Source organism: Eleutherodactylus coqui, chromosome 8 (assembly GCF_035609145.1).
Source record: "Eleutherodactylus coqui strain aEleCoq1 chromosome 8, aEleCoq1.hap1, whole genome shotgun sequence".
NCBI classification, from domain to species: Eukaryota; Metazoa; Chordata; class Amphibia; order Anura; family Eleutherodactylidae; genus Eleutherodactylus; species Eleutherodactylus coqui.
Genome location: NC_089844.1, coordinates 156,155,342 through 156,732,057, shown reverse-complemented (window position 1 = coordinate 156,732,057; position 576,716 = coordinate 156,155,342).

Below are 576,716 nucleotides of genomic sequence, written 5' to 3'. Positions count from 1 at the left end.
ACAGGTCTCTCTGACACAGGGGATAACACAGCAGACTAGAACAGAAAAGGTAACCATCAGTTCACATACAACAGCAACGCCCGTCTGTGCCAGGATCCTTTACCACCCGCTCATCCATGGCGAGTACTGGTCCCAAAAGTTAGCTCTTTTTAGTTAGTGCGGTCAGCTTCTTAATGGCAAGTGCGCCTTTACCCGCGGGTCACGTGTCGTCTAGGATGTAGGTACAACAAGTCTCTCCTATCATCTTACAGACACTCCCCTTTTTAGCTAAAGTCATATCTAAGGTCATTCTATTTTGAAAAAAGTCATAGTCGAGGTAGGTCCTATTGGTCGACTAGTCCCTATAAGGCGTCTCTAGTATAATTTATAAACCACTGCTAATTATAATAAGCATAATTAATCCAGTCAACATTTATTTACCATAATGATCAGGAAAATGGACTTGAATCTAGTTTTAACTTGGTCTCTAATTTTTAAAACTTGTCAGGTACCCCCCTTGGCTATCCTATGTCGTCAATGTACACGTGTAGATCAGAACTACCACCAGGGGTCTCTCTTCTCGCTCTAGCATAATGTTACAATACTAGTAGTGTGCACAGGTACGCACGGCGTGGGACTCCCTAATCTTCACCCACACCAATGTCCCTCCTGGAGATAGTCCTAATGGTGAACACGTCCAGGTCGCCTCACCCTTGCGTCAGGGTTTTCCCACTGCCCGTAAGTCCCTACTCCTAGGAGGGGGGGATCCCTACCTCACCTCAGAGGGAGGCCATGGATTCCCTGGGCTCATTTCCGGGCATCCATACCCTCTATCTGTACAAGTTAACACCCCACAGGGTGTGCCCTCGCCGGAACCTAAGGTCTTCTGCACTATCCCTTGGCAAATGGGAATTCCACTGACAATCCATCTTAGGAGATCGGGGCAGGCACAGTACTAGTACATTTCTCCCTTTCTTTGGTAGCGTATGTGGTTGGCATTATCGGAACTGGCTCTTCATCTTTTTTAAACAAGGGAAATATTGGTGAGTTCCCCAAAAATCTCCCTCCACCCTGCCTAATTGCCTGGCAGGTGTAGTTTCCAGGGTAGTCAGTAATACTCTCTCCGGTGCAAAACACTTAAGTAGTTATAGAGTATTCCTTCTTCCATTTCTCACGGACAGTGAAATTAGCGGAAATGTTCGTGAAGAGACTAATAAACCACTCTTCAGCATCTACAGGGAGATTTAGGGGGACCATCCCCGAGTGTAGTCGGGCACTACCGCACACGCAACAGTTAGACTTGTTGCTCCTGTTAGCATTGTACCTCATCAACTCCAACCAGAGATTCTGGTCAGAGTAGCCAGTCGCTACTGTCAAGGTGTCCTCAAAAGGTAGGGTCGGCTATGATCATCATGTTCGTCAAGGTCTTTATCTTACGGCGGAGGGGGTTAATTATGGGCACGGGACTAAGTGAAGGCTTCCATTCGGCTGCATCTACCATACCCCTTATTTTAAACTTCCCTAAGGGATCTGTCCTCCCGTACCGGTATGTCCCCAGACTATAAGTCTCCCCCGTCCCCCGGGCTTGGATCTCCCATGGTTAGTGTAACAACCGCATTAAAACCAAGCAGCATACTAAGTTCAGCCTTCCAATACCTGCTGTCCTTATTATTCTCAAGGAGGGTTATACGACTAATTAGGGATTTCCCGCTCTTATCTTTCTTATTTAAGGCACTTCGCGGTTTATAGGACTAGTCTGTTCCTGCGTTCCATCCCACTAATCCCCAATAACGGCAGTCTTCTCCCCAGACGTTATCAGTGGCGCAAACATATTGTATTCCCCGGGTATATAAGTCATATAACCAGCTGGACTGAGCTAAATCTGGCCTGCGGTGGGATCTTGCGCCTAGACACGGGACCACAGTACAATAGTCGAAGGAATATGCGGCTACTTGAGCATTGGACGAGTTATACTAGAAGGTAACCATACCCTCATATTCTTCCGACTAAGGATTCCAGTTGCCACCCTCCTCTCTCACTAGCCTTAACCAGAGTAATGTCTTCGGCACAACTAAGACTGGTCTCCCGGATCTGAAGCTTTCTTACAGTATGAAGCGTGGATCCATGTAAGTCTTTCGGCTAGTTTCACAGCTGTGGCAGTAGTCAGAAGCACCTGGTAGGGGCCATCAAATCGGGGCTCAGGAGGGTGCTTCCTGGGGAACTTCTTGACGCACACCCAATCCCCAGGCTGCAAGATATGTGTCCCAGTGTCTGCCTCTGAGTCTGGAAGAGAACACCTGTGCATAGGCTTTGGTTAGTTCTTTAACAACGGAAATCACATACTCAGTCAACACATCAGATTGTAATTGTAACCACTGAGGATAGTAACAACCTAGCCTTGGGGCTAGCCCAAACAATCTCGTAGGGAGATAATGTATAATCCCCCCTGGGTTCATATCTAACACTGTATAAGGCTATTGGATGACAGTCTTTCCAAAGTGGCGTCATTTTTAAGTATCTTACTTTTTAGCGTGCCACTACGTCTCTCCACCTTTCCACTACTCTAAAGATGGTAGAGTATGTAAAAGGCCTGGGATACACCCAGAGCAGACATGACATGTTACATTTACCTGCGAAGTTTATACCTCTGTCTGACTCTGAATCACCTCTGGTACCCCATATTCACAGTTTACCTCGTTCATGAGCTTCTTTGCGGTTACCTACTTGTTTGCCTTGGTAACAGGGTCAGCCTCCAACCTGCAAAGACATCAACAACAACAAGCACGTATTCATACTTCCCAACAAGTGGGAGCTGAACGTAGTCAATTTGCAATCCCTGAAATGGGTAGAGTGGTCTAGGCAAGTGTGATGTGGCAAATTTACTTCTGCCCTGTCTCACCCATGGCATAGATCATGCTAAACCGGACAAATGATGCAGCAGCTACAGAGAACCCAGAAGTTGCCCAACCTCTTTCAAGCGTCGTCGTCAGTGCTGCTTTACTAGGTGGATCTTTCCGTCCATCAGCTGGGCCATCATGGGATACAGGAACTGTGGTGGGCAAGTGCTGTTGACTGTTCACCACACGCTGTCCTGTTTCTGCTGCTCCCATATTAGTCCATTTATTCTTTTCTTCCTTGCTGGCTGGTAACTGTAAAAGTCTTTAGCATATCAAAGTCCAAATTTTTGTCAATGTCCAAAGTTTTTTTACCACTGACTCATGCTGTCAGTATCTTTCTTCTTTCTTCCACGGCTTGAGGGCCGCTGCCTTTGCTGCGCTGTCAGCGAGGGTGTCGTCTCTCGCCTCTCCAGTGTAGGAATCGGTGCGAACTCTCAACTTTGTCAAGTAGAAGCAGGGCCTCCATGCGACTCTGTACCGCTGCACCATTCTCAATTGGTTGTCCTGCTAAGGTAAAAAAACTGTCTGGCCTTCCATATTGGGCCGTAATCATGAGCTATGCCAAATGCATACCAGGAGTCAGTGTAAAGGGTTGCCGTCTTACCTCTCGCCACTCTACATGCCTCAGTGATGGCCTTTAATTCCGCTTCTTGTACTGTGACATGCGGAGGCAGAGCTTCTGCTTCTAGGACATCTTGTTGTGTGACCACTGCATATCCGATGTGGAGTCATCAATCCTCACCCTGGTACCATCTGCAAAAAGCTCAACATATGCATTATCAACAGGGGTTCTGGTAACTGTTTGCATATCTGCAGTTTCTTACTGAATTAGTACTAAATAATCGTGCTGATGTTCTATTTCACATGGCTCGGAATCTTGTAGCACAAAATCATTTATTTTTTTTAAAGGCCCAATAGCTGATCTACAACACCTAGATCATCTATGACCCAGATCACCTATGCCTCCCCCCTTTTGAACCGCAATACTCAATGAAAAAAGAGTCATTGCGTTCAAACTAGTAAACCAAGAGGCACAAAAACAAGCACTTTGTAGGTCAAGGTGACATTGTATGCAGCGAAGTCTGAGCGAAAATCTCCTTACAAAAAAATGTTTTTTTTTTCTTTCAGGTCGCAGTTAGCATTTTTTAACACAAGGGGGCGCAACACAAGTAAAATTTTACGTCACCCAGTGTAATAGTATTTCAGGGTATGGCCAGCGTTTAGCTTTTACTCTCCTGTCGGAATATAATTATAGCTTCAGTGTAGACTGACACTAGAATATACCAAAGACTTAAAGAAAAACTAAAGAATACGGATGAATTAACATCCTACTCTGGGCAATTCAGTCCCTCTTTCTTCACATAAAAAGTAAAATTACTTCACCAAATTGCATGAAAAAAGTTTGCTGGGTGACTATAGTGAAATTATTCCATCTGTAGGAGCCTTCCGTAACATCATCTGTCTGAGTATCCATTGGAGAAGCGGGCAGTGGAAAACAGAGCCCCTGGGAACATGAGAGAGCGTCCCCTGTCATGTATTCCTGGTCTCTGCCCCCCATGCATCAACTCCAATCTTCCATGCACTATAAACCAGCTTAGTCGTCTACTATGTCCCAAGCTGCATCTTCACAAAGGTTTGTTTCCCTGAACTTATCACACATCCAAAGTGGCCACATCTTGGAGCGTAACAAAGTCTGGTCAAACAAAACCTTACTTCAGACAATCATGATGTTAGCACTGGATACAGTGGCATTGGGGAATATAGGCCTCCCAAATGCAGCAAAATGGCCGCCAGAGGCAGAAAGGGGCGGGGCTACAAATCTCCCAGGTGAGGCAAAATGGCTGCCGGAGGAACGGGCGGGGCCAGGGGCAGCAGCACTCCCAGGTGAGGCAAAATGGCTGCCGGAGGACCGGGCGGGGCCACGTCCTGTCCCGGATGGGGAGGGACCGGAAGTAACATCACACACCCTGAAAGTGAGCACATGGGGGGGGAGGTAACTTCAGGGTGGGGGCAGGCCTCACTACATTTACTGCAGAGTCACACTATGTTGGGTTGTAAACATTGCAAGCGCGGCCGCCATTACAGGGAGGGGCTGTAGTGAACACAAAGGCATTACATTGTTCATTAGCAATACACATACCCCACTACATGCTTTCCCCTCTTCAATCTCTTAACTACATTATACCTCCTCCTAGCAATCTAAAAACACCTTTCTTTCTGCTAGGCTTCCTGCTCATCTTCTGAAAACTTTCTACAACCTATCTTACCTGTCCATGACCTAACATTTCATTCTGCAACTTTTCCTGATCCTTCTCTTTGTATAACATTTCTACATGTTCAGTAAACTCTGCTGCCTTCCCTTCAGCAACCAGATCACAAGCTCTATGACCTTTGTCCTTGCTCACTTTGCTCAACTCTATTCTATTCGAAGTTTCTATTCATTCTATTCGAAGACACAGTAGTGTTTCTCTTGTAAAATCTGCTTTCTTCAAATCCTTCCAATATAACCTCTCTTTCCCACTCAGATTACAATGCACATTAATTCTACAAAACACAGGGAAAGACAAAGTAAACAGAAAGGGTTAATTGGAAAAAACTTTCAGTTCACTCTTATCAGCAGCCCTCCCCCCTGATAATAAACACTGTACATTCTTTCTATAGTACCAAACAGACGGGATTACTGGAGAATAACCACAACGGCTCAAGGTATATATCTCATCTACCTTTATAACAGCCCACCGTATACTAGTAATCCCCAAGAGCACTCCTTGTACACGATCTAGACAGGACATTTAGCTATACACAGAGACTGACGATTATTTTAAATGACCAAAACCTCAACAATATTCTGGAGAAATCAGCCGTCACAAAGCACGGCTATACTTCACACATATATACCTTTCCACATATGAGAACATAACACGCTCAATCATAAAGGTAAGTATACGTATCATAAATCTTCCTAACCTCACACTAGTTTTACCTAGGAGAAAGTGTCACTGGCGTGTTCCCTCAGACGTAAACAGCCGAGTCCGCCCTCCCGACACATTAACCCTCACAGAATTTATCTCTTGGTCTTGCATAAACAATTTTTAACCGTCTCAGACACAACAGCATACAAAATACCCCTAGACAGGTAACATGGTGATTTTTCGAGTGGACAGAACTAGAGTTATTACCTGTCTTTCAGTGAAGGTCCAGTCTGGATCAGGAACAGGCAGAAAAGCAGTCAGAACCCAGCTCACATCAGTAGATTTACATAAAGCAATCTTACCGTGTTCTGTAGATTTTAGGGCCCCTGAGTTCTGCGTGCCATCTGCCGATCTCTGTACGTTCCAGGCTGTGACCTCACAGATCCACTCGCGCACCCAGGGACTCCACTGTTCTGGATTATGATTTCTCCAGCAGGCTTTTGGGGTATTTTGTCGCTTCCGAATTATATCGTGTGCACATTTCGTCGACCAGAATCAGACACAAATGCTGGTCTAAAACCGGGAGAGTCTCTACAATGTGTAGAGGCTCAGGCTTTTTATTATAACACATGACAACCGCCCTTCAATGGGCGTGCAACAGATTACATCAGTAACATATAAGATTCTCATTCGTCGGATCATATAGCATCCCCCACCTCTCTGCCCACCCTCTCCAAATGCTGATGTAGTATGGACTTTTGTCCTAGCTGAAGTCAGCTCCGTGTAGTGATGAATCATTGTTTAACTAGCCTGGGTGAGGAGAGGAAGGGGGCCTAGGTAAACACTCAGTATTGAACACAGGATATACACATAACACTATAGCCCTCTATGGAGGCAACCTTAAGCAGTTTCTGTGTATGTGGCAAGTCTTATCAACATGTGCTCAGGCTGAAGGAATTCCTTTGTTGTAGAAGTTTCAGCGTGGGGGGCAGAGCTGGGGATTCATCCAAGATAGAGATATATATATATATATATATATATATATATATATATATATATATATATATATAGCTTGTATATAACACTGTGATTTAACTCTTTCCTTATGCAGCAGAGTTCCACATTAGGCTGAAGTCATTACAATAGCATAATACATTTGGGTTATACAAATCGATAGACATTTTATACCAAAATAATCAACATGTCTATCACACCACAGCATAATAGCGACACCCCCCAGCGGACTCCAGCGTAATAGCGGCATCCCATAGCGGCCCCCAGCGTAATAGTGATGTCCCATAGCGGTCCACAGCGTAATAGCCACATCCAATAGTGCCCCCCCCCCCGCGATAGCGCCATCCCACAGGGTAATAGCGACATACCATTGTGGCCCCCAGCATAATAGTGACACCCCATAATGTCCCCAGTGCAATAGCGACATCCCATAGCGGCACCAGTATAATAATGACACCCCACAGCAGCCCAAAGCGTAATAGTGACATCCCATAGCAGCCCCCAGCCTAATAGCGACACCCCCCAGCGGCCTCCAGCGTAATAGCAGCATCCCATAGCGGCCCCCAGCGTAATAGCGGCATCCCATAGCGGCCCCCAGCGTAATAGTGACATCCCATAGCGGCCCACAGCATAATAGCGACATCCTACAGCGGCCTCCAGCATAATATCGACATCCCATAGCGACCCCCAGCACGATAGCGACACCCCACAGCGTAATAGCGACACGCTAACAGTGGGCCACAGCGTGATAGCGACACCCCCCAGCGTAATAGCGGCATCCCATAGCGGCCCCCAGCGTAATAGTGACATCCCATAGCGGCCCACAGCATAATAGCGACATCCTACAGCGGCCTCCAGCATAATATCGACATCCCATAGCGACCCCCAGCACGATAGCGACACCCCACAGCGTAATAGCGAAACGCTAACAGTGGCCCCCAGCGTAATAGCGACATCCAATAGTGGACCCAGCGCGATAGCGACATCCCATAACGGCCCCAGTGTAATAATGACACCCCACAGCGGCCCCCAGCGTAATAACAACATCCCATAGCAGCCCCCAGCGTAATAGCGACATCCCATAGCGGCCCCCAACGCGATAGCGACATCCCATAGTGTCCTCCAGCGTAATAACACCCCACAGCGGCCCACAAGGTAATCACGACATCCCATAGTGGCCCCCAGCGAGATAGCGAAACCTACAGCGTAATAGTGACATCCCATAGTGGCCCCCAGTGCAATAGCGACACCCTATAGCGGCCCCAGTGTAATAATAACACCCCACAGCAGCCCACAGTGCAATAGCGACATCCCATAGCGGCCCCAGTGTAATATTTACACCCCACAGCAGCCCCCAGCGTAATAGCGACACCCACCAGCGGCCCTCAGCCTAATAGCGACACCCCCCAGCGGCCCCCAGCCTAATAGCGACACCCCCCAGCGGCCCCCTGCCTAATAGCGACACCCCCCAGCGGCCCCCTGCCTAATAGCGGCATCCCATAGCGGCCCCTAGCGCGATAGCGACACCCAACAGCGTAATCGCGACATCCCACAGCGTAATAGCGACATCCAATAGTGCCCCCCGCGATAGCGACATCCCATAGCGGTCCACAGCGTAATAGCGACATCCCACAGGATAATAGCGACATCCCATGGTGGCCCCCAGCATAATAGTGACATCCCATAGTGTCACCCAGTGTAATAGTGACATCCCATAGCGGCCCCAGTGTAATAATGACACCCCACAGCGTAATAGCGACATCCCATAGCGGCCCACAGCATAATAGCGACATCCTATAGCGGCCTCCAGCGTAATAGCGACATCCCATAGCGGCCCTCAGCGCGATAGCTAAACCCCACAGCGTAATGGCAACACGCTAACAGTGGCCCACAGCGTGATAGCGACACAACACAGTGTAATAGCAACATCCCATAGTAGCCCCCAGTGTAATAGTGCAATAGCGACATCCCATAACGGCCCCAGTGTAATAATGACACACCACAGCGGCCCACAGCGTAATAACAACATCCCATAGCAGCCCCCAGCGTAATAGCGACGTCCCATAGCGGCCCCCAACGCGATAGCGACATCCCATAGTGTCCTCCAGCGTAATAACACCCCACAGCGGCCCACAACGTAATCACGACATCCCATAGCGTCCCGCAGCGCGATAGCTACATCCCATAGTGTCCCCCAGCGTAATAATAACACCCCACAGCGGCCCACAATGTAATAGCGACATCCCATAGTGGACCCCAGAGAGATAAAGAAACCCACAGCGTAATAGTGACATCCCATAGCGGCCCCAGTGTAATAATAACACCCCACAGCGGCCCACAGTGTAATAGCGACATCCCATAGTGTCCCCCAGTGCCATAGCAGCATCCCATAGCGGCCCCAGTGTAATATTTACACCCCACAGCGTAATAGCGACACCCACCAGCGGCCCCCAGCCTAATAGCGACACCCGCCTGAGGCCTCCAGCATAATAGCGACATCCTATAGCGGCCTCCAGCATAATAGCGACATCCCATAGCGGCCCTCAGCGTGATAGCGACACCCCACAGCGTAATAGCGACACGCTAACAGTGGCCCACAGCGTGATAGCGACACACCACATTGTAATAGCAACATCCCATAGCAGCCCCCAGCGTAATAGCGACATCCCATAGCGGCCCCCAACGCGATAACGACATCCCATAGCGTCCCGCAGCGCGATAGCGACATCCCATAGTGTCCCCCAGCGTAATAATAACACCCCACAGCAGCCCACAACGTAATAGCGACATCCCATAGTGGACCTCAGAGAGATAGCGAAACCCACAGCGTAATAGTGACATCCCATAGCGGCCCCAGTGTAATAACACCCCACAGCGGCCCACAGTTCAATAGCGACATCCCATAGCGGCCCCACTGTAATATTTACACCCCACAGCAGCCCCCAGCGTAATAGCGACACCCACCAGCGGCCCCCAGCCTAATAGCGACACCCCCCAGCGGCCCCCAGCCTAATAGCGACACCCTCCAGCGGCCTCCAGCGTATTAGCGGCATCCTATAGCGGCCCTCAGCATAATAGCGACATCCTCTAGCGGCCTCCAGCGTAATAGCGACATCCCATAGCGGCCCCCAGCGCGATAGCGACACCCCACAGCGTAATAGCGACATGCTAACAGTGGCCCACAGTGTGATAGCGACACCCCACAGCGTAACAGCGACATCCCATAGCGGCCCACAGCAGAATAGCGACATCCAATAGTGCCCCCCCCATGATAGCGACATCCCACAGGGTAATAGCGACATCTCAGGGCGGCCCCCAGCATAATACTGACATCCCATAGTGTCCCCCAGTGTAATAGCGACCTCCCATAGCAGTCCCAGTGAAATAATGATACACCACAGCGGCCCACAGCGTAATAACAACATCCCATAGCAGCCCCCAGCGTAATAGCGACATCCCATAGCGGCCCCCAACGTGATAACGACATCCCATAATGTCCCCCAGTGTAATAATAACACCCCATAGCGGCCCACAGTGCAATAGCGACATCCCATAGCTGCCCCAGTATAATATTTACACCCCACAGCAGCCCCCAGCGTAATAGCGACACCCACCGGCGGCCCCCAGTCTAATAGCGACACCCCCCAGCATCCCCCAGCCTAATAGCGACACCCCCCAGCGGCCCCCAGCGTAATAGCGACACCCACCGGCGGCCCCCAGCCTAATAGCGACACCCACCGGCGGCCCCCAGCCTAATAGCGACACCCCCCGGCGGCCCCAGCCTAATAGCGACACCCCCCGGCGGCCCCAGCCTAATAGCGACACCCCCCGGCGGCCCCCAGCCTAATAGCGACACCCCCAGCGGCCCCCAGCCTAATAGCGACACCCCCCAGCGGCCCCCAGCCTAATAGCGACACCCCCCAGCGGCCTCCAGCGTAATAGCGACACCCCCCCAGCGGCCTCCAGCGTATTAGCGGCATCCCATAGCGGCCCTCAGCGCGATAGCGACATCCCATAGTGTCCCCCAGCGTAATAATAACACCCCACAGCGGCCCACAATGTAATAGCGACATCTCATAGCTGCCCCAGTATAATATTTACACCCCACAGCAGCCCACAGCGTAATAGCGACACCCACCGGCAGCCCCCAGCCTAATAGCGACACCCCCCAGCGGCCCCCAGCCTAATAGCGACACCCCCCAGCGGCCCCCAGCCTAATAGCGACACCCCCCAGCGGCCCCCAGCCTAATAGCGACACCCCCCAGTGGCCTCAATCGTATTAGCGGCATCCCATAGCGGCCCACAGCATAATAGCGACATCCCATAGCGGCCCCAGTGTAATATTTACACCCCACAGCAGCCCCCAGCGTAATAGCGACACCCACCAGCGGCCCTCAGCCTAATAGCGACACCCCCCAGCGGCCCCCAGCCTAATAGCGACACCCCCCAGCGGCCCCCTGCCTAATAGCGACACCCCCCAGCGGCCCCCTGCCTAATAGCGGCATCCCATAGCGGCCCCTAGCGCGATAGCGACACCCCACAGCGTAATGGCAACACGCTAACAGTGGCCCACAGCGTGATAGCGACACAACACAGTGTAATAGCAACATCCCATGGTGGCCCCCAGCATAATAGTGACATCCCATAGTGTCACCCAGTGTAATAGTGACATCCCATAGCGGCCCCAGTGTAATAATGACACCCCACAGCGTAATAGCGACATCCCATAGCGGCCCACAGCATAATAGCGACATCCTATAGCGGCCTCCAGCGTAATAGCGACATCCCATAGCGGCCCTCAGCGCGATAGCTAAACCCCACAGCGTAATGGCAACACGCTAACAGTGGCCCACAGCCTAATAGCGACACCCCCCAGCGGCCCCCAGCCTAATAGCGACACCCTCCAGCGGCCTCCAGCGTATTAGCGGCATCCTATAGCGGCCCTCAGCATAATAGCGACATCCTCTAGCGGCCTCCAGCGTAATAGCGACATCCCATAGCGGCCCCCAGCGCGATAGCGACACCCCACAGCGTAATAGCGACATGCTAACAGTGGCCCACAGTGTGATAGCGACACCCCACAGCGTAACAGCGACATCCCATAGCGGCCCACAGCAGAATAGCGACATCCAATAGTGCCCCCCCCATGATAGCGACATCCCACAGGGTAATAGCGACATCTCAGGGCGGCCCCCAGCATAATACTGACATCCCATAGTGTCCCCCAGTGTAATAGCGACCTCCCATAGCAGTCCCAGTGAAATAATGATACACCACAGCGGCCCACAGCGTAATAACAACATCCCATAGCAGCCCCCAGCGTAATAGCGACATCCCATAGCGGCCCCCAACGTGATAACGACATCCCATAATGTCCCCCAGTGTAATAATAACACCCCATAGCGGCCCACAGTGCAATAGCGACATCCCATAGCTGCCCCAGTATAATATTTACACCCCACAGCAGCCCCCAGCGTAATAGCGACACCCACCGGCGGCCCCCAGTCTAATAGCGACACCCCCCAGCATCCCCCAGCCTAATAGCGACACCCCCCAGCGGCCCCCAGCGTAATAGCGACACCCACCGGCGGCCCCCAGCCTAATAGCGACACCCACCGGCGGCCCCCAGCCTAATAGCGACACCCCCCGGCGGCCCCAGCCTAATAGCGACACCCCCCGGCGGCCCCAGCCTAATAGCGACACCCCCCGGCGGCCCCCAGCCTAATAGCGACACCCCCAGCGGCCCCCAGCCTAATAGCGACACCCCCCAGCGGCCCCCAGCCTAATAGCGACACCCCCCAGCGGCCTCCAGCGTAATAGCGACACCCCCCCAGCGGCCTCCAGCGTATTAGCGGCATCCCATAGCGGCCCTCAGCGCGATAGCGACATCCCATAGTGTCCCCCAGCGTAATAATAACACCCCACAGCGGCCCACAATGTAATAGCGACATCTCATAGCTGCCCCAGTATAATATTTACACCCCACAGCAGCCCACAGCGTAATAGCGACACCCACCGGCAGCCCCCAGCCTAATAGCGACACCCCCCAGCGGCCCCCAGCCTAATAGCGACACCCCCCAGCGGCCCCCAGCCTAATAGCGACACCCCCCAGCGGCCCCCAGCCTAATAGCGACACCCCCCAGTGGCCTCAATCGTATTAGCGGCATCCCATAGCGGCCCACAGCATAATAGCGACATCTTATAGCGGCCCCAGTGTAATAATGACTCCTCACAGTGGCCCCCAGTGTAATAGTGTGAACCGAGAGCAAGGCAGGTGGTTTGGTCTCCGCAACCAGAAAGGACGCACACGGGGTGGTCAAGTTAAGAAAAATGTATTTACTACAGGATAATAAAGGCAAATTAATGGTAAAAGAACAGGAATAAGGACAAGCAAAATACACAGTATAGTTGGAACAATTCAAGTTAGATTTCACAATATATTCCACGGTTACTATGTCCACCTCCACAGCACGGACACCGAAAGAACAATAGTCCCAAAACTATCCCTAACTGACCCTAACTTCACATTTGGGTGCGCACCCCTCTTACCAGTGGTCCGGGTGGACTGCTTACAGTTTGTAGAAGCGCGCGTTGGGGCCCGATGTCGTCCCTTTCTAGTATAACGAAGCGTCCTCTCAGCACGGTTATCACAACATCCGAGGCAATAAGATTCTTCTCAGCAGGCAGGAAAACCAAATGGATGCAATGGAATCCAACAGCAAGTAGCTCAGCACACTGACAGTCCTGTAGAATCCATACACCGCGGTGTGATATAAGCCAGGGGTTGTGCAGTTACCGTCCGGTACTCAACAGCACTGCCAGTCTTTAACTTTGGTGGCAATGTCCACAGCCACAATGTCAGTATTACTGGTTAGCCACTGGGCACAGTCCTTTCAGCATGGCTCCACTGAACATACTGTCTCTTTACACTCTGTCTGCCTCTGGACTGAATTACACACAGGTTAGCTGCACAGGAAAGTCCTCTAAGATCTCCACACACTCTCAATACAGCACAGACACTTGGTTCTCTCTCTGCAAAGATGGCTGCTGCTCTCTGTGTGTCGTCACATCCTGCTTCCTTCTCATACTGGGTCTGCAGACAGGCAGGCTGACCTCATAGGGGTGTCTCCCTCCAGCATCACATTCCCTTTGCAGGGGCTGCTGTCTTAAAGGACCAGAATCACAGAAACACATATACACTCAACTTTAACACAGTATAAACAAATGGAACTTGGCACATCATTGGGCTGTATATTAGGACAAGTATATGCACAGAAGCAGCACTCCTATTGCCATAAGGCTGGGACACAGTCTGTATATTACAATAGCGACATCCCATAGCGGCCCCAGTGTAATAATGACTCCTCACAGCGGCCCCCAGTGTAATAGCGACATCCCATAGCGGCCCCCAGTGTGAAAGCGACATCCCATAGTGGCCCCCAGCATGATAGTGATAGGGGTCAATCATTATTAATCAATAACCTAACATAAGAAAGATAAGGAAACAGTGTAATAAATGTGACATTAGTTATTTGGTTATATAATGTTATGTATTATATGTAAAACATTCCGGAAGTTGCTAGTAGAATTTGGATATAGAATCATATGTAAAAAGGTATATTCAAGCGTTTATTTGAATATTGATTTTAGAATACTAAATGTATGATTAATTAGATTTTATTCAGCTATCTCACTGAATACCAACTTATCAACTTTATGCTGACTCCCGAGTAAGTGGCTGGACCAGTTTTGTCTATGTGAAAACTAGAAACAATGTCCCCTCTTTTGATGTGCAAATTGTTGATGGATCTTTAAGATTACATTCTGATTAAGTAGGTACTCAGCCAGCCAGGAGACAACCTTTATTATCACATGTAATTGTTTTATGTATAGTTCAAACAGCTTTGTTGATACCTTTTGTTTAAAAGGCTTTTGATTTACAGCCCTATTGTAATCTGTTGGAATGAGGGTTTGGTCAGCAAAAGTAGAATGAAACTAGGTATTGGAAACGCCTTCTTTACAACTTGCATATAAACTAGCAATGTACAACAATAAACAGAATTCATTCTGATCACTAGACGGTCTTATGTATAGTGATTTATTATGGTTCTCTATGAGTACTCTATATAATATTTCCTCTTAATTTGGATACAGGCAACATTCGCATTTCGGTCTGCGTTCCAGACCCCCCACAGTTTATTTGGCGCCCGACAAGTGGTGCAGAAGCTAACTCCTTACCTGCAGCCGATACCTGACTACACTACCTGCCGACCAGCCGGACGAGAGGCCACGGGACCCCAGATCTACAAAACACCGGTATACGGTAAGCTCTTGACTTACCACTCAAGCTCTGGGCTCTCCTGACTTCATTCAGTCCTCGTGTCGACAGGGGGTGAGTTGCTGTATGTTATATAGGACGCTTCTGCCTGTTATTTACGGTGTTCTTAGTGACCGTGCTAGACGGAAGAACCCTTGTGTGTATATTGCCATGTTGCCTGTAGTAATTGTTGAAATCTGTACGTTGATAGTCTGTGTCGTGTTAGCCATAATTTGCTTTTACTGAGTCTGTTATAATATCACCAGAAGTCCCCTAAACCCCCCCTTAAGGAGTCCGTAAAACTATTCCAGGACCAGGGACCAGGGGTCCTTAGTTTACTATGTGATATCAGGTCCTGTTTACTTAGTGATGAATAGTGGGAAATAAAATAAATAGTTATCCTGCCAGTTTCGGACTTGGCAGAAGGGACCGCCAGATTTATCTGAGGAAAGCCGTATGCATCCTAAATGCTGTGTAACAGTGGTAAATCAAGAGGTAAGTCCATAAGAGAAAGGGAAGGGGGAGACGTACGCAGACAAATGTATAAAATATAGAAAGATAGGACTTAGAAAAGCAGGAACCTTTAACTATGAGTTCTGGCAATAGTACGGGAAAAAGCATATGAAAGATATCAGAGACGCCGGTTTAGATAAAGGAACAGACAATATGGGAAACGTACAGGGCAAGCAGTATGCCTATATGGACATCAGCTAGAGAAATAGTAAAAGACAAAGAAGGCACGTTAGCTGTGGGAAGAAAAATGTAGTAAGGTGTTTAGAATTTTGGGAGTCTTAGACCAGCAAGTTTGGGGAAAAGATTCAGAGATAGTCAAAAGGTTGTATAAAAATATGTTAGACAGATGGATTAAGGCAAGTAAAGATACGGCAGTAAGGGGTTATCAGAGAAAGGGAATCCTCTTATAGATTGTGTCCCTCTGGGACATAAAGTAAGTTCATGCAAAATCTGTGGACAATTTTGTGACAAATAACCACTATTGTTTGTCTTGTAAGTCTTGTTGTTATGTAAACTAATCTTTGTTGTACGTCTTAGTGTTCTTGTAATGTCTAATTTCTAAGTGTAAGAAAGTTATACCCCACTCACATCTGTGGGGGTTCAAAAGAACAATGAAGTATATATACTGTGTGGTGTTTTTTTTTCCTGAGTGTAAAGTTGATGTAAGCAATTTTAGCTGAAGGTTATAGTAAAGAAAAAAACAAGTCAATGAGTTAAGGAAAGGTAGAAGGTTTAACAATGCACGGTAATAATAGTTGCTATCTGGAGTGGTGAATATAAGTATGTAGGTAGAAATGGGCATAAGTTGTATTGTGTTTGTCATTGGGTAGCCTATTCTGAGCGAATTGTGTAAAAACCGCGGTACTAAGAGTTCTTCTTATCTATACATAATTCGCTCATTATTGGAAGTCTGGTGTACAGTAAATACAATCCCAATTTCTACTTCACATATTATCAGTCCGTATAGGAATGAATAAAACCCCCCTTAGTGAGTGTGAATTTGCAGTTTAGAAGATGTTTACAGGCAGTGGAACCAGTTATACAGCTATTTGTCTGGAGAAGTTTCTGTGTTCTATAGAAGATAAGATACATTTCAAAGGGTGGGGAGTACTGGGCTTTAGAAGACCTACTTGTCTTTGCAAAGAAATGTGAATTAAGAATTGGTTATATTTGGCTACACAGGAAGTATGTTGTATTATATATATACTGTTCAATAGCTAAAAATGAAATGAGAAAAGAATTCAAAGCACAGGTATATAATGTTCTCTCATTGTGGGGTCAGTTCCCTCTTCAACCTTCACCCCCTCCTTCATCTCAATTCCAACCGTCTCCTCCCCCCCACCCTATGCCAAGTCATCCACTCCAAGGTCAAACATTGGACTGGAGGGATGGACCTGCTGGCATTGTGGACAACAGAACCCGGATTGGAGAGAGAGCTGCCCTGCTTGCGGAGCTCCTCGGTGCAAACCGGTTATGCCTATGCTCACTAGATCCTAGGCTAGTGAGTGGAAGCATGAGGACAAGAAAGAGATGCAGGGAGCGGAGGGTGATATAGAAGCAGATGTAAAACAGGGAAGGCAGTTGGAACTATAATCTAAAATTATGTGAAAGACTATTGTGGCACAGATTGGGATAAAAATAAACATAAGAGAATTAGTAGAGACGAGGGAAATAAGCAGGGTTGGGAAGTACCGACACTTTTAGACAAGTGAGGAAGTACTGACACTTAAAAAGTAGTAACTGACATGCAAATGTTTTTGTCTTTATGTGTGTGTATTAATGAAGGGCCCGTATGAGAGTTAGATTGTGTTATATGGTGTATACTGTCCGGTGGCTAGAAACTAAATGAGGCAAGAAAGACCAAACGCTGAGCCAGACCACAGGGGGTGGAGCTAGGTGATGTAAGGAGATGGGAGGGAAGAACAATAGGAAGAGGTCTTCCACCCTCAACACAGACCAGCCTAGGAGAGAAGTATACGTCTTGTAATTACTAATAATTAATGCTGTTTAAAGTCTGAATGTTTTAGTTGCTTATTAATATCTTAGCTATTGTTCTGTTTCATAGAGATAAAATTCAGTGTCATAGAAAGGAAGACAGACGCTGATGAAAAAAGAAACTTGTAATGAATTATGTGAATTATACGGTCTTAAAAATAGAGAACATAGGGATTTTAAGATATATATATATATTTTTGCTTTTTGTGTAAATGTCAGTTCTGTGATTGGTTGGACGTCTATATCACTGCTAAATGCTGTTAGTACTGCATTGTCTCTGAGAGAATGTTCTGTAGGAGAGACATGCAGACGACCAGCATCGAAGGGGTGGAGCTAGATAATGTAAAAGTAGGTAATGTTTCATCCTTCTTTTGTCTACAAAGGAGGGGGTGAGGAGCTTGGGCAGTTAGGAAATTTTTTTTTCTTAAATTTGATGAGACATTGCAGGCAGGATCAGATTAATAATGAATTTGCTTAAGGAATATCATATTTCAATGTGGATAGATGTTTGTGGATTATTCTGCCTTGTTGTAATTCATGTCTCTGTTATTTGTATTGATATCTTACAAGCCTTATCTGCATCCATCAAATTTTCATCGGATGGATCGATACGGGTTGAGACCTCAAGTTACAGTTCAGAGGAGGTTTGTAATCTAACTGCTCTCTTGGTAGATCCGGCTCATGTATTTGTCTTGATAGCCACTGCAGAAACTCAGCTTTCCGCAGGTCCTGACAAATAGTAAGCCACCTCCAAGACAAACTCCAATTCCTGAGTCATTGCTTAGCCCAAGGAACTGGACATCTGACATAGGTGATCCAGGTATTGCAGGTCAGCAATTTCTAAATTTTTAATTTTTAATTTTTTTTTGCTACAAGGTTCTGATCTATTTTAAATAGAATACCAGCCTGATTGTCTAGCAGTAATTGGTGCAAGGGGTTTCAGGAGTGCCGATTCAGCTGGCAGAAACTGAACCACTAGAGGTAATGTTTAAAGGGTCACGATGCCTCATGCGCTTCCTTGTGCTGGAAAGTCCTGAAAGCATATTGGGAACCGAAATGATGGGACCCTTGGGATCTTGTATCGAATTTCACCCGTCCGGTGAGGCTCGTATACACCCCAGGTCTGAAAGTCACCCGACCTTCGGTCGGATGGCAGCAGACTTAGCGACACCTCTCCCTGTCTTCACTCTTACGCACGCAGAGAAACAAGTTCTTAGTGTCGTTCCTTTGAGCCTTTGGGCTACCAGTCAGACGGACCTCGACAGACTGTCTGTATTTGTTTGTATTTAATTTCAGAGGAAAGCAGTACTGTTGGATAGTGCTGCCACAAGGGGCACAGTATAGCCCAATACCAGTTCACCAGATTCATGAAACTGGTATTAGACGCCTGGCCAATTCGCGAGGGCACCGCCCTCTTGTAATATGTTGATGATTTGTTTTTAATTTACTTTTATGTACTGCTGACAGTTACCTCAATGCATCACTAAGCCTTTTGTGTTTCCTCCATCAGAGTAGAATGGCTGAAAAGCCAGCAAAGAGAAACTTCAGTTCTGCAAGTCTCACGTAGTGTTCCTGGGCCACTGCCTAGGTCCAGGTACTAAGCACCTGACGCCGGAACGCACGAAGGTGGTAAGTGACATGTAACTTCCCACCTCCCATGCCCAGTTGCGTACCTTCTTGGGACTGGTTTCATACTATTGGCAATGGACGCTCTGCCTCCTTGACCATGCAGCCTCTGTACGACTGTTTGGGTTCACGGCCATTTGCCCTGACCCCGCAGGCCGAGTCAGCCTTCTATCAGCTGAAAGTACAGGTAACCGGGTGCACTGGGGCTGCCAGACTATGACAACCCTTTCCAAATGTACGTCACTGAGATGGAGGGACACGCCACCGCTGTACTGACACAAAAAGCGACCTGTAGCATACTACAGTGCCCATCTTGACGCGGTGGCTAGAGGGTCTCCATCCTGCGTCCGAGCGGTTCTAGCAGTTCAGGCACTAATGGACAAAAGTTCTGACGTTGTCCTAGATCACACCATGGTGATCTACACCCCACATGACATACATGGTATCCTGACACAGGTAAGCCGTAGACATCTGTCTCTTGCTAGACGGATCAAAATGGAACTTGCATTTACACTCTTCATCCAATGTCTCATTTCAACGTTGCGCCACTTTGAATCCGGCCACCTTATTGCCATTAGGTGACACTGATTCAAATGGGGGAGTAAGTACAGAGGACCAGCTTTTTGCAAATTCTCTGACTGATGATGAAGAGGAGGCCTTTGATGCAGAACACCAGCATGATTGTGACAGCTGGGTTCGCACATGTCACTGACAAACCCCTCCTAAACCCCCACCTTGAAATGTTTGTGGATGGATCTAGATACCTGAATGACAAAGGAAGGCTTGTAACAGGTTTTGAAGTAGTCACACTGAATGAGATACTTGTACAAAAGCCACTGCCGCCATACATGTCAGCGCAGGAACTGAGGCCTGTACGATTGCGAAAAGTACCACTGCCAGCATCTACACTGATTCCAGGTACGCCTTTGGTACTGCACACGATTATGGACCCATCTGGCGGTCCAGGAGCTTTCTCACGGCACAAGGCAAGCCCATTAAGCTATCATGTTGCCAGGACAGGTGGCCATAATAAAGGTTAAAGCACACATGCAGGGGCAGTCACCAGAGAACAAGGGGATAGGGCAGCCAAGGCTGCAGCTCTCCTAGGACTGGACGCAAGACCCCTTGTGCTGTAAGTTGGATCTTGGTCCCACCGCTCTTGTTGATTTGGGATTTGGCGTCCTACGGGACGTAGATGATGTACCAGCGGCTGCCTACCCCCACCTCGCCGTCCTAGCTCACGGGAAAGTGCATGCCTCTCGGAATGCCATGGTTTCTGTTATGGACAAGGTATGGTATGCTCCAGGGTTGGACAGGTTGGCGAAGGCATATGTGAAGGCATGTGAAGTGACCACTGTATCCTATTCAGAGATTACAAATTGATTACATCCAGCTTCCCAAATCAGGCAGGTATGAGTACGTCCTTGTGTGCGTGGACCTGTTCAAAGCCACCGCACAATGTACAGTGGCTAAACTTGTGTCAGAACTTGTATGTAGATTTGGGGTACTAGAGACAATTGAGAGTGACAGAGGTACACAATTTACAGGTTAAGTGATGCGAAAAGTGATGTCAGCCTTGGGGGTGGAACAAGCGTTTTACACTCCATACCACCCGCAGAGTTTAACAGAGTTGAAAGAACTAAAATGATATGCTTAAGTTAAAAGAAGTGTTTGGCTCTATGCCAAGATTAGGCCTGTATCATCCACAGGCCCTACAGCAGGGGTGTGATAAGATTATTGAATATGTACAAGAACTATGTCGTAAACTGAAAATAACACCCGATCTAGTGTTTTCCCCAATTCCAGACCCTCACAATCTAGAGGGGACTCATTTCTTGCAGCCTGGAGACTGGGTGGTCGGAAAAAAAAAAAAAAAAAAAAAGACACGTAATAAAGGCCTTGGACCAAAGGTTTGACGACCATACCAAGTTCTGTTGTCAACGCCTACTTCTGTAAAAGTGGATACATGCCTCCCACTGCAAGAAAGTTCCCAAGCCAGAGGAAAAGTGATGGGTGGGATCCCGGCGTTGTTTGGGTGGGGGAGGTAATGGACATTTTGATTTTGACTTTTGCATTTTTGTCTTATTGGACTGTCTTCTTATTGGGAAACACCACTACGAACGATCCACATGGAGAAGTGATGGACTGGATGGGCAAATATTTCCCACATGTGTATGCCCAACCTCAGGAGTGGAGAGGACATTTTGCGGACTTTTCTATTATCTGTCCCCACTCCTGTAGAGACTCTTCGAGACATACGCTCAATAGTTCACAATGATAGTGATGTAGTAGATGACAATGTTGTTCAGGAGAACACCTTCCTTAATTTATTTGAATATTGTCCCCATTGCGATACCATTGAATATACACATTGGACGAATATAACTCGGTTTTAGGTGAGAAATGTTGCGTTGGCTGAAGAATGTTGTAATTTTACTTGTGCCAACGAATTAAGGCAACAGAAGTAACAGCTACTCTGCAATCGTCCGACTAGTATAATCTTATGTGTGTATATATATATATATATATATATATATATATATATTGCAATTAAGGTAATAATTTTATGAATAGCTAAATGTACTGAATGCCGATTTTCTACACCCCTTTAAGTGTCTAATATGACGATGACGATATTGATGTTGATAAATCTAAGATTACTGTATTGTAAACTTGATTGACTTGCAATATTTGATATTATGTCTTCATATCTTGATGGACATAGAGTGCACCATTCCTACCTGGGAACCCAGCACCTATGAGTGACAGTACCAGGAGATAATGGTGGCTCTGATGTCCAAATGGGGGAATGATAGGGGTCAATCATTATTAATCAATAACCTAACATAAGAAAGATAAGGAAACAGTGTAATAAATGTGACATTAGTTATTTGGTTATATAATGTTATGTATTATATGTAAAACATTCCGGAAGTTGCTAGTAGAATTTGGATATAGAATCATATGTAAAAAGGTATATTCAAGCGTTTATTTGAATATTGATTTTAGAATACTAAATGTATGATTAATTAGATTTTATTCAGCTATCTCACTGAATACCAACTTATCAACTTTATGCTGACTCCCGAGTAAGTGGCTGGACCAGTTTTGTCTATGTGAAAACTAGAAACAATGTCCCCTCTTTTGATGTGCAAATTGTTGATGGATCTTTAAGATTACATTCTGATTAAGTAGGTACTCAGCCAGCCAGGAGACAACCTTTATTATCACATGTAATTGTTTTATGTATAGTTCAAACAGCTTTGTTGATACCTTTTGTTTAAAAGGCTTTTGATTTACAGCCCTATTGTAATCTGTTGGAATGAGGGTTTGGTCAGCAAAAGTAGAATGAAACTAGGTATTGGAAACGCCTTCTTTACAACTTGCATATAAACTAGCAATGTACAACAATAAACAGAATTCATTCTGATCACTAGACGGTCTTATGTATAGTGATTTATTATGGTTCTCTATGAGTACTCTATATAATATTTCCTCTTAATTTGGATACAGGCAACATTCGCATTTCGGTCTGCGTTCCAGACCCCCCACAATAGCGACACCCCACAGCGTAATAGCAACATCCCACAGCGGATTACAGGGTGATAGCGACGTCCCATAGTGGCCCTCAGCATAATAGTGCAATAGCGACATCCCATAGCGGCCCTGGGTAATAATGACACCCCACAGCGGCCCCCAGCATAATAGCAACATCCCATAGCGGCCCCAAACGCAATAGCGACATCCTATAGCGGCCCACAGCGTAATAGCGACATCCAATAGTGCCCCCCCCCATGATAGCGACATCCCACAGAGTAATAGCAACATCTCATGGTGGCCCCCAGCATAATAGTGACATCCCATAGTGTCCCCCAGTGTAATAGCGACCTCCCATAGCAGCCCCAGTGAAATAATGACACACCACAGCGGCCCACAGCGTAATAGCGACATCCTATAGCAGCCCCCAGCGTTATAGCGACATCCCATAGTGTCCCACAGCATAATAACGACATCCTATCGCGGCCCCCAGCATAATAGCGACATCCCATAGCGGCCCACAGCGTAATAGCGACATCCCATAGCGGCCCACAGCGTAATAGCGACATCCCATAGCGGCCCACAGCATAATAGCGACATCCCATAGCGGCCTCCAGCGTAATAGCGACATTCCATAGCGGCCCCCAGCGCGATAGTGACATCCCATAGCGGCCTCCAGTGCAATAGCGACATCCCATAGTGGCCCCAGTGTAATAATAAAACCCTACAGCGGCCTACAGTGTAATAGCAACATCCCATAGCGGCCCCCAGCGAGATAGCGAAACCCACAGTGTAATAGTGACATCTCATAGTGTCCCCCAGTGCCATAGCGCCATCCCATAGCGGCCCCAGTGTAATATTTACACCCCACAGCGGCCCACAGCGTAATAGCGACACCCACCAGCGGCCCCCAGCCTAATAGCGACACCCCCCTGAGGCCTCCAGCGTAATAGCGACATCGCATAGCGGCCCCCAGCGTAATAGCGACATCCCATAGCGGCCCCCAACATAATAGCGACATCCCATAGCGGCCTCCAGCGTAATAGCGACATCCCATAGTGGCCCACAGCTTAATAGCGACATCCCATAGCGGCCCACAGCATAATATCGATATCCAATAGCGGCGCACAGTGTGATAGCGACATCCCACAGTGGACCCCAGCATGATAGCGACGTCCCATAGTGGCCCCCAGCGTTATAACGACATCCCATAGTGGCCCCAGTGTAATACTGACACCCCACAGCGGCCCCAGTGTAATAACAACATCCCATAGCAACCCCCAGCGTAATAGTGACATCCCACAGCGGACCCCAGCGTGATAGCGATGTCCCATAGTGCCCCTCAGCATAATAGTGCAATAGCAACATCCCATAGCGGCCCCAGTGTAATAATGACTCCTCACAGCGGCCCCCAGTGTAATAGCGACATCCCATAGCGGCCCCTAGTGTAAAAGCGACATCCCATAGTGGCCCCCAGCGTGATAGCGACACCCCACAGCATAATAGCAACATCCCACAGCGGACCCCAGCGTGATAGTGACGTCCCATAGTGGCCCACAGCGCGATAGCGACACCCCACAGCGGCCCACAGCCCTGATAGCGACACACCACAGTGTAATAGCGACATCCTATTGTGGCCCCCAGCGTAATAGTGTAAAAGCAACATCCCATAACGGCCCCAGTGTAATAATGACACCCACAGTGGCCCACAGCGTAATAACAACATCCCATAGCAGCCCCCAGCGTAATACCGACATCCCATAGCAGCCCCCAACGCGATAACGACATCCCATAGCGTCCCGCAGCGCTATAGCAACATTCCATAGTGTCCCCCAGCTTAATAGTGACATCCCATAGTGGCCCCCAGTGCAATAGCGACATACCATAGCGGCCCCAGTGTAATAATAACACCCCATAGCGGCTCACAGCGTAATAGCGACATCCCATAGTGGCCCCCAGCGAGATAGCGAAACCCACAGCGTAATAGCGACATCCCATAGTGGCCCCAGTGTAATAATAACACCCCACAGCGGCCCAGAGTGCAATAGCGACATCCCATAGCGGCCCCAGTGTAATATTTACACCCCACTGCAGCCCCCAGCGTAATAGCGACACCCGCCAGCGGCCCGCAGCCTAATAGTGACATCCTATAGCAGCCTCCAGCGTAATAGCGACACCCCACAGCGTAATAGCGACACCCTAGCAGTGGCCCACAGTCTGATAGCGACACCCCACAGCGTAACAGCGACATCCCATAACGGCCCACAGCGTAATAGCGACATCCAATATTGGCCACCAGCGTGATAGCGACATCCCACAGGGTTATAGCGACATCCCATGGTGGCCCCCAGCATAATAGTGACATCCCATAGCGGCCTTCAGCGTAATAGCGACATTCCATAGCGCCCCCAGCGTAATAGCGACATCCCATAGCGTCCCCCAGCGCGATAGCGACACCCCACAGCGTAACAGCGACACCCCACAGCGACCCACAGTGTAATAGCGACATCCCATAGCGGCCCCCAGCGTAATAGCGACATCCCATAGTGGCCCCCAGCGTGATAGCGACACCCCACAGCATAATAGCAACATCCCACAGCAGACCCCAGCGTGATAGTGACGTCCCATAGTGGCCCACAGCGCGATAGCGACACCCCACAGCGGCCCACAGCCCTGATAGCGACACACCACAGTGTAATAGCGACATCCTATTGTGGCCCCCAGCGTAATAGTGCAAAAGCAACATCCCATAACGGCCCCAGTGTAATAATGACACCCACAGTGGCCCACAGCGTAATAACAACATCCCATAGCAGCCCCCAGCGTAATACCGACATCCCATAGCAGCCCCCAACGCGATAACGACATCCCATAGCGTCCCGCAGCGCTATAGCAACATTCCATAGTGTCCCCCAGCTTAATAGTGACATCCCATAGTGGCCCCCAGTGCAATAGCGACATACCATAGCGGCCCCAGTGTAATAATAACACCCCATAGCGGCTCACAGCGTAATAGCGACATCCCATAGTGGCCCCCAGCGAGATAGCGAAACCCACAGCGTAATAGCGACATCCCATAGTGGCCCCAGTGTAATAATAACACCCCACAGCGGCCCAGAGTGCAATAGCGACATCCCATAGCGGCCCCAGTGTAATATTTACACCCCACTGCAGCCCCCAGCGTAATAGCGACACCCGCCAGCGGCCCGCAGCCTAATAGTGACATCCTATAGCAGCCTCCAGCGTAATAGCGACACCCCACAGCGTAATAGCGACACCCTAGCAGTGGCCCACAGTCTGATAGCGACACCCCACAGCGTAACAGCGACATCCCATAACGGCCCACAGCGTAATAGCGACATCCAATATTGGCCACCAGCGTGATAGCGACATCCCACAGGGTTATAGCGACATCCAATGGTGGCCCCCAGCATAATAGTGACATCCCATAGCGGCCTTCAGCGTAATAGCGACATTCCATAGCGCCCCCAGCGTGATAGCGACATCCCATAGCATTCCCCAGCGCGATAGTGACACCCCACAGCGTAACAGCGACACCCCACAGCGGCCCACAGCGTAATAGTGCAATAGCGACATCCCATAACGGCCCCAGTGTAATAATGACACCCCACAGTGGCCCCCAGCGTAATATCAACATCCCATAACAGCCACCAGCGTAATAGCGACATCCCATAGCAGCCACCAGCGCGATAACGACATCCCATAGCGTCCCGCAGCGCTATAGCAACATTCCATAGTGTCCCCCAGCGTAATACTGACATCCCATAGTGGCCCCCAGTGCAATAGCGACATCCCATAGCGGCCCCAGTGTAATAATAACACCCCACAGTGGCTCACAGCGTAATAGCGACATCCCATAGTGGACTCCAGCGAGATAGCAAAACCCACAGCGTAACACTGACATCCCATAGTGGTCCCCAGTGCAATAGCGACATCCCATAGCGGCGCCAGTGTAATATTTACACCTCACAGCAGCCCCCAGCGTAATAGCGACATCCCATGGTGGCCCCCAGCATAATAGTGACATCCCATAGTGTCCCCCAGTGCAATGGCGACATCTCATAGCGGCCCCATAGTAATAATGACACCCCACAGCGGCCGACAGCGTAATAGCGACATCCAATAGCAGCCCACAGCATAATAGCGACATCCCATAGCGGCCCACAGCATAGTAACGACATCCTATAGCGGCCCCCAGCGTAATAGCGACATCCCATAGCGGCCCACAGCATAATAGCGACATTCCATAGCGGCCCCCAGCGTGATAGCGACATCCCATAGCGGCCTCCAGCATAATAGCGACTTTCCATAGCGGCCCTCAGCGTGGTAGCGACATTCCCCAGCGGCCCCCAGCATAATAGCGACACCCCGCAGCCGCCTCCAGCGTGATAGCGACATCCCACAGCGGCCCCTAGCATAATACCGACATCCCACAGTGGCCCCCAGCGTAATAGCGACATCCCATAGCAGCCCCCAGCGTAATAGCAACATCCCATTGCGACCCATAGTGTAATAGCGACATCCCATAGAGGCCAACGGCGTAATAGCGACATCCCACAGCGGCCCACAGTGTGATAGCGACATCCCACAGCAGCCCCAGCGTAATAGCGACATCCCATAGCAGCCCCCAGCATAATAGCGACATCCTATAGCGGCCCCCAGCGTGATAGCGACATCGCATAGCAGCCGCCAGCATAATAGCGACATCCCATAGCGGCCCACAGCGTATCAGCGACATCCCATAGCGGCCCACAGCATAATAGCGACATCCTATAGCGGCCCCCAGCGTAAGAGCAACATCCCAAAGCGGCCCACAGCGTAATAGCGACATCCCATAGCGGCCTCCAGCGTAATAGCGACATTCCATAGCGGCCCCAAGCGTGATAGCGACATCCCATAGCGGCCTCCAGCGTAATAGCGACATTCCATAGCGGCCCACAGCGTGATATCGACATTCCACAGCGGCCCCCAGCATGATAGCAACGTCCCATAGTGGCCCCCAGCATAACAGTGCAATAGCGACATCCTATAGTGGCCCTAGTGTAATAATGACACCCCACAGTGGCACGAGCGTAATAGCGACATCCCATAGCGGCCCCCAGCGTAATAGCGACATCCCATAGCGGCCCCCAGCGTAATAGCAACATCCCATAGTGGCCCCCAGCGTGATAGCGACACCCCACAGCGTAATAGCGACATCCCACAGCGGCCCATAGCATGTCAGCGACATTCCATTGTGGCCCGCAGCGTAATAGTGCAATAGCGACATCCCACAGCGGCCCCAGTGTAATAATGACACCCCACAGTGGCCCACAGCGTGATAGCGACACCCCACAACGTAACAGCAACATCCCATAGCGGCCCACAGCGCGATAGCGACATCCCACAGGGTAATAGCGACATCCCATGGTGGCCCCCAGCATAATAGTGACATCCCACAGGGTAATAGTGACATCCCATAGTGTCCCCCAGTGCAATAGCAACATCCCATAGCGGCCGCAGAGTAATAATGACACCCCACAGCGGCCCACAGTGCAATAGCGACATCCCATAGCGGCCCCAATGTAATATTGACACCCTACAGCGGCCCCCAGCGTAATATCAACACCCCCCAGCGTAATAGCGACACCCCACAGCGGCCTCCAGCATAATAGCAACATCCCATAGCGACCCCAGTGTTATAATGACATCCTGCAGCATCCCACAGTGTCATAGCGACATCCCATAGCGGCCCCCAGTGTAATAGCGACACCCCTTAGCATAATAGCGACACCCCCAAGTGTAATAGCACCGCCCCCAGCGTGATAACGACACCCCGCAGCGGCCTCCAGCGTGATAGCGACATTCCACAGTGGCCTCCAGCGTAATAATGCAATAGGGGCATCCCATAGCGGCCCCAGTGTAATAATGACACCCCCCAGCGGGCCCCCAGAGTAATAGTGACATCCCAAAGCGGCCCCCAGCGTAAGAGCGACATCCCATAGCGGCCTCAAGCGCGATAGCAACACCCCACAGCGTAATAGCGACATCCCATAGTGGTCCCCAGTGTAATAGTGACATCCAATAGTGTCCCCCAGTGCAGAATGAGCCAATCAGGTGCTTGCTTACTTGACAGTTAGAAGCGACCAATCAGACGCTTGCTCTTAGCCTAGTGCAGGCCAGAATCCTGGGGGTTATAACCGCCCCCGCAGCGGTACGGGGCAGATAGGAGGCGTCACCGGGGCTTCTCTTCTGGGATGAAAGTCACATCTTGTCTTCCCTCCTTATGGTGACAGTTTCATGAAGAAGCTGATGCATGAAGTCTTAGGAGATGGCGGCCCAGCAACGACCTCAGCCCGCAGACTCAGCGCCCCCTCCAGGTGACGTCCATCATCTACCACCCGTCAGGTAGGAGGAGCTATAAGCAGATTACAGGATGTAGTGTGGCGATATAACACCAACATAGCGCATGCTGGGGATGTTTACACGCGATACAACATGATGTGTAAATAAACGCTCCGGTGATCGAACCCATTGTAATCACAGGGCTCAATCCGCTGCGTATTATAAGCGGAAGGACTGCACACGTAATGCGCTGCGCAGATCCGCTTCTATGGACGAGCCCTAATAGTGCCATCTTGGGGCATTGCTTCACTAGCGTTGGCCTCTGTACAGTACAGTAGAATGATATTATATCAGTATATCGCTACATGTTTATTACCGGCGGTCTCCATATCATACGTGATGCTGCTATTACAGGCGGATTACATTGTAGGGCATTGTCTTTGTAGCCTTTATTCAATGTTTAATATTAACAGCATTGTTTTCTATCTGACTATTTTTCTGGCTTTACATTCCTAATATATATTATAGAGCTTTATATACAATATATAGCTACACTATGTATTTATCTATATCAGTGATGGCAAATCTTTTAGAGACCGAGTGCCCAAACTGCAACCCAAAAACCACTTATTTATCGCAAAGTGCCAACATGTCAGGGGGCGGGGCTTATCACGACGTATGATTTTTACCTCGTTCTTAAAAGAACAGGCCGTTTCAAAATAGACTGGGTGCAGATTTTGACTGCTTTTGGATGCAGAAATGCTGTGAAATTTGCCACGGAAATTTCTGCTGAGGACATTCTGCAGCATTTCCACCTCGTGTAAACATATTGCAGCAGTTATAGTGACCCCCCCCCCCCAGAGTGGCCCCAGCAGTAATATTGACCCTCTAGAGTGGTCCCCGCGGTAAGGGTGACCCCCCAGAGAAGCCCCAGCGATAATAGTGACCCCTCCAGAGTGGCTTTAACGGTTATAGTGACCCCCCACAGCGGCCCCAGTGGTAATAGTGACACCGCACGGTGGCCCCAGTCATAATAGTGACATCCCACAGTGGCCCCCCAGTAGTAATAGTGACACCGCATAGTGGTCCCAGTGGAAATAGTGACATCCCACAGTGGCCCCAGTAGTAATAGTGACATCCAACTTCAGCCCAGTAGTAATACTTACACCCCACAGCAGCCCCAGCGGTAATAGTGACACCCAACACTGGTCTCCAGTAGTAATAGTGACACTCCACAGCATCCCAGAAGTAATAGTGACACCCCACAGCATCCCCAGTAGTAATAGTGACACCCCACAGCATCCCCAGTAGTAATAGTGACACCCCACAGCATCCCCAGTAGTAATAGTGATACCCCACAGTGGCCCCAGTAGCAATAGTGATACCCCACAGTGGCCCCAGTAGTAATAGCGCCCCCCCCCCAAAGCATATATTTCTCCCCCACACACACTCCTCTGCTCGGCACTGCTGCTGCCACTGATCCCAGAAGCACACTGTGACATGCTGCCGATTGCCTCCTCCCCTCCCCTGCTCTCGCGGAACCATGTAGGAGACGTCAGGGAAGGGGTGAGGAGGATCCCGGCTGCACACTGACGTCACAGTGTGCGCCGGAGTCAGTGCCTCTAGCAACGCCGCTAAGCGAATATTGGCAGGGGAGCTGCGGCACCCCTGGGGGTATTCACTAATGTGGTGAGCAGCTGACGGTGGCGGGTGCCAGCAGGGAAGGCTCTGAGTGCCGCCTCTGGCACGCGTGCCATAGGTTCGCCACCACTGATCTATATAAACATGGTGGTATAAAATATGTGGTGGTATAACTGTATATGGCAGTATTATTTATGCATACAATAAATAGCAGCATTATCCTTATGTAGTACCTATTGGTATTATGTATGTAATACTGTACATGGAGCATAATCCGTTTATACAGTATATAGTGATATTATTTATATTTACAGTATGCTGTAATATATACAGTACTGTATATGGCGGTGTTATATATACAGTAAACTGTGGTATGCATTTTGCATTTGCTGTTCAGACAGTATCTGGGGGCATTATCTGTATATGCGGTGTATTGTGGTACTATTTATGGGTATTATTGTATCTTGACCTCACCAGGAAGTCCTGGGGGAGACGAGGCTGACGGGGGGCTGACACCACTGTACCTCACTGGCTGCAGACAATGCTGCTCTTCAGGTCCTGGCAGGCCACTAATCTGCTGCTGTCCCGGCTCACCTTGCTGATGGAAGTTTCCTGCTACTGCCTCTCTGGTGCTATAAGTATCTTTGGCCTTCTGCCACTACTGCTGTCGCTGTGCGTTTGGTGCCTGCTGTCCCGGCTCCCGCTGTATTTGGTCCTTGTTGTCCTGACTCCCAGCCCTGAAGGAAGGTCCCCGCTGCTGGAGGCTGGAACCGGCACACGTCATGGGGCGGAGCTACGCGATGACGCGTACAAGGGGGCGGAGCCAAAACGCCGATGCTGCAGAGCCGAGCTGAAGGGAGAAGACCCATCTGCGCAAGCGCGTCTAAAAAAGCAAGAAGACACCGAAATTAGACGGAACCATGGCGACGGGGACGCTAGCAACGGAGCAGGTAACTGAATAACTTCTGTATGGCTCATATTTAATGCACGATGTATATTACAAAGTGCATTAATATGGCCATACAGAAGTGCTTACCCCCACTTGATTTCACGAGACAACCCCTTTAAGGCTGGGTGACTGAGGGAGACTCGCTAAAGGAGGAGTTACTAGACTAGACACAGAACAACATTAAAATGTTTAATTTTTTACTCTACACATTCATAGAAGAGACAGAAGAAGACCCCAAATATACATTGTCCACTCCGAGCCGGGTACATCTACTTCGAGACTAAGGTAAGAAGGACACTTTTAAAATCTGGGTTTTCTTGTGCAATGTTGACACATTTTGCAATAATAGATGCAGTAAAAGCACTTGACGAAGTGTTTTTACTGCAGTACTGTGAAATGTTGTGCATGCACGCAGCTTTGGGCGTTTACTATGTGCGTATCGCATGAACCATGACATGGTTGCTGCACTTTTGTGAAGCCATGGAAGGTTCTGCTGTGTCTTTCGGAGGAGCATCTACCACCTTTGTATATTAGAAGACATTTTGGACCTTCCATCAAGCTTGAGTACGGAAGAAAGAAGACGGAAGAAAGAAGACGGAAGAAAGAAGACGGAAGAAAGAAGAAAGAAGACGGAAGAAAGAAGAAAGAAGACGGAAGAAAGAATAAACCAGAAAGAAGACAGAAGAAAGAAAGAAAGAAGTTGGAAGAAAGAAGAAAGAAGACGGATGAAAGCAGAAAGTAGACGGAAGAAAGCAGAAAGAAGACGGAAGAAAGAAGAAAGAAGACGGAAGAAAGAAGACGAAAGAAAGAAGAAAGAAGACGGAAGAAAGAAGACGGAAGAAAGAAGACAGAAGAAAGAAGAAAGAAGACGGAAGAAAGAATAAACCAGAAAGAAGACAGAAGAAAGAAGAAAGAAAGAAAGAAGTCGGAAGAAAGAAGACGGAAGAAAGCAGAAAGTAGATGGAAGAAAGAAGAAAGAAGACGGAAGAAAGAAGATGGAAGAAAGAAGAAAGCAGAAAGAAGACGGAAGAAAGAAGACAGAAGAAGAAAGACGGAAGAAAGAAGACGGAAGAAAGAGGAAAGAAGACGGAAGAAAGAAGACGGAAGAAAGAAGACGGAAGAAAAAAGACGGAAGAAAGAAGACGGAAGGAAGAAGAAAGAAGATGAAAGAAAGAAGAAGGAAGAAAGAAGAAACAAGAAGGAAGAAAGAAGACGGAAGAAAGAAGAAAGAAGACGGAAGAAAGAAGACGGAAGAAAGAAGACAGAAGAAAGAAGACAGAAGAAAGAAGAAAGAAGACGGAAGAAAGAAGAAGGAAGACGGAAGAAAGAAGAAGGAAGAAAGAAGACGGAAGAAAGAAGAAAGAAGACAGAAGAAAAAAGAAAGAAGACAGCATTCATCATTTGTGAACACTAAGCCAAAGTAAGTATACAATGTATCTATATTAAATACTTTGATTTCAATAGATTTCTATAATGCCCTTATCTTCCTCTGTCTTTACTGACATGATCTTATGTTTTTCTCTTGCAGGCCAAACAGTCGCATTTTGACTCTTGGAAGCGATGGACGATCCGCTTGAAAGAAGGCCAAAATCCTGTTGGATGGTGAGTATGTTTCAAAGTTCCACATTCTGTCATTTTTCCAAAACCTTTAAAAGAGACTCTATGCCATCATCATGTATCAGAAAGCTGGAAGGCTTGAATCTGACATTGCATTTTTTTACTACTTTATACAAAGTTGCTTTTTCACTAGTGCAAGGAAAGGTCAGCGGATGAAGACAATCTGCTTACAACTTGCGTGACCTAGGCATTTCTTCACCTGCAGTCTTCAACCATTGTCCACTCCAAGCCAGGTACATCTACTTTGAGACTAAGGTAAGAAGGACACTTTTAAAATCTGGGTTTTCTTGTGCAATGTTGACACATTTTGCCATAATAGATGCAGTAAAAGCACTTGACGAAGTGTTTTTACTGCAGTACTGTGAAATGTTGTGCATGCACGCAGCTTTGGGCGTTTGCTACTTGCGTATCGCATGAACCATGACATGGTTGCTGCACTTTTGTGGAGCCATGGAAGGTTTCTGCTGTGTCTTTCGGAGGAGAATCTTCCACCTTTGGATATTAGAAGACATTTTGGACCTTCCATCAAGCTTGAGTACAATAGCAAGCTACTTGAAGAACATTTGAGGCCTGCATTCATCATTTGTGAACACTAAGCCAAAGTAAGTATACAATGTATCTATATTAAATACTTTGATTTCATTAGATTCCTATAATGCCCTTATCTTCCTATGTCTTTACTGACATGATCTTATGTTTTTCTCTTGCAGGCCAAAAAAAGTCGCATTTTGACTCTTGGAAGCGATGGACGATCCGCTTGAAAGAAGGCCAAAATCCTGCTGGATGGTGAGTATGTTTCAAAGTTCCACATTCTGTCATTTTTCCAAAACCTTTAAAAGAGACTCTATGCAATCATCATGTATCAGAAAGCTGGAAGGCTTGAATCTGAGATTGCATTTTTTTACTACTTTATACAAAGTTGCTTTTTCACTAGTGCAAGGAAAGGTCAGCAGAGGAAGACAATCTGCTTGCAACTTGCATGACCCAGGCATTTCTTCACCTGCAGTCTTCAACCATTGTCCATTCCAAGCCGGGTACATCTACTTCGAGACTAAGGTAAGAAGGACACTTTTAAAATCTGGCTTTTCTTGTGCAATGTTGACACATTTTGCCATAATAGATGCAGTAAAAGCACTTGACGAAGTGTTTTTACTGCAGTACTGTGAAATGTTGTGCATGCACGCAGCTTTGGGCGTTTACTACTTGCGTATCGCATGAACCATGACATGGTTGCTGCACTATTGTGGAGCCATGGAAGGGTTGTGCTGGGTCTTTCGGACGAGCATCTTCCACCTTTGGATATTAGAAGACATTTTGGACCTTCCATCAAGCTTGAGTACAATAGAAAGCTACTTGAAGAACATTTGAGGCCTGCATTCATCATTTGTGAACACTAAGCCAAAGTAAGTATACAATGTATCTATATTAAATACTTTGATTTCAATAGATTTCTATAATTCCCTTATCTTCCTATGTCTTTACTGACATGATCTTATGTTTTTCTCTTGCAGGCCAAAAAGAGTCTCATTTTGACTGTTGGAAGCGATGAACGATCCGCTTGAAAGAAGGCCAAAATCCTGTTGGATGGTGAGTATGTTTCAAAGTTCCACATTCTGTCATTTTTCCAAAACCTTTAAAAGAGACTCTATGCAATCATCATGTATCAGAAAGCTGGAAGGCTTGAATCTGAGGTTGCATTTTTTTACTACTTTATACAAAGTTGCTTTTTCACTAGTGCAAGGAAAGGTCAGCGGATGAAGACAATCTGCTTGCAACTTGCGTGACCCAGGCATTTCTTCACCTGTAGTCTTCAACCATTGTCCACTCCAAGCCGGGTACATCTACTTCCAGACTAAGGTTAGAAGGACACTTTTAAAATCGGGTTTTCTTGTGCAATGTTGACACATTTTGCAATAATCGATGCAGTAAAAGCACTTGACGAAGTGTTTTTACTGCAGTACTGTGAAATGTTGTGCATGCACGCAGCTTTGGGCGTTTACTACTTGCGTATCGCATGAACCATGACATGGTTGCTGCACTATTGTGGAGCCATGGAAGGGTTGTGCTGGGTCTTTCGGACGAGCATCTTCCACCTTTGGATATTAGAAGACATTTTGGACCTTCCATCAAGCTTGAGTACAATAGAAAGCTACTTGAAGAACATTTGAGGCCTGCATTCATCATTTGTGAACACTAAGCCAAAGTAAGTATACAATGTATCTATATTAAATACTTTGATTTCAATAGATTTCTATAATTCCCTTATCTTCCTATGTCTTTACTGACATGATCTTATGTTTTTCTCTTGCAGGCCAAAAAGAGTCTCATTTTGACTGTTGGAAGCGATGAACGATCCGCTTGAAAGAAGGCCAAAATCCTGTTGGATGGTGAGTATGTTTCAAAGTTCCACATTCTGTCATTTTTCCAAAACCTTTAAAAGAGACTCTATGCAATCATCATGTATCAGAAAGCTGGAAGGCTTGAATCTGAGGTTGCATTTTTTTACTACTTTATACAAAGTTGCTTTTTCACTAGTGCAAGGAAAGGTCAGCGGATGAAGACAATCTGCTTGCAACTTGCGTGACCCAGGCATTTCTTCACCTGTAGTCTTCAACCATTGTCCACTCCAAGCCGGGTACATCTACTTCCAGACTAAGGTTAGAAGGACACTTTTAAAATCGGGTTTTCTTGTGCAATGTTGACACATTTTGCAATAATCGATGCAGTAAAAGCACTTGACGAAGTGTTTTTACTGCAGTACTGTGAAATGTTGTGCATGCACGCAGCTTTGGGCGTTTACTACTTGCGTATCGCATGAACCATGACATGGTTGCTGCACTTTTGTGGAGCCATGGAAGGGTTCTGCTGTGTCTTTCGGAGGAGCATCTTCCACCTTTGGATATTAGAAGACATTTTGGACCTTCCATCAAGCTTGAGTACAATAGCAAGCTACTTGAAGAACATTTGAGGCCTGCATTCATCATTTGTGAACACTAAGCCAAAGTAAGTATACAATGTATCTATATTAAATACTTTGATTTCAATAGATTTCTATAATGCCCTTATCTTCCTATGTCTTTACTGACATGATCTTATGTTTTTCTCTTGCAGGCCAAAAAGAGTCGCATTTTGACTGTTGGAAGCGATGGACGATCCGCTTGAAAGAAGGCCAAAATCCTGTTGGATGGTGAGTATGTTTCAAAGTTCCACATTGTCATTTTTCCAAAACCTTTAAAAGAGACTCTATGCAATCATCATGTATCAGAAAGCTGGAAGGCTTGAATCTGAGACTGCATTTTTTTACTACTTTATACAAAGTTGCTTTTTCACTGGTGCAAGGAAAGGTCAGCGGATGAAGACAATCTGCTTGCAACTTGCGTGACCCAGGCATTTCTTCACCTGCAGTCTTCAACCATTGTCCACTCCAAGCCGGGTACATCTACTTTCAGACTAAGGCAAGAAGGACACTTTTAAAATCTGGGTTTTCTTGTGCAATGTTGACACATTTTGGAAGAATAGATGCAGTAAAAGCACTTGACGAAGTGTTTTTACTGCAGTACTGTGAAATGTTGTGCATGCACGAAGCTTTGGGCGTTTACTACTTGCGTATCGCATGAACCATGACATGGTTGCTGCACTTTTGTGAAGCCATGGAAGGGTTCTGCTGTGTCTTTCGGAGGAGCATCTTCCACCTTTGGATATTAGAAGACATTTTGGACCTTCCATCAAGCTTGAGTACAATAGCAAGCTACTTGAAGAACATTTGGGGTCTGCATTCATCATTTGTGAACACTAAGCCAAAGTAAGTATACAATGTATCTATATTAAATACTTTGATTTCAATAGATTCCTATAATGCCCTTATCTTCCTATGTCTTTACTGACATGATCTTGTCTTTCTCTTGCAGGCCAAAAAGAGTCACATTTTGACTCTTGGAAGCGATGGACGATACGCTTGAAAGAAGGCCAAAATCCTGCTGGATGGTGAGTATGTTTCAAAGTTCCACATTCTGTCATTTTTCCAAAACCTTTAAAAGAGACTCTATGCAATCATCATGTATCAGAAAGCTGGAAGGCTTGAATCTGAGATTGCATTTTTTTACTACTTTATACAAAGTTGCTTTTTCACTAGTGCAAGGAAAGGTCAGCGGATGAAGACAACCTGCTTGAACTTGCGTGACCCAGGCATTTCTTCACCTGTAGTCTTCAACCATTGTCCACTCCAATCCGGGTACATCTACTTCGAGACTAAGGTTAGAAGGACACTTTTAAAATCGGGTTTTCTTGTGCAATGTTGAAACATTTTGCAATAATCGATGCAGTAAAAGCACTTGACGAAGTGTTTTTACTGCAGTACTGTGAAATGTTGTGCATGCACGGAGCTTTGGGCGTTTACTATGTGCGTATCGCATGAACCATGACATGGTTGCTGCACTTTTGTGGAGCCATGGAAGGGTTCTGCTGTGTCTTTCGGAAGAGCATCTTCCACCTTTGGATATTAGAAGACATTTTGGACCTTCCATCAAGCTTGAGTAGAATAGCAAGCTACTTGAAGAACATTTGAGGCCTGCATTCATCATTTGTGAACACTAAGCCAAAGTAAGTATACAATGTATCTATATTAAATACTTTGATTTCAGTAGATTTCTATACTGTCCTTATCTTCCTATGTCTTTACTGACATGATCTTATGTTTTTCTCTTGCAGGCCAAAAAGAGTCGCATTTTGACTGTTGGAAGCGATGGACGATCCGCTTGAAAGAAGGCCAAAATCCTGTTGGATGGTGAGTATGTTTCAAAGTTCCACATTCTGTCATTTTTCCAAAACCTTTAAAAGAGACTCTATGCAATCATCATGTGTCAGAAAGCTGGAAGGCTTGAATCTGAGATTGCACTTTTTACTACTTTATACAAAGTTGCTTTTTCACTAGTGCAAGGAAAGGTCAGCGGAGGAAGACAATCTGCTTGCAACTTGCGTGACCCAGGCATTTCTTCACCTGCATTCTTCAACCATTGTCCACTCCAAGCCGGGTACATCTACTTCGAGACTAAGGTAAGAAGGACACTTTTAAAATCTGGGTTTTCTTGTGCAATGTTGACACATTTTGGAAGAATAGATGCAGTAAAAGCACTTGACGAAGTATTTTTACTGCAGTACTGTGAAATGTGGTGCATGCACCCAGGTTTGGGCATTTACTACTTGCGTATCGCATGAACCATGACATGGTTGCTGCACTATTGTGGAGCCATGGAAGGGTTGTGCTGGGTCTTTCGGAGGAGCATCTTCCACCTTTGGATATTAGAAGACATTTTGGACCTTCCATCAAGCTTGAGTACAATAGCAAGCTACTTGAAGAACATTTGGGGCCTGCATTCATCATTTGTGAACACTAAGCCAAAGTGAGTATACAATGTATCTATATTAAATACTTTGATATCAGTAGATTTCTATACTGCCCTTATCTTCCTATGTCTTTACTGACATGATCTTGTCTTTCTCTTGCAGGCCAAAAAAAGTCACATTTTGACTCTTGGAAGCGATGGACGATCCGCTTGAAAGAAGGCCAAAATCCTGTTGGATGGTGAGTATGTTTCAAAGTTCCACATTCTGTCATTTTTCCAAAACCTTTAAAAGAGACTCTATGCAATCATCATGTATCAGAAAGCTGGAAGGCTTGAATCTGAGATTGCATTTTTTTACTACTTTATACAAAGTTGCTTTTTCACTAGTGCAAGGAAAGGTCAGCGGATGAAGACAATCTGCTTGCAGCTTGCATGACCCAGGCATTTCTTCACCTGTAGTCTTCAACCATTGTCCACTCCGAGCCGGGTACATTTACTTCGAGACTAAGGTAAGAAGGACACTTTTAAAATCTGGGTTTTCTTGTGCAATGTTGACACATTTTGCAATAATCGATGCAGTAAAAGCACTTGACGAAGTGTTTTTACTGCAGTACTGTGAAATGTTGTGCATGCACGCAGCTTTGGGCGTTTACTACTTGCACATCGCATGAACCATGACATGGTTGCTGCACTTTTGTGGAGCCATGGAAGGGTTCTGCTGGGTCTTTCGGAGGAGCATCTTCCACCTTTGGATATTAGAAGACATTTTGGACCTTCCATCAAGCTTCAGTAGAATAGCAAGCTACTTGAAGAACATTTGAGGCCTGCATTCATCATTTGTGAACACTAAGCCAAAGTAAGTATACAATGTATCTATATTAAATACTTTGATTTCAGTAGATTTCTATACTGTCCTTATCTTCCTATGTCTTTACTGACATGATCTTATGTTTTTCTCTTGCAGGCCAAAAAGAGTCGCATTTTGTCTCTTGGAAGCGATGGACGATCCGCTTGAAAGAAGGCCAAAATCCTGTTGGATGGTGAGTATGTTTCAAAGTTCCACATTCTGTCATTTTTCCAAAACCTTTAAAAAAGACTCTATGCAATCATCATGTATCAGAAAGCTGGAAGGCTTGAATCTAGGATTGCATTTTTTTACTACTTTATACAAAGTTGCTTTTTCACTAGTGCAAGGAAAGGTCAGCGGAGGAAGACAACCTGCTTGAACTTGCGTGACCCAGGCATTTCTTCACCTGTAGTCTTCAACCATTGTCCACTCCAATCCGGGTACATCTACTTCGAGACTAAGGTTAGAAGGACACTTTTAAAATCGGGTTTTCTTGTGCAATGTTGAAACATTTTGCAATAATCGATGCAGTAAAAGCACTTGACGAAGTGTTTTTACTGCAGTACTGTGAAATGTTGTGCATGCACGCAGGTTTGGGCGTTTACTACTTGCGTATCGCATGAACCATGACATGGTTGCTGCACTTTTGTGGAGCCATGGAAGGGTTCTGCTGTGTCTTTCGGAAGAGCATCTTCCACCTTTGGATATTAGAAGACATTTTGGACCTTCCATCAAGCTTGAGTAGAATAGCAAGCTACTTGAAGAACATTTGAGGCCTGCATTCATCATTTGTGAACACTAAGCCAAAGTAAGTATACAATGTATCTATATTAAATACTTTGATTTCAGTAGATTTCTATACTGTCCTTATCTTCCTATGTCTTTACTGACATGATCTTATGTTTTTCTCTTGCAGGCCAAAAAGAGTCGCATTTTGACTGTTGGAAGCGATGGACGATCCGCTTGAAAGAAGGCCAAAATCCTGTTGGATGGTGAGTATGTTTCAAAGTTCCACATTCTGTCATTTTTCCAAAACCTTTAAAAGAGACTCTATGCAATCATCATGTATCAGAAAGCTGGAAGGCTTGAATCTGAGATTGCACTTTTTACTACTTTATACAAAGTTGCTTTTTCACTAGTGCAAGGAAAGGTCAGCGGAGGAAGACAATCTGCTTGCAACTTGCGTGACCCAGGCATTTCTTCACCTGCAGTCTTCAACCATTGTCCACTCCAAGCCGGGTACATCTACTTCGAGACTAAGGTAAGAAGGACACTTTTAAAATCTGGGTTTTCTTGTGCAATGTTGACACATTTTGGAAGAATAGATGCAGTAAAAGCACTTGACGAAGTATTTTTACTGCAGTACTGTGAAATGTGGTGCATGCACGCAGGTTTGGGCGTTTACTACTTGCGTATCGCATGAACCATGACATGGTTGCTGCACTATTGTGGAGCCATGGAAGGGTTGTGCTGGGTCTTTCGGAGGAGCATCTTCCACCTTTGGATATTAGAAGACATTTTGGACCTTCCATCAAGCTTGAGTACAATAGCAAGCTACTTGAAGAACATTTGAGGCCTGCATTTATCATTTGTGAACACTAAGCCAAAGTGAGTATACAATGTATCTATATTAAATACTTTGATTTCAGTAGATTTCTATACTGCCCTTATCTTCTTATGTCTTTACTGACATGATCTTGTCTTTCTCTTGCAGGCCAAAAAGAGTCACATTTTGACTCTTGGAAGCGATGGACGATCCGCTTGAAAGAAGGCCAAAATCCTGTTGGATGGTGAGTATGTTTCAAAGTTCCACATTCTGTCATTTTTCCAAAACCTTTAAAAGAGACTCTATGCAATCATCATGTATCAGAAAGCTGGAAGGCTTGAATCTAGGATTGCATTTTTTTACTACTTTATACAAAGTTGCTTTTTCACTAGTGCAAGGAAAGGTCAGCGGAGGAAGACAATCTGCTTGCAACTTGCGTGACCCAGGCATTTCTTCACCTGCAGTCTTCAACCATTGTCCACTCCAAGCCGGGTACATCTACTTCGAGACTAAGGTAAGAAGGACACTTTTAAATTCTGGGTTTTCTTGTGCAATGTTGACACATTTTGCACTAATGGATGCAGTAAAAGCACTTGACGAAGTGTTTTTACTGCAGTACTGTGAAATGTTGTGCATGCACGCAGGTTTGGGCGTTTACTACTTGCACATCGCATGAACCATGACATGGTTGCTGCACTTTTGTGGAGCCATGGAGGGGTTCTGCTGTGTCTTTCGGAGGAGCATCTTCCACCTTTGGATATTAGAAGACATTTTGGACCTTCCATCAAGCTTGAGTACAATAGCAAGCTACTTGAAGAACATTTGAGGCCTGCATTCATCATTTGTGAACACTAAGCCAAAGTAAGTATACAATGTATCTATATTAAATACTTTGATTTCAATAGATTCCTATAATGCCCTTATCTTCCTATGTCTTTATACTGACATGATCTTATGTTTTTCTCTTGCAGGCCAAAAAAAGTCGCATTTTGACTCTTGGAAGCGATGGACGATCCGCTTGAAAGACGGCCAAAATCCTGTTGGATGGTGAGTATGTTTCAAAGTTCCACATTCTGTCATTTTTCCAAAACGTTTAAAAGAGACTCTATGCAATCACCATGTATCAGAAAGCTGGAAGGCTTGAATCTGAGATTGCATTTTTTTAGTACTTTATACAAAGTTGCTTTTTCACTAGTGCAAGGAAAGGTCAGGGGAGGAAGACAATCTGCTTGCAACTTGCGTGACCCAGGCATTTCTTCACCTGCAGTCTTTAACCATTGTCCACTCCAAGCCGGGTACATTTACTTCGAGACTAAGGTAAGAAGGACACTCTTAAAATCTGGGTTTTCTTGTGCAATGTTGACACATTTTGCAATAATAGATGCAGTAAAAGCACTTGACGAAGTGTTTTTACTGCAGTACTGTGAAATGTTGTGCATGCACGAAGCTTTGGGCGTTTACTATGTGCGTATCGCATGAACCATGACATGGTTGCTGCACTTTTGTGGAGCCATGGAAGGGTTCTGCTGTGTCTTTCGGAGGAGCATCTTCCACCTTTGGATATTAGAAGACATTTTGGACCTTCCATCAAGCTTGAGTACAATAGCAAGCTACTTGAAGAACATTTGAGGCCTGCATTCATCATTTGTGAACACTAAGCCAAAGTAAGTATACAATGTATCTATATTTCATACTTTGATTTCAATAGATTTCTATAATGCCCTTATCTCTCTATGTCTTTACTGACATGATCTTATCTTTTTCTCTTGCAGGCCAAAAAGAGTCGCATTTTGACTGTTGGAAGCGATGGACGATCCGCTTGAAAGAAGGCCAAAATCCTGTTGGATGGTGAGTATGTTTCAAAGTTCCACATTCTGTCCTTTTCTCAAAACCTTTAAAAGAGGCTCTATGCCATCATCATGTATCAGAAAGCTTGAAGGCTTGAATCTGAGATTGCATTTTTTTACTACTTTATACAAAGTTGCTTTTTCACTAGTGCAAGGAAAGGTCAGCGGATGAAGACAATCTGCTTGCAACTTGTGTGACCCAGGCATTTCTTCACTTGCAGTCTTCAACCATTGTCCACTCCAAGCCGGGTACATCTACTTCGAGACTAAGGTAAGAAGGACACTCCTAAAATCTGGGTTTTCTTGTGCAATGTTGACACATTTTCCAATAATAGATGCAGTAAAAGCACTTAACGAAGTGTTTTTACTGCAGTACTGTTGAGCTGGAATATGGTTTTCTCTAGCAGGTTTCGGGGTATTCTGTAGCTTCCAAATTGTATAGTGTGCACACATCATCGACCAGATCAGACACAAGTTATCAGTCTCATATCCAAAATGGCTCTCTGGGCAGGAACGTCCAAACAGCCTCTTTTATTACAAGACATAACACCTGCCCTTTATGGGCGTTCAACAGATTACATCAGTAACATATATATATTCTTATTCGCTGGGTTATATAGAATTTCCCGCCTCCCCCTCTCCCCACCTCTCTCAAATAGGAGCCTTTGTCTTAACAACATGTGGCCAAAACTGAAACTGAAAGTAAGTATCTATTTGTTGAAGAAGATTCTGTGTGGGGGATGGGGAAGGACTGGGAAAACACAAGCAATAACATATAACACTGTGATTTAACTCTTTCCTTATGCAGCAGAGTTCCACATTAGGTTGAAGTCACAAAACACACATCTTTTCACCATGCCATTGTCCAGCAATTACTATAATGAAATTATGCAGTCATTAGCCTCTAAGAGTTAAAGTCACTACAGCTGCGTAATACATCTAGTTTAGTACAAATCAATAGGCATTTTACACTGACTAATCATCATGTCTATCGCAATTCCCCCTTAAAATGTCTATCCTCTAACTCTTCCCGTCAAATTTTCACAGTTCTCTGCGTGTGAGCCTATAATCGGAGCGCGTTGAAGGTTCGATTTAGGGTCTTCAATGGGGTGTAGGACTTGTCCACTCCTTCTGGGGGTGCATCCTGCAAACTCATTGTGGGAGCGGCTTTTCCAGCATCAGTTTCACAGGTCTCTCTGACACAGGGGATAACACAGCAGACTAGAACAAAAAAGATAATCAGTTCACATACAACAGCGACGCCCATCTGTGCCAGGATCCTTTACCACCTGCTCATCTATGGAAAGTACAGGTCCCAAAGGTTAGCTCTTTTTAGTTAGTGCGGTCAGCTTCTTTAATGGCAACTGCGTCTTTACCCGCGGGTCACGTGCTGTCTGGTATGTAGGTACAACAAGTCTCCCCTATCATCTTACACACACTCCCCTTTTTTAGCTAAAATCATATCTAAGGCCATTCTATTTTGAAAAGTCATAGTCGAGGTAGGTCCTATTGGTCGACTAGTCCCTATAAGACGTCTCTAGTATAATTTATAAACCTCTGCTAATTATAATAAACATAATTAATCCAGTCAACATTTTATTTACCATAATGATCAGGAAAATGGACTCGAATCTAGTTTTAACTTGGTCTCTAATTTTACAACTCGTCAGGTACCCCCCTTGGCTACCCTATGACGTCAATGTACACGTGTAGATCAAAACTACCACCAGGAGTCTCTCTTCTCGCTCTAGTATAATGTTACAATACTAGTAGTGTGCACAGGTACGCACGGCGTGGGACTCCCTGATCTTCACCCACACCAATGTCCCTCCTGGAGATAGCCCCAAAGGTGGACACGTCCAGGCCGCCGACACTGACCCTACACTACCTAGTGACAAGACTGGAAGGAACCGCCGTACCTATGCGGAAAACAAGGATAGACCAACATGACAGGATAACTACAGAACACAGCAGAGTTGGATCGAGATAAAGTAACTATTGGGGGTAACCTCATTATCCTCAATGCTGTCTGACAGGATGTGGAGGAGCATAAGGGCTTTACTAAGGCACACTCCCCTGTCCAATTACCCTCCAGGCGGGTCCTCTACCTCATGTCTCCACAAAGCCAGTAAACGTCTCCTAAGGACTGGACCTGATTCTGCATCCATTCCCCTCCTATCGTACCGTAGGAGGAGCAATACCCGTTAGTGAGTTCCCCAAAAATCTCCCTCCACCCTGCCTATTTGCCTGGCAGGTGTAGTTTCCAAGGTAGTCAGTAATACTCTCTCCGGTGCAAAACACTTAAGTAGTTATAGAGTATTCCTTCTTCCACTTCTCACGGACAGTGTAATTAGCGGAAATGTTTGTGAAGAGACTAAGAAACCACTCTTCAGCATCTACCGGGAGATTTAGGGGGACCATCCCCGAGTGTAGTCAGGCACTACCGCACACGCAACAGTTAGACTTGTTGCTCCTGTAAGCATTGTACCTCATCAACTCCAACCAGAGAGTCTGGTCAGAGTAGCCAGTCACTACTGTCAAGGTGTCCTAAAAGGTAGGGTCGGCTATGATCATCATGTTCGTCAAGGTCTTTATCTTACGGCGGAGGGGGTTAATTATGGGCACGGGACTAAGTGAAGGCTTCCATTTGGGTGCATCTACCATACCCCTTATTTTGAACTTCCCTAAGGGATCTGTCCTCCCGTCCCCCGATATGTCCCCAGACTGTAAGTCCCCCCATCCCCCGGGCTAGGATCTCCCATGGTTAGTGTAAAAACCGCATTAAAACCAAGCAACATACTAAGTTCAGCCTTCCAATACCTGCTGTCCTTATTATTCTCAAGGAGGGTTATACGACTAATTAGGGATTTCCCGCTCTTATCTTTCTTATTTAAGGCACTTCGCAGTTTATAGGACTAGTCTGTTCCTGCGTTCCATCCCACTAATCCCCAATAACGGCAGTCTTCTCCCCAGACGTTATCAGTGGCGCAAACATATTGTATTCCCCGGGTATATAAGTCATATAACCAGCCGGACTGGGCTTAAACTGGCCTGCGGTGAGATCTTGCGCCTAGACACGGGACCACAGTACAATAGTCGAAGGAATATGCGGCTACTTGTGCATTGGACGAGTTATACCAGAAGGTAACCATACCCTCATATTCTTCCGACTAAGGATTCCAGTTGCCACCCTCCTCTCTCACTAGCCCTAACCAGAATAATGTCCTTGGCACAACTAAGACTGGTCTCCCGGATCTGAAGCTTTCTTACAGTATGAAGCATGGATCCATGTAAGTCTTTCAGCTAGTTTCACAGCTGTGGCAGTAGTCAGAAGCACCTGGTAGGGGCCATCAAATCGGGGCTCAAGAGGGTGTTTCCTGAGGAACTTCTTGATGCACACCCAATCTCCAGGCTGCAAGGTATGTGTCCCAGTGTCTGCCTCTGAGTCTGGAAGAGAACACCTGTGCATAGGCTTTGATTAGTGCTTTAACAACGGAAATCACATACTTAGTCAACACATCAGATTGTAATTGTAACTACTGAGGATAGTAGCAACCTAGCCTTGGGGCTAGCCCAAACAATCTCGTAGGGAGATAATGCATGATCCCCCCTGGGTTCATATCTAACACTGAATAGGGCTATTGAATGACAGTCTTTTCAGAGTGGAGTCATTTTTAAGTATCTTACTTTTTAGCGTGCCACTACGTCTCTCCACCTTTCCACTACTCTAAAGGTGGTAGAGTATGTAAAAGGCCTGGGATACACCCAGAGCAGACATGACATGTTACATTCACCTGCGAAGTTTATACCTCTGTCTGACTCTGAATCACTTCTGGTACCCCATATTCACAGTTTACCTCGTTCATGAACTTCTTTGCGGTTACCTACTTGTTTGCCTTGGTAACAGGGTCGGCCTCCAACCTGCAAAGACATCAACAACAACAACAAGCACGTATTCATACTTCCCAACAAGTGGGAGCTGAACGTAGTCAATTTGCAATCCCTGAAATGGGTAGAGTGGTCCCGGCAAGTATGATGTGGCAAATTTACTTCTGCCCTGACTCACCTATGGCATAGATCATGCTAAACTGGACAAATGATGCAGCAGCTACAGAGAACCCAGAAGTCGCCCGTCCTCTTTCAAACGTCGACGTCATTGCTGCTTTACTAGGTGGGTCTTTCCGTCCATCAGCTGGGCCATCATGGGATACAGGAACTGTGGTGGGCAAGTGCTGTTGACTGTTCACCACACGCTGTCCTGTTTCTGCTGCTCCCATATTAGTCCATTTATTCTTTCCTTCCTTGCTGGCTTGTAACTGTAAAAGTGTTTAGCATATCAAAGTCCAAATTTTGTCAATGTCCAAAGTTTTTACCACTGACTCATGCTGTCAGTATCTTTCTTCTTTCTTCCACGGCTTGACGGCCGCTGCTTTTGCTGTGCTGTTGGCGAGGGTGTCGTCTCTCGCTTCTCCAGTGTAGGAATCGGTGCGAACTCTCAACTTTGTCAGATAGAAGTAGGGCCTCCATGAGACTCTGCACCGCTGCACCATTCTCAATTGGTTGTCCTGCTAAGGTAAAAACTGTCTGGCCTTCCATATTGGGCCGTAATCATGAGCTATGCCAAATGCATACCAGGAGTCAGTGTAAATGGTTGCCGTCTTACCTCTCGCCACTCTACACGCCTCAGTGAGGGCCTTCAGTTCCGCTTCTTGTGCTGAGACATGCGGAGGCAGAGCTTCTGCTTCTAGGACATCTTGTTGTGTGATCACTGCATATCCGATGTGGAGTCATCAATCCTCACCCTGGTACCATCTGCAAAAAGCTCAACATATGCATTATCAACAGAGATTCCGGTAACTGTTTGCATACCTGTAGTTTCTTACTGTATTAGTACTAAATAATCGTGTTGATATTCTATTTCACATGGATCAGAATCTTATAGCACAAAATCATTTATTTATTTATTTTTTTCTTAAACCCAATAGCTGATCTACAACACCTAGATCATCTATGACCCAGATCACCTATGCCTCCCCCCTTTTGAACCAGAATACTCAATGGAAAAAGAGTAATCGCGTTCAAACTAGTACAACGTTGAAGAAGGAAACCAAGAGGCACAAAAACAAGCACTTTGTAGGTCAAGGTGACATTGTACGCGGCGAAGTCTAAGCGAAAATCTCCTTAAAATTTTTTTTTTTTCTTCAGGTCGCAGTTAGCATTTTTTAACACAAGGTGGCGCAACACAAGTAAAATTTTACGTCACCCAGTGTAATAGTATTTCAGGGAACGTCCAGCGTTTAACTTTCACTCTCCTGTCGAAATATAATTATAGCTTCAGTGTAGACTGACACTAGAATATACAAAAGACTTAAGGAAAAAACTAAAGAATACGGATGAATTAACATCCTACTCTGGGCAATTTAGTCCCTCTTTCTCACATAAAAAGTAAAATTACTTCTTCACATTGCGTGAAAAAGGTTGCTGGGTGACTATAGGGAAATTATTCCATCTGTAGGAGCCTTCCGTAACATCATCTGTCTGAACATCCATTGGAGAAGCAGGCAGTGGAAAACAGAGCCCCTGGGAACACACCATGAGAAGGCGTCCCCTGTCATGGATCCCTGGCCTCTGTCCCCATGCATCAACTCCAATCTTCCATACACTATAAACACGCTTAGTCATCTACTATGTCCCAAGCTGCATCTTCACAAAGGTTTGTTTCCCTGAACTTATCACACATCCAAAGTGGCCACATCTTGGAGTTTACAAAGTCCGGTCAAATAAAACCTTACTTCAGACAATCATGAGGTTAGCACTGGATACAGTGGCATTGGGGAATATAGGCCTTCCAAGTGCAGCAGAATGGCCACCAGAGGCAGAAAGGGGCGGGGCTACAAATTTCCCAGGTGAGGCAAGATGGCTGCTGGAGGAGGAAGGGGCGGGGCTTAGTCCTATCCCGGACTGGAATGGCCGGAAGTAACATCACACACCCTGAAAGTGAGCACATGGGGGGAAGTAATTTCAGGGTGGGGGCAGAGCTCACCACACTTGCTGCAGAAACATTGCAAGTGCGGCCGCCATTATAGGGAGGGGCTGTAATCAACACAAAGGCATTACATTGTTCATGATTCTCATTTTGAATGTCTTTCCTACATTATACCTTCTCCTAGCAATCTAATACACCTTTCTTTCTGCTTATCTGTCCATAACCCAACATTTCTTTCTGCAACTTTTCCTGATCCTTTCCCATTGTTCAGCAAACTCTGCTCCCTCCCTTTCAGCAACTAAACCACAAGCTCTATGGCCTTTGTCCTTGCTTACTTTGCTCCCCATTCTCTAAACAACCTGCGTCTATGCCTAACCTCAATCTGCTCAACTCTATTCTACCTACCAAGTCTATCCTATCCGAAGTTTCTGGACACAGTAGTGTTCCTCTTGTAAAATCTGCTTTCTTCAAATCCTTCCAATAAAACTAGAGATGAGCGAACGTACTCGTCCGAGCTTGATACACGTTCGAGTATTAGCGTGTTCGAGATGCTCGTTACTCGTGACGAGTACCACGCGATGTTCGAGTTACTTTCACTTTCATCTCTGAGACATTAGCGCGCTTTTCTGGCCAATAGAAAGACAGGGAAGGCATTACAACTTCCCCCTGCGACGTTTAAGCCCTATACCACCCCCCTGCAGTGAGTGGCTGGCGAGATCAGGTGTCACCCGAGTATAAAAATCGGCCCCTCCCGCGGCTCGCCACAGATGCGTTCTGACATAGTTTAGGGAAAGTGCTGTTGGTGCCGGAGCTGCTATAGGGAGAGCGTTAGGAGTATTTTAGGCTTCAAGAACCCCAACGGTCCTTCTTAGGGCCACTTCTAACCGTGTGCAGTACTGTGGAGGCTGCTTTTTGCAGTGTTGCACATTTTTTTTTTTTTTGTATATCGGCCGTGCAGAGCATTGCGCCCAGCAGTAATTAGACATAGCGCAGGGCCAGTAGTGGTGAGGCAGGGACAGAAGACATATATTGTGAGGCAGGGACAGAACACATATATTGTGAGGCAGGGACAGAAGACAAATTGATTGAATATAGGCAGTGGGCCTTTGCAAAAACATTGGGGGAAAAAATCTATTTGGGCTGCCTGTGACTGTCCTCAGTGTTCTGGGTCTGTGCTGGGTGTAGTAGTCCTCCTAATTCATACGCAGCCAGCTAAGTGTTACAGCAGGCTTGCACAAAATTATTTCCTGGCTCTGTGTTGGCTGTTAAATCACCGCTGTATTCCAGTCCACAGTGCAACACTCTGCAGCTATTTGACATACTCCAGGGCCAGTAGTGGTGAGGCAGAGAGAGAAGACATATTTATTGAATATAGGCAGTGGGCCTTTGCAAAAACATTTGGGGAAAAAAATCTATTTGGGCTGCCTGTGACTGTCCTCAGTGTTCTGGGTCTGTGCTGGGTGTAGTAGTCCTCCTAATTCATACGCAGCCAGCTAAGTGTTACAGCAGGCTTGCGCAAAATTATTTCCTGGCTCTGTGTTGGCTGTTAAATCACCGCTGTATTCCAGTCCACAGTGCAACAGTCTGCAGTTATTTGACATACTCCAGGGCCAGTAGCGGTGACGCAGAGAGAGAAGAGATATATTGATTGAATATAGGCAGTGGGCCTTTGCAAAAACATTTGGGGAAAAAAATCTATTTGGGCTGCCTGTGACTGTCCTCAGTGTTCTGGGTCTGTGCTGGGTGTAGTAGTCCTCCTAATTCATACGCAGCCAGCTAAGTGTTACAGCAGGCTTGCGCAAAATTGTTTCCTGGCGTTCCGTAAGCGAAGTCAGCCTCCAACCACGGGCCAATAAGCGGCACATTTAATTACAGCGTTCTGTTTCTGCACTACTGGTAATACACCATGCTGAGGGGTAGGGGTAGGCCTATAGGACGTGGACGCGGGAGAGGACGCGGAGGCCCAAGTCAGGGTGTGGGCACAGGCCGAGCCAGTGCGGTGGCCAGGGGTAGAGGCAGGGCCAGACCGAATAATCCACCAACTGTTTCCCAAAGCGCCCCCTCGCGCCATGCCACCCTGCAGAGGTCAAGGTGCTCTACGGTGTGGCAGTTTTTCACAGAAACGCCTGACGACCGACGAACAGTGGTGTGCAACCTTTGTCGCGTCAAGATCAGCTGGGGAGCCACCACCACCAGCATGCGCAGGCATATAATGGCCAAGCACCCCACAAGGTGGGACGAAGGCCGTTCACCGCCTCCGGTTTGCACCACTGCCTCTCCCCCTGTGCCCCAACCTGCCACTGAGATCCAACCCCCCTCTGAGAACACAGGCACTACCGTCTTCTAGCCTGCACCCACACCCTCAACTCCGCTGTCCTCGGCCCCATCCAGCAATGTCTCTCAGCGCAGCGTCCAGACGTCGCTAGCGCCACTGTTTGAGTGCAAGCGCAAGTACGCCGCCACGCACCCGCACGCTCAAGCGTTAAACGTGCACATAGCCAAATTGATCAGCCTGGAGATGCTGCCGTAAAGGCTTGTGGAAACGGAGGCTTTCAAAAGCATGATGGCGGCGGCGGCCCCGCGCTACTCGGTTCCCAGTTGCCACTACTTTTCCCGATGTGCCGTCCCAGCCCTGCACGACCACGTCTCCGGCAACATTGTACGTGCCCTCACCAACGCGGTTACTGCCAAGGTCCACTTAACAACAGACACGTGGACAAGCACAGGCGGGCAGGGCCACTATATCTCCCTGACGGCACATTGGGTGAATTTAGTGGAGGCTGGGACAGAGTCAGAGCCAGGGACCGCTCACGTCCTACCCACCCCCCGAATTGCGTGCCCCAGCTCGGTGGTGGTATCTGCGGCGGTGTATGCTTCCTCCACTAAACCACCCTCCTCCTCCTCCGCAACCTCTGTCTCGCAATCAAGATGTGTCAGCAGCAGCACGTCGCCAGCAGTCGGTGTCGCGCGGCGTGGCAGCACAGCAGTGGGCAAGCGTCAGCAGGCCGTGCTGAAACTACTCAGCTTAGGAGAGAAGAGGCACACAGCCCACGAACTGCTGCAGGGTCTAACAGAGCAGACCGACTGCTGGCTTGCGCCGCTGAGCCTCCAACCGGGCATGGTCGTGTGTGACAACGGCCGTAATCTGGTGGAGACTCTGCAGCTCGGCAGCCTCACGCACGTGCCATGCCTGGCCCATGTCTTTAATTTGGTGGTTCAGCGCTTTCTGAAAAGCTACCCACACTTGTCATACCTGCTCGGAAAGGTGCGCCGGGTCAGCGCACATTTCCGCAACTCCAAGACGGACGCTGCCACCCTGCGGACCCTGCAACATCGGTTTCATCTGCCAGTGCACCGATTGCTGTGCGACGTGCCCACACAGTGGAACTCTACACTCCACATGTTGGCCAGGCTCTATGAGCAGCGTAGAGCTATTGCGGAATACCAACTCCAACATGGGCGGCGTAGTGGGAGTCAGCCTCCTCAATTATTTACAGAAGAGTGGGCCTGGTTGGCAGACATCTGCCAGGTCCTTGGAAACTTTGAGGACTCTACCCAGATGCTGAACGGGGATGCTGCAATCATTAGCGTCACCATTCCTCTGCTATGCCTCTTGAGAAGTTCCCTGCAAAGCATAAAGGCAGACGCTTTGCACTCGGAAACGGAGGCGGGGGAAGACAGTATGTCGCTGGATAGTCAGAGCACCCTCATGTCTATATCTCAGCGCGTTGAGGAGGAGGAGGAGGGGGAGGAGCATGAGGAGGAGGGGGAAGAGACAGCTTGGCCCACTGCTGAGGGTACACATGCTGCTTGCCTGTCATCCTTTCAGCGTGTATGGCCAGAGGAGGAGGAGGTGGAGGAGGAGGAGGAGGATCCTGAAAGTGATCTTCCTAGTGAGGACAGCCATGTGTTGCGTACAGGTACCCTGGCACACATGGGTGACTTCATGTTAGGATGCCTTTCTCGTGACCCTCGCGTTACACGCATTCTGGCCACTACGGATTACTGGGTGTACACACTGCTCGACCCACGGTATAAGGAGAACCTTTCCACTCTCATTCCCGAAGAGGAAAGAGGTTCGAGAATGATGCTATACCACAGGGCGCTGGTGGACAAACTGATGGTAAACTTCCCATCCGACAGCGCTAGTGGCCGAAGGCGCAGTTCCGAGGGCGAGGAAGCAGGGGAGGCGCAGAGATCAGGCAGCATGTACAGCGCAGGCAGGGGACCATTATCCAAGGCCTTTGCCAGCTTTCTGGCTCCCCAGCAAGACTGTGTCACCGGTCCCCAGTCAAGGCTGAGTTGGCGGGAGCACTGTAAAAGGATGGTGCGGGAGTACGTAGCCGATCGCACGACCGTCCTCAGAGACGCCTCTGCCCCCTACAACTACTGGGTGTCGAAGCTGGACACGTGGCCTGAACTCGCGCTGTATGCCCTGGAGGTGCTTGCTTATCCTGCGGCTAGCGTCTTGTCAGAGAGTGTGTTTAGTGCGGCTGGGGGAATCATCACGGATAAGCGTACCCACCTGTCAACCAACAGTGCCGACAGGCTTACACTCATCAAGATGAACAAAGCCTGAATTTCCCCAGACTTCTCTTCTTCACCAGCGGACAGCAGCGATACCTAAGCAATACATAGGCTGCACCCGCGGATGGAAGCATCGTTCTCTATCACCATCGAAAACGGGGACCTTTTTGCTTCATCAATCTGTGTATAATATTCCTCCTCCCCCTCCTGCTCCTCCTCCTGAAACCTCACATAATCACACCGAACGGGCAATTTTTCTTAGGCCCACAAGGCTCAGTCATATAATTTTTGTAAACAATTTTTATACGTTTCAATGCTCATTAAAGCGTTGAAACTTTCACCTCAACCAATTTTTATTTTAACTCGGCTGCCTCCAGGCCTAGTTACCAATTAAGCCACATTAACCAAAGCGATTAATGGGTTTCACCTGCCCTCTTGGTTGGGCATGGGCAATTTTTCTGAGGTACATTAGTACTGTTGGTACACCAATTTTGGGGGGCCCTCGCCTACAGTGTAATCAAATTAATTTTTAGCCCACCTGCATTACAGCTGACGTTACATCAGCTGTCTTGGGCACTGCAATGGGATATATTTATGTACCGCCGGTGGCTTCCTGGCACCCACCCATGCTGTCGGTCCACACGGAGTTGTAACTGCATGTGTCCACTTCTAAAGAACCCCAGTCTGACTGGGGCATGCAGTTTGGGCCGAAGCCCACCTGCATTAAGCACGACATTACCTCAGCTGTGATGGGCACTGCAATGGGATATATTTATGTACCGCCGGTGGGTTCCAGGGAGCCACCCATGCTGTGGGTCCACAGGGAGTTGTAACTGCATGTGTCCACTTCTAAAGAACCCCAGTCTGACTGGGGAATGCAGTGTGGGCCGAAGCCCACCTGCATTAAGCATGACATTACCTTAGCTGTGATGGGCAATGCAATGGGATATATTTATGTACTGCCGGTGGGTTCCAGGGAGCCGACCATGCTGTGGGTGCACACGGAATTCCCATTGCGGAGTTGTACCTGGCTGTGACTATTTATAAAAAAACGCGGTCTGACTGGGGCATGCAGACACCTTGACAGAATGAATAGTGTGTGGCACATAGGTTCCCCATTGCTATGCCCACGTGTGCAGCTCCTGATGGAGGTGGCACAGGATTGGATTTCTCATTGCTTCTGTACAGCATTGTGGGCTATCGCCCCGCCCCTTTTAAAGAGGGTCGCTGCCTAGCCGTTGCCAACCCTCTGCAGTGTGTGCCTGCGGTTCCTCCTCATGGCAGACGCATTTATAAATAGACGTGAGTGTGGCATGGCATGAGGGCAGCTGAAGGCTGCGCAAGGACAGTTTGGTGTGCGCTGTGGACACTGGGTCGTGCAGGGGGGGGGGGGGGGGTTGGGCAGCATGTAACCCAGGAGAAGTGGCAGCGGAGTGTCATGCTGGCAGTGATTGTGCTTTGTTGGAGGTAGTGTGGTGCTTAGCTAAGGTATGCATTGCTAATGAGGGCTTTTCAGAAGTAAAAATTGTTGGGAGGGGGGGGGCCCACTCTTGCCGCTATTGTGGCTTAATAGTGGGACCTGGGAACCTGAGATGCAGCCCAACATGTAGCCCCTCGCCTGCCCTATCCGTTGCTGTGTCGTCCCATCACTTTCTTGAATTGCCCAGATTTTCACAAATGAAAACCTTAGCGAGCATCGGCTATATAGAAAAATGCTCGGGTCGCCCATTGACTTCAATGGGGTTCGTTACTCGAAACGAACCCTCGAGCATCGCGATAATTTCGTCCGGAGTAACAAGCACCCGAGCATTTTGGTGCTCGCTCATCTCTAAATATAACCCCTCTTTCCCACTCAGATCACAATGCACATTAATTCTATAACACCGAACAGACGGTACAGACGGGATTACTGGAGAATACCCACAATGGCTCAAGGTATATGGCTCGCCTACCTTTGCGGCAGCCCACCCTCCACTAGTAATCCCCAACAGCACTGCCTGCACACAGTTGGGACAGGACATTTAGCTATACACAGAGACTGACGATTATATTCAGTGACCAAAGACCTCAACAATATCCGGAGACGTCAGCCGTCACAAAGCACGGCTATAATTCCCGCGTATATACCTTTCCACATGAGAACATAACACGCTCAATCATACAGGTGCATACGCATATCATAAATTTTCCTAACCTCACACTAGTTACCTAGGAGTAAGTGTCTCTGGCGTGCTCCCTCAGACTTAAACAACCAAGTCCGCCCTTCTGACACATTAACCCTCACAGAATTTGTCTCTTGGTCTTGTATACACAATCTTTAACTGTCTCAGACACAACAGCCACAGCATACAAAATACCCCTAGACAGGTAACATGGTGGTAATCGGGTGGACAGAACTAGAGTTATTACCTGCCTTTCAGTGAAGGTCTAGTCTGGATCAGATACAGGCAGATTAGCAGTTGGAAATCAGCTTGACACAGGTAGATTAAAATAAAGCAATCTTACCGTGTTCTGTAGATTTTTGGGCCCCTGAGTTCCGCGTGCTATCTGCCGGTCTCTATACGTTCCAGGCTCTGACTTCACAGATCCACACGCGCACCCAGGAACGCCACTGAGCTGGAATATGGTTTTCTCCAGCAGGTTTCGGGGTATTCTGTAGCTTCCAAATTGTATAGTGTGCACACATCATCGACCAGATCAGACACAAGTTATCAGTATCATATCCAAAATGGCTCTCTGGGCAGGAACGTCCAAACAGCCTCTTTTATTACAAGACATAACACCTGCCCTTTATGGGCGTTCAACAGATTACATCAGTAACATATATATATTCTTATTCGCTGGGTTATATAGAATTCCCCGCCTCCCCCTCTCCCCACTTCTCTCAAATAGGAGCCTTTGTCTTAACAACATGTGGCCAAAACTGAAACTGAAAGTAAGTATCTCTTTGTTGAAGAAGATTCTGTGTGGGGGATGGGGAAGGACTGGGAAAACACTCAAGATGAACACAAGCAATAACATATAACACTGTGATTTAACTCTTTCCTTATGCAGCAGAGTTCCACATTAGGCTGAAGTCACAAAACACACATCTTTTCACCATGTCATTGTCCAGCAATTACTATAATGAAATTATGCAGTCATTAGCCTCTAAGAGTTAAAGTCACTACAGCTGCGTAATACATCTAGTTTAGTACAAATCAATAGACATTTTACACTGACTAATCATCATGTCTATCACACTGTGAAATGTTGTGCATGCACGCAGCTTTGGGTGTTTACTACTTGTGTATCGCATGAACCATGACATAGTTGCTGCATTTTTGTAGAGCCATGGAAGGGTTCTGCTGTGTCTTTCGGAGGAGCATCTTCCACCTTTGGATATTAGAAGACATTTTTGACCTTCTATTAAGCTTAAGTACAATAGCAAGCTACTTGAAGAACATTTGAGGCCTGCATTCATCATTTGTGAACACTAAGCCAAAGTAAGTATACAATGTATCCATATTAAATACTTTGACTTCAATAGATTTCTATATTGCCCTTATCTTCCTATGTCTTTACTGACATGATCTTATGTTTTTCTCTTGCAGGCCAAAAAAAGTTGCATTTTGACTCTTGGAAGCGATGGACGATACGCTTGAAAGAATTACAAAATCCTGTTGGATGGTGAGTATGTTTCAAAGTTCCACATTCTGTCATTTTTCCAAAACCTTTAAAAGAGACTCTATGCAATCATCATGTATCAGAAAGCTGGAAGGCTTGAATCTGAGATTGCATTTTTTTACTACTTTATACAAAGTTGCTTTTTCACTAGTGCAAGGAAAGGTCAGCGGATGAAGACAATCTGCTTGTAACTTGCGTGACCCAGGCAATTTTTCACCTGCAGTCTTCAACCATTGTCCACTCCAAGCCGGGTACATCTACTTCGAGACTAAGGCAAGGAGGAGGACACTTTTAAAATCTGGGTTTTCTTGTGCAATGTTGACACATTTTGCAATAATAGATGCAGTAAAAGCACTTGACGAAGTGTTTTTACTGCAGTACTGTGAAATGTTGTGCATGCACGAAGCTTTGGGCGTTTACTACTTGCGTATCGCATGAACCATGACATGGTTGCTGCACTATTGTGAAGCCATGGAGGGATTCTGCTGTATCTTTCGGAGGAGCATCTTCCACCTTTGGATATTAGAAGACATTTTGGACCTTCCAGCTTCTAGCTTTCTGATACATGATGATTGCATAGAGTTTCTTTTAAAGGTTTTGTAAAAATGACAGAATGTGGAGCTGTGAAACATATTCACCATCAAATGGAGGCTGGAATCGGCACATGTGACGGGGGCGGAGCTACGTAATGACGCGGACAAGGGGGCGAAGCCAGAACACCGATGATGCCGGAGGGAGCCGAAGGTAAAAGAACCATCTGCGCAAGCGCGTCTAATCCAGTGATTAGATGCTGAAACTAGACGGCACCATGGCGACGGGGACGCCAGCAACGGAGCAGGTAAGTGAATAACTTCTGTATGGCTCATATTTAATGCACGATGTATATTACAAAGTGCATTAATATGGTCATACAGAAGTGCATAACCCCACTTGCTATCGCGGGACAACCCCTTTAAAGTGGTCCCGCCCGCAGGCTCGCCTCAGACATACGCTGGCAGAGATTAGGGAAAGTGCTGCTGCTGATATAGGGAAAGTGTTAGAGTAGGATCCTGTCTTCAAGGACCCCAACGGTCCTTCTTAGGGCCACATCTGACCGTGTGCATTACTGTTGTGGCTGGCTGGGAGCAGTAGTGCACTTTTTTTTTTTCATCTCGGGCTGTGCAGGCCATTTCAGCTATAGCGTTCTCAGTCTGCAGTCTATTATACAGCGTATAGGGAATGTGTTGCTGCTGATATAGGGAAAGTGTTAGCAGAGGTCTTGTCTTCAAGAACCCCAATGGTCCTTCTTAGGGCTACATCTGACCGTGTGCACTTTACTTGGGGCCTGCTGGGAGTAGTAGTACTAGTAGTGCTTCCATTTTTGTATAACGCAGCTAGGCCTGTTTGCAGCCTTTCAGTAATACTTTTTTCTGGCTGCAGTGCCGTACAATACCGCTCTCATGGTGAAAGTGCACTACAATTATTCCTAGCCTGCTGCGAACTAGCTCATTTATACCGTTCTCTGTCTGCAGTGAATTTGACACAGAGTGTTGCAACAACAGCCACTCCTACAGGGAAAGTAATATACACTATACAGTCCATATCCTCTGTGCAAAAACCCCAAAGCTCCTTCTTAGGGCTACATCTGACCGTGTGCATTTTACTTAGGGCCTGCTGGGAGTAGTAGTGCTTCAATTTTGTATAACGCAGCTAGGCCTATTTGCAGCCTTTCAGTTAGAATTTTTTCAGTCTGCAGTGCCATACTATACCGCTCTCACCAGGAAAGTGCACTCAAATTATTCCTAGCCTGCTGCGAACTACCTCATTTATACCATTCTCTGTCTGCAGTGACTTAGACAGCGGTCTTACCGCTAAACAATACTGTAATATTACCGGGGCCACTGCAAAGTATTTCAGCTAAGCCGCTTTGCAGAGCGTCTCACAATACCATTGCTGTTGGTGGGGTTGAGATAGCCGCAGTTACCAGCACTAGCCACTGGCTTTAGAGTCTTCTCCCACTCCACACAGCCTCTATTATCTACAAGTCTCTGCGAGCAGTAAATTACTCCTAGGTATCAAGCCAGCGGGTTACTTTTATCAAGTCACAGCATAGAGCCTTTGCTATCTACAAGTCTCTGTGTGCGGTGAATTAAAGGGGTTGTCCCGCGAAACAAAGTTGGGGTATACACTTCTGTATGGCCGTATTAATGCACTTTGTAATGTACATCGTGCATTAAATATGAGCCATACAGAAGTTATTCACTTACCTGTTCCGTTGCTAGCGTCCTCGTCTCCGTGGTGCCGTCTAATTTTCAGCGTCTAATCGCCCGATTAGACGCGCTTGCGCAGTCCGGTCTTCTCCCTTCTGAATGGGGCCGCTCGTGCCAGAGAGCTGCTCCTCGTAGCTCCGCCCCGTCACGTGTGCCGATTCCAGCCAATCAGGAGGCTGGAATCGGCAATGGACCGCACAGAAGACCTGCGGTCCACCGAGGGTGAAGATCCCGGCGGCCATCTTCGCAAGGTAAGTAAGAAGTCACCAGAGCGCGGGGATTCGGGTAAGTACTATCCGTTTTTTTTTTTAACCCCTGCATCGGGTTTGTCTCGCGCCGAACGGGGGGGCTATTGAAAAAAAACAAAAAACGTTTCGGCGCGGGACAACCCCTTTAAGCCACAGTTGTCATTGCTGTACAGTGGGGTAATTTATTTGGGCCCTGCTCTATTCTTAATCTGCCATGATGAGGAATAGGGGTAAGGGTTGAGGATGTGGACGCGGACGTCCAAGTGAGGGTGTGGGCACAGGCCGTGCTCCTGGTCCAGGTGAATCAAGAGCTTTCAGTGGGTGAGGAGGATGATGATGAGACACAGTTGTCTGTCAGTGAGGTAGTAGTAAGGGCAGTAAGTCCGAGGGAGGAGCGCACAGAGGATTCGGAGGAAGAGCAGCTGGACGATGAGGGGACTGACCCCACCTGGTTTGCTAAGCCTACTGAGGACAGGGCTTCAGAGGGGGAGGCAAGTGCAGCAGCAGGACAGGTTGGAAGAGGCAGTGGAGTAGCCAGGGGTAGAGGCAGGGCCAGAGTGAAGAATCCCCCAACTGTTTCCCAAAGCACCCCCTTGCGGGAAGCCTCCGTGCAGAGGGATAGGTGTTCAAAGGTGTGGATATTTTTCGGTGAGAGCACAGACGACCGAAGAACAGTGGTATGCAACCTGTGTCACACCAAGATCAGCCGGGGAGCCACCACTACCAGCCTCACCACTACCAGCATGCGCAGGTATATGATGGCCAAGCACCCCACAAGGTGGGATGAAGGGCATTCACCGCCTCTGGGTCACACCACTGCTTCTCCCCTTGTGCCGCAACCTGCCACTCAGATCCAATCCCCCTCTCAGGACACAGGCACGAGCACCTCCCAGCCTGCACCCACACCCTCACCTCCACCGTCCTCCACTCCATGCAGCAATGTCTCTCAGCGCAGCATTCAGCTGTCGCTAACCCAAGTGTTGGAGCGAAAGTGCAAATACGCCGCCACGCACCCGCACGCACAAGCTTTAAACGTGCACATTGCCAAATTAATCAGCCTGGAGATGCTGCCATACAGGCTTGTGGAAACGGAGGCTTTCAAAAACATGATGATGGCAGCGGTCCAGCACTACTCGGTCCCCAATCTCCACTATTTTTCCTGGTGTGCCATCCCAGCCCTACACCAGCATGTCTCCAGCAACATTATACGTGCCCTCACCAACATGGTTACTGGGAAGGTCCACTTAACCACGTACACATAGACAAGTACTGGCGGGCAGGGCTACTATATCTCCCTGACGGCACATTGGGTGAATTTGGTGGAGGCTGGGACCGAGTCAGAGCCTGGGACCGCTCACGTACTACCCACACCCAGACTAGTGGGTCCTACCTCAGTGCTGGTATCTGCAGCGGTTTATGCCACCTCCTCTAAACCCTCCCCCTCCTCCTCCTACGCAACCTCTACCTCTCAATTAAGAAAAGTGAGCAGCGCATCGCCAGCAGTCGGTGTGGCGCGGCAGCACAGTGGTGGGCAAGCGTTAGCAGACCGTGCTGAAACTACTCAGCCTAGGTGACAGGCAGACCGACCGCTGGCTTTCGCCGCTGAGCCTCCAACCGGGCATGGTCGTGTGTGACAACGGCCGTAACCTGGTGGCAGCTCTGCAGCTTGGCAGCCTCACACATGTGCCATGCCTGGCCCACGGCTTCAATCTGGTGGTTCTGCGGTTTCTGAAAAACTACCCGCACTTGTCAGACCTGCTCGGCAAGGTGCGCTGCGTCTGCGCACATTTCCGCAAGTCCACCACGGACGCTGCCACCCTGCGGACCCTGCAACATCTATTTAATCTGCCAGAGCATCGGCTGCTGTGCGACGTGCCCACATGGTGGAATTCTGCGCTCCACATGTTGGCCACGCTGCATAAGCTGCATAGAGCAATAGTGGAATACCAACTCCAACATGGGCGGCATAGTGGGAGTCAGCCTCCCCAATTCTTTACCGAGGAGTGGGCCTGGATGGCAGACATCTTCCAGGTCCTCGGAAACTTTGAGGAGTCTACCCAGATGGTGAGCGGCGATGCTGCAATCATCAGTGTCACCATTCCTCTGCTATGCCTGCTGAGAAGTTCGCTGCAAAGCAGAAAGGCTGTTGCTTTGCGATCTGAACAGCAGACGGGGGAAGAGAGTATGTCGCTTGATAGTCAGAGCACCCTCATGTCTATATCTTAGCGCGTTTTGGAGGAGGAGGAGGAGGAGGAGGAGGAGGGGGAGGAGCAGGAGGAGGAGGGTAAAGAGACAGCTGGGCCCACTGCAGAGGGTACCCATGCTGCTTTCCTCTCATCTGTTCAGTGTGTATGGCCGGTGGAGGAGGAGAAGGAGCAGGAGGATCCTGAAAGTGATCTTCCTAGTGAGGACAGGATACTGGTACCCTGGCACACATGGCTGACTTTATGTCAGGCTGCCTTTCACATGACCCTCGCGTTAGACGGATTTTGGCCACTACAGATTACTGGGTGTACACCCTTCTCGACCCATGGTATAAGGAGAACCTTTCCACTCTCATTCCCAAAGAGGAAAGGGGTTCGAGAGTGATGCAATACCACAGGGTCCTGGTGGACAATTTGATGGTAAACTTCCCCTCTGACAGCGCTAGCGGCAGAAGGTGCAGTTCCAAGGGCCAAGTAGCAGGGGAGGCGTGGAGATCAGGCAGCATGTTCAGTGCAGGCAGGGGAACACTCTCCAAGGCCTTTGCGAGCTTTATGGCTCCCCAGCAAGACTGCATCACCACTCCCCAGTCAAGGCTGAGTCGGCGGGAGCACTGTAAAAAGATGGTGAGGGAGTACGTAGCCGATCGTACCACCGTCCTCCGTGATGCCTCAGCTCCATACAACTATTGGGTGTCAAAGCTGAACACCTGGCATGAACTTGCGCTGTATGCCCTGGAGGTGCTGCCTTGCCCTGCCGCTAGCGTCATGTCAGAGAGGGTGTTTAGTGCAGCTGGGGGAATCATCACGGACAAGCGTACCCGCCTGTCAACTGCCAGTGCCAACATGCTTACACTCATAAAGATGAACAAAGCCTGTATTTCCCCAGACTTCTCTTCTCCACCAGCAGAGAGCAGCGGAACCTAATGATTCTTTTCACTGCAACCGCAGATAAAAGCACTCTTCTCTATCACTGGGAAAACGGGGCATTTTTCTTTGTCAATCTGTCTCTGACATTAGTCCTCCTCCTGCTACTCCTCCAGAAACAACATGTCATCGCGCTGAACGGCCAATTTTTCTGCAGCCCAAAAGGCTCATCTACATCTACCAATGTTTTTACAATTTTTTGAAGTTTCAAAAGTATTGAGACTGTAACATGAACCAATTTTTTCAACAGGGCTGCCTCCAGGCTTTGTTACAAATTAAGAAACAGTGAGCTGTATCTTTAAAAAAATGTTTATGGGTTTCACCTGCCCTCTCGGTTGATAAATTTTTTAGAGGTACACTTGTACTCTTGGTACACTAATTTTTGGGGCCCACGCCTACACTCTTATCCAACTAATTTTTCCGGCCTTTGCCTACGCTCATGGTATCCCAATGTTTCAGAGGTTGGCCTATACTATTACTACAGAAATTTTACTGGGGTCTGCCTGCCTGCCTATACTTCTGCTACAAGAAAGTTACAGGGGTCTGCCTATACTGCTGCCACTTACATGTTACAGGGGTCTGCCTATACTGCTGCCACTTACATGTTACAGGGGTCTGCCTATACTGCTGCTACTTGAATGTTACAGGGCTCTGCCTATACTTCTGCCATATAAATCTTACAGGGATCTTCCTATACTGCTGCCACAAGGATGTTACTGGGGTCTACCTATACTGCTGCCCCATTAATTTTACAGGGGTTTGCGTATACTGCTGTCACACGGATGTTACTGGGGTCTGCCAATACTGCTGCCACGTTAATGTTACAGGGGTCTGTCTATACTTCTGCTGCAGAAATGTTACTGGGATCTGTCTATAGTGTTACTACAGAAATGTTACAGGGGTCTGCGTATATTTCTGCTACAAAAATGTTAATGGGGTCTGCCTATATTGCTGCCACGTAAATTTTACAAGGATCTGCCTATACTTCTACTACAGAAATGGTACTGGGGTCTGCCTATACTGCTGCTACAGAACTGATACTGGGGTCTGCCTATACTTCTGCTACATAACTGTTACTGGGGTCTGCCTATACTTCTGCCACATAAATGTTACAGGGGTCTGCCTGTACTGCTGCCACTTAAATGTTACAGGAGTCTGTCTATACTTCTGCTACAAGAATATTACTGGGGTCTGTCTATACTTCTGCCACGTAAATGTTACAGGGGGTCTGCTTATACTGCTGCTACAGAAATGTTACTGGGGTCTGCCTATACTTCTACTGCAGACATGTTACAGGGGTCTGCCTATGCTTCTGCAACATAAATGTTACAGTGGTCTGCTTATACTGCTGCTACAGAAATGTTACAGGGGTCTGCCTATACTGCTGCTACATAAATAGTACTGAGGTCTGCCTATACTGTTACTACAGAAATGTTACTCGGCTCTGTCTATACTGTTACAACAGAAATGTTACTGGGGTCTGTCTATACTGTTACTACTGAAATGTCACAATTACTGGGCTCTGCCTGTACTGCTGCTACTGAAATGTTACAGGGGTCTGCACATACTGCTGCTACTGAAATGTTACAGGGGTCTGCCAATACTGCTGCTACATAAATGTTACAGGGGTCTTCCTATACTGCTGCTGCTAAAATGTTACTGTGGTTCTGCCTATACTTCTGGCACATAAATGTTACAGGGGTCTGCCTATACTTCTGCTACAGAAATGTTACAGGGGTCTGGCTATACTTCTGCTAATGAAATGTTACTGGGGTCTGTCTATACTGTTACTACAGAAATGTTACTGGGGTCTCCCTAGACTTCTGCAACATAACTGTTACTGGGGTCAGCTTATACCTTTGCTACAGGAATATTACAGGGGTCTGTGTATACTATGGGTGCACTAAGTTTTCCCATCGTGGTGTTCTACCTATCTGGCCCAAAAAACCCTCAACTGACTAGGGCATTGATTGTGGGCCGAGGCCAACATGTATTTTTTCTCACGTTACCACAGCTATCCGGGGCACTGCAATGGGATTTCTTTATGTACCCTCTGTGTGTTCCTGCTAGCCACCCATGCTGTGGGTGCACACAGACTTGCCATAGCGTAGTTGTACCTGCCTGGCACTTTAAAAGAAAACCAGAATGTCTAGGGCATAGAGTGTGGGCCGCAGCCAACATGTATTTCCTCTCACGTAACCTCAGCTATCCAGGGCACTGCAATGGGATTTCTTTATGTACCATCTGTGTGTTCCTTCTAGCACCCATGCTGTGGGTGCACACAGACTTGCCATAGCGGAGTTGTACCTGCCTGGCACTTTAAAAGAAAACCAGAATGTCTAGGGCATAGAGTGTGGGCCGCAGCCAACATGTATTTCCTCTCACGTAACCTCAGCTATCCGGGGCACTGCAATGGGATTTCTTTATGTACCGTCTGTGTGTTCCAGCTAGCCACCCATGCTGTGGGTGCACACAGACTTGCCATAGCAGAGTTGTACCTGTCTGTCCCCAAAACATTGACAGACTTGGGTAGGGTGCAGATGGTTTACCCCTTGTGTTGTCGATGAGGTATCGGACACCCAAACAGAATGAGTAGTGTGTGGACACATGGAGTCCCCATTGCTATGTCACTCGCAGCACCTTGGGCCACACAAGGTGTTTGCTGGGACAGAACCGGACACAGGGCCCGCTCACATACCTCCCACACCGAGTATTGCTGCATTGTGGAGATGTGTAGAAGTGCAGGGCTGGCAGCGGAGTCCCCTTTTTGCTCACGTTTGCAGCTCCTGATGGAAGTGGCAAAGGATTGGAATGGAAACAAGAGCTAGGGAGAGTGCCATTGCCCAGGGGAGAATGCTGAAAAATAAACCACTATGCGGGTTCTACCAGGTGCCAGGCGGAGCAATGAAAAAGGTTTCTTGTGTTCCGCCAGCACCAAAAGTCCACGTTCACCTTTCAAGGTTTCTTTGCTAGAGGGTCTATGGTTTAATCCAGAATAACTTGTGATAAAGAATCTATTTATTCGGCTAAGTTATACTGGAGAGCAGCAGCTGGAAAAGTACCCCAAAATTCAGAGGGAAAAATTAGGAAAATTAAATAAAAGCTCACAACAAGCTTGATAAAGACGTCAGGAGACGTTGAAACGCGTTGCTTTTAACATTTATGTGTATATTTTTTGGGGGGAACAATAAATTTAGCTTGCTATTTACTACGGTTTTAGAAGCTTATTCCCTATTTGGACTTAAGGGCTGATGGTGCAGCGCAGCATAAAGAATAATTTTTTTTCTGTGCTTTTTTAAAGGATTGGAATGAAGATGGAACGTCAATCTATTATCAATTCTCAACAGCATTGTGGGCTATCGCCCCCCCCCCCTTTCAAAGAGGGTCGCTGCCTGGCCCTGCCAACCCTCTGCAGTGTGTGTCTCCGGTTCCTCCTCATGGCAAACGCACTTATAAATAGACATGGGGGTGGTGTGGCTATGAGGCCAGCATGTGGCATAAGGGCAGCTGAAGGCTGCGCAGGGGCAATTTTGTGTGCATTGCGGACGCAGGGTCGTGCAGGGGGTTCGGCAGCATGTAACCCAGGAGAAGAGGCAGCGGTGTGTCCCGCAGGCAGTGATTGTGCTTGGTTGGAGATAGTGTGGTGCTTAGCTAAGGTGTGCCTTGCTAATGAGGGTTTGTCTGAAGTAAAAAATGTTGGGGGGGGGGCACTCTTGCCGCTATTGTGGCTTAATAGTGAGACCTGGGAGCCTGAGATGCAGCCCTGCATGCTGCCCCTCGACTGCCCTATCCGTTTCTGTGTCGTTTCCATCACTTTCGTAGGTTTTGCAGATTTTCACAAATGAAAACCTAAGCGGAGCATCGGTCATATACAAAAATGCTCGAGTCGCCCATTGACATCAATGGGGTTCGTTACTCAAAACGAACTCTCGAGCATCGCGGAAAGCTCGGTTCAAGCAACGAGCACCCAAGCATTTCGGTGCTCGCTTATCTCTACTTTTCACCCTTCCAAACCAAGGAAATCATCAATATATCTGCTGTTGAGAGTTAGCTTTCCTATATGTCAATGAATTGGCATAATAAATATTTTCTCAAAGATACCTATAAAGAGGTTGGCATACACGTGGGCTACTTTAGAACCATCGCATTGCCAATCCTCTGGTAATAAAACAATGATAATAATTATACAAAAAATGTTATTATATATTATGTAAAATAGTTTTTAAACAACCAGTAAAAATTATTTTTTCATGAATTGGAACTGTGGGATTCTGTGACAGAAAATAATCAACATAAGCCCGACTCAAATTGTGTCAGATGTTAGAATATAAAGCTGAAATGTCCATAGTTGCAAAGTGAAAGTCGTCTTCACATTACAGGGAATCAAGGAAATTATTGATCCATCTTCTTTTAAATTGGAAATTCCTCCTTCATTCAAAATCTCTGATGTTTTTCATCAATCTGCAATCAAGAAATATATACTTCCTGTTCAGGGGGAGTCCCTTTCTACTCCAGTATTGGTGGATGGCAATCTGCAGTTCAAAATTTGTCAAATTGTTGATTTGTTGCGTCTTAGCATTTCTTTGCAATATTTCCTACACTGACATTGACATTGTCCTGAGAATAGAACTTGGGTTCTTGCTGCTAACTAGAGATGAGCGAGCATACTCGTCCGAGCTTGATACTCGTTCGAGTATTAGGGTGTTCGAGATGCTCGTTACTAGAGACGAGCACCACGCGATGTTCGAGTTACTTTCACTTTCTTCCCTGAGAAATGTGCGCGCTTTTCTGGCCAATAGAAAGACAGGGAAGGCATTACAACTTCCTCCTGTGACGTTCCAGCCCTATACCACCCCCCTGCAGTGAGTGGCTGGCGAGATTAGGTGTCACCCGAGTATTAAAATCTGCCCCTCCCGCGGCTCGCCACAGATGCATGCTGACAGAGATCAGGGAAAGTGCTGCTGATGCTGGAGCTGCTATAGGGAGAGTGTTAGGTGTTATATTCGTCTTCAAGAACCCCAACAGTCCTTCTTAGGGCCACATCTGACCGTGTGCAGTACTGTTGAGGCTGCTTTTAGCAGTGTTGCACAATTTTTTTTTGTATATCGGGCGTGCAGACCATAGCGTCCTCAGTCTGCAGTCATTTTACAGAGTATAGTGGGAGTACTGGTGAGGCAGGGACAGTGGGAAAGGTGAAAGAGATATACTGTCTACATAGGCAGTGGGCTTTTTCAAAAAAATTGGGGAAAAATACTATATTTGGGCTGCCTGTGATCGTCTTCAGTGTACTGCGTGTCTGCTGGGAGTAGTAGTCATAATTAATACCCAGCTAAGCGTTACAGCAGGCTTGCGCATAATTGTTTCCTGGCTCTGCTGTGCCCGTTACATCACCGCCGTCATACCCCCAGAGGGAAACAGTATACATAATATACTCTGCATACAGGGTCTGTCTGGTGTTTCAGCTCACCATTTAAAAAAATGGAAGCAAAATACCTAAGGCCTACCACTGGCCTTTGGCCACTTGACTGGTTCTGCGCTGTGAATTCCAGTAGCTGAGTCATACGCACCTACGTCTCACTACAGACTTGCGCATAATTGTTTCCTGGCTCTGCTGTGCCCGTTACATCACCGCTGTCATACCGCCAGAGGGAAACAGTATACATAATATACGCTGCATACAGGGTCTGTCTGGTGTTTCAGCTCACCATTTAAAAAAATAGAAGCAAAATACTTAAGGCCTACGACTGGCCTTTGGCCACTTGAGTGGTTCTGCGCTGTGAATTCCAGTAGCTCAGTCATACGCACCTACGTCTCACTACAGGCTTGCGCAAAATTGTTTCCTGGCTCTGCTGTGCGTTCCGTAAGCGAAGTCAGCTTCCAACCACAGGCCAATAAGTGGCACATTTAATTACAGCGTTCTGTTTCTGCTAATCTCGTAATACACCATGCTGAGGGGTAGGGGTAGGCCTAGAGGACGTGGACGGGGGCGAGGACGCGGAGGCCCAAGTCAGGGTGTGGGCACAGGCCGAGCTCCTGATCCAGGTGTATCGCAGCCGACTGCTGTGGGATTAGGAGAGAGGCAAGTTTCTGGTGTCCTCAGATTCATCTCACAATTAATGGGTCCACGCGGTAGACCTTTTTTTAGAAAATGAGCAGTGTGAGCAGGTCCTGTCGTGGATGGCAGAAAGTGCATCCAGCAATCTATCGACCACCCAGACTTCTACGCCATCCACTGCTGCAACTCTGAATCCTCTGGCTGCTGCCCCTCCTTCCTCCCAGCCTCCTCACTCCATTAAAATGACACATTCTGAGGAGCAGGCTGACTCCCAGGAACTGTTCTCGGGCCCCTGCCCAGATTGGGCAGCAATCGTTCCTCTCCCACCGGAGGAGTTTGTCGTGACCGATGCCCAACCTTTGGAAAGTTCCCGGGGTCCGGGGGATGAGGCTGGGGACTTCCGGCAACTGTCTCAAGAGCTTTCAGTGGGTGAGGAGGACAATGACGATGAGACACAGTTGTCTATCAGTCAGGTAGTAGTAATTTCAGTAAGTCCGAGGGAGGAGCGCACAGAGGATTCGGAGGAAGAGCAGCTGGACGATGAGGTGACTGACCCCACCTGGTTTGCTAAGCCTACTGAGGACAGGTCTTCAGAGGGGAGGCAAGTGCAGCAGCAGGGCAGGTTGGAAGAGGCAGTGCGGTGGCCAAGGGTAGAGGCAGGGCCAGACCGAATAATCCACCAACTGTTTCCCAAAGCGCCCCCTCGCGCCATGCCACCCTGCAGAGGCCGAGGTGCTCAAAGGTGTGGCAGTTTTTCACTGAGAGTGCAGACGACCGAAGAACTGTGGTGTGCAAGGTTTGTCGCGCCAAAATCAGCCGGGGAGCCACCACCACCAGCCTCACCACCACCAGCATGCAGAGGCATATGATGGCCAAGCACCCCACAAGGTGGGACGAAGGCCGTTCACCGCCCCAGGTTTGCACCACTGCCTCTCCCCCTGTGCCCCAACCTGCCACTGAGATCCAACCCCCCTCTCAGGACACAGGCACGACCGTCTCCTGGCCTGCACCCATACCCTCACCTCCGCTGTCCTCGGCCCCATCCAGCAATGTCTCTCAGCGCAGCGTCCAGCCGTCGCTAGCGCAACTGTTTGAGCGCAAGCGCAAGTACGCCACCACGCACCCGCATGCTCAAGCGTTAAACGTGCACATAGCCAAATTGATCAGCCTGGAGATGCTGCTGTAGAGGCTTGTGGAAACGGAGGCTTTCAAAAACATGATGGCGGCGGCGGCCCCGCACTACTCGGTTCCCAGTCGCCACTACTTTTTTCGATGTGCCGTCCCAGCCCTGCATGACCACGTCTCCCGCAACATTGTACGCGCCCTCAACAACGCGGTTACTGGCAAGGTCCACTTAACAATGGACACGTGGAAAAGCACAGGCGGGCAGGGCCACTATATCTCCCTGACGGCACATTGGGTGAATTTAGTGGAGGCTGGGACCGAGTCAGAGCCTGGGACCGCTCACGTCCTACCCACCCCCAGAATTGCGGGCCCCAGCTCGGTGCTGGTATCTGCGTCGGTGTATGCTTCCTCCACTAACCCTCCCTCCTCCTCCTCCTCCTCCTCCTACGCAACCTCTGTCTCGCAATCAAGATGTGTCAGCAGCAGTACGTCGCCAGCAGTCGGTGTCGCGCGGCGTGGCAGCACAGCGGTGGGCAAGCGTCAGCAGGCTGTGCTTAAACTACTCAGCTTAGGAGAGAAGAGGCAAACGGCCTACGAACTGCTGCAGGGTCTGACAGAGCAGACCGACCGCTGGCTTTCGCCGCTGAGCCTCCAACCGGGCATGGTCGTGTGTGACAACGGCCGTAACCTGGTGGCGGCTCTGCAGCTCGGCAGCCTCACGCATGCCTGGCCACGTCTTTAACTTGGTGGTTTAGCGCTTTCTGAAAAGCTACCCACGCTTGTCAGACCTGCTCGGAAAGGTGCGCCGACTCAGCGCACATTTCCGCAAGTCCAAGACGGACGCTACCACCCTGCGGACCCTGCAAGATCGGTTTAATCTGCCAGTGCACCGACTGCTGTGCGACGTGCCCACATGGTGGAACTCTACGCTCCACATGTTGGCCAGGCTCTATGAGCAGCGTAGAGCTATAGTGGAATACCAACTCCAACATGGGCAGCGTAGTGGGAGTCAGCCTCCTCAATTCTTTACAGAAGAGTGGGCCTGGTTGGCAGACATCTGCCAGGTCCTTGGAAACTTTGAGGAGTCTACCCAGATGGTGAGCGGCGATGCTGCAATCATTAGCGTCACCATTCCTCTGACTTTGTTTTATGCACAATATGCCTCCCAGCATTGATCTCTCCCACAAAGTAGCACTATATTAATCAACTAGATGGGATCATATTCCCGATAGAGGCAGCAATCTCGCCCGATAACCCTGAGGGGATATTATTCCACACAAGGGCTCAGTTCTCGCCCTCTCTGTGACGCGCTGTCTCTGGTATCTAACTCCGCCCCCAGAATGGTACCGTTCCGGACAGCTTGACGGGAGGACATCTCCTATGGAGGTAGTAACGCCGCCTCTTGATTGACGGGTCCCCTGCGACATGAGTTCCGCCCTTGATTGACGGGTTGCCTGCGTCATGAGGTCCGCCCCTAACAACACGTGGAACGGAGCAGGGAGCGAAGGCATAGGAGGACATCCTCCATCACGTCAGAAGCTCCGCCCATAAATGACGTCACTAACTCCACCTATCAATATGGCGCTGCCCGGGGATTGAACGGAGAGAAGACATCTCCTTTGCACTAAGGTATTTATATCTGTGTATTTTGTATATTTTTTTTTACTGGACTTGCGAAAGGTACCAAGCAGGTGGTACCGAAACGCGTTGTCCGTTTTACACGTGTATGTTACACGCACACGGTTTATGTGTCTTGGAAAGGAAAAATAAACCTGAAGGAATTTCTCTTATACACCGGTTGTGAGAAGATTGGTTTTAAGAATTTGGAGTCTTCACTGCAAGGAGGGGGATTCTGCATTACACACCCCCCTCCTACAGAGTAAGTGTTTGATTGCTATTCTATTCATAAAACACAGGCAAATCTTTATTCTCACCATCTCTGGCAGCGCAGAGCTTTTTTCATGAACAGTTTATTGTACCATTCCTCTGCTATGCCTCTTAAGAAGTTCCCTGCAAAGCATAAAGGCAGACGCTTTGCGCTCGGAAACGGAGGCGGGGGAAGACAGTATGTCGCTGGATAGTCAGCGCACCCTCATGTCTATATCTCAGCGCGTTGAGGAGGAGGAGGGGGAGGACCATGAGGAGGAGGGGGAAGAGGCAGCTTGGCCCACTGCTGAGGGTACCCATGCTGCTTGCCTGTCATCCTTTCAGCGTGTGTGGCCTGAGGAGGAGGAGGAAGAGGATCCTGAAAGTGATCTTCCTAGTGAGGACAGCCATGTGTTGCGTACAGGTACCCTGGCACACATGGCTGACTTCATGTTAGGATGCCTTTCTCGTGACCCTCGCGTTACACGCATTCTGGCCACTACGGATTACTGGGTGTACACACTGCTCGACCCACGGTATAAGGAGAACCTTTCCACTCTCCTACCCGAAGAGAAAAGGGGTTTGAGAGTGATGCTATACCACAGGACCCTGGCGGACAAACTGATGGTAAAATTCCCATCCGACAGCGCTAGTGGCAGAAGACGCAGTTCAGAGGGCCAGGTAGCAGGGGAGGCGCGGAGATCAGGCAGCATGTACAGCACAGGCAGGGGAACACTCTCCAAGGCCTTTGCCAGCTTTATGGCTCCCCAGCAAGACTGTGTCACCGCTCCCCAGTCAAGGCTGAGTCGGCGGGAGCACTGTAAACGGATGGTGAGGGAGTACGTAGCTGATCGCACGACCGTCCTCCGTGACGCCTCTGCTCCCTACTACTACTGGGTGTTGAAGCTGGACACGTGGCCTGAACTCGCGCTGTATGCCCTGGAGGTGCTTGCTTGTCCTGCGGCTAGCGTCTTGTCAGAGAGGGTGTTTAGTGCAGCTGGGGGAATCATCACGGATAAGCGTACCCGCCTGTCAACTGACAGTGCCAACAGGCTTACACTCATAAAGATGAACAAAGCCTGGATTTCCCCAGACTTCTCTTCTCCACCAGCGGACAGCAGCGGTACCTAAACAATACATAGACTGCACCCGCGGATGGAAGCATCGTTCTCTATCACCATCAAAAACGGGGACCTTTTAGCTTCATCAATCTGTGTATTATATTCATCCTCCTCCTCCTGCTCCTCCTCCTGAAACCTCACGTAATCACGCCAAACAGGCATTTTTTCTTAGGCCCACAAGGCTCAGTCATATTACTTTTGTAAACAATGTTTATACGTTTCAATTCTCATTAAAGCGTTGAAACTTGCACCTGAACCAATTTTTATTTTAACTGGGCTGCCTACAGGCCTAGTTACAAATTAAGCCACATTAACCAAAGCGATTAATGGGTTTCACCTGCCCTGTTGGTTGGGCATGGGCAATTTTTCTGAGGTACATTAGTACTGTTGGTACACCAATTTTTTCGGGCCCTCGCCTACAGTGTAATCCTAGTAATTTTTATGGGCTTCGCCTGCACTCATGGTACAGCAAGGTGTGTGGGGTTGGCCTACACTTTTGCTACATAAATGTAACTGGGGCCTTGTCTATACTGCAACTACTGAAATGTGAAAGAGACTGTTATCTCCCTAAACTGCTGCAACGGGAATGTTACTGTGGCCTGTCTTGACTGCTACTACTACTGAAATGGAACTAATACTGTGCTCCCCCTATACTGCTGCTTCGGAATTGTTACTGGGGCCTGTCTTGACTGCTACTACTACTGAAATGGAACTAATACTGTGCTCCCCCTATACTGCTGCTTCGGAATTGTTACTGGGGCCTGTCTTGACTGCTACTACTACTGAAATGGAACTAGTACTGTGCTCCCCCTATACTGCTGCTTCGGAATTGTTACTGGGGCCTGTCTGGACTGCTACTACTACTGAAATGGAACTAATACTGTGCTCCCCCTATAATGCTGCTAGTGATATGTTACTGGGGCCTGTCCCTAATGCTACCGCTGAAATGTTACTAATTCCGGGCTCTGCCTATACCGCTGCTAATGCTATGTCACTGGGGTGTGGAAACGGAGGCTTCCCAAAGATATGATGGTGGCGAGGCCATTTCCCACCAATGCGGTTACTGTTAAGGTGCATATAACCACGGACACGTAGAGAGGACACGTAGTGCCTCAAAAACATCCCCCTCCTCCTCCAACAATGAAAACATTCTTGGCAAATACCTTTGCATTGGTCCGTCTGGTGGCAGTCCAAGAATTTCACCTTTACCGACACAACAAGAGAGCCCCCCCCCCACCATCCCCCCGCCACGGCCCACTTAATTCTGGCCACATTCCGAAAACCAACTAAATAAAACCACGCTACTAGGTCCGCAGTCGCCACCACATTCCCACCAACGCGGTTACTGTTAAGGTACATATTACCACTCTGACTGGGGCATGCACTGTGGGCCGAAGCACACCTGTATTGTATGTGACGTTAGCTCTGCTGAGCAGGGCACTGCAATGGGATACATTTATGTACCGCCGATGGGTTCCAGGGAGCCACACATGCTGTGGGTCCACAGGAACTTCACATTAGGGATTTGTACCTGCAAGTGTCTATGTATTAAAAACCCTGGTCAGACTGGGGCATGCAGTGTGGGCCGAAGACCACCTGCATTTAATCGGACGTTACCTCAGCTGTGCTGGGCAATGCAATGGGATATATTTATGTACCGCCGGTGGCTTCCTGGGACCCACACATGCTGTCGGTCCACACGGAGTTGTAACTGCATGTGTCAACTTATAAAGAACCCCAGTTTGACTGGGGCATGCAGTGCGGGCCGAAGCCCACCTGCATTAAACCTGACATTACCTCAGCTGTGCTGGGCACTGCAATGGGATTTATTTATGTACCGCCGGTGGGTTCCAGGGAGCCACCCATGCTGTGGGTCCACAGGGACTTCACATTGGGGATTTGTACCTGCCTGTGTCTATGAATTAAAAACCCCGGTCAGGTTGGGGCATGCAGTGTGGGCCGAACTATAGTGTGTGGCACATGGGTTCCCCATTGCTATGCCCACGTGTGCAGCTCCTGATGGAGGTGGCACAGGATTGGATTTCTCATTGCTTCTGTACAGCATTGTGGGCTATCACCCCACCCCTTTTAAAGAGGGTCGCTGCCTGGCCGTGCCAAACCTCTGCAGCATGTGCCTGCGGTTCCTCCTCATGGCAGACGCACTTATAAATAGACATGAGGGTGGTGTGGCTATGAGGCCAGCGTGTGGCATGAGGGCAGCTGAAGGCTGCGCAGGGACACTTTGGTGTGCGCTGTGGACACTGGGTCTTGCAGGGGGGGGGGGGGGGTTGGGCAGCATGTAACCCAGGAGAAGTGGCAGTGGAGTGTCATGCAGGCAGTGATTGTGCTTTGTTGGAGGTAGTGTGGTGCTTAGCTAAGGTATGCCTTGCTAATGAGGGTTTTTCAGAAGTAAAAATTGTTGGGAGGGGGGGGCCACTCTTGAAGCTATTGTGGCTTAATAGTGGGACCTGGGAACTTGAGATGCAGCCCAACATGTAGCCCCTCGCCTGCCCTATCCGTTTCTGTGTCGTTCCCATCACTTTCTTGAATTTCCCAGATTTTCACAAATGAAAACCTTAGCGAGCATCGGCGATATACAAAAATGCTCGGGTCGCCCATTGACTTCAATGGGGTTCGTTACTCGAAACGAACCCTCGAGCATCGCGAAAAGTTCGACTCGAGTAACGAGCACTCGAGCATTTTGGTGCTCGCTCATCTCTACTGCTAACGTTAATGCAGATCATCTTTTTAAGAGAGGAATCCCAGTAAACTGGGTACTTCCTCAGAGTGTGGGTACTGTCACAGCTCACCAGCCGTGCTGAATTAGGACCTTGGTTTTGTCTAGGGGGTGCAGGGGTGCTGTCGCACCTGTGCCCAGACGCCCTAGGGGGCACAAAAAAATTTCTCTTCCCCATATTGCAAACAATTACTGTCAATGAAGCTTTATAATTGGGGGCCCAGTTTTAGATTTTGCACAGCATTATCCCCAGCCCACATGATCCATATTCCGGTGTATGCTCAGTGAGATTTTGGCGCTGGATGCTGATATGAACATTTTTCTGTGGGTATGTGGATGGATTGGTCAGCTGGGAGGCAGGTGTCCCAGGCAGCCAATTGATGCCTGTCTGTACACATTTATTCCAGATCCCCCTCATGTAGGACACTGGTAATAATTCTAGTGTGATGATTGAAAAATGACACAATTGCCAAAGGTTCTGTGTATAAGAGAAATCAGATAAAGGAAAACACTTTAATACCAATTTTTAGAGGTAACCAGGTTATATATGTATTTTTTGTATACCTTTGCAAAATAACACCCCTTTTTCTGCAAAAAACACTATGAACACTTTTTCTTAAATAAACTTTATTAACCCCTTGACGACTGCCTCATCGGGAAACTACATCCTCAGTAAGTGGGCTTTAATCCTAGAGGACTTATTTTTTTGCATCCTCTTTGGATTAATGCCCACTTGCCTGAGGACGTGACAGCTCCATGCTGTCGGTGCCCGCAGATAGCCGACAGCATGGAGCTGTCATCCCAGGATGTGGGCAGTCCCCCCCGGCATTGCGATCGGCGCTATCCGATCCCAAAAAAGTAAATAAAACAGTGAAAAAAGTTAGATATTCAGCTGCCCTGATGGATCGGATCCATCAGGGCAGCTGAAAATACTCACCCACCTTCTCTCCGCTGCCCGCTGAAGATCTGGTCCTACCGGACCCGCCGCTGGCCTTCTGCGCATGCGCACCAGACGATGACCGCACGCGCAGAAGCCCGGGAGCCCCCGGCGAAATTAAAAACTTCTGGCTCCTGTAGGTAGCCGGGAACCAGGAGGTGTTACCAGGGACCGCTGTGAGCTGTCCCCGGGCACACGATCGCCGCTATCCATTGGATAGCAGCGATCGCAAAAAAGTAAAAAAAAAGTAAAGTTTCACCTCCCCTCATGGATCAGATCCATGAGGGGAGGTGAAAATACTCACCTCGGGTCCTCTGCGATGTCCCGGGACCCGAAGTGCCCGTCTTCGCATGCGCGCCTAATGATTGACACCGGGCACGTGCACAGAGGGGCTCGAGCCCCGGGAAATTTAAAATCCCTCTGCTCCAGGCTGCCATGTGTAGCCCGGAGCAGAGGGATGTCACCAGGGACATGATCACTGTCATCAAATGGATGACAGTGATCATTTAAAGTAAAAAAAAAAAGTGTAAAAAGTAAAAAAAAAGTGTAAAAAGTAAAAAAAAAAGTTTTAAAAAGTTAAAAAAGCTTGCATTTCATCTCCCCCCATGGATCATATCTGCGAGGGAGGATGAAATGACGTACCTAAGGCCCGCGGATTTATCCGCGGACCTTACCCCAGCGTCTGCGCACGCCGCCGTCGTCAAAATGGCAGGCGCATGCGCAAAAGCTGTGATAATTTAAAATCTCCCTGCTCCTGGCTACAAAACTTAGCCGAGAGCCTGGAGATTTCACGGGGGGCCGCGGTGAGCGGTTCCTGATCACGTGTTTGCCGTTATCCAATGGATAATGGCGATCACGTAAAAGTAAAACAAAGGTGAAGGTTCATCTCCCCTCCCCTCACCGATGCGATCGGTGAGAGGAGATTAAACTTTTTACCGGAGGCCTCCGTATTTGCACCCCGACGCGATCTTCCGCTGTGAACTTTCCCGGATTCTGCACATGCGACCGCCGGCAAAACACCGGATACATGCGCAGGAGACGGGGAGGCCATGAAAATCAAAATCTCCTTGCTCCCAGGCGACCAATGGTCGCCGAGAGCATGGAGCAGTGATGGGTGGCCTCGTTGAGCGGTCCCCGGTCACGTGATAAAAAGGTAGCGATCTACCTTAGGCCGGTCTCACATGACCGGATAGGAATTACGGATTCCGCATGCGTCTGATCCGCGGTAATACGCAGATCAATCGCATTGGATTACACAATTCCGCTCACATTAGCGGGTCGGAATTGTGTAATCCACTCGCAGAAAAGAGAACGCAGCATGTTCTATTTTACCGCGGATATCCACAACATAGAGCCCATTGTGCTCCATGGTCGCGAATATAAACTACGTTGCATACGGGCTGCGGGTACCGTGTCATCGCTAAGCGATAGTGCGGGAAATGCAAACAAAAAAAAAGTACTGCGCATGACTGCCTGTGTGAGTAGGCAGTTATGCGCAGTACATTACGCGGCCGTACGCAGGGTCACGGCCGGCTCACAGCTGGGATCCGCTGCGGGCCTCCGCAAGCGGATTCCACCTACGGCTGCGTGAGCCCGGCGTTATTCAGACCGCTACCTGTAATACGCAATTTACAAGAAGCCCCGGGAACGCTCGCCTTCATGCAGTTCCAGGAGCACCTTGTTGAGCGCCTTCTGTGTGAGACTGCTGCACCTGAGCAAGCTTACGGAGACTCACGGAACCCCACTTTTTACACCCCATACCCGCCACTGAGGTCAAGAAATGACCCCCAAAAAGCATGAGAGGAGGGGGGATACCGGTTTTATTGCCCCATGTACCCATCCCAACCAGCTTCCGTAATTACCCGTCTTTGGAAATACTACACAGTTCACATTATTACTTTTATCTAAGATTTAGGGAATGCCGAAAAGGGCACGGAGGGGTAGGGGTGTGTGTGTGGGGGGGAGGGGGATATTTTTTTAAGGTGTCAATTTTTATTCCGTACAAGCGGGCAATGGGGCCTGTAATTTATTCAGTTGTGCCCTGAAATCCAACGGGTGTTCCCTCCATTATGGGCCTAGCCATGTGTCCTGTAAGTAGATTAGGGCCACAATGGGTATGTTTTTGAACACAGGACAAACGGGGGTATCCATTTTGAGGTGAAGGTCTTCATTCCTATGTACACTGTACAAAAAAACCTGTTTTTAAATTGACAAAATTGCCAAAAAAATGAAAATCGTAATTTTTTCCTTCTGCTTTGCTTAGATTTATTCAAATACTGTGGGGTGAAAATACGCAGTACACCCCTAGATGAATTCGTTAAGGGGTCTAGTTTTTAAAATGGGGTCATTTGTGGGGGTTCTTTATCGTTTTGGCTGCTCAATGGCTTTATAAGTGGGCGATGGGGCCTGGAATTTATTCAGTTGTACCCTGAAATCCAACGGGTGCTCCTTCTATTATAGGCCTAGCCATGTGTCCTTTAAGTAGATTAGGGCCACAAGGGGTATGGTTCTGAACACGGGACAAACAGGGGTATCAATTTTGGGGTGAAAGTCTTCATCCCTATGTGTGCTGTACAAAAAAACCCAGTTTTTAAATTGATACAACTGCCAAAAAAATGAAAATTGTGATTTTTTTCCTACTACTTTGCTTAGATTTATTCCAAAATTGTAGTGTAAAAATACACAGTACACCCCTAGATAAATTCGTTAAGGAGTCTAGTTTTCAAAATGGGGTCATTTGTTGGGGTTCTCTGTCGTTTTGGCCGCTCAAGGGCTCTACAAGTGGGCAATGGGGCCTAAATCACCTTCATGCTAAATTTCTGTTCTGAAAGCCACCGACTACTACTCCTTTCATTTTGGGCCCCGTTGTGCATCCAGACAAAAGATTAGGGCCACAATGGGTATGTCTCTGAGCACGGAACAAACAGGGGTATCTATTTTGGGCTGCAAGTCTTCATTCATGTGTGTGCTGTACAAAAAAAACAGTTTTTAAAATGACAGAATTGCCAAAAAAACAAAAATCACATTTTTTTCCCTTTGCTTTGCTTGAATTCATTCAAAAAGTGTGGGGTCAAAATGGGCAGTACACCCCTATATAAATTCGTTAAGGGGTGTAGTTTTCAAAATGGGGTCACTTGTGGGAGTTTTCTTTGGTTTTGGCCGCTCAAGAGCTCTACAAATGCGCCATGGGGCCTAAAACGCCTTCAAGCAAAATTTATGTTCTGAAAGACACCGAATACTCCTTTCGTTTTGGGCCCCGTTATGCATCCAGACATAAGATTAGGGCCACAATGGGTATGTCTCTGAGCACGGAACAAACGGGGGTATCTATTTTGGGGTGCACGTCTTCATTCATGTGTGTGCTGTACAAAAAAAGCAGTTTTTAAAATGACAGAATTGCCAAAATAACAAAAATCACATTTTTTTTCCTTTTGCTTTGCTTGAATTCATTCAAAAACTGTGGGGTCAAAATGGCCAGTACACCTCTAGATAAATTCGTTAAGGGGTCTAGTTTTCAAAATGGGGTCATTTGTGGGGGTTCTCTTTGGTTTTGGCCGCTCAAGAGCTCTACAAAAGTGCTATGGGGCCTAAAACGCCTTCAAGCAAAATTTATGTTCTGAAAGACACCGACTGCTCCTTTCATTTTAGGCCCCGTTGTGCATCCAGACATAAGATTAGGGCCACAATGGGTATATTTCTGAACACGGGAGAAACGGGGGTATCCATTTTGGGGTGTAAATCCTCATTTTCATGAGCACTATAGGAAAAAAATATGTCTTTAAAATGACATATTTGCAAAAATATGAAATTTTATTTTTTCTCCTCTAGATTTAATTAATTCCTGAAAAAAAACTGTGGGGTCAAAATACTCATGACACCCCTCAGTGGATACATTAAGGGATGTAGTTTTTAAAATGGGGTCATTTGGGGGGGGGGGGTATCTATTATTCTGACACTAATGAGCCTTTGCAAACTTGGCTTGGTGCAGGAAAACAAAGTGTTCCTCAAAATGCTGAAAAGTAATGTTAAATTTGTATGTCCTCTAAATGGTTAAAAAAACACAAAAGTTTTTCAAATGTGCATCCAGAATAAAGTAAACAGATGGAAATATATATCTTATAAAAATTTTGTACACTATGTTTGGACATATTTGAGATATTACAGTTGAAAATGTGAAAAAATGACAATTTTTTCAAAATTTTCCCAATTTTGGTGCTTTTAATAAATATACACAAATTATATCGGTCTCTTTTTACAACCAAAATGAAGTACAACATGTGGCGAAAAAGCAATGTCAGAATCACTTGGATATGTAAAGCCTTACGGAGTTATGCTACGTTGAGCGACTCATGTCAGATTTCCAAAATTTGGCTTCGTCACTAAGGGGTTAAACTTTTATTAAATCTTTTTCGTAGTTCCACTAGGTGACTGCACAATGTGATCTGTTTTTCACTTATATAATTCTGTCACCAATGAAGTTACAGAGGGAACCCTTCCTCCATCCAACCACCTAGATGACCACGGCATTCAGCGGGTTAACGTAGCAGTGCTGTCTTCTGGAGTCTTCTTTGTTGCAGCTGCTCTATGGTAAAAGTCAATTACAGGGCTCTGCAAAGACATGGGGTGTAGGGTCTGTGTATTCAGTAATATGGTTTCAGCACAGTGTATATGTGGTGCAGGATTAGTGTATACTTTTATATGGAGTAAAGCACAGTCTATAGGGAGTACAGTTAGTGTATACGGTTACATGGAATACATTGCCAATGTATACTTGGTGCAGCACAGTGTGTATGGTTAATGTATACACACAAAAGACTGCACTAACGCCTACTTTTCTAAACTACCTAAAGTTAGCCAGTGTAAAAAAAAGGACCTGATGCTGCCCAAGGCAGGAGTCAAACTCTGGCATGCTGGACATTCTTGATGCCCCAGTTCCCATTGCAGCCACTATGGTTGCTACAATGGTGGTTCTACCAATGATATTGATGCGATTAACAGTATCCCATTATAAGGGATGTATGCTTGGACATGTCATGACAAAACCTGAACTTTTTTCATCCAATAATATAGACCTATCGATTTTAGCAGTGTGCTGTTAGCAGATTCAGGAATTTCTTCATACTTGAGAATCCGAGAATTAAAGCTATTAAGCAGAAAAACAAAGACATTTCTAAAGAATAATCCAAGCAATTCTTCTTTGAATATCCTTTTCCCATCTAAGCGGGTGTTTACAAGTAATTTGCAGTGGAAACATTTTGCAGCAAATCTGCCTCGAAATCCATGGCATATGATGTTGATTTAAGTGTACCGTATATTCCGGCGTAAAAGACGACCTTTTAACCGCGAAAAATCTGCTCTGCAGTCGGGGGTCATCTTATACGCCGGTTATACCGTTGTCCGAAAAAAAAAAAAAAACAGTACTCACCTCCCACAGCGTTCTGTGGCGCTGCTGCTGGCTGTTGCTCCTTCCTCCTCACCAACAAAGCATTGCTTTCTGGATGCAGGGCTTGAAATCCCCGCCTCCAGAAAACTAATGCTGTGATTGGCTAACTCAGGCGGCGTCAGCCAATCATAGCCATTCAGTGAAATCATTGAATGGCTGTGATTGGCTAATGCAGCACTAGCTTTCATTGGCTGACGCCGCCTGAGTCAGTCAATCACAGCATTAGCTTCCTGGAGGCGGGGATTTCAAGCCCCGCATACAGAAAGCAATGCTCTGTCAGCGAGGAGGAGGGAGCAACAGCCTGCAGCAGCACCACAGAACGCCGTAGGAGGTGAGTACTGCTTTTTTTTTCCTACACCGTTCCCGGCATATAAGGCGACAGTTGAGGGGTCGTCTTATACGCCGGAATGTACCATAGATACACATCATATTAATCCCTTCAATTTATACTAAAACACAAACCTTATGTTCAGATCATACTCAAGCCAACCTTGAGGGCTCCTGCACACTAGCAATGGCAATATCCGGCCATTCTTCAAGGCCCAATATTGCAGTCGCAGTCCTTCTGAAAACCCCTGGATGTGAGGCATTATTACATGGACGCAGCATTGCATCCCTGCAGGGCTGAAGGAATCCCCATAGCAAGGAAAGAGAGGGAGGTGGAGCTACAGAAGATTTCCTAAAGATCTCCCCATATTTGGAGTAATAGGGAGGCAGGGCTAGAGGGCTCCACCGGGGCTTACCTGAGAACATGGACAAGAGGGGGCATGACTAGAGAGGGTGCATGACTAGACAATAGATCCCTCTAGCCCCACCCCATCTTGGCTAGAGAGGAATCACTAAGAGAACCCCCTCTAGCACCACCACCACTCTCAGAGAAGCCTTTTAGCCCCACCCCCTATGTCTCCAAATTGATCGCCTGTAGCTCCGCCCCTTCCTCTCTGCTTACTATGGGGGATTTCTTCAGCCCTGCGGGCTATTTCGCGATATCCTCCCATTAATTTCAATGTGGCCGGCATTGCTGCCGCCCGCCCCGTTGACAACAATGGTCGATATTGCTAAAAGAAAGAACATGCTGCCATTTGTTTTCTGTGCAGCATCGCAACGCTGTGCTATGCAGGAAAACATCTCAAATGTGAATGAACCCATTCAAAAGAATGGGTTTCATATTTGTGCGAGATTTGTGTGTCTCACAATGGACAAATCTTGCACAATTTTAGCCCTTAGTTTGATCTTCTACAGCACATTTTAGATAGCTGTTTTTGATCGAGTCATATATTTTTGATGAATATAGTGAGAGGTAAACAATTATTTTGGGAAGTTTGCTGGATCGATAATTAGCACACGACAAAGATCAACGAGTCCATGTTATTGAATTAGAATCGGTCAGAAGGTTTTATCATGACCCCTCAAAAGACTTCTCTGATCAAATCTAAGCATATCACCCTAAAGATTGACGCTAATCTTCTCTGGCTTTGCACCCCAACATTTTCAGAAGGGCCCTTCTTACATCTTTATTCCGTACACTGTAAATCAGAGGGTTTAACATGGGAGTAACAATTAAGTACAATATAGCAAAAGTCATTTCGAAGACCCGGGGATCTTTTAATCGGGGTATTAGATATGCAGACGTCCAAGTGCCATAAAACATGGTGAGGACTATGAGGTGGGATGAGCAGGTGGAGAAAGCCTTCCTTCTCCCATCACTAGATTTAATATGTAAAATAACGATGATGACCTTAATATAAGATATTATACTGAGCAGAAAAGGACAGAGCCCGAATAGTACAGCTTCCATGTTGGCAAATACTAGTAAACCAGCTTTGGGGCAGGACATTTTGACAAAAGCTTTGAATTCACAGTAGAACTGTGAGATTGTATTAGAATAACACAATGGTATATTAGATGCAATCAGTATCACAACAATTGCATTTATGCATCCAATTACCCAAATGACAAACAAGAACAGTATACAGTTTTTATTACTCAACATACGATGATAGTGTAGAGGTTTACAAATAGCAACATATCGATCATAAGCCATAATGAAGAGCAGTAGATCCTCTGTTATAGCCACTTGCACAAAGAAGTACATCTGGATTAAACATTGAGTGAAGGACAATGAATAGTTACCACTCAATAACATGTGAACCAATTTCGGGACGGTAAGAGTTGTGTAGCAAATGTCAACAATGGATAAATTGCACAGGAATAGATACATGGGGGTGTGTAAGTGCTGATGCTTATATATTACCGTAATGGTAGTGGAATTAGCAAGTAGTCCAGTCACATATAGCAGGATAAATAAAAAGGATAAAAATGGCTTATTTGCCTCATGTGCAGTAAAAGTCAAAATAAGGAAATTATATGTGTAATTTCCCATGTGTTTTGCCTGTAAAAGAAAGGCATGTACAGTGTTGTGAAAATGTGTTTCCACAACCATTTTTTCTATTTTTGCTAATATGTCACATTTAAACATTTCAGATCATCCAATTCTAATATAAGATGAAGACAATACAAGTAAACACAAAATGTGGCTTCCATATAATCAATATTGAAAATAAAGATTTATTCAAAACCTAAATCACTAATACAAAAGAGTAATTACCCCCCACCCCTACCCCCTTATCCACACACAAACTAATAACTCATGGAGCCACCCCTGGCAGTCACAACTGCAATCAATCATATACGATAATTTGAGATAAGTACGCATTCTAAGGGAATTAAATATGGATGATTTACATGTTTTTTGACAAAGGCGAGATAAGCCTCAATGTCATTTTTGGTCAGCAATGGTTTGCCCCTTGCAACATTTCTATGGAAGCCATTTTTCCCCAGTGTCTTTCTTGTTGTGGAATTGTGTACATTGACCTTACCTGAGACAATTAAGTCCTGCAGTTCTTTAGATGTTTGGGTTCTTTGTGACTTCCTGGACGACTTATCAATCCAACTTCTGGGAAGGTTCACCACTGTTCCAAGTTTACTCTTTTTAAGGATAATGTCTTTCGCTGTTGTTTACTGGAATCCTAGAGCCTTAGCAATGGCTTTTTAAAGCTTTCCAGACGGGTAGATTTCAATGACTTTGTTTTGCAGCTGTATTTGAATCTCTTTAGAATGTGACACCATGTGCTGCTTTATGAGGTCTTCTAGCTGGCTTCACTTTACTAGACAGGTTCAATTTTAATGTTCATGTTTAGATTCAACATTTCTGGTTGTAACTATGCCTGGGTGTGGAGAGTGAAAAAGGAAATCCAATTGTCTATTCAATTTGGTTAACTAGTTTATTTAGTATCTACTGGTGCAATAACTAAAGGGGCAAAGACTGGATCAATAAGGTAACAGTCAAAAAAACTAATTTGCATGAGGTCAGCCTGATGGCAGTCACAGAGTAAAATGAGTATTGACCATGCCAGATGTCTAATTCTTTTTCCACAGGAGATACATAATTGCCAGACTCAACTTTTCTATCTCTGCATTGAAATAAACATGGTTGTGTTGGAGAAATAGCTGTCAAACAAACAATTCGCAGCCAGCAACTATCTAATGTATATGGCCAGTTAAACATTACACTCCAAACTCAAACTACTACCTTGTAGACCTTGTCACAATAAATGTACATTATACAGGCAGGCCCCAGCTTTATTTAGTGTAGACACATGCCTGGCACCCTAAATAAGGTCTAACAAGGAGTGCATTGTAGATAATGCAATTTATTTATTTTGAAACACGTGTTACTCAAGTTTCAGGCTCTGTCCATGAAGAAACACCCATCAGTAAGTCTAACTTTGAAAAAAAAATTCTGAAAACTATAAAAAGAACAAACCTGATTTTGCTGAACTTGATTCTAAGCATGCAATGAAAAATCTGGTCATACAATATTAGGTAGAGAAAATTCATTATATAGGAACAAAGCAATTAAAATTGATGATTGTTACTATTGTTTAAAACTTCAAAAAGTAAAATACAAAAATATAATAGTAAAAATCTGCAATTGTCAATGTTAAATAATTATAAATAGAGATGAGCGAGCCCGCTCGGATAAGGCAGATACTCGAGCGAGCATCACTCTTCTCGAGTAACTGCATTCTCATCTGAGCAGGCGCGGGGGAAAGGGGCATCAGGGGGCAGCCCCCGCCACCCTCCCAACCCCCGCCGCTCCCTCAATCCTGCTCGGACGAGAAAGCAAAATGTGATGTAAAATAACATCACATTTATTTCTTATTTATCCCAACCAAAACCTCCCTTCACTCTGCAAGAAAAGAAAAAAGTAAAAGAAGAAAAAACATGCCTTAAGGGCTTTTTCACACGAGAGCGTTCTGTGCGCATTAGCAATGCGTAAAAAGATTGCGTCTAAATAGAACCAATGGTTTCCTATAGAAGTGTTCACACGAAGGAATTTTAAATATGCAAAATGCTTACAACTGCAAAAGATAGAATATGCGAGTGCAAACTCACATTTCGGCTCCTATGGGATCCTTGAAAGCAGGCAGCACGCACCTTGGATTGTGTGAACAGGTTACTTCAAGTAGCTTGAAGTAGCCCATTCATGCAATCTTTACAGCACTGCAGCTGCGATCTTTTCACGCTTCGTTAATGCTCGCAAAATACGTTTGTGTGAAAGAGCCCTTAATCACATTACCTAAAGCCAGTATTTCCAAGCTTTTAAAACTTTTTCACCTTTATTATTAAGAAAAAACACAATGTTTTCATATTATATGTTTTAATTAATTTACCCTAACAGTAAAGGATTCAAGCAATCAAATTCCAAAAATAATTAAATAAACTAGAAATAAAGATTTTAAGATAAAGCATACATTTTAAAAAAACATGCATTTAAGTAAAAAAAAAAAAGGTTTTATAAAGGTGTTTATCGCCGTAAGGTTGGCTCTAGTCATTTTTACGTTTGAAAATGTAAATATCTTTTAAACAGAATCTTTCTTCTGAATGGTATACAGCCTACAATGCACACATATTTATGATGGCACTTTAATCACTTACTCAGGTTATCTGCACTATTTAGGATTATCTTACCTCTGAATGTATTTTGATGTGGTTCATTTTGGCAGTTCCCATATGATATGAATGAGGTGCTGTATATATATTGTACAACGGTGCTATGGGATTTTTTGCAGGTAGGACCGACAGTTTGGTAATTAAAATGTTGTTTTTGTTTCTTCTCCCTTTGCTGCAATTCAGTAAAATATAAATATAAAATAAAATCGATTATAAGCATCTGGAGATCTTATTATACTGCCTTTTATAAATTGTGGGCTGCAGCTGGTTTTTAAATTATCCATCATCTGTTAAGCTTATTAATAGAGATGAGCGAGCACCAAAATGCTCAGGTGCTCGTTGCTCGAGTCGAACTTTCCGCAATGCTCGAGTAACGAAACCCATTGAAGTCCATGGGCGACTCGAGCATTTTTGTATGGGACCGATGCTCCGCATAGCTGATGACTTGTGAAACTCTGGAAAACATCAGAAAGTCATGGAAACACCACAGAAACGGATAGGGAAGGGCAGGGGCAGCATGCATGGCTGCATCTGAGGCTCCCAGGTCCCACTATTAAGCCACAATGGGGGCAACAGTCTGCATCTATCCCCCGCAACAATTTTTACTTCAGTCAAACCCTCATTAGCAAGGCACACCTTAGCTAAGCACCACACTATCTGCAAACAAAGGACAATCACTGCTTGCGGGTGACACCACTGCCTCTTCTCCTGGGTTTCATGCTGCCCCACCCCCCGCATGACCCTGTGTCCACAGCCCACACAAAAGTTTCCATGCGCAGCCTACAGCTGACCTCATGCCACACGCTCGCTTCATAGCTACACCACCCTTATGTCTATTTCTAAGTGAGGAGGAACTGGAGGCACACACTGCAAAGCGTTGACAGGGCCAGGCAGCAAACCTCTTTGAAAGGGGGGGCAATAGCCCACAATGCTGTTGAGAATCGATGATAAATTGACGTACGATCATCATTCCAATCTCGTGCCACATCCGTCGCAAAATTGTCACAAGCCGCAAATGTGGGCATAAAGGGGACTCAGGTGCCAGCCCAACACTTCTACACATCTCTACAATGCAGCAATACTCTGTGTGGGAAGCATGTGAGCGGGCCCAGGGTCAGGTTTGGTCCCGACCTCCATCTTGTGTGACCCAAGGTGCCGCGAGTGACATAGCAATGGGGAATCTATGTGTCCACACACTACTCATTCTGTTTGGGTGCTGGATACCTCATCAACACCGCAAGGGGAAAGCCATCTGCACTCTGCACCCTACCCAAGTCAGTCAGTGTATTTGTGCTAGACAGGTAAAAGACCGCTATGGGAAGTCTGTGTGCACCCACAGCCTAGTTGAGGCCAAGGAACCCCAAGACATTAACCATGAAGAAATCAGAGTGCCCAAACATGGCAGACTTTCACTGCGCCAAGGACATAGGCCTCTGCACAAACCCTCATCGATCGCGGGCATGAAGTGGACTCCGATGCTAGTGCAGCTGTGAACGTCTCATTAGTGCAGTATCGCTCCTCTTGTTTGGCCCAAACCAGTGCCGTGGATAACTGTGGTAACACGAGAGAAAATACAGGTTGCCCAGTGCTGATCCCATGACCCCAAGATGGAGGAGGAGGTGGCATTACAAGGCCAAGAAACCATGACCAGGACCCACTATATTCTGTGTGGGAAGTATGTGAGCGACGCCCTGGGTCAGGCTTGGTCCCAGCAAACACCTTGTGTGGCCCAAGGTGCTGCGAGTGACAAAGCAATGGGGAATCATGTGTTCACACACTACTCATTCTGTTTGGGTGTCGGATACCTCATCGACAACGCAAGGGGTAAACCATCTGCACTCTGCACCCTACCCGAGTGTGTCAGTCTTTTGATGACAGGCAGGTTAAACACCTCTATGGGAAGTCTGTGTGCACTCACAGCATGGGTGGGCCCAAGGAACTTGAAGACAGTACAGATAAAGAAATCAGAGTGCCCAAACATGGCAGACTTTCACTGCGCCCAGGACATGGGCCTCTGCACAAACCCTCAGCAATCGCGGGCATAGAGCAGACTCCGATGCTAGCATAGCTGTGAACATCTCATTAGCGCTGTATCGCTTCTCTTGTTTGTCCCAATGCAGTGCCCCAGATAGCTGTGGTAACGTGAGAGAAAATGCATGTTGGCTTCGGCCCACACTCCATGCCCTAGTCAGCCTGTTTTTTTTTTTTAAAGTGCCAGGCAGGTACAACTCCGCTATGGGAAGTCTGTGTGCACCCACAGCATTGGTGGGTCCCAGGAACCCAGAGAAGGTACATAAAGAAATCCCATTGCAGTGCCCCGGATAGCTGTAGTAACGTGAGAGAAAATACATGTTGGCTTCGGCCCACACTCCATGCCCTAGTCAGTCAGTGTTTTTTAGGGGGCCAGATAGGTAGAAAACCCCGATGGGAAAACTTAGTGCACCCATAGTATGCACAGACCCCTGTAATATTCCTATAGCAAAGGTATAAGCTGACCCCAGTAACAGTTATGTTGCAGAAGTCTAGGGAGACCCCAGTAACATTTCAGTAGTAACAGTTTAGACAGACCCCAGTAACATTTCTGTAGTAACAGTATAGGCAGACCCCAGTAACATTTGTGTAGCAGCAGTATATGCAGACCCCTGTAACATTTGTGTAGCAGCAGTATAGACAGACCCCTGTAACATTTCTGCAGCTGAAGTATAGGCAGCCCCTGGTAACATTTCTGCAGCTGAAGTATTGGCAGACCCCTGTAACATTAATGCAGTTACTCTCCTCTCCTTTGGTCCAAACAAGTTTCTCAGATAACTGTGGTAACACGAGAGAAAATGCATGGTGCGCATTGCTGATCCCCTGACCCCAAGCAGGAGGAGGAGGTGTCCTTACAAGGCCAAGAAACCATGACCAGGGCTCGCGGTAGCCTGTGTGGAAAGGATGAGATCGGGCCCTTGGCCAGGCTCAGTCCAAGCAAACACCTTGTGAGACCCAAAGTGCCGCGACTGACATAGCCATGGGATGTCCATGTGCCCACTCAGTATTCATTCTGTCTAGGTGTCGGATAGCTCTATCCACACCGCAAGGGGAAAGCCATCTGCACTATGCACCCTACCCAAGTCAGTCAGTGACTTTGTGCCGGACAGGTAAATCACCGCTATGGGAAGTCTTAGTGCACCCACAGTGTAGGCGAGCCAAAGGAACCCAAAGACAGTAAAAACATGAAGAAATGATAGTGCCCAAAAATGCAAGACTTTCACTGTGCCGAGTACATAGGCCTCTGCACACACCCTCAGCAATCATGGGCATAGAGCAAACTCTGATGCTAGTACAGCTCTGAAGGTCTCATCAATGCAGTAACGCTCCTCTTCTTTGGCCAAACCAGTGTCTCAGATAACTGTGGTAACACGGGAGAAAATACATGATGCCTAGTGCTGATCTCCTGACCCCAAGCAGGAGGAGGAGGTGGCATTACAAGCCCAAGACACCATGACCTGGACCCTCTATAGACTGTGTGGGAAGCACATTAGCAGGCGCAGGGTCAGGCTCGGTTCCAAGCTTACACCTTTGTAACCCAAGGTGCCCTGAGTTACATAGCAACGGGAAATCCATGTGTCGCAACATAGATAGCTCAACACAGAAAGGGGCAGTCTTTGAGTTCCTTGGCCTAGCCTATGCTGTAAGTGCACAAAGATGGTATTACACAGGAAGAAATCAGAATGCCCAACCATGGGAGAGTTTCGGCCCGCCAAGCAATTAGGCCTTGGCCAGCAATTCTGGCCTAGTCAGTCACTGTATTATTTGTGCCACATAGGTAAAACACTGCGATGGGAAGACTTAGTGCACCCATAGTATAGACAGACCGCTGTAATATTCCTGCAGCAAAAGTATAAACAGACCCAAGGAACATTTCTGTAGCAGCAGTATAGGCAGAGCCCTGTAACATTTTTGTAGCTGCAGAATAAGCAGACCCCAGTACCATTTCTGTAGTGGAAGTATAGGCAGACCCCAGTAACATTTCTCTAGCAGCAGTATACGCAGACCCCTGTAACATTTCTGTAGCAGCAGTATCAGCAGACCCCTGTAACATTTATGTAGCAGAAGCATATGCAGACCCCAGAACCATTTTTGTAGCAGCAGTATAGGCTGTGAGGAAGGAGGAGCAGCCAGAGGATTCAGAGTTTCAGCAGTGAACTGCGTAGAAGACTGGGTGCCCGATACATTGCTGGATGCATTTTCTGCCATCCACGACAGGACCTGCTCACACTACTCTGTTTGCACCACGTGGACCCATAAATTGTGATATGAAGCTGGGGACCCCAGAAACTTGCCTCTCATCTAACCTGGCCCAGGAATTCGGCCTGTGCCCACACCCTCACTTGGAACTCTGCATCCTCGCCCTCGTCCACATCCTCGACCCCTAACCCTCAGCATGGTTGATTACGAATAGAGCAGACACAGACAGCTGTAAATAATTATGCAATTGTATGCGTACACTTTCACGCAGAGAGCAGAATCGTAATGCTAACTCCAGGCTGAAAAAAATAGAAGGAAGTCCGTAAACAGGCCTAGAAATGCAATAGTGATGCACCAAAACTCCCACCAGGCACCCAGTAAAATGCAGACGGTCAGAGGTAGCCCAACGAAGGAGCTTTTTGGTTTTTTTTTTTTTAAAAGAAGACAGGCTATATACTGTGTATACTACTTTCCCCCTATAAGTACCTGTGTTGGCCGTACGCTGAGCGTCAAATTCACTGTAGACACAGCCCGGTGTAAATAATCTTGGAATTATGTGCGTAGACTTTGTCGCTGAGAGCAGTATAGTAAGGCAAACTCCAGGCAGAAAAAAATAGGAAGGCCGCAAACAGGCTTAAAGGAGATGTCTCGAGGAAGCAGTTAAATTTTTTTTTTGCCCAGTCCCCCCCATTAAACATACATTACTAAGCCCCCCTGTAAATGACATTTCTAGCTGGTTCGTACTTACCGTTCCAGCGTTTCAGCAACTTATATAAGTTTCCTCAAGATGGCCGCCGGCTCTTTCCCCGTCGCTCGCTGCAGCCCGACGTGCGCGCTCCCGAGACGCTGCCAGCTGTGTCTCCATGGCAACCGGACGCATCGCAGCCGCCGACCAGACGCCCCGCAGCCGCCGACCAGACAGCAGGTAACCGGCGCTAGCCCCCGGCTCCCCAGCGCTAGACCCTCAGCCCAGGTGAAGGCCCCGGAGCCCAGCGCTAGGTTCCGGAGCCCAGCGCTAGTTCCCCCGGCCTAGCGGCAGCCCCCCCCGGCCTAGCGACAGCCCCCCCGGCGCAGCGCGGCGCAGCGGCAGCCCCCCCCGGCCTAGCGGCAGCCCCCCCCGGCCTAGCGACAGGCCCCCCATCGCAGCGGCAGCCCCCCCCGGCCTAGCGCTAGTTCCCCCATCACAGCGGCAGCCCCCCCCGCGCAGCGACAGCCCCCCCGGCGCAGCGGCAGCCCCCCCCCGGCGCAGCGACAGCCCCCCCGGCGCAGCCCGGCGCAGCGGCAGCCCCCCCCCCGACCCATCACTTACCTGGGAGGCTTCTCGGGGCTGCTGGGCTGGGCTGGGCTTCTCCGCTGGGCAGCTCGGCAGCTCTGCACCTTCCTCTAACAGAGGATGGTGTAGAATGGCCGCTTCAGCGTGCTCCCGAGCAGTGACAGCTCGTCTGCGCATGCGCAGAAGAGCTGTAGCGGGGAGCACACTGAAGCGGCTCGTGCTGAATGGAGAAGACCGGACTGCGCAAGCGCGTCTAAAAAAGCAAGCTGCCAGCGAATTTAGACGGAACCATGGAGACGAGGACGCTAGCAACGGAGCAGGTAAGTGGAATAACTTCTGTATGGCTCATATTTAATGCACAATGTACATTACAAAGTGCATTAATATGGCCATACGGAAGTGTATAACCCCACTTGGTTTCGCGAGACCACCCCTTTAAGTGCAATAGTGATGGACTAAAACTCTCACCAGACACCCAGTAAAATTTAAACCGTCAGCGGTAGCCCTAAAAAGGAGCTTTTTGTTGTTTTGATCAAAGAATACAGGCTATCTAATGTGTATATCACTTTCCCTCTATCAGTTGCGGTGGCTGTATGCTGTGCGTCTCTAATTCACTGCAGACACAGCCCGGTGTAAATAATCTTGGAATTATGCGCATAGACTTTGTCGCTGAGAGCAGTATAGTAAGGCAAACTCCAGGCAGAAAAAATAGTTAGGAAGGCCGCAAACAGGCCTAAGTGCAATAGTGATGGACTACAACTCCCATCAGACAGTCTGGAAAATTTAAACGGTCAGCAGTAGCCCTAAGAAGGAGCTTTTAGTTTTTTTTGGTCAAAGAATACAGGCTATATACTGTGTATATCACTTTCCCTCTATCAGTCGCTGTGGTCGTATGCTGTGCGTCTCTAATTCACTGCAGACACAGCCCAGTGTAAATAATCTTGGAATTATCTGCGTGGACTTTGTCGCTGAGAGCAGTATAGTAAGGCAAATGCCAGGCAGAAAAAAAATAGTCAGGAAGGCCGCAAATAGGCCTAAGTGCAATAGGGATGGACTACAACTCCCATCAGACACCCAGTGAAATTTAAACAGTCAAAGGTAGCCCAACTGAGGAGCTTTTCATTTTTTTTGGTCAAAGAATGCAGGCTATATACTGTGTATATCACTTTCCCTCTATCAGTCGCTGTGGCCGTATGCTGTGCATCTCTAATTCACTGCAGACACAGCCCGGTGTAAATAATCTGGGAATTATGTGCGTAGACTTTGTCGCTGAGAGCAGTACAGTAAGGCAAACTCCAGGCAGAAAAAAATAGTTAAGAAGGCCGCAAACAGGCCTAAGTGCAATAGTGATTGACTAAAACTCCCATCAGACACCCAGTGAAATTTAAACAGTAAAAGGTAGCCCAACTAAGGAGATAGTTTTTTTTTTTTTTTGGTCAAAGAATACAGGCTATATAGTGTGTATATCACTTTCCCTCTATCTGTCGCTGTGGCCGTATGCTCTGTGTCTCTAATTCACTGCAGACACAGGCCGGTGTAAATAATCTTGGAATTATGTGCGTAGACTTTGTCGCTGAGAGCAGTATAGTAAGGCAAACTCCAGGCAGAAAATAATAGTCAGGAAGGCCGCAAACAGGCCTAAGCGCAATAGTGATGGACTACAACTCCCATCAGACACCCAGTGAAATTTAAACAGTGAAAGGTAGCCCAACTGAGGAGCTTTTCGTTTTTTTTGGTCAAAGAATACAGGCTATATACTGTGTATATCACTTTCCCTCTATCAGTCCCTGTGGCCGTATGCTGTGCATCTCTAATTCACTGCAGACACAGCCCGATGTGAATAATCTGGGAATTATGTGCGTGGACTTTGTCGCTGAGAGCAGTATAGTAAGGAAAACTCCAGGCAGAAAAAAATAGTTAGGAAGGCCGTAAACAGGCCTAAGTGCAATAGTGATGGACTAAAACTCCCACCAGACACCCAGTAAAATTTAAACCATCAGCGGTAGCCCCAAGGAGGAGCTTTTTGTTTTTTTGGTAAAAGAATACAGGCTATATACTGTGTAGCCACGCCACCACGTGATAGTGTGCAGATGCAGACGTGATGACGCAGACCAAACGCTGATGTGTAGGCGCTTAGTTACGGAGATTTCCGGAATAGCTAAAGAGCGTGGTGAAGTCACCACGGGGTGACGTGGGAACGCTACGGATGCATGTGCAGTAACCGTGGGAAGTCCGGGAGGTATTGGAAAAGGAGGTGACGCCAGTTTGAAGTGACGTGGGGACGCCACGGACGCATACGCAGGACACGTTAAGGACGCTGACATGGTGTATGATTATGTAAACACGATGGCCACACCGTTGATTGAAGTGACACCTGGAGACCGGAATGGAATCCCTGACCTATCACTTTTGTGTGAGTATGATGCATACACACCTGTGTCATGATGAATTGTGAACTGATTGGATGCTAGGTGGTTTGACGCATTACACTGATACTTGTTTTATTATATAAAGGAGTGGGTGGAGTATGTGACACATGCTTGAAAAAGACCGATATCCGGTCGAAACTTCGCGTGGTCATGTTTTACCTGAAGATATGAAATAAACTTGAAGAGTTTTAAGTACTAAAGAGAGACCTGCTGTGAATTCTTATCTAAAGACTTATAACGTGGGGGGAAGTGGAGTTCAATCCCTATCACAGCTTGGCAGAGCAGACAGCCTCCCCTTGAAAGGGTCTATATAGTGGAGCTGCAGATCTACCTATATTATATTGGTAGTGCACCCATAGTATAGACAGACCCTTGTAACATTCCTGTAGCAAAGGTATAAGCAGACCCCAGTAACATTTTTGTAGCAGAAGTATAGGCAGACCCCTGTAACATTTATGTGGCAGAAGTATAGGCAGACCCCAGTAACATTCAGGTAGCAGAAGTATAGGCAGACCCCAGTAACATTTCTGTAGCAGAAGTATAGGCAGACCCCAGTAGCATTTCTGTAGTAACATTATAGACAGACCCCAGCAACATTTCTGTAGCAGAAGTAAAGGCAGATCCAGTAACATTTCTGTAGTAACATTATAGACAGACCCCAGTAACATTTCTGTAGCAGAAGTAAAGGCAGACACCAGTAGCATTTCTGTAGTAACAGTATAGACAGACCCCAGTAACATTTATGTAGCAGAAGTATAGGCAGATCCCAATAACATTTCTGTAGCAGAAGTATAGGCAGACCCCTGTAACATTTATGTGGCAGAAGTATAGGCAGACTCCTGTAACCTTTCTGGAGCTGAAGTTTAGGCAGACCCCATTTATGTAGCAGAAGTATAGTCACACTCCAGTAAAATTTCTGTAGCACGAGTATAGGCGAACCACTGAAATATTGGGGTACCATGAGTGTAGGCGAAGGCCGGAAAAATTAGTTAGATAACAGTATAGGCGAGGGCCAGAAAAATTAATGTATCAAGAGTACAAATGGACCCCTGAAACATTGCTCAACTGAGAGGGCAGGTAAAACCAATAGATACTTTTTAAAGATACAGCTCGCTGTTGCTTAATTAGTAACAGAGCCTGGAGGCAGCCCTTCTAAAAAAATTGGTTTATGTTAAAGTATCAATACTTTTGAAACTTTGAAAAATTGAAAAAAAATTGTAAGCAGAGCCTTTGGGTCCGCAGAAAAATTGGGAAATCAGCGTGATGACATGATGTTTCAGGAGGAGGAGGAGGAGGACTAATATCAGAGAGAGATTGACAAACCAAAATCCCCCTTTTTATCCGGTGATAAAGAGTGATTTTATCGGCGATTGCAGCGAAAAGAATCTTTAGGTTCCGCTGCTCTTCGCCGATGGAGAAGAGAAGTCTGGGGAAATCCAGGCTTTGTTCATCTTTATGAGTGTAAGCATGTTGTCACTGGCAGCTGACAGGTGGGTACGCTTATCCGTGATGATAACCCCAGCTGCACTAAACACCCTCTCTGACAAGACACTAGCGGCAGGACAAGCAAGCACTTCCAGGGCATACAGTGCAAGTTCATGCCATGTGTCCAGCTTTGACACCCAATAGTTGTATGGAGCAGAGGCATCTTGGAGAACAGTGGTACAATCGGCTACGTACTCCCTCACTATCTTTTTACAGTGCTCCCTTCGACTCAGCCTTGGCTGGGGAGGGGTGACACGGTATTGCTGGAGAGCCATAAATCTGGCAAAGGCCTTGCACAGTGTTCCCCTGCCTGTGCTGAACATACTGCCTGATCTCCGTGCTTCTCCTACTACTTGGCTCTTGGAACTGCGCCTTCTGCCACTAGCGCTGTCAGATGGGAAGTTTAGCATCACTTTTTCCACCAGGGCCCTGTCGTATTGCATCACTCTTGTACCGCTTTCCTCTTTGAGAATGAGAGTGGAAAGGTTCTCCTTATACTGTTAGTCGAGAAGGGTGTACACCCAGTAATCCGTAGTGGCCAGAATGCGTCTAACGCGAGGGTCATGAGAAAGGCAGCCTAACATGAAGTCAGCCATGTGTCCAAGGTTACCAGTACGCTAGACATGGCTGCCCTCACTAGCAAGATGACTTTCAGGATCCTCCTCCTCCTCCACAGCCCATACACGCTGAACAGATGAGAGGCAAGCAGCATTGGTATCCTCTGCAGTGGGCTCAGCTGTCTCTTTCCCATCCTCCTCCTCCTCCTCAACGCACTGAAATATAGACATGAGGGTGGTCTGGCTATCAAGCGCCATACTGTCATCCCCCATCTCCTGTTCCAACCGCAAAGCGTCAGCCTTTATGCTTTGCAGCGAACTTCTCAACAGGCATAGCAGCGGGATGGTAACGCTAATGATTGCAGCATCGCCGCTCACCATCTGGGTAGACTCCTCAAAGTTTCTGAGGACCTGGCAGATATCTGCCATCCAAGCCCACTCCTCGGTAAAGAATTGATTAGGCTGACTACCACTACGCCGCCCATGTTGGAGTTGGTATTCCACTATTGCTCTACGCTGCTCATACAGCCTGGCCAACATGTGCAGCGTAGAATTCCACCGTGTGGGCAAGTCGCACAGCAGTCGGTGCTCTGGCAGATTAAACCGATGTTGCAGGGTCCTCAGGGTAGCAGCGTCCGTGGTAGACTTGCGAAAATGTGCGCTGAAGCGGCGCACCTTACCGAGCAGGTCAGACAAGTGTGGGTAGTTTTTCAGAAACTGCTGAACCACCAAATTGAAGACGTGGGCCAGGCATGGCAAGTGTGTGAGGCTGCCGAGCCGCCACCAGGTTACGGCCATTGTCACACACGACCATGCCTGGTTGGAGGCTCAGCGGCAAAAGACAGAGGTCGGTCTGCTCTGTCAGACCCTGCAGCAGTTCGGGGGCCATGTGTCTCTTTTCACCTAAGCTGATTAGTTTCAGCACGGCCTGCTGACGCTTGCCCACCACTGTGCTGCCGAGCCGCGCTATACCGACTGCTGGCGACGTGCTGCTCACACTTCTTAATTGCAAATTATAGGTTGCGTAGAAAGAGGAGGAGGGGGAGGGTTTAAAGGAGGTGGCATAAACCGCCGCAGATACTAGCACCGAGTTAGGACCCGCTATTCTGGGTGTGGATAGGATGTGAGCGGTCCCAGGCTCTGACTCCAGGGGGAAGAATTTAATTGCTTTACGGATCACCTCAATATGAATTATTTTAACCTGTCCTTCACTGGTGTCACCTCCTATTTCTGTGGATTACCTGGACCTAACTTTGGGCCATGAGAGTGGGAGAATTATTACTAAAACTCATTTTAAACCTGTTGATGGAAATAGCTTTCTTGATTTTAGAAGCACCCATTACAGAAAATGGAAGAACAACATTCCATACGGTCAGTTTAGACGCATTAGGCGCAACTGTACCAAGATCGAGGATTACAATACTCAGAGCTTGATTTTAAGACAAAGATTCAAACAAAAATGTTATCCTAAAAAATTGGTGGACACAGCCTTTAATAAAGCTAAACATGACACTCCTGGAGACATTAAGATCCCTACTGAAAAGCTCACTGACTTGCACCATAATTTTATTACTACCTATAACCCATGTCATACTCGGGTGTGCACAATACTAGAGAAATATTGGCCAGTATTGCTCCAGGACCCATTCCTTTCCAGTCACTTACCACCTAAACTACGCATTACGTTCAGAAGAGCGCACACTCTCAAAACTTCCTTAGCCCCCAGTAACCTTAAAACCAGCAGACCACATCCATTACAGGAGAGAACCTTTTTTCCTAAATTAGTTGGATGTTTCCGATGCGGCAAGAGAAGCTGCATGTGTTGTGACAATATCTGCCACAAAAGATCTAGTTTTACTAGTTGTACGACAAAAGAGACATTTTCTTTCAAATCGTTTCTAAACTGCTCATCTACGTATGTAATCTACCTACTAGAATGTCCCTGCAAGCTTCAGTATATTGGACGCACCACCCAGACCTTGAGAAGTCGCATTAACAAGCATAGATCAAACACCAAGCATAGCTATCTAAACCATAGTGTTTCCAGGTGATAGGGGTCAATCAATATTTTTAATAACCTAACATAAGAAAGATAAGGAAACAGTGTAATAAATGTGACATTACTTATTTGGTTATATAATGTTATGTATTATGGAAATGAAAAATATGTAAAACATTCCGGAAGTTGCTAGTAGAATTTGGATATAGAATCATATGTAAAAAGGTATATTCAAGCGTTTATTTGAATATAGATTATAGAATACTAAATGTATGATTAATTAGATTTTATTCAGCTATCTTACTGAATCCCAACTTCTTAACAATGTACTGACTCCCAAGTAGGTGGCTGAACCAGTTTTGTTTATGTGTAAACTAGAAACAAGGCCCCCTCTTTTGATGTGCAAATTGTTGATGGACCTTTAAGATTACATTCTGATTAAGTAGGTACTCAGACAGCCAGGAGTCAACCTTTATTATCACATGTAACTGTTTTATGTCTACTTCAAACAGCTTTGTTGATACCTTTTGTTTAGAAGGCTTTTGATTTACAGTCATGTTGTAATCTGTTGGAATGAGGGTTTGGTCACCAAAAGTACTTTGAAACTAGGTATCAGTTAACATTTGGAAACGCCTTCTTTCCATCTTGCATATAAACTAGCAATGTTCAACAATAAAGCAGAACTCATGCTGATTTACTAGACAGTCTGTGTGTAGTGGCTGATTATGGTTCTCAACTATGAGTACTCTATATAATATTTCCTTTTAATTTGGACACAGGCAACATTCGCATTTCGGTCTGCGTTCCAGACCCCCCACAGTTTATTTGGCGCCCGACACGTGGGGCAGAAGCTAACTCCTTACCTGCAGCTGATACCTGACGACACTACCTGCCGACCAGCTGGACCAGAGGCCACGGGACCCCAGATCTACAAAACACCGGTGTACGGTAAGCCCTTGACTTGCCACTCAAGCTCTGGGCTCTCCTGACTTCAGTTTCGTGTCGACAGGGGGTGAGTTGCTGCATGTTATATAGGACGCTTCTGCCTGTTATTTACGGTGTTCTTAGTAACCGTGCTAGACAGAAGAACCCTTGTGTGTATATTGCCATGTTGCCTGTAGTAATTGTTGAAATCTGTACGTTGATAGTCTGTGTCATGTTAGCCATAAATTGCTTTTACTGAGTTTGTTATAATATCACCAGAAGTTCCCTTAAAAATAGAGGTCTGGGTGACAAATAGAGGTCTGAGTGACAAATAGAGGTCTGAGTGACAAATAGGGGTCTGAGTGACAAATAGGGGTCTAAGGGACAAATAAAAAGAGAAAAGAGGGAGACGTATGCAGACAAACGTATAAAATATATAGACAGATAGGGCTTAGAAAAGTGGGAACCTTTAACTACGGGTTCTGGTAACAGTACGGGAAAAAGCATATGAAAAATATCAGAGATGCCGGTTTAGATAAAGGAACAGACAATATGGGAAACGTACAGGGCAAGTAGTATGCCTATATGGAAATCAGCTAGAGAAATAGTAAAAGACAAAGAAGGCACGTTAGCTGTGGGAAGAAGAATGTAGTAAGGTGTTTAGAATTTTGGGAGTTTTAGACCAGCAAGTTTGAGGAAAGATTCAGAGATAGTCAAAAGGTTGTATAAAAATATGTTAGACAGATGGATTAAGGCAAGTATAGATATGGCAGTAAGGGGTTATCAGAGAAAGGGAATCCTCTTATAGTTTGTGTTCCTCTGGGACATAAAGTAAGTTCATGCAAAATCTGTGGACAATTATGTGACAAATAGAGATGAGCGAACGTGCTCGGCCACGCCCCTTTTTCGCCCGAATACCGCGAATTCCGAGTACTTCCGTACTCGGGCGAAAAAATTCGGGGGGCGCCGTGGCGGCACGGGGGGTAGCAGTGGGGAGTGGGGGGGGAGAGGGAGAGAGAGAGGGCTCCCCCCTGTTCCCCGCTGCTCCCCCCCGCACCGCCACGCCTCTCCCCGCCCCCCGGCGCCCCCCGAATCTTTTCACCCGAGTACTGAAGTACTCGAAAATGGCGGTACTCGGGTGCGTAAGTACTCGAAACGAGTACGTTCGCTCATCTCTAGTGACAAATAACCACTATTGTTTGTCTTGTAAGTCTTGTTGTTATGTAAACTAATCTTTGTTGTACGTCTTAGCATTCTTGTAATGTCTAATTTCTAAGTGTAAGAAAGTTGTACCCCGTTCACATCTGTGGGGGCTTTTAAGGATATAAGGGTTAAAAATGCAGAAAATGTTGCGCTGTTAGAAGCGCTTAGCAGGTTTTCTTTTCTATGTGTTTAACTATTCGTATCCTCAGAGAAGTATACCTCTTGGTAATTACTAATGATTAATGCTGTTTAAAATCTGAATGTTCTGGTTGCTTATTAATATCTTAGTTATTGTTCTGTTTCATAGAGAGATAAAATTCAGTGTCATAGAAAGGAAGACAGACGCTGATGAAATAAGAAACTTGTAATGAATTACGTGAATTATACGGTCTTAAAAATAGAGAATATAGGGATTTTAAGATATATATATTTTTGCTTTTTGGGTAAATGTCAGTTCTGTAATTGGTTGGAAGTCTATATCACTGCTAAATGCTGGTAGTATTGTACTGTCGCTGAGAGAATGTTCTGTAGGAGAGACATGCAAACGACCAGCATCGAAGGGGTGGAGCTAGATAATGTAAAAGTAGGTAATGTTTCATCCTTCTTTTGTCTACAAAGGGAGGGGGTGAGGAGCTTGGGCAGTTAGGAAAAGTTTTTTTTTTCTCTTCTCAAATTTGATTGAGACATTGCAGGCAGGATCAGATTAATAATGAATTTGCTTAAAGAATATCATATTCCAATGTGGCTAGATGTTTGTGGATTATTTTGCCTTGTTGTAATTCATGTCTCTGTTATTTGTACTGATATCTTACAAGCCTTATCTGCATCCATCAAATTTTTACCGGATGGATCGATACGGGTTAAGACCTCAAGTTACAGTTCAGAGGAGGTTTGTAAACTAACTGCTCTCTTGGTAGAGACAGCTCATGTATTTGTCTTGATAGCTACTGCAGAAACTCAGCTTTCCGCAGGTCCTGACAAATAGTAAGTCACCTCCAAGACAAACTCCAATTCCTGGATCATTGCATAGCCCAAGGAACTGGATATCTGATATAGGTGATCCAGGTATTGCAGGTCAGCAATTTCTAAATTTTTAAATTTTTTTTTTTTTGCAACAAGGTTCTGATATTTTAAATAGAATACCAGCCTGATTGTCTAGCAGTAATTGGTGCAAGGGGTTTCAAGAGTGCCAATTCAGCTGGCAGAAACTGAACCGCTAGAGGTAATGTTTAAAGGGTCGCGATGCCTCATGCGCTTCCTTGTGCTGGAAGGTCCTGAAAGCATATTGGGAACCGAAATGATGGGACCCTTGGGATGTTGTATCGAACTTCACCCGTCCGGTGAGGCTCGTATACACCCCAGGTCTGAAAGTCACCCGACCTTCGGTCAGATGGCAGCAGACCTAGCGACACCTCTCCCTGTCTTCACTCTTACGCACGCAGAGAAACAAGTTCTTAGTTTCGTTCCTTTGAGCCTTTGGGCTACCAGTCAGACGGACCTCGGCAGACTGTCAGTATTTGTTTGCATTTTATTTCAGAGGAAAGCAGTACTGTTGGATAGTGCTGCCACAAGGGGCACAGAATAGCCCAAAACCAGTTCACCAGATGCATGAAGCTGGTATTAGACACCTGGCCAGTTCCCGAGGGCACCGTCCTCTTGTAATATGTTGATGATTAATTTTTATTTTCTTTTATGTACTGCTGACACAAATAGTTACCTCAATGCATCACTAAGCCTTTTGTGTTTCCTCCATCAGAGTAGAATGGCTACAAAGCCAGCAAAGAGAAACTTCTTAGATCACACCATGGTGATCTACACCCCACATGACATACATGGTATCCTGACACAGGTAAGCCGTAGACATCTGTCCCTTGCTAGACAGATCAAAATGGAACTTGCATTACACTCTTCATCCAATGTCTCATTTCAACGTTGCACCACTTTGAACCCGGCCACCTTATTACCATTAGGTGACACTGATTCAAATGGGGGAGTAAGTACAGAGAACCAGCTTTGCTTTTTGCAAATTCTCTGACTGATGATGAAGAGGAGGCCTTTGACGCAGAACACCAGCATGATTGTGCAGCGCTCATGGAGCAGGAGACAGCTGGGTTTGCACATGTCACTGACAAACCCCTCCTAAACCCCCACCTTGAAATGTTTGTGGATGGATCTAGATACCTGAATGACGAAGGAAGGTTTGTAACAGGTTTTGAAGTAGTCACACTGAATGAGATGCTTGTACAAAAGCCACTGCCGCCATACATGTCAGCGCAGGAACTGAGGCCTGTACGATTGAAAAAGCTACCACTGCTAACATCTACACTGATTCCAGGTACGCCTTTGGTACTGCACACGATTATGGACCCATCTGGCAGTCCAGGAGCTTTCTCACGGCACAAGGCAAGCCCATTAAGCTATCATGTTGCCAGGACAGGTGGCCATAATAAAGGTTAAAGCACACACGCAGGGGCGGTCACCAGAGAGCAAGGGATAGGGCAGCCAAGGCTGCAGCTCTCCTAGGACAGGACGCAAGACCCCTTGTGCTGTAAGTTGGATCTTGGTCCCACCACTCTTGTTGATTTGGGATGTGGCGTCCTACGGGACGTAGATGATGTACCAGCGGCTGCCTACCCCCACCTCGCCGCCCTAGCTCACGGGAAAGTGCATGCCTCTCGGAATGCCATGGTTTCTGTTGTGGACAAGGTATGGTATGCTCCAGGGTTCGACAGGTTGGCGAAGGCATATGTGAAGGCATGTGAAGTGTGCACTCTGCCCCCAGAAGTGCACACCCAGACCACTGTATCCTATTCAGAGATTACAAATCGAATACATCCAGCTTCCCAAATCAGGCAGGTATGAGTACGTCCTTGTGTGCGTTGGACCTGTTCAAAGCCACTGCAGAATGTACAGTGACTAAACTTGTGTCAGAACTTGTATGTAGATTTGGGGTACTAGAGACAATTGAGAGTGACAGAGGTACACATTTTACAGGTGAAGTGATGCGAGAGGTGATGTCAGCCCTTGGAGTGGAAAAAGTGTTTTACACTCCATACCACCCGCAGAGTTTAGACAAAGTTGAAAGAACTAAAACGGTACACTTTAGTTAAAAGAAGTGTTGTTTGGCTCTATGCCAAGATTAGGCCTGTATCATCCACAGGCCCTACAGCAGGGGTGTGATAAGGTTATTGAATATGTACAAGAACTATGTCGTAAACTGAAAATAACACACGATCTAGTGTTTTCTCCAATTCCAGACCCTCACAACCTAGAGGGGACTCACTCCTTGCAGCCTGGAGACTGGGTGTTTGTAAAAAGACACGTAAGAAAGGCCTTGGACCCAAGGTTTGACAGACCATACCAAGTTTTGTTGTCAACGCCTACTTCTGTAAAAGTGGATACACGCCTCCCACTGCAAGAAAGTTCCTGAGCCAGAGGAAAAGTGATGGGTGGGATCCCGGTGTTGTTTGGGTGGGGGAGGTAATGGACATTTTGACTTTGACTTTTGCATTTTGTCTTATTGGACTGTCTTCTTATTGGGAAACACCACTACGAACGATCCACATGGAGAAGCGATGGACTGGATGGGCAAATATTTCCCACATGTGTATGCCCAACCTCAGGAGTGGAGAGGACATTTTGCGGACTTGTCTATTATCTGTCCCCACTCCTGTAGAGACTCTTCGAGACATATACTCAAAAGTACACAATGATAGTGATGTAGTAGATGACAATGTTGTTCAGGAAAACACCTTCCTTAATATATACGAATATTGTCCCCATTGCGATATAATTAATAGAGATGAGCGAGCACCAAAATGCTCGGGTGCTCGTTACGAACTTTTCGCGATGCTCGAGGGTTCGTTTCGAATAACGAACCCCATTGAAGTCAATGGGCGACCCGAGCATTTTTGTATTTCGCCGATGCTCGCTAAGGTTTTCATGTGTGAAAATCTGGGCAATTCAAGAAAGTGATAGGAACGACACAGCAACGGATAGGGCAGGCGAGGGGCTACGTGTTGGGCTGCATCTCAAGTTCACAGGTCCCACTATTAAGCCACAATAGCGGCAAGAGTGGGCCCCCCCCCCTCCCAACAACTTTTACTTCTGAAAAGCCCTCATTAGCAATGCATACCTTAGCTAAGCACCACACTACCTCCAACAAAGCACAATCACTGCCTGCATGACACTCCGCTGCCACTTCTCCTGGGTTACATGCTGACCAACCGCCCCCCCTCCCCCCCACAGCGCACCCCAAAGTGTCCCTGCGCAGTCTTTAGCTGCCCTCATGCCACACCACCCTCATGTCTATTTAGAAGTGCGTCTGCCATGACGAGGAACCGCAGGCACACACTGCAGAGGGGTTGGCACGGCTAGGCAGCGACCCTCTTTAAAAGTGGTGGGGCGATAGCCCACAATGCTGTACAGAAGCAATGAGAAATATAATCCTGTGCCACCGCCATCAGAAGCTGCACACGTGGGCATAGCAATGGGGAACCTATGTGCCACACACTATTCATTCTGTCAAGGTGTCTCTGCATGCCCCAGTCAGACTGGTAATATGTACCTTAACAGTAACCGCGTTGGTGGTAATGTGGTGGTGACTGCGGACCTAGTAGCGCGGTTTTATTTTGTTGGTTTTCGGAATGTGGCCAGGATTAAGTGGGCCGTGGCGGGGGGATGGTGGGGGGGCTCTCTTGTAGTGTCGGTAAAGGTGAAATTCTTGGACTGGCACCAGACGAACCAATGCAAAGGCATTTGCCAAGAATGTTTTTCCTGTTGGAGGAGGAGGGGGATGTTTTTGAGGCACTACGTGTCCTCTCCGCGTGTCCGTGGTTATATGCACCTTAACAGTAACCGCGTTGGTGGTAATGTGGTGGTGACTGCGGACCTAGTAGCGCGGTTTTATTTTGTTGGTTTTCGGAATGTGGCCAGGATTAAGTGGGCCGTGGCGGGGGGATGGTGGGGGGGCTCTCTTGTAGTGTCGGTAAAGGTGAAATTCTTGGACTGCCACCAGACGAACCAATGCAAAGGCATTTGCCAAGAATGTTTTCCCTGTTGGAGGAGGAGGGGGATGTTTTTGAGGCACTACGTGTCCTCTCCACGTGTCCGTGGTTATATGCACCTTAACAGTAACCGCGTTGGTGGGAAATGGCCTCGCCGCCATCATGTCTTTGGGAAGCCTCTGTTTCCACACCCCAGAGACATACCATTAGCAGCGGTATAGGCAGAGCCCAGAATTCGTAACATTTCAGCCGTAGCATTAGGACAGGCCCCACTAACATATCACTAGCATCATTATAGCGGGAGCGCAGTCTTCGTTCCATGTCAGCAATAGTAGCACTCAAGACAGGCCCCAGTAACAATTCCGAAGCAGCAGTATAGCGGGAGCGCAGTCTTCGTTCCATGTCAGCAATAGTAGCACTCAAGACAGGCCCCAGTAACAATTCCAAAGCAGCAGTATAGCGGGAGCGCAGTCTTCGTTCCATGTCAGCAATAGTAGCACTCAAGACAGGCCCCAGTAACAATTCCGAAGCAGCAGTATAGCGGGAGCGCAGTCTTCGTTCCATGTCAGCAATAGTAGCACTCAAGACAGGCCCCAGTAACAATTCCGAAGCAGCAGTATAGTGGGAGCGCAGTCTTAGTTCCATTTCAGTAGCTGCAGTATAGCCAAGGCCCAAGTTACATTTATGTAGCTAAAGTGTAGGCCAACCCCACACACACTTCTGTACCATGAGTGCAGGCGAAGAACATACAAATTGCTATGATTACACTGTAGGTGAGGGCCCCAAAAAATTGGTGTACCAACAGTACTAATGTACCTCAGTAAAAATTGGCCATGCCCAACCAAGATGGCAGGTGAAACCCATTAATCGCTTTGGTTAATGTGGCTTAAGTGGTAACTAGGCCTGGAGGCAGCCCAGTTTAACGAAAAATTGGTTCAAGTTAAAGTTTCAACGCTTTTAAGAGCATTGAAACATATAAAAATTGTTTAGAAAAATTAGATGAGTGAGCCTTGTGGCCCTAAGAAAAATTGCCCGTTCAGCGTGATTACGTGAGGTTTCAGGAGGAGGAGCAGGAGGAGGAGGAGGAATATTAGACACAGATTGATGAAGCAGAAATGTCCCCGTTTTGGATGGTGAGAGAGAACGTAGCTTCCATCCGCCGGTGCAGCCTACGTATTGCTTACGTATCGCTGCTGTCCGCTGGTGGAGAAGAGAAGTCTGGGGAAATCCAGGCTTTGTTCATCTTGATGAGTGTTAGCCTGTCGGCACTGTTGGTTGACAGGCGGGTACGCTTATCTGTGATGATTCCCCCAGCCGCACTAAACACCCTCTCCGACAAGACGCTAGCCGCAGGACAAGCAAGCACCTCCAGGGCATACAGCGCTAGTTCAGGCCACGTGTCCAGCTTTGACACCCAGTAGTTGTAGGGGGCAGAGGCGTCACCGAGGATGGTCGTGCGATCCGCTACGTACTCCCTCACCATCCTTTTACAGTGCTCCCGCCGACTCAGCCTTGACTGGGGAGCGGTGACACAGTCTTGCTGGGGAGCCATAAAGCTGGCCAGGCCCTTAAAGACTGTTGCACTGTCTGGGCTGTACATGCTGCTCGATCTACGCACCTCCCCTGCTACCTGGCCCTCGGAAATGCGCCTTCTGCCACTAGCGCTGTCGGATGGGAATTTTACCATCAGCTTGTCCGCCAGGGTCCTGTGGTATAGCAACACTCTCGAACCCCTTTCCTCTTCGGGAATGAGACTGGGAAGGTTCTCCTTATAGCGTGGGTCGAGCAGTGTGTACACCCAGTAATCCGTAGTGGCCAGTATGCGTTGAATGCGAGGGTCACGAGAAAGGCATCCTAACATGAAGTCAGCCATGTGTGCCAGGGTACCTGTACGCAACACATGGCTGTCCGCACTAGGAAGATCACTTTCAGGATCCTCCTCCTCCTCCTCCTCCTCCTCCTCCTCCTCAGGCCATACACGCTGAAATGATGACAGGCAAGCAGCATGGGTACCGTCAGCAGTGGGCCAAGCTGTCTCTTCCCCCTCCTCCTCATCCTCCTCATCCTCCTCCTCCTCCTCCTCCTGAACGCGCTGAGATATAGACAGGAGGGTGCTCTGACTATCCAGCGACATACTGTCCTCCCCCGGCTCTGTTTCCGAGCGCAAAGCGGCTGACTTTATGGTTTGCAGGGAAGTTCTCAAGATGCATAGCAGAGGAATGGTGACGCTAATGATTGCAGCATCGCCGCTCACCACCTGGGTAGACTGATCAAAGTTTCGAAGGACCTGGCAGATGTCTGCCAACCAGGCCCACTCTTCTGAAAAGAATTGAGGAGGCTGACTCCCACTGCGCCGCCCATGTTGGAGTTGGTATTCCACTATAGCTCTACGCTGCTCATAGAGCCTAGCCAACATGTGGAGCGTAGAGTTCCACCGTGTGGGCACGTCGCACAGCAGTCGGTGCACTGGCAGATTAAACCGATGTTGCAGGGTGCACAGGGTGGCAGCGTCCGTGTGGGACTTGCGGAAATGTGCGCAGAGCCGGCGCACCTTTCCGAGCAGGTCTGACAAGCGTGGGTAGCTTTTCAGAAAGCGCTGAACCACCAAATTAAAGACGTGGGCCAGGCATGGCACGTGCGTGAGGCTGCCGAGCTGCAGAGCCGCCACCAGGTTACGGCCGTTGTCACACACGACCATGCCCGGTTGGAGGCTCAGCGGCGCAAGCCAACGGTCGGTCTGCTCTGTCAGACCCTGCAGCAGTTCGTGGGCCGTGTGCCTCCTATCTCCTAAGCTGAGTAGTTTCAGCACGGCCTGCTGACGCTTGCCCACCGCTGTGCTGCCACGCCGCGTGACACCGACTGCTGGCGACGTCCTGCTGCTGCTGACACATCTAGATTGCGAGACAGAGGTTGAGGAGGAGGAGGAGGAGGAGGGTGCTTTAGTGGAAGAAGCATACACCGCCGAACATACCACCACTGAGCTGGGGCCCGCAATTCTGGGGGTGGGTAGGACGTGAGCGGTCCCAGGCTCTGACTCTGTCCCAGCCTCCACTAAATTCACCCAATGTGCCGTCAGGGAGATGTAGTGGCCCTGCCTGCCTGTGCTTGTCCACGTGTCCGTAGTTAAGTGGACCTTGCCACTAACCGCATTGGTGAGGGCGCGTACAATGTTGCGGGAGACGTGGTCGTGCAGGGCTGTGACGGCACATCGGGAAAAGTAGTGGCGACTGGGAACTGAGTAGCGCGGGGCCGCCGCCGCCATCATAGCTTTGAAGGACTCCGTTTCCACAACCCTATACGGCAGCATCTCAAGGCTGATGAATTTGGCTATGTGGACGGTTAACGATTGAGCGTGCGGGTGCGTGGCGGCGTACTTGCGCTTGCGCTCCAACACTTGCGCTAGCGACGGCTGGACTGTGCGGTGCGAGACATTGGTGGATGGGGCCGAGGACAGCGGAGGTGAGGGTGTGGGTGCAGGCCAGGAGACGGTAGTGCCTGTGTCCTGAGAGGGGGGTTGGATCTCAGTGGCTGGTTGGGGCACAGGGGGAGAGGCAGCGTTGCAAACCGGAGGGGGTGAACGGCCTTCGTCCCACCTTGTGGGGTGCTTGGCCATCATATGTCTGTGCATGCTGGTGGTGGTGAGGCTGTTGGTGGTGGCTCCCCGGCTGATCTTGGCGCGACAAAGGTTGCACACCACTGTTCGTCGGTCGTCAGGCGTCTCTGTGAAAAACTGCCAGACCTTAGAGCACCTCGGCCTCTGCAGGGTGGCATGGCGCGAGGGGGCGCTTTGGGAAACACTTGGTGGATTATTCGGTCTGGCCCTGCCTCTACCCCTGGCCACCGCACTGCCTCTTGCAACCTGCCCTGCTGCTGCCCGTGCCTCCCCCTCTGAAGACCTGTCCTGTGTAGGCGTTGCACACCAGGTGGGGTCAGTCACCTCATCGTCCTGCTGCTCTTCCTCCGAATCCTCTGTGCGCTGCTCCCTCGGACTTACTGCCCTTACTACTACCTCACTGCAAGACAACTGTGTCTCATCGTCATCGTCCTCCTCACCCACAGAAAGTTCTTGAGACAGTTGGCGGAAGTCCCCAGCCTCTTCCCCCGGACCCCGGGAACTTTCGAATGGTTGGGCATCAGTGACGATAAACTCCTCTGGTGGGAGAGGAACCACTGCTGCCCAATCTGAGCAAGGGTCCGAGAACAGTTCCTGGGAGTGTTCCCGCTCCTGAGCATGTGTCATTGTAGTGGAGTGAGGAGGCTGGGAGGAAGGAGGAGCAGCAGACAGAGGATTCGGATTTGCAGCAGTGGACGGCGCAGAACTGTGGCTGGACGATAGGTTGCTCGAAGCACTTTCTGCCATCCAGGACAGGACCTGCTCACACTGCTCATTTTCTAATAAAGGTCTCCCGCGTGGACCCATTAATTGGGCGATGAATGTGGGGACGCCAGAAACGTGCCTCTCTCCTAATCGCGCAGCAGTCGGCTGCGACACACCTGGATCAGGAGCTCGGCCTGTGCCCACACCCTCACTTGGGCCTACGTGTCCTCGGCCACGTCCACGTCCTCTAGGCTTACCCCTACCCCTCAGCATGCTGTATTACCAGTGATTTGATTTCCCAGGCAGGAAATAAATTGGCGCAAGCCTGCAGGACAAATATAATGTTTTCGCTTTTTTGCAAAGGGAAGGACCCACTGCGTATATTCAATGAACAATAACTTTTAGAACTGTAGTGTGGCCCTGAAAAAGTCACACACAACTTTAGTGTAGCAGAGTTATTAACTCTAGCAGAGCAGGTATTTGCCAGTCAGGAAAGACAATGGCGCAAGCCTGCAGTAAACCGTAGCTGGTTGCGTCTGATTTTTGTACGTTGTCCACGCAGCACACACGTACACGGAGACCTTAGGACTGACACAGGCAGGCCAAATATCATTTCTTTTCGCTTTTTTGCAAAGGGAAGGACCCACTGCGTATATTCAATGAACAATAACTTTTAGAACTGTAGTGTGGCCCTGAAAAAGTCACACACAACTTTAGTGTAGCAGAGTTATTAACTCTAGCAGAGCAGGTATTTGCCAGTCAGGAAAGACAATGGCGCAAGCCTGCAGTAAACCGTAGCTGGTTGCGTCTGATTTTTGTACGTTGTCCACGCAGCACACACGTACACGGAGACCTTAGGACTGACACAGGCAGGCCAAATATAATTTCTTTTCCTTTTTTGCAAAGGGAAGGACCCACTGCGTATATTCAATGAACAATAACTGTGTTGTGGCCCTGCCTACACAATTCTGTCCCTGTAGTATCAATGGAGGGTGCAATGCTCTGCACAGACGATTTTTAGAAAAAATAAAATATGCAACACTGCTAACAGCAGCCAGCACAGTACTGCACACGCTTAAATTTGGCCCTAGAAAGGACCGTTGAGGTTCTTGAAGGCTACATTCACTCCTAACACTCTCCCTGCCTATGCACCACTTCTGTCCCTAATGCCGGGTGCAATGCTCTGCACTGCCGATTTTGAGAAAGAAAAAAAAAAAACACTGCTAGCAGCAGCCTGCACACAGGTAGATGTGGCCCTAAGAAGGACCTTTGGGGTTCTTGAAGCCTACACTGACTTCTAACGCTCTCCCTACAGCAGCACCAGCATGATAGTACTTTCCCTCAGCTAACTCACAAGGCATGAGTGGCGAGCCGCGGGAGGGGCCGACTTTTATACTCGGGTGACATCTGTTCGCCCCAGCCACTCACAGCAGGGGGGTGGTATAGGGCTTGAACGTCACAGGGGGAAGTTGTAATGCCTTCCCTGTCTTTCAATTGGCCAGAAAAGCGCGCTAACGTCTCAGAGAGGAAACTGAAAGTAACCGGAACACCGCGTGGTACTCGTTACGAGTAACGAGCATCCCGAACACCCTAATATTCGCACGAATATCAAGCTCGGACGAGTACGTTCGCTCATCTCTAATAATTAAATATACACATTGGACGAATATAACTCGGTTTTAGGTGAGAAATGTTGCGTTGGCTGAAGAATGTTGTAATTTTACTTGTGACTCTAATGAAATCGGGAAATGCCAACGAATTAAGGCAACAGAAGTAACAGCTACTCTGCAATCGTCCGACTAGTATAATCTTATGTGTATATATATATATATATATTGCAATTAAGGTAATAATTTCATTGATAGCTAAATGTACTGAATGCCGATTTTCTACACCCATTTCAGTGTCTAATATGACTATGAAGATATTGATGTTGATAAATCTAAGATTACTGTATTGTAAACTTGATTGACTTGCAATATTTGATATTATGTCTTCATATCCTAGATGGACATAGAGTGCACCATTCCTACCTGGGGACCCGGCACCTATGGGTGACAGAACCAGGAGATAATGGTGGCTCTGATGTCCAAATGGGGGATTGATAGGGGTCAATCAATATTTTTATTAACCTAACATAAGAAAGATAAGGAAACAGTGTAATAAATGTGACATTAGTTATTTGGTTATATAATGTCATGTATTATGGAAATGAAAAGTATGTAAAACATTCCGGAAGTTGCTAGTAGAATTTGGATATAGAATCAAATGTAAAAAGGTATATTCAAGCGTTTATTTGAATATAGATTATAGAATACTAATTGTATGATTAATTAGATTTTATTCAGCTATCTTACTGAATCCCAACTTCTTAACAATGTACTGACTCCCAAGTAGGTGGCTGAACCAGTTTTGTTTATGTGTAAACTAGAAACAAGGCCCCCTCTTTTGATGTGCAAATTGTTGATGGACCTTTAAGATTACATTCTGATTAAGTAGGTACTCAGACAGCCAGGAGTCAACCTTTATTATCACATGTAACTGTTTTATGTCTACTTCAAACAGCTTTGTTGATACCTTTTGTTTAGAAGGCTTTTGATTTACAGTCATGTTGTAATCTGTTGGAATGAGGGTTTGGTCACCAAAAGTACTTTGAAAATAGGTATCAGTTAACATTTGGAAACGCCTTCTTTCCATCTTGCATATAAACTAGCAAATGTTCAAAATAAAGCAGAACTCATGCTGATTTACTAGACAGTCTGTGTGTAGTGGATGATTATGGTTCTCAACTATGAGTACTCTATATAATATTTCCTTTTAATTTGGACACAGGCAACATTCGCATTTCGGTCTGCGTTCCAGACCCCCCACACAGGCATGGGACCGCAGTCCATAATAATGATTTTAAAGTATTTTCTGTAACAGTTTTAGAACAAATACCCGCTCATGTAAGGAATAGATTTGAAGTTTTGAGAAAACGAGAAATGTTTTGGATACTTAAACTGAACATGCTTTTACCTATGGGCCTTAATGAGAGTTTGTAAAGCATTTTTGACAGTTGATTGGGTTTCCGTTTTTTTTTTTTTTCCTCTCTCTCTTTCCTTCTTTCCCCAGCCTAACATTGATTTGCAGGATTGCTGCATTCCAATATGTGGCACTGTAGATACATTGTTTAGATTTTCCCTATTTGCTATACCCCCAGCATTGTCCTCTCCTTACTCCACACCTCCCTCCCTTTACAAACCAAACAATAGGAATTACCTTGTACATGAATCCCCCTCCCAATTCCCTATTCCATCCATGCACCCTGTAACCACGCCCCCTTTTTAGTCAAGCCAATCAATTAACATTGAATTGTTTTTCCCGCCCTCTCTCAGGTATTTTTACCCCTGACTTGTCCTCAGCTCCCTTGCTAAAGCACTTTTTTCTCCCCTGTCCTCCTGCACAAGGTAAGCAAATGTCTCCTTTATCCTATAACCTATATTGACACATTAATTCCTTTCCTTCCCCCTTCCCCTTCCATCCTAGTATGACTTTATCAGCAGCAAAAAAATCCCTCCAGTGCTCAGTTCTATCTAACTGCCCCCCTGCACTTAATTACCCTGCTAGAACCCTCTGCCATATATCATCCATACATCTTCCCTAATCTGACAATTCTCCATTTTCAGGACCTCCAAAACATCCAATACACCTTTGGAATCGTGTCACCCCCAGGCATCCTGTTGGTGAGCCCCTTTTCTCAATTTCTAATTAGTCTTATTCTCATTTTTGTTGGTTACAAAAAGGTGTCCTTCCTTTTTTTTCCCTAACTTTATCCCACACCATGAACCCGATGCTGTCAATGCACACCATTCTGAAGTAGCTTTCCAGTAGATGTGTTTTGTTTTTGTTTTTTTTTTCTTTTCTCATTTTCACATACATATACACATTTATTTATGCACCCCCTCGGGTGTAGCAATCATATCATATTTCCCAATAGGCTGTACATGCATTTTAATTCTGTAGTCATTCCGTTCAGCTGAAAGCAACCACACGATTTTGAGTCCATCCGCTCTCATATTGGTACTTTTAAGATTGGTATTTTACTCAGGATTGTCTTCATCCTATTTTAACAGATATTTGTTTTGTATAAATCTCATGTTAATTTACTTGTACGGATGCTCATATTCTTTTATGTTTTTTGTCTCATATATATTTTATCACTGTTCAGATCGATGTTTTCATCATATATTTATTGTTCTTATTGACACATTTGTGAGATTTCATTATGTATATGAATTTTGTTTTTTTCCCCTCCCCTCTCCTCCCCTTTCTTTGTTAATCACTCCTCCATTATCTATTTGTACTTGTCACACAGTCCTATCCAGCCGAACTGACGGAGGGGTTCTTCCCCGAAACGCGTATTCTATTGCTGGTTTTTAATTTGTGAAAAAATAAAACAGAAGTGCTTTCACCATCACACATTGGACTTTGATCTACATCTAGTAGCTTAGAGGGTTGCGCCTCCATACCAGTTCTTTTCACATCATTTTCGCTACACTTACGCCCACACTGGTGGAGCGTCATCTGGTTGGCAGCACCTCCACCATTCAAAATACTCAATCATTGGAAACACTTTGTACTTCATAAATATTCCCCCACCCTCACTGGGTCTTGCTCCACCCTCCTTTTTCATTTCTTTTACTCACATTTTTATGGAGTGAGGTGGCTGGGGGGAAGAAGGAGCAGCAGCCAGACGATTCACAGTAGCTGTCCCTAAGTCGGGAGTAGTGGACTGCGTAGAAGACTGGGTGGTCGATAGATTGCTGGATGTATTTTCTGCCATCCACAACAGGACCTGCTCACACTGCTCTGTTTGTAATAAAGGTCTACCACGTGGACCCATAAATTGAGATATGAAGGTGGGGAACCTAGAAACTTGCCTCTCTCCTAATCCCGCAGCAGCCGGCTGTGATTCACCTGGACCAGGAACTCGGCCTGTGCCCACACCCTCACTTGGACGTCCGCGTCCACATCCACGTCCCTGACCCTTACCCCTACCCCTCATCATGGCGGATTACGAATAGAGCAGGGGCCAAATAAATTACCCCATTTTACAGCACTTACTGCTCGCAGAGACTTGTAGATTATAGAGGCTGTTTGGAGGGGGAGAAGACTCTAAAGACAGTGGATAGTGCTGATAACTGCGGCGATCTCAACCCCGCCAACGGAAATGGTATTGTGAGACACTCTGCACAGCGGCTGAGCTGAAATACGTTGCAGTGGCCCCAGTAATATAACGGTACTGATTTGGGTTAGAGACCGCTGTCTAATTCACTTCAGACACAGAACTGTATAAATAAGTCTGGAATTATTTGCGTACACTTTCACGCTGAAAGCGGTATTTTTACGCAAACTGCAGCCAGAAAAAAATAATACGGAAGGCTGCAAACAGGCCTAGTTGCGTAATACTATAATGGAAGCTCTAAAACCCCCAGCAGCCACCCTGTAACGGTCAGATGAAGCCCATCGAAGGAGCTTTTGTCTTTTTGCCACAGAGGATAGAGGCTGTATAGTGTATATCACTTTCCCTCTAGAAGTGGCTGCTGCACTATACTGTTGGTCTAATTCACTGCAGACACAGACCAGTATAAATAAGTATGGAATTATTTGCGTGCACTTTCACGCTGAGAGCGGTATTTTAACGCACACTACAGCCAGAAAAAAATAATATGGAAGGCTGTAAGCAGGCCTAGCTGCGTAATACTATAATGGAAGCTCTAAAACTCCCAGCAGCCACCCTGTAAAATGCACACGGTCAGATGTAGCCCAACGAAGGAGGTTTTGGTTTTTTGCACAGAGGATACAGGCTGTATAGTGTATATCACTTTCCCTGTAGAAGTGGCTGCGGCACTATGCTGTTGGTCTAATTCACTGCAAACACAGACCAGTATAAATAAGTATGGAATTATTTGCGTGCACTTTCACGCTAAGAGCGGTATTTTAACGCATACTCCAGCCAGAAAAAAATATTACGGAAGGCTGCAAACAGGCCTAGCTGCGTAATAGTAAAATGCAAGCACTACAACTCCCAGCAGCCACCCAGTAAAATGCACACGGTCAGATGCAGCCCAACGAAGGAGCTTTTGGTTTTTTGCCACAGAGGATAGAGGCTGTATAGTGTATATCACTTTCCCTCTAGAAGTGGCTGTGGTGGCCCTACGCTGTGCGCCTAATTCACTGCAGACACAGACCAGTATAAATAAGTATGGAATCATTTGCGTACACTTTTTTACGCTTAGAGCGGTATTTTAACGCACACTCCAGCCAGAAAAATATAATACGAAAGGCTGCAAACAGGCCTATCTGCGTAATACTAAAATAGAAGCACTACAACTCCCAGCAGCCACCAAGTAAAATGCACACGGTCAGATGCAGCCCAACGAAGGAGCTTTTGTTTTTTTGCCACAGAGGATAGAGGCTGTATAGTGTATATCACTTTCCCTGTAGAAGTGGCTGCGGCACTATACTGTTGGTCTAATTCACTGCAGACAGAGAACGGTATAAATAAGTATGGAATTATTTGTGTACACTTTCACGCTGAGAGCGGTATTTTAACGCACACTACAGCCATAAAAAAATATTACGGAAGGCTGCAAACAGGCCTAGCTGTCCCAGCAGCCACCCAGTAAAATGCACATGGTCAGATGTCGCCCTAAGAAGGACCCTTGGGGTTCTTGAAAACAGCACCTCTGCTAACACCTTCCCTATATCAGCAACAGCAGCACTTTCCCTATACTCCGTATAATAAACTGCAGACTGAGAACCCTATAGCTGTAATGGCCTGCACAGCCCGAGATGGAAAATTTTTTTTTTGCAAAACTGCTCCCAGCCAGCCACAACAGTAATGAACACGGTCAGATGTGGCCCTATGAAGGACCATTGGGGTTCTTGAAGACAGGATCCTACAGTAACACTATCCCTGAACAAGCAGCAGCACTTTCCCTATACTCTCCCAGTGTGTGTATGAGGCGAGCCACGGGCGGGACCGCTTTAAATACTCGGCGGTCACTTGATCTCGAGAGCCACTCCTTGCAGGGGGGTGGGATAGGGCTGGCACATCACGGGAGGAAGTGGTAATGCCTTCCCTGCATGTCTATTGGCTGGAAAATGGCGCTAAACATGCGGGGAAGGAAATGGAATAGACTCGAGTACCGCGTGGTGCTCATCTCGAGTAACGAGCATCTTGAGTACCCTAATACTCGAACGAGCATCAAGCTTGGACGAGTGTGCTCGCTCATCTCTAATAGTAAACATAGTAACATAGTATGTCAGGCTGCATAAAGACAAAGTCCATCTTGTTCGGTCTCTTTCAACTCCACTTTCCCTGTTGATCCAGAGGAAGGCAACCCCGCCAAAAAACCCCAAAAAACTGTGCGCCAGTTGAGCTCATTTGGAGGAAAAAAAATCCTTTCTGACTCCATATGGTAGTCAGAATAATCCCTGGATCAACATTTGAGTTCCTACCTGACTACGAGACCCGGATCAGCAATCCCGCTGGTCACCTAATATCTATAGCCTGCAATATCGTAGCGCTCTAAAAATATGTCTAGTCCTCTCTTAAACTCTTAGAAAAACTATCGATTTTGCCTTCACCACGTCCTCAAGCAGAGAGTTCCACAGTCTCACTGCTGTAACAGTAAAGAACTCCTTTCCCATTTGTACCAGATAACTGGGCTCTCTGATGTTCAGTCAGCAAAGGAGTTTCATTTTTGATTGCAAAATAGATTGCAAATACTGTAGAGCAGCGACGGCAGTCTTCAAATCCGGTTGTGGGCTTTTGTAGCCGCGAAGTTGTTTTGTTGGAAGCTTGAAGAATGTAGTTCTAGAATGTGGCGTATATTCCAGTCTCCAACTCAGACATCTGATTATACAGGCCACTGGCGGTGCAACGCAGTGCAATCCTTTTTATCAGGATTTTCGGCAATACTTGTCAGAAAATCTGCAACAGCTGCCTACCCGTGCACAAGAGCTTTTGTGACATCAGCCCGGCAAGACCATCACATCATGGAAATTCTGTGAGGTAGAGAAAACTGATTTCCTTTCCTTTCACATTTCATGGCTGACTTAAAGGGGTTGTCCCGCGCCGAAACGGGTTTTTTTTTTTTTCAACCCCCCCCCCCCCGTTCGGCGCGAGACAACCCCGATGCAGGGAAGTAAAGAAAGTTTACCGGAGCGCTTACCTTAATCCCCGCGCTCCGGTGACTTCAATACTTACCGCTGAAGATGGCCGCCGGGATCCTCTGTCTCCGTGGACAGCAGCTCTTCTGTGCGGTCCATTGCCGATTCCAGCCTCCTGATTGGCTGGAATCGGCACGTGACGGGGCGGAGCTACACGGAGCCGCTCTCTGGCACGAGCGGCTCCATAGAAGACTGCAGAAGACCCGGACTGCGCAAGCGCGGCTAATTTAGCCATCGGAGGGCGAAAATTAGTCGGCTCCATGGGAACGAGGACGCTAGCAACGGAGCAGGTAAGTAAAAAACTTTTTATAACTTCTGTATGGCTCATAATTAATGCACAATGTACATTACAAAGTGCATTATTATGGCCATACAGAAGTGTATAGACCCACTTGCTGCCGCGGGACAACCCCTTTAAGTGCCTTTTTTAGTATTTTAAACCAACGATCTGAAGCAGTAAAGAATATATAGAGCTCCTGTAAAAGCAGACCAATTGGACAACTGCTGGACAGCACTCAGCTGCTTCTTTTTCCAAAATATTGAACCCCTTAGTTACCAGCACATAGCCTTTTTATGTCCTGCCAAAGTGGGCTTTAATTCCTAAAGGATGTAAAGACATGCATCCTGCAGGGAAATAAAGCCCCGTGGGCGGTGGACATGACAGCTCCATGCTGTCGGTGCCCGGAGGTAGCCCACAACATGGAGCTGTCATCTCGGGCTGTGGGAACACCCCCCCTCCCCCCGGCAATGTGATTGGCGCTATCCAATCGAAAGCTGATCGCATTAAAGTGAAAAAAGTAAAAAAAAAGTTAAAGATTCAGATGCCCTCATGGTTTAAATACATGGGGCAGCTGAGATTACTCACCCTGGTCCTCCGTATATGCCTGTCAGCATAATGGCGGACGCAAGCGCAAAAGTCAAGGATTGCCCAGGAAATTTAAAATCTCCCTGCTCCCGGTGACCAAAGGTAGCTGAGAGTCTGGAGGTGTCACGTGGGGCACACAATATCCAGTCTCGCTCCCGTTGTTCAGCAACATCCCCGGCAGCAAGTCTTCTCCCATCCAGCGGACATCTGGTCAAAATCTGAATCCACTGCAGCTCTGGTCCCCTCAGGATACGACCTTCTTCTCTCTTCCGTAGCTCCACTCAGATGGCTCCCTCGACCAACTGTTCCCTCACAGTGTACGCATGCTTTTTATTTTTTCTCCTCCCGTGCGCGCACTGTAACCAGGCAACAGTTGCTCCAATCACAGGCTACCATGGTCCTGTCACCTCACAGCTTGACCATAATATTTTCTGTAGAACAGCGACCTCTTGTGGACAAATACTAAAACACACAGTAGAGGACTATATACAGTAACAAGAACAATGTACACATATTGGAGGCTGTCTCACCCTCTCACAGCAACGCCACGGTCACATTCATAGGTGGGATCGCTTCAGCCTGGCATTATTCAGATCACTACCTATAATATGTAATTTACAAAAGCCCCGGGAACGCTTGCATTCCTTCAGTTCCAGGAGCAGCTTGTTGAGCGTCTTCTGTGTGAGACCACCGCATCTCAGTGAGCTTACGAAGCCTCACAGAGCCCACCTTTTTCACCCCATCCCTGCCACTGAGGTCAAGAATTACCCCAAAAAAGCATGAGAGGAGGAGGGATACCCCGTTTTATTGCCCCATGTGCCCATCCCAACCAGGCCCTTGTAATTACCCCTGTATTCAGACATACCACACAGTTTACATTATTACTTTTATTCAAGATTAAGGGAATTCCAAAATGGGCATGGAGGGGTAGATAATTTTTAGGGAGTCAATTTCTTTTCTGCACAAGTGGGCAATGGGGCCTGGAATTAATTTAGGTGTGCCCTGAAATCAAATGGGTGTTCCCTCCATTATAGGCCTAACCATGTGTCCAATAAGTAGATTAGGGCCACAATGCATATGTTTCTGAACAGTGGGATCTATTTTGGTGTTAATGTCTTAATTCATACCTGTGCTGTACAAAAAAACCAGTTTTTAAAATGACACAATTGCCAAAAAAATGAAAATCGTATTTCCTTCTGCTTTTCTTAGATTTATTCAAAAACTGTGGGGTCAAAATATGCAGTATACCCCTAGATGAATTCCTTAAGGGGTCTAGTTTTGGGGGTTCTCCATCATTTTAACCGCTCAAGGGCTCTACAAATGGACAGTGGGGCTTAATCACCTTCAAACAAAATCCCTATTCCGAAAGCCACCGGCTGCTGCTTTCAGTTTGGGCCCCATTGTGCATACAGACATATTATTATGGCCACAATGGATATGTCTCTGAACACGAGACAAACAGGGGTATCCATTTTGGGGTGTAAATCCTCAATTATATGTGCACTCTAGAAAAAAAAATGCCTTTAAAATGACATGTTTGCAAAATTGCATTAACTCCTAAAAAAAACGGTGGGGTCAAAGTAGTCATGACCCCCCTCAGTGAATACATAAAGGGGTGTAGTTTTTAAAATGGGGTCATTTGTGTGGATATCTATAATTCTGACACCTATGCAATCTTGGCTTGGTGTAGGAAACAAAGTGTTCCTCAAAATGTTGATAATCAATGTTAAATTTGTGTGTTTCCTAAATGATAAAAAAAAAAAAAAGCTTTTCAAATGTGCATCCAAAATAAAGTAAATACATGGAAAAATATATCTTATAAAAAAATGTACAGTATGTTAGCACATATTTGAGAAATTACAACTGAAAATGTGAAAAAAAAAATAATTTTTCAAACTTCTCAATGTTGGCACTTTTAATAGATATACACAATATCAGAATCACTTGTATATGCAAAACCTTTACAGAGTTATTCTATGGTAAATTGACACATGTCAGATTTCCAAAATTTTGCTTGGTCATTAAAGGGGTTTTGTCATTTAAAAAATTATACCTAAAACGTACCTATTCCTTCCCTGTCTGTCTCCTTATCACATCTTCTCCTGGTTGAGCTTCTCTAGTGCCCCAGGTCACCTCACTGCAGGCTGGGACCAGCTTGTTATGAAGGCTGCATATCTCAAATTCCTTTCTGCTGGGTCTGTGAAGGTCACATCCCTGTGCTGTAGCTTCACTGCCTAGGAAGGAATTGTAATCTATTTCAGAGATAGCTCTCTTGAACAATCTCTGAAAAAGATAGGCAGTCCCCCTGCTGGCCTGTGAGCTGTGACGTAACTTTTATTGGTTGGCAGGCAGAAGACTGCCAACCAAATGTACGTAACCTCACAGGAAGGAGAGCAATCAGACAGCAGGAGGTAAAGGGACCTCTGGACTGCAGGAGACAGGAGAAGATAGAGGAGGTGAAGATCTGGTAAGTTGACTGATGGGGGAGGAATAGATAAGTATAGAATTTTTCTTTTTTAGTGACAGAACCCCTTTAAGGCACAAACAGGCTTGGTCACTAAGGGTGGCACAAGGCACCCAGATTGCCTTCAGATTTTCCACTCTAATCTTCGCTAGAAGACCATTCAGTTTCCCACTCATGGCTGTTGCATTGTCATATGACTCACCTCAACAGTCTTTATTATCTGGTCCATGTTCATTAAGAAATGTTGTCAATTCTTGTAGCATTTCCTCTGCTAATTGACCTTGATTTGGCAGAAATTCTACAAATCTTACTTCTGGCACATCGTTCTCCTTGTGTCGAAATACCAATGATAGCTGGTCGATGTGCCCTACATTGGATGACGTATCAAGCGATATGGAGTAATACTTTGAATATTTGATGTGTGAAACTATTTCCTGCAATACCCTATTTCCCATAATTTTGACAAGTTCATCGCATTATTTTGCGTGTTTCTCGATGTGTAAGCGTAGAATTTTATCATATTATGCTAGAAGCTCTTACATTCCTAGATAGTTTTAATTTGAAGGGCATCCGACTTTTTCATTTCTGTCCCGAACTACCAAACTGTGTTCGTATAGAAATGTAATGACAGAGACTGAGCGTTTTAGAATTTCTTTCCAATAGCTAGCCATTTCTCTAACTTTTTGGGCATGTTCTTTGTCAACATGCCCTTTTTCTACTGATCTTCGTGTGAATGCAATGATAGATTCAACATGTTCCTTTGACTGTTCATTTACATGCAAATGGCTTGTCACAAGCTTCCAATCGCATAATCCAACCACCATTAAACTGTGTCATATTTGGAATTATCGGTATACATGACCAGTTGTTGGTAAAAATATGTAACCATTCCCATCTTACAACTTCTCCTTTTTGATTTTCTTTGTTAAACATTTGTTGTGCATTTTCTGGTTGCACAATTTGTTTTCAGTGTCAAAGCTTTTTCCTGCTGCACTTCATATAACTGCATTTCTGTGCAACACATATCTTATCTGATTGAATATAGTCAGTGGGCCCTCCGTTTCCCAAAAAGGGAAAAATTGTATTTGTCCTGCAGTCTTGCGCCAATTTATTTCCTGCCTGGGAAAAGTAACCGCTCTGCTGCACTTCATATAACTGCATTTCTGTGCAACACATATCTTATCTGATTGAATATAGTCAGTGGGCCCTCCGTTTCCCAAAAAGGGAAACATTCTATTTGTCCTGCAGGCTTGCGCCAATTTATTTCCTGCCTGGGAAATCACTGGTAATACAGCATGCTGAGGGTTAGGGGTAAGCCTAGAGGACGTGGACGTGGCCGAGGACGCGTAGGCCCAAGTGAGGGTGTGGGCACAGGCCGAGCTCCTGATCAAGGTGTATCGCAGCCGACTGCTGCGCGATTAGGAGAGAGGCACGTTTCTGGCGTCCCCACATTCATCGCCCAATTAATGGGTCCACGCGGGAGACCTTTATTAGAAAATGAGCAGTGTGAGCAGGTCCTGTCGTGGATGGCAGAAAGTGCTTCGAGCAAGCTATCATCCACCCACAGTTCTGCGCCGTCCAGTGCTGCAAATCCAAATCCTCTGGCTGCTGCTCCTCCTTCCTCTCAGCCTCCTCACTCCACTACAATGACACATGCTCAGGAGCGGGCAGACTCCCAGGAACTGTTCTCGGGCCCCTGCTCAGATTGGGCAGCAGTGGTTCCTCTCCAAGCAGAGGAGTTTATCGTCACTGATGCCCAACCATTCGAAAGTTCCCGGGGTCCGGGGGATAAGGCTGGGGACTTCCGGCAACTGTCTCAAGACCTTTCAGTGGGTCAGGAGGACGATGACGATGAGACACAGTTGTCTTGCAGTGAGGTAGTAGTAAGGGCAGTAAGTCCGAGGGAGGAGCGCACAGAGGATTCGGAGGAAGAGCAGCAGGACGATGAGGTGACTGACCCCACCTGGTGTGCAACGCCTACACAGGACAGGTCTTCAGAGGGGGAGGCACGGGCAGCAGCAGGGCAGGTTGCAAGAGGCAGTGCGGTGTCCAGGGGTAGAGGCAGGGCCAGACCAAATAATCCACCAACTGTTTCCCAAAGCACACCCTCGCGCCATGCCACCCTGCAGAGGCCGACGTGCTCTAAGGTCTGGCAGTTTTTCACAGAGACGCCTGACGACCGACGAACAGTGGTGTGCAACCTTTGTCGCGCCAAGATCAGCCGGGGAGCCACCACCAACAGCCTCACCACCACCAGCATGCGCAGACATATGATGGCCAAGCACCCCACAAGCTGGGACGAAGGCCGTTCACCGCCTCCGGTTTGCACCGCTGCCTCTCCCCCTGTGCCCCAACCTGCCACTGAGATCCAACCCCCCTCTCAGGACACAGGCGCTACCGTCTCCTGGCCTGCACCCACACCCTCACCTCCGCTGTCCTCGGCCCAATCCAGCAATGTCTCGCACCGCACCGTCCAGCCGTCGCTAGCGCAAGTGTTTGAGCGCAAGCGTTAACCGTCCACAAGTACTCCGCCATGCACCCGCACGCTCAAGCGTTAACCGTCCACATAGCCAAATTTATCAGCCTTGAGATGCTGCCGTATAGGGTTGTGGAAACGGAGTCCTTCAAAAGTATGATGGAGGCGGCGGCCCCGCGCTACTCAGTTCCCAGTCGCCACTACTTTTCCCGATGTGCCGTCCCAGCCCTGCACGACCATGTCTCCCGCAACATTGTACGCGCCCTCACCAACGCGGTTACTGCCAAGGTCCACTTAACAACGGACACGTGGACAAGCACAGGCGGGCAGGGCCACTACATCTCCCTGACGGCACATTGGGTGAATTTAGTGGAGGCTGGGACAGAGTCAGAGCCTGGGACCGCTCACGTCCTACCCACACCCAGAATTGCGGGCCCCAGCTCGGTGCTGGTATCTGCGGCGGTGTATGCTTCCTCCACTAAAGCACCCTCCTCCTCCGCAACCTCTGTCTCACAATCAAGATGTGTCAGCAGCAGCAGCACGTCGCCAGCAGTCGGTGTCGCGCGGCGTGGCAGCACAGCGGTGGGCAAGCGTCAGCAGGCCGTGCTGAAACTACTCAGCTTAGGAGATAAGAGGCACACGGCCCACGAACTGCTGCAGGGTCTGACAGAGCAGACCGACCGTTGGCTTGCGCCGCTGAGCCTCCAACCGGGCATGGTCGTGTGTGACAACGGCCGTAACCTGGTGGCGGCTCTGCAGCTCGGCAGCCTCACGCACGTGCCATGCCTTGCCCACGTCTTTAATTTGGTGGTTCAGCGCTTTCTGAAAAGCTACCCACGCTTGTCAGACCTGCTCCTAAAGGTGCGCCGGCTCTGCGCACATTTCCGCAGGTCCCACACGGACGCTGCCACCCTGCGCACCCTGCAACATCGCTTTAATCTGCCAGTGCACCGACTGCTGTGCGACGTGCCCACACGGTGGATCTCTACGCTCCACATGTTGGGTAGGCTCTATGAGCAGCGTAGAGCTATAGTGGAATACCAACTCCAACATGAGCGGCGCAGTGGGAGTCAGCCTCCTCAATTATTTTCTGAAGAGTGGGCCTGGTTGGCAGACATCTGCCAGGTCCTTCGAAACTTTGAGCAGTCTACACAGGTGGTGAGCGGCGATGCTGCAATCATTAGCGTCACCATTCCTCTGCTATGCATCTTGCGAAGTTCCCTGCAAAGCATAAAGGCAGCCGCTTTGCGCTCGGAAACAGAGCCGGGGGAAGACAGTATGTCGCTGGATAGTCAGAGCACCCTCCTGTCTATATCTCAGCGCGTTGAGGAGGAGGAGGAGGAGCATGAGGAGGATGAGGAGGAGGGGGAAGAGACAGCTTGGCCCACTGCTGACGGTACCCATGCTGCTTGCCTGTCATCATTTCAGCGTGTATGGCCTGAGGAGGAGGAGGAGGATCCTGAAAGTGATCTTCCTAGTGCGGACAGCCATGTGTTGCGTACAGGTACCCTGGCACACATGGCTGACTTCATGTTAGGATGCCTTTCCCGTGACCCTCGCGTTACACGCATTCTGGCCACTACGGATTACTGGGTGTACACACTGCTCGACCCACGCTATAAGGAGAACCTTCCCACTCTCATTCCCGAAGAGGAAAGGGGTTCGAGAGTGTTGCTATACCACAGGACCCTGGCGGACAAGCTGATGGTAAAATTCCCATCCGACAGCGCTAGTGGCAGAAGGCGCAGTTCCGAAGGCCAGGTAGCAGGGGAGGTGCGGAGATCGAGCAGCATGTACAGCCCAGGCAGTGCAACAGTGTTTAAGGGCCTGGACAGCTTTATGGCTCCCCAGCAAGACTGTGTCACCGCTCCCCAGTCAAGGCTGAGTCGGCGGGAGCACTGTAAAAGGATGGTGAGGGAGTACGTAGCCGATCGCACGACCATCCTCCGTGACGCCTCTGCCACCTACAACTACTGGGTGTCGAAGCTGGACACGTGGCCTGAACTAGCGCTGTATGCCCTGGAGATGCTTGCTTGTCCTGCGGCTAGCGTCTTGTCGGAGAGGGTGTTTAGTGCGGCTGGGGAATCATCACAGATAAGCGTACCCGCCTGTCAACCGACAGTGCCGACAGGCTAACACTCATCAAGATGAACAAAGCCTGGATTTCCCCAGACTTCTCTTCTCCACCAGCGGACAGCAGCGATACCTAAGCAATACGTAGGCTGCACCCGCGGATGGAAGCATCGTTCTCTCTCACCATCCAAAACGGGGACATTTCTGCTTCATCAATCTGTGTATAATATTCCTCCTCCTCCTCCTGCTCCTCCTCCTGAAACCTCACGTAATCACGCTGAACGGGCAATTTTTCTTAGGGCCACAAGGCTCACTCATATAATTTTTCTAAAAAATTTTTATACGTTTCAATGCTCTTAAAAGCGTTGGAACTTTAACTTGAAACAATTTTTCGTTAAACTGGGCTGCCTACAGGCCTAGTTACCACTTAAGCCACATTAACCAAAGCGATTAATGGGTTTCAACTGCCATCTTGGTTGGGCATGGCCAATTTTTACTGAGGTACATTAGTACTGTTGGTACACCAATTTTTTTGGGCCCTCACCTACAGTGTAATCATAGCAATTTCTATGTTCTTCGCCTGCACTCATGGTACAGAAAGGTGTGTGGGGTTACCCTACACTTTAGCTACATAAATGTAACTTGGGCCTTGGCTATACTGCAGCTACTGAAATGGAACTAAGACTGCGCTCCCACTATACTGCTGCTTCGGAATTGTTCCTGGGGCCTGTGTAGGCTGCTACTATTACTTAAATGGAACTTAGACTATGCTCCTCCTATACTGCTGCTTCGGAATTGTTACTGGGGCCTGTCTTGAGTGCTACTATTACTGAAATGGAACTAATACTGTGCTCCCCCTATAATGCTGCTAGTGATATGTTACTGGGGCCTGTCCTAATGCTACGGCTGAAATGTTACGAATTCTGGGCTCTGCCTATACCGCTGCTAATGGTATGTCTCTGGGGTGTGGAAACAGAGGCTTCCCAAAGACATGATGGCGGCGAGGCCATTTCCCACCAACGCGGTTACTGTTAAGGTGCATATAACCACGGACACGTGGAGAGGACACGTAGTGCCTCAAAAACATCCCCCTCCTCCTCCAACAATGAAAACATTCTTGGCAAATGCCTTTGCATTGGTTCGTCTGGTGGCAGTCCAAGAATTTCACCTTTACCGACACAACAAGAGAGCCCCCCCACCATCCCCCCGCCACGGCCCACTTAATCCTGGCCACATTCCGAAAACCAACAAAATAAAACCGCGCTACTAGGTCCGCAGTCACCACCACATTACCACCAACGCGGTTACTGTTAAGGTGCATATAACCACGGACACGTGGAGAGGACACGTAGTGCCTCAAAAACATCCCCCGCCACGTCCAACTTAATCCTGGCCACATTCCGAAAACCAACAAAATACAACCGCGCTACTAGGTCCGCAGTCACCACCACATTACCACCAACGCGGTTACTGTTAAGGTACATATTACCAGTCTGACTGGGGCATGCAGACACCTTGACAGAATGAATAGTGTGTGGCACATAGGTTCCCCATTGCTATGCCCACGTGTGCAGCTCCTGATGGCGGTGGCACAGGATTATATTTCTCATTGCTTCTGTACGGCATTGTGGGCTATCGCCCCACCACTTTTACAGAGGGTCGCTGCCTAGCCGTGCCAACCCTCTGCAGTGTATGCCTGCAGTTCCTCCTCATGCCAGACGCACTTATAAATAGACATGAGGGTGGTGTGGCATGAGGGCAGCTGAAGGCTGCGCAGGGACAGTTTGGTGTGCGCTGTGGACACTGCGTCGTGCAGGGGGGAGGGGGGTTGGGCAGCATGTAACCCAGGAGAAGTGGCAGCAGAGTGTCATGCAGGCAGTGATTGTGCTTTGTTGGAGGTAGTGTGGTGCTTAGCTAAGGTATGCCATGCTAATGAGGGCTTTTCAGAAGTAAAAGTTGTTGGGAGGGGGGGGGCCCACTCTTGCCGGTATTGTGGCTTAATAGTGGGACCTGTGAACTTGAGATGCAGCCCAACATGTAGCCCCTCGCCTGCCCTATCCGTTGCTGTGTCGTTCCCATCACTTTCTTGAATTGCCCAGATTTTCACACATGGAAACCTTAGCGAGCATCGGCGAAATACAAAAATGCTCGGGTCGCCCATTGACTTCAATGGGGTTCGTTACTCGAAACGAACCCTCGAGCATCGCGAAAAGTTCGTCTCGAGTAACGAGCACCCGAGCATTTTGGTGCTCGCTCATCTCTAGTAAAGGAGCATCCTGCACTAAAAAGTTGCTTATATGGTGAGTTTTTATGTAAAAGTTGCTGTTACTTGACACGTTCTTGGTTTCTTTTTCATTCCACAGCACTTCATATATGCGAGGAGGTTTGTGACAATGCTCAGATCTGTTTGGATTGTCTTTGCCACTCATGATACATGAATCACAATCCTAACTCCAGCTATGTACCACTAGTAAACTTTACGTGACTTAAGGCCCATTTACACAGGACAAAAGTCGGGCAAACGATGCCCGATATTCATCCCTGCATGTACTCGCTCACATTGCTGTTGCACAGGAGCGGGTGTCGTTGGCTCACAGTGGGGCGGCTAGAGGAAATTTCTCTCATTGCTCTCTCCCACCCCTCTCCATTCATTTAACATAGCGGCTGTTCAGCACTGAACCGCTGCTATTTACACTGAACGCTCATCATTCAGCTAATCATCCATTGTTAATGCTGCATAAACGTTCAACGATAAGATGAACGATAAGGGTTCAGTGTAAATTGCAGCCATTCAGTACTTAACAGCTGCTATGTTAAGTGAATAGAGAGGGGTAGGGGAAAACGAGGAGTGAAATCTTCTGTAGCCTCCCATCCTACCTGCTGGCTGGTCTGTCAGAGAGCCAGTGGTACTTGCTCCTGTGTGACAGCACGGGAGCAAGTATGTGCAGGGATGAGTGTCGGGCATCATTTGCCCACAAAATTAGCAAGCACCATGGCACTCAAAGAAAACCACATCCAGTGACAAGCAAATTCATATGGAAAGCCACTTAATGGTGACCTGAACCCATGGTCTCCACATATCTCCAAAAGAATTTAAGCAGGCGGCAGCATTAGAGGCAGCCTCAATCTTCACTCCAGCTACATACCGCTATTAAACTTTATGTAACTATGGGTGGCTTCACAAGAGCGTGTTTTTGTGCGTACATTGGTGCTTACCTATGTACGCACAAAAACACGTGTGTATGAAGGTCAGTGCATTTACTTCAATGGAGCCGCAGCTGCTCTCAGCGGCTCCATTGAAGACAATGGTCTGCCGCCACCCCTAAATAGTTTTTTATGGAAGGGCTTTACATATAAGCCCTTCCCTGAAAAACAGGAATTTTAGTGTGGAAAAAAATACTTACCTGTCTGCTACTGCAGCGTCCCCAATGGGGATAAAGAACACATCTGCCGCATGCAGCAGATGTTTCCTTCATCCCCGCGAGGAAAAATTCCCTGCTGCACCTGCCACATCTGTGACAGATGCAGAAAAGGAATGCTTCATCCCTTTATCCCAGATGACAGCTGCGGTAGGGGATCCAGCTGCCAGCATCCTGTAATTGTTTTTTCTGGGAAGGGCTTTAAATATAAGCCCTTCCCTGAAAAACAAGAAAAAATGGTGATAAAAAATAAAATAAAATACTCACCTTTCTACAGCTGCCGGGGCTCACCGCGTCCAGCTGGGTCTTCTCCTGCACTCCTCTGAGGAGTATTCAGTAGGCGGGGATTTAAAATCCCTGCCTGCTGAATGGGCTGCCTCTGATTGGCTGAGCACTGTGACCAATCAGAGGCAGCTCTCAGCTATTGAATGACTGGAATACTCAAGAGTTCCACTAGCAGCACTTTAGATAGTCCCACTTCAGGGTCAGGCTGGTAAGATGTAAAGCCAGGCTGGAGCCCAAACCAGACAGATTCCACGTGATATCCAATAAAAGAAATAGCTGGCACCATGCATGGATGTGAATAGCACAAAGACTTTTATTGCCCCATCACATAGACAGCGACGTTTCGGCCGTAGTGGCCTTCCTCAAGCCATGCATGCTGCCAGCTATTTCTTTTATTAGCTATTGAATGACAGTTGAGAGCTGCCTCTGATTAGTCCATGCGCTCAGCCAATCAGAGGCAGCACTCACCTGTTCATGAATTCATTTAATTTCCTTTTTTTCATTTCACTTGGTGGGGCCCCTGTTGTCCCTGCCTAAATACTTGTCTGTATATAATATTGTATCGCTCAAGAAAGGTGTCCAGGCCCCTCGAACTCTTTTATCAAATTTGCCATCACCATGACCTCAGGCTGAGAATTCCATAGTCTCAATGCTCTTCCAGTAAAGAATCCCCTTCTGTCAGGGAACTGGGGTCCAGGTGACTGGGAGTCCCTGAATAACTTGCAACCCCTGTCCCTACCTACTTACCCCCCTAGGCTAAGCCCTGGGGTGACAACTGAATGACAGTCCCTAGACTGGCTAGGGATGCGGGGGCAGGAGCCAGACACACAGACAAATACAAGAGACAAACAAACACAAAGGCAGGTCAGCAATGGGAGAGAATGTGGTACAAGGGATCAGGCAAAGGCAAAGTCAAGTCCAGAGCAGGTAAGTCAAGCAGGAGATCAATACAAAGGAACGTGGGTGTAGCTGGAGACCAAACATACACTGGCAACCTAGGAGGAAAACAGAAACGTTTAAATGATGCCAGAACTCCCCCCCCCCCGACCCCCCCGCAGCTGATTGGGGCGGGGAGCCTGACAGCAGCAGGACCCAATCGCAGGAATCTGGGAGAACAGCCCCCAAGAACAGGCAGAGACCTAGATATAAAGCAGCAAGTCCAGAGCAGAGACCCAGACATCCAGCAGCAAGTGTAGAGCAGAGACCCAGACAGCAATCAGCTAGTGCAGAGAAGAGACCCAGACCTCAAGCAACGAATGCAAAACAAGCGCGCCCCAGTGTTACGGCAATGGGGATGCTGTTTTTAAAATGACAGAATTGCCAAAAAAACGAAAATCCTAATTTTTTCCTTTTGCTTTGCTTGAATTTATTCAAAAACTGTGGGGTCAAAATACACAGTACACTCCTAGATAAATTCGTTAAGGAGTCTAGTTTTCAAAATGGGTTCATTTGTGGGGGTTCTATATGGTTTTGGGCGCTCAAGAACTCTACAAGTGGCCAATGGGGCCTAAAAGGACTTCAAGCAAAATCTATGTTCTGAAAGCCACTGACTACTCCTTTCATTTTGGGCCCTGTTTTGCATCCAGACATAAGATTAGGGCCACAATGGGTATGTCTCTGAGCACGGGACAAACAGGGGTATCCATTTTTGGGTGCAAGTCTTCATTTATATGTGTGCTGTACAAAAAAAGCTGTTTTTAAAATGACAGAATTGCCAAAAAAAAACGAAAATCAAAATTTTTTCCTTTTGCTTGGCTTGAATTCATTCAAAAACTGTGTAGTCAAAATATGCAGTACACCCCTAGATAAATTCCTTAAGGGGTCTAGTTTTCAAAATGGGGTCATTTGGGGGGTTTACTATGGTTTTGGGCGCTCAAGAACTCTACATGTGTGCTATAGGGCCTAAAACGCATTCAAGCAAAATTTCTGTTTTAAAAGACACTGACTACTCCTTTCATTTTGGGCCCCGTTGTGGACTCAGATATAACATTAGGGCCACAATGGGTATGTCTCTGAACACGGGAGAAACAGCTTTTTTTGTACAGCACACATATGAAGGAAGACTTGCACCCCAAAATGGATACCCCTGTTTGTACTGTTTTCAGAAACATACCCATTGTGGCCCTAATATTATGTCCGCATGCACAACAGGGCCCAAAATGAAAGGAGTAATCGGTGGCTTTCAGAACATAGATTTTGTCCTTTTAGGCCCCATTGCCCACTTGTAGAGTTCTTGAGCGGCCAAAACCATAGAGAACCCCCACAAATGACCCCATTTTGAAAACTAGACCCCTTAACAAATTTATCTAGGGGTGTACTGTGTATTTTAACCCTACAATTTTTGAATAGATCTAAGCAAAGCAGTAAGAAAAAATTACGATTTTCATTTTTTGGGCTATTGCATCAATTTAAAAACAGTTTTGTTTTGTACAGCACATGTATAAATGAAGACTTTCACCCCAAAATGGATACCCCTGTTTGTCCCGTGTTCAGAAACATACCCATTGTGGCCCTAATAGACTTACAGGACACATGGCTAGGCCTACAATGAAAGGAATACCTGTTGGATTTCCGGGTACAACGGAATAAATTCCAGGCCCCATTGCTCACTTATAGAGCCATTGAGCGGCCAAAACTATAAATAACCCCCTCAAATGACCCCATTTTGAAAACTAGACCCCTTAACAAATTCATCTAGGGGTGTACTGCATATTTTGACCCCACAGTATTTGAATGAATCTAAGCAAAGCAGAAGGAAAAAGTTACGATTTTCAATTTTTTGGCAATTTTTTAAATTTAAAAAGTTTTTTTGTACAGCGTACATAGGAATGAAGACGTTCACCCCCAAATGGATACCCCCGTTTGTCCCGTTTTCAGAAACATACCCATTGTGACCCTAATTTACTTACAGGACCCATGGCAAGGCCTATAAAGGAGGGAACATCCGTTGGATTTCAGGGCACAACTGAATAAATTACAGGCCCCATTGCTTATTTGTACGGAATAAAAATTGACTCCCTAAAAATTCCCCCCCCCGCCCACACACACTCCGCGCCCTTTTCGGCGTTCGCAAATCTTAGATAAAAGTAATAATGTGATCTGTGTAGTATTTCCAAAGACAGGGGTAATTACGGAGGCTGGTTGGGACGGTACATGGGGCAATAAAACCTCCTCTCATGATTTTTGGGGGTATTTCGTGACCTCAGTGGCGGGTATGGGGCGTAAAAAGTGGCGTTCCGTGAGTCTCCGTAAGCTTGATGAGGTGCGGCGGTCTCACACAGGAGGCGCTCAACAAGCTACTCCTGGAACTGCAGGAAGGCAAGCGTTCCCAGGGCTTCTTGTAAAGTACGTATTACAGGTAGCGGTCTGAATAACGCCGGGCTCACGCAGCCGTATGTGGAATCTGCTTGCGGAGGCCGCAGCGGATCCCATCTGTGAGCCCGGCTGTGACCCTGCATACGGCCGCGTAATGTACTGCGAATAACTGCCTACTCACACAGGTGGTCATGTGCAGTACACCTTTTTTTGTTTGTATTTCCCGCACCGTCGCTTAGTGATGACGCGGGTACCCGCAGCCCTTATACAATGTAGTTGTGTATGGGCAGCAGGTATATCCGCGACCATGGAGCACAATAGGCTCTATGTTGCGGATATCCGCGGTAAAATAGAACCTGCTGCGTTCTCTTTTCTGCGAGTGGATTACACAATTCCAACCCGCTAATGTGAGCGGAATTGTGTAATCCAATGCGATTGATCTGCATATTACCGCGGATCAGATGCATGTGGAATCTAATTCCTATCCGGTCATGTGAGACCGACCTATGTTAGAGCGCTACTTTTTTATTAGGTGACCGGCGACCGCTCAACGAGGCCACCCGCCACTGCTCCAGGCTCTCGGCGACCGATAGTCACTGAGAGCAAGGAGATTTTAAATTTCCTGGGCTCCCCATCTCCTGCGCATGTGTCCGGCTTTTTGCCGGCGGTCGCATGTGCAGAATTCGGGAAGGTTCACGAAGGAGGATTGCATCGGGGTGCAAATACGGAGGCCTCCGGTAAAAAGTTTCATCTCCTCTCACCGATCGCATCGGTGAGGGGAGATGAAACTTCAATTTTTTTTAACTTTTACGTGATCGCCATTATTGGATAACGGCGAACATGTGACCAGGAACCGCTCACCGCGGCCCTCCGTGAAATCTCCAGGCTCTTGGCTACGTTTTGTAGCCAGGAGCAGGGAGAATTTTAATTATTCTGGCAAACCACAGTTTTGCGCAGGCGTCCACCAACTTGGCGACGGGCGCATGCGCAGAAGCTGGGGTAAGGTCCGCGGATTAATCCGGGGCCTTAGGATCCGTGTGGGGAGATAAAACGTACGCTTTTTAAAACTTTTTTTAAACTTTTCCGCAATCGCCGTTATCCATTGGATAACGGCGATCGGGGTACCGAGGACCACTCACTGTGGTCCCCGCTGACATCTCCTGCCTCTCAGCTACCTACAGGAGCTGGGAGCCAGGAGATTTTAAATATCCTGCGGCTCCGGGCCTTCTGCGCATGCGGCTGACGTAATGCCGCCTGGCGCGCATGCGCAGAAGACCGGCTTCGGGACCCGGAGGACGAGGAGAGCGGTGAGCAGTGCGGCAGACCCGGGTGATCTGATCCATCAGGGCAGCTGAATCTTTAACTTTTTTTTTCAACTTTTTTTAACTTTTATGTGATCGGCGCTATCGATTGGATAGCGCCGATCGCATTGCCGTGGAAGGAGGGGGGGGGGGTACCCGCAGCCTGGGATGACAGCTTCATGCTGTCGGCTACCTGCGGGCACCGACAGCATGGAGCTGTCACGTCCAGAGCCCGAGGGGCTTTATTCTCTGTAAGACGCATGTTTTTACGTCCTCAGAGAATAAAGCCCACTTCGGGAGGACGTAAAAACACTATGGCACGGTCGTTAAGGGGTTAATACTGACCTCTGATATATTTATACACAGTTATTAAGTAAGCCCTTAGCCGTCTTTTTTGTAAACTAAATATTCACAATTTTGATAACCTCTTTTGGTATTGTAGTACACCCATTCTGTTTATTACTTTAGTTGACGCCTTTGCAGCTATTTAATCTCTGATATGACCTTCTTGAGTATCGGTGCCCAAAACTTCCACAATATTACATGTGTAGTCTAACCAGTGCCTTGTAAAGAGGAAGAACAATGTTCTCATCATGCGCCCCTAGATCTCTTTTGATGCACCCCACAATCCTATTTGCCTTGGCAGAAGCTGTCTGGTACTGGTTGCTCCAATTAATTAAAATCACCATGTCCTTTTCCATGTTGGTTTTGCCCATTTAGTGTGTAATGGCAACATGTATTACTTCTGCCCATGTGCATAACTTTACCTTTACTAGTGTTAAACCTCATTTGCCACTTTTCAGCCCAAGTCCCCAACTTATCCAGATCTTGCAACCTCCCTGTGTCTTTTTCACAGAGACAGAAATAATTCCAACTTTATAATACGTAATGCCCTTCACAGTTGAATTAAGTTAAAATGTTCAGACTTTATTAAGATAATTTAAAAATTTGGGCAACAAAAACATACACAATGATTCCCAATATCTCATAGGATAGGGAAATAGATCCAAACAAAAAACACACAGGACACCGTGTGTGGCAGAAGTCAGATGCATTGACTAGATACCGTATTATGCGTATTATTTAATAATTGTCAATCTCAGTACTAATCGAAAGTTCTGTTGCTGTCCACACAACGATGTAAGAGTATATTCGTGGAGATATATATATTTACTGTACTCCAATCTAGACACATTAGATCACATTAATGCATTTCGTACTTATAAGGTCTCATAAAGAGATATATCAATCATAAAGTCTCATAAGTGAGCATAATAGCTTTTGAAAATGCATTTGTTGGTCTAGTGCGACTTATTGTAGAAATAATGAGAATAAAAAGTGAGACTTCTTCCTCCAGAAAAATAGCTTAGTAGCCTATGCATTAGATATTCTACTCATTGAACTCTCTTCCCAGGATCAGCCACTCAAACGTCCGTGGTTAAGTAGAGTAAGCTCGACATATGGAACTAATCCTCTAGCTATAACTCCCACTATATGTTGTGGAGCTTCTTATAGCAAGGTTTCTTAGTTGCAGTACTTTCTAAATCCCTACTAAGTCAGAGAGGACGACTATTCAGCTATTCTATTAGTGCTGCATTAGCCCAGAGCTCAGGATGTTAGGTCTATGAGCATTTTGTATAGCAGCTATTAAAGCACGAGGAGCATGGTTTAAGATATAGCGCCTCCGGCCTGGATGATAGGACGGGGCATAATGACAGGAGCTGACTCGCCTGTGTTAAGTAGTATTAGACGCTCCTCCCACTTGGGGGGAGTGTGCCCAGTGGTAACCAATCACCATTTGATACTAATCCCTCATCTTCATTTTCCACATCTCCAATAACTTTACCTGCTCAGTATATGCACCATCCTTTAGTCCTTTATGCCCTCTAATATGTAGCGATATCCAATCGCTATCCGAGTTACTGCGATCTTTGTTTATGGCAGGTAAATACTACCAGCGGCAAGACAGAGAGTAACGCCCCCTCTCTCTGACGTTATACTAACATCAGTAGCGTCATGGGGAGGGGCTTAGATCTCTTCCAGTTAGTAAGACGGAGAGGTGCCCGCCTCCTGCCGTGACGTTTCGGTGACGCTGCTGACGTAACGGAGGGGGGGGGGGGGGGGGGGGAGCCTGGATAGTCTGCTGGAAGGACGTCGGCTCCAGCGTGATGACGTATGTACGTCAATAGCATCAGAGGGGCGGGGTTTGCTGGAATATAGGATATACATCGCGGAATAGAGTAATGTTATCCGTGATGATCTAAAAAAGGTGTACTACTGAGACCGGGGACTTATGCCTTCAATATGCATATGATCTATCTTACGGTTAGATGTGGGTGTTGACTGACATGTCTCACATGGGTCACATGATCCTGAAGAGTGTGCGGCCATCTTGGTTGAGGGAATAGCTTGCCCATTAGTCAATAGGCTTATAATGAGAGATGTGACGGCAAGAACACCACAACAAAGTTTAATAGTAAGTAATACCATCTGGGGGTAGGGCAAAGATGCCCCTACCTGAATAAAGATGAAGAGTCTTTTTCATTCTTTTTCCACTAATTCATAAAATATTAATCACAAAGCGTTGGGTAATTTGGGATAATTATATCAATTTCCCATCATCTCTCAGATGTCCTGTTGGGAATTATCTAACCCATTACGTTATTTAATTTATATCAATTGGTGATTGTGTTGAGCTTGATAAATCATTATGAATAGTAAGTCATTATACATTATCTTCCAAACCTCCTTTTATAAGACTTTATAAGAAGCAATTGATCACGAGGTGATCATTTAAACCTTTCGGTTTTATAGTCTCAAGGCGGAAGATCCAGCTAGCCTCCTTTTGTAATACTAGCTGTTCTGTATCACCGCCTCTCATGTCTCGTCTCACATGTTCTATGCCTTGAACTTTGAGGCAACTTGGGTCCCCACCATGAACTTCCCACACATGATCAGCCACTGGAGTGCTCTCCTTTCTTTTGACGTTTCCAACATGTTCTAGAATACGTCTCCGAAATTCACGGATAGTTTTCCCAACATACTGTACATGACACGAACATGTAATCAAGTATACAATATTGCGAGTAGTGCAATCAATAAAGCTCTTCATTGAATATGTTCGGTTCGTAGTTGTTGATGTGAATTGTTTAGATTTTAACACAAACGGACATGCTGCACATCTGGAGCATGGAAATGTACCATCTGGAATACTCTTTGTTAGCCAGTTGTCCGTTCGTTTGTTTGTAAAGTGGCTTGATCAAATGATCTCGTACGTTCATGCTTCTTTGATAGGTGATTAGAGATGAGCGAACACCAAAATGTTCGGGTGTTCGTTATTCGGAACGAACTTCCCGTGATGCTCGAGGGTTCGTTTCGAACAACGAACCCCATTGAAGTCAATGGGCGACCAGAACATTTTTGTATTTCGCCGATGCTCGCTAAGGTTTTCATGTGTGAAAATCTGGGCAATTCAGGAAAGTGATGGGAATGACACAGTGACGGATAGGGCAGGCGAGGGGCTACATGGTGGGCTGCATCTCAAGTTCACAGGTCCCACTATTAAGCCACAATAGCGGCAAGAGTGCCCCCCCCCCCCCCCCCACTGTCAGCATAAAGATCGTTCTCCTCTGGCACAGCTGTAACAGCTGTAGCAGAGAAGAACGATGTTTGCCCATTGAATTCAATGGAGCGGCAATACAGCAGGTTCCACTGAATGCAATGGGCTGCCCGCGATCGCAGGATGAATGGTCGGAAAGGGGTTAAATATATAACCCCTTTCCTGCAATTCATCCAGAAATGTGTTACACTAAAAATATATACCGGCGTATAAGGCGACCAGGCGTATAAGACGACCCCCCAACTGTCACCTTATACGCCGGTAATACAGTGGAGCAAAGAATAAAAATCATTACTTACGTTTTTAGATGATCTGCGGCGCTCCTGCAGGCTGTCACTCCCTCCTAATCCACGGCAGAGTATTGCTTTCTGGAGGCAGGGCTTGAAATCCCTGCCTCCAGAAAGACAGCCAATCACAGCCATTCAATGACATCATTGTCATTGGCTGTGATTGGCTGAAGGCACGTGTGCTTCTGGAGGCAGGGATTTAAAGCCTTTCGTGGAGAAAGGAATACTTTGCCGTGGATTAGGAAGGAGCGACAGCCTGCAGCAGCGCCGCAGATCATCTAAAAACGTAAGTAATGATTTTTATTCTTTGCTCCACTGTATTACCGGCGTATAAGGTGACAGTTGGGGGGTCGTCTTATACGCCCCGTCGCCTTATACGCCGGTATATATTTTTAGTGTAACACATTTCTGGATGAATTGCAGGAAAGGGGTTATATATTTAACCCCTTTCCGACCATTCATCCTGCGATCGCCGGCAGCCCATTGCATTCAGTGGAACATGCTGTATTGCCGCTCCATTGAATTCAATGGGCAAACATCGTTCTTCTCTGCTACAGCTGTTACAGCTGTGCCAGAGAAGAAGGATTTGTCTTCTATATGTTCTCAATGGGGTCAGCGCTGCTGCCGCTGGCCCCATTGAGCGCATATAGAATGCATCCATAGCGAACCGCGGGAGGGGCAGACTTTTATATCAGGCGGACACCTTATCTCCCCAGCCACTCACAGCAGGGGGGTGGTATAGGGCTTAAACGTTGCAGGGGGAAGTTGTAATGCCTTCCCTGTCTTTATATTGGCCAAAAAAAAGCGCTAACGTCTCAGGGAAGAAAGTTAAAGTAACCCGGACACCGCATGGTGTTCGTTACGGATAACGAACATACCGAACACCCTAATATTCGCACGAATATCAAGCTCGGAAGAACACGTTCGCTCATCTCTATAGGTGATAGATGGTGACTTTGCAATCCACTTGTTTATATCTTTGTCTTTCAGTAAGATGTCCCAATATCTTGACAAAATGTTTTGTACCTCTTTACTAGCTGTATCGAAAGTGCCAATCACTCTCGTGATTGGCTGTGTTTCACGTGTTCGAGGTATGAGTAGGGATTCTCGATTTTCTTGTCTTGTGGATATATATGATTGATCCAATAGGTCCTTAGGGTATTTGCGTTGTCGAAATCTCTGATGTAGTTTTTGACTTTCATTGTCAAAAGTGGTCAGGTCTGAACAACTTCTCAGTAACCTTAGATACTGACCTTTTGGTATACGCTTTTTCAAGTTGTAGGGGTGGAAGCTGTCCCAATGCAGTAAATTATTGGTGGCTGATGGTTTACGATATAAGTTTGTTGAAATGAAACCATCATTGTCAATTTGGATAGTTAAATCCAAGAATTCAATTGATTTGGAATCAATTGTTGATGTAAATCTTAGATTTAGATCATTGGTATTCAGACGTGCCACAAACTGATCAAATTGAGAGATGTCACTAGTCCAGAAAATGAGAATATCATCAATGTTTTGTCCAAAACAAGATACATTGTGTCCATCGTGGATAATCGTCTGAGAAGACGATACTTTCCTCCCACCAGCCCAGGTACAGATTGGCATACGATGGGGCACATGGTGTCCCCATCACAGTCCCCCTGAGCTGGTGGAAGTACTCGTGATCGAATATAAAGAAGTTGTGCGATAAGATGAAATCCATCAGAGACAGAACAAATGTATTGTGATTAGAGATGAGCGAACGTACTCGTCCGAGCTTGATGCTCGGGCAAATATTAGCGTGTTCGGGATGCTCGTTACTCGTAACGAGTACCACGCGATGTTCGGGTTACTTTCAGTTTCCTCTCTGAGACGTTAGCGCGCTTTTCTGGCCAATTGAAAGACAGGGAAGGCATTACAACTTCCCCCTGTGACGTTCCAGCCCTATACCACCCCCCTGCTGTGAGTGGCTGGGGAGATCAGATGTCACCCGAGTATAAAAGTCGGCCCCTCCCGCGGCTCGCCTCAGATGCCTTGTGAGATAGCTGAGGGACAGTGCTGCTGGTGCCGGAGCTGCTGTAGGGAGAGCGTTAGGAGTTAGTGTAGGCTTCAAGAACCCCAACGGTCCTTCTTAGGGCCACATCTAACAGTGTGCAGTAGTGTGGAGGCTGCTGTTAGCAGTGTTGCACTTTTTTTTTTTTCCAAATCGGCCGTGCAGAGCATTGCGCCCTGCAGTAATACTACAGGGACAGAAGTGGTGGTTAGGCAGGGAGAGTGTTAGGAGTTAGTGTAGGCTTCAAGAACCCCAACGGTCCTTCTTAGGGCCACATCTAACAGTGTGCAGTAGTGTGGAGGCTGCAGTTAGCAGTGTTGCACATTTTTTTTTTCCAAATCGGCCGTGCAGAGCATTGCGCCCTGCAGTAATACTACAGGGACAGAATTGTGTAGACAGGGCCAGAAGACATTTATTATTGATTGAATATACGCAGTGGGCCTTTCCTTTAAAAAAAAGGGAAAAAATTCTATTTGGCCTGCAGGCTTGCGCCAATTTATTTCCTGCCTGGGAAATCACGGCTCTGCTGTAGTTAATAACTCTGCAACACTGCAGTTCTGTGACACATTGCAGGGCCACAACACATTTATTATTGATTGAATATACGCAGTGGGCCTTTCCTTTAAAAAAAAGGGAAAAAATTCTATTTGGCCTGCAGGCTTGCGCCAATTTATTTCCTGCCTGGGAAATCACCGCTCTGCTGTAGTTAATAACTCTGCAACACTGCAGTTCTGTGACACATTGCAGGGCCACAACACATTTATTATTGATTGAATATACGCAGTGGGCCTTTCCTTTAAAAAAAAAAGGGAAAAAATTCTATTTGGCCTGCCTCTGACAGTCCTCAGCGTTCTGGGTACGTGTGTGCTGGGTGGAGAACGTAAAAAAAATCATACGCAGCCAGCTAAGTTTAACAGCAGGCTTGCGCCAATTTATTTCCTGGCTGGGAAATCAAATCACTGGTAATACACCATGCTGAGGGGTAGGGGTAGGCCTATAGGACGTGGACGCGGGCGAGGACGCGGAGGCCCAAGTCAGGGTGTGGGCACAGGCCGAGCCAGTGAGGTGGCCAGGGGTAGAGGCAGGGCCAGACCGAATAATCCACCAACTGGTTCCCAAAGCGCCCCCTCGCGCCATGCCACCCTGCAGAGGTCAAGGTGCTCTACGGTGTGGCAGTTTTTCACAGAGACGCCTGACGACCGACGAACAGTGGTGTGCAACCTTTGTCGCGCCAAGATCAGCTGGGGAGGCACCACCAACAGCATGCGCAGGCATATGATGGCCAAGCACCCCACAAGGTGGGACGATGCCCGTTCACCGCCTCCGGTTTGCACCACTGCCTCCCCCCTGTGCCCCAACCTGCCACTGAGATCCAACCCCCCTCTGAGGACACAGGCAGTACCGTCTCCTGGCCTGCACCCACACCTTCACCTCCGCTGTCCTCGGCCCCATCCAGCAATGTCTCTCAGCGTAGCGTCCAGACGTCGCTAGCGCCACAGTTTGAGCGCAAGCGCAAGTACGACGCCACACACCTGCACGCTCAAGCGTTAAACGTGCACATTGCAAAATTGATCAGCCTAGAGATGCTGCCGTATAGGCTTGTGGAAACGGAGGCTTTCAAAAGCATGATGGCGGCGGCGGCGGCGGCCCCGCGCTACTCGGTTCCCAGTCGCCACTGCACGACCACGTCTCCCGCAACATTGTACGTGCCCTCACCAACGCGGTTACTGCCAAGGTCCACTTAACAACAGACACGTGGACAAGCACAGGCGGGCAGGGCCACTATATCTCCCTGACGGCACATTGGGTGAATTTAGTGGAGGCTGGGACAGAGTCAGAGCCTGGGACCGCTCATGTCCTACCCACCCCCCGAATTGCGTGCCCCAGCTCGGTGGTGGTATCTGCGGGGGTGTATGCTTCCTCCACTAAACCACCCTCCTCCTCCTTCTACGCAACCTCTGTCTCGCAATCAAGATGTGTCAGCAGCAGCAGCACGTCGCCAGCAGTCGGTGTCACGCGGCATGGCAGCACAGTGGTGGGCAAGCGTCAGCAGGCCGTGCTGAAACTACTCAGCTTAGGAGATAAGAGGCACACGGCCCACGAACTGCTGCAGGGTCTGACAGAGCAGACCGACCGCTGGCTTGCGCCGCTGAGCCTCCAACCGGGCATTGTCGTGTGTGACAACGGCCGTAACCTGGTGGCGGCTCTGCAGCTCGGCAGCCTCACGCACGTGCCATGCCTGGCCCATGTCTTTAATTTGGTGGTTCAGCGCTTTCTGAAAAGCTACCCCCACTTGTCATACCTGCTCGGAAAGGTGCGCCAGCTCTGCGCACATTTCCGCAAATCCCACACGCACGCTGCCACCCTGCGGACCCTGCAACATCGGTTTAATCTGCCAGTGCACTGACTGCTGTGCGACGTGCCCACACAGTGGAACTCTACGCTCCACATGTTGGCCAGACTCTATGAGCAGCGTAGAGCTATAGTGGAATACCAACTCCAACTTGCGCGGCACAGTGGGAGTCAGCCTCCTCAATTATTTACAGAAGAGTGGGCCTGGTTGGCAGCCATCTGCCAGGTCCTTGGAAAATTTGAGGAGTCTACCCAGATGGTGAGCAGGGATGCTGCAATCATTAGCGTCACCATTCCTCTGCTATGCCTCTTGAGAAGTTCCCTGCAAAGCATAAAGGCAGACACTTTGGAATCAGAAACGGAGGCGGGGGAAGACAGTATGTCGCTGGATAATCAGAGCAACCTTATGTCTATATCTCAGCGCATTGAGGAGGAGGGGGAGGAGCATGATCTAAACAATTTTTATACGTTTCAATGCTCTTAAAAGCGTTGAAACTTTAACTTGAACCAATTTTTCGTTCAACTGGGCTGCCTCCAGGCCTAGTTACCACTTAAGCCACATTAACCAAAGCGATTAATGGGTTTCACCTGCCATCTTGGTTGGGCATGGCCAATTTTTTCTGAGGTACATTAGTACTGTTGGTACACCAATTTTTTTGGGCCCTCACCTACAGTGTAATCATAGTAATTTCTATGTTCTTCGCCTGCACTCATGGTACAGAAAGGTGTGTGGGGTTGGCCTACACTTTAGCTACATAAATGTAACTGGGGCCTTGTCTATACTGCAGCTACTGAAATGTGAAAACTGCTGCAATGGGAATGTTACTGGGGCCTGTCTTGAGTGCTACTATTACTGAAATGGAACTAAGACTGCGCTCCCCCTATACTGCTGCTAGTGATATGTTAGTGGGGCCTGTCCCTAATGCTACCGCTGAAATGTTAATAATTCTGGGCTCTGCCTATACCGCTGCTAATGGTATGTCACTGGGGTGTGGAAACAGAGGCTTCACAAAGACATGATGGCGGCGAGGCCATTTCCCACCAACGCTGTTACTGTTAAGGTGCATATAACCACGGACACGTGTAGAGGACACATAGGGCCTCCAAAACATCCCCCTCCTCCTCCAACAATGAAAACATTCTTGGCAAATACCTTTGCATTGGTCCGTCTGGTGGCAGTCCAAGAATTTCACCTTTAACGACACAACAAGAGAGCACCACCACCATCCCCCCGCCACGGCCCACTTAATCCTGGCCACATTCCGAAAACCAACTACATAAAACCGCGCTACCAGGTCCGCAGTCACCACCACATTACCACCAACGAGGTTACTGTTAAGGTACATATTACCAGTCTGACTGGGGCATGCAGTGTGGGCCGAAGCCCACCTGCATTAAGCACGACATTACTACCTCAGCTGTGTTGGGCAATGCAATGGGATATTTTTATGTACTACCGGTGGGTTCCAGGGAGCCACCCATGCTTTAGGTGCACACGGAGTTTAACCTACATCTGTCCACTTGTAAAGAACCCCAGTCAGACTGGGGCATGCAGTGTGGGCCGAAGCCAACCTGCATTAAGCACAACATTACTACCTCAGCTGTGTTGGGCAATGCAATGGGATATTTTTATGTACCGCCGGTGGCTTCCTGGCACCCACCCATGCTGTGGGTCCACAGGGAGTTGTTACTCCCACCTGCATTAACCACGACATTACATCAGCTGTGATGGGCACTGCAATGGGATACATTTATGTACAGCGGGTGGGTTCCAGGGAGCCACCCATGCTGTGGGTGCACACGGAATTCCCATTGCGGAGTTGTACCTGCCTGTGACTATTTATAAAAAACCGCGGTCTGACTGGGGCATGCAGACACCTTGACAGAATGAATAGTGTGTGGCACATAGGTTCCCCATTGCTATGCCCACGTGTGCAGCTCCAGATGGAGGTGGCACAGGATTGGATTTCTCATTGCTCCTGTACAGCATTGTGGACTATCGGCCCGCCCCTTTTATGGGGGGGTCGCTGCCTAGCCATGCCAACCCTCTGCAGTGTGTGCCTGCTTTTCCTGTGGCAGACGCACTTATAAATAGACATGAGTGTGGCGTGGCATGAGGGCAGCTGAAGGCTGGGCAGGGACAGTTTGGTGTGCGCTGTGGACACTGGGTCGTGGGGGGGGGGGGTCGGGCAGCATGTAACCCAGGAGAAGTGGCAGCGGAGTGTCATGCAGGCAGTGATTGTGCTTTGTTGGAGGTAGTGTGGTGCTTAGCTAAGGTATGCATTGCTAATGAGGGCTTTTCAGAAGTAAAAGTTGTTGGGAGGGGGGGGGGCACTCTTGCCGCTATTGTGGCTTAATAGTGGGACCTGGGAACTTGAGATGCAGCCCAACATGTAGCCCCTCGCCTGCCCTATCCGTTGCTGTGTCGTTCCCATCACTTTCTTGAATTGCCCAGATTTTCAGACATGAAAACCTTAGCGAGCATCAGCGAAATACAAAAATGCTCGGTCGCCCATTGACTTCAATGGGGTTCGTTACTCGAAACGAACCCTCGAGCATCGCGATAATTTCGTCCCGAGTAACGAGCACCCGAGCATTTTGGTGCTCGCTCATCTCTAATTGTGATCCGACAATTGTGAACCTCTTTGAGAGAGAAAATGTTTGATAGCTCTCAAGCCACCCTTATGTGGAATAGAGCTATATAGAGCCTCCACACCAAGGGTGGCTAAGAGGGTACCTGGTTCTACGTGAATATTCTGCAGCTGACACAGAAGGTCCATAGTGTCCCTTGTATGTGAGGGCAAAGAGGACACAAATGGCCTTAAGATTTTATCCAGGCAATGGCTCGCGTTTTGTGTAAGATTGTTTATGCCTGAAACGATCGGCCTGCCTTTTAATGGATTAAGGCCCTTGTGGACCTTGGGGAGCGCGTAGAACGTGGAAACTCTAAGTGACTTGCTGAGCATGAATTCAAATTCGGAATCACTAATGAGTTGTCTGTCTTTTGCATTTGTAAGTAATTTTTTTTCAAGTCATGCAGGAATTCAGCCGTAGGGTCCTTACTCACAATTTCATATGTATTTGTGTCTTTCAGGATGTCGTGACACATTTGTGTATATTGAGAAATGCTCATGAGGACCACATTTCCCCCTTTATCGGATGGTTTTACGATAAGGTTATCATTGTTTTTTAGTGAGTTTAGGGCCTGGAATTCTTTTTAGACATATTTTAGAATGGTGTGGATTTCATCTGTAATGTTTTCAAATCTCTCAGAACTAGCATTTCGAACATATCAAGTTCCGGGGAATAGATTTTGAGTGGTGACGATCTACTAGGGGGCTTTAGGTCTGTGAAGGTACCTGCGCCAGGATTCTCATTTTCTAGGGCTTCAAGTATATTTAATCCTTCAAGGTCCTCAAGTGACAAGCCCAATTCATGGGTACGTGTCGTATCCTTTTGGACAAAAAAGCTTTTTCCACCTAAGTTTTCTAAGGAAGAGGGAGATGTCCTTCGTCCAGAAGAACGGATCATAACGGGTCGTCGGGACAAAGGACATCCCCCTCTCCAGGACCTCTATCTCTGTTTTAGATGGAACGTATTCTGACAAGTTGATGATTTGCATCTTATCAGAACCCCTTTATATTGGGGGACACAGATGGTTCATTTAGCGTGGATTGTGGGGTCTCGGTTGCCCCTTAAAAAATACTGTGAGATCGGTTGATCCAAGAAGCCTTCTTGGGTTTGGCGCCCTCTCCCTCTGCCTCTATTGGGGCGATGTTCCCTGTTTTGGTGGGCAGGGAAGTAAGCTCTATAATTTCTTGGGCCCTCTGTGTCGGATGGATCTAGGTCGGAGGAACTAGCCTCTGTATCAGTGGCTAGTCTGGAAATCACTCGAGATTTATCCTCACGTATATCCTGAAGATCACGTAGAAAGGAATTGTGTTTACGTTCCTTGATGTAATGAGTGTATTTATCTATCTGATCCTGTAATATTTTCTCTTTAGTAGAGAACTAGATAAATTTTTTTGTTTGAATAATTTGTTCCTCTAAAATTTTTTGGTTTTTCTCTAGAGTGATTCGTTCCTCCTCTAGTAATAATTGTATCATCCTTAAAGATGATTCTGTGACAATCTCATCCCATTTTTTCATGAATTCATTCGTCCTGAAGCGTGGTGGGGGCAGGACCGCATTTCTTAGGCCTCTTGATAGATCATATGCATATTGAAGGCATAAGTCCCCGGTCTCAGTAGTACACCTTTTTTTAGATCATCACGGATAACATTACTCTATTCCGCGATGTATATCCTATATTCCGGCAAACCCCGCCCCTCTGACGCTATTGACGTACATACGTCATCACGCTGGAGCCGACGTCCTTCCAGCAGACTATCCAGGCTCCCCCCCCCCCTCCGTTACGACAACAGCGTCACCGAAACGTCATGGCAGGAGGCGGGCACCTCTCCGCCTTACTAACTGGAAGAGATCTGAGCCCCTCCCCATGACGCTACTGACATTAGTATAACGTCAGAGAGAGGGGGCGCTACTCTCTGTCTTGCCGCTGGTAGTATTTACCTGCCATAAACAAAGATCGCAGTAACTCGGATAGCGATCGGATATCGCTACATATTAGAGGGCATACATGACTAAAGGATGGTGCATATACTGAGCAGGTAAAGTTATTGGAGATGTGGAAAATGAAGATGAGGGATTAGTATCAAATGGTGATTGGTTACCACTGGGCACACTCCCCCCAAGTGGGAGGAGCGTCTAATACTACTTAACACAGGCGAGTCAGCTCCTGTCATTATGCCCCGTCCTACCATCCAGGCCGGAGGCTCTATATCTTAAACCATGCTCCTCGTGCTTTAATAGCTGCTATACAAAATGCTCATAGACCTAACATCCTGAGCTCTGGGCTAATGCAGCACTAATAGAATAGCTGAATAGTCGTCCTCTCTGACTTAGTAGGGATTTAGAAAGTACTGCAACTAAGAAACCTTGCTATAAGAAGCTCCACAACATATAGTGGGAGTTAAAGCTTGAGGATTAGTTCCATATATCGAGCTTACTCTACCTAACCACGGACGTTTGAGTGGCTGATCCTGGGAAGAGAATTAGGCTTCTCACGCAACTATATATAACTCTCCAGGCACTTATATGACAAACAAAAGTTCAGACAATTGAACTGAAGCATAATTGTCTACAGAGCTAGATATTGGTTAGAGTATAATACATAGGGTTCTTAGGTTGTGACACATATGTATAACCCCAGGTCTCGCCATTTTTGAGGACGAACTTACGAATATCTTTGAATAAATTCATGAGTCATTTCTAGAGATGAGCGAGCACCAAAATGCTCGGGTGCTCGTTACTCGAGACGAAGTTTTCGCGATGCTCGAGGGTTCGTTTCGAGTAACGAACCCCATTGAAGTCAATGGGCGACCCGAGCATTTTTGTATATCGCCGATGCTCGCTAAGGTTTTCATTTGTGAAAATCTGGGAAATTCAAGAAAGTGATGGGAACGACACAGAAACGGATAAGGCAGGCAAGGGGCTACATGTTGGGCTGCATCTCAAGTTCCCAGGTCCCACTATTAAGCCACAATAGCGGCAAGAGTGGGCCCCCCCCCCTCCCAACAATTTTTACTTCTGAAAAATCCTCATTAGCAAGGCATACCTTCGCAAAGCACCACACTACCTCCAACAAAGCACAATCACTGCCTGCATGACACTCCGCTGCCACTTCTCCTGGGTTACATGCTGCCCAACCCCCCCCCCCCCCCGCACGACCCAGTGTCCACAGTGCACACCAAAGTGTTCCTGCGCAGCCTTCAGCTGCCCTCATGCCACACCACCCTCATGTCTATTTATAAGTGCGTCTGCCATGAGGAGGAACCGCAAGCACACACTGCAGAGGGTTGGCACGGCCAGGCAGCGACCCTCTTTAAAAGGGGCGGGGCGATAGCCCATAATGCTGTACAGAAGCAATGAGAAATCCAATCCTGTGCCACCTCCATCAGGAGCTGCAAACGTGGGCATAGCAATGGGGAACCCATGTGCCAAACACTATTCATTCTGTCAAGGTGTCTGCATGCCCCAGTCAGACCGGGGTTTTTTATAAATAGTCACAGGCAGGTACAACTCCGCAATGGGAATTCCGTGTGCACCCACAGCATGGGTGGCTCCCTGGAACCCACCGGCTGTACATAAATGTATCCCATTGCAGTGCCCTGGACAGCAGAGCTAACGTCAAATTAAATGCAGGTGGGCTTCGGCCCACACTGCATGCCCCAGTCAGACTGGGGTATTTTTTTTTAAGTAGACACAGGCAGGTAAAACTCCCTATTGTGAAGTCCCTGTGGACCCACAGCATGGACGGCTCCCTGGAACCCACCGGCGGTACATAAATAAATCCCATTGCAGTGCTCAGCACAGCTGAGGTAACGTCAGGTTTAATGCAGGTGGGCTTCGGCCCACGCTGCATGCCCCAGTCAGACTGGGGTTCTTTAGAAGTGGACACATGCAGTTACAACTCTGTGTGGACCGACAGCATGGGTGGGTCCCAGGAAGCCACCGGCGGTACATAAATATATCCAATTGTAGTGCCCAGCACAGCTGAGGTAATGTCAGGTTTAATGCAGGTGGGCTAAAAATTACTAGGACTACACTGTAGGCGAGGGCCCAAAAAAATTGGTGTACCAACAGTACTAATGTACCTCAGATAAATTGCCCATGCCCAACCAAGAGGGCAGGTGAAGCCCATTAATCGCTTTGGTTAATGTGGCTTAATTTGTAACTAGGCCTGTAGGCAGCCCAGTTAAAATAAAAATTGGTTCAGGTGCAAGTTTCAACGCTTTATTGAATTGAGAATTGAAACGTATAAACATTGTTTACAAAAGCTATTTGACTGAGCCTTGTGGGCCTAAGAAAAATTGCCCGTTTGGCGTGATTACGTGAGGTTTCAGGAGGAGGAGCAGGAGGAGGGGGATGAGTATAATACACAGATTGATGAAGCTAAAAGGTCCCCGTTTTTTATGGTGATAGAAAACGATGCTTCCATCCGCGGGTGCAGCCTACGTATTGTTTAGGCACCGCTGCTGTCCACTGGTGGAGAAGAGAAGTCTGGGGAAATCCAGGCTTTGTTCATCTTTATGATTGTAAGCCTGTCGGCACTGTCGGTTGACAGGCGGGTACGCTTATCCGTGATGATTCCCCCAGCCGCACTAAACACCCTCTCTGACAAGATGCTAGCCGCAGGACAAGCAAGCACCTCCAGGGCATACAGCGCGAGTTCAGGCCACGTGTCCAGCTTCGACACCCAGTAGTTGTAGGGGGCAGAGGCATCACAGAGGACGGTCGTGCGATCGGCTACGTACTCCCTCACCATCCTTTTACAGTGCTCCCGCCGACTCAGCCTTGACTGGGGAGCGGTGACACAGTCTTGCTGGGGAGGCATAAAGCTGTCAAAGGCCTTGGAGTGTTCCCCTGCCTGTGCTGTGCATGCTGCCTGATCTCCGTGCCTCCCCTGCTACCTGGCCCTCGGAACTGCGCCTTCTGCTACTAGCGCTGTCGGATGGGAATTTTACCATCAGATTGTCCGCCAGGGTCCTGTGGTATAGCATCCCTCTCGAACCCCTTTCCTCTTCGGGTATGAGAGTGCAAAGGTTCTCCTTATACCGTGGGTCGAGCAGTGCGTACACCCAAAAATCCGTAGTGGCCAGAATGCGTTTAACGCGAGGGTCATGAGAAAGGCATCCTAACATGAAGTCAGCCATGTGTGCCAGGGTACCTGTACGCAACACATGGCTGTCCTCACTAGGAAGATCACTTTCAGGATCCTCCTCCTCCTCCTCAGGCCATACACGCTGAAAGGATGACAGGCAAGCAGCATGGGTACCCTCAGCAGTGGGCCAAGGTGTCTCTTCCCCCTTCTCCTCATGCTCCTCCCCCTCCTCCTCAACGCGCTGAGATATAGACATGAGGGTGCTCTGACTGACCAGTGACATACTGTCTTCCCCCGGCTCCGTTTCCGAGTGCAAAGCGTCTGCCTTTATGCTTTGCAGGGAACTTCTCAAGAGGCATAGCAGAGGAATGGTGACGCTAATGATTGCAGCATCGCCGCTCACCATCTGGGTAGACTCCTCAAAGTTTCCAAGGACCTGGCAGATGTCTGCCAACCAGGCCCACTCTTCTGTAAAGAATTCAGGAGGCTGACTCCCACTACGCCGCCCATGTTGGAGTTGGTATTCCACTATAGCTCTACGCTGCTCGTAGAGCCTGGCCAACATGTGGAGCGTAGAGTTCCACCGTGTGGGCACGTCGCACAGCAGTCGGTGCACTGGCAGATTAAACCCATGTTGCAGGGTCCGCAGGGTGGCAGCATCCGTCTTGGACTTGCGGAAATGTGCGCTGACTCGGCGCACCTTTCCGAGCAGGTCTGACAAGCGTGGGTAGCTTTTCAGAAAGCGCTGAACCACCAAATTAAAGATGTGGGCCAGGCATGGCACGTGCGTGAGGCTACCGAGCTGCAGAGCCGCCACCAGGTTACGGCCGTTGTCACACACGACCATGCCCGCTTGGAGGCTCAGCGGCGAAAGCCAACGGTCAGTCTGCTCTGTCAGACCCTGCAGCAGTTTGTGGGCCATGTGCCTCTTCTCTCCTAAGCTGAGTAGTTTCAGCACGGCCTGCTGACGCTTGCCCACTGCTGTGCTACCACACCGCGCGACACCGACTGCTGGCGACGTGCTGCTGCTGACACATCTTGATTGCGAGACAGAGGTTGTGTAGGAGGAGGAGGGTGGTTTAGTGGAGGAAGCATACACCGCCGCAGATACCAGCACCGAGCTGGGGCCCGCAATTCTGGGGGTGGGAAGGACATGAGCGGTCCCAGGCTCTGACTCGGTCCCAGCCTCCACTAAATTCACCCAATGTGCCGTCAGGGAGATATAATGGCCCTGCCCGCCTGTGCTTGTCCACGTGTCTGTTGTTAAGTGGACCTTGGCAGTAACCGCGTTGGTGAGGGCGCGTACAATGTTGCGGGAGACGTGGTCGTGCAGGCCTGGGATGGCACATCGGGAAAAGTAGTGGCGACTGGGAACCAAGTAGCGCGGGGCCGCCGCCGCCATCATGTTTCTGAAAGCCACCGTTTCCACAAGCCTATATGGCAGCATCTCAGGGCTGATCAATTTGGCTATGTGCACGTTTAAAGCTTGAGTGTGCGGGTGCATGGCGGTGTACTTGCGCTTGCGCTCAAACAGTTGCGCTAGCGACGGCTGGACGGTGCGCTGAGAGACATTGCTGGATGGGGCCGAGGACAGCGGAGGTCAGGGTGTGGGTGCAGGCCAGGAGACGGTAGTGCCTGTGTCCTGAGAGGGGGGTTGGATCTCAGTGGCAGGTTGGGGCACAGGGGAGAGGCAGTGGTGCAAACCGGAGGCGGTGAACGGCCTTCGTCCCACCTTGTGGGGTGCTTGGCCATCATAAGTCTGCGCATGCTGGTGGTGGTGAGGCTGGTGGTGGTGGCTCCACGGCTGATCTTGGCGCGACAAACCTTGCACACCACAGTTCGTCGGTCGTCTGCATTCTCAGTGAAAAACTGCCAGACCTTTGAGCACCTCGGCCTCTGCAGGGTGGCATGGCACGAGGGGACGCTTTGGGAAACAGCTGGTGGATTATTCGGTCTGGCCCTGCCTCTACCCCTGGCCACCGCACTGCCTCTTCCAACCTGCCCTGCTGCTGAACTTGCCCCCCCCTCTGAAGACCTGTCTTCAGTAGGCTTAGCAAACCAGGTGGGGTCAGTCACCTCATCGTCCAGCTGCTCTTTCTCCGAATCCTCTGTGCGCTCCTCCCTCGGACTTACTGCCCTCATTACTACCTCACTGATAGACAACTGTGTCTCATCGTCATCGTCCTCCTCACCCACTGAAAGCTCTTGAGACAGTTGCCGGAAGTCCCCAGCCTCATCCCCCGAACCCTCCAAAAGTTGGGCATCGGTCACGACAAACTCTTCCGGTGGGAGAGGAACCATTGCTGTCCATTCTGGGCAGGGGCCCGAGAACAGTTCCTGGGAGTCTGCCTGCTCCTCAGAATGTGTCAGTGTAATGGAGTGAGGAGGCTGGAAGGAAGGAGGAGCAGCAGCCAGAGGATTCAGAGTTGTAGCAGTGGACGGCGTAGAACTGTGGCTGGTCGATATATTGCTGGATGCACTTTCTGCCATCCACGACAGGACCTGCTCACACTGCTCATTTTCTAATAAAGGTCTACCACGTGGATCCATTAATTGTGAGATTAATCTGGGGACACCAGAAACGTGCCTCTCTCCTAATCCCGCAGCAGTCGGCTGCGATACACCTGGATCAGGAGCTCGGCCTATGCCCACACCCTGACTTGGGCCTCCGCGTCCTCGCCCGCGTCCACGTCCTCTAGGCCTACCCCTACCCCTCAGCATGGTGTATTACGAGTAGAGCAGAAACAGAACGCTGTAATTAAATGTGCCGCTTATTGGCCTGTGGTTGGAGGCTGACTTCCCTTACGGAACGCACAGCAGAGCCAGGAAACAATTTTGCGCAAGCCTGTAGTGAGATGTAGGTGCGTATCACTGAGCTAGTGGAATTCACAGCGCAGAAGCAGTCAAGTGGCCAAAGGCCAGTAGTAGGCCTTAAGTATTTTGATTCTATTTTTTTAAATGCTGAGCTGATACAGCAGACAGATACTGTAGGCAGCGTATATTATGTATACTGTTTCCCTCTGGCGCTATGACGACGGTGATGTAACGGAGACAGCAAAGCCAGGAAACAATTTTGCGCAAGCCTGCTGTAACACTTAGCTGTGTATTAATTAGGACTACTACCCCCAGCAGACACGCAGTACACTGAAGACGGTCACAGGCAGCCCAAATATAGTATTTTTCCCCAATTTGTTTGAAAAGGCCCACTGCCTATATAGACAGTATATCTCTTTCACCTTTCCCACTGTCCCTGCCTCACCAGTACTGGCCCTATACTATGTAAAATTACTGCAGACTGAAGACGCAATGCTCTGCACGCCCGATATACAAAAAAAAAAATTGTGCAACACTGCTAAAAGCAGCCTCAACAGTACTGCACACGGTCAGATGTGGCCCTAAGAAGGACCGTTGGGGTTGTTGAAGCCTAATATAACACCTAACACTCTCCCTATAGCAGCAGCATCAGCAGCACTTTCCCTGATCTATGTCAGAATGCATCTGTGGCGAGCCGCAGGCGGGGCATATTTAAATACTCGGGTGACACCTGATCTCCCCAGCCACTCACTGCAGGGGGTTGGTATAGGGCTGGAACATCACAGGAGGAAGTTGTAATGCCTTCCATGTCTTTCTATTGGCCAGAAAGGCGCGCTAACGTCTCAGAGATGAAAGTGAAAGTAACTCGAACATCGCGTGGTGCTCGTCTCGAGTAACGAGCATTTCGAACACCCTAATACTCGAACGAGTATCAAGCTCGGACGAGTACGCTCGCTCATCTCTAGTCATTTCCTATTTATATGACAATTCTACCGAATCATTGTAAAGCAAACACTTACAACTCCTGATGAACCGTTGTTATCTAACAGAGAAACGCGTTGAGTCTATTAGTAAATGGAGTTCAATGAGTAGAATATCTAATGAATAGGCTACTAAGGTATTTTTCTGGGGGAAGAAGTCTCACTTTTTATTCTCATTATTTCTACAATAAGTCGCACTAGACCAACAAATGCATTTTCAAAAGCTATTATGCTCACTTATGAGACTTTATGATTGATATATCTCTTTATGAGACCTTATAAGTACGAAATGCATTAATGTGATCTAATGTGTCTAGATTGGAGTACAGTAAATAAATATATCTCCACGAATATACTCTTACATCGTTGTGTGGACAGCAACAGAACGTTCGATTAGTACTGAGATTGACAATTATTAAATAATACGCATAATACGGTATCTAGTCAATCCATCCGACTTCTGCCACACACACGGTGTCCTGTGTGTTTTTTGTTTGGATCTATTTCCCTATCCTATGAGATATTGGGAATCATTGTGTATGTTTTTGTTGCCCAAATTTTTAAATTATCTTAATAAAGTCTGAACATTTTAACTTAATTCAACTGTGAAGAACCTCTCTGTGTCCTCTTATATTAATTTATTTACATAGGCTTGTGTCATTTGCAAATATTGATATTTCACTGCAATCCTTCTACCAGGTCATAAACCCCTTAAGGACCAGACATCTTTTAGGGATTTTACCCATGTGGCGTTTTTACTGCCATATTTTGTTTCCTTTAGCTACCAAAATTATTTTACAGCATTTTTTTTCCATGACATACAGGGAGATTTTTTAAATATCTTTTTCACTGACTTTTTTTTTCCCGTATTTTAGTTTTATTGAAGGTAAAATGCTAAAAAAATGATTTTTTTTAACATTTATAGTTATTTTTTTAAATTTAGTATATTTATGCTAAAATAAAGTATGGGAATGGGTTCCTCTTTTTGGTTTGGATGTTTTGATATATAGTATGTATGGTTTCCGTTTACTGGGCGCATACGGCGATGGTCTTGGTTGGTGTTGGCTTTGTGTTATTTTCTTTCTTATGTATATATTGTTTTATTCTGTAATTTTGTTTTACTGATGTATGTAATCATGTTTTTTACTATCTGTGTCCCTCATAACGTCATATAGGACCTCTAGGGGACATTCATTTTCTTTTTTTTAATTTGACACTTTCCCACTGTAGCTGGGGCATCCATAGGAGCACCAGTTACAGGGGAAAACAACCCCTGTAGTGATATAAGTCACTGGCAAAGTTGGCCAGGCCCTAGCATGACGTCCAGCTCTGCTGCAGCAGGAAACCCTGATGGTCCCGTGACCCCCTAGCTCCCGCAGTGAAAGTTACACTGTACTTTCACTTTTTAGTACACAGTGCTCATTGAACGCTGTGTACTCAGGGAAGGAAAAGGTAGGAAGGGTTAAAAACCTCTCCTGCCTTCTCCTCCGGGTTATCAGCTGTTATTGACAGCTGATAACCTGCCCTGCCTCTAATTGATTGCAGAGCAGGAGGCTTAAAGCGCCGCCGTAATTTTACTAACGGCGGTGCTTTAAGCCCAGGACCAGGTGCCGTATATTTACCACACCTGGTCCTTAATAGGTTAATAAATGTATTAAAAAGAATAGGGCTCAAAACCAACCCCTGTGCTACCCCAATAGTCTTGGTGACTTAATCAGATTATGTACCAATAATAACCCTGTGCTTTATATGACTGAGCCTGTTACTTTCCTACTTACACACATTCTTGCCCAGACCAAGAATTCTCAATTTATATACCAACCTTTTATGTGGCACAGTATCAAATGCTTTGGAAAAGTCCAGATACACAAGATTAGAGATGAGCGAGCACCCAAATGCTCGGGTCCGCATTATTCGAGTCGAGCTTTTCGTAAAATTCGAGAGCTCTACTCCAGTATCGAACCCCTATTGACTACAATGGGAGACTCGAGCATTTTTGTATGTGAAACGCATGGTCTCAAGTTATTTTTTCTTTTTTCTTGGTTCTTGTGTTGCTCTCTCGCTCTCTCTCTTTCTCTCCCCTAGCAGACAAAAAATTAGCATTGCAGTGCCCCGGATAGCTAAGGGCCAGATAGGTAGAAGACCACGATGCGAAGATTTTAAAGGGGTTGTCCCGCGCAGAAACGGGTTTTTTTTTTTTTTCAATAGCCCCCCCGTTCGGCGCAAGACAAACCCGATGCAGGGGTTTAAAAAAAAAACCCGGTAGTGCTTACCTGAATCCCCGCGCTCCGGTGACTTCTTACTTACCTTGCGAAGATGGCCGCCGGGATCTTCACCCTCGGTGGACCGCAGGTCTTCTGTGTGGTCCATTGCCGATTCCAGTCTCCTGATTGGCTGGAATCGGCACACGTGACGGGGTGGAGCTACGAGGAGCCGCTCTCCGGCACGAGCGGCCCCATTCAGAAGAAAGAAGACCGGACTGCGCAAGCGCGTCTAATCGGGCGATTAGACGCTGAAAATTAGACGGCACCATGGAGACGGGGACGCCAGCAACGCAACAGGTAAGTGAATAACTTCTGTATGGCTCATAATTAATGCACAATGTACATTACAAAGTGCATTAATATGGCCATACAGAAGTGTATACCCCAACTTTGTTTCGCGGGACAACCCCTTTAAATGATCACCAAAAAGTTGTGTAAAAGCACAGATACAAACAGCCAACTATGTATAAAAGCTCTCACTATAATAAATGGAAAACAAATATACTATCTGGTCAATTCAAAAGACTCCGATGTAATTATACAAGAAAGATTTCATATCCCAGAGTAATATCATTAAGGGGAGGGATATCCGCACCATCTGATCCCGGCAGCATTTAATACAGCAAAAAGTGAATCTCAAAAAAAGAGAAAGGAGTGAAGATCCAGAAAAATGTAACATCCTGGAGCCACATGTGTTGCAAGTCTCCATAGGCTCCCCACCACCAAGAAAGAATAGCCTTGATGGGTGATATTATTACTAAGATTGTAACTCGGGAACTAGAGAGTCGCCATAACATACAGTAGGTATAATTCAATCTCTGCAAGACTGCTATAGTCTTGCAGAGGATAAGTCAGTAGTCATTAAACTCTCTGATAAAGGTGGAACTATTGTTATAATGGATAATGTTGAGTACAAAATCATGTTAGACTGATTGTCCTTATAGATCCCTGAATACACAATCAGTTCTTAGCTCTACAACTAACTGGAGAGAACTGCTTGGACACCCACATATTTTGGTACTTGGCCGAAAGTCCCCAGCCTCATCACCCGGACTCCGGGAACTTTCCAAAGGTTGGGCATCGGTCACGACAAACCCCTCAGGTGAGAGAGGAACCATTTTTTCCCAATCAAGGCAGGGGCCCGAGAACAGTTCCTGGGAGTCTGTCTGCTCATCAGAATGTGTCATTTTCATGGAGTGAGTAGGCTGGGAGGAAGGAGGAGCAGCAGCTGGAGGATTCAGAGTTGCAGCAGTGGACGGCGTAGAAGACTGGGTGGTCGATACATTGCTGGATGCATTTTCTGCTATCCACGACAGGACCTGCTCACACTGCTCATTTTGTAGTAAAGGTCTACCACGTGGACCTATAAATTGTGATATGAAGCTGGGGACCCCAGAAACTTGCCTCTCTCCTAATCCCGCATCAGCCCGCTGCGAGTCACTTGGACCTGAAACTCGGCCTGTGCCCACACCCTCACTTGGACCTCCTTTTTCACGTCCCCGTCCACGGCCATGTACTCTAGGCCTACCCCTCTTTCCCTCTATCAGCGGCTGTGGGCGTATGCTGTGCGTGAAGTTGACGGGACACACAGAGCGGTGTAAAAAATTAGGTAATTATTAGCCTGCACTTGGAGGGTCACAGCGGTTATGTAACGCACACTGTCGGCCGAAAAAATTATACGCTGGGCTGCAGAAAGGCCTAGCTGGCTAATAGTGAGCCACTACAACAGTAATGCACATGCTCACAGGTAGCCCTAAGGAGGAGCTTTTTTGGGGTACTTGTTGACAGGATTGTACACTACCACTGTCCCTGCCTCACCAGTACTGCCCCTATACTCTGTATAATTGGCTGCAAACTGAGAACGCAATAGTCTGCAGAGCCCAAGATGGAAAAAAAAAGGGCAAAACTGTTCCCAGCAGCCACAACAGTAATGCACACGGTCAGAGGTAGCCCTAAGAAGGACCGTTGGGGTACTTGTTGACAGGATTCTACACTACCACTGTCCCCTGCCTGACCAGTACTGCCCCTATACTCTGTATAATTGGCTACAGACTGACAACGCAATAGTCTGCAGAGCCCAAGATGAAAACAAGAAAATTGTGCAAAACTGCTCCCAGCAGCCACAACAGTAATGCGCACGGTCACATGTGGCCCTAAGAAGGACCGTTGGGGTTCTTGAAGATGCTAACACTATGCCTGAATGAGCAACAGCACCTTCCCTAATCTCTGCCAGCCTGTGTCTGAGGTGAGCCACGGGCGGGACCGCTTTAAGTACTCAGCGGTCACTTGATCTCACCAGCCACTCACTGCAGGGGGGTGGGATAGGGCTGGCATGTCACAGGAAGAAGTTGTAATGCCTTCCCTGCATGTCTATTGGCCAGAAAATGGCGCAAAACATGTAGGGAAGGAAATGGAATTGACTCGAGTACCGCGTGGTGCTCGTCTCGAGTAACGAGCCTCTCGAGTACCCTAATACTCGAGCGAGCATCAAGCTCGGACGACTATGTTCGCTCATCTCTAGTGATTATCTTTAGTAATCACCAGAAAGTTTTTACCTTTTATGAGATCCACAGGTTTTGGCTTCTCTGTTTATATCCAGATAGTTAAGTCCCCCTTAATAAACACCTCATTGTAATTTGCCACTTCCTCTATTTACTTCAATAATAGATTTTCAGTAGCTTCTGTTATATTTGGTGGTCTATAGAAAACCCCTATTAAGATTTTATTCTTGTTTTTTCCTCCACATGTTCATCTCTACCCCATATATCTTCCTTTAATGTGAGCTTTAAACAAGATTTTACAATAAGACAAACCCCTCTTCCTTTCCAGTTTTTACTATCCCTTTTGAACAGACTGTAACCCTCTAAGTTCTTCGCACAGTCACAGCCTTTATCGAACCAGGTCTCCACTATGTCGTAGTTTTCCTCAGACATTCTTGCTACTTGTTCATATGTTTTATTGGTCAGAATTCTTGCATTAGTCACTATACCGTTTATAATTAGAGATGAGCGAGCGTACTCGGAAAAGCACTACTCGCTCGAGTAATTTGCTTTATCCGAGTATCGCTGTGCTCGTCCCTGAAGATTCGGGTGCCGCTGCGGCTGACAGGTGAGTCGCAGCGGGGAGCAGGGGAGAGCGGGCGGGAGAGAGGGAGGGAAAGATCTTACCTCCGTTCCTCCCCGCTCTCCCCTGCAGCTCCCCGCTCCGTGCCGGCACCCGAATCTTCAGGGACGAGCACAGCGATACTCGGATAAAGCAAATTACTCGAGCGAGTAGTGCTTTTCCGAGTACGCTCGCTCATCTCTATTTATAATGTTTTTGTTATTTTTTTATTTTAAGTTTTTCCCTTTTTAACTATTCTGCAAGGTCTAACTGTACTAACCACTCTCACCACTTCACCCCCATTTCCATTACTTAGCCCCAGGTAACTGTCTACACTGTCTCTCTTTCTATCTCTCTGGTTCCCCTACCCCCATACCCCCCAATTTCTCGTTTAAACACTCATCCAACCTTCTAGCCATCTACTCACCCAGCACAGATGCACCCTCCCCATTGAGATTCAACCCATCCCCACAGTAAAACCTGTAACCAGCAGCAAAGTCAGCCCAGTTCTCGAGGAACCCAAACCCCTCTTTCCTACACCAACTCTGGAGCTGGTCAATAACCATGGCACACCACTGCAGTGCTAAGCCTGTAATGGCATCCACCTCACCTGCTAATTTTGCAAACTTGTTTTGGTGTGCCAGTTCAGGACTAGCGACTCTGCTTTTTTATCCCAAACCCCTTTTTTCACCTGTTACCCAGCTAGATGCCTGCTCATCCTGCTCTCCTGTACTACCATCCACCCCCACATTTACTCCAGCGAGTGACTGCTCAGTGAGCAGCAAACTCCTTTCCATGCTGTTTATGGATCTCAGTGTTGTAAGCTGTGCATTTACATCCAGGATCTGGGTTTCTAAATGTGGAACATGCTCACATCTTGAACAGCAGTATGTACCCTCGAATAGCTGTTCAAAGACTGCATACATGGCACAAGATTTACACTGGACGTAATTGGAGCACTATTTAAATGGGAATTGTACAGATAGTTTAGATTAAAACAATAACATAAATGTGTATATATGTATGTATGTATGTGTATATATATATATATATTTATTAGTGGCAAGGGGGTTTCTTGCCTGTGGGTCGCCGGCCTCTCCATCCAGGAAATAGCACACCTCATGCATGTAGACAGGCTCTAGGAGACTTCATTTTTCTTTAAAACTGGCACTTGCCAGTTTTTATTTAAAAACACAGCAAATCGCAAACTTGAACAGCATATCATGCAGTCCATATAATAGTTTAGGGTTAACAAACCCACAGGGTCACCGTCTACAACCCCACGCAGGGTGTCTGGAGGGCGTCCTCCTCTGTCAGACTGGGTGATGGTTTCCAAACAGATCCATACAGGATCTCAGGCTGGCAGCCCTTTCAGCTCCACTGAGTTTGGCAGGAACTGGCTTTTATGTTGCTTCTTACCACACCCAGCAGCTGTTAACAGTGCTTTGCAGTGCTGAGTGCCTGTTTCTAGCCCTTTGCAGGCTACTCTGTACACTGCACTCCCACATATATACACCCTGATTAAGGTCACAGGCCTTATAACAGCTTTTGCCCCTCTGGGTTTAAAAATCCAAGCTAGGGGATCTCTGTGTGGGGTTGTCAACCTGTACTTGTCACTGGCACTGCCACGTCATCTTTCTCAGGCTTAATTTCTTCCTGTTCTACAGCTCGGTCTCTCTCTTCATACTTGTGTAGAGTCTGCCTTTGGCTCCCTGCAGACGACTGGGTCATATCCGGCTGCGAAAATTCTCGCAGCGGGACCCGACCCGAGCGTCTGCAGAGAGCAGCGTGGCACTCACCTGCTCCCGCAGCTCTGGCTCTTTCATGTGCCGTCTACCGGGCAGCTGGCGCGAGCGGAGCCGGCGGTCGGGGAGTGAGCCCCGCACAGAAATAGAGCATGCAGCGATTTGTTTGCCACGTGAGATTAAACAATAAACAGGACTACAAGTCCACCAACTTGCTTTTCCGATGTCACCATCTGTCTGGACTTTTGTTGCTTCCACAGCAGCCAGAGTTTTCAGCCCCCTGGCCCTTTAACTCAGCCTGCAGACTTTCGTTACCCCTACAGTTCACAAACCCACAGGGTCACCATCATCAACCCCGCCTTGTGTGTCTGGAAGGCATCCTCATCTATCAGACTGGGTAACGGTTCCCAAACAGATCCATAAAGGATCTCAGGCTAGCAGCCCTTTCAACTCAAGTGAGCTGGTACTCTCTCCCCCTGAGTCTGGCAAGAACTGGCTTTTATGTTGCTCCCTGCTACACACAGCAGGTGTTAACCCTCTCTTTGCAGTGCAGAGTGCCTGTCTCAATTTTGGTATTGCAAAATAATAATTTTTTTTTTTACAAGACAAATTTTAGTTACAATGTCACTGGAAGCACTATGGAGTTAACCTTCATTCCAACCTAAGGCCAGCTGCACAAGACTGGGTCGGATTCTGCATGCAGGAGCCCATAGCGGAATCTGACCTTGTGCCCAGCTGGAATCCGCGCATACCTGACTTTTCTTTCTTCTTTCTGTACTGCCGATTTTCGGCACAATGATCCGTCAGACATGCGCAGCACAATTGTTTTTTTAAATCTTGGTTTTTCCCATGTCATCCCTAGGCGATGACGCGGAATGCATGACTTTTCCGCAATGTAATTGCAGAAGGGCTGCCGGTCGAACAGCTTCCATTAACTTCAGTAGAATCTGTCCATGTTGGATGCGCACAGAAATAGAACATGCTACGATTTTTTCTCCACGCTCGTGTAGATGAAAAAGAGTATTGCCATAGCATGCTATGGGCAGTATTTGCTGCAGAAGCCAAAGGCGGATGCCCACTCCAGGTTCTGCAATGCAAATCCTCCTTTGTGCAGGCGGCTTAATGCTAACAATTGGCGTTTTTGCAATATTCTTAATTTAGGAAGATAAACTAGTTTTCTCTAAGATATTTTGTTAAATGGAGTAAAGCTATAGAAATATATAAGGTCTAGGAATGTACAAAGACATATTCGGCATGAAAGGGAGATTAGTTCAATGGCTTAATACAACAAAAACAAAAAAATCATTTTATGTTTATTCCAAAAAATCTATCACATCTTTAATATATCATTCAAAGATCTATTTCTCAATATAGACATCAGTGCCTGAAGTGTTATCTTCCAAAAATCTAAACATATTTATTTAACATGGTTCTTATTGGATCACAATTGTTTATAAATGGCTATTAAATACAACTGGTGCGTGATATGTACTTGTGGTTCTAGTTAACCCTTTCCAATCCAATTTGTATCCTGATTTTCCTAGGGGGCTTACTCTTTTTCTGCCGTTATACATCGGTGCTATCTGGTGGCTAAAATCAGTACAACATGAAGTGACACGTTTGATAGACTTCGACAGCAGAGAGGCTGGCAATATACAGTAAGAGAACCCCGATGGACATCTTCCAACATCGGAGCTGTACAGCTTTAAATCATAATGTCTTCAGAGGTCAGACAGTGGATTGGAAAGGATTAATCCATTGCCATGGTCTACTCATTTTTGTAATCGAGTTCATCTGCTCCAGGACTGTCATGTTTATTATTTTAGCCATATTAACCTCTTCAGTGCCCGTTTTACATCTTTATTCTGTAGGCTATAAACCAGAGGGTTCAAGGCGGGAGTAACTGCAGTGTACATTACTGTGAAAATCACCTCCACATCCTTGTAGTATTCGGGAAATGTAAACAAATACACGCATAATCCTGTCCCATAAAACATGTTGAGGACAATGAGATGAGATGAGCAAGTGGAGAAGGCTTTTTTTCTTCCATCATGGGACTGAATCTGCAAAATGGTACCAATAATTTTTATATATGACATTAAACTGCACAAAAAGGAACTGAATCCAAAAAGCAATAGCTGTATGTAAATCACTGTAAAAAATATTATTGTGTTACCACAAGCAATCTTCATGAATGATTTGGCATCACAGACATAGCGATGCATTTCATACGGATAACAAAATGATAGCGTCGAAGCTGAGAATGTAGCTAAGAAAGCATCTAGGAATCCGCATAGCCAAATGAAAGCTACAAGCTGGATACAACATTTCCTAGTGAACACTTGGTGATAGTGTAAGGGTCTACAGATAGCCATGTATCGGTCATAAGCCATAATGAATAAGAGACAATCTTCTGTACTACCACTTCCCCAATAAAAGTACATCTGAGTAAAACACTGTGAAAATGTAAATGTATACTCTCCAGACAATAACATATAGAGCAGATTTGGGATTGTGTCCGTTGTGTAAATGATGTCTAATAAAGAGAGATTAGAGAGGAATAGGTACAAAGGAGTGTGTAATTGGATATTCCTATAGATCACTATAATAATAGCCAAATTCAGAAGGAGTCCAGTCAGATATAATAGAAGAAATCCAGTGACAATAAATGGTTTATATGCTAACTCATTTGAAAACAACAAAATATGAAAAGTGTGAAGATTTGTCTGATTATCCATCATACTGAAAAAAAATTAAAAATATACAAAAACAATATACAAAAATTGAGGTTCCAAATGCAGGAACTACAACATCACTCACACCAAAGCAAAACAGAAATCACAATTGGATCAAGGAGTACCAACAATGATGAGTCATTCCAAAACATTTCATATACAATTCTATAGTAATATGTGTTGGATAATGTAATGTACGGTTATGTGAAAGAAAATTTAGTTTGGTTCATAGATCTTGGTTCATCCTGATGATCTATCACCGAGGGAATCACTAAAATATAACTTTTATTAGATAAAAATAAAAAATGAATCTAAGGCGTGAACTTTTATTCCTGTAAAACTCCCACTGGAGAAGTTGGCATTCTATAAGTAGGTAAGTCCATACATCTACTATGTATCAATGCCCAAATTGCGATGCACTGGAGTATGGTTCCACAACCACCGTGACCTGGTATATATAGTTTGTGCATAACCAGGAATCAATACTGTGGTTGTATACAGCTCCACATATATCAATCACCGCTAGGGCTATCTGTGCCCAATATACGTAGCAGCGGTTTTATGTTTTTATTTTTACGTTGGAGCTGACAATAAGTATAGCCCTATAAAGTACAGGGCAGTAAACGTGATCCCCGTCTGGTAAGGTGTTGGTATTAGAGCATATACTGTATATCAGTGCACAACAAGTGGGCATCGATATGGTATATGGTATATCCACTGATATAGTGGGCTATACCCTGATGTGGTATGCAGCTCCAATTAACACGGTCACTTATTGTACCTTTATAGTGACTAACTAACTATCTATCTATGTCATATCTATCTATCTTTCTATCTATCTACCCTGTTTATTCGAAAATAAGACCTTCCCTGAAAATAATCCCTAGCATGATTTTTTAGGGAGTATTAAAATATAAGCTCCACCCCAAAAATAAGCCCTAGCTACAGTTAAAAAATAAGGCAATAGGAAGGCATTTGGTGCATGAAAAGAGTCGTAAAAACGCAATTGCTGCATTTTAAAGTGCTTTTCCAGGTCAACCGATTCACTTACTCAACAGATTCCATCCAGATCTTTCCTACTGCTTTCCAGAGCCCTGACGCGGTTCCCGCAGCCCTCGGACGTGACTCAGCCAATTCATAAATCCCGCCTCGATGACATGATAGCTGTGTTTGGTTCTTTGAGCGCCGTGGCTCAGCCAATCAATGTAGCACTGGAAGAACAAATCACAGCCAGCACATCGTGGAGGTGGGATTTATGAATCTAGTAACTAGGAATTGAACCTGTGTGGGCGAACGAGGACTGCGGGAACCATGCGGAGCTCTGGAAAACAGTGGGAAGGATTTGGACCGAGCCTGCTGGGTAATGCAAATTTTGACATTCTCCAAAAATAAGCCCTAGAGCCTCTTTTGGGCCAAAAATTAATATCAGACCCTGTCTTATTTTTGGGGAAACACGGTATCTATCTTAAAAAGTGAGGGATCCAGCACAGATGGATTAAATTGCAATGCTATATTAAACATCAAAGCTTAAAAATATCAAATATATATGGCACACACACAATGAACAGGCAGGCAGAAGATTCAAAAGGGTTTAGTCAAAACTTCCTCACTCTTGACCTTGAAGTCATGAGTAAGGGCATTCAGTCAGAAAAGTGATGACAAAACCCTTTTTCATTTTCTGCTTTCCTGATCATTGTGTGCATGTCATTGAATATATGATATTTTTTAGGTTTGATATTTAATATAGCATTCCAATCTGTGCTGGATTTCTCCCTTTTTTTCTTTCATGTGGATTGTTTGGAGCTTGAGGACTACAAGCTGAGGTGAGCTAGCTCTTTTGTTTCCTTCTATATGTACATCGGGATTTTATAAGATGTAGAACTCTGGTGAATATTATTTTTGCCCAAATAAAAAAATCGGTAGTCAAATAAAACATTTGCATTATTTCCATCACTCAAACAATCCTTGTTGTAATGACTTCTTGAGTTTGCCGCTTGGTAACTACAATATTTTTGGACATTCTTCTTTCTACTTTTCTGTATTCCTGACTTGCCCCCTTCTTGCGTCCTGAAGCCACAATTATGGTACCCCACTGATACTACATTTCCACAGCAGTACGGTAGATAACACAAGTTTGTACTCTGCAGTAAATGGTAATCAAAAGCAGATGATGATCCCCCTTACTCCCACAGAATCAACAGCAAAGCACGCTCAACAAAGTGTCACATGACCCAAGGGAAAGGAGGTACGTAAGGCATGGTTTTTCAGGGTGAAAGGAAAGTTTAAAAAATTAACACCTAAAGGTAGATCTATATTGTGATAATAGGCATCTATGGACGGAATTACATTTTACACCAGAGTACTTCTTTAATAATGGATATAGTTGAGTATAAAACACCTTCACTTCCTTCAATTTCATAGACCTGGTTAGCGGTGTGTTAGTAAAGGGTTACGAGTGGGACTCCTTTTAGCCATCCTCATTTATATTTCTGGATAACTTTTATTCATTTTTTTTCTGGGGGCAATAAAAAAAATCTTTTTACAACTTTTTTTAGGATTTACTTTTATGGCATTGACCATGTGGTATAAGTATTGTGTTAACTCTATTCTATAGTTCGTTACTGTTAGGGCTCTGGTTGTGAACCCACTGTGCTACCCAACTAAACCTGGCTTTTAGACCAGATCTGGTAAGCTGGCAGCTGACCCCAGTGGTCAGAGATACCGAAACAGGGAAGTTTCAAATGGGCAACTTGCCCTAAACTAAGCAGGAAGATGGGAAGGAGCCCTGCCTTTAAGCAGGGTGTTAGTCAAGATAAGAACGGCCCCATGCTGGAACCTTGGGGCTGACTACTCCTGACTTTAAACAGGGACAGTGTACACAAAGCACAGAACAGGACTAACTACCACAGAGAACGGAATAGTGCATAGACTGGACAGAAATGGACAGACGCACACAGGCTAAAGCATAAGGCAAAAAACAAAATAAAGAGATACAGATACCAGCTCAACATACAGAATAGTCTGGAGACAGGCAACCTAGATGTGCTGCGTGTCTGAAGCAAAACTCGCATCAATACTGAGGCCAAGAAGGAGGGTCCCCAGCTCACTTAAATAGGAGAGTAATTGCTATTTAAGCTGCAGCTGGGTTGTGAGCACTGAGAGGGGTTAACTCCTTCATTGCTGGTAGAAAATAGAATAAAGAGTACATTCAAACAGAAGGAGCAGAGCGATGCCCGCATCTGCCCTGAATCGTAATAGTGCAGCAGACACAGGTAACAGACCTAACAGTACCTTCCCCTTTATGCCCCCTCCTCCTCCTGGATCTATGAGCTCTGGACTCATTTCCTGAGACTATGCATATGCTAATATCAAAAATGGTGCACTCAGAGAATGGAGTATTATCTTCCAGAAGCTCAATGCAATTATTTTTTACAGTAGGCCCATTCTGGAGAGAGTCCATGGCTTGTTGTTGAGAATTCAAGAGGCTAGTCTCACAACTTCCACCTGAAGACAGAGAACCCTGTCTAGAGCCCTGAGAGCTCTGCTCTTGATGCTAGTTGTGGACAGGGAAACAGGTGGAGCTTTTCGGTTGCTTGGAAGGAGTAACATTGTCAAGTTGTTGCTTCCTTTTAGGTGAGTAAAGAGGAGACAAAACATTGTTGTGACTGACCGAGAATCTCTGCATCACCTTTGTAGGATACTGTAGCGAAGAAGACTTTTCTAAGCTACCCTTGAGGTTATGAGGCACCGAGGAGCGACAAACAGGTGGTATTGGAAGCAAGCACTTAGAGTGGCAGGATGACCCCCGATGTAACATTCTCCTAGAGCTCCAATCCAAGGTGGGATTATGCAGATGAAGCCAGGGCAGGCCTAGAAACAGGGCACGGGTGGAGCTCAGAAGAACCAACAAGGAAATTCGTTGGAGAGGATCTACCGAAATAGCAAGAGGGCCGCAGACACAGGTAGCAGACCTAACGAATGCAACTATGACAACACCAAATTTACAATGTTATTATGTTTTTCGACTTTTGCACAACATAAACTTTTTCTTTTACAAAAATCCTTTTTATGTGGTGCCATATTTCAAGACAAAAGCATTTTTATTTTTTCATTGACGGAGCTGTATTAGGGCTTGCTTTTTTGCAGGACAACTTGTAGTTTTTATTGATATTATTTTGAGGTATATATGACCTTTTGATTATTTTTTTTTCCTGTTTTGGGTAAGCAAGTTGAACAGAAAATAGTTATTTCAGCATTTACTTTGTTATTTTTTCTGTTTTTGTGAAATTTACTGTGTAGGATAAATAATGTAACATTTTATAGCATGGGTTGATATGAATGTGGTGATACCAATTTTGTGTAGTATTTTTTTTTTCCATATTTAAAGCCCTGTGTAAGGAAAAAATGTTTAAGTGCTGCGGTCATCAATGACTGCAGCACCAGCAGGGTTAAATGATGTAGAGGAGTGATTAGGTGAACAAGTCCTCATCTCTTCACTCCTTTTCTAGGGAAAAAGACCCCCATATGTGACAATGAGAGAGCAACTGATTGAGGGGAAAATGGCATGATAACACCCCTCCCCTGGGACAGGGGGATCAAAAGGATAATCCCAAATCTTCTATGCTGCCTGTTCATCGCCCCATTCCCCCTACCATCTGTTTTGTATATACACACTGAAAAGTTCAGCATGCTTGACGCAATTCAAATAGCTGTAGCGCTGGTTCTCTAAGGAATAGCAACATGCTTTTTGTGTCATTTTAAAGACAAAAATCTGGTAGCATTGACAAAACCAGAGCTACAGGTTTTTCGAAATAGAACAAGCTCTGTTCATCCAAAACTGTAATGTCCTTTTCCTTCAGAACGTACAGAGTTCATCCTTAACTGTAGGGGGTTAAATAAGAAGAAAATGTCATCTTCAAGGTTTGGGACAAAATAGTCTTAAAGGGGTTGTCTTGAGGAAGCAGTGAATTTTTTTTTTTGCCCAGTCCCCCTAATTAAGCATACATTACTAAGCCCCCCTGTAAATGACTTTTCTAGCTGGTTTGTACTTACAGTTCCAGCGTTTCAGCAACTTATAAAAATTTTCCCAAGATGGCCGCCGGCTCTTTTCCCATCGCTTGCTGTAGCCCGACGTGCGCGCTCCCGAGACGCTACCAGCTGTGTCTCCCTGACAACCAGACGCCCCGCAGCCGCCGACCGGACCCCTGGATTGAACACGGCCGACCAGTCACCCACCGCCAGGCAGCAGGTAACCGGCGCAGCCGCCCCCCCCCCCCCCCCCCGGCACAGCAGCAGCCCCCCCCCCCCCCCGACACAGCGGCAGCCCCCCCCACCCCGACACAGCGACAGCCCCCCCATCACAGCGGCAGCCCCCCCCGGCACAGCGGCAGCCCCCCCCCCGGCACAGCGACAGCCCCCCCATCGCAGCAACAGCCCCCCCATCGCAGCGGCAGCCCCCCCATCGCAGCGACAGCCCCCCATCACAGCGGCAGCCCCCCCGGCACAGCGACAGCCCCCCCATCGCAGCGGCAGCCCCCCCCCCGGCGCAGCGGCAGCCCCCGGCGCAGCGGCAGCCCCCCCCCGGCCCATCACTTACCTGGGCGGCAGGACGGCAGGACGGCGGGACAGCAGGGCGGCTTCTCGTGACAGCTCGGCGGCTCTGCACCTTCCTCTAACAGAGGATGGTACAGAATGGCCGCTCCAGTGCGCTCCCGAGCAGTGACAGCTCGTCTGCGCATGCGCAGAAGAGCTGTAGCGGCGAGCACACTGAAGCGGCTCGTGCTGAAAGGAGAAGAACGGACTGCGCAAGCGCGTTCAAAAAAGCAAGCTGCCATGGAATTTAGACGGAACCATGGAGACGAGGACGCTAGCAACGGAGCAGGTAAGTGAATAACTTCTGTATGGCTCATATTTAATGCACGATGTATATTACAAAGTGCATTAATATGGCCATACAGAAGTGTATAACCCCACTTGGTTTCGCGAGACAACCCCTTTAATGGTTTTTTTTTACTTAGGTGATAATAAACTCATACTCACCTCTTTATTTCTTTGGTCCCAGTTTATATTCTTTCAGAGATGAAGTATGTACCGACACGTGACATGGTTCCAGTATGTACCGCATACTGATTCCTAATGTATTTCATTTTATTTGCTATTTTATCTTAGCATTAGATTGTAATCTTATGTATTTAGACACAACAGTAATGTTATAAATGTTGAGAGAAATTGAGCAAAAATTAGAAGAGACGAGGTGTGTTTTTTTAATACTGTTCCTGAGAACTTTAAAAAAGTGTTCTTACAATGTCATGATGACATATCTTGGCATTTCAAAAACCTAATTTGCTTGGTGGAGATGACCAGATGGCTAATATGCGGTTACACTAATATTATTCTTCCTTTGGATTCTCTGGTGGGTGTTCTCTAATTGTACATCAAAGGTCTGAGACAATGACAGTTCTCACCCACCTGCAGTAATGCTCCATGATCTCCCGGCTGTCAACGCATTAAACAAACCACGTACATCTCAGGTGTCACATAATCCTTCGATCACATTATGGAAGTTGTTCCATTTAATAATCTTTTCATGTACATTAAAAGCTAACAGCTCATGTAGCTTCAATTTATGGATTTCTCCAGTTATTACCAGTGTAAAGGAATAAGAGATGCATTATATTGTATTACAGGACGAGATATTCTTCGTTTCATAATACGTTATAGGAAGTTGATATCCTATATATATATCTTGTGTAATTCTCCAGCCTCCTCTGCCTCCGATAAATTATACCTGTGGGAAAGAGCAGCTTTTTGGGAGATGGCATTATCAATCAATATTAAGCGTAAAGCATCTGTTCAAAAACAATTTTGCAATACAATTTCAAGGAAAAGTAAGTGAACCCCTAGGAATTTCCCAGTATTTTTGCATTGATTGCTAATACAATGTGATCTGATTGAATCTAAGAAAGAGAGAAAGGGGGAAACCATTCCTGGGTGGCTACAACTCACACCATAGACAAGCAGGGAGACCCATCCCTCAGACAGGGTCAGCGTCTCGCCTCGTCAAATCACTCTCATTCCTCAGACTGCGCCAGGGGCTCTATAAGGCCTCAGTCAGACGACCGTTTTTTGCCGCGATTTGCGGATGCACATCCGCAAATCGCGTGACCGGGGCCGACGATTCACCGAAAAATCTGCAGCTAGCAGCGTTTTCGGCGAAACAGGCCCGATCAAAGGAGCGCTGTCCAACCCATTGAAATTCAATGGAGCCGGCAATACAGCTGGCTCCATTGAAAGCAATGGGCTGCCGGCGAGCGCGGGATGAATTTTCGGGAAGGGCTTAAAAATATAAGGCCTTCCCTGAAAATCATCCTAAAATGTGTAAAAATAAAAAAATATATATATACTCACCTTATCCCTGCAGCCGGAGTTCAGCTGCAGGCGGCCGGCAGTTCTCCTGAACTGCTCTGTGTAGTATTCAGCAGCCGGGGATTTAAAATCCCCGCCTGCTGAATGGGCTGCCTCTGATTGGTCACAGCCCTCACCAATCAGAGGCAGCTCTCACTCACCAATTCATGAATGGGTGAATGAGTGCTGACTCTGGCTCAGCGCAGGGACCAATCAGGTGCAGCTCTCAGCTGTCATTCAATAGCGAGACATGGGAACAGCCTACCGAGGAATCAAGAAGGAGATGCAAGGTGACATTCAGGTCTCCCCCGAAAAAATATGTGTCCAACAGCAAAATACTTGAGGACCTCCGGTTGTTTGGCTATCCATGCTACTTGATCAGGATATAAGTTCACTATAGTCATTTTTGTATTATTGATCGACCCTTTTAAGAGAAGGATTCTTCCCTCCTCATCTATGTATTGAGCATCGCATACAAAGCAGATGGATTTATGAAAAAGAGTTGACACCCTTTAGAAGCTGACGTGGGATGAGGATTGTGGAACCCCTGAGATAAATGCCTTCCTGGTAGAGATGGGCATCTGTTTCTTTGAAAAGGCATCTCCTGTAGGGGAATTTTTGTGCGATACCTTTTTTTAGAAGAAGGGCAACATTGTGCTTTTTAAAAGGTGAATTAAGGCCTCTTACATTGAATGAGGTGAGACGGAGACCCTCTATTCCAAATCAGAGACAGAAACGTAGGCTGGCCAACGGTCAGGGGCTGGGTCGGACCAGCAGAGGGGTATAATTTGAGCTAAGGGAGAAGCAGATCCAATCGCTGAGTAACTGGTTCTGCTCCACAACCTGGGTATGGGACAGATGGGAAGGGGAGTGTAGGAGGGAAGAGAAAACAAGGAAAATAAGGTGAAGGGAAAAACAATCTATTCACTAGATATACAAGTAGCAAACTATCTCACAAAAAATTAGAGCAGGCTCCACTTATAACTGGAACCACCTCCAAAATGTAGGTCGAGATAACAGCACAGCAAGCCTGCAGTAAACTATTTATTTAAAACAGCCTAACCTGACTGGCACAGTCCTTATATAACAGGAAAAGAAAACCTCTATAAATTGTTCCTACTCGGGAGAAAAATACAATTATGTTAGCCTAATCTTGAGATAGGAGAAGATATTAAGCTTCCCTCCAAGGTCAGAAAGTAGAGCCAGCAGTCCGACATCCCATTAGACCCTCAGGTATCCAATGTAGGACCTTGGATGCTGACGCCCACCCAGAGACCTTATACCTACTGGATTAAAATTTGGAGACAAGTGTTCCACGAGACAACATACATAAAGTTTCAAAACTGAGAACCATAGTGTCTTTAAAATCAAGTATCACTTTCCAAGAGTATTGTTCTTTTTCTTGCCTCTCAGTGACTTAGAGTTTCCTGCCAGCTGCCACCTATCTGGGTTCTCCAGCCATGTAAATCTCGGCAGCTCCGGGAGTGGGAGCCAGCACGTGATATCTATCGGATCCAGATCTAGGTATTGACAACAGTTCTGAAGATCCTCAGGAAAGTGGATATTTAATCTTTGTCCCCTGTAGGTAATACCCAACCGAAGGAGAACGGCTAAGCATATTTTATATTCTTAGCCATCAGAGCCTCCAGTAGTGGGCATAATAATCAGTGCTTAGCCAGGGTAGATGGTGCCAAATCCTAAAAGATTTGTAATGGGGTATCTGCATATTGTAGCTCTCTGCGGTTTCTTGCAGCCCTCAAGATAGCTACAGTATCTGGGAAAGAGAGGAATTTGCAAATTATATCTCTTGGTGGTTCTGAGGCCGAGGATTGAGATCTGATCGCTCTATGGAATGCGTTCAATAGTTATAGTGGTTGCCCTGTCAGCAACCAGGAGTGCGAAAATATCTTTCACCACTTTTTGTAGAGAGTCCACCGACCATGATTCCGGCAGCCCCTTAATGCGCACATTGCATCACCTGTTTCTGTTTTCTTAGTCCTCCTGCATAATGAGGGCTCTATTAAGGTAGGTATGCTGGTCTTTGAGCTCTTGTTCCATTTCTAGGGAGTGAGATGTAATGGAGGCTGATGTAGACTCCAGCTCCTCCACCCGATGGCCCATTTGTTTCACTTCCTCCTTTGTTTCTGCTAAGTCCAACATCACTGGGCACATGTCCCACGCTATCAGGTCCCTCATAAACCTCTTGGATATGTACTCACTGTCTTATCCATTCTAAGAGGCCTCCTTCTCCCTTTCCTTACTGTGGGTTGCAGTTTCCTCCTGGCAGTATGCGGGGACCAAGCGCAGCATTCTTTAAGGTATTTCTGCATATCGGATTGTCCCCTGCTCAGTCAGGGGGTATCTTGCAGCTCTCTACTTCTCTCTTTGCCAATTTTTCTTTGCTTCTAGCTGCTGAGAAGGTCTTTAGAAGGTGCCACTGTGACAAAGCTCTCTGCTCCTCCGTTAGGCTCTGCCCCCTGAATTATTCACTTATTGTGCAGTTTAAACAGTGATCATTCAGTGTTTCACATAGGAATGTCAAACACTCACCAATTAGTAAACAAGAACTGCATGATTCTCAATGAGGATCTTGCAGTATATACACATTGCCTGAGTGTGAACGAGCTGGTGATGTCACCAGTTTGTTCACTCAGGCAAATGACAATCGTGAAACTCTCATCGCATGTAAAATGTGCATAACCTCCTCTGTGTTTATGACTTCCCAGCTTAGAAATTCAGGTCTCACTGGGGCTTTATCCATTAAATAAAGGCACACAAAGCCTGGTTACTGACAAATTTGTTCTTCTCAACAAAGACTTGTTAATGTGAGCTATGCCTTAATGTAAAAAAAACTTTTAGAAGACCTAGGAAGGCGTGTTATAGAAATGCACGAAGCTGGAAGAGGCTGCAAAAGCTAAAGACCTGAGCTTACATCAATCAGAGTTACTATCAACAATGCTTGGTACCTTGATATGTTTTGCATGTCCTATTCCAAAGTGGAATCCTAAGGAAGCAGGGGATACTGTACTGTAGGCAATATTGGTAAGGATATATAATCTATTTAAATAGCTTTATATTGGTACGTAGGCATTTTAACTTTTAGAAAGCGACATTGATTTTATTATACAGTGTTTTGTGTGCTTACTAGAGATGAGCGAACACCAAAATGTTCGGGTGTTCGTTATTCGTAACGAACTTCCCGTGATGCTCGAGGGTTCGTTTCGAACAACGAACCCCATTGAAGTCAATGGGCGACCAGAACATTTTTGTATTTCGCCGATGCTCGCTAAGGTTTTCATGTGTGAAAATCTGGGCAATTCAGGAAAGTGATGGGAATGACACAGTGACGGATAGGGCAGGCGAGGGGCTACATGTTGGGCTGCATCCTAAGTTCACAGGTCCCACTATTAAGCCACAATAGCGGCAAGAGTGGGCCCCCCCCCCTCCCAACAACTTTTACTTCTGAAAAGCGCTCATTAGCAATGCATACCTTAGCTAAGCACCACACTACCTCCAACAAAGCACAATCACTGCCTGCATGACACTCTGCTGCCACTTCTCCTGGGTTACATGCTGCCCAACCGCCCCCCCTCCCCCCCACAGCGCACACCAAAGTGTCCCTGGGCAGCCTTCAGCTGCCCTCATGCCACACCACGCTCATGTCTATTTAGAATTGCGTCTGCCATGACGAGGGACCGCAGGCACACACTGCAGAGGTTGGCACGGCTAGGCAGCGACCCTCTTTAAAAGTTGGGGAGCGATAGCCCACAATGCTGTACAGAAGCAATGAGAAATAGAATCCTGTGCCACCGCCATCAGGAGCTGCACACGTGGGCATAGCAATGGGGAACCTATGTGCCACACACTATTCATTCTGTCAAGGTGTCTGCATGCCCCAGTCAGACTGGTAATATGCACCTTAACAGTAACCGCGTTGGTGGTAATGTGGTGGTGACTGCGGACCTAGTAGCACGGTTGTATTTTGTTGGTTTTCGGAATGTGGCCAGGATTAAGTAGGCCGTGGCGGGGGGATGGTGGGGGGGCTCTCTTGTAGTGTCGGTAAAGGTGAAATTCTTGGACTGCCACCAGACGAACCAATGCAAAGGCATTTGCCAACAATGTTTTCCCTGTTGGAGGAGGAGGGGGATGTTTTTGAGGCACTACGTGTCCTCTCCACGTGTCCGTGGTTATATGCACCTTAACAGTAACCGCGTTGGTGGTAATGTGGTGGTGACTGCGGACCTAGTAGCACGGTTGTATTTTGTTGGTTTTCGGAATGTGGCCAGGATTAAGTAGGCCGTGGCGGGGGGATGGTGGGGGGGGCTCTCTTGTAGTGTCGGTAAAGGTGAAATTCTTGGACTGCCACCAGACGAACCAATGCAAAGGCATTTGCCAACAATGTTTTCCCTGTTGGAGGAGGAGGGGGATGTTTTTGAGGCACTACGTGTCCTCTCCACGTGTCCGTTCCATGTCAGCAATAGTAGCACTCAAGACAGGCCCCAGTAACAATTCTGAAGCAGCAGTATAGCGGGAGCGCAGTCTTCGTTCCATGTAAGCAATAGTAGCACTCAAGACAGGCCCCAGTAACAATTCTGAAGCAGCAGTATAGCGGGAGCGCAGTCTTCGTTCCATGTAAGCAATAGTAGCACTCAAGACAGGCCCCAGTAACAATTCTGAAGCAGCAGTATAGCGGGAGCGCAGTCTTCGTTCCATGTAAGCAATAGTAGCACTCAAGACAGGCCCCAGTAACAATTCTGAAGCAGCAGTATAGCGGGAGCGCAGTCTTCGTTCCATGTAAGCAATAGTAGCACTCAAGACAGGCCCCAGTAACAATTCTGAAGCAGCAGTATAGCGGGAGCGCAGTCTTCGTTCCATGTAAGCAATGGTTAATGTGGCTTAAGTGGTAGCTAGGCCTGTAGGCAGCCCAGTGTAACGAAAAATTGGTTCAAGTTAAAGTTCCAACGCTTTTAAGCGCATTGAAACTTATAAAAATTGTTAAGAAAAATTATTTGAGTGAGCCTTGTGGCCCTAAGAAAAATTGCCCGTTCAGCGTGATTACGTGAGGTTTCAGGAGGAGGAGCAGGAGGAGGAGGAGGAATATTAGACACAGATTGATGAAGCAGAAATGTCCCCGTTTTGGATGGTGAGAGAGAACGTAGCTTCCATCCGCGGGTGCAGCCTACGTATTGCTTACGTATCGCTGCTGTCCGCTGGTGGAGAACAGAAGTCTGGGGAAATCCAGCCTTTGTTCATCTTGATGAGTGTTAGCCTGTCGGCACTGTCGGTTGACAAGCGGCTACGCTTATCTGTGATGATTCCCCCAGCCGCACTAAACACCCTTTCCGACAAGACGCTAGCCGCAGGACAAGCAAGCACCTCCAGGGCATACAGCGCTAGTTCAGGCCACGTGTCCAGCTTCGACACCCAGTAGTTGTAGGGGGCAGAGGCGTCACCAAGGATGGTCGTGCGATCCGCTACGTACTCCCTCACCATCCTTTTACAGTGCTCCCGCCGACTCAGCCGTGACTGGGGAGCGGTGACACAGTCTTGGTGGGGAGCCATAAAGCTGGCCAGGCCCTTAAAGACTGTTGCACTGCGTGGGATGTACATGCTGCTCGATCTACGCACATCCCCTGCTACCTTGCCCTCGGTACTGCGCCTTCTGCCACTAGCGCTGTCGGCTGGGAATTTTACCATCAGCTTGTCCGCAAGGGTCCTGTGGTATAGCAACACTCTCGAACCCCTTTCCTCTTCGGGAATCAGAGTGGGCAGGTTCTCCTTATACCGTGGATCGAGCAGTGTGTACACCCAGTAATCCGTCGTGGCCAGAATGCGTGCAACGCGAGGGTCACGAGAAAGGCATCCTAACATGAAGTCAGCCATGTGTGCCAGGGTACCAGTACGCAACACATGGCTGTCCTCACTAGGAAGATCACTTTCAGGATCCTCCTCCTCCTCCTCCTCCTCAGGCCATACACGCTGAAAGGATGACAGGCAATCAGCCGGTGTACCGTCAGCAGCGGCCCAAGCTGTCTCTTCCCCCTCCTCCTCATCCTCCTCATGCTCCTCCTCCTCCTCCTGTACGCGCTGAGAAATAGACAGGAGGGTGCCCTGACTATCCAGCGGCATACTGTCTTCCCCCGCCCCCGTTTCCGAGCGCAAAGCAGCTGCCTTTATGGTTTGCAGGGAATTTCTCAAGATGCATAGCAGAGGAATGGTGACGCTAATGATTGTAGCATCGCCGCTCACCACCTGGGTAGACTCCTCAAAATTACCAAGGACATGGCAGATGTCTGCCAACCAGGCCCACTCTTCTGAAAGGAATTGAGGAGGCTGACTCCCACTGCGCCGCCCATGTTGGAGTTGGTATTCGACTATAGCTCTCCGTTGTTCATAGAGCCTGGCCAACATGTGGAGCGTAGAGTTCCACCGTGTGGGCACGTCGCACAGCAGTCGGTGCACTGGCAGCTTAAAGTGATGTTGCAGGGTGCGCAGGGTGGCAGCGTCCGTGTGGGACTTGCGGAAATGTGCGCAGAGCCGGCGCGCCTTTACGAGCAGGTCTGACAAGCGTGGGTAGCTTTTCAGAAAGCGCTGAACCACCAAATTAAAGACGTGGGCCAGGCATGGCACGTGCGTGAGGCTGCCGAGCTGCAGAGCCGCCACCAGGTTACGGCCGTTGTCACACACGACCATGCCCGGTTGGAGGCTCAGCGGCGCAAGCCAGCGGTCGGTCTGCTGTGTCAGACCCTGCAGCAGTTCGTGGGCCGTGTGCCTCTTATTGCCTAAGCTGAGTAGTTTCAGCACGGCCTGCTGACGCTTGCCCACCGCTGTGCTGCCACACCGCGCGACACCGACTGCTGGCGACATGCTGCTGCTAACACATCTTGATTGCGAGACAGAGGAGGAGGAGGAGGAGGGTGCTTTAGTGGAGGAAGCATACACCTCCGCAGATACCAGCACCGAGCTGGGGCCCGCAATTCTGGGGGTGGGTAGGACGTGAGCGGTCCCAGGCTCTGACTCGGTCCCAGCCTCCACTAAATTCACCCAATGTGCCGTCAGGGAGATGTAGTGGCCCTGCCCGCCTGTGCTTGTCCACGTGTCCGTAGTTAAGTGGACCGTGGCAGTAACCGCGTTGGTGAGGGCGCGTACAATGTTGCGGGAGACGTGGTCGTGCAGGGCTGGGACGGCACATCGGGAAAAGTAGTGGCGACTGGGAACTGAGTAGCGCGGGGCCGCCGCCTCCATGATACTTTTGAAGGACTCCGTTTCCACAACCCTATACGGCAGCATCTCAAGGCTGATGAATTTTGCTATGCGGACGGTTAACGTTTGAGCGTGCGGGTGCGTGGCGGCGTACTTGCGCTTGCGCTCCAACAGTTGCGCTAGCGACGGCTGGACTGTGCGGTGCGAGACATTGGAGGATGGGGCCGAGGACAGCGGAGGTGAGGGTGTGGGTGCAGGCCATGAGACGGTCGTGCCTGTGTCCTGAGAGGGGGGTTGCATCTCAGTGGCAGGTTGGGGCACAGGGGGAGAGGCAGGGGTGCAAACCGGAGGCGGTGAACGGCCTTCGTCCCACCTTGTGGGGTGCTTGGCCATCATATGCCTGCGCATGGTGGTGGTGGTGAGGCTGTTGGTGTTGGCTCCCCGGCTGAGCTTTGCGCGACAAAGGTTGCACACCACAGTTCGTCGGTCGTCAGGCGTCTCTGTGAAAAACTGCCAGACCTTAGAGCACCTCGGCCTCTGCAGGGTGGCATGGCGCGAGGGGGCGCTTTGGGAAACACTTGGTGGATTATTCGGTCTGGCCCTGCCTCTACCCCTGGCCACCGCACTGCCTCTTGCAACCTGCCCTGCTGATGCCCTTGACTCCCCCTCTGAAGACCTGTCCTCCTGAGTAAGCGTTGCACACCAGGTGGGGTCAGTCACCTCATCGTCCTGCTGCTCTTCCTCCGAATCCTCTGTGCGCTGCTCCCTCGGACTTACTGCCCTTACTACTACCTCACTGCAAGACAACTGTGTCTGATCGTCATCGTCCTCCTCACCCACAGAAAGTTGTTGAGACAGTTGGCGGAAGTCCCCAGCCTCATCCCCCGGACCCCGGGAACTTTCGAATGGTTGGGCATCAGTGACTATAAACTCCTCTGGTGGGAGAGGAACCGCTGCTGCCCAATCTGAGCAGGGGCCCGAGAACAGTTCCTGGGAGTGTTCCCGCTCCTGAGCAGGTGTCATTGTAGTGGAGTGAGGAGGCTGGGAGGAAGGAGGAGCAGCAGACAGAGGATTCGGATTTGCAGCAGTGGACGGCGCAGAACTGCGTGTTGACGATAGGTTGCTCGAAGCACTTTCTGCCATCCAGGACAGGACCTGCTCACACTGCTCATTTTCTAATAACCGTCTCCCGCGTGGACCCATTAATTGGGCGATGAATGTGGGGACGCCAGAAACGTGCCTCTCTCCTAATCGCGCAGCAGTCGGCTGCGACACACCGGGATCAGGAGCTCGGCCTGTGCCCACACCCTGACTTGGCCCTCCGCGTCCTCGGCCGCGTCCACGTCCTCTAGGCCTACCCCTACCCCTCAGCATGCTGTATTACCAGTGATTTGATTTCACAGGCAGGAAATAAATTGGCGCAAGACTGCAGGCCAAATATAATTTTTGCCCTTTTTGGAAAACGAAAGGCCCCACTGCCTCTAGTGAATGAATAATCTAAGTTTAATAACTGTGCTGTGTCCCTGCTAATGTGTCACAGAACGTGAGGGTAGCAGAGATATTATAACTCTGGCAGAGCAGGTATTTTTTTTCCCAATTAAGGAAAGCAAATGGCGAAGCCAGCAGTAAAGCGTAGCTGGGTGCGTATGATTTAGCAATGTATTTCACGCAGCTCACACGTGTCCACAGGCGTTAGGACGGACAGAGGCTGGACAAATAGATTTGTTTTCAGTTTTTTCCCACCAAAAGGCAGCACTGCGTATATTCAATGAACATGAGAAGTTTAATAACTGTGCTGTGTCCCTGCTTATGTGTCACAGAACGTGAGGGTAGCAGAGTTATTATAACTCTGGCAGAGCAGGTATTTTTTTTCCCAATTAAGGAAAGCAAATGGCGAAGCCAGCAGTAAAGCGTAGCTGGGTGCGTATGATTTAGCAATGTATTTCACGCAGCTCACACGTGTCCACAGGCGTTAGGACGGACAGAGGCTGGACAAATAGATTTGTTTTCAGTTTTTTCCCACCAAAAGGCAGCACTGCGTATATTCAATGAACATGAGAAGTTTAATAACTGTGCTGTGTCCCTGCTTATGTGTCACAGAACGTGAGGGTAGCAGAGTTATTATAACTCTGGCAGAGCAGGTATTTTTTTTCCCAATTAAGGAAAGCAAATGGCGAAGCCAGCAGTAAAGCGTAGCTGGGTGCGTATGATTTAGCAATGTATTTCACGCAGCTCACACGTGTCCACAGGCGTTAGGACGGACAGAGGCTGGACAAATAGATTTGTTTTCAGTTTTTTCCCACCAAAAGGCAGCACTGCGTATATTCAATGAACATGAGAAGTTTAATAACTGTGCTGTGTCCCTGCTTATGTGTCACAGAACGTGAGGGTAGCAGAGTTATTATAACTCTGGCAGAGCAGGTATTTTTTTTCCCAATTAAGGAAAGCAAATGGCGAAGCCAGCAGTAAAGCGTAGCTGGGTGCGTATGATTTAGCAATGTATTTCACGCAGCTCACACGTGTCCACAGGCGTTAGGACGGACAGAGGCTGGACAAATAGATTTGTTTTCAGTTTTTTCCCACCAAAAGGCAGCACTGCGTATATTCAATGAACATGAGAAGTTTAATAACTGTGCTGTGTCCCTGCTTATGTGTCACAGAACGTGAGGGTAGCAGAGTTATTATAACTCTGGCAGAGCAGGTATTTTTTTTCCCAATTAAGGAAAGCAAATGGCGAAGCCAGCAGTAAAGCGTAGCTGGGTGCGTATGATTTAGCAATGTATTTCACGCAGCTCACACGTGTCCACAGGCGTTAGGACGGACAGAGGCTGGACAAATAGATTTGTTTTCAGTTTTTTCCCACCAAAAGGCAGCACTGCGTATATTCAATGAACATGAGAAGTTTAATAACTGTGCTGTGTCCCTGCTTATGTGTCACAGAACGTGAGGGTAGCAGAGTTATTATAACTCTGGCAGAGCAGGTATTTTTTTTCCCAATTAAGGAAAGCAAATGGCGAAGCCAGCAGTAAAGCGTAGCTGGGTGCGTATGATTTAGCAATGTATTTCACGCAGCTCACACGTGTCCACAGGCGTTAGGACGGACAGAGGCTGGACAAATAGATTTGTTTTCAGTTTTTTTCCCACCAAAAGGCAGCACTGCGTATATTCAATGAACATGAGAAGTTTAATAACTGTGCTGTGTCCCTGCTTATGTGTCACAGAACGTGAGGGTAGCAGAGTTATTATAACTCTGGCAGAGCAGGTATTTTTTTTCCCAATTAAGGAAAGCAAATGGCGAAGCCAGCAGTAAAGCGTAGCTGGGTGCGTATGATTTAGCAATGTATTTCACGCAGCTCACACGTGTCCACAGGCGTTAGGACGGACAGAGGCTGGACAAATAGATTTGTTTTCAGTTTTTTCCCACCAAAAGGCAGCACTGCGTATATTCAATGAACATGAGAAGTTTAATAACTGTGCTGTGTCCCTGCTTATGTGTCACAGAACGTGAGGGTAGCAGAGTTATTATAACTCTGGCAGAGCAGGTATTTTTTTTCCCAATTAAGGAAAGCAAATGGCGAAGCCAGCAGTAAAGCGTAGCTGGGTGCGTATGATTTAGCAATGTTTTTCACGCAGCTCACACGTGTCCACAGGCGTTAGGACGGACAGAGGCTGGACAAATAGAATTATTTTCACTTGTTTTACAAGCAAAAGGCCGCACTGCGTATATTCTATGAATAATAACTGTGTTGTGGCCCTGCCTATACAATTCTTTCCCTGCAGTATCAATGGAGGGTGGAATGCTCTGCAGAGGCGATTTTGAGAAGCCCAAAAAAAATGCAGCACAGCTAACAGCAGCCTGAACAGAACTGCACACGGATAAATATGGCCCTAGAAAGGACCGTTGAGGTTCTTGAAGGCTACACTCACTCCTAACACTCTCCCTGCCTATGCAGCACTTCTGTCCCTAATGCCAGGTGCAACGCTCTGCAGAGCCGATTTTGAGAAAAAAAAAAATGCCACTGCTAACAGCAGCCAACACACAGCTATCAGTGGCCCTAATAAGGACCTTTGGGGGGTCTTGAAGCCTACACTAACTACCAATTCTTTCCCTACAGCAGCTCCGGTACAAACAGCACTGTCCCTCATCTAACTCACCAGGCATCTGAAGCGAGCCGCGGGAGGGGCCGACTTTTATATTAGGCGAACACCTGATCTTCCCAGCCACTCACAGCAGGGGGGTGGTATAGGGCTTGAACGTCACAGGGGGAAGTTGTAATGCCTTCCCTGTCTTTCAATTGGCCAGAAAAGCGCGCAAACGTCTCAGGGAAGTAAGTGAAAGTAACCAGAACACCGCATGGTGTTCGTTACGAATAACGAACATCCCGAACACCCTAATATTCGCACGAATATCAAGCTCGGACGAACGCGTTCGCTCATCTCTAGTGCTTACAGGTTGCACTAGCACAGTTGGACTCTAACATTAGGGTATTTATAGTCCCTTTATTTTGAGCACAAGTGTATTTAATCAACTGTTATGCTAGCAACATAATGTTGGACTAAAATTCAGAATTTGCTGCTTGTTAGAGTTAGAATTGTTGACAGATCTACAGATGGACAGAGGAGGAGGGAGTCATCATACCTTCTTTATGATGTTGAATGTGACATCAGTGATAAATCTAGCTTTTTATCCCCAGTATAGTAATGCTCATCTTCATCAGCTGGGAGATAAAATCATTCTGATTTTTTTTAAAAATCTAACTGGATTAGTCCAAACCAATTTTTTGTGAAAATAACTGGAAATAGAATTTCCCATAATGCCTGCTGCAGAGGTCAGTGTGCAGCCAATCAGCCGCCAGGGTGCCTTGCTGATATCACCAAATATGTTCTCCATCTTACATATGGACAGCAATTTCATTGGCTACCTGAATCACATGACCAGTGGCCATTTTACAGTTAAGCAGAGAACGGAGAATCTGCATCAGGTTTATATGCCTATGTAAAATGCTGTCTATTGTTAGGGCCAGATATTCTACAGAGGATGTATTGCTGCTGGTGTGAAAGCTTGTATACTGGGGTAATAGTGGAGAGATCAGTTAAAGAAACTGCATCATGTTTTTATGCTTATATACCATGAGGTCTGTTAATAGTGACAGATATTCTACAGAGGATATATTGCTGTTGGGTGTAAAAGCTAGTATACCAGCAAAGAACTTAAATGGGGTTCTATTGCAGGGAGCAGAGAAAGTTGCTGCATCATGGTTATATGCCTGTATGAAACGTAGTCTGTACATTAGAGAGGGTATAGTTCTGCTGCTGTCAATGTAAATACCAGCAAAGCAGGAAGACATCACAGTTCGACACATTATGGATGACAGATTACTGGGAAGGGTCGGCGAGGATCCAGCAGTCATATTGCACATTGGCACCAATTACAAAGTCAGAGGTCGATGTAGGACCCTAAAAATTGTTTCAGGGACCTAGGATCTAAGCTCAGGGCGAGGACCTCCAAGATAATTTTCTCTGAAATAATACCTGTATCATGAGACAAACCAGAAAGGCAGCAGGAGATTATGGAGGCAAATAAGTGGCTCCAGAGTTAGTAGAAGCAAGAGATGTTTGGCTTCCTGGAAAACTGGTCTGACTTTGCTGTCGGCTACAGGCTCTACCATAGGGACAGGCTGAGCCTCCAAGGGGGGATGCAGCACTGCTGGGGGAAAAGATGGCTAGAAGGTCAGAGAAATCTTTCAACTAGGGACAAGGGGTGGCGGTCGACCGAAGAAATAGGGGGAAGATAGTGTAACAGTGACCTGGCACCAAGAAATGGGAATGGGGGTTGAGCGGGGGGTGGGGGGTGGAGTTAGTATAGTTAGAACGGACAGAGCAGCTAATAGTACATAAGTAGCATAATGAATGCAAATAATAACAATCATATAAATTGTATGGTAATGCATACAAGAAGTCTGATCAGTAAAGTGGGTGAGCTTGAAGTGAGAATGACTGAAGAAAACTAAGATGTAGTAGGAATAACGGAAACATGGCTTGATAAGGGCAATTGGGCGGTGAATTTAGAGGGTTACAATCTTTTCAGAAGAGACCGTTGGAACCAGAATGGGGAAGCAGTATGTCTGTATGTTAAATCCTACCTAATGCTGAAGCTACGAGAAGATATAGGTGTAGGGGACGGAAACGTGGAATCTCTGTGGGTAGAAATACAGAGAGGGAAAACTAACAAAATCCTGAGAGGGGTTTTCTGTAGGCCCCCAAAAATAACATAAGAAACTTAGAAATTTATTACTAAGACAGATAGAAATGGTATCAAACTGCAAGTAATTATTATAGGGAACTTTAATTATCCAGATATAATATGGGAAGATGAAACCTGCAAATCTCACAAGGGCGATAAGTTCTTGAGAACAAGTAAAGATAACTACCTTACCCAACTTGTATGGGGGCCAACTAGAGGGAGGACTTCTCTGGAAATAGTATTAACCAATAAACTGGACAGAATCTGGATACTTGGGTAATAGTCACCACAATATAATCAATTTCCAATTGTCATTCAATAGGAAGCCTCATCAGGGAAGGACAAAAATACTGAACTTTAGTAAATCAAAATTTGATAAGCTCAGAATGACATTCAGCTGAATGACATTCAGCTGAGAGCTGCCCCTGAGCCAATCAGAGGCAGCACTCATTCACCCATTCATGAATTCATGAATGGGTGTGAGTGAGACCTGCCTCTGATTGGCTCAGCGCTGAGCCAATCAGGGGCAGGTCTGACTCACACCCCCTTCACACCCACTGCAGGCCGGCCGAGCTGAACTCCGTCTGCTGGGACAAGGTGAGTACATATATTTTTTTTATTTTTACACATTTCTGGATGAATTGCAGGGAAGGGCTTATATATTTAAGCCCTTCCCGACAATTCATCCTGCGATCGCCGGCAGCCCATTGCTTTCAATGGAGCCGGCTGTATTGCTGGCTCCATTGAATTCAATGGGCTAACATCGTTCTGCCGGGACAAGGTGAGTATATATTTTATTTTTACACATTTCTGGATGAATTGCAGGGAAGGGCTTATATATTTAAGCCCTTCCCGACAATTCATCCCGCGATCGCCGGCAGCCCATTGCTTTCTATGGAGCCGGCTGTATTGCCGGCTCCATTGAATTCAATGGTCAGTGCTCGTTTAATCGAGACGAGTACCGCGTGGTGCTCGTCTCGAGTAACGAGCATCTCGAGCACCCTAATACTCGAACGAGCATCAAGCTCGGACGAGTATGCTTGCTCATCTCTACTAACCATCTAATGTTTTTGGTACTGTCCTGACTTTTTCCCTATTGCAGATTAAGAAAAAGTAATGAACTGATTGCAACTGAATCTTGAATGATGTCAAGGCCTGGGCCCACCAAAGGATAATCTTGTCTTCAGGTAGGACAGTCCGCCTCTGAATATGTGTATATTTAAGGCTATATATTTTTAGATGTGTACCACTGGCTGTATTGCCATCAAGTAATAATTACATGTGGCAACGTATATCATAGCACTGTGCAACAAAAAATAAACCCCCTGTTCTTAGAATATCTCATAAATTTAATATCTTGTGTTTTTCTAAGAATCCTGAGTTACATCCTATATTCTCCAGAGCTGCACTCACTATTCTGTTAGTTGAGTCACTACATACATCTATTACTTATCCTGTACAGATCACAAGCTGTAATAAAAAGCTCCCCCAGATTCAAATGGAGGGGCAAGATCTGAAAAATATGTTACTATTTACCTCAAGCAGGTCTGTCAGAGCGAAAACTATTGATAAACAGTTCCTGGTGTCTGGAAAATCCAGTAGTGTAAATAATGTGGAGGTTTTTGCTCATCCTATACCTGCTGATCTTGTTGATGCCCCCCAAGCAGGCCTATCATGGGGAAAACTGTAACAATACGCAGGGATAAGCAGCACCCAAAAACTAGTAATGTCAGTGTCATTGTTTCTGATACTGTTGATCCCATTTCTGCTGATCCTGTCACTGTCTCCATCAGCAGGCCCGTTATATACAGGTCAGGATCCAAAGAACAGCAGTCTCTGACCCTAGAAGAAGCTGAAACAATATATTAGCTTACAGTCATGGAAAATTGTATTGTTCCTCATAAAACAATTCTTGACAGTGCAGCTCCAAGTGTTGGTCCACCCACTGAGTATGTGACTGGAGTTAATGGTAATGGTGGGAATAATGATAATTAGAGATGAGCGAGCACCAAAATGCTCGGGTGCTCGTTACTCGGGACGAAATTATCGCGATGCTCGAGGGTTCGTTTCGAGTAACGAACCCCATTGAAGTCAATGGGCGACCCGAGCATTTTTGTATATCGCCGATGCTCGCTAAGGTTTCCATTTGTGAAAATCTGGACAATTCAAGAAAGTGATGGGAACGAGACAGCAACGGATAGGGCAGGCGAGGGGCTACATGTTGGGCTGCATCTCAAGTTCCCAGGTCCCACTATTAAGCCACTATAGCGGCAAGAGTGGGCCCCCCCCCCCTTCCAACAACTTTTACTTCTGAAAAGCCCTCATTAGCAATGCATACCTTAGCTAAGCACCACACTACCTCCAACAAAGCACAATCACTGCCTGCATGACACTCCACTGCCACTTCTCCTGGGTTACATGCTGCCCAACCCCCCCCCCCCCCGCACGACCCAGTGTCCACAGCGCACACCGAAGTGTCCCTGCGCAGCCTTCAGCTGCACTCATGCCACACCACTCTCATGTCTATTTATAAGTGCGTCTGCCATGAGGAGGAACCACAGGCACACACTGCAGAGGGTTGGCACGGCTAGGCAGCGACCCTCTTTAAAAGGGGCGGGGCGATAGCCCACAATGCTGTACAGAAGCAATGAGAAATATAATCCTGTGCCACCGCCATCAGGAGCAGCACACGTGGGCATAGCAATGGGGAACCTATGTGCCACACACTATTCATTCTGTCAAGGTGTCTGCATGCCCCAGTCAGACTGCGGTTTTTTATAAATAGTCACAGGCATGTACAACTCCGCAATGGGAATTCCGTGTGCACCCACAGCATGGGTGGCTCCCTGGAACCCACCGGCTGTACATAAATGTATCCCATTGCAGTGCCCATCACAGCTGAGGTAACGTCAGGTTTAATGCAGGTGGGCAAAAAATTAATTGGATTACACTGTAGGCGAGGGCCCCAAAAAATTGGTGTACCAACAGTACTAATGTACGTCAGAAAAATTGCCCATGCCCAACCAAGAGGGCAGGTGAAACCCATTAATCGCTTTGGTTAATGTGGCTTAATTTGTAACTAGGCCTGGAGGCAGCCCAGTTAAAATACAAAATTGGTTTAGGTGAAAGTTTCAACGCTTTAATGAGCATTGAAACGTATAAAAATTGTTTACAAAAATTATATGACTGAGCCTTGTGGGCCTAAGAAAAATTGCCCGTTCGGCGTGATTACGTCACGTTTCAGAGGTGGAGCAGGAGGAGGAGGATGAATATTATACACAGATTGATGAAGCTAAAAGGTCCACGTTTTTGATGGTGATAGAGAACAATGCTTCCATCCGCGGGTGCAGCCTATGTATTGTTTAGGAGAAGAGAAGTCTGGGGAAATCCAGGCTTTATTCATCTTGATGAGTGTAAGCCTGTCGGCACTGTCGGTTGACAGGCGGGTACGCTTATCCGTGATGATTCCCCCAGCCGCACTAAACACCCTCTCTGACAAGACGCTAGCCACAGGAAAAGCAAGTACCTCCAGGGCATCCAGCGCGAGTTCAAGGCCGCGTGTCCAGCTTCGACACCCAGTAGTTGTAGGGGGCAGAGGCGTCACGGAGGACGGTCGTGCGATCGGCTACGTACGCCCTCACTATCCTTTTACAGTGCTCCCGCCGACTCAGCCTTGACTGGGGAGCGGGGACACAGTCTTGCTGGGGAGCCAGAAAGCTGTCAAAGGCCTTAGAGAGTGTTCCCCTGCCTGTGCTGTACATGCTGCCTGATCTCTGCGCCTCCCCTGCTACCTGGCCCTCGGAACTGCGCCTTCGGCCACTAGCGCTGTCGGATGGGAATTTTACCATCAGTTTGTCCGCCAGGGTCCTGTGGTATAGCATCACTCTCGAACCCCTTTCCTCTTCGGGTATGAGAGTGGAAAGGTTCTCCTTATACCGTGGGTCGAGCAGTGTGTACACCCAGTAATCTGTAGTGGCCAGAATGCGTGTAATGCGAGGGTCACGAGAAAGGCATCCTAACATGAAGTCAGCCATGTGTGCCAGGGTACCTGTACGCAACACATGGCTGTCCTCACTAGGAAGATCACTTTCAGGATCCTCCTCCTCCTCCTCAGGCCATACATGCTGAAAGGATGACAGGCAAGCAGCCTGGGTACCCTCAGCAGTGGGCCAAGCTGTCTCTTCCCCCTCCTCCTCATCCTCCTCATGCTCCTCCTCCTCCTCCTCCTCAACGCGCTGAGATATAGACAGGAGGGTGCTCTGACTATCCAGCGATATACTGTCTTCCCCCGCCTCTGTTTCCGAGCGCAAAACGTCTGCCTTTATGCTTTGCAGGGAACTTCCCAAGAGGCATAGCAGAGGAATGCTGACGCTAATGATTGCAGCATCGCCGCTCACCATCTGGGTAGACTCCTCAAAGTTTCCAAGGACCTGGCAGATGTCTGCCAACCAGGCCCACTCTTCTGTAAAGAATTGAGGAGGCTGACTCCCACTGCGCCGCCCATGTTGGAGTTGGTATTCCACTATAGCTCTACGCTGCTCATAGAGCCTAGCCAACATGTGGAGCGTAGAGTTCCACCGTGTGGGCACGTCGCACAGCAGTCAGTGCACTGGCAGATGAAACCGATGTTGCAGGGTGCGCAGGGTGGCAGCGTCCGTGTGGGACTTGCGGAAATGTGCGCCGGCGCACCTTTCTGAGCAGGTCTGACAAGCGTGGGTAGCTTTTCAGAAAGCGCTGAACCACCAAATTAAAGACGTGGGCCAGGCATGGCACGAGCGTGAGGCTGCCGAGCAGCAGAGCCGCCACCAGGTTACGGCCGTTGTCACACACGACCATGCCCGGTTGGAGGCTCAGCGGCGCAAGCCAGCGGTCGGTCTGCTCTGTCACATCCTGCAGCAGTTCGTGGGCCATGTGCCTCTTCTCTTCTAAGCTGAGTAGTTTCAGCACGGCCTGCTGACGCTTGCCCACCGCTGTGCTGCCACGCCGCGCGACACCGACTGCTGCCGATGTGCTTCTGCTGACACATCTTGATTGCGAGACAGAGGTTGCGGAGGAGGAGGGTGGTTTAGTGGAGGAAGCATACACCGCCGCAGATACCACCACCGAGCTGGGGCCCGCAATTCTGGGGGTGGGTAGGACGTGAGCGGTCCCAGGCTCTGACTCTGTCCCAGCCTCCACTAAATTCACCCAATGTGCCGTCAGGGAGATATAGTGGCCCTGCCCGCCTGTGCTTGTCCACATGTCTGTTGTTAAGTGGACCTTGGCAGTAACCGCGTTGGTGAGGGCGCGTACAATGTTGCGGGAGACGTGGTCGTGCAGGGCTGGGACGGCACATCAGGAAAAGTAGTGGCGACTGGGAACTGAGTAGCGCGGGGCCGCCGCCGCCGCCGCCATCATACTTTTGAAAGCCTCCGTTTCCACAACCCTATACGGCAGCATCTCCAGGCTGATAAATTTGGCTATGTGCACGTTTAACGCTTGAGCGTGCGGGTGCGTGGCGGCGTACTTGCGCTTGCGCTCCAACACTTGCGCTAGCGATGGCTGGACGGTGCGCTGACAGACATTGGTGGATGGGGCCGAGGACAGCGGAGGTGAGGGTGTGGGTGCAGGCCAGGAGACGGTAGTGCCTGTGTCCTGAGAGGGGGGTTGGATCTCAGTGGCAGGTTGGGGCACAGGGGGAGAGGCGGCGGTGCAAACCGGAGGCGGTGAACGGCCTTTCTCCCACCTTGTGGGGTGCTTGGCCATCATATGTCTGCGCATGCTGGTGGTGGTGAGGCTGGTGGTGGTGGCTCCCCGGCTGATCTTGGCGCGACACAGGTTGCACACCACTGCTCGTCGGTCGTCTGCACTCTCAGTGAAAAACTGCCAGACCTTTGAGCACCTCGGCCTCTGCAGGGTGGCATGGCGCGAGGGGGCGCTTTGGGGAAACAGTTGGTGGATTATTCGGTCTGGCCCTGCCTCTACCCCTGGACACCGCACTGCCTCTTGCAACCTGCCCTGCTGCTGCCCTTGCCTCCCCCTCTGAAGACCTGTCCTCAGTAGGCGTAGCAAACCAGGTGGGTTCAGTCACCTCATCGTCCTGCTGCTCTTCTTCCGAATCCTCTGTGCTCTCCTCCCTCGGACTTACTGCCCTTACTACTACCTCACTGATAGACAACTGTGTCTCATTGTCATCGTCCTCCTCACCCACTGAAAGGTCTTGAGACAGTTGTCGGAAGTCCCCAGCCTCATCCCCCGGACCCCGGGAACTTTCAAAAGGTTGGGCATCGGTCACGACAAACTCCTCCAGTGGGAGAGGATTCGGGACCCTTGCTGCCCATTCTGGGCAGGGGCCCGGGAACAGTTCCTGGGAGTCTGCCTGCTCCTCAGAATGTGTCATTGTAATGGAGTGAGGAGGCTGGGAGGAAGGAGGAGCAGCAGCCAGAGGATTCAGAGTTGCAGCAGTGGACGGAGCAGAACTCTGGGTGTTCGATAGATTGCTGGATGCACTTTCTGCCATCCACGACAGGACCTGCTCACACTGCTCATTTTCTAATAAAGGTCTACCACGTGGACCCATTAATTGTGAGATGAATGTTGGGACGCCAGAAACGTGCCTCTCTCCTAATCCCGCAGCAGTCGGCTGCGATACACCTGGATCAGGAGCTCGGCCTATGCCCACACCCTGACTTGGGCCTCCGCGTCCTCGCCCGCGTCCACGTCCTCTAGGCCTACCCCTACCCCTCAGCATGGTGTATTACCAGTAGTGCAGAAACAGAACGCTGTAATTAAATGTGCCGCTTATTGGCCTGTGGTTGGAGACTGACTTCGCTTACGGAACGCACAGCAGAGCCAGGAACTAATTTTGCGCAAGCCTGCTGTAACACTTAGCTGGCTGTGTATGAATTAGGACAACTACCCCCAGCACAGACCCAGTACACTGAGCACGCTCACAGGCAGCCCAAATAGATTTTTTTTCCCAAATGTTTTTGGAAAGGCCCACTGCCTATATACACTGTATATGTCTTCTCTCTCTGCGTCACCACTACTGGCCCTGGAGTATGTAAAATAACTGCAGACTGTTGCACTGTGGACTGGAATACAGCGGTGATGTAACAGCCAACACAGAGCCAGGAAAGAATTTTGCGCAAGCCTGCTGTAACACTTAGCTGGCTGCGTATGAATTAGGACAACTACCCCCAGCACAGACCCAGTACACTGAGCACGCTCACAGGCAGCCCAAATAGATTTTTTTTCCCAAATGTTTTTGGAAAGGCCCACTGCCTATATACACTGTATATGTCTTCTCTCTCTGCGTCACTACTACTGGCCCTGGAGTATGTAAAATAACTGCAGACTGTTGCACTGGGGACTGGAATACAGCGGTGGTGTAACAGCCAACACAGAGCCAGGAAAGAATTTTGCGCAAGCCTGCTGTAACACTTAGCTGGCTGCGTATGAATTAGGAGGACAACTACCCCCAGCACAGACCCAGTACACTGAGGACAGTCACAGGCAGCCCAAATAGATTTTTTTCCCAAATGTTTTTGGAAAGGCCCACTGCCTATATTCAATAAATATATGTCTTCTGTCCCTGCCTCACCACCACTGCTGGCCCTGGACTATGTATAATTACTGCAGGGCGCAATGCTCTGCACGGCCGATATACAAAAAAAAAAAAAAGTGCAACATTGCAAAAAGCAGCCTCCACACTACTGCACACGGTTAGATGTGGCCCTAAGAAGGACCATTGGGGTTCTTGAAGCCTAAAATACTCCTAACACTCTCCCTATAGCAACTCCAGCAAGACAGCACTTTCCCTGATCTCTGTCAGAACGCATCTGTGGCAAGCCGCGGGAGGGGACGATTTATATACTCGGGTGACACCTGATCTCACCAGCCACTCACTGCAGGGGGGTGGTATAGGGCTTGAACGTCGCAGGGGGAAGTTGTAATGCCTTCCCTGTCTTTCTATTGGCCAGAAAAGCACGCTAACGTCTCAGAGATGAAAGTGAAAGTAACTCGAACATCGCATGGTGCTCGCCTCTAGTAACGAGCATCTCGAACACGCTAATACTCGAACGAGTATCAAGCTCGGACGAGTACGTTTGCTCATCTCTAATGATAATATGATTGTTGATGGGTAATTAATGACATTACAATGACACCCACTAAGGGTTCTGGGCTGTATGTCCCCCTGAAACAGCAATGACTCCATTGAGGAGCTATGTTAGTGTCCTTGTCAGGGCAGGTACGGGGTCCTTTTCTGCTGTTCCAAAACACTAAGAACAAAAAGGGGAGTGACTGTCTGTTCCTACAGCTGGGCTCGGGGGTTGATAGAAGGAATGTGGCTCATCTTCAGTGGATAGGCAATGGCACTTGTCCGTCCAAATGAGCAGTTGTTGAGCTTCTACTGAAGATGGGTTTTTAAGGCTTACTAGACCTTTGCCTTGATCCACCCTCATGGAACTCCTGAGTTTGATGTCAGTTTTGCACAGCCTGAGGGGCTTTAAGTAGGTTTAAGTAGGAGCTTGCAGGCATCGTGACCAAGCGGTGGGCTTTGTTGTACAAGCAGTATATTGCCAAAGTAATGTTAATAGAGTGACCGTTTTGACCCATAACAAATTGACCTCTTATGTAGATATCATGAAATTGTTTAATAGATATGTGGATATAATGAAGCTTCCTGAAAAAATGTGATTATTATGGTATTTGGTCAGAGACCTGGACCTTTGTAGTAAAGTTAATGCATTCAGACTTTACCATCACTCACATCCATTCTTCAGACTTTTTAGGAAGGGACACAATTCTGATATTTTATTAGGGACAACCAAATCTTTGCCATTGGTGCAGCAAGTCCATGCATTTGAGCGCCTGCTGCCAAGTGCAGAAGTATGCATTGTGTGGGGGAATAGGCCATCTTGCTGCAACATCTATTTAGTGGCTATTGAAGATGGGGGAGCTGAGGAGTCAGTGAAAAGAAAAACAAGAAGTCAGCCGCTTAACTGAGGTGACTCAAGAAATATCATAAACTTAATAAATATTGGGACCAGTGTGAACCCCAGGTGATGGCCATGTTTCAGAGACTAATTTTGCTGCTAAAGCCCCATAGGGGCACCAATCTAGATTAGAAGTACAGGAGGATTGAGAAAGAGGAGATGGAGGATGCTACATCTGATTCCTTCCACTGTGAGAGTTTGAATGAGAATAATGGAAAGTGACTAGAGAAGAAACAGGGATGTATCTGTATCACTCACCCTGAGTCACTCAAATACCAGGGAGATGGCTCTTTTCTGGTCGATCTCTCTAACAATGCCAAGCCCTTGATGTGATCCCTCTAGTTCTTTGGAAGGGAAGAGTGACTTTCCTGAGGTTGTGGCAGCATCTAAGGGGAGTGCTTATGCTCTTTCTTTTGGGGGTTACAAAGCATTCAGGGCAGATGTTGGCTCGGTGTCAGCAAACAATAAAAACCAATCAGAGGCGTAACTTGAAGCTCCTGGGTCCCAATACAAAACCTGTAACAGGGCCTGCAAATATAAGGCTTTATTCATAGTACTGTGCTCCCTATATAGAGAAGACTGTCCCTGAGCCAGGAGAAGACCTCTCTTCACATTTTGACTAGAACAATTACAGAAGATAAAGTAAAATTGGCAATTGATGGCCTTTGGCTCAAGAAGTCACCAGGTCTGGATGGCTTAGCATTTTAGTTTTACAAGACCTTTAAGGACATTTTAGATCTCTTGTTGACTGAAAATTATAATGAGTGTCTATCATTCTACCAAAGTCAATGAGAAGGCCTTTCATAATAATTTTGTTAATGGACTGGATGTGCTATACATGTATATAGCATGTATACTGTACATATTGTGAATATTGTGCAATATTAACAAAAGGTGTGGAATAATTGTGGGTATGATTGTGTGGTTGCACGTATAGTTATTTTTTGTGTTACTATTTTTGTACATTCTGTATATTTATTATTAGAGCTGAAAGAGGGGGTGTCATTAACAGTTAAATGGTCACATAATGTGGTTTCCTCTTGCTAATTCTAGGTAAGCAGACATGTGGAGCCACAAAACTAAAGGCCCATTTATACGTAACAATTGTTGCTCAAAATATGTTCAAAGAACCGCAGATGAGCAATAATCGTTGCATGTAAACGCACACATCATGCACTTTCCATCTGAACGATGATTTTAAGGTGAGCTTAAAATCCATCATTCAGCAGCAAAGAGATAAAGTATCTCTCAACAGACCACACACTGTACTCTCAGCGGGAGCCGAAGACTACATTGTATTCTGCTAGCAACTCATGTGAGAACAATGCTGCTGTGTGCAGAGCCCAACCCACATGCTGGGCTCTGCAAACAGCTCCCTGAAGCCCTTTTACATGCAAATGAAGATGATAAAGGGTTAGTGGACATTAGTGTCCATTAACACTTTATGCAAAATGATCGCTACAATGTTCACTCTTTCAATCGTTTAAAAATTGTCTTTGCATGTAAACGGGCCATTAGGAGAATGAAGGGGTTTATTTACATCACAGATAAGGTGACGTAATACAATTGTCTTTCTAAATGCAAACTTTTAAAAGGCAGGGGTCAGGAAAGAGGTGAGGGCCTGAACAATTACAGATGCAATCTGACAGCAAACAAAATGGTTGACAATATAGCCAGACCAATGACTAATATAAAATGGAAGCTGAGATAGACCGAAGTCCTGACACACACAAAATGGCTGATAGTCTACCAATCTCTAGATCACAGGGGAATTGATTATTGTGTGTGTGTGTGTGGTCTACAGTTGGACCAACACTTCTTTTTTTTGTTACTTCCCTCTATGAATAGAAGAGAGGACATGAGAGGGGAAGGAAGAAAGAAGGACAATAAAAAAAATTGGCGTGTGACTGCTTGGCATATACTCCCACACATAGTGGATACAAAGTGCCAAACCATTCTGATATATGTAGTTCACCATGCAGACCAGCAACCTATTAATAATGCCATGATAATTCAGCGGGTTGCCCTGCACTTCCATCAGTGAACCCCATTGGTACTGCCACCCTGGGCTCCCCCTGGAGTCTTAAAGCCACACTGCATGTGAATGATAGATAATAAATGCAAGGCATTGGTTGGATTTTGGCCAAGATACATGAGCCCACTAACCACTTCACGGTTCCTTGCGTTGTAGTGGGTCCCTACACTAATATGAATGCATAACAGAAGGAGAATTAAAAAATTAAAAACACATCACGGAAAATGGCCGTTACTTACTGAGTGAGGAGTGCATGGTGAACTACATATATCAGAATGGTCTGGCACCCTGTATCCACTATGTGTGGGAGTGTACGCCAAGCAGCCACCCCCCTCTATATCAAGAGGCAGTGTGAGTGGCTGTCTCATCGGTGTCCTGCACAGGTGTAATTCGCTCCCCCATTTGGTAGTCAGCTACCTGCATGGTGAGAGGAGGATGCATCTATATGCACTCCTCACTGTATGGAACCCACCAGTAGATTAATAGTATTTGGCATGGTTTCCATTTTTAAAGTTATGATATGATCCTTTTTGCTATGTTCATAAATTCTGGTTTGCCTAATGACTCTTCTGACATTAATATTGGAAAATTATTATTATTTTTTTTTCATAATAAAAGTTAAGTAACATGGTATGGCTCCAACATTGGATCAGATGTGGCCTCAGCTGTGCCAACATTGACCAAGGCCTAACTGTGGATTTTGAAGAGATATTTAGATATCCATATACAAGACCTTTGACTCTGAAGGGGACTAGATACAATATCTATCTATCTATCTATCTATCTATCTATCTATCTATCTATCTATCTATCTATCTATCTATCTATCTATCTCATATCTATCTATCTCCTATCTCTCATATCTATCTATCTATCTATCTATCTATCTATCTATCTATCTCATATCTATCTATCTCCTATCTCTCATATCTATCTATCTATCTCATATCTATCTATCTATCTATCTATCTATCTATCTATCTATCTATCTATCTATCTATCTCATATCTATCTATCTCCTATCTCTCATATCTATCTATCTATCTATCTATCTATCTATCTATCTATCTATCTATCTATCTATCTACTTTATTAATTTGGCTAGTAATGGTTGATCATTTGCCTTTAAAGTAATTTTTTCTTTTTGACTGAAGGAGAGGAATAATGTAGTTTGGCACCCTCCCTTTTTGCCATTTTTTTCTTGATCTGCTGGTTTTCAGGGCCACTTTTTGTTCTTCCAAGATGGTGATATATACAACACTTTTTAGACTACCCAATGCAGTGCATGGATAATATAAAACACGGCAAGCTGTTTATGAGAACAGTGCTGACCAATCAGAGCAATGACCAGTGCCTGAGACTACCAATGCACACTGCGCTCTGGGTAGAGACAGAAGCAGTGCTACCATCTCGGAAGACAGAAGAGGAGACACAAGAACCTGTGAATCTGGAAGACAATAGCACAAAAGGAGAGCACGAGGTAACATCACTACCTCCTTCTGGGCCTTGGCCAAATTTTGTCCATCGGGCCGTAGGGTCGCTTTAAGCATATGGCTAATGGCTAGAGATGAGCGAGTATACTCGCTAAAGGCAATTGCTTGAGCGAGCATTGCCTTTAGCGAGTACCTGCCCGCTCGAGACTGAAGGTTCGGGTGCTGGTGGCGGGCAGGGAGCTGCGGGGGAGAGCGGGGAGGAACGGAGGGGAGATCTCTCTCTCCGTCTCTCCCCCCCTGCTCCCTCCTGCTGACTGCCGCTACTCCCCGCTCCCCCGCTCCGGCACCCGAACCTTCAGTCTCGAGCGGGCAGGTACTCACTAAAGGCAATGCTCGCTCGAGCAATTGCCTTTAGCGAGTATACTCGCTCATCTCTTCTAATGGCATTTTCCCTGAGAAATTGTTTACTATGGTTTAATTATTAAGAAAAGAAAATATTTGTCACTAATAGAAAATGAATACCTGGTTTATCTACTAAGCCCCCATGATTGTAAAACCTTTTAACATATTGATGGGCACTCTCTCCAAGAATGTGAAGATCTGTGTTGTTTAACTATTTATTATAGGCAAGAAAAATAGTTGTGAAGACTTAAGAGGGTGTGCAGGACATTCATAATAAAAGGATATTTCTCATGAATTATTTATGAATGCAAACAATTCTATAAGCTAAAAGGGTGGGTCCCGTACAGTCAAAATATACGCCATCATGAAAATTTATTACATAGACGTTGGATGCTACATTTTCTATCTCTAGGACCAATGCCAAAGATAAAGCTGAACTTTAAATCTCACAGATCAAAATGTTTTAATTGTTCAAGCATCACATGTTTTACAAAAATATCCATGTTATATTGATATATTGTACAAGAAAGTAATGTCTTAAGTGCTGATGCTGAACAATGGCAGCTACATATTTGATGACTGAATCCAAACTGGATACAACTTCGTCAACTTCTACAAAAGAGGCACAAATTGTTCCCCACAATGTCCAGGCTTCATGGTTTTGGAAGTTATTAAGAATGTGCCTTTTCACTTTCCTCATATGAAATATTGTTTTTATCACAATATGCAGAATGAGATCCCCTGAGTGCTGTGCATCATTATTTGCCTAATGTTAATAGGAAATATGAAAAAATGGCTGCAAATGGATTGATAATACAAACAACACATAATGAATTTGATAATAATTATCCCCAATGTGAATTCTGCATCGGGGACCTTACATGTTCTCAGTGTGTATAAATATATATATATATATATATATATATATATATATATATATATATATATATAGATAGATATAGATAGATATATATATATATATATATATATATATATATATATATATATATATATATATATATAGTAGTCATTGTTAAGCTGTGTAACATTAATGATATCTAGAGGTAAGATATGCTGATGAATATGCTATCTTTGAAGATACATGTTCTGACACTACATCCAATATTTGTATATATTGACAGCCTGTATGTTACATTTACATTAATGTTGGCAAATAATGTCTCTAATGTGTCACATTTGTATTGTAGATATTCAATTTATGTCTCAGGTAAATATAGTTGGTGCATAATTGAGGTCCTTTTAGTGCATATTAACCACTAAATAGAGCTTCTGATTTGGTTTTTAAAGACCAGTAAAAATTGTTTGCGACCCATAATTTGGAAATACAACTTTTTGCTTTTTTTAATGAATGTATTCATATAAGTTTGTGCTTTTTGCAAGATGGGCTATAGATTTTTACTCAGCATTATCAGATAAAATGTATGTAGCATTTAATTTATTTGATTAGGAAAATGTATAATACCCTAACAAAAACGATAGTTTTTTTTGTTGTATTTCACATAATTCATTGATCATTATGCACACATAATTTACTTAATAGGTAAGTTTGAATATTGGGATGCTAAATATACATTTATTTGTGACATATGTATACTTATATGGAGTGCAAAAGTAGCTGTAGAATATCCAGAACGCGTTAAAGTCCATAAAAACACTTACAATTTTTTTTGAAAAATATCAAATATCAAATCATAAAATGTATTTATTTATATGACACTATGTTTTAAGCCAATAAATGCCATAAATAAGAGCCTTATGTCGGTTTGAAACACATTGGTCTCGGCTGTGCATCATCACTCCGGTTATGGCTGGATCTGTGATTTTATATTTTTAAATTTTTCCAAATAAAGACTCTTTTTATGGACTTTGCAAAGTGCTGATTCTTTTATCACTACTTTTGTGCTATGGTTTCACCCAGGTTGGATGTGATCTGTGAACTGTAAGCACTGGAAGTAGCTAGCTAGAGATCTTATTCCACTTATTCATAGTTATTTATTTTTCCAGCTTTTTTTGCACACCTTGAGACGTTTTTTTTTAAATGCATTCTAATAGAGTAAAATAGCAGGTGTTTGAATTCAGGAATCCAGCAGCAAGAAGGCCAGACACATGGACAGGAAACCTATGACAGGGGAATAGGGCAAAGCAAGTAAAGGAGGGGGTGAGAAGAAGAAAGGAAAGAGTACCTTTATGTTGTGTTTTCACCATAGGTTTTACCATGGTTTTTGCACATTTTGTAAAAATTACAAAAGAAGGAGCCATGGACTTGAACTTTTAAATGTGCAGGTGAAAGCTGGGGCTGGTTACAAGTAGCTCTCTCTGCATTTACATTGCTTGGGAAAAGCAACATTGCACTCTTCTTCTTGCCTGAACACAGCTCAGGATAATTAGTCAGAGGATTAAAGGGGTTGTTTTGTCTCAAAATCCCCTTTCTTAGTTGAAGCTGATCTGGGTATCACATCAACTTCAGAAATCTCTAATATTGTTCACTGGTTCACACACAAGAGTGTTAAGATGAGGCAATGATATGAAAGGAAAGATTAAAAAAAAATAAATAAAAAAAAATAAATAAAAAAAAAATATATATATATATATATATATATATATATATATATATATATATATATATATATATATATATATAAAGCAAATAAAATAATCTAGACCATTTTTAAAACCATAAAAATATAATAATCAAATTTTAAAAGTTATACAGTTTTGAATTTTAATACTGCATAAGAGTATAGTGCTTTATTTTAACCCTAACCAAACCCTTTTGCCCAAGTTCTAATTCTACTCTTTATTTACCCATTTTTGAACCCCACAGTAAAGACACAATGATAATCAACTATTACTGTTTTAATTTTTGAAATCGTATTTTGTCTTCAATTTTTTGGTAACTACTTGAAATCACAGGTATGAAAAATTATGTCAAGCTTATGCCTACAAAAAACTGTAAGACTACTGCTAACAATACATGTACTTCTTAACTTAATAGAAAATGCTGCTCCTTTGTTTTGCAGTGTATATCATAGTCATGGAGAATCACACCTACAATTTCTATCTTTTGACATTTCCTACACATGAGAAAAATAAGTTAATTTTATCTGTTGTCTTTATCCTAATATACCTGACTGGGGTGATAGCAAATTGCACTATTATTATAGTGGTATATAGAGATTTGCACTTACACACCCCCATGTATCTATTCCTGTGCAATCTATCCCTTGTTGACATTTGCTACACAACAACCACAGTCCCTAAGTTGATTCATATGTTGCTTAGTGGTAACTATGCATTATCCTTTGCGCTTTGCTTTACTCAGTTGTATATCTTCAGCCATGTTGTTACTACAGAGGATCTACTGCTCTTCATTATGGCTTATGATCGATATGTTGCTATTTGTAACCCTCTACATTATCACAGTGTATTGCGTAAGAAGAACTGTATCCTATTCATGACTTTTGCCTGGGTTTCTGGGGGCTTCAACTCAATTGTTGTTACATTAAGCACATGTATAATACCAATATGCTATTCCAATACGATCTCACAGTTCTTCTGTGAATTGAAAGCTTTTTCAAAAATCATCTGCCCCAATGCTGGTTTCTTATTACTTACATACATGGAAGCTGTAATAATTGGACTTGGACTCTTCCTGGGAAGTATAATATCTTATATAAAGGTCATCACTGTCATCCTACATATTAAATCTAGAGGTGGGAGAAGAAAGGCTTTCTCCACCTGCTCATCCCATCTCATAGTTCTCACCATGTACTATGGCACCTGGATGTCTGAATATATGATGCCATCATTAAAGCACACCAAAGTCTTCGAGTTGACCATTTCTATCTTTTATTCAACCATTACTCCCATGTTAAACCCTCTGATATACAGCATACGGAACAAAGATGTAAAGAGGGCTCTGCTGAAAATGGTGGGGTGGAGAGTAAATAATGAATGAATCTAATTAGAGATGAGCGAACGTACTCGTTACGAGTACTTACGCACCCGAGCACCGCCATTTTCGAGTACAGCGGTACTCGCGCGTAAAGATTCGGGGGGCGCCGTGGCGGCACGGGGGGTAGCAGTGGGGAGTGGGGGGGGAGAGGGAGAGAGAGAGGGCTCCCCCCTGTTCCCCGCTGCTCCCCCCTGCACCGCCGCGCCTCTCCCCGCCCCCCGGCGCCCCCCGAATCTTTACGCCCGAGTACTGAAGTACTCGAAAATGACGGTACTCGGGTGCGTAAGTACTCATTACGAGTACGTTCGCTCATCTCTAAATCTAATATATCAGTTAGTTTGTCCTGTAGCCTCTTCTAAAATAATGCAGTTGTCCAGAATAATTTACCGCATTTGTGTGCTTAGTCTTGTCTAGTGCGCTACCAGAGCACTATGGATGCTTAAATTGGTCACAAAGATTCTAGATTCCCTCTCCCCTTGTGAGCTCCTCTGCATAGCGTGGCACCTGTCTAAATAAGAAGACACTCAAGCGAAGGACTAGACAACTCAAAGCACATGAGCCAGAAGACTAGAGTTGGTGAATTATTTTGCTTTGTATGATTATATGACCGGTGATGAGATATATGAGCCGTGTGGGTGTCATGGCAGATGGGGCCTTCTGCAAGCCCCAGGGCTGTCATAACAAATTGCCTATCAATCCATGCTTGTGGGGTGGCTTGATAGACTGCCTGCCTGATTGCAGTATAATGCTATGGCATTACATCCTTCTGCAGAAGCAATCAAAGCATCACAAGTTGTTGTCCCCTCTGGGGGCTAAAAAAAAGTAAAACTAAGATTAATGAAGTTTTACTAATTATTTTTAAAAAAGTAATAAAAGTTTTAAAAAACAAACCCTTTTGCCATATTTTAATAAAAGAATCTAAATAATAAAACAAAAATAGATATTTGGTATCACTGCGTCCATAAAAGTCCGATCTATCTAAGTAACACATTATTTAATGAGCGTCGTCAGAAAAAAAAAAAAGCGCCAAAAATAATCTTTTTTGGACACCCTGTCTCCAAGAAAAAATGCAATTAAAAAGCATTCAAAAAGTAGTATGTATTCCATAGTGGTACCAATGCAAACTACAGGATGTCCTGCCAAAAATTATTTCTTGCACAACTATGTCGACAGAAAAATATAAAGGCTATTGCACACAGAACACGATGGCAGAAAATAATTAAAAAATATATATATATATCTTTGAAAAAAAATACAAGTAGTATAGCACAAAAAAAAAAACAGATATGTTTGATATCGTAGTAATCATACTAACCCATAGAATGAAGTTCTGTTGTAGACGCACCGAAAGATGGCAAAATTTCATTTTTTTTTCAATTAATCTCCACTTAATTTTTTTTTTTTAAGTTTTGCAATACACTGCAATACATTATATGATAAAATCAACAGCACCATTGAAAAATAGAACTCGTCCCGCAAAAAACAAGCCCTCATACAGTTACATCGATGGATAAATAAAGGAGTTATAATTTTTAAAATGGGGGAGGAAAAAACAAAAGTGGAAAAGCTATGGTTGCCGTGGTCTGCATCGGATGGCTTGGGTCACAGGGGGTGCTGCTTCATCCAGGGAATGTTTGAGAGAGGTGTTGTAATGAGTGGCAGCCAGGTTGGGGCAGGAGAGGAAAGAGATAGGGGACACAGAAGAATGTAGGGACTCAGCAAAGTTTTGGGTGTGAATTGCCTGAAGCTACCTGTATGTACGGTAGGTAGAAGGGTCTGGAGAGATACTAGGAAGCTTGACAGAGAAAGAGAGCAGGTTATGGTCTTAGAGCGGGAGAGGGAAGTTAGTGAAGTTGGAAGCAGAATGGAGACAGAGGCAGACCAGACCAAGAGTATAGCCATTCTTGTGAGTGGGAGAGGCTGTGAATTGTGAAAGACCAGTTGAGGAGGTGAGCGATAGAAGCTGAGAGGCAGATGGGGAGATGGGGTCATTTGTGGGGATGTTAAAGTCTCCTAAGATGAGGGTTGGGATTTTGCAGGAAAGGAAGTGGGGGAGCCAGACGGCAAAGTAACCCAGATACAGGCGAGGAAGACCTAGAGGGCAGTAGATAACTGCTACAAGCATGGACAGTGGACGGAAAAGTCATGGGGCATGTACCTTGAATGATGGGAAAGTGAGTGAGGCTATAAGGATCGCTGCTGGCAAGATCCACAGATCGGCTAATTTTAATATTCTTTATTTGACAGGCCATGCATTTCTGTAGTGTACCTCTGCTTTCATCAGGCCATATACACAGAAAACACATTCTGATGTTAAAAAATACATGCCCATTGTATTTATAACCCAAAGAACAGACATCTATATTGAAAATATCGAGTCTCTTTTATTTTAAGATTTTTTAACTAGACTAAATTTTCCCCGCCCACGTTTTTCCCTATACTTTATTTTTCTGTATTTTTGCTTTTGTAAGCATTGAAATAATTGTGTCTTATGTGTATGGGGCCTGTTGAAAGCGTTAGTATGCTGCAGATATTAGCCTGCTAAATAAAGCCTATCTAGATGATCTTGGCTGTGTATCCTCCTCCAGCAATCCTCATGCCTGTGTTTTTGCCTGTTAATATTTACCTATTAAGGTGATGGTATGGTGTGGTCTATATAGTACCCGAATTGTGAGACTTCATTGACACAACATTAAAAACAGACTATTATGCAGGGTCTTTAGATGAAGACATATTTTCTTCATTGTTGCCAGAAGATGGAACATTTTTCAATTTCTTTCAGAGGCGGATCAAACTAGCACTTACTTTTTGTCAGAGGTTGCCACTATTTTTTTATGACAAAAATATCGGAACCGCAGTGGAAATCCAACAAAACATATTGGGATTCTCTATCTATTAGGGTACATTCAAAAAGAGATTAGTCAGAGCTGTTATCATTATGAATAGTAACCATGTTGGAAATGTAGACAAAGTTTCTTTCAATGTTTCTCTGCTAGGGCTAATAGAGAGGTTTAAAATATTCTTGGCTTTAAAAGGACACCAAAAGCATGTTGGTAGCACTGATAGAACATGAGCTATAGCCATTTGTAGTGGCGTTGGGGATATTGAATTATTGAAATTACAGTTGTCATGTCTGTGTGGGGTGGGGGTGTGGGCCAGTGGGAGAGCAAGCAGCAGAGGATGATCTGTGATTCACTGCCTGTTCCATGGAAGTAGTGTTTTGAACTTTTCTTCATCTTATTAGCCCTCACCTCAATCAATCAGAGAACATATTTGGTCTCTGATTGATACACATGGGGGTGTTTTTTCCCAGAAAAGGAGAAATAAATGACAAGATGAGCCCTTGCTTGTGTACATACTTCTCTATTCCATTTAACCCTGCAGATGCCGCAGCCATTGCTGACCACGTCACAAAATCTTTTTACAAAAAAAATTGAAGTTTTTCCCCCCTTATATAATGCTTTAAATATTGAGAACATACAAACAACAACGATAATAACAACAAAAAACTACACTTAATTTGTATCAATATATCCATAACAACTCCTATTATAATATACTACACTATTTATCCAGCAAGGTAGTCTGCCAAAATGGATGTTTCCTATTCTTGCTTTCCCAAAACATTACTAAAAAGTAATCGTATGTATCTCAAAATGGTAACAATAAAAACTACAAGTCATCCAGCAAAAAACAAGTGGAAAAATAAAAATGCAGTAGTCCTAGAGTGTAGTAAAATCACAGAGGTGAGGAAAAAGAAAAAAAACACATTATTCACTGAAAAAGCCAAAAATACAACACCTGAAGGTCTGCAAAGCAGACACGGTCGCCATAGGCACGATCGCCATAAGGCAGGCACAATCGCCACCGGCACAATCGCCGTAGGGCAGGCGCAATGGCCTTAAGCCCTGAAGATATGTAGTCAGCCAGACAATAATGTGTGGAGGAGCAGCTTGTTCCTGGCAGGCTAATATGCAGTCACCCACTCAGTTGGTGACTAGTTGGTGGGGGAGCCCAAGATGTCAGCCAGTGTGGCCCACCTTGGAGATACAGGGCAACCCGCTGTCATATCAGCCAGGGTTGATATCCTGTATGGTGGGTCACCACCCATCTATGGCTGACATCTTTGGTATCGTTCACATGTGCAGGCTATTAGTATATGCAGTCACTCCTCCCCAATCTGGGCTGGGTTGAGTGGGTGACTGCATATTAGCCTGCCAGGAACAAGCTGCTCCTCCACACATTATTGTCTGGCTGACTACATATCTTCAGGGCTTAAGGCCATTGCGCCTGCCCTACGGCGATTGTGCCGGTGGCAATTGTGCCTGCCTTATGGCGATCGTGCCTATGGCGACCGTGTCTGCTTTGTAGATCTTCAGGTGTTGTATTTTTAGCTTTTTCAGTGAATAATGTCCTAGAGTGTAGTGACTCATAATAAGTGTTTATATTGTTTAAATGTAGTAAGACTTTACAAAATCTGTACAATATTAGTAATTTTATTATCACAAAGACCTTTAGGATAGAGTTTTCATATTTATACCACATGGTGAGGCCTTAGTCACACGGGCGTTTTTTCACGCGATTTGCGGATCGCATGACGGATGCGCATCCGCAAATCGCGTGACCGGGGCCCAAAAATCGCCCGAAAATCTGCTCCTAGCCGCGTTTCATTAGAAACGGGCTGGAGCTGTCCAGCGCAGTGCATTCAATGGAGCCGGCAATACAGCCGGCTCTATTGAAAGCAATGCGCTGCGGGCGAGCGCTGGATGAATTGTCGGGAAGGGCTTAAGTATATAAGCCCTTCCCTGCAATTCATCCAGAAATGTGTTAAAATAAAAAAAATATATATACTTACCTTGTCCCGGCAGACCGAGTTCAGCGCGGCCGGCCTGCAGTGGGTGTGAAGGGGGTGTGAGTCAGACCTGCCCCTGATTGGCTCAGCGCCTAGCCAATCAGAGGCAGGTCTCACTCACACCCATTCATGAATTCATTTTTTTAATGCAATATTTAATAAAAGTTATATTTTAAGTTATTTCCTCGAACCCTACAGTGACAAATCCAAATTGGCCATCTGGTGTTCGTTCTGCTTCAGTGATTTTATATGTTCTCAATGGGGTCGGCCGCCGGCCCCATTGAGCGCATATAGAGAAGAGAACAGGAATCGCAGATCGCAGATAGGTGCGATCTGCGATCTCTGTTCTATAATTTATCGGACGAGCGCATAAAAAGCGCTCATTTGTCCGATACCATTGCAAAGCAATGATTTTAAAAAATCGCCGGACGCATGCGCAAATCGCGCGAAAAAGCGCACGTCTGACTGAGGCCTGAATGCGTAAAAATAAATCCCCCAAAAACAATGATGAAATTGCTTTCTTTCTATTTTCCCCTAGCAATAGTTATTCAGTACATTAAATGTTCCCCCCAATTGGTTCCTATAAAAACTACATCACATCCCACAAAATATAAGGTGTCACACACCTACATTGAGAACAAAATTAAAAAAGTAATGACTGCTAAAACACATAAAGGGATGCGATTTATTGGTTCTTAATGCTTAAATTAGTTATGTCTCTAAGAGCTTAAAAATACACCTAAGGCAACTTAGTGTTTCAAATGTACTTCCAGAAGACATAAATTCAAAATCTACAATTAAAAAGTTACAGTTTTGGATGGGTTTTTTCTAGAGATGAGCGAACGTACTCGTCCGAGCTTGATACTCGTTCGAGTATTAGCGTGTTCGAGATGCTCGTTACTCGTAACGAGTACCACGCGATGTTCGGGTTACTTTCACTTTCCTCTCTGAGACGTTAGCGCGCTTTTCTGGCCAATTGAAAGACAGGGAAGGCATTACAAGTTCCCCCTGCGACGTTCAAGCCCTATACCACCCCCCTCCAGTGAGTGGCTGGGGAGATCAGGTGTCACCCGAGTATAAAAATCGGCCCCTCCCGCGGCTCGCCTCAGATGCGTTGTGAGATAGCTGAGGGACAGTGGTATCGTGTTGGAGCTGCTGTAGGGAGAGTGTTAGGAGTTAGTGTAGGCTTCAAGAACCCCAACGGTCCTTCTTAGGGCCACATCTAACCGTGTGCAGTAGTGTGGAGGCTGCTTTGAGCAGTGTTGCACATTTTTTTTTTGGTATATCGGCCGTGCAGAGCATTGCGCCCTGCAGTAATACTACAGGGACAGAAGTGGTGGTTAGGCAGGGAGAGTGTTAGGAGTGATTGTAGGCTTCAAGAACCCCAACGGTCCTTCTTAGGGCCACATCTAACCGTGTGCAGTAGTGTGGAGGCTGCTTTGAGCAGTGTTGCACATTTTTTTTTTTTGGTATATCGGCCGTGCAGAGCATTGCGCCCTGCAGTAATACTCCAGGGATAGAATTGTGTAGGCAGGGCCAGAAGACATATATTATAGATTGAATATACGCAGTGGTCCTTATCTGAAAAAAATCTATTTGGCCTGCCTGTCACTCTGCTCAGTGTTCTGGGTCCGTGTCTGCTGGGGGTAGTATTTCTCCAAATAAATACGCAGCCAGCTAAGTGTTACAGCAGGCTTGCGCCAAATTATTTCCTGGCTCTGAAATCACCGGTCTGTTGCAGTTAATAACAGTGCAACACTGCAGTTCCGTCATACACACATCAGGGACAGAATTGTGTAGGCAGGGACAGAAGACATATATTATAGATTAAATATACGCAGTGGTCCTTTTGAAAAAAATATTTGGAAAAAAATCTATTTGGCCTGCCTGTCACTCTGCTCAGTGTTCTGGGTCTGTGTGTGCTGGGGGTAGTATTTCTCCAAATAAATACGCAGCCAGCTAAGTGTTACAGCAGGCTTGCGCCAAATTATTTCCTGGCTCTGAAATCACCGGTCTGTTGCAGTTAATAACAGTGCAACACTGCAGTTCCGTGACACACACATCAGGGACAGAATTGTGTAGGCAGGGCCAGAAGACATATTATAGATTGAATATACGCAGTGGTCCTTTAGAAAAAAATATTTGGAAAAAATCTATTTGGCCTGCCTGTCACTCTGCTCAGTGTTCTGGGTCCGTGTCTGCTGGGGGTAGTAGTTCTCCAAATAAATACGCAGCCAGCTAAGTGTTACAGCAGGCTTGCGCCAAATTATTTCCTGGCTCTGAAATCACCGGTCTGTTGCAGTTAATAACAGTGCAACACTGCAGTTTCGTCACACAGTCCAGGGACAGAATTGTGTAGGCAGGCACAGAAGACATATATTATAGATTGAATATACGCAGTGGTCCTTTTGAAAAAAATATTTGGAAAAAATCTATTTGGCCTGCCTGTCACTCTGCTCAGTGTTCTGGGTCCGTGTCTGCTAGGGGTAGTAGTTCTCCAAATAAATACGCAGCCAGCTAAGTGTTACAGCAGGCTTGCGCCAAATTATTTCCTGGCTCTGAAATCACCGGTCTGTTGCAGTTAATAACAGTGCAACACTGCAGTTCCGTCACACAGTCCAGGGACAGAATTGTGTAGGCAGGGACAGAAGACATATATTATAGATTGAATATACGCAGTGGTCCTTTTGAAAAAAATATTTGGAAAAAATATATTTTGCCTGCCTGTCACTATGCTCAGTGTTCTGGGTCCGTGTCTGCTGGGGGTAGTAGTTCTCCAAATAAATACGCAGCCAACTAAGTGTTACAGCAGGCTTGTGCCAAATTATTTCCTGGCTCTGAAATCACCGGTCTGTTGCAGTTAATAACAGTGCAACACTGCAGTTCCGTGACACACACATCAGGGACAGAATTGTGTAGGCAGGGCCAGAAGACATATTATAGATTGAATATACGCAGGGGTCCTTTAGAAAAAAATATTTGGAAAAAAATCTATTTGGCCTGCCTGTCACTCTGCTCAGTGTTCTGGGTCCGTGTCTGCTGGGGGTAGTAGTTCTCCAAATAAATACGCAGCCAGCTAAGTGTTACAGCAGGCTTGCGCCAAATTATTTCCTGGCTCTGAAATCACCAGTCTGTTGCAGTTAATAACAGTGCAACACTGCAGTTCCGTCACACAGTCCAGAGACAGAATTGTGTAGGCAGGGACAGAAGACATATATTATAGATTGAATATACGCAGTGGTGCTTTAGAAAAAAATATTTGAAAAAATCTATTTGGCCTGCCTGTCACTCTGCTCAGTGTTCTGGGTCCGTGTCTGCTGGGGGTAGTATTTCTCCAAATAAATACGCAGCCAGCTAAGTGTTACAGCAGGCTTGCGCCAAATTATTTCCTGGCGTTCCGTAAGCGAACTCACCCTCCAACCACAGGCCAATAAGCGGCACATTTAATTACAGTGTTGTGTTTCTGCATTCCTGGTAATACAGCATGCTGAGGGGTAGGGGTAGGCCTAGAGGACAAGGGCGCGGCCGAGGACGCGGAGGCCCTAGTCCGGGTGTGGGCACAGGCCGAGCTCCTGATCCAGGTGTATCGCAGCCGACTGCTGCGGGATTAGGAGAGAGGCACATTTCTGGCGTCCCCACATTCATAGCACATTTAATGGCTCCACGCGGTAGACCTTTATTAGAAAATGAGCAGTGTGAGCAGGTCCTGTCGTGGATGGCAGAAAGTGCTTCCAGCAACCTATCGTCCACCCAGAGTTCTGCGCCGTCCACTGCTGCAACTCAGAATCCTCTGGCTGCTGCTCCTCCTTCCTCCCAGCCTCCTCACTCCATGAAAATGAGACATTCTGAGGAGCGGGCAGACTCCCAGGAACTGTTCTCGGGCCCCTGCTCAGATTGGGCAGCAGTGGTTCCTCTCCCACCAGAGGAGTTTATCGTGACTGATGCCCAACCATTGCAAAGTTCCCGGGGTCCAGGGGATGAGGCTGGGCACTTCCGGCAACTGTCTCAAGACCTTTCTGTGGGTGAGGAGGCCGATGACGATGAGACACAGTTGTCTATCAGTGAGGTAGTAGTAAGGGCATTAAGTCCGAGGGAGGAGCGCACCGAGGATTCTGAGGAAGAGCAGCAGGACAATGAGGTGACTGACCCCACCTGGTTTGCTACGCCTACTGAGGACAGGTCTTCAGAGGGGGAGGCAAGGGCAGCAGCAGGGCAGGTTGCAAGAGGCAGTGCGGTGGCCAGGGGTAGAGGCAGGGCCAGACCGAATAATCCACCAATTGTTTCCCAAAGCGCCCCCTCGCGCCATGCCACCCTGCAGAGGCCGAGGTGCTCAAAGGTCTGGCAGTTTTTCACTGAGAGTGCAGACGACCGACGAACAGTGGTGTGCAACCTTTGTCGCGCCAAGATCAGCCGGGGAGCCACCACCACCAGCCTCACCATCACCAGCATGCGCAGACATATGATGGCCAAGCACCCCACAAGGTGGGACGAAGGCCGTTCACCGCCTCCGGTTTGCACCGCTGCCTCTCCCCCTGTGCCCCAACCTGCCACTGAGATCCAACCCCGCTCTGAGGACACAGGCACTACCGTCTCCTGGCCTGCACCCACACCCTTACCTCCGCTGTCCTCGGCCCCATCCAGCAATGTCTCTCAGCGCAGCGTCCAGCCGTTGCTAGCGCAAGTGTTGGAGCGCAAGCGCAAGTACGCCGCCACGCATCCGCACGCTCAAGCGTTAAACGTGCACGTAGCCAAATTTATCAGCCTGGAGATGCTGCCGTATAGGGTTGTGGAAACGGAGTCCTTCAAAAGTATGATGGCAGCGGCGGCCCCACGCTACTCAGTTCCCAGTCGCCACTACTTTTCCCGATGTGCCGTCCCAGCCCTGCACGACCACGTCTCCCGCAACATTGTATGCGCCCTCACCAACGCGGTTACTGCCAAGGTCCACTTAACAACGGACACGTGGACAAGCACAGGCGGGCAGGGCCACTATATCTCCCTGACGGCACATTGGGTTAATTTAGTGGAGGCTGGGACAGAGTCAGAGCCTGGGACCGCTCACGTCCTACCCACCCCCAGAATTGCGGGCCACAGCTCGGTGGTGGTATCTGCGGCGGTGTATGCTTCCTCCACTAAACCACCCTCCTCCTCCTCCTCCTCCTCCAACGCAACCTCTGTCTCGCAATCAAGATGTGTCAGCAGCAGCAGCACGTCGGCAGCAGTCGGTGTCGCGCGTCGTGGCAGCACAGCGGTAGGCAAGCGTCAGCAGGCCGCGCTTAAACTACTCAGCTTTGGAGATAGGAGGCACACAGCCCACGAACTGCTGCAGGGTCTGACAGAGCAGACCGACCGCTGGCTTGCGCCGCTGAGCCTCCAACCGGGCATTGTCGTGTGTGACAATGGCCGTAACCTGGTGGCGGCTCTGCAGCTCGGCAGCCTCACGCACATGCCATGCCTGGCCCACGTCTTTAATTTGGTGGTTCAGCGCTTTCTGAAAAGCTACCCACGCTTGTCAGACCTGCTCGGAAAGGTGCGCCGGCTCTGCGCACATTTCCGCAAGTCCCACACGGACGCTGCCACCCTGCGCACCCTGCAACATCGGTTTAATCTGCAAGTGCACCGACTGCTGTGCGACGTGCCCACACGGTGGAACTCTACGCTCCACATGTTGACCAGGCTCTATGAGCAGCATAGAGCTATAGTGGAATACCAACTCCAACATGGGCGGCGCAGTGGGAGTCAGCCTCCTCGATTATTTTCAGAAGAGTGGGCCTGGTTGGCAGACATCTGCCAGGTCCTTCGAAACTTTGAGGAGTCTACCCAGGTGGTGAGCGGCGATGCTGCAATCATTAGCGTCACCATTCCTCTTTTATGCCTCTTGAGAAGTTCCCTGCAAAGCATAAAGGCAGACGCTTTGCACTCGGAAACAGAGCAGGGGGAAGACAGTATGTCGCTGGATAGTCAGAGCACCCTCCTGTCTATATCTCAGCGCGGTGAGGAGGAGGAGGAGGAGGAGGAGGAGGAGGAAGATGAGGAGGAGGGGGAAGACACAGCTTGGCCCACTGGTGAGGGTACACATGCTGCTGGCCTGTCATCCTTTCAGCGTGTATGGCCTGAGGAGGAGGAGGAGGAGGAGGAGGATCCTGAAAGTGATCTTCCTAGTGCGGACAGCCATGTGTTGCGTACAGGTACCCTGGCACACATGGCTGACTTCCTGTTAGGATGCCTTTCTCGTTACCCTCGCGTTACACGCATTCTGGCCACTACGGATTACTGGGTGTACACACTGCTCGACCCACGGTATAACGAGAACCTTTCCACTCTCATACTCGAAGAGGAAAGGGGTTCGAGAGTGTTGCTATACCACAGGACCCTGGCGGACAAACTGATGGTAAACTTCCCATCCGACAGCGCTAGTGGCCGAAGGCGCAGTTCCGAGGGCCAGGTAGCAGGGGAGACGCGGAGATCAGGCAGCATGTACAGCACAGGCAGGCCAACACTCTTTAAGGCCCTTGACAGCTTTATGGCTCCCCAGCAAGACTGTGTCACCGCTCCCCAGTCATGGCTGAGTCGGCGGGAGCACTGTAAAAGGATGGTGAGGGAGTACGTAGCCGATCGCACGACCGTCCTCCGTGACGCCTCTGCCCCCTACAACTACTGGGTGTCGAAGCTGGACACGTGGCCTGAACTCGCGCTGTATGCCCTGGAGGTGCTTGCTTGTCCTGCGGCTAGCGTCTTGTCAGAGAGGGTGTTTAGTGTGGCTGGGGGAATCATCACAGATAAGCGTACCCGCCTGTCAACCGACAGTGCCGACAGGCTAACACTCATCAAGATGAACAAAGCCTGGATTTCCCCAGACTTCTCTTCTGCACCAGCGGACAGCAGCGATACCTAAGCAATAGGTAGGCTGCACCCGCGGATGGAAGCATCGTTCTGTATCCCCATCAAAAACGCGGACCTTTTCACTTCATCAATCTGTGTATAATATTCCTCCTCCTCCTCCTGCTCCTCCTCCTGAAACCTCACATAATCACGCCGAACGGGCAATTTTTCTTAGGCCCACAAGGCTCAGTCATATAATTTTTCTAAACAATTTTTATACGTTTCAATGCTCATTAAAGCGTTGAAACTTTCACCTCCACCAATTTTTATTTTAACTGGGCTGCCTCCTGGCCTAGTTACCAATTAAGCCACATTAACCAAAGCGATTAATGGGTTTCACCTGCCCTCTTGGTTGGCCATGGCCAATTTTTCTGATGTACATTAGTACTGTTGATACAGCAATTTTTGTGGGCCCTCGCCTACAGTGTAATCAAATGAATTTTTAGCCCACCTGCATTACAGCTGACGTTACATCCGCTGTGTTGGGCAATGCAATGGGATATTTTTATGTACCGCCGGTGGGTTCCAGGGAGCCACCCATGCTGTGGGTCCACAGGGAGTTGTAAATGCATCTGTTTCCACTTCCAAAGAACCCCAGTCTGACTGGGGCATGCAGTGTGGGCCGAAGCCCACCTGCATTAAACATGACATTACTACCTCAGCTGTGTTGGGCAATGCAATGGGATATATTTATGTACCGCCGGTGGGTTCCAGGGAGCCACCCATGCTGTGGGTCCACAGGGATTCGTAAATGCATCTGTTTCCACTTCTAAAGAACCCCAGTCTGACTGGGGCATGCAGTGTGGGCCGAAGCCCACCTGCAATTAACATGACATTACCTCAGCTGTGATGGGCAATGCAATGGGATATATTTATGTACCGCCGGTGGGTTCCAGGGAGCCACCCATGCTGTGGGTCCACAGGGAGTTGTAAATGCATCTGTTTCCACTTCTAAAGAACCCCAGTCTGACTGGGGCATGCAGTGTGGGCCGAAGCCCACCTGCATTAAACATGACATTACTACCTCAGCTGTGTTGGGCAATGCAATGGGATATATTTATGTACCGCCGGTGGGTTCCAGGGAGCCACCCATGCTGTGGGTCCACAGGGATTCGTAAATGCATCTGCTTCCACTTCTAAAGAACCCCAGTCTGACTGGGGCATGAAGTGAGGGCCGAAGCCCACCTGCATTAAACATGACATTACTACCTCAGCTGTGATGGGCACTGCAATGGGATATTTTTATGTACCGCCGGTGGGTTCCAGGGATCCACCCATGCTGTGGGTGCACACGGAATTCCCATTGTGGAGTTGTACCTGCCTGTGACTATTTATAAAAAAACGCGGTCTGACTGGGGCGTGCAGACACCTTGACAGAATGAATAGTGTGTGGCACATAGGTTCCCCATTGCTATGCCCACGTGTGCAGCTCCAGATGGAGGTGGCACAGGATTGGATTTCTCATTGCTTCTGTACAGCATTGTGGGCTATCGCCCCGCCCCTTTTAAAGAGGGTCGCTGCCTAGCCGTGCCAACCCTCTGCAGTGTGTGCCTGCTTTTCCTGTGGCAGACGCACTTATAAATAGACATGAGGGTGGCGTGGCATGAGGGCAGCTGAAGGCTGGGCAGGGACAGTTTGGTGTGCGCTGTGGACACTGGGTCGTGGGGGGGAATTGGCAGCATGTAACCCAGGAGAAGTGGCAGCGGAGTGTCATGCAGGCAGTGATTGTGCTTTGTTGGAGGTAGTGTGGTGCTTAGCTAAGGTATGCATTGCTAATGAGGGCTTTTCAGAAGTAAAAGTTGTTGGGGGGGGGGGGGGGCCACTCTTGCCGCTATTGTGGCTTAATAGTGGGACCTGGGAACTTGAGATGCAGCCCAACATGTAGCCCCTCGCCTGCCCTATCCGTTGCTGTGTCGTTCCCATCACTTTCTTGAATTGCCCAGATTTTCACAAATGAAAACCTTAGCGAGCATCGGCGATATACAAAAATGCTCGAGTCGCCCATTGAAATCAATGGGGTTCGTTACTCGAAACGAACCCTCGAGCATCGCAAAAAATTCGTCTCGAGTAACGAGCACCCGAGCATTTTGGTGCTCGCTCATCTCTAGTCTCATGGTCTTAGCTAATGGAGGTGATGAACAGGATGGGCTTTAAAGGCCCCTTTTGTTCCTATTTGTGGAAGCTTTACTCATCTCCACAAGCTCAAATTAACACACCATACTTTCTATCTCAAAGATTCCCTCTACAGAAAGGCACCAGACAAGATTGTCTTCTATCGCAACTTATATTTAATCTGGCAATTGAGCCACTGCAACAAAAAGTAGAGGGCAATATTGAGATCTAGAGAATAAGGGTCTGGGGAAAAGCAATGATATCATGTTAGCACTTTCCAGACCGAAATCTGATTTGCTTTGTGTCTTTGCCTTATTGGAAGCTTTCAGGATACTCTCAGGGTTCAAAGTAAACACCACTAAATGTAAATTGTTGGATATTCCCCCCCCCCTCCAGGTCAAATTAAAGATGCAGATTTTAAAAGCTGCCCTGTCAGCAAGGCCAAAACCCATATTGAATACCTGGGTATAAACATAGGTAAGAAGCCAGAGTCGCTTTGTATATTGAACTATCCACCAATCATACTCTAAATAATGAAGGCGTTAGATAAGTGGAGCAATCATCCGTTCTCCTTCATGGGCAGGTGCCACCTGATAAAAATGATCAACTTTCCAAGACTAATTTTACACATTGCAGACAATTCCACTTTTACTTCAGAGATAGTATCTATATTATATGACTGAGCCTTGTGGGCCTAAGAAAAATTGCCCGTTCGGCGTGATTATGTGAGGTTTCAGGAGGAGGAGCAGGAGGAGGAGGAGGAATATTATACACAGATTGATGAAGCAAAAAGGTCCGCGTTTTTGATGGTGATAGAGAACGATGCTTCCATCCGCGGGTGCAGCCTACGTATTGCTTAGGTATCGCTGCTGTCCGCTGGTGCAGAAGAGAAGTCTGGGGAAATCCAGGCTTTGTTCATCTTGATGAGTGTAAGCCTGTCGGCACTGTCGGTTGACAGGTGGGTACGCTTATCCGTGATGATTCCCCCAGCCACACTAAACACTCTCTGACAAGACGCTAGCCGCAGGATAAGCAAGCACCTCCAGGGCATACAGCGCGAGTTCAGGCCACGTGTCCAGCTTCGACACCCAGTAGTTGTAGGGGGCAGAGGCGTCACGGAGGACGGTCGTGCGATCGGCTACGTACTCCCTCACCATCCTTTTACAGTGCTCCCGCCAACTCAGCCTTGACTGGGGACCAGTGACACAGTCTTGCTGGGGAGCCAGAAAGCTGGCAAAGGCCTTGGAGAATGGTCCCCTGCCTGCGCTGTACATGCTGCCTGATCTCTGCGCCTCCCCTGCTACCTGGCCCGCGGAAATGCGCCTTCGGCCACTAGCGCTGTCGGATGGGAAGTTTACCATCAGTTTGTCCACCAGCGCCCTGTGGTATAGCATCATTCTCGAACCCCTTTCCTCTTCGGGAAGGAGAGTGGAAAGGTTCTTCTTATACCGTGGGTCGAGCAGTGTGTACACCCAGTAATCCGTAGTGGCCAGAATGCATGTAACGCGAGGGTCACGAGAAAGGCATCCTAACATGAAGTCAGCCATGTGTGCCAGGGTACCTGTACGCAACACATGGCTGTCCGCACTAGGAAGATCACATTCAGGATCCTCCTCCTCCTCCTCCTCAGGCCATACACGCTGAAAGGATGACAGGCAAGCAGCATGTGTACCCTCAGCAGTGGGCCAAGCTGTCTCTTCCCCCTCCTCCTCATCCCCCTCCCCCTCCTCCTCAACGCGCTGAGATATAGACATGAGGGTGCTCTGACTATCCAGCGACATACTGTCTTCCCCCGCCTCCGTTTCCGAGCGCAAAGCGTCTGCCTTTATGCTTTGCAGGGAACTTCTCAAGAGGCATAGCAGAGGAATGGTGACGCTAATGATTGCAGCATCCCTGCTCAGCATCTGGGTAGACTCCTCAAAGTTTCCAAGGACCTGGCAGATGGTTGCCAACCAGGCCCACTCTTCTGTAAATTATTGAGGAGGCTGACTCCCACTGGCTGCCCATGTTGGAGTTGGTATTCCGCAATAGCTCTACGCTGCTCATAGAGCCTGGCCAACATGTGGAGCATAGAGTTCCACTGTGTGGGCACGTCGCACAGCAATCGGTGCACTAGCAGATGAAACCGATGTTGCAGGGTCCGCAGGGTGGCAGCGTCCGTCTTGGAGTTGCGGAAATGTGCGCTGACCCTTCCCACCTTTCCGAGCAGGTATGACAAGTGTGGGTAGCTTTTCAGAAAGCGCTGAACCACCAAATTAAAGACATGGGCCAGGCATGGCAAGTGCGTGAGGCTGCCGAGCTGCAGAGCCGCCACCAGGTTACGGCCGTTGTCACACACGACAATGCCCGGTTGGAGGCTCAGCGGCGCAAGCCAGCAGTCGGTCTGCTCTGTCAGACCCTGCAGCAGTTCGTGGGCCGTCTGACTCTTCTCTCCTAGTTTCAGCACGGCCTGCTGACGCTTGGCCACCGCTGTGCTGCCACGACGCGCGACACGACTGCTGCCGACGTGCTGCTGCTGACACATCTTGATTGCGAGACAGAGGTTGCGTAGGAGGAGGAGGAGGAGGAGGGTGGTTTAGTGGAGGAAGCATACACCGCCGCAGATACCACCACCGAGCTGGGGCACGCAATTCGGGGGGTGGGTAGGACGTGAGCGGTCCCAGGCTCTGACTCTGTCCCAGCCTGCACTAAATTTACCCAATGTGCCGTCAGGGAGATATAGTGGCCCTGCCCGCCTGTGCTTGTCCACGTGTCTGTTGTTAAGTGGACCTTGGCAGTAACCGCGTTGGTGAGGGCGCGTACAATGTTGTGGGAGACGTGGTCGTGCAGGGCTGGGACGGCACATCAGGAAAAGTAGTGGCGGCTGGGAACCGAGTAGCGCGGGGCCACCGCCGCCATCATGCTTTTGAAAGCCTCCGTTTCCACAAGCCTATACGGCAGCATCTCCAGGCTGATCAATTTGGCAATGTGCACATTTAACGCTTGAGCGTGCGGGCGCATGGCGGCGTACTTGCGCTCGCGCTCAAACAGTGGCGCTAGCGACGTCTGGACGCTGCGCTGAGAGACATTGCTGGATGGGGCCGAGGACAGCGGAGGTGAGGGTGTGGGTGCAGGCCAGGAGACGGTAGTGCCTGTGTCCTCAGAGGGGGGTTGGATCTCAGTGGCAGGTTGGGGCACAGGGGGAGAGGTAGTGGTGCAAACCGGAGGCGGTGAACGGCCTTCGTCCCACCTTGTGGGGTGCTTGGCCATCATATGCCTGTGCATGCTGGTGGTGGTGCCTCCCCAGCTGATCTTGGCGCGACAAAGGTTGCACACCACTGTTCGTCGGTCGTCAGGCGTCTCTGTGAAAAACTGCCACACCGTAGAGCACCTTGACCTCTGCAGGGTGGCATGGCGCGAGGGGGCGCTTTGGGAAACAGTTGGTGGATTATTCGGTCTGGCCCTGCCTCTACCCCGGGCCACCGCACTGGCTCGGCCTGTGCCCACACCCTGACTTGGGCCTCCGCGTCCTCGTCCACGTCCTCTAGGCCTACCCCTACCCCTCAGCATGGTGTATTACCAGTAGTGCAGAAACAGAACGCTGTAATTAAACGTGCCGCTTATTGGCCTGTGGTTGGAGGCTGACTTCGCTTACGGAACGCCAGGAAATAATTTTGTGCAAGCCTGCTGTAACACTTAGCTGGCTGCGTATGAATTTGGAGAACTACTACACCCAGCAGAGACCCAGAACACTGAGGACAGTGACAGGCAGCCCAAATAGATTTTTTTCCCCAAATGTTTTTGCAAAGGCCCACTGCCTATATTCAATCAATATGTCTTCTGTCCCTGCCTAAGCGCTTCTGGCCCTGGAGTATTACTGCAGGGCGCAATGCTCTGCACGGCCGATATACCAAAAAAAAAAAAATTGCAACACTGCAAAAAGCAGCCTCCACAGTACTGCACACGGTTAGATGTGGCCCTAAGAAGGACCGTTGGGGTTCTTGAAGCCTAAAATACTCCTAACACTCTCCCTATAGCAGCTCCACCAAGATAGCACTTTCCCTAAAGTATGTCAGAATGCATCTGTGGCGAGCCGCGGGAGGGGCCGATTTTTATACTCGGGTGACACCTGATCTCGCCAGCCACTCACTGCAGGGGGGTGGTATAGTGCTTGAACGTCGCAGCGGGAAGTTGTAATGCCTTCCCTGTCTTTCTATTGGCCAGAAAAGCGCGCTAACGTCTCAGAGATGAAAGTGAAAGTAACCCGAACATCGCGTGGTACTCGTCACGAGTAACGAGCATCTCGAACACGCTAATACTCGAACGAGTATCAAGCTCGGACGAGTACGTTCGCTCATCTCTACATCAGACATTATCAAATGCCTTTTCCGCATATATTGTGAGAAGGCCCGGGGTAGGGTGAGCCGCCGGATGTAACTTGATATCATCGAGGATGGTCAACATTTTTTGTATATTTGTAATAGCTGATTATTCTTTTGTAAATACTGTCTGCATTGGGGAAATTATATGAGGCATGATGGTAGCTAGACGATCTATCATAATTTTGGCCATCAGTTTTAAATCAGTGTTGATTAGAGAAATTGGCCTATATGATTTAGCATCAGTCAGGTCTTTACTAGAGATGAGCGAACGTACTCGTCCGAGCTGGATGCTCGTTCGAGTATTAGGGTGTTTGAGATGCTCGTTACTCGAGACGAGCACCACGCGATGTTCGAGTTACTTTCACTTTCATCTCTGAGACATTAGCGTGCTTTTCTGGCCAATAGAAAGTCAGGGAAGGCATTACAACTTCCTCCTGTGATGTTCCAGCCCTATACCCCCCCACCCCCCCTGCAGTGAGTGGCTCGGGAGATCAGGTGTCACCCGAGTATTTAATTCTGCCCCGCCCGCGGCTCACCACAGATGCATTCTGACAGAGATCAGGGACAGTGCTGCTGATGCTGCTGCTGCTATAGGGAGAGCGTTAGGTGTAATATTAGGCTTCAAGAACCCCATTGCGTCCTCAGTCTGCAGTCATTGTACAGAGTATAGGGCCAGTACTGGTGAGGCAGGGACAGTGGGAAAGGTGAAAGAGATATACTGTCTATATAGGCAGTGGGCTTTTTCAAACAAATTTGGGAAAAATACTATCTTTGGGCTGCTTGTGACCGTCTTGAGTGTACTGCGTCTCTGCTGGGGGTAGTTGTCCTAATTATTATGCAGCTAAGTGTTACAGCAGGCTTGTGCAAAATTGTTTCCTGGCTCTGCGTTGCCCGTTACATCACCGCTGTCATCCCGTCCAGAGGGAAACAGTCTGCAGTAATTTTACATAGTATAGGGCCAGTACTGGTGAGGCAGGGACAGTGGGAAAGGTGAAAGAGATATACTGTCTATATAGGCAGTGGGCTTTTTCAAACAAATTTGGGAAAAATACTATCTTTGGGCTGCCTGTGACCGTCTTGAGTGTACTGCGTCTCTGCTGGGGGTAGTTGTCCTAATTATTATGCAGCTAAGTGTTACAGGAGGCTTGTGCAAAATTGTTTCCTGGCTCTGCGTTGCCCGCTACATCACCGCCGTCATCCCGTCCAGAGGGAAACAGTCTGCAGTAATTTTACATAGTATAGGGCCAGTACTGGTGAGGCACGGACAGTGAGAAAGCTGAAAGAGATATAATGTCTATATAGGCAGTGGGCTTTTTCAAACAAATTTGGGAAAAATACTATCTTTGGGCTGCTTGTGACCGTCTTGAGTGTACTGTGTCTCTGCTGGGGGTAGTAGTCCTAATTATTATGCAGCTAAGTGTTACAGCAGGCTTGCGCAAAAATGTTTCCTGGCTCTGCGTTGCCCGCTACATCACCGCCGTCATCCCGTTCAGAGGGAAACAGTCTGCAGTAATTTTACATAGTATAGGGACAGTACTGGTGAGGCAGGGACAGTGGGAAAGGTGAAAGAGATATACTGTCTATATAGGCAGTGGGCTTTTTCAAACAAATTTGGGAAAAATACTATCTTTGGGCTGCCTGTGACCGTCTTGAGTGTAGTGTGTCTCTGCTGGGGGTAGTAGTCCTAATTATTATGCAGCTAAGTGTTACAGCAGGCTTGTGCAAAATTGTTTCCTGGCTCTGCGTTGCCCGCTACATCACCGCCGTCATCCCGTTCAGAGGGAAACAGTCTGCAGTAATTTTACATAGTATAGGGCCAGTACTGGTGAGGCAGGGACAGTGGGAAAGGTGAAAGAGATATACTGTCTATATAGGCAGTGGGCTTTTTCAAACAAATTTGGGAAAAATACTATCTTTGGGCTGCCTGTGACCGTCTTGAGTGTACTGCGTCTCTGCTGGGGGTAGTTGTCCTAATTATTATGCAGCTAAGTGTTACAGCAGGCTTGTGCAAAATTGTTTCCTGGCTCTGCGTTGCCCGTTACATCACCGCTGTCATCCCGTCCAGAGGGAAACAGTCTGCAGTAATTTTACATAGTATAGGGCCAGTACTGGTGAGGCAGGGACAGTGGGAAAGGTGAAAGAGATATACTGTCTATATAGGCAGTGGGCTTTTTCAAACAAATTTGGGAAAAATACTATCTTTGGGCTGCCTGTGACCGTCTTGAGTGTACTGCGTCTCTGCTGGGGGTAGTTGTCCTAATTATTATGCAGCTAAGTGTTACAGGAGGCTTGTGCAAAATTGTTTCCTGGCTCTGCGTTGCCCGTTACATCACCGCCGTCATCCCGTCCAGAGGGAAACAGTCTGCAGTAATTTTACATAGTATAGGGCCAGTACTGGTGAGGCACGGACAGTGAGAAAGCTGAAAGAGATATAATGTCTATATAGGCAGTGGGCTTTTTCAAACAAATTTGGGAAAAATACTATCTTTGGGCTGCTTGTGACCGTCTTGAGTGTACTGTGTCTCTGCTGGGGGTAGTAGTCCTAATTATTATGCAGCTAAGTGTTACAGCAGGCTTGCGCAAAAATGTTTCCTGGCTCTGCGTTGCCCGCTACATCACCGCCGTCATCCCGTTCAGAGGGAAACAGTCTGCAGTAATTTTACATAGTATAGGGACAGTACTGGTGAGGCAGGGACAGTGGGAAAGGTGAAAGAGATATACTGTCTATATAGGCAGTGGGCTTTTTCAAACAAATTTGGGAAAAATACTATCTTTGGGCTGCCTGTGACCGTCTTGAGTGTAGTGTGTCTCTGCTGGGGGTAGTAGTCCTAATTATTATGCAGCTAAGTGTTACAGCAGGCTTGTGCAAAATTGTTTCCTGGCTCTGCGTTGCCCGCTACATCACCGCCGTCATCCCGTTCAGAGGGAAACAGTCTGCAGTAATTTTACATAGTATAGGGACAGTACTGGTGAGGCAGGGACAGTGGGAAAGGTGAAAGAGATATACTGTCTATATAGGCAGTGGGCTTTTTCAAACAAATTTGGGAAAAATACTATCTTTGGGCTGCCTGTGACCGTCTTGAGTGTACTGCGTCTCTGCTGGGGGTAGTTGTCCTAATTATTATGCAGCTAAGTGTTACAGCAGGCTTGTGCAAAATTGTTTCCTGGCTCTGCGTTGCCCGTTACATCACCGCCGTCATCCCGTCCAGAGGGAAACAGTCTGCAGTAATTTTACATAGTATAGGGCCAGTACTGGTGAGGCACGGACAGTGAGAAAGCTGAAAGAGATATACTGTCTATATAGGCAGTGGGCTTTTTCAAACAAATTTGGGAAAAATACTATCTTTGGGCTGCTTGTGACCGTCTTGAGTGTAGTGTGTCTCTGCTGGGGGTAGTAGTCCTAATTATTATGCAGCTAAGTGTTACAGCAGGCTTGCGCAAAATTGTTTCCTGGCTCTGCGTTGCCCGCTACATCACCGCCGTCATCCCGTTCAGAGGGAAACAGTCTGCAGTAATTTTACATAGTATAGGGACAGTACTGGTGAGGCAGGGACAGTGGGAAAGGTGAAAGAGATATACTGTCTATATAGGCAGTGGGCTTTTTCAAACAAATTTGGGAAAAATACTATCTTTGGGCTGCCTGTGACCGTCTTGAGTGTACTGCGTCTCTGCTGGGGGTTGTTGTCCTAATTATTATGCAGCTAAGTGTTACAGCAGGCTTGCGCAAAATTGTTTCCTGGTTCTGCGTTGCCCGTTACATCACCGCTGTCATCCCGTCCAGAGGGAAACAGTCTGCAGTAATTTTACATAGTATAGGGACAGTACTGGTGAGGCAGGGACAGTGGGAAAGGTGAAAGAGATATACTGTCTATATAGGCAGTGGGCTTTTTCAAACAAATTTGGGAAAAATACTATCTTTGGGCTGCCTGTGACCGTCTTGAGTGTACTGCGTCTCTGCTGGGGGTAGTTGTCCTAATTATTATGCAGCTAAGTGTTACAGCAGGCTTGTGCAAAATTGTTTCCTGGCTCTGCGTTGCCCGTTACATCACCGCCGTCATCCCGTCCAGAGGGAAACAGTCTGCAGTAATTTTACATAGTATACGGCCAGTACTGGTGAGGCACGGACAGTGAGAAAGCTGAAAGAGATATACTGTCTATATAGGCAGTGGGCTTTTTCAAACAAATTTGGGAAAAATACTATCTTTGGGCTGCCTATGACCGTCTTGAGTGTACTGCGTCTCTGCTGGGGGTAGTAGTCCTAATTATTACGCAGCTAAGTGTTACAGCAGGCTTGTGCAAAATTGTTTCCTGGCTCTGCGTTGCCCGTTACATCACCGCCATCATCTCGTCCAGAGGGAAACAGTATACATATATACGCTGCCTACAGTATCTGTCTGCTGTCTCAGCTCAGCCTTTAAAAAAATAGAAGCAAAATACTTAAGGCCTACTAGTGGCCTTTGGACAATTGACTACTTCTGCGCTGTGAATTCCACTAGCACAGTCATACGCACCTACGTCTCACTACAGGCTTTTCGCAAAATTCTTTCCTGGCTCTGCTGTGCGTTCTGTAAGCGAAGTCAGCCTCCAACCACAGGCCAATAAGCGGCACATTTAATTACAGCATTCTGTTTCTGCACTACTGGTAATACACCATGCTGAGGGGTAGGGGTAGGCCTAGAGGACGTGGACGCGGGCGAGGACGCAGAGGCCAAAGTCAGGGTGTGGGCACAGGCCGAGCTCCTGATCCAGGTGTATCGCAGCCGACTGCTGCGGGATTAGGAGAGAGGCACGTTTCTGGCGTCCCCAGATTAATCTCACAATTAATGGGTCCACGCGGTAGACCTTTATTAGAAAATGAGCAGTGTGAGCAGGTCCTGTCGTGGATGGCAGAAAGTGCATCCAGCAATCTATCGACCACCCAGAGTTCTACGCCGTCCACAGCTGCAACTCTGAATCCTCTGGCTGCTGCTCCTCCTTCCTCCCAGCCTCCTCACTCCATTACAATGACACATTCTGAGGAGCAGGCAGACTCCCAGGAACTGTTCTCGGGCCCCTGCCCAGAATGGGCAGCAATGGTTCCTTTCCCACCGGAGGAGTTTGTCGTGACCGATGCCCAACCTTTGGAAAGTTCCCGGGGTACGGGGGATGAGGCTGGGGACTTCCGGCAACTGTCTCAAGAGCTTTCAGTGGGTGAGGAGGACGACGACGATGAGACACAGTTGTCTATCACTCAGGTAGTAGTAATTGCAGTAAGTCCGAGGGAGGAGCGCACAGAGGATTCGGAGGAAGAGCAGCAGGACGATGAGGTGACTGACCCCACCTGGTTTGCTAAGCCTACTGAGGACAGGTCTTCAGAGAGGGAGGCAAGTGCAGCAGCAGGGCAGGTTGGAAGAGGCAGTGCGGTGAGCAGGGGTAGAGGCAGGGCCAGACCGAATAATCCACCAACTGTTTCCCAAAGCGCCCCCTCGCACCATGCCACCCTGCAGAGGCCGAGGTGCTCAAAGGTGTGGCAGTTTTTCACTGAGAGTGCAGACGACCGACGAACTGTGGTGTGCAAGGTTTGTCGCGCCAAGATCAGCCGTGGAGCCACCACCACCAGCATGAGCAGACATATGATGGCCAAGCACCCCACAAGGTGGGACGAAGGCCGTTCACCGCCTCTGGTTTGCACCACTGCCTCTCCCCCCGTGCCCCAACCTGCCTCTGAGATCCAACCCCCCTCTCAGGACACAGGCACTACCGTCTCCCGGCCTGCACCCACACCCTCACCTCCGCTGTCCTCGGCCCCATCCAGCAATGTCTCTCAGCGCACAGTCCAGCCGTCGGTAGCGCAAGTGTTTGAGCGCAAGCGCAAGTATGCAGCCAAGCACCTGCACGCTCAAGCGTTAAACGTGCACATAGCCAAATTGATCAGCCTGGAGATGCTGCCGTATAGGCTTGTGGAAACGGAGGCTTTCAAAAACATGATGGCGGCGGCGGCCCTGCGCTACTCGGTTCCCAGTCGCCACTACTTTTCCCGATGTGCCGTCCCAGCCCTGCACGACCACGTCTCCCGCAACATTGTACGCGCCCTCACCAACGCGGTTACTGCCAAGGTCCACTTAACAACGGACACGTGGACAAGCAGAGGCGGACAGGGCCACTATATCTCCCTGACGGCACATTGGGTGAATTTAGTGGAGGCTGGGACAGAGTCTGAGCCTGGGACCGCTCACGTCCTACCCACCCCCAGAATTGCGGGCCCCAGCTCGGTGGTGGTATCTGCGGCGGTGTATGCTTCCTCCACTAAACCACCCTCCTCCTCCTATGCAACCTCTGTCTCGCAATCAAGATGTGTCAGCAGCAGCACGTCGCCAGCAGTCAGTGTCACGCGGCGTGGCAGCACAGCGGTGGCCAAGCGTCAGCAGGCCGTGCTGAAACTACTCAGCTTAGGAGATAAGAGGCACACGGCCCACGAACTGCTGCAGGGTCTGACAGAGCAGACCGACCGCTGGCTTTCGCCACTGAGCCTCCAACCGGGCATGGTCATGTGTGACAACGGCCGTAACCTGGTGGCGGCTCTGCAGCTCGGCAGCCTCACGCACTTGCCATGCCTGGCCCACGTCTTTAATTTGGTGGTTTAGCGCTTTCTAAAAAGCTACCCACGCTTGTCAGACCTGCTCGGAAATGTGCGCTGAGCCGGCAAGTCCAAGACGGACGCTGCCACCCTGCACACCCTGCAACATCGGTTTAATCTGCCAGTGCACTGACTGCTGTGCGACGTGCCCACACGGTGGAACTCTACGCTCCACATGTTGGCCAGGCTCTATGAGCAGCGTAGAGCTATAGTGGAATACCAACTCCAACATGGGCGGCGTAGTGGGAGTCAGCCTCCTCAATTCTATACAGAAGAGTGGGCCTGGTTGGTAGACATCTGCCAGGTCCTTGGAAACTTTGAGGAGTCTACCCAGATGGTGAGCGGCGATGCTGCAATCATTAGCGTCACCTTTCTTCTGCTATGCCTCTTGAGAATTTCCCTGCAAAGCAGAAAGGCAGATGCTTTGCGCTCGGAAACGGTGGCGGGGGGAAGACAGTATGTCGCTGGATAGTCAGAGCACCCTCATGTCTATATCTCAGTGCGTTGAGGAGGAGGAGGAGGGGGAGGAGCATGAGGAGGAGGGGAAAGAGACAGCTTGGCCCACTGCTGAGGGTACCCATGCTGCTTGCCTGTCATCCTTTCAGCGTGTATGGGCTGAAGAGGAGGAGGAGGAGGAGGAGGATCCTGAAAGTGATCTTCCGAGTGAGGACAGCCATGTGTTGCGTACAGGTACCCTGGCACACATGGCTGACTTCATGTTAGGATGCCTTTCTCGTGACCCTCGTGTTACACGCATTCTGGCCACTACGGATTACTGGGTGTACACACTGCTCGACCGACGGTATAAGGAAAACCTTTCCACTCTCATTCCCGAAGAGGAAAGGGGTTCGAGAATGATGCTATACCACAGGACCCTGGCAAACAAACTAATGGTAAAATTCCCATCCGACAGCACTAGTGGCAGAAGGCGCAGTTCCGAGGGCCAGGTAGCAGGGGAGGCGCGGAGATCAGGCAGCATGTACAGCACAGGCAGGGGAACACTGTCCAAGGCCTTTGACAGCTTTATGGCTCCCCAGCAAGACTTTGTCACCGCTCCCCAGTCAAGGCTGAGTCGGCGGGAGCACTGTAAAAGGATGGTGAGGGAGTACGTAGCCGATCGCACAACCGTCCTCCGTGACGCCTCTGCCCCCTACAACTACTGGGTGTCGAAGCTGGACACGTGGCCTGAACTCGCGCTGTATGCCCTGGAAGTGCTTGCCTGTCCTGCGGCTAGCGTCTTGTCAGAGAGGGTGTTTAGTGCGGCTGGGGGAATCATCAGGGATAAGCGTACCCGCCTGTCAACCGACAGTGCCGACAGGCTTACAATCATAAAGATGAACAAAGCCTGGATTGCCCCAGAGTTCTCTTCTCCACCAGCGGACAGCAGCGATACCTAAACAATACGTAGGCTGCACCCGCGGATGGAAGCATCGTTCTCTATCACTATAAAAAACGGGGACGTTTTAGCTTCATCAATCTGTGTATTATATGCATCCTCCTCCTCCTGCTCCTCCTCCTGAAACCTCACGTAATCACGCCGAACGGGCAATTTTTCTTAGGCCCACAAGACTCAGTCACATAACTTTTGTAAACACTGTTTATACGTTTAAATACTCAATTCAATAAAGCATTGAAACTTGCACCTGAACCAATTTTTATTTTAACTGGGCTGCCTACAGGCCTAGTTACAAATTAAGCCACATTAACCAAAGCGAATAATGGGTTTCACCTGCCCTTTTGGTTGGGCATGGGCAATTTTTCTGAGGTACATTAGTACTGTTGGTACACCAATTTTTTTGGGCCCTCGCCTACATTGTAATCCTAGTAATTTTTAGCCCACCTGCATTAAAGCTGACGTTACCTCAGCTGTGCTGGGCACTGCAATGGGATATATTTATGTACCGCTGGTGGGTTCCAGGGAGCCACCCATGCTGTCGGTCCACACGGAGTTGTAACTGCATGTGTACACTTGTAAAGAACCCCAGTCTGACTGGGGCATGCAGTGTGGGCCGAAGACCACCTGCATTTAATCGGACGTTACCTCCGCTGTGATGGGCAATGCAATGGGATATATTTATGTACCGCCGGTGGGTTCCTGGGACCCGCCCATGCAGTCGGTCGACACGGAGTTGTAACTGCATGTGTACACTTCTAAAGAACCCCAGTCTGACTGGGGCATGCAGTGTGGACCGAAGCCCACCTGCATTAAACCTGACGTTACCTCAGCTGTGATGGGCACTGCAATGGGATATATTTATATACCGCCGGTGGGTTCCAGGGAGCCACCCATGCTGTGGGTCCACAGGGACTTCACATTAGGGATTTGTATCTGCCAGTGTCTATGTATTAAAAACCCCGGTCAGACTGGGGCATGCAGTGTGGGCCGAAGACCCCCTGCATTTAATCGGACGTTACCTCAGCTGTGATGGGCAATGCAATGGGATATATTTATGTACCGCTGGTGGCTTCCTGGGACCCACCCATGCTGTCGGTCCACACGGAGTTGTAACTCCATGTGTACACTTCTAAAGAACCCCAGTCTGACTGGGGCATGCAGTGTGGGCCGAAGCCCACCTGCATTAAACCTGACGATACCTCAGCTGTGCTGGGCACTGCAATGGGATACATTTATGTACAGCCGGTGGGTTCCAGGGAGCCACCCATGCTGTGGGTGCACACGGAATTCCCATTGCGGAGTTGTACCTGCCTGTGACTGTTTATAAAAAACCCCGATCTGACTGGGGCATGCAGACACCTTGACAGAATGAATAGTGTGTGGCACATGGGTTCCCCATTGCTATGCCCCCGTTTGCAGCTCCTGATGGAGGTGGCACAGGATTGGATTTCTCATTGCTTCTGTACAGCATTATGGGCTATCGCCCCGCCCCTTTTAAAGAGGGTCGCTGCCTGGCCGTGCCAACCCTCTGCAGTGTGTGCCTGCGGTTCCTCCTCATGGCAGACGCACTTATAAATAGACATGAGGGAGGTGTGGCTATGAGGCCAGCGTGTGGCATGAGGGCAGCTGAAGGCTGCGCAGGGACACTTTGGTGTGCGCTGTGGACACTGGGTCGTGCGGGGGGGTTGGGCAGCATGTAACCCAGGAGAAGTGGCAGCGGAGTGTCATGCAGGCAGTGATTGTGCTTTGTTGGAGGTAGTGTGGTGCTTAGCTAAGGTATGCCTTGCTAATGAGGGTTTTTCAGAAGTAAAAATTGTTGGGAGGGGGGGCCCACTCTTGCCGCTATTTTCGCTTAATAGTGGGACCTGGGAACTTGAGATGCAGCCCAACGTGTAGCCCCTCGCCTGCCCTATCCGTTGCTGTGTCGTTCCCATCACTTTCTTGAATTGCCCAGATTTTCACAAATGAAAACCTTAGCGAGCATCGGCGATATACAAAAATGCTCGAGTCGCCCATTGACTTCAATCGGGTTCGTTACTCGAAATGAACCCTCGAGCATCGCGAAAATTTCGTGTCAAGTAACGAGCACCCGAGCATTTTGGTGCTCGCTCATCTCTAGTCTTTACCAGGTTTGGGAAGCAGCTTAATATAGGCTATATTCATATCTGAGGGAATTGGATTGTCACGCATATACCCGTTGAATAGAGTTTCGAGCAATGGGGCCGTCTGATCTTTTAATATTTTAAAGAATTCCAGTCCCAAAGCTTTATTATTTCCCATATTTTTGATGCACTCTTTAAAGGGGTTGTCCCGCGACGACAAGTTAAGTTAAACACTTCTATATGGCCATATACATGCACTTTGTAATATACATCGTGCATGAAACATGTGCCATACAGAAGTTATATACTCCCCTTCCCTGCGCTGGCGTCCCCGTCTCCATGGTGCCGTCTAATTTCAGCGTCTAATCGCCCGATTAAACGCGCTTGCGCAGAAGGGTCTTCTCCCTTCTGGTCGGTCCGGGCACGAGCTGCGTTCTGGCTCCGCTCCCTTCTACGCATCATCTCGTAGCTCCGCCCCGTCACGTGTGCTGATTCCAGCCAATCAGGAGGCTGGAATCGGCAATGGACCGCACAAAGCCCACGGTGCACCATGGGAGAAGACCCGCGGTGCATCGTGGGTGAAGATCCCGGCGGCCATCTTGGAGGAAAAGAAGGAAGAAGTTGCAGAGAGGGGATTCGGGTAAGTAATTTTTTTGTTTTTCATTTCAACACATCCCTTGGGTTTGTCCTGCGCTGAACGGGGGGCCTATGCAAAAAAAAAAAAAACCGTTTCGGCGCGGGACAACCCCTTTAATTTCCAGTTGTGACACAGGTGAATTTAATACTTCACATTGTTTCTCTGTGAGAGGTGGGAATGCGATTTTCTTGCCGAGTCCGTTAGACATGTGATATTAGATCTCTGGAAAGGCCCTCTTGCTAAATTTGCCATAATTTTGCCTGCTTTGTTCCCATATTTAAATAACTGTGCTTCTTTTCGTGAGTGTGATAATAACTCTCTTTTTTGTAACCAGGACTCATAAGATTCTTTTGCTGTGATCCATTTCTGTTTATTTACGGTATTTGGTTTCCTCTGGAATCAGGTATATGCCTCAAGCAATAATTCACCAAACCTACTAATTTTGTCCTTGATGTTTTTTTTAAAGAAATCACATATGCAATTATCTTGCCTTGAATGACTGCCTTTGCCGTGTCCCAGATGTCAGGACTGATGGTGCGCGGGTCTTCCTTGCACGCACCACTGGTCTTGCCACTCAGGCTACGGGGTTGAGGCACAGGGGAGCCCCGGTCCTGGTGACCTACCCTGGCCACCGTTACCCTGCTCACAGGCTTTGGGCACATGCTCCCACGCTTAGGGGGCAGGCGCCAAGGTAGCCAGGTTGTCAGGAACGCGGTGGGTGCCGCACAGTGTCCCTGTTGCTATGACACTTGGTCGCACTCTCCGTCCCTACCTGTCTATAGTAGCGCCGGGGGGCTGCATCTCCCTGTATTTTCTGATTTGCCCCAGCTGCTGTCAGACTCTCCGCTCCAATCAGCTGCTGGGTCGGAAGTGCGGACAGCATTTAAGCTGCTCAGTTGCATGCATAGATTGCCAGTGTATATTAGGTCTTCTACTTCACTCGCGTTTCTTGGATTTGACCGACTACATGTTTGACTTACTTGCTTGGACGCTGACTTCGCCTTTGCTTGACCCCTTGTACTGCATACCCTCCTGTTGCTGACCCAGATTACTTGACCAGCCTCTGTGTTTGTTTGTCTCAGTGTTTGTTTGTAGTCTGCCTCCTCGCCACGAATCCATAGAGAGTCTAGGGACTGTCACCGAGTTGTCGCCCTGGGACTTAGCCCAGGGGGGACAAGTAGGTAGGGACAGGGGTTGCAGGCAGTTTCAGGGACTTCCAGTAAACGGACCCCAGTTCCCTGACACCAGAGCAGCTGAGGATTACTTGAATAACTTTCATTGTCCAATATATACTCTAGCCACCACCCTTTCAGTAGTGCACAAAATGTCTCGTGTTCTGCTAAATAAGATGGAGACCTCCAAATGTAATCTGTGCCCCTTGGGAGCTCCTTGCACAGGGACAGTATCACTGGAGCATGGTCCGAAATCACTATATCTCCTATGGAAATTTTTGCCATTCTGGGCATCAAGAGAGAAGACATATGTAGTCTATCCTAGACCTTGAGTTATGCACATGTGAGAAATGAATTCTCATCCCTCCGGGTTGAGCTCCCACCACATATCCCTGAGACAGGCCTTATTAACAACATTTTGGAGATTAGAGTCATTATATCTAATATTGTCGGTCTAATAGATATATAGATATATCTAATAGAGTCGGTCCTCTCCCGCCCTAATAACCACGTTAAAGTCTCCTCCTACCACTTTGTGTTTTTCTGTATCCCCTAGTAGCTTATCCGACAAAACTGACAAGAGCGGTTTATTGTTTGTGCTGGGACCGTATATATTGTAAATACTCTAGTTCTCCTTTCCTATTTTAGTATGTAGAAACAAAGTCCTCCCCTCAGCATCATGCCACTGGTCATCTACTGCAATATTTAAGCCCTCCCTTATGAGAATCAGTACTCCTGCTTTCGACTGCACTGCTGGTGAAACATATACTTCTCCAACTCATAACCTACACATACGAAAATAATCCTCCTTCATTAAATGTGTTTCCTGGAGCAATGCTATGTCAGCTTTTAGACTTTTTAATCCTTTAGTGACCATGCAATAGTCTTTTTATGTCCTGCCGTGGCAGGACGTGTATGGAAGGAGATAGCGTTGCTATCTCCTTCCATACATCACAGGTTTCAGCTGTTTATTACAGCTGCCACCTGTGGGCAACAGCCCCGTTCGGCCGCCCAGACGATTAGGACTGTTAAGCCTTTAAATCCCGCTGTCAAATCTGACAGCGTCATTTAAATCCCCCGAACGATGTTCAGGGGTCCTGTGCGGGTGTCATGGCAGCCGGGGTCCTTCTGAAAGACCCCAAGGCTGTCATGGCAGAATGACCGTGGGGTGGCTTGATAGGCTGCCTGTCAGAATGCAGTATGATGTAATGCTACAGCATTACATCATACTGCATAAGCAATCTAAGCATCGCTAGTTGTTGTCCCCCAGGAGGACTGAAAGAAAAAGTAAAAATAAGAATTACGTTCTATTGATTTTTTTTTAAAGTAATAAAAGTTTTTAAAAAAAACCTTTTGCCATATTTACAATACAAAATCTAAATAATAAAACAAAAATACATATTTGGTATTGCTGCATTCGTAAAAGTCTGTTCTATCAAAGTAATGCATTATTTACTGTGCACGGTGAACATCGTCCGAAAAAAAAAAAAACACCAGAAATGCGCTTTTTTTGGTCACACTGTTGCCAAGAAAAAAATCTAATCAAAAAGTCCTATGTGTTCCAAAATAGTAGCAATGGAAACTGCAGGATGGGCTGCACAAAATGAGCCCTCACAGAACTATATTTACAAAAAATAAAAAAGTTATTGTGCGCAAAAGATGGACAGAAAATAATTTTAAAAAGTTAAATATCTTTAATATATAAGTAGTACAGCAAAAAAAAAAAAAACTATACAAGTTTGGTATCACAGCAATCGTACTCACCCATAGAATAAAGTTATCATGTCATTTTTGTTGCAGTTTGTGCGCCGCGGAAACTAGACACACTGAAATATGGCGAAATGTCGTTTTTTTTTCCATTTCTCTCCTCAATTTTTAAAAAAGTTTTTCAGTATATTATATGGTACATTAAAGAGTACCATTGAAAAATACAACTCGTCCCGCAAAAAACAAGCCCTCATACAGTTACGTCGATGCATAATTAAAAGGAGTTATGATTTTTTAAAAAGGGAGAGGAAAAAACGTAAATGGAAAAGAAACAAAAAAGTGTGGACAGTTAAATGACGAAGTACTACTGGACATTTCTGTGATGATCTAAGTCCTTTAACATTCCAAGAAATGATTTGCATAGTATTATTTTCTTTTAATTGGCTTTTAGGTGAGACTGGTTGCCTACAAGAGATCCCATACGGATAACCAATAAACTTTTAACAACTTTAAACTATTAACTAAACTCTAATAAATCAAATATTCCTTCCCCTAGTCCAATCCCCAGGGTTCTACCGGCGCTTGAATCGGCAGAATCAATAGGGGTGATAATGCAACCTCCTTCAGGGTAAAACTGCCTAACATAACCCCCAAAGAAGAACACATTAATCGACTTCCCTTAATCCCATTTCGTAAGCAGCACTTTCGGAATAAAATCTAGTTAAAGTCGCCATCTTGTGACCTTAAATGAACTTTAGACTAATTCTGCAGCAGATCTGCTCCGATTTGGATTACGGAATGGAATTAAATAGAGCCTTGCTCCAGTTTGTGTTTTAGTGTCATATCTCTCCACTCCAGATAAATGCAACCTGTATCGACATAAAATTAACGTTAGGCAAATTCATAACAACATTTTCAAGCCTGCTTTCTCATCCAATATCTCTTGACAGTCTTTTCTTAGCATCCCCTGGGTGTCAATCGTGTGATGTCACATTTTCACGACCCTGCCAGGACGCCACGGAGGAGTTGTGGATGCTAGTTGCTTGTCTGGTGATTTTCTGGATTTGCTTCTCGCTGGGGAGCCCCGCTTCTGTCTGGCGAACCCCTGAACATCCCCGAGCACAATCTACTTTCTGCTTCTTCTGGATCGTGAAAAATAAGGATGGCGCCATTAGAGCAAAGATAGCCGGATACAGAAGTGCAAATTTTTGCTGTTTCTTGAAAGGTTCTGAACAGATTGGGGAAAATGCTTTTGCTTTACGTTGAACTTCCGCCGAGTGAGCCAGCCACCGTTGCTGCTAAAGTCTCTTGGATATCAGGGGATATGAGTTTTGCAACTTCAATTGCTAGGATTTTATAATCCAGAGCTGTAGTGTCCCGCATTACATGGCTTATGTGGTCCGATGGTGTGGGAGATGCAGTAATATCCCCCGGAGGGAGTCTTTCTTTAGGAATAACTTCTTTTTCAGATAGTCCTGCAGCCGTGGATTTTGCCGGTGTCTTCGTATTTTTTGCTTTAGTGCGGCCCATTTTCACCACGAACTCCTCCATGCAGTGGTTTGCCAGTTTTTAAAGTTCTTTATATTGTTACACAAGTGTCTGAGAACCAAATAATGTGCTGGGAGTATCTTGTTGCACGAGTGGAAGAAAAAAAAATCTGCGCTAGGGGTATATTGTTTTTTTTTTCAATTTTATTGTGACTAGCTATTAAAGGTTTAAAGCATAACTAAACTTTCAAAAACTTTTACATGTCTTAGTGTTTTGATTGGTAGTTTCCAAATGCTGAGCCCCCTATTAATTGCTGAAACTAAGGAACAGAAGCACTTAGATAAGCACTCTGCCCAGCTAGCTGAGATTGACAGGCTGTGTATAGATTCATAGATTTAGATTTAAATAGAGCTTGTACTTCACTTCAAGGAAAGCTGAAAAGAGCTTAGATGAGTGCTTATGCCCCTTTATTTTAGCAATTGATGGTAGTCTCAGCACTTAGAGCTAACATGTCATTATGTTTTTGAATATGCAATTACACTTTAAGGCCTCAGTCACATGGGCACATCGGCACCCGTACACCGGCGCCGATGCGCCCGTGTGACTGCAGGAAGGAGACGGCCGTACCTAGAGAGGGCCGTCTCTCTGCAGCGCCGGAGGAAAGAACACATGACGGCAAAGAAGCCGGTCACATGTTCTTTCCTCCGGCGCTGCAGAGAGACGGCCATCTTTAGGTACGGCCGTCTGCTGGTGTCAGTCACACGGGCGCATCGGCGCCAGTGTATGGGTGCTGATGCGCCCATGTGACTGAGGCCTAAGTCTGCTAAGGCACCAGGGCCAGTGTGCTACAGCCACCTCCGCACCCAATATAGCTACACCACTGCCAAGTAGAAAACCCTCTTCTAATAGATTAATATGATCAAATATGCTAAAACAACCATTTTAATAACATGACAATAACTATATTTTTGAAGAACTGGGTGAAGTACATTAAACCCATATAAAATCATAATCCTCTAACAAAGAATGACCAGCAATACAGTCAGAAGACTATAACCATTATTCTAAAATTAATTGTGTACTCCTAAAATTTGACTCTGTTCTCCTTTAGCTTTGAACCCCACCATTTTTAGTAGGGCCCTCCTTACGTCTTTATTCCGTACAGTGTATATTAGAGGATTTAACATGGGAGTAATGGTTGCATAAAGAATAGAAAGGGTCTGTTCAAAGACCCGGGGATCTCTCAATGGTGGCATTATATACACAGACATCCAGGTGCCATAGAACATGCTGAGGACAATGAGGTGAGAGGAGCAGGTGGAGAAAGCCTTTCTTCTCCCATCACTAGATTTTATATGCAGGATGACGATGATTACCTTAACATAAGACATTATACTGCACAAAAAAGGTCCGAAGCCAAATACTACAGCTTCCATATATGCAAATATCTGAAAACCAGCATTAGGACAGGAGATTTTGGCAAAAGCTTTGAACTCGCAGAAGAACTGAGGGACAACATTGGAATACAAAGGTATGTTTGATGAAGTTAATGTTGCGATAGATGAATTTAAGCAGCCTGTAACCCAGGCAACGACCATGAGGAGGATACAGTTCTTCTTGCTCAACATAGAATGATAACGTAGAGGTTTACAAATGGCGACATATCGATCATAAGCCATAATGAAGAGCAGTAAGTCCTCTGTAGTAGCCACATGTAGGAAGAAGTACATCTGGATGAAGCAATAAGTGAAGGACAATGTATAGTTACCAGTCAGGAACATGTGAACCAATTTAGGAGCTGTGGTAGTTATGTAACAAAGGTCGACAATGGATAAATTGCACAAGAATAGATACATAGGAGTATGTAAATGCCCATCTCTATATACTACAATAAGGGTGGCTGAATTAGCAAGTACTCCAGTAAGGTATATTAGGACAAAGAAAAAAGATAAGAATGGCTTGTTCTCCTCATGTGTAGAGAAGGTCAATATAAAGAAATCATATGTAAGATTCTCCATGAGGATGACCTCACACTGTAAGACACAAGCAGCATTCGTCTTATGATTTTACTGTGCATTTGTAGATTTTGTTTCATATTATTTGCAGTTGCATAATAAGAATAATCAGAGACAAATGTTGATGCATGTAGACAGAGGCGTAACTTGAAGCTCTCGGGCCCCGATGCAAAACCTGTAACAGGGCCCCCAACTATAATGCTTTATGCATAGTACTGGGCTCCCTATATGGAGAAGAGAGGCCTTATGGGCCCCCTAAGGCTCCTGGGCCCGGGTGCAACTGCATCCCCTGCACCCTCTATAGTTACGCCCCTGCATGTAGGTGCTTGGGCGATAGAGTTAAAGTGGGCTATCTCTCTATTCCATCTCCTGCTTGAAAATCATGGAGCATGTTTACTTAGAGTGCAATGGGCCCATCAAGTAGAGGGGAGCCTTGTATTCTCCCAGGTTTGCCTTATGCTGATGCCTGACTTTCTCAAAATAATTGGAAAAACTCAGTAGGATTATGTTTTGCTTGTTCCCTCTGGCTACATGTAAAGTTCATAAATACTACTGCATTTTTAAGAATTCAACAATACTCAAGATATCTGTTTGTGCTCATTGCATGGGAAGTTTCCTCCTTTACTTTCAGTAGTGGAGGATTGTCCTTGTCATATGATGGTTACATAGGTACACAACTCATCAGAACTACAATGCAATAAAAAAACAACAAAACATTCTAGTACCTGATGTTCTGCATAAAAAACAATCATCTTTATTAGATAATTTAGACAAATTACAGTAATTGACACATTTTGAATGCAATCCAATCTTAGTCATGACTATAACTTGGAAAGCATCAGTATCTGTGCTCTATGACGTTCTCTATAGTAAAGAAGATCGATTTTTAGGGAGAACATCAAGTCTACTTAGCCAGCTGTCTCACTGAGTTGTGCACTGATACAAAATTTGCTCAAGCATTTCTAGTTGTATGTATTAACTACAGTACACTATATCATAGCTTTGTCTCGTATGGAGCCCTGTAACTGTGTGATCATCATATGACCTGGAAAGATTTCCATCCTCTGAAAGTAAGTAATAAATGTTTCCTTTTAATGACTGCAAGTAAAGATCTTATAAACGATGTTAAGGCTATACAAAAGCATATAACAAAATTGTATACATTTTTTTTCTAAAACCAGAAACTCTGTTATGATCTCCAACTGATTTTCTGGAGCTGTGCTTAGGTTACAGAAAAAAAAATACATTTTTGCTTGAAGACAACTTGGGTAATAGTGTGACTACAAAAGAGAACTGATTTATAAAGGTCAGGCTTAGGCTACATACTGCCTAGGTCCTGTTTGCAGGCCAAATATCTTGGCCTTAAAACAATGTCATGATTGCTCCTCTAGCGGCAGTGAATCCTGAGCTAGAGTAGGCTAACATGGAAGCTGCATATATGTAGCTGGAAGCTGCTCACTTCAGCCTGTTAGCAGAATTTTGGGGATGGAGTTGGGGCGATGCCGAGTAGCAATGGACAAGCTGACTGTGTGCAAGTACAGGAGAATCTGTGAGCCCTCTCCTGGCCCTGCACTGCTGCAGATGAATCTGGAGTGGTATCACGGACTTCCAATCATGGTATGATCCCTACCTCATTAATCAGAATGCATACTTGAAAAGAAATGAAGACATCAAATCATTACACTGTGCCTAACTAACTAAGGCACCTAAGTGTTTTTTTCCAAAAAAATGTTAAAATAAATTCTCCCTTAGCACAATGTTTTATCATTACAATAAATTAAAAAAAGACTACATAGGATTAAAGGAGGAATTTTTTTTTATTGGTCTGCTAAAATTAAGGGGATTTAAATACACTTGAGGGACATTTCACATGTTCAAATATTTCTGCAATATGCACTTAAAGATGCAGAATATACATGGGGATAATGAAGTGGAAATCCACAGCAGTAGATTAAGCTTCATCTTTATGAGCGCCTCTAGAAAAAGTCAGCACATGTTAAAGATCTCTAAGGCACCTAAATTATGCACCACATATACACTATTTACTGGAGACATAAGTACAAAATCTGCAATAAAAAATATATTTTCTGGAAGGGTTTTGCAATTTTAACGTGACTGTAAGAATATTAATGTGCATTCAATGTTGCTTGCATAGAAATTTTTGATGTCAGTGAATGTGGACTTCTGTGAAGTCCACAAACTTTATTCCCTAACTCATGGAGCCAATAAAAATATCAATATTTTTTAATATTTTAAGGTCATGGAAAAATCCAGAGGAACTCATGAAAGTGACCACACAGGGAACATACAAACACAATATTGAAGTTCAGAATTTATGGTGGCAAGTATTTTTTCCAAATATCCTAAACAGACCATGAAAATTTTTATAAAAAAGTTGTGGTTACCATCACCAGTTGTGATAGCTCCAGTAACAGTCATGTGGTTACTTTTAGATTATAGTAGATACCTAATCAACATATAGCAATTCAAATACTGATTAGATGGATTGCAGTTTCTACAGCCGATAGTAATGTTTAGTCTTACAATTCCCGATTGCTAGGGTAGGAGGCTCCACAAGTATCAGCACATCTTACCTCTGAGTGTGATGCATTCATTTGCAGATTAATGGATCCGTTTTTTATATAGCACAGGAAATGTTGAATCATCTTACCCTTCATGTTTTGTTTTCTCCAGGGACAATTGATAATAACCCTAGAATTAGAAATTGCAGGTCTCTGCTCTCATTACAATAATGGGAAATCTGGGGAGCCTATTATGTGAATTGTATATTTTGCTGATAAACAGAGATGAGCGAGCACCAAAATGCTCGGGTGCTCGTTACTCGAGACGAATTTTTCGCGATGCTCGAGGGTTCGTTTCGAGTAACGAACCCCATTGAAGTCAATGGGCGACTCGAGCATTTTTGTATATCGCCGATGCTCGCTAAGGTTTTCATTTGTGAAAATCGGGGCAATTCAAGAAAGTGATGGGAATGACACAGAAACGGATAGGGCAGGCGAGGGGCTACATGTTGGGCTGCATCTCAAGTTCCCAGGTCCCACTATTAAGCCACAATAGCAGCAAGAGTGCCCCCCCCAACAACTTTAACATCTGAAAAGCCCTCATTAGCAATGGATACCTTACCTAAGCACCACACTACCTCCAACAAAGCACAATCACTGCCTGCATGACACTCCGCTGCCACTTCTCCTGGGTTACATGCTGCCAAATCCCCCCCCCCCCACGACCCAGTGTCCACAGCGCACACCAAACTTTCCCTGCCCAGCCTTCAGCTGCCCTCATGCCACGCCACCCTCATGTCTATTTATAAGTGCGTCTGCCACAGGAAAAGCAGGCACACACTGCAGAGGGTTGGCACGGCTAGGCAGCGACCCTCTTTAAAAGGGGTGGGGCGATAGCCCACAATGCTGTACAGAAGCAATGAGAAATCCAATCCTGTGCCACCTCCATCTGGAGCTGCACACGTGGGCATAGCAATGGGGAACCTATGTGCCACACACTATTCATTCTGTCAAGGTGTCTGCACGCCCCAGTCAGACCGCGTTTTTTTATATATAGTCACAGGCAGGTACAACTCCGCAATGGGAATTCCGTGTGCACCCACAGCATGGGTGGCTCCCTGGAACCCACCGGCGGTACATAAAAATATCCCATTGCAGTGCCCATCACAGCTGATGTAATGTCGTGCTTAATGCAAGTGGGCTTCGGCCCACACTGCATGCCCCAGTCAGACTGGGGTTCTTTAGAAGTGGAAACAGATGCATTTACAACTCCCTGTGGACCCACAGCATGGGTGGGTGCCAGGAAGCCACCGGCGGTACATAAATATATCCCATTGCATTGCCCAACACAGCTGAGGTAGTAATGTCATGTTTAATGCAGGTGGGCTTCGGCCCACACTGCATGCCCCAGTCAGACTGGGGTTCTTTAGAAGTGGAAACAGATGCATTTACAACTCCCTGTGGACCCACAGCATGGGTGGCTCCCTGGAACCCACCGGCGGTACATAAAAATATCCCATTGCATTGCCCATCACAGCTGAGGTAGTAATGTCATGTTTAATGCAGGTGGGCTTCGGCCCACACTGCATGCCCCAGTCAGACTGGGGTTCTTTAGAAGTGGAAACAGATGCATTTACAACTCCCTGTGGACCCAAGGCATGGGTGGCTCCCTGGAACCCACCGGCGGTACATAAAAATATCCCATTGCATTGCCCAACACAGCAGATGTAACGTCAGCTGTAATGCAGGTGGGCTAAAAATTCATTTGATTACACTGTAGGCGAGGGCCCACAAAAATTGCTGTATCAACAGTACTAATGTACATCAGAAAAATTGGCCATGGCCAACCAAGAGGGCAGGTGAAACCCATTAATCGCTTTGGTTAATGTGGCTTAATTGGTAACTAGGCCAGGAGGCAGCCCAGTTAAAATAAAAATTGGTTCAGGTGAAAGTTTCAACGCTTTAATGAGCATTGAAACGTATAAAAATTGTTTATAAAAATTATATGACTGAGCCTTGTGGGCCTAAGAAAAATTGCCCGTTCGGCGTGATTATGTGAGGTTTCAGGAGGAGGAGCAGGAGGAGGAGGAGGAATATTATACACAGATTGATGAAGCGAAAAGGTCCCCGTTTTTGATGGGGATACAGAACGTTGCTTCCATCCGCGGGTGCAGCCTACCTATTGCTTAGGTATCGCTGCTGTCCGCTGGTGGAGAAGAGAAGTCTGGGGAAATCCAGGCTTTGTTCACCTTGATGAGTGTTAGCCTGTCGGCACTGTCGGTTGACAGGCGGGTACGCTTATCTGTGATGATTCCCCCAGCCGCACTAAACACCCTCTCTGACAAGACGCTGGCCGCAGGACAAGCAAGCACCTCCAGGGCATACAGCGCGAGTTCAGGCCACGTGTCCAGCTTCGACACCCAGTAGTTGTAGGGGGCAGAGGCGTCACGGAGGACGGTCGTGCGATTGGCTACGTACTCCCTCACCATCCTTTTACAGTGCTCCCGCCGACTCAGCCGTGACTGGGGAGCGGTGACACAGTCTTGCTGGGGAGCCATAAAGCTGTCAAGGGCCTTAAAGAGTGTTGGCCTGCCTGTGCTGTTCATGCTGCTTGATCTCTGCGCCTCCCCTGCTACCTGGCCCTCGGAACTGCGCCTTCGGCCACTAGCGCTGTCGTATGGGAATTTTACCATCAGTTTGTCCGCCAGGGTCCTGTGGTATAGCAACACTCTCGAACCCCTTTCCTCTTCGGGTATGAGAGTGGGAAGGTTCTCCTTATACCGTGGGTCGAGCAGTGTGTACACCCAGTAATCCGTAGTGGCCAGAATGCGTGTAACGCGAGGGTCACGAGAAAGGCATCCTAACATGAAGTCAGCCATGTGTGCCAGGGTACCTGTACGCAACACATGGCTGTCCTCACTAGGAAGATCACTTTCAGGATTCTCCTCCTCCTCCTCCTCCTCCTCCTCCTCCTCAGGCCATACACGCTGAAAGGATGACAGGCCAGCAGCATGTGTACCCTCACCAGTGGGCCAAGCTGTGTCTTCCCCCTCCTCCTCATCTTCCTCCTCCTCCTCCTCCTCACCGCGCTGAGATATAGACATGAGGTTGCTCTGACTATCCAGCGACATACTGTCTTCCCCCGGCTCTGTTTCCGAGTGCAAAGCGTCTGCCTTTATGCTTTGCAGGGAACTTCTCAAGAGGCATAAAAGAGGAATGGTGACGCTAATGATTGCAGCATCGCCGCTCACCACCTGGGTAGACTCCTCAAAGTTTCGAAGGACCTGGCAGATGTCTGCCAACCAGGCCCACTCTTCTGAAAATAATTGAGGAGGCTGACTCCCACTGCGACGCCCATGTTGGAGTTGGTATTCCACTATAGCTCTACGCTGCTCATAGAGCCTGGCCAACATGTGGAGCGTAGAGTTCCACCGTGTGGGCACGTCGCACAGCAGTCGGTGCACTGGCAGATTAAACCGATGTTGCAGGGTGGCAGCGTCCGTGTGGGACTTGCGGAAATGTGCGCAGAGCCGGCGCACCTTTCCGAGCAGGTCTGACAAGCGTGGGTAGCTTTTCAGAAAGCGCTGAACCACCAAATTAAAGATGTGGGCCAGGCATGGCACGTGCGTGAGGCTGCCGAGCTGCAGAGCCGCCACCAGGTTACGGCCGTTGTCACACACGACCATGCCCGGTTGGAGGCTCAGCGGCGCAAGCGAGCGGTCGGTCTGCTCTGTCAGACCCTGCAGCAGTTCGTGGGCCGTGTGCCTCCTATCTCCTAAGCTGAGTAGTTTCAGCACGGCCTGCTGACGCTTGCCCACCGCTGTGCTGCCACGACGCGCGACACCGACTGCTGCCGACGTGCTGCTGCTGACACATCTTGATTGCGAGACAGAGATTGCGTTGGAGGAGGAGGTGGAGGAGGAGGGTGGTTTAGTGGAGGAAGCATACACCGCCGCAGATACCACCACCGAGCTGGGGCCCGCAATTCTGGGGCTGGGTAGGACGTGAGCGGTCCCAGGCTCTGACTCTGTCCCAGCCTCCACTAAATTCACCCAATGTGCCGTCAGGGAGATATAGTGGCCCTGCCCGCCTGTGCTTGTCCACGTGTCCGTTGTTAAGTGGACCTTGGCAGTAACCGCGTTGGTGAGGGCGCGTACAATGTTGCGGGAGACGTGGTCGTGCAGGGCTGGGACGGCACATCGGGAAAAGTAGTGGCGACTGGGAACTGAGTAGCGCGGGGCTGCCGCCGCCATCATACTTTTGAAGGACTCCGTTTCCACAACCCTATACAGCAGCATCTCCAGGCTGATAAATTTGGCTACGTGCACGTTTAACGCTTGAGCGTGCTGGTGCGTGGCGGCGTACTTGCGCTTGCGCTCAAACACTTGCGCTAGCGACGGCTGGACGGTGCGCTGACAGACATTGGTGGATGGGGCCGAGGACAGCGGAGGTGAGGGTGTGGGTGCAGGCCAGGAGACGGTAGTGCCTGTGTCCTCAGAGCGGGGTTGGATCTCAGTGGCAGGTTGGGGCACAGGGGGAGAGGCAGCGGTGCAAACCGAAGGCGGTGAACGGCCTTCGGCCCACCTTGTGGGGTGCTTGGCCATCATATGTCTGCGCATGCTGGTTGTGGTGAGGCTGGTGGTGATGGCTCCCCGGCTGATCTTGGCGCGACAAAGGTTGCACACCACTGTTCGTTGGTCGTCTGCACTCTCAGTGAAAAACTGCCAGACCTTTGAGCACCTCGGCCTCTGCAGGGTGGCATGGCGCGAGGGGGCGCTTTGGGAAACAGTTGGTGGATTATTCGGTCTGGCCCTGCCTCTACCCCTGGACACCGCACTGCCTCTTGCAACCTGCCCTGCTGCTGCCCTTGCCTCCCCCTCTGAAGACCTGTCCTCAGTAGGCGTAGCAAACCAGGTGGGGTCAGTCACCTCATTGTCCTGCTGCTCTTCCTCAGAATCCTCTGTGCGCTCCTCCCTCGGACTTAATGCCCAAACTACTACCTCACTGATGGACAACTGTGTCTCATCGTCATCGGCCTCCTCACCCACTGAAAGGTCTTGAGACAGTTGCCGGAAGTCCCCAGCCTCATCCCCCGGACCCCGGGAACTTTCCAATGGTTGGGCATCAGTCACGATAAACTCCTCTGGTGGGAGAGGAACCACTGCTGCCCAATCTGAGCAGGGGCCCGAGAACAGTTCCTGGGAGTCTGCCCGCTCCTCAGAATGTCTCATTTTCATGGAGTGAGGAGGCTGGGAGGAAGGAGGACCAGCAGCCAGAGGATTCTGAGTTGCAGCAGTGGACGGCGCAGAACTCTGGGTGGACGATAGGTTGCTGGAAGCACTTTCTGCCATCCACGACAGGACCTGCTCACACTGCTCATTTTCTAATAAAGGTCTACCGCGTGGACCCATTAAATGTGCGATGAATGTGGGGACGCCAGAAACGTGCCTCTCTCCTAATCCCTCAGCAGTCGGCTGCGATACACCTGGATCAGGAGCTCGGCCTGTGCCCACACCCGGACTAGGGCCTCCGCGTCCTCGGCCGCGCCCACGTCCTCTAGGCCTACCCCTACCCCTCAGCATGCTGTATTACCAGTAATGCAGAAACAGAACGCTGTAATTAAATGTGCCGCTTATTGGCCTGTGGTTGGAGGCTGACTTCGCTTACGGAACGCCAGGAAATAATTTGGCGCAAGCCTGCTGTAACACTTAGCTGGCTGCGTATGATTTTGTAGAACTACTACACCCAGCACACACGGACCCAGAACACTGAGCACAGTAACAGGCAGGCCAAATAGATTTTTTGCCCAATATTTTTTAGAAAAGACCCACTGCGTATATTCAATCAATAATATATGTCTTCTGTCCCTGCCTCCACAATTCTGTCCCTGATGTGTGTGTGACGGAACTGCAGTGTTGCACTGTTATTAACTGCAACAGACCGGTGATTTCAGAGCCAGGAAATAATTTGGCGCAAGCCTGCTGTAACACTTAGCTGGCTGCGTATTTATTTGGAGAAATACTACCCCCAGCAGACACGGACCCAGAACACTGAGCACAGTGACAGGCAGGCCAAATAGATTTTTTTCAAATATTTTTTTCAAAAGGACCACTGCGTATATTCAATCTATAATATGTCTTCTGGCCCTGCCTACACAATTCTGTCCCTGATGTGTGTGTGACGGAACTGCAGTGTTGCACTGTTATTAACTGCAACAGACCGGTGATTTCAGAGCCAGGAAATAATTTGGCGCAAGCCTGCTGTAACACTTAGCTGGCAGCTTTTGCTACTGATTAAATGACTACATTTTGTGAGTTTAAGATATACATATTTCCATATACTTTCTATATGCTTGTTGCATATTTCAGCTTAACAACCTGTGAACGAAAAGTGAGCAATTTTCTTTCTATTAAATCAATTTTATTGAGCATTTTTGTTTTAAGAAATCAACCCACAACAGTCCCCACCCCCGACCTTCCTCCCCAAGTCTCTCTCTTGTGAGAAATATAAAGTTCTATCTTGAATCCAGAGAAATGATGAATGTGATGTCCCAGCTGTGTCCTTGCAACTATGGAAGCAGAGAAGTATCCCAAGACAGATATATGATATGAACATTCATTTTTGTAACATCCCACTCTGCCAGGTATGCATGACTTAATTGCAGATATTAATAAAGTTGTGTGTGTGGTTGAATGAACGACCTCAGCTCTCCTCCTGATAATATCTCTGAGACTCCCCTATTCTCCCAGCTCCCAAAGTTTGTACAGCTCAGATAGCCACATGGTTCCCCATATAGGTGTGTATTGGATACACCCTTCAATACCCATGACATCCCTGACTCTCCACCAAGTCTTATGTATAAGCGTTAATGTAGGGAATTGTGGAGAAGCAGCTCTAAATCCGTGCATTTTCAGAATCTCAAACAGGGGCCTACCTCTAAAAAACTGTGTTAATAAATGATAAGCAGCATCCTGCACTAGAGATGAGCGAGCACCAAAATGCTCGGGTGCTCGTTACTCAGGACGAAATTATCGCGATGCTCGAGGGTTCGTTTCGAGTAACGAACCCCATTGAAGTCAATGGGCGGCCCGAGCATTTTTGTATTTCGCCGATGCTCGCTAAGGTTTTCATGTGTGAAAATCTGGACAATTCAAGAAAGTGATGGGAACGACACAGCAACGGATAGGGCAGGCGAGGGGCTACATGTTGGGCTGCATCTCAAGTTCACAGGTCCCACTATTAAGCCACAATACCGGCAAGAGTGGGCCCCCCCCCTCCCAACAACTTTTACTTCTGAAAAGCCCTCATTAGCATGGCATACCTGAGCTAAGCACCACACTACCTCCAACAAAGCACAGTCACTGCCTGCATGACACTCCGCTGCCACTTCTCCTGGGTTACATGCTGCCCAAACCCCCCCCCCCCCCGCACGACAGTGTCCACAGCGTACACCAAATTGTCCCTGCCCAGCCTTCAGCTGCCCTCATGCCACGCCACCCTCATGTCTATTTATAAGTGCGTCTGCCACAGGAAAAGCAGGCACACACTGCAGAGGGTTGGCATGGCTAGGCAGCGACCCCCCCATAAAAGGGGCGGGGCGATAGTCCACAATGCTGTACAGAAGCAATGAGAAATCCAATCCTGTGCCACCTCCATCTGGAGCTGCACACGTGGGCATAGCAATGGGGAACCTATGTGCCACACACTATTCATTCTGTCAAGGTGTCTGCATGCCCCAGTCAGACCGCGGTTTTTTATAAATAGTCACAGGCAGGTACAACTCCGCAATGGGAATTCCGTGTGCACCCACAGCATGGGTGGCTCCCTGGAACCCACCCGCTGTACATAAATGTATCCCATTGCAGTGCCCATCACAGCTGAGGTAATGTCGTGGTTAATGCAGGTGGGCTTCGGCCCACACTGCATGCCCCAGTCAGACTGGGGTTCTTTAGAAGGGGAAACAGATGCATTTACAACTCCCTGTGGACCGACAGCATGGGTGGCTCCCTGGAACCCACCGGCGGTACATAAAAATATCCCATTGCATTGCCCAACACAGCTGAGGTAGTAATGTCGTGCTTAATGCAGGTGGGCTTCGGCCCACACTGCATGCCCCAGTCAGACTGGGGTTCTTTACAAGTGGACAGATGTAGTAACAACTCCCTGTGAACCCACAGCATGGGTGGGTGCCAGGAAGCCACCGGCGGTACATAAATGTATCCCATTGCAGTGCCCTACTCAGCAGAGCTAACGTCAGATACAATACAGGTGGGCTTTGGCCCACACTGCATGCCCCAGTCAGACTGGTAATATGTACCTTAACAGTAACCTCGTTGGTGGTAATGTGGTGGTGACTGCGGACCTGGTAGCGCGGTTTTATGTAGTTGGTTTTCGGAATGTGGCCAGGATTAAGTGGGTCGTGGCGGGGGGATGGTGGTGGTGCTCTCTTAAAGGTGTCGTTAAAGGTGAAATTCTTGGACTGCCACCAGACGGACCAATGCAAAGGTATTTGCCAAGAATGTTTTCATTGTTGGAGGAGGAGGGGGATGTTTTGGAGGCACTATGTGTCCTCTACACGTGTCCGTGGTTATATGCACCTTAACAGTAACAGCGTTGGTGGGAAATGGCCTCGCCGCCATCATGTCTTTGTGAAGCCTCTGTTTCCACACCCCAGTGACATACCATTAGCAGCGGTATAGGCAGAGCCCAGAATTATTAACACTTCAGCGGTAGCATTAGGGACAGGCCCCACTAACATATCACTAGCAGCAGTATAGGGGGAGTGCAGTCTTAGTTCCATTTCAGTAATAGTAGCACTCAAGACAGGCCCCAGTAACATTCCCATTGCAGCAGTTTAGGGAGATAACAGTCTCTTTCACATTTCAGTAGCTGCAGTATAGACAAGGCCCCAGTTACATTTATGTAGCTAAAGTGTAGGCCAACCCCACACACCTTTCTGTACCATGAGTGCAGGCCAAGAACATAGAAATTACTATGATTACACTGTAGGTGAGGGCCCAAAAAAATTGGTGTACCAACAGTACTAATGTACCTCAGAAAAAATTGGCCATGCCCAACCAAGATGGCAGGTGAAACCCATTAATCGCTTTGGTTAATGTGGCTTAAGTGGTAACTAGGCCTGGAGGCAGCCCAGTTGAACGAAAAATTGGTTCAAGTTAAAGTTTCAACGCTTTTAAGAGCATTGAAACGTATAAAAATTGTTTAGAAAAATTATAGGAGTGAGCCTTGTGGCCCTAAGAAAAATTGCCCGTTCGGCGTGATTACGTGAGGTTTCAGGAGGAGGAGCAGGAGGAGGAGGAGGAATATTATACACAGATTGATGAAGCAGAAATGTCCCCGTTTTGGATGGTGAGAGAGAACGATGCTTCCATCCGCGGGTGCAGCCTACGTATTGCTTAGGTATAGCTGCTGTCTGCTGGTGGAGAAGAGAAGTCTGGTGAAATCCAGGCTTTGTTCATCTTGATGAGTGTAAGCCTGTTGGCACTGTCGGTTGACAGGTGGGTACGCTTATCCGTGATGATTCCCCCAGCCACACTAAACACACTCTCTGACAAGACGCTAGCCGCAGGACAAGCAAGCACCTCCAGGGCATACAGCGCGAGTTCAGGCCACGTGTCCAGCTTCAACACCCAGTAGTTGTAGGGGGCAGAGGCGTCACCGATGACGGTGCTGCAATCGGCTACGTACTCCCTCACCATCCTTTTACAGTGCTCCCGCCAACTCAGCCTTGACTGGAGACCGGTGACACAGTCTTGCTGGGGAGCCAGAAAGCTGTCAAAGGCCTTAGAGAGTGTTCCCCTGCCTGCGCTGTACATGCTGCCTGATCTCTGCGCCTCCCCTGCTACCTGGGCCGCGGAAATGCGCCTTCTGACACTAGCGCTGTCGGATGGGAAGTTTACCATCAGTTTGTCCACCAGCGCCCTGTGGTATAGCATCATTCTCGAACCCCTTTCCTCTTCGGGAATGAGAGTGCAAAGGCTCTCCTTATACCGTGGATCGAGCAGTGTGTACACCCAGTAATCCGCAGTGGCCAGAATGCGTGTAACGCGAGGGTCACGAGAAAGGCATCCTAACATGAAGTCAGCCATGTGTGCCAGGGTACCTGTACGCAACACATGGCTGTCCTCACTCGGAAGATCACTTTCAGGATCCCCCTCCTCCTCCTCCTCCTCTGGCCATACACGCTGAAAGGATGACAGGCAAGCTGCATCTGTACCCTCGCCAGTGGGCCAAGCTGTCTCTTCCCCCTCCTCCTCATGCTCCTCCCCCTCCTCCTCCTCCTCTGGCCATACACGCTGAAAGGATGACAGGCAAGCAGCATCTGTCCCCTCAGCAGTGAGCCAAGCTGTCTCTTCCCCCTCCTCCTCATGCTCCTCCCCCTCCTCCTCAATGCGCTGAGATATAGACATGAGGTTGCTCTGACTATCCAGCGACATACTGTCTTCCCCCGCCTCCGTTTCTGATTCCAAAGCGTCTGCCTTTATGCTTTGCAGGGAACTTCTCAAGAGGCATAGCAGAGGAATGGTGACGCTAATGATTGCAGCATCCCCGCTCACCATCTGGGTAGACTCCTCAAATTTTCCAAGGACCTGGCAGATGGCTGCCAACCAGGCCCACTCTTTTGTAAATAATTGAGGAGGCTGACTCCCACTGCGCCGCGCAAGTTGGAGTTGGTATTCCACTATAGCTCTACGCTGCTCATAGAGTCTGGCCAACATGTGGAGCGTAGAGTTCCACTGTGTGGGCACGTCGCACAGCAGTCGGTGCACTGGCAGATTAAACCGATGTTGCAGTGTCCGCAGGGTGGCAGCGTGCGTGTGGGATTTGCGGAAATGTGCGCAGAGCTGGCGCACCTTTCCGAGCAGGTATGACAAGTGGGGGTAGCTTTTCAGAAAGCGCTGAACCACCAAATTAAAAACATGGGCCAGGCATGGCACGTGCGTGAGGCTGCCGAGCTGCAGAGCCGCCACCAGGTTACGGCCGTTGTCACACACGACCATGCCTGGTTGGAGGCTCAGCGGCGCAAGCCAGCGGTCGGTCTGCTCTGTCAGACCCTGCAGCAGTTCGTGGGCCGTGTGGCTCTTCTCTTCTAAGCTGAGTAGTTTCAGCACGGCCTGCTGACGCTTGGCCACCGCTGTGCTGCCACGCCGCGTGACACCGACTGCTGGCGATGTGCTGCTGCTGCTGACACATCTTGATTGCGAGACAGAGGTTGCGTAGGAGGAGGAGGGTGGTTTAGTGGAGGAAGCATACACCCCCGCAGATACCACCACCGAGCTGGGGCACGCAATTCTGGGGGTGGGTGGGACGTGAGGAGTCCAAGGCTCTGACTCTGTCCCAGCCTCCACTAAATTCACCCAATGTGCCGTCAGGGAGATATAGTGGCCCTGCCAGCCTGTGCTTGTCCACGTGTCTGTTGTTAAGTGGACCTTGGCAGTAACCGCGTTGGTGAGGGCGCGTACAATGTTGCGGGAGACGTGGTTGTGCAGGCCTGGGACGGTACATCGGGAAAAGTAGTGGCGACTGGGAACCGAGTAGCGCGGGGCCGCCGCCGCCATCATGCTTTTGAAAGCCTCCGTTTCCACAAGCCTATACGGCAGCATCTCTAGGCTGATCAATTTTGCAATGTGCACGTTTAACGCTTGAGCGTGCGGGTGCGTGGCGTCGTACTTGCGCTTGCGCTCAAACTGTGGCGCTAGCGACGTCTGGACGCTACGCTGAGAGACATTGCTGGATGGGACCGAGGACAGCGGAGGTGAGGGTGTGGGTGCAGGCCAGGAGACGGTACTGCCTGTGTCCTCAGAGGGGGGTTGGATCTCAGTGGCAGGTTGGGGCACAGGGGGAGAGGCAGTGGTGCAAACCGGAGGCGGTGAACGGGCATCGTCCCACCTTGTGGGGTGCTTGGCCATCATATGCCTGCGCATGCTGTTGGTGGTGCCTCCCCGGCTGATCTTGGCGCGACAAAGGTTGCACACCACTGTTCGTCGGTCGTCAGGCGTCTCTGTGAAAAACTGCCACACCGTAGAGCACCTTGACCTCTGCAGGGTGGCATGGCGCGAGGGGGCGCTTTGGGAACCAGTTGGTGGATTATTCGGTCTGGCCCTGCCTCTACCCCTGGCCACCGCACTGGCTCGGCCTGTGCCCACACCCTGACTTGGGCCTCCGCGTCCTCGCCCGCGTCCACGTCCTATAGGCCTACCCCTACCCCTCAGAATGGTGTATTACCAGTGATTTGATTTCCCAGCCAGGAAATAAATTGGCGCAAGCCTGCAGGCCAAATAGAATTTTTTCCCTTTTTTTTTTAAAGGAAAGGCCCACTGCCTATATTCAATCAATAATAAATGTGTTGTGGCCCTGCAGTGTGTCACAGAACTGCAGTCTTGCACTGTCATTAACTACAGCAGAGCGGTGATTTCCCATGCAGGAAATAAATTGGCGCAAGCCTGCAGGCCAAATTGAATTGTTTCCCTTTTTTTTTAAAGGAAAGGCCCACTGCCTATATTCAATCAATAATAAATGTGTTGTGGCCCTGCAGTGTGTCACAGAACTGCAGTCTTGCACTGTTATTAACTGCAGCAGAGCAGTGATTTCCCAGGCAGGAAATAAATTGGCGCAAGCCTGCAGGCCAAATAGAATTTTTTCCCTTTTTTTTTTAAAGGAAAGGCCCACTGCCTATATTCAATCAATAATAAATGTGTTGTGGCCCTGCAGTGTGTCACAGAACTGCAGTCTTGCACTGTCATTAACTACAGCAGAGCGGTGATTTCCCATGCAGGAAATAAATTGGCGCAAGCCTGCAGGCCAAATTGAATTTTTTCCCTTTTTTTTTTTTAAAGGAAAGGCCCACTGCCTATATTCAATCAATAATAAATGTGTTGTGGCCCTGCAGTGTGTCACAGAACTGCAGTCTTGCACTGTTATTAACTGCAGCAGAGCAGTGATTTCCCAGCCAGGAAATAAATTGGCGCAAGCCTGCAGGCCAAATTGAATTTTTTCCCTTTTTTTTTTAAAGGAAAGGCCCACTGCCTATATTCAATCAATAATAAATGTGTTGTGGCCCTGCAGTGTGTCACAGAACTGCAGTCTTGCACTGTTATTAACTGCAGCAGAGCGGTGATTTCCCAGACAGGAAATAAATTGGCGCAAGCCTGCAGGCCAAATTGAATTTTTTCCCTTTTTTTTTAAAGGAAAGGCCCACTGCCTATATTCAATCAATAATAAATGTGTTGTGGCCCTGCAGTGTGTCACAGAACTGCAGTCTTGCACTGTTATTAACTGCAGCAGAGCGGTGATTTCCCAGCCAGGAAATAAATTGGCGCAAGCCTGCAGGCCAAATAGAATTTTTTCCCTTTTTTTTTTAAAGGAAAGGCCCACTGCCTATATTCAATCAATAATAAATGTGTTGTGGCCCTACAGTGTGTCACAGAACTGCAGTCTTGCACTGTTATTAACTGCAGCAGAGCGGTGATTTCCCAGCCAGGAAATAAATTGGCGCAAGCCTGCAGGCCAAATAGAATTTTTTCCCTTTTTTTTTAAAGGAAAGGCCCACTGTGTATATTCAATCAATAATAAATGTGTTGTGGCCCTGCAGTGTGTCACAGAACTGCAGTCTTGCACTGTTATTAACTGCAGCAGAGCGGTGATTTCCCAGCCAGGAAATAAATTGGCGCAAGCCTGCTGTTAAACTTAGCTGGCTGCGTATGATTTTTTTTACGTTCTCCACCCAGCACACACGTACCCAGAACGCTGAGGACTGTCAGAGGCAGGCCAAATAGAATAGTAGTTGCCCTTTTTTTTTAAAGGAAAGGCCCACTGCCCATATTCAATCAATAAAATATGTCTTCTGGCCCTGCCTACACAATTCTGTCCCTGGAGTATTACTGCAGGGCGCAATGCTCTGCACGGCCTATTTGGAAAAAAAAAAAAAAGTGCAACACTGCTAACAGCAGCCCCCACAGTACTGCACACGGTTAGATGTGGCCCTAAGAAGGACCGTTGGGGTTCTTGAAGCCTACACTAACTCCTAACACTCTCCCTGCCTAACCACCACTTCTGTCCCTGTAGTATTACTGCAGGGCGCAATGCTCTGCACGGCCGATTTGGAAAAAAAAAATGTGCACCACTGCAAAAGGCAGCCTCCACAGTACTGCACACTGTTAGATGTGGCCCTAAGAAGGACCGTTGGGGTTCTTGAAGCCTACACTAACTCCTAACGCTCTCCCTACAGCAGCTCCAACACTATAGCACTGTCCCTGATCTCTGTCACAAGTGACTCACAACGCATCTGAGGCGAGCCGCGGGAGGGGCCGACTTTTATACTCGGGTGACATCTGATCTCCCCAGCCACTCACTGCAGGGGGGTGGTATAGGGCTGGAACATCACAGGGGGAAGTTGTAATGCCTTCCCTGTCTTTCAATTGGCCAGAAAAGCGCGCTAACGTCTCAGAGATGAAAGTGAAAGTAACCCGAACATCGCGTGGTACTCGTTACGAGTAACGAGCATCCTGAACACCCTAATATTCGCCCGAGCATCAAGCTCGGACGAGTACGTTCGCTCATCTCTATCCTGCACCTCTCCTGTCTCCCAGCCCCTAAGGTGTTGCATTTGTGATGCCAAAAAATATGCCAAGGGGTTGGGAAGAGCTAATCCACCCTCCTCTTTAGCTCTACTCAACATCTCCAGCTTTATGCGTGCACATTTTTCTCCCATATGAGGTCTCTAAAAAATTGTCTATTTTGTGGAAAAAACATTTGACAATCCAGTAGGGTGACTTATGCAGCAAGTGCAAAAACTGAGGCATCCAAATCATTTTAATGAGATTTGCCCTACCTATCAGCGAAAGAGGGAGTGTGCACCAAATATTGAGCTTCTGTTTAAATCTGAGTATCAGTGGGTTGAAATTTAATTTTGTATAGTCTGAGACTGACTTTGTTTTATACACCGCCAAATATTTGAAGACAGGTGCACTGACAAGTGGGGCCCCTTCTATGTTAATTGCCAATTCTGATCTATCCACTGGCATTATAATAGATTTATTCCAGTTTATCGCAAGCCCAAAATGCATTCCATACTCCGTAATTGCAGCTATAGCCCTCTCTAGGAAATTTCCAACGTCTTCCAAAAATAGCAGGACATCGTCCGCATATAATGCAATTCTATCTTCAGCTTCTCCCTTCTTAAACCCACAATATCTAGATGTAATGTGATTATCGGGTTCTATTGCAATTATAAAAAGCAGTGGGGAAAGGGGGCATCCTTGTCAGGTCCCACGATGTAACAGAAAGGTGTTAGTAACGCTGCCATTAATATTAACACATGCCCATACATTGGTGTACAAAATCTGCACCCAATGCCTAAAGACGGGACCAAAGCCTATCTTAGTCATTAACTCCCATAAGAATACTCACTCCACATTGTCAAATGCCTTAACATGCAGGACAGTTGCAGGGTCAAAGCAGGAGCTCAGCTTAAACACAGCTACTCAAATGCTCCACTAGGCTCAGCCCCTAGTGAGTAAATTTTGTGCATTTACACTCCATGATTATTGCTTAAAGGGGTTGTCCCGCGCCGAAACATTTTTTTTTTTTTTTCAATAGCCCCCCCGTTCGGCGCGAGACAAACCCGATGCAGGGGTTAAAAAAGAAAACCGCACAGTGCTTACCTGAATCCCCGCGCTCCGGTGACTTCTTACTTACCTGGTGAAGATGGCCGCCGGGATCTTCACCCTCGGTGGACCGCAGGGCTTCTGTGCGGTCCATTGCCGATTCCAGCCTCCTGATTGGCTGGAATCGGCACGTGACGGGGCGGAGCTACGAGGAGCCGCTCTCAGGCACGAGCGGCCCCATTCAGAATAGAAGAAGACCGGACTGCGCAAGCGCGTCTAATCCGGCGATTAGACGCTGAAAATTAGACGGCACCATGGAGACGAGGACGCTAGCAACGGAACAGGTAAGTGAATAACTTCTGATAACTTCTGTATGGCTCATAATTAATGCACAATGTACATTACAAAGTGCATTAATATGGCCATACAGAAGTGTATACCCCAACTTTGTTTCGCGGGACAACCCCTTTAAATTTGTTCATTTGAACAAATTTTGAGCGATAATCACCCCGTGAAAATGGCGCATAACAAAAACAATCCAATGTAACTAGGAATGTGTTCATTATATTAATTCATAAATGATGGGTCAATTATCCTGTAAGCTTGTTCTTGTTGGCAGTTAGCTGGAATCCTGCCTTCATGGTCATTTACACGGGACAATTATCACGCAAAATTTGTTCAAGCGAAAGGATTTCCGTGATAATCATCAAATCTAAATGCACAGCCATCATGCGCTATTTATTTGCAGTACGCTGGTCGCTGACTTTCAGCCAGCATGAAAATCATCGCTGGCTTGCTGACTTCTCGGTGAGTGTAAATGCTCCCCGCTCTCCGAAGTTCTGAGCAAGAAACCGGCGAGAAGCCCGCGAGGAACTGCCCATCCAAAGGCTCTACATGAGTGCTAATAACCTAACGATGACATCATCACTTGTGCAGTTGTTTAAATGATTGTTTTCGCATCTAAACAGGACATTAAATGGAACCCATCAGCAGGTCCCAGCATGTAAAACCATCTATACCAACAAGACAGTGAAGTTTCCCAATTTTTTTGGGAAAATAGCTTTAAAAAAACTTATGCACCGTATACTATTGACAACCCACCAGTCCGTTGGGCAGACCAGACCCTCTCTTCTCCTTTTGAAGTCTTTTCTAAACTACGCCCCCTCTGCCAGCACAAAGCATGAAGCGTGGGAACTTTTTAAAAGCTATTTTCCAAAGTATGCTGCCTTCTTTAGGTAAGTAAGTAGATGATTTAGATACAGGGTGACTTCACAGGCAGATTGGTATGCATGGTTTTACAGGGCATGCGCCATGCTCACTTTTTTTTTTAATGTCCTGCTCTCTTGCAGATCTGCAGGCACAGCCACAATGACGGCTGTGGATGTGCTGCTGATATGGCAGCTGCCATTGACTTCAATGGAAACTGCCGCTGCAGGATCCGCAGGAAAAATGTAGCATTCTGCAATTTCTTTCCATGTGTGCAATCTGCAAGCCGGGAAAAAATTACATTTGCATGCATTAAATTGCCCTGCAGATGCTTTTGCACGGGAGACACGCACACATTTTATAATTAAAATCCACCCGTGGACATTGGGCCTTATTCTAAATCTATTTTCTTACCTATTGTGACATCAGATTACTTGCGGCCTTTCATATTGTGATGCATTTTAAGATAAAACATTTTATAAACCATACTAGGTGCCACATTTCATGTTTTGGAACAATTTTGGGCTAATGTCAATGGGGCCATCAGTCTTTAATAGAGATGAGCGAACACCAAAATGTTCGGGTGTTCGTTATTCGGAACGAACTTCCCGTGATGCTCGAGGGTTCGTTTCGAACAACGAACCCCATTGAAGTCAATGGGCGACCAGAACATTTTTGTATTTCGCCGATGCTCGCTAAGGTTTTCATGTGTGAAAATCTGGGCAATTCAGGAAAGTGATGGGAATGACACAGTGACGGATAGGGCAGGCGAGGGGCTACATGTTGGGCTGCATCCTAAGTTCACAGGTCCCACTATTAAGCCACAATAGCGGCAAGAGTGGGCCCCCCCCCCCTCCCAACAACTTTTACTTCTGAAAAGCGCTCATTAGCATGGCATACCTTTGCTAAGCACCACACTACCTCCAACAAAGCACAATCACTGCATGACACTCCACTGCCACTTCTCCTGGGTTACATGCTGCCCAACCGCACCCCCTCCCCCCCACAGCGCACACCAAAGTGTCCCTGCGCAGCCTTCAGCTGCCCTCATGCCACACCACGCTCATGTCTATTTAGAATTGCGTCTGCCATGACGAGGGACCGCAGGCATACACTGCAGAGGTTGGCACGGCTAGGCAGCGACCCTCTTTAAAAGTGGCGGAGCGATAGCCCACAATGCTGTACAGAAGCAATGAGAAATAGAATCCTGTGCCACCGCCATCAGGAGCTGCACACGTGGGCATAGCAATGGGGAACCTATGTGCCACACACTATTCATTCTGTCAAGGTGTCTGCATGCCCCAGTCAGACCGGGCTTTTTAATTCATAGACACAGGCAGGTACAACTCCCTATTGTGAAGTCCCTGTCGACCCACAGCATGGGTGGCTCCCTGGAACCCACCGGCGGTACACAGAAATATCCCATTGCATTGCCCAACACAGCTGAGGTAGTAATGTCGTGCTTAATGCAGGTGGGCTTCGGCCCACACTGCATGCCCCAGTCAGACTGGGGTTCTTTACAAGTGGACACATGTAGGTTTAACTCCCTGTGGACCCACTGCCTGGGTGGGTGCCAGGAAGCCACCGGCGGTACATAGAAATATCCCATTGCATTGCCCAACACAGCTGAGGTAGTAATGTCGTGCGTAATACAGGTGGGCTTCGGCCCACACTGCATGCCCCAGTCAGACTGGGATTCTTTACAAGTGGACACATGTAGGTTTAACTCCCTGTGGACCCACTGCCTGGGTGGGTGCCAGGAAGCCACCGGCGGTACACAAAAATATCCCATTGCATTGCCCAACACAGCTGAGGTAGTAATGTCGTGCGTAATACAGGTGGGCTTCGGCCCACACTGCATGCCCCAGTCAGACGGGTTCTTTAGAAGTGTACAGATGTATTAAAAACTCAGTGTGCACCTACAGCATGGGTGGCTCCCTGGAACCCACCGGCGGTACACAAAAATATCCCATTGCATTGCCCAACACAGCTGAGGTAGTAATGTCGTGCGTAATACAGGTGGGCTTCGGCCCACACTGCATGCCCCAGTCAGACGGGTTCTTTAGAAGTGTACAGATGTATTAAAAACTCAGTGTGCACCTACAGCATGGGTGGCTCCCTGGAACCCACCGGCGGTACACAAAAATATCCCATTGCATTGCCCAACACAGCTGAGGTAGTAATGTCGTGCGTAATACAGGTGGGCTTCGGCCCACACTGCATGCCCCAGTCAGACTGGGATTCTTTACAAGTGGACACATGTAGGTTTAACTCCCTGTGGACCCACTGCCTGGGTGGGTGCCAGGAAGCCACCGGCGGTACATAGAAATATCCCATTGCATTGCCCAACACAGCTGAGGTAACGTCAGCTGTAATGCAGGTGGGCTAAAAATTAATTTGATTACACTGTAGGCGAGGGCCCACAAAAATTGCTGTATCAACAGTACTAATGTACATCCCAAAAATTGGCCATGGCCAGCCAAGAGGGCAGGTGAAACCCATTAATCGCTTTGGTTAATGTGGCTTAAGTGGTAACTAGGCCTGGAGGCAGCCCAGTGTAACGAAAAATTGGTTCAAGTTAAAGTTCCAATGCTTTTAAGCGCATTGAAACTTATAAAAATTGTTCTGAAAAATTATTTGAGTGAGCCTTGTGGCCCTAAGAAAAATTGCCCGTTCAGCGTGATTACGTGAGGTTTCAGGAGGTGGAGCAGGAGGAGGAGGAGGAGGAATATTAGACACAGATTGATGAAGCAGAAATGTCCCCGTTTTGGATGGTGAGAGAGAACGTAGCTTCCATCCGCGGGTGCAGCCTACGTATTGCTTACGTATCGCTGCTGTCCGCTGGTGGAGAACAGAAGTCTGGGGAAATCCAGCCTTTGTTCATCTTGATGAGTGTTAGCCTGTCGGCACTGTCGGTTGACAAGCGGCTACGCTTATCTGTGATGATTCCCCCAGCCGCACTAAACACCCTCTCCGACAACACGCTAGCCGCAGGACAAGCAAGCACCTCAAGGGCATACAGGGCTAGTTCAGGCCACGTGTCCAGCTTCGACACCCAGTAGTTGTAGGGGGCAGAGGCGTCACCAAGGATGGTCGTGCGATCCGCTACGTACTCCCTCACCATCCTTTTGCAGTGCTCCCGCCGACTCAGCCGTGACTGGGGAGCGGTGACACAGTCTTGGTGGGGAGCCATAAAGCTGGCCAGGCCCTTAAAGACTGTTGCACTGCCTGGGATGTACATGCTGCTCGATCTACGCACATCCCCTGCAACATGGCCCTCGGAACTGCGCCTTCTGCCACTAGCGCTGTCGGCTGGGAATTTTACCATCAGCTTGTCCGCAAGGGTCCTGTGGTATAGCAACACTCTCGAACCCCTTTCCTCTTCGGGAATCAGAGTGGGCAGGTTCTCCTTATACCGTGGATCGAGCAGTGTGTACACCCAGTAATCCGTAGTGGCCAGAATGCGTGCAACGCGAGGGTCACGAGAAAGGCATCCTAACATGAAGTCAGCCATGTGTGCCAGGGTACCTGTACGCAACACATGGCTGTCTTCACTAGGAAGATCACTATCAGGATCCTCCTCCTCCTCCTCCTCCTCCTCCTCAGGCCATACACGCTGAAAGGATGACAGGCAATCAGCCGGTGTACCGTCAGCAGCGGGCCAAGCTGTCTCTTCCCCCTCCTCCTCATCCTCCTCATGCTCCTCCTCCTCCTCCTGTACGCGCTGAGAAATAGACAGGAGGGTGCCCTGACTATCCAGCGGCATACTGTCTTCCCCCGCCCCCGTTTCCGAGCGCAAAGCAGCTGCCTTTATGGTTTGCAGGGAATTTCTCAAGATGCATAGCAGAGGAATGGTGACGCTAATGATTGTAGCATCGCCGCTCACCACCTGGGTAGACTCCTCAAAATTACCAAGGACATGGCAGATGTCTGCCAACCAGGCCCACTCTTCTGAAAGGAATTGAGGAGGCTGACTCCCACTGCGCCGCCCATGTTGGAGTTGGTATTCGACTATAGCTCTACGCTGTTCATAGAGCCTGGCCAACATGTGGAGCGTAGAGTTCCACCGTGTGGGCACGTCGCACAGCAGTCGGTGCACTGGCAGATTAAACCGATGTTGCAGGGTGCGCAGGGTGGCAGCGTCCGTGTGGGACTTGCGGAAATGTGCGCAGAGCCGGCGCGCCTTTACGAGCAGGTCTGACAAGCGTGGGTAGCTTTTCAGAAACCGCTGAACCACCAAATTAAAGACGTGGGCCAGGCATGGCACGTGCGTGAGGCTGCCGAGCTGCAGAGCCGCCACCAGGTTACGGCCGTTGTCACACACGACCATGCCCGGTTGGAGGCTCAGCGGCGCAAGCCAGCGGTCGGTCTGCTGTGTCAGACCCTGCAGCAGTTCGTGGGCCGTGTGCCTCTTATCGCCTAAGCTGAGTAGTTTCAGCACGGCCTGCTGACGCTTGCCCACCGCTGTGCTGCCACACCGCGCGACACCGACTGCTGGCGACATGCTGCTGCTAACACATCTTGATTGTGAGACAGAGGAGGAGGAGGAGGAGGAGGGTGCTTTAGTGGAGGAAGCATACACCTCCGCAGATACCAGCACCGAGCTGGGGCCCGCAATTCTGGGGGTGGGTAGGACGTGAGCGGTCCCAGGCTCTGACTCTGTCCCAGCCTCCACTAAATTCACCCAATGTGCCGTCAGGGAGATGTAGTGGCCCTGCCCGCCTGTGCTTGTCCACGTGTCCGTAGTTAAGTGGACCGTGGCAGTAACCGCGTTGGTGAGGGCGCGCACAATGTTGCGGGAGACGTGGTCGTGCAGGGCTGGGACGGCACATCGGGAAAAGTAGTGGCGACTGGGAACTGAGTAGCGCGGGGCCGCCGCCTCCATGATACTTTTGAAGGACTCCGTTTCCACAACCCTATACGGCAGCATCTCAAGGCTGATGAATTTTGCGATGCGGACGGTTAACGTTTGAGCGTGCGGGTGCGTGGCGGCGTACTTGCGCTTGCGCTCGAACACTTGCGCAAGCGACGGCTGAACGGTGCGCTGAACTACACTGCTGGATGGGGCCGAGGACAGCGGAGATGAGGGTGTGGGTGCAGGCCATGAGGCGGTAGTGCCTGTGTCCTGAGAGGGGGGTTGCATCTCAGTGGCAGGTTGGGGCACAGGGGGAGAGGCAGGGGTGCAAACCGGAGGCGGTGAACGGCCTTTGTCCCACCTTGCGGGGTGCTTGGCCATCATATGTCTGCGCATGGTGGTGGTGGTGAGGCTGTTGGTGTTGGCTCCCCGGCTGAGCTTTGCGCGACAAAGGTTGCACACCACTGTTCGTCGGTCGTCAGGCGTCTCTGTGAAAAACTGCCAGACCTTAGAGCACCTCGGCCTCCGCAGGGTGGCATGGCGCGAGGGGGCGCTTTGGGAAACAGTTGGTGGATTATTCGGTCTGGCCCTGCCTCTACCCCTGGCCACTGCACTGCCTCTTGCAACCTGCCCTGCTGATGCCCTTGACTCCCCCTCTGAAGACCTGTCCTCCTGAGTAAGCGTTGCACACCAGGTGGGGTCAGTCACCTCATCGTCCTGCTGCTCTTCCTCCGAATCCTCTGTGCGCTGCTCCCTGGGACTTACTGCCCTTACTACTACCTCACTGCAAGACAACTGTGTCTGATCGTCATCGTCCTCCTCACCCACAGAAAGTTGTTGAGACAGTTGGCGGAAGTCCGCAGCCTCTTCCCCCGGACCCCGGGAACTTTCGAATGGTTGGGCATCAGTGACGATAAACTCCTCTGGTGGGAGAGGAACCGCTGCTGCCCAATCTAAGCAGGGGCCCGAGAACAGTTCCTGGGAGTGTTCCCGCTCCTGAGCAGGTGTCATTGTAGTGGAGTGAGGAGGCTGGGAGGAAGGAGGAGCAGCAGACAGAGGATTCGGATTGGCAGCAGTGGACGGCGCAGAACTGCGGGTAGACGATAGGTTGCTCGAAGCACTTTCTGCCATCCAGGACAGGACCTGCTCACACTGCTCATTTTCTAATAACCGTCTCCCGCGTGGACCCATTAATTGGGCGATGAATGTGGGGACGCCAGAAACGTGCCTCTCTCCTAATCGCGCAGCAGTCGGCTGCGACACACCTGGATCAGGAGCTTGGCCTGTGCCCACACCCTGACTTGGCCCTCCGCGTCCTCGGCCGCGTCCACGTCCTCTAGGCCTACCCCTACCCCTCAGCATGCTGTATTACCAGTGATTTGATTTCACAGGCAGGAAATAAATTGGCGCAAGACTGCAGGCCAAATATAATTTTTGCCCTTTTTGGAAAACGAAAGGCCCCACTGCCTCTAGTGAATGAATTATCTAAGTTTAATAACTGTGCTGTGTCCCTGCTTATGTGTCACAGAACGTGAGGGTAGCAGAGTTATTAACTGTGGCAGAGCAGGTATTTTTTTTCCCAATTAAGGAAAGCAAATGGCGAACCCAGCAGTAAAGCGTAGCTGGGTGCGTATGATTTAGCAATGTTTTTCACGCAGCTCACACGTCTCCACAGGCGTAAGGACGGACACAGGCTGGACAAATAGATTTGTTTTCAGTTTTTTCCCACCAACAGGCAGCACTGCGTATACTCAATGAACCTGAGAAGTTTAATAACTGTGCTGTGTCCCTGCTTATGTGTCACAGAACGTGAGGGTAGCAGAGTTATTATAACTCTTGGAGAGCAGGTATTTTTTTTCCCAATTAAGGAAAGCAAATGGCGAACCCAGCAGTAAAGCGTAGCTGGGTGCGTATGATTTAGCAATGTTTTTCACGCAGCTCACACGTCTCCACAGGCGTAAGGACGGACACAGGCTGGACAAATAGATTTGTTTTCAGTTTTTTCCCACCAACAGGCAGCACTGCGTATATTCAATGAACCTGAGAAGTTTAATAACTGTGCTGTGTCCCTGCTTATGTGTCACAGAACGTGAGGGTAGCAGAGTTATTATAACTCTTGGAGAGCAGGTATTTTTTTTCCCAATTAAGGAAAGCAAATGGCGAACCCAGCAGTAAAGCGTAGCTGGGTGCGTATGATTTAGCAATGTTTTTCACGCAGCTCACACGTCTCCACAGGCGTAAGGACGGACACAGGCTGGACAAATAGATTTGTTTTCAGTTTTTTCCCACCAACAGGCAGCACTGCGTATATTCAATGAACCTGAGAAGTTTAATAACTGTGCTGTGTCCCTGCTTATGTGTCACAGAACGTGAGGGTAGCAGAGTTATTATAACTCTTGGAGAGCAGGTATTTTTTTTCCCAATTAAGGAAAGCAAATGGCGAACCCAGCAGTAAAGCGTAGCTGGGTGCGTATGATTTAGCAATGTTTTTCACGCAGCTCACACGTGTCCACAGGCGTAAGGACGGACACAGGCTGGACAAATAGATTTGTTTTCAGTTTTTTCCCACCAACAGGCAGCACTGCGTATATTCAATGAACCTGAGAAGTTTAATAACTGTGCTGTGTCCCTGCTTATGTGTCACAGAACGTGAGGGTAGCAGAGTTATTAACTGTGGCAGAGCAGGTATTTTTTTTCCCAATTAAGGAAAGCAAATGGCGAAGCCAGCAGTAAAGCGTAGCTGGGTGCGTATGATTTAGCAATGTTTTTCACGCAGCTCACACGTCTCCACAGGCGTAAGGACGGACACAGGCTGGACAAATAGATTTGTTTTCAGTTTTTTCCCACCAACAGGCAGCACTGCGTATATTCAATGAACCTGAGAAGTTTAATAACTGTGCTGTGTCCCTGCTTATGTGTCACAGAACGTGAGGGTAGCAGAGTTATTAACTGTGGCAGAGCAGGTATTTTTTTTCCCAATTAAGGAAAGCAAATGGCGAACCCAGCAGTAAAGCATAGCTGGCTGCGTATGATTTAGCAATGTTTTTCACGCAGCTCACACGTGTCCACCGCCCGTAAGGACGGACAGAGGCTGGACAAATAGATTTGTTTTCACTTGTTTTTCCACCAAAAGGCAGCACTGCGTATATTCAATGAACATGAGAAGTTTAATAACTGTGCTGTGTCCCTGCTAATGTGTCACAGAACGTGAGGGTAGCAGAGTTATTATAACTCTTGGAGAGCAGGTATTTTTTTCCCCAATTAAGGAAAGCAAATGGCGAACCCAGCAGTAAAGCGTAGCTGGCTGCGTATGATTTAGCAATGTTTTTCACGCAGCTCACACGTCTCCACAGGCGTAAGGACGGACACAGGCTGGACAAATAGATTTGTTTTCAGTTTTTTCCCACCAACAGGCAGCACTGCGTATATTCTATGAATAATAACTGTGTTGTGGCCCTGCCTATACAATTCTTTCCCTGCAGTATCAATGGAGGGTGGAATGCTCTGCAGAGGCGATTTTGAGAAGCCCAAAAAAAATGCAGCACAGCTAACAGCAGCCTGGACAGTACTGCACACGGATAAATATGGCCCTAGAAAGGACCGTTGAGGTTCTTGAAGGCTACACTCACTCCTAACACTCTCCCTGCCTATGCAGCACTTCTGTCCCTAATGCCAGGTGCAACGGTCTGCAGAGGCGATTTTGAGAAAAAAAAAAATCCCACTGCTAACAGCAGCCAACACACAGCTATCAGTGGCCCTAATAAGGACCTTTGGGGGGTCTTGAAGCCTACACTAACTACCAATTCTTTCCCTACAGCAGCTCCGGTACAAACAGCACTGTCCCTCATCTAACTCACACCGCATCTGAGGCGAGCCGCGGGAGGGGCCGACTTTTATATTAGGCGAACACCTGATCTCGCCAGCCACTCACAGCAGGGGGGTGGTATAGGGCTTAAACGTTGCAGGGGGAAGTTGTAATGCCTTCCCTGTCTTTCAATTGGCCAGAAAAGCGCGCTAACGTCTCAGGGAAGGAAGTGAAAGTAACCAGAACACCGCATGGTGTTCGTCACGAATAACGAACATCCCGAACACCCTAATATTCGCACGAATATCAAGCTCGGACGAACGCGTTCGCTCATCTCTAGTCTTTAAGCAAGCCTTTTTACTCCTGGGGCTACACAATATTATATTTTACTGTACTGTACTGCATGAGAAGCAGTGTCTATGTCTGTAGTGCATTTCTTTTACTTAGGTGACAATTTTCTCAGCAGTAACCAGTTTTTTTTGTTGATCTAGTCCCCAATTTGGATAGCCACAAATGTTCAAGAGACGTGTTATGTTTGTGCATGGTGCAAGTACTGTGCCCTTCATGGACTTCACTAACACAACATATCAAGATGTAATTATTGTCCACAATGTACAAATATAAAAGTATTCACTCATTGTCAAGAAACAAATAAAACTATCTCTGTGTGATTGTAACATTGATTTAAATAAGTGATTACAATATAGACCAAAAAGATAATTTATTGTGGAAAAATTTAAGAATTGAAAAGAGGTTCTAGTACCCTGTTGGGTCACCTCTAACTTGGATGCATGATTTAATATGGGTGGTTGTGGGCGCAGACAGGTTCCATGTAGTATTATGTGGCATTTCAGTCGATTTTTGCTGCAACTCAGCCTATCATGCAAATAGGTTATCAAAGTTGGCATTCCAGATGGTTCCATGCATATTCTATTGGCAAGCTGTAACAGCTATGGCAGAGGATTTCTTCATCTCCACGGGGAGTCCCCTTGTCACTGAGCACTGTGACAGCAGTGAAAACAATGGGCTGCTGGCAAGCCCTGCAGTGATCTTTGGGGAAGGGCTTTAAATTTAAGCCCTTCCCTGGAAATCATCCCTAAAATGTGTAAAAAATTAATAAAAATTATATATTCACCTCTCTGCAGCTGCTGGAGCTCAGGTGCATCCAGCCGAGTCTTCTCCCTGCACTACTCTGAAGCGCTTTCAGCTGGCGGGGATTTTGCTGAAAGGGCTGTCTCTGATTGGCTGAGCACTTTGACCAACCGCTGGCCCCATTAAAAACATGGAGTATATCGCGGACTTCTGCCACAGCTGTGACAGCTGTGGCGGGGATGAATTCTCCATTGAAAGCAGTGGTTTTGTGGCAAGCCCCGCAGAATGATTTTCGGGAAGGGCTTGAAATATAAGCCCTTCCATGAAAATCATCCCTAGCAGGTTAAAAAACAAAAAAAAATTCTACTTACCTATCCACCGCTTAGGCGCATCTTCCGGCTGGTTCCTCTACACTGCTGTCCAGCACTTTCAGCAGGTGGGAATTTAAAAATCCCGCCTCCTGAAAGGGCTGTGCTGATTGGCTGAGCACTGCCAATTACACGCAGCGTTTAGCTATTCATCAAATAATTTTTAGGGTTTTCAACCAGCTAGGGATAATTTTCAGGGAAAGACTTATATTTCAAACCCTTCCCTGAAAATCATGCTGCGGGGGTTGCCACAAAACCACTGCTTTCAATGGGGCCAGTGCTGACCCCATTGAAAGCAATGGGATAGCATCCTGGCAGATTATCCAAAATTACAGCAAAGTTTACGCTACATACCACTAAATCTCAAATCCTGGAAATAAATATTACTCCCAGTCATGAGAAGGCCTTGCAGAAGGAGATCTTCTTTGACTGGCAGGAAAGAAGCGTCCCTTATTTGGGTATTGTTCTGACCCACCCCTTAAAACTTATATTAGAAAAAAATCTCAACCCCCTTTTGATTTTCCTGCAACAAGAGCTAAATTCATATAATTCTCACTATTTGTTCTGGTTGAGCAAAATCGCAATCTGTAAAATGATGACGCTGCCCAAACTCCTATACGTTTTTAGATCCCTCCCAATGACAATCCCTAAAAAATTTCTCCAGAAATTTCAGAGACAAATTTCCGAATTCATATGGGAAGGGAAATGGTCCAGACAGTCACTACATATCTTAACATTGAAAATGGGCAAATGCAGTGTGGGAATGCCGAAAGTAGAAACATATCACAAAGCCGCATTTATAAATCAGACAAAACATTGGATATCGTCAAATAAAGATATTGGTTGGTTAGGAAACGAGGAAGGTGCAATGGGTCAAAGATCTTTGGCTGCTCTATTTTGGGCATCTACTCTACCCCTTCTCAGTGATGCCTCCTCAGTAAGGTCTCAGCATTTCTGCTCAAGTCATCAAACTTAATGTACCTATAGAAACCTTAGAATTTTTTTTATTAAGGATATGTCTCTAATAGAGATGAGCGAGCACCAAAATGCTCTGGTGCTCGTGACTCGGGACGAAATTATCGCGATGCTCGAGGGTTCGTTTCGAATAACGAGCCCCATTGAAGTCAATGGGCGACTCGAGCATTTTTGTATATCGCCGATGCTCGCTAAGGTTTCCATTTGTGAAAATCTGGGCAATTCAAGAAAGTGATGGGAACGACACAGCAACGGATAGTTGCAGACGAGGGGCTACATGTTGGGCTGCATCTCAAGTTCCCAGGTCCCAATATTAAGCCACAATAGTGGCAAGAGTGGCCCCCCCCCCTCCCAACAACTTTTACTTCTGAAAAGCCCTCATTAGCAATGCATACCTTAGCTAAGCACCACACTACCTCCAACAAAGCACAATCACTGCCTGCATGACACTCCGCTGCCACTTCTCCTGGGTTACATGCTGCCCAACCCCCCCCCCCCCCCCGCACAACCCAGTGTCCACAGCGCACACCAAACTGTCCCTGCGCAGCCTTCAGCTGCCCTCATGCCACACGCTGGCCTCATGCCACACCACCCTCATGTCTATTTATAAGTGCGTCTGCCATGAGGAGGAACGGCAGGCACACACTGCAGAGGGTTGGCACGGCCAGGCAGCGACCCTCTTTAAAAGGGGCAGGGCGATAGCCCACAATGCTGTACAGAAGCAATGAGAAATATAATCCTGTGCCACTGCCATCAGGAGCTGCACACGTGGGCATAGCAATGGGGAACCCATGTGCCACACACTATTCATTCTGTCAAGGTGTCTGCATGCCCCAGTCAGACCGTGGTTTTTTATAAATAGTCACAGGCAGGTACAACTCCACAATGGGAATTCCGTGTGCACCCACAGCATGGGTGGCACCCACAGCATGGGTGGCACCCACAGCATGGGTGGCTCCCTGCAATGGGATACATTAATGTATCCCATTGCAGTGCCCATCACAGCTGAGGTAACGTCCGATTAAATGCAGGTGGGCTTCGGCCCACACTGCATGCCCCAACCTGATCGGGGTTTTTAATTCATAGACACAGGCAGGTGCAACTCCCTATTGTGAAGTCCGTGTGGACCCACAGCATGGGTGAGTGCCAGGAAGCCACCGGCGGTACATAAATATATCCGATTGCATTGCCCATCACAGCTGAGGTAATGTCATGTTTAATGCAGGTGGGCTTCGGCCAACACTGCATGGCCCAGTCAGACTGGGGTTCTTTAGAAGTGGACACATGCAGTTACAACTCCCTGTGGACCCACAGCATGGGTGGCTCCCTGGAACCCACCAGCTGTACATAAATGTATCCCATTGCAGTGCCCTGGACAGCAGAGCTAACGTCAGATTAAATGCAGGTGGGCTTCGGCCCAAACTGCATGCCCCAGTCAGACTGGGGTTCTTTAGAAGTGGACACATGTAGTTACAACTCCGTGTGGACCGACAGCATGGGTGGCTCCCTGGAACCCATCGGCGGTACATAAATATATCCCATTGCAGTGCCCTGCACAGCTGATGTAACGTCAGCTTTAATGCAGGTGGGCAAAAAATTAATTGGATTACACTGTAGGCGGGGGCCCCAAAAAATTGGTGTACCAACAGTACTAATGTATGTCAGAAAAATTGCCCATGCCCAACCAAGAGGGCAGGTGAAACCCATTAATCGCTTTGGTTAATGTGGCTTAATTGGTAACTAGGCCTGGAGGCAGCCCAGTTAAAATAAAAATTGGTTCAGGTGAAAGTTTCAACGCTTTAATGAGCATTGAAACGTATAAAAATTGTTTACAAAAATGATATGACTGAGCCTTGTGGGCCTAAGAAAAATTGCCCGTTCGGCGTGATTACGTGAGGTTTCAGGAGGAGGAGCAGGAGGAGGAGGATGAATATTATACACAGATTGATGGAGCTAAAAGGTCCATGTTTTTGATGGTGATAGAGAACATGGTTCCATCCGCGGGTGCAGCCTACGTATTGTTTAGGTATCGCTGCTATCCGCTGGTGGAGAAGAGAAGTCTGGGGAAATCCAGGCTTTGTTCATCTTGATGAGTGTAAGCCTGTCGGCACTGTCGGTTGACAGGCGGGTATGCTTATCTGTGATGATTCCCCCAGCCGCACTAAACACCCTCTCTGACAAGACGCTAGTCGCAGGACAAGCAAGCACCTCCAGGGCATACAGCGCGAGTTCAGGCCACGTGTCCAGCTTCGACACCCAGTAGTTGTAGGGGGCAGAGGCGTCACGGAGGACGGTCGTGCGATCGGCTACGTACTCCCTCACCATCCTTTTACAGTGCTCTCACCGACTCAGCCTTGACTGGGGAGCGGTGACACAGTCTTGCTGGGGAGCCAGAAAGCTGTCAAAGGCCTTAGAGAGTGTTCCCCTGCCTGTGCTGTACATGCTGCCTGATTTCTGCGCCTCCCCTGCTACCTGGCCCTCGGAACTGCGCCTTCTGCCACTAGCGCTGTCGGATGGGAATTTTACCATTAATTTGTCCGCCAGGGTCCTGTGGTATAGCATCACTCTCGAACTGCTTTCCTCTTCGGGTATGAGAGTGGAAAGGTTCTCCTTATACCGTGGGTCGAGCAGTGTGTACACCCAGTAATCCGTAGTGGCCAGAATGCGTGTAACGCGAGGGTCACGAGAAAGGCATCCTAACATGAAGTCAGCCATGTGTGCCAGGGTACCTGTACGCAACACATGCCTGTCCTCACTAGGAAGATCACTTTCAGGATCCTCCTCCTCCTCAGGCCACACACGCTGAAAGGATGACAGGCAAGCAGCATGGCTACCCTCAGCAGTGGGCCAAGCTGTCTCTTCCCCCTCCTCCTCATCCTCCTCATGCTCCTCTTCCTCCTCCTCAACACGCTGAGATATAGACAGGAGGGTGCTCTGACTATCCAGCGACATACTGTCTTCCCCTGCCTCTGTTTCCGAGCGCAAAGCGTCTGCCTTTATGCTTTGCAGGGAACTTCTCAAGAGGCATAGCAGAGGAATGGTGACGCTAATGATTGCAGCATCCCCGCTCACCATCTGGGTAGACTCCTCACAGTTTCCAAGGACCTGGCAGATGTCTGCCAACCAGGCCCACTCTTCTGTAAAGAATTGAGGAGGCTGACTCCCATTGCGCCGCCCATGTTGGAGTTGGTAGTCCACTATAGCTCTACGCTGCTCATAGAGCCTGGCCAACATGTGGAGCGTAGAGTTCCACTGTGTGGGCACGTCGCACAGCAGTCGGTGCACTGGCAGATTAAACCGATGTTGCAGGGTGCGCAGGGTGGCAGCGTCCGTGTGGGACTTGCGGAAATGTGCGCAGAGCCGGCGCACATTTCCGAGCAGGTCTGACAAGCGTGGGTAGCTTTTCAGAAAGCGCTGAACCACAAAATTAAAGACGTGGGCCAGGCATGGCACGTGCGTGAGGCTGCCGAGCTGCAGAGCCGCCACCAGGTTACGGCCGTTGTCACACACGACCATGCCCGGTTGGAGGCTCAGCGGCGCAAGCCAGCGGTTGGTCTGCTCTGTCAGACCCTGCAGCAGTTCGTGGGCCATGTGCCTCTTCTCTCCTAAGCTGAGTAGTTTCTGCACGGCCTGCTGACGCTTGCCCAACGCTGTGCTGCCACGCCGCACGACACAGACTGCTGTCGACGTGCTGCTGCTGACACATCTTGATTGCGAGACAGAGGTTGCGTAGGAGGAGGAGGGTGGTTTAGTGGAGGAAGCATACACCGCCGCAGATACCACCACCGAGCTGGGGCCCGCAATTCTGGGGGTGGGTAGGACGTGAGCGGTCCCAGGCTCTGACTCTGTCCCAGCCTCCACTAAATTCACCCAATGTGCTGTCAGGGAGATATAGTGGCCCTGCCCACCTGTGCTTGTCCACGTGTCCGTTGTTAAATGGACCTTGGCAGTAACCGCGTTGGTGAGGGCTCGTACAATGTTGCGGGAGACGTGGTCATGCAGGGCTGGGACGGCACATCGGGAAAAGTAGTGGCGACTGGGAACTGAGTAGCGCGGGGCCGCCGCCGCCATCATACCTTTGAAAGCCTCCGTTTCCACAACCCTATACGGCAGCATCTCGAGGCTGATAAATTTGGCTATGTGCACGTTGAACACTTGAGCGTGCGGGTGCGTGGCGGCGTACTTGCGCTTGCGCTCCAACACTTGCGCTAGCAACGGCTGGATGGTGCGCTGAGAGACATTGGTGGATGGGGCCGAGCACAGCGGAGGTGTGGGTGCAGGCCAGGAGACGGTAGTGCCTGTGTCCTGAGAGGGGGGTTGGATCTCAGTGGCAGGTTGGGGCACAGGGGGAGAGGCAGTGGTGCAAACCGGAGGCGGTGAACGGCCTTCGTCCCACCTTGTGGGGTGCTTGGCCATCATATGTCTGCGCATGCTGGTGGTGGTGAGGCTGGTGGTGGTGGCTCCCCGGCTGATCTTGGCGCGACAAAGGTTGCACACCACTGTTCGTCGGTCGTCTGCACTCTCAGTGAAAAACTGCCAGACCTTTGAGCACCTCGGCCTCTGCAGGGTGGCATGGCGCGAGGGGGCGCTTTGGGAAACAGTTGGTGGATTATTCGGTCTGGCCCTGCCTCTACCCCTGGCCACCGTACTGCCTCTTCCAACCTGCCCTGCTGCTGCACTTGCCTCCCCCTCTGAAGACCTGTCATTCAGCTGAGAGCTGCCCCTGATTGGTCCCTGCGCTGAGCCAATCAGAGGCAGCACTTAATAGTGAGACCTCGGAGCCCGAAATGCAGCCCTGCATGTTGCTCCTCACCTGCCCTATCCATTTCTGTGTTTTTTACATGACTTTGGTCATTTGCTAAGATTTTCACAAATGAAAACCTCAGCGGAGCACCAGTCATATACAAAAATGCTTGAGTCGCCCATTGACTTCAATGGGGTTCGTTACTCGAAACGAACTCTAGAGCATGACTGAAAGTTCGACTCGAGTAACGAGCACTCGAGCATTTTGGTGCTCGCTCAGCTCTATTTACAATCTTTAATCCATAACTTATTGTAAATAAATTAAAGTATCTTTGCTAAGCTTTTGCAAATAAGGACACAATTTACTTTGCGGTTATAAAATGTAACTATTTCCTCATTTTACAGGAAAACTAAAGCTAATGAAGATGATAATTGATTGTTAAAGACATAAGCAACATCGAATGAGACTTTGCTGAGAGTTTGATGATGATCTCTTTGAGAGGAAGAAACCAAACTATATATGTTTAAAATGTATTGCAATTATTGCGCATGTTGGACACTCTAATTTCTCTTCAATCACCATGATGTTTCTCTGGTTTGCTACGAGATAACTGCAAATGTTTAATGTACTTCCAAAAAGTGTGCATTAAAGGGGTTGTCCCGCAGCAGCAAGTGGGTCTATACACTTCTGTATGGCCATATTAATGCACTTTGTAATGTACATTGTGCATTAATTATGAGCCATACAGAAGTTATCAAAAGTTTTATACTTACCTGCTCCGTTGCTGGCGTCCTCGTCTCCATGGTGCCGACTAATTTTCGGCCTCTAATGGCCAAATTAGCCGCGCTTGCGCAGTCCGGGTCTTCTGCTGTCTTCAATGGGGCCGCTCGTGCAGAATGCCGGCTCCGTGTAGCTCCGCCCCGTCACGTGCCGATTCCAGCCAATCAGGAGGCTGGAATCGGCAATGGACCGCACAGAAGCCCTGCGGTCCACAGAGAGAGAGGATCCCGGCGGCCATCTTCAGCAGGTGAGTATGAAGACGCCGGACCGCCGGGATTCGGGTAAGTACTACCCGGTTTGTTTTTTTAACCCCTGCATCGGGGTTGTCTCGCGCCGAACGGGGGAGGGGGTTAAAAAAAAAAAAAACCCGTTTCGGCGCGGGACAACCCCTTTAAGGAGTTGGGTGGGTACTTACTTTATTTCTTGGAAGCACACAAGAATTTATTTTGATATGCTAACAGATAGACATTGAAACCATTTTACTTAATTATTTTATATAGCACATAACTATTCCGTAGTAATGCAAATCAATTGATCTTGAATACTGTCCCATTGGTACTCACAATCTAAATTCCTCTATTAGCACATTTTTCTGTGAGAGGAAACCCTTGCAGACATAGGGAGAACATTTAAACTGCATTCAGATGTTATCCTAAGGCCTCGGTCGCACGGGCGTTTTTTCCCGTGATTTGCGGATCGCATAACGGATGCGCATCCGCAAATCACGTGAGCGGGGCCGACAATTCGCTGAAAAAGCTGCACCTAGCAGCGTTTTCAGTGAAACCGCCCCGCACTGCCCGCTATCCTCTGCCACAGCTGTGGCAGAGGAGAACGATGTTCGCCCATTGAATTCAATGAAGCCGGCAATACAGCCGGCTCCATTGAATGCAATGGGCTGCCGGCGAGCGCTGGATGAATTTTCGGGAAGGGCTTAAAAACATAAGCCCTTCCCTGAAAATCATCCAAAAATGTGTAAAAATTTAAAAAAAAAATATATATACTCACCTTGTCCCCGCAGACGGAGTTCAGCCGCGGCCGTCCAGCAGTTCTCCTGAACTGCTCTGAGTAGTATTCAGCAGGCGGGGATTTAAAATCCCCGCCTGCTGAATGGGCTGCCTCTGATTGGTCACAGCCCTCACCAATCAGAGGCAGCTCTCACTCACCCATTCAGGAATTCATGAATGGGTGAGTGAGTGCTGCCTCTGATTGGCTCAGCGCAGGGACCAATCAGGGGCAGCTCTCAGCTATTGAATGACAGCTGAGAGCTGCCCCTGATTGGGCCCTGCGCTGGAGATGAGAAGCCCAAAAAATAGTTGCAGCCTTAAGTACCCAAGTAGGCCACATCATTAAACATTTATACACTATTTGTCATAAATTCCTAATAGTGGCTGCTGTCATCTCCCTGTTAGTTCAGTGTCTGTATTTACTCTGGTGGTATGATTTCTGCAAAGCGTACTCTACATACAAGCGCTGCTCAATAGTCTGATGAAGAAAAAATGTGCTTCCCCCTACAATACAAACTGCTATAGAGGTAGATGTAGGGGCTGTTACAGAAGATTAGTATGAGGCTGTGCTGGAATACACAGACAGCAAATAGCCAGTCAGATAGACACCATTTAGGAAATCTGAATTAACCAAATGGCGGTTGACAATCAGGAACCCCTTCTATTAGTCAAAGCAGTGAGCACGAACAGAGAGCCGCATTGTCTTGAGGGTCAGGCTTGATTATGCATTAAATAGATCATCAATTTAATTTACCCAGTGGTGACATTACAGGAAAATGGATTTATTTGCATTTCAGCTGATGAACAACGATCATCTTATTGAAGGATGCTTCTAACAAAAATCAATTGTTTGAAAGAATTTAGCACATCATTAGAAGGATTGACAGTTTCCCCCTCTGGCTTTGCAACCCATTATTTTCAGCAGAGCCCTCTTTACATCTTTATTTCGTACGCTGTATATTAGAGGGTTTAACATAGGAGTAATAATGGCAAATAGAATGGAAAGGGTCTGTTCAAAGACCCGTGGATCTTTCAGTGGTGGCATAATATACACAGACATCCAGGTGCCATAGTACATGGTGAGGATTATGAGGTGGGATGAGCAGGTGGAGAAAGCCTTTCTTCTCCCATCACTAGATTTAATATGTAAGATAACAATTATTACACGGGTATAAGATATTATACAGCATAGAAAAGGGCCTACACCAAATATGAGAGCTTCCATGTATGAAAATAGCTGGAAACCATCATTGGGGTAGGAAATTTTGGCAAAAGCTTTAAACTCACAGAGGAACTGGGGGACAATATTAGAATATAATGCTATATTTGATGTGGTCAATGTCGCAGTGGTTGAATTTATGCATCCAGTAACCCACACGACAATCATGAGGAGGATGCAGTTCTTCTTACTCAACATACGATGATAATGTAGAGGGTAACAAATGGCAACATATCGATCATAAGCCATAATGAAGAGCAGTAGATCCTCCGTAGTTGCCACATGGAGGAAAAAGTACATCTGGATGAAGCATTGAGTGAAAGACAAAGTATATTTACCACTCAATAACATGTGAACCAACTTTGGAACTGTGCTTGTTGTGTAGCACAGGTCGACAATGGATAAGTTGCACAGGAACAGATACATGGGGGTGTGTAATTGCCGATCGCTGTATATCACTGTGATGGTGGTAAAATTTGCTATCACTCCGATCAGGTATAGCAAGACAAAGAAAACAGAAAGAAACGGCTTATTCTCTGAGTACGTAGTAAATGTCAAAATGAAGAAGTTATATGTTGAATTCTCCATGACAATGGCTTGTGAAAATATTTACTAAAATTGTAATTTTATGTTATTTTATTTTTTTCCAGTACATTTACTTTTTATTTCTTACTAATCTAGTTTTTTGTAAGTTGTTTTCTGTAGTCTTGATGGTAATCCTACTGTATATATTACAAAAAGATCACATCCACCAGTTACAAATATAAATTAGATTTCGTAACGACTTGTAGGAGTGGTGTCCAAAGGTTTTGCTAACTAATATGAAGACTTGGTCATATTGACTGAGGAGAAAGGAGGAAATCTGCATGTGAAAAATGCTCAATTTCTATATAGAATGCTAACCATCATGCTACAGCCCTATATATACACAAGGATCCTAGAAATATATACTTATAAACACAATTAGAGATGAGCGACCACCCAAATGCTCGGGTCCTCGTTGTTCCAGTTGAGCTTTTCGTAAAATTCAAGAGCTCTACTCGGGTAACGAACCCCATTGACTACAATGGGGGACTCGAGCATTTTTGTATGTGGGACGCTGGGTCCCGAGCTTTTTTTTTCTTCTTGGTTCGTGTGTTCTCCCTCCCTCTCTCTCTCTCTCTCTCTCTCTCTCGCTCTCTCTCTCTCCCCTGTCTGCCAGCCAAAAAATTTGCCATTGACGCGCGCTGCTGCCGGGAGGGGCCAAAACAGGCACGTCACGGCAGGGTGAAGCCAAAACCTGGGGCGGGGTCGAACACGGCGTGATGCTCATTTGAGTAACAAGCACCATCAAGTATGCTAATACTCGAATGAGCATCAAGCTCGGCAGAGTACGTTCACTCAACTCTAAACACAATTATAAAAAGTATTAAAGAAAGTATTAAAGTCACTCTTTTAATAACAAACATCAATATTTCTTTATAATACAATTAAATGCATATATATATATATATATATATATATATCTATATATATCCCCTTCCCATCTCATGATGTACATTTACAAGAGCTGAGCCCATGCCATCTGCAGCAGGAGTTGTCTGTAAAAGGTCCCATGCTGGCCAGGATCAGAGATAACTCCAATCCCTACTGTTAGCCCCTTTCATATCATGGCCAATCAGTAGGGATCTCCCAGTTACCTGTAATCAGTCTGCTGGGTTGGAAACCAGGCCTGTCGGGTCTGGTATTGTAAAAGAATATAAAAACTAAACTGCATCACAGAAATATTACAGTGTACCATCAGAGTGACCTTAGAATCCCATGTTCAACTCTGCTACAAGTGAAAAGATAACTACATCAAATATAAATGTAAAGTTAAATGTACAAACATTAAATATAAATATTCAAAACATCCAAATAAAAAATAATTTTAAGAAACCATTGCAAAAAGGATTAGTATTTGATATCAAGAACTGAAAACATTTTAATACACATTGTGAACACTGTAAAAAGGCTAAAGAAAAATAGATAACAATGCCAAAATGCTGTTTTTGTTCATTTTGTCTGCCTCCCAATGAATGCAATAAAGGTGATCATTAAAGTCGTATGTGGCCTGAAATAGTACCAAGCAAAAAAACAGACCCCAACCCCACACAGTGCCATTGGTGGAAAATTGAAAATGTTCCGGGCCTCTGAATGCAGTGATACCAAAAATCAATTATTTTCCAAATAAAGGTGTTTTTATTTTTCAAATGTAAAAAAACAAAAAAGTATAATTTTGGTATCACCGTTGTTGTACTAACCTGCAGATAAAAGTTATCAATTCATGTCCCACAATAAACAATCTTTAGGTGGATATGTGGATTGATAAATAAAAAAGTTACTGCTATTGATGATACTGGGCTGACTCTGTTGGTAGCGGTTCAGATGGTTACATTGGTCTGCTGTGGGCAGTGAGTAGTATTGGGATTGTGAGTGCAAGTAACAGGAATAAGCTTGGGCACTGTTTGATGGATGCCACACATGACTGTGTATTCTATTGGTTGATGTCACACATGCATGTGATTGATTGGGAAGCAAAGACTGAGTTACTATGGTCAATGAAGGGGCTTGCAGATAGATGCATCTTCGCAAATTCTGACACACTAAATGGTGGACCTGATTAGGAAAAAGCGATTATTGAAACTTCAGGCAGACCTTGTTGACAGCAGCACTTCTACTGGATTATATATGTGTAAATAAATCCTCGCAAATACCCCCAAGACTGCTGCAAACAATTGCGGATAAGTATATTTTGTGTAAGTGAGTGGGTAAAAGAGGGCGAAAGAGAGTAAGCAAGTGTTTAATGAAACAAATCAGTTTTGACTGAGAGTGAGCAATCAGTGAAAGCGATTAAAAAAAAAAAAAAGACGTAGATGGGCAGAGGCACGAGAGAGGTTGCGAGCGGGCAGAGGCACATGAGTGCTTGCGAGTGGGCAGAGGCACATCAGTGGGTGTGAGCGACTAGCAACACTGAGATACATTGATAATATGGAAAGGAGTTTGCTGCTTGCTGAGCAGGCACTCACTGTGATGTAGATGTAGAGGTTGGGGGTCGTTTGGGAGATCACAGGGAGTAGGCAGCTAGCTGGGTGACAGAAGGGGTAGAGAGAAGAGAAACAGGTAGGCTAGTCCTGACCTGACACACCCCAACAAGTTTGCAAAGTTGGCAGATGAGAGTGCTGCCATTGCAGAGCCAGTACCACTACCACACAACATGCCCTCTGAAAGTCAGGAAGATGACTGCTCCAGCAAGAAGTGGAAGGGGAGCACATGGCATGTTAGATAAGTCCTAGTGGTGGGGGACTCAATTATAAGGGGGACCAATAGGGCAATCTGCCACAAAGACCAGGATTGTCGAATGGTGTGTTGTCTTCATGGCACCCGAGTTTGACGCATCTTGGATCGGATTAACAGATTACTGGGAGGGGCTGGTGAGGTTCCAGCAGTCATGTTGCACATTGGCACCAATGACAAAATTAGTGATCAATAGAGGACCCTCAAAAACAATTTCAGGGACCTAGGATCCAAGCTTAAGGCAAGGCCCTCCAAGGTCGTTTTTTTGGAAATACTACCTGTACCATGAGCCACACCAGGAAGGCAGCAGGAACTTAGGGAGGTAAACAAGTGGCTTTAGAGTCTGTGTAAGAAGGAGGGTTCCTGGAGAACTGGGCTGACTTTGCTGTCAGCTAAAGGCTCTACAGTAGGGACAGGCGGCATCTCAATAGGGAGGGTGCAGCTGTGCTTGGGAAGAAAATGGCTAGAAGGTTTGAAGAGTGTTTAAACTAGAGACTGGGGGGAGGGCAAAAAGAGTAGTAAGGGGGAAGACAGTGTGGACAGTGACCTGGGACCAAATATTGGGAATGTGGGTCAAGCGAAGAAAGGGGTTAGTACAGTTAGAACTGAAAGAACAGCTGATAGGACCATAAGTAGCATAATAAATATAAAAAATAACAACTGTCTAAATTGTATTGTAACGAATGTAAGAAGTCTAATGAGTAAAGTGGGTGAGCTTGAAGCAAGAATGTCTGAAGAGGATTATGACATAGTAGGAATAACGGAAACATGGCTTAATGATAAGTGCATTTGGGCGGTGAATTTACATGGTTACAATCTCTTCAGAAGAGACCGTGTGAGCTAGAAAGGGGGAGGGGTATGTATATATGTTAAATCATACTTAATGTTACGGCTACTAGAAGATTTAGGTGTTGATGTACACGTGGAATCTTTGTAGGTAGAAATAAAAAGAGCAAACAAATAACAAAATCCTGATAGGGGTTTTCTATAGACCACCAAAAAAAAAAAAGAAACTGAAAACGTATTACTAAAATAAATAGAATGGTGTCAAACAGGAAAGAAGTAATTATTAAGGGAGATTCTGAATTTTTCTAAAGCATTTGACACCGTGCCATGTAATAGGTTGATATATAAAATGAGGCCTCTCAGTCTGCAGCGGTGCTCAGGAAAGATGTTGCAGTGCTTGAGGGGGTTCAAAGAAGGGCAACTAATATAATACATGGGAAGGGAGGACTGGAATACCCAGAGAGGCTTTAAAAATTGAGATTATTCACCCTGGAAAAAGACTGCTAAGGGGCGACCATATAGCTATGTATAAATACATGAGGGGACAATACAAGGATCTCTCCCATGATCTGTTTATACCCAGGACTGCAACGGTAACAAGAGGGCATCCGCTACATCTAGAGGAACGAAAGTTTCATCACAAACACAGAAGGGGTTCTTTACTGTAAGAGCAGTGAGACTGTGGAACTCTCTGCCTGAGGATGTGATAATGGCAAAATAGATAGAGTTTTAGAGGGAACTAGATGCCTTTCTAGAGCACTATGATATTACAGGATAAAGACATTAAATAACCAGCGGGGTTGTTGTTCTGGGTCTCGGATCAGATCGGTCAAAATTCAAAACGTTGCTCCATGGATTATTCTGTCATTATGGAGTCTGAATGGGCTAAATTGGCTTCTGCCTCATTGGAGGTTTTTTGCCTTCCTCTGGATCAACAAAGGGGAGGGGGGAGAGGAAACAAGCTGAACTAGATGGTCAATGCCTCCATTCAACTTACATAATATGATGCTATGTACATATATTAGGGCTTTGTGGCTATTTGTATGCTTGTAACATTGCACTTTATACACTGTTTTGGGTGATAAAAGAACACTAGGCTATTGCTGAAAGTTTATGGGAGCCACAATGATGTTATGAAACAAGCTATATGCTGATTTTCTGGGGAACTAGGCCTATGTATGAGCGAGGGCCAGTGTATGTTTAGTTAGAGACTAGACAGCCAGGTGTGATTGAATTGCCATTGCACTGTGTGAAGAGATGTAATAAAGCTGCCTGAGGCCAGTTGTATCAGAACCTTACTGTGTGGACTACAATTTGCTCATGCTGCAGAGTATTGTATCTGCATCTGGAAATGACTGTTCCACTTCCAAAATCTTTTACACTATCTACCGTATATACCGGCGTATAAGGCGACGGGGCGTATAAGACGACCCCCCAACTGTCACCTTATACGCCGGTATACAGTGGAGAAAAAAAAATAAATTCATTACTCACCTCCCACGGCGTTCTGTCGCGCTCCGCCAGGATGTCGCTCGCTCCGGCAGGCTGTCGCTCGCTCCTCGTCCCCGGCGCAGCATAGCTTTCTGAATGCGGGGCTTGAAATCCCCGCTTCCAGAAAGCTAATACACACGCCGGCAGCCATGACATCATTGAATGGCTGTGATTGGCTAAAGCACACGTGGCTTCAGCCAATCACACTATTCAATGACATCATTGAATGGGTGTGATTGCTAACACGTGCGCCTTCAGCCAATCACAGCCATTCAATGATGTCATTGAATAGTGTGATTGGCTGAAGCCACGTGTGCTTTAGCCAATCACAGCCATTCAATGCTGTCATGGCTGCCGGCGTGTGTATTAGCTTTCTGGAAGCGGGGATTTCAAGCCCCGCATTCAGAAAGCTATGCTGCGCCGGGGACGAGGAGCGAGCGACAGCCTGCCGGAGCGAGCGACATCCTGCCGGAGCGCGACAGAACGCCGTGGGAGGTGAGTAATAAATTTTTTTTTTTTACACTTTTTTTTTTTTTGTATTACCGGCGCATAAGACGACCCCCGACTGCTGAGCAGATTTTTCGGGGTTCAAAAGTCGTCTTATACGCCGGTATATACGGTATCTATCTCCTATCTATCTATCTATCTATCTATCTATCTATCTATCTATCTATCTATCTATCTATCTATCTATGTGTTTATCTCTCTCATATCTATCTATTTTATATCTATCTACTTATTTAATTTCCTTCTATCTAATATCTAGCTATCTCTTTTACCTCTATTTATATCCAATCTACCCATTTCTAAATATACATGTATTCATTGTTTTTCTAGAATAAATGTATATTTTCTCATTTGCTTAATATTTATCTATTTCATATGAATCTATCTATCTATATCTATCTATCTATGTCATATCTATCTATCTCATATCTATCTATTTATCTATCTATCTATCTATCTCATATCTATCTATCTCATATCTATCTATCTATCTATCTATCTATCTATCTATCTATCTATCTATCTATATATCTCATATCTATCTATCTATCTCATATCTATCTATCTACCTCATTATCTATCTATCTATCTATCTATCTATCTATCTATCTATCTATCTATCTATCTATCTATCTATCTATCTATCTATCTATCTATGTCATATATTTTTAATGTCTCTTCATCTATTTCTTTTCTATTTCATATCAATCTTTCTAACTATTTCATATCTATCTAGCTAATCTCATATTTTAAATCTATCTATTTCATATTTATTCACTGCCTTTGTATTTCTTTGCTTTTCTAGTATATATGTACATTTATTTATTTGTCACACTAATAATTCATAATTTATGCATTTCCTAAATTTGTAAAATATTCTAGTCTATAGGTAACATTCTCTATAGCATAAGCAAAGATATTTTATATATTTTGTAATCATAAGCAACATATTTATATCTAGCTAGTATCACATCTTACCTCCATGTGATATAGAATGTGGCCTTATTGAACAATGATAATGTGCAGACAAGGAGATGAGCCTTATATATACTGTGCAGGGAATGTAATAATCTAACATTCATTGTAAACTGCTCTGAGGGGAAAAGTATTAATGATTTAAGAATAAACCTCTAACTTGTCCCTGTCCAGCAATTTAGATGTTGGAAAAAATAAATAATTTGCTGCAAGTTACTGAACACTGTTCTATTTGATTTTAGGGTTTGGGGGTTCCCAAGTCCTATCTATACAGAAATATGGCTTTCACTTTGAAAAACCATGTGCACAGAAGGTTCAGTCATTATGTTTTACTGCAGTAGAGTAGTTTTACCTACTCTTTTGTAAGATGGAGCCTAAATCACACCCACATGGTGTCTTGCATGCCCCAAATGCTTCACTGCCACCACTGACTGTTTGCCGCCAGGTAAGTCAGAGTAGCTGTCAGAACCAGCAGCTCGCAGGTCCTCCGTGTCCTCACTGCCGGTCCTGTCAGGCAAGCAGCTGCCGTGCGGTGCAGGGGAGCCCCTATCCTGGTTACCTCCCCTGGCTGCCGCACTCCTTGCTGCCGGATTGTTAGGGAAGCTATGGGCACCAGGCGGCACTATGTCCTGGGCGCAAAGGGAACCAGGCTTGCATCCTAAGCCTCGCCTATCTTGCAGGGCTAGGGGCTGTTCTCCAGCTCCACCCGTGTGATATTTTGTTGCTATTAGACTCCCGCCCCAATTGGGGCAGGAGCTCTGGCAGAATTTAAACCTGCTTGTGTCTGCATACCAGTGCCAGTGTTAGTTTGGTCTTCCTGCTACACCAGTGTGCTTCGTGTTTTGACTCCTGATTTTGACTCTCTGCTTTTGGACGTGATGTAGCCTTGTCTGACCCTCTTATACCGCGTACGCTCCCGTTGCCGACCCAGAAAGTCTGACCCGCCTTGCTGTTGTTTTGTTCCAGTGTCTGTCTGTCCCTGTGTTCCCCTTCCTTAGCAATTGTAGGGACCATCGCCTAGTTGTTGCCCTGGGGCTTAGCCAAGGGGGGCAAGTAGGTAGGGTCAGGGGTTGTGGTTTTTTTCAGGGACCTCCAGTATCCCGGACCCTAGTCCTGACAGTAACACTGGCCGAAAGGAAGTCAGATACCTACATCTGACCAGCAACCATGAACCCCTCTATAGAGGCCAAAGCGGCCTTAGCTAACCAGGTCCAGGTTCTGACGGACCTGATTCAGGACCTGACGTCTCATCTGCAGCATCAGGAGCAGCGAGGGGCTTCTAATCTTGTGCCGTCCCCTCTCATTTCTGGTACTGTGTCTGAACCACGGGAAACACCTCCAGACTTCTTTTCCGGGGAGAGAAGTCAGTTTTTTGCATTCAGGGAAGGCTGCAAGCTCTGTTTTGACCTCTGACCCCACACCTCTGGCACTGAATACCAGAAGGTGGGTTTCATGATAACTCGCCGAAGGGAAGAACCCCAAAATTGGGCCTTCTCCTTACCGGCTGACTCTTCCACCCGACAGTCAGTAGATGCCTTTTTTGCTGCCTTGGGCCAGCTATATGACGAACCCGACCATGCTGCCTTTGCAGTTTCTAAACTCCTGGCCTTGTACCAGGGACGGAGGGTAGCTGAGGACTATTGTTCTCAATTTCGCCAACAATGCACAGAGTCTGGGTGGAAGGATGCTGCCTTGAAGGATCTGTTTTTGGCCGGCCTGTCAGAGGGCCTCAAGGACCTCTTGGTGGCACACCCAGAGCTTAGGACCTTGGAGCAAGCCATGTCCCTGGCTATCTGGGCCAACCGACACTGAAGGGCCAGACGTTCGACTCAGACCAGTCCTGTCCATATGTCTGCATCTTCGGTAGTTCCGACCTTAACATCTCCCTCTGCAGAACCCATGGAGCTGAGAACCATGACCCCAAAGCAATGTCGGGAATATTGCCCGAGGAGGAACCTCTGTCTCTACTGTGGGGAGCTGGGTCATCACATCATGACCTGCTAAAAGAAGCCGCGGCAGGAAAATTTCCGCTCCTAGGCAGTTGTTGGTAGGAGTGTCTAGGAGCTAAGGTACTCCATGTGAGGTCTAAAATGTTGTCGCCCTGCACTTTAGAATTTAGCTCTTTCTACCGCGCCGGGCAAGCGTTTCTTGATTCTGGAGCTGCTGCTAATTTTGTTAACTTCAATTTTGTGGCTAAACTGTCTGTGTATTTTATTCCTTTAGACCCGCCAATTCTGGTCTCTGCTGTCGACTCTACTCCCTTGCAGGCCGGTCTTGTAAATTATGTTTCACTATAGGGGCCTTACATACTGAGTCCTGTACTTTTCTGGTGATGAAGAACCTGTCTGTGGACATTGTGTTAGGGCTACCCTGGCTAAGGGAACACAACCCCGTAATTAACTGGGACACGTTGGAACTGGTCAAGTGAGGCTCTCGCTGTGCCAGCCACGTGCGCCCGGTGGAGGTGTATGTCTCTTTCTTTGTGGGGAAAAAGGACATGGGTCTCAGACCCTGTATTGATTACAGGGAGCTAAACAAGATCAGAAACCAGTATGACCGTTCGCTCATTCCCGACCTCCTCAACCAGGTCACCGGTGCCCAGTGGTTCTCTAAACTTGACCTAAGGGGAGCTTACAACCTCAGTCGTATTCTGGAGGGGGGTGAGTGGAAGACAGCATTCAATATGCCTCTTGGTCACTTTGAGTACCTGGTTATGCCTTTTGGGTTGTGTAATGCGCCTGCTATTTTTCAAGGGTTCATGAACTCCGTTTTTCAGGATATCAGAATGGGTGGCTAGCAGGAACACACAGACGGTACATAAAGAAATCCCATTGCAGTGCCCAGGATAGCTGTGGTAACGTGAGGGAAAATACATGTTGGCCTCGGCAACCCATAGTATACACAGACCCCTGTAATATTCCTGTAGCAAAGGTATAAGCTGACCCCAGTAGCAGTTATGTTGCAGAAGTCTAGGGAGACCTCGTTAACATTTCTGTAGTAACAGTATAGACAGGCCCCAGTAACATTTCATTAGCAGAAGTATAGGCCGACCCCTGTAACATTTATGTAGCAGACGTATAGGCAGACCCCTGTAACATTTACATGCCAGAAGTATAGGCAGACCCCAGTAACATTTTAGTAGCAGCAGTACAGGCAGAGCCCAGTATTTGTAACATTTCTGTTGTAACAGTATAGACAGACCCCAGTAACATTTCTGTTGTAACAGTATAGACAGAGCCGAGTAACATTTCTGTAGTAACAGTATAGGCAGACTACAGTAACATTTATGTAGCAGCAGTATAGGCAGACCCCTGTAACATGTCTGTAGTAGAAGTATAGGCAGACCCCAGTAACATTTGTGTAGCAGCAGTATAAGCAGACCCCCTGTAACATTTACGTGGCAGAAGTATAGGCAGTATCCAGTAACATTCTTGTAGCAGAATTATAGGCAGACCCCTAGAACTTTTATGTGGCAGAAGTATAGGCAGACCCCAGTAACAGTTACGTAGCAGCAGTATCGGCAGACCCCAGTAAAATTTCTGTAGTAATAGTATTTGCCAACCTCTGAAACATTGGGATACCATGAGCGTAGGCGAAGGCCGGAAAAAAATAGTTGGATAAGAGTGTAGGTGTGGGCCCCAAAAATTAGTGTACCAAGAGTACAAGTGTACCTCTGAAAAATTTATCAACCGAGAGGGCAGGTAAAACCCATAAACATTTTTTTAAAGATACAGCTCACTAATGCTTAATTTGTAACAGAGCCTTGAGGCAGCCCTGTTGAAAAATTGGTTCATGTTACAGTCTTAATACTTTTGAAACTTTGAAAAATTGTAAAAAAAAATGGTAGATGTAGATGAGCCTTTTGGGCCGCAGAAAAATTGGCTGTTCAGCGCGATGACATGCTGTTTCTGGAGGAGTAGCAGGAGGAGGACGAATGTCAGAGACAGATTGACAAAGCTAAATGCCCCGTTTTACCGGTGATAGAGAAGAGGGCTTTTATTTGCGGTTGCAGCAAAAAGAATCTTTAGGTTCTGCTGCTCTCCGCCGGTGGAGAAGAGAAGTCTGGGGAAATCCAGGCTTTGTTCATCTTTATGAGTGTAAGCATGTCGGCACTGGCAGTTGACAGGCAGGTATGCTTATCCGTGATGATTCCCCCAGCTGCACTAAACACCCTCTCGGACAAGATGCTAGCGGCAGGGCAAGCCAGCACCTCCAGGGCATACAGCGCAAGTTCGTGCCACGTGTCTAGCTTTGACAAACAATAGTTGTATGGAGCTGAGGCATCACGGAGGACGTTGGTACGATCGGCTACATACTCCCTCACCATCTTTTTACAGTGCTCCCTCTGACTCAGCCTTGACTGGGGAGTGGTGACGCAGTCTTGCTGGGGAGCCATAAAGCTGGCAAAGGCCTTGGAGAGTGTTCCCCTGCATGCACTGAACATGCTGCCTGATTTCCGTGCCTCCCCTGCTACTTGGCCCTCGGAACTGCGCCTTCTGCCGCTAGCCCTGTCAGATGGGAAGTTTACCGTCAGCTTGTCCACTAGGGCCCTGTGGTATTGCATCACTCTCGAACCCCTTTCCTCTTAGGGAATGAGAGTGGAAAGGTTCTCCTTATACCGGGAGTTGAGAAGGGTGTACATCCAGTAATCTGTAGTGGCCAGAATACATCTAACGCGAGGGTCATGAGAAAGGCAGCCTAACATGAAGTCAGCCATGTGTGCTAGGGTATCAGTATGCAACACATCTCTGTCCTCACTAGGAAGATCACTTTCTGGATCCCCCTCCTCCTCCTCCTCCAAAACGCGCCGAGATATAGACATGAGGGTGCTCTGACTATCAAGCGACATACTCTCTTTCCCGTCTCCTGATCCGAACGCAAAGCGTCAGCCTTTATGCCTTGCAGCGAACTTCTCAGCAGGCATAGCAGAGGAATGGTGACGCTAATGATTGCAGCATTGCCGCTCACCATCTGGGTAGACTCCTCAAAGTTTCCGAGAACCTGGCAGATGTCTGCCACCCAGGCCCACTCCTCAGTAAAGAATTGAGGAGGCTGACTTCCACTACGCCGCGCATGTTGGAGTTGGTATTCCACTATTGCTCTACGCTGCTCATACAGCCTGGCCAACATGTGGAGCTTAGAATTCCACCGCGTGTCACTCATACCATATGAATAATTACTGTCCCAGCACCATTTGATCCCTGGATATCACTACAAATACTTACAAATCCACATTTTTTTTAAATAATCATAAATCCTTTTTGTTTCAAGGTAAAATAAACATATTCAAGATATTCTCTAGAGGAACCAAAGTACTAAAGCCTAGCTGTACCTTATTGCAGAATTGAGTAATGTTTCCAAAAAATGTATGCCCTAAAGGAATGGGAGAAGGAACTTGCACAAACATTCAGTGTTAAAAAATGGAAACAAGCCTTTTATTAGACACATAAAGCACTTACGGCCTCCTTCACATGGGCAACAAATCGCATGTATGAGAAGCCCAAGCTTTCACACATGTGATGTTTTGTAGCATGCAGCAACCCAACACAAAAACCTCACAGGGGTGTGTGGCGTAGCCTCAGAGAGAGCAGACATGTCGACATTAAGCTCCTGCAGCCAGTGGGATTGCTGACCTTTCCAGCGCTCCTAACCCTCGTACGTGCTGTCAATCACCCGTTTCCAAATATCTGCGGGACAAGGTACGAGCAGAGGTGCTCCAGGTCCCATTTGGCTGCACCAGAAAATTGGGGCCTAGCAGCGGAGGAGAAGCCGGGACCAAAGTTTCCGGACGGGCGAACCTCTGCACAGAAGAGTTCCAGGTGCCGCAATCACTCCCATTCCACCTGGGGACTTAGCGGAGCCTTCCTCCTCACAGTAGGTGGAGCTGGAGAGAAAGATGCGGAGGACACAAAAAGACCAGAGGTCCTAAAGTACCGCTGACACATCAGAGCAGGAGGGGAGGAAGCGATTACCAACTGGGATGCTGCAGCTCCCCGCTGCTAGTCATGCTCTTAGCACTGATCCCGGCGCACACTCTGACATCAGTGTGCAGCCAGGATCCTCCTCCCCTAAGTCCCCTGCTCTTCAGTTCTGCAGGAGAGGACTCAGGGAGTAAGCCTGCCGAGCGCACACACTGATGTCAGTGTGCACCCAGAATCAGCGCGAGCAAAGGGGGAGCGGAGCTGACAGCAAGGAGGAGGTAAGTATATGGGCTGAGGGGAACTGTTATTACTGAAGGGGGTTAATGTCACTGTGGGAGGTTAATGGTTGCTGCTGAGGGGCGGGGGGGTTAATGGTGGCTGCCGAGTGGCCAGGGGGTTATTGGTGGCTGCCGTGGGCCGGGGGGGGGGGGGTTAATGGTGGCCGCTGAGAGCGGGGGGGGGGGGGTTAATGGTGGCTGCCGAGGGGCGGGGGGTTAATGGTGGCTGCTGAGGGGAGGGGGGTTAATGGTGGCTGCCAAGGGGCGGGGGATTAATGGTGGCTGCTGAGGGCGGGGTAATGCTACTACTGGGGCCACTATGGGGGTCACTATTAGGGCTCGTTCACACGGGCGCAATCGTGTTTCGGTCGCGCAAATACACTGCGTATTTATGCAATCGAAAATTGTTTATGCCTGCATATTTGGGCACGCAAAAAAGAACGCAGATGGGCCCACTGAAATGGTGCGCAAATATGCAGTCAATACACAGATTTCTTGCATATTCACCTTGTATTTGTGTGGCCCATTCACTTCAATGGCCTATCGGGGTGCGTAGGACTCAACAAAATAGGTCATGCTGTGTGAAAATCTACATCATGTGAATTCTATTCACTGCATATTATGTACGCAAATATGCTTGTGTGAACAGGCCCTTACTATACTGTCTTACAATCGGCCTTATGAAGGTCACCATAAGCCTGATGTGGCCCTCGGTAAAAATGAGTTTGACACCGCTGCTGTAAAGCATTTATATAGGCACTCCATCTTCCTCACCTCCCCCATTTCCTCCACCCCCTCCTGCCGCTGGGGACTCCCCCCTCTCAGCCTCTCTCTTTTTCCTGAGTACCATATCTGGAGCTGCTGCCTGCTTATCTGTGCACCCAGCAATAGCAAAGCTAAACCAACCAATTCTTTTGCCCCAAATCTGCTCCTCCAAAAAAAAAGCATAGAGCAGCTGTCATTTGCATAGACTTATACAGGTCTGACGTGAATTTTTTTAAAATTTCTTTCACTGAGATCTACATACCTGTCTATTCTAATTTTTCTGTCCACACAGATTGCTGCGAGAGAGTCTGATTTGCAATGTGGGCTCTCGTACAGAAGGTCTGACCTATCATTCTACTGTTCGTACCCACTCATTCTCAAATTTCTTAAGATTTTTTCAAGTCACTGCTGACCAACAGAGTTTGATGTCTCTGTGAGGAAAAAATGTCACTTCAGGGGCTCTTTCATTGGACTTTAACAGTAGCAAGAAAATCCCTCACGAAGGGAAAAATCAATAAAGATAAAAACTGAGACCTTTTGAGTACACCTCAGCTAAAGATCAAGCTGATATGCAGAGATACTTCAAGGAGCGTAGCTCCAGATCTCCCAATGCAAACAGTAGGATGGCTCCCAATTCAGCAACAGCTTCATCACACTGCTCAGAGCGAGAAGAGGAGGCATCCACTGACAGCGACAACAGCGAGCAAATCTCTAAGAGCTTTATAAGAGACTTGATATCCAAAGCACTACGCCCGGTAATGTCTGACATCCAAAATCAAAGAGGAGGTCAGGCATATGGGGAGACGGGTGGAGGAATTGGAATCGTCCTCTGCCGCTATTACAACACATTAGTTGGAGCTGGCACAGGTGGTCAAAGAATATCACTCTCAACTGAATAGACCATTCATCATGCAAGAAGATCTCGAAAATCACAATAGATGCAGAAATGTGAGAATCAAAGTTCTACCTGAATCGTGGGCAGGAGAAGTACTTCCTGCAGTGGCAATGGAACTGTTCACAGTATTGCTGGGTTCGGACAGAGCTGCTCACATCTCTATTGAGCGAATACATAGAGCACTAAGACATCCCCCCCCCTCCGGCTCAGATCCCCCAAGGGATGTTATTTGCAAAATCCTGGCATTCTCTGATGCCCTTGCCATGCTGGAAGCTGCTAGGAAGAAGAGGGACTTGCAATATGCCAGAACCCACATACAATGCTTTCAAGACCTGGCTCTGATGACTCTAACTAAACATTGCTTGCTCTGCCCACTCCTGGAGGCTCTAAGGGCCAGAGACATTAAATACAATTGGCTGTTCCCCTTTGACCTGGGTGTCATCTATAAAGGCCACAGATACAGCATCCATTCTCTGGAGGACTTACAGAATTTCTGGTCCCAACTTGAAATGGAGCCAATTGATCTCCCATGCTGGCTGCCTCTTCCAGAACTCCCCAGACTTCCACAGCTGACCTCACCAGAAAGCTGGCAATTGGTCGAAAATCCCAAATCTCCAAAAGGAAGAAAAAAAAGAGCAGAGAGGAGACCCTACCTAATGATACCTGATCTTTTCATATTGTTAGTTGAAGAGTCTTCCTCCCTGAGTGTTGAATAATGCTGTTTTTGCTGTTCAAGTTCAAGTTATTCCATCAGGTGGAGAATGTATGGGGCTTCCATGCTCATGTGACATTTGTATGCCCATTTGTCTGAAAGTTACTGTTTTCCCTAAGCAATTAGAAGTATGTTTGCTTCAATTCTCTTTTGTCAACAAAGTATGTTTGGTTATTTTCCTTTGCCTTGGTCCATGATCGTGCCTGTCTGGTCTGGCTTGTCTTGTGTTTTGATCTCAGTTTATTGTTTTGTCACTCCTTCTGTCTACAGGGATTCCTTCGCCCTGAGTTTTTGCCCTCTAGATTTTGGTTCGCTTTTACGCTTCTAAACCTGCTATGGATGCCATCTGGTTCATGTTGTTCAACGTCCGGGGCCTGAATTCTCCTGGTAAGAGACATAATGTTTTGCAATTGCTCAAAAAATAGGTCCTATTGATGCAGGAGACACACCTTAAACATAATAGACACATGTCCCTGTCAGGTAAGCTCTTTGGTCAGAGCTACCACAACCCCCACCCCAGCTCAGCCTCTAAGGGAGTCTCCATCCTATTCCACAACTCCACCCCTTTCACCCTAGAAGCCCAGTATGCTGATGAAGAAGGAAGAGTTCTCTTTCTAAAAGGCTCAATAAATCAGATAAAAATGAGTATAGCAAATTTATATACCCCCAACTCGGACCAAATTCCGTGGCTGCTTAAACAACTTGAAATACTCAATTTGCCTCGGGCTATATTGTGCTGGGAGGGAAGCTGAATGTCACCCTGAACCCCCTATTGGACTCCTTGATGGGCAAGTCACGGGTCTCGCAGGTCAGGCTAAAGAAATTTTGGAGGTCCCTACAGGACCTGGGTGTTGTAGACGTATGGCGTTTCTTGCACCCCTCGACCATGGACTTCACTTTCTTCTCCCATATACATTCATCCTTTCAAAGATTGGACTATCTCTTCGTCTCCTCTGGTCTCCTGTCGCATCTCGGGAAAGCTAAGATTGACTCCATAACAATTTCAGATCATGCCCCTACCCATGTTGATATAGGTAATTTTAGAGAGGCCCCGCGTGAATGGAGGTGACATTTGAATGACACATTACTGGACTCCCCAGAAGAAAGATCCGGATTAGAAGAATCATTAGAGGAATATTTTGAGATCAATTCAGCCGGTGACGGTGACATTCCCACGGTCTGGGAAGCCCACAAGGCTTATGTAAGGGGACTTTTGATAGCTGTAGGTTCTAGAGAGAAAAAGCAGCAGCAAAGGGAGGTTGATAAATACCTATCTCTAATAGCAAAATTAGAACAAATGGTCAAACTCTCCCAGACAAAAAAGAACCTGGAGGAACCAGCTGCTTTAAGACATGAACCTCAATGCTGTCTTAATGCTAAATTTAATAAAAAACACTTAGACCTAAAACAGGTAGTATACCCGCACGGGAATCGAGGCAGTAAATATATGTCCTCTCTTCTCAAGAAGGCCTGATCAAGAAACACTATCCATTCCATTAAAATGCAAACAGGTGTCTCAGTATCCTCAACTCCCGAAATAGCCAAAGAATTTCAACAATTTTATTCTCGCCTATGCAATCTGAGAGATCAGGACTAGAGATGAGCAAATGTACTCGTTTAGGGCGATTTTGCACTCGAGCACCGCTTTTTTCGAGTAACTGACTACTTGGGCGAAAAGATTCGGGGGGTAGCAGTGGGGAACAGGGGGGAGCTCTCTCTCTCTCTCTCTCCCCCCCCCCCCACTCCCCTCTGCAACCACCCGATCACCCCCGGCGCCCCCAAATCTTTTCGCCCGAGTAGTCAGTTACTCGAAAAAAGCGGTGCTCGAGTGCGAAATCACCCTAAACGAGTACGTTCGCTCATCTATAATCAGGACACGTCTCCTTATTTTCTCATGATAAAAAAGCAGATAGGCTCTTATCTAAGAACTCTGATTCTATCTAGGTTAGGTAGTGAAGAGGCTGCCACTCTCCTCGGCCCAATTTTGTCCAGGGAGGGGAAATATATTCTTTCCTCCTGCCCCCAGGGTAAAAGTCTGGGTCCTGATGGCCTTTCATCTGCTTACTATAAAGCTTTAAGGACGCTACTTGTCCCTCGTTTGACTGCCTTTTTAATAATCTGCTATAAGAAGGGGCACTCCCGAAGCAAGCACAAGAAGCACATATCACATTGATACATAGAGATAACAAAGACACAGAATTATGTGGGAGTTATAGACCTATTTCACTGATTAAGCTGGATGTGAAGTTGTGGGCCAAGCTCTTGGCTAAGAGACTGGAGAACCATGTCCCCATAATGGTGAACGCAGAACAATCTGGATTTGTTAAGGGCAGAGAGGGCAGGGACAATTGCTTTAGACTATTACATGCAGCTAAATATGCCCAAACCAGCACTATCCCTGTGATCTTTGTGGGAACAGATGCAGAAAAGGCCTTTCACAGGGTGGACTGGATCTAAATGGAGAGGGCCCTCCTTAGATTTAATATTCCCCCCTCCTTTATTTCAGCAATATTTTCCCTTTACACCAAACCCTATGCTAGGTTAAAAGTCAACAATATACTATTCCCTCCGTTCAAGATTCGTAACGGAATTAGGCAGGGCTGCCCGCTATCACCTACTCTCTTCATCCTAGCTATGGAACCTTTACTTCAACGGGTGCGACAAGATCAGGATATAAAGGGTCTGAGAATTAATGCTTATACCTTGTCCACAGCTGCTTTTATAGCTGATATCCTCTTTGTTATTTCCGAACCAGATAAAGGTATACCCAGGCTTGCCTTACTCCTAAATGACTTTAGTGCTATCTCCAACTTTAAAGTTAACTTCTCCAAAACTACAATTCTCAACATCTCCATTCCTGAGACTCGCTGTAACACCTTGAGATCCAGCTCACCTTTTGCATGGTCGGATCCTTCACTAGACTACCTGGGCATCAAATTAACTAAAAGGGCGGAAGACCTCTACACCCACAATTTCCAGCCCCTAATTACCTAAGTCAGATCTTTACTTCATACATATGATTTGCCATTTCAAACTTGGTTTGGCAGGAAAAACATTTTAAAGTCCTACGTACTACCTATTATTCTATATAAGATGTGTATGCTCCCAATCCACGTGTCGCTATCTTTTTTTAAAACTTTACGCACAGCCTTCCTGGGCTTTGTGTTGAGACAGAGGAGACCCAGACTAGCCTACAGTCTAATGATTAGGAGGCGGGCAGAGGGGGGGGAATAGATTTGCTTTGTGTCCGACACTTCTACCAAGCAATTCAACTTAAGTATTGGATGGATCTCACCCATCCTTCCAGGGACCTGCTGCTGCAAGACCTGGTGGCTGGTACATATGGTAATTTATTAGTGGAGGACCTTTGGCTTCCAGCAAAGAGCACTTACAGAGTGAGGAAATTCAATCCGCTACTTAGGGGACCCTGCGAGACCTGGGACGAGTTCAGAGAGTCTTAAACCCCAAACCCTTCCTCGATGATGCCAATCCGAGACTTATATAAATTTTTGGGGGGCTCCCTCCGATCCAGGAGTGTTCTGTGTTTGGAAGCAATTTCGTGAAGGAGTGGTAGGGGATTTACAAGCAAATGCTCATAAAACTCCAGAGGAGATTCTGCAGACTTTGCTGCCCCAGCAATCCCTCCTCTTCTTGCAGAAAGTGCATGTCACCAATGTGTTCAGAGAGTTCCTTACAAAATACAAATCCACTAGACCCAAGACCTCTTTTGAGAGGTCCCTCGGCGTGAACAGCCCTGCCATGAGAAAAATGTCAAATATCTGGTGACGCTTCATCACCCCTCTGGTGTTTTCCAAGCCATCTTTCCCAATTTCATGGGAAAAAGAATTGAATATATCCCTGTCTGCTGTGGATGTTAATTTAATCCTAAAAATGGCCTATGGCCTCTCCCCTTGTATCCTTATGCAGGAAAGCCATTATAAGTTATTGGTGAGATGGTACAAAACACCACAGTGGCTTTGCGACTATAAACTGGCGTTGCACAACAAGTGTTAAAGATGCGAAACAGTTCTTGGCTCCTATCTCCATATATGGTGGGCCTGCTCGTCCATCACTCCTTTCTGGAAGGAGGTGGAAGGGGTTCTAAGATTGCTTTCCCTGGGATTCACAATCTCAGCAACATGATCTTCCTATGGAGGCCATCCGCAACTTTTCATCCCCTGAAAAATAAATTACTAGCATTTCTGTTAGATGCCGGAATAGCCCTGATCCCTCTGCATTGGCTCCAGAAAGCTCCTCCTTCCATCTCCCAATGGGAGGAAAAAGTTGATATGATTTGCAACATGGAAGAGCTGTCTAGTTGGGTGAAGGGTACTCATGAAAGTTTTATACAGATCTGGTACCCCTGGCGAAAACGGAGACAAAGACCTTAAGTGTTGTACTGGGCCAGTGGAGACTATCTGTTTTGCCAAAGACTAATGTGCTGTAATGCTTCGGCCATGGGACAGTTTCTCCTGCAGCAACTGGGACTAAAGGGCCCTGGGCATTGGACCAGGGCATGGATGGTGGCGTCTGGGACAAACTGGATGAGGGTGAGATCCGTGATGATAGTCTGGTTAAGCGGCTGCTTGACCCCCCTTTCCCTCCCCTCTTCTTTGTCCTACCTCCCCTTGCCTTCCCCCTCCTTTCCACCCCTCCTTTCCACGCCCCCCCCCTTCCCCCTACTTTTACATTTCTTTTTGATTATCAGAAGGCTGGAGAGGGTTGAGCTCTCTCTTGGAGATGTGATAGGAGCTTTAGTGGCCATCTCCAACCGAGAGAGACCCCAACAGATATATTTATACCTATTTTTCTTGTTGAAGATTGTAAGACTCTGCTTTCTTATACCGGCGTATAAGGCGACAGGGCGTATAAGACGACCCCCCAACTGTCACCTTATACGCCGCTAATACAGTGGAGAAAAAAAAAAAATTCATTACTCACCTCCCACGGCGTTCTGTCGCGCTCCGGCAGGATGTCGCTCGCTCCGGCAGGCTGTCGCTCGCTCCTCGTCCCCGCCGCAGCATAGCTTTCTGAATGCGGGGCTTGAAATCCCTGCTTCCAGAAAGCTAATACACACGCCGGCAGCCATGACATCATTGAATGGCTGTGATTGGCTAAAGCACACGTGGCTTCAGCCAATCACACTATTCAATGACATCATTGAATGGGTGTGATTGCTAACACGTGCGCCTTCAGCCAATCACAGCCATTCAATGCTGTCATGGCTGCCGGCGTGTGTATTAGCTTTCTGGAAGCGGGGATTTCAAGCCCCGCATTCAGAAAGCTATGCTGCGCCGGGGACGAGGAGCGAGCGACAGCCTGCCGGAGCGAGCGACATCCTGCCGGAGCGCGACAGAACGCCGTGGGAGGTGAGTAATACATTTTTTTTTTTTTTACACTTTTTTTTTTTTTGTATTACCGGCGCATAAGACGACCCCCGACTGCAGAGCAGATTTTTCGGGGTTCAAAAGTCGTCTTATACGCCGGTATATACGGTATGTTTTGTATGGAAAACTTTCAAAATATTGTCGATAAAAAACTGATTTAAAAAAAAAAACAAAAACAACTCACGGGTCCAGCAAAATGCCCGTGAGACACGAGGTTTTGTAGCCCATGTTTCCCTATGGAGTCTTCCTCCCTGTTGCATCGCATCGCATGTAAATCCTACTGTCAAAGCTATGATCTAAGCCCTATTTGCAGAATTTTTTTAAAAAAGACATACATCACCTGAGAAGCGCTCTTCGACACCGCAGCAGCTTCTCCCCGGGTCCTGGCACTGCTTCTCTTCTTCATCTTCTGGATGGGGATGGAAAAATCCCTACCTCCTGGGAGCATTGGCTGTAATTGGCTGATGCTTAGCCAATCACAGCAAGTGCTCGATGAATGGCAGTGATTGAACTAAGCATCAGCCAATCACAGCCAGCGCTTCCAGCAGCTGGGGATTTTTCAATCCCCAGCCAAAATATGAAGATGATGATCAGTGCTGGGACCCAGGGAGAAGCTTATATTTCAAGCCTCCCCCACTGAAAATCCTCGCATGGGATGCTACAAAGTTGCGCAACTTGAGGTGGTTCAAAGAAGGGCAACTAAATTAATAAATGTAATGAGAGGACTGAAATACCCAGAGAGGCTATCAAAATTAGGATTATTCACCCTGGAAAAAATAACTCTGTATAAGTACATGAGGGGACAATACAAGAATCTCTCCCATGATCTGTTTATACCCAGGACTGAGTTGGTAAAAAGAGGGCATCCGCTATGTCTAGAAGAAAGCAGGTTTCATCACCAACACTGAAGGAAGTTCTTTACTGTAAAAGCTTTGAGACTGTGGAACTCTCTGCCTGAGGACATTGTGATGGCAAAATCCATAGAGGAGTTTAAGTGGGACTAGATGTCTTTCTCGAGCGGAAGGGGAGGGGAGGTTGGGCGGATTTGAGGATATATTGAGTATGGAGATCTTGAATTATCTTCTGCCAGGCAACTCCCGCCCGCCAGCCCTCGGTCTTATTTTGCCGGTCTCCTAAGATCTTATTAGTTTGATTGCGTCAAGAAGGAGATACTTTTTAGATTTTCAAAGAGTTGTTTCCATCCAAGTATTTACCATATGAATAAGTAAGGCCGGAATCTCACAGCTATCCCCACTCAGCACTCTCCACACCGACTCGTATGGTGGGGGCATTCACTCAATATGTCTTTGACTAAGAACTCACAACATACGCTTCCACAGTTCCCATTTTTTAATCGTGTGTTCCTCTTTTCCAACTGGTTAATTCCTCTAAGTTGTTTAGGAGGTCTACTTTCTCTCTCCATTGGTTCATTGAGGGTGGGGACCTTTGTAGCCACAGAGCTGGGATCAGTGTTCTGGCCACATCTATGAGAAGCGCGATCATACTATCTCTGTGTGGGTGGAAGGTTGACGATGTCCTTCCTAGGAAAATTATTTCAGCCGATAGAACAAAGTCTGGTTTTATGCTCTTAATTGAGCCCTCAACTCCCCTCCAAAAGGTGGATAGGGCTGGGCATTCCCACCAAATGTGCCGGTACGATCCCGTTGCCGAGTCGCACCTCCAGCACCTGTCGTGAGGGGCCAGCTTGTGCGCAAACAGCCATTGAGGTGTCCTGTACCACCTAGATAATAATTTATAGTGGCTTTCTTGAAGGAGAACGCACGGTGAGAAGCCAAAGGCCCTATGTAAGATGACTTTTGTGTCTAAAGTGGAGAGTGAAACGCCAAGTTTCCTTTCCCATGATGTGAGGAACACCGGTTTGGATATTTTCGGTGGGGCCACTTAGTTAGCCAAGACGTGTTTTATATAGAGATGAGCGAGCGTACTCGGATAAGCACTACTCGCTCGAGTAATGTGCTTTATCCGAGTATCGCTGTACTCGGGGCTAAAGATTCGGGTGCCGCTGCGGCTGACAGGTGAGTCGCAGCGGGGAGCAGGGGAGAGCGGGAGAGAAAGATCTTACCTCCGTTCCTCCCCGCTCTCCCCTGCACCCGAATCTTTAGCCCCGAGTACAGCGATACTTGGATAAAGCACATTACTCGAGCGAGTAGTGCTTATCCGAGTACGCTCGCTCATCTCTAGTTTTATACCTATGCGTTTTGGAGGGTTTTTCCCGGAATAGTTTCTCAAATGGAGTGATCGGTCTAGTGGACCTATATTTCTTTCTGAATTCCTCTATTATTTTAGTGATATGTGCTTTTTGTAGAAATGAAAGTTGGAGGTCCGGGAAAAGAGTTTGAATTACCTCTGACGGCTTTTTGCTTGCTTGCTGCTGGATGTCCTCTATTTTCCTGTCTGTAAGTTTGGCCCACACACTTCTGGTTGCCGGGTCTGTCAGAGCCCCTAATAGGTTGCATATCATGCCTACTGGGGCTATCGGAGAGGGTTCTGGTGCTAATGCGTTACCTAACATTGCCCAGGTCTCGCAGGGGCTGCTCAGCAGCGGGTCGTAGCCTCTGATTTTGTGTGTGCTTTTAGGGGGATTCCAGAGATCCTCCAGCCAGGTCTCTCCATGGATGGCTCTAGCCAGCTGTTGTAAGAAGGGGTCTCTTGTTAGGTTTGCCAGATCCAACCAGTACCCCAGTTGTATAGATCTATAAATGTCATGGACACAGGGCATATCTATTCCTCCCTCCTATCTCCTTTTCGCTAGAAGAGTATGGGCCAGCCTTGGTCTTTTTTGTTTCCATATATATCCCGTAAATCTCGCCTTGAGGGTCTGGAAGAAAGCACTTGGGATATGAATTGGAAGCATACGTAGCTTATATGTGATTATGGGCACCACATATGATTTTAGGATGTTTTTTCTCCCAAACCAAGAAAGGTATGGAAGGTCGTATGAGCGGAGGAGATTTTTGATGTGTGTTAGAAGCGTCTGGAAGTTGGTGTTGTACAAGTTTTCGGATTTTTTGGTAATTTTAATACCTAAGAAATCAATAGTGTTTTCTGACCAGGTAAAAGGGGACTGGGTCTTAAGCATTTTGCTACTGTCTCGTGAGACAGATACATTTAATATGGTCGATTTGGAGAAATTTATTTTAAAATCGGAGATGGAGCCAAAGGTTTCGAGGAGGGACACTAAGTTGGGGATACCCTTAGAGGGGTTTGACATGACAAACATATCATCTGCGAATGCAGCTAACGATAGTGTCTCCTGTCCAATTTTGATTCCATCTATATCTGGGTGTTGTCTCACTCCCTGTAAGAGGGGTTCTATAGCGAGCACAAATAGGGATGGTGATAGGGGGCAGCCCTGGCGCGTTCCATTGTATATGTTAAACGGGCGAGAAAGGGTATTGTTAATTTTTTGTCTCGCGTAAGGGTTCTTATATAGTGAGAAAATTGCTGCTATCAATTGATTAGGGAAGTTGTATCGGGTCAGAACTCTCTCTAGGTATGACCAGTTTACTCAGTCAAATGCTTTTTCAGCGCCTGTCCCAATAAGGACCGTAGGTATTTTGTATTTTTGCGCAAATCTCATTGCATGGAGCAGTCTATAGCTATTGTTTTTTCCTTCTCTTCCTTTTATGAAGCCAGTTTGTTCTTTCTTAATTAATTTGGGGAGTAGGTCTTCTAGTCTTTTAGCTAATAATTTTGCCCTGAGTTTTACGTCCAGGTTAATTAGGGATATCGGTCTGTAATTGGTGCATATTTCAGGGTCTTTATTCTCCTTATGTATGAGAGTTACATGGGCTTCTAGTGACTGTTTGGGAAGATCATTCCCCTGTAATAAGGAATTAAATACTTCTGTTAATTTGGGGGTTAAAATTTTCTTGAAGGTTTTGTAATAGTGAGCAGAGAAGCCGTCGGGGCCAGGGCTTTTGCCTGTCGGGCATGAAGTGATCAGTTCCTCAACTTCTTTTTCTGTCACTTGGGAAACTAGGGACTGGGCGTCAGTCTCTCCTATTTTTGGAAGTTTTAACTTGCTCAGGAAGGAGTCTATCTTGTCTTTTAGTTGTGTTTGGTCGTCTAATTTAGGATTCCCTCTTAGGTTGTAGAGTTTGGCGTAAAACATTTGAAAGACCTTGGCTATCTCTTGGGTAGATGTTACTGCTTTGCCTGTGTTATCTCTGATCGAATTAATCTGGTTTCTGGAGCGGGCTTTTTTAAGTAGTGTGGTCATAAATTTACTCCCCTTATTGCCTTGTATAAAGAGTGTCTGTTTTAGGAAAAGGTGCTTTTTGTTGATTCTTGACCGCAAGAGAAGCCCAGGTTCCCGGCGTTTATTGGTGAGTTCTTCTAGGCTGTCTTTAGCTTGTGAGAGTTTAGCTATCTGCTCTAGTTTCGCAATCTGGGACAGTAGGGTATCTATCTCTAGTTGTTGTGCTTTTTTAGTTCTGGAGCCTAATGCTATCAACGTGCCCCTCATGTAGGCCTTATGGGCTTCCCATATCAGCGGGGGTTTTAATGAAAGTATTTTGAAAGTATTCTTCTAATAGGTCTGCAAGCTTGGTATTTTCATCTAAATTATCTTTTAGAGCGTCGTTCAGTCTCCACGTCCAGTCCTATTTTAATATCTATATGGATAGGGGCATGATCTGATAGTGTGATTGTCTCTATTACCGCTTTTTCTACTTGTGTTAATAAATTAGTGGAGACGAATATGTAATCCAGCCTTTGGTATGTAGCGTGGACCTGTGAGAAGTAGGAATAATCTTTGGTTGCAGGGTTTAAGGTCCGCCATACGTCCACAACATTCAGATTCCCTAAGACCCTGATGACCCTACTGAGTTGCTCCTGCGAAACCTGGGATTTGCCCCTCGAGGAGTCCAGCAATGGGTTCAGGGTCACGTTCCAATCACCACCTAATATAATGGGGCCTATGGCAAACTCTCTAAGCGTTTCCAGCTGTTTAATAAGCCAGTCCGTCTGGTTGGCATTTGGGGCATATAGGTTAGCTACTGTTAAATTGACATTGTTTATTTTCCCCCTCAGAAATAGAACTCTGCCCTCTTCATCCGTGTATTTTGATGAAAGAACAAAGTTTACTGTCTTGTGGAAGAGAGTCCAGACCCCTTTTGAGGCCGAGTGTGGATGGGAGCTATGGAAGCCCTGTGGGGATTCCATATTTCAAATGTTATCCTCCATGGTGGGTTGTGTAGTACCAAAAGTCCCCATTGGCACACATGCAATCCCACTGGAGTTTCGGACATTAGATTGCAAGATACTAGCTTTATCCAATCTTACCATACTGTGACATTGGAAAGGCACAGGTATTACCAAAAAGGTGAAACTGTAACCTCCATAAGTCAAACACATATGTATGAGGAAATGCTTGCATGTAATCCCCCTGTGCTTCCTAAATTCCATCACATATGGAGAGCACGGTCTCCTCGAACCTACTGTGTCGTGAAATGTCTATGAAGCTATTCTCGGGATAAGCCTATGAGCCTTTAGGGAGAGATGGCAAATCTGTGGAACACTGATCATACACTTTACAAAATTGGTAATTACTCTTATATCTATCTATTAGAGATGAGCGAACGCGTTCGTCCGAGCTTGATATTCGTGCGAATATTAGGGTGTTCGGGATGTTCGTTATTCGTAACGAACACCATGCGGTGTTCTGGTTACTTTCACTTCCTTCCCTGAGACGTTAGCGCGCTTTTCTGGCCAATTGAAAGACAGGGAAGGCATTACAACTTCCCCCTGCAACGTTTAAGCCCTATACCACCCCCCTGCTGTGAGTGGCTGGCGAGATCAGGTGTTCGCCTAATATAAAAGTCGGCCCCTCCCGCGGCTCGCCTCAGATGCGGTGTGAGTTAGATGAGGGACAGTGCTGTTTATACCGGAGCTGCTGTAGGGAAAGAATTGGTAGTTAGTGTAGGCTTCAAGACCCCCCAAAGGTCCTTATTAGGGCCACTGATAGCTGTGTGTTGGCTGCTGTTAGCAGTGGCATTTTTTTTCTTTCTCAAAATCGCCTCTGCAGACCGTTGCACCTGGCATTAGGGACAGAAGTGCTGCATAGGCAGGGAGAGTGTTAGGAGTGAGTGTAGCCTTCAAGAACCTCAACGGTCCTTTCTAGGGCCATATTTATCCGTGTGCAGTACTGTCCAGGCTGCTGTTAGCTGTGCTGCATTTTTTTTGGGCTTCTCAAAATCGCCTCTGCAGAGCATTCCACCCTCCATTGATACTGCAGGGAAAGAATTGTATAGGCAGGGCCACAACACAGTTATTATTCATAGAATATACGCAGTGCTGCCTTTTGGTGGAAAAACAAGTGAAAACAAATCTATTTGTCCAGCCTCTGTCCGTCCTTACGGGCGGTGGACACGTGTGAGCTGCGTGAAAAACATTGCTAAATCATACGCACCCAGCTACGCTTTACTGCTGGCTTCGCCATTTGCTTTCCTTAATTGGGAAAAAAAATACCTGCTCTGCCAGAGTTATAATAACTCTGCTACCCTCACGTTCTGTGACACATTAGCAGGGACACAGCACAGTTATTAAACTTCTCATGTTCATTGAATATATACGCAGTGCTGCCTTTTGGTGGAAAAACAAGTGAAAACAAATCTATTTGTCCAGCCTCTGTCCGTCCTTACGGGCGGTGGAGACGTGTGAGCTGCGTGAAGAACAGTGCTAAATCATACGCACCCAGCTACGCTTTACTGCTGGCTTCGCCATTTGCTTTCCTTAATTGGGAAAAAAAATACCTGCTCTGCCAGAGTTATAATAACTCTGCTACCCTCACGTTCTGTGACACATAAGCAGGGACACAGCACAGTTATTAAACTTCTCATGTTCATAGAATATACGCAGTGCTGCCTTTTGGTGGAAAAACAAGTGAAAACAAATCTATTTGTCCAGCCTCTGTCCGTCCTTACGGGCGGTGGAGACGTGTGAGCTGCGTGAAGAACAGTGCTAAATCATACGCACCCAGCTACGCTTTACTGCTGGCTTCGCCATTTGCTTTCCTTAATTGGGAAAAAAAATACCTGCTCTGCCAGAGTTATAATAACTCTGCTACCCTCACGTTCTGTGACACATAAGCAGGGACACAGCACAGTTATTAAACTTCTCATGTTCATAGAATATACGCAGTGCTGCCTTTTGGTGGAAAAACAAGTGAAAACAAATCTATTTGTCCAGCCTCTGTCCGTCCTTACGGGCGGTGGAGACGTGTGAGCTGCGTGAAGAACAGTGCTAAATCATACGCACCCAGCTACGCTTTACTGCTGGCTTCGCCATTTGCTTTCCTTAATTGGGAAAAAAAATACCTGCTCTGCCAGAGTTATAATAACTCTGCTACCCTCACGTTCTGTGACACATAAGCAGGGACACAGCACAGTTATTAAACTTCTCATGTTCATAGAATATACGCAGTGCTGCCTTTTGGTGGAAAAACAAGTGAAAACAAATCTATTTGTCCAGCCTCTGTCCGTCCTTACGGGCGGTGGAGACGTGTGAGCTGCGTGAAGAACAGTGCTAAATCATACGCACCCAGCTACGCTTTACTGCTGGCTTCGCCATTTGCTTTCCTTAATTGGGAAAAAAAATACCTGCTCTGCCAGAGTTATAATAACTCTGCTACCCTCACGTTCTGTGACACATAAGCAAGGACAAAGCACAGTTATTAAACTTAGATAATTCATTCACTAGAGGCAGTGGGGCCTTTCGTTTTCCAAAAAGGGCAAAAATTATATTTGGCCTGCAGTCTTGCGCCAATTTATTTCCTGCCTGTGAAATCAAATCACTGGTAATACAGCATGCTGAGGGGTAGGGGTAGGCCTAGAGGACGTGGACGCGGCCGAGGACGCGGAGGGCCAAGTCAGGGTGTGGGCACAGGCCAAGCTCCTGATCCAGGTGTGTCGCAGCCGACTGCTGCGCGATTAGGAGAGAGGCACGTTTCTGGCGTCCCCACATTCATCGCCCAATTAATGGGTCCACGCGGGAGACGGTTATTAGAAAATGAGCAGTGTGAGCAGGTCCTGTCCTGGATGGCAGAAAGTGCTTCGAGCAACCTATCGTCTACCCGCAGTTCTGCGCCGTCCACTGCTGCCAATCCGAATCCTCTGTCTGCTGCTCCTCCTTCCTCCCAGCCTCCTCACTCCACTACAATAACACCTGCTCAGGAGCGGGAGCACTCCCAGGAACTGTTCTCGGGCCCCTGCTTAGATTGGGCAGCAGCGGTTCCTCTCCCACCAGAGGAGTTTATCGTCACTGATGCCCAACCATTCGAAAGTTCCCGGGGTCCGGGGGAAGAGGCTGGGGACTTCCGCCAACTGTCTCAACAACTTTCTGTGGGTGAGGAGGACGATGACGATCAGACACAGTTGTCTTGCAGTGAGGTAGTAGTAAGGGCAGTAAGTCCCAGGGAGCAGCGCACAGAGGATTCGGAGGAAGAGCAGCAGGACGATGAGGTGACTGACCCCACCTGGTGTGCAACGCTTACTCAGGAGGACAGGTCTTCAGAGGGGGAGTCAAGGGCATCAGCAGGGCAGGTTGCAAGAGGCAGTGCAGTGGCCAGGGGTAGAGGCAGGGCCAGACCGAATAATCCACCAAGTGTTTCCCAAAGCGCCCCCTCGCGCCATGCCACCCTGCGGAGGCCGAGGTGCTCTAAGGTCTGGCAGTTTTTCACAGAGACGCCTGACGACCGACGAACAGTGGTGTGCAACCTTTGTCGCGCAAAGCTCAGCCGGGGAGCCAACACCAACAGCCTCACCACCACCACCATGCGCAGACATATGATGGCCAAGCACCCCGCAAGGTGGGACAAAGGCCGTTCACCGCCTCCGGTTTGCACCCCTGCCTCTCCCCCTGTGCCCCAACCTGCCACTGAGATGCAACCCCCCTCTCAGGACACAGGCACTACCGCCTCATGGCCTGCACCCACACCCTCATCTCCGCTGTCCTCGGCCCCATCCAGCAGTGTAGTTCAGCGCACCGTTCAGCCGTCGCTTGCGCAAGTGTTCGAGCGCAAGCGCAAGTACGCCGCCACGCACCCGCACGCTCAAACGTTAACCGTCCGCATAGCAAAATTCATCAGCCTTGAGATGCTGCCGTATAGGGTTGTGGAAAGTGAGTCCTTCAAAAGTATCATGGAGGCGGCGGCCCCGCGCTACTCAGTTCCCAGTCGCCACTACTTTTCCCGATGTGCCGTCCCAGCCCTGCACGACCACGTCTCCCGCAACATTGTGCGCGCCCTCACCAACGCGGTTACTGCCACGGTCCACTTAACTACGGACACGTGGACAAGCACAGGCGGGCAGGGCCACTACATCTCCCTGACGGCACATTGGGTGAATTTAGTGGAGGCTGGGACAGAGTCAGAGCCTGGGACCGCTCACGTCCTACCCACCCCCAGAATTGCGGGCCCCAGCTCGGTGCTGGTATCTGCGGAGGTGTATGCTTCCTCCACTAAAGCACCCTCCTCCTCCTCCTCCTCCTCTGTCTCACAATCAAGATGTGTTAGCAGCAGCATGTCGCCAGCAGTCGGTGTCGCGCGGTGTGGCAGCACAGCGGTGGGCAAGCGTCAGCAGGCCGTGCTGAAACTACTCAGCTTAGGCGATAAGAGGCACACGGCCCACGAACTGCTGCAGGGTCTGACACAGCAGACCGACCGCTGGCTTGCGCCGCTGAGCCTCCAACCGGGCATGGTCGTGTGTGACAACGGCCGTAACCTTGTGGCGGCTCTGCAGCTCGGCAGCCTCACGCACGTGCCATGCCTGGCCCACGTCTTTAATTTGGTGGTTCAGCGCTTTCTGAAAAGCTACCCACGCTTGTCAGACCTGCTCGTAAAGGCGCGCCGGCTCTGTGCACATTTCCGCAAGTCCCACACGGACGCTGCCACCCTGCGCACCCTGCAACATCACTTTAAGCTGCCAGTGCACCGACTGCTGTGCGACGTGCCCACACGGTGGAACTCTATGCTCCACATGTTGGCCAGGCTCTATGAACAACGGAGAGCTATAGTCGAATACCAACTCCAACATGGGCGGCGCAGTGGGAGTCAGCCTCCTCAATTCCTTTCAGAAGAGTGGGCCTGGTTGGCAGACATCTGCCATGTCCTTGGTAATTTTGAGGAGTCTACCCAGGTGGTGAGCGGCGATGCTACAATCATTAGCGTCACCATTCCTCTGCTATGCATCTTGAGAAATTCCCTGCAAACCATAAAGGCAGCTGCTTTGCGCTCGGAAACGGGGGCGGGGGAAGACAGTATGCCGCTGGATAGTCAGGGCACCCTCCTGTCTATTTCTCAGCGCGTACAGGAGGAGGAGGAGGAGCATGAGGAGGATGAGGAGGAGGAGGGGGAAGAGACAGCTTGGGCCGCTGCTGACGGTACACCGGCTGATTGCCTGTCATCCTTTCAGCGTGTATGGCCTGAGGAGGAGGAGGAGGAGGAGGAGGATCCTGAAAGTGATCTTCCTAGTGAGGACAGCCATGTGTTGCGTACTGGTACCCTGGCACACATGGCTGACTTCATGTTAGGATGCCTTTCTCGTGACCCTCGCGTTGCACGCATTCTGGCCACGACGGATTACTGGGTGTACACACTGCTCGATCCACGGTATAAGGAGAACCTGGCCACTCTGATTCCCGAAGAGGAAAGGGGTTCGAGAGTGTTGCTATACCACAGGACCCTTGCGGACAAGCTGATGGTAAAATTCCCAGCCGACAGCGCTAGTGGCAGAAGGCGCAGTACCGAGGGCAAGGTAGCAGGGGATGTGCGTAGATCGAGCAGCATGTACATCCCAGGCAGTGCAACAGTCTTTAAGGGCCTGGCCAGCTTTATGGCTCCCCACCAAGACTGTGTCACCGCTCCCCAGTCACGGCTGAGTCGGCGGGAGCACTGTAAAAGGATGGTGAGGGAGTACGTAGCGGATCGCACGACCATCCTTGGTGACGCCTCTGCCCCCTACAACTACTGGGTGTCGAAGCTGGACACGTGGCCTGAACTAGCCCTGTATGCCCTTGAGGTGCTTGCTTGTCCTGCGGCTAGCGTCTTGTCGGAAAGGGTGTTTAGTGCGGCTGGGGGAATCATCACAGATAAGCGTAGCCGCTTGTCAACCGACAGTGCCGACAGGCTAACACTCATCAAGATGAACAAAGGCTGGATTTCCCCTGACTTCTCTTCTCCACCAGCGGACAGCAGCGATACGTAAGCAATACGTAGGCTGCACCCACGGATGGAAGCTACGTTCTCTCTCACCATCCAAAACGGGGACATTTCTGCTTCATCAATCTGTGTCTAATATTCCTCCTCCTCCTCCTCCTGCTCCTCCGCCTGAAACATCACGTAATCACGCTGAACGGGCAATTTTTCTTAGGGCCACAAGGCTCACTCAAATAATTTTTCAGAACAATTTTTATAAGTTTCAATGCGCTTAAAAGCATTGGAACTTTAACTTGAACCAATTTTTCGTTACACTGGGCTGCCTCCAGGCCTAGTTACCACTTAAGCCACATTAACCAAAGCGATTAATGGGTTTCACCTGCCCTCTTGGCTGGCCATGGCCAATTTTTGGGATGTACATTAGTACTGTTGATACAGCAATTTTTGTGGGCCCTCGCCTACAGTGTAATCAAATTAATTTTTAGCCCACCTGCATTACAGCTGACGTTACCTCAGCTGTGTTGGGCAATGCAATGGGATATTTTTATGTACCGCCGGTGGGTTCCAGGGAGCCACCCATGCTGTAGGTGCACACTGAGTTTTTAATACATCTGTACACTTCTAAAGAACCCGTCTGACTGGGCCATGCAGTGTGGGCCGAAGCCCACCTGTATTACGCACGACATTACTACCTCAGCTGTGTTGGGCAATGCAATGGGATATTTCTATGTACCGCCAGTGGCTTCCTGGCACCCACCCATGCTGTAGGTGCACACGGAGTTTTTACTACATCTGTACACTTATAAAGAACCCCAGTCAGACTGGGGCATGCAGTGTGGGCCGAAGCCCACCTGCATTAAGCACGACATTACTACCTCAGCTGTGTTGGGCAATGCAATGGGATATTTCTGTGTACCGCCGGTGGGTTCCAGGGAGCCACCCATGCTGTGGGTCGACAGGGACTTCACAATAGGGAGTTGTACCTGCCTGTGTCTATGAATTAAAAAGCCCGGTCTGACTGGGGCATGCAGACACCTTGACAGAATGAATAGTGTGTGGCACATAGGTTCCCCATTGCTATGCCCACGTGTGCAGCTCCTGATGGCGGTGGCACAGGATTCTATTTCTCATTGCTTCTGTACAGCATTGTGGGCTATCGCTCCGCCACTTTTAAAGAGGGTCGCTGCCTAGCCGTGCCAACCTCTGCAGTGTGTGCCTGCGGTCCCTCGTCATGGCAGACGCAATTCTAAATAGACATGAGCGTGGTGTGGCATGAGGGCAGCTGAAGGCTGCCCAGGGACACTTTGGTGTGCGCTGTGGGGGGGAGGGGGGGCGGTTGGGCAGCATGTAACCCAGGAGAAGTGTCAGTGGAGTGTCATGCAGGCAGTGATTGTGCTTTGTTGGAGGTAGTGTGGTGCTTAGCAAAGGTATGCCATGCTAATGAGGGCTTTTCAGAAGTAAAAGTTGTTGGGAGGGGGGGGGGGCCCACTCTTGCCGGTATTGTGGCTTAATAGTGGGACCTGTGAACTTGAGATGCAGCCCAACATGTAGCCCCTCGCCTGCCCTATCCGTTTCTGTGTGATTCCCATCACTTTGTTGAATTGCCCAGATTTTCACACATGAAAACCTTAGCGAGCATCGGCGAAATACAAAAATGTTCTGGTCGCCCATTGACTTCAATGGGGTTCGTTGTTCGAAACGAACCCTCGAGCATCACGGGAAGTTCGTTCCGAATAACGAACACCCGAACATTTTGGTGTTCGCTCATCTCTACTATCTATGTTCTTAATTTTTTTTTTACTTCTTTTTTTTAGTTATATGGTTTATACATTTAAATTTATTCATTGACTACCTTACAATTGTCTTTGGTTCTGTATGCTATATGATATTCTATGTTTATATACCCTTGTACATTAAAATCGATTATCTCATTTGTTGTACTTATGTTTTAAAGCTTCAAAATTTTATAAAACTCATTGAAACAAAAGTTAAAAAAATATATGGAGAATGACATTATTATCATTTGACTCTGCACACCAACATTTTCTGCAGAGCCCTCTTTACATCTCTGTTTCGTACACTGTATATCAGAGGGTTTAACATAGGAGTAATAGTTGCATAGAAAATAGAAAGGATCAGTTCAAAGACCCGGGTATGCTTTAATGGTGGAGTTATATACATGGACATCCAGGTGCCATAGTACATGGTGAGGACTATGAGGTGGGATGAGCAGGTGGAGAACGCCTTTCTTCTCCCATCACTAGATTTAATATGTAGGATGATGCTGATAACTTTAATATAGGATATTATACTGCACAGAAATGGGCCAAGGCCAAATATTACAGCTTCCATGTATGCTAGTAATTGGAAACCAGCACTGGGGCAGTAGATTTTATCAAATGCCTTGAATTCGCAGAAGAACTGTGAGACTGTATTAGAATAACACAGGGGTATCCTGGATAAGGCGAAGGTTGTAATGGAAGAATTAAAAAACCCTGAAACCCAGCAAACAGCCATGAACATGATACATTTCTTCTTATTCAGTACACTGTGATAATGCAGAGGGTTACAAATGGCAACATATCGATCATAAGCCATAATGAAGAGCAGTAGATCCTCTGTAGTAGCTACATGGCCAAAGAAGTACATTTGGGTGAAGCACTGAGTAAAGGACAATGTATAGTTATCACTCAAGAACATATAAATCAACTTTGGAATTGTGATGTTTGTGTAACAGAGATCGACAATGGATAAATTGCATAGGAATAGATACATGGGGGTATGTAAGTACTGATCAGTATATATGACTATAATAGTCACTGCATTTGCTATCACTCCAGTCAGGTATATTAGGACAAGGATAATAGATATGCATGATTTATTGTTAACATCTGTAGGAAAAGTCAAAATAAAGAATTCATAGGTATAGTTTTCCATCAGAATTGTGATCACTCTGGAAAAAAAGGCATTTTGAAAGATTATTTCTTTGCATATTTTTGATTTTAAAAAATGGATACATTTAAAGGATCCCTGTTACTTCTTCCACTAGTACTCTGCATTCATTGCCCAAAATTTGAGGTTATGATGGACGACAAGAGTATTGCATAGAATTAGTCAAAATGGCGTAACTCTGCATTAACGAAAGTGCTCTATAGCAATATACACAATCAAATAAATAGGTTAGCACATGGAGCTGAATAAAAAGTATCAAACTTTATTTATACATATGAAAATATAAAAATACATAAAATTATTAAAATGTATCCTGAAGAAGCCATCGCGAAACGTGCGCTGGGGTGCAGGTGACCGAGTGTGGTATTATACGGTAAAACTAGTTTATGAGGACTGTTATGTGAGCCCAGTGTTTCTTTTGATATGCATCTTAATTAGAGATGAGTGAGTATGCTCGGGTAATGTTTGATACTTTTTATTCAGCTGTATGAGCTGACCTATTAATGTGATCGAGTATTGCATAGAGCCAAAAGCAACTCTATGAGATCTAAGAACTCTTCTGCACATCTCTTACTTCTACGAATAGCAGTTAATCAGGAGAAACTCAGTTGCCTCAACAGACATACCGTCCTCTCTGCTGCCCATGTTTCCAGCTATTACTACAAATTTCAAGTGAAATTCAGGACTGTATATAAAGTTTATCTGGCGCTAGGTAGTGAGCCTTGATACCTTGCCTATTGAAAAGGTTTGTGCCAAGATGGCATCCCCTGTTCATATGCCTTATTAGGGCATATGTATGTGATGAGAGTGGGCTCACTGTCTATGGCTGGAACAGAGAGCAGTTTTGTGGCGTTGTTGTTACTGAATGGCTAGTCATGTGAATGGCTGTCCTGTATTACTACATTTATTCTGATGTGTCGCTGATCCTGGCTACTTACTACAGAACCAGCTGGGACTTGGATGATCAGAATGATTGCCTTGAGCCCACATAGTGGAAGGGGTTGTGCATGTTGGTACAGCTCATTTAAAAAGTCATTTATACTGCTCACTTATCATCACCATATGCTTATTTCTGAGCTATAATAATGAGAATTTAGCTTTGATTGGTGGAAAACAGCACCATGTTGGTCTTGGTATTCAGTGAGGAGTCATGTGCACTGCAGGAGAGTACATATATTGAAAGGGTATTCCAGTCAAGTCTCATCCATTCTTGACAGCCCCATTACTGCTGTGGGGATGAGCTTGACTAGCTGCTCAATTTAAACTCTATGAAATGATTATCCGTGCACTGCACTTCAGTGTATAGGTGATAAAAGTTTTTTTCTGTAATAGTCCTAAATTAGTAAATCATACCCCTATTCCGTGAAAGGACAACATCCCCAGACAGTGATTAAGTAAAACTACTATAATGTCATTAAAAACCACCATTCAGTGACGACATGAAAAAAGCATACTGCTGCTGAAAAAAAATCATTAACATCAATTTTACTAATATACTTTGCTGTCATTTAATATTATCTCCAAACTGAGACTGAATAAAGTTATCTCTCAAGCAGTCTGCAGAGCATCACCACACCACAGAAAGGGCAAATGTAGAAAGTACTCATCAGACACAGTCAAAGGCCAAAAAAAGACAAACCTAAAACCAACTTTTGATGTCTTCTCTGATTGTATAACTTGCTTTTCCCCTCTTCTCCATCTGGCCTAAACCACCATGATAACTTCTTCCAGCTATGATTTACCCCTTCAAAGGACAGACATCTTTTTACCCTTGCTTTCCAAGGACATTCCAACCAACAAGAGCAAAACAAATGTTCCATCCTTCATCTTCTTTGAATATCTTTCTTGCCCTCAATTCTCTGCATTCTTGCCCATAGTATGCCTGTTGCGCAACCCAGTGGCCTCAAATACATTTTCATAGTAAAAGCACAATAAAGAGCAACATACACATAGGGCACATAAAGTGCCCATCCATAAATAGCACCGTACAGTTTGTCCTCCATCATATAATGTCTAACAATAAACACTGTTATAAAACTCAGTGTATTCTAAAGTGACCCAAAATATATAGCGACAAATTACAGTCCCACAAATTGCCTCATAAAAATTGTACCATGAAGATAATTCTCGATTTTTAGTGCCCAACAGTAAATACCACCATGCAAATAAGACTCCCAAAGAGCAACGTAAAATTTTACCATGTGCAGTGTCCCCCAAGTGTCCTAATTAAATTGCACCATACAGATTGGGCTCCCCTTAGCACACCATCTAAAATTAAGCAATGTATAGTGACTCAAAAGTGTCCTACATAAAGCAGTGTCATATAGTGCCCATATAAAATTGTGTCCCTTTAACTGACCCCTGTAGAGCAATTCCATATGAATGTCCCTCTCTTAATAAATAGTGGCCCATTCAAAATTCTTACCTATTCCATGTGCAATCCAATATAACCCAATCTCTTTTGTGGTCAGTACAGTCTGCATCCTCACACTAGGGGACCGTGATTAGGTTATCATGTCATGGTGGTCGTTGTGAGGCAATGCAGAGTTCAGTTCAGGCTATTGGAAAAAGCAGCCTATATATTGAATGGCAGGATAGAGAGCAAATGGCTCCCTTGTACTTTTCAACAACTATGATGCACACCCCCTGAAGATGATTACCCATACAGTCGTTGCCGACTCTGGGTCACCCCATGGATCAACTCTCGCCATTTTTATCTATCAAGTACAGCTTCTTTTACCTGGCAAATAGTCATGCCAGTGTCTGCAATGATTGTGTCTAACCAGCAAGTTTTTTCGCGACCTCTACTACGTGAACCTGTTACAGCACTCTGCCCCCCCCCGAGCATGAGGTGGGGTGCCCTGATTTTCCTGCACCCCACTGTCCCTGCCTACTTGCCTCGGCCCTGGCTAACCCCAGGCGGACAACTGGACGGCGGTCCCTGCACTGGCTAGGGACCTGGCAACTGACAAGAGGTGACTAACTGATGGGGGGAACAGAGTGCCGACAGAGAAGGCAGATGGAAATGACCAACAGAAGATACAGAGAAAGCAAAGCTGGAAATGGAAGCTGACAGGCAAACTAGAGGCTGAACTGAGAATTAGCTGCAGACAGGACCGACTAGATGCTAGCAAAACCAATAACTGGCAGTGAGCTCAGGTCACTGCTAGCCTTATATCTGCAAGCCTCCGCCCAGGGGCGGATAGTGGGAGGAGCTGACTCTCCCACTGCTGCATAAGAAAGGTGGATGAGTGCAGGCGGCACCCTATGGGCGGACACGCCCACTCCGCCGCACACTGGCTGCCCCACACCGCCGGGAGAGCCCCGACTCCAGAGCTCCAGGACGCCGGAGCCGACACCGGAGCGGTGCGCGCCAACTGTGGGACCCTGCGCCGCCCTGCATGGTAACAGAACCACTGACAAATCCCAGCGTAATATTATCTTTAGCCCTTTGCTCACATGATGTTTCCCAAATAAGATATCTTTTGTTTTGAAATCTTCACTTCTAGGGATGTTTTTGGCTTGACATGATCTAGTATGAAATAGAGCTCCTACTTCCCACCAGATCTGAATGAGAAGTAATGAAAATGGTTTAAGGAAAAACATGGCAAAATATTTTTTCGTTAAATGCACTGCCGCTCTGTACTAAGCACCCTACTAGACACTGAACCTCCAGAACCTAGGGCAAAATACAATCCCGTTAGACACACAGAGAAGATGAAATGATAGTGACTTTGTATTAATTTGTCTTATCGAATAGGTTAACCCCCGTTTCCAATACAGCAAATTGCTATGAAATGCTGCTGAAACACATGTCCTCTGCTGTGAAAAATTGAATGACATGCACCAGATGAAATCAGTTGGTGACCTTGCAGTACATGATGGCAGTGAGTACTTCAAAGCAAGAACCATTCCTACCAGTGTCTCTCCACTGTGGCTTATTGCAGGGCTTCCAAATAGAGGAAAGATGTCCTTGTGGTCTAATAGGGTACAAAGGCATGGTCATAAGCAGGCAATCAATAGTTACTCATCCCCAAATTCACTCTACTTTCTACAATAACTCAACATTTTCTTCATATTTCGACACTGACTACACTGTGCATGACTACTGTGAAATATTTGACCCCTTGAAATATGTCTCAGATATGATCCAATTCAGGAACACTCATCTTTAGACTGTACTGTTCTTGAGTTGTTGCTCATCATCAATGCAAAGAGGTTCTGGTTGACTGTGTGAGATGCCTTATAGTTTCTCTACCCTTCCTAGATGTCTGCAAGGAGAATCAGTATCTGAGTAGGGCTGGTTGCAGACTATGGAATTACACAAAGATGCCTACTGTCACAGTCACCATAGCTGTTCAACCTAAACAGCTTAGAAAACTGTACAACACTGTATTAGTGATAATGTTTTTAGAAAACTAAAGGTCAAATTGGATTTGTCCATGCTTGGATATTTGATAGATCTAATAGCTGGGTATCAAAACTGAAGTTTTATCCAGTTCTGGATAGAAGACAACCCAGCTCATTGGCAAAGATAATTATTCAAGGCTGAGTTATATTGAAAAGAGATGACCAACATTATGAATGAAGCTAATCACAAAAATCATGGACATTATGTTAATAAGCCCAAAGACTAAAACAGAAGACAGGACATTCTGAGGGAGTAGCATTATTATTATCAGGAGTCCAAACCAACTTGATAGCACGTGCAAAAAATAGAAATACTAACAGACTCCTGAAGGGTTTGATGGCGACTAGAGATGGGGGGCGGGGGTGAGCGGGGGGTGGTGTCTCCAAGAAATAGTGCCATTCTTGTTCACAGGCTTTTTTTCTACTGCAGCTCAGATTCCTTCACTTGAATTTGGCTGAGTTGCAATATTGGACAATAGTGCTAGTGTTTCTGGGAATAAAAGAACAACTTTTTTTAAATCCTAGAATACCAATTTAAATTGTAAAATTAAGTAACGTTGCGAGTAACAGATTCCAGTCAGTTGTAGCCATGTGGTGTCAGTGTTGGCCAGTGTTGGCTTATGGGCAGGTTGCTGAAAGAAATCCCCATCAAGAAAAGGGTTCTTTCTGATAACTAATGAACAGACATAGGTGTGGGTGTGTATTTTAGACAGAAATACCTCTGAGTTGCTGAATTCAGGGTCCATTGTGGTCCACTCGGTCCCAGAGAGAGGTCCACAGAAGGACCTGAGAGAGTGAACTCTTGCAGGCTGAACGACCCCGAACCGGGCAGGGGTGGATGGCCCTTAGGTTAACGCGCTGAAAGAATATGATGTGAGGGACTTTATGCTATATATTAGGGTGCAGGATCAAGTGTATGTTATGTAGTGGCCAGGGACTTCTATATATTCAAGTACGCTCTGACAAATAACAAAAGTGTGAGGACTGTGTTATGTTTGCTGTTGATTTATCACAATAAAAGGATGGATTTATCAAGTTTTATTAACTGGGCGTGGTTTACTGGTGTGCGACCATCCATCTAGTAGAGGAAAGACAGCAATCCAATGGGCTAACAATCCCCAAGTTGTCTCACAATGTAAAAGCTCCATACACATTGCAGTAGCCCAGGTTGACACTCTATTGAAGCATTATCTAGGACTACCGAATGCCATGCCATACTAACTGGAACACTGACAATGGCCTGATGAATAGCTAATCATCAGAGGTCCAAAGTGCTTGACTCCCACAGAACAGCTCTTGATGATTTATCCAGGTCATGAGTAGTTCAAAGCTGGACAACCCCTTTATATTTGATTAGGTTCGTAGTCGCTCTTCTTTTCCCTCTAACTTAAAATGGAGCTACTCAATACTGTTGGGTTGGTTTAAAAAGAAGCTGCAACAGCAAAATAGGAGAATGGTAAAATGGTTAAAGTGTATTTAACTATACTTGTAATTATTACTTGTATTTTAATGACTTATTATCTTATGACATCACGTGTGTTGGGGCAAGTCACATAAATGCAATTCTTGGTGTTTTAAAATGGTATATCCTATAATTTTTCCTTAAATGGCAGAATTCTAGCATATAGACAATTGTAAATATAGCTGTCATGTCATCTCTACTAGTACATTGCACCTAACTTTAGAATTATGATCAGCGCATCTTACCTCTAGAAATTAATTGATGTATCCTAAAGAGCAAATGCTATGCGCAGAACTTGAGACATAAATATAGTGTTTATTCACCATGTGAAGTTCCCTAAAGGGACAGGTACCAATCAGTTGGGAATTAATTTACAGCTTGTTAATCATTAAAACAGATTAATGAATTGCTAAATTAATCTCAAAGGACTTCATTTTCTAAATTCTTATTGCTGTTCAGATGAAGTAATAGGTTTTCATACATCTTAGCCACATTCATTAAACTCAGTTTTGCCCACGACCTGATCTGTAATCATAGTCCACACCCTCTTTCCTGGGTCAGTCTGGATCATTACAATAATTCAGAATAATACCAGAGACAGTTTGTTGTCCTTGAACTACTTTGCTAAAACTTTGGAAGTATCCTTGTGGTTGTTTTTCATTTGGAGACTCATTTGGACCCAACCTTCAACTTCTTTGCTGATGGTTTGAGATGTTGCTTTAACATAATTTTCCTTCCTCATAAAGCCATCTATTTTGTGAAGTCCATGACTTGCTACTGCAGTAGTGTTGCTTGTCTGGATTAGCTGAGTGATAAAATCCTCTTGAGTTTAGCTAAATTTAATCAGGTAAGTCTGAAGCAATTTTTGTCAAAAATTGCAGGAAAATGGAATTTCCCAGAATGCCTGTTGCAGAGGTCAGCGTGTAGCCAATCAACAGCCAGGGCGCCTTGCTGATGTCAACAAATCTGTCTTCCATCTTGCATATGAGCAGTAGTTACTTGGACGCCTGTATCACATGACCTAGTCATATATTACATAAGAACAGTGTAACAAGCGGCCATTTTACATTTGAGCACAAGACAGATAAGCTGCATCACAATTATAAGCATATAAAAAACAGATCTGTTCTTGGGGCCAGAAATTCTACAGCGGAAATAATGCTGCTTGTGTGTGAGCTAGTATATCAAGGCTATAATGGAGGGACCAGAGAAAGAGGCTACATCACATTTATATGCCTATTAGAGATGAGCGAACGTACTCGTCCGAGCTTGATATTCGTGCGAATATTAGGGTGTTCGGGATGCTCGTTACTCGTAACGAGTACCACGCGGTGTTCCGGTTACTTTCAGTTTCCTCTCTGAGACGTTAGCGCGCTTTTCTGGCCAATTGAAAGACAGGGAAGGCATTACAACTTCCCCCTGTGACGTTCAAGCCCTATACCACCCCCCTGCTGTGAGTGGCTGGGGCGATCAGATGTCACCCGAGTATAAAAGTCGGCCCCTCCCGCGGCTCGCCTCAGATGCCTTGTGAGTTAGCTGAGGGACAGTGGTATCGTGCTGGAGCTGCTGTAGGGAGAGCGTTAGGAGTCAGTGTAGGCTTCAAGAACCCCAACGGTCCTTCTCAGGGCCACATCTAATAGTGTGCAGTACTGTGTTAGCACTATATATATTTTTTTCTTTTCAAAATTGGATCTGCAGAGCATTGCGCCCTGCAATAGGGACAGAAGTGGTGGTTAGGCAGGGAGAGTGTTAGCAGTGAGTGTAGGCTTCAAGGACCCTAACGGTCCTTTCTAGGGCCACATCTATCCATGTGCAGTACTGTCCAGGCAGCTGTAAGCAGTGTTGCATATTTTTTTCTTTTTCTCAAAACCGGCTGTGCAGACCATTGCACCCGGCATTAATACTACAGGGATAGAATTGTGTAGGCAGGGCCAGAAGACATACATTATTCATTGAATAGACGCAGTGTGGCTTGTCCTTTGAAAAACAAGGGAAAAAATTCTATTTCGCCTGCCTCTGACAGTCCTCAGGGCTCTGGGTACGTGTGTGCTGCATGCAGAACGTTAAAAAAAATCAGACGCAGCCAGCTACGTTTTACTGCAGGCTTGCGCCAATTTTTGTCCTGCATGGGAAATCCCTGATCTGCTGGAGCCAATAACTTTGCATCACTGCAGTTCTCTGACACATTTGCAGGGCCACAACACAGTTATTAAACTTAGTAGTATTCATTGAATAGACGCAGTGTGGCTTGTCCTTTGAAAAACAAGGGAAAAAATTCTATTACGCCTGCCTCTGACAGTCCTCAGGGCTCTGGGTACGTGTGTGCTGCGTGCAGAACGTTAAAAAAAATCAGACGCAGCCAGCTACGTTTTACTGCAGGCTTGTGCCAATTTTTTTCCTAGCTTGGAAATCACTGGTAATACAGCATGCTGAGGGGTAGGGGTAGGCCGAGAGGACGTGGACGCGGCCAAGGACGCGTAGGCCCAAATGAGGGTGTGGGCACAGGCCGAGCTCCTGATCCAGGTGTGTCGCAGCCGACTGCTGCGCGATTAGGAGAGAGGCACGTTTCTGGCGTCCCCACATTCATCGCCCAATTAATGGGTCCACGCCGGAGACCTTTATTAGAAAATGAGCAGTGTGAGCAGGTCCTGTCGTGGATGGCAGAAAGTGCTTCGAGCAAGCTATCATCCACCCAGAGTTCTGCGCCGTCCAGTGCTGCAAATCCGAATCCTCTGTCTGCTGCTCCTCCTTCCTCCAAGCCTCCTCACTCCACTACAATGACACATGCTCAGGAGCGGGAAGACTCCCAGGAACTGTTCTCGGGCCCCTGCTCAGATTGGGCAGCAGTGGTTCCTCTCCCACCAGATGAGTTTATCGTCACTGATGCACAACCATTGGAAAGTTCCCGGGGTCCGGGGGATGAGGCTGGGGACTTCCGGCAACTGTCTCAAGACCTTTCAGTGGGTGAGGAGGACGATGACGATGAGACACAGTTGTCTTGCAGTGAGGTAGTAGTAAGGGCAGTAAGTCCGAGGGAGGAGCGCACAGAGGATTCGGAGGAAGAGCAGCAGGACGATGAGGTGACTGACCCCACCTGGTGTGCAACGCCTACACAGGACAGGTCTTCAGAGGGGGAGGCATGGGCAGCAGCAGGGCAGGTTGCAAGAGGCAGTGCGGTGTCCAGGGGTAGAGGCAGGGCCAGACCAAATAATCCACCAACTGTTTCCCAAAGCACACCCTCGCGCCATGCCACCCTGCAGAGGCCGAGGTGCTCTAAGGTCTGGCAGTTTTTCACCGACACGCCTGACGAGCGACGAACAGTGGTGTGCAACCTTTGTCGCGCCAAGATCAGCCGGGGAGCCACCACCAACAGCCTCACCACCACCAGCATGCGCAGACATATGATGGCCAAGCACCCCACAAGGTGGGACGAAGGCCGTTCACCGCCTCCGGTTTGCACCGCTGCCTCTCCCCCTGTGCCCCAACCTGCCACTGAGATCCAACCCCCCTCTCAGGACACAGGCACTACCGTCTCATGGCCTGCACCCACACCCTCACCTCCGCTGTCCTCGGCCCCATCCACCAATGTCTCGCTCCGCACAGTCCAGCCGTGGCTAGCGCAAGTGTTGGAGCGCAAGCGCAAGTACGCCGCCACGCACCCGCACGCTCAATCGTTAACCGTCCACATAGCCAAATTTATCAGCCTTGAGATGCTGCCGTATAGGGTTGTGGAAACAGAGGCTTTCAAAGCTATGATGGCGGCGGCGGCCCCGCGCTACTCAGTTCCCAGTCGCCACTACTTTTCCCGATGTGCCGTCCCAGCCCTGCACGACCACGTCTCCCGCAACATTGTACGCGCCCTCACCAATGCGGTTAGTGGCAAGGTCCACTTAACTACGGACACGTGGACAAGCACAGGCGTGCAGGGCCACTACATCTCCCTGACGGCACATTGGGTGAATTTAGTGGAGGCTGGGACAGAGTCAGAGCCTGGGACCGCTCACATCCTACCCACCCCCAGAATTGCGGGCCCCAGCTCGGTGGTGGTATGTTCGGCGGTGTATGCTTCTTCCACTAAAGCACCCTCCTCCTCCTCCTCCTCAACCTCTGTCTCGCAATCTAGATGTGTCAGCAGCAGCAGGACGTCGCCAGCAGTCGGTGTCGCGCGGCGTGGCAGCACAGCGGTGGGCAAGCGTCAGCAGGCCGTGCTGAAACTACTCAGCTTAGGAGATAGGAGGCACACGGCCCACGAACTGCTGCAGGGTCTGACAGAGCAGACCGACCGTTGGCTTGCGCCGCTAAGCCTCCAACCGGGCATGGTCGTGTGTGACAACGGCCGTAACCTGGTGGCGGCTCTGCAGCTCGGCAGCCTCACGCACGTGCCATGCCTGGCCCACGTCTTTAATTTGGTGGTTCAGCGCTTTCTGAAAAGCTACCCACGCTTGTCAGACCTGCTCGTAAAGGTGCGCCGGCTCTGCGCACATTTCCGCAAGTCCCACACGGACGCTGCCACCCTGCGCACCCTGCAACATCGGTTTAATCTGCCAGTGCACCGACTGCTGTGCGACGTGCCCACACGGTGGAACTCTACGCTCCACATGTTGGCTAGGCTCTATGAGCAGTGTAGAGCTATAGTGGAATACCAACTCCAACATGGGCGGCGCAGTGGGAGTCAGCCTCCTCAATTCTTTTCAGAAGAGTGGGCCTGGTTGGCAGACATCTGCCAGGTCCTTGGAAACTTTGAGCAGTCTACCCAGGTGGTGAGCGGCGATGCTGCAATCATTAGCGTCACCATTCCTCTGCTATGCATCTTGAGAAGTTCCCTGCAAACCATAAAGGCAGCCGCTTTGCGCTCGGAAACAGAGCCGGGGGAAGACAGTATGTCACTGGATAGTCAGAGCACCCTCCTGTCTATATCTCAGCGCGTTCAGGAGGAGGAGGAGGAAAAGCATGAGGAGGATGAGGAGGAGGGGGAAGAGACAGCTTGGCCCACTGCTGACGGTACCCATGCTGCTTGCCTGTCATCATTTCAGCGTGTATGGCCTGAGGAGGAGGAGGAGGAGGAGGAGGAGGATCCTGAAAGTGATCTTCCTAGTGCGGACAGCCATGTGTTTCGTACAGGTACCCTGGCACACATGGCTGACTTCATGATAGGATGCCTTTCTCGTGACCCTCGCGTTACACGCATTCTGGCCACTACGGATTACTGGGTGTACACACTGCTCGACCCACGCTATAAGGAGAACCTTCCCACTCTCATTCCCGAAGAGGAAAGGGGTTCGAGAGTGTTGCTATACCACAGGACCCTGGCGGACAAGCTGATGGTAAAATTCCCATCCGACAGCGCTAGTGGCAGAAGGCGCAGTTCCGAGGGCCAGGTAGCAGGGGAGGTGCGGAGATCGAGCAGCATGTACAGCCCAGGCAGTGCAACAGTCTTTAAGGGCCTGGACAGCTTTATGGCTCCCCAGCAAGACTGTGTCACCGCTCCCCAGTCAAGGCTGAGTCGGCGGGAGCACTGTAAAAGGATGGTGAGGGAGTACGTAGCCGATCGCACGACCGTCCTCCGTGACGCCTGTGCCACCTACAACTACTGGGTGTCGAAGCTGGACACGTGGCCTGAACTAGCGCTGTATGCCCTGGAGGTGCTTGCTTGTCCTGCGGCTAGCGTCTTGTCGGAAAGGGTGCTTAGTGCGGCTGGGGGAATCATCACAGATAAGCGTACCCACCTGTCAACCGACAGTGCCGACAGGCTAACACTCATCAAGGTGAACAAAGCCTGGATTTCCCCAGACTTCTCTTCTCCACCAGCGGACAGCAGCGATACGTAAGCAATACGTAGGCTGCACCCGCGGATGGAAGCTACGTTCTCTCTCACCATCCAAAACGGGGACATTTCTGCTTCATCAATCTGTGTATAATATTCCTCCTCCTCTTCCTGCTCCTCCTCCTGAAACCTCACGTAATCACGCTGAACGGGCAATTTTTCTTAGGGCCACAAGGCTCACTCATCTAATTTTTCGAAACAATTTTTATATGTTTCAATGCTCTTAAAAGCGTTGAAACTTTAAATTGAACCAATTTTTAGTTAAACTGGGCTGCCTCCAGGCCTAGTTACCACTTAAGCCACATTAACCAAAGCGATTAATGGGTTTCACCTGCCATCTTGGTTGGGCATGGCCAATTTTTACTGAGGTACATTAGTACTGTTGGTACACCAATGTTTTGGGGCCCTCACCTACAGTGTAATCATAGCAATTTGTATGTTCTTCGCCTGCACTCATGGTACAGAAGTGTGTGTGGGGTTGGCCTACACTTTAGCTACATAAATGTAACTTGGGCCTTGGCTATACTGCAGCTACTGAAATGGAACTAAGACTGCACTCCCACTATACTGCTGCTTCGGAATTGTTCCTGGGGCCTGTGTAGGCTGCTACTATTACTGAAATGGAACGAAGACTGCGCTCCCACTATACTGCTGCTTCGGAATTGTTACTGGGGCCTGTGTTGGCTGCTACTATTACTGAAATGGAACTAAGACTGTGCTCCCCCTATAATGCTGCTAGTGATATGTTAGTGGGGCCTGTCGCTAATGCTACGGCTGAAATGTTACTAATTATGGGCTCTGCCTATACCGCTGCTAATGGTATGTCTCTGGGGTGTGGAAACAGAGGCTTCCCAAAAACATGATGGCGGCGAGGCCATTTCCCACCAACACTGTTACTGTTAAGGTGCATATAACCACGGACACGTGGAGAGGACACGTAGTGCCTCAAAAACATCCCCCGCCACGGCCCACTTAATCCTGGCCACATTCCGAAAACCAACAAAATAAAACCGTGCTACTAGGTCCGCAGTCACCACCACATTACCACCAACGCGGTTACTGTTAAGGTACATATTACCAGTCTGACTGGGGCATGCAGTGTGGGCCGAAGCCCACCTGCATTAAGCACGACATTACTACCTCAGCTGTGTTGGGCAATGCAATGGGATATTTTTGTGTATCGCCGGTGGGTTCCAGGGAGCCACCCATGCTGTCGGTCGACAGGGACTTCACAATAGGGAGTTGTACCTGCCTGTGTCTATGAATTAAAAAGCCCGGTCTGACTGGGGCATGCAGACACCTTGACAGAATGAATAGTGTGTGGCACATAGGTTCCCCATTGCTATGCCCACGTGTGCAGCTCCTGATGGCAGTGGCACAGGATTCTATTTCTCATTGCTTCTGTACAGCATTGTGGGCTATCGCCCCGCCCCTTTTAAAGAGGGTCGCTGCCTAGCCGTGCCAACCCTCTGCAGTGTGTGCCTGCGGTTCCTCCTCATGGCAGACGCACTTCTAAATAGACATGAGGGTGGTGTGGCATGAGGGCAGCTGAAGGCTGCGCAGGGACACTTTGGTGTGCACTGTGGGGGGGAGGGGGGGCGGTTGGGCAGCATGTAACCCAGGAGAAATGGCAGCAGAGTGTCATGCAGGCAGTGATTGTGCTTTGTTGGAGGTAGTGTGGTGCTTAGCAAAAGTATGCCATGCTAATGAGGGCTTTTCAGAAGTAAATGTTGTTCACTCTTGCCGCTATTGTGGCTTAATAGTGGGACCTGTGCACTTGAGATGCAGCCCAACATGTAGCCCCTCGCCTGCCCTATCCGTTGCTGTGTCGTTCCCATCACTTTCTTGAATTGCCCAGATTTTCACACAAAGAAACCTTAGCGAGCATCGGCGAAATACAAAAATGCTCGGGTCGCCCATTGACTTCAATGGGGTTCGTTACTCGAAACGAACCCTCGAGCATCGCGAAAAGTTCGTCCCGAGTAACGAGCACCCGAGCATTTTGGTGCTCGCTCATCTCTAATGCCTATACCATACATGATCTGTTGTTAATAGGAACAGATATTCTACAGAGGATATATTACTGTTGAGTATAAAAGCTTGTATACCAGCAGATAATTAAACAGGGTTCTTTTAGAAGAAGCATAGAAAGAAGCTATATATTTATTTGCCTATATGAAACGTGGTCTGTACATTGGGAGACAGTGTATTTCTGCTACTTTCAACGTACATAGTAGCAAAGCAGAAAGACATACTACACTTTGGCATGGGAAATATTCTGGTTCTCTGTTTATGGCCTCATACGTTGTTCAAAGTCACCAGTCTGGCCACTAGGAATTATTTGCAGACCTTATGCAACTAGCAGTGGTGTTTGGGGAATTCAATTACACTGCACCAAACAGGAAGAGATCACAAACATACCAGCTATATTCTGTGACCTTCTGTTCTCACATATTGTACCCCCCAGGCAGAGGCATAACTTAAAGCTTTTGAACCCCAGGGCAAAATCTATAGCACGGTCCCCAAACTATAATGCTTTATTCATAGTATTGGGCTCCCTATATGGAAAAGAGGGGCCTTATGGGCCCCCTAAGGGTCGTGGGCCCAGGTGCAACCACATCCTCTGCATTCCATATAGTTATACCTTTGCTTCCAGTAATTGCAGGATATATACTGGAAGGTTGTGTATTTGTTATATCAGGGATACAACACAATGCAGTGCATGTGAGTGGCCTCAGACATTGTTTAAAGTCACAAGTCCAGCCGCTACAAATTATTTGCAGGCCTTACGCAGCTAGCAGTGGTGTTCTGCAAACTAAAAAGTTAGCTTTAATGTTACATAAAAATATAAGGAGATGTGAAAATTGAGGTGCCAGCTCCCAGTACTCACTGCAACTTACAATCCACTCAGGAGGAGAAGAAAGAGGAGGTGAGAGATGACAAGGTGCTTGACCCACATGGACAGACAGGAAGAGTCATGATTACAGCTCAAAAGAGTGGTCATCTGTAATGTATGCCCCAAATATTTAAAACACGTCAAGAATGTAAACAACCCCAACTCAACATATATGAACAGTCACAGGAACTCTAGCCACCTTCTGCCTTGAAGTGCGCTCCTGGGCCAAAGGGAAAGTCAGCCTCATCCTGCTCCCTCTTCGACTGCCTCTTCCTCCATGTCCCTCCCTCTTCATGCAGTAGTCTCTGAGCACAGAGAGGCAGTTTCCTATTGGGGCAGAAGAATACCAACTTCAGGCCTCTCCTCTGCAATTAACAATCAGGCTGCAGGCTTCAGAGCTAGGAATGGAAAACAGACAGCAGAAGTTGTGCCACCACCATCACCACTATTATCACAATTTTATTTGCAAAACTGGTATATCTTGCTTGTGCCAGATTAGACATAATTAGTACTCAGGAGCCACTCCAGTATCAAGACAAATCACGCACAATTGGGGTTGGTGTAATCAGATGATTCGCCGTTTATTTCAGGTTTCAACCTTTTATAGCATCTTGAATCACTTATCTTTAATCAAGATATCAGAGAATTTGTACAAATGTCCTATTAATGTTCTATAACATTAATTCTACAGTGTTATCTTGATCTTTTAGCATAAGAGTGCATGCTATGACGTCAATGGCTCTTATCAAAGTATGTTGTCTAGTTATGCAATCTTAGATTAAGCCAAAGTATCTACACTTAGGCCTCATGTCCACGGGCAAATTAAGAATTAAAATCCGGAGCGTTTTTCCGGCACACGGATTCGCGCCCCATAGGAATGCATTGACCACCCGCGGGTAGATAAATACCTGCTGATGGTCAATAAAAGTGAATTTAAAACTTTCTGGAGCATGAAAAAAAATGGACATGCTCCATTTAGGTGCGGATCACGCGTGCGGGAGCTCATGGAGCACATAGCTCAATTCATCTCCCGCATGAAAAATAAAAGACAATTACAGTGCATCCTCACTGCATCCCCAGCCCAAATCTGCGTTACAAATCCGCAGCGGATCTGATTTTCCCTGTGGACATGAGGCCTAAGACTACCCCCTATAACTGAAAACATTAATAATATTTCAATATGTTTTCTTAAAGATGCATAAACAATCTTTATCAATACAAGTAATTAAAGGGGTTGTCTCGCGAATCAAGTGGGGTTATACACTTCTGTATGGCCATATTAATGCACTTTGTAATATACATCGTGCATTAAATATGAGCCATACAGAAGTTATTCACTTACCTGCTCCGTTGCTAGCGTCCCCGTCGCCATGGTTCTGTCTAATTTCGGTGTTTTCTTGCTTTTTTAGACGCGCTTGCGCTGTGCGTTTTGGCTCCACCCCCTTGTACGCGTCATCGCGTAGCTCCGCCCCATGACGTGTGCCGGTTCCAGACTCCTGATTGGCTGGAATCGGCACGTGACGGTATGCGGAGCTACGCGATGACGCGTACAAGGGGGCGGAGCCAAAACGCCCATGCTGCCGAGCGGAGCCGAAGGGGAGAAGACCGCACAGCGCAAGCGCGTCTAAAAAAGCAAGAAGACACCGAAATTAGACAGAACCATGGCCAACTCCTTATCCTGCTTAGAAAGAAGGAGAGTGACATTATCCTTTCCCAAGAAACCCACTTTAAAGCTGATAACATTCCTTCCCTTTCTCACCATCATTTCTAAACAAAATGGTATCATAGTGTGCAAGCATTCTTTGTATCAAAGGAAGTAAGTATTGCAATACGTGAAAATATTCCATAAACCCACCTTGCCTCATAATCGGGGCAGGGGCCAGGTTTCTCTTTATTATCCCCTTAGTGATGGCCCCATTGCATTTTTACGTCCTGGCCTGCTGGGCTTAATTCGTAGAGGACGTAAAAACATGCCTCCTCTAGGAATGAAAGCCCTGCAGGCTCAGGATGTGATAGCTCCATGCTGCCGGTTACTGGAGGTTGCCTGAGTGTTAAAGTCAATGGAAAGTTTAACAAAGTTAAAGTTTCAGCTCCCCTTACAGATCGGATCCGTATGGGGAGCTGAGAGTACTCACTTTCGGTCCATCAGGCTGTCCGGCATCTTTTTGACCCTCCCCGGCTCTGCCGCCAACATCTGCGCATGCATGCCAGACGCGTTACGTCACGCGCATGCACAGAGAGCCGGGAGGCCCGGGAAATTTAAAAACTCCCTGCTCCCGGTTAGTATGAGTAGCCGAGAGGAGGGAGCTGTGACTGGGAGCCACTGTTTGTGGTTCCCGGTCACATGATCGTTGCTATCCGGTGGATAGCGCCGACCGCAAAAAATTAAATAAAAGTTGAAAAAAAGTTACATATTCAGCTGCCCTGATGGATCGGATCCATCGAGGCAGCTGAAATTACTCACCGAGGTCCGCCGCACTGCTCCCCACTCTTCCGATGCTCCGGGCCCCGTAGCCGTCCTTCTGCGCATGCGCGCCAGGCGGCATTACGTCAGCCGCATGCGCAGAAGGCCCGGCGGCGCGGGAAATTTAAAATCTCCTGGATTTCAAGCCTTTCGTAGAGAAAGCAATAGTCTGCCGGGAACCAGGAGGGAGCAAGAGCCTGCAAACACCAGGAGGGAGTGACAGCCTGCAGGAGCGCCGCAGATCGTCTGAAGAAGTAAGTAATGCTTTTTATTCTTTGCTCCACTGTATTGCCGGCGTATAAGGTGACAGTTGGGGGGTCGTCTTATACGCCCCGTCGCCTTATACGCCGGTATATATTTTTATTGTAACACATTTCTGGATGAATTGCAGGGAAGGGGTTATATATTTAACCCCTTCCCGACCATTCATCCTGCGATCGCCGGCAGCCCATTGCATTCAGTCGAACCTGCTGTATTGCTGGCTCCATTGAATTCAATGGGCAAACATCATTCTTCTCTGTTACAGCTGTGCCAGAGGAGAACGATCTTTATGCTGACAGTGCGGGGGGGGGCACTCTTGCCGCTATTGTAGCTTAATAGTGGGACCTGGGAACTTGAGATGCAGCCCACCATGTAGCCCCTCGCCTGCCCTATCCGTTGCTGTGTCGTTCCCATCACTTTGTAGAATTGCCCAGATTTTCACACATGAAAACCTTAGCGAGCATCGGCGAAATACAAAAATGCTCCGGTCGCCCATTGACTTCAATGGGGTTCGTTACTCGAAACGAACCCTCGAGCATTGCGAAAATTTCGTCCCGAGTAACGAGCACCCGAGCATTTTGGTGTTCGCTCATCTCTACAGTTTATATTATTACCTTTATCTAATATTTAGGGAATGCCAAACAATGTGGATGGTGGGGGGAAGGATTATTTTTAGGAAGTCAAATTTTTTTTCCGTATAAGTGGGCAATGGGGCCTGGAATTTATTCAGTTCTGCCCTGAAATCCAGCGGGCATTCCCTCCATTATGGGCCTAGCCATGTGTCCTGTAAGTAGATTAGGGCCACAATGGATATGTTTTTGAACACGGGACAAACAGGGGTATCCATTTTGGGGTGCAAGTCTTCATTCATATATGTGCTGTACAAAAAAACTGCTTTTAAAAAGACAGAGTTGTCAAAAAAATGAAAATCGTAATTTTTTTCCTTCGGCTTGGCTTAGATTCATTCAAAAACTGTGAAGTCAAAAAAGTCATCGTACCCCTAGATATATTAGTTAAGGGGTCTATTTTTCAAAATGGGGTCACTTGTGGGGGTTCTCCATCGCTTTGGTCACTCAATGGCTCTACAAGTGTGCAATAGGGCCTAAATCTCCTTCTAGCAAAATTTCTGTTCCGAAAGCCACCGGTTGCTCCTTTCATTTTGGGCCCCATTGTGCATCCAGACATACGATTAGGGCCACAATGGGTATGTTTCTGAGCACAGGACAAACAGGGGTATCTATTTTGGGGTGCAAGTCTTCATTCATATATGTGCTGTACAAAAGAAACTGCTTTTAAAATGACAGAATTACCAAAAAAATGAAAATCGTAATTTTTTTCCTTCGGCTTGGCTTAGATTCATATAAAAACCATGAAGTCAAAAAAGTCATCGTACCCCTAGATAAATTCGTTATGGGGTCTACTTTTCAAAATGGGGTCACTTGTGGGCGTTCTCCATTGTTTTGGTCACTCAATAGCTCTACAAGTGTGCAATAGGGCCTAAATCTCCTTCAAGCAAAATTTCTGTTCCGAAAGCCACTGGTTGCTCCTTTCATTTTGGGCCCCATTGTGCATACAGACGTAATACTAGGGCCACAATGGGTATGTTTCTGAGCACTGGACAAACAGGCTTATTCATTCTGGGGTGCAAATCCTCATTTTCATGTGTACTATAGAAAAAATTCCTGTCTTTAAAATGACATATTTGCAAAAATATGAAATTTTAGTTTTTCTCTTCTAAATTGCATTGACTCCTAAAAAAACCTGTGGGGTTAAAACACTCATGACACCCCTCGGTGAATACGTTAAGGGGTGTAGTTTTTAGTTGTCACCTGCTTCAATATTTATAATAGAACGAGACAGGGTTGCCCACTGTAGACCTCCCTCTTCATTCTCACTATGGAAACCTTAATTTAAAAAATTAAACAGACAGAGGAGATTAGGGGATTAAGGGAGGGCGATTTCATTCACTCTACAGCTACGTTTGCATATGACCTGCTAGAGATAATCTCTAATCGCAAACCAGCATTCCACACATAGTAAACATCTTCAATTTCTTTGGGATCATTTTCAACTTTAAAATAAATTATACAGAATCCGAGGTTCGTAATTAGAGATGAGCGAACGTACTCGTCCGAGCTTGATACTCGTTCAAGTATTAGCGTGTTCGAGATGCTCGTTACTCGTAACGAGTACCACACGATGTTCGAGTTACTTTCACTTTCATCTCTGAGACGTTAGCGCGCTTTTCTGGCCAATAGAAAGACAGGGAAGGCATTACAACCTCCCCCTGCAACGTTCAAGCCCTATACCACCCCACTGCAGTGAGTGGCTGGCGAGATCAGGTGTCACCCGAGTATAAAAATCGGCCCCTCCCGCGGCTCGCCACAGATGCGTTCTGACATAGAGGAGGGAAAGTTGTATCTTGTTGGAGCTGCTATAGGGAGAGTGTTAGGAGTATTTTAGGCTTCAAGAACCCCAACGGTCCTTCTTAGGGCCACATCTAACTGTGTGCAGTACTGTGGAGGCTGCTTTTTGCAGTGTTGCACTTTTTTTTTTTTTTTGGTATATCGGCCATGCAGAGCATTACGCCCTGCAGTAATACTCCAGGGACAGAAGCACTTAGGCAGGGACAGAAGACATATTGATTGAATATAGGCAGTGGGCCTTTGCAAAAAAATTTGTGGAAAAAAATCTATTTGGGCTGCTTGTGAGTGTCCTCAGTGTTCTGGGTCTGTGCTGGGTGTAGTAGTTCTCCAAATTCATACGCAGCCAGCTAAGTGTTACAGCAGGCTTGCGCAAAATTATTTCCTGGCTCTGTCTGGGCTCTGAAATCACCACTGTATTGCAGTTCACAGTGCAACACTCTGCAGTTCTGCGACATACCCCAGGACCAGAAGCGCTTAGGCAGGGACAGAAGACATATTGATTATTAATTGAATATAGGCAGTGGGCCTTTGCAAAAAAATTTGTGGAAAAAAATCTATTTGGGCTGCCTGTGAGTGTCCTCAGTGTTCTGGGTCTGTGCTGGGTGTAGTAGTTCTCCAAATTCATACGTAGCCAGCTAAGTGTTACAGCAGGCTTGCGCAAAATTATTTCCTGGCTCTGTCTGGGCTCTGAAATCACCGCTGTATTGCAGTTCACAGTGCAACACTCTGCAGTTCTGTGACATACCCCAGGACCAGAAGCGCTTAGGCAGGTACAGAAGACATATTGATTGAATATAGGCAAAAAAAATTTGTGGAAAAAAAATCTATTTGGGCTGCCTGCGAGTGTCCTCAGTGTTCTGGGTCTGTGCTGGGTGCAGTAGTTCTCCAAATTCATACGCAGCCAGCTAAGTGTTACAGCAGGCTTGCGCAAAATCATTTCCTGGCGTTCCGTAAGCGAAGTCAGCCTCCAACCACAGGCCAATAAGCGGCACATTTAATTACAGCGTTCTGTTTCTGCACTACTGGTAATACACCATGTTGAGGGGTAGGGGTAGGCCTAGAGGACGTGGACGCGGGCGAGGACGCGGAGGCCCAAGTCAGGGTGTGGGCACAGGCCGAGCCAGTGCGGTGGCCAGGGGTAGAGGCAGGGCCAGACCGAATAATTCACCAACTGTTTCCAAAGCGTCCCCTCGCGCAATGCCACCCTGTAGAGGTCAAGGTGCTCTACGGTGTGGCAGTTTTTCACAGAGACGCCTGACGACCGACGAACAGTGGTGTGCAACCTTTGTCGCGCCAAGATCAGCTGGGGAGGCACCACCACCAGCATGCGCAGGCATATGATGGCCAAGCACCCCACAAGGTGGGACGATGCCTGCTCACCGCCTCCGGTTTGCACCACTGCCTCTCCCCCTGTGCCCCAACCTGCCACTGAGATCCAACCCCCCTCTGAGGACACAGGCACTACCGTCTCCTGGCCTGCACCCACACCCTCACCTCCGCTGTCCTCGGCCCCATCCAGCAATGTCTCTCAGCGCAGCGTCCAGACGTCATTAGCGCCACTGTTTGAGGCAAGCGACGCCGCCACGCACTCGCACGCTCAAGCGTTAAACGTGCACATTGCCAAATTGATCAGCCTGGAGATGCTGCCGTATAGGCTTGTGGAAACGGAGGCTTTCAAAAGCATGATGGCGGCGGAGGCCCCGCGCTACTCGGTTCCCAGTCGCCACTACTTTACCCGATGTGCCGTCCCAGGCCTGCACGACCACGTCTCCCTCACCAACGCGGTTACTGCCAAGGTCCACTTAACAACAGACACGCGGACAAGCACAGGCGGGCAGGGCCACTATATCTCCCTGACGGCACATTGGGTGAATTTAGTGGAGGCTGGGACAGAGTCAGAGCCTGGGACCGCTCACGTCCTACCCACCCCCTGAATTGCGTGCCCCAGCTCGCTGGTGGTATCTGCGGCGGTGTATGCTTCCTCCACTAAACCACCCTCCTCCTACGCAACCTCTGTCTCGCAATCAAGATGTGTCAGCAGCATGTCGCCAGCAGTCGGTGTCGCGCGGTGTGGCAGCACAGCGGTGGGAAAGCGTCAGCAGGCCGTGCTGAAACTACTCAGCTTAGGAGAGTAGAGTCAGATGGCCCACGAACTGCTGCAGGGTCTGACAGAGCAGACCGACCGCTGGCTTGCGCCGCTAAGCCTCCAACCGGGCATGGTCGTTTGTGACAACGGCCGTAACCTGGTGGCGGCTCTGCAGCTCGGCAGCCTCACGCACGTGTCATGCCTGGCCCATGTCTTTAATTTGGTGGTTCAGCGCTTTCTGAAAAGCTACCCACACTTGTCATGCCTGCTCGGAAAGGTGCGCCGGGTCAGCGCACATTTCCGCAACTCCAAGACGGACGCTGCCACCCTGCGGACCCTGCAACATCGGTTTAATCTGCCAGTGCACCGATTGCTGTGTGACGTGCCCACACAGTGGAACTCTACGCTCCACATGTTGGCCAGGCTCTATGAGCAGCGTAGAGCTATTGCGGAATACCAACTCCAACATGGGCGGCGTAGTGGGAGTCAGCCTCCTCAATTATTTACAGAAGAGTGGGCCTGGTTGGCAGCCATCTGCCAGGTCCTTGGAAACTTTGAGGAGTCTACCCAGATGCTGAGCGGGGATGCTGCAATCATTAGTGTCACCATTCCTCTGCTATGCCTCTTGAGAAGTTCCCTGCAAAGCATAAAGGCAGACGCTTTGCACTCGGAAACGGAGGCGAAGGGAAGAAAGTATGTCGCTGGATAGTCAGAACACCCTCATGTCTATATCTCAGCACGTTGAGGAGGAGGAGGAGGGGGAGGAGCATGGGGAGGAGGGGGAAGAGACAGCTTGGCCCACTGCTGAGGGTACAGATGCTGCTTGCCTGTCATCCTTTCAGCGTGTATGGCCAGAGGAGGAGGAGGAGGAGGAGGGGGAGGAGCATAAGGAGGAGGGGGAAGAGACAGCATGGCCCACTGCTGAGGGTACACATGCTGCTTGCCTGTCATCCTTTCAGCGTGTATGGCCGGAGGAGGAGGAGGAGGAGGAGGAGGATCCTGAAAGTGATCTTCCGAGTGAGGACAGCCATGTGTTGCGTACAGGTACCCTGGCACACATGGCTGACTTCATGTTAGGATGCCTTTCTCGTGACCCTCGCGTTACACGCATTCTGACCACTACGGATTACTGGGTGTACACACTGCTCGACCCACGGTATAAGGAGAGCCTTTCCACTCTCATTCCCGAAGAGGAAAGGGATTCGAGAATGATGCTGTACCACAGGGCGCTGGTGGACAAACTGATGGTAAACTTCCCATCCGACAGCGCTAGTGGCCGAAGGCGCATTTCCGAGGCCCAGGTAGCAGGGGAGGCGCAGAGATCTGGCAGCATGTACAGCGCAGGCAGGGGATCATTATCCAAGGCCTTTGCCAGCTTTCTGGCTCCCCAGCAAGACTGTGTCACCGGTCCCCAGTCAAGGCTGAGTTGGCGGGAGCACTGTAAAAGGATGGTGAGGGAGTACGTAGCTGATCGCACGACCGTCCTTGGTGACGCCTCTGCCCCCTACAACTACTGGGTGTCGAAGCTGGACACGTGGCCTGAACTCGTGCTGTATGCCCTGGAGGTGCTTGCTTGTCCTGCGGCTAGCGTCTTGTCAGAGAGTGTGTTTAGTGTGGCTGGGGGAATCATCACGGATAAGCGTACCCACCTGTCAACCGTCAGTGCCGACAGGCTTACACTCATCAAGATGAACAAAGCCTGGATTTCCCCAGACCTCTTCTCCACCAGCGGACAGCAGCGATACCTAAACAATACGTAGGTACCCACGGATGGAAGCATCGTTCTCTATCACCATCCAAAACGGGGACCTTTTTGCTTCATCAATCTATGTATAATATTCCTCCTCCTCCTCCTCCTGCTCCTCCTCCTGAAACCTAACATAATCACGCCGAACGGGCAAATTTTCTTAGGCCCACAAGGCTCAGTCATATCATTTTTCTAAACAATTTTTATACGTTTCAATGCTCATTAAAGCGTTGAAACTTTCACCTCAACCAATTTTTATTTTTACTGGGCTGCCTCCAGGCCTAGTTGCCAATTAAGCCACATTAACCAAAGCGATTAATGGGTTTCACCTGCCCTCTTGGTTGGGCATGGGCAATTTTTCTCAGGTACATTAGTACTGTTGGTACACCAATTTTTGGGGGCTCTCGCCTACAGTGTAATCGAATTAATTTTTAGCCCACCTGCATTACAGCTGACGTTACATCAGCTGTGTTGGGCAATGCAATAGGATATATTTATGTACCGCCGGTGGCTTCCTGGCACCCACCCATGCTGTGGCTCCACAGGGAGTTGTAACTGCATGTGTCCACTTCTAAGGAACCCCAGTCTGACTGGGGCATGCAGTGTGGGCCGAAACCCACCTGCATTAAACATGACATTACCTCAGCTGTGATGGGCAATGCAATGGGATATATTTATGTACCGCCGATGGCTTCCTGGCACCCACCCATGCTGTCGGTCCACAGGGAGTTGTAACTGCATGTGTCCACTTCTAAGGAACCCCAGTCTGACTCGGGCATGCAGTGTGGGCCGAAGCCCACCTGCATTAAACATGACATTACCTCAGCTGTGATGAGCAATGCAATGGGATATATTTATGAACCGCCAGTGGGTTCCAGGGAGCCACCCATGCTGTGGTTCCACAGGGAGTTGTAACTGCATGTGTCCACTTCTAAAGAACCCCAGTCTGACTGGGGCATGCAGTGTGGGCCGAAGCCCACCTGCATTAAACACGACATTACCTCAGCTGTGATGGGCAATGCAATGGGATATATTTATGTACCACCGGTGGCTTCCTGGCACCCACCCATGCTGTGGGTCCAGAGGGAGTTGTAACTGCATGTGTCCACTTCTAAAGAACCCCAGTCTGACTGGGGCATGCAGTGTGGGCCGAAGACCACCTGCATTAAACATGACATTACCTCAGCTGTGATGGGCAATGCAATGGGATATATTTATGTACCGCCGGTGGCTTCCTGGCACCCACCCATGCTGTCGGTCCACAGGGACTTCATAATAGGGAGTTGTACCTGCCTGTGTCTATGAATTAAAAACCCCGGTCAGGTTGGGGCATGCAGTGTGGGCCGAAGCCCACCTGCATTTAATCTGACGTTAGCTCTGCTGTCCAGGGCACTGCAATGGGATACATTTATGTACAGCTGGTGGGTTCCAGGGAGCCACCCATGCTGTGGGTGCACACGGAATTCCCATGGCGGAGTTCTACCTGCCTGTGACTATTTATAAAAAACCGCGGTCTGACTGGGGCATGCAGACACCTTGACAGAATGAATAGTGTGTGGCACATAGGTTCCCCATTGCTATGCCCACGTGTGCAGCTCCAGATGGAGGTGGCAGAGGATTGGATTTCTCATTGCTTCTGTACAGCATTGTGGACTATCGCCCCGCCCCGCTTAAAGAGGGTCGCTGCCTAGCCGTGCCAACCCTCTGCAGTGTATGCCTGCGGTTCCTCTGGCAGACGCACTTATAAATAGACATGAGTGTGGCGTGGCATGAGGGCAGCTGAAGGCTGGGCAGGGACAGTTTGGTGTCCGCTGTGGACACTGGGTCGTGGGGGGGGGGGTTGGGCAGCATGTTACCCAGGAGAAGTGGCAGCGGAGTGTCATACAGGCAGTGATTGTGCTTTGTTGGAGGTAGTGTGGTGCTTAGCTAAGGTATGCATTGCTAATGAGGGCTTTTCAGAAGTAAAAGTTGTTGGGGGGGGGCACTCTTGCCGCTATTGTGGCTTAATAGTGGGACCTGGGAACTTGAGATGTAGCCCCTCGCCTGCCCTATCTGTTGCTGTGTCGTTCCCATCACTTTCTTGAATTGCCCAGATTTTCACAAATGAAAACCTTAGCGAGCATCGGCGATATACAAAAATGCTCGGGTTGCCCATTGACTTCAATGGGGTTCGTTATTCGAAACGAACCCTCGAGCATCGCGAAAAGTTCGTCTCGAGTAACGAGCACCCGAGCATTTTGGTGCTCGCTCATCTCTATTCGTAATGTCTTTGCACCGACACACGAGATGGAGAATCTTCACAAACTCCAAATGGAATGACTTACCAACATAAATGATCATAGCAGCAAAATTACTAATTATAAGACAATGAAGTCGCGGTTGAGTAAGTTGCGGCAGTGAGAAGGGGGGAGGAAGAGAGGGAGAGAGAGATCTCCGTTCCTCCCTGCTCTCCCCCGCCACTCCACGCCCGCCGCTGGCAACCGAACCTTTTCTTCCGAGCGGGCAGGTAATCGCTAAGGACAATGCTCGATCGAGTAATAGTCCTTAGCGAGTATGCTTGCTCATCTTTAATCCCAACCTTCTGAATATTTCGCCCTAACATTCCTCTTGAAGGATAGTGAAGTGATACATTTTCAATTTTGTTTATATTTAGCAGTAGACAAATGCAACCGCTTTTGTGAGTCTTTCAGACTATTAAAACAAGAGATATTTAAACTAACAACTTCTGGCAAGAGGAAAGAGGAACCCTGTATATAGCTTTAAGTTTTCTATTTTGATCTATTCAGGTAACACTCGGCAAGATTTTGGTACCCATTATTGAATCAAACCCACTATAATTTAATAACCAGTTCTGCTAAGGTTCCCTTTTGAATATTGCAATGCATTATACTCTGCAAAATATCTCTTTTAACTTCTACACGGTATAACATGGTATATGTTTTCTATGTTGTAATTCTTAAAAATAAATATTTGTAAAAAAAAAACCCATAAAGTAACACAGTAACATAGTATGTTAGGCTGAATGAAGACAATGTTCATCTAGTTCAGCATGTTTTAACCCTCTTGTTGATCCAGGTGAAGGCAAAAAAAACAAGAAGCAGAAACCAATAAGCCTATTCGGGGGGAAAATTCCTTCACAACTCCATAACGGCAGTCAGAATAATCCCTGGATCAACCTTCGATAGTTTCTACCTAAATGTAAGACCCGGATCAACAACCTGCTGGTCACTTACTGTCTATATTCTGTAATATCATACCCCTCTACAAAGACATCTAGTCCCCTCTTAAACTCCTCTATGGATTTTGCCATCACCACATCCTCAGGCAGGGAGTTCCACAGTCTCACTGCTCTTACAGTAAAGAACCCTCTTCTGTGTTGGTGATGAAACCTGCTTTCTTCAAGACATAGCAGATGCCCTATTGTTACCTCCACAGTCCTGGGTATAAACAGATCATGGGAGAGATCCTTGTATTGTGACCTAATACGTTTATACCTAGTTATTTGATTGCCCCTTAGCCATCTTTTTTCCAGAGTAAATAATCCCAGTTTTGTTAGCCTCTCTGGGTATTCTAGTCCTCTCATTTCGTTTATTAATTTAGTTGCCCTTCTTTGAACTCCCTCAAGTGGCCATTAAAGCAGCTGATGTTTGAAAAGCAGTAAAAACACTGAAAAGAAAAGGTCTAAAATAATAGAGGAGATGGAGAAGTTATTATTGGTGTGGATAAACGAAAAACAGATAGCTGATGATAGTGTTTCGGAAGCAGATCTTGCTAAGGACACTCCTGGAGCAAGTGCTGAAACATTCAAGGTCATTCAGTCATGGATGGTTTAATTTTTTTTATATAAAGAAGTGGAATTCATAGCATTGTTAGCCATGGTGAAGCTGCAGGTACAGGCAAAAAAAACCTCTGCAGAACAGTTTTTCAGGATTTAAAGCATACTTTGAAGCAAGTTTTAAATTGTGACAAAATGAACCTATTTTAGAAAAAAAGACTTAAAAAAGTTTGCCAGGGCATAAGCCAATGAAGGATAGATGGACTCTCCTATTGTGTGAAAACGTGAGTGGAGACTTTAAACTAAAGCCATTACTTGTCTACCATAGTGAACCCACCATCCACCCCAAGTTTTAAGAGAAACAATGTTATGAAGAGAAATGTTAAAGTAATGTGGAGGGCAAATAATAAAGCTTGGTTAGTAGAGATGAGGGAGCACCAAAATGATCGAGTGCTCGTTGCTCGAGTCAAACTTTTTGTAATGCTCGAGAGCTCATTTTGAGTAACGAACCCCATTGAAGTCAATGGGGGACTGGATAATTTTTGTATGGGACCGATGCTCCGCATAGGTGATGAATTGTGAAACACCTGAAAGCATCAGAAAGTCATGGAAACAAAACAGAAACGGATAGAGAAGTGCAGGGGCAGCATGCATGGCTGCATCTGAGGCTTCCAAGTCCCACTATTAAGCCAAAATGGGGGCAAGAGTCTGGCAGTCACCCACCTAACAATTTACTCGGTCCCAGTCTCCTCCTTGTGTGACCCAAGGTGCCGCGAGTTACATAGCAATGGGAAATCTATGTGTCCCCACGCAATTAATTTTGTGTAGGTTTCAGACAGCTCAACCCTGCAATGGGAAGTCTTTGAGTTCCTTGGGCTCGCCTATGCTGTTTGGTGTCCAAAGATGGTATTACACGTGAAGAAATTAGAGTTCCCAAACATGGCAGAGTTTCACCCCGCCAAGGACCTCGGCCCACATTTCTACCCTAGTCAGTCAGTGTATTTGTACCAGACAGGTAAAACACCACAATGAGAAGTCTTTGTGCACCCACAGCATAGCCGAGCTCGTGGAACCCAAGGAAAGTTTTACACATATAGAAATCTGAGCGCCCAAACATGGCAGTTTCACCCTGCCAAGGACCTCGGCTTTGGCTCACACCTGTTACGGCACTCTGACCCCCCCGAGCGCCAGATGGGGTGCCCTGAACTTACCGCACCCCACTGTCCCTGCCTACTTGACTCGACCCTGGCTAACCCCAGGCGGACAGCTGGACGGCGGTCCCTACTCTGGCTAGGGACCTGGCGACTGCAGCAGATGAACCTAACTAACGGGGGACAGAGTGCCGACAAGAGAGGCAGATGGAGTTACCAAACAGAAAATGCTGAGCACTAGACAAGCTAGGGAAAGGAGCTGACAAGCAAGCTAGGTAACAGACTGAGCAGGACTGTAGACAGGACTGACTAGACGCTGACAGAACCAATAACTGGCAGTGAGCTCAGGTCACTGCCAGCCTTATGACTACAAGACTCAGCCCAGGGGCGGAGAGTGGGAGGAGCCAACTCCCCCACTCATTGCATAAGAGAGGCGGACGGGTGCGGCTGGCCCCCTACGGGCGGACCCGCCCACGTCGCCGCACACAGGCTGCCCCACGCCGCCAGGGAAGCCCTGACGTCAGAGCTCCAGGACGCTGGAGCCGAAGGCGGAGCGGCGCGCGCCGGCCGCGAGACCCCGTGCCGCCCTGCACGGTAACAACACCCTCATTAATTGTGGGCTCAGATGCTAGTGCAGCAGTGAACGTCTCATTAATGCAGTATGCAGAATGCTGTGGGTGCACAAAGATGGTATTACACAGGAAGAAATCAAAGTGCCCAAACATGGCAGAGTTTCACCCCGCCAAGGACCTTGGCCTTGGCCCACATTTCTGCCCAAGTCAGTCAGTGTATTTGTGCCAGATAGGTAAAACACTGCGATGGGAAGTCTTTGTGCACCCACAGCATAGGCAGAACCCAGTAACATTTCTGTAGCAAAAGTATAGGGAGACTCCTGTAACATTTCTGTAGCAAGAGTACAGGCGAACCCCAGTAACATTTCTATAGCAAGAGTATAGGGAGACCCCAGTAACATTTCTGTAGCAAAAGTATAGGCAGACCCCAGTAACATTTCTGTAGCAAAAGTATAGGCAGTCCCCTGTAACATTTCTGTAGCAAGAGTATAGGCGGACCCCAGTAACATTTCTGTACCAAAAGTATAGGGAGACCTCTGTAACATTTCTGTAGCAAGAGTATAGGCAGACCCCAATAACATTTCTGTAGCAAAAGTATAGGCAGACCCTAGTAACATTTCTGTAGCAAAAGTACAGGCTGACCCCTGTACCATTTCTGTAGCAAGAGTATAGGGGGACCCCAGTAACATATCTGCAGTAAGAGTATAGGTGGATCCCAGTAATATTTCTGTAGCAAAATTATAGACAGACCCCTGTAACATTCCTTTAGCAAGAGTATTGGGAGACTCCTTAACATTCCTGTAGCAAAAGTATAGGTGAACCCCTCAAACCATTCAGTAGAAACTGCATAGGCGGACCCCTGTAACATTTCTGTACCAAGAGTGTAGGCGAACCCCTGAAACATTGGTGTACCAAGAGTATAGGTGAACACCTGAAAAAACTTAGTTACCAAGAGTGTAGGCAAAGGCTGGAAAAATTAGATAAAAGTATAGGCGAGGGCCAGAAAATTTGGTGTATCAAGAGTACAAGTGCACCCCTGAAAAATTGCTCAATCACGAGGGCAGGTGAAACCCATAAACATTTTTATTGTACAATTATTTTTATTTGTTTCAAGAAGGCTTAACAAGCAAAAACATAAACATAAAGTATCACGTTTATCGTAATATCAATCAGATTTGTTAATCACTTATAACGTGGTTTTAACTGGAACTCGAGTCTTCTCTTAAATTGTAGAACAAATATTTGTTAGTGGGTAGGGTTGAGGAAAAGGGTGGGTAGGGTCGAAGGGTAGAAAGTTGGGGTGGGGGAATAGGGAGGTGTGGGGAAGGGGATCCAGGATGTCGATGATGATGTTCACTTGGACGAGAGGTAAATGTGGTTTAAAGCTTTTCCTTCTATGGTGGCGATGGAAAAAGTTCTGTTTGTGCGCTCAGAGAATTATTCTTGTTTGTTTCCGGTACGAGTCGAAGTATTCCACCCAAGGTTCCCAGTCTGTCTTGAATCTATTGGTTCTGTTTTGTCTTAGGGCAAAGAGTTTCTCCATTTCTATGTGGTCTGAAATTGTTTGGATTACTGTGTCTAGAGTAAGATCTGTGCTTGTTTTCCAACGTCTTGCTAATAATAATTTGATAGTCAAAAGTCCATGTGAGATTATCTTTCTGAATTTTTGGGGAATGTTGTCTATTCCCATGAGGAGGACGACCAGTTCGGGTGAGGGAGATAGTTTCAGTCCTGTCATGTTGTTTATTAGTGTTATGAAGTCTCTCCACACATGGTTGATTATAGGACAATTCCAAAAAATATGAATCAAAGAGCCTCTCTGACCGCATCCTCTCCAACATCTGTCCGAGACTTCTGGAAAGAAATCTGCAAGTCTGACTGGCGATCTGTACCAGCGTGTGAGTGTTTTGAGATGGACTTCTAAAAGAGAAGCACAAAGTGTTGCTTTATTTGCAGATTTATGTGCTGCAGACCAAGAGTGGTTCTGGAAGGACTTGCCTATATCCCTCTCCCAATTTAGAAGATGCGTTCTTTTCCTCTGGTCTTCACTGATGGCTTTTTCTCCGCAAAATAACTCATAGATATTCCTCAGTGGAGGTTTGGTAGAGTTTGGTTTGAAAATGAAGTTGTGGAGGAAAGTTGGTATTGAAACGGAATTCTGTCCGATGTTTGGCCAGTAGCTCTTAATTTGGGAATAGAGAAGGAAGTCCCCTCCATGCAGGTTGAATTCTTTTTTCAGTTGGAGGAAAGGTTTTAATTTCAAATTCACCATTAGATCCGAGATTACTTTGATTCCTTTCTTTTTCCATCTTTTTATGTTGATTTCTTTTATCCAGAATTCGATAATGTCTACTGGGATGGGGATCTCCGTTCTAGGTCTATGGCTTTTTGTGATGTTGATTAGATCTAGCCAGGTTTCTACCGTGTTTTTGATTATCGGGCTTTGCATTGGGATTAGTTTCTGATTGGATGCTGTGGCTATGAGTAGATTACTTAGAGTTTTATCCCCTAGAGTTTCTTGCTCAATCGCTGGCCAGCTGATTTTTTCCTGTGGGGTTCCCCAAGGTTTTAAGTGTGATATGGTTATTGCTTTGTGGTAGGCCATTAGGTTAGGGACTCCCAGACCTCCTCTATTCCTTGGGCTGTAGAGTATTGAAGCGGCCACTCTTGGTTTTTTATTCTTCCAGATGAAGGACATTAATTGTTTTTGTAGTTTTTTGATCAGCTTGTTACTACATTTTAGAGCTATTGTCCGGAATATATATAATATTTTTGGAAGCACCATCATTTTATACATGACGATCCTTCCCAGCCAGGAGAGCTCGGTTTTTTCGTAGTTAGATAAATCTTTTTGTATGCTTTCTACAAGTGTGGAGATATTTTGTTCCATTAATCCCTTAATTGGTAGGTTTATTTTTGTCCCTAAGTACTGGATGCCCGAGGGGTCCCATTCGAACGGAAACTCTTTTTTCAAAATGTCTTGGATATCTTTTTTGAGGTTTATTGGTAGAATTTTGGATTTGGATGGGTTGACTTTATAATAGGATAGTGAGCCAAATAAATCCAGAAGGTTGGTGGATGCTCTAAGCGATTCTAATGGGGCGGAGAGTACTAGGACTATATCGTCCGCAAATAAGCCAATTTTATGTTGTCTTTTTGCTATGGGTATACCTTTGATGTTCAGTTGCATTCGGATCGCTTCTGCAAGGGGCTCTATTGTTAGAATAAAAATAGTGGGTGACAGGGGACAGCCCTGCCTAGTGCCGTTTGTTATTTCAAACGGTCTGGACATCATACCATTAATTAGGACTTGTGCTGAGGGTTCTCCGTATAGGGCTTGTATAGCTCTCAAGATGTTGTCTTTGAATCCCATCTTTTTCAGGACGGAGAATGCGAAACCCCAATGAATCCTATCGAATGCCTTCTCCGCGTCCAAAGTTAGGAGCAGAGAAGGCATTCCGGATCTCTCCGCTTCATTCAGGATGTCAAGGAGGCGTCTGGTGGCGTCTGATGCTTGTCTTCCTCCTACAAAACCGACCTGGTCACTATGAACCAGGTTTGGGACGATTTCTATTAATCTAAGGGAGAGAATTTTGGCGTATATCTTTGTATCATTATTGAGCAAGGAGATTGGCCTGAAGTTAGCTGGGTTTGTTGTGTCCTTCCCTGGTTTTGGTATGGTCACTATATTGGCTCGTAACATTTCCGGTGGTAGGACTCCGCTTGACATTGCTTTGTTAAATAGGTTTTGCATGTGAGTATTCAGGATGTCTTTATATAGTTTAAAGTATTCGTAAGAAAACCCGTCGGGGCCGGGGGCTTTATCATTTTTGGCTTTCTCTATTACTTTGTTAATTTCTTGGATTGTTATGGGAGAATTAAGTTTTTCTAAGTTAGTGTTTGAGAGTTGTGGGAGGTCGAGTGAGGAGAGGAACTTATTTATGTTTTCTTCCGTTGGTTGGTAGGTTTTTGGGTCTTCTCTAAGATTATAAAGTGTGCGGTAGAATTTCCTAAATTCCTCTGCGATATCTGGGGGGTTTGAGATCTTGACTTTATTAGCTGGGTCAATCACAAATGGGATTTTTGTTTTTACTCTTTTTTGTTTAACTTTATTAGCCATCCATTTTGTGTTTTTATTATGGTCTGTGTAATATGTTGTTTTTAGGGCTTTTAGTTGTTTTTCATGGTCATCTATCAGGATATTGCGGACATTGAGTCTAGTTGTTCTGAGTTTATTTGAGAGGTGCGGGGAGGGATTGGTTTGTATGGATTTCTCCAGGGCTGATAGCTCTTTTAGGTTGTCTTGGAGTAATTGGGTCTTCTCTCTTTTATAGATGGCTCCTTGCTTAATCATCGCTCCTCTGATTACGGATTTGTGGGCATTCCATAGTGTGAAGCGGCATGTTTCTGGTGTATCGTTGAAATGGAAATATTCTGTAATTGCTTCTTTGATTTCTTTTTTGTATTTTGGTAACTTCATTAAGAATGTATTATTTCTCCATCCACTTAGCGGGGAGGCCTGTACTCCTGATTTTATTTTTAATGCAATCGGGGCGTGGTCTGACCAAGAGGTCACGCCTATTTTGGCTTCTGAAACTCTGTTAAGGGTATGGAAGTCCACAAGGAACATGTCTATTCTTGAAAACGACTTATGTCGGAATGAATAGAAGGTATATTCCCTGGAGCTGGCGTTCAGGGCTCTGAAGGGGTCAAATAGTTGGGAGTCTTGTATCCACGGAAAAAGCGTGAGTCCTCTGTTCCTATTTATGTTAGTTGAGTCTAAATCTTCATCTACTATTGCATTGAAGTCTCCGCATATCACTAATGAGCCCCGCTGGATTCTTTTTATTTTCTTTGTTACTTTCCTCAGAAACCTTAATTGCTTCGAATTTGGTGTATATAGGTTGACTAGTGTAGTTAAAAGTCCGTTTATTTTACAGATTAGAATCAGGCATCTGCCCTCTTCGTCTCCGATTTCTTCTATCAGTTGGAAGTCCAGTAGGTCATGTATTGCAATCATTACTCCAGATTTTTTTTTGGAGCATTTGCTGTATATATTTTGGAGAATTTCGGGTGTGTTAGTCTGTATGGGTTGAGACGATTCAGATGGGTTTCTTGTGCGCAGAAAATATCAGCTTTGGATGAAATCGCCTCCTTCCATAGGGCCGATCTTTTGTAGGGGGAGTTAAGCCCCTTGACATTTAATGATATTATTTTAACGTCCATGGAAAAGGGTTAATTTTAAGCAGGTAGTTGCAATGTGATCTTGAACTCTTCTCTCGGATGGCGGGTGGGGTTTCCTCAGCTTTATTTTCCTCTGGTTGAACTTTTTGTACTGTTGGTTGTTATTATTGAATGAACATCCTCTCAGGGTTGTTAGTGGGATATAGGTGGGGAAAGTCTTTGGTTTCATGGTTAACTTCTTGCGTTTTTATGGCGTTTCAATTTGTTGCACTATGTGCACTCAGCTTTGTTAACTTAAGGTAGGACCTTTTCCAAACTTCAAGTTTGGGTTTGTGATAAGGTCTTAACTGGGGTTGGTGTACAGCCTGTATATGACTGCTTCCTTTGAATCGCTAGGATCGCCTTGTGGATGTAGGTCACCATGCGGGATCAATGGTTAAGTGTTCTGTTATTGCCATGTTTACTAGGTTGTCTGTGGGACCACTCTTTAGGGATCTGATTTGGTCCTTGTGAGATGGGGCCGGAGATATTCCACTTTTTTAGAAGGTTTAGTCCTTCTTCTTGGTTAAGGATAGTGGTTATGGCTCCGTCTTTATTTACATACAATTTTGTTGGAAAGCCCCATCTATATGTGATGTTATTGCTTCTCAGGGCCGATGTTATTTGGGTGAATTTTTTCCTTGCGGACATGGTGGCTTGGGAAAAGTCAGCAAATAGTTTGATATTTCCGTAGGGGGAAGGGAGGTCACGGGTGTTTCTGGCAGCATACATAATTTTTTCTTTAATATGGTAGAAATGCACTCTCGTGATGACGTCTCGAGGCGCATTGTCTGGGACTCCTTTAGGCTTTGGAAGCCTATGTGTTCTATCCAAAAGCCTCTCTTCTTTTTTGGAGTCAGGTAGGAGGATTTTAATCAGGTCTTGGATGTATGTATTTAAGTCTTCTGGTTTGATAGTTTCCGCAATGCCTCTAAATTTGATATTATTGCGGCGATTGCGGTCCTCTAAATCCGCCATTTTGTTTTTTAGATGTTGTACCTCCTCTTCTAGCCTGTAATGAGCGTCTATCAACTCATTATGCGAATTAGTTATTTCTTCGGTTTTATTTTCAAGATGGTTCACTCTGTCTCCTAGCTCTTCTATGTTGTTATTGAGCGTGGTATTTAGTTTGGACAGGTCTTTTTTTATTGATCCCTTTAATGCAAGCACCATGTCTCTGATAAAGCACTCTGATGCTGCTTGGTTAGAACATGCAATACTGAGGATTGGGTCATCTACTTCTTCCTCCTCTAAACTTGTTGTTAGTTTTACATCAACACTTTGTGAGTGGGGTTCTCTTCTGGGGCGCCTTTTTTCCGGGCTCTCTCTAGGGGAGGTTATGTTCCTTTTCTCTGCCCCTGCTATTGATTGTTTGTGAGGAGAAGAGACTGTCAGGTCTCCTCCAGCATCCCCCTCTCCCCCCCCCCCCGCTTCTTGATGATTCACTAGGGACACGTTCTCCCTGTCTTGAACGTTTATGGGGGTTTGGGGTCGTGAGGGAGACTGCATGTGAGGTGGTGCAGGTGTCGGCTGCTGTATGTGAGGTTCTGCAACCTTACCGCTACTCTTTCCTCCTCCGGTCCCCGAATCTGCAGCCGCTGTCTCCCTTCTTCTTCCTGTGCTGTGCGGTGCCGGCTCCATCTTGTTTTTCCCCTCCGGGCCGCGCGCTGCATAAAAGTCGGTGAGTCTTTTCGGGGAGGGCTTCCCCGTTCTCTTGCGGGACGCCATCGGGAGTCGGAAGGTGTCTCGCTTCTAAAAATAGCTTTTTTCGCGATCCTCGCTTGCTGTAAGTAGCTTGCAGGCTATGTTAGACGGGAGAGCCGCTCAAACCACGACTGCCATCGGCTGCTCCAGGCCACGCCCCCCAACCCATAAACATTTTTTAAATATACAGCTCGCTGTTGCTTAATTTGTAACAGAGCCTGGAGACAGCCCTGTGAAAAAATTTGTTTCCGTTAAAGTATCAATACTTTTGAAACTTTGAAAAATAGTAAAAAAAACTTTTAAACAGAGCCTTTTGGGCTGCAGAAAAATTGGCAGTTCAGCGTGATGACATGCTGTTTTAGGAGAAGGAGTAGTAGTAGTAGGAGTAATAATATCCAAGAGTGATTGACAAAGCTAATTCCCCCTTTTTTTGTGGTGATAGAAAATGCCTTTTTCTTCTGTTGCAGCGAAAAGAATCATTAGGTTACGCTGTTTTCCGCCAGTGGAGAAGAGAAGTCTGGGCAAATCCAGCCTTTGTTCATCTTTATGAGTGTAAGCATGTCGGCACTGGCAGATGACAGGCGGGTACGCTTATCCGTGACGATTCCCCCAGCTGCAATAACCACCCTCTCTGACAAGACGGTAGCGGCAGGGCAGGCCAGCACCTCCAGGGCGTACAACGCAAGTTTGTGCCATGTGTTCAGCTTTGACACCCAATAGTTGTATGGAGCAGAGGCATCACAGAGGACGGTGGTGCGATTGACTACATACTCTCTCACCATCTTCTTACAGTGCTCCCTGCGACTCAGCCTTGGCTGGGCAGTGGTGACACAGTCTTGTTGGGGAGCCATAAAGCTGGCAAAGGCCTTGGAGAGTGTTCCCCTGCTTGCGCTGGACATGCTGCCTGATCCCCGCTCCTTCCCTGCTACTTGGCCCTCTGAACTGCGTCTTCTGCCACTAGCGCTGTCAGATGGGAAGTTTAGCATCACTTTTTTTCACCAGGGCCTTGTGCTATTGCATCACTCTCGTACCCCCTTCCTCTTCGGAAATCAGAGTGGAAAGGTTTTCCTTACACCGTGGGTCGAGAAGGGTGTACACCCAGTAATCCGTGTTGGCCAGAATGCGTCTAACCCGAGGGTCACGGGAAAAGCAGCCTAACATGATGTCAACCAAGTGTGGCAGGGTCCCAGTATGCATCAAATCGCTGTGCTCACTAGAAATATGAGTTTCAGGATCCTCCGCCTCCTCTTCCTCCTATTCAGCCCGTACACGCTGAACAAATGAGAGGCGAGCAGCGTCTGTACCCTCTGCAGTGTGGCCAGCTGTCTCTTCCCCCTCCTCCTCCTCCTCCAAAATGTGCTGAGATATAGACATGAGGGTGGTCTAGCTATCAAGCGACATACTGTCATCCCTGTTTCCTGTTCCAACCGCAAAGCGTCGGCCTTTATGCTTAGCAGCGAACTTCTCAGCAGGCAAAGCAGCTTGATGGTAACACTAATGATTGCTGCATTGCCACTCACCATCTGGGTAGACTCCTCAAAGTTTCCGAGGACCTGGCAGATATCTGCCATCCATGCCCACTCCACAGTAAAGAATTGCGGAGGCTGACTACCACTTCGCCGCCCATGTTGCAGCTGGTATTCCACTATTGCTCTACGCTGCTCGTACAGCCTGGCCAACATGTGCAGTGTAGAATTCCAGCATGTGGGCACGTCGCACAGCAGTCACTACTCTGGCAGCTGAAACTGATGCTGCAGTGTCCTCAGGTTGGGAGCGTCCGTGGTGGACTTGCAGAAATGGGCGCCGACGCGGTGCACCTTGTTGAGCAGGTCAGACAAGTGGGGGTAGTTTTTCAGAAACCACTGAACCACCAGATTGAAGACGTGGGCCAGGCATGGCACGTGTGTGAGGCTGCCGAGCTGCAGAGCCGCCACCAGGTTATGGCCGTTGTCACACACGACCATGCCCGGTTGGAGACTCAGCGGCGAAAGCCAGAGGTCGGTCTGCTCTGTCAGACCCTGCAACAGTTCGGGGCGGTGTGCCTCTTGTCACCTTAGCTGATTAGTTTCAGCACGACCTGTTGACACTTGTCCACCGCTGTGCTGCCGCTCCGCGCGCTACCGACTGCTGGCGACGTGCTCACATATCTTAATTGAGAGGTAGAGGTGGCGTAGGAGGAGGAGGGGGAGGGTTTGGAGGAGGTGGCATAAAACACTGCAGATACCAGCATCGAGGTCAAACCTGCTATTCTGGGTGGGGGTAGGACGTGAGCGGTCCCACTCTCTCACTCGGTCCCAGCCTCCACCAAGTGCACCCAACGTGCGGTCAGGGAGATATAGTGGCCCTGCCCGCCAGTACTTGTCCACGTGTCCGTGGTTAAGTGGACCTTCCCAGTAACCACGTTGGAGAGCACGATTTATGTTGCGGGAGACGTGCTGGTGTTGAAGTGGAAACCCAATATATCTATATATCCTGTATGCATGGATTTAACATTCTGTATAACAAAATGTCATGTTTGTTTTCTATTCGGATACATAGATATATGTTCTTACATCTGTGCAATATCTCTACTTCCTGTAATGAAACATCTTTTTCTCAAACTCTGCTGACAAGATGGAATTTAACATAGACACGCTATATTTTTCCATCTGTTTTGCAACTTTAGAAGTAGGATCAGACATAGATAACCGCACTTGAGACAAGTACCGCTTTTAGATACCGCAATAATTACCCAAGCAATTTTACTGGAAACGTATGCAAATAACATGGGAGATTTAGGCAATTACTAATTCATGATGTAACATCCAATCATATCGAAGGAACCACACGTGGGTCCAAGACAACCCACTCATCTCGTCCACCACCTGATGGCCAATCACAGATGACCGGATGATGGAAGAATTGCAAGATGCTTATCCAATAATTAAACAATACCTTGTATCTATGTAATCTTTGACCTGCCCAGATGGGCAGATATGTTGAACTCTTTTAAAAGAGGCTACGCGCCCAACAATAAAGTAGAATTGAGGAAGCTTATACATGCTGAACCTGTGTCAGTGTGAAATCTTCTTATGCGCATATAATCAATTCAGAATTAATCTGGAAGGGTATAGACATTCCTAATTGATCAAGTCGGTGGACACAAAAGGAAATCCACGACAGTTGGTGGCCCGTACGGGGAGTGATTGATTGGCTCCACAGAGAACGGACGCAAGGCATGGACATAGGCAAACTTGGACTTGGCGGGCCCAACAAATCATCAGAACACGGTAAGATAAATTAATTATCTATACATGTGTGGCTGACTCCAAGCTCGCCTATGTGCCGTGTCAAGGCCGATCGATTTGGATCCGCACGACAGGTATTTTTAAGTCTCGATCACTCGATAAGAACCTGTCATAAGATATAAAAGGAATGTTTGCATGCTTGTTGTCTTGAGAGTACTGGTCGATTGGCGAGGTCAGTAAGTTGCCTCAGAGGGGGAGGGAACCGGACAGGGATTCCTGCTCGGGTCAGGTTTGGTTGCAAAACCTAAGAGTAAGGGAACTGTCAGGGGAGTTGCAGTCCCTGGACCGGTAATAGTAGACTGCGTATAAGACTGTGTGGTCAATACATTGCTGGATGCGTTTGACTGCCATCCACGACAGGACCTGCTCGCACTGCTCTCTTTGTAATAAAGGTCTACCACGCGGACCCATAAATTGTGATATGAAGCCGGGGAACCCAAAAACTTGCCTCTCTCCTAATCCCGCAGCAGCCGGCTGTAATTCACTATGACCATGAACTCGGCCTGTGCCCACACCCTCACTTAGACGCCCACGTCTGCGTCCTCAACTCTTACCCCTACTCCTCATCATGGTGGATTAAGAATAGAGCAGGGCCCCAATAAATTACCCCACTGTACAGCACTGACAACTGTGGCTTAATTCATTGCACACAGAGACTTGTAGATAGCTGAGGCTCTATGCGGTTTCTTCAAAAAATTAACCCGCTGTCTTGCGCTGATACCTAGGTGTAATTTACCGCTTGCAGAGACTTGTAGATAAGAGGCTAAATGGAGTGGGAGAAGACTCTAAAGCCAGTGGATAGTGCTGGTAACTGTGGCTATCTCAACCCCACCAATGAAAGGGTATTGTGAGATGCTCTGCACAGCGGCAGAGCTGAAATACTTTGCAGTGGCCCAGGAAATATTACAGTACTGTTTAGCGGTGAGACCTCTGTGTAATGCACTGCACATACAAAACATTATAACTGAAGTAGTTTGCAGTAGGCTAGGAAATGTTAGAGTGCAGTTTCACGGTGAGAGCTGGTTGTACGGCACTGCAGGCCGAGAACGCTATTACTGAAAGGCTGGGGACAGGCCTAAATGTGTAATGTAAAAATTGATGCACTACTGCTCCTAGCCAACCACAACTATAATGCACCCGGTGAGCTGTAGCCCTAAGAAGGACCGTTGGAATTCTTGTACTGATGATCAGGAGGACTGTAGAACTTTCCCTATATAATTAGCTGTGTCCCTACACTCTGCCTTATGCACACAGAACAGTATAGCTGAAATGGCCTGCACAGCCCTAGATGCTTAAAAAAAAATGGTGCACTACTGCTCCCAGCCAGCCACAACAGTAATGCACAATATGAGGAGTAGACCCTAAGAAGGACCGTTGGGGTTCTGATGACAGGATCCTACTCTAACACTGTCCCTATATCAGCAGCTGCACTATCCCTAACCTCTGCCAGGATGCGTCTGGGGCATGCCACGGGCGGGACCACTTTAAGTACTCAGCGGTCACCTGATCGGCCCAGCCACATACTACTGTGGAGGGTGGGAGGGCTGGCCCATCACAGCAGGAATTGGTAATGACTTCCCCACATGTTTATTGGCTAGAAAATGGCGTTAAACATGCGGGGATGGAAATGCAATTGACACGAGTACCGCGTAGTGTTCAACTCGAGTAATGAGCATCTCGAGTACCCTAATGCTCGAACGAGCATCAAGCTCGGATGAGTGTGCTCACTCATCTCTATTGGTTAACCCAGCGAATTTGTCACGCATAGATGAGTTAAGTGTTTGGCTCATCAGTGAAGAAATATCATCAGGAAAAACAGTTGCGAATGAATGTATTCTTGTCACGGACAAGGCTCCTAGACAATACCTGAGCTAGAAGAAACACTGATTCAGCAATGCAATTTCATTTCAGTCAGGTTTTTGCCACTGGATTAAGTCCCCTCATTTAGCAATAGCTGATATACCCAGCACAGAATAAACTTGCTAAGAGATACTCTTTATTACTTCAATTTAAAACCGTATAGACGGCGGGCACATGTAATGCCAGAGGGGGAGATATATGTCAGGTGTGTGTGTATACTCACTTCTGACACAGAAAAATATATAACTAATACTCGGACCAACTCACATTAAACATGAATGTTATAGCTATGATGTTTAGACGGCAGATAAGGAGTATGTAGCAGTCCTTTGCTGTTCATAGGTAATTGCCATCCAATAAGGAATACATATAGATCCTCGAAGACTGCTTCTCCTAAATAATGCCTACCTGGCTAGAATACTTGAAGTGTCTGATAACTAAAATTACGCGACCACTCAAGCGCAAATACACATAAAGTGCAAACATTACTGAAACACCAGTGTGTAGTTCAGTAAGCTTTGAAGATGAGCATTTGTCATTGAAATGTTATTACTTATTAAAGTGATTCTTAGAATTTTTATTCATGACAGATTTTACTTTATATCTATGGTAATTTTTGGTTGATATGCTTTGCGTCTATTTAGAAAAAAATCCCAAATTTATAGAAAATATGGAAAAATTACCATTTTCCAAAATTTTACATTTTCGGCTTCTAATATAGTCATTAGAGATGAGCGAACGTACTCGTCCGAGCTTGATGCGTGTTTTAGATGCTCGTTATTCGAAACGAGCACCACGCGATGTTCGAGTTACTTTCACTTTCATCTCTGAGACGTTAGCGCGCTTTTCTGGCCAATAGAAAGACAGGGAAGGCATTACAACTTCCCCCTGCGACGTTCAAGCCCTATACCACCCCCCTGCAGTGAGTGACTGGCGAGATCAGGTGTCACCCGAGTATAAATCGGCCCTTACCGCGGCTCGCCACAGATGCATTCTGACATTGTTCAGGGAAAGTGCTGTCTTGCTGGAGTTGCTATAGGGAGAGTGTTAGGAGTTATTTTAGGCTTCAAGAACCCCAACGGTCCTTCTTAGGGCCACATCTAACCATGTGCAGTAGTGTGGAGGCTGCTTTTTGCAGTGTGGCACATTTTTTTTTTTTTGTATATCGGCCATGTAGAAAATTGCGTCCTGCAGTAATTTTACATAGTCCAGGGCCAGTAGTGGTGAGGCAGGGACAGAAGACATATTTAGTGTATATAGGCAGTGAGCCTTTCCAAAAACATTTGGGAAAAAAAATCTATTTGGGCTGCCTGTGACCGTCCTCAGTGTACTGGGTCTCTGCTGGGGGTAGTTGTCCTAATTCATACGCAGCCAGCTAAGTGTTACAGCAGGCTTGCGCAAAATTCTTTCCTGGCTCTGTGTTGACTGTTACATCACCGCTGTATTCCTGTCCACAGTGAAACAGTCTGCATTAATTTTACATAGTCCAGGGCCAGTAGTCGTGAGGCAGGGACAGAAGACATATTTAGTGTATATAGGCAGTGGGCCTTTCCAGAAACATTTGGGAAAAAAAATCTATTTGGGCTGCCTGTGACCGTCCTCAGTGTACTGGGTCTCTACTGGGGTTAGTTGTCCTAATTCATACGCAGTCAGCTTAGTGTTACAGCAGGCTTGTGCAAAATTCTTTCCTGGCTCTGCTGTGCGTTTCGTAAGCGAAGTCAGCCTCCAACCACAGGCCAATAAGCGGCACATTTAATTACAGCGTTCTGTTTCTGCACTACTGGTAATACACCATGCTGAGGGGTAGGGGTAGGCCTAGAGGACGTGGATGTGGACGCGGGCGAGGACGCGGAGGCCCAAGTCAGGGTGTGGGCAGAGGCCGAGCTCCTGATCCAGGTGTATCGCAGCCGACTGCTGTGGGATTAGGAGAGAGGCACGTTTCTGGCGTCCCCACATTCATCTCGCAATTAATGGGTCCACGCGGTAAACCTTTATTAGAAAATGAGCAGTGTGAGCAGGTCCTGTCGTGGATGGCAGAAAGTGCATTCAGCAATCTATCGACCACCCAGAGTTCTACGCCGTCCACTGCTGCAACTCTGAATCCTCTGGCTGCTGCTCCTCCTTCCTCCCAGCCTCCTCACTCCATAACAATGACATATTCTGAGGAGCAGGAAGACTCCCAGGAACTGTTCTCGGGCCCCTGCCCAGAATGGGCAGCAATGGTTCCGAATCCTCTCCCACTGGAGGAGTTTGTCGTGACTGATGCCCAACCTTTGGAAAGTTCCCGGGGTCCGGGGGATGAGGCTGGGGACTTCTTGCAACTGTGTCTAGAGCTTTCAGTGGGTGAGGAGGATGATGAGACACAGTTGTCTATCAGTGAGGTAGTAGTAAGGGCAGTAAGTCCGAGGGAGGAGCGCACAGAGGATTCGGAGGAAGAGCAGCAGGACGATGAGGTGACTGACCCCACCTGGTTTGCTACGCCTACTGAGGACAGGTCTTCAGAGGGGGAGGCAAGGGCAGCAGCAGGGCAGGTTGGAAGAGGCAGTGCGGTGGCCAGGGGTAGAGGCAGGGCCAGACAGAATAATCCACCAACTGTTTCCCAAAGCGCCCTCTCGCGCCATGCCACCCTGCAGAGGCCGAGGTGCTCAAAGGTCTGGCAGTTTTTCACTGAGAGTACAGACGATCGACGAACAGTGGTGTGCAACCTGTGTCGCGCCAAGATCAGCCGGTGAGCCACCACCACCAGCCTCACCACCACCAGCATGCGCAGACATATCATGGCCAAGCACCCCACAAGGTGGGACGAAGGCTGTTTGCACCGCTGCCTTTCCCCCTGTCCCCCAACCTGCCACTGAGATCCAACCCCCCTCTCAGGACACAGGCACTACCGTCTCCTGGCCTGCACCCACATCCTCACCTCCGCTGTCCTCGGCCCCATCCACCAATGTCTGTCAGCGCACCGTCCAGCCGTCGCTAGCGCAAGTGTTGGAGCGCAAGTACGCCGCCACGCACCCGCACGCTCAAGTGTTAAACGTGCACATAGCCAAATTTATCAGTCTGGAGATGCTGCCGTATAGGGTTGTGGAAACGGAGGCTTTCAAAGGTATGATGGCGGCGGCGGCCCCGCGCTACTCAGGTCCCAGTCGCCACTACTTTTCCCGATGTGCCGTCCCAGCCCTGCATGACCACGTCTCCCGCAACATTGTACGCGCCCTCACCAACGCGGTTACTGCCAAGGTCCACTTAACAATGGACACGTGGACAAGCACAGGCGGGCAGGGCCACTATATCTCCCTGACAGCACATTGGGTGAATTTAGTGGAGGCTGGGACCGAGTCAGAGCCAGGGACCGCTCACGTCCTACCCACCCCAGAATTGCGGGCCCCAGCTCGGTGGTGGTATCTGCGGCGGTGTATGCTTCCTCCACTAAACCACCCTCCTCCTACGCAACCTCTGTCTCGCAATCAAGATGTGCAAACAGAAGAGAAGAATTTGTGGCAGCAAGCAGCGATGCAGTAAAAACTTCTTCCTTTATTATCCATACACATACGACGTTTCGATCAACACAGTGATCTTTGTTGATCGAAACGTCGTATGTGTATGGAGTAATAAAGGAAGAAGTTTTTACTGCATCGCTGCTTGCTGCCACAAATTCTTCTCTTCTGTTTGCACTACTTTGGGGTCTCAGGATCCGGATCCCTTTTGTGGCGTGCACAAGGTTGGTCCCACCCTGTGGGTTGAGTGGAGTAGTGCTGCCCTGAATTGTATTATATGTTCGCAATCAAGATGTGTCAGCAGCAGCACGTCGCCAGCAGTCGGTGTCGCGCGTCGTGGCAGCACAGCGGTGGGCAAGCGTCAGCAGGCCGTGCTGAAACTACTCAGCTTAGGAGAGTAGAGGCACACGGCCCACGAACTGCTGCAGGGTCTGACAGAGCAGACCGACCGCTGGCTTGCGCCGCTGAGCCTCCAGCCGGGCATGGTCGCATGTGACAACGGCCGTAACCTGGTGGCGGCTCTGCAGCTCGGCAGCCTCACGCACGTGCCATGCCTGGCCCACGTCTTTAATTTGGTGGTTCAGCGCTTTCTGAAAAGCTACCCACGCTTGTCAGACCTGCTCGGAATGGTGCGCCGGCTCTGCGCACATTTCCGCAAGTCCCACACGGACGCTGCCACCCTGCGGACCCTGCAACATCGGTTTGATCTGCCAGTGCACCGACTGCTGTGCGACGTGCCCACACGGTGGAACTCTACGCTCCACATGTTGGCCAGGCTCTATGAGCAGCGTAGAGCTATAGTGGAATACCAACTCCAACATGGGCGGTGCAGTGGGAGTCAGCCTCCTCAATTCTTTACAGAAGAGTGGGCCTGGTTGGCAGACATCTGCCAGGTCCTTGGAAGCTTTGAGGAGTCTACCCAGATGGTAAGCGGCGATGCTGCAATCATTAGCGTCACCATTCCTCTGCTATGCCTCTTAAGAAGTTCCCTGCAAAGCATAAAGGCAGACGCTTTGCGCTCGGAAACAGAGCCGGGGGAAGACAGTATGTCGCTGGATAGTCAGAGCACCCTCCTGTCTATATCTCAGCGCGTTGAGGAGGAGGAAGAGGAGGAGGAGGAGCATGAGGAGGATGAGGAGGAGGGGGAATGGACAGCTTGGCCCACTGCTGAGGGTACCCATGCTGCTTGCCTGTCATCCTTTCAGCGTGTATGGCCTGAGGAGGAGGAGGAGGAGGATCCTGAAAGTGATCTTCCTAGTGAGGACAGCCATGTGTTGCGTACAGGTACCCTGGCACACATGGTGGACTTCATGTTAGGATGCCTTTCTCGTGACCTTCGCGTTATACGCATTCTGGCCACTACGGATTACTGAGTGTACACACTGCTCGACCCACGGTATAAGGAGAACCTTTCCACTCTCATACCTGAAGAGGAAAGGAGTGATGCTATACCACAGGACACTGGCAGACAAGCTGATGGTAAAATTCCCATCCGACAGCGCTAGTGGCAGAAGGCGCAGTTCCGAGGGCCAGGTAGCAGGGGAGGCGCGGAGATCAGGCAGCATGTACAGCACAGGCAGGGGAACACTCTCTAAGGCCTTTGACAGCTTTCTGGCTCCCCAGCAAGACTGTGTCACCGCTCCCCAGTCAAGGCTAAGTCGGCGGGAGCACTGTAAAAGGATGGTGAGGGAGTACGTAGCCGATCGCACGACCGTCGTCCGTGACGCCTCTGCCCCCTACAACTACTGGGTGTCGAAGCTGGACACGTGGCCTGAACTTGCGCTGTATGCCCTGGAGTTGCTTGCTTGTCCTGCAGCTAGCGTCTTGTCAGAGAGGGTGTTTAGTGCGGCTGGGGGAATCATCACAGATAAGCGTACCCGCCTGCCAACCGACAGTGCCGACAGGCTTACACTCATCAAGATGAACAAAGCCTGGATTTCCCCAGACTTCTCTTCTCCACCAGCGGACAGCAGCGATACCTAAGCAATACGTAGGCTGCACCCGCAGATGGAAGCATCGTTCTCTATCACCATCAAAAACTGGGACATTTTAGCTTCAATCAATCTGTGTATAATATTCATCCTCCTCCTCCTGAAACCTCACGTAATCACGCCGAACGGGCAATTTTTCTTAGACCCACAAGGCTCAGTCATATAATTTTTGTAAACAATTTTTATACATTTCAATGCTCATTAAAGCGTTGAAACTTGCACCTGAACCAATTTTTATTTTAACTGGGCTGCCTCCAAGCCTAGTTACAAATTAAGCCACATTAACCAAAGCGATTAATGGGTTTCACCTGCCCTCTTGGTTGGGCGTGGGCAATTTTTCTGAGGTACATTAGTACTGTTGGTACACCAATTTATTGGGGCCCTCGCCTACAGTGTAATCCAATTAATTTTTTGCCCACCTGCATTAAAGCTGACGTTACCTCAGCTGTGCTGGGCACTGCAATGGGATATATTTATGTACTGCCGGTGGGTTCCAGGGAACCACCCATGCTGTCGGTCCACACAGAGTTATAACTGCATGTGTCCACTTCTAAAGAACCCCAGTCTGACTGGGGCATGCAGTGTGGGCCGAAGCCCACCTGCATTAAACATGACATTACCTCAGCTGTGATGGGCAATGCTATGGGATAGATTTATGTGCCGCCGGTGGCTTCCTGGCACCCACCCATGCTGTCGGTCCACAGGGACTTCACAATAGGGCGTTGTACCTGCCTGTGTCTATGAATTAAAAACCCCGGTCAGGTTGGGGCATGCAGTGTGGGCCGAAGCCCACCCACATTTAATCTGACGGAAGCTCTGCTGTCCAGGGCACTGCAATGGGATACATTTATGTACAGCCGGTGGGTTCCAGGGAGCCACCCATGCTGTGGGTGCACACGGAATTCCCTTTTGCGGAGTTGTACCTGCCTGTGACTATTTATAAAAAAACGCGGTCTGACTGGGGCATGCAGACACCTTGACAGAATGAATAGTGTGTGGCACATAGGTTCCCCATTGCTATGCCCACGTGTGCAGCTCCTGATGGCGGTGGCACAGGATTATATTTCTCATTGCTACTGTACAGCATTGTGGGCTATCGTCCTGCCCCTTTTAGAGAGGGTCGCTGCCTAGCCGTGCCAACCCTCTGCAGTGTGTGCCTGCGGTTCCTCCTCATGGCAGACGCACTTATAAATAGACATGAGTGTGGCGTGGCATGAGGGCAGCTGAAGGCTGCGCAGGGACACTTTGGTGTGCGCTGTGGACACTGGGTCATGCGGGGGTGGGGTTGGGCAGCATGTAACCCAGGAGAAGTGGCAGCGGAGTGTCATGCAGGCAGTGATTGTGCTTTGTTGGAGGTAGTGTGGTGCTTAGCTAAGGTATGCCTTGCTAATGAGGACTTTTCAGAAGTAAAAATTGTTGGGAGGGGGGGGGGGGCACTCTTGCCGCTATTGTGGCTACATAGTGGGACTTGGGAACTTGAGATGCAGCCCAACATGTCGCCCCTCGCCTGCCCTATCCGTTGCTGTGTCGTTCCCATCACTTTCTTGAATTTCCCAGACTTTCACAAATGGAAACCTTAGCGAGCATCAGCGATATACAAAAATGCTCGGGTCGCCCATTGACTTCAATGGGGTTCGTTATTCGAAACGAACCCTCGAGCATCGCAAAAATTTCATCCCGAGTAACGAGCACCCGAGCATTTTGGTGCTCGCTCATCTCTAATAGCCATACCACACAAAATAGTTAATAAATAGCATTTAACTTATGTCCGCATTATGTCAGAGGTTTTTTTTAACTTACCTATTTAGGAAATGAGTTTCCATTTATGAAGAGAGATATTGAAATGTGCAGTTGACCTAGCCTTTCATAACAGTTGGGGCAACAGGATCTCGATCTAATGTGGACACAAATATGCCAAAAGGACACTCTTCCTTTGTCTACTAAGTCTATGGCCATGTATATATATATATATATATATATATATATATATATATATATATATATATATATATATATATATATATATATATATATATATATATATATATACCAAAAGGACACCCCAAATGTACAGTGAATTTATCCTAATACATCATGGTAAGAGTAGAAAGCCCAGAGCATTCAGGCAAAGAAAGTTTGACTACTTTGATTAGTGGTTCAATAGATATCCAAACATTTGTGTAAGGTGTCATCTATATATATAAAATTGAATGTATGCGTGTCTGTCTGTCTGTCTGCGTGTCTGTCTGTCTGTGTGTGTGTGTCTGTTTGTCCTTTATGCGCTACTACACCATTCATCTGATCGCCATGAAACTTTGGAAAGTTGTTGAGTACACTCCTGGGAAGATTATAAGCATAGTACATCTATCGTATGATAAATGGCGCGCGTGCGAGCGTTGACAGTTACGCCCTCCCCCACACCGTAGATCGTTTGATTTCCATAATTGCCACCAATTCTCTCACTTCCCAATGTCGTAGAAACATGAAATTTGGCACGAGTATTGATTATGTCATAAAAAGGAAAAGCTAATGGGTCCCAACTCGATTATTTAATTCTAAGCGCCAAAGAATTAGCGTCCAAATTTTACGTATGGAATCTAATTTACTCGCTTCCCAATGTCATAGAAACTTGAAATTTAACACAAGCAATGATTATGTCATAAATAGTAAAAGTTAAAAGGTCCCAACTCAATTATTCAATTCTAAGCGCCAAAGAATTAGCGTCCAAATTTTACGTACGGAATCTAATTTTCTCACTTCCCAATGTCATAGAAACTTGAAATTTGGCACAAGCATTGATTATGTCATAAATAGAAAAAGTTAGTGGGTCCCAACTCGATTATTCAATTCTAAGCGCCAAAGAATTAGCGTCCAAATTTTATGTACGGAATCTAATTCCATCACTTCCCAACGTCATAGAAACTTGAAATTTGGCACGAGCATTGATTATGTCATAAATAGGAAAAGCTAATAGGTCCGAACTTGATTATTCAATTCTAAGCGCCAAAGAATTAGCGTCCAAATTTTACGTACGGAATCTAATTTTCTTACTTCGCAATGTCATAGAAACATGACATTTGGCACAAGCATTGATTATGTCATAAATAGAAAAAGTTAGCATTGATTTGGCACGATTTGATTATGTCATAAATAAGAAAAGTTAATGGGTCCCAACTCGATTATTCAATTTTAAGCGCCAAAAAATTAGCGTCCAAATTTTACGTACAGAATCTTATTTTCTCACTTCGCGATGTCATAGAAACATGAAATTTGGCATGTGCATTGATTATGTCATAAATAGGAAAAGCTAATGGGTCCCAACTCGATTATTTAATTCTAAGCGCAACAAAATAGCGTCCAAATTTTACATATGGAATCTAATTTTATCACTTCCCAATGTCATAGAAACTTGAAATTTGGCACGAGCATTGATTATGTCATAAATAGGAAAAGTTAACGGGTCCCAACTCGATTATTCAATTCTAAGTGCCAAAGAATTAGCGTCCAAATTTTCTGCACCGAATCTAATTTTCTCACTTCGCGATGTCATAGAAACATGAAATTTAACATGAGCATTGATCATGTCATAAATAGGAAAAGTTAAAAGGTCCCAACTCGATTATTTAATTCTAAGCGCAAAAGAATTAGCATCCAAATTTTACGTACGGAATCGAATTTTCTCACTTCCCAATGTCATAGAAACTTGAAATTTGGCACGAGCATTGATTATGTCATAAATAGGAAAAGCTAATAGGTCCCAACTCGATTATTCAATTCTATGCACCACAGAATAAGCGTCCAAATTTTACGTACGGAATCTAATTTTCTTACTTTGCGATGTCATAGAAACATGAAATTTGGCACGAGCATTGATTATGTCATAAATAGGAAAAGTTAATGGGTCCCAACTCGATTATTCAATTCTAAGCGCCAAAAATTAGCGTCGAAATTTTACGTACAGAATCTAATTTTCTCACTTCGCGATGTCATAGAAACATGAAATTTGGCATGAGCATTGATTATGTCATAAATAGGAAAAGTTAATGGGTCCCAACTCGATTATTTAATTCTAAGCGCAAAAGAATTAGCGTCCAAATTTTACGTACGGAATCTAATTCTCTCACTTCCTGATGTCATCTATATATATATATATATAAATATATATGAATGTATGTCTGTCTTTCTGTCTGTCCTTTATGCATTACTACACCATTCATCCAATCACCATGAAACTTTGGGAAGTTGTTGAGTACACTCCTGGGAAGATTACTGGCATAGTACAACTATCCTACGATAGGTGGCGCACGTGTGAGCATTATCGACAGTTATGCCCCCCAGACAAAGATCGTTTGATGTCCATCTCAAGCACAAAAGCAAAAGGCATTATGAGCAACGGGATGCGTGTTCAACTACAAAATGATGCATCCACCGAATGTTTCCCTTGACAATCGCTGGATATTGATAATGCTGAGGTAAAAAGAAAGCTGTGCTGTGAGTTGTTGCTACTTCTTATACTACTCAGGTTACATGAAAGCTGTGCTGTGATTGGTTGCTATATATTATACTGCTGAGGCAACATGAAAGCTGTGCTGTGATTGGTTGATACTTCTTATACTACTGAGGCTACATGAAAGCTGCACTGCGATTGGTTGTTATATATTATACCACTGAGGTAACATGAAAGCTGTGCTGTGATTGGTTGTTATATATTATACCGCTGAGGTAACTTGAAAGCTGCGCTGTGATTGGTTGTTATCTAGATATATAAAAACAAATGTATGTATGTATGTCTGTCTTCGCAGCAACGCGCGACGGGTAAGCTAGTTTGTATATAAAGGAATGTTCTTCGGCTTTCTAATTTACTTTGTGTGTCAATACCACCTTGTTATTTTTAAAAATACAATAGCTTCACAAACCTAAACAATGCAGATTGTACATTGGCGTTCTGTAGACTGTATATAATGGGATTTATCATGGGGATGATAGTTGCATATACTGTATTAAAGACAGAGTCCAGAACATCAGAGTAAGGTGGTATCAGATACCCTATTAAGGCTGTCCCATAATAAATAGTGATGACAGTGATGTGAGATGAGCAGGTGGAGAAGGCCTTTCTTCTTCTTTCCTTTGACTTCATTTTAAAGATAACAGAGAAAATGTTAACATAAGAAATACAAGTGCCCAACACTGGAATAAAAGCAAAGAACAAAATTTCTATGCCAACTATTTCAGAAAACATTGGTGTTGTTGTACAAGTGGTCCTTGTTAGTGACTTAGGATCACAGGAGAACTGATGGATGATGTTGGAGTGACAGGAGGACATGTTCAGAGCTAAAACTACAAATAGTAAAGCATTTAAAAATGCAGTCGCCCAAATCCCAAAAGTTATCAGGGTGCAGTTTCTGCGACTCAAGATCTTATGATAATGTAAGGGGATGCAGATAGCAACATATCGATCATAAGCCATAATGAATAGAAGAATTCCCTCTGCAAATACCACAAGTACGAAAAAGTAAAACTGAGTATAACATTGTGAGAAGGAAACTATGTGATTTCCAGACAATAACAAGTGCAGTAATTTAGGAACCGTGACGGATGTATAAAATATGTCTACAATGGACAAATTACTGATAAAGAGATACATTGGTTTATGTAATTGAATGTCCAGACATATGACTGTGATTATGGAAGAATTGACAAGTACTCCAACCAAATATATGAAGAAGAAGAGAATGGAAATGAATGGTTTATATCTTGTGTCTCCAGAAAATGTCAATATATAAAAATATTTAATGGAGGTCTGATTTTTCACTAACATATTCTTAGCATCCTAGGGAAAATATACAAAATGTGTTATGGATTTAAGTACATAGAGTAAAATTTTAAATTTTAACGAAAATAGAGAAAATAAAGGAAAACGTTATGATTAGAGATGAGAGAGCACCAAAATGCTCGGGTGCTCGTTACTCGAGACGAATTTTTCGCAATGCTCGAGGGTTCGTTTCCAGTAACGAACCCCATTGAAGTCAATGGGCGACTCGAGCATTTTTGCATATCGCCGATGCTCGCTAAGGTTTTCATTTGTGAAAATTGGGGCAATTCAAGAAAGTGATGGGAACGACACAGAAACGGATAGGGCAGGCAAGGGGCTACATGTTGGGCTGCATCTCAAGTTCCCAGGTCCCACTATGAAGCCACAATAGCAGCAAGAGTGCCCCCACCCCCTCCCAACAATTTTTACTTCTGAAAAGTCCTCGTTAGCAATGCATACCTTAGCTAAGCACCACACTACCCCCAACAAAGCACAATCACTGCCTGCATGACACTCCGCTTGCACTTCTCCTGGGTTACATGCTGCCAATTCCCCCCCCCCCCCCCCACGACCCAGTGTCCACAGCGCACATCAAACTGTCCCTGCCCAGCCTTCAGCTGCCCTCATGCCACGCCACCCTCATGTCCATTTATAAGGGCATCTGCCACAGGAAAAGCAGGCACACACTGCAGAGGGTTGGCACGGCTAGGCAGCGACCCTCTTTAAAAGGGGCGGGGCGATAGCCCACAATGCTGTACAGAAGCAATGAGAAATCCAATCCTGTGCCACCTCCATCTGGAGCTGCACACGTGGGCATAGCAATGGGGAACCTATGTGCCACACACTATTCATTCTGTCAAGGTGTCTGCACGCCCCAGTCAGACCGCGGTTTTTTATAAATAGTCACAGGCAGGTACAACTCCACAATGGGAATTCCGTGTGCACCCACAGCATGGGTGGCTCCCTGGAACCCACCCGCTGTACATAAATGTATCCCACTGCAGTGCCCATTACAGCTGAGGTAGTAATGTCGTGCTTAATGCAGGTGGGCTTCGGCCCACACTGCATGCCCCAGTCAGACTGGGGTTCTTTAGAAGTGGAAACAGATGCATTTACAACTCCCTGTGGACCGACAGCACGGGTGGGTGCCAGGAAGCCACCGGCGTTACATAAAAATATCCCATTGCATTGCCCAACACAGCTGAGGTAGTAATGTCGTGCTTAATGCAGGTGGGCTTCGGCCCACACTGCATGCCCCAGTCAGACTGGGGTTCTTTAGAAGTGGAAACAGATGCATTTACAACTCCCTGTGGACCCACAGCATGGGTGGGTGCCAGGAAGCCACCGGCGGTACATAAAAATATCCCATTGCATTGCCCAACACAGCGGATGTGACGTCAGCTGTAATGCAGGTGGGCTAAAAATTCATTTGATTACACTGTAGGCGAGGGCCCTCAAAAATTGCTGTATCAACAGTACTAATGTACATCAGAAAAATTGGCCATGGCCAACCAAGAGGGCAGGTGAAACCCATTAATCGCTTTGGTTAATGTGGCTTAATTGGTAACTAGGCCAGGAGGCAGCCCAGTTAAAATAAAAATTGTTGGAGGTGAAAGTTTCAACGCTTTAATGAGCATTGAAACGTATAAAAATTGTTTAGAAAAATTATATGACTGAGCCTTGTGGGCCTAAGAAAAATTGCCCGTTCGGCGTGATTATGTGAGGTTTCAGGAGGAGGAGGAGGAATATTATACACAGATTGATGAAGCGAAAAGGTCCCCGTTTTTGATGGGGATACAGAACGATGCTTCCATCCGCAGGTGCAGCCTACGTATTGCTTAGGTATCGCTGCTGTCCGCTGGTGGAGAAGAGAAGTCTGGGGAAATCCAGGCTTTGTTCATCTTGATGAGTGTAAGCCTGTCGGCACTGTCGGTTGACAGGCGGGTACGCTTATCTGTGATGATTCCCCCAGCCGCACTAAACACCCTCTCTGACAAGACGCTAGCCGCAGGACAAGCAAGCACCTCCAGGGCATACAGCGCGAGTTCAGGCCACGTGTCCAGCTTCGACACCCAGTAGTTGTAGGGGGCAGAGACGTCACGGAGGACGGTCATGCGATCGGCTACGTACTCCCTCACCATCCTTTTACAGTGCTCCCGCCGACTCAGCCGTGACTGGGGAGCGATGACACAGTCATGCTGGGGAGCCATAAAGCTGTCAAGGGCCTTAAAGAGTGTTGGCCTGCCTGTGCTATACATGCTTCCTGATCTCCGCGCCTCCCCTGCTACCTGGCCCTCAGAACTGCGCCTTCGGCCACTAGCGCTGTCGGATGGGAATTTTACCATCAGTTTGTCCGCCAGGGTCCTGTGGTATAGCAACACTCTCGAACCCCTTTCCTCTTCGGGAATGAGAGTGGAAAGGTTCTCCTTATACCGTGGGTCGAGCAGTGTGTACACCCAGTAATCCGTAGTGGCCAGAATGCGTGTAACGCGAGGGTCACGAGAAAGGCATCCTAACATGAAGTCAGCCATGTGTGCCAGGGTACCTGTACGCAACACATGGCTGTCCTCACTAGGAAGATCACTTTCAGGATCCTCCTCCTCCTCCTCCTCCTCCTCAGGCCATACACGCTGAAAGGATGACAGGCAAGCATGCTTGTCCACGTGTCCATTGTTAAGTGGACCTTGGCAGTAACCGCGTTGGTGAGGGCGCATACAATGTTGCGGGAGACGTGGTCGTGCAGGGCTGGGACGGCACATCGGGAAAAGTAGTGGCGACTGGGACCTGAGTAGCGCGGGGCCGCCGCCGCCATCATACCTTTGAAAGCCTCCGTTTCCACAACCCTATACGGCAGCATCTCCAGGCTTATAAATTTGGCTATGTGCACGTTTAACGCTTGAGCATGCGGGTGCGTGGCGGCGTACTTGCGCTTGCGCTCAAACACTTGCGCTAGCGACGGCTGGACGATGCGCTGAGAGACATTGGTGGATGGGGCCGAGGACAGCGGAGGTGAGGGTGTGGGTGCAGGCCAGGAGACGGTAGTGCCTGTGTCCTCAGAGCGGGGTTGGATCTCAGTGGCAGGTTGGGGCACAGGGGGAGAGGCAGCGGTGCAAACCGGAGGCGGTGAACGGCCTTCGTCCCACCTTGTGCGGTGCTTGGCCATCATATGTCTGCGCATGCTGGTGGTGGTGGCTCCTCGGCTGATCTTGGCGCGACAAAGGTTGCACACCACTGTTCGTCGGTCGTCTGCACTCTCAGTGAAAAACTGCCAGACCTTTGAGCACCTCAGCCTCTGCAGGGTGGCATGGCGCGAGGGGGCGCTTTGGGAAACAGTTGGTGGATTATTTGGTCTGGCCCTGCCTCTACCCCTGGCCACCACACTGCCTCTTGCAACCTGCCCTGCTGCTGCCCTTGCCTCCCCCTCTGAAGACCTGTCCTCAGTAGGCGTAGCAAACCAGGTGGGGTCAGTCACCTCATCGTCCTGCTGCTCTTCCTCAGAATCCTCGGTGCGCTCCTCCCTCGGACTTAATGCCCTTACTACTACCTCACTGATAGACAACTGTGTCTCATCGTCATCGGCCTCCTCACCCACTGAAAGGTCTTGAGACAGTTGCCGGAAGTCCCTAGCCTCATCCCCCGGACCCCGGGAACTTTGCAATGGTCAGAGATGAAAGTGAAAGTAACTCGAACATCGCGTGGTACTCGTTACGAGTAACGAGCATCTCGAACACGCTAATACTCGAACGAGTATCAAGCTCGGACGAGTACGTTCGCTCATCTCTAGTTATGATCCTTGTTGGTATCATTGAGTAAACTGGAGCAGTAGAACCCAATTTAAGGATGAAATTTGTTAAAAGTTCAGTTTGGCATGAACTCATACCTCGGGCAGTCAATGCCCACTAAACACACTAAAATTATTATTTTACTCCTTTTTCCTTTTTTTATTTTTTGTTCTTTTTACTTCAGTACTTTCTCCTTCTTTCTTCTTTTCTCATTCTTCTTTTCTACTTTTTTTTCTGTTAGCAATTCCTTTAAAACAGCTGGAACTACTTAGATACACTTCCAGGTAAGCCTAATCTATATATATAAAGACGAAAGCCCTCACTGACTCATTCACTGACTCACTCACTCACTGACTCGCCAAAAGTTCTCCAACTTCCCGATGTCGTAGAAACATGAAATTTGGCACAAGCATAGATTATGTCCAAAATAGGAAAAGTAATTGGGTCCCAACTCGATTATAGGTATATAGTATCCTAGGGAGGATATCCATTTTAACTGCGCTCATTCTGCCAAACCATGACAGCGAGCCTCTAGCCCAACCTTCCATGTCCTTTTTCAGGGTCGGTAGTAACGGCTTGTAATTCAGTTCGAACAGCTGAATTGGGTCGGCTGGGATGTGAATTCCCAGATATTTGAGTGAGTCGTTTCTCCATTGAAATGGGAAAGCTGCGGCCATATTACTGGCCTCCTGTTGTGGGATAGTGATATTTAAGACTACAGATTTCTGGGCATTTACTTTATAATTGCTAAGTTTGCCAAAAGTAGCGAACTCTTGTGTGATATTGGGGAAGCTTACGTGTGGTTCGGTGGCATACAACAGGAGGTCGTCCGCGTATAGTGATAGTTTTCGTTCCTCCCTACCAGTTTGTATTCCGCGTATTGAGGGATTGTTCCTCACTGCATTAGCTAATGCTTCCATGACTAAGATGTATAATGTGGGGGATAGGGGACACCCCTGTCGTGTGCCATTCCTAACCTCAAACGGGGTTGACAACTTACCATTGACCCTGACCTGTGTCGAGGGGCGATGATAGAGGGCCATTATCCGGGCTAAAGCTCTTGGTCCGAGTCCCACCTTGCGGAGAGTTGCTTCTAGGAATTTCCAACTGATTCTGTCGAACGCTTTTTCAGCGTCGACAGATAACAGGTATAATGGGATTCTTTTCTTTCTTGCCCGGTCGATCAAGGCCAGGCTCTTTATGGAGTTATCTCTTGCTTCTCTCCCCAAAACGAAGCCCACCTGGTCTTCATGGATGATTCAGGGGATTGTAGGATTTAACCTATTTGCTATCATTTTTGAAAATATTTTTAAGTCACAGTTGATGAGAGAAATTGGTCGATAACTGCCACACGACAGGGGGTCCCTCCCGGGTTTGGGTATCAGGACGATGTGGGCCTGAAGGGCTTGAGATGGGAAGGGGCAGCCCCCTGATACCTCGTTAAAGGCTTTAAGTAGCTTATCTGAGATCAGGTCTCCACAAGTCTTATAAAATCTCGGGGAGAACCCATCTGGGCCTGGGCTTTTCCCTGGTTTAATTTCTGAAAGCACCTGTTTGAGTTCCTCTGGCTCAAAGTCCTTTTCTAGACCCTCGGATTCCTCTGGCAGGAGGGGCCCTGGGGCATGAGAATCCAGATATTCTGATAGCCTTTGTGCCTTTTGAGTCCCTGCTCCCTCCTCAGTCTCACGTATGTTATATAGTTTGGCGTAAAATGATCTGAATTCCCCTAGTATTTCTTGTGGAGCGTGGACCCTCCCCCCTTTCGCTGAGTTAATAGAGTGTATGTGTGGATGTGCCATTCTTGGATGTAGAGCCTTGGCAAGCCAGCTACCGCACTTGTCCCCGTATTCGTAATAACCGGCTTTCAGTTTGTCTCTATTACATAATGCTCTTTGATCTAATATGTCTAGGATTTTGTGCCGGAGTTCCGATATCTCTGATTGTAGAGTGGCCGACGACGCTGTTTTGTTAGAGAATTCCTTTATGTTAAGATCACGTATTAATTGGGTGAGGCGTGCGGTGTGGTCTCTTTTGATCCTTGCGCTATGTGAGATGAAGACACCTCTCAACACGCACTTTAGAGTTTCCCATTTTATAGGGGCGCTTGTGGGGTCTGATTCATGATCCTTCTTAAAATTCTCTATAGTTTTTCTGATGTCCTGTGCACAAGCGGGGTCTTTGAGCAGGCTATCGTTGAGCCGCCAAGTACGTGTCCCCCGAGCCCAAGGATGCAAATACCGGGGAGTGGTCAGACCAAAGAAACATGAAATTTGGCACAAGCATAGATTATGTCCAAAATAGGAAAAGTAATTGGGTCCCAACTCGATTATTCAATTCTAGCGCAAAATAATTGGCGTCAAAATTTAACGTATGGAATCTAAATATCTCACTTCCCAATGTCATAGAAACTCGAAATTTGGCATGAGCATTGATTATGTCATAAATAGGAAAAGCTTATGGGTCCCAACTCGATTATTCAATTCTATGCGCAAAAGAATTAGCGTCCAAATTTTACGTACGGAATCTAATTTTCTCACTTTCCTGTGTCATAGAAACGGAAAAATTTGGCACGAGCATTGATTATGTCATAAATAGGAAAAGCTAATGGGTCCCGCACTCCATTATTCAATTCTAGAGCAAAAGAATTGGTGTCAAAATTTTACGTGCGGAATGCAATTTTCTCACTTTCTGGTGTAATAGAAACGGGAAATTTGGCAGGAGCATTGATTATGTCATAAATAGGAAACACTAATGCGTCCCAACTCGATTATTCAATTCTATGCGCAAAAGAATCAGCGTCCAAATTTTACGTGCGGAATGTAATTTCCTCACTTTTCGGTGTCATAGAAACGGGAAATTTGGCATGAGCATTGATTATGTCATAAATAGGAAAAGCTAATGGGTCTCAACTCAATTATTCAATTCTATGCGCAAAAGAATTAGCGTCCAAATTTTACGTACATAATCTAAATCTCTCACTTCCGAATGTGATAGAAACATGAAATTTGGCACGAGCATTGATTGTGTCATAAATATGAAAAGTTAATGGGTCGCAACTCGATTACTCATTTCTATGCGCAAAAGAATTGGCGTCAAAATTTTACGTACGGAATCTAATTCTCCCACTTTCCTGTGTCATAGAATCGTGAAATTTCGCACTAGCATTGATTGTGTCATAAATAGGAAAAGTTCATAGGTCCCAACTGGATTATTCAATTCTAGCGCAAAAGAATTGGCGTCCAAATTTTACGTGTGGAATGTAATTTTCTCACTTTCCGGTGTCATAGAAACGGAAAAATTTGGCACGAGCATTGATTATGTCATAAATAGGAAAAGCTAATGGGTTCCAACTCCATTATTCAATTCTATGCGCAAAAGAATTAGCGTCCAAATTTTACGTACATAATCTAAATCTCTCACTTCCCAATGTGATAGAAACATGAAGTTTGGCACGAGCATTGATTGTGTCATAAATATGAAAAGTTAATGGGTCCCAACTCCATTATTCAATTCTATGCACAATGGAATTAGCGTCCAAATTTTACGTACATAATCTAAATCTCTCACTTCCCGGTGTCATAGAAACAGGAAATTTGGCACAAGCATTGATTGTGTCATAAATATGAAAAGGTAATGGGTCCCAACTCGATTATTCCGTTATAAGCGCTAAAGAATTAGTGTCCAAATTTTATGTATGTAATCTAATTCTCTCACTTCCTGATGTCATTTTATATAAAGAAACGTCGCATGCTTGCCTCCACGTGGTGTTTCCTGGGTGACGCAGAGAACTATGCAAAATGGTGAGCATATGTTTTTCCTCAGTATCTCTAAAGTAACCACGACTTCATAAGATTTTCAGTGTGAACACCAGATAAACACCAGTACCAAATTAACTCGGGCGAAGCTGGGTATATCAGCTAGTCTATATATATAAAGACGAAAGCCCTCACTAACTCACTGACTCACTGACTCGCCAAAAGTTCTCCAACTTCCCGATGTCGTAGAAACATGAATTTTGGCGCAAGCATAGATTATCTCCAAAATAGGAAAAGTAATAGGGTCCCAACTCGATTATTCAATTCTAGCGCAAAAGAATTGGCGTCGAAATTTTATGTACATAATCTAAATCTCTCACTTCCCAATGTCATAAAAACTTCAAATTTGGCACGCGCATTGAATATGTCATAAATAGGAAAAGTAAATAGGTCCCAACTTGATTATTCAATTCTATGCGCAAAAGAATTAGCGTCCAAATTTTACGTACGGAATCTAATTTTCTCACTTTCCGGTGTCATAGAAACGTGAAATTTGGCACGAGCATTGATTATGTCATAAATAGAAAAAGCTAATGGGTCCCAACTCCATTATTCAATTCTATGTGCAAAAGAATTAGCGTCCAAATTTTACGTGCAGAATTTAATTTCTTCACTTTCCGGTGTTATAGAAACGGGAAATTTGGCACGAGCATTGATTATGTCATAAATAGGAAAAGTTCATAGGTCCCAACTCGATTATTCAATTCTAGTGCAAAAGAATTGGCGTCGAAATTTTACGTGCGGAATGTAATTTTTTCACTTTCCTGTGTCATAGAAACGTGAAGTTTTATTTCAACATATTTTATTGATTTTTTGTTGCATGTATAACATTACTTAACAAGTAGCATTAGTAGCGTGAAATTCACGTCTCAAACTGATTGTTGCAACTATTAAAGAAAACATTATGAAAAACAATGTTATTTTGTGTAAATTCTCTTCTGTTACTTGACAGACTCGGGAATGAGGGGGGGGGTGTAAAATATTAGGGGAAGAGCGAGGTCAGGGGGGGGGGGAATCCAGGTTGAAACCCTTTGGTTTTTATTCACAGTTGCCGTCCCGTAGCCACCTAGTGAATACGGGAGAGTTATGTGTGTCTATCCAGGCTGCCCAGGTGCGGTAGAAATTCTCTTGTCCAGCTACGTCGTCCTGTGATCTCAGTCTCTCTAATCTTTCTATTTCATCCATTGCCCCTATCCACGCACCTCTGGGGATTTCCATGTCCTGTTTCCAGAATCTGGGTATTACCTGCCTTGTAGCCATGATAAAGAATTTCAGCAGGCCTTTTTTGAGCGAGTGGGTTCCTGAGGGAGGAATGGATAGAAGTGCCACCTCTGGTGTCAGGGTCAGTGATTCCCTGCACACCTTCCCGTATACTTTTTCCATGTCTCGCCAGATGGGTCTGATCATGGAGCACTCCCACCATATGTGTAGCATCGAGCCCACTTCCCCAAGGCATCGCCAGCAGGTATTTGAGGCAGATGGGAAGAGGGAGCGAAGCCTCTCTGGTGTCATATACCATCTTGATAGTATTTTAAAGTTCAATTCCTGCAGCCTACTGGCCACCGACATCTTATGGATGTGTTGGAATTGCTTTGCTCCAGAGCTCTCCGGGGAAGGATCTGCCCAGGACCTCCTCCCACGCAGTGATCCACCTGGGGGTATGACCATCAAGTTTCTCCTCCAGTAGCTGACTGTACAGTATTGACACGGTATGCCTCGGCGCCTCTTCTTCAGGTCTCACCCTCCCCAGGTAACTACGAATCTGTAGGTATTGCATCCATGAGCCGGGGGAGTTCCCCCTGTTCCCTGCATGTTCGCCAGGTCGCGCACGCCCTGAGTGTCTATCACCTCCCCTATTTTAGCTTCCGTTCCGAGGGGTAGGAATCCCAGTCTGCGAATGCCCAGTGTTGCAGGGATCTGAGGGTTTCCGGTTAGAGGGGTGAGGGGACCCGGGACTGTTGTCCGGCAGACCCCTTTCCATGCCCCCAGGAGGATGGTCATCAGACTTGAAGCCTCCGCTTTCTCCCAATTGACCCCTTTCGGGATCCAAAATGCTCCTTTTGGTGAAAAGGTGTTATTCTCGTTTTAGATTTGTACCCATAATTTATCTGATTCGTGGTGGTGTAGATCTAGTATTAGGGTTCCTATAGTGGCTTTATGGTAGAGGTGAAAGTCGGGTAGGCCCGCCCCTCCCTTAGATTTTGGCTTGGACTGGCTTTTATAACTGAGTCTTTTAGAACCTCCCCTCCATATGAACCGGAGTATCAAACTTCTCAGTCTGTCGAAAAAGATTCTCGGGGGGTTACATGGTGCTGATTGGAAGGTATATAGTATCCTAGGGAGGATATCCATTTTAACTGCGCTCATTCTGCCAAACCATGACAGCGAGCCTCTAGCCCAACCTTCCATGTCCTTTTTCAGGGTCGGTAGTAACGGCTTGTAATTCAGTTCGAACAGCTGAATTGGGTCGGCTGGGATGTGAATTCCCAGATATTTGAGTGAGTCGTTTCTCCATTGAAATGGGAAAGCTGCGGCCATATTACTGGCCTCCTGTTGTGGGATAGTGATATTTAAGACTACAGATTTCTGGGCATTTACTTTATAATTGCTAAGTTTGCCAAAAGTGGCGAACTCTTGTGTGATATTGGGGAAGCTTACGTGTGGTTCGGTGGCATACAACAGGAGGTCGTCCGCGTATAGTGATAGTTTTCGTTCCTCCCTACCAGTTTGTATTCAGCGTATTGAGGGATTGTTCCTCACTGCATTAGCTAATGCTTCCATGACTAAGATGTATAATGTGGGGGATAGGGGACACCCCTGTCGTGTGCCATTCCTAACCTCAAACGTGGTTGACAACTTACCATTGACCCTGACCTGTGCCGAGGGGCGATGATAGAGGGCCATTATCCGGGCTAAAGCTCTTGGTCCGAGTCCCACCTTGCGGAGAGTTGCTTCTAGGAATTTCCAACTGATTCTGTCGAACGCTTTTTCAGCGTCGACAGATAACAGGTATAATGGGATTCTTTTCTTTCTTGCCCGGTCGATCAAGGCCAGGCTCTTTATGGAGTTATCTCTTGCTTCTCTCCCCAAAACGAAGCCCACCTGGTCTTCATGGATGATTCAGGGGATTGTAGGATTTAACCTATTTGCTATCATTTTTGAAAATATTTTTAAGTCACAGTTGATGAGAGAAATTGGTCGATAACTGCCACACGACAGGGGGTCCCTCCCGGGTTTGGGTATCAGGACGATGTGGGCCTGAAGGGCTTGAGATGGGAAGGGGCAGCCCCCTGATACCTCGTTAAAGGCTTTAAGTAGCTTATCTGAGATCAGGTCTCCACAAGTCTTATAAAATCTCGGGGAGAACCCATCTGGGCCTGGGCTTTTCCCTGGTTTAATTTCTGAAAGCACCTGTTTGAGTTCCTCTGGCTCAAAGTCCTTTTCTAGACCCTCGGATTCCTCTGGCAGGAGGGGCCCTGGGGCATGAGAATCCAGATATTCTGATAGCCTTTGTGCCTTTTGAGTCCCTGCTCCCTCCTCAGTCTCACGTATGTTATATAGTTTGGCGTAAAATGATCTGAATTCCCCTAGTATTTCTTGTGGAGCGTGGACCCTCCCCCCTTTCGCTGAGTTAATGGAGTGTATGTGTGGATGTGCCATTCTTGGATGTAGAGCCTTGGCAAGCCAGCTACCGCACTTGTCCCCGTATTCGTAATAACCGGCTTTCAGTTTGTCTCTATTACATAATGCTCTTTGATCTAATATGTCTAGGATTTTGTGCCGGAGTTCCGATATCTCTGATTGTAGAGTGGCCGACGACGCTGTTTTGTTAGAGAATTCCTTTATGTTAAGATCACGTATTAATTGGGTGAGGCGTGCGGTGTGGTCTCTTTTGATCCTTGCGCTATGTGAGATGAAGACACCTCTCAACACGCACTTTAGAGTTTCCCATTTTATAGGGGCGCTTGTGGGGTCTGATTCATGATCCTTCTTAAAATTCTCTATAGTTTTTCTGATGTCCTGTGCACAAGCGGGGTCTTTGAGCAGGCTATCGTTGAGCCGCCAAGTACGTGTCCCCCGAGCCCAAGGATGCAAATACCGGGGAGTGGTCAGACCAAAGAAACGTGAAGTTTGGCACGAGCATGGGTTATGTCATAAATAGGAAAAGCTAATGGGTCCCAACTCCATTATTCAATTCTATGCGCAAAAGAATTAGCGTCCAAATTTTACGTGCGGAATGTAATTTTCTCACTTTCCGTGTCATAGAAACGGGAAATTTGGCATGAGCATTGATTATGTCATAAATAGGAAAAGCTAATGGGTCCCAACTCCATTATTCAATTCTATGCGCAAAAGAATTAGCGTCCAAATTTTACGTACATAATCTAAATCTCTCAATTCTCAATGACATAGAAACAGGAAATTTGGCATGGGTATTGATTGTGTCATAAATATGAAAAGTTAATGGGTCCCAACTCGATTATTCAATTCTAAGCGCAAAAGAATTAGTGTCCAAATTTTATGTATGTAATCTAATCCTCTCACTTCCTGATGTCATTTTATATAAAGGAAGCGTCGCATGGTTACCTCCACGTGGTGTTTTCTGGGTAACGCAAAGAACCATGCAAAATGGTGAACATATGTTTTTCCGGTATCTCTAAAGTAACCACGACTTCATGTAAACACCAGATAAACACCAGTACCAAATTAACTCGGGCGAAGCCGGGTATATCAGCTAGTGTATTCTATAGTGCTTTTATAGCTCTTAGTGTTTTTGCCATTTTTGGGGGGTATTGGTGAAGTTTGGGTTCACTTCAATCTAATTTGGGCCAACCTTTATTCCCGAAATTCACTGAATTGAATTCTGAAAATTCCATGCATCATTACTCTCTGGTAATCTAATGGGGTTTCCTAGAGATGCAATCATCAATTGGAAATGCATTAAGACTTATTGTTGGCTAACTTGACTCAGGTCCCATTTGTATTCAGGTTATAATTAAGACAACAGGGATTCAAACTGAGAAAATCATTAGCAGAAAAAAATATTAATCTAAAAATATTTTTGAAATAAATGCCTAATAAGAAAGTTACAAGTTTTCCTCTTAGACATAATTTGTGTGGAGTTGTAAGGAATCAGACTCCTGTCTTTGATAAAGTTTAGTACTTCCCTTTAACAGCATCCTCAGGTTGCTCTGTGTTCTATTACATCACATGGTATTGACTAGAGATGAGCGAACGTACTCGTCCGAGCTTGATACTCGTTCGAGTATTAGCGTGTTCGAGATGCTCGTTACTCGTAACGAGTACCACGCGATGTTCGGGTTACTTTCACTTTCCTCTCTGAGACGTTAGCGCGCTTTTCTGGCCAATTGAAAGACAGGGAAGGCATTACAACTTCCCCCTGCGATGTTTAAGCCCTATACCACCCCCCTGCTGTGAGTGGCTGGGGAGATCAGGTGTCACCCGAGTATAAAAATCGGCCCCTCCCGCGGCTCGCCTCAGATGCGTTGTGAGATAGCTGAGGGACAGTGGTATCGTGTTGGAGCTGCTGTAGGGAGAGTGTTAGGAGTTAGTGTAGGCTTCAAGAACCCCAACGGTCCTTCTTAGGGCCACATCTAACAGTGTGCAGTAGTGTGGAGGCTGCTTTTAGCAGTGTTGCACATTTTTTTTTTTTTTGGTATATCGGCCGTGCAGATCATTGCGCCCTGCAGTAATACTACAGGGACAGAAGTGGTGGTTAGGCAGGGATAGTGTTAGGAGTTAGTGTAGGCTTCAAGAACCCCAACGGTCCTTCTTAGGGCCACATCTAACCGTGTGCAGTAGTGTGGAGGCTGCTTTTAGCAGTGTTGCACTTTTTTTTTTTTTTTTGGTATATCGGCCGTGCAGAGCATTGCGCTCTGCAGTAATACTCCAGGGATAGAATTGTGTAGGCAGGGCCAGAAGACATATATTATAGATTGAATATACGCAATGGTCCTTTAGAAAAAAATATTTGGAAAAAATCTATTTGGCCTGCCTGTCACTCTGCTCAGTGTTCTGGGTCCGTGTCTGCTGGGGGTAGTATTTCTCCAAATAAATACGCAGCCAGCTAAGTGTTACAGCAGGCTTGCGCCAAATTATTTCCTGGCTCTGAAATCACCGGTCTGTTGCACTTAATAACAGTGCAACACTGCAGTTCCGTCACACGGTCCAGGGACAGAATTGTGTAGGCAGGGACAGAAGACATATTATAGATTGAATATACGCAGTGGTCCTTTAGAAAAAAATATTTGGAAAAAATCTATTTGGCCTGCCTGTCACTCTGCTCAGTGTTCTGGGTCTGTGTCTGCTGGGGGTAGTAGTACTCCAAATAAATACTCAGCCAGCTAAGTGTTACAGCAGGCTTGCGGCAAATTATTTCCTGGCGTTCCGTAAGCGAACTCAGCCTCCAACCACAGGCCAATAAGTGGCATATTTAAATACAGTGTTGTGTTTCTGCATTCCTGGTAATACAGCATGCTGAGGGGTTGGGGTAGGCCTAGAGGACGTGGGCGCTGCCGAGGACGTGGAGGCCCTAGTCCGGGTGTGGGCACAGGCCGAGCTCCTGATCCAGGTGTATCGCAGCCGACTGCTGCGGGATTAGGAGAGAGGCACGTTTCTGGCGTCCCCACATTCATAGCACATTTAATGGGTCCACGCGGTAGACCCTTATTAGAAAATGAGCAGTGTGAGCAGGTCCTGTCGTGGATGGCAGAAAGTGCTTCCAGCAACCTATCGTCCACCCAGAGTTCTGCGCCGTCCACTGCTGCAACTCAGAATCCTCTGCCTGCTGCTCCTCCTTCCTCCCAGCCTCCTCACTCCATGAAAATGAGACATTCTGAGGAGCGGGCAGACTCCCAGGAACTGTTCTCGGGCCCCTGCTCAGATTGGGCAGCAGTGGTTCCTCTCCCACCAGAGGAGTTTATCGTGACTGATGCCCAACCATTGCAAAGTTCCCGGGGTCCGGGGGATGAGGCTGGGGACTTCCGGCAACTGTCTCAAGACCTTTCAGTGGGTGAGGAGGCCGATGACAATGAGACACAGTTGTCTATCAGTGAGGTAGTAGTAAGGGCATTAAGTCCGAGGGAGGAGCGCACCGAGGATTCTGAGGAAGAGCAGCAGGACCATGAGGTGACTGACCCCACCTGGTTTGCTACGCCTACTGAGGACAGGTCTTCAGAGGGGGAGGCAAGGGCAGCAGCAGGGCAGGTTGCAAGAGGCAGTGCGGTGGCCAGGGGTAGAGGCAGGGCCAGACCGAATAATCCACCAACTGTTTCCCAAAGCGCCCCCTCGCGCCATGCCACCCTGCAGAGGCCGAGGTGCTCAAAGGTCTGGCAGTTTTTCACTGAGAGTGCAGACGACCGACGAACAGTGGTGTGCAACCTTTGTCGCGCCAAGATCAGCCGGGGAGCCACCACCACCAGCATGCAAAGACATATGATGGCCAAGCACCCCACAAGGTGGGACGAAGGCCGTTCACCGCCTCCGGTTTGCACCGCTGCCTCTCCCCCTGTGCCCCAACCTGCCACTGAGATCCAACCCCGCTCTGATGACACAGGCACTACCGTCTCCTGGCCTGCACCCACACCCTCACCTCCACTGTCCTCGGCCCCATCCACCAATGTCTCTCAGCGCACCGTCCAGCCGTCGCTAGCGCAAGTGTTGGAGCGCAAGCGCAAGTACGCCGCCACGCACCCGCACGCTCAAGCGTTAAACGTGCACATAGAAAAATTTATCAGCCTGGAGATGCTGCCTTATAGTGTTGTGGAAACGGAGTCCTTCAAAAGTATGATGGCGGCGGCGGCCCCGCGCCACTACTTTTCCCGATGTGCCGTCCCAGCCCTGCACGACCACGTCTCCCGCAACATTGTACGCGCCCTCACCAACGCGGTTACTGCCAAGGTCCACTTAACAACGGAGACGTGGACCAGCACAGGCGGGCAGGGCCACTATATCTCCCTGATGGCACATTGGGTGAATTTAGTGGAGGCTGGGACAGAGTCAGAGCCTGGGACCGCTCACGTCCTACCCACCCCCAGAATTGCGGGCCACAGCTCGGTGGTGGTATCTGCGGCGGTGTATGCTTCCTCCACTAAACCACCCTTCTCCTCCTCCTCCGCAACCTCTGTCTCGCAATCAAGATGTTCAGCGGCAGCAGCACATCGCCAGCAGTCGGTGTCGCGCGTCGTGGCAGTACAGCAGTGGGCAAGCGTCAGCAGGCCGTGCTGAAACTACTCAGCTTAGGAGAGAAGAGGCACACGGCCCACGAACTGCTGCAGGGTCTGACAGAGCAGACCGACCGCTGGCTTGCGCCGCTGAGCCTCCAACCGGGCATGGTCGTGTGTCACAACGGCCGTAACCTGGTAGCGGCTCTGCAGCTCGGCAGCCTCACGCACGTGCCATACTTGGCCCACGTCTTTAATTTGGTGGTTCAGCGCTTTCTGAAAAGCTACCCTCGCTTGTGAGACCTGCTCGGAAAGGTGCGCCGGCTCTGCGTACATTTCCGCAAGTCCCACACGGACGCTGCCACACTGCAAAATTGGTTTAATCTGCCAGTGCACCGACTGCTGTGCGACGTGCCCACATGGTGGAACTCTACGCTCCACATGTTGGCCAGGCTCTATGAGCAGCGTAGAGCTATAGTGGAATACCAACTCCAACATGGGCAGCGCAGTGGGAGTCAGCCTCCTCAATTATTTTCAGAAGAGTGGGCCTGGTTGGCAGACATCTGCCAGGTCCTTGGAAACTTTGAGGAGTCTACCCAGGTGGTGAGTGGCGATGCTGCAATCATTAGCGTCACCATTCCTCTGCTATGCCTCTTGAGAAGTTCCCTGCAAAGCATAAAGGCAGACGCTTTGCACTCGGAAACAGAGCCGGGGGAAGACAGTATGTCGATGGATAGTCAGAGCACCCTCCTGTCTATATCTCAGCGCGGTGAGGAGGAGGAGGAGGAGGATGAGGAGGAGGGGGAAGACACAGCTTGGCCCACTGGTGAGGGTACACATGCTGCTGGCCTGTCATCCTTTCAGTGTGTATGGCCTGAGGAGGAGGAGGCGGAGGAGGAGGATCCTGAAAGTGATCTTCCTAGTGAGGACAGCCATGTGTTGCGTACAGGTACCCTGGCACACATGGCTGACTTCATGTTAGAATGCCTTTCTCGTGACCCTCGCGTTACACGCATTCTGGCCACTACGGATTACTGGGTGTACACACTGCTCGACCCACGGTATAAGGAGAACCTTTCCACTCTCATTCCCGAAGAGGAAATTAGTTCAAGAGTGTTGCTATACCACAGGACCCTGGCGGACAAACTGATGGTAAAATTCCCATCCGACAGCGCTAGTGGCCGAAGGCGCAGTTCTGAGGGCCAGGTAGCAGGGGAGGCGCGGAGATCAGGAAGCATGTATAGCACAGGCAGGCCAACACTCTTTAAGGCCCTTGACAGCTTTATGGCTCCCCAGCATGACTGTGTCACCGCTCCCCAGTCACGGCTGAGTCGCCGGGAGCACTGTAAAAGGATGGTGAGGGAGTACGTAGCCGATCGCACGACCGTCCTCCGTGACGCCTCTGCCCCCTACAACTACTGGGTGTCGAAGCTGGACACGTGGCCTGAACTCGCGCTGTATGCCCTGGAGGTGCTTGCTTGTCCTGCGGCTAGCGTCTTGTCAGAGAGGGTGTTTAGTGCGGCTGGGGGAATCATCACAGATACTCGTACCCGCCTGTCAACCGACAGTGCCGACAGGCTAACACTCATCAAGATGAACAAAGCCTGGATTTCCCCAGACTTCTCTTCTCCGCCAGCGGACAGCAGCGATACCTAAGCAATACGTAGGCTGCACCTGCAGATGGAAGCATCGTTCTGTATCCCCATCAAAAACGGGGACCTTTTCGCTTCATCAATCTGTGTATAATATTCCTCCTGCTCCTCCTCCTGAAACCTCACATAATCACGCCGAACGGGCAATTTTTCTTAGGCCCACAAGGCTCAGTCATATAATTTTTCTAAACAATTTTTATACGTTTCAATGCTCATTAAAGCGTTGAAACTTTCACCTCCACCAATTTTTATTTTAACTAGGCAGCCTCCAAGCCTAGTTACCAATTAAGCCACATTAACCAAAGCGATTAATGGGTTTCACCTGCCCTCTTGGTTGGCCATGGCCAATTTTTCTGATGTACATTAGTACTGTTGATACAGCAATTTTTGTGGGCCCTCGCCTACAGTGTAATCAAATGAATTTTTAGCCCACCTGCATTACAGCTGACGTTACATCCGCTGTGTTGGGCAATGCAATGGGATATTTTTATGTACCGCCGGTGGGTTCCAGGGAGCCACCCATGCTGTGGGTCCACAGGGAGTTGTAAATGCATCTGTTTCCACTTCTAAAGAACCCCAGTCTGACTGGGGCATGCAGTGTGGGCCGAAGCCCACCTGCATTAAACATGACATAACTACCTCAGTTGTGTTGGGCAATGCAATGGGATATATTTATGTAGCGCCGGTGGCTTCCTGGCACCCACCCATGCTGTGGGTCCACAGGGAGTTGTAAATGCATCTGTTTCCACTTCTAAAGAACCCCAGTCTGACTGGGGCATGCAGTGTGGGCCGAAGCCCACCTGCATTAAACATGACATTACTACCTCAGCTGTGTTGGGCAATGCAATGGGATATTTTTATGTACCGCCGGTGGCTTCCTGGCACCCACCCATGCTGTGGGTCCACAGGGAGTTGTAAATGCATCTGTTTCCACTTCTAAAGAACCCCAGTCTGACTGGGGCATGCAGTGTGGGCCGAAGCCCACCTGCATTAAACATGACATTACTACCTCAGCTGTGATGGGCACTGCAATGGGATATTTTTATGTACCGCCGGTGGGTTCCAGGGAGCCACCCATGCTGTGGGTCCACAGGGAGTTGTAAATGCATCTGTTTCCACTTCTGAAGAACCCCAGTCTGACTGGGGCATGCAGTGTGGGCCGAAGCCCACCTGCATTAAACATGACATTACTACCTCAGCTGTGTTGGGCAATGCAATGGGATATATTTATGTACTGCCGATGGCTTCCTGGCACCCACCCATGCTGTCGGTCCACAGGGAGTTGTAAATGCATCTGTTTCCACTTCTAAAGAACCCCAGTCTGACTGGGGCATGCAGTGTGGGCCGAAGCCCACCTGCATTAAACATGACATTACTACCTCAGCTGTAATGGGCACTGCAATGGGATACATTTATGTACAGCAGGTGGGTTCCAGGGAGCCACCCATGCTGTGGGTGCACACGAAATTCACATTGCGGAGTTGTACCTGCCTGTGACAATTTATAAAAAACCCCGGTCTGACTGGGGCATGCAGACACCTTGACAGAATGAATAGTGTGTGGCACATAAGTTCCCCATTGCTATGCCCACGTCTGCAGCTCCAGATGGAGGTGGCACAGGATTGGATTACTCATTGCTTCTGTACAGCATTGTGGACTATCGCCCCGCCCCTTTTAAAGAGGGTCGCTGCCTAGCCGTGCCAACCCTCTGCAGTGTGTGCCTGCGGTTCCTCATGGCAGACGCACTTATAAATAGACATGAGGGTGGCGTGGCATGAGGGCAGCTGAAGGCTGGGCAGGGACAGTTTGGTGTGCACTGTGGACACTGGGTCGTAGGGGGGGGGATTGGCAGCATGTAACCCAGGAGAAGTGGCAGCGGAGTGTCATGCAGGCAGTGATTGTGCGTTGTTGGAGGTAGTGTGGTGCTTAGCTAAGGTATGCATTGCTAATGAGGGCTTTTCAGAAGTAAAAGTTGTTGGGAGGGGGGGGGCACTCTTGCCGCTATTGTGGCTTAATAGTGGGACCTGGGAACTTGTGATGCAGCCCAACATGTAGCCCCTCGCCTGCCCTATCCGTTTCTGTGTCGTTCCCATCACTTTCTTGAATTTCCCCGATTTTCACAAATGAAAACCTTAGCGAGCATCGGCGATATACAAAAATGCTCGAGTCGCCCATTGACTTCAATGGGGTACGTTACTCGAAACGAACCCTCGAGTATCGCGAAAAATTCGTCTCGAGTAACGAGCACCCGAGCATTTTGGTGCTCGCTCATCTCTAGTATTGACTACTCTCTTTATCAATTTTATCAGATTTCTCTGTTCTGTACAAATGGATAATTCCAAATGAATGACTAGGCTGGCAACAAACAGTGTTAAATGATGTCTGTAGGTGAAATCATTCTAATCACAGATACATTTGTGTGAACTATTACTTTGTAAATGCAATGAATGTATCATCAATAGCCTCATCACATCTTGGAGTGACTGAGAGGTGATTTACCCCTTGTTCAACTATGTAACTGTAGGACCTAAGAGTGCTGTGACCTGTGACCCACTGCTATATAAGGGGAGGTTTTGAAGGCAGAAAGAAGAACTTGGTAGAGACTTGAGCTGTCTTCCTCTACAATATCATTTTCTGTTTCAGTATTGCGTTAGCGAAAAGAATGTCCCTTAGTTTAACACACAATACATTGTGAATGGGCGGCATTTTCATACGCATGCCCGCTCTGAAACAGAATGGGGGGAATAAAAAGCGGGAATTTTTTTTTTTTAAAAAGAGAGTCACGCTGCACATGTCTGTGTGCATGTGATACGCACTCTCTGCCGACAGAGCCGATTTTCACCGGTTGAGACCCGCAGAGTTTTCTCGATATGTTCTTGGGCATGAACCCTAAGTGAAATTGTTAAGTGATTGAATTTGTCAATGCTACTGTCAATGCTCAGTTACTCTCAGACATTCTCATTATAATGCCTGCTACTCAAGAGCAATATGGACATGTATAAGAACCTTATATTCCAGCATGATTCAGCTCCATGCCACGGAGGCAAATCGGTAAGTACAACCAGCAGGATCAAAGTACAGTACTGCACTGTACACCAATTACACTGCATAATGTAGTTTGTTACGTTTTTTGATTGTTATTCCCAGTTGCAACTGGCAGCAGTCTGGATTTAAATTCAATTACAAATCTGTGGAACAAGATGGGTTAGGAGTAGAGATGAGCGAGCACCAAAATGCTCGAGTGCTCGTTACTTGAGTCTAACTTTCAGTGATGCTCTTTTCATTTGTGAAAATCTGGGAAATTCAAGAAAGTGATGGGAACGACACAGAAACGGATAGGGCAGGCAAGGAGCTACATGTTGGGCTGCATCCCAGGTCCCACTATTAAGCCACGATAGTGGCAAGAGTGAGACCCCCCCCCCCACCTTCCCACCCCCGCACTGTTAGCATAAAGATTGTTCTCCTCTGCCACAGCTGTAACAGCTGTGGCAGAGAAGAACGATGTTAGCCCATTCAATTCAATGAAGCCGGCAATACAGCCGGCTCCATTGAAAGCAATGGGCTGCTGGCGATCGTGGGATACATTGTCGGGAAGGGCTTAAATATATAAGCCCTTCCCTGCAATTCATCCAGAAATGTGTAAAAAATAAAAATAAAAAAATAACAGCTGTGGCAGAGAAGAACGATGTTAGCCCATTGAATAAAAAAAAAAATATATATATATATATATATATATATATATATATATATATATATATACTCACCTGGTCCCGGCAGACGGAGTTCAGCGCGGCCGGTTGCAGTCCTCCTGAACTGCTCTGAACAGCTGTGAGTAGTATTCAGCAGCCGGGGATTTAAAATCCCCGCCTGCTGAATGAGCTGCCTCTGACTGGTCACAGCCTGACCAATCAGAGGCAGCTCTCGCTCACACCTATTCATGAATTCATGAATGGGTGAGTGAGTGCTGCCTCTGATTGGCTCAGCGCAGGGCCAATCAGGGGCAGCTCTCAGCTGTCATTCAGCTGAGAGCTGCCCCTGAGCCAATCAGAGGCAGCACTCACTCACCCATTCATGAATTCATAAATGGGTGTGAGTGAGAGCTGCCTCTGATTGGTCAGGCTGTGACCAATCAGAGACAGCTCATTCAGCAGGTGGGGATTTTAAATCCCCGGCTGCTGAATACTACTCACAGCTGTTCAGAGCAGTTCAGGAGGCCTGCAGCCGGCCGCGCTGAACTCCGTCTGCCGGGACCAGGAGAGTATATATTTTTTTTTTATTTTTACACATTTCTGGATGAATTGCAGGGAAGGGCTTATATATTTAAGCCCTTCCCAACAATTCATCCCGCCCTTCCCAACAATTCATCCCGCAATCGCCGGCAACCCATTGCTTTCAATGGAGCCGGCTGTTTTGCCGGCTCCATTGAATTCAATAGGCTAAGATCGTTCTGCCGGGACAAGATGAGTATATATTTTTTTTATTTTTACACATTTCTGGATGAATTGCAGGGAAGGGCTTTTATATTTAATCCCTTCCCGACAATTCATCCTGCGATCGCTGGCAGCCCATTGCTTTCAATGGAGCCGGCTGTATTGCCGGCTCCATTGAATTCAATGGTCAGTGCTCGTTTAATCGAGACGAGTACCGCGTGGTGCTCGTCTCGAGTAACGAGCATCTCAAGCACCCTAATATTCGATCGAGCATCAAGCTCGGACGAGTATGCTCGCTCATCTCTAGTTAGGAGGTGTTAGAAATAAAGGTCATTGATGCAGCCAAGGAAAGTACCTGTGTGAGCACAAAAAAGCGTGCCTAATAGAACCATCGGTTCCTTATGATATGTTCACATGTCCATTTTTTAGAGGCGCAAAATACTTGCACCTGCAAAAAATAGGACATCCGTGCTTATAATGTGCGCTTGTAAGGTTGGTTCTGCACGTAAAAATAGATCCAAACTCTGTTCACCAGTGAGCAGCGCATATGTTTTCATTGACTCCTATGGGACACGTAGCATGCACCTCCTGCCATGTGAACGAGCCTATAGTCTGTAATGTGTTCTCAATTTTTACAGGGAAGGGGGATTTAGGTGCGCGTGCAAACATCCTTTAAAAACATTTGCGTGTGCATTAAAGGCTCCATTCTGTTGCATAGTGATGGTAGCAATTATTCTGCTGTAAACATTGGCCTTTGCTTGAAATGCATGTGGTATGAAGGCGCATGCTTAAATCAGCTATTGCCCCAAAACAAAAGGTGTTTTTGACGCCTTTTTTTCTTCCACGAAGGGTCTCCATACAGCGTGTCTAGAGCCTTTAATTTAACCATTGCATTGGCTGCGCTAGTCATGCTGTTTGTTTTTATACGTGGGTGTTTGCATGCCATTTTTCTGTGGCTGAGAGGCGGTTTTAGTTATTCTGCAAATGGTGACACTTTTTCAGGATAGGCTTTTGAAATTAATCATGATGGTTATGTTGTGTACTTATTGTTTGCCATTTAAATCAAGTGTACTTGCTTGACCTCTTTTTGGCCAATATGCAAGCAGTCTCTCTGAGCTCTCTCCTGCTTGTATTTCTGAAGCAGGCCACGTCATTCTGTCAGTTTGCATATGTCAAACTTAGCCCTTCCCCACGCAAAACATACTCTGGGGCGCCCGTTTAGCAATCATGTCAAATTAATTATGCGCCCAGCTTTGCCTCTTTCTCGCCCGCTTTATAAGCCTCATTGCAGCGGTAGATGTGCAGTTGACATTTATATTTAATAGTTAAAGATAAATAAGCCTGCACTCATTGTGGCATTAGAGAATGTTATTTATGTGGCTTCTTTTGGCCCACTTTGTATGTGCTCTTTGTGGCCACTGTATGTGGGCCTTGCTCCTCTACCTTGTTTGTTTATTAGACTACTGCCCTATAGCACCTGCATGGCATTGAAATCTTCCTCCCCCCACCGTTTTGTTTCTTCATTTTTTAGCTCATGTTTATTGGACACACAGTTTTGTATGGTACTTGATGTTTCTTGTAAATAATTGTGTTATTGGGTGTAATGGTCTAAATTTTCCACCCTATAGTGAACAAAGTTTGCACATTGTGGCGTTTGATCCAAAGATCGAGGTGGGCTGACAAGCCGTTCTGGCAGGCCCTGCATAGAGCCTATGTGCTTCAAATTTACCCATGTTCTTGGCGTCTTGTGGCCCATGCTGGAGCTAAACCCCTAAGTAAAGGCGTTTACTTGGGCCCTTGTGAGAAAGTGGAGGGAGTTGCGTTGAAATACACTTCTTAGCAATCAAAAGTTTGCAATTGCTAAAGTACGTATCTTACACTTTCTAGCAGAGTTTTTTTCCCCATTTCTATCCTTTTTTGTTTGTTTTTTGCTTTAAAAATGCCTTTCAATGCTTAGGTATAACGTTTGAAATGCCGCAATTAGCCAGTCAGTGTCTGCAGCCACAGGCTAAACTCACCTGCATAATTTCCCTTTGGGTGGCATTGCAACTGGCCTTTTCAAAGTCTTTTCAAATGTCTGATACTCTTCTTTTCCCTCCTCCAAATGCCACACCAGTTATGTCTTTATGGTCTAGCCACATCTCCAAAGATTGGTATGGATGAATTGCTCTACAGTTACGTGTCATTTAGGTGGCCCTTACTGGCCAACCCACCCAACTATAGCCTTCTTACTAGATCTGTGTGTTTGAAGGCTCAGACCACATGCCCAGAATGGGCCAAATGTACCTTGCATCAGCAAGCTATGGTTTGGTTCCCAAATAACTAGATGGCCTTGCACAATTGAGCATTCAAACTAGACAGAGATACTTTGTCTCACTTGGTGAGCCATGTGTGTGTTTTACAGTTTTTTTTGCTGCCATGGAGAATATGTTCTAACTATTCTTTTTGCACGTCATGCCATTACGAGATCCAGCAATCTCAATGGTGAATTCTCCTTGCATCATCGGAGTTGAGGCAGAGGAGGCCTCCACATCTTCAGGGGGCTCACAGAACTCCTGCCGTGAGCAACAGCAGAGCCCTGTGTTGGACAGGCCATCTCAGCGGGGCTCCTCACATTGTGGATTCATGGCTTCCCCAGCGGATAGGTCCAATCCTCCTCCGGACAGAGTTAAGGTCCAGCTGGGGGTATTGCAATACCTGAAAATCCAGATGGATGATGATTGGGCTGACCTTTTTTGCCAGGGGATAGCACCGCACTGTCGTCAGGTCCCTTTGAGGATGCAGGGGACAGTGAAGAGGGCCATTAAGGCAGTTTTAAAGGTCACCCTGTAGCTGCAAACAGCTCAGGAAGTGTTCTGGTTCCTGGACCAGTGGTGTCTCAATGGCAGTGGACGGCACCGCCAGAGGTGGTCTTTGAGCACTGGCTCTGCGATCCGACGGGCAGAGCAGCAGGGATTTTGCCTAACCTATACACCAAGAAGTTTGCAGAGGACTAATATATTCCTCCCCACTCTCAGTTTAGTTCACAACTTAGCTGTGGCTCCCTAAGGTCTGCAGGTAAGGGCAGTGTGCTATGCACCAGCTCTTCTCTCAAGGGCTTCCCTCTGGGCTGCACCTCCCACACAGGGCTCTGTCACCCCCTCCTACCCTTTGTCTCCACCATGCCCCTCTCCTTCTCAGACCATCCAGATTAGTCCAGCCTCTCCCCACACCAGAGGGTCTGCATTTCTGCTCCAATGTGCGGCCAAGCCCATCCTCTTCAGGCCATCCTCCGTCCCAGTCTGTAGGCAAGAAAGGCTTGCCCCAGAGCCCTCTTCTGCTATCACATTTGACCTGACATGGAATTCTGATTTGGCATCACATTGCCCCCCACCACACCCCCGTCGAGGCTACAGCACTCGTGGCACCACTAGAAGCTTCTAATGTTGCAGCACCCAATGGTGGACATCCGGGGCCTGCTGAGCTGTCTATGCGGTCTACCTTCACAGTGGGCCAAAGTCAAGTATCTGGGGCATTGGAGGGCCAGGAAGGGGAGGGCCCTTTGGACAAGTCACAGGACCTTTTGATGTCAGCAAGGCCATCAGCAAGGAGGCCAAGGGGCCGGCCCTCGAAAGGCAGCACGGGCCACGACCCCTGCGGTCCACTGTTCCGCCCCAGAGCCCTGCTGCCGCAAGTGAGACGAATTATAGGGTGCCAGTTTGCCTTATTTTGTTTGCAGTAATGTTTACAAAGCAATTGCTGAAATTTTCTTTTTCTTTAGTTAAGGCAATTGCCTTTTAATTTGTTATTGGGGTTGTCCTTTGTTTGTGAAATAAAATTTTAGTCTTTAATTGTCTTCACCGTCGTGGCATTTCTTTAACAAAGGTAATGTATATTTATTGGCTCTGATGACAGCTTTGTCCAATGTATTTTTGCCAAACACATTTTTGCATGGTAGGAGGCATTGGTGACTATGTTTAGGGCAGCACTGGCACAGGCTGGTAGGAGTGAGGTGTGACAAATGCTTGCCTTTACCATTAGGGCCTGATGTCCCTCTGTTATCCTGGGGCCAGGCCTTTCCCACTGGCAAGGATAAAGAAGTTTTTTCCCCCCACACCCACAACCACTGGTGCATGGCAAGGTTGTGCACACTTTAGCACAGAGAAAACCCGGGGGGGGGGGGGGGGGGGGGGATAGACTGCCAAATTTCTGTATCACATATTGCTTTGTGTTTTTTGTTAACATGTTGTAATCCAAAGCTTTTTCAATTTTATGTAAACAACATAATGTACACATTGTCAGCCGACGGCCTACTTCACTGACGCTGTTTGGCCCCTATGTTCACTGATGCTGTGTGGCCTCTTACTCCTTGCTCTGCAGTCTTATAGGTGACAGACAGTGCTGGGGTGACCATGGCTTGAGTTTGCAAAACATGCCGAGAATTTAACTTCTCTTGCCCTGCCTCAGGGACAAGCCATGGTTTTCAAAGTGTGTTTAGGACACAATCACTTGAAACCATCAAAAATTTGTCCACAAAGTTTTTCACCGAAAAAAGAGAAACTCTACACACATGGGTAATAGAAGGAACATCTGATGGCCACTTCAAAAACGAGACCACTCACTTGAGCCCATAACTACAGAGGGCCATAACTAACTGCACAGCCAACAAGGTAACAGAAGTGAGGCCATGTAGCACATTTATGCATCCAGCTGTGAATATGATAGTCATCATCGTTTGAACTTCCCTCATGTTCATTGAAGCCAGAGGCTAACTAGTGTGTGCAGGCTGTGTGCAGGCTAACTGCCTTGCCAGCTCATGGGCACCACCATTTAGTACATTAGTTGACTAGCAGCCTTTACACTCTGCAAATTTCAGGGTATACAACGCTGCTGAAAATCAGGAAGGAGCTTGGCCCAAAGGGGTTGCCCATAGCTCTGCAGTACAGGTCGTTTACAAATCCGTGGTGCAGCCAGGCTGCTTCACCAGCTCCCTTAGGAGGCTAAGGAAAAGCAGCCTGGACAGCGTGCAACATACAACTGACAGGCGAGTATGCCGCCGAATTTAAAACTTTCAACAAACATAGTTCTCCCCATCTAAAAATGTGTCTATGTGAGTGTTGGGCAAGCCAAAGGTTGGTAGTTGTCAAAACATTCTTTAGCTGCTGTTGTAGCAGTGTGTCAAACCTACTTGTATGACCATGTCTTAACAGAGAGAACACGCTGCTTTAACACCTGATATCCCTGCCAGGAGAAGTGGGGGCAGCCAAAACACGTTTTTGGTGAAAAAGATTATGGGGCAGTGGTGGAAGGCAATCAAATGTGTGGATGATTTATCTTCCAAAGTAGGGCGAAAGCAAAGTTTTAAATAGTCTTGGAAAAGCACAATCCAGCTCAATGGTGCTTACTAGAGATGAGCGAGCACCAAAATGCTCGGGTGCTCGTTACTCGGGACGAAAGTTTCGCGATGCTCGAGGATTCGTTTCGAATAACGAACCCCATTGAAGTCAACGAACCCCAATGGCAACCCGAGCATTTTTGTATATCGCCGATGCTCACTAAGGTTTCCATTTGTGAAAATCTGGGCAATTCAAGAAAGTGATGGGAACGACACAGCAACGCATAGGGCAGGCGAGGGGCTACATGTTGGGCTGCATCTCAAGTTCCCAGGTCCCACTATTAAGCCACAATAGCGGCAAGAGTGCCCCCCCCTCCCAACAATTTTTACTTCTGAAAAGCCCTCATTAGCAATGCATACCTTAGCTAAGCACCACACTACCTCCAACAAAGCACAATCACTGCCTGCATGACACTCCGCTGCCACTTCTCCTGGGTTACATGCTGCCCAACCCAGTGTCCACAGCGCACACCAAATTGTCCCTGCGCAGCCTTCAGCTGCCCTCATGCCACACGCTGGCCTCATGCCACACCACCCTCATGTCTATTTATAAGTGCGTCTGCCATGAGGAGGAACCACAGGCACACACTGCAGAGGGTTGGCACGGCTAGGCAGCGACCCTCTTTAAAAGGGGTGGGGCGATAGCCCACAATGCTGTACAGAAGCAATGAGAAATAGAATCCTGTGCCACCGCCATCAGGAGCTGCACACGTGGGCATAGCAATGGGGAACCTATGTGCCACACACTATTCATTCTGTCAAGGTGTCTGCATGCCCCAGTCAGACTGCGTTTTTTTATAAATAGTCACAGGCAGGTACAACTGGGAATCCCCAACTCCGCAATGGGAATTCCTTGTGCACCCACAGCATGGGTGGCTCCCTGGAACCCACTGGCTGTACATAAATGTATCCCATTGCAGTGCCCTGGACAGCAGAGCTAACGTCAGATGAAATGCAGGTGGACTTCGGCCCACACTGCATGCCCCAACCTGACCGGGCTTTTTAATTCATAGACACAGGCAGGTACAACTCCCTATTGTGAAGTCCCTGTGGACCGACAGCATGGGTGGGTGCCAGGAAGCCACCGGCAGCACATAAATATATCCCATTGCATTGCCCATCACAGCTGAGGTAATATCATGTTTAATGCAGGTGGGCTTCGGCCCAAACTGCATGCCCCAGTCAGACTGGGGTTCTTTAGAAGTGGACACATGTAGTTACAACTCCGTGTGGACCGACAGCATGGGTGGCTCCCTGGAACCCACCGGCGGTACATAAATATATCCCATTGCAGTGCCCATCACAGCTGAGGTAATATCATGTTTAATGCAGGTGGGCTTCGGCCCACACTGCATGCCCCAGTCAGACTGGGGTTCTTTAGAAGTGGACACATGTAGTTACAACTCCATGTGGACCGACAGCATGGGTGGGTGCCAGGAAGCCACCGACGGTACATAAATATATCCCATGGCAGTGCCCAGCACAGCTGAGGTAACGTCAGCGGTAATGCAGGTGGGCAAAAAATTAATTGGATTATACTGTAGGCGAGGGCCCCAAAAAATTGGTGTACCAACAGTACTAATGTACCTCAGAAAAATTGCCCATGCCCAACCAAGAGGGCAGGTGTAACCCATTAATCGCTTTGGTTAATGTGGCTTAATTGGTAACTAGGCCTGGAGGCAGCCCAGTTTAAATAAAAATTGGTTCAGGTGCAAGTTTCAACGCTTTAATGAGCATTGAAACGTATAAAAATTGTTTAGAAAAATTATATGACTGAGCCTTGTGGCCCTGAGAAAAATTGCCCGTTCGGCGTGATTACGTGAGATTTCAGGAGGAGGAGCAGGAGGAGGAGAATGAATATTATTATATATATTCATTGATGAAGCAAAAATGTCCCCGTTTTTGATGGTGATAGAGAACGATGCTTCCATCCGCGGGTGCAGCTTACGTATTGCTTAGGTATCGCTGCTGTCCGCTGGTGGAGAAGAGAAGTCTGGGGAAATCCAGGCTTTGTTCATCTTGATGAGTGTAAGCCTGTCGGCACTGTCGGTTGACAGGCGGGTACGCTTATCCGTGATGATTCCCCCAGTCGCACTAAACACCCTCTCTGACAAGACGCTAGCCGCAGGACAAGCAAGCACCTCCAGGGCATACAGCGCGAGTTCAGGCCACGTTTCCAGCTTCGACACCCAGTAGTTGTAGGGGGCAGAGGCGTCACAGAGGACGGCCGTGCGATCGGCTACGTACTCCCTCACCTTTTACAGTGCTCCCGCCGACTCAGCCTTGACTGGGGAGCGGTGACACAGCCTTGCTGGGGAGCCAGAAAGCTGTCAAAGGCCTTAGAGAGTGTTCCCCTGCCTGTGCTGTACATGCTGCCTGATCTCCGCGCCTCCCCTGCTACCTGGCCCTCGGAACTGGGCCTTCTGCCACTAGCGCTGTCGGATGGGAATTTTACCATCAACTTGTCCGCCAGGGTCCTGTGGTATAGCATCACTCTCGAACCCCTTTCCTCTTCGGGTATCAGAGTGGAAAAGTTCTCCTTATACCGTGGGTCGAGCAGTGTGTACACCCAGTAATCCGTAGTGGTCAGAATGCGTGTAACGCGAGGGTCACGAGAAAGGCATCCTAACATGAAGTCCGCCATGTGTGCCAGAGTACCTGTATGCAACACATGGCTGTCCTCACTACGAAGATCACTTTCAGGATCCTCCTCCTCCTCAGGCCATACACGCTGAAAGGATGACAGGCAAGCAGCATGTGTACCCTCAACAGTGGGCCAAGCTGTCTCTTCCCCCTCCTCCTCATCCTCCTCATGCCCCTCCTCCTCCTCAACGCGCTGAGATATAGACAGGAGGGTGCTCTGACTATCCAGCGACATACTGTCTTCCCCCGGCTCTGTTTCCGAGCGCAAAGCGTCTGCCTTTATGCTTTGCAGGGAACTTCTCAAGAGGCATAGCAGAGGAATGGTGACGCTAATGATTGCAGCATCGCCGCTCACCATCTGGGTAGACTCCTCAAAGTTTCCAAGGACCTGGCAGATGTCTGCCAACCAGGCCCACTCTTCTGTAAAGAATTGAGGAGGCTGACTCCCACTGCGCCGCCCATTTTGGAGTTGGTATTCCACTATAGCTCTACGCTGCTCATAGAGCCTGGCCAACATGTGGAGCGTAGAGTTCCACCGTGTGGGCATGTCGCACAGCAGTCGGTGCACTGGCAGATGAAACAGATGTTGCAGGGTGTGCATGGTGGCAGCGTCCGTGTGGGACTTGCGGAAATATGCGCAGAGCCGGCGCACCTTTCCGAGCAGGTCTGACAAGCGTGGGTAGCTTTTCAGAAAGCGCTGAACCACCAAATTAAAGACGTGGGCCAGGCATGGCACGTGCGTGAGGCTGCCGAGCTGCAGAGCCACCACCAGGTTACGGCCGTTGTCACACACGACCATGCCCGGTTGGAGGCTCAGCGGCGCAAGCCAGCGGTCGGTCTGCTCTGTCAGACCCTGCAGCAGTTCGTGGGCCGTGTGCCTCTTCTCTCCTAAGCTGAGTAGTTTCAGCACGGCCTGCTGACGCTTGCCCACCGCTGTGCTGCCACGCCGCGCGACACCGACTGCTGCCGACGTGCTGCTGCTGACACATCTTGATTGCGAGACAGAGGTTGCGGAGGAGGAGGGTGGTTTAGTGGAGGAAGCATACACCGCCACAGATACCAGCACCGAGCTGGGGCCCGCAATTCTGGGGGTGGGTAGAACGTGAGTGGTCCCAGGCTCTGACTCTGTCCCAGCCTCCACTAAATTCACCCAATGTGCCGTCAGGGAGATATAGTGGCCCTGCCCGCCTGTGCTTGTCCACGTGTCCGTTGTTAATTGGACCGTGGCAGTAACCGCGTTGGTGAGGGCGCGTACAATGTTGCAGGAGACGTGGTCGTGCAGGGCTGGGACAGCACATCGGGAAAAGTAGTGGCGACTGGGAACTGAGTAGCGCGGGGCCGCCGCCGCCATCATACTTTTGAAAGCCTCTATTTCCACAACCCTATACGGCAGCATCTCCAGGCTGATAAATCTGGCTATGTGCACGTTTAACGCTTGGGCGTGCGGGTGCGTGGCGGCGTACTTGCGCTTGCTCTCCAACACTTGCGCTAGCGACGGCTGGACGGTGCGCTGAGAGACATTGGTGGATGGGGCCGAGGACAGTGGAGTTGAGGGTGTGGGTGCAGGCCAGGAGACGGTAGTGCCTGTGTCCTGAGAGGGGGGTTGGATCTCAGTGGCAGGTTGGGGCACAGGGGGAGAGGCAGCGGTGCAAACCCGAAGCGGTGAACGGCCTTCGTCCCACCTTGTGGGGTGCTTGGCCATCATATGTCTGCGCATGCTGGTGGTGGTGAGGCTGGTGGTGGTGGCTCCCCGGCTGATCTTGGCGCGACACAGGTTGCACACCACAGTTCGTCGGTCGTCTGCACTCTCATTGAAAAACTGCCAGACCTTTGAGCACCTCGGCCTCTGCAGGGTGGCATGGCGCAAGGGGGCGCTTTGGGAACCAGTTGGTGGATTATTCGGTCTGGCCCTGCCTCTACCCCTGGCCACCGCACTGCCTCTTCCAACCTGCCCTGCTGCTGCCCTTGCCTCCCCCTCTGAAGACCTGTCCTCAGTAGGCGTAGAAAACCATGTGGGGTCAGTCACTTCATCGTCCTGCTGCTCTTCCTCCGAATCCTCGGTGCGCTCCTCCCTCGGACTTACTGCCCTTATTACTACTTCACTGATAGACAACTGTGTCTCATCGTCATCGCCCTCTTCACCCACTGAAAGGTCTTGAGACAGTTGCCAGAAGTCCCCAGCCTCATCCCCCGGACCCCGGGAACTTTCAAATGGTTGGGCATCGGTCACAACAAACTCCTCCAGTGGGAGAGGATTCGGAACCATTGCTGCCCATTCTGGGCAGGGGCCCGAGAACAGTTCCTGGGAGTCTGCCTGCTCCTCAGAATATGTCATTTTCATGGAGTGAGAAGGCTGGGAGGAAGGAGGAGCAGCAGCCAGAGGATTCAGAGTTGCAGCAGTTGACGACGCAGAACTCTGGGTGGTCGATAGATTGCTGGATGCAATTTGTGCCATCCATGACAGGACCTGCTCACACTGCTCATTTTCTAATAAAGGTCTACTGTGTGGACGCATTAATTGTGAGATGAATGTGGGGACGCCAGAAGCGTGCCTCTCTCCTAATCCCGCAGCAGTCGGCTGCGATACACCTGGATCAGGAGCTCGGCCTGTGCCCACACCCTGACTTGGGCCTCCGCGTCCTCGCCCGCATCCACGTCCTCTAGGCCTACCCCTACCCCTCAGCATGGTGTATTACCAGTAGTGCAGAAACAGAACGCTGTAATTAAATGTGCCGCTTATTGGCCTGTGGTTGGAGGCTGACTTCGCTTACGGAACGCACAGCAGAGCCAGGAAATAATTTTGCACAAGCCTGCTGTAACACTTAGCTGGCTGATTATGAATTTGGACAATTACCCCCAGCACAGACCCAGTACACTGAGGACGGTCACAGGCAGCCCAAATAGAATTTGTTTCCCAAATGTTTTTGGAAAGGCCCACTGCCTATATTCAAGAAATATGTCTTCTCTCTCTGCCTCACCATCACTACTGGCCCTGGAGTATGTATAATTACTGCAGAGTGTTGCACTGTGGACTGGAATACAGCGGTGATGTAACAGCCAACACAGAGCCAGGAAATAATTTTGCGCAAGCCTGCTGTAACACTTAGCTGGCTGCGTATGAATTTGGACAACTACCCCCAGCACAGACCCAGTACACTGAGGACGGTCACAGGCAGCCCAAATAGAATTTTTTTTCCCAAATGTTTTTGGAAAGGCCCACTGCCTATATTCAAGAAATATGTCTTCTGTTCCTGCCTCACCACCACTACTGGCCCTGGACTATGTATAATTACTGCAGGGCGCAATGCTCTGCACGGCTCATATACAAAAAAAAAAAAGTGCAACACTGCAAAAAGCAGCCTCCACACTACTGCGCACAGTTAGATGTGGCCCTAAGAAGGACCGTTGGGGTTCTTGAAGCCTAAATACTCCTAACACTCTCCCTATAGCAACTCCAGCAAGACAACACTTTCCCTGATCTCTGTCAGAACGCATCTGTGGCGAGCTGCGGGAGGGGCCGATTTATATACTCGGGTGACACCTGATCTCGCCAGCCACTCACTGCAGGGGGGTGGTATAGGGCTTGAACGTCACAGGGGGAAGTTGTAATGCCTTCCCTGTCTTTTTATTGGCCAGAAAAGCGCGCTAACGTCTCAGAGATGAAAGTGAAAGTAACTCGAACATCGCGTGGTGCTCGTTTCGAATAACGAGCATCTCGAACACGCTAATACTCGAACGAGCATCAAGCTCGGACGAGTGCGTTCGCTCATCTCTAGTGCTTACTAAAGATGAGCGAATGTACTCGTCCGAGTTTGATGCTCGCTCGAGTATTAGGGTACTCGAGATGCTCGTTACTCGAGATGAGCACCATGCGGTACTCGTGTCAATTCCATTTCCTTCCCTGCATGTTTTGCATCATTTTCTGGCCAATAGACATGTAGGGAAGGCATTACAACTTCCTCCTGTGATGTTCCAGCCCTATTCCACCCCCCTGAAGTGAGTGACTGGTGAGATCAAGTGACCACCGAGTATTTAAAGCAGTCCCGCCTGCTGCTCGCCTCAGACACACGCTGGCAGAGATTAGGGAGGGTGCTGCTGGTGCTAAAGTTAGAGTGTTGGCGTCTTTAAGAACCCCAACGGTCCTTCTCAGGGCTACCTCTGACCGTGTGCATTACTGTTGTGGCTGCTGGGAGCAGTTTTGCACATTTTTTTTTTCATCTTGGCCTGTGCAGACTATTGCGTTCTCAGTTTGCAGCCAATTATACAGAGTATAGGGGCAGTACTGGTGAGGTAGGGACAGTGGTACTGTAGAATCCTGTCAACAAGTACCCCAAAAAAGCTTATTCTTAGGGCTACCTGTGACCGTGTGCAGTACTGTTGTGGCTGCTGGGAGCAGTTTTGCACATTTTTTTTTCATCTTGGGCTGTACAGACTATTGCGTTCTCAGTCTGCAGCTAATTATACAGAGTATAGGGGCAGTACTGGTGAGGCAGGGACAGTGGTAGTATAGAATCCTGTCAACAAGTACCCCAAAAAAGCTCCTTCTTAGGGCTACATGTGACCGTGTGCATTACTGTTGTGGCTGCTGGGAGTTGTAGTGGCTCACTATTAGCCAGCTAGGCCTTTCTGCAGCCTAGCGTATAATTTTTTCGGCCTACAGTGTGCATAACATAACCGCTGTCAGCCTCCAAATTTATCAGCCCGGAGATGCTGCCGTACAGGCTTGTGAAAACGGAGGCTTTCAAAAACATGATGGTGGCGGCCCCGCGCTACTCGGTCCCCAGTCGCCACTATTTTTCCCGGTGTGCCGTCCCAGCCCTACACCAGCACGTCTCCCGCAACATCAATCGTGCCCTCACCAACGTGGTTACTGGGAAGGTCCACTTAACAACGGACACGTGGACCAGTACAGGTGGGCAGGGCCACTATATCTCCCTGAAGGCACATTGGGTGAATTTGCTGGAGGCTGGGACTGAGTCAGAGCCTCGGACGCACACTTCCTACCCACACCCAGAATAGCGGGTCCTTCCTCGGTTCTGGTATCTGTGGCGGTCTATGCCACCTCCTCTAAACCCTCCCCCTCCTCCTCCTCCTCCGCCTCCTCTACCTCTCCAGTAAGAAATGCGAGCAGCGCGTCGCCAGCAGTCGGTGTGGCGCGGCGCGGCAGAACAGCGGTGGGTAAGCATCAGCAGGCCGTGCTGAAACTACTCAGCGTAGGTGACAAGAGGCACACGGCTGTTGCAGGGTCTGACTGAGCAGACCGACCTCTGGCTTTCGCCGCTGAGCCTGCAACTGTGCATGGCCGTGTGTGACAACGGCCATAACCTGGTGGCGGCTCTGCAGCTTGGCAGCCTCACACACGTGCCATGCCTGGCCCATGTCTTCAATCTGGTGGTTTAGCAGTTTCTGAAAAACTACCCGCAGTTGTCAGACTTGATCGACAAGGTGTGCCGCGTCTGCGCACATTTCTGCAAGTCCACCACGGACACTGCCACCCTGAGGACCCTGCAACATCAGTTTAATCTGCCAGAGCACCGGCTGCTGTGTGACGTGCCCACATGGTGGAATTCTTCGTCCCCATGTTGGCCAGGCTGTATGAGCAGCGTAGAGCAATTGTGGAATACCAACTCCAACATGGGCGGCGTAGTGGGAGTCAGACTCCCCAATTCTTTACCGAGGAGTGGGCCTGGATGGCAGACATCTGCCAGGTCCTTGGAAACTTTGAGGAGTCTACCCAGATGGTGAGCGGCGATGCTGCAATCATTAACATCACCATTCCTCTGCTATGCCTGCTGAGAAGTTTGCTGCAAAGCATAAAGGCTGATGCTTTGCGGTCGGAACAGGAGATGGGGGAAGAGAGTATGTCACTTGATAGTCAGAGCACCCTCATGTCTATATCTCAGGGTGTTTTGGAGGAGGAGGATGAGGAGGGTGAGGAGCAGGAGGAGAAGGGGGAAGAGACAGCCGGGTCCACTGCAGAGGGTACCCATGCTGCTTGCCTCCCATGTGTTCAGGGTGTATGGCCTGTGAATGAGGAGGAGGATCCAGAAAGTGATCTTCCTAGTGAGGATAGCGATGTGTTGCGTACTGGTACCCTGGCACACATGGCTAACTTCATGTTAGGATGCCTTTCTCGTGACCCTTGCGTTAGACGCACTCTGGGCACTACAGATTACTGGGTGTGCACTCTTTTCGAGCCCCGGTATATGGAGAATCTTTCCACTCTCATTCCCGAAGAGGAAAGGGGTTCGAGAGTGATGCAATACCACAGGGCCCTGGTGGACAAACTGATGGTAAACTTCCCATCCTACAGCGCTAGCGGCAAAAGGTGCAGTTCCAAGGGCCAAGTAGCAGGGGAGGCGCGGAGATCAGGCAGCATGTTTAACGCAGGCAGGGGAACACTCCAAGGCCTTTGCCAGCTTTATGGCTCCGCAGCAAGACTGTGTCACCACTCCCCAGTCAAGGCTGAGTCGGAGGGAGCACTGTAAAAAGATGGTGAGGGAGTACGTAGCTGATCGTACCACCGTCCTTCGTGATGTCTCTGCTCCATACAACTAGTGGGTGTCAAAGCTGGACTCGTGACACGAACTTGCGCTGTATGCCCTGGAGTTGTATGCTTGCCCTGCCGCTAGCGTCTTGTCAGAGAAGGTGTTTAGTTTAGCTGGAGGAATCATCAAGGACAAGCGTACCCGCCTGTCAACTGCCAGTGCCGACATGCTTATACTCATAAAGATGAACAAAGCCTGGATTTCCCCAAACTTCTCTTCTCCACCGGCGGAGAGTAGCGGAACCTAAAGATTCTTTTCGCTGCAACCACAGATAAAAGCGCTCTCCTTTATATCACCGGTTAAACGTGGCGTTTAGCTTTGTCAATCTGTCTGACATTAGTCCTCCTCCGGAAACAACATGTCATCACGCTGAATGGCCAATTTTTCTGTGGCCCAAAAGGCTCATCTACATCTACCAATTTTTTTTTTACAATTTTTCTAAGTTTCAAAAGTATTGAGACTGTAACATGAACCAATTTTTTCAACAGGGTTGCCTCCAGGCTCTGTTACAAATTAAGCAACAGTGAGCTGTATCTTTAAAAAAATGTTTATGGGTTTCACCTGCCCTCTCGGTTGATAATTTTTTTTTTTTTTTTAATCAGATTTTTATTGAAGGTTTTCCAGAGTTACAAATAAAGGCAGTTCTCGTTAACACAAAAAACCATACAGAAGTTTCAAATGGGCATCTGAAGAAAGGTTAAATGGATTCACTTCTATAGAGCTTTATACAAATTGCTCCTTAGGTGGTTGTTTATACATCTAACGTAGTGTTCCACGAGAAAAAAAACAATAAATATACGGGTATAATCTTTAGACTATACAGATTAAGACAAAACAAGGGACTGATTGACCAGAAAAAGAGGGGGAAGAGTTGGGGAATGAAAGAGAAGGAGGTGGAAGAGAAATGAAGAGAGGGGGAGGGTCAGGTGGGAAAAAGCAATGGCAAGTTAGCGAGACAGGATGTCAAGGAGTCTCAGGTCTCACCAGGGAAACCAGATTTTGATAAAGTTTTCATGCGCGTTTTTATGCCAGCTAGACAGTTCTTCTAGGTTATAGAGCATGTCAACCTTGTTCTTCCATTGTGTCAGAGATGGAGGTGCCTTGCTTTGCCAGTGCAAAGGAATCAGAGCCTTAGCCGCGTCTATAAGAAAGGCTATTAATTTGTCTTTAATGGGATGGGTTGATACATTTTTTAGAGGTACACTTGTACTCTTGGTACACTAATTTTTGCGGCCCACGCCTACACTGTTATCCAACTAAATTTTCCGACCTTTGCCTACGCTCATGGTATCCCAGTGTTTCAGCGGTTGGCCTATACTATTGCTACAGAAATTTTACTGGGGTCTGCCTGCCTGCCTATACTTCTGCTACAAGAAAGTTAGAGGGGTCTGCTTATACTGCTGCCACTTACATGTTACAGGGGTCTGCCTATACTGCTGCCACTTGAATGTTACAGGGATCTGCCTATACTTCTGCCACGCAAATCTTACAGGGGTCTTCCTATACTGCTGCCACAAGGATGTTACTGGGGTCTGCCTATACTGCTGCCCTGCTAATTTTACTGGGGTTTGCCTATACTTCTGCCATGTAAATGTTACAGGGGTCTGCCAATACTGCTGCCACGTAAATGTTACAGGGGTCTGCCTATACTTCTGCCACGTAAATGTTACAGGGGTCTGCCTATACTTCTGCCACGTAAATCTTACAGGGGTCTGCATATACTGCAGCTACATAAATGTTACAGGGGTCTGCCTATACTTCTGCAAATGAAATGTTACTGCGGTCTGTCTATACTGTTACTACAGAAATGTTAATGGGGTCTCCCTAGACTTCTGCAACATAAATGTTACTGGGGACAGCTAATACCTTTGCTACAGGAATATTACAGGGGTCTGTGTATACTATGGGTGCACTAAGTCTTCCTATCGCGGTGTTCTACCTATCTGGCTCCCTATCGCGGATATCTGGTCTATCTGGCCCCCCCAGACTGACTAGGGCATGGATTGTGGGCCGAGGCCAACATGTATTTCCTCTCACGTAACCTCAGCTATCCGGGGCACTGCAATGGGAGTTTTTATGTACCATCTGTGTGCCCCTGCTAGTCACCCATGCTGTGGGTGCACACATACTTGCCATAGCGGAGTTGTACCTGCCTGGCACTTTTTAAAAAAAACAGAATGTCTAGGGCATGGCGTGTGGGCTGCAGCCAACATGTATTTCCTATTACGTAACCTCAGCTATCCGGGGCACTGCAATGGGATTTCTTTATGTACTGTCTGTGGGTTCCTGCTAGCCACCCATGCTGCGGGTGCACACAGACTTGCCATAGCGCAGTTGTACCTGCCTGGCACTTTTTTAAAAAAAACAATGTCTAGGGCATGAACTGTGGGCCGCAGACAAGAAGTATTTTCTCTCACATAACCTCAGCTATCCGGGGCACTGCAATGGGATTTCTTTCTCCCCAGAACGGAAAGCTCATTGAACCTCAGCCGCCAACCCATTCTGGAAGCACTGAAAATGCGAGCATCCCGAACACTTCTAAAGGCCCCAATATCAACAAGCAGGAATAGATAGTTACTATCAGCTGCTGCCAATAGAACCACCAAAAAGAGCTGCTGATAAATGAAATACTAAGACCCTGAGTTTGGTGGCTTTCGGACCTGAATGTGCTTCCCCTCCAGTGCCCCGATGCAGTTTGGAAACTGCCTGGCAATTTCACCGATGGTAGAGCGGCCAACCCAGAAATTCAAATGCAAAGGCGCAAAAAAAATCTCCCAGTGGCCAGGAACCTGTGGGGGAAAGCAAGCTAAATAAAAAAAAAATTACAGGCAAAAAAAATACAAAAACACATATTTCAAATACAACCAGAGACTGAAGGTAAAGATGTGCATAAACACCACTGTGGAGGATCAGATGCAAGCAGCAGTGTGTACATTGGTGGGCCCAGAAAAATGCCAAAGCAGCATGGTTAGGCCATGTGTGTTTGAATTCATTTTTGCATACACAATATAAAAGCGAAATACACACAGCCACATTAGGTTGCACAACTCAGAAACCACAATAAGACATTGAACAACCAGAGTGATGTTAGGCGATTAGAGATGAGCGAGTATACTCTGTAAAGGCAAATGCTCGAGCGAGTATTGCCTTTATCGAGTACCTGCCCGCTCGAGATGAAACGTTCAGGTGTCGGCGCGGGGGAACGGTGAGTAGCGGCTGTCAGCAGGAGGGAGCGGGGGGGGGGGGGGGGGGGAAGAGAGGGAGAGATCTCCCCTCCGTTCCGCTCCGCTCTCCCCCACAGCTCCCTGCCCACCGCCGGCACCCGAACATTTCATCTCGAGCGGGCAGGTACTCGATAAAGGCAATGCTCGCTCGAGCATTTGCCTTTACCGTGTATACTCGCTCATCTCTAGAGGCGATACAAAGAGGTTACAAGCAACCTGATATACACAATGACTTGGGGTGGGGGCCTTTAATTGCAAGGTCAAAGACTCACACATATCAATTAAGCATTAGAGCACCATTCACACAGTCTGTGCCGCAATAGCGGAGAAAGCACACCAAAGAAAAATGGCCACGATCATTGCTATACTGCAAGATTTTGAGCACAAAATAAGGCAATAACATTAACAAAAACTAAATATAAGGCACAGAAAATACACCAAATAAACAAGGAACAGCCAAAGTACTTGGAGGGGTTGCAAAGAGTTAACAATGATGTGTGTGTGTGCGTGTGCGTGTGTGTGCGGGGGGGGGGGGGGGGGGCGCATTACATTGCCATTTACACAGTCTGTGCCGCAAAAGCAGACAGTACACAACAAAGAAAAATGACCACAATTAGTGCGGTACAGCGAGACTTTAAGCGCAAACAGGAAACAAAACATGAACAAAAACCCAAAAAGTTGAAGAGAACTTAATGCAGAGTAACCAGGAGTCTATGCTCAGCACACATGCTCCCCACATGACAGTATCTGTGTGCGTAATCCCGGAATGTACCACCTCCTGAAGTTTATCGAATATAACGACTGACAAACAGAAGGCAATTAATTTGTCCCGGTGATGCTTCAATTCCGTGTAGAGGAAGTAAAACTGCCCAATACGGTCACACTGGGCCACCATCAGATGAACCCAGGACCTCTTAATCCTCCTACTCCTCCTGACCGCCCTAGCACTATTACTTGGACCAGGTTGGTCACTAGGAAGGTTACTAGGCACCTCCTTTAGTGTCTCAGGCGAGTCCCCAAATGCGCTCAACAGTAACCTGCCAAAAAAATATTATCTGCTGACAACATGTCTCCAAGTCAAGTCACAGTCTTGCAAAATCCAGGTCGAACCAGAAGCAGAATGAAGCGCAGCCTTAATTGCCCTCATTTTATTTCTAGCTGGCAGTGATCAGGCCGAAGATTTGCCGATCAGGGATGAAGACCTGGACGCTCAGAAAATAATGCCCAGCTATCTTGGCTGTTCAGAGCATTATGCGTGGCTATGCTGATGTGTGAGCACAATATTTTGCACACATGTTAAAAAATAGCACAGAGCTTTATTCACATACATTTTGCACATCCGTGCAGTGCATTTTTTATGTGCACATAGGCGCGTGGAAAACAGAGTTTGACTGAGCCCTAAGGTTTAGTTCCATGAAATGCCCAGTGAACATATCCAAAAGCTCATCTTGTCTATGCCCCATTGTTGTGCAGCCATCTTCAGGGTCAAGGTCAGCCCCAATAAATATTAGTGCCAGCAGATGTTATTACAGCAGAGATTTTCATTTTCGGTATTTGAATGTTGAATATTTGTTGTTAGCTCTTCCTTTTGTTCACAGTAGATACAACAGTAAACACAAATTGTGATTTTTACATGTGTTAAAAGCTGCTTTCTTCAGTTTTAATTAAATAATAAAATAAATACGTTTTGTTTGTGGATAAAAAGTGTTTTAAGATTTGTTTCTTCTATTATTTACAACAGTTCATGGAGGTTTTACAATGCTTAATTACTGATTACGGAACGGAGCATGTGATGTTGTTATTAGCTCACCTCTGTGTGTATACATATATACCCTGTTCCCCCCCAAATAAGACAGGGTCTTATATTAATTTTTGCTACAAAAGATTTACATGTATAGCTGCCTGGATACTATTTACATTGACTTCTTTAATAACTGTGACTAGGGCTTAATTTTGGAGTAGGGCTTATAAGCTCAAGCATCCTCAAAATCCTGAAAAATAATGCTATAGCTTATTTTCAGGGAAACAGGGTATATATGCTTCAAAAACCCATAGCACATCCCAGCCTGGTAAATATACTGATTATTTTGCCAGACTTGGAAGTGCTGCATGGTTTTGGAGTATCTAAGGGTGCTGGATCATGGTTGTGACACTGGAACTACTTAAGCTTGGCACAGTGCTGCTTTTGCTTGATCTATAGCTTGGTGCAACCTATGAGTTAATTTACCTTGGCAGCAGTAGCCTAGCTCGGTTTACTATCATCAGATGTTACGGTTGATTCATTGAACAAGTTAAAAAAGGACCTGGTTTCTAGAGATGGTACAGTGATTTATTCTGATTGACATATAAGAAGAAAATTTGTAAAATTGGCATTCACCTCTTAGATTTTTACCGCCCTTGGGGTTACACAGTAAGATTACAGGTTGGACTTGATGGGCCTGTGTATTTTTTTGCGTTATCAAATGTCTAACTATGTAAATGCCATTTAGTGAAAAGAAAAAAGATTGGCGCTGTATTACGGTACTTTTACATGTGGCGAGTATTTCCGGAATAATCACTTGAAGCAGCAATTGTCGGCTATGGTCGGCCTGTGTACACTTGGGACACGGAGTGAGAAATTGCTCAATAGCCTTTATTTGCTTTGTTTCAGCTTACTGAAACCAAGTGTCTAGTGAGTGATGTCTTGATCAGTGTAAACAGGAGTTGCTCAACCTCCGGTGTACTCTGCCTCCATTCACTGAACAACTATTGCTCCTGTGTGGAATTATATATATACAACTAACAGATCTCCCATCCCAGGACAGTGACAGTAACAGAAAATGCATCCACTAAAGGGCAGATTTTTTTGTCACTGTAACTGCTCGTCACATGAGCCCATAATCATGAACCCCCTTGTGCTTTGTAGTACTCAAATCACGCTGTACATTGCTTTACTGTGCTTGCATGTGGCCACTGACTGCAAGTGTATCACGAGCCGCTATCGGCCTCACCTGGTGAGTGGGGGTGTGGCATCATTGTTACGCTTGTCCTGGACTGCCAACAGGAACCTGGGATGAGGGCAGCCAGAAAGGACACGAAAAGTAGAACTACGAGTGGCTAGATGCAGGTAGAACAGAAGAGTGAGGTTATGGACAGGGTGGGCACTCAGAATCCCCCAGACTGAACCCATCTCACAGCAGAGCACTCATCCTGAAAAGGACAACCCCACTTTCTTCCATGAGGACGGGGTCCGAGGGGAAACAGAGTACTGGCAACAAAGAACAAATAGAGACAGAGAATAACAAAAAGACAAGAACGGTAGATAACCAGACAAACAACAGACACAAATAGGAAACAAACACAAACACAGGAGCCAGACACACAGAAGCTCTAAGCAGGCTGACAGCTCAGGGAACATTGAAAATCATTGGCAATTCCAAGCCAGGAAGAACTGGATCTTATATGGAAAAGGGATTAATTAACCTGGACTAGTAAGCACAGGAGATGTTGGCCATGGCTAGTTAGGATAGAACCAAAATAAACAAAGGTGTGCTGGCAAATACTTAGCTGTGTGCTGACTGACGTGACAACCATTCTCCCTCAGCCAGCTGATGAATGCAGGCCATAGTGTCCTCTAGAGCATTGGTCCCCAACCTTTTTGGCACCAGGGACCGGCTTCAAGCAAGACCATTTTTACAAGGCCCCGGCAGGGTTGGGCGGGACATGGGCGGGGCTTTGGTTATATGGTGCATTCATTTAATTATGACACTTAGAATGTCCTGGCAGTACACACATAGGGCAGCATATAATTTATCTCCCCCCCCCCCGCCTTGTAATAGACAGCCCCCACCCCTCAGTAATAGATAGCCCCCACCTCTCAGTAATTAGCAGCCCCTCCCAGTAAGCAATCCTCCCAGGAATAAGCAGGTCCCCCCAGTAATAGGCAGCCCCCCCCAGTAATAAGCAGCCCCCCCAGTAATAAGCAGCCCCTTCCCCTGTAATAAGTAGCAACACCCCCAGTAATAAGCAGGTCCCCCCAGCCAGTAATAGGCAGCCCCTTCCCCTGTAATAAGTAGCCCCCACCCACCCCAGTAATAACCATCCCCCCAGTAATAGGCAGCCCCTTCCCCTGTAATAAGTACCCCCCCCCCAGTAAGCAACCCCCCAGTAATAAGCAGGACTCCCCCAGTAATAAGCAGTTCCCCCCCAGTAATAGGCAGCCCCTTCCCCTGTAATAAGTAGCCCCCCCCCCGCAGTAATAGGCACCCCCCCCCTGTAATAGGCAGCCCCATCCCCTGTAATAAGTAGCCCCGCCCCCCAGTAATAGGCAGCCCCTTCCCCTGTAATAAGTAGCCCCCCCCCCAGTAATAGGCAGCCCCTTCCCCTGTAATAAGTAGCCCCCCCCCCAGTAATAGGCAGCCCCTTCCCCTGTAATAAGTAGCCACCACCCTCCCCAGTAAAAGGCAGCCCCTTCCCCTGTAATAAGTAGCCACCACCCTCCCAGTAATAGGCAGCCCCTTCCCCTGTAATAAGTAGCCCCCACCCCCCCAGTAATAGGCAGCCCCCCCACCAGTAATAGGCAGCCCCTTCCCCTGTAATAAGTAGCCCTCACCCATAATATGCAGCCCCTCCAGTAATAGGCAGCCCCACAACCCACATACTTACCTCCTCCCTGCTGTCGCTCTCTGTCTGCTTGCCTGGAACGCTTCCTCCCTGAGTCCTCTCCTGCGGAACTAATGAGCAGGGGACTCGGGGAGGAGGATCCTGGCTGCACAGACGTTAGTATGTGCGCCGGGGTCAGCGCGATTACCAGCGGGGAGCTGCGGCGCCCCCGCTGGTAATCGCTTCAGTGGTCAGTGGCGTCGGCTCGCCGCGGGCCACATAGCACAAGGCAGCAGGCCAGATTCAGCCCGCGGGCCTTGTGTTTAGAGCAAAAGATCCCGGCGGTGCCGTGGACCGGCGCTAAACACCCAACGGCCCGGCCCAGGTCCGCGGCCAGGTGGTTGGGGACCCCTGCTTTAGAGTATAAAAAATTAGGTGTTAAGTCTCCCTCTACTGGCCCACACATGTACTGTATTTTGAAGACGCACCCAGGTTTAGACAATGGAAAATAAGATAAACCTATTTCATACTAAAATCTTCCCTGGTGGTCTAAAGATGTGGAGGGTTTAATTTCTAGTGGATGTTAATAGCTGCAGGGCCCCCAATACTAATCACGCACCCTCCAAGTGCCTCCAATAGTAATAGTGGCCCCTGGTGTTCCCAGTATTAGTAGTTTCCAGAGTAGTAATAATGGCCACAAATAAACACAGCAGTAATAGTTGCCCCTGGGGCAACAGTGCCCCCAGCACCTCTAGTGGGACAGTGCACCGACCAGAAAGTACTTTACCTTCCTTCTGTAGCTCCAGTCTAGGCACCGCTAAGTGTGAAGGCTGCTGAGGGAAGGCAAAGCACTTCCTAGTAGGGGTCACTGGCTGTCTTAATGATCAGTTACAGTGCTTAACGTGTTATGTAGTTATCCAACAATATGGTGGTAATATTTTGGCTACAAACCAACACAGGCCATGATAAGGAAGAAAAACTAAAACAAAATAAATATATGTGTTTGTGGAAAATTTTTTTGTTCTATTAGCCTGTCGACATACCTTAAAAGCTTTACATTGTTAACATCATCATTTTTGGGTTTCTCTCTCTGAAACCAATAACATTATGTAAACTTCTTTCTATATTTATGGTGTTTTCTGCCATACAATTCATTACATGGAGACTTCAAACCCATTAGCCAAGATCTCTCATAGAGATGAGCGAGCACACTCGTCCAAGCTTGATGCTTGTTCAAGTATTAGGGTACTTGAGATGTTCGTTACTCGAGCCGAGCACCACGTGGGACTCGAGTCAATTCCTTTTCCTTCCCTGCATGTTTAGCGCCATTTTCTGGCCAATAGACATGCAGGGAAGGCATTACAACTTCCTCCTGTGACGTTCCAGACCTATCCTACCCCCTTGCAGTGAGTGGCTGGCGAGATCAAGTGACCCCCGAGTACTTAAAGCAGTCCCGCCCGTGGCTCATCTCAGACATATGCTGGCAGAGATCAGGGAGAGCGCCGCTGATGAGATAGGGAAACTGTTAGTGTAGAATCCTGTCTACGAGAACCACAACGGTCTTTCTTAGGGCCACATCTGACCATGTGCATTACTGTTGTGGCTGCTTGGAGCAATTTTGCACAATTTTTTATTTTTTTTTAATCTCGGGCTGTGCAGACCATTACAGCTATAGCGTTCTCAGTCTGCAGTCAATTATACAGAGTATAGGGAAAGTGCTGCTGAGAAAGGGACAGTGGTAGTGTAGAATCCTGTCTACAAGAACCCCGACGGTCTTTCTTAGGGCTACCTGTGACCGTCTGAATTTTACAGGGTGTCTGGTGGGAGTTGTAGTCCATCACTATTGCACAGCTAGGCCAGTTCGCAGCCTTCCGTATAATTTTTTTCGGCCTGGAGTTTGCATTACAATACCCGTCTCAGCGACAAAGTGTATGCAAACAATTCCATAATTATTTACACCGGTCTGTGTCCGCAGTGAATTTGAGACGCACAGCATACGGCCTATGCAGCCACTTATAGAGGGAAAGTGATATACACACTATGCAGCCTGTATTCTTTAAAAAAAAAAACCTTCTTAGTGCTACCTCTGACCGTCTGAATTTTACAGGGTGTCTGGTGGGAGTTGTAGTCCATCACTAGTGCACAGCTACGCCTGTTTGCAGCCTTCCGTATACTTTTTTTCAGCCTGGAGTTTGCATTACAATACCGATCGCAGCGACAAAGTGTACGCAAACAATTCAATAATTATTTACACCGGTCTGTGTCCGCAGTGAATTTGAGACGCACAGCATACGGCCTACGCAGCCACTTATAGAGGGAAAGTGATATACACACTATACAGGCTGTATCCTTTTAAAAGAAAAAAAAATCCCTTCTTAGGGCTACCTCTGATCGTCTGAATTTTACAGGGTGTCTGGTGGGAGTTGTAGTCCATCACTATTGCAATTAGGCCTGTTTGCGGCCTACCTTACAATTTTTTTCTGCCTGGCGTTTGCCTTACAATACCGCTCTCAGCGAAGCAGTGAATGCAAACAATTCCATGAGTACTTACACCAGTCTGTGTCTGCAGTGAATTTGAAGCTCAGCGTACGGCTAACACAGCCACTTATAGAGGGAAAGTATATACACACTATATAGCCTGTCTTTTTTTCCAAAAAGAAAAATAATAATAATAATAATTAGAGATGAGCGAACGCGTTCGTCCGAGCTTGATATTCGTGCGAATATTAGGGTGTTCGGGATGTTCGTTATTCGTAACGAACACCATGCGGTGTTCTGGTTATTTTCACTTCCTTCCCTGAGACGTTAGCACGCTTTTCTGGCCAATTGAAAGACAGGGAAGGCATTACAACTTCCCCCTGCAACGTTTAAGCCCTATACCACCCCCCTGCTGTGAGTGGCTGGCGAGATCAGGTGTTCGCCTAATATAAAAGTCGGCCCCTCCCGCGGCTCGCCTCAGATGCCTGGTGAGTTAGATGAGGGACAGTGCTGTTTATACCGGAGCTGCTGTAGGGAAAGAATTGGTAGTTAGTGTAGGCTTCAAGACCCCCCAAAGGTCCTTATTAGGGCCACTGATAGCTGTGTGTTGGCTGCTGTTAGCAGTGGCATTTTTTTTTTCTCAAAATCGGCTCTGCAGACCGTTGCACCTGGCATTAGGGACAGAAGTGCTGCATAGGCAGGGAGAGTGTTAGGAGTGAGTGTAGCCTTCAAGAACCTCAACGGTCCTTTCTAGGGCCATATTTATCCGTGTGCAGTACTGTCCAGGCTGCTGTTAGCTGTGCTGCATTTTTTTTGGGCTTCTCAAAATCGCCTCTGCAGAGCATTCCACCCTCCATTGATACTGCAGGGAAAGAATTGTATAGGCAGGGCCACAACACAGTTATTATTCATAGAATATACGCAGTGCTGCCTTTTGGTGGAAAAACAAGTGAAAACAAATCTATTTGTCCAGCCTCTGTCCGTCCTTACGGGCGGTGGACACGTGTGAGCTGCGTGAAAAACATTGCTAAATCATACGCACCCAGCTACGCTTTACTGCTGGCTTCGCCATTTGCTTTCCTTAATTGGGAAAAAAAATACCTGCTCTGCCAGAGTTATAATAACTCTGCTACCCTCACGTTCTGTGACACATTAGCAGGGACACAGCACAGTTATTAAACTTCTCATGTTCATTGAATATACGCAGTGCTGCCTTTTGGTGGAAAAACAAGTGAAAACAAATCTATTTGTCCAGCCTCTGTCCGTCCTTACGGGCGGTGGACACGTGTGAGCTGCGTGAAAAGCATTGCTAAATCATACTCACCCAGCTACGCTTTACTGCTGGCTTCGCCATTTGCTTTCCTTAATTGGGAAAAAAAATACCTGCTCTGCCAGAGTTATAATAACTCTGCTACCCTCACGTTCTGTGACACATTAGCAGGGACACAGCACAGTTATTAAACTTCTCATGTTCATTGAATATACGCAGTGCTGCCTTTTGGTGGAAAAACAAGTGAAAACAAATCTATTTGTCCAGCCTCTGTCCGTCCTTACGGGCGGTGGACACGTGTGAGCTGCGTGAAAAGCATTGCTAAATCATACGCACCCAGCTACGCTTTACTGCTGGCTTCGCCATTTGCTTTCCTTAATTGGGAAAAAAAATACCTGCTCTGCCAGAGTTATAATAACTCTGCTACGCTCACGTTCTGTGACACATTAGCAGGGACACAGCACAGTTATTAAACTTAGATTATTCATTCACTAGAGGCAGTGGGGCCTTTCGTTTTCCAAAAAGGGAAAAAATTATATTTGGCCTGCAGTCTTGCGCCAATTTATTTCCTGCCTGTGAAATCAAATCACTGGTAATACAGCATGCTGAGGGGTAGGGGTAGGCCTAGAGGACGTGGACGCGGCCGAGGACGCGGAGGGCCAAGTCAGGGTGTGGGCACAGGCCGAGCTCCTGATCCCGGTGTGTCGCAGCCGACTGCTGCGCGATTAGGAGAGAGGCACGTTTCTGGCGTCCCCACATTCATCGCCCAATTAATGGGTCCACGCGGGAGACGGTTATTAGAAAATGAGCAGTGTGAGCAGGTCCTGTCCTGGATGGCAGAAAGTGCTTCGAGCAACCTATCGTCAACACGCAGTTCTGTGCCGTCCACTGCTGCAAATCCGAATCCTCTGTCTGCTGCTCCTCCTTCCTCCCAGCCTCCTCACTCCACTACAATGACACCTGCTCAGGAGCGGGAACACTCCCAGGAACTGTTCTCGGGCCCCTGCTTAGATTGGGCAGCAGCGGTTCCTCTCCCACCAGAGGAGTTTATCGTCACTGATGCCCAACCATTCGAAAGTTCCCGGGGTCCGAGGGAAGAGGCTGGGGACTTCCGCCAACTGTCTCAACAACTTTCAGTGGGTGAGGAGGACGATGACGATCAGACACAGTTGTCTTGCAGTGAGGTAGTAGTAAGGGCAGTAAGTCCAAGGGAGCAGCGCACAGAGGATTCGGAGGAAGAGCAGCAGGACGATGAGGTGACTGACCCCACCTGGTGTGCAACGCTTACTCAGGAGGACAGGTCTTCAGAGGGGGAGTCAAGGGCATCAGCAGGGCAGGTTGCAAGAGGCAGTGCGGTGGCCAGGGCCAGGGGTAGAGGCAGGGCCAGACCGAATAATCCACCAAGTGTTTCCCAAAGCGCCCCCTCGCGCCATGCCACCCTGCAGAGGCCGAGGTGCTCTAAGGTCTGGCAGTTTTTCACAGAGACGCCTGACGACCGACAAACAGTGGTGTGCAACCTTTGTTGCGCAAAGCTCAGCCGGGGAGCCAACACCAACAGCCTCACCACCACCACCATGCGCAGACATATGATGGCCAAGCACCCCACAAGGTGGGACGAAGGCCGTTCACCGCCTCCGGTTTGCACCCCTGCCTCTTCCCCTGTGCCCCAACCTGCCACTGAGATGCAACCCCCCTCTCAGGACACAGGCACTACCGCCTCATGGCCTGCACCCACACCCTCATCTCCGCTGTCCTCGGCCCCATCCAGCAGTGTAGTTCAGCGCACCGTTCAGCCGTCGCTTGCGCAAGTGTTCGAGCGCAAGCGCAAGTACGCCGCCACGCACCCGCACGCTCAAACGTTAACCGTCCGCATAGCAAAATTCATCAGCCTTGAGATGCTGCCGTATAGGGTTGTGGAAACTGAGTCCTTCAAAAGTATCATGGAGGCGGCGGCCCCGCGCTACTCAGTTCCCAGTCGCCACTACTTTTCCCGATGTGCCGTCCCAGCCCTGCACGACCACGTCTCCCGCAACATTGTGCGCGCCCTCACCAACGCGGTTACTGCCACGGTCCACTTAACTACGGACACGTGGACAAGCACAGGCGGGCAGGGCCACTACATCTCCCTGACGGCACATTGGGTGAATTTAGTGGAGGCTGGGACAGAGTCAGAGCCTGGGACCGCTCACGTCCTACCCACCCCCAGAATTGCGGGCCCCAGCTCGGTGCTGGTATCTGCGGAGGTGTATGCTTCCTCCACTAAAGCACCCTCCTCCTCCTCCTCCTCCTCCTCTGTCTCGCAATCAAGATGTGTTAGCAGCAGCATGTCGCCAGCAGTCGGTGTCGCGCGGTGTGGCAGCACAGCGGTGGGCAAGCGTCAGCAGGCCGTGCTGAAACTACTCAGCTTAGGCGATAAGAGGCACACGGCCCACGAACTGCTGCAGGGTCTGACAGAGCAGACCGACCGCTGGCTTGCGCCGCTGAGCCTCCAACCGGGCATGGTCGTGTGTGACAACGGGCGTAACCTGGTGGCGGCTCTGCAGCTTGGCAGCCTCACGCACGTGCCATGCCTGGCCCACGTCTTTAATTTGGTGGTTCAGCGCTTTCTGAAAAGCTACCCACGCTTGTCAGACCTGCTCGTAAAGGCGCGCCGGCTCTGCGCACATTTCCGCAAGTCCCACACGGACGCTGCCACCCTGCGCACCCTGCAACATCACTTTAAGCTGCCAGTGCACCGACTGCTGTGCGACGTGCCCACACGGTGGAACTCTACGCTCCACATGTTGGCCAGGCTCTATGAACAACGTAGAGCTATAGTCGAATACCAACTCCAACATGGGCGGCGCAGTGGGAGTCAGCCTCCTCAATTCCTTTCAGAAGAGTGGGCCTGGTTGGCAGACATCTGCCATGTCCTTGGTAATTTTGAGGAGTCTACCCAGGTGGTGAGCGGCGATGCTACAATCATTAGCGTCACCATTCCTCTGCTATGCATCTTGAGAAATTCCCTGCAAACCATAAAGGCAGCTGCTTTGCGCTCGGAAACGGGGGCGGGGGAAGACAGTATGCCGCTGGATAGTCAGGGCACCCTCCTGTCTATTTCTCAGCGCGTACAGGAGGAGGAGGAGCATGAGGAGGATGAGGAGGAGGGGGAAGAGACAGCTTGGGCCGCTGCTGACGGTACACCGGCTGATTGCCTGTCATCCTTTCAGCGTGTATGGCCTGAGGAGGAGGAGGAGGAGGAGGAGGATCTTGAAAGTGATCTTCCTAGTGAAAACAGCCATGTGTTGCGTACAGGTACCCTGGCACACATGGCTGACTTCATGTTAGGATGCCTTTCTCGTGACCCTCGCGTTGCACGCATTCTGGCCACTACGGATTACTGGGTGTACACACTGCTCGATCCACGGTATAAGGAGAACCTGCCCACTCTGATTCCCGAAGAGGAAAGGGGTTCGAGAGTGTTGCTATACCACAGGACCCTTGCGGACAAGCTGATGGTAAAATTCCCAGCCGACAGCGCTAGTGGCAGAAGGCGCAGTACCGAGGGCAAGGTAGCAGGGGATGTGCGTAGATCGAGCAGCATGTACATCCCAGGCAGTGCAACAGTCTTTAAGGGCCTGGCCAGCTTTATGGCTCCCCACCAAGACTGTGTCACCGCTCCCCAGTCACGGCTGAGTCGGCGGGAGCACTGTAAAAGGATGGTGAGGGAGTACGTAGCGGATCGCACGACCATCCTTGGTGACGCCTCTGCCCCCTACAACTACTGGGTGTCGAAGCTGGACATGTGGCCTGAACTAGCGCTGTATGCCCTGGAGGTGCTTGCTTGTCCTGCGGCTAGCGTGTTGTCGGAGAGGGTGTTTAGTGCGGCTGGGGGAATCATCACAGATAAGCGTAGCCGCTTGTCAACCGACAGTGCCGACAGGCTAACACTCATCAAGATGAACAAAGGCTGGATTTCCCCAGACTTCTGTTCTCCACCAGCGGACAGCAGCGATACGTAAGCAATACGTAGGCTGCACCCGCGGATGGAAGCTACGTTCTCTCTCACCATCCAAAACGGGGACATTTCTGCTTCATCAATCTGTGTCTAATATTCCTCCTCCTCCTCCTCCTGCTCCTCCTCCTGAAACCTCACGTAATCACGCTGAACGGGCAATTTTTCTTAGGGCCACAAGGCTCACTCAAATAATTTTTCAGAACAATTTTTATAAGTTTCAATGCGCTTAAAAGCATTGGAACTTTAACTTGTACCAATTTTTCGTTACACTGGGCTGCCTCCAGGCCTAGTTACCACTTAAGCCACATTAACCAAAGCGATTAATGGGTTTCACCTGCCCTCTTGGCTGGCCATGGCCAATTTTTGGGATGTACATTAGTACTGTTGATACAACAATTTTTGTGGGCCCTCGCCTACAGTGTAATCAAATTAATTTTTAGGCCACCTGCATTACAGCTGACGTTACCTCAGCTGTGTTGGGCAATGCAATGGGATATTTTTATGTACCGCCGGTGGGTTCCAGGGAGCCACCCATGCTGTAGGTGCACACTGAGTTTTTAATACATCTGTACACTTCTAAAGAACCCCAGTCTGACTGGGGCATGCAGTGTGGGCCGAAGCCCACCTGTATTACGCACGACATTACTACCTCAGCTGTGTTGGGCAATGCAATGGGATATTTCTATGTACCGCCGGTGGCTTCCTGGCACCCACCCAGGCAGTGGGTCCACAGGGAGTTTAACCTACATGTGTCCACTTGTAAAGAACCCCAGTCTGACTGGGGCATGCAGTGTGGGCCGAAGCCCACCTGCATTAAGCACGACATTACTACCTCAGCTGTGTTGGGCAATGCAATGGGATATTTTTGTGTACCGCCGGTGGGTTCCAGGGAGCCACCCATGCTGTAGGTGCACACTGAGTTTTTAATACATCTGTACACTTCTAAAGAACCCGTCTGACTGGGGCATGCAGTGTGGGCCGAAGCCCACCTGTATTACGCACGACATTACTACCTCAGCTGTGTTGGGCAATGCAATGGGATATTTCTATGTACCGCCGGTGGCTTCCTGGCACCCACCCAGGCAGTGGGTCCACAGGGAGTTTAACCTACATGTGTCCACTTGTAAAGAACCCCAGTCTGACTGGGGCATGCAGTGTGGGCCGAAACCCACCTGCATTAACCCTTTCCAGTCCACTGTGTGACCTGTGAAGACATTAGGGTTTAAGGCTGTACAGCTCCGTTGTTGGTAGACGTCCGTCGGGGTTCTCTTACTGTATATTGCCAGCCTCTCTGCTGTCAGAGCCTATCCTACGTGTCAGCTCATGCAGTACTGGCTTTAGCCAGCATATAGCGCCGTTGTATAACAGCAGAAAAAGAGTAAGCCCCCTAGGAAAACCATATACAAATTGGATTGGAAAGGGTTAAGCACAACATTACTACCTCAGCTGTGTTGGGCAATGCAATGGGATATTTCTATGTACCGCCGGTGGCTTCCTGGCACCCACCCATGCTGTAGGTGCACACGGAGTTTTTACTACATCTGTACACTTATAAAGAACCCCAGTCAGACTGGGGCATGCAGTGTGGGCCGAAGCCCACCTGCATTAAGCACGACATTACTACCTCAGCTGTGTTGGGCAATGCAATGGGATATTTCTGTGTACCGCCGGTGGGTTCCAGGGAGCCACCCATGCTGTGGGTCGACAGGGACTTCACAATAGGGAGTTGTACCTGCCTGTGTCTATGAATTAAAAAGCCCGGTCTGACTGGGGCATGCAGACACCTTGACAGAATGAATAGTGTGTGGCACATAGGTTCCCCATTGCTATGCCCACGTGTGCAGCTCCTGATGGCGGTGGCACAGGATTCTATTTCTCATTGCTTCTGTACAGCATTGTGGGCTATCGCTCCGCCACTTTTAAAGAGGTTCGCTGCCTAGCCGTGCCAACCTCTGCAGTGTGTGCCTGCGGTCCCTCGTCATGGCAGACGCAATTCTAAATAGACATGAGCGTGGTGTGGCATGAGGGCAGCTGAAGGCTGCCCAGGGACACTTTGGTGTGCGCTGTGGGGGGGGGGGGAGGGGGGGCGGTTGGGCAGCATGTAACCCAGTAGAAGTGTCAGTGGAGTGTCATGCAGGCAGTGATTGTGCTTTGTTGGAGGTAGTGTGGTGCTTAGCAAAGGTATGCCATGCTAATGAGGGCTTTTCAGAAGTAAAAGTTGTTGGGAGGGGGGGGGGGGGCCCACTCTTGCCGGTATTGTGGCTTAATAGTGGGACCTGTGAACTTGAGATGCAGCCCAACACGTAGCCCCTCGCCTGCCCTATCCGTCACTGTGTCATTCCCATCACTTTCCTGAATTGCCCAGATTTTCACACATGAAAACCTTAGCGAGCATCGGCGAAATACAAAAATGTTCTGGTCGCCCATTGACTTCAATGGGGTTCGTTGTTCGAAACGAACCCTCGAGCATCACGGGAAGTTCGTTCCGAATAACGAACACCCGAACATTTTGGTGTTCGCTCATCTCTAATAATAATCTTTATTTGTATAGCGCCAACTTATTCCGCAGCGCTTTCAGGCATGGATAAATGCAAAACAATACAACAATTGCAACAATTGCAATGTGAGATACATTGGGTTAGACACAAATGGATTAAGGGTGGTACAGGAGGTGCAGGGGGTGGGGAAACAGGCAGTAGGAAATTTTATGTACAGATCATTTATCAGAAGGCAAACAGGGTGGAGCACCATAGGGAGGGGCGAGGGACTAGGTCAGGAGATTTGGTATGCTTCCCTGAGGAGGTGCGTTTTTAAGGCACGTCTGAAATTTCGTGCATCGGGAATTGTCCGGATGCCTTGGGGTAGAGCATTCCAGAGGATGGGTGCTGCTCTAGTGAAGTCCTGTAGGCGAGCATGAGAGGTTCGTATTACAGGGGTGTTTAGTCTGAGGGTGTTATCTGATCGGAGTGAGCGCGCTGGGTGGTATACTGACAGTAGGGAGGCGATGTATGGTGGCGCAGCGCCATGCAGAGCTTTGTGAGTGAGGTATAGCAGTTTAAATTTAGTTCTGCAGTGGATGGGCAGCCAATGCAGCGACTGGCATAGTGCAGAGGCGTCTGAATAACGACTGGATAGAAAAATGAGTCTAGCTGCTGCATTTAGCATGGATTGGAGTGGAGCGAGTCTAGTGCGGGGGAGGCCAATGAGTAGCGAGTTGCAGTAGTCAAGCCGGGAGTGGATGAGGGCGACCACAAATGTCTTTAGCGTGTCCGTGGTTAGGAACGGACGTATTTTAGCAATATTTCTGAGGTGCATGTGGCATGTTTGGGCCAGAGATTGGATATGGGGGGCAAAGGAGAGGTCAGAGTCCAGTGTGACCCCAAGGCATCGGGCATGCTGTCTGAGGGTTATGATGGTGCCAGACACTGGAATGGAGATGTTGAGGGGAGGTCGGTTAGAAGGTGGAAAGACAAGGAGGTCAGTTTTAGAGAGGTTTAGTTTGAGAAAAAGGGAGGACATAGTGTTAGAGACAGCGGACAGACAGTCGGTGATATTTTGGAGGAATGGTCCAGAGATCTCACGAGAGGAGGTGTACAGTTGGGTGTCGTCAGCGTAGAGATGGTATTGGAGGCCAAATCTGTGGATGGTTTGTCCAATTGGGGCAGTATAGATAGAGAAAAGAAGGGGACCAAGGGCCGAGCCCTGGGGTACCCCGACAGCGAGAGGAAGTGGAGCAGAGATAGAACCAGCAAAGGAAACACTGAAAGAGCGGTCAGAGAGGTAGGAAGAGAACCAGGAGAGAGCAGTGTCCTTTAGACCAATAGAGTGGAGCATAGTGAGAAGGAGATTATGGTCGACAGTGTCAGATGCAGCAGACAGGTCAAGGAGGATTAATAGGGAGTAGTCACCTCTCGACTTTGCAGTCATCAGGTCATTTGTTACTTTTGTAAGGGCAGTTTCATTCGAGTGTAGAGAGCGGAAACCAGACTGGAGGGGGTCGAGGAGCGAGTTGTCAGACAGAAAGCGAGTAAGGCGGGAGTAGACCAGGCGTTCCAGTAGTTTGGAGATAAAGGGGAGGTTTGAGACGGGTCGGTAGTTGGCAGCATTAGTCGGGTCAAGGGTTGGTTTTTTAAGCAGAGGGGATATAATGGAGTGTTTGAATGAGGAGGGAAAAGTGCCAGAGGTTAGGGAGAGGTTGCAGATTGTGGTAAGGTGAGTAATGAGAGCTGGGGAAAGGGAGCGGAGGAGGTGAGAGGGGAGAGGGTCGCTAGCGCAGGTGGTGGGGCGGGCAGCGGAAAGGAGCCTGGAGACTTCTTCCTCTGTCGTTAGTTCTAGCGTAGATAGTGAGTAGGTGCTGGATGCAGTGCTGATGAAACTGGGATCAGGGCTAACCATGCCGCTTTCAGAGATTTCTTTTCGAATGTGGTCGATCTTTTCTTTGAAATAGGCAGCTAGTTCTCCGGCAGTCAGGTCTGTCGCAGGGGCCTGTTCCTTGGGGCTGAGGAGGGAGTGAAAGGTCTCAAAGAGTTGTTTAGGGTTGTGGGATAATGAGGAGACAAGGGAGGTGAAATAAACTTGTTTGGCATGGTGAAGGGCTAGGTTATACATTTTAAGCATGAATTTGAAGTGGAAGAAGTCTGCTGGCAGCTTTGACTTTCTCCACAGCCGCTCGGCGCACCTAGAGCACCGCCGGATGAAGCGCGTTTGGGACGTGAGCCAGGGTTGCCGTGGTCTGCGTTTGACGGCTCGCGTCAATGGCGGTGCCACTTCATCCAGGGCACGGCTGAGGGTGCTGTGGTAATATTTGGCTGCCAGGTTAGGGCAGGGGAGGCGAGAGATAGGCGATAGGGAGGACTGAATAGTTTTGGCAAACTGTTTAGTGCGAATAGACTGGAGGTTCCTAGAGGTGCGATAGATAGGAGGGTCAGGAGAGATGCTAGGGTGCCTGATGGATAAAGAGAGAAGGTTGTGATCTGAGAGTGGAAGGGGGGAGTTAGTAAAGTGAGAAGCAGAGCAGAGACGGAGGAAAACTAAGTCGAGAGTGTTACCATCTCTATGAGTGGGGGAGTCAGAGATTAGTGATAAGCCAAGGGAGGAGGTAAGTGTTAAAAGCCGGGAGGCAGATGAGGAGCTAGAGTTGTTAGTAGGAATGTTGAAGTCACCAAGGATGAGGGTTGGGATTTCACAGGATAGGAAGTGGGGGAGCCAGGCAGCAAAGTGGTCTAGGAACAGGCGGGCAGGACCTGGGGGGCGGTAAATAACTGTGACACGCAGAGGCAGTGGGCGGAAGAGTCGCAGGGTGTGGACTTCGAAGGAGTGGAAGGTAAGCGAGGGAGCTGAGGGAATGACCTGGAAGGTACAGTTTGGGGAGAGGATGATGCCTACTCCTCCACCGCGTCTGTCATCCGATCTGGGGGTGTGGGAGAACTGCAGGCCATCATAGGACAATGCAGCGGGGGAGGTAGAATCGGACTGCTGTATCCAGGTTTCCGTGAGGGCGAGCAAGTTCAAGCGTTTACTGGTGAAAAGGTCATGGATAGTTGGGAGTTTGTTACACGCAGATTGGGAGTTCCATAGGGCGCATTTGAATGGGGCAGGGGGGGCATTTTGGTAGAGAACAGTATGGGGTGGGCCTGGGTTGGGGGAGATGTCCCCTGCAGCTAGAAGTAGCAGAGTAGCAAGGGTAAGCAAATGGCTAGGGGATTTGTGTGGGTGGCTAAGGTGTTTCTTCGCAGTATTGGGGGGTTGAAGGCGTCTTAGGAAGTTGAACAGTGCATGGGAGCCATACATAGGTGAAGAGAGGAGGGAGGGGCTGATGTGGATGGAGTGTGTTGGGGCTGGGTGCTGGAAGAAAGAGTGAAGGCTTGAAAAGAGGATAGTGAAGGAGATTAGTGCAAAGAGGAGAGTATTTCCCTCCAGGCTTTGGACAGTTGTGCATGTTACCTGTCTCCTGCTCTGTCCAACTGCGCTGTATAACTGCATCATTCAACAGCATCAAACACTTGTTGCTGGACACATCAGGTGAGGCAGCCTCTGGTGAGGCATGGAGGGTAGAACTGACTTTAAAATTCTGGCTACAGGACTTCAGCTGGGAGTGGCTTGTTACATTTCACCAGTCAACCAGCTGACCCACCTTTAGATGGCTAATGAACAAGATGGGGGGGGGCTTTATTGCCCTCTTACAAAAACAAACTGTGTCCAGCAACACTAAGATGAGACAGGGAGAAAACTATTTGGGGGAGGTGATGAGGAAAATACATATAGTACAAATAGAGTCTATTCAATTTATATGAAGCAATGGGACATACCATTGCGCACAGATTATGACAAATTTAAAGGTATCACAGCAGAGTCAGTGGAAGGAAGGCGGAGCAATCAAATTCAGATGGAGTGGAGCAATGGATGAGTGAAACATACCATTGCGCACAGATGAAAAAGAAAAAAATCCTTTGTTGGGCTACCTCTGACCGTCTGCATTTTACTGGGTGCCTGGTGGGAGTTTTGTTGCATCAATATTGCACTGCTACGCCTGTTTGCGGCCTTCCTTACAATTTATTTCTGCCCGGAGTTAGCGTTACAATTCCGCTCTCAGCGTGAAAGTGTATGCGCATAATTCCTTAATTATTTACCGCGGTCTGTGTCTGCTCTATCCACCATGCTGAGGGGTAGGGGTCGAACACGTGGACGTGGACGCGGACAAGAACACGGAGTTTTAAGTGAAGGTGTGGGCACAGGCCGAGTTCTTGGTCCAAGTGAATCCCAGCCGGCTGCTGCGGGATTAGGAGAAAGGCAAGTTTCTGGGGTCCCCAGCTTCATATCACAATTTATGGGTCCACGTGGTAGACCTTTATTGCAAACAGAGCAGTGTGAGCAGGTCCTGTCATGGATGGCAGAAAATGCATCCAGCAATGCATCGACCACCCAGTCTTCTACGCAGTTCACTGCTGAAACTCTGAATCCTCTGGCTGCTGCTCCTCCTTCCTCACAGCCACCTCACTCCATGACACGGACATCATCTGAGCAGGCAATCTCCCAGGAACTGTTCTCGGGTCCGTGCCATGAGTGGGAAAACCTGGTTCCTCTCTCACCTGAGGAGTTTGTCATGACCAATGCCCAACCTTTGGAAAGTTCCCGGGGAGGCTGGGGACTTCCGCCAAGTGTCTCCAGAGCTTTCAGTTGGTGAGGAGGATGATGATGATGATGAGACACAGTCGTCTATCAGTGCAGTAGTAGTAAGGGCAGTCAGTCAAGGGAGGAGCGCACAGAGGATTCGTAGGAAGAGCAGCTGGACGATGAGGTGACTGACCCCACCTGGTTTGCTAAGCCAACTGAGGACAGGTCTTCAGAGAGGGAGGCAAGTGCAGCAGCAGGACAGGTTGGAAGAGGCAGTGGGGTGGCTAGGGGTAGAGGCATGGCCAGAGCGAAGAATCCCCCAACTGTTTCCCAAAGCACCCCCTCGCGCCAAGCCACCGTGCAGAGGGCTAGGTGTTAAAAGGTGTGGATGTTTTTCAGTGAGAGCATGGATGACCGTGGAACACTGGTGTGCAACCTGTGACACAGCAAGATCAGCCGGGGAGCCACCAATACTAGCCTCACCACCACCAGCATGTGCAGGCATATGATGGCCAAGCACCCCACAAGGTGGGACAAAGGCCGTTCACCTCCTCCGGGTTGCACCACTGCCTCTTCCCCTGTGCCCCAACCTGCCACTCAGATCCAACCCCCCTCTCAGGACACAGGCACGAGAACCTCCCGGCCTGGACCAACACCCTCACCTCCGCTGTCCTCGACCCCATCCAAGCAATGTCTCTGAGCGCAGCGTTCAGCTGTCGCTAGCGCAAGCATTGGAGTGAAAGCGCAAATACGCCGCCACGCACCCGCACGCTAAAGCTTTAAACATGCACATTGCCAAATTAATCAACCTGGAAATGCTGCCGTACAGTCTTTCAAAAACATGATGGCGGCGGCGGTCCCGCGCTACTCGGTCCACAGTCACCACAATTTTTCCCGGTGTGCCGTCCCAGCCCTGCATGCCACGTCTCCCGCAACATTATACGCGCCCTCACCAACGTGGTTAATGGGAAGGTCAACTTAACAATGGACACGTGGTCAAGTACAGGCGGGTAGGGCCACTATATCTCCCAGACGGCACATTGGGTGAATTTAGTGGAGGCTGGGACCGAGTCAGAGCCTGAGACCGATCACATCCTACCCACCCCCAGAATAGCGGGTCCCAGCTCGGTTTATGCCACCTCCGCTAAACCCTCCCCCTCCTCCACCTCCTACGCAACCTCTACCTCACTATTAAGATGTGTCAGCAGCACGTCGACAGCAGTCGGTGTCGCGCGGCGTGGCAGCACAGCGGTGGGCAAGCGTCAGCAGGCCGTGCTGAAACTAATCAGCTTAGGAGAGGAGAGGCACACGGCCCCCAAACTGTTGCAGGGTCTGACAGAGCAGACCGACCTCATCGTCCTGCTGCTCTTCCTCCGAATCCTCTGTGCGCTCCTCCCTCGGACTTACTGCCCTTACTACTACCTCACCGATAGACAACTGTGTCTCATCGTCATCGTCCTCCTCACCCACTGAAAGGTCTTGAGACAGTTGCCGGAAGTCCCCAGACTCATCCCCCGGACCCCGGGAACTTTCCAATGGTTGGGCATCAGTGACGATAAACTCCTCTGGTGGGAGAGGAACCACTGCTGCCCAATCTGAGCAGGGGCCCGAGAACAGTTCCTGGGAGTCTTCCCGCTCCTGAGCATGTGTCATTGTAGTGGAGTGAGGAGGCTGGGAGGAAGGAGGAGCAGCAGACAGAGGATTCGGATTTGCAGCAGTGGACGGCGCAGAACTGTGGGTGGACGATAGGTTGCTCGAAGCACTTTCTGCCATCCACGACAGGACCTGCTCACACTGCTCATTTTCTAATAAAGGTCTCCCGCGTGGACCCATTAATTGTGCGATGAATGTGGGGACGCCAGAAACGTGCCTCTCTCCTAATCGCGCTGCAGTCGGCTGCGATACACCTGGATCAGGAGTTCGGCCTGTGCCCACACCCTCACTTGGCCCACCGCGTCCTCGGCCGCGTCCACGTCCTCTAGGCCTACCCCTACCCCTCAGCATGCTGTATTACCAGTGATTTGATTTCCCAGCCAGGAAATAAATTGGCGCAAGCCTGCGGTTAAACTTAGCTGGCTGCGTATGATTTTTGTTTAAGTTCTCCACCCAGCACACACGTACCCAGAACGCTGAGGACTGTCAGAGGCAGGCCAAATAGAATTTTTTCCCTTTTTTTTTAAAGGAAAGGCCCACTGCGTATATTCAATCAATAATAAATGTGTTGTGGCCCTGCAGTGTGTCACAGAACTGCAGTGTTGCACAGTTATTAACTACAGCAGAGCGGTGATTTCCCAGCCAGGATAATAAATTGGCGCAACCCTGCTGTTTTAAACTTAGCTGGCTGCGTATGATTTTTTTTACGTTCTCCACCCAGCACACACGTACCCAGAACGCTGAGGACTGTCAGAGGCAGGCCAAATAGAATAGTAGTTGCCCTTTTTTTTTAAAGGAAAGGCCACTGCGTATATTCAATCAATAACAAATGTGTTGTGGCCCTGCACTGTGTCACAGAACTGCAGTGTTGCACAGTTATTAACTACAGCAGAGCGGTGATTTCCCAGGCAGGAAATAAATTGGCGCAAGCCTGCAGGCCAAATAGAATTTTTGCCCTTTTTTTTTTTAAAGGAAAGGCCCACTGCGTATATTCAATCAATAAAACATGTCTTCTGGCCCTGCCTACACAATTCTGTCCCTGGAGTATTACTGCAGGGCGCAATGCTCTGCACGGCCGATTTGGAAAAAAAAGAAAATGTGCAACACTGCTAACAGCAGCCTCCACAGTACTGCACACTGTTAGATGTGGCCCTAAGAAGGACCGTTGGGGTTCTTGCAGCCTACACTAACTCCTAACACTCTCCCTGCCTAACCACCACTTCTGTCCCTGTAGTATTACTGCAGGGCGCAATGCTCTGCACGGCCGATTTGGAAAAAAAAAATGTGCAACACTGCTAACAGCAACCTCCACAGTACTGTACACTGTTAGATGTGGCCCTAAGAAGGACCGTTGGGGTTCTTGAAGCCTACACTAACTCCTAACACTCTCCCTGCCTAACCACCACTTCTGTCCCTGTAGTATTACTGCAGGGCGCAATGCTCTGCACGGCCGATTTGGAAGAAAAAAAATGTGCAACACTGCTAACAGCAGCCTCCACAGTACTGCACACGGTTAGATGTGGCCCTAAGAAGGACCGTTGGGGTTCTTGAAGCCTACACTAACTCCTAACGCTCTCCCTATAGCAGCTCCGGCACCAACAGCACTGTCCCTCAGCTATCTCACAAGGCATCTGTGGCGAGCCGCGGGAGGGGCCGACTTTTATACTCGGGTGACATCTGATCTCCCCAGCCACTCACAGCAGGGGGGTGGTATAGGGCTGGAACATCACAGGGGGAAGTTGTAATGCCTTCCCTGTCTTTCAATTGGCCAGAAAAGTGCGCTAACGTCTCAGAGATGAAAGTGAAAGTAACCTGGACATCGCGTGGTACTCGTTACGAGTAACGAGCATCCCGAACACGCTAATATTCGCCCGAGCATCAAGCTTGGACGAGTACGTTCGCTCATCTCTAGTGATGTCCTGTAGTTTACGGTGGTACTAATTTGGAATACATACGACTTTTTGATCGCTTTTATTGCATTTTTTCTGGGAGACAAGCTGACTGAAAAAGTGCATTTCTGGCGTTCTTTATTTTTTTTTCGGACTGCGTTCAGCATGTGGGGCAAATAATGCACTACTTTGATAGATTGGATTTTCATGGACGTGGCGATACCAAATATGTATTTTTAGATTTAGATTTTTTTATTATAGATATGGCAAAAGGAGGGTGATTTAGTTGCGAAAACTGAAAGTCGCAAAAAAGAAAAAAACTATTACAATTTGGTATTGGCATAATCATACTGGCCTGTAGAATTACTTTAATATATCATTAATACTGCTCAGATAATGCAGTGAAAAATAAAAATAAAAAACATTCCAGAATTAAAGATTTTGTTATTTTTACCACTAGAAAAATTGGAATAATAAAAATTTTACATGTTCCTAAAAAATAGATAAATAAGGCCTAGAGTTCATCCCACAAAAATAAGCCCTTCTAGAGCTCTGGCAGTTGGAAATAACATTAATACTGCTCTTGGAATGTGGCGACACAAAAGAAAACCTTTAAAAAAAATGTTTTAAATGTACAAAAATAGCAAAACATAAAAAACTGTATAAACTTGGTATCGCCGGATTCGTGCAGACTCAGAGAATAATGTCATCACATTATTTATTCTGCACGCTGAACGCCGTAAAAATGAAATAAAAAAACAAATGGCAGAATTTCCCTTTTTTCTTCAATCTCTCTACAAATGTTTTTACAGTTATGCAATACATTACACTGGCCAACAAAATTGAAAAAATTGTTTGGTGCCGGGAATGTTACAACTGATTTAGTGTATATTTGACCTTTTATTTGCAAATATGCAAACAGTTTCTCTCCATCAGCTATAGTTTCGGCGCATGCGCATTGCCAGCCATGCTGCATCACATAGCCAATCCTATTCGTACATTTAGTTTGTCCCGACCAGTAGTGAGGAATGGTTGTGTACATTTGTCGCCCGAGGTGTTGTGGGGTGTTGTAGCTATACAATCATTGTGTTCAGGGGCGTACCTAAAGGCTTAGGGGCCCAGGTGCAAAAGTTCAGCTTGGACCCCTCCCTTCTTCTTAAATCGTGCTGCATACAGCTGCAAAACACATTTCCATACATGAACTAGCCCCTTGGTGTAATCTTTCCAAATATAACACATTTCCTGCGCTACGTGAAAATTTATTTGTAGCCCCTTTGGCCACTCTTACACACACGCTAGAGTACTAGAATACACACACACTAGGGTACTATGTGATTGCTGACTCCTCCGACACTGGTGACATCACCACAGGTCCTGGAAGCTGCTGTCCGCTTTGCCAGTGGGGGTCTATGTGAGACGGCTGTGAGGTGAATGATAGCAGCGGCTGTCCTCTCCTCTTCAGGACAACTGGGGTGATCTTAGGCCGGCATCCTTTCCTCCTTTCCCGCAGCTGCTACACACTGCTGGTGACCAGCGAGCCAAGCACTCAGCATACCCACTGCTCACCCCCGCCGGCACCCGAGTCTTTTCTGCTGAGCAGACAGGTACTCGAAAAGGACGATACTCGCTCGAGTATTTTCCCTTAACGAGTATGCTCGCTCATCTCTATCAATTTCCCATTAGGCCAACAAAGCGGGTACACAAAATATCCATGTTTTATGTGCCTCTGGGACACTAGGACCAAACAAGAGCACTGGGTGAAATGACAGTGGCCTGTGAGGGAGAACATGGCTGTCGTTGAAAATAATTTGATTCGATAAAATAAATTGTTACATAGTCCACTTTGTTTTGTTCTTTGTATCACAATATTGTAGAAAAAAACACTAATTTGTACGGTATTTGTTTAATTATATCAATCATATGTCTAATATGGAATAGGTTAACAAAATTCAGTCGGTGCCTATATCACAGAAACTAGAGCTGATAGGGGAAAATGGATGGCATATTTGAAATCAGGGCACAAAATATACCTTATAACAGCTGTCAAACGCTCTGCACCAAAATACGTGTTGGCCAGTGTTATATATACCCAAAAATGATGCCATCAAAATGTACAACTTGTCCCGCAAAAAAAACAAGCCCGGATATGGTTGTGTCAATGGAAAAATGAAAATATTATGGCTCTTGAGACGCGACGGGAAAATTAGTTGAAATTAAATGATTGTCACCATTAAACCTGCAATGGTGGGTCTGACAGGGTGGTAAGAAACCCGCCACTCAAGGGGTTAATAGAAATTATTTAATTCCCTTACCCGTGAACCTATTTCACTCCTGTAGTAAAACTGTTCAAACAATATAATATAAGTATAATGTCTGGTTGACTTACCAGTATAGTAACACAGGCTTGTCTTGTTGTAAGAGTCTTCAGTGAAATGAGAGGCAGTTGTGTGGATGATTTATATTGTGCTGGAACAATCATGGCCTGACGATAATAGATTTAATATTACCCATGAGGAAGAAAACTGTTCATGGTTACATCATTGAATTCATATCTCTTGGGTCTTGGCATAAAGTTTTACTAAGATCTATCTCTTAAGAATTTGTTTTACATTCTATAAATAAAAGTTTGCAAATCATCTCCTAGATTTGGCTTTTATGCAGCAGACAAAGCATGAATGCTATATGAGAGTTGATCCCATAAAAAAGGCAATGTATCCTTTGTACCAAGTGACCACCGAGTACTTAAAGCGGTCCCGCCCGCGGCTCGCCTCAGACTCACGCTGGCAGAGATTAGGGAAAGTGCTCCTGCTCATTCAGGGATAGTGTTAGTGTAGGATCCTGTCTTCAAGAACCCCAACGGTCCTTCTTAGGGCTACATCTCACAGATCCAATCCCCCTCTCAGGAAACAGGCACGAGCGCCTCCCAGTCTGCACCCACACCCTCACCTCCACTGTCCTCCACCCCATCCAGCAGTGTCTCTCAGCGCAGCGTTCAGTTGTCGCTAGCACAAGCGTTGGAGCAAAAGCGCAAATACGCCACCACGCACCTGCACACACAAGCTTCAATTGTGCGCAAGCTTCAAACATGCACACTGCCAAATTAATCAGCCTGGAGATGCTGCCGTATAGGTTTGTGGAATTGGAGGTTTTCAAAAACATGATGGCGGCAGCGGTCCCGTGCTACTCGGTCCGCAGTTGCCACTATTTTTCCTGATGTGCCGTCCCAGCCCTTCACCGGCACATCTCCCACAACATAAATCGTGCCATCACCAATGTGGTTACTGGGAAGGTCCACTAAACCACGGACACGTGGACAAGTACTGGCGGGCAGGGCCACTATATCTCCCTGACGGCACATTGGGTGAATTAGGTGGAGGCTGGGACCGAGTGAGAGCCTGGGACCGCTCAGGACCTACCAACACCCAGAATAGCGGGTCCTATCTAGGTGCTGGTATCTGCGGCATTTTATGTCACCTCCTCTAAACCCTCCTCCTCCTACGCAACCTCTACCTCCCGATTAAGAAGTGTGAGCAGCACGTCGCCCGCAGTTGGTATGGCGCGGCAGCACAGCGGTGGGCAAGAGTCAGCAGGCCGTGCTGAAACTACTCAGCCTAGGTGACAAGAGACACATGGCCCCCGAGCTGTTGCAGGGTCTGACTGAGCAGACCGACCGCTGGCTTTCGCCGCTGAGCCTGCAACCGGGCATGGTCGTGTGTGACAACGGCCGTAACCTGGTGGCGGCTCTGTAGCTCGGCAGCCTTACACACTTGCCATGCCTGGCCCACGTCTTCAATCTGGTAGTTTAGCGGTTTCTGAAAAACTACCCTCACTTGTCTGACCTGCTCGGCAAGGTGCGCCGCGTCTGCGCACATTTCGCAAGTCCACCACGGACGCTGCCACCCTGAGGACCCTGAAATATCGTTTTAATCTGCCAGAGCACCGACTGCTGTGCGACGTGCCCACACGGTAGAATTCTACGCTGCACATGTTGGCCATGCTCTAAGTGCAGCTTAGAGCAATAGCAGAACACCAACTCCAGCATGGGCGGCGTAGTGGTAGTCAGTCTCCCCAATTCTTTACTGAGGAGTGGGCCTGGATGGTAGATATCCTCCAGGTCTTCGAAAACTTTGAGGAGTCTACCCAGATGGTGAGCGGCGATGCTGCGTTACCATCCGGCTGCTATGCCTGCTGAGAAGTTCGCTGCAAAGCATAAATGCCGACGCTTTGCGGTTGGAACAGGAGATGGGGGATTAGAGTATGTCGCTTGATAGCCAGACCACCCTCATGTATATATCTCAGCATGTTTTGGAGGAGGAGGAGGAGGAGGGGAAAGAGACAGCTGGGCACACTGCTTGCCTCTCATCTGTTCAGCGTGTATGGGCTGTGGAGGAGGAGGATCCTGAAAGTCATCTTCCTAGTGAGGACAGCCATGTCTTGTATACAGGTACCCTGGCACATATGGCTAACTTCATGTTAGGCTGCCTTTCTTGTGACCCTCGCATTAGACACATTCTGGCCACTACAGATTACTGGGTGTACACCCTTCTCGACCCACGCTATAAGGAGAACCTTTCCACTCTCATTCCTGAACAGCAAAGGGGTACGAGAGAGATGCAATACCACGGGGCCCTGGTGGAAAAAGTGATGCTAAACTTCCCATCTGACAGTGCTAGTGGCAGAAGGCACAGTTCCAAGTGCCAAGTAGCAGGGGAGGCGCAGAGATCAGGCAGCATGTACATCGCAGGCAGGGGAACACTATCCAAGGCCTTTTCCAGCTTTATGGCTCCTAAGCAAGACTTTGTCACCACTCCCCAGTCAAGGCTGAGTCGGAGGGAGCACTGTAAAAAGATGGTGAGGGAGTACGTAGCCAATCGTACCACCATCCTCCGTGATGCCTCTGCTTCATACAACTATTGGGTGTCAAAGCTGGACACGTGGCACGAACTTGCGCTGTACGCCCTGGAGGTGTTTAATGCAGCTGGGGGAATCATCACAGATAAGCGTACCCGCCTGTCAACTGCCAGTGCCAATATGCTTACGCTCATAAAGATGAACAAAGCCTGAATTTCCCCAGACTTTTCTTCTCCACGGGTGGAAAGCAGCGGTACCTAAAGATTCTTTTCCCTGCAACGGGAGAAATAAGCATTCTCTATGACCGGAAAAAAAGGGGGAATTAGCTTTGTCAATCACTCTTGGATATAAGTCCTCCTTCTCCTACTCCTCCTCGTGAAACATCATGTCATTACGCTGAACTGGCAATTTTTCAGCCACCCAAAAAGGCTTTGCTTACAATTTTTTTTACATTTTTCAAAGTTTTAAAAGTATTAATACTAGAGATGAGCGAGCACCAAAATGTTCGGGTGCTCGTTACTCGAGTCGAACTTTTCACGATGCTCGAGGGTTCGTTTCGAGTAACGAACCCCATTGAAGTCAATGGGCAACCTGAGCATTTTTGTATATCGCCGATGCTCGCTAAGGTTTTCATTTGTGAAAATCTGGGAAATTCAAGAAAGTGATGGGAACGACACAGAAACGGATAGGGCAGGCGAGGGGCTACATATTGGGCTGCATCTCAAGTTCCCAGGTCCCACTATTAAGCCACAATAGCGGCAAGAGTGGGCCCCCCCCTCCCAACAATTTTTACTTCTGAAAAACCCTCATTAGCAAGGCATACCTTCGCTAAGCACCACACTACCTCCAACAAAGCACAATCACTGCCTGCATGACACTCCGCTGCCACTTCTCCCTGCTCAGCCTTCAGCTGCCCTTATGCCACACTCTGGCCTCATAGCCACACCACCCTCATGTTTATTTATAAGTGCGTCAGCCATGAGGAGGAACCGGAGGCACACACTGCAGAGGGTTGGCAGGGCCAGGCAGCAACCCTCTTTAAAAGGAGTGGGGCGATAGCCCACAATGCTGTACAAAAGCAATGAGAAATCCAATCCTGTGCCACCTCCATCAGGAGCTGCACACGTGGGCATAGCAATGGAGAACCCATGTACCACACACTATTCATTCTGTCAAGGTGTCTGCATGCCCCAGTCAGACCGCGGTTTTTTATAAATAGTCACAGGCAGGTACAACTCCGGAATGGGAATTCTGTGTGCACCCACAGCATGGGTGGCTCCCTGGAACCCACCGGCTGTACATAAATGTATCCCATTGCAGTGCCCTGGACAGCAGAACTAACGTCAGATTAAATGCAGGTGGGCTTCGGCCTACACTGCATGCCCCAGTCAGACTGGGTTTTTTTCTAAGTAGACACAGGCAGGTAGAACTCCCTATTGTGAAGTCCGTGTGGACCGACCGGTACATAAATAAATCCCATTGCAGTGCCCAGCACAGCTGAGGTAACGTCAGGTTTAATGCAGGTGGGCTTCGGCCCACACTGCATGCCCCAGTCAGACTGGGGTTCTTTATAATTAGACACATGCAGTTACAACTCCGTGTTGACTGACAGAATAGGTGGGTCCCAGGAAGCCACCGGCGGTACATAAATATATCCCATTGCAGTGCCCTGGACAGCAAAGCTAACGTCAGATTACATGCAGGTGGTCTTCGGCCCACACTGCATGCTCCAGTCTGACGGGGGTTTTTAATACATAGACACTGGCAGGTACAAATCCCTAATGTGAAGTCCCTGTGGACCCACAGCATAGGTGGCTCCCTGGAACCCATCGACGGTACATAAATGTATCCCATTGCAGTGCCCTGCTCAGCAGAGCTAACGTCACATACAATACAGGTGTGCTTCGGCCCACAGTGCATGCCCCAGTCAGAGTGGTAATATGTACCTTAACAGTAACCACGTTGGTGGGAATGTGGTGGTGACTGCAGACCTAGTAGCAAGGTTTTATTTAGTTGGTTTTCGGAATGTGGCCAGGATTAAGTGGGCCGTGGCGGGAGGATGGTGGGAGGGGGGCTCTCTTGTTGTGTCGGTAAAGGTGAAATTCTTGGACTGCCACCAGACGGACCAATGCAAAGGTATTGGCCAAGAATGTTTTGATTGTTGGAGAAGGAGGGGGATGTTTTTGAGGCACTACGTGTCCTCTCCACGTGTCCGTGGTTATATGCACCTTAACAGTAACCGCGTTGGTGGGAAATGGCCTCGCCACCATCGTGTCTTTGGGAAGCCTCCGTTTCCACACCCCAGTGACATAGCATTAGCAGCGGTATAGGCAGAGCCCAGAATTAGTAACATTTCAGCTGTAGCATTATGACAGGCCCCAGTAACATATCACTAGCAGCATTATAGGGGGAGCACAGTCTTAGTTCCACTTCAGTAGTAGTAGCAGTCCAGACAGGCCCCAGTAACAATTCTGAAGCAGCAGTATAGGGGAGCACAGTCTTAGTTCCATTTCAGTAATAGTAGCACTGAAGACAGGCCCCAGTAACAATTCCGAAGCAGCAATATAGGGGGAGCACAGTATTAGTTCCATTTCAGTAGTAGTAGCAGTCAAGACCGGCCCCAGTAACAATTCCGAAGCAGCAGTATAAGGGGAGCACAGTATTCGTTCCATTTCAGTAGTAGTAGCAGTCAAGACAGGCCCCAGTAACATTCCCGTTGCAGCAGTTTAGGGAGATAACAGTCTCTTTCACATTTCAGTAGTTGCAGTATAGACAAGGCCCCAGTTACATTTATGTAGCAAAAGTGTAGACCAACCCTACAAACCTTGCTGTAGAATGAGTGCAGGCAAAGCCCATAAAAATTACTTGGATTACACTGTAGGCGAGGGCCCAAAAAAATTGGTGTACCAACAGTACTAATGTATCCATTAGTTGCCCATGCCCAACCAAGAGGGCAGGTGAAACCCATTAATCGCTTTGGTTAATGTGGCTTAATTTGTAACTAGGCCTGTAGGCAGCCCAGTTAAAATAAAAATTGGTTCAGGTGCAAGTTTCAACGCTTTAATGAGAATTGAAAGGTATAAACATTGTTTACAAAAGTAATATGACTGAGCCTTGTGGGCCTAAGAAAAATTGCCCGTTCGGCGTGATTACGTGAGGTTTCAGGAGGAGGAGCAGGAGGAGGAGGATGAATATAATACACAGAATGATGAAGCTAAAAGGTCCCCGTTTTTTATGGTGATCGAGAACGATGCTTCCATCCGCGGGTGCAGGCTACGTATTGTTTAGGTACCGCTGCTGTCCGCTGGTGGAGAAGAGAAGTCTGGGGAAATCCAGGCTTTCTTCATCTTTATGAGTGTAAGCCTGTCGGCACTGTCAGCTGACAGGCGGGTACGCTTATCCGTGATGATTCCCCCAGCCACACTAAACACCCTCTCTGACAAGACGCTAGCCACAGGACAAGCAAGCACCTCCAGGGCATACAGCGCGAGTTCAGGCCACGTGTCCAGCTTCGACACCCAGTAGTTGCAGGGAGCAGAGGCGGCATGGAGGACGGTCGTGCGATCGGCTACGTACTCCCTCACCATCCTTTTACAGTGCTCCCGCCGACTCAGCCTTGACTGGGGAGTGGTGACACAGTCTTACTGGGGAGCCATAAAGTTGGCAAAGGCCTTGGAGAGTGTTCCCCTGCCTGTGCTGTACATGCTGCCTGATCTCCGCGCCTCTCCTGCTACCTGGCCCGCGGAACTGCGCCTTCTGCCACTAGCGCTGTCGGATGGGAATTTTACCATCAGTTTGTCCGCCAGGGTCCTGTGGTGTAGCATCCCTCTCGAACCCATTTCCTCTTCGGGTATGAGAGTGGAAAGGTTCTCCTTATACCTTGGGTCGAGCAGTGTGTACACACAGTAATCCGTAGAGGCCAGAATGCGTGTAACGCGAGGGTCACGAGAAAGGCATCCAAACATGAAGTCAGCCATGTGTGCCAGGGTACCTGTACGCAACACATAGCTGTCCTCACTAGGAAGATCACTTTCAGGATCCTCCTCCTCCTCCTCAGGCCATACACGCTGAAAGGATGACAGGCAAGCAGCATGGGTACCCTCAGCAGTGGGCCAAGCTGTCTCTTCCCCCTCCTCCTCATCCTCCTCATGCTCCTCCTCCTACTGCTCAACGCGCTGAGATATAGACATGAGGGTGCTCTGACTATCCAGCGACATACTGTCTTCCCCCGCCTCTAGAGATGAGCGAACGTACTCGCTTCGAGTAATTACTCGATCGAGCACCGCGATTTTCAGTACTCGGGTGAAAAGATTCGGGAGGCGTCGGGGGGCGGGGGTAGCAGCGGGGAACAGGGGGGAGTCCTCTCTCTCTCCCTCCTCCCCCCACTACCCGCTGCAACCCCCCACTCACCCACGGCACCCCCCGAATCTTTTCACCCGAATATGGAAGTACTCGAAAATCGCGGTGCTTGGGCGAAAAAGGGGCGTGGCCGAGTACGCTCGCTCATCTCTACCCGTCTCCGTTTCTGAGTGCAAAGCGTCTGCCTTTATGCTTTGCAGGGAACTTCTCAAGAGGTATAGCAGAGGAATGGTGACGCTAATGCTTGCAGCATCCCTGCTCAATATCTGGGTAGACTCCTCAAAGTTTCCAAGGACCTGGCAGTGTCTGCCAACCAGACCCACTCTTCTGCAAAGAATTGAGGAGGTTGACTCCCACTACGCCACCCATGTTGGAGTTGGTATTCCACTATAGCTCTACGCTGCTCATAGAGCCTGGCGAACATGTGGAGCGTAGAGTCCCACCGTGTGGGCACGTCGCACAGCAGTCGGTGCACTGGCAGATTAAACCGATGTTGCAGGGTCCGCAGGGTGGCGCACCTTTCCGAGCAGGTCTGACAAGTGTGGGTAGCTTTTCAGAAAGCGCTGAACCACCAAATTAAAGACGTGGGCCAGGCATGGCACATGCGTGAGGCTGCCGAGCTGCAGAGCCGCCACTAGGTTACGGCCGTTGTCACACGCGACCATGCCCGGTTGGAGGCTCAGCGGCGAAAGCCAGCGGTCGTTCTGCTCTGTCAGACCCTGCAGCAGTTCGTGGGCCGTGTGCCTCTTCTCTCCTAAGCTGAGTAGTTTCAGCACGGCCTGCTGACGCTTGCCCACCGCTGTGCTGCCACGCCGCGTGACACCGACTGCTGGCGACGTGCTGCTGCTGACACATCTTGATTGCGAGACAGAGGTTGCGTAGGAGGAGGAGGAGGAGGAGGGTGCTTTAGTGGAGGAAGCATATACCACCGCAGATACCAGCACCGAGCTGGGGCCCGCAATTCTGGGGGTGGGTAGGATGTGAACGGTCCAGGCTCTGACTGTCCCAGCCTCCACTAAATTTACCCAATGTGCCATCAGGGAAATATAGTGGCCCTACCCGCCTGTGCTTGTCCATGTGTCCGTTGTTAAGTGGACCTTGGCAGTAACCGCGTTGGTGAGGGCGCGTACAATGTTGCGGGAGACGTGGTCGTGCATGGCTGGGACGGCACATCGGGAAAAGTAGTGGCGACTGGGAACCGAGTAGCGTGGGGCCGCCGCCCTCATCGTGTTTTTGAAAGCCTCCGTTTCCACAAGCCTATACGGCAGCATCTCCAGACTGATCAATTTGGCTATGTGCACGTTTAACGCTTGAGCGTGCGGGTGCGTGGCGGCGTACTCAAACAGTTGCGCTAGCGACGGCTGGACGCTGCGCTGAGAGACATTGCTGGATGGGGCCGAGGACAGCGGAGGTAATGGTGTGGGTGCAGGCCAGGAGACGGTAGTGCCTGTGTCCTGAGAGGGGGGTTGGATCTCAGTGGCAGGTTGGGGCACAGGGGGAGAGGCAGTGGTGCAAACCGGAGGCGGTGAACGGCCTTCGTCCCAGCTTGTGGGGTGCTTGGCCATCATATGCCTGCGCATGCTGGTGGTGAGGCTGGTGGTGGTGGCTCCCCGGCTGATCTTGCACACCACAGTTCGTCGGTCGTCTTTACTCTCAGTGAAAAACTTCCACACCTTTGAGCACCTCGGCCTCTGCAGGGTGGCATGGCGCGAGTGGGTGCTTTGGGAAACAGTTGGTGGATTATTCGGTCTCGCCCGGCCTCTACCCCTGGCCACCGCACTGCCTCTTCCAACCTGCCCTGCTGCTGCACTTGCCTCCCCCTCTGAAGACCTGTCCTCAGTAGGCTTAGCAAACCAGGTGGGGTCAGTCACCTCATCGTCCAGCGTCTCTTACTCCGAATCCTCTGTGCGCTCCTCCCTCGGACTTACTGCCCTTACTAGTACCTCACTGATAGACAACTGTGTCTCATCGTCATCGTCCTCCTCACCCACCGAAAGCTCTTGAGACATTTATAGTGAACATGACTGAATGAGTGGAGGCAGCGTCTGCTAGTTACCGCCCCTTTTGGGTCACGTGTGTGGTCATATCAGGATGATATCATCCTATATCATCCACCCCCCGAGCCACGTGACCACACACGTGACCCAAAAGGGGCGGTAACTAGCAGACGCTGCCTCCACTCATTCAGTCATGTTCACTATAAATGTAACCATGTTTTACCACCCTGTATGCTTGATAAAGGCTGATGTTTCAGCCGAAACGCGTTGCACCCTGTGAATAAAGAACCTTTATAAACGTCATAACCTGGACAAGCCTTATTTCTACGAGCTGACCTGGATTTTCAGGGGTGTCATTTGCACTGACACCCCTGCTAAGTAAGTTCCTTCTGCCTTCTCATTTCGTCTATCCGATCACTGGAGCACGGGGTTTTTTTCTAATTTGTTGTCTACTGCCTTTGCTACAGAAATGTTACAGGAGCTCGCCTATACTTGTGCTATAGAAATTTTAACTGGGGTCTGTTTATACCTTTGCCACAGGAATATTACAGGGGTCTGTCTATACTATGGGTGTACTAAGTCTTCTCATTGCGGTGTTTTACCTATCTGGCATGAATAATACAGTGACTGACTAGGGCAGAAATGAGGGCTGAGGCCAAGGTCCTTGGCGGGGTGAAACTCTCCCATGCTTGGGGACTCTGATTTCTTCCTGTATAATACCATCTTTGTGCACTGACAGCATAGGCGAGCCCAAGGAACTCAAAGACTCCCCCTTGCAGTGTTGAGCTATCTGTGTGGGGACACATGGATTTCCCAATGCTATGTAAGTCAGGGCACCTTGGGTCACACAAGATGGAGGCTGGGACCGAGCCTAACCCTGGGCCCGCTCACGTGCTTCTGACACAGACTATAGCAGGTCCTGGTCATGGTTTCTTGGCCTTGTAAGGCCACCTCCTCCTCCTGCTTGGGGTCAGGGGATCAGCACTGGGCATCATGTATTTTCTCTCTGGTGTTACCACAGTTATCTGAGACATTGGTTTGGGCCAAAGAAGACGACCATTAATGAGACTTCACAGCTGTACTAGCATCGGAGTCCTCTATATGCCCACGATTGCTGAGGGTGTGTCCAGAGGCCTATGTCCTCAGCGAAATGAAAGTCTGCCATGTTTGGGCACTGTAATTTTTTCATGTTTATTACTGTCTTTGGGATCCTTCAACTCGCCTATGCTGTGAGTGCACAAAGACTTCCCATTGCGGTGTTTTACCTGTCTGACACAAATACACTGACTGACTAGGGTAGAAATGTGGGCTGAGGTCCTTGGTGGGGTGCAATTTTGCCATGTTTGGGCGCTGTGATTTCTTTATGCGTAATACCATCTTTAATTTCCTGGGGCTCGCCTATGCTGTGGGTGCACAAAGACTTCCCATAGTGGTGTTTTACCTGACACAAATACACTGACTGACTAGGGTAGAAATGTGGGCCGAGGTCCTTGGCGGGGTGAAACTTTGCCATGTTTGGGTGCTGTGATTTCTTTATACGTAATACCATCTTTAATTTCCTGGGGCTCGCCTATGCTGTGAGTGCACAAAGACTTCCCATAGTGGTGTTTTACCTGTCTGGCACAAAGACACTCACTGACTTGGGTAGGGTGCAGAGTGCAGATGGCTTTCCCTTTGCGGTGTCAATTGAGCTATCTGACACCTACACAGAATGAATAGTATGTGGGCACATGGATTTTCCCATTGCTATGTAACTCGCGGCACCTTGGGTCACACAAGGTGTTTGCTGGGACCGAGCCTGACCAAGGGCCTGCTCACATACTTCCCACACAGGCTACTGCGGGTCCTGGTCATGTTTCTTGGTCTCTAAGGCCACCTTCTCCTCCTGCTTGGGTTGAGGTGATCAACACTGGGCATCATGTATTTTCTCTTGTGTTACCACAGTTATCTGAGACACTGGTTTGGGCCAAAGAAGACGAGCATTACTCCATTAATGAGATGTTCACAGCTGTAGTAGCATCGGAGTCCGCTTAATGCCCGCGATTGCTGAGGGTGTGGGCAGAGGCCTATGTCCTAGGGAAAATGCAACTGTGCCAGGTTTGGCCCATGGAACTTCTTCCTGGTTAATGGGGCTCGCCTATGCTGTGGGTGCACAAAGACTTCCCATAGCGGTGTTTTACCTGTCGACACAAACCCACTGACTGACTAGGGCAGAAATGTAGGCCAAGGCCCTTAGCAGGGTGAAAGTCTGCCATGTTTGGGCACTGTAATTGCTTCATGTTTAATACTTTCCTTGGGTTCCTTTGGCTCAACTATGCTGTGAGTGCACAAAGACTTCCCATAGCTGTGTTTTATCTGTCTGACACAAATACACTGACTAGGGTAGAAATGTGGGCTGAGGTCCTTGGCGGGGTGAAACTCTGCCATGTTTGGTCACTTTGATTTCCTCTTGTGTGATACCATGTTTGTGCACCGTCAGCATAGGGAAGCCCAAGGAACTCAAAGACTTTCCATTGCAGTGTTGAGCTACCTAACACCTACACAGAATGAATTGTGTGGGGACACATGGCTTTCCCATTGCTATGCAACTCGCGGCACCTTGGGTCACACAAGGTGGAGGCTGTGACCGAGTCTGACCCTGGGCCTGCTCATGTGCTTCCCACACAGAGTATTGGTACATTGTGGAGATGTGTAGAAGTGCTGGCACCTGAGTCCCCTTTATGCCCACGTTTGCGGCTCCTGACAATTTTGCGACGGAGGTGGCACAGGATTGGAATGACGATCGAACGTCAATTTATCATCAATTCTCAACAGCATTGTGGGCTATTGCCCACACTTTCAAAGAGGGTCGCTGGCTGGCCCTGCCAACACTCTGCAGCGTGTGCCTCCGGTTCCTCCTCATCCAGTACGCACTTAAAGGAGATGTCCCGCGCCGAAACGGGTTTTTTTTTTTTTAAACCCCCCCCCCGTTCGGCGCGAGACAACCCCGATGCAGGGGTTAAAAAAACCACCCGCACAGCGCTTACCTGAATCCCGGCGGTCCGGTGACTTCAATACTTACCGCTGAAGATGGCCGCCGGGATCCTCTATCTTCGTGGACCGCAGCTCTTCTGTGCGGTCCACTGCCGATTCCAGCCTCCTGATTGGCTGGAATCGGCACGTGACGGGGCGGAGCTACACGGAGCTACACGGAGCCCCATAGAGAACAGCAGAAGACCCGGACTGCGCAAGCGCGGCTAATTTGGCCATCGGAGGCCAAAAATTAGTCGGCACCATGGAGACCAGGACGCTAGCAACGGAGCAGGTAAGTAAAAAACTTTTTATAACTTCTGTATGGCTCATAATTAATGCACAATGTATATTACAAAGTGCATTATTATGGCCATACAGAAGTGTATAACCCCACTTGCTGCCTCGGGACATCTCCTTTAAAAATAGACATGAGGGTGGTGTGGCTATGAAGTGAGTGTGTGGCATGAGGGCAGCTGAACGCTGTGCAGGGACACCTTTGTGTGCGCTGTGGACGCAGGATCATGCGGGGAAGTTGGACAGCAATGCCAGCATGTAACTCAGGAGAAGAGGCAGCGGTGTCACCCGCAGTCAGTGATTGTCCTTGGTTTCAGGTAGTGTGGTGCTTAGCTAAAGTGTGCCTTTTTAATGAGGGTTTGTCCAAAGTAAAAATTGTTGGGGAGGGCAGACTCTTGCCCCCATTTTGGCTTAATAGTGGGACCTGGGAGCCCAAGATGCAGCAATGCATGCTGCCCCTGCCCTTCCATATCCGTTTCTGTGGTGTTTCCATGACTTTCTGAGGTTTTCCAGAGTTTCACAAGTCATGACCTATGCAGAGCATTGGTCCCATACAAAAATGCTCGAGTCACCCATTGACTTCAATGGGGTTCGTTACTCGAAACGAGCTCTCGAGCATTGCGGAAAGTTCGACTCGAGCAACGAGCACCCGAGCATTTTGGTGCTTGCTCATCTCTACTGTTGAGTATAAAAGCTTGTATACCAGCAGATAATTAAACAGGGTTCTTTTAGAAGAAGCATAGAAAGAAGCTATATATTTATCTGCCTATATGAAACGTGGTCTGTACATTGGGAGACGGTATATTTCTGCTGCTTTCAAGGTACATAGTAGCAAAGCAGAAAGACACACTATTCTTTGGCAAGGGAAATATTGCGGTTCTCTATTTATGGCCTCATATGTCGTTCAAATTCACCAGTCTGACCACTAGGAATTATTTGCAGACCTTATGCAACTAGCAGTGGTGTTTGGGGAATTCAATTACACTGCACCAAACAGGAACAGATCACAAACATACCAGATATATTCTGTAGCCTTCTGTTCTCACACATTGTACCTCGCAGGCAGAGGCATAACTTAAAGCTTTTGAACCCTAAGGCAAAATCTGTAACACGGTCCCCAAACTATCATGCTTTATGCATAGTATTGGGCTCCCTATATGGAAAAGAGAGGCCTTATGGGCCCCCTAAGGGTCGTGTGCTCAGGTGCAACCTCAACCTCTGCATTCTCTATAGTTATGCCTTTGCTCCCAGCAATTGCAGGATATATACTGAGAGGTTGTGTATTTGTCATATCAGGGATACAACACAATGCAGTGCATGTGAGTGGTCTCAGACATTGTTCAAAGTCACAAGTCCAGCCGCTACAAATTATTTGCAGGGCTTACGTAGCTAGCAGTGGTGTTCTGCAAACTGTAAAGTTAGCTTATATGTTACATAAAAATATGTACTCAAAGAGATGTGAAAATTGAGGTGCCAGCTCACTGTGCTCACTGCAACATACAATCCACTCAGGAGGAGAAGAAAGAGGAGGTGAGAGATGACGAGGTGCTTGATCCACATGGACTGACAGGAGAGTCTTGATTACAGCTGAAAAGGAGTGGTCATCTGTAATATATGCCCCAAATATTTAAAACACGCCAAGAATGTAAACAACCACAAATCAACATATATGAACAGTCACATGAACTCTAGCCACCCTCTGCCTTGAACTGCACTCCTGAGCCAGAGGGAAGGTCAGCCTCATCCTGCTCCCTCTTCCACTGCCTCTTCCTCCATGTCCCTCCCTCTTCATGCAGTAGTCTCTGAGCACAGAGAGGCAGTTTCCTATTATGGCAGAAGGATACCAACTTCAGGCCTCTCCTCTGCAATTAACAATCAGGCTGCAGGCTTCAGAGCCAGGAATGGAAAACAGAGAGCAGAAGTTGTGCCGCCACCATCACCGATGTTATCACAATTTTATTTGCAAAACTGGTATATCTTGCTTGTGCCAGATTAGAGATAATTAGTACTCAGGAGCCACTCCAGTATCAAGACAAATCACGCACAATTGGTGTTGGTGTAATCAGATGATTCGCCTTTTATTTGAGGGGGTTACCTGCTACCCAACCCCCCGCACGACCCAGCGTCCACAGAACACACAAAAGTGTCCCTGCGCAGGTTCAGCTGCCCTCATGCCACACCACCCTCATGTCTATTTATTAGTGCGTCTGCGATGAGCTGGAACGGGGGGCACACACTGCAGAGGGTTGGCAGGGCCAGGTAGCAACCTTCTTTAAAAGGGGGGGCGATAGCCCACAATGTAGTTGAGAATCAATGAGAAATTGACATTCGATCTTCATTCCAATAAAATGCCAACCTCCGTCAGGAGCTGCAAACGTGGGCATGAGTTACATAGCTGTGGGAAATCCATGTGCCCACACAGTATTCATTCTGTCTAGGTGTCGGATAGCTCAATCGACACCGCAAGGGGAAAGCCATCTGCACTCTGCCCCCTACCCAAGTCAGTCAGTGTCTTTGTGCCAGACAGGTCAAACACCAAACACCGTGATGGGAAGTCTGTGTGCACCCACAGCATAGGTGGGTCCTAGGCAACCCAAGACATGAACAAAGAAATCAGAGTGGCCAAACATGGCAGACTTACACTGCACCGAGGACATAGGCCTCGGCCAACAGCTTCAGCAATCATGTGGATGAAGCGGACTTCGATCCTAGTACACCTGTGAAGGTCTCATTAAATCAGTTACGCTTTCTTTCACCGCTCCCAAGACAGGATTAGCCAGGGAAAAGTTTAACAGGCCCAACCTGGTGCAGTTGCAGTTCCCCCGGGACATAGGCCTCGGCCAACAGCTTCAGCAATCGTGGGCATGAAGCGGAGTTCGATGCTAGTACACCTGTGAAGGTCTCATTAAATCAGTTACGTTTTCTTTCACAGCTCCAAAGACTGGATTAGCCAGGAAAAAGTTGCACAGGCCGAACCTGGCGCAGTTTCTGTTCCCCCGGGACATTGTCCTCGGCCCACAGCCTCGGCAATCGCAGGCATGAAGCGGACTGCGATGCTAGTACAGCAGTGAACATCTCATTAATGCAGTAACGCTCCTCTCCTTTGGCCCAAATGAGTTTCTCAGATAACTGTGATAACACAAGAGAAAATACATGATGCGTATTACTGATCCCCTGACCCCAAGCAGGAGGAGGAGGTAGCCTTACAAGGCCAAGAAACCATGACCAGGACCCGCTGTAGCCTGTGTGGGAAGGATGTTAGCGGGCCCTTGGCCAGGCTCAGTTCCAGCAAACACCTTGTGAGACCCAAGGTGCCGCGACTGACATAGCAATTGGAAGTCAATGTGCTCACACACTATTCATTCCGTCTAGGTGTCGGATAGCCCTAGCGACACCGCAAGGGGAAAGGCATCTGCACTATGCACCCTACCCAAGTCAGTCAGTGACTTTGTGCCGGACAGGTAAATCACCGCTATGGGAAGTCTGTGTACACCCACAGCATAGGCGAGTCAAAGGAACCCAAAGACAGTATTAAATATGAAGGAACCAGAGTGCCCAAACATGGCAGACTTTAACTGCACCGAGGCCATACGCCTCTGTCCACACCGTTACCAATCGCGGCCATAGAGCGGATGCCTGACTCCGATGCTAGTACAGCAGTGAACGTCTCATTAATGCAGTAACACTCCTCTCCTTTGGCCCAAACGAGCTTCTCAGATAACTGTGGTAACACGAGAGAAAATACATGATGTAAATTGCTGATCCCCTGACCCCAAGCAGGAGGAGGAGATGGCCTTACAAGGCAAAAAAACCATGACCAGGACCCACTGTAGCCTGTGTGGGTAGGATGTGAGTGGGCACTTGGCCAGGCTCGGTCCCAGCAAACACCTTGTGAAACCCAAGGTGCCGCGACTGACATACCAATGGAAAGTCCATGTGCCCACACACTATTCATTCCGTCTAGGTGTTGGATAGCTCTAGCGACACCGCAAAGGGAAAGGTATCTGCACTATGCACCCTACCCAAGTCAGTCAGTGACTTTGTGCTGGAAAGGTAAATCACCGCTATGGGAAGTCTTTGTGCACCCACAGCGTAGACGAGCCGAAGGAACCCAAAGAGAATAATAAACATGAAGGAATGATAGTGCCCAAACATGCCAGACTTTCACTGTGCTGAGGACATAGGCCTCTGCACAACTCAGAAATCGTGGGCATAGAGCGGACTCTGATGCTAGTACAGCTGTGAAGGTCTCATCAATGCAGTAATGCTCCTCTTCTTTGGCCCAAACCAGTGTCTCAGATAACTGTGGTAACACGGGAGAAAATACATGATGCCCAGTGCTGATCCCCTGACCCCAAGCAAAAGGAGGAGGTGGCTTTACAAGCCCCAAACAGCATGACCAGGACCTGCTATAGTCTGTGTGGAAAGCACGTTAGTGGGCCCAGGGTCAAGCTCGGTTCCGAGTCTACACCTTGTGTGACCCAAGGTGCCCTGAGTTACATAGCAATGGGAAATCCATGTGTCCCAACACAGATAGCTCAACACTGGAAGGGGCAGTCTTTGAGTTCCTTGGCCTAGGCTATGCTGTAAGTGCACAAAGATGGTATTGCACAGGAAGAAATCGGAGTGACCAAGCATGGGAGAGTATTGCCCCGCCAAGCAACTTGGCCTCGGCCAGCAATTCTGGCCTAGTTATTTGTGCCACATAGGTAAAACACCGCGATGGGAAGACTTAGTGTACCCATAGTATAGACAGACCCCCGTAACATTCCTGTAGCAAAGGTATAAACAGACCCCAGAAACATTTCTGTAGCAGCAGTAGAGGCTGACCCCTGTAACATTTTTGTGGCTGCAGTATAGGCAGGCCCCAGCACCATTTCTGTAGTAGAAGTATTGGCAGACCCCAGTACCATTTCTGTAGTTGAAGTATAGGCAGACCCCAGTAGCATTTCTCTAGCAGCAGTATACGCAGATCCCTGTAACACTTCTGTAGCAGAAGTATAGACCGACCCCAGTACCATTTTTGTAGCAGCAGTATAGGCAGACCCCAGTAACATTTCTGTAGCAGCAGTATAAGCAGAGTCCTGTAACATTTATGTAGCAGAAGCATAGGCAGACCCCAGTACCATTTTTGTAGCAGCAGTATAGGAAGACCCCAGTACCATTTCTATAGTAGAAGTATAGGCAGACCCCAGTAACATTTCTGTTGCAGCAGTATAGCCAGCCCCTAGTTACATTTCTCTAGCAGCAGTGTACTCAGACCCCTGTAACATATCTGTAGTCACACTATAGAGAGATCCAAGTAACATTTCAGTAGCAGAAGTATAGGCAGACCCCTGTAACATTTCTGTAGCGGCAGTATAAGCAGACCCCTGTAACATTTATGTAGCAGAAGCATAGGCAGACCCCAGTTCCATTTTTGTAGCAGCAGTATAGGCAGACCCCAGTATCATTTCTGTGGTAGAAGTAAAGGCAGACCCCAGTAACATTTCTGTAGCAGCAGTATAGGCAGACCCCTGTAACATTCACATGGCAGAAGTATAGGCAGACCCCTGTAACATTTTTGTAGCAGAAGTACACGCAGACCCCTGTAAAATTAATGTAGCAGGATTATAGGCAGACCCCTGTAACATTTATGTTGCAGAAGTATAGGCAGATCCCTGTAACATTTATGTAGCAGAAGTATAGGCAGACCCCAGTAACATTTCTGTAGCAGCAGTATAGGCAGACCCCTGTAACATTCACATGGCAGAAGTATAGGCAGACCCCTGTAACATTTTTGTAGCAGAAGTACACGCAGACCCCTGTAAAATTAATGTAGCAGGATTATAGGCAGACCCCTGTAACATTTATGTTGCAGAAGTATAGGCAGATCCCTGTAACATTTATGTAGCAGAAGTATTGGCAGACCCCTGTAACATTTCAGTAGCAGAAGTATAGGCAGACCCCTGTAACATTTCTGTTGCAGAAGTATAGGCAGACCCCTGTAACATTGCTATGGCAGAAGTATAGGCAGGCAGACCCCAGTAAAATTTCCGTAGCAAGAGTATAGGCAGACCCCTGACACATTGGTGTACTATGGGTATAGACAAAGGCCAGAAAAATTACTTAGATTACAGTATAAGCGAGGGCCTGAAAAATTAGTCTACCAACAGTACAAATGTATCCCTGAAAAATTGCTCAACCGAGAGTGCAGGTGAAACCCATTAATATTGTATGAAACATACAGCTCGCTGTAGCTTAATTTGTAACAGAGCCTGAAGGCAGCCCTGTTAATAAAAAATGGGTCATGTTAAAGTATCAATGCTTTAGTTAGAAACTTGGAAAAATTGTAATTAAAAATAGTTAGATTAGCCTTTTGGGCCGCAGAGAAATTGGCAGTTCAGCGTGATGACATGATGTTTCAGGAGGAGGAGCAGGAGGAGGAGGACTAATATCATACACAGATTGACAAAGGTAAATGTCCCTTTTTTTCCCGGTTATAGAGAAGAATGCTTGTATCCACGGTTGCAACGATAAGAATCTTTAGGTTCCGCTGCTCTCCACTGGTGGAGAAGAGAAGTCTGGGGAAATCCAGGCTTTGTTCATCTTTATGAATTGTCGGCACTGGTAGTTGACAGGCGGCTACGCTTATCCGTGACGATTCCCCCAGCTGCACTAAACACCCTCTCTGACAAGACACTAGCGGCAGGGCAAGCAAGCACCTCCAGGGGATACAGTGGAAGTTCGCGCCACGTGTCCAGCTTTGAAATCCCAGTAGTTGTATGGAGCAGAGGCATCACGGAGGACAGTGGTACAATCAGCTATGTACTCCCTCACCATCTTTTTACAATGCTCCCTCTGACTCAGACTTGACTGGGGAGTGGTGACACAGTCTTGCTGGCCTTGGAGAGTGTTCCCCTGCTTGCGCTGAACATGCTGCCTGATCTCCGCGCCTCCCCTGCTATTTGGCCCTCGGAACTGCGTCTTCTGCTGCTAGCGCTTTCAGATGGGATGTTTACCATCAGTTTGTCCACCAGGGCCCTGTTGTATTGCATCACTCTCGAACCCCTTTCCTCTTTGGGAATGAGAGTGGAAAGGTTCTCCTTATACGGTGGGTACGAGTAATCCGTAGTGTCCAGAATGCGTCTAATGCGGGGGTCACGAGAAAGGCAGCCCAACAAAAAGTCAACCATGTGTGCAAGGGTACCCGTACGCAACACATGGCTGTCCTCACTAGGAAGATCACTTTCTGGATCCTCCTCCTCCTCCACAGCCCATACACAATGAACAGATGAGAGGCAAGCAGCATGAGTACCCTCTGCAGTGGCCCCAGCTGTCTCTTCCCCCTTCTCCTCCTGCTCCTCCCCCTCCTCCTCCAAAACGCGCTGAGATATAGACGTTAGGGTGCCCTGACTATCAAGCGACATACTCTCTTCCCCGTCTCCTGTTCCGATCGCAAAGCATCAGTCTTTATGCTTTGCAGCGAACTTCTCGGCAGGCATAGCAGAGGAATGGTTATGCTAATGATTGCAGCATTGTCGCTCATCTGGGTAGACTCCTCAAAGTTTCCAAGGACCCTGCAGATATCTTCCATCCAGGCCCACTCCTCAGTAAAGAATTGAGGATGCTGACTCTCACTACGCCGCCCATGTTGGAGTTGGTAATCCACTATTGCTCTACGCTGCTCATACAGCCTGGCCAACATGTGCAGCGCAGAATTCCACGTTGCACAGCAGTCGGTGCACTGGCAGATTAAACCGATGTTGCAGGGTCCGCAGGGTGGCAGCGTCCATGGTGGACTTGCGGAAATGTGCGCAGACCCAGCACACCTTGTCGAGGAGGTCTGAGAAGTGAGGGTAGTTTTTCAGAAACCCCTGAACCACCAGATTAAAGACATGGGCCAGGCATGGCACGTGCGTGAGGCTGCCGAGCTGCAGGGCCGCCACCAGGCTATGGCTGTTATCACACACGACCATGCCCGGTTGGAGGCTCAGCGGTGAAAGCCAGAGGTCGATCTGCTCTGTCAGACCCTGCAACAGTCCGTGGGCCGTGTGCCTCTTCTCTCCTAAGCTGATTAGTTTCAGCATGGCCTGCTGACGCTTGCCCACCGCTGTACTGCCGCGCCCCTCGACACCGACTGCTGGCGACGTGCTGCTGACACATCTTAATTGCGAGGCAGAGGTTGCTTAGTAGGAGGGTTTAGTGGAGGTGGCATAAACCGCCACAGATACCAGCACCGAGCTGGGACACGCTATTCTGGGGGTGGGTAGGACGTGAGCTGTCCCAGGCTCTGACTCGGTCCCAGCCTCCACTAAATTCACCCAATGTGTCATCAGGGAGATATAGTGGCCCTGCCCACCTGTACTTGTCCACGTGTCTGTTGTTAAGTGTACCTTCCCAGTAACCGCGTTGGTGAGGGCACGTATAATGTTGTGGGAGACGTGGTCGTGCAGGGCTGGGACCGCACATCGGGAAAAATAGTGGTGACTGGGGACCGAGTAGCGCGGGACCGCCGCCGCCATCATGTTCTTGAAAGCCTCCTTGTCCACAAGCCTGTACGGGAGCATCTTCAGGCTGATTAATTTGGCAATGTGAACGTTTAAAGCTTGAGCGTGCAGGTGTGTGGCGGCATACTAGCGCTTTCGCTCCAACGCTTCTCTTAGCAACAGCTGGACGCTGTGCTGAGAGACATTACTGGATGGGGTCGAGGACAGCGGAGGTGAGGGTGTGGGTGCAGGCCAGGAGGTGCTCGTGCCTATGTCCTGAGAGGGGGGTTGGATCTGAGTGGCAGGTTGGGGCACAAGGGAAGAGGCAGTGGTGTGACCCGCAGGCGGTGAACGGCCTTCATCCCATCTTGTGGGGTGCTTGGCCATCATATGCCTGTGCATTCTGGTGGTGGTGAGGCTGGTAGCGGTGGCTCCCCGGCTGATCTTGGTGCGACACAGGTTGCACACCACTGTTCGGCTGTCGTCCGCGTTTTCACTGAAAAAAATCCACACCTTTGAACACCTAGCCCACTGAGCGGTGGTTTGGTGCGAGGGGGTGCTTTGGGAAACAGTTGGGGGATTATTCGCTTTGGCCCTGCCTCTACCCCTGGCCACCCCACTGCCTCTTCCAACCTGTCCTGCTGCTGCACTTGCCTCCCCCTCTGAAGACCTGTCGTCAGTGGGCTTAGCAAACCAGGTGGGGTCAGTCACCTCATCGTCCAGCTGCTCTAACTCTCAATCCTCTGTGCGCTCCTCCCTCGACTGACTGCCCTTACTACCACCACACTGATAGACAACTGCGTCTCATCATCATCCTGCTCACCAACTGAAGGCTCTGGAGACACTTGGCGGAAGTCCCCAGCCTCCTCACCCGGACCCCAGGAACTTTCCAAAGGTTGGGCATCGGTCATGACAAACTCCTCAGGTGAGAGAGGAACCAGGTTTTACCACTCATGGCAGGGACCCGAGAACTGTTCCTGGGAGTCTGCCTGCTCAGATGATGTCATTTTCATGGAGTGAGGTGGCTGTGAGGAAGGAGGAGCAGCAGCGAGAGGATTCAGAGTTGCAGCAGCGTACAGCGTAGAAGACTGGGTGCCCGATACATTGCTGAATGCATTTTCCGCCATCCACGACAGGACCTGCTCACACTGCTCTGTTTGCAATAAAGGTCTACCACGTGGACCTATAAATTGTGATATGAAGCTGGGGACCCCAGAAACTTGCCTCTCTCCTAATCCCGCAGCAGCCAGCTGGGATTCACCTGGGCCAGGAACTCGTCCTGTGCCCACACCCTCACTTGCAACTCCGCATCCTCAGCCGTGCCCACGTCCACGTCCTCGACCCCTGCCCCTCGGCATGCTGGATTACGAACAGAGCAGACACAGACCGCTGTAAATAATTATGGAATTATGTGTGTACACTTTCACGCTGAGAGCGGAATTGTAACGCTAACTCCAGGCAGAAAAAAATTGTAAGGAAGGCCGCAAACAGGCCTAGCAGTGCAATAGTGATGCTCTAAAACTCCCACCAGGCACCCTGTAAAATTCAGATGGTCAGAGGTAGCCCAACGAAGGAGCTTTTTGTTTGTTTGTTTTTGTAAAAAAAAGGCAGGCTATATAGTGTGTATATCACTTTCCCTCTAAGTGGCTGTGTTAGCCGTACGCTGCGCGTCAAATTCACTGCAGGCACAGACCAGTGTAAATACTCATGGAATTGTTTGCGTATACTTTCTCGCTGAGAGCGATATTGTAAGGCAAACTTCAGGCAGAAAAAAATAGTCAGGAAGGCCGCAAACATTCACTGAGACAAAAGGGTTAACTGTACAACTTACAGGATTCACTGAGAAAACCCACGACTTGTTTGATGAAAAATTAAAAATTAACTTTTAATAAGGATATTTAAAAAAGTGGACCTCACTATTACAAACACGAACACTTCATACACATAGAGTGTCGAGAATTGCCCAGGTTATGCCCATGGGTTTCAACGACAAATACTGACCACTAAAGCAATTAATCAATTAAATACAGGTACTGGGTTATCATAGAGTAACAGGGAAGTTGATAGGAAAGTTTCTCTTGATAATTCCGTCGCTTCCAGAGAGACTAGAATAAGTCACGTTCAACGAAACCCCTAGTATGCTTTTATTGCTCCAGGGTTTAACAATGTTCTGCTTGGTTGCTGTTGTAGCTGGAAGAAGAGATCGTACCCTTAAACCTCAGGAGACTCCAAATCGGATCGTGGACCTTGGAGTATGGTGTTAAGAGCTTGTGGTCATCTATATATATAAAATTGAATGTATGCGTGTGTGTCTGTCTGCGTGCGTGTCTGTCTGTATGTCTGTTTGTCCTTTATGCGCTACTACACCATTCATCCGATCACCATGAAACTTTGGGAAGTTGTTGAGTACACTCCTGGGAAGATTATAGGCATAGTACATTTATGCTACGATAAATGGCGCGCGTGCGTGCGTCGTCGACAGTTACGACCCCCCCCACGTAGATCGTTCGATTTCCATCATTGCCAATAATTATCTCACTTCCCGATGATGTAGAAACCTGAAATTTGGCACGAGCATTGATTATATCAGAAATAGGAAAAGCGAATGGTTCCCAACTCGATTATTCAATTCTATGAGACAAAGAATTAGCGTCCAAATTTTACGTACGGAATCTAATTTTCTCGCTTTCCAATGTCATAGAAACTTGAAATTTGGCACGAGCATTGATTATGTCTAGAGATGAGCGAGCACCAAAATGCTCGGGTGCTCGTTACTCGGGACGCATTTATCGCGATGCTCGAGGGTTCGTTTCGAGTAACGAACCCCATTGAAGTCAATGGGCGACTCGAGCATTTTTGTATGTCTCCGATGCTCGCTAAGGTTTTCATTTATGAAAATCTGGGCAATTCAAGAAAGTGATGGGAACGACACAGCAACGGATAGGGCAGGCGAGGGGCTACATGTTGGGCTGCATCTCCAGTTCCCAGGTCCCACTATTAAGCCACAATAGCGGCAAGAGTGCCCCCCCCCAACAACTTTTACTTCTGAAAAGCCCTCATCAGCAATGCATACCTTAGCTAAGCACCACACTACCTCCAACAAAGCACAATCACTGCCTGCATGACACTCCGCTGCCACTTCTCCTGGGTTACATGCTGCCCAACCCCTCCCTGCACGACCCAGTGTCCACAGCGCACACCAAACTGTCCCTGCGCAGCTTTCAGCTGCCCTCATGCCACGCCACCCTCATGTCTATTTATAAGTGCGTCTGCCATGAGGAGGAACCGCAGGCACACACTGCAGAGGGTTGGCACAGCTAGGCAGCGACCCTCTTTAAAAGGGGCGATAGCCCACAATGCTGTACAGAAGCAATGAGAAATATAATCCTGTGCCACCGCCATCAGGAGCTGCACACGTGGGCATAGCAATGGGGAACCTATGTGCCACACACTATTCATTTTGTCAAGGTGTCTGCATGCCCCAGTCAGACCGCGTTTTTTTATAAATAGTCATAGGCAGGTACAACTGGGAATCCCCAACTCCGCAATGGGAATTCCGTGTGCACCCACAGCATGGGTGGCTCCCTGGAACCCATCGGCTGTACATTAATTTATCCCATTGCAGTGCCCTGGACAACAGAGCTAATGTCAGATTAAATGCAGGTGGGCTTCGGCCCACACTGCATGCCCCAAGCTGACCGGGCTTTTTAATTCATAGACACAGGCAGGTACAACTCCCTATTGTGAAGTCCCTGTGGACCGACAGCATGGGTGGGTGCCAGGAAGCCACCGGCGGCACATAAATATATTCCATAGCATTGCCCATCACAGCTGAGGTAATGTCATGTTTAATGCAGGTGGGCTTCGGCCCACACTGCATGCCCCAGTCAGACTGGGGTTCTTTAGAAGTGGACACATGTAGTTACAACTCCGTGCGGACCGACAGCATGGGTGGCTCCCTGGAACCCACCGACAGTACATAAATACATCCCATTGCAGTGCCCAGCACAGCGGATGTAACGTCAGCTGTAATGCAGGTGGGCAAAAAAATTGTTGGATTACACTGTAGGCGAGGGCCCCAAAAAATTGGTGTACCAAGAGTACTAATGTACCTCAGAAAAATTGCCCCTGCCCAATGAAGAGGGCAGGTGAAACCCATTAATCGCTTTGGTTAATGTGGCTTAATTGGTAACTACGCCTGGAGGCAGCCCAGTTAAAATAAAAATTGGTTCAGGTGAAAGTTTCAACGCTTTAATGAGCATTGAAACGTATAAAAATTGTTTAGAAAAATTATATGACTGAGCCTTGTGGGCCTAAGAAAAATTGCCCGTTCGGCGTGATTATGTGAGGTTTCAGGAGGAGGAGCAGAAGGAGGAGGATGAATATTATACACAGATTGATGAAGCAAAAATGTCCCTGTTTTTGATGGTGATAGAGAACGATGCTTCCATCCGCGGGTGCAGCCTACGTATTGCTTAGGTATCGCTGCTGTCCGCTGGTGAAGTAGAGCAGGCTGCGGAAATCCAAGCTTTGTTCATCTTGATGAGTGTAAGCCTGTCGGCACTGTCGGTTGACAGGCGGGTACGCTTATCTGTGATGATTCCCCCAGCCGCACTAAACACCCTCTCTGACAAGACGCTAGCCACAGGACAAGCAAGCACTTCCAGGGCATACAGCGCGAGTTCAGGCCACGTGTCCAGCTTCGACACCCAGTAGTTGTAGGGGGCAGAGGCGTCACGGAGGACGGTCGTACGATTGGCTACGTACTCCCTCACCATCCTTTTACAGTGCTCCTGCCGACTCAGCCTTGACTGGGGAGCGGTGACACAGTCTTGCTGGGGAGCCATAAAGCTGTCAAAGGCCTTAAAGAGTGTTCCCCTGCCTGTGCTGTACATGCTGCCTGATCTCTGCGCCTCCCCTGCTACCTGGCCCTCGGAACTGCGTCTTCGGCCACTAGCGCTGTCGGATGGGAATTTTACCATCAGTTTGTCCGCCAGGGTCCTGTGGTATAGTATCACTCTCGAACCCCTTTTCTCTTTGGGTATGAGAGTGGAAAGGTTCTCCTTATACCGTGGGTCGAGCAGTGTGTACACACAGTAATCCGTAGTGGCCAGAATGCGTGTAACGCGAGGGTCCCGAGAAAGGCAACCTAACATGAAGTCAGCCATGTGTGCCAGGGTACCTGTACGCAACACATGGCTGTCCTCACTAGGAAGATCACTTTCAGGATCCTCCTCCTCCTCCTCCTCAGGCCATACACGCTGAAAGGATGACAGGCAAGCAGCATGGGTACCCTCAGCAGTACCCTCAAGCTGTCTCTTCCCCTCCTCCTCATGCTCCTCCCCCTCCTCCTCAACGCGCTGAGATATAGACATGAGGGTGCTCTGACTATCCAGCGACATACTGTCTTCCCCCGCCTCTGTTTCCGAGCGCAAAGCGTCTGCCTTTATGCTTTGCAGGGAACTTCTCAAGAGGCATAGCAGAGGAATGGTGACGCTAATGATTGCAGCATCGCCGCTCAGCATCTGGTTAGACTCCTCAAAGTTTCCAAGGACCTGGCAGATGTCTGCCAACCAGGCCCACTCTTCTGTAAAGAATCGAGGAGGTTGACTCCCACTGCGCCGCCCATGTTGGAGTTGGTATTCCACTATAGCTCTACGCTGCTCATAGAGCCTGGCCAACATGTGGAGCGTAGAGTTCCACCGTGTGGGCACGTCGCACAGCAGTCGGTGCACTGGCAGATGAAACCGATGTTGCAGGGTGTACAGGGTGGCAGCGTCCGTGTGGGACTTGCGGAAATGTGTGCAGAGCCGGCGCACCTTTCCGAGCAGGTCTGACAAGCGTGGGTAGCTTTTCAGAAAGCGCTGAACCACTAAATTAAAGATGTGGGCCAGGCATGCCACGTGCGTGAGGCTGCTGAGCTGCAGAGCCGCCACCAGGTTACGGCCGTTGTCACACACGACCATGCCCGGTTGGAGGCTCAGCGGCGCAAGCCAGTGGTCGGTCTGCTCTGTCAGACCCTGCAGCAGTTCATGGGCCGTGTGCCTCTTCTCTCCTAAGCTGAGTAGTTTCAGCACGGCCTGCTGACGCTTGCCCACCGCTGTGCTCCCACGCTGCATGACATCGACTGCTGGCGACGTGCTGCTGCTGCTGACACATCTTGATTGCGAGACAGAGGTTGCGTAGGAGGAGGGTGGTTTAGTGGAGGAAGCATACACCACCGCAGATACCACCACCGAGCTGTGGCCCGCAATTCTGGGGGTGGGTAGGACGTGAGCGGTCCCAGGCTCTGACTCTGTCCCAGCCTCCACTAAATTCACCCAATGTGCCGTCAGGGAGATATAGTGGCCCTGCCCGCCTGTGCTTGTCCACGTGTCTGTTGTTAAGTGGACCTTGGCAGTAACCGCGTTGCTGAGGGCGCATACAATGTTGCGGGAGACGTGGTCGTGCAGGGCTGGGATGGCACATCGGGAAAAGTAGTGGCGACTGGGAACTGAGTAGCGCGGGACCGCCGCCGCCATCATACTTTTGAAAGCCTCCGTTTCCACAACCCTATACGGCAGCATCTCCAGGCTAATAAATTTGGCTATGTGCACGTTTAACGCTTGAGCATGCGGGTACGTGGCGGCGTACTTGCGCTTGCTCTCCAACACTTGCGCTAGCGATGGCTGGACGGTGCACTGACAGACATTGGTGGATGGGGCCGAGGACAGAGTAGGTGAGGGTGTGGGTGCAGGCCGGGAGACGGTAGTGCCTGTGTCCTGAGAGGGGGGTTGGATCTCAGTGGCAGGTTGGGGCACAGGGGGAGAGGCAGCGGTGCAAACCGGAGGCGGTGAATGGCCTTCGTCCCACCTTGTGGGGTGCTTGGCCATCATATGTCTGCGCATGTTGGTGGTGGTGGCTCACCGGCTGATCTTGGCGCGACAAAGATTGCACACCACTGTTCGTCGGTCGTCTGCACTCTCAGTGAAAAACTGCCAGACCTTTGAGCACCTCGGCCTCTGCAGGGTGGCATGGCGCGAGGGGGCGCTTTGGGAAACAGTTGATGGATTATTCGGTCTGGCCCTGCCTCTACCCCTGGCCACCGCACTGCCTCTTGCAACCTGCCCTGCTGCTGCCCTTGCCTCCCCCTCTGAAGACCTGTCCTTAGTAGGCGTAGCAAACCAGGTGGGGTCAGTCACTTCATTGTCCTGCTGCTCTTCCTCCGAATCCTCTGTGCACTCCTCCCTCGGACTTACTGCCCTTACTACTACCTCACCGATAGACAACTGTGTCTCATCGTCATCGTCCTCCTCACCCACTGAAAGGTCTTGAGACAGTTGCCGGAAGTCCCCAGCCTTATCACCCGGACCCCGGGAACTTTCCAAAGGTTGGGCATCGGTCACGACAAACTCCTCCAGTGGGAGAGGATTCGGAACCCTTGCTGCCCATTCTGGGCAGGGGCCCGGGAACAGTTCCTGGGAGTCTGCCTGCTCCTCAGAATGTGTCATTGTAATGGAGTGAAGAGGCTGGGAGGAAGGAGGAGCAGCAGCCAGAGGATTCAGAGTTGCAGAAGTGGACGGCGCAGAACTCTGGGTGTTCGATTGATTGCTGGATGCACTTTCCGCCATCCACGACAGGACCTGCTCACACTGCTCATTTTCTAATAAAGGTCTACCGCGTGGACCCATTAATTGTGAGATGAATGTGGGGATGCCAGAAACGTGCCTCTCTCCTAATCCCGCAGCAGTCGGCTGCGATACACTTGGATCAGGAGCTCGGCCTGTGCCCACACCCTGACTTGGGCCTCCGCGTCCTCGCCCGTGTCCACATCTTCTAGGCTCCCCCTACCCCTCAGCATGGTGTATTACCAGTAGTGCAGAAACAGAACGCTGTAATTAAATGTGCCGCTTATTGGCCTGTGGTTGGAGGCTCACTTCGCTTACGGAACGCCAGGAAATAATTTTGCGCAAGCCTGCTGTAACACTTAGCTAGCTGCGTATGAATTAGGAGGACAACTACACCCAGCACAGACCCAGTACACTGAGGACAGTCACAGGCAGCCCAAATAGATTTTTTTTCCCAAATGTTTTTGGAAAGGCCCACTGCCTATATACACTGTATATGTCTTCTCTCTCTGCGTCACCACTACTGGCCCTGGAGTATGTAAAATAACTGCAGACTGTTGCACTGTGGACAGGAATACAGCGGTGATGTAACAGCCAACACAGAGCCAGGAAATAATGTTGTGCAAGCCTGCTGTAACACGTAGCTGGCTGCGTATGAATTAGGAGGACAACTACACCCAGCACAGACCCAGTACACTGAGGACAGTCACAGGCAGCCCAAATAGATTTTTTTTCCCAAATGTTTTTGGAAAGGCCCACTGCCTATATTCAATAAATATATGTCTTCTGTCCCTGCCTCACCGCTACTGGCCCTGGAGTATGTAAAATAACTGCAGACTGTTGCACTGTGGACAGGAATACAGCGGTGATGTAACAGCCAACACAGAGCCAGGAAATAATTTTGCGCAAGCCTGCTGTAACACTTAGCTGGCTGCGTATGAATTAGGAGAACTACTACACGCAGCACAGACCCAGAACACTGAGGACAGTCACAGGCAGCCCAAATAGATTTTTTTTCCCCAAATGTTTTTGGAAAGGCCCACTGCCTATATTCAATAAATATATGTCTTCTGTCCCTGCCTCACAATATATGTCTTCTGTCCCTGGCTCACCACCACTTCTGGCCCTGGAGTATGAATAATTACTGCAGGGCGCAATGCTCTGCACGGCCGATATACAGGAAAAAAAAAAATGTGCAACACTGCAAAAAGCAGCCTCCACACTACTGCACACGGTTAGATGTGGCCCTAAGAAGGACCGTTGGGGTTCTTGAAGCCTAAAATACTCCTAACACTATACTCGGGTGACACCTGATCTCGCCAGCCACTCACTGCAGGGGGGTGGTATAGGGCTTGAACGTCGTAGGGGGAAGTTGTAATGCCTTACCTGTCTTTCTATTGGCCAGAAAAGCGTGCTAACGTCTCAGAGATGAAAGTGAAAGTAACTCGAACATCGCGTGGTACTCGTCACGAGTAACGAGCATCTCGAACACGCTAATACTCGAATGAGTATCAAGCTCGGATGAGTACGCTCGCTCATCTCTAGTTGTTATATATTATACCGCTGAGGTAACTTGAAAGCTGCGCTGTGATTGGTTGTTATATAGATATTTAAAAACTAATGTATGTATGTCTGTCTTCGCAGCAACGCGCGACGGGTTAGCTAGTTAGTTATAAAAGAAAGAAACAACAGAGTTTGTGTCCTGTTATTTAGGATCTATAACACTCCGTTGAATAGAGAATAAGTCTGTCTACATACAGTATTTACTGTTCAATCAAGGACCACAGATGAAAGTGGCCTTATGGCTCTTATGGCATTTAATGCAAAAGTACTACAGGTACCATGTTGCTAATACCTGATTAGCCAGGTTCTAGATAAATAAGCTCCTGAAGTAGTCAAAAAATCAACGCGTTTCCTCAATTGCAAAAAATATGCAATTGATTCATCAGGATTTTTGAGCTAGAGCTATTGAGTCCTTTGTCAATTTTTGGCGCGGACTGATAACTCCTATTTTCACATTAGGGACACACAGTTGTAATGTGAGTTAGGAGGTTGCGTTTAGAACAGATAGGAAGACTGAATATCAGACGATTGTGGATAGGTTACGTGTTATACACCCTTGTTAAGTGTTGTGCCTGATTGAGATCTGTACGCAGGGTAAAGGTGGAGGTGTTGCTTACTATAAGCACTTAACAGGACTGCTGCTGCGTATTTGGCCGCAAACAGGCCTAACTGCAATAGTGATGGACTAAAACTCTCCCCAGACACCCAGTAAAATTTAAACGGTCAAAGGTAGCCCAACGAAGGGGCTTTTTTTTAATTTTTTTTTAAAAGTATACAGTCTGTATAGTGTGTATATCTCTTTCCCTCTATAAGTGGCTGCGTGGGCCGTACGCTGTGCATCTCAAATTCACTGCGGACACAGACCGGTGTAAATAATTATGGAATTGTTTGCATGCACTTTGTCGCTGAGGGCGGTATTGTAATGCAAACTCCAGGCAGAAAAAAAATTATACGGAAGGCTGCAAACAGGCGTAGCTGTGCACTAGTGATGGACTACAACTCCCACCAGACACCCTGTAAAATTCAGACGGTCAGAGGTAGCCCTAAGAAGGACCATTGTAGACATTGTTCTTGTAGACAGGATCCTACACTACCACTGTCCCTATCTCAGCAGCACTTTCCCTATACTCTGTATAATTGACTGCAGACTGAGAACGCTATAGATGAAATGGCCTGCACAGCCCGAGATGAATAGTAATGCACACGGTCAGATGTAGCCCTAAGAAGGACCGTTGGGGTTCTTGAAGACAGGATCCTACTCTAACACTTTCCCTATCTCAGCAGCACTTTCCCTATACTCTGTATGATTGACTGCAGACTGAGAACGCTATAGCTGTAATGGTCTGCACAGCCCGAGATGAAAAAAAAAAAAAGATTTGTGCAAAACTGCTCCCAGCAGCCACAACAGTGTTGCACATGGTCAGATGTGGCCCTAAGAAGGACCGTTGGGATTCTGGAAGACAGGAACTTACACTAACACTTTCCCTATAGCAGTAGCAATTTCCCTGATCTGTCCCAGTGTGTGTCTGAGGCGAGTCGCGGGCGGGAGTGCTTTAAATACTCAGCAGTCACTTGGTCTTGCCAGCCACTCACTACCCCCCCCCCCCCCCCCACACACACACACACACACTGTCTGTTATGGGAAACATACAAGGTGTTTATATGAGGGGAACTTGCATTAGGCATTAACTGTGAAAACACAATACTCTAAACTTAACTCTTTACTTGCCCAGACCAGCTTTGGAGATTGTGGGAAACTTTTCTAGTGCATTGGAGGTGCAGGAAAAACTTTTTAACCTTTGTAGAGAACTCCAAAATTCCCTCAGCATCCATTTGGTGAGGTTATATTAGGGAAGCTATTTTAAATTTTTTGGTCATGGCGATAGAGGCCGAAAGGTTGTGTCTGCCATGGTCAATAAACGCAAAGAAAATACATTTAGTGACACCAATACAGTCACTAAAATGAATCAGATAACAAAAGAGTTCCTGTATAACCTCCCAGACCACCGGGATGCAAACTCTCTAATTTAAAATGTTTTAAACTCCATAAAACTACCCCCACTCTCCAAGGAGGAGGGGAATCTCCTATTGGAACCTTTTACCATTAAATAACTATTCAAGGTATTAGGTTCATTTGCAAATGGGAAAGCCTGGGACCTGATGGATTCCCAATTGGGTATTATAAAAAATGTTAATCCCTTTTACTACCAAAATTTGTAAATGTATGTAATAATTTGTGAAAAGGTGGTTATCTTTCTGAACAAACATTAATGGCCCATAGTTCACTCATCCCAAAGGAGGGTAAAGACATTAAATACTGCAGCAGTTACCACTTAATCTTCTTACTTAACACAGATATGAAGTGGTAGGCCAAACTGCTTGCAAACCGAATTCTGAATTTTTTACATAAATTAATTGGGCCTGAACAAGTCGGCTTTGTAAACCACCAAGAAGATAAACACAACACGTGCGGACTCATTGGAAGACGTCCCTCGGGGTTCTTTTACTGTATATTGCCAGCCTCTCTGCTGTTGGAGACTATCCAACGTGTCACCTCATGCAGTACTGGCTTTAGCTAGCATATAGCGCCCTTGTATAATGGCAGAAAAAAAGTAAGTTCCCTAGGAAAACCAGGATGCAAATTGGATTGAAAAAGGTTAAAACAAGATATATTTAAACTAACAACTTGGCAAGTGGAAAGAGGAACCCTGTATATAGCTTTAAGTTTTCTATTTTGCTCTATTCAGGTAACACTTGGCAAGATTTGGGTTACCAATTAGAGATGAGCGAATCTACTCATTTCAAGTATTCACTTGATCGAGCACCACAATTTTCGAGTACTTCAGTAGGGCAGGGGGAGGGGGTGCCGGGGGCAGGGGGAGGCGTGGCAGTGCGGGGGTAGAAGCGAGGAACAGGGGGGAGCCCTCTCTCTCTCCCTGTACACCTCACTCCACGCTGCAACCCCCCACTCACTCACGGCACCCCCCGAATCTTTTCGCCCAAGTACGTAAGTACTTGAAAATCGCGGTGCTCGGGTGAAAAAGGGGCGTGGCCGAGTAGGCTCGCTCATCTCTAGTACCCATTATTGAATCAAACCCACTATAATTTAATAACCAGTTCTGCTAAGGTTCCCTTTTGAATATTGCAATGCATTATACTCTGCAAAATATCCCTTTTAACTTCTACACGGTATAACATGGTATATGTTTTCTCTGTTATAATTCTTAAAAATAAATATTTGTAAAAAAAACCCATAAAGTAACATAGTAACATACGATGTTAGGCTGAATAAAGAGACAATGTCCATCTAGTTCAGCCTGTTTTAACCCCCTTGTTGATCCAGAGGAAGGCAAAAAAACAAGAAGCAAAAGCCAATTAGCCTATTCAGGGGAAAAATTCCTTCCCAACTCCATAATGGCAGTCAGAATAATCCCTGGATCAACCTTTGATAGTTTCTACCTAAATGTAAGACCCAGATCAACAACCTGCTGGTCACTTAATGTCTATATTCGGTAATATCATAGCCCTCTACAAAGACATCTAGTCCCCTCTTAAACTCCTCTATGGATTTTGCCATCACCACATCCTCAGGCAGGGAGTTCCACAGTCTCACTGCTCTTACAGTAAAGAACCCCCTTCTGTGTTGGTGATGAAACCTGCTTTCTTCAAGACATAGCAGATGCCCTATTGTTACCGGCACAGTCCTGGGTATAAACAGATCATGGGAGAGATCCTTGTATTGTGACCTAATACGTTTATACCTAGTTATTTGATTGCCCCTTAGCCATCTTTTTCCAGAGTAAATAATCCCAGTTTTGTTAGCCTCTCTGGGTATTCTAGTCCTCTCATTCCGTTTATTAATTTAGTTGCCCTTCTTTGAACTCCCACAAGTGGCCATTAAAGCAGCTGATGTTGGAAAAGCAGTAAAAACGCTAACAAAGAAAAGGTCTAAAATAATAGAGGAGATGAAGAAGTTATTATTGGTGTGGATAAACGAAAAACAGATAGCTGATGATAGTGTTTCGGAGGCAGATCTTGCTAAGGACACTCCTGGAGCAAGTGCTGAAACATTCAAGGTCATTCAGTCATGGATGGTTTAATTTTTTTATATAGAGAAGTGGAATTCATAGCATTGTTAGCCATGGTGAAGCTGCAGGTACAGGCAAAAAAAACCCCTGCAGAACAGTTTTTCAGGATTTAAAGCATACTTTGAAGCAAGTTTTAAATTGTGACAAAATGAACCTATTTTGGAAAAAAAGACTTAAAAAAGCTTGCCAGGGCATAAGCCAATGAAGGATTGATGGACTCTCGTGTTATGTGGAAACGTGAGTGGAGACTTTAAACTAAAGCCATTACTTGTCTACTATAGTGAACCCACCATCCACCCCAAGTTTTAAGAGAAACAATGTTATGAAGAGGAATGTTAAAGTAATGTGGAGGGCAAATAATAAAGCTTGGTTAATAGAGATGAGGGAGCACCAAAATGCTCAAGTGCTCGTTGCTCGAGTCGAATTTTTCGTAATGCTCGAGAGCTCATTTCGAGTAATGAACCCCATTGAAGTCAATGGGGGACTGGAGAATTTTAGTATGGGACCGATGCTCCGCATAGGTGATGACTTGTGAAACACCAGAAAACATCAGAAAGTCATGAAAACAAAACAGAAACGGATAGAGAAGGGCAGGGGCAGCATGCATGGCTGCATCTGAGGCTTCCAAGTCCCACTATTAAGCCAAAATGGGGGCAAGAGTCTGGCGTCACCCCCCTAACAATTTACTTTGGACAAACCCTCATTAGCAAGGCACATGTGCTGGCACATCTTAGCTAAGCATCACACTACCTGCAACCAAGGACAATCACTGCCTGCGCGTGACACAGCTGCCTCTTCTTCTGGGTCACATGCCGGCATTGCAGTCCACCCCCCCCCTCCCCCCCCACACACACGACCCTGCGTCCACAGTGCACAAAAAAGTTTCCCTGCACAGCGTTCAGTGCGTACTGGATGGGGAGGAACCGGAGGCACACACTGCAGAGGGTTGGCAGGGCCAGGCAGCGACCCTCTTTGAAAGTGTGAGCGATAGCCCACAATGTTGTTGAGAATTGATGATAAATTGACATACGATCATCGTTTCAATCCCGTGCCACCTCAGTTCTAAAATTGTCAGGAGCTGCAAATGTGGGCATAAAGGGGACTTAGGTGCCAACACTTCTACACATCTCCACAATGCAGCAATACTCTGTGTGGGAAGCACGTGAGCGGGCCCAGGGTCAGGCTCGGTCCCAGTCTCCACCTTGTGTGACCCAAGGTGCCGCGAGTTACATAGCAATGGGAAATCCATGTGTCCCCACACAATTCATTCTGTGTAGGTTTTAGATAGCTCAACACAGCAATGGGAAGTCTTTGAGTTCCTTGGGCTCGCCTATGCTGTCGGTGCCCAAAGATGGTATTACACAAGAAGAAATCAGAGTTCCCAATCATAGCAGAGTTTCACCCTGCCAAGGACTTCGGCCCACATTTCTACCCTAGTCAGTCAGTGTATTTGTGCCAGACAGGTAAAATACCACAATGAGAAGTCTTTGTGCACCCACAGCATAGGCGAGCTCCTGGAACCCAAGGAAAGTATTACACATAAAGAAATCAGAGCGCCCAAACATGGCAGTTTCACCCTGCCAAGGACCTCGGCCTCAGCTTACACCCTCATTAATTGTGGGCTCGGATGCTAGTGCAGCGGTTAACGTCTCATTAATGCAGTATGCTGTGGGTGCACAAAGATGGTATTACACAGGAAGAAATCAAAGTGCCCAAACATGGCAGAGTTTCACCCCGCCAAGGACCTCGGCCTTGGCCCACATTTCTGCCCAAGTAGGTCAGTGTATTTGTGCCAGATAGGTAAAACACTGCGATGGGAAGTCTTTGTGCACCCACAGCATAGGCAGACCCCAGTAACATTTCTGTAGCAAAAGTATAGGGAGACTCCTGTAACATTTCTGTAGCAAGAGTATAGGCGGACCCCAGTAACATTTCTATAGCAAGAGTATACGTGGACCCTAGTAACATTTCTGTGGCAAAAGTATAGGCGGACCCCAGTAACATTTCTGTAGCAAAAGTATAGGCAGCTCCCTGTAACATTTCTGTGGCAAAAGTATAAGCAGACCCCAGTAGCATTTCTATAGCAAGAGTATAGGCGGACCCCAGTAGCATTTCTGTACCAAAAGTATAGGGAGACCTCTGTAACATTTCTGTAGCAAAATTATAGGCAGACCCCAGTAACTTTTATGTAGCAAAAGTATAGGCAGACCCCTGTAACATTTCTGTAGCAAAAGTACAGGCAGACCCCTGTACCATTTCTGTAGTAACAGTATAGGCGGACCTCAGTAACATTTCGGTAGCAAAAGTATAGGCGTATCCCAGTAATATTTCTGTAGCAAAAGTATAGACAGACCCCTGTAACATTCCTTTAGCAAGAGTATTGGGAGACCCCTTAACATTTCTGTAGCAAAAGTAAAGGCGAACCCCTCAAACCATTCAGTAGAAACTGCATAGGCGGACCCCAGTAACATTTCTGCAGCAAGAGTGTAGGCGAACCCCTGAAACATTGGTGTACCAAGAGTATAGGTGAACACCTGAAAAAACTTGGTTACCAAGAGTGTAGGCGAAGGCCGGAAAAATTAGTTAGATAACAGTATAGGCGAGGGCCAGAACATTTGGTGTCCTGAGAGTACAAGTGCACCCCTGAAAAATTGCTCAATCACGAGGACAGGTGAAACCCATAAACATTTTTTAAAGATACAGCTCGCTATTGCTTAATTTGTAACAGAGCCTGGAGGCAGCCCTGTGAAAAAATTTGTTTCTGTTAAAGTATTAATACTTTTGAAACTTTGAAAAATAGTTTAAAAATTATACGCAGAGCCTTTGGGCTGCAGAAAAATTGGCAGTTCAGCGTGATGACATGCTGTTTTAGGAGAAGGAATAGTAGTAGGAGGAGTAATAATATCCGAAAGTGATTGACAAAGCTAATTTCCCCTTTTTTTGTGGTGATAGAAAATGTTTTTTTCTTCTGTTGCAGCGAAAAGAATCATTAGGTTACGCTTCTTTCTGCCGGTGGAGAATAGAAGTCTGGGGAAATCCAGCCTTTGTTCATCTTTGTAAGCATGTCGGCACTGGCAGTTGACAGGTGGGTACGCTTGTCCATGATGATTCCCCCAGCTGCACTAATCACCCTCTCTGACAAGACGGTAGCGGTAGGGCAGGCCAGCACCTCCAGGGCGTACAGCGCAAGTTTGTGCCACGTGTCCAGCTTTGACACCCAATAGTTGTATGGAGCAGAGGCATCACGGAGGACGGTGGTACGATTGGCAACGTACTCCCTCACCATCTTTTTACAATGCTCCCTCCAACTCAGCCTTGACTGGGGAGTGGTGACACAGTCTTGCTGGGAAGCCATAAAGCTGGCAAAGGCCTTGGAGAGTGTTCCCCTGCTTGCGCTGGGCATGCTGCCTGATCCCCGCTCCTCCCTGCTACTTGGCCGTCTGAACTGCGTCTTCTGCCACTAGCGCTGTCAGATGGGAAGTTTAGCATTGCTTTTTCCACCTGGGCCCTGTGCTATTGCATCACTCTCGTACCCCTTTCCTCTTCGGGAATGAGAGTGGAAAGGTTCTCCTTATACCGTGGGTCGAGAAGGGTGTACACCCAGTAATCCGTATTGGTCAGAATGCATCTAACCCGAGGGTCACGGGAAAAGTGTGGCAGGGTCCCAGTACACAACAAATCACTGTCCTCACTAGAAAGATAACTTTCAGTATCCTCCTCCTCCTCTTCCTCCTATTCAGCCCATACACACTGAACAAATGAGAGGCAAGCAGCATGGGTACCCTCTGCAATGTGGCCAGCTGTCTCTTCCCCCTCCTCATCCTCCAAAATTTGCTGAGATATAGACATGCAGGTGGTCTGGCTATCAAGCGACATACTGCATCCCGGTTGCCTGTTCCAACCATAAAGCGTCGGCCTTTATGCTTAGCAGCGAACTTCTCTGCAGGCAAAGCAGCGGGATGGTAACTCTAATGATTGCTGCATTGCCGCTCACTATCTGGGAAGACTCCTCAAAGTTTCCGAGGACCTGCCATCCATGCCCACTCCTCAGTAAAGAATTGTGGAGGCTGACTACCACTCCGCCGCCCATGTTGCAGCTGGTATTCCACTATTGCTCTACGCTGCTCATACAGCCTGGCCAACATGTGCAGTGTAGAATTCCGGCATGTGGGCACATCGCACAGCAGTCAGTACTCTGGCAGCTGAAACCGATGCTGCAGTGTCCTTAGGGTGGCAGCGTCCGTGGTGGACTTGCGGAAATGTGCGCAGACGCGGCGCACCTTGCCAAGCAGGTCAGACAAGTGGGGGTAGTTTTTCAGAAACCGCTGAACCACCAGATTGAAGATGTGGGCCAGGCATGGCACATGTGTGAGGCTGCCGAGCTGCAGAGCCGCCACCAGGTTATGGCCGTTGTCACACACGACCATGCTCGGTTGGAGACTCAGCGTCGAAACCAGAGGTCGGTCTGCTCTGTCAGACCCTGCAACAGTTCAGGGGCCATGTGTCTCTTGTCACCTAAGCTGATTAGTTTCAGCATGGCCTGCTGACACTTGCCCACCGTTGTGCTGCCGCGCCACGCTACTGACTGCTGGCGACGTGCTCACACTTCTTAATTGAGAGGTAGAAGTGGCGTACGAGGAGGGGGAGGGTTTGGAGGACGTGGCGTAAAATGCCTCAGATGCCAGCACCGAGGTCGAACCTGCTATTCTGGTTGTGGTAGGACGTGAGTGGTCCCAGGCTCTCACTCGCTCCCAGCCTCCACCAAGTGCACCCAACTTGCCGTCAGGGAGATATAGTGGCCCTGCCCTCCAGTACTTGTCCACGTGTCCTTGGTTAAGTGGACCTTCCCAGTAACCACGTTGGTGAGGGCACGATTTATGTTGCGGGAGACGTGCTGGTGTAGGGCTGGGACGGCACACCGGGAAAAACAGTGGCAACTGTGGACCGAGTAGCGCGGGTTCGCCCCTGCCATCATGTTTTTGAAAGCCCCCGTTTCCACAAGCCTGTATGGCAGCATCTCCAGGCTGATTAATTTGCAATGTGCACATTTAAAGCTTGTGCATGTGGGTGGCTGGTGGCATATTTGCGCTTTCGCTCCAACGCTTGTGTTAGCGACAGCTGAGATATTGCTGGATAGAGTGGAGGACGGTGGAGGTGAGGGTGTGGGTGCAGACCGGGAGGCGCTTGTGCCTGTGTCCTGAGGGGAGGATTGAATCTGTGTGTCAGGTTGGGGTGCTTGGCCATCATATGCCTGCGCATGCTGGTGGTGGTAAGGCTGGTGGTGGTGGCTCCCCGGCTGATCTTGGTGCGACACAGGTTGCACACCACTGTTCAACGGTCATCTGCGCTCTCACTAAAAAGCATCCACACCTTTGAACATCTAGCTCTCTGCATGGAGGCTTACCGCGAGGGGGTGCTTTGGGAAACAGTTGGGAGATTCTTTGTTCTGGCCCTGCTTCTACTCCTGGCCACTCCACTGCCTCTTCCAAGCTGTCCTGCTGCTGCTCTTGTTCTCAGTAGGCTTAGCAAACCAGGTGGGATCAGTCACCTCATCGTCCAGATGCTCTTCCTCTGAATCCTCTGTGCGCTCCTCCCTCGGACTTCATGTCCTTATTAATACCTCACTGACAGACAACTGTGTCTCATCATCCTCATCCACAAAAAGCTCTTGAGACAGTTGCCGGAAGTCCTCAACCTCATCACCCGGACTCCGGGAACTTTCCAAAGGTTGGGCATCAGTCACGATAAACTCCTCATATAAGAGAGGAACTGTTTTTTCCCACTCATGGCAGGGACCCAAGAACAGTTCCTGGGAGTCTGCCTGCTCAGAATATGTCATTTTCATGGAGTGAGGAGGCTGGGAGGAAGGAGGAGCAGCTAGAGGATTCAGAGTTGCAGTCCCTGGACCGGGAATAGTGGACTGCGTATAAGACTGTGTGGTCAATACATTGCTGGATGCGTTTTCTGCCATCCACAACAGGACCTGCTCGCACTGCTCTGTTTGTAATGAAGGTCTACCACGCGGACCCATAAATTGTGATATGAAGCTGGGGAGCCCCAAAACTTGCCTCTCTCCTAATCCCGCTGCAGCTGGCTGTGACTCACCATGACCATGAACTCGGCCTGTGCCCACACCCTCACTTAGACGCCCACGTCCGTGTCCTCAACTCTTATCCCTACTCCTCATCATGGTGGATTAAGAATAGAGCAGGGCCCAAATAAATTACCCCACTGTACAGCACTGACAACTGTGGCTTAATTCACCGCACACAGAGACTTGTAGATAGCGGAGGCTCTATGCAGTGACTTGAAAAAATTAACCCGCTGTCTTGTGCTGATACCTAGGTGTAATTTACCTATCGCAGAGACTTGTAGATAAGAGAGGCTGAATGGAGTGGGAGAAGACTCCAAAGCCAGTGGATAGTGCTGGTAACTGCGGCTATCTCAACCCCACCAACGGATATGGTATTGTGAGACGCTCTGCACAGCGGCAGAGCTGAAATACTTAGCAGTGGCCCAGGAAATATTACAGTACTGTTTCACGGTGAGAGCTGGTTGTACAGCACTGCAGACTGAGAACGCTATTACTAAAAGGCTGGGGACAGGCCTAAATGTGTAATGTAAAAATTGATGCACTACTGCTCCCAGCCAACCACAACTATAATGCACCCGGTGAGATGTAGCCCTAAGAAGGACCGTTGGGGTTCTTGTACAGAGGATCAGGAGGACTGTATAACGTTCCCTATATAAGTAGCTGTGTCCATACACTCTGCCTTACGCACTGCACACACAGAACAGTATAGATAAAATGGCCTGCACAGCCCTAGATGCTTAAAAAAAAAATGTTGCATTACTGCTCCCAGCCAGCCACAACAGTAATGCACACTATGAGTAGTAGACCCTAAGAAGGACCGTTGGGGTTCCTGATGACACTGTCCCTATATCAGTACCAGCACTATCCCTAACCTCTGCCAGCGTGTGTCTGGGGCAAGCCACGGGCGGGACCACTTTAAGTACTCGGCGGTCACCTGATCACTACTGGGGGGGGGGGTGCTGGCACATCACAGCGAGAAGTGGTAATGCCTTCCCCGCATGTCTATTGGCTAGAAAATGGCGCTAAACATGCGGGGAAGGAAATGCAATTGACACGAGTACTGCGTGGTGTTCAACTCCAGTAACAAGCATCTCGAGTACCCTAATACTCGAACGAGCATCAAGCTCAGACGAGTGTGCTCGCTCATCTCTTTTGGTTAACCCAGCACTTTTGTCACGCATAGATGAATTAAGTGTTTGGCCCATCAGTGAAGAAATATCATCAGGAAGAACAGTTGCTAATTAGAGATGAGCGAGCATACTCGTCCGAGCTTGATGCTCGTTCGAGTATTAGGGTGCTCGAGATGCTCGTTACTCGAGATGAGCACCACGCGGTACTCGTCTCGATTAAACGAGCACTGACCATTGAATTCAATGGAGCCGGTAATACAGCCAGCTCCATTGAAAGCAATGGCCTGCCGGCGAGCGCGGGATGAATTGTCGGGAAGGGCTTAAATATATAAGCCCTTCCCTGCAATTCATCCAGAAATGTGTAAAAAAAATATATATATATATATTCTCACTTTGTCCCGGCAGAACGATGTTAGCCCATTGAATTCAATGGAGCCGGCAATACAGCCGGCTCCATTAAAAGCAATGGGCTCTCGGCGATCGCGTGATGAATTGTCGGGAAGGGATTAAATATATAAGCCCTTCCCTGCAATTCATCCAGAAATGTGTAAAAAAAAAATATATATATATACTCACCTGGTCCCGGCAGACGGAGTTCAGCGCGGCCAGCGGCAGTCCTCCTGAACTGCTCTGAACAGCTGTGAGTAGTATTCAGCAGCCGGGGATTTAAAATCCCCGCCTGCTGAATCAGCTGCCTCTAATTGGTCACAGCCTGACCAATCAGAGGCAGATTCCACTCACACACCCATTCATGAATTTATGAATGGGTGTGTGACTGCTGCCTCTGATTGGCTCAGCGGGACCAATCAGATGTATTGCCGGCTCCATTGAATTCAATGGCCTAACATCGTTCTTCTCTGCCACAGCTGTTACAGCTGTGGCAGAGGAGAACGATCTTTATGCTGACAGTGTGGGGGGGGGGGGGGGTCTCACTCTTGCCACTATTGTGGCTTAATAGTCGGACCTGGGAACTTGAGATGCAGCCCAACATGTAGCCCCTCGCCTGCCCTATCCGTTTCTGTGTCGTTCCCATCACTTTCTTGAATTTCCCAGGTTTTCACAAATGAAAACCTTAGCGAGCATCGGCGATATACAAAAATGCTCGAGTCGCCCATTGACTTCAATGGGGTTCGTTACTCGAAACGAACTCTCGAGCATCACTGAAAGTTCGACTCGAGTAACGAGCACCCGAGCATTTTGGTGCTTGCTCATCTCTATTGCTAATGAATGTATTCTTGTCACGGACAAGGCTCCTGCACAATACCTGAGCTAGAAGAAACACTGATGCAGCAATGCAATTTCATTTCAGTCAGGTTTTTGCCACTGGATTAAGTCCCCTCTTTTAGCAATAGCTGATATACCCATCACAGAATAGACTTGCTAAAAGATACTCTTTATTAATTTAATTTAAAACCGCATAGATGTGGGGCACATGTAATGCCAGAGGGGGAGATATACATCAGGTGTGTGTGTGTGTATACTCACTCCTGAGGCAGAAAAACATAAAACTAATACTCAGACAAACTTACATGGAACATGAACGTTATAGCCTCGATGTTTAGACGGCAGATAAGGAGTATGTAGCAGTCCTTTACTGTTCATAGGTAATTGCCATCCAATAAGGGATACATATAGATCCTCGAAGACTGCTTCTCCTAAATAATGCCTACCTGGCTAGAATACTTGAAGTGTCTGATAACTGAAATTACGTGACCACTCAAGCGCAAATACACATAAAGTGCAAACATTACTGAAACACCAGTGTGTAGTTCAGTAAGCTTTGAAGATGAGCATTTGTCATTGAAATGTTATTACTTATTAAAGTGATTCTTAGAATGTTTATTCGTGACAGATTTTACTTTATATCCATGGTAATTTTTGGTTGGTATGCTTTGCGTTTATTCAGAAAAAAATCCAACATTTATAGAAAATTTGAAAAAATTGCCATTTTCCAAAATTTAACATTTTCATACCACACAACAAAGTTAATAAATAGCATTTAACTTATGTCCGCATTATGTCAGAGTTTTTTTTAAACTTACCTATTTAGGAAATGAGTTTCCATTTATGAAGAGAGATATTGAAATGTGCAGTTGACCTTGCCTTTCATAACAGTTGGGGCAGCAGGATCTCGATCTAATGTGGACACAAATATGCTAAAAGGACACTCTTCCTTTGTCTACTAAGTCTATGGCCATGTACATATATGTATATACCAAAAGGACACCCCAAATGTACAGTGAATTTATCCTAATTAGAGATGAGCGAACGTACTCGTTTCGAGTAATTACTCGATCGAGCACCGCGATTTTCGAGTACTTCCGTACTCGGGTGAAAAGATTCAGGGGGCGCCGGGGGGAGGCGTGGCAGAGCGGGGGTAGCAGCGGGGAACGGGGGAGCCCTCTCTCTCTCCCTCTCCCGCCCACTCCCCGCTGCAACCCCCCACTCACCCACGGCACCTCCCGAATCTTTTCGACCGAGTACGGAAGTACTCGAAAATCGCGGCGCTCGGGCGGAAAAGGGGCGTGGCCGAGTACGCTCGCTCATCTTTAATCCTAATACATCATGGTAAGATAGAAAGCCCAGAGCATTCAGACAAAGAAAGTTTGACTACTTTGATTAGTGGTTCAACAGATATCCAAACATTTGTGTAAGGTGTCATTTGTATATAAAGGAATGTTCTTCGGCTTTCTAATTTACTTTGTGTGTCAATTCCACTCTGTTATTTAAAAAACACAATTGCTTTACAAACCTAAACAATGCAGATTGTACATTGGCGTTCTGTAGACTGTATATAATGGGATTTATTATGGGGATGATAGTTGTATATACTATATTAAAGACAGAGTCCAGAACATCAGAGTAAGGTGGTATCAGATACCCTATTATAGCTGTCCCATAGTAAATAGTGATGACAGTGATGTGAGATGAACAGGTAGAGAAGGCTTTCCTTCTTCTTTCCTTTGACTTCATTTTGAAGATAACAGAGAAAATGTTAACATAAGAAATACAAGTGCCCAACACTGGAATAAAAGCAAAAAACAAAATCTCTATGCCAACTATTTCAGAAAACATTTGTGTGGTTGTACAAGTAGTCCTTGTTAGTGACTTAGGATCACAGGAGAACTGATGGATGATGTTGGAGTGACAGGAGGACATGTTCAAAGCTGATACTACAAATAGTAAAGCGTTTAAAAAGGCAGTCACCCAAATCCCAATAGTTATCAGGATGCAATTTCTGCGACTCAAGATCTTATGATAATGTAAAGGGATGCAGATAGCAACATATCGATCATAAGCCATAATGAATAGAAGAATTCCCTCTGCAAATACCACAAGTACGAAAAAGTAAAACTGAGTATAACATTGTGAGAAGGAAACAATATGATCTCCAGACAGTAACATGTGCAGTAATTTAGGAACAGTGACCGATGTACAAAATATATCTACAATGGACAAATTACTGATAAAGAGGTACATTGGTTTATGTAATTGAACTTCCAGACATATGACTGTGATTATGGAAGAATTGACAAGAACTCCAACCACATATATGAAGAAGAAGAGAATGGAAATTAATGATTTATATCTTGTGTCTCCAGAAAATGTCAATATATAAAAATATTTAATGGAGGTCTGATTTTTCACTAACATATTCTTAGCATCCTAGGGAAAATATACAAAATGCATTATAGATTTAAGTACATACAGTAATATATGAAATTTCAACAAAAATAGAGGGAAAAAAGGAAAACTTTATGATCCTTGTTGGTATCATTGAGTAAACTGGAGCAATAGAACGCAATTGTAGGACGAAAGTTGCTAAAAGTTCAGTTTGGCATGAACTCATACCTCGGGCAGTCAATGCCCAATAAACACACTAAAATTATTATTTTTACTCCTTCCTTTTCCTTTTTTTTATTTTTTGTTCTTTTTACTTTAGTACTTTTCCCTTCTTTCTTCCTTTTTCATTCTTCGTTTCTACTTTTTTTTCTGTTAACATTTCCTTAACCCCTTAGTGACGAAGCCTGTTTGCACCTTAGTGTCGGAGCCAATTTTTGGAAATCTGACATGCGTCATTCAACGTAGCATAACTCCATAAAGGCTTTACATATCCAAGTGATTCTGACATTGTTTTTTTTTGCCACATGTTGTACTTCATTTAGGTTGTAAAAAGAGACCGATATAAATTGTGTATATTTATTAAAAGTACCAATATTGGAAAAATTTTGAAAAAATTGTCATTTTTTTACATTTTCAACTGTAATATCTCAAATATGTCCAAACATACTGTACACATTTTTGATAAGATATATATTTCCATCTGTTTACTTTATTCTGAATGCACACTTGAAAAACTTTTGTGTTTTTTTTAACCATTTAGAGGACGTACAAATTTAACTTTACTTTTCAGCATTTTGAGGAGCACTTTGTTTTCCTGCACCAAGCCAAGTTTGCAAAGGCTCATAAGTGTCAGAATAATAGATACCCCGGGGGCGTGGTTTGGTGAAGGACCGAGACGGCCGTGTTTGCATAGGCTCCGCTCGGTAGCGACCTTCAGCGACCGGTAAAGCAACGGAGGGCTTACCTTTTTCTCTGCACTGCAAGGGGAAGCTCCACAGTACATGGCGGCGTCCCGGAGAAGGAATTCTAAAGCCAACCCGACACGCTTAGAGGAGTTTTTCGCTCCGCGCGCTCCCCTCTTGGAAATGGCGGCGGACGGAGCGGCAGCACCTGAAGTCAGCGACCCGGTAAGGGACTCTCGCAGCCCCCATGTCCTGCTCCCTGGGTGTAGCGGGGAGGAAGAGAGCACGCTAGAGGAGACAGTGACACTGTCCCAAGGCAAAAGAGAAGCTGAGGGTGAGGGCAGAAAGAAATCTAATGTCCCCCCTGGTCGCAACACAAAAAACAAAATGGTGGCGGCCACGCTGCAGAAAGATCATCCTGCTTCTGCCTCCAACAGCCCAGCTAAGCAGCGGCAGAAAATGTCTGTAGACACTGAGGGGGTCTTTCCCGATGTGAATGCCTCTGGTGTGGTTATGGAGGGAGAAATAGATAACTTAAATGCAACAGAAAAACCCGCCTCTGAACTTTATATAAAAGAAGCCATAATGGCCTTAAGAAATACAATCCAGGCAGATTTGAAGAGCCTAACTCAACATGTGGATACCTCAGTCCTAGAGGTTAATAATAGACTGAACACCACAGAAAACAAAATGGGAGAGCTTGTAAAATCTCACAACAAGATTATAGATGCGCACTATGACCTGGAGAATACTGTTACCAAGTTGCAGAATAAAATAGCAGATCTCGAGGATAGGAATAGGCGCAATAATGTTAAAATACGTGGCGTCCCCGAGAAGATCACCAACACCGAAATCCACGACTATGTTATTCGCCTAATCCAGAAAATTCTACCAAACATCCCTGAACATGAGCTCAAGATAGATAGAGCGCACAGGCTGCCATTACCAAAATTCTTGAAAGATACCAGTCCAAGAGACATTATAGTGTGTATTCACTATTATAGCACAAAAGAGGCTCTCATGAGCGCCGCGAGGAAGTTAAAGGTCTTGCCGAGCCCTTATTCAGAGATACGTTTATTTCTCGATCTATCTCAAGCTACCATGGAGGCGAGGCGCAACTTCGCAGACATCACACTAGCCTTGAGAGAGGCGAAGATCCCATACAGGTGGGTTTTTCCCACGAAAATCATCGCAACAAAGGAAAACTCCCTTCACATCTTTCATGACCCAGCCTCAGCTAAAGCTACCTTGAAAATGTGGGGTATCAATATAAACGACCCCTCGCCCACACGTGCAGAAAATCGTCCTGGAGGAACCCGGGTGAGAGACCCTTGACTGTCTTACTCCTTGTGGCCACACAGGACTGTTATACCTACCCATTAAGCCCTACCACATTATGGACTTGCAGGTGTGAAGGTTGCACACTCGCACTCTCCTGCGAACTTTCATCCCCCTAAACGAGCCCGCAAGCAGTTGCTTGCCTATTTACGTCAGTATGTTTTGCTGTCTTTATCTCTCATGCAACGCGTTTCTGCATTTCAAATGCACTCCATTAAGCTGTGTGTATTACTGCATAACCAGAATACGTTTTTTTTGTTTTGTTTGTAGTTTTGTTTCAACAGGCATTGCTCACTACTTGGGTTTCCCGTCTCCTAGCTCCGTTACGCCGTTCCAATGGAAATGGCGCTGAGAATACTCTCGCTGAATGCCAACGGGGTGAATTCCCCACATAAGAGAAGCTCCGTATGGAAGGAGGCTCTCCGATGCAACGCAGATATCGTATGTATCCAGGAGACACACCTACTTGACACAGATTGTTCTCGCATGTCACACAAGAGTTTCCCCCATATTACCTATGCGTGTGCCCTCAAGAAGCAGGCGGGCGTTTTGGTTGCAGTCAGGGAGTCCATAACGTTCAATGTTGAAAAACGGATTATCGACCCTATAGGTCGATATATAGTTCTAGTGGGCTGTCTGAATGGAACGCAAATTACACTAATCAATATTTATGCCCCGAATGTAAAACAGATACACTTTTTGAACAAGCTCATGAAAAAAGTTTCCAAAATATCAGGAGGCCCGCTGGTTTTCTGTGGGGACTTTAATCTGGTACCTGAGGGTAGCACTGACTCCACCCACCACGCTACGAAGAGGGCAGCTTCTCTTGGCCATTGGCTTCGGAGGAATGCTCTCTTGGACACGTTTCGTTGCCTCAACGCATCGTCAAGGGAGTATACATTTTACTCACCTCGTCATAAAACGTTCTCCCGTATTGACCTATGCTTGGTCGACAAACAATTAATCACCTCAGTGGCAAAAGCGGAAATTGGTACGGCCACATGGTCGGACCATGCCCCGACAATGACAACACTAACCCTGGGAAGGCCCCGTCAGGTGACTAAATTGTGGAAAAATAATACGTATCTAATGCAACTTCCTGAATACAAGAAAGAAATAAAAAACAACCTGGAAGAGTTTTTTATGTTAAATGACTCCCCAGACATAGACCCCAATGTTCTATGGAATGCCCACAAGGCCTTTATGCGGGGGGTCCTTATAAAGTTGGGCGCCGGGTATAAGAGAAAGAAGCTCAAAAAAACAGAATCCTTAATATCTGACATCCAGCTTTTGGAGGACGAGCTGCAGGCGGCTCCGTCGTTGCTTTCCCATGATAAATTAATTAAAGCACGTCTTGATCTACGAAATATTTTACAAAGTGACTTCGATAAAGAGATCACGGCACGGAGAGCCAATATCTACTCCTCACTAAATAAACCATCAAAGTGGATGGCTAATCTAGTTTAAAAAAAAACAGTCAGAGCGAGTATTCCTTTTGTGTGGAACTCAAAGAATAAAGAGTTTAAAATAGCCCACCCCAAAAAAATCGCAGAAAGATTTCGTAAATATTATAGTGACTTGTACAACTTGAAAGACGACCCCTCCACGTGCCACCCGAGGGGTGCCGCGATAGAGGATTTTCTAAACAAACTAAACCTACCAAAAATATCACCCTCCCAGGCGGAAGACCTTGATAAAGAAATGTCGGCAGAGGAGGTCACAGATACGATCTTAACTATGAAAAACCAAAAAGCCCCAGGCCCCGACGGCTTTTCAGCCGAATACTACAAACTATTCCAAGGATTACTATCCCCATATCTGGTAAAAAATTTTAACAGAGCCATGCAACGGGGCACTTTTCCAGGAGAATCCCTGCAAGCTACTATAGTAATCCTACCAAAACAAGGCAAACCCCCTGATGACCCCTCAAATTTTAGACCAATCTCATTATTAAATACTGACGTGAAGATTTATTCCAAAACCCTGGCAAGGAGACTCCTAAAAATCCTCCCAGAGATCATCCACTCCGATCAGGTCGGTTTTGTGAAAGGGAGGCAGGCCTCGGATGGCACACGTAAGATAATAAACCTCTTGCACTCTTTGAGATCTGCTCGCTCCCCCGCGGTGATGCTCGCTCTTGACGCCGAAAAGGCATTCGCCCGTGTTCACTGGGAGTATGCTTTCAAGACCATGGAGAAATTTGGCATGGGGAGGGACTGTTACGAGCTGTCCGCGCCCTGTATTCGTCACCATCAGCCAGGACGTTAGTAGATGGAATTTTGTCAGAGCCCTTTAAAATAACAAACGGCACTAGACAGGGCTGCCCGTTGTCCCCTATCCTGTATGTCCTTACGGTCGAGCCACTAGCTGAATCTATCAGGGCATCGCCCGAAGTTAGAGGGATCCCATTGAATTTCCGCCAGCATAAAATTGGACTTTTCGCGGATGATGTGATTCTTACTTTGTCGCATCCGCTAGGCTCCTTAAGAGCCGCCCAACAAATCCTACAGGATTTTAGCGAGGTCTCGCAATATAAATTAAATATAAATAAATCTATGATCTTGGGAGTGAATGTACCGGGGGACTTGAGAGATGCAATAAAGAGAGAATTCCCATTCGAATGGAGAAAGAGCGACATCCCGTATCTAGGAACCCACTTGTCCCCCAACACGAGCGCCCTGGAAAAAATTAACTATCCCGTGCTATTAGATTCTTTACAGAAAGAGATAGAACGTCTAAATAAGCTCAACTTGACATGGTACGGCAGAATTATGACGTATAAAATGAAACTTCTCCCTAAAATTCTTTATTTGTTTAGAGTCCTACCGATTGTCACCTCAAAAATAACGTTATCAAGAATCCAAAAACAATTGTCGGATTATATTTGGGGTGGAAAAAAGTCGCGCCTGGCACTGTCTATTTTAGCAATGCGGCGGTCCAGAGGCGGAGCCGACATTCCAGATATAGCAAAATATTACAGGGCCTCTCTCCTGAATCAAACAAGGTGCTGGCTCCTACGGGAGGACAGGGCAGGTTGGGTTGGCATGGAGAGTAGTTTCATAAGACTTGACACATGCAGGCCACTCCTCTTTGCGGCATCTTTGGAGGCCATGTCGGGTCTTGCGGTCTGTGTGTGTGTTTCTGCAGGACCTGGATTTGAGAAATTGGAAAACGAAAAGTGTACGATACGTGTCCGATTTAATGGCAGGAAATACGGCAAAGACCTTTAACGACTTTCGATCTTTACATAACTTACAGCAGGGAGAGGCGTATAAATTCTCGAGGATACAACATTTTCTGTCGAAATCCCAACTTCACAAAATAAAAATACCACAGGACATTATAAAAAAGATCTCTTCCCACCCTACCGTAGATAAATCCGAGACGAGAGCCTACTATGACATACTGACTGGTAATAAAGTCCCGACCAAAAAAGTGCATATGTTAAATTGGGAAAAAGAGTTAAAAACATATATCCCGATCGAAACTTGGATAAATGCCTTTAAGTTGGCTGGGAAAGCTACTAAGGGGATGGGAATACTAGAAGTGCAAATAAAAATTAATATGCGTTGGTATTACACCCCCGCACTCCTTTGTAGTAGATTCCAGAGAGGAGATGGTGCGTGCTGGAGGGAGTGCGGAGGAAGGGGCACTCTTTCTCATGTCTTTTGGTCTTGCCCTAAGCTGTACACCTACTGGAACGAAATTTTAAATCTGGTGGACAGGGCCCTGCGGATCCATTTACAAAGAAACGCAAAGCAGATTCTTCTGCTGTTGGGCCTGGAAGACCTCCCCCCCCCCCCCAACTAGGTTTCTGACAGGGCATGCCCTGATGACTGCTAAGTCCTTGATCGCGGGGAAGTGGAGGGAGTTGCCCCCCCCCCCTACATTACAAGAGTTAAAATGGCGGAACAGAGGGTATATGAGAGATGGTTGGCATTCAGGGAAGATACCATGTACAAACATGAGGAGATGTGGAGCATGTGGAGGGAACCTGCATAATTTTGGTATATAAGGTTTGGTGATGCCTGGTGTTTGTTCAATCCTGTTTAATGTTTCTTTTATCCTAGTAAATTTTCCGGCTATATGTTTCGCTATGGATCTACACGACTATTTTGCGAGAGTTAGTTATAGCACATTATACTATGACAAAGTCTGTGTGTACAAAGTATATGAACAAAGTAGAAATGACTAGTTTAAGTGTTGTGGAGATCTACTCTAAGAGAAAACTTAGAATTTATAGTAGAGGGTGTGGTAATGATATGTCTAGAATACCCCCAATTACTATGTTTGTTGATTGTATACCACATGCAATATCTGTTGTATATCATTTTCTATGCTTCAATAAAAATTTAATGGTTAAAAAAAGAATAATAGATACCCCCACAAATGACCCCATTTTAAAAACTACACCCCTTAATGTATTCACGGAGGGGTGTCATGAGTATTTTGACCCCACCAGTTTTTTCAGGAATTAATTCAATTTAGGGGAGAAAAAATAAAATTTCATATTTTTGCAAATATGTCATTTTAAAGACATATTTTTTTCCTATGGAGCCCATGAAAATGAGGATTTACACCCCAAAATGGATACCCCCGTTTCTCCCGTGTTCAGAAACATACCCATTGTGGCCCTAATCTTATGTCTGGATGCACAACGGGACCCAAAATGAAAGGAGCAGTCGGTGTCTTTCAGAACATAAATTTAGCTTGAAGGCGTTTTAGGCCCCATAGCACTTTTGTAGAGCTCTTGAGCGGCCAAAACCAAAGAGAACATCACACAAGTGACCCCATCTTGAAAACTAGACCCCTTAACAAATTTATCTAGGGGTGTACTGCCCATTTTGACCCCACAGTTTTTGAATGAATTGAAGCAAAGCAAAAGGAAAAATTTGTGATTTTCGTTTTTTTGGCAATTCTGTCATTTTAAAAACTGTTTTTTTTGTACAGCACACACATGAATGAAGACTTGCACCCCAAATTAGATACCCCTGTTTGTTCCGTGTTCAGAGACATACCCATTGTGGCCCTAATCTTTCGTCTGGATGCACAACGGCGCCCAAAATGAAAGGAGTATTCGGTGGCTTTCAGAACAGAAATTTAGCATGAAGGTGATTTAGGCCCCATTGCCCACTTGTAGAGCCCTTGAGCGGCCAAAACGACAGAGAACCCCCAGAAATGATCCCATTTTGAAAACTAGACCCCCTAACGAATTTATCTAGGGGTGTACTGTGTATTTTTACACTACAATTTTTGAATAAATCTAAGCAAAGCAGTAGGAAAAAAATTACAATTTTCATTTTTTTGGCAGTTGTATCAATTTTAAAACAGTTTTTTTTGTACAGCACACATAGGAATGAAGACTTTCACCCCAAAATGGATACCCCTGTTTGTCCCGTGTTCAGAACCATACCCCTTGTGGCCCTAATCTACTTAAAGGACACATGGCTAGGCCTATAATGGAAGGAGCACCCGTTGGATTTCAGGGTACAACGGAATAAATTCCAGGCCCCATTGCCCACTTATAGAGCCATTGAGTGTCCAAAACGATAAAGAACCCCCACAAATGACCCCATTTTAAAAACTAGACCCCTTAAAGAATTAATCTAGGGGTGTATTGCATATTTTGACCCCACAGTATTTGAATAAATCTAAGCAAAGCAGAAGGAAAAACTTACGATTTTCATTTTTTTTGGCAATTTTGTCAATTTAAAAACTTTTTTTTTTTGTACAGTGTACATAGGAATGAAGACATTCACCCCAAAATGGATACCCCCATTTTTCCCGTGTTCAAAAACATACCCATTGTGGCCCTAGTCTAATTACAGGAAACATGGCAAGGCCTATAATGGAGGGAACACCCGTTGGATTGCAGGGCACAACTGAATAAACCCATTGCCCACTTGTACGGAATAAAAATTGACACCTTAAAAAAATCCCCCCCCCCCCTCCACCATTTTCGGCGTTCCCCAAATCTTAGATAAAAGTAATAATGTGAACTGTGTAATATTTCCAAAGACAGGGGTAATTACGGAGGCTGGTTGGGATGGGTACATGGGGCAATACAACCGGTATCCCCCCTTCTCTCATGCTTTTTGGGGGTATTTCGTGACCTCAGTGGCGGGTATGGGGTGTAAAAAGTAGCGTTTCTTGAGTCCCCGTAAGCTTGATGAGGTGCGGCGGTCTCACACAGAAGACGCTCAACAAGCTGCTCCTGGAACTGCAGGAAGGTGAGCGTTCCCGGGGCTTCTTGTAAATTGCGTATTACAGGTAGCGGTCTGAATAACGCCGGGGTCACGCAGCTGTAGGCGGAATCCGCTTGCGGAGGTGCGCAGCGGATCCCAGCTGTGAGCCCGGCTGTGACCCTGCGTATGGCTGCGTAATGTACTGCGCATAACTGCCTACTCACATAGACGGCCATTCGCAGTACACTTTTTTTTTTGTTTGTATTTCCCGCACCGTCGCTAAGCGATGACGCAGGTACCCGCAGCCCGTATACAAGGTAGTTGCGTATGGGCTGCGGGTATATCCGCGACCATGGAGCACAATAGGCTCTATGTTGCGGATATCCGCGATTAAATAGAACCTGCTGCGCTCTCTTTTCTGCGAGTGGATTACACAATTCCGACTCACTAATGTGAGCGGAATTGTGTAATCCAATGCGATTGATCTGCGTATTACCGCGGATCAGATGCATGCAGAATCCGTAATTCCTATCCGGTCATGTGAGACCGGCCAAAGGTAGATCGCTACCTTTTTTTCACGTGACCGGGGACCGCTCAACGAGGCGTCCGGTCACTGCTCCAAGCTCTCGGCGACCGTTGGTCGCTGGGAGCAAGGAGATTGTAAATTTCTTGGGCTCCCTGACTCCTGTGCATGTGTCCGGTATTTTGCCGGCGGTCGCGGAAAGTTCACAGAAGAAGATTGCGTCGGGGTGCAAATACGGAGGCCTCCAGTAAAAAGTTTCATCTCCTCTCACCGATCGCATCGGTGAGGGGAGATGAACCTTCACCTTTTTTTTAACTTTTACGTGATCGCCATTATCCATTGGATAACGGCGAACACGTGATCAGGAACCGCTCACTGCGGATCTCTGTGAAATCTCCAGGCTCTCGGCTCAGTTTTGTAGCCAGGAGCAGGGAGATTTTAAATTACTACAGCTTTTGAGCATGCGCCCGCCATATTGGCGACGGGCGCGTGCGCAGAAGCTGGGGCAAGGTCCGTGGATAAATCCGCGGGCCTTAGGTACGTCATTTCATCCTCCCTCATGGATATGATCCGTGGGGGGAAATGAAACGCAAGTTTTTTAAACTTTTTAAACTTTTTTTTTACTTTTTTGCACTTTTTTTTTTACTTTTTTGCACTTTTTTTTTAACTTTTTACCCCTTTTTTATTTTTATTTTTTACTTTTTGCACTTTTTTTTTACTTTACATGATCACTGTCATCCATTGAATAACAGTGATCATGTCCCTTGTGACATCCCTCTGCTCCTGGCTACACATGGCAGCCAGGAGCAGAGGAATTTTGAATTTCCCGGGGCTCGAGCCCCTCTGTGCACGCGCCCGATGTCAATCATCGGGCGCGCATGCGCAGACGGGGATTTCGGGTCCGGGGACATCGGGACATCGCAGAGGATCGGGGGTGAGTATTTTTACTGTAACTGTAGGACCTAAGAGTGCTGTGACCTGTGACCCACTGCTATATAAGGGGAGGTTTTGAAGGCAGAAAGAAGAACTTGGTAGAGACTTGAGCTGTCTTCCTCTACAATATCATTTTCTGTTTCAGTATTGAGTTAGCGAAAAGAATGTCTCTTAGTTTAACACACAATACATTGCGTATGGGCAGCATTTTCATACGCGTGCCCGCTCTGAAACAGAATGGGGGGAATAAAAAGCGGGAATTTTTTTTTTTTTTTAAAAAGAAAGTCACGCTGCACATGTCTGTGTGCATGTGATACGCACTCTCTGCCGATAGAGCAAATTTTCACCGGTTGAGACCCGCAGAGTTTTCTCGATATGTTCTTGGGCATGAACCCTAAGAGAAATTGTTAAGTGATTGAATTTGTCAATGGTACCGTCAATGCTCAGTTACTCTCAGACATTCTCATTATGATGCCTGCTACTCAAGAGCAATATGGAAATGTATAAGAATTCATATTTAGTTCATGTTTATTGGACACACTGTTTTGTATGGTACTTGATGTTTCCTGTAAATAATTATCTTATTGGGTGTAATGGCCTAAATTCCCCCCCCTATAGTGAAGTTTGCACATCGTGGCATTCGATCCAAAGATCACTTCCGGAGGGAGGTGGGCTGACAAGCCTGCTCTGGCAGGCCCTCCACGGAGCCTTTGTGCGTCAAATTTGCCCATGTTCTTGGCGTCCTGTGGCCCATGCTGGAGCTAAACCCGTAAGTATAGGCATTACTTGGGCCCTTGTGTGAAAGTGGGGGGAGTTGCATTGAAATACACTTCTTAGCAATTAAAAGTTTGCAATTGCTAAAGTGTGTATCTTACACTCTCTAGCAGAGTTTTTTCCCAGTTCTATCCCTTTTTTTTCGTTTGTTTTCTGCTTTAAAAATGCCTTTCAATGCTTAGGTATATCTTTTGAAATTAGCGCAATTAGCCAGTCAGTGTCTGTAGCCACTGACTCAACTTACCGGCAGAATTTCCCTTTGGGTGTCATTGCAACTGGCCTTTTCAAAGTCTTTTCAAATGTCTGATACTCTTCTTTTCCCTCCTCCAAATGCCACACCAGTTATGTGTTTGGCAAACTTCTTTATGGTCTAGCCACATCTCCAAAGGTTGGTATGGATGAATTGCTCTATAGTTATGTGTCATTTGGGTGACCCTTACTGGCCAACCCACACAACTATAGCCTTCTTACTAGGTCTGTGTGTTTGAAGGCTCAGCCCACATGCCCAGAATGGGCCAAATATACCTTGCATCAGCAAACTATGCTTTGGTTCCCAAATAACTAGATAGCCTTGCACAATTGAACATTCAAACTGGACAGAGATAATTTGTCTCCCTTGGTGAGCCATGTGTGTGTTTTACAGGTTTTTTTTTTGCTGCCATGGAGAATATGCTCTAACGATTCTTTTTGCACATCATGCCATTAGGAGATCCAGCAATCTCAATGGCGAATTCTCCTTGTCATCATCGGAGGAGGAGGCAGAGGAGGCGGTGGCCTCCACATCTTTAGGGGGCTCACATGACTCCTGCCGTGAGCAACAGCAGAGCCCTGTGTTGAACAGGCCATCTCAGCGGGGCTCCTCACATTGTGGGTTAATGGCTTCCCCAGCGGATGGGTTCAATCCTCTTCCGGCCAGAGTTAAGGTGCAGCTGGGGGTATTGGAATACCTGAAAATCCAGATGGACGAGGATTGGGCTAACCTTTTTTTGTCAGGGGATAGCACCTCACTGTCGTCAGGTCCCTTTAAGGATGCAGGGGACAGTGAAGAGGGCCATTCAGGCAGTTTTAAAGGCCACCCTGTAGCTGCAACCAGCTCACAAAGTGTTCTGGTTCCTGGACTAGTGGTGCCTCAATGGCAGTGGACTGCACCACCAGAGGTGGTCTTTGAGCACTGGCTCTGCCATTTGACGGGCAGAGCAGCAGAGATTTTGCCTAACTTATACACTGAGGAGTTTGCAGAGAACTATTATACCCCTCCCCACTTTCAGTTTAGTTCAAAAGTTAGCTGTAGCTCCCTCAGGTTTGCAGGTCAGGGCAGTGTGCAATGCACCAGCTCTTCTCTTAAGGGACTCCCTCTGGGCTGCACCTCCAACACAGGGCTCTGTCACTCCCTCCTACCCTGTGTCTCCACCATGCCCCTCTCCAATCCTTCTCTGACCATCGAGATTAGTCCAGCTTCCGCCCACACCAGTGGGCCTGCATTTCCCCACCAATGTGCGGCCAAGCCTATCCTCCCCATGCCATCCTCTGTCCCAGTCTGTGGCCAAGAAAGGCTTCCCCCAGAGCCCTCTTCTGCTATCACATTTGAACAGACATGAAATTCTGATTTGGCATCACAATGCCCACCACCCCACCCCCCACCGAGGCAACAGCACTTGTGGCACTACTAGAAGCTCCTAATGCTGCAGCACCCAATGGTGGACATCCGGGGCCTGCTAAGCTGTCTATGCGGTCTACCTTCACAGAGGGCCAAAGTCAAGTATCTGGGGCATTGGAGGGCCAGGAAGGGGAGGGTCCTTTGGATAGGCCACAGGGCCTTTTGAGGTCAGCAAGGCCGTCAGCAAGGAGGCCAAGGGGCCGGCCCCCAAAAGACAGCACGGGCCACGCCCCCTTGCTGCTCACTGTTCCTCACAGCCCCGCTGCCGCAAGTGATCCAAATTATAGGGTGCTGATTTGCCTTATTTTGTTTGCAGTAATGTTTACAAAGCAATTGCTGAAATATTCGTTTTCTTTAGTTAGGGCACTTGCTTTTTAATTTGTTATTGGGGTTGTCTTTTTTGTGAAATAAAATTTTTGTCTTTAATTGTCTTTATCGTCGTGGCATTTCTTTAACAAAGGTAATGTATATTTATTGGCTCTGATGACAGCTTTGTCCAATGTATTTTTGCCAAACACATTTTTGCATGGTAGGAGGCATTGGTCACTATGCTTAGGGCAGCACTGGCACAGGCTGGTAGGAGTGAGGTGTGACTAATGCTTGCCTTTACCATTACTGTCTGATGTCCCTCTGTTATCCTGGGGCCAGGCCTTTCCCCACTGGCAAGGATAAAGATTTTTTTCCCCCCACATCCACAACCACTGGTGCATGGCAAGGTTGTGCACACATTAGCACTGAGAAAACCCGGGGGAATAGGCTGCCACATTTCTGTATCACATATTGCTTTGTGTTTTTGTTAACATGCTGTAATTCAAAGCTTTTTAAATTTTGCATAAACAGCATAGTGTACACATTGTCAGCCGGCGGCCTACTTCACTGACGCTGTGTGGCCCCTTACTCCTTGCTCTGCAGTTTTATGGGGGACAGACAGCGCTGGGGTGACCTTGGCTTGAGTTTGCAAAACTTGCAGAGAATTTCTCTTCTACTGCCCTGCCTCAGGAACAAGCCATGGTTTTCAAAGTGCGTTTAGGACACAATCACTAGAAGGGTCCACATTTATGGGACAGCAAGCGTGGCATTTTAAGTGTTTTGCCCATGCAAGTTATTAAAAGCTTTAAATTGGGTTTTGTTTTTTACCTGCCATGATGGTGGATAGGTGCCTAATGCCCTGTCGCTTTTCTTGGTAAGCTTCATTAAAAGTTGTTAGGCTTCACATTGTGTATTCAGACCAGCTGCGTGCGCTGCAACTGCTGAGCCAAGCATGCTTTAGGCAGAGTTTTGTTTGCCATGGTCACACTACTTACTGTTGCTTGTAACACCAAGCTGGCCAATGTGTACAGAATGCTTGTAGCATTTTTTTGACTCCTTAAATTGTGGCCAGGTCACTGCCAGACCTAAATTTCCAACATGCAGTATGGCCTTGAGGATCTCCACAGGCGCTTGACCAACCTGATCCAGTGGGGAGAAAACAACTTCCCAACAATGGATCCAAGATGGCTCCACCCAGCTCCCGGCTATGCACGGTCCACACCATCTCCCATTGATATATCCATGCCGCGATGAATACTGGCTGTCGGGATGCAAAGAGGGCCATATACTTTGCCGTCATTTTGTGCTGGTCCAGCATTTCGACCCAGAAGACGTGTTTCATGCCGTCCAAGTGGACCACAATGTTTTTATGACTCTTTGCCACATTTATGGCTAATGTTTAGCACTATTTATTACTATATATTTTATACTATAATAATTCAAGAAAAACTAAAATTTAGTCATCCGTTTTTTTTGTACAAAATACATTTTACACCACAAACAATTATTAGCCACAAAGGTAGGCAGTAAGCTTTCAAGGGATCTGGCTGAGTGTCAAAAACTCTTGGGAAAGGTGGTTTTTGAGTAGGCAAATTTTTAAAAAACACAAATTTTTAAGGTTTAAAAAAAAATTGAAAATGGCCCTAACAGCTTGAGGGCCAATGTACTTTGACTGTCTTTTTGAAACATTTTAACAGCAGACTACAGCAGCCACCACACAAAGAACATCCCGAACAATTTTAAAACATTTCACATATGTGCGCAAGGACACATAAGCAGCTTTTAGAGTCTACCGAGGGCTAAGCTGCTTGAAAGCAGGAATTAGCTGTGTTGCTGAACATGCTCTGAGACACTAAACTTAGTTTTTTTTCCCACAGTCTTGAAATGTTTTCCCTTTTTTCCCCAATAAACAAACTTTGGCTACAAAACAAATTTTCACTGAACCCAGTTTGAGACCATCAAAAATTTGTCCACAAAGTTTTTCACCAAAAAAAAAAGAGAAACTCTACACACACGGGTAATAGAAGGAAAATAACATAAAGCACACAAAGAAAACAGAATGATACTATGCACCAGACCCTTCACAAAGAAGACAGCATTTCTGTAGGACGTTAAAAGGTGATGCATACGCTGTTGTCCGTAGTGCAGCTTTTGCAAATTTCCTCTAAAAAATTGTAGGACAATGGGTGGCCATTGAAGTTCCAAACAAAAATATGTGGATGGGCTTCCATGGAAAATTCACCTGATGGAAAAACAATTGCAATATCTGTAATGCAAACAAAAATCAAGCTTGGCTGCAACAGATACTACATACCGTCATCCATCACACTTCTGAGGGCCACTTCAAAAACAATACCACACACTTGAGCCCATAACTACAGGGGGACATAACTAACTTCACAGTCAACATGGAAATAGAAGTGGGGCCAGGTAGCATACTTATGCATCCAGGTGTGAATATGATAGTCATCATCGTTTGGACCTCCATTGTGTCCATTAAGCCAAGAGGCTAACTAGTGTCTGCAGGTTGTGCAGGCTGACTGCCTTGCCAGCTCATAGACACCACCATTTAGTACATTAGTTGACTTACAGCCTTTACACTCTTCAACTTTCAGGGTATACAACGCTGCTGAAAATCAGGAAGGAGCTTGGCCCAAAGGGGTTGCCCATAGCTCTGCAGTACAGGTCGTTTACAAATCCGTGGTGCAGCCAGGCTGCTTCACTGTCTCCTTTAGGAGGCTATGGAAGAACAGCCTGGACAGCATGCAACATACAACTGACAGGCGAGTATGCCGCCGCATTTAAGACTTTTAACAAACATAGTTCTCCCCATCTAAAAATGTGTCTATGTGAGTGTTGGGCAAGCCAAAGGTTGGTAGTTATCAAAACGTTCTTTAGCAGCTGTTGCAGCAGTGTGTCAAACCCACTTGTATGACCATGTCTTAACAGAGAGAAAACACAGCTTTAACACCTGATATCCCTGCCAGGAGAAGTGGGGGCAGCCAAAACAAGTTTTTAGTGAAAAAGATTGTGGGTAAGTGGTGGAAGGCAAACAAATGTGTGGATGATTTACCTTCCAAAGTAGGGGGAAAGCAAAGTTTTAAATATCCTTGGAAAAGCACAATCCAGCGCAATGGTGTCTAACTAAGTGTGTTTAGGCAAAATGTGATTTCACAGGTTGCAGCCAAGTACACCAATCGCCATTTTAGTACACGGGCCAGAAAAAAATACTTTGCAAGCAGACTGTCTTGGAAAAGTTTGCCCATGTTAGAGGGGGACAGAATGTGGTATTGGTTAATTACATTGGCAGCCTTCCACTCCTGTTTGAACAATTGTGAGAAAAGTACGAATACTGTAGCACAGATAGCTCTTAAAGTGGCAGGGGGCCGGTTTAGTGCAAACTTGCAACCCAAGTCAAAGTTCCTCGTTTTTTGTGAGTCCCTAACTGTGCCAATAAGTATCTAACTGAGGAAAAAAAAGGGCACAGCCGGCTTTAAAAAAAAAAAAAACTATCTGGAGAGACCAGCTAGTATCTGCCTCCTTGCTCATGGTCCACCTGCCACGGTAACACTCCCTGATGTGTCTGAAAGTAATCCGCAAAGATGTTCCAGCAACAGACAGCAGATTGGGTAGATCTACCATACAGTTCAGGCTCTTCCACAACTTCCTCCCCAAAAGTTGTTGGCTGTGCTGCCTCTGCATTCCAAACCATATTATGCTGCCGGTAAAAATTATGGAGAACCATGCTAGCGCGAATTACCGCACACATGTTCTCTGGAGCCAGCTGAATTGCACCGAGCAAAACTTGCCAATGACTGGATAGTATCCCAAACGCACACTCCAGATAACGCCAGGCACGTGTAAGGCGGTAATTAAACACCTGAGACCTGGTGTCCATGTGTCTGCGAGCAAATAGACACATAACATGAATTTCTAGCCCTAAAGCCTCCTCCACCACAAAGACAAATGGGGCCTCTGGTCCAGATGACCCAGGAAAGTTCTGGGGCCCCAGAACGAAGAGCTCATTGAAACTCAGCCGCCGACCCATTCTGGAAGCCCTGAAAATGCTAGCATCCCCAGCACTTCCAAAGGCCCCAATATCAACAGGCAGGAATTGATAGTTACTATCAGCTGCTGCCAATAGAACCACCAAAAAGAGCTGACGATAATTGAAATACTGAGATTTTTTGGCATAGTAACCGCTTGGCGCAGGAGCCAATAAGCATGAACCCCCTTGTGCTTTCTAGCACTGACATCACGCCGTACATTCCTTTACTGTATTTCCGTGTGGACACCGACTGCAAGTGTATCAGGAGCCTCTGTCTGCCTCACCTGGTGAGTGGGGGTGCAGCATCGTTTTATCCTGGACTGCCAACAGGAACCTGGGATAAGGGCAGCCAGAATGGATGTGAAAAGTAGAAATACAGGTGGCTAGATGCAGGCAAAACAGAAGAGTGAGGTTAAGGACAGAGCGGGCACTCAGACCCCCCCCCCCCCCCCCCAGACTGAACCCACCTCACAGCAGAGCACTCATCCTGAAAAAGACAGCCCCACTTTCTTCCATGAGGACAGGGGTCCGAGGGGAACCAGAGTTCTGGCAACAAAGCAAAAATAGAGATGGACAATAACAAAAAGACAAGGACAGTAGATAACCAGACACACAACAGAAACAAATAGGGAACAAACCCAAACACAGGAGCCAGGCACACAGAAGCTCTGAACAGGCTGATAGCTCAGGGAACACAGAAAATCATTGGCAATTCCCAGCCAGGAAGAGCTGGATCTTATATGGAAAAGGGACAAATTAACCTGGACTAGTAAGCGCAGGAGATGTTGGCCCTGGCTAGTTAGGATAGAACCGAAAGACACAAAGGTGTGCTGGCAAATGCTTAGCTGTGTGCTGACTGATGTGACAACCATTCTCCCTCAGCCAGCTGATGGGTGCAGGCCATAGTGTCCTCTACAGTATAAAAAATTAGGTGTTAAGTCTCCCTCTACTGGCCCACACATGTACTGTATTTTGAAGACGCACCCAGGTTTAGACAATGGAAAATAAGATAAACCTATTTCATACTAAAATCTTCCCTGGTGGTCTAAAGATGTGGAGGGTTTAATTTCTAGTGGATGTTAATAGATGTAGGCCCCCAATACTAATCACGCACCCTCTAAGTGCCTCCAATAGTAATAGTGGCCCCTGGTGTTCCCAGTATTAGTAGTTTCCAGAGTAGTAATAATGGCCACAAATAAACACAGCAGTAATAGTTGCCCCTGGTGGCAACAGTGCCCCCAGCACCTCTAGTGGGACAGTGCACCGACCAGAAAGTATTTTACCTTCCTTCTGTAGCTCCAGTCCAGGCACCGCTATGTGTGAAGGCTACTGAGGGAAGGCAAAGCACTTCCTAGTAGGGGTCACTGGCTATCTTAATGATCAGTTACAGTGCTTTTGGAAATATATCATTATGGTAGTAGTCAGAGGGATCCAATGCAGCCAGTGCCTTAACGTGTTCTATGTTTATCCAGCCATATGGTGGTAACATTTTGGCCACAAACCACACAGTACATGATAAGGCATAAAAACTAAAACAGAAGAAGTGTTTATATATATATATATATATATATATATATATGTATATATATATATACTGTATATATATATATATGTGTGTGTGTTTGTGGAAATTTATTTTGTTCTATTAGCCTGTTGAAGGGGTCGACGTGGCCTTAAAAGCTTTGCATTGTTAACATCATCATTTTGGGGTTTCTCTCTCTGAAACCAATAACGTTATGTAAACTTCTTTCTATATTTTTTTTGTGTTTTCTTCCATACAATTTATTACATGGAGACTTCAAACCCATTAGTCAAGATCTTTAACCTTTGAACTCATAAGGTATTACATTTTACTCTTCCAAAACACAAGATGTTATTACTCTGTCTTATTTTAACCAATTGCCACCCAAGCAAGTTTTGGCCAATGTGACCAAGCCCAATTTTTCAAATCTGACATGTTTCACATTATGATCAGGCTATGATCAGTAAAATTGCCGTGCATTACACGCATGATCTTCGTGCATGTGATACGCAGTGATTTGCAGGAAATCAAATACATTGGATTACGCAGTTCTCCTCACATTTGCGTGTCGGAATTGCATAATATGCGAGCACAAAAAAAAAAATGCAGCATGTTCTATTTTGCCTTGTAGTGTCTGCGAGAGAATCCATTGCTCTCTGTAGGTGCATAATCGTTATGTTAATTACATTGCGTATGGGTGATGTGTAACGCACGATTGCAAAGTGACAGCTTAGGAAAATGATAGGGAAAATAACAGGAAGGCTGCGCAGGACAGCATGCATGAGATATGTTGTCATGCGCAGTACAATAATGCTAGCATATGCTGCGATACACCAGGTAACCACCAGCACCACAGAGGGAGAATGTTATGCGACTCACGCAGCGTTTTATGCATATGACTATGTAAGCCCGGCCTACGGGGTAATAAACTTGGAATGCTGTTACTTATTCAAGTGATTCAGAGATTGTGACAGATTTTACTTTACATCCATGGTAAATTTTGGTTGGTATGTTCTGCAGTTATTTAGAAAAAATACAAAACTTACAGAAAATTTTAAAGGATTAGAATTTTGAAAAATTTACATTTTTTGCTCATAATACCGTCATACCATAGAAAACAGGCAATAAATATATCTATATTATGTCAACTTTATTTTTTAACTTTCCTATTTATGAAATGACCTGCTGGACTTTTGATATGAAGGAGGAGGGCACAGCGATGCTTTCTCACTGTGATGGCCGTGACTGGCTGTCACACTCATCACATGCCTAGAGATGACACTGATTGGTCTCCAGGCAAAGCTCTATGATCAGAGCTGTCATTAGACTCACAGATCATAGAGCTCCAGCACACTGAGGGGGGCTCTTAGTGGATTTTCTGTAAGGTTTTTTAAAATGTCCCCACAAAGATACATAAGGACTGCCTGGACATTTATAGTCTATGGGCGGTCCTGAAGTGGTTATTGGTATATCGACCTATGTAAAATGTGTTTAGGTAATATCATTTAATTGTAATTTTCTTCATTTGTGAACCTGATAAACTGGTATCTGTTCTCTGAAGACTTCCAAATAAAAATTCATGATTAGCCAATAAAGCTATAAGACTTTTGTATGCTTTTTAACTTCACATCACATAGAGTTTTTGCTAACACAGCACCATTCTATTTTTGCTTTACAGATAAAATACACTTTTCCAAAAGTGCAAATACTAAAACACGGATAAGAATATTTAAAAAAAAAAAACATAAAATGAACTGGTATGTTTAGAAAGTGAGTGTCCACAACATATTGATGTAATACCCTGTATTCAAATTTGCTAAAACCTCAGTTTAACAGAAATTACTTAATTCCCTAAGCTGTGAACATATTTCACCCCTGTAGTAAAACAGTTCATAACTATATGATATAAGTGTAAATGTCTGGTTGACTTACCAGTATAATAACACAAGGCTTGTCTTAGTGTAAGAGTCTTCAGTGAAATGAGAGGCAGTTGTGTGGAAGATTTATATTGTGCTGGAACAATCATGGCCTCACAATAATAGATTTAATATTACTCATAAGGAAGAAAGCTGTTCATGGTTACATCATCAAACTCATATCTCTTGGGACTTGGCATAAAGTTTTACTAAGATCTATCTCTTAAGAATTTGTTTTACTTTCTATAACTAAAAGTTTACAAATCATCTCCTAGATTTGGGTATTATGCAACAGACAAAGCATGAATGCTATATGAGAGTTGATCCCATAAAAAAGGCAATGTATCCTTTGCAGTATGACCCTATATTCTTTCTGCATTAGGCTTTATTATATGGTTGACTACTATGGCAGTCAAAGGAATCCCAGCCCCCCCCAAAAAAAATTTAGATTAATGATTCCATGCCTCCCAACTTTGAAGAGACATAAAGAGAGATATCTAATAGCAAATAACAAATAGCTATTACATTTGGTTACTAATAAGGACTCGAGATGAGCGAGCACGAAAATACTCGGGTACTCGTTGCTCGAGTAGAACTTTTCGTAATGCTCGAGAGCTCGTTTCGAGTAACGAACCCCATTGTAGTCAATGGGGGACTCGAGCATTTTTGTATGGGACTGATGCTCCGCATAGCTGATGACTTGTCAAACACCAGAAAACATCCAAAAGTCATAGAAACACCACAGAAACAGATAGGGAAGGGCAGGGACAGCATGCATGGCTGCATCTGAGGTTCCCAGGTCCCACTATTAAGCCACAATGGGGGCAAGAGTCTGGCGTCACCCCCCTAACAATTTTTACTTCGGACAAACCTTCATTAGCAAGGCACACCTTAGCTGAGCACCACACTACCTGCAACCAAGGACAATCACTGCCTGCAGGTTACACCGCTGCCTCTTCTACTGGGTTACATTCTGGCATTGCTGTCCAACCCCCCCGCACAACCCTGCGTTCACAGCGCACCCAAAAGTTTCCCTGCGCAGCGTTCAGCTGCCCTCATGCCACACGCTCGCTTCATAGCCACACCACCCTCATGTCTATTTATAAGTGCGTACTGGATGAGGAGGAACCGGAGGCACACACTGCAGAGGGTTGGCAGGGCCAGGCAGCGACCCTCTTTGAAAGTGTGGGCGATAGCCCACAATGCTGTTTAGAATTGATGATAAATTGACGTACGATCATCATTCCAATCCCATGACACCTCCATCGCAAAATTGTCAGGGGCCGCAAACATGGGCATATAGGGGACTCAGGTGCCAGCACTTCTACACATCTCCACAATGCAGCAATACTCTGTGTGGGAAGCACGTGAGCGGGCCCAGGGTCAGGCTCAGTCCCAGCCTCCATCTCGTGTGACCCAAGGTGCCGCGAGTTACATTGCAATGGGAAATCCATGTGTCCCCACATAATTCATTCTGTGTAGGTGTTAGATAGGCCAACACCGCAATGGGAAGTCTTTGAGTTCATTGGGCTTGCCTATGCTGTTGGTGCACAAAGATTGTATTACACAAGAAGAAATCAGAGCGCCCAAACATGGCAGAGTTTCACCCCGCCAAGGACCTCAGCCCACATTTCTACCCTAGTCAGCCAGTGAATTTGTGCCAGACTGGTAAAGCAACACAATGGGAAGTCATTGTGCACTCACAGCATAGGCGAGCCCAAGGAACTCAAGCATGGTATTACACATGAGGAAATCAGAGTGCCCAAACACGGCAGAGTTTCACCCTGCTAAGGGCCTCGGCCTGCTTTCTGCCCTAGTCAGTCAGTGTACTTGTGTCAGACAGGCAAAACACCGCTTTGAGAAGTATTTGTGCACTCACTGCATAGGCGAGCCAAAGGAACCGAAAGAAAGTATTAAATATGAAGCAATTACAGTGCCCAAACATGGCAGATTTTCACTCCGCCGAGGACCTCGGCCTCTGCACACACCCTCAGCAATCGTGGGCATAAAGCGGACTCCAATGCTAGTACACCAGTGAACGTTTCATTAAATCAGTTAGGTTGCTTTTACTGCTCCAAAAACTTGATTAACTAGGAACAAGTTCCACGGGCTCAACCTGGCGCAGTTGCATTTCCCCCAGGACATAGGCCCCTGCCTGCACCGTCAGCAATCGCGGACATAAAGTGGACTCCGATGCTAGTACAGCTGTGAACATCTCATTAAATCAGTTATGGCTGCTTTAACCGCTCCAAAAACTGGATTAACCAGGAACAGGTTCCACGGGCCCAACCTGGCGCAGTTGCATTTCCCCCAGGACATAGGCCTTTGCCCACACCTTCAGCAGTCATGGGCATAAAGCGGACTCCGGTGCTAGTACAGCAGTTAACGTCTCATTTAATTAGTTACGGTTGCTTTCACCGCTCCAAAGACTTGATTAACCAGGAACAAGTTCCACAGGCCCAACCTGGCGCAGTTGCATTTCCCCCAGGACATTGGCCTCTGCCCACACCCTCAGCAATCGTGGGCATAAAGCAGACTCTGATGCTAGTACAGTTGTGAACGATTCATTAAATCAGTTACGGTTGCTTTCACCGCTCCAAAGACTGGATTTACCAGGAACAAGTTCCACGGGCCCAACCTGGCTCAGTTCCATTTCCCCCAGGACATAGGCCTCTGCCCACAGCCTCAGCAATCGTGGGCATAAAGCGGACTCCAATGCTAGTACAGCAGTGAACGTCTCATTAAATCAGTTGCGGTTGCTTTCACCGCTCCAAAGACTGGATTAACCAGGAACAAGTTCCACAGGCCCATCCTGGTGCAGTTGCATTTCCCCCAGGACATAGGCCTTTGCCCACACCTTCAGCAATCATGGGCATAAAGCGGACTCCGGTGCTAGTACAGCAGTGATCGTCTCATTTAATTAGTTACGGTTGCTTTCACCGCTCCAAAGACTTGATTAACCAGGAACAAGTTCCACAGGCCCAACCTGGCGCAGTTGCATTTCCCCCAGGACATAGGCCTCTGCCCACACCCTCAGCAATCGTGGGCATAAAGCGGACTCTGATGCTAGTACAGTTGTGAACGATTCATTAAATCAGTTACGGTTGCTTTCACCACTCCAAAGACTGGATTTACCAGGAACAAGTTCCACAGGCCCAACCTGGCGCAGTTGCATTTCCCCCAGGACATTGGCCTCTGCCCACACCCTCAGCAGTCGTTGGCATAAAGCAGATTCCGATGCTAGTACAGCATTGAACGCCTCAGTATTGCAGTAACGCTCCTTTTGTTTTGTCAAAACCAGTGCCTCATATAACTTTGGTAACACTAGAGAAAATCCATGTTGCCCAGTGCTAATCTCCTGACCCCAAGCAGGAGGAGGGGGTGGCATTACAAGGCCAAGAAACCATGACCAGGACCCGCTATAGTCTGTGTGGGAAGTATGTGAGCGGGCTCTCGGTTAGGCTCGGTCCTAGCCTCCACCTTGTGTGACCCAAGGTGCCCTGAGTTACATAGCAATGGGGAATCTATGTGTCCCGACACAATTCATTCAGTGTAAGTGTCAGATAGCTCAACACCACAAGGGGAAGTCTTTGGGTTCCTTGGGCTCGCCTATGCTGTCATGGCACAAAGATCGTATTACACAGGAAGAAATCAGAGTGCCCAAACATGGGAGAGTCTCACCCCGGCAAGGAACTTGGCCACGGCCCACATTTCTGCCCTAGTCAGTAGGTGTATTTGTGCCAGATAGGTAAAACACCGCGGTGGGAAGTCTTTGTGCACCAATAGTATAGGCAGACCCCTGTAACATTCCTGTAGCAAAGATATAGGCAGACCCCTGTAACATTTCTGTAGCAAAGGTATAGTCAGACCCCTGTAACATTCATGTAGCAGTAGTATAGGCAGACCCCAGCAACATTTCTGTAGTAAAAGTATAGGCGGACCCCAGTAACATTTCTGTAGCAAAGATATAGGCAGACCCCAGTAACATTTCTGTAGTTAAACTATAGACGGACCCTAGTAACATTTCTGTAGCAGAAGCATAGGCAGACGCTGTAACATTCCTGTAGCAAAGGTATAGGCAGACCCCAGTAACATTTCTGTAGCAAAAGTATAGTTGGACGCCAGTAACATTTCTGTAGTAAAAGTATAGGCAGACCCCAGTAACATTTCTGTAGCAAAAGTATAGGCAGACCCCTGTAACATTCCTGTAGCAAAGGTATAGGCAGACCCCAGTAACTTTTCTGTAGTAAAAGTATAGATGGACCCCAGTAACATTTCTGTAGCAAAGGTATAGGTGGACCCCTGTAACATTCCTGTAGCAAAGATATAGGCAAACCCCAGTAACATTTCTGTAGCAGAAGAATAGGGCACACTCCTGTAACATTCCTGTAGTAAAAGTATAGGCAGACCCATGTAACATTCCTGTAGCAAAGGTATAGGCAGACCCCTGTAACATTTCTGTAGCAAAGGTATAGGCAGACCCCTGTAAAATTTCTGTAGCAGAAGTTTAGGCAGACCCCAGTAACATTTCTGTAGCAGTAGTATAGGCGGACCACAGTAACATTTCTGTAGCAAAAGTATAGGCAGACCCCTGTAACATTTTTGTAGCAAGAGTTGTCGTGGATATCCTTTTTGGGACCATAGCTTAATTTAATTGGAATGTTTACACCCTTCCAGATTGAAAGTTGGGAGACTGTGCGCACAGTCTGAAGCAATCACACTGACACAAGTTCAGCATATGAAAACTTCCTTACTTCCTTTATTTATGGGCATGTAGCCTCTTTTATAAAGTTTAACATTTCTGCCCTTTTGGGGCAGGCCAAAAGTTACATAGATACAACGTATTATCTGATTATTGGATAAGCGTCTTCCTTCATCTGGTCATCTGTTATTGCCCGTCACGTGGTAGCTGTTACGGCACTCTGACCCCCCGAGCGCCAGGTGGGGTGCCCTGAACTTCCCGCACCCCACTGTCCCTGCCTACATGCCTCGGCCCTGGCTAACCCCAGGCGGACAACTGGACGGCGGTCCCTGCACTGGCTAGGGACCTGGCGACTGACAAGAAGAGACTAACTAATGGGGGGACAGAGTGCCGACAGAGAAGGCAGATGGAAATGACCAACAGACAAAGACCGAGCTAAAGACAAGCTGGAGGAAGCTGACTAGCAAACTAGGAGCTGGCTGAGACTAGCTGCAGACAGACTAACTAGACATAGGCAGAACCAATAACTGGCAGTGAGCTCAGGACACTGCCAGCCAATAGTACAAGACTCCGCAGGGACAAAAGGTTTCAATAAAGACTTATGGAACACCCTGTGAACCCTCCATGTAGCTGGCAAACCCAGTTCGTAGGCAAGCGGGTTCACCCCACGTGTGATGACAAACGGACCCACGTAACGTGGCGCTTGCTTCAAGGATGGGACCCTCAATTTGAGATTTCTAGAAGACAGGTATACCTTCTGTCCCACCCTGTACGGCTCAGATACAGACAGACTCTTCCCACTACGCAACTGCATACGAGTCTCCGTTGCTTCCAAGTTTTTCTGTACCTCTTTCCATACTCCCCGAAGCGTATCTGTGGCGACATCCGCTGCAGGACAGACCGATGGAGTAGGGATTGCTGTAAGGAAGCGAGGATGCTGACCGTATACACAAAAGAATGGAGATACCCCAGTGGAAGAACAAGGGCGGTTGTTTAGTGCAAACTCTACCAACGGCAGGAACTCTGCCCACTGATGAGCCTTTTCACTAGCAAACAACCATAAATATTGCACTAAATCTAGGTTCTTCCGCTCAGTCTGACCATTAGTTTGCGGGTGGAATGCTGAAGAGAAGGAAAGCGACGTTCCCAGGTTTCTGCAGAAGGCACGCCAAAACTGCGACACAAACTGAACACCGCGATCAGATACAAAATTTGGGGAACCCCATGTAGGCGAATAATTTCTGTTACAAAAATCTTGGCAAATTCTTTTGCCGAAGGTAGCTTCTTTAACGCCACAAAATGTGCCATCTTTGAGAATCGGTCGACCACCACTAAGATGGTGGTGCACATCTGGGATTCTGGTAGATCAGTGATAAAATCTACCGATAACTGCGACCATGGACTGGAAGGAACCGGTAGTGGTCTCAGGGGACCCTCCGGAGGACGCCGTCCGAGTAGTTCCTAATGAATTTGCGGTAAAAATTTGCAAAACCTAAGAACCGCTTGAGAGGCTTAAGGTTGTCTGGTCTGACCCATTGGGAGATTGCAGCTACTTTATCAGACTCCATCTGAATCTCCGTGGGTGAAATCACATAACCAAGGAAAGATACTTTTTTAGAACCAAATGTACATTTCTCTAACTTGACAAAAAGTTGGTACTCGCGCAAACGGGTCAGAACCAACCTCAGGTGCCGCACATGTGTATCCCAGTCAGGAGAATACACCAGAATGTCATCAATATAGATGACCAGAAATACCCCCAGGAAGTCGTGAAAGACCGCGTTCATAAACCCCTGAAACACAGCTGGGGCGTTACAGAGTCCGAAAGGCATGACCAGACATTCAAAATTTCCTAACGGGGTGTTGAACGCCGTTTTCCATTCATCTCCCTCTCTAATGCGAATTAAATTGTAAGCCCCCCTTAAGTCCAGTTTGGAGAACCAGTGGGCCCCTACCACCTGATTCAACAAGTCAGGAATTAGGGGCAAGGAGCACTGGTTCTTCACTGTGATTTTATTCAAGGCCCGATAATCCACACAAGGCCTCAATGTCCCGTCCTTCTTCTCTACAAAGGAGAGACCTGCCCCGGCAGGGGACCTGTACGGCCGGATATGTTGTTTGGCCAGAGCCTCTGAGATATAGGACTTGAGGGACTCATACTCACAGACCGACAAATTGAAAATGGCTCCCTTAGGGATGGGACTGTCGGGAATTAGATCAATACCACAGTCCCACTCCCTATGGGGAGGCAGAGCCTCAGACAATTTTTTGGAGAATACATCCTGAAAGTCTGACAAATACTCCGGAATAAGCACAGTATCTACGGAGCACATGGCTATAGTAGATAGGTGATTATGACAGGATGATCCCCAATAAGTCAATTCCCAGGTGGACCAATCAAATTGGGGATTGTGCAGTGCCAACCAGGGCATACCAAGCACCACATCAACCGACATCTTTTCCATAACCAGGAAAGACAGTTCTTCCGAGTGGAGGATCCCCACGTGAACTGTAATCCTGGGGTCCTCCATCGTACCAGGCCTGTAGAGAGAGGGGTAGCATCAATACTAGTAAAATGAACTGGCGTTTTCAGCGCCGCAAATTCAGCCATCAGGGGTCTGACAAAACACAGGCTTATCAGGTTAGCGGCTGCTCCGGAGTCAATAAACGCCTGCCCTGGTCGGGAAAAATTCCAGTATATCACCTGCCAAGGTACCAGAAGTTTAGGAAGTACCTGAAGTCCTAGGAGATCCTCCCTACAGTCGCCTAGGACTCGGAGTTCCGCCGGTTCAGACTGCGAGCGCGGAAGCCTCAGGGGCAGGTGATCACCCGATGTCCAGCTTTCCTGCAGTAGAGGCAGAGATGATGCAACAAACGAATCCGGCGTCGCTCCTCGGGGTCCAGCAGGTCCACCTCCATCGGCTCGGGAACAACGGTTGGTAAGGACAAAGAAGGACCAGGACAGACGACCTCCCTAACTCTATGGGCCTGTCTATCTTGCTTCCTAGCCCTGAGCCTCCTATCTGCCTTCACCACTAGCTCCATAGCCTCCTTTAAGGACCCGGGAACGGGATGGGAAATCAACAGGTCTTTTACAGCGTCCAAGAGGACCTGCAGAAAACCGTCTTTCAGAGCCCTATCATTCCATGCTGTATCACCCGCATAGCGTCTGAAGTTGGAGCAATAATCCTCCACACAAAGCGACCCCTGATGCAACGCCAACAGCCGGGAAACCGCCAACCCCGCTCGGTCCGGTTCATCGAAGATACCCCCGAGTTCCTGAAAAAACAAGTCCACGGACTGCAGGCAGGGGGACCCCTCGGGAATGGAAAAAGCCCAGGTCTGGGCAGAGCCCCGCAGCAAGGACATGATCAGCCTGACCCTCTGAGCCTCCGACCCGGAAGAACGGGGGCGCATCCGAAAAAACAAGCGACACGCCTGTTGAAACACAAAAAATCTGTTCCTCTCCCCCGAAAACCCCTCGGGAAGAGGGCACTTGGGTTCTGGACTGGTTGAGGCGTCCGGCCCCTGCGACAACCCCCGCTGCTCCTGAGCTGCCATGCGAGCGGATAAATCCTGGACCACCGGCACCAGGGTTTGCAGCTGGTTCGCAAGGGAGCTGATCGCCGCCCTGTAAAACAGTTTTAAGGGCCAGTTATTATGTTACGGCACTCTGACTCCCCGAGCGCCAGGTGGGGTGCCCTGATCTTCCCGCACCCCACTGTCCCTGTCTACTTGCCTCGGCCCTGGCTAACCCCAGGCGGACAACTGGACGGCGGTCCCTGCACTGGCTAGGGACTTGGCGACTGACAAGAAGAGACTAACTAATGGGGGGACAGAGTGCCGACAGAGAAGGCAGATGGAAATGACCAACAGACAAAGACCAAGCTAAAGACAAGCTGGAGGAAGCTGACTAGCAAACTAGGAGCTGGCTGAGACTAGCTGCAGACAGACTAACTAGACGCAGGCAGAACCAATAACTGGCAGTGAGCTCAGGACACTGCCAGCCAATAGTACAAGACTCCGCCCCGCGGCGGAGAGTGGGAGGAGCCAGCTCCCTCACTACTGCACAAGAGAGGTGGAGGGGTGCGGGCAGCGCCCTACGGGCGGACACGCCCACGCTGCCGCACACCACCCGCTCCACGTCGCTGGGAGAGCCCCGACGTCAGAGCTCCAGGACGTCGGAGCCTACGCCGGAGCGGCGTGCGCTGACCGCGGGACCCTGCGCCGCCCTGCATGGTAACAGTAGCAGTCCAGAGAGGGCAGGAGGAGACAAATGGGTTGTCTCACACTCCACGTGTGGATAGTCCGATATGATTGGAGGTTACAGCTTGAATTAGTAATTGCATAAATCTCCCATGTTATTTGCATAAGTTTCCAGTAAAACTGCTTGGGTTATTATTGCGGTAACTAAATGCAGTACTGCTTCAGGCTGCGGTTATTTATGTCTGATTTTACTTCTTCTATAGTTACCAGAAATCGGAAAATAGAGCGTTCTTGCTAAATACTAGCTTGTTTACAGAGTTTAGAGAATAGAAGTTTCATTATAAGGAAGTAAATATATTGGATACATGAAAAAATACATATGTATATTTGTAGGAAAACAACCAACAATGGAAAAGTACTGTCATTTGGTATATAGAATGCTTAACATATAAAAAACAGGTCCACTGTCCACTACCCAGGTCCACTGTCCAGAAAATATAGATATAGTGGATTTCCACTACAAAGTATAGGCGGACCCCTGTAACATTTCTGTAGCAAAAGTATAGGTAAACCCCTCAAACCATTCAGTAGAAACTGTATAGGCGGACCCCAGTAACATTTCTGTAGCAAGAGTATAGGTGAACACTCAAACCATTCAGTAGAAACTGTATAGTCAGACCCCAGTAACATTTCTGTAGCAAAAGTATAGGCAGACCCCTATAACATTTCTGTAGCAAGAGTATAGGTGGACACCAGTAACATTTCTTTAGGAAAGGTATAGGCGAACCCCTCAAACCATTCAGTAGAAAAGGTATAGACAGACCCCAGTAACATTTCTGTAGCAAAAGTATAGGCAGACCCCAGTAACATTTCTCTAGCCAAAGTATGGGCAGACCCCAATAACATTTCTTTAGTAAAAGTATAAGCGAACCCCAGTAACATTTCTGCAGCAAGAGTATAGGCGAACCCCTCAAACCAATCAGTAGAAAAGGTATTGGCAGACCCCAGTAACATTTCTGTAGTAAAAGTATAGACGGACCCTAATAACATTTCTGTAGCAGAAGCATAGGCAGACGCCTGTAACATTCCTGTAGCAAAGGTATAGGCAGACCCCAGTAACATTTCTGTAGCAAAAGTATAGGCAGACCCCTGTAACATTCCTGTAGCAAAGGTATAGGCAGACCCCAGTAACATTTCTGTAGTAAAAGTATAGACGGACCCCAGAAACATTTCTGTAGCAAAGGTATAGGCGTTGAACCCCTGTAAAACTTTTTGTTCACCAAGAGTATAGGCGAAGCCCAGAAAAAATTAGTTTGCTAACATTATTGGCAATGGCCTGAATTGGTGTACCAAGAGTGCAAGTGTATCCATGAAAAATTGCTCAACTGCGAGGGCAAGTGAAACCCACAAATATTTTTTGAAGATACAGCTCATTATTGGTTAATTGTTAACACAGCCTGGAGGCAGCCTTCCACAAAGATTGGTTTAATTTTAACTTTTTAATTTGTAAAAACTGATAAACTGATAAAACTTTGAGCATTTTGGGCCTTTAAGAAATTGGCAGTTCAGCGTAATGGCATGCAGTTTTAGGAGGAGGAGGAGTAATATCCGAGAGGGATACACAAAGCTAATTCTCCTTTTTTTGGGGGGTGATAGAGGATGCATTTTTCTCCTGTTGCAGCGAAAAGATTCTTTCCGCCGGTGGAGAAGAGAAGTCTGGGGAAATCCAGCCTTTGTTCATCTTTATGAGGGTAAGCATGTCGGCGCTGTCAGTAGACAGGCAAGTACGCTTATCAGTGATGATTCCCCCAGCTGCATTAAACACCCTCTCTGACAAGATGCTAGGGGCGGGGCAGGCCAGCACCTCCAGGGCGTACAGCGCAATTTCGTGCCACCTGTCCAGCTTTGACACCCAATAGTTGTATGGAGCAGAGGCATCACGGAGGATGGTGGCGCGATCGGCTATGTACTCCCTCGCCATCAGTGCTCTCTCCGACTCAGCCTTGACTGTAGAGTGGTGGCACAGCCTTGCTGGGGAGCCATAAAGCTGGCAAAGGCCTTGGAGAGTGTTCCCCTGCCTGCGCTGGACCTGCTGCCTGATCCATGCACCTCCTCTGCTAGTTGGCCCACTGAAATGCGTCTTCTGCCACTAGCGCTGTCAGATATGAACTATAGCATCACTTTTTCCACCAGGGCCCTGGTATTGCATCACTCTCGTACCCCTTTCCTCTTCGGGAATGAGAGTGGAAAGGTTCTCCTTATACTGTGGGTCTAGAAGGGTGTATACCCAGTAATCCGTGTTTGCCAAAATGCGTCTAACACAAGGGTCACGGTGAGGAAAGCCTAACATGAAGTCAGCCATTTGTGCCAGGGTCCCAGTATGCAACACATCGCTGTCCTCACTAGTAAGATGACTTTCGGGATCCTCCTCCTCTTCAGCCCATACACGCTGTACAGAAGACAGGCAAGCAGCATGGGTACCCTCAGCAGTGTGCCCAGCTGTCTCTTCCCCCTCCTCCTCCTCCCCCTCCCTCCTCTTCCAAAACGCTCTGAGATATAGACATGAGGGTGGTCTGGCTATCAAGTGACATACTGTCATCCCCCGTCTCCTGTTCCAACTATAAAGCGTCGGCTTTTATGCTTAGCAGCAAACTTCTCAGCAGGCAAAGCAGCGGGATGGTAACACTAATGTTGGCCACATCGGCGCTCACCATCTGGGTAGACTCCTCAAAGTTTCCGAGGACCTGGCAGATATCTGCCATCCATGCCCACTCCTTACTAAAGAATTTCGGAGGCTGTCTATCACTTCGTCGCCCGTGTTGCAGCTGGTATTCCACTATTGCTCTACACTGCTCGTACAGCCTGGCCAACATGTGCAGCGTAGAATTCCAGCATGTGGGCATGTCGCACAACAGTCGGTGCTCTGGCAAGGTCCTCACAGTGGCAGCGTCTGTGGTGGACTTGCGGAAATGTGCGCAGACGCGGCGCACATTGCCGAGCAGGTCAGACAAATGGGGGTAGTTTTTCAGAAACCACTGAACCACCAAATTGAAGACGTGGGCCAGGCATGGCAGGTGTGTGAGGCTGCCGAGCTGCAGAGCCGCCACCAGGTTATGGCCGTTGTCACACACGACCATGCCCGGTTAGAGGCTCAGCGGCGAAAGCCAGAGGTCGGTCTGCTCTGTCAGACCCTGCAGCAGCTTAGAGGCTGTGTGCCTTTTGTCACCTTAGCTGATTAGTTTCAGCATGGCTTGCTGACGCTTGCCAACCGCTGTGCTGGCGTGCACTGCCGACTGCTGGCGACGTGCTCGCACTTCTTAATTGAGAGGTAGACGTGGCGGAGGAAGAGGAGGCAAGGGTTTGGAGGAGGTGGCATAAAATGCCGCAGATACCAGCACTGAGGTAGGACTTGCTATTCTGGGTGTGGGTATGACATGAGCGGTCCCAGGCTCTGACTCGGTCCCAGCCTACACCAACTTCACCCAATGTGCCGTCAGGGAGATACAGTGGCCCTGCCTGCCAGTACTTGTCCACGTGTCTGTGGTTAAGTGGACCTTCCCAGTAATCGCGTTGGTGAGGGCGCGATTTATGTTGCTGGAGACATGCTGGTGTAGGGCTGGGAACTGGGGCAATAGTGGCAACTGGGGACGAAGTAGCATGGGACCGCCGCCGCCATCATGTTTTTGAAAGCCTCCATTTTCACAAAGCTGTACGGCAGCATCTCCAGGCTGATTAATTTTGCAATGTGCACCTTTAAAGCTTGTGCATGCGGGTGGGTGACGGCGTATTTCCCACTTTCGCTTCAATGCTTTTGTTAGCAACAGCTGAACGCTGCACTGAGAGATATTGCTGGATGGAGTGGAGGACGGTGGCGGTGAAGGTATGGGTGCAGGCTGGGAGGCGCTCGTGCCTGTGTCCTGAGGGGGAGGATTTCATCTGTTTTGCCAGGTTGTGGCATAGGGAAAGAGGCAGTGGTGTGACCCAGAGGTGGTGAATGGCCTTTGTCCCACCTTGTGGAGTGCTTGGCCATCATATGTCTGCACAGGCTAGTGGTGGTCAGGCTGGTAGTGGTGGCTCCCCGTCTGATCTTTGTTTGCACACCATTGTTTGTCGGTCGTCCACGCTCTCACTGAAAAACATCCACACCTTTGAACACTTATACCTCTGCACGGAGGTTTCTCGGCCTAATTATGCCACCTTCTCCTCCTGCTTGGGGTCTGGGGATCAGTGCTGGGCAACATGTATTTTCTCTAGTGTTACCACAGTTATCTGAAACACTGTTTTGGACGAAACAAAAGAAGCGTTACTGAATTAATGAGACATTCACAGCTCTATTAGCATCCGAGTGCACTTTAGGCCCACAATTGCTGAGGGTGTGGGCTGAGGCCGAGGTCCTTGGCCGGGTGAAGTTTTGCCATGTTTGGGCACTGATTTCTTTATGTGTAATACTGGTTTTGAGTTTCATGGGCTCGCCTATGCTGTGGGTGCACAAAGACTTCCCATTGCGGTGTTTTACCTATTTGACACAAATACACTGAATGACTAGGGCAGAAGTGTGGGCCGAGGTCCTGGGTGGGGTGAAACTCTGCCATGCTTGGGCCCTCCCTTTTCTTCCTGTTTAATACTGTCCCTGGGTTCCAGGGGCCCGCTTATACTGTGGGTGCACAAAGGCTTTCCCATTGTGTTGTTCAGCTATCTGACACATACAAAGATTGAATTGGGCAGAAATGTGGGCCGAGGCCAAGGTCCTTGGCCGGGTGAAACTCTGCCATGTTTGGGCACTCTGATTTCTTTATGTGTAATACTGTCTTTGAGTTTCATGGGTTCGCCTATGCTGTGGGTGCACAAAGACTTTCCATTGTGGTGTTTTACTTATCTGGCACAAATACACTGAATGACTAGGGCAGAAGTATGGGCCGAGGTCCTTGGCGGGGTGAAACTCTGCCATGTTTGGGCACTCTGATTTCTTCATGTGTAATACTGGTTTTGAGTTTCATGGGCTCGCCTAGGTTGTGGGTGCACAAAGACTTCGCATTGCGGTGTTTTACCTATCTGGCACAAATACACTGAATGACTTGGGTAGGGTGCAGAGTGCAGAAGGCTTCCCCTATTGTGGTCTTCAGCTATTTGACACATACGCATAATGAAATAAGTGGGGACACACGGATTTCCTATAGCTATGTGACTCACGGCACCTTGCGTCACACAAGGTGGAGGCTGGGACCGAGCCTGACCCTGGACCCGCTCTTACGTGCTTCCCACACAGAGTATTGGGGGTTCTACTTCGGTCGTGGTTTCTTGGGCCTATAATGCCACCTCCTTCTGCTGCCTGGGGTCTGGGGATCAGCGCTGAGCAACATTTATTATCTCTCGTGCTACAAATTACAACAGTTATCCAAGATAAAGGATTGGAGCGTTCACAGGAAGCGAAACAGATTTCATGAGACTTTCACAGGGTCACTGTACACCTGTGGTGGCTACTTTTGCAATGCCTCCGGCTTTATCCCCACATTTGTGGCTCCTGACAATTTTGTTACAGAGGTGGCACGGGATTGGAATGATGATCGTACGTCAATTTATCATCAATTCTCTACAGCATTGTGGGCTATCGCCCACATTTTCAAAGAGGGTCGCTGCCAGGCCCTGCCAACCCTCTGTAGTGTGTGTCTCCGGTTCCGTCTCATCGCAGATGCACTTATAAATCGACATGAGGGTGGTGTGGCTATGAAGCGAGCGTGTGGCATGAGGCCAGCTGAAAGCTGCACAGGGAAAATTTTGTGTGCGCTGTTGACGCAGGGTCATGCTGGGGGTTGGACAGCAATGCCAGCTTGTAACCCAGGAGAAGAGGCAGCTTTGTCACCTGCAGGCAGTGATTGTACTTGTTTGCAGCTAGTGTGGTGCTTGGCTAAGATGTGCAGCGCGTGTGCTTTGCTGCTTATGGTCTGTCCCAAGTAAATTGTTAGGGGGTGGCTGCCAGGCTCTTGCCCCTATTTTGGCTTAATAGTGCCTCAGATGCATGCTGCCCCTGCCATTCCTTATCCATTTCTGTGGTGCTTCCATGACTTTCTGATGTTTTCAGGTGTTTCACAAATCATCATCTATGAGAAGCATCGGTCCCATACAAAAATTCTCAAGTCCCTCATTGACTTCAATGGGGTTCACTACTCGAAACGAGCTCTTGAGCATTACGAAAAGTTCGACTTGAGTACCGAGCACCCGAGTATTTTGGTGCTTGCTCATCTCTACTCAGCATCCATTCGGTGAGGTTCTGTTAGGGAATCTCTTTTAAATTCTATGCTCATGGCGATACAGGCTCAAAAGTTATTCTTGCCATGGTCAAGAAACACAAAATAAATACATTTAATGGCAACAATGCAGTCACTAAAACTGATGAGATAACAAACGAGTTCTTGAATAGTTACAGCTCTCTGTATAACCTCCCAGATCACTCGGATGCAAACGCTCTAATTGTTTAAACTCCATGAAACTACCCCCACATCCGAGAAGGAGAGGAATCTCCTATTCGAAATGTTTATCATTAAAGAACTCTTTAAGGTATTAAGTTCATTTGAAAATGGGAAAGCCCAAGACCTGATGGATTCCCAATTAGCTATTTAAAGAAAATTCAATCCCTTTTACTACCAAATTTTTAAATGTATATAATAACTTGTATAAAGGTGGTTATCTTCTTGAACAAACATTGATCGCCCATATTTCGTTCATCCCAAAGGAGGGTAAAGACTAGAGATAAGCGAGCATACTCGTCCGAGCTTGATGCTCGTTCGAGTATTAGGGTGCTCGAGATGCTCGTTACTTGAGACGAGCACCACGCGGTACTCGTCTCGATTAAACGAGCACTGACCATTGAATTCAATGGAGCTGGCAATACAGCCGACTCCATTGAAAGCAATGGGCTGCCGGCGATCGCGGGATGAATTGTCGGGAAGGGGTTAAATATATAAGCCCTTCCCTGCAATTCATCCAGAAATGTGTAAAAATAAAAAATATATATATACTTACCTGGTCCCGGCAGACGGAGTTCAGCACGGCAGGCTGCAGTTCTCCTGAACTGCTCTGAACAGCTGTGAGTAGTATTCAGCAGCCGGGGATTTAAAATCCCCGCCTGCTGAATGAGATGCCTCTGATTGGTCACAGCCTGACCAATCAGAGGCATCCCTCACTCACACCCATTCATGAATTCATGAATGGGTGAGTGAGGGCTGCCTCTGATTGGCTCAGGGGCAGCTCTCAGCTGTCCCTCGCCTGCCCTATTCGTTTCTGTGTCGTTTCCATGACTTTCTTGTGTTTTGCAGATTTTCACAAATGAAAACCTTAGCGAGCATCGGCGATATACAAAAATGCTCGAGTCACCCATTGACTTCAATGGGGTTCGTTATTCGAAACGAACTCTCGAGCATCACTGAAAGTTCGACTCGAGTAACGAGCACCCGAGCATTTTGGTGCTCGCTCATCTCTAGTAAAGACATTAACTACTGTAGCAGTTACTGCCTAATCTCCTTACTTAACACAAATATGAAATGGTAAGCCAAACTGCTTGCAAACTGAATTCAGCATTTTTTACCTAAAATTAATTGGCCCTGAACAAGTAGGCTTTGTATACCATAAAGAAGTTAAACATCTCCAACTTATTAACCTAATACACCATGCATAAGTTACATTTAGTCCTCCTAGGTACTGATGCCGCATAAGACTTAGATAGAACTTTGTGGGTACATGTGCATGCCTCACTAATTCAATTAGGCCCACCCCCACCACCCCTCCCCCCCCCCCCCCCACACACTTTTATCTCGGCCATCTTTATCCTATACAGGTCTACAGCCAAACTGCAAAAAATGGCTATCTGACACCAGCCTTCAATATTTATAATAGAATGAGACAGGGTTGCCCACTGTACACTCTCTTTTCATTCTCACTATGGAAACCTTGATTTAAAAAATTATTTAGATGGAGAAGATTAGGTGATTATGAATGATTGGGTTTACTCACTCCACAGCTGCCTTTAAAGGATGACCTGCTTTTGATAATCTCTAACCCCAAACTAGCATTTCCCCCGTATTTAACATCTTCAGTTTCTTTGGAATCATTTTCAACTTTAAAATAAATTATACAAAAACTGAGATTCTTAATGTCTCTGCACTGGTACATGGGGGGATCTTCACAAACTCCAAATGAAATGACTTACCAACATAAATAATCAGAGCAGCAAAATTACTAATTCTAAGACAATGGAGGAACTGTCAACCATCATTTATACAAGCTTGGCTCAACAACCTTGATTCTATTTGTACAATGGAGGAGTTGGCCGCCTGGGAAAATAGACAGCACCTCAAATTTAAATAAGGATGGCGCCCCTGGCTGACCTTTCAATAAACTAATTATCAAGCATCCCAACCTCCCTAATATTTCGCCCTAACATTCCTCTTGAAGGATAGTGATTAGAGATGAGCGAACCTACTCGTTTCGAGTAATTACTTGATCGAGCACCGCGATTTTCGAGTACTTTCATACTCGGGTGAAAAGATTCGGGGGCGCCACTCCCCGCTGCAACCCCCCACTCACCCACGGCGCCCCCCGAATCTTTTCGCCCGAGTACGGAAGTGCTCGAAAATCGCGGCGCTCGGGCGAAAAAGGGGCGTGGCCGAGTAGGTTCGCTCATCTCTAATAGTGATACATTTTCAATTTTGTTTATGTTTAGCAGTAGACAAATGCAACCCCTTTTTTTAGTCTTACAGACTATTAAAACAAGAAATGTTTAAATGAACAACTTGTGGCAAGTGGAAAGAGGAACCCTGTATATAGCTTTAGGTTCTTTATTTTGATCTATTCAGGTAACACTTGGCAAGATTTGAGTACCCATTATTGATTCAAACCCACTATAATTTAATAACCAGTTCTGCTAAGGTTTCTCGACAGTCAACTCTCCCATCACCTCTCTCACAAAAAAAGCATAGGATTTTCCTGGTTCCTGGAAGCACAATAACCTTTTGAGAAATTAAAGACTCTGTTTACTTCAGCACCAGTACTGATCCACCCCAAGACAGGAATTGCCTTTGTTGTTGAGGTGGACAGACTCAAATGCAATCCCTGGGATATATTATCTCCCTAGGCAGCCTAAGTATGGACCCCAGCTAGATTAAAGCCATCCTGGATTGTCTTGTTCCAAAAAATGTGTAAGGAATGCAGTGCCTGACCAGTTTTATTAACTTTTACAGAAGATTTTTTAAGGATTTCTCAAAAGTCATCTCTCTCATCACCTCTCTCACAAAGAAAGCACATGATTTTCCTAGTCCCCGGAAGCACAATAACCTTTTGAGAAACTAAAGATTCTGTGTACCTCAGCACCAGTTCTGATCCAAGACAGGAATTACCTTTTATTGTTGAGGTGGACACCTTCGCAGTAGGCACTCTGCTGTCACAACAAGTTGGAGATAAGATCCAACTACATTCTTGTGCTTTTCTGTCCCACACCTTATCACCTGCAGAGAAAAACTATGATGTCGAAACAAGGAGCTACTGGCTATTGAGTTGGCTTTCACCGAATTAAGGCATCTTTGGAAGGGGCCCAACATCCAGTATTGGTTCTTACTGACCATAATGACTTAGAATTTCTCTGTGCTGCCAAGAGATTGTTTGCGGGACAAGCATAATGGGCCCTGTTTTTCTCCAGGTTCAGTTCTATCTTGTCCTATCACACAAGTTCCAGAAATGGCAAGGCAGATGTTTTGTCTAAGATATTTTTCTGAGCATGAAGAGGGATCAAACACAGAAGACACAATCCTGTCCTCAATTTTTTTGGGGGGTGTCCTGCACTCTGAAGACCTTCTAACAAAGTTCAAGGGAGGATACAAAAATTACCCTTTTTTACTCTTCCTTCTAAGGATGTTAAGCTTTTTTTCCAAAGATGGAGTTTGGAGGTGAGAACACCAATGATATGTTCCCAAGGCTGTTTGACTAGAAGTCCTCAAACTAGTCCATGATTCCAAGATTGCCAGTCACCTTGGGGTCATAAAGACCTTGGAAATTCTGCTTAGGTCCTTACTGGTGGCCTGAGTGTGGGAGAGATGTGAAGGGGTATGTCACTTCTTGCGAAGTATCTTCGTAAGTCAATCTGCAACAACCTGGATGGTAGTCCGTTTTTTCAAGGGGGCAGACCACTATGAAGTCCATATATATAGATCCCCATAGCCTGGGTGGGACTGGAAGACATTGTAGGGCGAGCTCGTGGCTTCTTGTTACATGCACATACTTCGCAAGGGGTGACATACCCCTTCACATCCCTCCTGCAGTCGGGCCACCAGTAAGGACCTAAGCAGAAGGTCCAAGGTCTTTATGACCCCAAGGTGACTGGCAATCTTGGAATCATGGACTAGTTTGAGAACTTCCAGTCGAACAGCCTCGGGAACATATCATTGGTGTTCTCGCCTCCAAAGTCCCTTAATGGTAGCGGGTTCTTAATTTCACTTTTCAGCAAATTGATAGTGGTTTGCAGCATAATAATAGGAGATAGGGGTCAAACAAAAGATGAACTGGCGATCGTTTACCGCGTCTCACACATGGTAATTTGTTGAGTTAATTGTCAGGTCCAGTAAGACAAATACTGATATTATGAGCTGCAGTTGAAGCTTTTCCGGTGTGTAACAGCAATGGTATGTTAGAAAAAGACTGTAGCCACAAGGTTGCAGCAGAGTTACTCAAAATAAGGGAACTGAGAAGGAACTCCAGGGAACCAGCCCTGTTATGTAATCGACAAAATGGAGGCTCTGGATTGTTTCATCCACAATGGAATAGTTTAGACTGCCTGCACTTGGGGAGAGAGAAGGGCAGTGGATATAATCTGCCTTGGGTGTTAAGAAGCACCTGCTTCTTCAGCTGCCCTCCTCTTCTCTCCCTGCTCCTCTCTGCAGCTGCAGGGGAGAACTCACTTATTAATGTTCCCTGTTAAGATGCCTCATGTGCAGGGAGCCCTCTCACCCCGGTCAGTGGCTCCACAGTGGTGATTCCTAGGCGGCTGTGACAGTCTCTAGTGGGGGGGGGGGGAGGTGTTGCCGTACTCACTGCGGTCCCCGGTGCCTTCAAGGATGTATCCTGCAGCAGCTCACAGTGCAGGGGAGTCTTTCCCCTAGCGCTTTTCACCGGTGCGGGAAAATGGCGTCAAGATGGCGGCTGCTACAGCTTCAGATCTTCCTCATTGTGTCTCCCCTCCGATTCCGCTGGGTCTCCGGTCTCCTCCTGTCAGCAACAGTCACTGCTGATCAGCAAAAGAGTCACCAGTTCTCCCCATCTGTCAGAAATTCCTGATGATGTGGTCTCTGACCAAGATTTTCAGTTCACATCAAAGTTCTGGAAACACTTCTGCACGACCCTGAGAACTACTGTGAATCTCTCCTCTGCTTTTCATCCTCGGTCTAATGCCCACAGTGAGAGTACAAACCAGACTCTGGAGCAGTATCTGCGCTGCTTCATCTCCCGTCTCCAAGACAACTGGGTGGATTATTTATTGTCAGCAGAATTTACTTACAACAATGCCCGACACAGTTCAACCACGCAGAGCTCGTTCTATGCCAGCTACAGTACACATCCCATTTTCATTCCTAGTCTGCCTATCAACACCTCTATCCCGACTGTCAATCACAGACTGACGACGTTAGCAGAAACCCAGAAGGAATTGAAAGAAGCCCTATGGGAAGCCCAGAATGTCTATAAAAAAGCAGCTGACTGACACCACCAAGAAGCTCCCACCTTCCAGGTTGGAGAAAAGGTGTGGTTATCCACCAAAAACTTGAAGGCTCACATAGCCTCTCTCAAACTTGGGCAAAAATTCTTAGGGCCCTTCCCAGTCTCTGCAAGGGTCAGTCAGGTGGGATTTAGGTTGAAGCTCCTGGGCAGCCTAAAGATTCACCCCATTTTCCGTGTGTCCCTGCTAAAGCCATTCCCAGAAAATACTTTTGTGGGAAGACATCAATCACCTCCGCCTCCAATTAAGGTTCAGGGCCAGGACGAGTTTGTGGTGGAGAGGATTCTGGATTCCAGATAACATAAAAGTAAAGTTCAGTACCTCATGAAGTGGCAGCGATACAGGCCAGATGAGAACTGCTGGGAGCCAGAGAAAAATATACACACTCCAAGGCTTATAAGGGAGTTTCACAGGAGATACCCAGGGAAACTAGGACCTGGGATGTCTGCAGGCCAACTTTGAGGAAAGGAGCTACTACACTCCAGTCTCCACTAGGCCATTCAGGACTTGGACAGCTCTCTTCTGAACACCTAGCCATGCTCTTGTGTTTTCCCTGACTGACTCCACCCTCTGTTTCCCTGTACTGGCCCCGCCCTGTCACTAATTGGGACTTTCTATAAAAGCCAGACTATTCCTTAGATTCAGCACACCACTATTGTGTTCCAAGTCTTGATCAAGTTCTTTCTGCCTGCTCTTCTGCTTTTATACTGAGATCTTCTGATGCCAACCCCTGGCTTCCCTTCGGATTATGCTACCCACCTCCTCCTTCTGTACTGTGAACTGAGACCTCCCGTTGCTAATGCCTGTCTCCCTCTCTGACTATGCTACCGGCCGCCTCCATCTGTACTGCAAACTAAGACCTCCCATTGCTGACTCCTGGCTCTTCCTTAACTGCTCTCCAGATCTATTACTGCCACACCTGAGGTTCCAACCTAGTGCCTGAAACTGCTACAATACTGCATCAATGTCCTGAAGGTGTGACGTAAAACCAAAAGTGGGGGTCTAGGTTTACTACTATCCCTAAAGGCCCTTTTACACACAATCATTATCACTCAAAATTTGTTCAAACGTCTGAAAGTGAGCGATAATCATTACATGTCAATTCATTTGTTCACTTGTCGTTAACCAAGGTTTTTAGGCTGGCACAAAAACCATTGTTTGTCTGCTGGAACTTCATTTAGTTTGAATGCAGTTAGTTCAGTCGTTTAAGCAGCTAAAGTATGGATTTGTTTTGCTTTGCATATTCAATGAGTATAATATTTAATCAGCCAAGAGGAGAACAATGGAATGTGCTGGTCAGATTATGAATGCAAACAGATGCCAGAGGGAATAATGCATCTCACACTATACACACACCAGGGCTGCTAATGAGTTTACTTAGCTAATAAGTGTAATTGAGCAATTATCTTTGTGTCCTTTCCCCCTACCTTACGTTTTGCCCTGAGAATTCAGGTCTTTTTATAGTAAATTGTACAATATTAAACTCGGAATCTCAGGAGACGGGCGGGTCGGAGACTTAGAGACAGAGGCCTACCTGCCTGCTAATGCCCCTGGGAAACTGACAGGCACAGAGAGAGATAATCTAGAATTGGATTTTACACACCAGGAACTGTCAGAGATAGTCCAAAACCTGAAATTGGGCAAGGACAGTTCTGTACAGATAGTCCCCGACTTCCTGAAGATCTCGAAGAGTGCAGTCAACTGCCTCTATTCCGGCTTTATGCGACATTGTACATTCATCCCACACTATAAGTTTACAGTCTTGGAGTACTCATGCAAGGTTACTCTGCTTCGAAATGCTGCAGACTGGGGCTTCAACTCAATTTAAATGGCAGCTTGAAGGTGGCGTGTGATGTTTTTTTCCCCCTGTAGTAATGTAGCAGCAATGCCTGAGGATGCTACAGCGATTGCAATGTTTTTTGTGCTCCTTACTTTGGCCAACAACAAATTTATCAAATAGGTTTTTCCAGTTCCTCCTGATTAGAGATGAGCGAACGTACTCGTCCGAGCTTGATACTCGTTCGAGTATTAGCGTGTTCGAGATGCTCGTTACTCGTGACGAGTACCACGCGATGTTCGAGTTACTTTCACTTTCATCTCTGAGACGTTAGCGCGCTTTTTTGGCCAATACAAAGACAGGGAAGGCATTACAACTTCCCCCTGCACCGTTCAAGCCCTATACCACCCCCCTGCAGTGAGTGGCTGGCAAGATCAGGTGTCACCCGAGTATAAAAATCGGCCCCTCCCGCGGCTCGCCACAGATTTGTTCTGACATAGAGGAGGGAAAGTGCTGTTGGTGCCGGAGCTGCTATAGGGAGAGTGTTAGGAGTATTTTTGGCTTCAAGAACCCCAACGGTCCTTCTTAGGGCCACATCTAACCGTGTGCAGTACTGTGGAGGCTGCTTTTTGCAGTGTTGCACATTTTTTTTTTTTGTATATCGGCCGTGCAGAGCATTGCGCCCTGCAGTAATTATACATAGTCCAGGGCCAGTAGTGGTGGTTAGGCAGGGACAGAAGACATATATTGTGAGGCAGGGACAGAAGACATATATTGTGAGGCAGGGACAGAAGACATATATTGTGAGGCAGGGACAGAAGACATATATTTATTGAATATAGGCAGTGGGCCTTTCCAAAAACATTTGGGAAAAAAAAATATATTTGGGCTGCCTGTGACTGTCCTCAGTGTTCTGGGTCTGGGCTGGGTGTAGTTGTCCTCCTAATTCATACGCAGCCAGCTAAGTGTTACAGCAGGCTTGCGCAAAATTATTTCCTGGCGTTCCGTAATTGAAGTCAGCCTCCAACCACAGGCCAATATGCGGCACATTTAATTACAGCGTTCTGTTTCTGCGCTACTGGTAATACACCCTGCTGAGGGGTAGGGGTAGGCCTAGAGGACGTGGACGTGGGCGAGGACGCGGAGGCCCAAGTCAGAGTGTGGCCACAGGCCGAGCTCCTGATCCAGGTGTATCGCAGCCGACTGCTGCGGGATTAGGAGAGAGGCACGTTTCTGGCATCCCCACATTCATCTCACAATTAATGGGTCCACGCGGTAGACCTTTATTAGAAAATGAGCAGTGTGAGCAGGTCCTGTCGTGGATGGCAGAAAGTGCATCCAGCAATCTATCGTCCACCCAGAGTTCTGCGCCGTCCACTGCTGCAACTCTGAATCCTCTGGCTGCTGCTCCTCCTTCCTCCCAGCCTCCTCACTCCATTACAATGACACATTCTGAGGAGCAGGCAGACTCCCAGGAACTGTTCCCGGGCCCCTGCCCAGAATGGGCAGCAAGGGTTCCGAATCCTCTCCCACTGGAGGAGTTTGTCGTGACCGATGCCCAACCTTTGGAAAGTACCCGGGGTCCGGGGGATGGGGCTGGGGACTTCCGGCAACTGTCTCAAGACCTTTCAGTGGGTTAGGAGGACGATGACGATGAGACACAGTTGTCTATCAGTGAGGTAGTAGTAAGGGCAGTAAGTCCGAGGGAGGAGCGCACAGAGGATTCGGAGGAAGAGCTGCTGGACGATGAGGTGACTGACCCCACCTGGTTTGCTATGACTACTGAGGACAGGTCTTCAGAGGGGGAGGCAAGGGCAGCAGCAGGGCAGGTTGCAAGAGGCAGTGCGGTGTCCAGGGGTAGAGGCAGGGCCAGACCGAATAATCCACCAACTGTTTCCCAAAGCGGCCCCTCGCGCCATGCCATCCTGCAGAGGCCGAGGTGCTCAAAGGTCTGGCAGTTTTTCACTGAGAGTGCAGACGACCGACGAACAGTGGTGTGCAACCTTTGTCGCGCCAAGATCAGCCGGGGAACCACCACCACCAGCCTCACCACCACCAGCATGCGCAGACATTTGATGGCCAAGCACCCCACAAGGTGGGACGAAGGCCGTTCACCGCCTCCAGTTTGCACCGCTGCCTCTCCCCCTGTGCCCCAACCTGCCACTGAGATCCAACCCCCCTCTCAGGGCACAGGCACTACCGTCTCCTGGCCTGCACCCACACCCTCACCTCCGCTGTCCTCGGCCCCATCCACCAATGTCTGTCAGCGCACCGTCCAGCCGTCGCTAGCGCAAGTGTTGGAGCGCAAGCGCAAGTACGCCGCCACGCATCCGCACGCTCAAGCGTTAAACGTGCACATAGCCAAATTTATCAGCCTGGAGATGCTGCCGCATAGGCTTGTGGAAACGGAGTCCTTCAAAAGTATGATGGCAGTGGCGGCCCCGCGCTACTCAGTTCCCAGTCGCCACTACTTCTCCCGATGTGCTGTCACAGCCCTGCACGACCACATCTCCCGAAACATTGTACGCGCCCTCACCAACGCGGTTACTGGCAAGGTCCACTTAACAACGGACACGTGGACAAGCACAGGCGGGCAGGGCCACTATATCTCCCTGACGGCACATTGGGTGAATTTAGTGGAGACTGGGACAGAGTCAGAGCCTGGGACCGCTCACGTCCTACCCACCCCCAGAATTGCGGGCCCCAGCTCGGTGGTGGTATCTGCGGCGGTGTATGCTTCCTCCACTAAACCACCCTCCTCCTCCTCGTCCTCCTCCTACGCAACCTCTGTCTCGCAATCAAGATGTGTCAGCAGCAGCACGTCGCCAGTAGTCGGTGTCGCGCGGCATAGCAGCACAGCGGTGGGCAAGCGTCAGCAGGCCGTGCTGAAACTACTCAGCTTAGGAGATAAGAGGCACATGGCCCACGAAGTGCTGCAGGGTCTGATAGAGCAGACCGAACGCTGGCTTGCGCCGCTGAGCCTCCAACCGGGCATGGTCGTGTGTGACAACGGCCGTAACCTGGTGGAGGCTCTGCAGCTCGGCAGCCTCACGCACGTGCCATGCCTGGCCCACGTCTTTAATTTGGTGGTTCAGCGCTTTCTGAAAAGCTACCCACGCTTGTCAGACCTGCTCGGAAAGGTGCGCCGGCTCTGCGCACATTTCTGCAAGTCCCACACGGACGCTGCCACCCTGCGCACCCTGCAACATCGGTTTAATCTGCCAGTGCACCGACTGCTGTGCGACGTGCCCACACGGTGGAATCTACGCTCCACATGTTGGCCAGGCTCTATGAGCAGCGTAGAGCTATAGTGGAATACCAACTCCAACATGGGCGGCGCAGTGGGAGTCAGCCTCCTCAATTCTTTACAGAAGAGTGGGCCTGGTTGGCAGACATCTGCCAGGTCCTTGGAAACTTTGAGGAGTCTACCGAGATGGTGAGCGGGGATGCTGCAATCATTAGCGTCACCATTCCTCTGCTATGCCTCTTGAGAAGTTCCCTGCAAAGCATAAAGGCAGCTGCTTTGCGCTCGGAAACAGAGTCGGGGGAAGACAGTATGTCGCTGGATAGTCAGAGCACCCTCCTGTCTATATCTCAGCGTGTTGAGGAGGAGGAGGAGGAGCATGAGGAGGATGAGGAGGAGGGGGAAGAGACAACTTGGCCCACTGCTGAGGGTACCCATGCTTCTTGCCTGTCATCCTTTCAGCGTGTATGGCCTGAGGAGGAGGAGGAGGAGGAGGAGGAGGATCCTGAAAGTGATCTTCCTAGTGAGGACAGCCATGTGTTGCATACAGGTACCCTGGCACACATGGCTGACTTCATGTTAGGATGCCTTTCTCGTGACCCTCGCGTTACACGCATTCTGGCCTCTACGGATTACTGGGTGTACACACTGCTCGACCCATGGTATAAGGAGAACCTTTCCACTCTCATACCCGAAGAGGAAAGGGGTTCGAGAGTGATGCTATACCACAGGACCCTGGCGGACAAACTGATGGTAAAATTCCCATCCGACAGCGCTAGTGGCCGAAGGCGCAGTTCCGAGGGCCAGGTAGCAGGGGAAGCGCAGAGATCAGGCAGCATGTACAGCACAGGCAGGGGAACACTTTCTAAGGCCTTTGACAGCTTTCTGGCTCCCCAGCAAGACTGTGTCACCGCTCCCCAGTCAAGGCTAAGTCGGCGGGAGCACTGTAAAAGGATGGTGAGGGAGTACATAGCCGATCGCACGACCGTCCTCCGTGACTCCTCTGCCCCCTACAACTACTGGGTGTCGAAGCTGGACATGTGGCCTGAACTCGCGCTGTATGCCCTGGAGGTGCTTGCTTGTCCTGCGGCTAGCGTCTTGTCAGAGAGGGTGTTTAGTGCGGCTGGGGGAATCATCACAGATAAGCGTACCCGCCTGTCAACCGACAGTGCCGACAGGCTTACACTCATCAAGATGAACAAAGCCTGGATTTCCCTAGACTTCTCTTCTCCACCAGCGGACAGCAGCGATACCTAAACAATACGTAGGCTGCACCCGCGGATGGAAGCATTGTTCTCTATCACCATCAAAAACGTGGACCTTTTAGCTTCATCAATCTGTGTATATTATTCATCCTCCTCCTCCTGCTCCTCCTCCTGAAACCTGACGTAATCACGCCGAACGGGCAATTTTTCTTAGGCCCACAAGGCTCAGTCATATAATTTTTGTAAACAATTTTTTTACGTTTCAATGCTCATTAAAGCGTTGAAACTTTCACCTGAAGCAATTTTTATTTTAACTGGGCTGCCTCCAGGCCTAGTTACAAATTAAGCCACATTAGCCAAAGCGATTAATGGGTTTCACCTGCCCTCTTGGTTGGGCATGGGCAATTTTTCTGACGTACATTAGTACTGTTGGTACACCAATTTTTTGGGGCCCTCGCCTACAGTGTAATCCAATTAATTTTTTGCCCACCTGCATTACAGCTGATGTTACATCAGCTGTGCTGGGCACTGCAATGGGATATATTTATGTACCACCGGTGGGTTCCAGGGAGCCACCCATGCTGTCGGTCCACACGGAGTTGTAACTACATGTGTCCACTTCTAAAGAACCCCAGTCTGACTGGGGCATGCAGTTTGGGCCGAAGCCCACCTGCATTTAATCTGACGTTAGCGCTGCTGTCCAGGACACTGCAATGGGATACATTTATGTACAGCGAGTGGGTTCCAGGGAGCCACCCATGCTGTGGGTGCACACGGAATTCCCATTGCGGAGTTGGGGATTCCCAGTTGTACCTGCCTGTGACTATTTATAAAAAAACGCGGTCTGACTGGGGCATGCAGACACCTTGACAGAATGAATAGTTTGTGGCACATAGGTTCCCCATTGCTATGCCCACGTGTGCAGCTCCTGATGGCGGTCGCACAGGATTATATTTCTCATTGCTTCTGTACAGCATTGTGGGCTATCGCCCCGCCCCTTTTAAAGAGGGTCGCTGCCTAGCCGTGCCAACCCTCTGCAGTGTGTGGCTGCGGTTCCTCCTCATGGCAGACGCACTTATAAATAGACATGAGGGTGGTGTGGCATGAGTGCAGCTGAAGGCTGCGCAGGGACACTTTGCTGTGCGCTGTGGACACTGCGTCGTGCGGAGGGGGGGGGGGGTTGAGCAGCATGTAACCCAGGAGAAGTGGCAGTGGAGTGTCATGCAGGCAGTGCTTTGTTGGAGGTAGTGTGGTGCTAAGCTAAGGTATGCATTGCTAATGAGGGCTTTTCAGAAGTAAAAGTTGTTGGGAGGGGGGGGGGCACTCTTGCCGCTATTGTGGCTTAATCGTGGGACCTGGGAACTTGAGATGCAGCCCAACATGTAGCCCCTCGCCTGCCCTATCCGTTGCTGTGTCGTTCCCATCACTTTCTTGAATTGCCCAGATTTTCACAAATGAAAACCTTAGCGAGCATCGGCGATATACAAAAATGCTTGGGTCACCCATTGACTTCAATGGGGTTCGTTACTCGAAACGAATCCTCGAGCATCGCGATAATTTCGTCCCGAGTAATGAGCACCTGAGCATTTTGGTGCTCGCTCATCTCTACTCCTGATGCATCCAAAAAGAAGACTTTGTTTGAATTAGACTCAACACTTAGTAGTACTTTATGGTAGACAATCTTTTGGTCATCAGTAAGGCATGCTTCATGTTTTGTCACTGTGTCTTTCAGTATTGCAACATCGTAATTAATTTGCTTCAGATATTCTCGGTTTTCCAAAATGTCATCAGTTCGTATTGCTTCTGGTAAGCTATACTCTTGTAAGGTTCGACCTCCCAAAGACAGAATGATGTCTTCCAGCAAAATCAAGGTCTTGTTATAAATATGATCTTTATTTTGTATGTTTATTTCTTGATTATGTCTCTGCATTTGCCGCATGATATCCTCAGAGAAATTGTCTTTGTGAGTCTCCCACAACAGCAATGGCTCAGACACCTGACAAAAGACCACCATGATGGCAAACAATTCCCTCAACCTAACTGCTGAATCAGACAAAGCTGCTTCTTCCAATGTTTTGTTCCAATGACTGTCATCCTCAAGTAAGCCGAGTGACTTACATGCTGACTGGAATGTTAGATGAAGCACACCGTCAAGAGTTTTTAGATGACTGAAAGATGTGGGGCCCCGAACCTCATGCAGTAGCAGTCGCAAATGGTAACATTCAGAGTTATTTGGATGCACTGTATGAACTCTACCAAGAACTGTGTCTTTTTTCACTCCTGGATATCCGATAACACATGTTCCTTGTATTCTTCGAACTAATCTATCTTTTTTTTTTTTAAATCAAATTGTTATTGGTATTTTACAGGTTTAAACAGGTTTAAACAATTTGTCTCCTCGCAGGGAGAAATCCCCTGTCACTCTCCCCGCCGTACTCCCCACCCACAAACAGGGTTCATACAATCCAGTTTGTCATGTTATCCAACTCAGTGGCTAAAGTCAAAGGTTATTGCTGCAGGTGTAATCTGGAGTAGAGAGGGAGGAGACGTGAAGTATCAGAATAAACATGTAATTAACAGAAGACAACCTTAATGGTTGTGGGGGTGAGGGAGGGGTGGAGTGGGGGAGGGGAGTTGGGAGGGTAGGGGGGGAGGTAGGGAGGGTGATATGTAAGGAGGTAAATTGAAAGTGTTTGTCACCTACTTCTCTCCACCACGACGCCCCAGCCCAGCCACGCCGGAGCCAGGGTTCTAATGGATCCCTTATGAATAATTGCTTTTCCTGTCCTCTTTCCAGCATATATGAAGCTCGGTTTCCTGGCGAGCTCTACGACACGGTTTGTCCCATAGATAGCATCCTCAGCGTCTGGGGTCTCTTTTCATAGAAGTGTGGTTCTCTAAGGGGAGGGGAGCACTACTTTCTGTTTCGGTCATTAATTGCACAGTTAGGCGGTTTCATGTTTCAATGTGTGCCTCAGTGTTTAATCTGCCTCCAAGGGGTCAACACCCTCCTGAATTTATCATGAGACCCTCTATTCCAACTAGCTAGTTCTTCCATATTGCATATTGAGTCGACTTTTACTTTCCACTGTGTGTAGGTCGGGGGGGGGGGGGGGGTTCTGTAGCCATAGGGTTGGTATCAGGGCTTTAGCTGCATCAAGGAGAAAAGTCACTAGTTTATCTCTTAGTGGGTGGAAAGCTGAGGTAGGTCTCCATAGGAGCACTATATCTGCTGTCAGCAAAAGTCCTGGTTTTAATTGTTGTAATGTTTTCTCTATTTCCTTCCAGAATGTGATGATTTTCGGGCATTCCCACCAGATGTGTCTAAAGGAGCCAACTCCTGTATCGCACCTCCAGCACCTATCGTGCCGGGCTAATTTGTAAGCGTATAGCCATTGCAGAGTCTTGTACCAGCAGACCAAGATCTTGTAATGGCTTTCTTGTAGCAAGACACATGGGGAGGCGCCGAATGCGTTTTGTAGGATTACTTTAGTGTCAGAAGAGGAAAGGGAGATGTTCAGCTCTTTTTCCCACGAGATAAGGAAATTTGGTTTGTATATTTCTGGGGGTACAATAATTTTTTTGCGAAGTAGGGTTATTGCTTTGCTGATAGGGGAGTCTCGTCTGAGGAGTTTTTCAAATGAGGTATCTGGTTGAGTGGATCTGTGTTTTTTCTTATATTCCTCTATTGTTTGCATTATGTGGGCCCTTTGTATGAAGGATAATTGGGCTTGAGGTAGCAGAGTCTTTACTATTTCGGAGGTTTCTTTGTGTGCCTGGACCTGCAGATCTTTTAATTTCAGAGAAGCTAAGCCTCTCCATATGCTTCTAATGGTGTCATCTATTGGTTTTCCCAGGATCTTGTTAATTAAATTTAAAGGGGTCGTTGGGGATGGTGTGGGGGCCAGGGATGCTCCTAGTTTGTCCCAAACTTCACACGGGCCCTTGGGCAATGGGTTAAATTTTTTGGACCTGTAGAGACCCTTATTAGGGAATCAAAGGTCTTCCTGTAGGGCCTTCCCATGGGCCTCTGCCGCTAAAGATTGTAATATAGTGTCTTTAGGAGTGGACGTAAGTTCCATCCAGTAATTTAATTGTGTAGCCAAATAGAAGTCATGGACACATGGCAAGCCGATCCTCCCCTCCTCCTTCCTCTTCACCATTAGGCTGTATGCCAAGCATGGTCTTCTCTGTCTCCAAACATATCCTGAAAAGGCTGATTGCAGTAATTTAAAGAAGGCCCGGGGGAGAGCAATCGGGAGCATTCTAAGTTTGTATATAATTTTGGGTAAGACGTAGGCTTTCAACACGTTCTTTCTGCCGAACCATGAGATAAACGGCATATTGTATGTGTGTAGGAGGTGTTTCACTTGTGTTAGTAGTGGGATGAAGTTATATTTATATAGATCTTTGGCGTCTTTGGTAATTGTAATTCCCAGGTACTCCACTGATGTGTTGGACCATTTCAAGGGTGGACTGGAGCTGACGGCTTTATATTTGTTCAGGGGGAGAGACACATTCAAGATAACGGACTTAGAAAAGTTAATTTTAAAGTTGGAGATGGTGCCAAAGGTTTTTAATAGTGTTAATAGGTTTGGAATGCTCGTTTCAGGATCTGAGATGATGAACATTACATCATCTGCGAATGCGGCAGTGTGCAGGGCTCTATCTCCAATTGCAAGCCCTTTTATGTAAGGGTTTAATCTTACTCCCTGAAGAAGTGGCTCCATAGATAAGATAAAAAGGGTCGGGGATAGGGGGCAGCCCTGGCGAGTACCATTTCTGATATTAAAGGGTGGGGATAGTGAGTTATTTATTTTTAGTCTGGCATAGGGTTCTTGGTATAATGAGAATATCGCTGAGACAAATGTTGGAGGGAAATTAAAATAGTGTAGGACTTTTTTAATATACGTCCAGTCCACCCTATCAAACGCTTTCTCAGTGTCAGTACTTACCAGAACCAGGGGTATGTTTTGGGATTGTGCATATTTAGTAGCGTGTAGTAATCTATAGCAGTTATTTTTGCCTTCTCTATCCTTGACAAAACTCATTTGTTCGCTATTTATTATAGATGGGATTAAATTCTCTAACCTTTTTGCTAGCAGTTTTGCCCAGCGTTTGACGTCTACGTTGATCAGAGATATTGGTCTGTAACTGTTGCAAAGTTCAGGGTCCTTTTTCTCTTTATGTATGAGTGTAATGTGTGCTTCTTCCGCTTGTTTTGTTAATGGGTCTCCGGACATGAGTGCTTCGAACAGGTCTATTAGTTTTGGTACTAATATATCTTTGAAGGATTTATAGTATGTACTTGGGAGACCGTCCGGTCTGGGCTTTTTCCTGCGGGGCACTGTGTCACTATATCTTCTATTTCTTGTAGAGATATGGGGTCTAAAAGGGAACTGGCCGCCTTCTCATCTAGTTTTGGTAATTGTATAGTGTTTAGGAAATTGTCTATGAGTTTCTCTTTGCTCTCTTGGTTTTTGAGAGAGTCGTTTTCTTTGAGATTGTATACTTTGGCGTAGAAGCGTTGGAAATTTTTTGCGATCTCCTGGGATGAGGAAGCCAATTTCCCTGTATGATCTCTAATTGTTGCAATATTATTTCTGACTTTTGCTTTTTTAATTTGAGACGTGAGTAATGTGCTCCCTTTGTTGCCATGGGAATACGCAATATGTCTAATATAGAGATGTCTTTTATTGTGTCTGGTTTCTAGGAGGTTTTTAATCGCGTGCCTTAGTTTTATTAATTCCTCCTGGTTGTTTATAGCTTGTGTTAGTTTCGCGGTTTGTTCTAACTTCGCTATCCCAATCAGGAGGTCGTCAATTTCGGCCTGTGATTTCTTTTTAATGTTCAATCACTTTTTATTAACGTAGAAAGTTAGGTAACAATCGTATAGAGACAGTGTCATACATTCCATATAATGTTTAAGTAAAGATTAATAAGATAACATAATGAACATCATTAATATGGGATTAGCACAACTTCCTTGTGGGATACTTTGTTGTGTATTGAAATCTCACAAACATGTGATAACGGTGGGGGTTGAGGGACGGGGGTGGGAAGGGTAGGAGGGGGGGAGAGGGAGGGGGGGGGGAACCATGGGGGAGGGGAGTCCATGCTCGAGCAAAGCGGAATCTTCCAAATTCTTAGAATACACAAAGGGTATGAAAGTCAAGAAAAGAAAAGGAAAAAAAAAAATTTCTCCCTCTGTTCCTTCTCTGTAAATACATTGGTTTCCCGTACCGGATGTTCTGGATGGAGATATTATGGTTTTAAATTTAATAAAGATTGGTGTGGGTAGAAGCGTTTTATCCAAGGGTCCCATGTTTCCACAAATCCAGGTATTTTATTTTCTCTTAAAGCGTGAATTTTTTCCATATTCATGTGTTCTGACACCAATTGTGTTATATCCCCTAGGGAAGGTATGTGGTGAGATCTCCAGTTTCTCACTATCAGGAGCTTACATGTCATCAAACAGTGGGTGATGAGTTTTCTGGATTTTGGGGGCACTCCCTCTACCCCCAGCAGAAGTAGAGGCATATCCGGCTCAAATGAGATAACAACTCCCGTCATTGATTTTAAGAGTTGTAGGAGCTCTCTCCATACTTCGTTAATTTTTGGGCAACTCCAGAATATGTGCAGAAGGGAGCCTCTTCTCCCACATTCTCTCCAGCACAAATCTGAGGATTCAGGAAAGAAATCTGCCAGCCTCACCGGGGATCTATACCAACGGGTAGATAGCTTGTAGTGAACTTCTATTAATGTAGCGCATAAAGATGATTTGTTTGCCCATTTGTATGAATGGTTCCATTGTTCTATAGAATATGATCTGCCTATTTCTTTTTCCCAATTCAGGGTATGCGCTCTTTTCTTTTGGTTGGGCTGTGAGCTGGATTCTCCGCAAAATATCTCGTAAATATCTTTCAGGGGAGTTTTGTGCGGCGAGGGATTGAAGAGGAGATTTGTTAGTATTTTAGGTAAGGAGGTTCTTCGAGATGTCAAAGTAGGCCATCTGCTTTTAAGCTGGGAATATAGAAGAAAGTCTCCTCCTTGTAGCCCATACTCGTTTTGGAGTTGGTAAAAGGTTTTCATTTTGTTTCCCTCAGCTAAGTCCTCAATCGTTTCGATTCCTTTTAACCTCCAGCTTCTGGTGTGTATAGTGTTGGGTTCAAATTCTGTGCATCCCAATGGAAGGGGTATAGATGTTCTGGGGAGGAATTCCCCCATGATCTGAAGAATGTGTTTCCATATAACTAATGTGTTTGCTATTATTGGGTTTGTTATTGGATTAGTTCTCCAGTTTAAGGAAGTTGCCAGTAATAGTTCTTTTAAGGTTCCTCCTCTCAGGCTGTTTTGTTCAATAGATAGCCAACTGATTCCTGTTTGGGAAGTTCCCCAAGGTCTTGTCTGTAGGATGATGTTGGCTTCGTAGTAAGCAGCTATGTTGGGAACTCCTAGGCCTCCTTTCCTTTTGGGGGTATATAAAATAGTGGCGGCGACTCTGGGACTTTTATTATTCCAAATAAAGGACATAAGTTGTTTTTGTAGTTCTTTTAATAGTTTTGGACTACATCTTAGTGGAATAGTTCTAAAAATATATAAGATCTTAGGCAGTATCATCATTTTGTAAGTGACTATTCTGCCCATCCAAGTTAGTTCTGTTTTACTGAAATTGCTCAAATCTTGGTGAATAGTTTGTATAAATTGAGATATGTTATTATCCATTATATTTATTATGGGAGTATTTATGGTCGTTCCCAAATATTGGATGCCTCCTGGGTCCCACTCAAATGGGAATTCCTCTTTAATTATTGTTTTTAAATTAGAGTGAAGGTTAATGGGAAGAACCTTAGATTTGGTCGGATTAATTTTATAATATGACATCTTTCCGAAATTGAGTAGAAGTTTGTAAACCTCTCTCAGTGAGTTTAACGGAGATGAGAGCATCAATACGATGTCGTCGGCAAATAGTCCTATTTTTTGGTCCCTACCCGCCAGCGGGATCCCTTTTATCTTTTCGTTGAGTCTGATAGCTTCTGCTAGTGGTTCAATTGTTAATATAAATAGAGTATGCGAAGGAGGGCACCCCTGTCTGGTGCCGTTGGATATTAGGAATGGGTCTGACAGGACTCCATTTGTGAGGACTCTCGCCGACGGGGATCTATATAGAGCATGGATAGCTGATAGTATATTTCCCTCAAGTCCAAATTTCTCCAAAGCTGAGAAGGCATACCCCCAGTGAAGTCTGTCGAATGCCTTCTCCGCATCCAAGGTTAGGAGCAGAGAAGGCAAACGAGAGCCCTCCACCTCTCCAACCACATCAATCAGCCGGCGGGTGGCGTCTGATGCCTGTCTTCCCTTGACAAATCCCGCTTGGTCGGTGTGTATGAGATAGGGTGTAACTTCTAATAATCTCAGGGAGAGGATTTTTGCATAAATTTTGGTGTCATTATTAAGAAGAGAAATAGGTCGAAAATTAGCAGGGGTAGTCGGATCTTTCCCCGGTTTGGGGATAGTTACAATAGTAGCCTGCAGCATCTCGGCAGGGAGATGTCCAGTGAGCATCGCTTTGTTGTATATATCTGCCATGTGGGGGATTAGTGTTTCTTTGAAAATTTTAAAATACTCACACGAGAAACCGTCGGGCCCCGGTGCTTTATCTTTTTTTGTTTTGTTTATGACTTGACCTATTTCTTGTTGTGTGATTTTGGAATTAATCTTATTTAGTTGTTCTTCATTTAATTTTGGTAACTGTAGAGCTGATAGGAATGAGTCTATAGCTTTATCTGAGGGCGGGTGGACTTCAGGGTTTTTATTTAAATTATATAAGTTTTCATAAAATTTTCTGAACTGTTCTGCTATGTCTTTAGGGTGTAGTATTTTGTTTTTTGAGGTCTGGTCTATCACGAAGGGAATCTTAGACTTGACTCTTTTTTGTTTGATTTTGTTTGCCATCCATTTAGTGTTCTTATTTGCTTCCGTATAATATGTAGTTTTCATTAGTTTTGTGTTTTTTTCGAATTCATCTATTAGGATGTTACGAACTTTGAGTCTGGCGTCTCTTATGAGTTTACTATTTGAGGGGGTGTGAACAAACTGGGTGTGGTTTTCTAAGGCTTTCAGTTCTTCTAGGGCTGTTTTCAACAGAGCGCTTTTCTCTTTTTTGTAAATGGACCCCTGTTGGATCATAGATCCTCTAATAACTGATTTGTGTGCATTCCAGAGCGTGAAACGGCACATATCTGGGGTATCATTATATAGAAAATATTCTTTTAATGCTTCTCTAATTTTTTGTTGGAATTTGGGGATTTTCATTAGAAAAGTGTTGTTTCTCCAAGTATTGGAAACAGTTACCGGGGGGCCTACTTTTAATTTCAGCGAGATCGGCGCATGGTCCGACCAGGTTGTGACTCCTATTTTGGCTTCTAGACTTTTGTTTAATATATGGAAATCTCCCAGAAACATATCTATTCTAGACGATGAATTGTGTCGGAAAGAGTAAAAGGTGAACTCCTTGGAGTTAAGATTCAACACTCTAAAAATGTCAAATAACTCATTGCTTTGGATCCAAGATGACAGGCAAGTTCCTCTATTTCTGTCTGGGTGGGTGGAGTCCAGTGAACTGTCGTTGATTGCATTAAAATCCCCACATATCAACAGAGTGCCCCTCTGGACTTTCCTAATTTTCCTCGTCACCCTGTTCAAGAATCTAATTTGCTGTGAGTTTGGAGCATATATGTTGGCCAGGGTGACGAGGAACCCCTCAATTTTACATATTAAAATTAGAAATCTACCTTCCGGGTCTTTGATTTCCTCCAGCATCTGAAAGTCCAGCGAATCTTTAACGGCAATCATAACACCGGATCTTTTCTTGGGTGCGTTGGCAAGAAAGCATCTGTTAAATCTAGGGTGTTCAATCTTTGGGTGGTTTGAAGCCTTTAGATGAGTTTCTTGAACACATAAGATGTCTGTTTGCGATGACATAGCTTCTCTCCATAAGCAGGATCTCTTATATGGTGAGTTCAAGCCTCTAGTGTTCAAAGAGGTAATTTTCAGGTCCATCTTGTTTCCTGATTTGTTGCTTTAATTTTGGGTTGGATCTCTAGGATAATTTTTAAGGTTTTCAGAACATTTCCAGTCCAGTGGAGTGAGAGGAAGGAGTTGGGTTTTTGTGCGGAAGTTATCCTCAGGTGTAGAGTCAGGTAAAGATATTGCATGGAGAAGGAGCTGGGGAATAGAGTAACTTGGAGGGGCTGGAGAAAGTCGGTACATGTAGCTGTTAGAAACTTGAAGTTGAAATAAACTTGGAGGGACCTGTCCTTCATTGGGTTTTAAAGCCCTAGAGAGGTCTAGTTTGGGGGTAAAGTTCAGCCTGTGCCCAAGCTTTTTTTATGCGTTGGTGCCCAGGGTAAAGACGCGATTTGGTCTTCTTGATGGTATTCAACGATGGGGTGTCTTGTTTTTGTTTGATTTGTTGTACTGTTTACGAGACCAGTCTTTGGGTACGTAAGGTTGTCTTTCTTGGGGTTCTAGGATGTTCCATTCTTTGAGAAGGCGCGAACCTTCTTCGTAGGTGAGGGCAGTGATAATTTTTCCATCTTTATTAATATGTAGTTTAGTGGGGAAGCCCCATCTGTATGTTAGGTTATTTTCTCTCAGAGCTCTTGTTATGTTTATGAATTTCTTCCTGGCCAGCATTGTAGTCTGGGAAAAGTCTGCGAAGATACTAATGTTGCTGTAAGGGGGGGGGGAGGTCTTTGGTATTTCTGGCTGCTCTCATCAAATTTTCTTTTGTCTGGAAAAAATGCACTCTGGCGATAACATCCCTTGGGGCGTCTTCGGGGATGTTTTGGGGCTTTGGGAGCCTATGTATCCTGTCCAGGATGCGTTCGTCTTTTTTTGAATTGGGGAGGAGAATTTTAATTAATTCTTGCACGAAATCGTTTAGTTCTTCAGTTTTCACTGTTTCAGAAATACCTCTGAGTTTTATGTTATTACGCCGACTACGATCTTCAAGGTCGGCCATTTTGTTTTTCAAATAATTAACTTCCTCCTCTAGCTTGTAGTGAGCGTCGATAAGCTCGTTATGTGAGCTGGTTAATTCCCCGGTTTTATTTTCCAGGTGATCGACTCTCTCTTCCAAGACAGTGAGGTTTCTGTCTATTTTACTATTGATGTCGGCAAGATCGCTTTTAATAGAGCTTTTTAGAGCAATGACCAGGTCTTTTATAAAGCTCTGTGTAGCCATTTGGTCAGAGCATTCAATATTTAGTAGTGGATCTGTATTTTCTCCTATCTCTGAGCTCTCTTCTTCTGCATGGTTAATAACTCTAGATGAAGGGTCTTTCTTTAGCCTCCTTTTTTCAGGGCTTTGGCTGGGGGAACTTATGGCTCTTTTATCCTTATTGTATGAGGGGGCTGCCTGTGGAGAGGATGGCGCCTGCCCTCCTCCTCTGTCTCGGTGGCTGCCTGTGGCTCTGGACTTTCTCTCCCTGCTGAGTTAATGTACACTGAAGTGTCGGCATGTGGGGAGTTTTCTGCTGTAGCAGAGCGCTGTGGAGCGGGCTGTCTAGGGGTTTTGCTTACCGCTGTATCCTGCGGACCCTGCGCTCTCTTCATCTCTTCTCCTCCGGAGCTGCTGCAGGCTGCCTCCGCCATCTTGTCCTCCTCCGTACCGCGCGCTGGATAGAAATCTGTTAGGCGCTTCGGTCCTGTCTTCCCGGTTCTCCTCCGGGACGCCATCAGCTGGGGGTAAGTTCCGCTGCCTCCTTGTAGCTTCTGTGTGTGTTTTTTATGCCCTGGGCAGGCTTTTGGTTGCTATTTATCGGGCTTGAGCGCGGAGCTGCTCAGAATGCGACTTGCATCGGCTCCGTCAGGCCACGCCCCCCGGCCTGTGATTTCTTTTTAATCTTGGTTCCCAGCGCAATAAAGAGGCCTCTCATATACGCTTTATGCGCTTCCCAAATTACGGGGAATTTCAGGTCTTCTGAACTATTCAATGAGAAATATTCCAGTAGATGTTTAGAGAGCTGAGCTTTCTCCACCTCCGAATCTAGTAGTGAGAGGTTAAGCTTCCAATTCCACTCCTTCGGGCCGTCCCCGCTGAATTTAATATCAGCGTGAATAGGAGCATGATCAGATACTGTGATCGTCTCAATTTTTGTCTTTTCTACCTTTGTTAGTATATCTTAGGATACCATTATATAATCCAGCCTGTGGTAAGAGGAATGTAGTTGTGAAAAATAGGTGTAATCTTTTGTTGAGGGATTTGCAGATCGCCATGTATCCACGACTCCCAGTTCTTGTAGAGTTTTATTTACTTTTTTAATTTGTTTCTGTGGGATCCAGGATCTGCCTGTCGAAGAATCTAGTACAGGGTTTAAGGTGTTGTTTAAATCTCCCCCTAAGATAATGGGTCCCTCTACAAATTCTTTTAATACATTCAATTTGTCTATCAGCCAGCTAACTTGGTTGGAGTTGGGGGTGTAAATATTGGCTATTGTTATTTTGGCGCTGTTTATAGATCCTTTTATGAACAGTACTCTGCCGAGCTCGTCTGAGTATTTGGCCTTTAGATTGAATGACAGAGATTTATGGAAGAAGATGGACACTCCCTTGGAGGCGGATGTTGGGTGAGGGTTGTGGTAGCATTGGGCAAATTGCTTACCCAGCAGGCTTGGGTAATTAGCTAGTTTAAAGTGGGTTTCTTGTAGTAGTAGTAGTACTCTAGTTTTGTATTTTTTTATTAGTTGGGAGATACTATACCTTTTTTGAGGTGTGTTGAGACCCCGGACGTTGAAGGACGTGAATCTTATCGCTTCCATGTTCTCGTTGTAGACAGTGCGTGGTTGCTAGGCTGGACAGAGGTGCCGCAGGCGGAAAGCAGGCTCTGGAAATAGAAAAATTATCAGTCGTCGGTGGTTGGGGTTTTTGCCTGTCCCAGTCGCCCGGTGTCAGGGCCTGATTGGCAATAAGATGACCGGAGCTGGTTAGACGTGTGGGTAGGATTATAGTCCGGCGGGTCGGGACAGGGAAGGTATGTAGGTATGGCGGTGAGGGAAAGGGAAGGAGGAAACAATGGGAAACAGAAGAATACAAGAAAACAATAGATCAAATTATGCACAAATTAGTTACAGATAGCTAAATCTATAAATGAACCTCTTTTCAGAGGTACAGATGGGTTGCCTCGGGGGGGGGGGGGGACCACCTGTGTATGGGAGACAGTTAACTAGTTAATTAGATACAGTAAAGTTGTATCTTTGGGTAGATTTTAACGATTAATACGGTTAATTGCCTGATCGGAGGGGCACCACCAGGCTCCAACCTTTGAAGGGGTAAATAACATTACGGGCATCTCAGTAACTTAGAGGCACAAGAGCCTCTTTTCCGGATGAGTCCTCAAAAATATCAAGGTAAACTGTGGATGATCTTGAGATAGTACTGTTCAGATAGCCTAAAAAAGCTAGAGACTTTTAAATATTTGGACTCTTGGGAAACTGAGTCTCTGTATAAGATGGTCAATATGTAAGTTCTGTGAGTCAAGTCTCTTCCAGGGTGATATATTCTCTGGTTTTCTTTTTTTGCTTGTTCTTTGGGGATTTGGCGTAACTTGCTGTGCGCCAGTTCTCCGGTGCCGCAGGAATGGGAGGATCGGGAACTCTGTCATAGGGAGCCAGTTGGGGAGCTCGATGGGTTCCAGACCTAAGTGCTGCCAGCTCCCTTGAAGGTCTTCTGGGGTTCGTATGTTCAGCCTTTTGCCTCTATGCGAGATCCCCAAGCCGAACGGGTAAAGCCAGGCATGTCTAATATTTTTCACCTTGAGGGCCTCTAACAATGGTCTGAGCATTCTGCGCTTGGCTAGGATGGAAGGTGAGAGGTCCTGGAATAGTTGTAGCGCCGCCCCCTCATATGTTATGTTTCTAGAATTTCGTGCAGAGTTTAAAATGGCTGCCGTGTCTGTAAAAGCTAGCAGTCTACAAATGATGTCCCTGGGGGGGTTATCAGGTGCGGGTTGTGGTCTTAAGGCCCTGTGAATTCTCTCTATAATGATAGAGGTTGTTCTGTCAGCCCCCAGTAGATCCGCGAAGATTTCCATAGCGATATTTTCTAGGGTGTCCTGCGCCCACGTTTCTGGCAAACCCTTTATCCGGACGTTATTCCACCTGCTCCTATTCTCCATATCCTCCTGTAAGAGGAGCATTTTATTGAGCTAGAGATGCTGCTCTTTCACTACTGAGGCTAATTCACTGAAGTGGGTGGTGATGTTAGCTGCAGAGCTTTCAAGCTCCTCCACTCTCCTCCCCATATGCCTCACCTCTTCTTTGATCTCCATTAGCTCGGATAAGACTGGCTTCATCTTCTTGGTGAGTAACTCTTTCATGAAGCCCTTGGATAGGGGCTCGTTTTCTTCTCCTTCAGAGGAGCTGTCACCTTCCCACGCTGTGGTCCGTGCTGCAGCCGCTGCCGGCGCCATCTTACTTGCTGCGTGCGGGGAGCGGGTGCTCCTGTCTTTCAGGAACCACTGGAGATCCGACTGCCCTCGGGCTGGCCGAGGGGTCCCCTGCTGTTCCCCACCTCTCTCCTTTGTTATTTTCCCCATTTTTCTGCGGATCGCTGCTGTCTGGAGCCAGGAACAGTGCCTCAGTGATGGAGTGCTTCTCTCATGCGACCATCACAGTCCGTAGCCAGGCTCCGCCCCCAAATCTATCTTTTTTCCATAAGTAGAATGAAGAAACTTCGTGGAATAGGAGGGTTCTTGCAAATCCATCAACCTTACACAGTTCAAAAAATCCTATAAGAGTAGGTTTTGAAGGGGTGTTAATTTTGTCTATTGCATTATCTGCAGTGAAATAGACTCTTTGCCCATTTTCCAGATGAACCGCAAGGTGCATTATAGAAGGGAATCTTTCATGGATTTGAAAAGAGAAAATACGCCAAATGGCTTCAGAACTGCTAATATAGCGACCTGTCTGGTATATATTTATTTCATCACATTCATTCTCCACTGCAAATGTGGCCTGATCACTACCTTTATTCACATACTTGCAAATATATTTAATGGATTTGACAGAATTGCAGTACTCAACATTGATGTGTGCATTAAAGGTGCGGAGAAGAACAGGATTAAAAGGAACTACCCAGCTGTTATCAAGTACCCAAGTCCCTTGAGCCTTCTCAATAGTTACTGTAAACCCACCCTCACTTGGCGATCTTCTTCTGTACTTCGGATACCCATCATCACTAGTCTGGGTCTCACTGAATAATGGCTTGGGGTACCTCTTGGAGCACTTGCCATCCTTTATGCACTGGGAATGTGTGTTGAAGTTTCCACATGGCCCATGTATCATATTACGTTTAACAATGTTGTACAGAATAGGATCTTCTTTTGGATTTGGTATCTCTGCACAAATTATATTGTCAATCCGGTCTGATGTGATTGCATTTGCAAGCCATAACAAAATATGGGTGTATTCAGCTGCTGCGTCTCTATGAGCTTGTGATAAGGTCACCCCACAGAATGTGCCACCTCACATACTCTCCTCATTTTTACCCTGAAAGGTAACACCCTTTTTATTCAAATTTCCTACCCAGACTGAAGGTTGCAGACCCTTGTTATACTTAAAGGCATACTCCATCCCAGCAGTCCATGTCCACTTCCTTTCGTACTTTACAGCCTTTCAATACATACGACAGTCAGTTTTATTCCTGTCAGTATATACTCATATTTCTAAATGTGTTTTGCTTTGCTGAGAAGTTAACTGTCTTATATATTGCGGGGTACAGATATGTTATTAGTTACATAACATAGGAATGGTCATGCCAAATTTCAAGTTTGTGCATTACAGATGTGTGTTATTAGTTACATTACATAGGGGGTCACTTACTTTTATGCATAGGATTGAATAATCAAGTTGCAACCCTTTAAATTTCCAATATTTAGTACGCAAAGAATCGTCATGGCAAATTTCACATTTATGCGGTAAAAATTTGTGTAATTATTTGTTGCATCGGGAAGTGAGAGAATTAGATTCCGTATATAAAATTTGGACGCTAATTCTTTTGCGGTTAAAATTGAATAATCGAGTTCGGACCCATTAGCTTTTCCTATTTATGACATAATCAATGCTCATGCCAAATTTCAAGTTTCTATGACATCGGGAGGTGAGATAATTAAATTACGTACGCAAAATTTGGACGATAATTGTTTTGTGCCTAGAATTGAATAATCGGTTTGGGACCGATTACCTTTTCCTATTTATGACATAATCAATGCTCGTGCCAAATTTCATGTTTCTACGACATCGGGAAGTGAGAGAATTAGATTACGTAACTAAAATTTGGGTGCTAATTCTTTTGCGTTTAGAATTGAATAATCGAGTTGGGACCCTTTACTTTTCCTATATATGACATAAGCAATGTTCGTGCCAAATTTCAAGTTTCTACGACATCGGGAAGTGAGAGAATTAGGTTATGAACTTAAAATTTGGACGCTAATTCTTTTGCGCTAGAATTGAATTATTGAGTCGTCATATAAACATGAAAATTCAAAATTATTGGGGAGAGGTATTTGCCCTCATACCAAAGATTACAGGCACCTACGTGAAAAAGAGTCCTCAGCTTGCACTTTTACTGTTAGAATGTGATGATATACCCAATTCACATAGGATGTGGATAGGCCACTTCCTGTTGACGGCAAAACTTATTATTACAAGAAATTGGAGACTATGCTCTCCTCCGCACATTAAAGAACTTCTAGATACCCTAGCAGACCATTATGATTATGAAAAAATACACGCTAAATCGAAAAATTCCATACATTGTTTTAATTCTATCAGGAAATCCTGGCGACAGTTTTGGCTATTAGTTAATCACAATTAGGATTTTCTATAACGTTATCAATAGTATATGCAATTACAATATAAGTTTCCTTCCCTGAGAAATTTGCGCGCTTTTCTGGCCAATAGAAACACAGGGAAGGCATTACAACTTCCTCCTGTGACGTTCCAGCCCTATCCCACCCCCCTGCAGTGAGTGGCTGGCGAGATCAAGTGACCCCCGAGTAGTTAAATCTGCCCCGCCCGCGGCTCGCCACAGACACACGCTAAGAGAGATCAGGGAAAGTGATGCTGCTGCTGCTATAGGGACAGTGTTAGCGTCTTCAAGAACCACAACGGTCCTTCTTAGGGTCACAGCTCACCTAGTGCATTACTGTTGTGGCTGCTGTGAGCAGTTTTGCACAAATTTTTTTTTTATGTATATCGGACTTGCAGGCTATAGCGTTCTCAGGCTGCAGTCTGTACTTCAGTATAGGGGCAGTATTGGTCAGGTAGGGACAGTGGTAGTGTAGAATCCTGTCTACAAGTACCCCAATGGTTCTTCTTAGGGCAACCTGCGACCGTGTGCATTGAACTGAGTGGTTGCTGGGAGTTGTAGTACCTGTAGTGGGTGCTGTGATCACTTTTGCACCAATTTTTTTTTTTATGTATATCGGGCGTGCAGGTTGTAGCGTTCTCAGGCTGCAGTCTGTACTTCAGTATAGGGGCACTATTAGTCAGGCAGGGACAGTGGTAGTGTGGAATCCTGTCTACAAGTACCCCAACGGTTCTTCTTAGGGCAACCTGCGACCGTGTGCATTGAACTCCGTGGTTGCTGGGAGTTGTAGTACCTCTGCATTGCACAGCAGAGCCTGCGTGCAGCCTTCATTTAGAAATATTTTTCTGTCCGCACTTTGCGTAGCCTCACTGCAGTCTGCCTCTGTACACCAAGAAACCACACATTTTCCACAACGCTCTGTTATACGTGTGCTGTCTCAGAAGTTCACGGTCGGCCCGACGCACATTTTCCACAATGCTCTGTTATACGTGTGCTGTCTCAGACGTTCACGGTCTGCCCGACGCCCATAGATTGAAAGTGCAATACACACTGCCTAGCCTCAGCCTGCATTGCAGAGTAAAATAAGGAGATTAATTTTTTTTTTCCTTTTTACGGCTAACGGTTACCCAGTGCATGTGCCTGCGTGGCCTGTGGGACTTCACGTCCATCCAAACTGCATAGTTCACAGCCTAGCCTGCGTGCAGCCTTCCTTATAATTTATCTCTGGCTTCATTTAGCGTTATATTACCGCTGGCAGCCAGCGACTGCGCGGCAATAATTCACAAACATTTTTACACCGCTCTGTCTCTGCTCGATTCTTAATCCAGCATGCTGAGAGGTAGGGGTAGTGGCAGTGGTCGCGGTCGAGGACGCGGAGTCCCAAGTGAGGGTATGGACATAGGCCCAGTTCCTGGTCCAGGTGAATCGCAGCCAGCTGCTGCGGGAGTAGGAGAGAGGACAGTTTCTGGGGTCCCCAGCTTCATATCGCAATTTTTGGGTCCACGTGGTAGACCTTTATTAAAAAATGAGCAGTGTGAGCAGGTCTTGTCATGGATGGCAGAAAGCGCATCCAGCAATCTATCGACCACCCAGTCTTCTACGCCGTCCACTGCTGCAACTCTGAATCCTCTGGCTGCTGCTCCTCCTTCCTCCCAGCCTCCTCACTCCATGAAAGTGACACATTCTGAGGAGCAGGCAGACTCCCTGGAACTGTTCTCGGGCCCCTGCCCAGATTGGGCAGTAATGGTTCCTCTCCCACCGGAGGAGTTTGTCGTGACCGATGCTCAACCTTTGGAAAGTTCCCGGGGTCCGGGGGATGAGGCTGGGGACTTCCAGCAACTGTCTCAAGAGCTTTCAGTGGGTGAGGAGGACGATGACGATGAGACACAGTTGTCTATCAGTGAGGTAGTAGTAAGGGCAGTAAGTCCTAGGGAGGAGCGCACAGAGGATTCGGAGGAAGAGCCGCTGGACGATGAGGTGACTGACCCCACCTGGTGTGATAAGCCAACTGAGGACCGGTCTTCAGAGGGGGAGGCAATTGCAGCCGCAGGACAGGTTGGAAGAGGTAGTGGGGTGGCCAGGGGTATAGGCAGGGCACGAGCAAATAATCCACCAGCTGTTTCCCAAAGCACCCCTCGCGGCAAACCACCGTGTAGAGGCCAAGGTGCTCAAAGGTGTGGCAGTTTTTCACGGAGACGCCGGACGACCGAGGAACAGTGGTGTGCAACCTTTGTCGCGCCAAGATCAGCTGAGGAGCTACCACCACCAGCCTCACCACCACCAGCATGCGCAGGCATATGATGGCCAAGCACCCCACAAGGTTGGATGAAGGCCGTTCACCGCCCCCAGCTTGCGCCACTGCCTCTCCCCCTGGGCCCCAACCTGCCACTGAGATCCAACCGCCCTTTCAGGACACAGGTACGACCGTCTCCTGGCCTGGACCCACACCCTCACCTCCGCTGTCCTCGGCCCCATCCAGCAATGTCTGTCAACGCAGTGTCCAGCTGTCGCTAAGAGAATCGTTGGAGCGAAAGCGCAAATACACCACCATGCACCCGCATGCTCAAGCTTTAAATGTCCACATAGCCAAATTGATCAGCCTGGAGATGCTCCCCTACAGGCTGGTGGAAACTGAGGCGTTCAAAAACGTAATGGCGGTGGCAGCCCTGTGCTACTCTGTCCCCAATTTTTCACGGTGTGCCGTCCCAGCCCTGCATGACCACGTCTCACTCAACATTGTACGCGCCCTCACCACTTCGATTACTGCCAAGGTCCACTTAACAACAGACACGTGGACAAGCAAAGGCGGGTAGGGCCACTATATCTCCCTGACGGCACATTGGGTGAATTTAGTGGAGGCTGGGATCGAGTCAGAGCCTGGGACCACTCATGTACTACCCACCCCCAGAATTGCGGGCCCCAGATCGGTGCTGGTATCTGCGGCGGTGTATGCCACTTCCATTAAACCTTCCTCCTCCTCCTATGCAACCTCTACCTCGCAATCAAGAGTTGTCACCAGTAGCACGTCGCCAGCAGTCGGTGTCGCACGGCAGCACAGCGGTGGGCAAGCGTCAGCAGGCTGTGCTGAAACTAATCAGCTTAGGAGAGAAGAGGCACACGGCCCACAAACTGTTGCACGGTCTGACAGAGCAGACCGACCGCTGGCTTTCGCCACTGAACCTCCAACCGGGCATGGTCGTGTGTGACAACGGCCGTAACCTGGTGGCGGCTCTACAGCTCGGCAGCCTCACGCATGTGCCATGCCTGGCCAACGTCTTTATTTGGTGGTTCAGCGCTTTCTGAAAGGCTACCCACACTTGTCAGACCTCCTCGGCAAGGTGCGCCGGGTCAGCACACATTTCCACAAGTCCAACACGGATGCTGCCACCCTGCGCACCCTGCAACATCAGTTTAATCTGCCAGTGCACCGACCGCTTTGCGACGTGCCCACATGGTGGAACTCTACGCTTCACATGTTGTCCCGGCTGTATGAGCAGCGTAGAGCTATAGTGGAATACCAACTCCAACATGGGCGGCGAAGTGGTAGTCAGCCTCCTCAATTCTTTACAGAGGAGTGGGCCTGAATGGCAGATATCTGCCAGGTCCTTGGAAACTTTGAGGAGTCCACCCTGATGGTGAGCGGCGATGCTGCAATCATTAGTGTCACCATTCCCCTGCTATGCCTGTTGAGAAGTTCCCTGCAAAGCATAAAGGCTGATGCTTTGCGTGCGGAAACGGAGGAGGGGGAAGACAGTATGTTGCTGGATAGTCAGAGCCCCCTCATGTCTATATCTCAGCGCGTGGAGGAGGAGGAGCCTGAGGAGGAAGAGACAGCTGGGCCCACTGAAGAGGGTGCCCATACTGCTTGCCTGTCATCCATTCAGCGTGTATGGCCTGAGGAGGAGGAGGAGGAGGTGGACACTCAAAGTGATCATCCTAGTGAGGACAGCCATATGTTGCGTACAGGTACCCTGGCACACATGGCTGACTTTATGTTAGCATGCCTTTCTCGTGACCCTCGTTTTAGACGCATTCTGGCCACTACGGATTACTGGGTGTACACACTGCTTGACCCACGGTATAAGGAGAACCTTTCCACTCTCATTCCCGAAGAGGAAAGGGGTTTGAGAGTGATGCAATACCACAGGGCCCTGGTGGACAAACTGATGGTAAACTTCCCATTTGACAGCGCTAGTGGCAGAAGGCGCCGCTCTGAGGGCCAAGTAGAAGGGGAGGCGCGGAGATCAGGCAGCATGTTCAGTGCAGGCAGGGGAACACTCTGCAAGGCCTTTGCCACCTTTATGGCTCCCCAGCAAGACTGTCTCACACCTCCCCAGTCCAGGCTAAGTCAGAGGGAGCACTGTAAGAATATGATGAGGGAGTACGCAGCTGATGGTACCACCGTCCTCCGTGACGGCTCTGCTCCGTACAACTACTGGGTGTCAAAGCTGGACATGTGGCCCAAACTCGCGCTGTATGCCCTGGAGGTGTTGGCGTGCTCTGCGGCTAGCATCTTGTCAGAGAGGGTGTTTAGTGCAGCTGGGGGAATCATCATGGACAAGCGTACCCGCCTGTCAACTGACAGCGCCGACAGGCTTACACTCATAAAGATGAACAAAGCCTAGATTTCCCCAGACTTCTCTTCTCCACCAGCGGACAGCAGCGCTACGTAAAGAACTTTGTCAATCTGTTTATGCTATTCGTCCTCCTCCTCCGGCTCCTCCTCCTGAAACCTCTCGTAATCACCGAGAATGGGCGATTTTTCTGTGGGCCAAAAGGCTCATATAACTTTTCTAAATAATATTTATCTGTTTCAATTCTCATTAAAGAATTGAAACTTCCACCTGAACCTATTGTTTTTTAGACTGGGCTGCCTCCAGGCCTAGTTAAAAATTAAGCCACAGTACGCTAAGTAAATAATGGGTTTCACCTGCCCTCTGGGTTGGGCATCGGCAATTTTTCTGGGGTACATTTGTACTGTCGGTACACCAATTTTTCGGGCCCTTGCCTACAATGTAATCCAAGTAATTTTTATGGGCTTCGCCTGCACTCATGTTACACCACTGTGTCTGGGGTTGGCCTACACATTTACTACAGAAATGTAACTCTGTTCTGCCTACCTATACTTCTGCCACAGTAATGCTACAGGGGTCTGCCGATACTTCTGCTCCTGAAATGTTACCTTGTTTTGTGTATACTGTTACTACTGTAATTTTACTAATACTGGGCTCTGCCCATAATGCTTCAACGGAAATGTTACTGGGGCAGGTCTATACTGCTATAACAGAAATGTAACTAATAGTGGGCTTTGCCCATACTGCTTATACGTTACTGTTGCTGGGGCCTGTCTATACTCCTACTACTGAAATCTTACCAACACAACGCTCTCTCTACACTGCTGCCAGGGAAATGTGAATCTGCTGCTTTGTCTCTACTGCTTCTACGTTGCTGTTGCTGGGGCCTGACTGTACTCCTACTACTTAAATCTTACCAATACTATGCTCTCCCTACACTGCTGCCAGGGAAATGTGAATCTGCTGCTTTGTCCCTACTGCTTCTACGTTGCTGTTGCTGGGGCCTGACTATACTCCTACTACTGAAATCTTACCAATAATATGCTCTCCCTACACTGCTGCCAGGGAAATGTTTTTTCTGCTGCTTTGTCTCTACTGCTTCTACGTTACTGTTGCTGGGGCCTATCTATACTCCTACTACTGAAATCTTACCAATACTATGCTCTCCCTACACTGCTGCCAGGGAAATGTGAATCTGCTGCTTTGTCTCTACTGCTTCTACGTTGCTGTTGCTGGGGCCTGACTATACTCCTACTACTTAAATCTTACCAATACTATGCTCTCCCTACACTGCTGCCAGGGAAATGTGAATCTGCTGCTTTGTCTCTACTGCTTCTACGTTGCTGTTGCTGGGGCCTGACTATACTCCTACTACTTAAATCTTACCAATACTATGCTCTCCCTACACTGCTGCCAGGGAAATGTGAATCTGCTGCTTTGCCCATACTGCTTCTACGTTACTGTTACTGGGGTCTGTGTATACTGATACTGCTGAAATGTTACTGGGGTCTGTGTATACTGCTGCAAATGAAATGTTAGTGGGGTCTGTCCTCACTGCTGCCAATGAAATGTTACAGGGGTTTGTGCATACTCTTACCGCTGAAATGTTACTAATTCTCGGCTCTGCCTATATTGCTGCTACTGCAATGTTACATGGTAGTGGAACCGGAGGCTTCCCAAAGACATGATGGTGGCGAGGCCACGCTAATAGGTTCCACAGGCACGACAACTTTTCAGCGACGTGGTCACTGGGAAGGTGCATATAACCACGGACACGGGGACAGGACACGTACTGCCTCAAAAACTTCCCCGTCCTCCTTCTCCAACAATGAAAACATTCTTGGCCGAAGCCCACCTGCATTTAATCTGACGTTAGCTCTGCTGTCCAGGGCACTGCAATGGGATATATTTATGTACCGCCGGTTGGTTCCAAGCCTCCGACGGTACATAAATAAATCCCATTGCAGTCCCCCGGATAGCTGAGGTAACGTCAGATAAAGTACAGGTGGGCTTCGGCCAACACTGCATGCCCCAGTCAGACTGTTTTTTTTTTTATAAATAGACACAGGCAGGTACAACTCCCCTTTGGGAAGTCTGTGTGGAGTGGACTCACAGCATGGGTGGCTCCCTGAAACCCACCGACGATACATAAATAAATCCCATTGCAGTGCCCCGGATAGCAGAGCTAACGTCAGATAAAATACAGATGGGCTTTGGCCCACACTGCATGCCCCAGTCAGACTGGGGTTTTTTATAAATACACACAGGCAGGTACAACTCCGCAGTGGGAATTCCGTGTGCACCCACAACATGGGTGGCTCCCTGGAACCCACCGGCGGTACATAAATAAATCCCATTGCAGTGCCTCCCTTAAAGCTGAGGTAACGCAAGAAGAAATGCAGGTTGGCTTAGGCCCACACTGCATCCTCCAGTCAGTCTGGGTAATTTATATTGTCACGGGTCGGTACAACTCCACTATGGGAAGTCTGTTTGCACCCACAGCAGGGGTGGTTTCCAGGAAGCCACCGACGGTCTGTTAAAAATATCCCATTGCAGTGCCTCCCTTAAAGCTGAGGTAATGTGAGAAGAAATGCAGGTTGGCTTCGGCCAACACTGCAAGCCCTAGTCAGGCTGGGTTATTTTCATAGTCACTGGTAGGTAGAACTCCCCTATGGGAAGTCTGTGTGCACCCACAGCATGGGTGGGTCCCAGTAGGACACCGACGGTACATAAATAAGTCCGATTGCAGTGCCCCTCATAGCTGTGGTAATGTGAGATGAAATGCAGGTTGGCTTCGGGCCATACTGCATGCCCCAGTCAGTTTGGGTAATTTACATAGTCAGGTCAGTACAACTCCGCTATGGGAAGTCTGTGTGTACCCACAGCAGGGGTGGGTCCCAGGAAGCTACCGACGTTACATAAAAATATCCCATTGCTGTGCCTCCCTTAAAGCTGAGGTAACGTGAGAAGAAATGCAGGTTGCCTTTTGGCCCACACTGCATGCTCCAGTCAGTATGGGTAATTTACATTGTCACAGGTACGTAGAACTCCGCTATGGGAAGTCTGTGTGCACCCACAGTATGGGTGGCTCCCTGGAACCCACCGACGCGGTGGGTTGAGTGAGTGACAGCATATTAGCCTGCCATGGACAAGTTTGTCCTCCACAGCATTGTCTGGCTGCCGGCATATTTGTAGTGCTTATGGCGGTTGCGCCTGTCCTACTGCGATTTTGCCGATGGCGATTGTGCCTGCCTTATGGCGATACTTCCTATGGCGATCGTGTCTGCTTTGAAGAGTAAGGGGTATTGGATTTTTGGCTTTTTATGTGAATTATTCATAACATTGCAGTGCCTCGAATAGCTAAGGTAACGTGAGATAAAATGCAGGTAGGCTTCAGCCCACACTGCATGCCCTAGTCAGTCTGGGTTATTTTTTTTTTGGGCCATGTACGTTGAACACCACGATGGGAACACTCAGTGCACCTATAGTATGCACAGACCCCTGTTATACTTCTGTAGCAAAGGTATAAGCTGACACCACTAACAGTTATGTTGCAGAAATCTAGGGAGACCCTATTAACACTTCTGTAGTAACAGTATAGATGGACCCCAGTAACATTTCAGTAGCTGCAGTATAGGAAGAGCCCAGTATCAGTTACATTTCAGTAGTAACAGTATTGACAGACCCCTGTAACATTTCCGTAACAGCAGTATAGGCAGAGCCCAGTATTAGTGTGATTTCAGTAGTAACAGTATAGACAGATTGACAACACCTATGTGGAAAAGCTAGTATTTTCTGAGACAAGAGAGGGGCATTTGATTGCAATGAAAAGGATATTCAAGGTACTGAAAGTCTGCACTCCTCATCATCTCAAGCTGAAATATGGAAAGGCTTCATTAATATGTTTTCTGTTGTCCATTTCAAAGTGTTAGCAAATATCAATCCAAGTTTCTGGCTACTACCACGCATCTTTCTTAGGAATTACCAAAGATGATCACAAGTAAAGGCCTCATCATCGGTCAGTCCAAAATCATTCAGGGAGTATGTGGTTCTCAGCTGGCCTGCTTCCACCAAGGATCGGTGCCTGCGGCTACTCTGTCCCTTGCCCTGCAGGGATGCTGTGTTCTATAGTCACCTGTATTCTGACCTCAGCTGTACACTTATCTTTGGACTTAGCAGTACCAACAAGTTGGAAGCCACCATTGCTCTACCAACCTCGTTGGTGAAAAATTGTCGCGACTGTGGACCTAGTAGCGCGGTTTTATCTAGTTGGTTTTCGGAATGTGGCCAGGATTAGGTTGTGGAGTGTGGACCTAGTAGAGCGGTTTTATTTAGTTGGTTTTCGGAATGTGGCCAGGATTAAGTTGTGGAGTGTGGACCTAGAAGCACGGTTTTATTTAGTTGGTTTTCGGAATGTGGCCAGGATTAAATTGTGGAGTGTGGACCTAGTAGCGCGGTTTTATTTAGTTGGTTTTCGGAATGTGGCCAGGATTAAGTGAATGTTTTCATTGTTGGAGGAGGAGGAGGGGGATGTTTTTGACACAGTACGTGTCCTGTCCACGTGTCTGTGGCTATATGCACCTTCCCAGTAACCGCGTTGGTGAAAAATTGTCACGACTGTGGACCTACTAGCACGGCCTCGCTGCCATCATGTCTTTGGGAAGCCTCCGTTTCCACAAGCCTGTAACATAGCAGTAGCAGCAGTATAGGCAGAGCCCAGAAGTAGTAACATTTCAGTGGTAAGAGTATGGACAGACCCCAGTAATATTTCCGTAGCAGCAGTATAGGGAGATCCCAGTATTAGTAACATTGCAGTAGTAGCAGTATAGACAGACCCCAGTAACATTTCGTAGCAGCAGTATATGGAGAGCCCAGTATTAGTAACATTTCAGTAGTAGCAGTATAGAAAGGCCCCAGTAACATTTCCGTAGCAGTAGTATGGGCAGAGCCCAGTATTAGTAACATTTCAGTAGTAGCAGTATAGACAGGCCCCAGTAACATTTCCGTAGCAGCAGTATAGGCAGAGCAGCACATTAACATTTCCGTTGCAGCAGTATAAGGAGAGCACAGTATTTGTAACATTTCAGTAGTAGCAGTATAGACTGACTCCAGTAACATTTCCGTAGCAGTAGTATGGGCAGAGCCCAGTATTAGTAACATTTCAGTAGTAGCAGTATAGACAGGCCCCAGTAACATTTCCGTAGCAGCAGTATAGGCAGAGCAGCACATTAACATTTCCGTTGCAGCAGTATAAGGAGAGCACAGTATTTGTAACATTTCAGTAGTAGCAGTATAGACAGACCCCAGTAACATTTCCGCAGCAGCAGTATAGGGAGAGCCCAGTATAAGTAACATTTCAGTTGTAGCAGTATAGGCAGGCCCCAGTAACATTTCCGTAGCAGCATTATAGGCAGAGCAGCACATTAACATTTCCGTTGCCGCAGTATAGGGAGAGCACAGTATTTGTAACATTTCAGTAGTAGCAGTATCGACAGACCCCCGTAACATTTCCATAGCAGCAGTATAGGGAGAGCCCAGTATTAGCAAGATTTCAGTTGTAGCAATATAGACAGGCCCCAGTAACATTTCAGTAGTAGCAGTATAGACAGACCCCAGTAACATTTCCGTTGCAGCAGTATAGGGAGAGCACAGTATTTGTAACATTTCAGTAGTAGGAGTATAGACAGGCTCCAGTAACATTTCCGTAGCAGCAGTATGGGCAGAGCCCAGTATTAGTAACATTTCAGTGGTAGCAGTATAGACAGGCCCCAGTAACATTTCTGTAGCAGCAGTGTAGGCAGAGGCCAGTATTAGTAACATTACAGTAGTAACAGTATACACAAACCAAGGTAACATTTCAGGAGCAGAAGTTTCGGCAGACCAAAGTTACATTTCTGTTGCAGAAGTATAGGCAGACCCCTCTAGCATTACTGTGGCAGAAGTATAGGTAGGCAGAACAGAGTTACATTTCTGTAGCAAAAGTGAAGGCCAACAGTAGACACATTGGTGTACCATGAGTGCAGGCGAAGCCCATAAAAATTACTTGGATAGCATTGTAGGCGAGGGCCCAAAAAATTGGTGTACCAACAGTACAAATGTACCCCAGAAAAATTGCCGATGCCCAACCCAGAGGACAGGTGAAAGCCATTCATCGCTTAGCTTACTGTGGCTTAATTTTTAACTAGGCCTGGAGGCAGCCTAGTTAAAATAAAGATTGGTTTAGGTGGAATTTTTTAATGCTTTAATGAGCATTGAAACATATAAATATTGTTTACAAAAGTTATATGAGCCTTTTGGGCCGCAGAAAAATTGCCCGTTCGCAGTGATTACGTGAGGTTTCAGAAGGAGGAGCAGGAGGAAGAGGACGAATATCATACACAGATTGACAAAGGTAAAGGTCCCCATTTTTTACGGTGATAGAGAACAATGCTTGCATCCGCAGTTGCAGCGAAAATAATCTTTAGGTTCCGCTGCGGTCCGCTGGTGGAGAAGAGAAGTCTGGGGAAATCCAGGCTTTGTTCATCTTTATGCGTGTAAGCCTGTCGGCACTGTTAGTTGACAGGCAGGTACGCTTATCCGTGATGATTCCCCCAGCTGCACTAAACACCCTCTCTGACAAGACGCTAGCGGCAGGGCAAGCAAGCACCTCCAGGGCATACAGCGCGAGTTCGTGCCACGTGTCCAGCTTTGACACCCAGTAGTTGTAGGGAGCAGAGCCATCACAGAGGACAGTCGTATGATCGGCTAAATACTCCCTCACCATCCTTTTACAGTGACCCTCTGACTCAGCCTTGACTGGGGAGTGGTGACGCAGTCTTGCTGGGGAGCCATAAAGCTGGCAAAGGCCTTGGAGAGTGTTCCTCTGCCTGCACGGAACATTCTGCCTGATCTCCGCACCTCCCCTGCTACTTGGCTCTCGGAACTGCGCCTTCTGCCACTAGCGCTGTCGGATGGGAAGTTTACCATCAGTTTGTCCACCAGGGTCCTGTGGTATTGCATCACTCTCGAACTCTTTTCCTCTTCGGGAATGAGAGTCAAAAGGTTCTCCTTATACCGAGGGTCGAGCAGTGTGTACACCCAGTAATCCGTAGTGGCCAGAATGCGTCTAACGCGAGGGTCACAAGAAAGGCATCCTAACATAAAGTCAGCCATGTGTGCCAGGGTACCTGTACGCAAGACATGGCTGTCCTCACTAGGAAGATCACTTTCAGGATCCTCCTCCTCCTCCACAGGCCATACACGCTGAATCAATGACAGGCAAGCAGCATGGGTACCCTCTGCAGTGGGCACAGCTGTCTCTTTACCCTTCTCGTCCTCAGGCTCCTCCCCCTCCTCCTTCTCCTCCTCCCCCCCTCAACGCGCTGAGATATAGACATGAGGGTGCTCTGACTATCCAGCGACATACTGTCTTCCCCCGCCTCCTTTTCCGACCGCAAAGCATCAGCCTTTATGCTTAGCAGGGAACTTCTCAGCAGGCATAGCAGAGGAATGGTGACGCTAATGATTGCAGCATCGCCGCTCACCATCTGGGTAGACTCCTCAAAGTTTACAAGGACCTGGCAGATATCTGCCATCCAGGCCCACTCCTCTGTAAAGAACTGAGGAGGCCGCCCATGTTGGAGTTGGTATTCCACTATAACTCTAGGCTGCTCATACAGCCTTGCCAACATGTGGAGCGTAGAGTTCCACCGTGTGGGCATGTCGCAAAGCAGTCGGTGCACTGGCAGATTAAACCGATGTTGCAGGGTCCACAGGGTGGCAGCGTCTGTGTTGGACTTGCGGAAATGTGCGCTGACCTGGTGTACCTTGCCGAGGAGGTCTGACAAAGGTGGGTAGCCTTTCAGAAACCGCTGAACCACCAAATTAAAGACATGGGCCAGGCATGGCACGTGTGTGAGGCTGCCGAGCTGCAGAGCCGCCACCAGGTCATGGCCGTTGTCACACACGACCATGCCTGATTGGAGGCTCAGCGGCGAAAGCCAGCAGTCGGTCTGCTCTGTCAGACCCTGCAACAGTTCGTGGGCCGTGTGCCTCTTCTCTCCTAAGCTGAGTAGTTTCAGCACGGCCTACTGACGCTTGCCCACCGCTGTGCTGCCGCGCTGCGCGACACCGACTGCGGGCGACGTGCTGCTGCTGACACATCTGGATTGCGAGGCAGAGGTTGCGTAGGAGGAAGAGGAGGGGGAGGAAGGTTTAGTGGAGGTGACATACAGCGCCGCAGATACCAGCACCGATCTGGGGCCCGCAATTCTGGGGGTGGGTAGGACGTGAGCGGTCCCAGGCTCTGACTCGGTCCCAGCTTCCACTAAATTCACCCAATGTACCGTCAGGGAGATATAGTGGCTCTGCCCGCCTGTGTTTGTCCACGTGTCCGTTGTTAAGTGGACCTTGCCAGTAACCGCGTTGGTGAGGGCACGTACAACTTTGCGGGAAACGTGGTCGTGCAGGGCTGGGAAGGCACACCGTGAAATATAGTGGTGACTGGGGACAGAGTAGCGCGCGACCGCCGCCGCCATCATGTTTTTGAAAGCCTCAGTTTCCACAAGCCTGTACGGGAGCATCTCCAGGCTGATTAATTTGGCTATGTGGACATTTAAACCTTGAGCATGTGGGTGCGTGGCGGCGTATTTGCGCTTTCGCTCCAACAATTCTCTTAGCGACAGCTGGACATGGCGCTGAGAGACATTGCTGGATGGGGAAGAGGACAACGGAGGTGAGGGTGTGGGTCCAGGCCCGTGTTGTCAGAGGTGGGTTGGATCTCAGTGGCAGGTTGGGGCCCAGGGGAAGAGGCTGTGGTGCAACCCGGAGGCGGTAAACGGCCTTCGTCCTACTTTGTGGGGTGCTTGGCCATCATATGCCTGCGCATGCTGGTGGTGGTGGCTCCCCGGCTGATCTTGGCGCGACAAAGGTTGCACACCACTGTTCGTCGGTCGTCCGCGGTCTCAGTGGAAAACTGCCACACCTTTGAGCACCTTGGCTTCTGCACGGAGGCTTGGCGCGAGGGGGTGCTTTCGGAACAGCTGGTGGATTATTTGCTCTGGCCCTGCCTCTACCCCTGGCCACCCCACTGCCTCTTCCAACCTGTCCTGCGGCTGCAATTGCCTCCCCCTCTGAAGACCGGTCCTCAGTTGGCTTATCATGCCAGGTGGGGTCAGTTACCTGGTCGTCCAGCGGCTCTTCCTCCGAATCCTCTGTGTGCTCCTCCCTCGGACTTACTGCCCTTACTACTGCCTCACTGATAGACAACTGTGTCTCATCGTCATCGTCCTCCTCACCCACTGAAAGCTCTTGAGACAGTTGCTGGAAGTCCCCAGACTCATCCCCCGGACCCCGGGAACTTTCCAAAGGTTGGGCATCGGTCACGACAAACTCCTCAGGTGGGAGAGGAACCATTGTTGCCCAATCTGGGCAGGGGCCCGAGAACAGTTCCTGGGAGTCTGCCTGCTCCTCAGAATGTGTCATTTTCATGGAGTGAGGAGGCTGGGAGGAAGGAGGAGCAGCAGCCAGAGGATTCAGAATTGCAGCAGTGGACGCATAAAAGACTGGGTGGTCGATAGATTGCTGGATGCACTTTCTGCCATCCACGACAGGACCTGCTCACACTGCTCGTTTTTTAATTAAGGTCTACCACGTGGACCCCAAAATTGTGATATGAAGCTGGGGACCGCAGAAACTCTCCTCTCTCCTAATCCCGCAGCAGCCGGCTGCGATTCACCTGGACCAGGAACTGGGCCTATGCCCACACTCTCACGTGGAACTCCGCGTCATAGAGCGCGTCCACGTCATCTACCCCTACCCCCAGCATGGTGAATTAAGAATCGAGCAGACACTGAGTGGTGTAAAATTTTTTGTAAATTATTGCCGCGCAGTTGGTGGCTGCCAGCGGTTATATAACGCAAAATGAAGTCAGAGATAAATTATAAGGAAGGATGCAAGCAGGAGTAGCTGTGCAATATGCAATTGTGATGCACCTAAAGTCCCACAGGCCACGCAGTCAAATGCACTGGGTCACAGGTAGCCGTAAAAAGGATTTCTTTTTTAATATCTGTTTTTTTCAATGCAATGCAGGCTATGGAACGTGTATCGGACTTTCCCTCTATGGGTGTCTGTCACCATACACTGTGCAAGCAGTTGACAGGTAACACAGAGCAGTGTAAAAAATTAGTGGTTTCTTGGCGTGCACTTGGAGGCAGACAGCGCTTACATTACGCTAACTGCACCCAGAAAAAAATTTAACTGAAGGTTGCACGCAGGCCTTGCTGTGCAATACTGAGGTACTACAACTCCCAGCAACCACGGAGTTAAAAGAACACGGTCACAGGTAGCACTAAGAAGGACCGTTGGGGTTGTTGTAGACAGGATTCCACACTACCACTGTCCCTGGCTCACCAATACTTCCCCTATACTACGTAGTACAGACTGCAGCCTGAGAACGCTATAGCTGTAATGGGTCTGCACGCCCCATATGCAAAAAAAAAAAAAAACAAGTGCAAAACTGCTCCCAGCAGCCACAACAGTAGTGTACTAGGTGAGCTGTGGCCCTAAGAAGGACCGTTGGGGTTCTTGTAGACACTAACACTCTCACTATAGCATCAGCAGCACTCTCCCTAATCTCTGCCAGTGTGCGTCTGTGGCGAGCCGCGGGCGGCCCTACTTTATATACTCAGCGGTCACTTGATCTCGCCAGCCACTCACTGCAGGGGGGTGGGATAGGGCTGGAACGTCACAGGAGGAAGTTGTAATGCCTTCCCTGCATGTCTACTGGCCAGAAAATGGAGCAAATCTTTCAGGGAAGGAAATGGAATTGACTCGAACACCGCATGGTGCTCGTCAGGAGTAACGAGCATCTCAAGTACCCTAATACTCGAACGAGCATCAAGCTCGAAGGAGTACGCTTGCTCATCTCTAATTGTGACCAAGGAATTTATGAAAATTAAAACTTTATAAGTAGAGATGAGCAGCGTAGAGCTATAGTGGAATACCAACTCCAACATGGGCGGCGCAGTGGGAGTCAGCCTCCCCAATTCTTTATCGAGGAGTGGGCCTGGATGGCAGACATCTACCAGGTCCTCGGAAACTTTGAGGAGTCTACCCAGATGGTGAGCGGCGATGCTGCAATCATTAGCGTCACCATTCCTCTGCTATGCCTGCTGAGAAGTTCGCTGCAAAGCATAAAGGCTGACGCTTTGCAGTTGAGACAGGAGACGGGGGAAGAGAGTAAGTCACTTAATAGTCAGAGCACCCTCATGTCTATATCTCAGCGCGTTTTGGAGGAGGAGGATGAGGATGAGGAGGGGGAGGAGCAGGCGGAGGAGGGGGAAGAGACACCTGGGCCCACTGCAAAGGGTACCCATTCTGCTTGCCTTCCATCTATTCAGTGTGTATGGCCTGTGGACGAGGAGGAGGAGGATCCGGAAAGTGATCTTCCTAGTGAGGACAGCGATGTGTTGCGTACAGGTACCCTGGCACACATGGCTGACTTCATGTTAGGCTGCCTTTCTCGTGACTCTCGCGTTAGACGCATTCTGGCCACTACGGATTACTGGGTGTACACACTGCTCGACCCCCGGTATAAGGAGAACCTTTCGACTCTCATTCCCGAAGAGGAAAGGGGTTCGAGAGTGATGCAATACCACACGGCCCTGGTGGACAAACTGATGGTAAACTTCCCATCTGACAGTTCAAGCGGCAGAAGGCGCAGTTCCAAGGGCCAAGTAGCAGGGGAGGCGCGGAGATCAGGCAGCATGTTCCGTGCAGGCAGGGGAACACTCTGCAAGGCCTTTGCCAGCTTTATGGCTCCCCAGCAAGACTGCGTCACCACTCCCCAGTCAAGGCTGAGTTGGAGGGAGCACTGTAAAAAGATGGTGGGGGAGTACGTAGCCGATTGTACCACCGTCCTCCGTGATGCCTCTGCTCCATACAACTATTGGGTGTCAAAGCTGGACACATGGCACGAACTTGCGCTGTATGCCCTGGAGGTGCTAGCTTGCCCTGCTGCTAGCATCTTGTCAGAGAGGGTATTTAGTGCAGCTGGGGGAATCATCACGGACAAGCGTACCCACCTGTCAACTGCCCGTGCCGACATGCTTACACTCATCAAGATGAACAAAGCCTGGATTTCCCCAGACTTCTCTTCTCCACCACCGGAGAGCAGCGGAACCTAAAGATTATTTTAGCTGCAACTGCAGATAAAAGCACTCTCCTCTATATCACCGGTTAAACGGTGCATTTAAACGGGGCATCTCCTGCTACTGCTCCTCCAGAAACAACATGTCATTGCGATAAACGACCGATTTTTCTGCGGCCCAAAAGGCTCACCTACAAATTTTTTTAAAATTTTTCTAAGTTTCAAAAGTATTGAGACTGTAACATGAACCAATGTTTTCAACAGGGCTGCCTCCAGGCTTACAAATTAAGCAACAGTGAGCTATATCTTTAAAAAAATGTTTATGGGTTTCACCTGCCCTCTCGGTTGATACATTTTTCAGAGGTACATTTGTACTCTTGGTACACTAATTTTTGGAGCCCACGCCTACACTCTTATCCAACTAATTTTCTGTAGCCTTTACCTACGCTCATGGTATTCCAATGTTTAAGAGGTTGGCCTATACTAAAGATGAGTGAGCACCAAAATGCTCGGGTGCTCGTTACTCGGGATGAAATTATCGTGATGCTCTAGGGTTCGTTTCGAGTAACGAACCCCATTGAAGTCAATGGGCGACCCGAGCATTTTTGTATATCGCCGATGCTCGCTAAGGTTTTCATTTGTGAAAATCTGGGCAATTCAAGAAAGTGATGGGAACGACACAGCAATGGATAGGGCAGGCGAGGGGCTACATGTTGGGCTGCATCTCAAGTTCCCAGGTCCCACGATTAAGCCACAATACCGGCAAGAGTGGGGCCCCTCCCCCTCCTAACAACTTTTACTTCTGAAATGCCCTCATTAGCAATGCATACCTTAGCTAAGCACCACACTACCTTCAACAAAGCACAATCACTGCCTGCATGACACTCCGCTGCCACTTCTCCTGGGTTACATGCTGCCCAACCCCCCCCCCCCCCCTGCACGACCCAGTATCCACAGCACACACCAAATTGTCCCTGCGCAGCCTTCAGCTGCCCTCATGCCACGCCACACTCATGTCTATTTATAAGTGCGTCTGCCATGAGGAGGAACCGCAGGCACACACTGCAGAGGGTTGGCACGGCTAGGCAGCGACCCTCTTTAAAAGGGGCGGGGCGATAGCCCACAATGCTGTACAGAAGCAATGAGAAATATAATCCTGTGCCACCGCCATCAGGAGCTGCACACGTGGGCATAGCAATGGGGAACCTATGTGCCACACACTATTCATTCTGTCAAGGTGTCTGCATGCCTCAGTCAGACTGCGGTTTTTTATAAATAGTCACAGGCAGGTACAACTCCGCAATGGGAATTCCGTGTGCACCCACAGCATGGGTGGCTCCCTGGAACCCACCGGCTGTACATTAATGTATCCCATTGCAGTGCCCATCACAGCTGAGGTAACGTCAGATTAAATGCAGGTGGGCTTCGGCCCACACTGCATGCCCCAGTCAGACTGGGGTTCTTTAGAAGTGGACACATGCAGTTACAACTCCCTGCGGACCCACGGCATGGGTGGCTCCCTGGAACCCACCGGTGGTACATCAATATATCCCATTGCAGTGCCCAACACAGCTGATGTAACGTCAGCTGTAATGCAGGTGGGCTAAAAATTAATTGGATTACACTATAGACGAGGGCCCCAAAAAATTGGTGAATTGGTTAATGTGGCTTAATTGGTAACTAGGCTTGGAGGCAGCCCAGTTAAAATAAAAATTGGTCCAGGTGAAAGTTTCAGCGCTTTAATGAGCATTGAAACGTATAAAAATTGTTTACAAAAATTATATGACTGAGCCTTGTGGGCCTAAGAAAAATTGCCCGTTCGGCGTGATTATGTGAGGTTTCAGGAGGAGGAGCAGGAGGAGGAGGATGAATATTATACACAGATTGATGAAGCAAAAATGTCCCCGTTTTTGATGGTGATAGAGAACGATGCTTCCATCCGCGGGTGCAGCCTACGTATTGCTTAGGTATCGCTGCTGTCCGCTGGTGAAGAAGAGAAGTCTAGGGAAATCCAGGCTTTGTTCATCTTGATGAGTGTAAGCCTGTCGGCACTGTCGGTTGACAGGCGGGTACGCTTATCCGTGATGATTCCCCCAGCCGCACTAAACACCCTCTCTGACAAGACGCAGGACAAGCAAGCACCTCCAGGGCATACAGCGCGAGTTCAGGCCACGTGTCCAGCTTCGACACCCAGTAGTTGTAGGGGGCAGAGGCATCACTGAGGACAGTCGTGCGATCGGCTACGTACTCCCTCACCATCCTTTTACAGTGCTCCCGCCAACTAAGCCTTGACTTGGGACCGGTGACACAGTCTTGCTGGGGAGCCATAAAGCTGGCAAAAGCCTTGGAGAATGGTCCCCTGCCTGCGCTGTACATGCTGCCTGATCTCTGCGCCTCCCCTGCTACCTGGTCCTTGGAGCTGCGCCTTCTGCCACTAGCGCTGTCGGATGGGAAGTTTACCTTCAGTTTGTCCACCAGCGCCTTGTGGTATAGCATCTTTCTGGAACCCCTTTCCTCTTCGGGAATGAGAGTGGAAAGGTTCTCCTTATACCTTGGTCGAGCAGTGTGTACACCCAGTAATCCGTAGTGGCCAGAATGCGTCTAACGCGAGGGTCACGAGAAAGGCATCCTAACATGAAGTCAGCCATGTGTGCCAGGGTACCTGTACGCAAGACATGGCTGTCCTCACTAGGAAGATCACTTTCAGGATCCTCCTCCTCCTCCTCCTCCTCTGGCCATACACGCTGAAAGGATGACAGGCAAGCAGCATGTGTACTCTCAGCAGTGGGCCAAGCTGTCTCTTCCCCCTCCTCCTCATGCTCCTCCCCCTCCTCCTCCTCCTCAACGCGCTGAGATATAGACATGATGGTGCTCTGACTATCCAGCGACATACTGTCTTCCCACGCCTCCGTTTCTGAGTGCAAAGCGTCTGCCTTTAAGCTTTGCAGGGAACTTCTCAAGAGGCATATCAGAGGAATGGTGACGCTAATGATTGCAGCATCCCCGCTCAGCATCTGGGTAGACTCCTCAAAGTTTCCAAGGACCTGGCAGATGTCTGCCAACCAGGCCCACTCTTCTGTAAAGAATTGAGGAGGCTGACTCCCACTACGCCGCCCATGCTGGAGTTGGTATTCCACAATAGCTCTACGCTGCTTATAAAGCCTGGCCAACATGTGGAGCGTAGAGTTCCACCGTGTGGGCACGTCGCACAGCAATCAGTGCACTGGCAGATTAAACCGATGTTGCAGGGTCCGCAGGGTGGCAGCGTCCGTCTTGGAGTTGCGGAAATGTGCGCTGACCCGGCGCACCTTTCCGAGCAGGTATGACAAGTGTGGGTAGCTTTTCAGAAAGCGCTGAACCAGCAAATTAAAGACATGGGCCAGGCATGGCACGTGCGTGAGGCTACCGAGCTGCAGAGTCTCCACCAGGTTATGGCCGTTGTCACACACGACCATGCCCGGTTGGAGGCTCAGCGGCGCAAGCCAGCGGTCGGTCTGCTCTGTCAGACCCTGCAGCAGTTCGTGGGCCGTGTGCCTCTACTCTCCTAAGCTGGGTAGTTTCAGCACGGCCTGCTGACGCTTGCCCACCGCTGTGCTGCCGTGCCGCGCGACACCGACTGCTGGCGACGTGCTGCTGCTGACACATCTTGATTGCGAGACAGAGGTTGCGTAGGAGGAGGAGGAGGGTGGTTTAGCGGAGGAAACATACCCCGCTGCAGATACCACCACCGAGCTGGGGCCCGCAATTCTGGGGGTAGGTAGGACGTGAGCGGTCCCAGGCTCTGACTCTGTCCCAGCCTCCACTAAATTCACCCAATGTGCTGTCAGGGAGATATAGTGGCCCTGCCCGCCTGTGCTTGTCCACGTGTTTGTTGTTAAGTGGACCTTGGCAGTAACCACATTGGTGAGGGCGCGTACCATGTTGCGGGAGAAGTGGTCGTGCAGGGCTGGGACGGCACATCGGGAAAAGTAGTGGCAACTGGGAACCGAGTAGCACGGGGCCGCCGCCGCCATCATGCTTTTGAAAGCCTCCGTTTCCACAAGCCTATACGGCAGTATCTCCAGGCTGATCAATTTGGCAATGTGCACGTTTAACGCTTGAGCGTGCGGGTGCGTGGCGGCGTACTTGCGCTTGCGCTCAAACAGTGGCGCTAGCGACATCTGGACGCTGCGCTGAGAGACATTGCTGGATGGGGCCGAGGACAGCGGAGGTGAGGGTGTGGGTGCAGGCCAGGAGACGATAGTGCCTGTGTCCTCAGAGGGGGGTTGGATCTCAGTGGCAGGTTGGGGCACAGGGGGAGAGGCAGTGGTGCAAACCGGAGGCGGTGAACGGCCTTCGTCCCAACTTGTGGGGTGCTTGGCCATCATATGTCTGCGCATGCTGGTGGTGGTGGCTCCCCAGCTGATCTTGGCGCGACAAAGGTTGCACACCATTGTCCGTCGGTCGTCAGGCGTCTCTGTGAAAAACTGCCACACCGTAGAGCACCTTGACCTCTGCAGGGTGGCATGGCGCAGGCGGGCGCTTTGGGAAACAGTTGGTGGATTATTCGGTCTGGCCCTGCCTCTACCCCTGGCCACCGCACTGGCTCGGCCTGTGCCCACACCCTGACTTGGGCCTCCGCGTCCTCGCCCGCGTCCACGTCCTCTAGGCCTACCCCTACCCCTCAGCATGGTGTATTACCAGTAGTGCAGAAACAGAACGCTGTAATTAAATGTGCCGCTTATTGGCCTGTGGTTGGAGGCTGACTTCGCTTACGGAACGCCAGGAAATAATTTTGCGCAAGCCTGCTGTAACACTTAGCTGGCTGCGTATGAATTAGGAGGACAACTACACCCAGCACAGACCCAGAACACTGAGGACAGTCACAGGCAGCCCAAATAGATTTTTTTCCCCAAATGTTTTTGCAAAGGCCCACTGCCTATATTCAATAAATATGTCTTCTGTCCCTGCGTCACCACTACTGGCCCTGGAGTATGTAAAATAACTGCAGACTGTTGCACTGTGGACTGGAATGTCATGCAACAGCCAACACAGAGCCAGGAAATAATTTTGCGCAAGCCTGCTGTAACACTTAGCTGGCTGCATATGAATTAGGAGGACAACTACACCCAGCACAGACCCAGAACACGGAGGACAGTCACAGGCAGCCCAAATAGATTTTTTTCCCCAAATGTTTTTGGAAAGGCCCACTGCCTATATTCAATAAATATATGTCTTCTGTTCCTGCCTCACAATATATGTCTTCTGTCCCTGCCTCACAATATATGTCTTCTGTCCCTGCCTCACAATATATGTCTTCTGTCCCTGCCTCACCACTACTGGCCCTGGACTATGTATAATTACTGCAGGGTGCAATGCTCTGCACGGCCGATATACAAAAAAAAAAAAAGTGCAACACTGCAAAAAGCAGCCTCCACAGTACTGCACGCGGTTAGATGTGGCCCTAAGAAGGACCGTTGGGGTTCTTGAAGCCAAAAATACTCCTAACACTCTCCCTATAGCAGCTCCGGTACCAACAGCACTTTCCCTCCTCTTTGTCAGAACAAATCTGTGGCGAGCCGCGGGAGGGGCCGATTTTTATACTCGGGTGACACCTGATCTCGCCAGCCACTCACTGTAGGGGGGTGGTATAGGGCTTGAACGTCGCAAGGGGAAGTTGTAATGCCTTCCCTGTCTTTCTATTGGCCAGAAAAGCGCGCTTACGTCTCAGAGATGAAAGTGAAAGTAACTCGAACATCGCGTGATACTCGTCACGAGTAACGAGCATCTCGAACACGCTAATACTCGAACGAGTATCAAGCTCGGACGAGTACGTTCACTCATCTCTAGCCTATACTATTACTACTGAAATTTTACTGGGGTCTGCTTGCCTGCCTATACTTCTGCTACAAGAATGTTACAGGGGTCTGCCTATACTGCTGCCACTTACATGTTACAGGGATCTGCCTATATTGCTGCAACTTGAATGTTACAGGGCTCTGCCTATACTTCTGCCACGTAAATCTTAAGGGGACTTCCTATACTGCTGCCACAAGGATGTTACTGGGGTCTGCCCATACTGCTGCCCCGTTAATTTTACTGGAGTTAGCCTATACTTCTACCACGAAAAATGTAACAGGGGTCTGCCAATACTGCTGCCACGTAAATGTTACAGGGGTCTGCCTCTACTTCTGGTGCAGAAATGTCTCTGGAATCTGTCTATAGTGTTACTACAGAAATGTTACAGGGGTCTGCGTATACTTCTGCTGCAAAAATGTTACTGGGGTCTGCCTATACTGCTGCCACGTAAATTTTACAGGGGTCTGCCTATACTTCTACTACAGAAATGGTACTGGGGTCTGCCTATAATTCTGCCTCGTAAATGTTACAGGAGGTCTTCGTATACTTCTGCTACAGAAATGGTACTGGGGGGGCGGAGCCTAGCTTGCCGAGAGAGCGGTCGCATAGCCTCAAAGCTCCTGCAGGCAGAGACATTCTTTCTCCCTTGCAGAGTGTTACAGGCATCCTCTGAACCGCTCATCACCAGCAGCAGCTGACTCGCAAGCTAAGGATTACAGAGAGGGGTCTCGAGGCCGGTTCGGCCGTAGTAAAGATCGGGGCCTACCTCCAGAGGTGAAGCAGGGGCCTTGATTCCTGCACTAGAGCGGACTGGAAGTGCGGCGCTCGTGCTGCCGCCGGACGAAAGACCCATTCCGGACCCCCCCGGACATCGAGGTGCCGTAGAGCAAAGTCAGTAGGGGAAGAGAGGCCCGTGCAGACCAGCTGCACCACACGCCCTGCGCCATCACCCGACTTGCATACCGGACAGGACCGGAAGCACAATACCTCGGCGCCCTCTGAAAGAAAGATACCCCCTTGCCCATCAGATACCAAGGAGCCCGGATATAAGGTCGGTCGGCAAAGGGAGGTAAGAACATCGCCCAGAGGGCATAAAACAGTGGCTGAGTATCCCCTGCCTGGACTCCCCCTCCCCCCCCCTGCTGCCGGAGTGCAGTGGAGCAGGGGGAGCTGAAGACAAACACAGTTAATAAGAGTCCTCAGTTGATAGCTACACCAAAGCACGGTTTGGCGCCATTTCCCCCCCTCTGGACACGGACCCCATGCCTGCTGTCCCATTAAGACATCACTATCTGAGCCCTCTCTCTTGAACCCTCCCCTCGTCCCACAACAACAACAATAAGAACTACCATCTTAAAGAAAAAGAAAGATAAAAAAGAGGCAAAACAGAGGTGCCCTCTGGGACTACAGGCCCAGCCTGAATTTTTCTATAGGGGTTCTCTCTGGGAGCTCCTTTTAACAGACTCTCAACAATTTTTTTTTTGCCGTAGAGGCCCAGCCTGAATTTTTTCCGGAACCCCCTGCTGGGGAGATTCCGACACATCAACAACTGAGGGCAGTATAGCCTCGCCTCCCCCCTGTGGGCCTGCAAACTCTCCCTTTCTACCTCCCCACCCATACCTTCTCTTCTATTTCCAAGAAGAAAGTACACAAGCAACAAGATCACAGCAGACCTTGACAACGCAGGCACAGCCAGAATTTTTACGGGAGCTCCTATAGAGAGCTCCAAGAACTCACCCTTCCAACCTCACCTCAACAGCACCCCATACCCCGCCTACCCGGATTCCTCCAGGATAGCCCTCTACCTAAGAACTCACAATAACTTCCAGAGGTACAGGCTAAGCCTGAATTTTTTCACACAAGAACTGTGCAAAGAACTCTAATAAGACAACACGCGCCCCAGTTGGTGAGCGAAGGCTGGCAGCTTACATCAACAAGCTGACTCCTTATGGAGCGTAGCTAGACCTGCCGGTCGGGAAGGGCGCTGCTGCAAGACCCCAATTCAAATATAATAGGCTTTACATTATGGGGAAAATTAATAGAGACAAGAGCACTGACATACAGAGCACTCCACGTCCCATTAAAGGACAATCCGATATGCAAAAATTTCTAAAAGAACACAGCTCTAGATCTCCCCATCCATCCAGCAAAAAAACCCTAAGCATGTCCACGTCAACAGGCCATAGCATTGAAAGAGAAGAGGATGCGTCCTCAGAGGGCGAAGAAAGTGACCGTATATCTAAAAGTTTCATGAGAAATCTTATCACGAGGGCCTCACATCCCATCATATCGGACCTATCTGAAATCAAAGACGAACTTAAACACCTGGGGAGGAGGGTAGAAGACCTGGAGTCCTCCTCTGCTAACATCACCTCTCACTCGATTGAAATGGCACAAGTTGTCAAAGAGCACCATCTCCAACTTAATCGCACCTTACTCATGCAGGAAGACCTGGAAAACAGGAACAGACACAGTAATGTCAGAATCAAAGGACTTCCCGAATCCTGGGCGACGGAGGCACTTCCAAAAGTGGCCATAGAACTCTTCTCGAGTTTATTAGGCTCTGACAGAGCGATAAACATACCTATCGAAAGAATTCATAGAACATTGAGACCGCCTCCGGCGCCCTCAGACCCCCCAAGGGATGTGATATGCAAGCTTCTGACATTTCCTGACACTAAAGCAATTTTAGACGCTGCTAGAAACAAGAAGAACCTGCAGTACGATGGTTCGCATGTCCAGTTCTTTCAAGATTTGGCCCCATCAACCCTAGCCAAACGCAGAATGCTTAAACCTCTACTGGAAGCCCTAAGATCTAGGGACATTAAATACTCATGGCTGTTCCCATTTGGCTTAGGCTTCTCCTTCAAAGGGAAAAGATATACCATTCGTTCCCCAGAGGATCTGCAAAAGTGCTGGCAACAAATTGAGATAGATCCGATTGATCTCCCTTGCTGGCTCCCACTACCTGATCTTCCCAAGCTTCCCCTACTAACCCAACCAGAAGGCTGGCAACAAGCAGGCCATTCCAAATCCCCTAGGGGAAAAAAGAAAAAGATCAGAGAGGAGATGATCGAGGAGGACACTTGAAAAAAGACCTGACTCCTATGGCCCATGACATCTGATCTTGATGTCACTGATCGGTGTGACTTGAACCCACACAGTGACCTCATGTTTGCACCCTATGGTGCTGGACATATTGTTAATGTTTAGCCTGTTTAATCAGTTATGCATAATTGTTGCGGGGGTCGCATTGCGGTGGTGCCCGACTGACCAGACAGGATTCGCCAGAGGTGGTCCGGCAGACTCGCAATTGTACACCTCTGAAGTTCGGAAGATCTACGTGTTAATCAGTGGCAGGGATAGGCATCTCCCTCGGTAGGGGCGCCCTTCCTGCTACCACTAGATCTTACATCTCCCGGGGAGTTCTTGACACGGCCCACACGGGACCTGTCACTAACTTTAAACCCGAGACCTTAAAAGCCTATATATCTTCCTCACTCCCCTCTCCTTCCCCCCTCCCTCCCTCCTTCTAAACCACTCTCTCTTTCCCTTCCCCCTACCTCTTTAACCCGGGACCACCACCTCGTCCCTCCTCTAATCCCCATCGTCAGCTGAACTCTAAACCTCATAAACACTTAAGTAACAACTAGAGCCTTATTGTTTATCAATCAGTGTGTGCATAAGCTAACGTTTTTTGATCTCTTTCTTCTCTTAAGCCATGACCTCCCTGTCCGGGACAGACGAGGGGAATGTCCGCTTCACGTCGTTTAATGTCCGGGGTCTGAACTCTCCAAACAAGAGACATAATGTGGCCCAGATCCTAAAAAAATGTAAGTCCAAAATCCTGCTACTGCAAGAAACACACTTTAAAGGAGAAAGACATTTCTCACTACCAGGGAGATTTTCCCAACAATGTTTCCATAACTCCCACCCAGCTTCAGCTTCTAAAGGGGTTTCTACACTGATTCATAATTCCATTCCCTTCACGCTCACTGCACAGTACTCAGACGGCGAAGGCAGGGCCCTCATCCTAAAAGGCAGGATTAGAAATGTAAAACTAACAATCGCAAATCTATACGCTCCCAATTCAGAACAAATCCCATGGATAATAAAACAACTCAAAATACTTAAACAATTTGCTGAAGGACATATTATTCTAGGAGGGGATTTAAACGTCACCATAAACCCTCTGTTAGATTCCTCCTCGGCCCGCTCCCAGATCTCTCAGGCTAAACTAAGGAGACTTGGCAAGTCGCTGCAGGGACTGGGTCTGGTGGATGTATGGCGGCTATCACGGCCCTCCTCCAAGGACTTCACCTTCTATTCGCAAATACACGCTTCCTTCTAGAGGCTGGACTATGTCTTCGCCTCCTCCGGCCTTTTACACATCCTCAGAGAGACTAAAATCGATTCTATAACACTGTCGGACCACGCTCCTATACACGCCAACTTCCTAATAGGCACTGAAGCTCCCCGCGAATGGAAATGGCGTTTAAACGAATCCCTGTTAGACTCTACCGACGAGAGAACGCGCTTAGGGCTTCTGATAGATGAATTCTTTAAGATAAATCGAAAAGACAATCCCAAACTCCCATTGATTTGGGAAACTCACAAAGCGTTCACGAGGGGACACCTAATTGCACTAGGTTCCAGAATTAAAAAGCAAAAACAAAAAGAGATAGACAATTATATTTTAAGAATTGCTAAATTAGAACAAACAACTAAATTAGCCCAGTCTAAAACGAACCTAGATGAACTAACTACATTAAGGAAAAATCTGCGCTGCTGCCTTAACGAAGTGTTTAATAAAAAACATCTCTTCCTTAAACAGCGAATATACGCGCATGGTAACAGGGGAAGCAAACTGACAACAACCTTGCTTAAGAAGGCCCGATCCAGAAACCATATTCCGATGATAAAAACGCGTTCAGAGTCAGTAGTCTCCTCATCCTTAGAAATAGCGCATGAATTTCAACACTTTTATTCCCAACTTTACAACCTAGAGGATAGCGAGACCTCCTCAGTCAGACACAAAGTTAAAAGTCAGATTGACTCGTTCCTGAACTCCTTGAACCTCACAAAACTTAACAACAAAGACACCGCCACCCTTCTAAACCCAATTACAATAAAAGAAGTAGAGGCGATAATAGACTCGTGCCCCCAAGGTAAAAGTCCAGGGTCGGACGGCTTCTCAATAGCATATTATAGGGCCTTCAAATCACAACTGACACCACACCTGACAGAAATGTTCAACGCCCTTCTTGAAGGAGAAAAGATTCCCAGACAAGCCCAGGAAGCACATGTCACATTAATTCATAAAGAAAACAAGGATCCCAAAGCTTGCGGTAGCTATAGGCCCATCTCTTTGATTAATCAGGACATGAAGATATGGGCCAAATTATTAGCCAAAAGATTGGAAGATTTTATCCCAGCCATCGTAGACCCCGAACAAGCAGGATTCGTGAAAGGCAGAGAAGGCAGGGATAACTGCATAAGACTATTACACGCAATAAAATACTCCCAAAAGCGCAACATCCCTTTAGCATTGATTAGCACCGATGCCGAGAAGGCCTTTGACAGGGTGGACTGGACATATATAGATAGGGTACTCTCCAATTTTAACTTTCCAGCCCCTTTCATCGCCGCGATCTTCTCCTTATACACGGAACCCCACGCCAGGTTAAAAATTAATGAAATACTATCTCCCCCCTTTGACATCCGCAATGGCACCCGCCAGGGTTGCCCCATCTCCCCCACTCTCTTTATATTGGCCATGGAACCCCTCCTTCAATGGGTGAGACAGGACCCAGTGATAAAGGGATTGAAAATAGGCAAACATAAGCTCTCGGCGGCGGCCTTTGCGGATGACATAATGTTTATCGTAACGGAACCGGAGAGAAGTATACCTAGACTTACATCCCTCTTTAATGACTTCGGCGCCTTTTCAAATTTCAAGATAAACTTTTTCAAGTCAACAATACTAAACATCTCGATACCCAATAAACACCGCAATGTATTAAGGTCCAGCTCACCCTTGTCTTGGTCGGAGACATCGGTAGACTACTTAGGCATAAAACTCACCAAAAAAATTGAAAACCTATTCGACCAAAACTTCCTACCTTTGATAGACCAGGTAAAAGCACTCTTACGCTCCTATGACCTTCCAGCTCTCTCCTGGTTCGGTAGGAAAAACGTATTAAAATCATATGTTCTGCCTATAGTAATATATAAACTCCGCCTGCTCCCTATACACTTGCCGGCGTCCTTTTTTAAAACCCTACGGACGGCTTTCTCGGGGTTCGTGTGGAGGTGGAGGAGACTCAGACTGGCATATAGTTTGATGACTAAAAGGAGGGCCAAAGGAGGAATGGACCTCCCATCTATCCAAGACTTCTACAAAGCCACCCAGCTGAGATACTGGTGCGACTTAACTAACAATACTAAGGATCCATTATTGTGTGCTCTCGCAGAGGAGGCACATGGAGACTTCTTCTTGGAGGACCTCTGGCTTCCAAGGAAAAACACATATAGAGCAAAAAACTTCAACCCCCTACTCAGAGGACCCTGCGAGATCTGGGGTGGGCTGAAGTATTCCCTGGCTCCTAAACCTTCACCAAAAGCGCCACTTCAGACTCTATACAGAATGCTAGGTATCCCACAAAACTCAGGGATTTCCAATGTGTGGAAGGGAACATACAATAAGCGGATAGAAGATCTACAAGCCATACACCACAAACCCCCTGAGGAGATTAGACAAAATCTCCTACCCCACAAAACCCTCTCCTTCCTACAGAGAGAGCATATCCATAAAATTTTTTCAGAGTTCCACACAAAACATAAATCCTCCCGACCCAAAACCCAATTTGAAAAAATTATCAGTGAGAACAACCCCAAAACATTCAGAATCGCTTATCTGAGAAAACATTTTATTTCGCCGCGGTCCTTTGCCAAACCTACCTTTTTCATATCATGGGAGAGGGAGTTGGGGATAACACTAACAAATGAGGACATCAATCTCATTTTGGGAACTGCCTACGGCCTCTCTCCATGCATTCTCATGCAAGAAAGCCATTATAAGTTGCAAGTCAGATGGTATAAAACCCCGCAGTGGCTGTGCAACTATAAACTAGCACCACACAACTGATGTTGGAGATGTGATGTGGATATCGGATCCTACCTCCACATCTGGTGGGATTGCCCAGACATCATTCCCTATTGGAGAGGGGTTGAGGAGATCCTCAGACAGGTCCACCCAAATCTTTCCTTAAGGGCAGACATGATTTTCTTATGGAAACCCTCTAAGTCCTTTCACCCATTGAAAAATAAATTGACAGCCTTCCTCTTAGATACAGCTAAAGCGCTAATACCCCTACACTGGCTGCAAAAGACACCCCCTACCATAACCCAGTGGAGGGAAAAAACAGAAATGCTGTGTAACATGGAGGAGATGTCGAGTTGGACTAAAGGCACGCATGACAAGTTCCTCCAAATCTGGGCCCCATGGAGAAATATGAGACACAATCCTTAGACCCCCCTCCCCTATCTCCTCTATTCTTTTTTCCTTCTCACGTCCCCTGGCGTTGCTCGCCTGCCGACTCTCCCCTGTCTCTCTCCTTTTCCCGTCTGGAGGGAGGGTAGCCCTGGCCGTTCTGCTCAAGGACTTCCAGATAACACTAAGTCTGGGGGGCCTTCAGACCCTGGAGATCTGAAGCTGAGTAAAGTGCCGCAACCAAAGCTGAGACCTGAACCCTCGCTGTCCCGGACTAGGTAAGAACCACATCACATACAGGAGGAAGCAGGACTTTCCATCCATGTGACTCATGCCCCCTTACCCTTCACCGCAGCTACTCACTATACCTCCTTAACCTCTATCCCCTCCCCCCTTCCCCCCCCCCCTTCCCCATCCCCCCTACCCTATTCCCCCTTATTCTACCCAGCTGTTATCTCCCGTTATAAACGCGGCTCCAAAACCGCACGTTCAGAGAGTTTACAGACAAGTCGAATAACCATTGAGAGCCCGTCGCATAGTTGTTTGAATTGGTTTTGAAACTGAGGGTAGTCCCTCAGTAAGTTCAGAAAGTTGAGAACGTAATGTACTTCAGCGTTGTCTGTATTCGTAAATTTGCTGACAATGTTCGTGCTAAGACAAACGTTTCCATCATCATCAGGAATATCAGACAATCTTATTTGTATGTAACCTTGTTTATTGAAAAACTAATAAAAATTGATTTGAAAAAAAAAAAAGAAATGGTACTGGGGTCTGCCTATGCTTCTGCGACATAAATGTTTCAGGAGTCTGCTTATACTGCTACAACAGAAATGTTACTGGGGTCTGCCTATACTTCTACTACAGGCATGTTACAGGGGTCTGCTTATACTGCTGCTACAGAAATGTTACAGGGGTCTGCTTATACTGCTGCTACATAACTGTTACTGGGGTTTGCCTATACTTCTATTACAGAAATGGTGCTGGGGTCTGCCTATACTGCTGCCACTTAAATGTTACAGGAATCTACCTATACTTCTGCTACAATAATGTTACTGGGGTCTGCCTATACTTCTGCCAAGTAAATGTTACAGGGGGTCTGCATATACTGCTGCTACACAAATGTTACAGGGGTCTGCCTCTACTGCTGCTACTGAAATGTTACAGGGGTCTGCCTATACTTCTACTACTGAAATGTTACTGGGGTCTGCCTATACTTCTACTACTGAAATGTTACTGGGGTCTGCCTATACTTCTGCTAATGAAATGTTACTGGGGTCTGTCTATACTGTTACTACAGAAATGTTATTAGGGTCTCCCTAGACTTCTGCAGCATAAATGTTCCTGGTGTCAGCTTATGCTACATGCTATTCCTTTGCTACAGGAATATTACAGGGGACTTAATATACTATGGGTGCACTAAGTCTTCCCATCGCGGTGTTCTATCTATCTGGCCCCCCAAAAAACCCCGACTGACTAGGGCATGGATTGTTGGCTTAGGCTAACACGTATTTCCTCTCACGCAACCTCAGCTATCCAGGGCACTGCAATGGGATTTCTTTATGTACCGTCTGTGTGTTCCTGCTAGCCCTGCATGCTGTGGGTGCACACAGACTTGCCATAGTGGATTTGTACCTGCCTGGCACTTTTTAAAAAAACACGAATGTCTAGGGCATGGACTGTGGGCCGCAGCCAACATGTATTTCCTCTCATGTAACCTCAGCTATCCGGGGCACTGCAATGGGATTTCTTTATGTACCGTCTGTGGGTTCCTGCTAGCCACCCATGCTGTGGGTGCACACAGACTTGCCACAGCGGAGTTGTATCTGCCTGGCACTTTTAAAAAAAACACGAATGTCTAGGGCATGGACTGTGGGCCGCAGCCAACATGTATTTCCTCTCACGTAACCTCAGCTATCCGGGGCACTGCAATAGGATTTCTTTATGTACCGTCTATGTGTTCCTGCTAGCCGCCCATGCTGTGGGTGCACACAGACTTCCCATAGAGGTGTTTTACCTGTCTGTCCCCAAAACACTGACAGACTTGGGTAGGGTGCAGAGTGCAGATGGTTTACCCCTTGCATTGTCGATGAGGTATCTGACACCCAAACAGAATGAGTATTGTGTGGACACATGGAGTCCCCATTGCTATGTCACTCGTAGCACCTTGGGCCACACAAGGTGTTTGCTGGGACAGAGGCTGACCCAGGACCCGCTCACATACTTCCCACACCGAGTATTGCTACATTGTGGAGAGGTGTAGAAGTGCTGGGCTGGCAGCGGAGTCCCCTTTATACCCACGTTTGCAGCTCCTGACGGAGGTGGCAAAGGATTGGAATGCAGATGGAACGTCAATCTATTATCAATTCTCAACAGCATTGTGGGGTATCGCCCACACTTTTAAGGAGGGTCGCTGCCTGGCCCTGCCAACCCTCTGCAGTGTTTGCTTCCGGTTCCTCCTCATGGCAGACGCACTTATAAATAGACATGAGGGTGGTGTGGCTATGAAGCGAGCGTGTGGCATGAGGGCAGCTGAACGCTGCGCAGGGGCACTTCCGTGTGCGCTGCGGACGCAGGGTCGTGCGGGGGTGGTGGGGTGGTGGTGGGGCAGCATGTAACCCAGGAGAAGAGGCAGCGGTGTGTCCCACAGGCAGTGATTGTGCTTGGTTGGAGGTAGTGTGGTGCTTAGCTAAGGTCTGCCTTGCTAATGAGGGTTTGTCCGAAGTAAAAATTGTTTGGGGGGGAGGGCCCACTCTTGCCGCTATTGTGCCTTAATAGTGAGACCTGAGAATTTGAGATGCAGCCCTGCATGTTGCCCCTCACCTGCCCTATCCGTATCTGTGACATTTCCATCACTTTCGTAGGTTTTGAGGATTTGCACAAATGAAAACCTTAGCGAGCATTGGTCATATACAAAAATGCTTGAGTTGCCCATTGACTTCAATGGGGTTCGTTACTCGAAACGAACTCTCGAGCATCGCGGAAAGCTTGACTCGAGCAACGAGCACCTGAGCATTTTGGTGCTCGCTCATCTCTATTTATAAGTATAAAAATAACTATGCTTATAAAAAGTATATAAAAAGAGGAAAAGGAACATACAGAATATAAAAGACAGTTACAAAAATATAAGCAAAATAACAGGATACTGGTTCTTACGGACTAATTCAGTTCAAATATGGGCATTAGGAGATAAGCTAGGTATGTCTTTGGACAGCCCTGTACAGTTAATACAATCTCCTATAATCTGATAAAAAGGGTTTGGAGTGTCTTGGGTTTTTAAAGGTTCATCCAGCCACTCTTTCTACCTCCCACTTATGACATCAGAGGGAGGTAGGCTGATTGGATGCAAGACCCTTCAAGTTGAATATACAATTTAATACTTTCTTATCAGGACTCAGGGACTCAAAAAGAGAATACATTTCATAACACGAATTACCTATCCATAAATACCCAACCTGGGATATTACAGATTATTAGTTCAGAAGATATTCGCTTCGGACTGTTCCTGAAGTCATACAGAGATGGAATTGGAAACATTGACTCTGCATCACCTCCCGATTCTGGACCTCTACCAGAAGTCTAGATTCTGGTTATCTTCTACCTTTACTTTAAAGATGAACCATAACCCTTGTTATTAACCTCCCATTTGCTCTAATACTGTTCTCATTATCTAGGGCATTTAGGAAGCATTGAGTCTGCGTATTCCCTGAATGGCTTGGATTTAACATTTTTAGTTTGAGAGGCAAAGTAGCAAAAAAAACATAATCTTGGCATTTTTTTTAAGTATTCACAGTGCATGATAAATAACATGAGTTTTCTCTTGAAAAATTGGTGCACAATTAAGCCATAGTATTCAGCCACAGTTGTGGCCCCTACAACATTACTGAGGAAGAGGCTTATCCTCCAAAATGCACCTTCTGCTTCTGGTTTCATTAGTGAAAAGAGAAGTTTTGTACAATATTTCACATCAGTGCTTTTTTCCATATCTAGAAGGTTGTATCGCACACCGGTAATTTGCTTTCTTCTTTCAATATGTCACAGAGTTTCTATATATTACTATATATCTGTCATAAACTTCCATTTTTATGTAGAGGGGAAATGAAAAGTGCATTTGACCATGCTTTTCATTACAGTTGGGGGGCAGGTACTAGATGTAATGTGGACAAACATATGCCAAAACGACACTCTTTATTTGTCTACTAAGTTTATGGCCCAGTCACTGTACACATCAACAGGACAACAGGACTGTGATGTGAATTTCTCTAAAAGCATCACAGTAAAAGACAGAGAGAGTTTTGACCACTTTGATTAATTTTTGAATAGATATCCAAACATTTATTTAAAAAGTGTCATATGCTTATTAAGAAATGTTTTGCAGTTTTCTAATTTACTTTTTGTGTCAATTCTTCTCTATTCTTTAGAAAACACATTCGCTTCACAAATCTTAGCAATGCAGATTGTATATTAGAATTCTGTAGACTGTATATGATGGGATTTATCATTGGGATCATAGTTGTATATATTGTATTAAAGACAGAGTCCAGAACATCAGAGTAAGATGGTATCAGATACGCTATTAAGGCTGCCCCATAATAAATAATGATGATGGTAATGTGAGATGAGCAGGTGGAGAAGGCCTTTTTTCTACTTTCTTTTGACTGCATCTTGAAGATAACAGAGAGAATGTTAACATAAGAAATGCAAGTGCTCAAAAATGGAATGAATGCAAATATAAAAATCTCTATGCCAACTATTTCAGAAAACATTGGTGTTGTTGTACAAGTGGCCCTTGTTAGTGACTTAACATCACAGAAGAACTGATGGATGATGTTGGAGAGACAGGAGGACATGTTCAAAGCTGATACTACAAGCAGTAAGGAGTTTAAAAAGGCAACTGCCCAAATCCCAACAGTTATCAGGATGCAATTTCTCTGATTCAAGATCTGATTGTAATGTAAGGGAATACAGATAGCAACATATCGATCATAAGCCATAATGAATAGAAGAATTGTCTCTGCTGTCACCACTGCTGAGAAGAAGTACCACTGAGTATAACATTGTGAGAAGGAAACAATATGATTTCCAGACAATAACATGTGCAGTAATTTAGGAACTGGGACCGATATGCAAAATATATCTACAATGGACAGATTACAGATAAAGAGATACATTGGTTTATGTAACTGAACTTCCAGACATATAATTATGATTATGAAAGAATTCACAAATACTCCGACTGAATATATCAAGAAGAAGAAAATGGAAATTGACGGTTTATATCTTGTCTCTCCAGAAAATGTCAACATGTAAAAAAATTTAATGGAGGTCTTATTTTTCACTGACATATTCTTAGAATCCTAGGAAAAATGTACAAAACACATTATAGATTTCAGCACATGCAGTAATATATGAAATATCGAGATAAATAGAGGAAAAAAGAAAAATGAGCATGCAAACGTAATTTAAGTGATTCTCTCTGGTAGTGCTGAGCAAACTAAAATAGTAGAACCCAATTTCAAATTTTCCACAAAGTTCAGTTTGGTTTGAACACAAACGTCTGGCTGCCCTTGTCCTCCGAACCCACTGACATTCTATTTCCTCCTTCTTTTCCCTGAGATGGATTGGTGGGTGCTAAAGATGAAACCTAGGTCATCAATGCAGCTAAGAAAAGAACGTATTAAGGTTTGGCCAGTGAACATGTCCAAAAACCCATCTTCTCTATGCCCTTTCGTTGTGTAGCCATCGCCAAGGCCAAAGTTGGCACTAAATATTAACACCAGCAGATGTTCATTATAAACACCTCCCTTTGTTCATGGTAAATACATAGTGAACATGTATATTTATTTTCTTATGTTAAGCTGCTTTCTTATGTTTCAATTAATTAATAAAATAAATACTTTTTGTTTTTGGATAACAAGTGGTTTTTTAAAATTATTTTTAACATTTCACAGAGGTTTTATGGTGCTTATTAACTATTTTCAGTATTAAAGGGGTTGTCTCGCGGCAGCAAGTGGGGTCATACACTTCTGTATGGCCATATTAATGCACTTTGTAATATACATTGTGCATTAAATATGAGCCATACAGAAGTTATTCACTTACCTGCCTCGTTGCTAGCGTCCCCGTCGCCATGGTTCCGTCTAATTTCAGTGTCTTCTTGCTTTTTTAGACGCGCTTGCGCTGTGCGGTCTTCTCCCTTCGGCTCCGCTCGGCAGCATCTGCGTTTTGGCTCCGCCCCTTGTACGCGTCATCGCGTAGCTCCGCCCCATGACGTGTGGCGGTTCCAACCTCCTCAGGGGGTGGAGCCAAAACGCCGATGCTGCCGAGTGGAGCCGAAGGGAGAAGACCGCACAGCGCAAGCGCTTCTAAAAAAGGAAGAAGACACCGAAATTAGACGGAACCATGGCGACGGGGACGCTAGCAACGGAGCAGGTAAGTGAATAACTTCTGTATGGCTCATATTTAATGCACGATGTATATTACAAAGTGCATTAATATGGCCATACAGAAGTGTATAACCCCACTTGATTTCGCGAGACAACCCCTTTAAGCACTTGAAGGAGCATGTGATGCTATTTTTTTAGCATAACTCTGTAAACATGAACTGCAAAGCCACAATGCACATCACAGTCTAGTAAAAAAACAGGGTGAATTAAAGCACAGATTATTGTACCAGACTTGGATGTAGTGTGTGGTTTTGGAAAGTCTAAAGAACCTGCATTTTGGTCATGATGCTGGCACTGGTTGAACTTCGCACATATATAATATATTACAGTAAAACCTCTACTAATGTTGGTAATCCAACAGAAAGCAGTTGGCTTTACCCATAGGAATCATGTTATTGAACATGTTACTGTGTGTTATCTATAATGTTACATAGGACTGCAGGTCACATCTACTACATCATCTGTCCTCAGCTTTATCACTGTGTTCTCTGTGCTGTTACATAGGACTGCAGTTGATATGTGCTGTATTTCAGTACATCATCACTCCTCAGCATTATCACTGTGTCCTCTCTGCTGTTACATAGAACTGTAGGTGACATTATTATCTGTCTTCAGCGTTATCACTGTGTTCTCTGTGCTGTTACATTGGAGTGCAATTGTACAGTACTGCACTGTACTAATGTATTACCCATTGCCGATGCTGGAAAAGGGTAGGTTGCATTAGCAGCAGGAGGAGGAGGAGACGCCGAGCAGGAGACCATGTGGGTTCAGCAGCAAGGTCACGTGGGCTGGCACACGCCGGTATTATTAGAGGCAACAAATGTTAGTAGAGACAAAATTTGGGCAAAAAAAAAATGGCCTTACTCAAAATTGGCCTTAGTAGATGTCAAACCTAACAGATGTTTTATATATATATATATATATATTAACGCTGGCAATGCAAGCTCAATGGAAGCAGCAAAAGAGGCACAGTAGCTCATGACGAGACCATAGTTTTGCATCTAAATTGGTAATTTAGGGAATGGGTAGCTTACAGTACTAGGTCATTAACCCCTTAGTGACCAAGCCTGTTTGCGCCTTAATGACCAGGCCAAATTTTGCAAATCTGACATGTGTCACTTTAACATGGAAAAACACCAGAAAGGTTTTGCATATCCAAGCGATTTTGACATTGTTTTTTCGCCACATGTTGTACTTCATTTAGGCAGAAAAAATAGACCAATAGAATTTGTGTTTATTTATTAAAAGCGCCAAAATTGGGAAAATTTTGAAAAAATCTGCATTTTTTCACGTTTCCAACTGCAATATCTTAAATATGTGCAAACATAATATAGAAATTTTTGCTAAAATATATATTTCCACCCGTTTACTTTATTTTGGGCGCACATTGGAAAATCTTTCGTTTTTTTTTTTAACCATTTAGGAGACGTACAAATTTAACATTACTTTTTAGCATTTTGAGGAACACTTTGTTTTTCTACACCAAGCCAAGATTGGAAAGGCTCTTGAGTGTCAGAATAAAAGATACCCCCACAAATGACCCCATCTTAAAAACTACACCCCTTAGTGTATTCACTGAGGGGTGTCATGAGTATTTTGACCCCACAGTTTTTTTTCAGGATACCCCCACAAATGACCCCATCTTAAAAACTACACCCCTTAGTGTATTCACTGAGGGGTGTCATGAGTATTTTGACCCCACAGTTTTTTTTCAGGAATTAATTCAATTTAGAGGAGAAAAAGTAAAATTTCATATTTTTGCAAATCTGTCATTTTAAAGATATATTTTTTTTCCTATAGTGTGGTGGAAGCCCAGTATATATCTATATGGATCGGTGGGCCTTGGCAGTAGACAGTTGTCAATTTAACATTCTGTATACATATTTGCTTTCTGTATAATGTTCTTACAGTTATGCAATAGGTACTTCCGCTTATATGAAATATCTGTTTTACAAACTCTGCTGGATGGAATTTAGCACGCAACCAAGATATAAATATATCTGTTTGTCCGGTTGCATGGGTGATTAAAGGAACTAGGAAGTAGACAATGAACCAAATCTGAGACAAGCTTCCGCTTTCAAGTTACCGCGAAAATTTCCCCAGCGACTTTACTGGAAACGTATGCAAATAACATGGGAGGTTTGTGCAATTTATAGTTCATGATGTAACATCCAATCATATCGAAGGAACCACACGTGGGTCCAAGACAACCCACTCATTTCATCCACCACCTGATGGCCAATCACAGATGACCGGAGGATGGAAGAATTGCAAGATGCTTATCCAATAATTAAACAATACGTTGTATCTATGTAATCTTTGACCTGCCCAGATGGGCGGATTTGTTAAACTCTTAAAACAGGCTACACGCCGATCATTAAAGTTAGAATTGAGGAAGCTATGCATGCTGAACCTCGTGTCAGTGTGGAAACTTCTTATGCGCATTATCAATTCAGAATTAATATGGAAGGGTGTAAACATTCCAAATTGAGTAAGCCGTGATTCCGCAAAGGAATTCTACGACAGTGGCACCCCAGATGGGACTGTGATCGATAGGCTCCAAAGAAATCGGACACAAGGCATGGACATAGACAACCTTGGACTTAGCGGGCCCACCAAATACACGGTAGGATAAATTAATTATCTATACCTGTGTGGCTAACTCCGGGCTTGCCTATGTGCCGTGCCAGGCCGATAGATTTGGAGCCGCACGACGACAGGTACTTCTTTAAGTCTCGATCACATGATAAGAACCTGTCATATGATAAAACGGAATGTTTACATGCCTGTTGTTTTGAGAGTACTGGTCGAGTGGCGAGGTCAGTAGCTGCCTTAAGGGGGGGGTTGACCCTGCGCAGGTGTCCCGATTACTCGGTCCAGGTTTGGTTACAAAACCTAAGAGTAAGGGACCTGTGAGGGTAGTTTGACGGAAAGGCTGTCCTGCTCTGGTCCAGGTTTGGTTACAAAGCCTAAGAGTAAGGAAGCCGTCAAACGTCTGGGCAGGTATCGCTACTTCGGTAAAGTCTGGTAAAAGGCTTCCGAAGAAAGGGAACTGACAGACCGGATCCCGAGGGGCAGTAAGACTAAAGCCAGCCGTACTGGTGCTCTGTCTATTTGTGTGTGTCCACAAATATTTGTTTATCGTTTGAATGTCCACGAGTAGATCCCTCCGTCTGAGGGTAGATTGATAAACTGTGTAGCGACAGAAATGCTAGAGACTCTAGGGCGGGGCATACTGTGTCCGGCGTCTGAGGAGACTTCTATAATCATGAATCTGGCAGCCATGATTGAAATTGAAAGGCACCGAGGTTAATTC